Genomic DNA, 576,716 nt, shown 5'->3' on the forward strand with positions numbered 1-576,716 from the left:
AGCTCTATTTACAATAGCCAGGACATGGAAGCAACCTACGTGTCCATCGACAGATGAATGGATAAAGAATATGGGGCACATATATACAATGGAATATTACTCAGTCATAAAAAGAAACAAAATTGAGTTATGTGTAGTGAGGTGGATGGACCTAGAGACTGTCATACAGAGTGAAGTAAGTCAGAAGGAGAAAAACAAATACCGTATGCTAACACATATATATGGAATCTAAAAAAAAAACAAAAAATAGTTCTGAAGAACCTAGGGGCAGGACTGGAAGAAAGATGCAGACGTAGAGAATGGACTTGAGGACACGGGGAGGGGGAAGGGTAAGATGGGACGAAGTGAGAGAGTGGCATGGACATATATACACTACCAAATGTAAAATGGATGGCTAGTGGGAAGCAGCCGCATAGCACAGGGAGATCAGCTCGGTGCTTTGTGACACCTAGAGGGGTGGGATAGGGAGGATGGGAGGGAGACGCAAGAGGGAGGAGATATGGGGATATATGTATATGTGTAGCTGTTTCACTTTGTTATAAAGCAGAAACTAACACACCATTGTAAAGCAATTATACTCCAATAAAGATGTTAAAAAAAAAGAGTGCAAAAGCTGTATACTGAAAACTATAAGACATTTTGAAAGAAATTTTAAAAGACCTAAATAAATGGGAAGACATCCCATGTTCTTGGATTGGACAATTAATATTGTTGAAATGGCAATATTTCCCAAATTTATCTATAGAGTCAATGCAATTCCTGTCAACCACAGCCAGTTTTTGTGCAACAATTGACAAGTTCATCCCAAAATTCGTATGGAAATGCAAGGGACCTAGAATAACCACAACACTCACAAAAAAGAACAAAGATGGACGACTCATTCTTCTTGATTTCAAATTTTACTACAAAGCTACAAGAATTAAGACACTGTGATACTGACATATGGATAGACATATAGATCAATGGAACAGAATTGCGAGCTCAACAGTTTTGACAGTTTCTGAAAGTATTAAACATAGAATTACCATATAACCCACCAATCCCACTCCTAAGTGTATACCAAAAGAACTGAATACATATGCCCATATAAAGCCCTTACATGAATGTCCACAGCAGCATCACTCACGATAACCAAAAAGTGGAAACAACCCAAATGTCCATCATCTAATAAGTGGGTAAACAAAATACTGTATATACATACATTGGGATATTTTTCAGCCATAAAAAGGAATAAAGGATTGATAAATGCTACAACATGGATGCTCTTATAAACATTATGCTAAGTGAAAGAGGCCAAACATGAAAGACCATATTTTATATGATTATGTTTATATAAAATGTTCCCATTAGGCAAACCCATAGATACAGAAAGAGGATTATATTTTCTAGGGTCTTGGGGTGAAAAAGAATTGGAAGAGACTAATGGATGCAAAGTTTCTTTTGGGGGTGATGAAAATGTTTTAAAATTAGTGGTAATGGTTTCACAACTCTGTGGATATGCTAAAAACCACTGAGTTGTACACTTATACACAAGAATATTATAGTATGTAAATTATATCTTAGTAAAGCTGTTATAATTTTTTAAAGATAACTATAATACACTTATAGAAACACTTTTAAAAAATATAAAGACACAGAAAGGTCTAAATTAAAAGGATAGATAAAATACATCATTCAAACATTAACCAAAAGAAGTCTGGCATAACTACAGTAATATCAGGCAAAGTAAATTTTAAGGTAGTAAGCATTATTAGAGATAAAGAGCAACATTTTGTAGTGATAAAGAGGTCAATAACCAGGAGTGGAACTGCTGGGTCACATGGTAGTTCTTTTTTTTTTGCGGTACACGGGCCTCTCACTGCTGTGGCCTCTTCCGTTGCGGAGCACAGGCTCCAGACGCACAGGATGAGCAGCCATGGCTCGTGGGCCTAGCCGCTCTGCGGCATGTGGGATCCTCCCGGACCGGGGCACGAACCCGCGTCCCCTGCATCGGCAGGCGGACTCCCAACCACTGCGCCACCAGGGAAGCCCGGTAGTTCTATTTTTAGTTTTTTTGAGAAACCTCCATACTGTCTTCCACAGTGGCTGCGCCAATTCACATTCCCACCAACAGTGCACAAGGGTTCCCTTTTCTCCACACCCTCGCCAACACTTGTTATTTGTGGTCTTTTTGATGACAGCAATTCTGACAGGTGTGAGGTGATATCGCACTGTGGTTTTGATTTGCATTTCCTGATGATTAGATGTTCAGCATCTTTTCATGTGCCTGTTGGCCATCTGCATTTCTTCTTTGGAAAAATGTCTATTCAGGTGTTCTGCCCATTTTTCAATCAAGTCATTTTTTTTCTGATGTTGAGTAGTATGAACTGTTTATATACGTTGGATATTAATCCCTTATTGGTCATATAATTTACAAATATTGTCTCCCATTCAGTAGGTTGTCTTTTTGTTTTGTCAATCGTTTCTTTTGCTGTGCAAAAGCTTTTAAGTTTAATTAGGTCCTATTTGTTTACCCAGCAATTCCACTCCTGGATATATATCTGAAAAAAACTAAAACACAAATTTGAAAAGATAAATACACTCCAATGTTCACAGCAGCATTATTTACCATTGCCAAAATTTGGGAGCAACCTAAGTGTCCATCAACAGATGAATGGATAAAGAAGATGCGGTGTGTGTGTATGTGTGTGTGTGTGTGTGTGTATATATATATATATATATATATATATACACACACACACACACACACACACATACACACACAATGGAATATTACCCAGCCATAAAAAAGAACAAAATAATGCTATTTGCAGCAACATGGATAGACTTGGAGGGCATTATGTTAAGTGAAATAATTCAGAGAAAGACAAATACTGTATGATATCACTTATATGTGGAATCTAAAAACTACAACAAACGAGTGAATATAACAAAAAAGAAGCAGACTCACAGATGCACAGAACAAACTAGTGGTTACCAGTGGGGAGAGGGGGGAGGGGCAATGTAGGAGTGGGGGAGTGGAAACCACAAACTATTGGGTGTAAGACAGGCTCAAGAATGTATTGTGCAACATGGGGAATATAGCCAATGTTTTGTAATAACTGTAAATGGAAGGTAACCTTTAAAATTGTATAAAAATTTTAAAAATTAAAAAATAAATAAAATTTAAAAAAAATTTTAAAAGAGGTCAATACCTCTTCAATATCTTTATAATGATAAAGAGCTCAATACCATCAGTAAAAAGATATCACTATCCTAAAACTGTATACACATAATAATATAGCTTCTAAGTGTATTATATATATCAAAAATCCTGAGAAAACTAAAGAGAAATAGACAGCACAATCATAAAGGAATACTTAGCCATCAATATTTTTTAATTGAGGTATAGTTGATTTACATGTTAATTTCTGCTGTACAGCAAAGTGACTCAGTTATACATATATAAACATTCTTTTTTATATTATTTTCCCTTATGGTTTATCCCAGGATATTGAATATAGTTCCCTGTGCTATACAGTAGAACCTTACTGTCCATCTCCATCAATCTTCATAGCTAATAAAACAGGCAGACAAAACTATCAGTATATACATAAAAGTTCTGAAGAGCACAATTAACAAACTCGATGTAATATTCATTTACAGAGCTCTGCATCCAAAAAAGCCAGAATTCACATTTTTTTCAAGGGCACATGGAGCAGTTATTAAAATCCACTATATGCTGAGCCATGAAAAGAACCTCAACACATTATAAAATATTAAAACCATTCAGAATATGTTTTCTAACCAAAATAGAAATTAATAACAAAAATATAAATAGAAATTAATAACAGAAATAAAATAATAATAGAAATTTAAAATAGGCAAAAACCCCAACTGAGCAGAAATTATATAATACAAACAAAATAAACATGGCCCATGCATGACTGTGGTTTAACCATCAATCAGTTCAAGTCTTTAAGCCTTTGCTCTGCTCCTTTGAGTCTGCTCTGTAACTATACGGTTCAAGGGTCAGCTTGAGACTTTCCTGGTGTTCATACACAGAATTAGGGATCCCTTTCTCCAACTCTCCCCTCTGGGAATTATACCTCACTCTCTAGTCATGGATGCCTGGATTTCTTTCCCTGGTTCTCCTAGCCAGAAAGCACCATTTCTTTTTTTTTTTTTTTTTTTTTTTGCGGTACGCGGGCCTCTCACTGCTGTGGCCTCTCCCGCTGTGGAGCACAGGCTCCGGACGTGCAGGCTCAGCGGCCATGGCTCACGGGCCCAGCCGCTCCACGGCACGTGGGATCTTCCCGGACTGGGGCACGAACCCGTGTCCCCTGCATCGGCAGGCGGACTCTTAACCACTGCACCACCAGGGAAGCCCATCATGTCTTTTTTAATTTATTTTTATTTTGGGCTGCGTTGGATCTTCATTGCTGCACACGGGCTCTCTCCAGCTGTGGCGAGCGAAGGCCACTCCTCGCTGCAGTGCACAGGCCTCTCACCGCGGCGGCCTCTCCCGCTGCGGAGCACGGGCTCCAGGCATGCGGGCTCAGCAGTTGTGGCGCACGGGCCCAGCCGCTCCGTGGCCCGTGGGACCCTCCTGGACCAGGGCCTGAACCCGTGTCCCCTGTATCGGCAGGTGGACTCCCAACCACTGTGCTACCAGGGAAGCCCCCAGAAAGCACCATTTCTATCAGAATTGAAGCCGCTTTTGCTGCCCTGTCTCACTGAACAACTGATGCCTGCCCTTGGGGCAAAGCCACAAAGACAAAAACAAATAGCACAAAACTGATGCCCATGCACATTGCTTCTGCGAATTTCAGCTCTTCTCCGCAGTTTGTCTGCCTATATTTTAAAATCAGAATCCTCAGGTCTGTATTTTGTATTTTGTCTTCTGCGAATTTCAGCTCTTCTCCGCAGTTTGTCTGCCTATATTTTAAAATCAGAATCCTCAGGTAGCTGTTTTTTGTATTTTGTCAAGTAAATATTTACCTCTATAACTCCTCTATAGAGGGGTTATACCACTACTTCAGAAGTTACAGGTCCCACTCTGGGATTTTAATTTGCATTTATCTGATGACAGTGAAGCAGGATGACCATAGATTTCTCATCAGAAAATATGAAGACTATAAGACAGTGGAATAGCATACTGAAAGTGATAAAAGAAAAAAAGACAGGTCACCCACAATTCTATATCCAGTGAAAATATCCCTTAGGAATGAAGGTAAAATAAACAAATTTTTAGAAAAAGGAGAACTAAGAAGACACATTGCAGTGTTCTTTAGACTGAAGGGAAATAGTACTGGAAGGAAGCTTGGATCTTCAAGAACAAATGAGAAGCATTAGAAATGGTTTACTTCTTGGGGCTTCCCTGGTGGCACAGTGGTTAAGAATCCGCCTGCCAATGCAGGAGACACGGGTTCGAGCCCTGGTCCGGGAAGATCCCACATGCCACGGAGCAACTAAGCCCACACGCCACAACTACTAAGCCTGCACTCTAGAGCCCCTGAGCCACAACTACTGAAGGCCACTGCAATGAGACGCCCGCACTCCTTAACGAAGAGTAGCCCCCACTCACCGCAACTAGAGAAAGCCCGCGCCCAGCAACGAAGACCCAATGCAGCCAAATATTAAGTAAAGAAATAAATTTATTTAAAAAAAAAGAAATGGTTTACTTCTTAAATTCTTTAAAACATATATGATTGTTTAAAGAAAAAGTATAACATTTTCTTGTCTGATTTTGAAAGTAGGTAGATGCAATACATAGGTAATTATAACATAAAGGATGAGAATGGGGATTAAGGGGACCTATATGGTTAAAAAGTTTCTACATTTTACATGAAATGGTATGATATTAATTCTAAATAGATTGGTAAAGTTTAGGAATTTATATTTTAATTGCTAGTACAACCACTAAAAACTAACACATTACTATAGCTAAAAAGCCAATAGATAAAATAGAATACTAAAATACATTCAAATAATCAAAATGAAAGCAGAAAACAGGATAGGAACAACAACAAAAAAGAAACAAGAGACAAACAGGAAACAAAAAATAAAATGGCAAACCTAAATCCAACCATGTCAATAATTACATTAAACCGTAATGGTATAAGCATTTCAATTAAAGGAACAGATTCTCAGAATGGATAAAAAAGCAAAACTGAACCATATGCTGGCAACAAGAGACAACCTAAAAATAAAAACACTGACAGGTCAAAAGTAAATGACTGGGAAAAAAATATACCGTGTAAACAGTAAGCATAGATGGCTGGAGGGACAGAGATATAGTGACCATATATATCCTGTTTGCTTGGGAGGCGCCGGGTCCTAACCACTGGACCACCAGGGAATTCCCCCAAGTAACTATTAACCTAGAATTCTATAGCCTACAGAAATACTTTTTCTGAATCAATGCAAAACAGAGACAACTACAGGCAATTATAATAATAATATTAATAATAATTGCCATTATTAGCCTATACTTTTACTAAAAAGTATTTACTAATAAAGACTTATTTAAAGTCAAAACTATATACACCAGTTGGAATATCTGAGGTGTAAAAAAGAATGAAGAATAAAGTAATAAAAATGTGGGCAAATATAAATGAACACTGACTAAAAAGCAATAATAATAATGTTTAGTGGTATTAAAAAGAGAAATGAAACATGATAGATTTTAATACCAGGCAATAAAATATATAAGCTTGAGGTGGGGAGAGGACAAAATATGAGTTCCAAAATTCCTGCAGTATCTGGGAGTAGGATAAAGGTTTTGACTCACTTTAGACTTTCATGTTATTTATCCATGTTATAATTTACAGGCTAACAGCTAAATAAATAGAAAGAGTATATAACTTTCTACGTGGTAAAGAGAAAATAATAGAATGATTAAAAATAATTAACTGAAAGAAAGGCAAGGAAGAAAACAAAGAACACAATAAAAATAAATTTAATCCCAAATATATCTGTAAATACATTAAATATAAGTGGGCCAAATGTTCCAATAATAGACAAAGACAGTCAGATTGGGGTTTTAAAAAATCAGTAGTTTGGGGGTGGTGTTATTGCGATGAAGCTGAGATTCAAAAAGGTTAATTAATTTGCCCAAGTTCACCTAGCCATTAAGTGGCTAAACTGAGATCTGAATCCAGGTTGTCTAACTAAAGCCCATGCTCTTTTCACTACTATACGCTGCCTCCTCATGCATGGATTTGGCTGTAATCACATGTGTAATGTTTGATTTTCTATACACTAAGTCACAGAGCCACAGCTTAACCTAGCATATGAAACTCCACTATTTGTCTTAAAAGCAACGATCAGTTGGTGGTCAGACTTTCTGGCCACCAGATGTCCTGATGCCCTGATGCATTTCTTCACACATGAGAAACAGAACATAAAATTCTATTCATAAAATTTCATAACTCACAAGGTTCTCCCCTACAGGATAAAGAGCAGTTCACAAAACATTTTCACATCCATTCTTTCATTTAATCTTCTCACCACTATCATGAGGTATATAGCCATTATCACCCCCATTTTTATAGATGAGGAAACTAGGATCCAGCAAGGTGAGGCATCTTACCCAAGGCCCCACACAATTAATAACAGATCTGCAACTTGAACCCATGTCTTCTGTCCCAACAGTCTGCCCTGAGTTCACTACTACACCGAAAGTTATGAGACCTGTCACTACATGGCATGTAAAAGAGAAGCTGTTCCAACTCACACAAAGGGTGTGAAGAAAAAGACAGTTGCTAGCTGTGATTAGACAAATCCATTTCTTCCTGTTGTCTCCATGATACCACAACACCTCCATCACAGCACAGAGATGGCTGAATACCTGTCTATGCAACATGACCTATAAGCAGTGCAAGTTCAGACAGGAGCCATACAGGACCTCTACAGTGAGCTAGTCGAGGGGAGAAGAAAGCTGTGAACAGGCAAAAGTCTGGTCTCTGAACAGAGTGGTGGACAGTCCACCACACATAGCCCAAAGGCTCATGGGGAGTTATGATTCTCAAGTACAGCCAGCCTCCATAGGCCAATGCAGTTGCAGCACACATCAGCACCTCAGAAGTAGAAACTGTGAGCACCTGAGATTATAAGGGCCAGGGCCAGGTTCCGGGGAAAGAGTGGGTAAAGGACTACAGACTGGTAGAAGATGGTTTAGAGGAGCATGGAGAACTGGTGGGCCAGGTGGAGGGAAATGAGGCAACAGCCCAGTCACATGGCCTGGTTGGATGGGTTCACCTCAGGCATAGTGGATATAAGCCTGGTAACAAAAGTAGGTCCAGACCTCACCTGATGGTAGGGATGGGACGACTTCATATCCTTTCTGCCTCATGGTGGACTGAGGCTGAGTCCATGGGCTGGAGGCTGGAGAAGGCAGAGGCTGACAATCAGAGCTGTCTTTGGGCAGAAAGAATGCTCAGCGGTTTACTGAACAGAAGAAAATAATATGGTTTCCCTGCAGAGTTTGATATATGGGGTTGGAACAATTCTGTGACCTACTGTTTTGCCCCTGTAACATAAACTCACCTCTAAAAACCAGTGCAATGACTTCTAAGACATTCCTCCATCGTTTCTTATGGCTGCTTCTCTTGGAGAAACGCAGGAGAGTATTCTAGGGGACACCAACAGAGACAGAATGCTGGAGGCTTTGTCTCCCTGAGCGAGGCAAGACCCAGAGAGAAGTAAAAAGGATGAGATTAAATTCTGCCAGCGAAGCCTCTGGAGAGCATCCTTGGCATGAGATTCCCTTGCCCAGCTGTGCAGGCCCACTCTTTGGGCTTTCACCTTCCAAGTACACTGGTTTATCTTGCTAACCAGGAGGCCATTTAACAGCAATAATTATTTCCCAGGTATATTGCAGCATGCGGCTTATTTTGTGGATGGCTAAGCGAATTTGGGAGGATAAACCCAGCACCATTTTTTCTTCTCAGTAACTCAGTTGTTCCAATATCATTTTCAGTAATTGTTTTTTCAACCTCCAAATACAGGGTACTTTCATTGATTTTAGTATTCTTTGTATATTTAACCATCATTCCCATTCCATACACTTTGGTGAAGAAAAGTAACTATAGTTATCAACTGTTTCTATTCAAAAACTCTTCTTTATGAGTTGATTATAACTGCTTCCCTTTTACAGGCCTCACTGTTCAGGACTCTGAGTTATCTAGATCATGAAAGTGTAATGTGGGAATTTCTCAGGATCACACTTTGATGTATCCCCCTTTGAACTCTGAGCATGCTCTTGAGAGCTGTGTCTACATTAAATTCGGAAGCAACTTCTGATCCCATTTTGCAGCCAGAGATCAGAACTGGTGGTTGACAAAGACTTAGAGCATTTAATAACCCCAGATTTCCTCCAATTGATTATGCCACTCTATGGAAAAACTGAACAAATCAGTTTCAATAAAAGTTACTACGGTCCTTGGAGATTTGTGGTCGCAGCCAAAACTCTTTAGCAGGAACTCTGGATGGATCCATTTAAATTATGGCCTAGTGCATGGAGAGTATTATTTCTACAGTACAGCATGTGGGTGAGGTACAGAAATAACCGCAGGAATTTGGTCTTACAGGGAGGCAAAAAGGTGGAGTGCCAAAAGCTTAGGTTTTGGAAATCATCCAAAACTAGATGCAAGTTTCTACTTCTGCTATGTCCTAACTGTGACTTTAAACAAGTTACCTCATCTCTCTGAGGCTCAGTCTCATCTGTAAATTGGGGAGAGCAAAAATACCAACTTTATACAGCCACCATGGAGAACAGTATGGAGGTTCCTTAAAAAAACTAAAAATAGAGCTACCATATGATCCTACAATCCCACTCCTGGGCATATATCCAGGGAAAACCATAATTTGAAAAAATACATGCACCCCAATGTTCATAGCAGCACTATTTATAATAGCCAAGACATGGAAGCAACCTAAGTGTCCATCAACAGATGAATGGATAAAGAAGATGTGGTATATATACACAATGGAATATTACTCAGTCATAAAAAGGAATGAAATAATGCCATTTGCAGCAACATGGATGGACCTAGAGATTATCATACTAAGTGAAGTAAGGCAGACAAAGACAAAAATCATGTGATATCACTTACGCATGGGATCTAAAAAAACGATACAAATGAACTTATTTACAAAACAGAAATGTACTCATAGACATAGAAAACAAACTTGTGGTTACCAAAGGGGAAAGAGGGGGAGGGATAAATTAGGAGTTTGGGATTAACAGATACACACTACTATATATGAAATAGATCCTACTGTATAGCACAGGGAGCTATATTCAATATACTGTAATAACATAATGGAAGAGAATGTAAAAAAGAATATATTTATATATACATATAATTAAATCACTTTGCTGTATATCTGAAACTAACACAATATTGTAAATATTGTAAATATTTCAATAAAAAATTTTTAAAATACCAACTTTACAATGTTGTCAGATAAAAAGAGAATAAATCAGAACACTTGAGAAAAGACTCTGACGTATGGTTCACATTCAATAAATGAGCATCACTAATACAGTTAAAACTATCTTACTTATTCATAGGTCCTGCAGGGAGTTGTTCACACATCCTGTATTCCAGTCAACCTCAACTACTTGGAAAGCAGAACAGTAGTGGTGGTGGTGATGCTGGTTATAGCAGTTGCCCTTTATTGAGCTATTTATGTTTACCACTCTGCTAAGTACCTTACATGTATTATCTTATTTAATCTTGACAACAACTCTAAGAGGTAGGTATCAACATAGAGGTTAACCCAAAGGGTTCTGAAATCAGAAAGTGCTGGATTTGAATTGTGGGATCCCCACTTAATATCTGTGTGGCCTTGGACAAGCTATAGAGCCTGTCTAACTATGGAGTGTCAATTTCCACATCTGTAAAACATATCATTCCTACTTCACGGGTTGCCAAGGTTTAAGGAGATAGCATATATAAAGTTCCTGGCACATAACAGGTGTTTAATGTTACACTTCCTTCTTCCTTTAAATTTAATAAGAAAAGGACAAATGAGTGAGTTTGTATATTATCTCATCACTCCTTAAATCTGAAAATTAAACCAAGATTTGTAGGAAGCAATACAGTAGAGAAAAAAATAATAAAAAACCAAGCCATCTTGGAAGAAGTGTTGGGGGCGGGGATGGAAAGAAAGCTGAAAGGAGGTTTTTATTTTAGATTTTTCCAGTACTAGTCCTGAAAATAGTGCTATTTGTATTTGAATTATGTGTTATTTCTCAATTTTACTCACTTGACAACTGCTTCAATAGTTCTTCATTGGGGTCATGGTTACTGGAAGAAAGCATATTGTGACATTTGAATAAAGCATTTTTAGCGGCTCCATTTTGGCCAAATGGAGACAATGTAGATGTCAGGCAGAGTCAGAAACCAATCCAGTGGCTAACTCCATCTTAATGGTAACAAGCCACGACTGCCAATTCCCAGAGATTCTCTACCTGGCCTTTTCCCAGGAAGATGCAGGGTGCAGCCCTGTATAGAACTTTAACAAGCTGCCCCTGCCCCAATCTGCCACATGTCCAGTGTGCACAAACTCATTTCCTCAGCACTCCATCCTCCCTCACTCCATTCCTTGTTCCTCACTCTGACTTCTTTCATCCACTGGCCCCTGACCATTCCAATTTCAAATCACCCCCTCAGCTGGACAGATAATCTAGTCCATCCAAACTTTCAGCCTTGGCTTCCCTCCTGGCCAAATGTTTCTATCATCTCTCCCTCTGGCACATGCTGATAACTCGTAGGGTAGTGCCCTTGTGGACCAATCTGGTTCCACAGAAAAATTCTATCCACACACTGACCTTGCACACAGCTTTGCAAACCTCTCTGCCACAGCTTGTGCACAGCCCTGGCTTGACAGGGATGATTAAGGGAGGGAACCCAAGGGACTTCCCTGGTGGTCCAGTGGGTAAGACTCTGTGCTCCCAATGCAGGGGGCCCAGGTTCGATCCCTTGTCGGGGAACTAGATCCCACATGCATGCTGCAACTAAGAAGTCCGCGTGCCACAACAAAGAAGTCCGCACGCCACAACTAAAGATCCCATGTGCTGCAACGAAGATCCCGTGTGCCACAACGAAGACCTGGCACAGCATAAACAAACAAACAAATAAATAAAACTTAAAATAAAAAAGAGAGAGGAAACCCAAGAATGATTCTCAGCAACCCAAGAATGATCCCCGCAAAAAGGCTGAACTTGAGGACAAACAGGATTCTTATGAAATAACCCTTCCTCCCAGGGCCCCTCCATCTCTGTTTTCCCTCCTCCTCCTGTGTTGTACCAGTTCTAGTTCCTTTTAAGAGCAATCTCCACCACCACCCAAACTTCATGCCTCCTCTCTAACTCTTATTGTCAGCACCTAGCCATGTGGTTTGCTATTCCCATGAGCCAAGGCAAGTGACAGCCACAAAAGAACTACCTTTGAGTCACTACTGAACACACCATCTCTTCAGTAGGTTCAAATGGTTCAGCACAACACCTGCCTTTCCATCCAAGAAAAATGCTTTCACTTCTACGGGCACAGCTACAAGGCTCACTTTGAGACTCCCGTAGCATTCAAACAAGTTATTTATACTCCACCTTGCTACCAAAAGGATCTAAGGTAGCTTATTATATGATACGATATATTTTTATTTATTTTATTTCATGATAAAATTAAAAGTGTAAATAAGAAGGTAAAAGGTCAGGAAATCAAGGCAAGGTGAAAAAAATGGTAGAGGGCTTCCCTGGTGGCGCAGTGGTTAAGAATCACCTACCAATGCAGGAGACACGGGTTCGAGCCCTGGTCCGGGAAGATCCCACATGTGGCAGAGCAACCAAGCCCATGCACCACAACTACTGAGCCCTCACACCACAACTACTGAAGCCCGCATGCCTAGAGCCCATGCTCCGCAACAAGAGAAGCCACCACAATGAGAAGCCGGAGCACCACAACGAAGAGTAGCCCCCGCTCGCCACAACTAGAGAAAGCCCGCCCGCAGCAACGAAGACCCAATGCAGCCAAAAATAAATAAATTAAATAAATAAATTTATATTAAAAAAATGGTATAAAGGTAAAAACAGGGTTAGGAGTAAAGTTAATACACAAAACATCTACTGAAAGTACGGAACACTTGCATAAAATCAGCCCGTGTGAAGGAAGAAAAGCAGCGACATGGTGCCTCCAGGAAATAAGCCAAACAAGAGAAGCACAGGTATTCCTGGTACTGAGACCAGACATTACATTACATGATCCACAAGCAACACGCTTCATAGCGCTGTTTCCTATAGGATCACTCGCTGTACGCTGATGACTTCAGGTCAAAGCACTTCTACAGGGAGCCAGAGAGATGGGAGCCGGGTAACCAGCTCTACCAAGGTCTGGCTTACAGAGAGGTTTTAGCATTTCTTTAGGAATGGATAGATGACATAACTTATAGGCCATTCTCCATAAATATGTTACCAACAACTGAGTTTTGGGTTTTGGCACCAGCAATTCCTAGGAAATGTTCCCTGACAAGTCACTGAAATGGAGCTCTTTTAGACAACCAGCTAAGCATGTGCTTTAGCAGTGAGTTCAGCTACAGTAAGTCAAATACTCATGTTAGTTATTTTAAAAACATAAAATAATCATGAAATTCTGTCTAATCTAGGACAGTATAAATTTCTGGTATATAATTTAAAATAAATCACAAGTGTGGCTGATAAATAAATCATAAAGTTCCCCATGATGCCCTCCTCCGAGTAGCCACCTTCTTATATAATCCCTTCACCCTGAGTGTGGGTGGAGCCTGTGACTTGTTTCTGAATAATACAAGGGGCCAAAGTGATGGGAGGTTGCGCCTGTGATTAGGTTTCATTGTAGAAGACTTCATTCTGTCAGCAGTTGGGCTTTAGATACTCCTTACTAGCTTGAAGAAGTAAGTAGCCATTTTGGGCTACTTACAGAGCAAGAAACTATGAGCAGCCCCTAGGAGCTGAGAGTAGCCGACATAAAGCCAGGGGACCTTCTGTCCTCACATCCCAAAGGGAATGAACTTTGACAACCACCTGCATGAGCTGCTTGGAAGCAGATTCTTCCCCAGTTAAGTCTCCACATGCCTACACGGTCTGGCTGGGACCTGTTCCTGACTGTAACCTGGTAAGACCCTAAGCAGAGGATTCAGCTTAGGTATGCCTAGACTTCTGACCCACAAAAACGGTGAGATAGTAAATGTGTGTTGTTTTAAGCCATTAAGTTTGTGGTAATTTGTGGTGCAGAAAAAGGCACTCAATATAAAAAGTAGACTTGTTTTAAAATATGTGGCAAAATAGCAGTTCATTTCTTAATTATAAAACAGTTAAATGGTGGGGGCCGCCTGCCAAAGATAAAACCTTTGGTTTTAGAATAAAATACAGAATATCTTTCTGGCTACCAATAGATAGCAGGGCTAGCTGATGATTCAAGTCTCTCCTGGATTCTGCCAATTCAACCATTTCATCCACACTGGCTGTGTCCTTGCTGTGTGCAAAGCACTGTTACTGGGCTCTGGAAGAGCAAGAACAGGAAGAAAAGCCAAGATCCCATACCCGGCGGGGGCGGGGGGGGGGGCGGGGGGGGCGGCTCACAATGGGCTCCAGGAGAGCAAACATATACAAATGAAACAACTTGTGAACAAATGCAAAACAACAGGTCACTTGTACTAATGCAAATTAACGAGGATGTAGGGAATTCAATCAGACAAATAATAGGCATTGTTAAGTGCATTTTCATTCAGCTTTAGGTGTTTGGGATGCTTTTACATTTGATCGTGGATATGCCTGCTGTTCTGAGAGTTCACCTAAAAACAAAAAGAAGCGCCACCACACTGTGCCTGTAACCCGTCCCCCACCCGCTTTCCCCCCCTCCAACTCCGGACAAAGAGTAGGCTCATTCTTTCCTATCAATGATGCAAGCTCTGTCTACCCTCACACGGGTTCTGGAACAGAGGACACAGATATTCAGGGGAAAAGCTGAAGTTTGATGGACTTTTTCTCCTTCCTCAGTGCCACTGTATTTGAGTACAGAAGTGTTAGCAATTTTCTTAATTTAAGAAAATTATATGCTCATTACAAAAAAAAAAGAAAAGAAAAGAATTATAAACGAGGAAAAAAGGAAAATAACCTGTAATCGAGCCCCAGGAAAAAAACACTGAAAATTCTGGAGTAATCTACTGTGACTATAAGTGTGCATGCATGTGTTAACATCGTTTACACACACAGGAACACATACATGAGAATACAATCACACTACCATGCTGCTGTTTTCTCCTCACGTAAGAATTGACAACATCTGTCCATGTCAAACACACTTCCCCATCGTTGTTTTTTAAACCCTAACCCTAAGCTTTGTTTATTTTAAGCTTTGGTGAAAATAAAACAAATATTCCAGTTTAAAAATCACTGTAAACCGTATTATTTTTTAGATCTAGTTCACTTGTTTTCATAAGCTGACTGAGATATAATTCACATGCCATACTATTCACCAGTTTAAAGTGTACAATTTAAGTTTTTAGTATATTCACAGAGTTGTGGAACCATCACTACAATCAATTTTTTGGAACATTTTTTATCACTACAATCAGTTTTAAAACATTTTGATCACCCTAAAAAGAAACCCTGTACCTATTAGTAGTAACTTCCCATTTTCCCTTTACCAAAGCCCTCAGCAACCTGGATTTACCTATTCTCATTTCACATAAATAGCATCATATAATACGTGGCCTTTTTTTTTTTTCTTTTTGGCCACACCACATGGCATGTGGAACTTCCCTGACCAGGGATCGAACCCATGCCCCCTGTGGTGGAAGTGCAGTCTTAACCACTGGACCACCAGGGAAGTCCTAATACGTGGCCTTTTATGATTGGCTTCTGTCAGTTAGCTTAATGTTTTCAAGGTTTATCTATATTGTAGCATGTATGGATGCTATATTCATTCCTTTTCATGGCTGGATAATATTCCAGTGTGTGGATATACCACATTTTGCTCAGGCATTCATATGCCAATAGCATTTTTTGGCTATCATGAATAATGCTATTAACATTCAGGTACAAATTTTTGTGTGGACATATATTTTCATTTCTCCTGAGTATATGCCTAGGAGTAGAATTCTTGGGTCACATGGTAACTCTGTGTTTAACTTTTTAAGGAACAAAAAAATTGTTTTCCATAGAGGCTGTACCAAGAGCAATGTACGAGGGTCCCAATTTCTCCACATCCTCACCAAACTTATCTTCTGTTTTGTTGATTATAGCCATCCTATTGGGTTTGAAGTTGTCCCTAATTGGTAATTTGATTTGTATTTCCCTAATAACTAATGAAGCTGAGCATCTTTTCATGTCCTTATTGGTCATTTGTATACATTCTTCAGAGAAATCTCTACTCAGATCTTCTACCAATTTTTAATTGGGCTATTTGTGTTTTTTATGTTGAGCTGTAAGAGTTCTTTATATATCTTATTAAAAATCCCTTATCAGATATGATTGGCAATTTTTTTCTCCTATTCTGTGGGTTATACGTTCACTATTTTAATAGCACCTTTTGATGCAGAAGAGTTTTTAATTTTGATGAGATTCAATTTGTTGCTTTTTTTCCTTTGGTTGTTTGAGCTTTAGGTGTCATATTTAAGAAACCATTGCCTAATCCAAGATCATGAAGATTTATACCTATGTTTTCTTCTAAGAGTTTTATAGTTTTAGTTCTGTGGTCGATTTCTGAGTTTATTTTTGTGTATGATGTGAGGTAGGGATTCAACTTCATTCTTTTTCACATGGGTATCCAATTGTCCCAAAACCAGTTCTTGAAAAGACTGTTCTTTGCCCCATCAAATTTTCGCAATACCCTTGTCAAAATCAATGACCATAAAATTGAGGATTTATCTATGGACACTCAATTCTAATCCATTGATATATATGGTAGGCTTAATACTGGCCCCCAAATATGCCCACATCCAGAAATGATGAATATGTTACCTTACATTTGGCAAAAAAGATTGCAGATGTGATTAAGGATCTTAAGATGTGGAGATTTTCCAAGATTAGTCAGTGCGCCCAATGTAATTACAAGAACCCTTATAAGAGAGAGGCAGTAGGATCACAGTCAGTAGGAGATACAATGATGGAAGCAAGAGCTTGGAGTAATATAAGGAAGGGGCTATGAGCCAGAAATTCAGGTGGCACCTAGAAGCTGAAAAAGACAGGGAAATGGACTGTTCTCTCTGAACTTCCATAAATAACCAGATCTGACAACACCCTGACTTTGACCCAGTGAGATCGATTTTGAACTTCTGACCCCTTCAGAAGCATAAGATAATAAATTTTTTATTTTAAGCCACTGAATTTGCAGCAACTTGTTACAGCAGTAACAGGAAACTAATTCAATCTGTCTATCCACGTGCCAGTACTACACTTTCTTGATTACTATGGCTTTGTAGCAATTTTATTTATTATTTATTATTATAGGCATAATGATGTACGGCTGAACTCTAGAACTTATTTTTCAGGCATAACTGAAACTTTATACCCATTGAACAACAATTCCCCACTGTTTTGGCTATTCTGGCAAGCTGTATCATGTTATAGTTCAACATACCATTATTTAATTGTTACCATAATTCTTACTGTTGGATATTTGGGTTATTTTCAGTATTTCACTATTATAATAAGTGCAAAAACTATAGTTTGAGGTAAATTCTTTGTTCACTTATAATTATCAGCTTAATTTCTATGTCAAAAGAATAAATTTTTGAGGCTTTTGATAAGACCTAAATGACCTCCAGAACTCTGTACACACACCAATAGTAAATGTGAGTACTCTTTCCCCACACTCTCATCAACCTTGTTATCAAATTTTAGACACAGATTAGACTATAAATTTAGATGTGAAAGATAAAGCTATAAAGTTAATATAAAAAATATAAGAGAGGGGCTTCCCTGGTGGCGCAGTGGTTGAGGGTCCGCCTGCCGATGCAGGGGACATGGGTTCGTGCCCCGGTCTGGGAGGATCCCACATGCCGCAGAGTGGCTGGGCCCGTGAGCCATGGCCGCTGGGCCTGCGTGTCCAGAGCCTATGCTCCACAATGGGAGAGGCGACAGCAGTGAGAGGCCCACATACCGTAAAAAAAATAAATAAATAAATAAATAAATAAATAAATATATATATATATATATATATATATATATATATGAGAATATTTTTTTGACCTAGGGGCAGGGAAACATTTCTCAAACAAAACTTTAAAACACAGATTATAAAAGAAAAAACTGATGAATTTAATAAATTCAAATTGAGGATGTCTATTCAACAAAGTATAAGAAAATCACAAAGTTAGTTGACATATGACAGAATGGGAAACATTAATTATTTACAATGTCTAAAACTGATAATGGATTAATATCTAGAATATTCAGGGAAAGCCTTCAAATTAACAACCCCAGAAGAAAAACAGGCAATGGTCATAAGCAGGCAATTTATAAAAGGGGAAATTCAGAAGTCTGAAAAGTATACAGAGACATGTTCTAACTCATAACAATAAGACAAGCATCAATTAAAACAAGATAGCACTTTAACTCTTTTAAATTATTAAAAATTATAAAGGGATAATTCCAAGAATTGGCATGAATGTGCAGATATAGAAATCTATACGCACTGCTGGTGGGAGTGTAGATTGGTGCAGCCGACCTGGAGAACAATCTGTCGGTGCTTAGACAAATCAGGAATAGGAATACCCTAAGACCCAGACATTCTGCTCCTGAATATATATCCTAAGTAAATTACCACATTATTCCATAAGGGTACTCAAAAGAAGGTGTCCACTGTGGCAATATCTGTGGAATCAGAGTGTTTTAAGCAATCTAGATGTCAATCACTGGGAGAAAAGCTAGGAAAAAATGTGGTACATATACACCAGGCAGCAGTTAGAAAAGCATTAGACTAGATGTGTGCATAGCAATAAAAATGGATCTTAAAATGATGGGTTTGAATTTAAAAATTAAAGAAACACAAAATATATAATATACTCCCATTCATATAAATTAAAACGTATGCAAACTGAACAGAATAGAGAGTTCAGCAATAAACTCACATGTACAGAGCCAACTGATTTCTGACAAAGGTAGCAAGGTAATATGATGGGGAAAGAATAGTCTTATCAATCAATAGTGCTGGAGAAATCCATATTCATAAAGAACAAAAAATTAACCTCAAATATTAACCTCACTTCATATACAAGATTTATCCAAGATATATCACAGACTAAAACATAAAAGCTAAAACTATAAAGCTTTTATAATCTCAAATTAGTGTTCTCAAGACGGTATTTGTTTACCCTCCCAGAGGTACCAACAGTTCAAACAGAACTTCAAGAAGAAAGCAATGCTTAGCACAAACGAAAACACTAATGATGGAGTGTTAGTTTTCTACTGTCACATAACAAATTTCCACAACCACAGTGGCTTAAAACAATACCCATTTATTATGTCTCAGTTTGGTAAACAGAAGAGCAAGTGATCTCAAGTGAGATCTCAGCTTAGTGTCTCCCAAGGCTGCAGTCAAGATGTCAGCCAGCTAGGCTCCTATCTGGGGGCTCTGGGGGATAACCCATTTTCAGACTCATTAAGGTTGTTGATAGGATTAAATCCCATTTGGCTATAGGTCTGAAATCTTTGATTTCTTGCTGGCTCTCAGCCAGGAATGGCTCTCAGCCTCTAGAGACCACTCTTTCCACATGCCCCACCACCTCCCATGCAACTTCAAAGCCACCAATGCTTCATCAAATCTGTCATGTACTTTGAACATCTCTGACTTCTCCTTTTGCTATCAGTTGGAGAAAACTCTCTGTTTTTAAAGGATATGCCTGACAGGCCCACCCAGATAGTCTCCATATCATAATATCAACTGACTTGGAACTTTAATTACCAAAAATAATCCCACAAAGGATCTAAAAGTTAAATTGGAATTGGAATCACAGCCCAGAAAAATAGGCCAGGACCTGTGTGATAGGTCTAACAGAGTGACTGCCTGCTAAATAGGACCCAGAGTCTACTAACATAATAGACAAAATGTCCAGAATACAACTGAAAACCACTCATCATGCTAAGAACCAAAAAAATCACAATTTGAATGAGAAAAGACGATCAAGTGACACTAATACTGAAATGAATCAGATGTTGGAACTATCTGAGAGGGATATTAAAGCTGGCATCATAAAAATGTTTCAATAATCAATTACAGATTATCTCAGAAAAAAATTTAAAAAGTAGAAAACCTCAGCAGAAACGTAGAAGCTATTTTTTAAAAAAGAAGAAAATGGAAAATATAAAGCTGAAAAGAATAACTTTAAAAAAAAGATACCTCTCTGGAGAGGCTCAATAGCAGAGTAGAGATGACAGAAGATCAACTCAGTAAACTTAAAAGAGAACTCAACAGAAATCACCAAACAATAGTGAATTCACAGAATTTACTTAATAAGAGAGAAAATAGACTAATATAAATGAAAAGAGACTCAGAGACCTGTGGGACAGTAAAATACATGCAACACTGGTGTCATTAGAATCCCAGATGGAGAGGAAAAAGAAAGTGGGGCCAAAGATATAATAGCTGAAAATTTCCCAATTTTGGCAAAACACACAAATTTACAGATTCAAGAAGCTGAGTGAACCCCAAACAGTATAATGCCAAAGGAATCCATGCCAAAGCACATCATAACTAAACTTGTGAAAACTAAAGACAAAGAAAAAAAACTTGATAGCTGCCAGAGAAATCTGACACAATACCTGTAGAGGAGGACCAATTTGAATGACAGATTTCTCATCTGAAAACATGGAGGCCAGAAGGAACTGGTACATTTTTCAAGTACTGGGGGGAAAAAAACAGTCCAATACAAACTCTATATCCAGTAAAACTATCCTTCAAGCATGAATGGGAAACAGAGGCATTTTCAGACCTATCTTAAAAGAATGGCTAAGGGGGCTTCCCTGGTGGCGCAGTGGTTGAGAGTCCGCCTGCCGATGCAGGGGACACGGGTTCGTGCCCTGGTCCGGGAAGATCCCACATGCCGCGGAGCGGCTGGGCCCGTGAGCCATGGTGGCTGAGCCTGCGCATCTGGAGCCTGTGCTCCGCAACGGGAGAGGCCACAACAGTGAGAGGCCCGCGTACCGAAAAACAAAAACAAAAACAAAAACAAACAAAAAAAAAGAATGGCTAAGGGACGTTCTTCAATGAGAAGCAAATGATAAAAGAATTGGATAGGAAGATCTAGCAATGCAAAGAGAAGAATATGGATATATTCATTAGACTATCCTTCTCCTCATGAGTTTTATAAATGATATTTGATAATTAAAACAAAAAATAGCACTATCTGGTTATCACAACAATGATATTTAAAAGTGGAGAAGGTTAATGGACCAAAATCAAAGTAAGGCTTCATATTTCACTTGAAGTGTTAAAATACTGATACCAGTAGACTGTGACAAGTCACATGTGTATATTGTATTTTCTTTTTTTTTGTGGTACGTGGGCCTCTCACTGTTGTGGCCTCTCCCGTTGCAGAGCACCGGCTCTGGATGCGCAGGCTCAGCGGCCATGGCTCACGGGCCTAGCCGCTCTGCGGCATGTGGGATCTTCCCGGACCGGGGCACGAACCCGTGTCCCCTGCATTGGCAGGCAGACTCTCAACCACTGTGCCACCAGGGAAGCCCACATGTGTATATTGTAAAACCCAGAGCAAAAGCTACAATAATTATACAACAAGATACACTTTTTAAAAAACCCTATAAATAAATCAAGATGGAATTCTAAAAATTTTTTCAAGTAACCCACCAACAGGCATGTAAAGAGAACAGAGAAATGAGAACAAGAGGAGGGAAAAAGAAACAAATAATAAAATGGCAGACTCTTATAAAGCAGAAACTAACACACCATTGTAAAGCAATTATACTCCAATAAAGATGTTAAAAAAATGGCAGACTAAACCACTAACATATTAATAGTTATCTGCAATATAAATGGTCTAAATACATATCTATCAAAATGTCTAAAATAAAAAACAGTGATAACACCAAACGCTTGCAAGGATGCAGAGAAACTAGACCACTCATCCATCGCAGTCAGAATGTAAAGTGGTACAGCCGTCTTGGAATATAGTTTGGCAGTTTATTTAAAAACCAAATATTCAACTCTCACATGACCCAGAAAATGCATTCCTGTGCATTTATCCCAGAGAAATTAAAAAGTTACATCCACATAGAAACCTGTACATGAATGTTGAAAGCACATTATTGCAATAGCAAAAAATTGCAAACAATCAAAATGTCCCTCAGTAAGTGAATAGTTAAACAAACTGGCATATCCATATTCCTCAGCGATAAAAAGCAACTACTAAAACATGTGGCAATCTAGATGGATCTCAAAGGCATTGTGCTGAATGAAGAGAGCCAATCTCAAAAGGTCACATACTCTATGATTCCATTTATACCACATTCTCACTATAGAGACCAAAAACTGATCAGTAGTGCCAGGGGTTAGGAATAATTGGAAGGAGGGGGAGGGGTGTGATTATAAAACAGCAGCACAAGGGAGACCTTTGTGGTGACATAACTGTTAATTATAATTGTTCTGTATATTAATTATAGTGGTGGTCACATAAACCTATGCATGTGATAAAATCACTCAGAATTATACACATACAATAGACCAATGTCCACTACCTGGTTTTGATATTATATTACTATATTTATGTAAGATATAAACATTGTGAAAGGTATATGGGACTTCTCTGTATTGTTTTTGCAATTTCCCATAACTGTAATTATTTTAAAACAAAATTTTGAAAAATAAGATCCAAGAATTTTCCTAATTTTAATGCCACAGATCCAAGAATCTCAATGAACCCCAAGAATACCTTGGCTCATTGTAGTCCAACTGCTGAAAAGAAATGATAATAATATTCACTGCCTTCTCATCAGAAACAATGCATGCCAAAAGGCAACAGGATGACTTCTTTAATGTGCTGAAAGAAAAAAAAATGTCAACCTAGAATTGTATATACAGCCAAATTACTTTTTTTAAATGAAGGTAAAATGGAGACATTTTCAAATAAACAGAAGTTGAGAAAATTCATCAAAAGATGACCTACGCTATCAAAATTATTAAAGAAAATTCTTCACAATAATGAAAAACTGTAACAGACTGAAATTTGGGTCCTCACAAAGAAATGAAGAAAATGTGACTAAATATAAAATCTTTCCCCATTTTTAAATTTCTTTGAAAGACTGTTGACTGCTTGAGGCAGAATAAGGTAATATAGGGTTTACTGGGAGATCAGGATGGACATATATACACTACCATGCATAAAATAGATGGCTAGGGGCTTCCCTGGTGGCGCAGTGGTTGAGAGTCCGCCTGCCAATGCAGGGGACACGGGTTCGTGCCCCGGTCCGGAAAGATCCCACATGCCGCGGAGCGGCTGGGCCCGTGAGCCATGGCCGCTGAGCCTGCGCGTCCGGAGCCTGTGCTCCGCAACAGGAGAGCCGTGGGAGTGAGAGGCCCACGTACCGAAAAAAAAAAAAAAAAAGATAGCTAGTGGGAACATGCTATAAAGCACAGGAAGCTCAGCTCGGTGCTCTGTGACAACCTAGATGGGTGGGATGGGAGGGGGAGGTCCAAGAGGGAGGGGATATAGGTATACATATAGCTGATTCACTTCATTGTACAGCAGAAACTAACACAACATTGTAAAGCAATCATACTCCAATAAAAAAATTTTTTTTAATTTAGAAATAAAATGTATCACAACAGCACAAAGAATGGTAGGTAAATGTTGGTATACTATTATGAGTTTTTTATATTACATGTGAAGTGGTATATCAATATGAACTACTATATAATAATATTTATAACATTTATTTTCTATACATAAGTATATATGCATATACATACATGTGTTCTGAGACAGGACCCATATGTTTCACCATATGGGTACACAGCACAACAAAGTTTATAAGCTCCTTGTTACGAGGAGGAACATAAAGGATCCACCAGGTGACTCGAGATTATCAGCAGTGGTGACGTTTTAAGGTGGGTGACAAAATGACTTCATTCTTTCCATCTCTTTACCTTTCAACTATAAGACATTAATGCTCCCTGACAAGGATAAGATGGATCCTATGATGAATTTTGCTGCCACAGCAACTGCAGCCGCATTATACCTCCCCCTATTCTAATGATGGGTCACTTCCTGTTTCAGCCTCAGATCAGCCACAGTGACAGAAGCCCATGGAATCAGAGGTGAAGTTTAACAATGGCCACTGCCTCCTCTCTTCATTTAACCCAAGAGGACATCGGAAACAGCCCAAAGACCCACTGAGGGAGATGGACATTGTTTCCCAGAAGTAAATACAGCTCAGCTTGTACTTTGGAACAATTGTCAACCTTGCTACTTGCACAATCTACTAGCAAAGGTTATGCGGTGCCTGAACATGATCATGGCAGAATCACCGGGCCTCGTCACCATCTGCCTTTTAGGATATCTACTCAGTGCTGAATGTACAGGTTTGTTTCCTTTATAAAGATACATTCAATGTGCTTGGCTTTTAGATATAGAAACGTCTGGGGCTGTCTTCTTCATTAAATAATGATTACAGGATTTGACCACAATGTTTAAGATTCTACTAGTTAGCATGTGTGTTGGTGAGTACTAGTTCTCTGGTGCTGGTTCTTCCTCATTTTTAAAACTAAATAGATTTACAATGTTTATAGTACATTTTTTTAATGGACACTGTTGGGCTTATAATTTGACAATGTAATTCCTTGGAAAAGTCACCTCCTTGGTTAAAAAAATAAATAAAAGGGGGAAATGTTTTAACAAGGAAACAGCCGAATGTGGAGAAAAAATTAACTGTCATTTTGTGGGGTTTTAACTCATTATTTTGAAATCAAAATGGGAAACATTAAAGCAAAAACAATGGTTTTATTTACACACAAAGTTTGATTTTAAGACATGATGTGATTCAAAACTTTATAACTATTTAATGAGTCATGCCTCTAATTTTTAGTCTATAAAATTATATACCTTCAATTGAAAGTTTTAGTTAAAATACAAACCTTTCATTAGTAAGTTGTTATTTATCACTGAAGTTTTCCATGGGTGAGGAAGAAATTATTTTGTCTGATTCTAAACATCTCGGAGTTAATACAGGGGGAAACTCAGTACTCACTTGAGCTCTTAGGACAGCAAAGCAAGTACAAGAATTGATGTCGAGTAGGAACTTAGTTAAAGCAATTTACATCACTTGGTTTTTTTTCACAACTTTACTGACTTTATGCATTCCCCAAAGGCAGGCACATAGGGAAGAAATTACCCCATTTAGACAAACAGCATGTTCTCACAGGAAGCATTTATCACACTTACTTGTCAACCTATTATGATCAAATCTAGTAGCTGACAGTGGAGGATCAGGGGTGCCAACCCTAAGCATCCCCAGAAAGCAGACTGGCCCGAGGTTCCCACTCCAGACATGATGTCACACTGAAATGCAGAAATAATGGTGCGAGAATGCAGAGGTTAAATCAAGCCAGCAAACTGGCTAGAGTCAAACAATAAAGAAATTCAGCGTGAACACTCACAAAGTAGGACAGAATGCTACGTCTTTACACACATCTCATCAGTGTGAGATCTAGGAGGACAAAGGATCCAAACCCTTCCTTCAAGATAAGTGCTGAGATGATGGAGTAAATTTTAAGAGGACTGCTGCCCCCTTGAAACCTCAGATGTAGGAAAAAGGATAGATTCAGAGAAAAAAAGAAGGACTAGGATTTCACAGCTTGGGAAATAATGACTAGAAGAGATAAGCCCGAAGGGAGGTTAAATATATGACCCTCAGACAATGGTGAGGAGAAAGGCAGTGTGATTCCAGAGTCACCTTAGTCAGAGATAATAGGTCCTTGAGCAGAGCACCAAGGCGCCTTCCCTAAGGACGGACAGTGTTGATGCAGTGCTCTCCTCTACTGTTGAACCACCACTGGCTTCTAAAAGCAGTTTCTATGAATGATTTTCTGAGATGTTGCATTTTCATGGCTGCTGCCCTTAGATATTATTGTATCAATTTAGAATTTTGAAATCAAATGTGTTCCATAAAACCAATTCAGTTTTGTAAAGCATATGGACCCAACCTGTCTTTCATTTAGAATGAATGAATGAAATAAATGAAAGACAGCTTCAGTCCACACACTTTACAAAACTTCACAAAACTAGGTGACTACTACGGTGCCAGGTACTGTGGCAAGGTACTAGGGGCTTGGGGATAAACCAGATTCCCTCTTTGACCTAAAGTACCATGAGGTCAGCTGAGAGATTTCAATATAACATGAGGAGATGTATACCAGCTGCTAAAGGGGCACAGAGAAAGGAACACATTAACTGGGGAGACACTGACAGAGAGACCATATTTTGAGCTGGGTCTTAAAGAATAAGTAGGTGCTCTCTCCTTAAATGACTGATCTAGGTCATCCTGTGAAGAGAGGATCACTCACGTGCAGAGATCCAGATCCACAAAGAATGTGAGGTCTTTCAGGAACTAAGTATGTTTTCAATATTGAATATGACAGGTGAGGCAGGGTCAGGTCATCAGATAAGGAAGGCCCTAAATGAAGGAGTTTGGACAACGGAATGCAATGTGGAGTCATCAGAAGTGTAAACATGAATACCACTGATGGCTGACTCAGGCTGCTCAGCCTGGCAACATTCTCATGACCTGTGTGAGGAAGGGGCGGCCAGACAAGGGGAGACCAGTCTTGAGGCTACTGTAATCATCCAGGGAAGGCATGAGGGCCTGAACCTGGACATTAGCTGTACAGACAGAGAAGAGGGAATGGAATGCAAGTGACACTGAGGAAGTAGAAATGATATGACTTAACCACCTGCGTATGGAAGGGGAACGGGTTTAGAGGAAGTGGAAAGACCATGTCTTGAGCATTTGGGATACAGCACAGTGCCTAAGAGCATGGACTGTGTGGTCTGACTGCCAATGTCTAAATTCTGGCTCTGACACTTTAATATATCACTTGGGGCAAATCACTTAACCTCTCTGAACCTCCGAGTTTTTGATTTACGAAAATGAGACGACAGCACCTCTCTCATGGGACTGCCGTGAGAAGGGAATGAAATAATGGATGCAAAGCACCAAGCACATTGTCCAGCACATCAGAAGCATTAAATAAACATCAGCTCTTATCAGCCACATGACAATGGACAGTTACAAAGAAAGACAATCTGGAATTCCGAAGATACATCTGACTGGAGATGGATATTCGGAACTCACTGTCCTATAGACAGTAGTTACAACCACGTGTGTGAGGATCCAGGGAGTGAGCATGGATCTTGTGGCACCTAGTACAGTGCCTGGCAGTAGTGAGTGCTCAGAAAATTGTGTTGAGTCGGGGCTGGACTAGGGTGAGGCAAGCAGGGCATAAACATACTTGCACACACTGAGAGAGAGTGACTCCGTAGATTCTGTGCCCTAGGGGCCTTGTTTACCTCACCCCAGCCCTGGCCCTAGCAAGGATGTATGGAGTGAAGAGGGACAAGGCTGAAGCTGGAGGCTGGAGCCTGGGAGAACTCGGAACATATAAGGGGCAAGCAGAAGAAGGGGAATGAATGGATGCAAGTGGTGGATGAATAACAAGAATCAGAGCGAAGAGGAGAACCAGGAGAGAGTGATTTCATGAAAAGAGCACCCTGAAGAGGGAAAGATCAACAATTAGAAATGTTTCAGAGCAGGCAGGAAATACAGAAGCTCAAAATTACCCTTTAGGAGGTCATTGCTGATCCTGACAGTAGTCGTTTCATTACATGGATGGCGGTAAAGAAGAGAAAGAGCCACAGAAAAGTGCATTAAATAAAAAGGGAATTGAGAAAATTAGGGAGGCAGACCAGACAGAGGAGTAGAAAGGAAGAGAGAAAACCAACATACACCAGCCTGTACACATTATCTCACTGATCCTGTCAGCAACGCTGGGAGGTAGACAGTCTGATGATACTACTGTTATACCCATTTACACTTGACAAAGTTAAGCTGCAGAGTTTATGTGACCTGCCTGAGATCTCACTGCCAATAATAGCTGGTAGACATGTGATTCAAATCCAGGTGTGTCTGCTCTGACTCCAAACCCCTATTTTTCCACTAGACCACACTGTAAATGGATACAGACACAGATGCTACTGTAGGAGCGCCCAGGGCCAAGCACATGAACTGGCAAGCAGAGAGGAGGGCCTGGTGGAGGCTGGGAGGTGTCGATATGCCGTGGCACCCAATTGCAGCTTGTGGCTTTCTCCCAGGGCGCCTGGCTGCCTGGGAAGGGAAGGAAGAGGCAGCTGGCGGCACTGACCTAGTGGTTGGGATTGCGGGGTATTGCAGCACTGAAGAAGGGGTGAAGGGAACTGAGAAGGTTGGCAAGGGAAGAGTTGAAGAGAAAAAGTCTAAGCTAAATTCAGGGAAAAAGTAAAGCCCAAGGGGACCTGAAGAGCAAGAGAAAAGTGAGAGGCTGTTAAGGGACTAGAAGGCTCCATAAAGCGAACAGCTGCAATGGAAATAAGGAACTTCGGTTTGTTTCTTTTCCTTTCTTTCTTTTTTTTTTTTTTTTTTGGCGCTAATGAGAAAACAGTCCCAAAATGCCCTGGAGAGTTCACGTTATAAACACCTCGTCCTGTTGAGATGGTATCAGACACTCTCTAGAAGAAAGGAATAACTCCAGGCAGCTTCTTGAGTTCCTGTTATTAGTTATAGATACAGATACTACATCTATATCTGTCTATCTAGAGAGAAACACGCACAGAGACAGAGAGTGAAACAGAAAGAAGAGACTGAGGTATGGAGAGTGGCGGGGAGGGGCTGGGGTGGAGAATTAGGTTAGGGACCTCAATCCCAGAGTTCAGGAGTGCATTCCTAACAGGCTAGACAGTCAGAGCTAAAATAAACCACATCCTGTATCCCAGAGAAAGACTTATGTCACTGGTATTCCTAGAACACGTGCCAACTTAAGGTGCTGTGAGTCTGAAGGTTAAAAAAACATGAATGCAGTGGTTTTTCTTTAATATCTAGTGAGAGACAGCAGGGTTGCATTTAGGCTTCTGCTCTTCCAAGGGAAATGTGCTCCAAAGTCATTTGGGCAACTGCGTCCTGTAAGCACAGCCCGGCCAGCGTGATGGATCACCTTGCAAGGATCTGCAATTAGTTATTTTCAAATGATGACAAAGTGTGAAGTTAACTGCTTATCTCAGAACTTTCCTTTTCATCCAGAGTAAATTCAAATATGATTGAAAATCTGACCTTTCATTACCAGAGTTCTCTTGACTAAGAGTAAAATTGAATTTTAATTCCTAAATCTCCATGTGTATACAGTGCCATGAGAACATCATAGATTTTGGCTCCATGCCCCAAAGATAAATTGGCTTTGGGATTACTTGGATTAAAAAGAAAGCCTTTCTTAAGAGATGTATTTAATTTTCATGATGTTTTCTTTTTCTTTTAAATTTCAGTTTTTCTTGATCGTGAAAATGCCACCAAAATTCTGAATCGGCCAAAGAGGTATAATTCAGGTAAATTGGAAGAGTTTGTTCGAGGGAACCTTGAGAGAGAATGTATAGAAGAAAAGTGTAGTTTTGAAGAAGCACGAGAAGTTTTTGAAAACACTGAGAAAACTGTGAGTATTTCCACATAACATCCTTCAGATGCAGAGCAAAGAATAGAAAACCTTTAAAAAGAAAAGGTGGGGGGACCATACTTCTCTTTGGAATTTTAAAATATCTATACATACACGTGTTTTACAAATGTTATAATAGAGAAGGAATCAAATCGAAAACATTTTAAATAGTACCATTAACTTGTCTTCTTTTTCGTTATAGACTGAATTTTGGAAGCAATATGTTGGTAAGCAATTCATTTTATCCTCTAGTATACGAAACATTTGAGAATTATGTATTTTTTTCTTCTGTGTAAACAGATAATATATTAAACTGTGTCAAAAGGGCTCAGAAAAATAAGTCCAACTCTTTTTACCCAAAATTGAATGGTGAGAGACTCCAGGTTTATGCCAGCGTGGGAGATATCCTCTGGCAGATACGCTTACTTCTTCCTAGGGCTTCAAAAGGAACATCGTTCCACCCCAGGAATCTGGAAGGGAGAGACCAAAGAGAATTGCATCTGGGACTGAATGAGAGTTTGCCATCCTCAGCAGAGAATCAGAGAATGCTGACTGACTTACATGTCTACTGCTTAAAAGTGCTCCTCCTTCTGGCGGCCTGCAAGGCCCTCCTGATTGCCCAGCCCCTCCCTCCCCGCTGCCCCTCTGACCTCCTCTCCTCCTCACACATCCTGGGCTGCTGCGGCTCCTTGCATGCTCTAGGAATGCTTCCATTTCAAAGTCTTAGACTTGATTGTTCCTTTACTGTGGAAGGTTCCTCTGCCAGGTTCCCCTAGGCTCACTCACTCACCACCTCCTTCAGGTCTTTACCCAAATGTCACCCTCTCAATGAAGCCTGCCTTGATCATCTATTAATACTTCAACCTGCCCCCCCATAACCCCATCACTTTAGACACCGTATCCTGCTCTATTATTTTTCATAGCACTTTTCAGCACTGAGGTATCATATAATGGTCTTATGTATACTATTTATGTCTCCCACCTCACTAGAATGTAAGCTTCATGTTGGCAGGGGTATTCAACTGTTTTGTTTATTGATGTAGTCCTAGTACCTCGAACAGTATCTGGTACAGAAGCACTGAGTAAATATTTGTTGAATGAATTGACCAAAAGGAGGAAAAGTCAAAACTTTAATGACAACTAAGTTTTAAAACTAATTTAAAATCCAGCAGCAGGATTTTGAGGCAGTGTAACTTTCCCAGCTTGATTTACCTAAGACTATTTGCATGGACAGAAACTAACCTGGACAGCCAATTCACTGAATTCCATCAGTTCTATTTTCCCAGATTCTATTCTGTAGACACTAATGGACTTATTCATACTCTTGTAACTCATAATTTCTCCACTTTGTTTTTAAATCATGAGGGAAGAAGAGGTCCATTCTGTTACATTTGCTTTATCTGCCTTTCCTCGTTCTTAGTAATGAATGCTACCACGCCAACTCTCTACTAAGGTATTGCCCTACAGTTAGTCCAAATAAGTCTTTTTATTCTCTATTTCTAATCTATTTAAAATGTTGAATCTTGTATTTTAAAGCAAATCAATTTCTACCTTTCCTCCCCAAACATTCCTGGCTGCATTTAAACTCTCATGGTCCCTTCATTGCCCAACCCCCACCCAGTTGGCCCCCCACCTGTGAGTAGAGGTTCATCAGTACCTCTTAAACACCATATTTTGAAGTTGGCTCCCTAACTTCTAGGTCACAGGCTGTGTTGTTTACTGTAACTCAGGTAAAGATACCTGGAAAACATCAAGGGCATGATTCTGTTGTTGACCTGAAACAAACAGACTCCAGCAAAGATGGCTTTATTCAGGATCAGCAGAGAATTGCAATTCAGGGTCTACAACCACCATGAGCCATGTGCAAGTCCCTGCATGGTAGGGGACAGACAACTCCTTCAGAGAGGGGAAAAGGAAGTAAGGAGGGCTACAGTAAACAAAGAGTCCCTGGCTTTTCATTGGCTTAGTCCTTGCCAAGAAAGGAGTCTGTCTTCTTCCCGTTGGGCTCTGCTATTGTCATAGGGCATGAGAGCTCTGCCCTCCAGTCTCTTGACTTTTTTTTTTAATAAATTTATTTATTTATTTTTCGCTGCGTTGGGTCTTCGTTGCTGCAGGCGGGCTTTCTCCAGTTGCGGCGAGCGGGGGCTACTCTTCCTTGTGGTGCGCGGGCTTCTCACTGCGGTGGCTTCTCTTGTTGAGGAGCACGGGATCTAGGCGCGAGGGCTTCAGTAGTTGTGGCACATGGGCTCAGTAGTTGTGGCTCGCGGGCTCTAGAGCGCAGGCTCAGTAGTTGTGGCGCACGGGCTTAGTTGCTCCGCGGCATGTGGGATCTTCCCGGACCAGGGCTCGAACCCGTGTCCCTTGCACTGGCAGGCGGATTCTTAACCACTGCGCCACCAGGGAAGTCCCTCTTGACTCTACTTAACTGAGGTTTCCGTTTATTAATTTTTTACACTGTCACTACTGCTTTGTCTGCTAAAAATAAAAAAACAAGAAAAGAGAAAAAGAAAACCCAACTCCACGGCTTCTTTTCACTTTGCAGTCGAGATTCCCAACCCCCCCAAAATAGTCTATGCTGTTTCTCCCTGTATGGGCTTTCTCACATGGTAGGGTCGCAGGCCCCTCACTCCTGCCCTACTCTCTTCCATCATCTCACCAAGTAAGGAGCCTGGTGAAGAGGAAACATCACCCAACCACATTAACCAGCATCTGCCCAGCCCTTTACAGAGTGCCTGTCACCTTTAATCCTCACACCAACCCTGTGAGCAAAGCACTATAAACCTCATTTTACAGAAGAAGAAACTGAGATTTAGGGAGGTTAAATGACTTGTCAAAGGTCACCCAGCTAGGGAGTCATGGAGCCCAGAAGAGCAGCCAAATTCTCCACTGCCCAATCCCCACTTTCTCTATTACCCCTCCCGGCCTTCAAATCTAAATGCAGTTATTCATTAAGCCACCACCTGGTAGGCTTAAACAGGAAGCTCTCACTTGGCAAGGTCTTGTCCCTTGTTGTCTTTGACCCCTACAGTCTGTGGCTTTGCTTCAGCCCGAAGGACACACAGACAAGCACCCAAAGGAGGACTAAATGCGGGATGAAATGACACTCATTTTAAAGATATGTCTCAGCAAATGAGTTGCTGTGTAGCTGGCTGCAAGCCCAGAGCCTTTCAGTGAAACATCCTAAATAATTCAGCTCCATTGGTCTGTAATATAAAGTGCAAATGTGGCTCGTTTTTTTGGACCAGTTCTGAACATCAATAATAATAAACCAGAGATAACGTATTTTGTTTTTATAGAATTGGAACAAACTGAAGTATCTGTGCAAAAGCACACTGGATCAAGGGGCAGAGGGGGCAAGGTCTAATTTTTACAACAAGCAGTTTTCCAGAGAGGGACTATTCCTAAGAAAGGGGTGCTAACCCCCAGCCAGTGGGACCTAGACACATGCTCCTGACAGCGAGCACGACAGACACTCTCCTGCTGTCCCTAGAGCAGGCAGGGGGCCACACACTAGATGTCACGGAGCTTGGCTCTAAAATATGAACGACCATTAGAAATTTCTCTTAAATTGCCCCCTTTCGTTCACTGTTTTATTCTTACACCATCTTTATCACTTACTCTTTTGTTACTCATACATTAAGCCTTGCTGATCTTGCTCCCAGTTTTCTTCAGGGCTCTCTCTCAGCTCACAGTGCACACCAGCCTCCCTTCTGGCTCTATGCATCCCTTTCTCCTGAAGCTTCCTTAGAAGTACGGATGGAGGCAGAGCTCTCAGAAACCAGACTTAAAGGCTCCCTCCACATCCTGACCCTTCCCCTCTTACCTATTCCTTCCTGCTGTTTTCTGATGACCAGTATTCTCAAAGGCTCTCCAGAACTCTGCAAATGTAGAAACTTCAGGAAAGGTGGGAAGGAAACATAGCCAATCTATATATAAATAAAGCACATTTTCAGAACTTTTTCTTTTTTAATTCTTTGTATTGAAAGTTGTTTCTCACTTTACCAAACCATCTGGGACCTAATCACAGACAGTAGAATATCTTTCAGGAGTAAAGCATCTTTTGTACTGTTTGGAATGATCACTGCATACTCTGCTTAAAAGTGAAGTGATAGGGGCTTCCCTGGTGGCGCAGTGGTTGAGAGTCCGCCTGCCGATGCAGGGGACGTGGGTTCGTGCCCCGGTCCGGGAGGATCCCACATGCCGCGGAGCGGCTGGGCCCGTGAGCCATAGCCGCTGGGCCTGCGCGTCCAGAGCCTGTGCTCCGCAACGGGAGAGGCCACAACAGTGAGAGGCCCGCATACCGCAAAAAAAAAAAAAAAAAGTGAAGTGATAAGATGAGGAAGTGGATGCATGTGCGCCATGCCTAGGCTGCCAGGTCCCTGAGTGGAGTTGCTATCTGTTACCAAGCTCATGAGTGGAGTTGCTGTTACCTAGCTCAGCTTGCTCTACAAGACCTGTGACAGAGCAAGCCTTGTACAACACATAGATGATTGTTGAAGCAATGTGATTTCATTGAGAATTAACTATATCATCGTTCGATAAGGAAGGATTGAAAATTCTTCTCACACTCTGCTGATAGAGTACATCTCTATATTCAGACGTTCTTTTCCCTCTTCCTCCTCCCTTCAGTTACATAAACAATGTACATGCCTTCCTCGGGGCCATTTCCTAGGACAATGTTAGCCTAAGAACCTTTACTTGTTTTTAGAAACTTAGGAAGACAGGGACATCCCATAAGCAGCTGGTTTCCAGGTCAGCAGTCTTGCTCTGACCCTAAAATCAGGCTCCCCCCTCCATGAGTCTGTGCAGGGAAGACTAAGCATTCTAAGCAATGGATCTGCTAATTCAACTTCTTAATCTATCTCGAAGATGGAGATCAGTGTGAGTCCAATCCATGTTTAAATGGTGGCCTGTGCAAGGATGACATTAATTCCTATGAATGTTGGTGTCAAGTTGGATTTGAAGGAAAAAACTGTGAATTAGGTAAGTAACTATCTTTGGATTACTCGTGGTTCAAAATTTCCCTTTGAAACCAGATGCAACTGGAAAATGCAATGTGTATGTATCATAATTTTCTCTTAAATTATGGTAAAGAACCATTTACATGAGATCTACACTCAACAAATTTTGAAGTGTATGATACAGTACTGCTAACTCTAGGCTCTATGCGGTACAGCAGACATCTAGACCTTATTCCTCTTGCATAACTGAAACTTGATACCTGCTAAACAACAACTCCCCATTTTCCCCTCCCCCTGGCCCCTGGCAAGCACCATTGTATTCTCTGCTTCTATGTGTTGGACTATTTTTAGACATCTCATATAAGTGGAATCATGCAGCATTTGTCCTTCTAAGACTGGCTTGTTTCATTTACCATAATGTCCTTCAGGCTCATCCATGTTGTTGATTATGACAGAATTTCCTTCTTTTTGAAGACTGAATAATATTCCATTGTATAAAACATACTTTCAAAGCTTATAAACATTCATTTTATCTGCAGTCATAGTTTCCAGGGTGTGCTCAAGAAACTAGATGAAGAACAATAGTAAGATTTGGTAGCTAGTAGGAAGTGGTAATGATGTTCCATTAGCATATTCATCCTCAATACAACCACATGTAGTCAGCACCATTATCCTCTCCATTCTACGCAAATGAGAAAAGTGCAGCTCAAACAGCTCAAAAATCACAGAAGCAGTAAACAGTTGAGCCAGGACTTGAACTTCAGTTGGTTTGGCCAAAACCCATTCTTCTAACTGCTACCCACAAAACACAAAGAAAACTGACCCATAAAATTGTTAGAACTCGTGACTAAATTGCTATCAACAAAAGCAGTGGAAGTCAACTAAGTAAAGAATTGGGGTATGGGAAGGCCAATTCTCCCATATACTAGGCACTTCTCCACGCATACGAACCACTTCACATATGAAATTTGTTGACAAAAATCAAAACTCATTCCTGAATGACTATACTGATTACGCTGAAAGAATTACATAGAAAATCTAGGATCATTGTGCATCTTTTCTTTGCATATCCTAGAATCTTTTTGTTCTGAGATTTTGGCAACTGGAACAGTAAACCCCGAAGTCCTTTACCTACTTGTTTATTACCTCTGGATGCAGGATTACTGGTATCTGATTGTGAAAAGCATACAGTGCTAATGACGGGTTCTCTTTCTCCTCTGAAACTCCAGAAGAATAGAGATGCAGTCCTAGGGAAAGAATTTAACACCACAGGCTACATGACTAACACCACAGGCTACAAGACTAAGGGCAAAGAGTAGAAAATTAGCAAGACTCTATTAAGGCGTTATGGCAACCCACCTGACACACAGATGAAAAGGGCATAAAACAAAATGAAACGCAGCAGCTGCACTTGTCCTATTGAGAAGGGAAAAAGTCATCTCTAATGCTGTTCAGAAATCCTTTCAGTGCTAAAGAGAAATCCATTGATCATCTTCCTTTGAGATCCAAAAGATAAAAAGGAATAGAAGATAGGAAAAAGAAAAGGTGGCAGGGCAAAAACATTTAAAAAAAAAAAAAAGAAAAAAGGAGATGCAGGTGGATGAACTGTACCCCAGGCTTGGACTCCCACTCCTGCAGGCTTCCCAGCATGGGGACAAACCGATGTCTGGGTTCCCTTTCCTATGGGTGTGTTCATTGGCTCAACACCTCTGAAGTGCTACTTTCATCTGAAAGGTTATAATTTCAAGTTCAGATTGACCTAGATAAATCCGATTCTGCTATCATGGAAACCTACAGAAACTGATGGAGTATCAGCTTAAATAATATAACTATTGGAGCTGAGGGAATGAATGACTCAACTGGTCTCTGTTAAGAATGAAGGGCATGTGGTAGCAAAGTATAACTGAAAACAGTGTTTGGTATTAAATATTCCTAAATGTCTTTAGTTTAAAAATAAAGACACTTTAAAAGAGGCAAAGAGCCCTGAGGAATGTAGCTATAAGCACAAAACTGCTATAACAGGTTTTGCTACGTGTGTGAGGCTACAGTCTACACAGCAAGAGTGCTAGGTCTACAACGGGCACCATCTCAGGCCTTTCGGGTTCCCCACGTTTTGGTTTGGTCAGGGCTCTGCAGTGACACTGCAGCCACCACTACACCTGGCCTCTAGGGTGTCTTGAGCTCCCCCAGCCCATCTGATCAAGGTTTAGAAAAATCCTCCCAGCTTGCTTAGTTCAGGAACAAAGTGGGAATTCTCTCAAAAAGCTCTTTATCTCAGACACTAGAGGAAAGCAAAAGCATATACAAACTCCCCTTTAAGCTGTTGCTTCAAACTGAACTAAGAACTAATCTCAAAAGCCGCTAGAAAAACAACACAGTTTATGGAGTATCTGGGCCCCAAGTCCCTTGCTTCACCCTGTCTCGGAAAGGGAAGGAGATTTCCACTGTTAAATCCTTGCTGTTTTCCTCTTCTCTTGTTCATCAGGCTCCTCTCCAGGGGAGAGAGGTGCAAATATTCAGGGCATGCTTTCTAGTTAGAACAATTAATTGGCTATTGTGTCCCTTTGGCTGGAATAAAGACCACTGTATGTGCCCAGCTACACATCACATCTGAGTCCTTTTCAGATAAATCAAAGTCTATAAGAACTTGGTCATTCCTGTCCCTTCTAAAGAGTACAAGAGGCATTTCCCCACAGTAACAGAGGATGGAAAGAAAATCAAGCATATAAACACTTTTTTATATTTTTCGTTTCGCTAACACGTCACAGACACTACTAATTTACTGCGTATTTCTATGGAGTAGAAAAAAGAAAATATCTTGAGTTTAGCCTAACAACAACATATTCTGTGATACACTGGTTAAACAGAACATCTTTTGTCCAAGCTTTGGTTTTCCCATCCCTGAATATACCAGGGAAGATGAAGGCAGAGTAAAATGAAGCAGAACACGATAACTTTGTAGTAGGCATGAGGGGAATTAGAAAGAGGTATCTGTGCTAGCTGACACGGAGGGAGAAGAACAGATGCTCTGACATGTCCTTCCACAGATATTCTAGGCACTGAGATCAGCCCCAGGACCAGGGAGAACCCACACCCAACACAGTGCCTGACGTCCGAGTGCTCAAGAAGCAATTGATGAATGAGGCCCGCAGTGACTGTCCCTGAGGTCCAGGACTACAGACCTCTCAACTGGAACTCCTCGTGCTGTTATTCTCTTTCCAGACTCGAGTTCTTTACCTGAGGTCAAAAGACTGCTGGTCGGACAGCAATATTTCCCACTGCGTGTGCAAACCAAGCCAGAGGACAGCAACAGCGGCAACACACTGGGCTGCAAAGAGCAATGACGAATGAGGAAAATGACAGAGAGGTCTAGTTACCTAGCCAAGGACGCCGCATCAGAATCGGGAAAAGCACCCTGACTTTACCCATTCCCGTTGTGCATGGCCTGGACCAAAGTAGTCAGCACCTGCCACCCACCTCTGTGAACTCAGCACAATCTCATATTGACTGAACACTCCCTGCAGGTGGTATTTGATTTGGCTGAACACTCTAGTGTTGCTTTATAGCAACGAAATGATTGCTAGTAACATGAGAAGAGCTCAGGGATGTAATCACCACTAGTGTAATCACCAGTAGTGAGGAGAAAGGTCTTTAAAAAATAAATACATAAATAAAAAGGATCAAGTGCCACCTTTTTGGATCATGCACTTAGTGGATTATTGGTAGCGAAGGTTAAAGCTCAGGCTGGTTCCTTTGTCCACCTAGTAACAGTTGATTTGCCTCCCCTTATTTCTTGAAGTATCAGTAAGGAACATGAGCGAATCATTACATTAGCCTATGCTACCTATGTAAAATGTAATTAGAAAATTTAGATCTGTCACCCAAAAATCCATAATATACTCCAAAACCATATAGTCACTCGGTTAGCCTGGAATCCCCCAGGAAAAAAGAGTCTCTGACACAAGCTTATCTATTAGGGTGTGCAATTCTAGGGGGGCAAAAGTAAGGGATGGGGGAGTAAGGCAGTAAGGAAAGGAGAACCAAGAGTAAAAGGAGTCATCCATCCTCATCTGCAACTGACTGTTTGATCTCCGGGGACTGTTTTCCAAGAAGCCACGTGAGCTGGCCTCAGGAGAGTCAGCCTCGGAGGGAGAAGAGGTGAAAGAATCTGTCCATCAGCACCCTTCTCCAGATGGTCAATACTTCAGCCTGTGGGGCTTTAACTCCCCTGCATCACCAGGCTGTACACGCTGGGGCCCCCTAGAGGTCACGTGGCATCCCAGGCCTCAGCATCAACCCGGGAACGCCAAGCTAAGAGGCGAGAGGCACACAGTGCAGATCTGAGCCCAGGCCATTCAAGGCTGCACCTGGACGAGGCCAGCGGATGTCCATGCAGAGCTGATCACCAGGGTGCTGGGGACGGACGTGGGTGAGGCTGGTGGGGACTAAGGTGGTGCACAAAGAGGTGGCTAACACAGTCGCTCATGTTCAAACTCTCCAAGTTCTAACTGCACTGACAAGTGAGCATTTCTCTTGAAGGCTGTACTGCTGTTGAGCCTGTAGGTAAGGGGGAAGGTGCCTTCCATTCACTGTGTTCCTATGCTGCTCTAGAGACAGAAATAGGCCCAAGGGCACAGCCTGTTTCTCTTAACTCAGCAGGTCTCAGCCAGCAAGCCCTAAACCTGCTACTTCCTGTTATTGAGATCGCATCAGAGAAACAAAGGGAAAGCACGCAAATTAGAAAATGGAAAATGAGATGGCAGGAACAAGCCAAATATATCAGGAATCACAGTTAATGTGAATTGGGGTTAATGACAATTTTCAGCCTGGAGTTAAAAATCTAATTGCATGCTGTTGATAAAAGAGATACTAAAATAAAACTCTACCAGGAGGCTAAAATAAAAGGATGGGAAAACATTTGCCAGGTAAATGCTAACAAAAAGAAACTGGCAAAGCTATCTTAATGTCAGATAAAACAGAATCCCGACAAAAGGCATTGTATGAGACAAAGAAAGATATTTTATATTAATAAGGGAGACTGTATAGGAGAGTAAAGAAAATATGAGCCAGTAGAATGCTTATCATTGTCAACACATAGCGTTTCAGGCATTTAGCTCCCTTAAAGGACCCTATTTCATTCTCTTGTGTTGACACATACGTCAGCCAGCTTCAAGTTTGCTTTGAAAAACTGGATTATATTAAAACCAGGCACTTCTATTCAGCAAAGTATACTATTTAGGGTGAAAAGGTAAGTCAAGAGTGGGAGAAGATATCCGCAATACATATATCCAGTAACTGGAACTCTCATACGCTGATGGTGGGAATCCAAATTTGTACAATTATCTTAGAAGACTACTTGGTAGTATCTACTAAACCTGAACACATGGTCCAATCATTGCACTCATGAGTATATATCCAGTAAATATGCAAGCATATGTTACCAAAAGATATGTACAAGAATGTTCATTACAGCATTATACATAAGAGCCAAAAACTGGAAACTCAACTCAAATATTCACCCACAGTAAAATGGATGAATGAAGGTAGTAATATTCATACAATGGAATATACTACACAGCATGCAGATGAACTATAGCTATACAAAACAACATGGATGAAGCTCACAGACAAAATGTTAACTGAAAGACACAGAGGAGTACATATTGGGAACGTCTCCTTATATAAACTTCGTGAACAGGCAAAACTAATGCCCTGTTAGAAGTCAGGGTAATGGTAACTTTGGGAAGGAGGAAATAGTGACCAGAAGGGGGAATCAGGAGAGCTTCTGGGGTGTTGATAACGTCCTATGTACTGATCTGTTTACTGTTTAAATAAGTGCAGTCACCTTGTGAAAACTTATTCCAAAATTCTGGGTACTTTTTGGAATATGTTATACTCTAATAAACAGCTTTTTTCATTGCACTCTATGACTTTGTGAAAGTAGTATATCTACAACTTCAGTTTTATGCCAAATCACATATATTGCTGCCACCATTTTTATGCCTTATTAAGAATTTTATCTTTTTTTTCCTACTCTTAGCTCAAGCTTAGCTTCACACACTTCTCTCTATGAATGCCCCCAGCTTATATCTGACCTGTACAGGAGTCAGTAGTTTCATGTACTTTTTAGAAATGCATGTTAAATGATGCTATTGCTGGGACTTCCCTGGCGGTCCAGTGGTTAAGACTTCCCCTTCCAATGCAGGGGGTGTGGGTTCGATCCCTGGTCAGGGAGCTAAGATGCCACATGTCTCGTGGCCAAAAAACCAAAACATAAAGCAGAAGCAATACTGTAACAAATTCAATAAAGACTTTAAAAATGGTCCACATCAAAGAAATCTTTAAAAAAAATACATGATGCTATTGCTGTTGATTCTGCTTTCTTTCAGATGCGACATGCAGCATTAAGAATGGCAGATGCAAGCAGTTTTGTAAAAAGGGCGCTGATAACAAGGTGGTTTGTTCCTGTACTGCCGGATACCGACTTGCAGAAGACCAAAAGTCCTGCGAACCAGCAGGTCAAAATCTAAATAAGTTTTTTTTTAAGCTCGGCAGATACATTCTCCAAATCCATATTTGAACTTTTTGCATTATAACTAACCTACATAATTTTATGCCCTACTTGTTTCTACTTCCTTTTGAAATCATAGAAAAGACTAGTAGCTTGGACAAATTAATTTTTCAAAATGCATCATCATTTTAAATAGAAATTCTGCAACTGTCTTCAGTTTGAATTCTTTTCTGTCTGATTTTTTTCTGACCTTTATATCATGAAGCAATCGATTTGTGTGATTTCTGTATGCCTATTTGTAATTCCCCAAGTCAAATTAATGTAGTAATCCCATAACATAAAAGATACGTACGTGATTGACTGATAGGCTTCTAGTACAAGGATAGTGATTTTTTTTTTTTTTTTTTGCGGTACGTGGGTCTCTCACTGCTGTGGCCTCTCCCGCTGCGGAGCACAGGCTCCAGACGTGCAGGCCCAGCGGCCATGGCTCACGGGCCCAGCCGCTCCGCGGCATGTGGGATCCTCCCGGACCGGAGCACGAACCTGCGTCCCCTGCATCGGCAGGTGGACTCCCAACCACTGTGCCACCAGGGAAGCCCAAGGATAGTGAATTTTAAGCATGATCTGTCCGGTTGTGTCTGGCTTACTCCAAGAAAGTTATTTCCTATCCTTGGGTCTCAGCTGAGTTTATACGCTTGGCATCACAACAGTTCCGACAACCATCTGTTTTAAGTTGTGTCAGGCTGATCAGCACAGTCAGTCTATACAGCAGTGGACAAAGCAATGTTTCCCACTCATGCCAACCATGCCACCATGTTGACAGCTGACTGGTGTGTTCAGAGCATCTCCACTCCAAACTCATACTGCTCTTCTCTGAAAAAGAAGGCAGTAGAAACTTGGATTTTGAAAAAAGCAGGTTCTGCGGGACCAATTACATTTGATAAATGAGGGGTCTTTTTGAAGCAAACTAGATATAATTTCTTTTGCATTTCTAAAGCCTGATATCTTATTAAATTGGTACATTAAATCACGCACCATTCCTCTGTAACTGGGTTCGATACCTATCTCAGCAATGCAGCCGGCAGAGGAAATTAAAGGCAGCATCAGAAGCCAAGAGTGTACATGCTGCACTAAAATGAAGAGTCTCTAATGCTTCAGGGACCTGCCTGCCTCCTGTCCTTCTACCTGGTTCTTGACATACACTGCTTCAAATTAGCCTACCGAGGGAGGAGTGTGTGCGTATATCTGTTTTAACCTTCGAAACCTAACTTCCAGTGTAGACAGATAGCATACATAGTAGCTAAACCCTTATAAGCCCTTCTCTGTTATAAGCGAGGAAAAAAAATGGAGAACCACCTCCAACTATTAAGTGTTATATTTGAATATAGCCTTAGCTTTAGCAGAATAAATAGGCCAAACCTAAAATAAGCTTTTCTGCCTTTCAATAGTAATGGTCCCTTTTCTCTAGCTATTGTTGATGATTTATATTTATACATAAGTATTTTGAACTAATTTCTTGTTTTCCCAACCACATGCTGTCTTCATGATACTCTGCCGCAGCTGGTTGCTATAGAAATGTCTGTTATAAGGAATGTGGATAGAAGGAAAGTGAGAAATGAAATGTGAGGTGACTTTGCTGGACTACAAATTTCCATTCTGGTTGTCCCCAGTGTTTCAGTAGATGATTTCTTTTCCTTAGGAAATAAACCAACCCAAGGTAAAAGGTGGCCAGTGCCCAGGTAGATGTGGCTGTAATAATCATATCAATAACTTATTTGGTTAATACTCAACAGACAGGTAATTAAATCATGATAATCCCTCCCCAATGGAAACCTAAAGTCCACCTTGGAATCTAGAAGGCATTCTGGTCTACAAAAGAAACCCTGGGAATTCCCTGGTGGTCCAGTGGTTAGGACTCTGCACTCTTACTGCTGAGGGCCCGGGTTCGATCCCTGGTCAGGGAACTAAAATCCCATGAGCCACGTGGTGCGGCCAAAAAAAAAAAGAAAGAAAGAAAGAAAGAAAGAAAGAAATCCTGTTAACAATAAGCAGCAGACATCCCATTTACCTAATTCTAAAATCAAAGTTACATGGCACCAGATTTCCATTCAGGGACAGTACTTGAGAGTAAGACTTTTTAGCAAAGAAACTAAACAGAACGTCATTAGACTTTATAAAAGTCTTACAAAATTCAATTCTGGAACACCTCTTTTATTTCCATAAAGACGATGGATTCCTGAGCCAAATGTCCTTTTCATGAAGGGTTTGAAAACTTTCCATGAAAATAATTCAATTAACCTTTTAGTTTTAGACTATATTCATTGATTTGATTTTTTAAAAAATATCGACGGGCCTACTTCTCAGAAGTGACAAGGATGGGCCTCATTTTCAATTTTTGTAATACAAGTTCTGCTTGCCAATGAGAAATACCAGAACACTAATTTTTTTTTTCCATTTGTCTAGTGCCATTTCCCTGTGGAAGAGTTTCTGTCTCAAACACTCGTATGAAGTTCACCCGTGCTGAGACTATTTTTTCCAATATGGACTATGAAAATTCTACTGAAGCTGAAATAATTTTCGATAACATCATTCAAAGCAACCAATCATCCAATGATGTCACTCGCATTGTTGGTGGAGAAGACGCCATACGAGGTCAATTCCCTTGGCAGGTACTCTATATTTATGGTGTGTCAAAACCGGAGCCCAGTGGGCAAGGGCCAGGCCAGGTGGGAGGCTGAGGCTAGGACATCAGACAGACTTATTGGGATGATGGAAGTATTTAGGCAAGTTTCAACACTAAGCCGGATGAGGAAGCCCCGACAGGTGAGTCGCCGGTGAGAGAGAAGTCCAGGGACAGCTACCATACAAGGTCAAGGAGAGTTTGGCGTCAAGGAAGTAGCACAGCAGGATTTCAGACAAGCAACAGGGAGGTCTGGAAGCGAGGTCACTGGTGCTGGGGTTCTGGGTATTACTTCAGCTTCAGCCCCTGGGAGAACTGGTGAGAGTCAGAAAGTCTCTAGGTCCAGAGAAACTGAATTATTTCGAAGGCATTTTTAAAAGGACTCAGGAAGGATTAAGACAAGAACTGGGTTACTGGAACCAGGGCATATGAGACAGGGGCTTGGTCAAAGGCTGTAGTTCTCAAAGTGTGGTAGCATCAGATTCACCTGGGAACTTGTGAGGAATGTAAATTTTCATGCTACGCCTCAGACCTACTGAATCAGCATCTCTGAGGGTGAGGCCAGCAGTCTGTGCACTAACGAGCCCTTCAGGTGATTCTGACGCACTCTACAATTTGAAACGCACTGGTCCAAAGGAAACAAACTTGTTATAGAAGCTAGGCTCCAAAACACCAAACAGTAGACTCGTGGTACCTAGTCCCACATTTCTCCAGGTGTGATCTGCAGACAACCCACATGAAAATCACCTGTGCACATTTTTGAGGTAACAGCCAAGGGCTAGATTTGATACCCATCATTTCAAATCGTTTCACGTCCTCCGTGCTGCACACTTAGTGTACCTGTTGTCCCCTTCCTATGGAGCCCAGCTAAGATCATTAGGAATGTTCAAGATCACTCATCCACACCTGGGCACATACAGGTTCACTCGCTATTTCATCCATATGAAGTAAGATTACTGACTGTAGAGGTACCAAGCGCTAGGTTTTAGTTTTTTCCAAAAGTGAAGAGCTGTGCTACTTGCTAGGATACTTGAGAAAGACCCTGCCATACTTTCACACTGATGCCTTCCTCAAGAGAACCGTCTCTCCACACCCACCTCCACCCAGTTTCTCACAAAAGGTTACTGGGTTTCAAAAATAGGAGACAAACTGAGTGTGCAAAAGTCACTTTTAGACAAAATAAGAAAGAAAACCAACCAGAATCTCTCCCCATTTGTGGATGAGTCAGCTCGACCATGTCGCCATCAATCTGCAAGGTGGAAATGCTTGATCTGATTGCAGACAAGACTGCAACACACCTGCTGCAGCCCAGGCATCAAGAGAAAGCTAGCAACAGCTGGGGTTTCAATGGCCAAACTAGATCTGTGGCTCTGACATAGGAAATACTGTTTAGCAATATCACCTAGCAAAAAAGTGATTCAAAATGCTGATGCGTCAATAAAAGGGGATGGGAAATAACGCGACCACGTGGGTGAAGCAATTCCACAAAGCAGCACAGACAGAGTTCACTTTCCTCTGGAGTAACAAACAGTTTGAACGAACTGGAAATGTCTAGTCTGTTAAAGGAAAGGTTTAGGTGAGCTGTTTGCGAGAGCTAAAGGGCCACAAGAGAAAGGGGACGACAACTTTTTCTTTGTAGACTTATGGGTGAAAGTTCCAGGCAGGCAGGTCGATACCGGCCCCAGTTAAGAAAGCCCTTTCCAACCACTTGGGTCGGCCGCGTGGGCTGGGCAGCTCGGGGAGGAGATTTGGTTTAACATATGTTCGTGGAATTGTTGACTCGAGCTGCTCTGTCACTGGGACGACAGCAGCGGGACAACCCCATCCCAGAGAGCATCGAGGGCTCGGGCTCGGGCTTCCCTGGTGGGAGATGAGACAGGACAGGCTAGGGACCGCAGCCACCCCGTGCAGCTCTGAGACCCTAAGGAGCGAGCTTCACCTTCCGCGCAGCTTGTCCGCGGCCGCGTGCATTTCTTACCTTATTCTAGGGCTTTCGTCTCCGCTTCCCGGCTAGAGGAGAAGCCGCCGCCGCCGCACCCACAGCCGCGCCGCGTCAGCCACAGACGCTTCCCAGAAGCCCCTGCACTTCCGGCCGCCTTAACCCCCGACCCCAAGGCCAAAGGTGAAGGCAGACTTGCCTGACCTCTGACCTCTGACCCCACATCACAGTGACAGAACACCCAAGAAAGGAGCGGAGGGAGGTGTGAGGCCAGTTTCCTTCATTTTCCCTCCAGATGCCCAGCGCTGGGCTCAGAGCCCCTGGAGAACTCTGGGGACGGGAAGCAGGGACTCTGCAGGGCCACTTAGGAGCAGAGAGAGGAAGCTAGAGGGTTAACTCTTATATAGGAACAGAAAGGCTATTTCCAAGAGTCGGTATATCCTTAGCGGAGTGGGAAACTAAAACAGAACTCGGGGCTTCCCTGGTGGCGCAGTGGTTGAGAGTCTGCCTGCCGATGCAGGGGACGCAGGTTCGTGCCCCGGTCCGGGAAGATCCCACATGCCGCGGAGCGGCTGGGCCCGTGAGCCATGGCCGCTGAGCCTGCGCGTCCGGAGCCTGTGCTCCGCAACGGGAGAGGCCACGACAGTGAGAGGCCCGCGTACCGCAAAAAAAAAAAAAAAAAAAAAAAAACAGAACTCGAATTTCATACAGCTACAAAGGGAAACAATGAAAAATGTGAACATTAGAGTTGGGAAATCGCAACACCTGTACCATGAGACCACCTTCATCAACAGCTTAATAGTGAGAGATTTGAGGAAGTAGCACTGTGTTTCGGCTTTCTAAAGCTTTTATTGGGTTTTGGTCCCATGCACTTGACCCTGCCAGCCCACAATTCTGAGCATGCGCAAGCCTGCCCCCAAGAGCTCTGTCCTCCTCTTCTGCTTTGAGTTAGGATCCGACTGGCCCTGTGTGTGAAGTACCAGATCTTTCTCTTTTGTTTTATCATGGGCCTCAGGTTCTGTATTAGCCATAATTATTGTACATTTAATAATTTGAAGATCATTCTATGAGATTGATAAAAACGGAATACAATGGAAACCAAGTAGTTAAGCTTTCCTTAATCCTTTATATTAGGCTGTATCTATGCAATTGCCTGTATTTAACCATTTTACCCAGCAAAATATGTCTTGAGAGGCAGTCTGTCTATTCCTTATTCTATTCTTGGCCTAAACAATCTTGAAAATGTCTTAGCATTTTCCCCAGTCTTGGCTTTCCTCAGCTTTGGCCTGAAGCTATCCTTAATGGTACCCGAGCACTTGACCTATACAGCTACCTACACAGACCCAAACCTTTCATTTGATTAGGATACACCCCCATAGCAGACAACATGCAGTTACCATCTGTACGAACCAGAACTTCCTCTTTTTTTGCGGGGGGGTGGGGAGGGACGGGGGGTTTGGGAGGAAGATGTTACAGGAAGGTCCTAAGGCTATAGATATATGTTCACTTGGAAAGGTAATCCTCTATTTTTCCTAGCTCAGATGATACAGCTCCAATTAGCAGAAATGAAAACATAACATATGTAATCTCATCTGGCCTCACAAAACTATTTTGAACAGAACATTTAGACAATTATTCTCTAGGATGGTTTGATGAAGTCTCTTTCAATGACGAGTCTAGTTAACCATTAAAAGCCAAAAGTGAGCATCCCCTCTGTGCCCAGAGAAATGAAGTAGGGCCAAGGGCTGGGCGAATCACACCTGTGGGTATAATAAGCTGTGCATCATGTAGAAATGGTTTTGCTCTTCATATGAAAGAGAACAAGTGTGCAAAGAAAAAATGTTACTGTAAAGCTGGAGGTGGCTAGGTAGGGAGAGTGAGGGTTTACTGAAATCACAGGGAAAGGCCAAGTTTGAGTTAAAAGGTTAGGAAGGGAACAACGGGGCAGCAGCTATCACTCCAGGCTGGCATTGTCAGTGAAGAACGTCAGAACAGATATGTGAATGTGTGTTTTGCAGATGTGTGTGGGTGTGTGGGTGTCTGAAAGAGAAAACAGGCTCCTGTTAGGATGTGACAAACATGAAAATGTTTGACAGATCAGAACTCCGACATCCTTGCTCAGAACATATGCTTTCCCATTTCTTCCAACATTCTCCAAAGTGATGCCATACAAGAACCTGTCCTTCGCCAAGCAGACAGCTCATACCCAAACAGCTAATATTTAGATAGCTGTGATCCTGAGGTAGCCAAGCAAACATTCCAAAACCAAGTTGCCTGTAATATCTTTAAATGCAAATGTATTTTAGGGCTTTTTCTTGGCAAAGATGTTTGCTAAAATTTCTAATACCAATCAGGAATGGGCAAAAAAACACACTTCGGGCTTAGAAGAACACAACTGTATTTCTCAGTCATGCACCAGAACAGCGTAGATGCTCCGGGCAGCAAATCTTTGGCAGGAGTCAGACTAGCTACATCAGATTAGTCTCTGTGCCCAGGGGCTGTGGCTATCATTCACTCTGGCCTAACTAGCCCATTAAGCTGAGAGATGTCCAATTCACCTCTCATACAGAGGAGAAGCACCATTATATCATTGCATGTGAATGCTTAACTCCAGTTACTTGAGCAAATGTATTCAGTTGTAATCATTAGGCCCAGTAAAGAACAGTGTTACGCAAATTTGCTTGGTGACGAAACTCACCTGAGGTCTGGGCCAGCTCCATGAGCTGGTGACCAAGTGCACTTGCACAGGGCCCTGTCTTCAAAAGGTTCCCGCATTTGTAGTTCAATGCTTTGCATTTGTGTTTTGTAACTCAAGTTCAATGAGACAATGGAGCATGCGTGTGCTGGGGACCTGGAACCTCAAGTCACCACACTCTTACCTCTCAGCACCACCCAGGGATGGATTCTTGACCTCCCTCTCCCCTGTCCTGTGGTGCCTTGGCTAGCTCTTTCTCCCCTTTCCACAGCTGCCCAGTGACCACTACCACCCCCAACCCCTGGCTCACTGGCAGATGCCACCTCCTCACCCTCAACAGCTACCATTGTCATCCTCCTTCGGCACAGGCACAGGGAGGGTTGAGGCTGGGTGCACAGACTCTATGCCATTTGGGGACAGGGCGTGGCCACATGGCATCTCAGGACCAGAAATGCAGCATAGCACATTTGGAGGGTGAATGGCAGGGGCAAACCTCTTGTCCACCTTCATTCCAGAACCTGAACATATCCTGGCAGGGAAGTTGAAATCCCTTGGGAGTCACTGCTTGCTGTTGATTGCTACAGTGGACCAGTGGGAAAGACTGACTTACCCTTCCCCCTGCTGGGGCACAGGGCATCAGCACAGGGCTGGCGGAAGAGGGGACCTGGCAGCTGAGGGCTGCGTTTGTGCTTGCGTGCTCGATTTCAGGCTGTAGTCCCTGGGCACCTGTGAGGATCTGCGCTCGCCCAGCGAATATCCCCCATACCCGAGGAAGCACAACTTTGAATAGTAAATTCAAAACACCACGATAGGTTGTGAGAGACCACAGAAGAAAAGAAAAAGTTTTGTATTTTAGTATCTTCCGTGACACTTTTTCCTCGCTTTTGAACAAGGGACCCTGCATTTTCATTTTGCAACAAGCCCTACAAATTATGTAGCCAGCCCTGCCTGGAGTGAGCACTTTTAAAACAGAAAGGTCACCAAGCCTTGGGAATTCTGGAACCGAATTTCTCAAATTTAATTATGCATAAGGATATTCTGGAGATCTTCATTTTCTCCCATCCCAGCCACCAAATATTCTGATTAAGTCTGGTGGGCTTCCAAAGCTGCATTTTACAAGCATCCCAGCAAGGGATGGGAGCAAGGGATCCCAGCAAGGACTGCTACAGCACTCGGCCCACCAAGCACACTTGGAGAAATACTGGGTGCTTAGAAGCCTAGACTCTGAAGCCAGGCTGACTAGGGTGTGCATCACAGCCTCACCACGAACTAACCTTAACTAACTAACTGCATATCTAAACCTCAGTTTGCTCATCTGTATATGGGTACGTTACTGTCGCTCCACAAAGTACATAAAACACTTAGCACAGTGATTATCCATAGTAAGCAATCGATACAGGTTCAAAAAAACATTAAGATTGCTAAATCTGGGCGATGGGTACACTGGTGTTTATTATATTGTGTGAGTTTTCCTATATTTTTACTTTTCAACATAAGAAGCAACAGCTAGAATGAGAGGGAAACCTGAGTATGGAAAAGAGGGTCAGAGCCTTGCAGTGAGTCAGGCCCATAGGTCTCCAGGTAGGAGGCTAGTGCTTTGGTGTCTAGGATTTAGCAAGTGTTCCATAAACTGAATTCAGGACAAAAAGAATCTTCACTAGAATATGCCCCCAAGGACCTTCTCAGACTCACCCTTGAAAGGAGTGACCACACCCCTTCCCTAGTTTATTATGAATGGGTTTATGCCTGGGGCTATGTGTGCTTTAGTAAAAGGTCAGCAGTTCACAAGGGCTAGTCAGGGCCCACAAAGGGTTTACCAAATGTTAGTGTGCCCTCTAGTGTTCACACTTCTCAGACGGATCGAGGCCCTTGCATACACAAGAAGTGAAATTCTCCAACTTGATCTAGACATTGAGGTGGTAAAAATATTCATGAACCACTCTGGATATACAATGAACGTACAGATGAAAGAATGGACTGGCCTCTTATCTAATAATGTCCAGGCTCAAAGCAGCACCCAAACACTTTTGTCTGCGTTGTCCCCAAATCAAACATAGCTTAATAGACCCTTTAGGACAGAGGCAGCTTACGGATCCAGTTGGGGGAGGAGAATAGAGTTGGGGGAGACCGGGAGGAGTACGCGAGTTCTTCTGTTGCTCACTGCCTGGATGGCCATAGCACAGCCCTTAGGGATGCCATAGGTCTCATTTCATATCATTCTGGTTTAGAAAGGGCTTGAAAAGACGTCCTGGAAAAATCAATAGTTTTTCTCTTTCAAATGATCTGTAGCAAGGAGATTTCCTCGTGCAGGGACAGAAGACTCGGTAATAACTATTGATCCCCAGGAGTCAAATAAGTGCGTTTCTGAACGTACCTGCCATATCCCCGTGAAGCAATTCGTGCTATCAGAGAACCTGCCTCACCTGGAAAAGGAATCCAAGGGCCCTGAATCATCAAAAGAAGCCATTTCCTCACAGTTGCCTCATCTAGTGCTCTCCCTGGCTATCACTGTTCATTCTGTTCAAGAGTTTCAGAAATGGCTTTTTTGATTGTGCTCCAGAAACACTAATTCATCTTCAAAGCTGACACTTTCCAGAAACACTCCACTTCTGCCAGCACCTAGAAGCCAACATTTGCCCACTCCTCTAAACAGCACACATGGGTTTTTTTGTTCTGGATCAAATATATTATGTAGTAAGATTCATAATTTTGTTTCCACAGGTCCTTTTGAGTGATGAAATTGATGGGTTCTGTGGAGGTTCCATCATTAATGAAAAATGGGTTGTAACTGCAGCCCACTGTCTCAAACCTGGTGTTAAAATTACTGTTGTCGCAGGTAAATAAAGAATGATAGACGTCTGCAACATCCCTAGATCTTCTGCATGACTGCTAGATCATACTTTACTAAGGTCTAATAAGCTCATTGCTAAATAAGTTGAACTAGTGGTAGGGGGGCCATCTTTTCAAAATCCAATGTGTTCCATCCTCCAAGCCCCCCATCGTTCTTTTGGCGGACCTTTCATGTCAGTGCAGTACGATTAATCTATTGATGTGTCCGTTTCCCCACCAGACTGCGCCTTCCCAAAAGCCGTGTCATATCACTGATTCTTGTATCCTTGCACCTGGCACAAGCTGCAACCTGCCCTCAGTTAACATTGAATGAATGACCAAATGAATGTATTATCTGTGCTCAAAAAAGCGGCCAAAATCTTTGAAATTGGGAACGTCTAGGATAATTCATAACAAGTCGATTCATTATCACCTGTGAACCATGTAAGACTTGTAACAGCATGGGTGAACAGCTCCATCTATCCGATGGTCCTGAATGGCTTTTTGGTCTGAAAAGTATGCATCGGCCCTCATTACATTTTACCAAAATCGTAACGATATAAGATCTTTGACACTTGACTGCCAGGTACTTCAATGGTGCTAGGTGGACACTTGGAAAACGTGTTTCTTTGTGGGAAAGACTGTGATTGAAAAAGAAATTTCTTTTCAATAGGTGAGCATAACACCGAGGAGACGGAACCTACAGAGCAAAAGCGAAACGTGATCCGTGCTATTCCTCACCACAGCTACAACGCATCTGTTAATAAGTACAGCCATGACATTGCCCTTCTGGAACTGGATGAACCCTTGATGCTAAATAGCTACGTAACCCCTATTTGCATTGCTGACAGGGAATACACGAACATCTTCCTCAAATTTGGATATGGTTATGTGAGTGGCTGGGGGAGAGTCTTCAACAGAGGGAGATCGGCTTCAATTCTTCAGTACCTGAAAGTTCCACTTGTTGACCGAGCTACATGCCTTCGATCCACAAAGTTCACCATCTATAATCACATGTTCTGTGCCGGCTTCCATGAGGGAGGTAAAGATTCATGCCAAGGAGACAGTGGGGGACCCCATGTTACCGAAGTGGAAGGTACCAGTTTCTTAACTGGAATTATTAGCTGGGGCGAAGAGTGTGCAGTGAAAGGAAAATATGGAATATATACCAAGGTATCCCGGTATGTCAACTGGATCAAGGAAAAAACAAAGCTCACTTAAAGAAAAATGTATTTCCAAGGCTGATATATTTGGGATTGAACATGGACAAGGTCCTTTACTCACTAATCACTTCCCCATCTCTTTAGATTTGAATATATACATTCTATGAATACTGCTTTTTCTCTTTACCGGAAGAAGTCTAACTAGAATTCATATTTTACTAGAATAAGTAGATTAGAAAATGTAATCACTAGAGAAATATACTGTGGTGGGAGATTGTGCCCATTCCTCCAGGTCCAGCCCTTGACAGAACTGTGAAGTTAAGTTCGTCATCCTGTGCATCAGGCATTATGTTTCTCCACTGAGGCGACTCCCTGCTTCTCCGTCCTTAGCAGCATTCCATGTGCCAGATCTTTCTCACCTCTCCCATCAAAACGTTAAAATTTATTAGATCCGTATCCAGGATATTTGGTCTAGTCCATCACAAGGCCAGCACCACACTCATACAGGAAGAACACAGGAGCAGCTGACAGGTTAAAACTCATGGAAAACCCTACTTTTTTTCCGGTACCCTTATTCCTGCATCCTTTGTCCTTGCCAACTCCTAATCCCCAAGTCAGTTCTGCTCTTTCTCTCTCCCTCTCTCCCCTTTTCCTTACATAGGCATTAAAGGAGGAAAGGGGAACATCATACTGTTTTACTGCTGTGCACAATTATATATACCCATCAAACCCAGACTTGCTTTCAGTTTGGTCTTGGACTTGCTTTTCATCACATAGGGATGAAGTAAGGTGCCTGAACTTGGAGGAAAAGTTCCTCTCAGACAGTCACATTATTGAAATACATACATAACGGAAGGAACGACCCATCAGAATAGTTTCCTAAGGGCTTTAATTGTGTTGTTATGGAGGTTTGACTAGACATGCTTCCATGAAGGCAAACCGGCATGTCATTGTACCCAAGAAAGCTGACATCAACCCAGTGCTTTGTCCCCTGTCAGAACAGTCAGTTTGCAAATAGAGCTAATAGAGTCTTCAAGAAAGAATTTGTTGGTGTGTCTCCAGTGTTGTCCAGGGCTAAGGAAGAAGTTGCCCAGACCAGAGAAGATAGGCATCATGCCTCCTCAACTGGTGTATCACCACAGTGAAGAGGGATGCACTCATTCCAATGAGCCAACCAACTCCCTTTTTCTGGTTCATGCTCCCCAAGCCACTTTTTGATAATAATTAGGCCTTCTATATTGTATTTTCTAGAGGGTTACTGACCAACCAACACATCAATCACATCAATACTTCGATCTGTTAGACTGTTTCCCTTTGTGAGTTAAACTGGTGTTCTGATTCAGACCTTTGCTTTTCACGAATTTGGGTGATGTGAATCATTTACCCTGCATGTGATTACATGTGGAACTACTGACATCATGTTTCGGACCACTTTGACCCCACCAAGCTGCTGCTGCTCCTGCCCTCATCTCACCCTCCGCCAGGTCTTACACTTGCTGATTTCTTTCAAGTTACTCTAGTTAATCCCTTTTTCCTTTAGTCTTTCAAACATAAGTATCAATAAATGTAGTTTTCAATTTCTCAAAGTGTTTCTTGTTGAATCATTCCCAGAGAGAGCTCCCAAACCCTACATTCAGCAGGACACTCAGAAGAATGTGTCCAAGTGCCATATGACACAGCAGAGATTTGATGGTCTGCTGTCACCCAGCTTTCATGGGAGGCAGCATGTGTGTGTCCTGGTGAGGACAGTGGTCTGGATCCACACGGGAGGATTGAGTCTAAACAGCTGTGAATATGCCCTTGGATAAGTCACTCCACATTTTATGCTTTGATTTCTCCATTGTGTAATGAGGGAGTTTGACAGGATGCTCTCCAAAGGCCCTTGTTGACCCTGTGATAGTCGGTGGGTTCGTGTTCTTCCATTCCTTTATTCAACAAATATTCAAGGAGTGATTACTGTTTGGCATTGGTTGTATGCCAAACACCAAGAGCGTTCATTACAATTTAAGTTCACATTTACATATTTTGTGAGTTAACTAAAATAATGTATGTGAATTGCCTTGTCAGTGCCTACTACACAGTAGTTGCTCAGTAAATGTTAGCTGAATCTGAACCCATGTTTATCCCACAATAGGAATTAGTCTTGTATTGAGTATCAGGGGAAGAGGACATACTTAAATAAAAATAATGCCTGGGATTGAGGTTTCATGAACAAACAAAAGAAATCAGTTCAGCTATTGCTGGCTGAAGGAGAGAGAGGAGACACTGCAATGGTCCCCCTTAGGGTAAGGAGGGTACTGATTCATGCATGGAACACATTACTTCAAATTTGAATGAGGAAAGATCTGTAGGCCCAGGGCTCTGCGATTGATAAAAGGGAGTCACTCTGGCCTTGTTGCCATGGAGACCACCCCTTACAAAGGCAGCCATGGGGGCATGGCCTTATGCCTCCTGTGATTGGTCTTCCCTGTGGCAGAGGGAGGAGCTCCTGGGCCCATCAGTCTGAAATCCACAGACTTTTTCCCCATAAGCTCAAAAATGACTGGATTCATTAGGACCCACGTGTGGCATGTTGCCACCACTAAACATACGGGGCCTTTAAGCCCACCTAAGAGCCAGCGGCTTTGGATCCAGGCCCTCGCTAGATTCTACCTAGAGCATTTGCAGTCGCCATATAAGAATCATTAACGCTTTCAAAAATCGCTGTAGCTACTTAACCTAAATTGGCTGAAATATGCTGCTGCAACAATATTGAGAGTGACAGATTAAAACAGAACTCTTGCTGAGTGAAGAGATGTGTGTTAATGTAGTGCGGTCATTTCAACTTGCTGTTTAAGTATGACTGTTTTGGGTTCTTTTGAATATTAGTTGCTAAATGCTGACAGGAACAAAGTGTCCAATTTTCTCTGCCAAGGGAGAAAGAAAGGTTTTCTCCCCAACTTTCCTGTACCATGACAGACCAGTTCGCAAAATTGCTTAATTATAATTTCTAAACCACTTCTGAAGGCTTACAGTCCAATCTAAGAATGTCTGAGCTGCAAAGGCCCTTAGACACCATCCAAACTCCTCTACCCATTTAACAGATGAGGAAATTGAGGCCAAGATAATGCCAGGCCCAAAGTAACACAATGTCAAGAGCCAGGACTAGAACTCAGGTGTCCCACTCCACACTGTGAAAGTACAGTGCTTTCAATTAGAGCCCTGTCTATATTTTTAGGGCCGCTGGGGCATTCTGCATTGGTGGCGATCCTTTCAGCAAACCTGGGAGTGAAAACTGCCTGAAATTCTTACTAGTGATGCTCTAATTGACAAACAGGTGACCAAATCAAGAAGACCAACAGGTAGCGGGGAAGGCAGAGTGGCGGTTGAATAGCAAACTGGAACCGCAGTCCTGGACTCAGGGCAGCACATGTGGAATGAACCTGTGGTGCTGGTGCCTGGCTTTTAGCCCAGCTGTGAGCACTGGGCCTTCCAGATGTGACATTTGACTTCTAGAGCAAGTTCGTCAGTGTCATCTGGCACACAGTCATCCCGGCAACATTTCAACTCGATTCATTGCAGCTGCGCAGGGTAAAACAGGCAGCACGCCGAGACAGCAGCCTACCCCAGAAACTGCTGTTTGAGAGTTGAAGGAATGCTTCAAAGGCCCGCTGAATCTGGGATGCTACCAGCCCTGGGTGTCGGGAAAACAGACTTCAGCAGCTGACAGGCCTGTCTGAGCAAAGCACTCAGGAATCAGGGCTCTTTTTGAATCTGAGGCTGATGCCATTTAGAAACCTCAGAGTTTAAAAAAAAATGCTAGGATCAGTGGATTAATACAAAATTAAAACTTGGGGGGAAAAATCTCATGGTTAAAGCCACAAAAATCATGTTCTGGAAACTATGGAGTCACAGCAGGCAAAAGACTATGGGACCCCTGCCCTTTCCAACCAATGCAGGTACACAGATCACTCATTTTCTCCAAGAGTACTTTCAAGGCAGACCTCTTCCACCGTGTCCGTGGCGTTATAGCTTGCCTTGAGATTTCCAGAGTTAATCTCAACCTCTTGTATGGAGAAAGGTATCAGAAGGGAAGGACAGCAAGCAGACACTTTCTTATAGATAAAGAGGCAACGGCTTCTGGAAGACAGCCAAGACCCCCTCACAGAATGAGAATACTATTTCGAACTCCTGGCCAGATCATTTCACCTTGGAAGGAGACTGACCTCTTTTTTGCCCCCCGAACCCCACCCCCACCCTACCCCCAAGAGTTACCTCTTGATTGGAGAAGGATGGAAATAGGAATATTTCCTATATTTTGAACCCGTGTCCCCTGCATTGGCAGGCGGATTCTTAACCACTGCGCCACCAGGGAAGCCCTACTGCAAGCATTTCTAGAAGTATAAGAGTGACAGCACGCAGGGCTTCCCTGGTGGCGCAGTGGTTAAGAATCCGCCTGCCAGTGCAGGGGACACGGGTTCGAGCCCTGGTCCGGGAAGATCCCACATGCCACGGAGCAACTAAGCCCGTGCGCCACAACTACTGAGCCTGCGCTCTAGAGCCCACGAGCCACAACTACTGAAGCCTGTGTACTCTAGGGCCCGCGTGCCACAACTACTGAGCCAGTGTGCTGCAACTACTGAAGCCCGCGTGCCTAGAGCCGGTGCTCCACAACAAGAGAAGCCACCACAATGAGAAGCCCGCACACTGCAACGAAGACCCAATGCAGCCAAAAATAACTAAATCAATTAATAAATCTATTTTTTTTAAAGTTAAAAAAAAAAGAAATGCTGCAGTAGATAGCTTCTCCAGATCAATAACCGTGTAGTGGCTTAGGTGCTGACCTCATAAAGTTAAGGGGTCTCACGATTTACACGTGACATGCTTTAGTGAAGATCTATATATAAAAATCTATTTTCCTCTTGGAATATATTACAAAAATAAACATGCATTTTCATGATATTAAAACTCAGCTCTGAAAGTAAGTAGCCAGGTCTCTGAGAAACTCAGTGCGTGCTTGTTGAATGAACCAATGGGTGAATGAAATGGAAGAAAAACAAGCCATTACTGACTACCTCAGTTATCTAGGGTAGGAATGAGATATTCAACCTGAACACATAGGGAATATGCCATAGAAAGGAAGAGAGACAAATACAAATACATTCATGTCCTTGCAAGGATTATGAGGAGTTATTACTAATTTCTAGGAAATGTAAAAAAGAATCGCCCATAAGACCATTGTTTTAGCCTTTTCCTCTCCTGTTAACATTTTTTGCTTTTGTGTTTGTGTTCTCCAGAAGCCGTATTTACCTCTCTTATCTGTGCTTTGTATCCTTATTTAGGTAGGTATTTTATTGTTGTACCTTGGTTTTATAGTCAGCTCTTGGCTTTCATTTGGATTTCAAAGTTTTATATCTGAATCAAACTGCTGTTCTTCGCCACAGGGATTTAATTTCTCTCAATATGCCTCCCATATTTTTCATTGTCCACACTCTCTTCCATATGTCGTTTTAGATGATTGTGCTTGAGATCACAATCTACTTTTTTACTTTAGGAAATGTAAATTTGGGTAATTGATACGGCTAAAAGCATAGCTACACATTACCTAATGGTGGGTTATAATTCGGAAATCTTAGCGCATAAGGAATAAGGAATTTTACTGAACACTTACTATGGGCCTAGCACTGTGTCTGTTTCATAAGATAAAATCAGCCATGTGCTGGAACTGGCTTATACCAACTCACAAATGTGAATTTTGCACATCTCTTTCCAACGTCCAGTTCAGTGACTTCATGTCAGTAGCTTAAAATCCACCATGATAGGGGTATTTACACAACAGATATTGACAAATACTACAAATACTTTTTTTTAAGAGAGCCAGTTGTTCAACATACCAATTGACACAATCTAATTATTTGATTTAAAAAATTCATCATTTTTACAGTCCTGCTACTCAATTATTGCTGAGTGAGCACTAAATACACTGTGAATTAAAATATAAAAGTTGTTTAAGGAAGCAGAATATTTATGACCTAGAAATATTTAAAAATCAGACCTTTAAAGTTGTTCTCAGGTGGCAACAAGTAGTTATTTTGTTGCAAAATAAAACAATTTTTTTTTCAACTTTTCTTTTTTTTTTGGCTGTGTCACGCAGCATACCAGATCTTAGTTCCCCAACCAAGGATCGAACCTGTGCCCCTTGCAGGGGAAGCACAGAGTCTTAACCACTGGACTGCCAGGGAAGTCCCATAACATTTCTTAAGTGCAAATATTTCTCCTATACAACACATTCACAATCACACATTGTGAAGTCAATGAAGGATTATCCTATGGTAGTTTTCTGCTGGTATGTTAGTTCACAGTAATTTCTTAAGATATTTATGAAGACTGCATAAAAGAGTTCGTGACTGTTATTTTCAGCTAACAAGTAAAATTTAAAAAAAAAACCCACAAGGATGTATGGAAGGTAAGTTTGGTGTAGATTTTCACTATACTTCAATCATCAGGGGACAAGACGTTATAATCCACTTTTCCAGTACTGAATTAAAGTAAGCAGAATTTTTTACAGCATGAAATGTTTCAGACATAAAAATAGAGAGAGGATAATATTCAATATCATAAACTCCCTCTGTCTCTGTCTCTGTCTCTCCCCGCCCCCCACCCCATCTTCAGAGGTAGGTAGCTACCATCCTTAATTTGGTGTTCATCATTAGCCAGCATACGCATATTTTACTCTAAATTATCCATTAAAAGTATAGAGTTTTGCACATTTTAAAACTTTACAAATGCTATCATCTTGCATCTATCTTGCAAGATTCATTGACGTTGACAGGTGAAGCCTGAGATCATTCATTTTAACTTCTAAATAGTATTTTACTGTATGATATTTCATCATCTAGTTATCTGTTCTTCTGTTCATGGTCATTAATGTTGTCTCCAAATTTTTTACTCTTCCAAACAATGCTGTTATAAACATTCTGGCACATATGTCTCCTTGAGCACATGTGTGAGTGTTTCTCTGGGGGAGACACTTAGAAGTGGAACTGCTAAGCCATACAGTATTCACTTCACCTTTATTTGGTATTAGCAAATTGTTCATCAAAGGGTTGTACCAATTTATGCACCAGTAGCACCATGTAAGAGTTCTTGCTTCATATTTTTTTCTAACACTTGGTAGTTTTAGAAATACAGGCAGATTTTAAAGCTACTAATACTCATGTAAAATGGCTGTTTTGCATTGAATTCAGGTATTTTGAAACTAGTTCTAAATGTATAGGTATAGCTCTGTGTCTTCTCTAAGGTCAGTAAAGAGACCACTTTAGCTTCTAACATTAGATTCCAAAACATCCACTAGGATTTTTCCCTTTTAAGTCATTTTTGTCATGGTTGAAAAGTTACAGTTCACTTAGTTACTAAAATTTTATTTGTTCTCATAGCTTGCCATGTAAAAGAGCACATTCACTATCAAACTGAGGTAAAAAGGAAATATTGACTTAGATAACTCTCAGCACGTCGAGCTCTCTTCATGCTTCAGATCTTTCTGACTTTCACTCCAGCCTGGTTTTATTTGTTTGGTTCTTTTTGGAGTAATTGAGTTAGTGAGTCTATCTCAGAAATACTTAGATGAAACGTATCTTTGAAACAGTTTACATTTTAATTGGGTTTGGGCTTAAGGAAAGTTTCATTTACCTTAAGGAATTCATCTTCACAAAGTCCAGCTTCATTGGCTGTTCTCAATGCACATTATTAGTCCTATTTGGTGTACATTTGCTGAAATTATCTCTTCAGAATTTAAAGTGCAAATTCATATATGTGAAAATGAGGTGATCAACAAATATTAGGTAGTCCCTCACCAAGTACAAGGGAAAACTTTAGACTTGAGTGTGTCATGAGCTTTAATATAGAAAATACATTTTGAACTAAAAAGGAATTACTTTTTTTTAAAAAGACTATTGTCACTTCTATTCATTTCCTTTTGAACAATATAAAGGGTTTACGTTTTGTCTGTGACACTGGTTGGTTGGTTTGTTTGCTGTCCTTGGGCAGGCCCCATAAGACCAACTGCAAACTGATCATTCCAAATCAACGCAGGGAAGTGTACTGAAAGGTAATAAAAATGACTTGTTTTGACAATTAATTGCTTGACACTTGATTCACTGAGCACTCTGGAGTCTACTGCTCCTAAGGGAAGCACGTTCCTGTGTTCTAATACCTACTACTAATAAGCATTTGTTTCAGAGAAAGTCTGTTAAGTGAAACTGGATTGATTTCTGACTAAACCTCAGACAAAATCACTGACCTAATTTCTTTTCAGGTGGAGCATTTCTCATACTCCCTTACACCTTCAAATATATACTCTGAAACTTTCTCTCTTCTTAAGAGAATACTGTAGCCTGGAAGTTGGGGAGGCTTTTAAAACAACTACATACTCTATATTGTGAGATTCATGTGTAATTTTGGAAATGTTAACAATAATACTTACTCTTCAGCCAACACAGGAATAAAGACTTGAATACACACTTTAATTTTCAAGGAGTTCTTTTTTTTATTTTTTGGCTGCCGCGTGGCATGCGGAACTTCCCCAACCAGGGATTGAGCCTATGTCCCCTGCAGTGGAAGCGTGGAGTCTTAATCACTGGACCACCAGGGAAGTCCTCAAGGAGTTCTTGAAGATGGATTAAATGCTTGAGTAAGTAGTTCACGAACGGTGCTTCCTCAAAAAAGCTCAAAATAGGGCTTCCCCGGTGGCGCAGTGGTTGAGAGTCCGCCTGCAGATGCAGGGGACACGGGTTCGTGCCCCGGTCCGGGAAGATCCCACAGGCCGCGGAGCGGCTGGGCCCGTGAGCCATGGCCACTGAGCCTGCGCGTCCGGAGCCTGTGCTCCGCAATGGGAGAGGCCACAGCAGTGAGAGGCCTGCGTACCGAAAAAAAAAAAGCTCAAAATAAAATTAAAGGCAAAAAGGAATAGTTGATCCTGTCATGGGATGTTCATTAAGACATCCGAAACAATCTGAGTTTTTGAGAAATGGAAGATTCAACCAAACCAGTTTGATAGGTTTTGATTCCCCCTCTATATTAAGGCATACTTCTAGCTCCCTAATGGGCTGTGGAAGAGATTAAGTCTGGCAAACCCAACTAAGAACCCTTTGCAAAAGCAAGCAACGGTTCAGAAAACAACTGTGGGTAGCTAAATGCTTTCCAGCTTTCCTTGGGCTCCATCACATGGAAGCAGATTTTTTCAGTGTGTGGAAATATCCACTCATAAACATGGCTATCTAACCCCTGAAACTGCTATCCTACAAATTTGGGTAAAGAAATTTTTTAAGCAAAATATTTATCCTAGTTCTGGTCAGATCTCTGTGTCTCTGTGTCTCTGTGTCTCTATCTCTCTCAGAGAAGCAAGGCTGAAAGTAAACATTTCCTTCTACATTTCCTAGCATCATTTATTAAACAGTCCCTTATTTCCCCACATGCAATGCTACATCCATCAATACAGCAAATTAAATGTATGTAAGACTGTTTCTGGGTTTTCTTTGTTCTATTGTATTTTGTCTATCATTGAGCTCATTCTCTTTCTTCATTACAACTTTATGACAAATCTGAAGGTAAGCATTTAACTCAAAATACTTACTGTGTCTTTACTGTATCACTAATAAATGAAAGGACAGGAGTTTTCCATTCTTTGACATAAATCGTACCAATGTTTTCTTAGGTCAGTCTCCCAAGGTAATAGAAATAAAAACAAAAATAAACAAATGGGACCTAATCAAACTTACAAACTTTTGCACAGCAAAGGAAACCGTAAACAAAACGAAAAGACAACCTACAAACTGGGAGAACATACGTGCAAATGATGCAACAGACAAGGGCCTAATTTCTAATATATACAAACAGCTCATACAACTCAACAACAATCAAAAAAAAAAGAAAACAACCCATTCAAAAATGGGCAGAAGACCTAAATAGACATTCCCCCAAAGAAGAAGTACAGATGGCCAATAGGCACATGAAAAGATGTTCAACATCACTAATTATCAGAGAAATGCAAATCAAAACTACAATGAGATATCACCTCACACCCATCATCAGAATGGCCATCATCAAAAAGTCTACAAATAACAAATGCTGGAGAAGGTGTGGAGAAAAAGGAACCCTCCTACACTGTTGGTGGGAATATAAATTGGTGCAGCCACTATGGAAAACAGTGTGGAGGTTCCTCAGAAAACTAAAAATAGAATTACCATATGATCTAGCAATCCCACTCCTGAGCATATATCCAAAAAGATCCATGCACCCCTATGTTCATAGCGGCACAACAGCCAAGACACGGAAACAACCTAAATGTCCATGGACAGATGAATGGATAAAGAAGATGTGGTACCTCTATATAATGGAATACTACTCAACCATAAAAGAGAATGAAATAATGCCATTTGCAGCAACATGAATGGACCCAGAGATTATCATACTAAGTGAAGTAAGTCAGAAAGAGCAAGACAAATATCATACATCACTTATATGTGGAATCTAAAATAAGACACAAATGAACCTATCTATGAAACAGAATCAAGGACATAGAGAACAGACTTGTGGTTGCCAAGGGTGAGGGGGTGGGAGAGGGATGGATTGGGAGGTTGGGGTTAGCAGATGCAAACTATTATACATAGGATGGATAAACAACGAGGTCCTACTCTACTGTATAGCACAGAGAACTGTATTCAGTATCCTGTGATAAACCATAATGGAAAAGAATATATGTTATATATAAAAAAGAATATATATATGTATAACTGAATCACTTTGTTGTACAGCAGTAATTAACACAGCATTGTAAATCAACTATACTTCAATAAAAAAAAAAAGGAAAGGAGTTTTCAATGATACTATACTAAACCGAAAAAAATATATGAGTGAGTTTAAGGTTGGATATTTTTAATGTGGAATTAATGCAAGTACATTTACTTTTTAAGTACATTTATAACGTAATTAAAATTTGAAGACTTAAAGGGAAATTGCTGCTATGTTTCATAGTAATACACATTTATAAACCTGAAAAAATACAGTGCAGTTACAAATACATGTACAAATGTAGCATTCATTGTACAGTGATTAAAACATTAAAAGACTACACTGCATGTTTGAATATATAGAACTCAGTACTGTCTTAAATGATTAAAATCCCTAGTTTAATACCATGAAAATAAAATGCCTTGTGCAGAGGGGCATCATTATTCAAAGATTTTATCTCCTAGTTCTGTCTTCTAACCACAGGGTCAGCACACAAAAGAAATGTATTTTAATATCATTTTGTTGTTGTTGTTATTGTTGCAGAAGCATTCATTGAAATATCAAACATATGGACATTTTCATGAGTCAGTTATAAATCAACCATCACAAATTCCAGCAATTTGACATTAGAAGATTTATAATTTACAGGTAACTTTGAATAAAATACAATTGGTTTGTCATATAAATGGTTACATCTAATGATACCACTGAAATAAACTATGATTTGACATGATACACAAACCTACTTAAAAGATAATTTATGTATTATATAGTTATTGTGTTGTTTTCTGTAAAACCAATCATCAAAAACCATGCACCTAATATGCCAACTTGATAGTAAAACTCACGATCCATGATTCAAAAGGCAGCAGTTTCAAACCATCGTCTTCAGTGGCCCATAATATAAAATACGCCAAGCCTAAGTTCAACACTGCATGCAACAACTGGGCCTGTGCTTTAAAACAAGTGATCTCACTGTTTACATATTTAAAAGAAGGGCATCTATACATATATTATCAAAGAAAAACCACAGGTAGAAACACAATATAACTTAAGAAAACCTGCACTAGAATAGATTTTTCTAGAAAATTCAAAAGCAAGTAAAGACACTGGAAAGCAGAGCTTTGTTACAGGAACACCTCTTGTGCAAATATGAATATTTAACTTAAAGCTGTGATGTATCTAAATTTCAATGCATAAAGTGTAAACTTCAACACATCCTAACTGCAGGATTTTTAGCTTTGGGTCTTTTTAGAACCATTAAGACAGCTCTGACAACCCTAAATACCAGTCCAAGTGCAAAAGAGGTCCTTCAGAACGTATCCCTTTGGTACATTATAGTCACATAGTTAACAAAATTAAATAATAACATATCCTAACAATTACCAAAGGGGTTTAAAATCTCTGATTATCTCGCTTCTCTCTTTGGATTTTTGTTTTGTTTTGTTTAGATAGAATCTGAATGCATGCCATGAAAAACCCTACTTGGAAACAAAATAACACTGCACTTTTCACCTGCGGGGATTGGAAGGTGTGAAGATGGCTTCTTGCAAGAATGAGACAAACTGTGAATGACGAAGTCCACCTCAGTCCTGAGGAAGTTCTGTGAATGTCATGGGTAGCATAGGATCATCCTGACTCTTGTGCTGTTTATCTGTAACACTTTTAAGAACTGTAATCTAGTTCATACCTTCAAAGGAAATCTTATTTTTTAAAGTCTATTCATTCTCCTTTAATTCAAGGGGAACTTAGTTTCCTTGTGTTACTCAGAGCAGCATCTACAAAATAATGAAGAATGATGTTAATACTCGTGACTTTTAAGGCCAAAAATGTTGTCTGTGCTATGACTTCTAACGCTAACTGTGAGGATTCAAAAGGTCCATCATAAATTCAAAGGTGATGTCTTTTGGTTGTTTATTTTAATTTGAAAGGCGTTATTCTGCTACACAGTGATTTATTAAAGGCATCTATTTCATGAACGGCATAACTTCACTAGAAGCAAAATAAACAGAATTCACATCTCCTAAAACCAGATTTCCCGAATATCGTATGAATTATGCTGTGTGCATATAGATGAAACATGTTAAGCACATAATTAACGGAGAGACCTTTACATTCCATTTGCCAGATTTCAAATAAGATACTCTAATACATATTTTGAAACCTAAGTGCTGTTGACAGTTGCATATGCGATCAACTTTCATTTCCTAATCCATTAACTGACACACAGTACAATATAGTTTTGTAGGCCACATTATACTATTTTGCTCTATGCAATGTAATGAGGAACAGATCTCAGTCAAGACCACTTGATATAGCATTCAACCAAAATCTACCAAGTACGGATTTGTCAATTCGATCTGTCATAAATCCATGTTATTTGAAAGTAATGTATATTTTTAAAACTTCTGAAGTCAGAACTTTCTAGAGAACAGGGAACTATGGGACCTTGTCACCTTATCTAGTAGCATGTCATACCAAGAGAGTAATACATGCTTTAAATGCTGATGGTATATCAATCCATTACACTTAACTCTCCTGATGACACTGCAAAAAAGAAAAGGATATTGAAAAAGTGTACTGATGGTAGAAAATGAAACTGAAAAGAATAATGTTATTTTTTCCAAATAAAGTGTATGTATGTTAACAAATGTATAGTAAGCCCTTCACTGACTGAAAAATAAGCACAAGCCCTAAACCTACTGTGATTAGTTACAGTAATGGAATCATTTCAAATTAAAACTAATCATATATGTAATTTTACATGTCCTGCATTACTGTTAGCTAAAATTGAATGTAATTAACTTTGTCCTGAATTAACTATGAGGACACCTGGCTCTATATTTAAAATGATGATGATAAAAGTTATGGAAAATCTACTGAGTGTTCCTAATGTTGAATACAAATGCTAATATTATATGGAAGTTAGATGAATGCCCTTGGTGTTTTCAATTTTGAATTTTGGAGACCTGAGTACAAGAAAGGCCATTATTTTCTAGTATATACACTGCACTCTTATTTCATGGCTTTATTGGCTTATAAAATATGCTTCATTAAAAAATGATTTATATATTTAATTTACACAGCTCTTCGAGCACGTATTTTAAGTGACTCATGTGTTTCTTTGTCTCTCTCTCATTAACCACTTAAATAAGCATAAAGCAGTTGGCAGAAAGCTGGCCATATTTATTTTCAAACTTAACTCTTTAATGTGTAAGATGGAATCAGTTAATTTGAGGGGAATATATGATTCATTACAACTATCTGGCTTTTGAAAGTGTTCAAAATGTCACTATCTTAGGTTTTACCTTATTCGAACACATATACGTTTTTAAAGTGTAAAGTGCTCAATTCAGCATGTGCAATGTTTCTTTGTGTTTGTCTGATACTCTTCTTTTATGGTTAGTACTTTTTCTGCCCTGTATAATTTACAAGAAAGAAATGGTTAACTGCTCAAAGGCATGAAGATGTTGTCCTGTGCTTTTAGAAGCTTTATGATTCTAGCTTTTATGTTTAGGTCTATGATGCAACTGAAATTAATTTTTGTGTATGGAGTGAGGTGTAGGGATGGTGGCTCATTTTTTTTTTAATGTGGATACCCAGTTGCTCCTGCACAATTTGCTAAAACAATCTTCCTTTCCCCATTCAGTTGACTTGACACCTTGATTAAACATTAATCAGTTATATATATGTGGGTCTATTTTTTTAAATTCTTTTAAAATTTTATTTTATTTATTTATCTTTGGCTGTGTTGGGTCTTCATTGCTGCGCGCTGGCTTTCTCTAGTTGCCGCCAGCGGGGGCTACTCTTCGTTACGGTGCGTGGGCTTCTCATTGCGGGGGGCTTCTCTTGTTGTGGAGCATGGGCTCTAGGTGCGTGGGCTTCAGAGCGCAGGCTCAGTAGCTGTGGCGCACGGGCTTCATTGCTCCACGGCACATAGGCTCTTCTCGGACCAGGGCTCGAACCCGTGTCCCCTGCATTGGCAGGCGGATTCTTTAACACTGCGCCACCAGGGCAGTCCCTGTGGGTCTATTTTTCTTTTTTCTTTTTTCTTTTTTTTTTTTTTTTTTTTTTTTTTTTTTTTCGGTACGCGGGCCTCTCACTGCTGTGGCCTCTCCCGTTGCGGAGCACAGGCTCCGGACGCGCAGGCTCAGCGGCCATGGCTCACGCGCTCCGCGGCCTGTGGGATCTTCCCGGACCGGGGCACGAACCCGTGTCCCCTGCATCGGCAGGTGGACTCTCAACCACTGCGCCACCAGGGAAGCCCCCTGTGGGTCTATTTTTGAACTCTATTTTTCTATACTTAAACCAATACCACACTGTATTCATTACTGTAGCCTTTTAGTAGGTTTTGAAATCAGGTATGTAAATCCTCAAGATTTCTGAGATTCCTCTGTTCTAGGTTGTTTTTTGCCTTCCATATACATTTTAGAATATACTTGTCTTTATTTTTTCTTCCAAAAGGGCTTGCTGAGATTTTGACTTCATTAGCTGTCTATTTGGGGACAATGGATTTCTTAACAATGAGATTTCCAATCCTCGAATATGGTATATCTCTCCTTTTAGTAGGTCATCTTAAATATACCCCAGCAATTATTTGTGGTTGTCAGTATAGAAGCCTTAGACATCTGTTGTTAGATTTATTCATATTTATTTTATATTTTATATTACTAATGTAAATGGTATTTTTTATTTCTTTTTTTTCTAATTCTTTGTTGCTAGGATATAGAATTACAGTTTATTTTTTATAATTATTTTATATACCATGGCCTTATAAAATTCACTTATTACTTCTAATAGGGTCTTTTTGTGTAGAGATTCCCAATGGTTTCATACATACACATGATCTGCTAAGCATGATAGTGTTGTCTCTTTTCTAATATTTTGGTTCCTTTATCTCTTTATCTTGAGTTATGGCACTGGCTAGGACTTCCAATATAATGTTAAATAGAAATGGTGAGAATGAATATCCTTGGCTTATTCCCAATCTTAGGGGCAAAAGCTTCCAATATTTCATCATTAAGAATGAGGTTAACTGTGATTTTTCACAAGCACACATTATTCCCTTTATTCCTAGTGTGGTGAGAGTTGTTATCATGAATGAGTGTGGAGTTTTGTCAAGTGCTTTTCTGTATCTACTGAAATGATTATATAATTTTCCAATTCATTATATTAATATGGCAAATTATACTGACTTTTGAAGCATGTAATACAAGTACTTAATTTAAAGCTATACAATTCCCTACATTTCCTTCCCTCTTGAGCTGCATCCCCAAATTTTGATATGTCACATTTCATTTTCATCCAATTTTAAATCATTATAATTACTCTTGTGATTTCCTCTTTGTCCCATGTGTTGTTTAGATGTGTATTATTTAATATCCAAATATTTAGGGATAATCTATTTCTAATATAATATCTTTTGAGACTTTATATGATTCCTATCTTCTGAAATTTATTATTTCTTTTGTGATCCAACGTATAATCTATCTTGGTGAATGTTCCATGTATACTTAAAAATAATGGTGTATTCTGCAGTTGTTGGGTGTCAATTTTGAATAAATGCCAACTGGTTCAGGTTGTTGGCCTATCAGACTTTTCTGATTACTAATTGTCTAAATAATTCAGTAATTCAATAATTATCAAAAAAAAAACCTTTGAAAGGTGGCCCAGATTTAGAGAAACAAACAAACAAACAAACAAACAAAAACACAAACAAGAAGTGACTCTATTTTGGGGATTCCCATGTGACCCAATATTTATATTGAGCCCTATCACCCTTAGATTTTGTTTCATGTCATAAATGAAATTTAGAACCAAGTAAGTTACTCCTGGCCTATTAGATTCATTTAAACACAAGGTAACATCACCTAGAATTCAAATACAAGTCCAAAACTAGGAATTCAAAGGAAATATGTACATAAAATAATAATAATCTTGTTCACAGACAAATTTGTTGTTTTTGTGCTGCCTTTTTATAGATAGCTCAGTATCAGGTGAAAAATTTATAAGAATACTGGTTTGTGTACAGAAATTTCATGTACTAATGCTTGGGTTAATAGAAAGGAACATTCTCATTGCTTCGTCATATCTTCACACATTAAGTCTTGGGAACAGACACAGGGTATGTTTGTGCGCGTGTGCGTGCGCACGTGCATGCACAAACGTGTAGCAGAAACCTACCATAAGGAAATAGCATGCTCTTAGAACTGAGTAAAAACACACTGGTGAAGCATCCTTGGACAGTAAGGCTGGTTCCTTAAAATCATATCATCAGTATTTAGTTCTGAAGGATCTCTTATAAGACAGCACTGTACATGAAACTTTCTTTCAAACCTATCAACCTTGTAGAGAAAAGTTTAACATGTTTAAAACATCTCTATTCATTAATTTAAAACTATTAAGGGAAAAAATTAAATCCTAGCTAACATAATGTGCTTGCAGCTCTATTTCTAAGTGCAGAGAGGTTCTTACCCTATGCCAATTACATATCTGGTGGAGCTTTAAAATTTTTAGCCTTTAAACAAATAGCATACAGTCAAGTTCATATTATACCTGTAACTTTGGCATTCTGAAACCTATAGTCACCGACTAAAACCTGCAAACTGGGGCTTCCCTGGTGGCACAGTGGTTAAGAATCCACCTGCCAATGAAAGGGACATGGGTTCGATCCCTGGTCTGGGAAGATCCCACATGCCGCGGAGCAACTAAGCCCTGTGCCACAACTACTGAGCCTGCGCTCCAGAGCCCGTGAGCCACAACTCCTGAAGCCCAGGCACCTAGAGCCCATGCTCCACAACAAGAGAAGCCACCGCAATGAGAAGCCCGCACACCGCAACAGAGTAGCCCCCGCTCGCCGCAACCAGAGAAAGCCTGCACGCACCGACAAAGACCCAACGCAGCCAAAAATAAATAAATTAAAAGAAACAAACAAACAAACAAAAAACCCTGCAAACTGTTCCCTGGAATCAGATCTTCTTTTCTTCTGTTTAGATTTTTCATCAACCTAAATAATAAACTAATTAGTAGCCAATAATGGTAATATAAGGTAATAAAATTAACATATACGTTGCATTAAAGCTCAGATTTTCACAAACTATTGCACGTATTCAAAGACCTTCATGACACTGTGCTTGAGTCCTCTGACTACAAAAGACTTAGCTCACTAGCAAAAATGGTTATTATGTTAATGACCCATCATTAATTTCACCGTCAGGTGTACACTCTTCCCCCTTTAGGGTCAGAGTACACAGTCAATGTAGCACTTCAGTTAAAGTTACTGACACAATGAAGGCAGAATTATTTCATATAAAATTTCCAAAAGCTTTATGGAAGTTTCATTCAGTCCTCTTCCAAATATTTCCTTCTTGCTTTGGGTTCTCTATAATTAAACAGCATATCTGGCAGAAGCATCTTTGCAATCAGTGCTGTATAAAGTCAAACGCATGAGGATAGAATGATAAGACTAAAAAGTCAGTATTCGAACTGATAAAGCAAAGTGTGGCTATGTTGTAAAGTAGCAAACATGGTCCCTGGCACATAGTGGGCATTCATTAAACATGTGATGAATTAATGCATGACTTAAACGACCTAATGTAATGTGATCTGTAGCCATTACAAAGCCTGACGTATCAGCTGAAACATCTGAGCCAAAGGTAAACCACAAAAGAGCATGCAGACTCATAGCATTTCATTCTTTCAAAGCATTTTTCACTCACCAAAGGTTAACATTCCTTTCAGTGAGCTATATAGACATGGCTGAAGCAATGAAAATGAAACACTGGTAAGAAATGTGTTATTTCTGCTTCTTGAGACTGTATAACAAAGATACAAGTAAAGCAGAACAATTGATTAGATATCCGTGTGCCCCAGGCGGAGGTCAACGTAGTCATGGAGAATTCACCTACCCTTGACCCTCAGCATCCTCACGGAGAAGCTGAATGACATCTCCATTTCTAATCAGGAGGTCTTCTGAGCCTCTCTTCCTGCAATCTGCTAGGGCTTTATATTTGCCTGGAGACTGTAAGGTTGTTTTGAAAAGTGACATTACAAATTTGAATGCAAAACTACTTGCGTAAGTGCCTGTTCTGTGACGTACAGACTTCATTCTTTACGTCAATGGTAAATGTGGTTAGCTGCAGCGGCTTTGAAGTAACAAACAAACACAGAGCAGTTTGTGATGGCAAAAAAAAAAAAAGCAGGACATGTGTTTATTTAACCTGAAGAATTAATTTTTATTTGCAAAAAGAGCATTACAGCATGAACTACACAGAAAATAACAGAGCACAGCTGATTTAAGTTACATGAATAATAAACATAAATCCAGAAAAAAAACAAGCATGAAGATAATTTTTAAATACTGTTATTTGTAAACTACTCTCATTAAAAATAATTATCTTGGCACATAAAAAAGGCAATGGCCCTGAACAAAGATTTACTAACGCCCCCAAAAGGACTCCTTGCTTTGTTATCGTTCTGCACAGGTAAAAATAATGCGCACAAAAGCTTAGTCCGATAAAAGCATATTAAACCATAATGTTGTGCTTTACTTGGCCTTAATCTTTTTGCAGCTATAATTTTAACTTGATTCATTAATAAGCTAAATAATCCAAGGCACACTGATTGCATTTGGTTACAAGGTAGACAGAGAAGAGATAGTAATCTTCAAGTCCAAACGTATTCTGAGATGAGAATTTTTCCAGCACAGTATCTTATACATTGAATATATGATTTTAAAGAGTAAGAGTACCATAATTAAAACTTTTTTAAAATAAAAGGAAAGAAATAATTAAGTGGTGTTGATTCTTTGCACGTCCAAAGGAATTAACCTGAAAACATTATCCGCATCACTCGGGCTGAACGTCTTTTGAGCAGTATTTTTATCAAATGGGCCGAGGAGCAGGCAGGAAAGAGCTACTTGCCATTTAACAGAGTAGCTTCATTAAAATAGGACAGCCATCTCCGACACCGGCCTCTACAAGGGAAGCAGCACCCATTATTTCTTGTTTTTGACTTGATAAAGCGAGGCTAAAAGATCAGCTCATTCCAACCTGTTTTGCTTTCTAGGCTGGGGGTTATTTAATTGAGGGGGTGTGGAATGCACTATATTGTCCCTTGTATGTTTTCCTTAGTAGCACAACTCAGGGAATTCTTGGGAGAAGAGAGGAGAGCTAGTAGGTTTTTCTACATTCCCATCCCCTATGATGAAAGTATTAATCAATTTGGCATATTTGCTTTATTTTCTGACACCATAGCTGGAAAAATGCTTACTGAAGGCTTTCTCGGTTCTTGACAATCCCTTCATAGAGCATCATTCACAGCAAACATTGAAATCCCAACTGGCTTCCCTTGACTTACTGCTCACATCTGAACAACGATCCCTCCTGTCCTCAGATAATGTTACTTCAGGAAATGAAGTTCTTTTTATTTATTCATCTAAATCAGCAATTCTCAAAGTTTGGGAGGCTGACCGTTGGGAGTTCCAAGGGTCTGCAAGGGTCAAAGCTAAATATATTATTTGCCTTTTTCACTCTCATCCTCTCACAAGTCTACAGGGGAGTTTTCAAGAGGCCACCGAATGTGTGATAGCACAACAGACTGAATGCAAACGCAAATATGAGAATCCAGCTGTCTTTTCTGAAGCCAGATGTTAAAGAAATTTGCAAAAATATTTCATTTATTATTATTTTTTTTATTGGTTGCACTGTGCAGCTTGCGGGATACCACTTCCCTGACCAGGGGTCGAACCCATGCCCCCTGCACTGGAAGCGCAGAGTCCTAACCACCGGACCGCCAGGGAAGTCCCTTATTTACTTTTTATTTTTTAGGCTGCAAAAATATTTCAAATGCCACTCTTCTCACTAGATTTTTTTGGTTTCAAAAATGTAAATTCATTAAAACGTTTGAGCACTGCCAGCCTAGACAACGAACGCTGGACAAACCTCTTACCAGCTCTGAGCTTCGGCTCAGAGGGAATAAAGCCTCACTAAGACTATGAATACTCAGTGTGAAATCACTTTGAAAACTGTAAACGACCATACAAATACGAATTATGGTCACTGTCTTATTAGTGGAAAGAATGTTCTGTTGCTTTTTAAAAGAAAGCATTCCAGCGTCGATGCACCTTTGGGATTCTCCATGCCATTACTCCCTCACCCCAACACCAGAACTGCCAAACTGGATTTATTCCTCTGAAAAGCACCAAGGAACAGGCCGCTACAAAGCACCGCTCCCACCCTCCACCCTGGTGACTTCAGAAAATTGGAGATTTATCCTAAACAGTCCTAACTCCTCTCTAATAATCCACCAGGATCCTAACAACACTGCAAACTAGTTCTTCTATAAAACACTTCCTTCTACCCTAAAGCAACCTTTGCTTTCATGGGGTGCCCTCTTGCTGTGATATGCTGAGATCTGTAGCCTTAGCATGTTTTTTGACAGCCCACTAAAATATATTCCCCAGATGGTATTAAATAGTTTTTAATGTGTAATGTTTATTTCCTATACTTTCTAATCTGGAATCTGAACTGATTTCTAAGTATATCTGAACCTCCTTTGTGCTCTGATTTTATCTCACATGCCCAGATTGAAAACAGACTGGTGAAGCTCAATTAAAGATAAAATTGGTCACGATATGGGACTTGGAATGATTGACTATCTCATCAACTTCAGTAGGAGCTCCATGTATAGCTCAAACAAGTTCTCACAGAGATAAAGGTGCTTACTGAATGTTCACAGTAAGACTTGATTCAAATCTTTTGGCTGTGGAAATGACCTCATGACCTCAAGGATACTGACAAAGGATTGCCCCTATGTGCCTCACCTATTTCATCAATAAAATTGCTTGAAGGGTTTTTATTTATCTTAATATGTCATTACTAACCATTAGAGGCCTTTCTTCTTCATTGTCATCATAAGAAGAGTAGAAATAGTTACTGGGCCATTCCTCAGGCTCAACAGAGATTTCTGAAGGTGACGACATCTCAGTCCAAACTGTAAGAAAAACATGGAGGGTGGCAGTTACTGGTCCACCACAAGGAGAGAAGTAAAATGAAGTGTAATAATCAAGGCCATACCCTTCAATGGTCCAAGAATAATATCTTTTGTAATAAAACCTCCAATGAGGTTGTACTAGTTTAGAATTTCTGATATTTCAGAAAGGGCCTAGAATATCTACACTTCTTTTACTTTTTAGGATAGTTTCCTGTTGGGGGGGGGTGGGAGTTATTACAGATAATAATAAGTTAAATAACATTCCAGAGAACATTTATCCCTTCTTATAGAAAATCATCTCTTCCAAAAATTCTTTCTATAGCATTCTTCTTGGTCCCACTTAAATAGCACTTATAACATTCCACCTGGTAATATTGTTATTTCGGACTTGTCGTATCTCTTTTATTAGGCAGGAACCATGTGTTACACATTGTGTGTCTCATAAGAACCTGCCTGCAAGAGATGCTTAATTGATAAAATGCATTGAACTGGTATGGATGAAGCAATCTGATATAGGCAGAGAAATGACAGCATTTCATCTTGGCCACACTAAACTATTCATGTAACCTTGGAAGAGTCATGTTAACTTTCTCTGACTTGGTTTCCTCATCTGTCAAATGAAGGCAGTGGTACTAGGCTCCCTCCTGATGGCTCAGGGGGCCACAGTATAGATGACCTGAGGGAAGCGACACGTAAATGGAGAACTGAAGCTGAGCAAGGTTGTTGTTCCTTGTTTCTCCTCAGCTAGTAGAGAAGTCTTCCAGATTAAGGAACATCATATTTAAGCACTGAGTATCAGGCACCCCGTTAGGCATTTCCTCAGGGAAGTCTATGCTGTTGATCCCAGAGTTGTTGAGGTGACCCTTGCAGGTGCTTCGGAAGCGCCTTCCCTGTTATCACACTATCAAATTGAATTTTCATTGCTTTTTGCATTATCCTTCTACTCTCCTAGCTTCGTGGGGATGGCAGCTGAGTGTATCTCAGTTAGCCTGTATGCCCAGAGTACTGCACAGTTCCTGGCACACAGGCTGTTATGTTTGTTAAATTAAACAAATTGTTTTAAATCCCTTGAAATGACCCAATTTGCAAAATAAAAAGAAATATTCCTGAGCTGTAAATGACTCTTCTCTATTCATTAAACTTACAGTGAGTCAAGCAAGTGTGCATCCCTTGATGCAGGATGTGTTTTATTCACCTCTGTATCCTGTGTAGGAGGGGCTCCCAAACTTGAGAAGGTTCCAGAAAGAATCACATGAAGAACTTGTTACATTACAGCTGGCTGGGTCTCACTCCCAGAGTTTTTGATTCAGAAGGTCTGGGATGGAGCCAGAGCATTTGCCTTCTTAACAAGTTTCCAGGTGATGCTGATGCTACTGGTCCACGGACCACACTTTGACAACCTCTGCTCAGCCGAGTATCTTGCATATACACAAGACAGAAGAGTCTTCTAAAAATGGGTTAACTTTGTTTTCTCCATATAAAGTGAATAGACGGGTAGATTTCTCAAATTAACAACGGGAGGAAACAATTTGCACAGCCATGAATTCTGCCTTCGGATGAGCATTACACATACCTGTATTTGCTTCTGCCCGAACTGACGCGATGGCCTCACCGACTTCCACCATAGCGCTGGTGTGCGCCAAGTCAGTTTCCTCAGCACCTATAAAAGCTCCCTGTTGCCTTCTGAAATAGTAAATATGTAAAAACTGGTAAGCTTTTTTTCAGTTTAAGAGTAATAAGAAATTTTAAATGGTATTTCTTCTACTAATACCATGTGTTAAGAACATAGTCTAAGAATCCATTCAAACAGAGCTGATTTTCCCCCTTATTTAAGTCTGTGTGATAACAGCTCATAATATACAAAAGCTTTAATCCTGGGATCCAAGCCAGCATGGAAAGAAAAGGCTCCTTTCTGGACCCAAGGCAGGTATATTGTTTAGAATCCCTGTTTCATATTATATTGTATACCCAAAATTTGCTAAGAGGTAAATGCTAAATGTTCTCACCACAGACACAAAAAAGGATAACTATGTGAGGTGATGGATATGTCAATTAGCTTGATTGTGTTGATTATTTCACAGTGTATATGTATGTCAAATCATCAAATTTTACTCTTTTTTTAAAATATCTTTATCGGAGTATAATTGCTTTACAATGGTGTGTTAGTTTCTGCTGTATAACAAAGTGAAATCAGCTATACATATACATATATCCCCATATCCCCTCCCTCTTGCATCTCCCTCCCACCCTCCCTATCCCACCCCTCTAGGTGGTCACAAAGCACAGAGCTGATCTCCCTGTGCTATGTGGCTGCTTCCCACTAGCTATCTATTTTACATTTGGTAGTGTATATATGTCCATGCCACTCTCTCACTTCGTCCCAGCTTACCCTTCCCCCTCCCCATGTCCTCAGGTCCACTCTCTACGTCTGCATCTTTATTCCTGTCCTGCCCCTAGGTCCTTCAGAACCTTTTTTTTTTTTTAGATTCCATATATATGTGTTAGCATATGGTATCAAATTGTACTCTTTAAAAGTATATAATTTTAATTGTCAACTATAACTCAATAAGTTGGAAAAATATAAACAACAAAAAAACCCTAGTGTTCTATGAACTTTTAACTTCAATGAATTAGGCAAAGTGTATATGAATGACAATGAAACCTCAATCTGATTAATACTGTTGAGTTGTATCAGCTACTGTAGAGTCAATTGCTCCATGAAATCTAAAGACCTTACTTCCAGAATACATGATAAAACACTGAGTATTGTGAACCGTGGAAAATGAAGACTTCCACCGTGATTTTAAAATGGTTCTCCTGCGGCTTCCCTGGTGGCGCAGTGGTTAAGAATCCACCTGCCAATGCAGGGGACACAGGTTCGAGGCCTGGTCCAGGAAGATCTCACATGCCGTGGAGCAACTAAGCCCGTGTGCCACAACTACCGAAGCCTGTGCTCCTAGAGCCCGTGCTCTGCAACAAGAGAAGCCACCGCAATGAGAAGCCCGCGCACTGCAACGAACAGTAGCCCCCGCTCACCACAACTACAGAAAGCCTGTCCGCAGCAACAAAGACCCAATGCAGCCAAAAATAAATAAATAAAAAATAAACTAAAATGGTTCTCCTAAAGCCTCAGATGAATCAACATACTTTGCACCTGATCTTAGCTACCTATGAAAGATGATGTGCAACAGAGAAAAAGAGTATTTTTATTTTTATTGGAGTACAGTTGATTCACAATGTTGTATTAGTTTCTGCTGTACAGCACAGTGAATCAGTCATACATATACATATATCCACTCTTTTTTAGACTCTTTTCCCAGATAGGTCATTAGATAGTATTGAGTAGAGCTCCCTGTGCAGTAGGTCCTTATTAGTTATCTATTTTATCTATAGTCGTATGTATATGTCAGTCCCAATCCCCCAATTTATCCCTCCCTCACCTCCCCCCAACCCCGTAACAGTAAGTTTATTTTCTACATCTGTGACTCTATTTCTGTTTTGTAAATAAGTTCATTTGTACCACTGAAAAAGAGTACTTTTAATAAGTCCTTCAATGATCCCTACATCATGCAGATGCTGCGTGGTGAATTTCTGTGCCAAGGCTTTGGAATCACCATGAGGATTCTTTCTGCATATATGTAAATGTTGTATGGAAACTCCACCTTTTAAGATTCCTAGAGGTGGAATACAATGGCCACATCTCGAAACCAGCAGCAAAGCTATCATTGAGGACGGCTGCCTTCCTCAAAGACGTGGTTGTGTCCAGGCACAGCCCCCGCCCCACAGCCTCCGCCCCCGGGATCCAGACCTCCTCTCTAGCTACACAGAGAGGGCAAGTCACCAGCAAGTGGTCTCCATCAAGAGACCACAAAGCTGCAGGCCAGTATTAGCTGCCAGTACTTCATCATTCTTTTTTTTTACAGAAGGCTGTTACTTTATTTTTTTTATTTTATTTTTTTTTGCGGTACACGGGCCTCTCACTGCTGTGGCCTCTCCCTTTGCAGAGCACAGGCTCCGGACGCACAGGCTCAGCGGCCATGGCCCAAGGGCCCAGCCGCTCCGTGGCACGTGGGATCCTCCCGGACCGGGGCACGAACCTGTGTCCCCTGCATCGGCAGGCGGACTCTCAACCACTGCGCCACCAGGGAAGCCCCTTCATCATTCTTATACCTCTCCTTCTCCAATCAGATTGAAGGTGCCCAGAAATACTTTGAAGAGAAAGCCATGAGTGTAGCCGCTTTTGCTAGCAGCCTACATGCAACTCCCCCCAGGGTATACTGAGAACAAAGCACTTATAATCGTGTTTAAAAATTAGCCCAGACTATTTTTTTTTTTTTTTGAGGCAAGGAATACGACTTTATTTGGAAAGCTGGCAGACCGAGAAGATGGCAGACTAATGTCTCAAAATAACCATCTTATCAGGGTCTGGATGCCAGTTTCTTTTATAGAATCCGAGAGGGAAATAAAGTAAAAAGGCATAATAGTGAGAGGCGGGGAGAAAGTAAAGTAAAAAGGGCCATCAGTCTTGCAAAACATCTCCTGGGGGAGGGGATGTGTTAATTTCTTCTTTCTTGCCGCCATCCACACCTGGACCGGGTCAAGACGTTTCCCTGAACAAAGGCACTTCCTTATATTCTTTTCAACATCAGGGGAACAGTGGGATAACTACTAAGGACTATCAGGCTGCAAGTCCAAGGACAGAACTGAGAAAATGTGTTTATAGAATTTGATGAGTTATTGCTAAAAGGCCAGGTAATTTTTGTCTGATAGTTTAATTACATTGTTTCATGTTATATACGGAAAACAGAAGATTGGAGAGTGGTATTTCTTAAAGTATAATCACTTACTCATTCCGCTGAGAAGAAAGATTCTGTTCTGTTAACTGATTATGTTGTTCTTGTTTTTTAACTGTGAAATAAAACAAAGATTATATAAGCATTGTTCGGAAGCCACACTTCTTACTTCCTTGAGGACCAATGACCTTCACATATGCACACACACACACCCCGATCCCATTTGAGTTCACCTTCACAGACTTGAAACAGCCAGAGGGAAGGCCAGTCTGAATTTAGAATATAGAAAAGGGTCGAACCATGTAATATTTTATTCAAGAAATTCAAGTTTATAACTAGCACCACCCCCAGGCCAACATTACCAAGCACTGATTACTGAGGTCCTAAGCAGAGTTGCCTCATGGGAAGCAATTAGAATTAACACATTCAGATTGCTCTATCACTGCACCACTGCTTCTCAGGCACTAGAGCTCATCTTCCATTGTAAAATTCATTCTCCAAAATAGTTTAAACAGCCTCCTGCATCTTGATCTCCTACTAATGAGTTGAGCAAACCATTTCATTATAAATAGTAGAAAGTAAATATCAGCCCCATTCCCTGTAAAAATTATCACAGAATCTGAGTCACTGAGCCGTTCTTGTACTTCTTGTTCTGGAGAATGCGTGAACTTACCTGTCATAAGTTCCTGTTGCTTCAACAAAATACTTCTGATTTCTTTTAACCACATCATCTTCACATCTACATTTGAAGCCTAAAGATTTAAAAAGCAGGGGAGGAGAGGACATGTTTCCTTTTTAGAACGATGCTTTAATAATAAAACAAATGTCACTAAGTATATCAAACACGATTTACATCCTGAACCACCATAATCCAACTCTAACATTTTGATTCTTAAAACTTCTAAGAAGCAAATAAGTAGCCATCGGATTAGATGAAATAACAGCCCAAAGCATTTCGAAATTGGCCTTCAATAATAATGCTCAGAGAAGCGTGAAATATAAATCTCACTTATTTTTTCTGTGTAGGAGGGTTCTTTTAAATATATAAATGTTTTTATGTTTAATTTTGGTAAAACAAAACAAGTTCTACTGTTTCTGAAAAGACAATCTATTGTAGGGACCTCCCTGGCAGTCCAGTGGTTAGGACTCGGTGCTTTCACAGCCGAGGGCCGGGCTTCGATCCCTGGTCAGGGAACTAAGATCCTGAAAGCCATGTGGTGCGGCCAAAAAAAAAAGACTCTTTGAAATGACAATAATCTCTTGAAATGTTCTAATTCCTCTCTTCTTCCGTGAGACAGGTTGAAGCTTACAGCATGTCTGGCCAGGACTTTAACCACATTCTTTAGAAAAAACAATCCAATCTGAATCATCACATCGCCCTGTCTCGTAATCAGGTCCTCTCTGAATGCTGAGCACAAGAGGAACTCAGAACTGTTATAAATCTGTAACTCAAGAGACTTGATGGGGACAGAGAAGCACCGGCCAAGCTCTTGGCTATCAGCTCTTGTTGATAAGTCTCCTGGTGTCGTGGTGAAAACTTAAAGCCATAGAAAGCATCACAGACATATCTCAAGTTGAAGAAAACTTCTGCCAAGACATGGAAGTAACCTAAGTGTCCATCAACAGATGAACGGATTTGGAAGATATGGTACATATATACAATGGAATACTACTCAGCCATAAAAAAGTATGAAATAATGCCATTTGCAGCAACACGGATGGACCTAGAGATTATATATGGAATCTAAAAAATAAACAAACTAGTGAATATAACAAAAAAGAAGCAGACTCACAGATACAGAGAACAAACTAGTGGTTACCAGTGGGGAGAGGGAAGGGGGAAGGGGCAATATGGCAGTAGGGGATTAATAGGTACAAACTATTAGGTACAAAATGAGCTACAAGGATATATTCTACAGCACAGGGAATATAGCCAATATTTTACAATAACTATAAATGGAGTATAACCTTTAAAACTTGTGAATCACTGTATTGTACACCTGTAAAATATAATATTATACAGCAACTATACTTCAATAAAAGAAAAAAAGAAAACTTGGTAACTGAGAAAATGTTTAATTGCATCACAAAGAATAATAATCAAATAATATTTAGGTAACCTACAGGAAAGGACTGAGAACTTTTGTAATGTAACCAAAATTATTTTTGTTTGTAAATGCAGACTTTTGTATCTTAAGGCAGGTTATGGTTTCTAGAACAATTCTTAAGTGACCAACCTGGACAATATAAACTTCTTCCTTCCCAGCGTACCAGATTTCAAACTTGCGGTCGTCTCCTTTTACATATTCAGTGATTCCAACTTCATCCATCTACAATAAATGAGTCACCATTTTCATGAGCATTTTATTAGGAAAATGAAATTACATTAAATCTACCCCCATCATATTCTAAATGAAACAGAATTTCTCACTTCTGCAAAATATATGTTTTATAATCAAAGAATATGAAATGATAAGTACAATCAGAGACCTGAGTGTTTATACACTTTCATTAAACTATGCACTTATATAGTACAGACTACATGCTCCATTCCAGTGAGTGAAACAAATGTTTCAAATCTGAGCATCCAAGTAGTCCATGTAAGATTGAATTCCATTATAAATTAACTGTACAGTATAAAAACAAATTATTGTGTCAAACACAGAAGTAAAACTAATTGAACATTGTGGAAAAGGTCATCCAAAATTAATTTAAATGGTTCTTTTTAATAACTTTATGCCAGATAAGTTAATCTCACAAATTACTACGTATGTCTATAGAAGCCCTACAAGTTATAGACATCCAATTTATGGGTCAGGGGAGAACCAACCAGGTACACAGAAATCCCCTCTATTTCCACCAAGCTCTTGGCCTCTCTAGGAAACAACCTGTCATGGGACAGTGATGTCTTCTTGTAGCCAGTGGAAATTAGGTATGCAATATCCCTTCCCTACCATAGTTTTTATTCTCTTTCATACGATTGTGCAAAGCACAAACTCTTCCATTTTCTTTCATCCTGTGCTGCTAGTAGCTTGGTTAATTTCAGTTTGAGCAACTTCACTCCCTTGTACACACATTCTCTTTTAGTTTCCTTCTGCCTTCTCTTTCCTTTCAATCATTTCCTAATTAACTAAAGGAATATCTCACTCTCTGTTCCATTTACATGCCTCCCAAATGACCCTAATTAGAGCTGATAAGCATTTAAAGTAGTGCTAGTGAGATCCCCATATCAAGGAAAAGAAAAAGGATTATACTTAGAAACGAAAGAGGCTGTGACATCTACCCTGAATGTACTCAGAAGTTACTTTCAGAATATCCAAAAATATCTTTACATTCCTACTCAACCACTCTAACTAACCTACTTTTGCTCAAACATCAGGTTTTAAGATAAACAATAATCTCATATTCAATCTCTATTTAAATTGATTTTGTTTCAATACATGGTTTTGTTTTAACAGCATGATAAGATGGAAGGCCCATGCGCTAGCTATGTGTGCTGGTACAAGTTGCTTAACCTTTCTGAATTTCAGTTTCCTCAACTATAAAGTGGGAAGAGTACCTATTTCATAGAGTTGATATAAGGATTAAACAGCATGCACTAAAGGCTTAGATAACATGATGAGTTTTTAAAAGTGTGAGTTTGCTTTCTCAACTTTCCCTTATTTGAATAGCAATGGTTTTGCCATTTTTCATTGTATACATAGAGCACAGCATTATAGAGTAAATGAGCTTTTTTGAGTTACTCTGGAAACCTAACCATGATCTCTATCAGACAACACTGTTCTTAGTTCTAAACAATTCACTACAAATGATCCACTGTAATACAATCCATTTGTAATTCATGGATTGTAGATATTTACTCAAATAACACAATATAAAGGTTTTATCAAAAGGTTTTTATTCTACTTATTAAATATTTACTATACCATGAAAACTTACCTTTAGAACCTAGAGGCAGAGTTAAAGCTCTAACTATATGAATATAGTTATATGATATATTATATAATAAATAATATATATAAAAGAATGAGGCTGATTCTACAGTTATACCCTAACTGTGGTCTCCGCCTCACCCTTCACATTTTCACTGATGATTTCTGGTAGCTATGAATATATTTTCTTTATTTTAAAGCATTTTATCTGAAGACATCTTGTTGTATCAAGTGCTCAGGGCCCCAATTTTTAACCTAATTTTCTGTCTTCAGGGTAGTGAGAAGATGTCAACTACCTTGTTAAAAGTCACCCAGTGGGTCAGAACTCTGGGATTATAACCAATAACTACCTATCTTAAGACTTTTATTAGGCAGATCAGCTCGGTGCTTTGCGATGACCTAGAGAGGTGGGATAGGGAGGGTGGGAGGGAGGATCAAGAGGGAGGGGATATGGGGACATATGTATGTATATGGCTGATTCACTTTGTTGTACAACAGAAACTAACACAGTATTGTGAAGCAATTATACTCCAATAAATATCTATTAAAAAAAAACTACTTGAATATTGGGAGGGAAAGCACTTGATATATTAAATGAAAAGTCCATGTTATAAAACTGAAGAAAAAAGACTTTTATTTCTGTATCTGGGATATATAATAGTTACTTCTTGGGTCAGTATTATGAAAAAATTGATCTTGGACTTCCCTGGCAGTCCAGTGGGTAACACTCTGCACTTCCAATGCAGGGGGCATGGGTTTGATCCCTGATCAGGGAACTAGGATCCCACATGCCACGTGGTACAGCCAAAAAAAAAAAAACTGATCTTGATTCACAATAACAACACCAACAAAAAAATGTAGCTAGGCTGAACTGCCGTGAAGCAGTTAGAAACAAGATATTGGGTATAAAACAGTAACATAACTGTATCTTGAAAATAGTTTCTGGGATCAAAAAAAGAAAGAAGATGAGAATTATAACAGAATACTATTTATATAAATTAAAACTAAATGGGGGGCTTCCCTGGTGGCGCAGTGGTTGAGAGTCCACCTGCCGATGCAGGGGACATGGGTTTGAGCCTTGGTCCGGGAAGATCCACATGCCGCGGAGCAACTAAGCCCGTGTGCCACAACTACTGAGCCTGCGCTCTAGAGCCCGCGAGCCACAACTACTGAAGCCCGTGTGCCTAGAGCCTGTGCTCCATAACAGGAGAAGCCACTGCAATGAGAAGCCTGTGCACCGCAACGAAGAGCAGCCCCCGCTCGCCGCAACTAGAGAGAGCCCGTGTGCAGCAATGAAGACCCAATGCAGCCAAAAATAAATAAATAAAATAAAATAATTAATTAATTTTTAAAAAACTAAATGGGCACAGAACATTAGTGTATACTTAAAAAGAACACACAAACTGAAGGATGTACATCAAATAATACAGGGGTAGAGAGGAGAGGAAGTGTGGGGAATGATAAAAAGGAATGAATGAAGGAATGAAAGAATAAACAAGCAAGAACAAGGCCTGCCAGCACGGCGCAGTGGTTACAATCATGGAGACCGAAGCCATCTGCCCGGGTTTGAATCTGTGCTGCACCACTTACTAGCCATGCTCTTGGATGAATTATTCACCTCTCTGGCACTTGGCTTTCTCATCCTCAAAATGGGGTTAATAATAGTTCCTACTTCATATAAAGTTGCTATGTGGATTAAATGAATTAACACTGATATTCATAAACACTTAGAACAGCTCCTAGCAAACAGTGAGTACTACATGTATGTTTGTTAAACTTAAAAACATAGATGATAATAATAAACACATGAACTGAGGAATCTGTAGAACTCAAATGTCTCCATTTGACTGACTGTGACTTTAGAGCCTTTCCTTTGCACAGGAGCAGGCGACTTAAAATATAGCACACAATCAACGTACAGCTGTGGGGCTACGAGATTCCAGCTTGGTACGATGAACTCACGGCAACAGTCCCCTGAAAGTGCCTCTGCATTGATCGTATCTACCAAGGGGAAGATTCTGAAACCAGGAACCCAAACTGTTAGGTAACACACTGACTAGTCCTACTAGTAATTATTTAATCCTGGAATCTCATATAAGCAAGAGGAAGAAAGCATGGTGAGGCTTATAAGAGATAGCCTAATTTCCATCTTTCTCTGTCAGCGACATCACCATTTTCCTAGTAATCCTGGTCTAAATCCTTGCAGGCATCACTGACTAATCTCTTTTATTAAGGACACTAGGCATTATTGGGGAATCAAAGAAAAATCAGGCTGATTTTTTTCCTTCAAATGTCAGGTATTATTTATTTTCAGTATCTAGTAAGTCAGTAAGCCTGCCTGTTTACCTGCCATGGAAGTGTTTCTTGCATCTATCCCACCCTCTGTTTCCACAGTAGCCACTGTAGTTCGAAATCTCACAAATTGGTTACCTCATACCAGTCTGTCCTTACTGTGATGTACTTTAGAAACACTCTGTTGGTGTGCCCATCATCGTGACAAATTAAAGGTAAAAAAAGAAAAATAGATACAAGCCAGAAATAGTATATTAGGTAGTAACTAGGTCACACCTAAATGCCCATCGACAGACGAATGGATAAAGAAGATGTGGTACATATATACAATGGAATATTACTCAGCCATAAAAAGGAACGAAATTGGGTCATTTGTTGAGACGTGGGTAGATCTAGAGACTGCCATACAGAGTGAAGTAAGACAGAAAGAGAAAAACAAATATCGTATATTAACGCATATATGTGGAACCTAGAAAAATGGTACAGATGAACCGGTTTGCAGGGCAGAAATTGAGACACATGTAGAGAGCAAACGTATGGGGACCAAGGGGGTAAAGTGGCAGGGGCAGGGGGGTGGTGTGATGAATTGGGAGATTGGGATTGACATGTATACACTAATATGTATAAAATGGATAACTATAAGAACCTGCTGTATAAAAGAATAAATTAAATTAAATTTAAAAATTAAAAAAAAAAGTGAACCAAATGGATTTGGGTTCAACGTGGCTATGAAGATAAAGTACCCTCCTCTGGAATAAATATACAGACAGCAAGACATCTGAACCCTGTCTGAGGTCAATTACAAATTCTTGCTTCTCGACAGATGTTTATTAGAGACATAAAAGACCCTTGGAAATTCTGGGGGCTTAGAGGTGGGCGAATATCAAAGGAGCAACTGGGAGACTTCCTTGGTGGCGCAGTGGTCAAGAATCCGCCTGCCAATGCAGGGGACACGGGTTCGCACCCTGGTCCCAGAAGATCCCACATGCCGCGGAGCAACTAAGCCCGTGTGCCACAACTACTGAGCCTGCGCTCTAGAGCCCAGGAGCCACAACTACTGAGCCCGCATGCCACAACTACTGAAGCCCACACGCCTAAAGCCTGTGCTCCGCGACAGGAGAAGCCACCGCAATGAGAAGCCCACGCACCTCAATGAAAAGTAGCCGCCGCTCGCCGCAACTAGAGAAAGCCCGCGCGCAGCAATGAAGACCCAACACAGCCAAAAATTAATTAATTAATTAATTAATTTTTTAAAAGGAGCAACTGGGCATTTGTTATGAAAACAGTGAGGTTTTTGAACAGTCACTGCTGTGGGTTCAGAAGTGAAGCAGGGAAAGTAGACAGTAGGAAGAAGTCAGAGACCTAACCCTGGGCAGGAACCCCATTAGGAACAGCATGGAGTCGTTGGCCTCTGGGAAGAATCAAAAGCAGGGCCTGCTTCTCCGGTGGCCTCCTGACACAAAGCCCTCGGGCCTGGCTCAGGACACATGGCACGTCCTCTCCATTACCACTGCTGGACATCGCATCAATTCTCAACATGCTAACAACCAAGAAACAGTGGTTGGGGAGTCAAGGGTCATAATTTTCTCCATTTTCTTCTTCAGCAAATGCCATACCGCTTTTACAATGTAGAACTTGAAAGATAAAATTAATTAGGTGTGAAAAAAATCAAATTTGCAAATTACAGACTCATGTGGATTGGAGGTTCCTCTTGTCAAATGTCAAAACCAGCTGGGAGTGTCACTGGATTGCCAGTAACTTCCTCAAACAATACTGCTCTCATTTTAATACCAAACTAACATTAGGACACAATGGCAGTTTGGGTTATGGGAGAGAAGAAAGTAATTTCTAAGGATCGGACAGGACAGGTGTGGGCAGGATTCAGCGGTAGGTGGCTTTGCACACCCAGGAAGGGAGGGGATGGAGGAGGGATACAATGGGAATGTGCTAACCATAAAAGTGATCCATTTTTAAATCACACGGAAAAAAAGGAAGAAACTCTTTCCTCCTTGACTCTCCCGTATGAGAAAAGCTCCTTGCTACCAAGACCAAGAACTCCACCTGGTGCCATTGGTAAGAGAGTGCTAATGGGGGAGCCTGTGTCACTGCCCACAATTTCAAACTGTGCCGTGCAGGAGTCTAGGGCGCCCCCTTGGGGACTGCCTGGGACTGAAGTGAGAGAGGAAAGGAAGGAGGCCACGGTCTGTCCTCCGTGGCTCTCATTTCAGGTAGAAAAGTTCTGCTTCACCTGACTTCTCTCTAAGATTTCTACTTAAGGTTCCATGGGTGGGAGCGTGCGAAATGGGTGGTGAAGGGGGAGTCAAAGGGTACAAACTTCCCGTTATAAAATAAATAAGTCCTAGGGCTGTAATGCACAGCATGGTGACTATGGGCACCACGGTTAATAATACTGTACTTCGTATTTGAAACTTGCTGACAGATTAGATCTTAAAAGTTCCCATCACAAGAAAAAAAGGTTTGTAACTATGTGTGGTGGTGGATGTTACTTGTGGTGATCATTTCACAACATATACAAATATTGAATCATTACACTGTACACCTGAAACTAATGTGATGTTATACGTCAGTTATACCTCAATTTAAAAAAAAAAGATTTTCTTTTAAAAAAAGATGTGCAACTAAAGTATAAGAGTATATATACTTTTTCAGCCCAGTCATCTGAGCTGAAAAAGTATACAAACTGGAATACAGTATATGTATACATGAAAGACTATTACATTACACAATTCAAACAGTCTTACTTTCAAACAGTGCTTAAAACTGTACGACGGGTATCGATCAGAGCCTTCTCTGCTTTCAACACGCCTTTTGCAAAAAACAATGGCTTTTTCATACAAGAAAAGGTGCCGCTGCATTGGCTTGAATCTAGCAAAATCCTTCATCTTTGTAGCACCTTTCTTGTGCCCAATCCAAACGCTGAATGCACCCTGCGTTATCATCTTGCCCAGCTCATTTAAGTTTCCCTGGAATGGAAAACCCAAACTCATTAGTACAAGGCAGAGCAACATTCAGATCTCTGACATCAATATTACAGTGTTTAGATTGAGTTACTAAAACCCTGAAGCGTATATTTATAGTTTTTAAAGTTTCATTCATCATAACTTTTCACAGGAAAACATGCCATGTGTCACCCAGTTACAAAATGACTGTGGGACCAGGAGATAGAAGAAGCCTCCTTTTCCCTGGCTTCATGTTTCCATTACTTCCTCAATCCTAATCGGTAAATGACCTCTCCCAGTCCAAGTTTTCCCACGGGGGGCAGTTAACTCTAAAGATTTGATCTCTTTCTTCCATCTCTATCCTGGACTGAGGCAAAGAGCAATTCTGGGACCATATGCCTCCTTAGAATAGACCCAAACATTCCAGCAAGCGGGATCTCCCAAGGTCTGCACTTGGGGGTAGGCCTTGTTAGGGACAAGGGGAATGTCGTAAATCCATCTGGCTGCTGATCTGAAGCCAATTTTCCACTTAGCATCATAAGTAATAATGCTGACATTCGGATCCTTCATTTGTCTGCCTCTTACATCTTATTTCTCAGTTGATTCCAGGAGAGGAAGAAAGAGATGTTAACATGCTTACCCTGTAAAACTGCAACAATCATTATGATCTACTTACGATATAGCCATTTATTGCAATCTGATGCATTGAGTCATTAACTGACTTCAGTAAATCCAGTATCATGTCAAGTGCCTCCTTTAATTGCACAGATCCTTCGCAGTCTTTGCTATATTTTAATAGCTCCTGTAATTAGAAGTCAAGAATTAATATTAGGCTGATATTAATAACTGGAGAAAATGAATACATTTTTGGCTAACACGCTTTCGAGGAGGAATCCAAAGATAATGGCAGTTTTTCGAGTAATTTCTTTCATATGCTATTTGTCACATTAATACTATATTTAATAACAATGTCAAAACCGGGGAAGAAATGGAATAGTGACTAAACAGTAGAAAGCAAAGGGCATTCAATGCTTCTGGAGCTGGAGAACTATAGGTATTAGGACACGCTAGAGATCTGTTTTTAAAGCAATTACACATTTTTTGGTCCTCCACTTACAGCAGTTCATTTTATTCATTATGCATATACCATAGAACGTTGTAAAAAGACATTTTAAAACAGGCTGTGTTGTATTTATACTTAACGTGACATTTTTGGAATCCTTTCACATGACTCAGAGGTGTGCCGCCTTCATTTTTCATTGAGAAGGCCCATAGGAAATACAGTCTCAAAACTATAGGAAATACAGTCTCAAAACTATATTTGTTTAGTGCTGCTTAACAACAGTGAAAGTTCTGCAGTCAGGGTTATCCATATATCAGTGTACCTTGTATGGACGATTAAATAGCTAGAAGCATTGATTCAACTGCTAAATCCAGCTGTCCCAGTCAGGAAGCCTACCTATTTCTAGTGCTTACTAGTCAGCTGCTTCCATTTTAATGGCTTTGCCACATTTGACCCAAAGAAGTAAGTAAAGAAAGAAACAAATGTTTCATGCAATTACCTTCAACAGTAACTGATATTTAGTAATCCGTTGCACTGGTTTCAGTAAATAGGAATCTAGACCAAGTCTGTGCTTTAATTTTCTTTGACATTCCTGTCATTAAAATACAATGATCAATAAATTTAAATTGGCATTTACCTATGAAAATGTCAAATGTTCATTGATTAGACCCAATGCACGCATGTTTCTTACATCTCAAGGAAAAGTTACCAGAAAAATTGCTATTATATATGGTATGGAAATTGTAAGAGGCAGTATGTCTAAAACACTACAGTAAACTTTATTTCAAGGGTCGGAGAGGTAGAAAATCCCCAAATTTCAAAGACTAAAAAGTTTTTATATATAAATTCACAATGATGTAGAATGCTTAAAAAGTAAGAAAGCAGGGCTTCCCTGGTGGCGCAGTGGTTGAGAGTCCGCCTGCCGATGCAGGGGACGCGGGTTCGCGCCCCGGTCTGGGAAGATCCCACATGCCGCAGAGCGGCTGGGCCCGTGAGCCATGGCCGCTGGGCCTGCGCGTCCGGAGCCTGTGCTCCGCAACGGGAGAGGCCATAGCAGTGAGAGGCCCGCGTACCGCAAAAAAAAAAAAAAAAAAAAAGTAAGAAAGCAATGAATGACCATAGGTTAACATGACCACAAAGTTCTTCAAAGTATCCAAGAAAATTAACAAAAGGCTCAGCTCTGCAAGCCAAGACCCAGAAAAGAAATAGGTTGTACTGAATATAAATCAGACTGGGTATGAGAAGAGTTTTTTAAATGTCACAAGAAAAATACAGCCCTTATCAACTGGTGCTACATTTCATCTGATTATTGGCTTGCTGCCACTATAAATATAAGAGCCATGACTTTGGGTCCTGGGAACATTGTAGGGTCCATAATTAGGGCAAGATGGAGCTGTTAAGGATGAAATCTGCGTATAGGAAGTGCAGAACACAAAGGGAATGGGAGAGGAGATATCTATGGAAGATCCAGGACCCTCCTCTGTATGTGATAAAATCCAATACATAATCTAATTCGATTATCAACTTTTATGGTTAAAAATGGTGGACTGATACATGTATTTAGCTCTCCACTCATGAAACCCAATTAAAGTGATGGAAAAGTTATTTTTACAACGAAAAACCCAAAGTTACAAAGATGAAAGAGGGAAAGACATTGACAACATTTGGAAACTGGCAGAGGGAAAAGCCAAGGAACAACTCAATTTATGTTAAAGAACACACTTCCCCCTCCTCCACAAAGACTCCAGAATCAAGTACCTCTGGAAGTTGGAGATGAAGGTGGGGTTTGAAAAAAGATAGCTGTTTAAGAAGTAATTTTAAAAGTTTGTTTAAGCAGTAATTAGATACTAACCAGTGTTGGTAGAGGTGTGGAGCAATCAGGCCCCTCATACACCGTTGGCAGGAATGTAAAAAGGTGCAGCAACTTTGGAAAACAACCCAACAGTTCTTCAAAAAGTTAACAGAATTACCATATGACCTAGCAATTTCACACCCAGGTCTATGGCAAAGAGAAATGAAAATAATGCCCACACAAAAACTTGTACACAAAAGGTGGAGACAACCCAAATGTCCATCAACTGATGGATGGGTAAATAAAATGTGGAATATCCATCCATACAATGGAATATTATTAGGCCATAAAATGGAGTGAAGTTCTGACACTTGCTACAACACGGATGAACCATGAAAACATGATGCTGAGTGGAAGGAGCCAGACACAGAAGGTCACATATTTTAAGATTCCATTTATATGAAATGTCCAGAACAGGCAAATCTATAGTGACAGAAAGTAGCTTCGTAATTGCAGAGAGCTGTGGGGCTTGGGGGAACATGGGAGGTGACTGTTAAAAGGTAATTTTTTTTGGAGTGATGAAAATGTTCTTAAGTTGACAGTGGTGATGGTTGCACAACATTGTGAATATAGTGAAACTACTGAATTGTACATTTTAAAAGGGTGAATTTTGTGTTATTTTAATTATATCTCAACAAAGCTGTTACCAAAAAAAAAAAAAAAAAAGAATTAAATGAGCATTAAATCTAAACAAAGCAGCACCGGCAGCAGCAGCAACAGTAAGCATCTTAGACAGCATGCCACTGCGCAAAACTGGGTGGCTGCTGTCCTTGTCCCCATAGCAGAAGAAAGGATGTTTATCTGAAAAGAGTAAAACAGAGGGCCTTTGGACTAGGGAATATCAGGTCCAGCTGACGGCATCATACCATATTGAAAGCAAAGAGATTACTTGAATATTTATGTACCAACTAAGAGACTCTCAACCTTTCCCCCCACTTGGCTACCAGAACACTGGCAGTCAGATCCTTATTCTCCAGGTAGCAGAATGGAGAATCTGACCAGCCTGAGCAAAAGGACCTAAACATACAGGTCTTGGGGATCTTCCAAGGACCCAACAGTGAGGACCATGGTCAATAAACCCACATAAGCACAGGAAACTTCCAGTCAGCTTTTTAGTGCTTATTCCTAACGCGAGTGGACAACCAAATATCACCAGACATTCGAGGAAAGTGACAGAAACAAAAAAAAAAAGAAAAGAAAAGAAAGAAGAAAAGCAATATGAAGACAACAGAAACTCTGCAAGGAGGAGAAAGCTATTTTTAAAAGGAAAATCTATTATAACTCTCCTCATAGAGATAAGATATTGAATTCATGAAACATAAACAGGGTTGTACTGAAAGGAACATTCAGAGAACAAAAAGGGGTAGAGGCTCTTCAAAATTAATAACATGATGGCAGAAACAAAACCCTCAACAGAAGGACTGGAAGATAAGTCCCAGAAGATACAGCAACAAGACAAAGACCCAGAACATAGAAAGAAAAGATAATTAGAGGACTGGTCCAGAATCTCCAACATCTGTACAATAGAAATTCCAGAAAGAGAAAATGGAGAAAATTGTGTGGAGAAAATCAAAGGAAAAAAAATCCAAGTAAATTTGGACAAGGGGTTCCAAATTCAAAGGGATCACCATAAGATTGGATGATGGCACAGCACTGTGATATTTCAGAACCCTGAGGATAAAGGAAGCTCCCATAAGCTTTCATAGAGAGGACAAAACTAGGCCACATGCAAAGGAACAAAAATCAAACTGGCATAAGATTTCTTAACAGCAACACTGGAAACTAGAAAACAATGGAGCAAATACCTTCAAAATTGTGAGGAAAATTATTTCTTACATAGAACTCTATACCCAGTCAAGCTAGCAATCAAGTGTTAGGGTAGAATAAAGACATTCGCAGACATGCGCGCTCTCAGAAACATTTACCTATCGTGCACACTTTCTCAGTAAAGCTACTGGAGGATGTATTCCGCTGAACAAGTTAATAAAACAAGGAAGAGACAGATATGGCACCTAGGAAACGGGAGAGCCTGGGCAAGAGACACGTGAACAGACTCCCCGAAATTGATATTCACCAACATTCCAAGACTGCAGCTGCACAACGGGCTTAGTGAGTCTAGATGAGCAGGTCAGAAGACTCCAGGGGAGATGTTTTCAAGATGAAATTCAGAGAAAATATAATGTTTAAATGTACTAAGAAGAGATTGATGTAACTCTCACAACTGGGAGAGTTTGGGGTAGAATAGGGATAAGTACCTAGAAAATTAAGTGAGTAAAAAAGACACTTGTAAGAAAAATAATAAGGAAGGAAAAGCAACCGTCTTATTCCACATTATTCACCTGAGCACAGAAATTACATAGTCTTAATAATTTAACACTGTATATCAATCTAACCAGAGTTACACAACATAACTAGATTGGACTATTTGGAGGAAAAGGTGTGTGTGGGGGGGGAGCCAAGAACAACGAAAGAAAGCTAACTCCTCATCTTCCATCATGGGAAGCAGCAACAGGAGTATGATATTTGGAGGTATGGAGGTAACTACCGAAAGAAGTAGCTAAAAGAGCAGAAAATAGTTGCCTCTGGGGAGCAGCATATATGTTTGTGCGCATGTATGCATACTTGGGGGTGGGTCAAACCGCTCCTTTTTATATATATATATATATATATATATATATATATATATATATATATATATATATATATATATATATAAAACTTACTTAAAGCAGAAAATGAATTTATAAATAAGAAATATCCCAGTATCTTCCACAGAGAGTACATCCAATACCTGAACAATTACTATACCTGGAAGAAGGCGCATTCTGAATACTTCTTCCAAATTGCCTCCGACTTGGGCTTATTCTGACAATATTTTGCATACATTTGAAAATCATCTTTCTGTGATAAAAAGAAAATTCAAGGGTATTAGCAATTTGTGAGCATGTACTTTTCTTATCAAGGAAGCCTGAGCAAGGGTTAGTATGGCCAAGCATCACAGGGAATGTGGCCTAAAGGGCCTGTCACACTGGCAGCTGGTCAGAAGCCCTTTTTATATTCCAAGAACAGCATGCCCATCAGACCAGGTACAGGGACACATAATTATCCAAGGAATTTCATAACTTCCATTTACCAAGTTTAAGAGTTAGAGGGAGAAAAGAAAAGTCAGAGGCAGAAAAGTCTTCTTTGAATGAACTATGAAAACAGACTACTTTTTTCATTACTATGAGGTAACAGGATACCAAGAAATATGCTCCTTCTATGCTTTCAGTCTCTCGACTCCCTAGTGAATGAACTTATAGTAACTCCCGAGGTCTTTGGTCCCTCGGAGCATCATCATTGTACCATAACACTGCGAGGCATCTGCCCATGCTATTCTCTCTCCCTGGAATCATCTTTATTTGACCCACATGTAATGGGCTACCTCCTACTCACTCATTAGCATTCATCTCATGAGTCATCTCTTCTACACAACCATCATTTATACCTCCAGTCAATATCAGATGCACCTCTTCTTGGCTCCTATAGGACCCTTTGTATATCTCTAATATACCACATCTCACACTGTACACAATGGATTCCCTGTCTTTCTATGCGGACGGTCTTGGTATTCCGCATTGCCTAGTAAAGTGCTTGGCACAGAGTAGGTATTCAGTAGATGGCTGTTGAATGAATGAACAGACCAACAGGCACTTATTAAACCCCTACTGATGGCCAAGAACCATGCTGACCTTATTAGAGATACAAAAATACATGGGATATGGACCCTGCCTCAATGAGCTTTCCATCTAGTTGGAGCAGATTTCATGAATATGTGTAAAGATGCGTAGTAATGTAAAATTCCCAATGAGTAGCACAGACATTAAGTACTACAGTTCAAAGGAAAGAGAGGTGGTTGTTGCTTAGGGAAGTTGGGGAGGAATTTGGCCATGGTTTAAACGCGTTTGAAGTTTGGATATGTTGAGAAAGGTTCTGCCTTATCCTTATTATTTTCTCACGCCATAAACGCTTTCTGAGACAAGATATCTCCTTGGAAGCTTTCAGTGATCACCTCTATCAAACTGACTCTCAAATCAAGACAAAACTGATCTTTCAAGAAGAGGAGGAACTAGATAAGCAGAGAACATTGTGAGAGAAAACTCTAATGGAAGAGAGTATGATTACAAAGCCTGGGAAGTCAATTGTACTAAGTACACTCTTAGGACGTAGAGAAATGAGCCTCCCTGAATGATCTTGTAGAATAAAAGGAACACACAGCTCCCCATTTTGCAAAGTTCCTGTGATAGATGCCTTGGTGTCTGAAAGCCAGACTCCATTTGATTCAAAGACTTCACATGTATTAGAGGGGAATATCAAGGCATCTCTTAGGCTAAAAATTAACCAAGCCAAGAATGGTTGTGCTGAGATGATCCCAAATCTCCCATCTTCACAGCCAGGATGGTCCTTGGACTCCTGGGATCACCCAGGGGTCAGTGGACACAAGCTGAGCCATTGTAGCATTTGATACCACAGAATACAATGGCCATTTGCACGTTCGAATACCCCAATCCTGTAACAAAACTTGGTTTAGCCTCAAATACTTGCTGGAGTGATGTGTTTCCTCCAAAAACATAAAGACATAAAAAATAATGCCTACCTTGTCTCTAAATCTGTAAAATGACCTGCTCTTTTGGTGGCCTATATTTATCTATTTTGAAATAATCATTGAACTAACCCTTTCCAGGAAACAAGGTCCCACTCTTTCTGGAGCAACAACGCAATCTTCCAGACTGCTCATGAAAATGCTGTAAAAATTTCAAAGAAAAAAATGATATGATTTTGTGTGAAATACGCTAAATTGATCAATAACCTTTTAAATAAAAATCACGAAAAAGAAAATTCAATTCAGCAATTACATACTTGCTATGGAATTCATATATTTCTGCCATATTTCCAAAGAGAACATCCTTTTTATTTCTCAGGAGAGGTGGTATAAGGTCAAACATCTCTGGATTATCCATCTCCTCTCTATAGCCCTACCCAAAATAAATACATTTATTCATTTAAAAAATATTTACATCAACATTTGATTGGGCCACCAAAGATATAGGTATAGCAGAACATATATGGGATTAATGGGTAAAGTTGTTTAAATTTTAACATTCAAATTTTCTAGTTCCCAAAGTTATCCACTATTATTATTATTATTATTATTTTAGATAGTAGAACAAGGAAGTCAAGGTTTTCTACTCAATGGGTAGAATAAAGTGACAGCTCTTTGGCCTTCAGGGTAGCTTATAGGAAAACAAAATAGAGACAAAATAGAAACCAGGTATGAAAAATGATATTACAGGTCATTAACTTCTCCTTAAACAGGCAATAATTGTTTAGTTTTTTTCAGACCAAATTAATATTATGACATTTGTATCAAGAGAATGTTTTTCTCCCATACTTAACGCTTTACATCACAATCTCTAAAGAGCACCCTGGGAATAATGATAACAATCTGCTGTATTCCTAAGGGAACAGCTTATCTGTTCTGTAACAAATTCTGAACCCACAATTCTCACTGCTGAGGGAGAACCTGAATATGCACATTTAACAATCAAGGAAGGAGACAAAAAGAGAAGTCTGCCCGAAGCACTTCCTAAAAGACAGGAAAATACGATCTGAGTCACTTACCAACAAAACAGCAAATAGTTCCCGAACATACACCTTCTCTGTCTGTACCAGCTCATTTAGGACGTGGCTAAAATGAAAGGACCACGTTTGTCAGTTATTTTATGGCTTTAGAATTGTATTGCAACATTTCACTTATTATCATTATAAATTGTCAAAGATGAAAATTAATAATGCAGGGGAACTACCAATGGTTTGGTTTTATCATCAAAATATAAAATTAATTCTATGGTTTCTAGAGTAAGTACTACGCACAAGACTCTTAAAAATTTTTTTTAAAAAAGAGGAGTGGGGCTCAGGAGTTATTTTTAAAGAGAAAAAAACCCCATCTTATTTCTAACTCACTAAGCTTAAGAATCATTTACTAAAAATTCACAAAATCTATTCCTAAAAATCTGGGGAATACTTTTTTCAATTAGCAATAATCGCGCCTCGAATAAACCTCATTGGCTATGATACTGCCGCTGCGCAAAAGCTGGGAATACTTTTCTGAACAGCACAGTTTCTGCGCTATAGTTCCCTCTCTCTTGCTCAGAAAAAAATAATATTAGCATTTTAGGCACAATTTTTCCTTTTTTTCCCAGTAATGTTCTGAAATTCTCCAAGACATGATTATACTGGTTTTCTCAAATATAGATCATACTTAAGTTTCTGTAGTAATTTTTTTACTGTCTTTTTAAAATAAAATACATTTTCCTTCCAATGTGATTTCTAATTGACATCATATTTAAAATTTATTTCCTCACTCCCCAATATAAGTTACCCATTTAATTTAACTTCTATCCTTGGCTTCTTCTAAATTTTTACACTTCTAAGAATTAACATTTAACAATCTTTGACTATATACATAACTTGCTCCAAAATACTGGTTACTTACTCAAAAGTCTGTGACATAAAGTTTAAAATGTGAATATTCATATGTGTGGAATATTAACATAATAATATAAAAGTGAACAAAACGATGATTTTTATTAGCACCTATAAAATCACATTGTATATCTACATAATCCTTTGTAGTTTTTGAAACACTGACCCATTCACTCTCACCTCTTTCATAAAAGAGGAGACTAACATTCTGAAAAGATCTGGTTAATTTTCAAGTCACATAAACAGAATATAGGTTGGCCAGGCCTAAATCCAGGACTTCTGACACCTTCTCTAGTATACTTCTCATCACATCCAGTAGAACCCCATTCTGTGAACTCAAAATTCTAAGCACATTTGCCTTGAACACTGAATCAGAGCCTCCTACTGGTAGATGTATATATATGGGTGTATGTTAATAAATAAAAGATACTTCTTTAAAATATCCAGGCTATTGTCATTGTCCAAACTGGAGGACTGAGCAGAACTTCTCTTCTCCTGACAATCATGCACCACTTCAATCTGAAATGAAAATAAAAGTGAAATTAGCATCTACGTAGGTATAGTTCTTTTTCATGGAACTCTAGCTCAAATTAAGTTTTCTACGTTCTAACTGTATAGATACACTGAAAAGTAACACTATAAGTATGATTTTTTCAGAAATAACTTTGATATGTACTAGTTAAAAAAATTATTTTAGTTGCCTAAGAGGACAGATTTAAGATATTCATTACCATTTACTTTATATGTTAAGTAATGTTTCATTTCTTTGGCACTTCGGGAAAATGAGGTTAATTCATAAAAAGTTGATTGTACTGGGACATCCCTGGCGGTCCAGTGGCTAAGACTCCGTGTTTCCACTGCAGGGGGCACAGGTTCGATCCCTGGTTGAGGAACTAAGATCCCACATGCCGGGATTTCCCTGGTGGTGCAGTGGTTAAGAATCCGCCTGCCAATGCAGGGGATACGGGTTCAATCTCTGGTCCGGGAAGGTCCCACGTGCCTCGGAGCAACTAAGCCCGCATGCCACAGCTACTGAGCCTGCACTCTAGAGCCCGTGAGCCACAACTACTGAGCCCACGTGCTGCAACTACTGAAGCCGGCGCGCCTAGAGCCCGTGCTCCGCAGCAAGAGCAGCCACTACAATGAGAAGCCTTCACCCCGCAACAACGAGTAGCCCCCGCTCGCCGCAACTAGAGAAAGCCCGCGCACAGCAATGAAGACCCAATGCAGCCCAAAATTAATTAATTAATTATTTTTAAAAAAGAACACACAAAGAAAACGTAGCGTGCTGCAGTTTTGAGGAGGCTACTCTCTGCAGATACCAGAATATCATGGCTAACTGAGAAGGAATCTTAAATCTATCAAGAAATGGATAGATGTCTGTTTTGAGCCAAGGGGATGGTCCATTAGAATCTGTCCTTTGTCCATGTTTCGTACTTGCAGGACTGGAATCATTTAGGAAAGAAATCTCCTTTTGTAAGAAGATGCAACAATTGTTTAGGTGAATTGAGGTGGGGGCAGGAATGAGAAGCTGGAACTTATGTGAGATGTTCTACAGCAATTATTCTGAACTTCAGCCAAGACCTGAGAAACTGCTCATATATCTGGGGCTACGCCAGTACTGCAATTAGACACAATGCAACAGCAGCTTTTTCTTTTCGATGAAGTTGGCTTTCAAATGCACAATATTGGTTTAGCGAATGAAAAAATATGGTTTTAGTCCCTATCCCAATTCTGCAACTACAGCAATAAGGCCAACTTTGAATTAATTAATGATATTTACTTTTATGTTGCTCTGATTTTGTCTCCAAGTCTTCCTCCCTGGTAGAGAAATATGAAAGAAGAATTTCAAACGAGAATTAAAATCAACACTTTTCATAAAAATACGTGCATGTGTGTTACAGAGACATTAATGTTCCATCATGTTTATATTAGTACTTTTAAATCACACTATACATAACAGATGATTAGTTAGACTTATCTATATGATTTCAACTTCTTAAAGAGCATGTTTTGCTATGTATTCACCCATTCTCTCATTCATCAAACATTTGCTGGATTGCCGAGCAAGCACGAAGCTAGGTGTTAGTACCCATGATTATTCGCAGGTTTAGTGTTCATTCCGATAACATAAGCATTTAATCAGATGGTAGCTCACTGATTAACTGAATCAAAAAGAATTTCGGAAAAAAAATCTCAATTTAACTAACAATTATAGCCTCTGACATTTATTTGGCACTTACTACATGCCAGGCACTATTCTAAGCCCTACACGTGCATTTTCTTTTTTAACCCTCAAATCGACCCTGAGCAATAAGTACTACTTCTATCCCCATTTTATAGGTGACTAAGCTTAATATCTTGTCCAAGAAGCAAAAGTGGTACCCAAATCCATAAAGTCTACTATCAGAATCCGTGTTTCTAACCACTATATAAAACATTTCTGGGCTTCCCTGGTGGCGCAGTGGTTGAGAGTCCACCTGCCGATGCAGGGGACATGGGTTCGTGCCCCGGTCCGGGAAGATCCCACATGCCGCGGAGAGGCTGGGCCCGTGAGCCATGGCCGCTGAGCCTGCGCGTCCGGAGCCTGTGCTCCGCAACGGGAGAGGCCACAGCAGTGAGAGGCCCGCGTACCGCAAAAAAAAAAAAAAAAAAAAGACAAGGCCGTTTAGGCTCCTAATTCTCAGGGCTGCTGGAAGGACTAGACTTTTTGTCCTTTCCTCCTCGGTGGGAGCCATGACAAGGCCCGCTCAGGGAAAGACTCTGTTGTTAAGTTCTCTAAATCTTATCCTTCACTTTCATTTACTTAAAAATATATTCTATATGGGAATATTGACCTTTACACGATATATATGTAAATAGATAAATATAAATTAGACTTAGTGGCAATTACCATATAAAATCAATTTCTCAATAAATACTGATACCCATCACTTTAAAGAAACTTGATATACAGACATCCAAAGATACTTATAAAGGAAACTTAGGGAGCTTTACTTATTAGCTTTACTAATTAATTCTTTGCAAATACATTAAGAGATGAAAAAGGAATATATACACAACTTATGAAGAATGCACCTTTTTCTGAAAAGCAAGGTAGATGTATTCATTCTTTTAACAATATGACTATATATATATGTATATATATATACATATATATATATATATATGTATATATATATATATATATATATATAATTCTTAAGCACCTATACTCTCTGCTAAGCTTTGTGTCTGGTGCTGGGCATACAAACGTGAACTGCACACAGTCCCTGCTCTGACAGAGCTTACGGTCTAGCAAGAGAGACAGGAAACAGGCAATGACGCTAAAGCTGAGAAGAAATGAAGAGGGGCTTTTTATGCCATGGCCTGAACACCTGACCGAACTGGGGTGCAGGGGAGGAGGAGAGGCAGGAAGGAAAAGCTTACCTGAAGGAAGAGGCCTAGAGATAGGAAATCTGAGGGCAGAGTAGGAGAGAACAGTAGGTGTAAAGTCCAAAAGGCAAGACAACTAGGGGCATTTAGGAAAAGAAAGTGGGAAACAGGGAGACTGTTGTAGTTGCCAAGGCAACAGATGGTTGTTAGGCTGGATTCCGGAAGTGGCAGTGAGGGCTAGCAGCGCGGATGGAAACAAGTGGGTCTTTTGGACTGATTAGAGGTCAGGAATGAGTGAGAAAGGGGAGCAGGAGAAATGGCATCAGTTTTGGGGTTCGCTGAGACTGAGCTGCCGGTAGGAAATTCAAGGAGGCAAATTGGAAGCGGAGACTCTGAAGTTACAGATTTGGGAGCTCAGACCACATCTTACCCCTCGCACACAATGTTCTTCCATAACTTCCCTCTGTATGAAATGTTAATTCAGCAAATAGTTACCACACCTTGCTAGGTGCCAGGCACTGTGTTAGATACAAGATTCTATTTGATGCAAATTAATGAAAATAAACAAACAAAAACAACAAAAAAACAGTTTGACTTATTTTATAAAAAATTAACACTTATGCCTTGATTTGACCAAATCTTTTTTTTTTACCAAATCTTATATATTTGGCTTAGCAATTAAAAGTCTTGAAGAGTTATTTGGAACTGATTGTTAGAATCCCCACTACTCACAGACCAATTAGGTAAAATGAACAGTGTTTGTAGCATAAATAATGCTCTGATTTAATTTAGAAACCATGATGGATAACAGATAAAATCATTTATCCATCCATGTCATTTATTCAGTAAGCTGCCTTCTTCCTTATAAATACATTAGGCAGTTCTAAACCGAGGCAAATTCAAGCTACTCCCAACAAATAGTTTTATTCTGGGTGACAGAGAGTCTCTACAATGAAAGCAAGCTTGATTTATTTTAACATGGCCAATTGTTTTCGTCTTATGAGTGGTCATTTGATGAAAGGGAATAATCTACTTTTTATATAGTTTTTTTCCAAGGTAATTTTAGTACTGAGAGAATAATGGATGCTTATTATGAAAAAAAGGAGAAAGTTAATCCTAGGCTGAATGCAAGAATGAACTGCTGCTGGTTTTAGATGCCAAACTGGTTTTTCACACGTACACAAACTCAGAAAATGTACTGATGAAAAGTAATAAAGATGGGTACCTTTTGAAAAAAGTTTACATGCTTGAAAGAAAGAGTATCCAACTCCCACTGCAGAAAGAAAGTGTAACGCCATTAAATAAGAATATCAGAAAGAAAAAAAATGAAACAACACAAAACAAAATGTACTTTTAGTGACTAAGGCCTTGAGTGGGTCTTAGGCAGTCTTTTCAGAGCTCTATTTCTCAACCTGAGGCATGCCGCTTTCGGAACGCCTTCAGAGGAGTTGAGCTTTTGGAAGACCATAAAGCAAGAGGCCTTAGTCATGAGGGAAAGAATAGTCTAGTTTATTGAGTATTTTTTTATATTCTACAATTTTTTTCCACTTTGTCTTCACAACAACACTTTGAAATCGGTAGGTATTATTGCTCCTATTTTACAGACAAGGAAACCAAGGCAAAACCAACAAAGGAGGTTAAGTGAACTGCCCAAGGTCACATAACCCATGAATGGAGCCAGAAATCTGAGCTCTGTCTTCTGTTCAGGAATATCAACCTATTCTATTTTTATTCTCATAGCTGTTGGTTTTTATGCCCTATTGGTTGTTTGTTCTTTTTATTCTTTTTCCCAGTATCTTCTTAGTATAATTTATTTATGGCATTGTTCATGGTTTGACTTGTGAGTATATTTTTATATTTAATAACTATTAACTATATAACTTTCATCATCTTAGCCTAGTTATCTGCTTTCATCACCTCGTTTTAATCTGATCCATGCTGGGGCTGAGCTGGATTTTTATATTCATTATTCCTGGCTCAGGCTTTCTCTGATTTTCAAAGCAGTTCCCATCATTAATGAAGTCTCTGATTCTCTCAGATCAAAGAGACCGAATTTAGTCCCATGTTCACCCACTCAACTAACTTAGGGCCCCAAAGGCCAAATTTCTTTCCCCTAAGAGGCCCCAGAGGCAGCTCAAGAAAAACCTTGGGGCAATAGTCATCTTATTTCCACAGTAGCTCAACATCACAGTGAGGATAATTTTTTTTATCCCATAGAACGTAGAAAACAGAAATGGATATTACATGTTTAACACTACTCTACAAAGATTAAAACGAGTAAACGAACTTTGTAACAGTTAATTACCAGTGAAACTACTCAATTTACCTGTGCCCATTTAGAAAAGGCAATTCATTCGATTATCTATCTATCTATCTTATCATTCACTTACTAGAAGCTAATAAGAACCAAGTGATAGTTTATCCCAAGAAGTGGTAAATACATGCGTGTATATACCAGTTTCATATGCTTTCCTCTACCTGCTGAAGAAAAGGGTGAGTTTGATGCTAGTATAATGTTCATATTCATTGCAACACTGGGCAATTCAGTCCAGATGTGCACCATCCTGTACTATACTATACTACTACTATGTTTAATTATTGTACGATAATCTCTATCACAACTCCTGCCTTGTGCAATGTAATCTGTACATGACCAAGGACGCTAAAAATAAAATTTCAGTTTCTCGGGACTGAAGAATGAGTTCAGTATTTACATCAAGAGTAGCAAAGTAAACAATAGCAGGGAAAGAAGAGATAGAAAAGGGGAATGTAAGATACTCTACCTTGTTCAGGTGAAAAAAATGGTTCTCTAGATCTGATCAAACTGTCAGAAGCAGGTACTACAGATGGAATTGGCCTCACGTGCTTATCAGTCAGGTTTCTGAAACCGGCTTGTTGGTTCTCAAACATACTTCGGAGGTTTTCAAGCTTGAGTTGTATGGTCTGCATTTGAACCTGCAGGTTGCATAAGAATTCTATGAAATAGTTTCTGAAATGGGGGTCATTACAAATCCTATTACATTTCTCAGACTCAGACAGATAAAAAATTAATATAGAGTTTAATATATAACTAGAAGAAATTTAGGAAAGTAATGGGAAACAGATTAATGCATTATTTCACATGGTTATAAAACCAGAAGGTCTCAGCCAAAACAACTTGAAGAAGAAATTTATCAAGCAGTCATGAAATAGGTCACTGCATAAAGTGATTTACCCTTCATTGGGTGAAAGGGGATCAAGGCCTGAAAAGAAGGCGTGTTTGGTACGAGAAAGCCACCAGGTTAAGCATTATCACGGTAGTTTGTTATATTTTAGCCTGCAGGACATTCTATAGTTCACCATGTCGTAAAAGGTTCCTCAGAGCCACTGATGATTTGAGGCAGCTAGAGAATCACTTGGTTATCGCCATGTTTGTGATCTTCTGGAGTATTCCCCTCAGATCTGCAGCTAAGAATGGATTTAGATACTGCTCCAAACTTAAGGGTCAATGAGACATTTTAGCAGCAAATAGCATCACAAATGCTCTTATCCACAATGTGGAGACAGGGCTTCATGGCAGCTGCAACAGGGTGGTGCTGAACTAACCTATAGCTCTCTACCCTGCCAACACCAGCCTCTGCTGCTCCCCCTTCCCCAAGAAGACACAGATCCTTCCCTCATCTCTTCATCCTCAAACTGAGTAGGAAAGCCAGATCTGTGTCCCCAGAGCATCTGCTGGTAGTCACTGCAGCACGAAGGAAAGATGTTTTGGGTAGAGTGTTCTTGATATGGGTCCAATATTCTAGGACAGTTTTGGGCCTTAGTCCAAGGATGCACAAGAAAATGTATGTGAGAGCTCCTAGTATGTGAAAAGAGTTGAAAAATAAGGCAGTCATGGGACTTCCCTGGCAGTCCAGTGGTTAAGACTCTGCGCTTGCACTGCAGGGGGCACGGGTTCGATCCCTGGTCGGGGAACTAAGATCCTGCGTGCCGCGTGGTGTGGCCAAAAAAATAAAAATAAACAATAAATTAAAAAATTAAAAATACTGCAGTCAGAATTCAGAAAGGAAATTACTCTTCATTACAAGGCAAACATAAGCCTTTGGATTCTTTGACGCCTAACAGTGGCCCTGATACAACCCCTAATCCTTGAGAGAACTGTGTCATTGCAACGTGATATAAAGTTACCTGTGAAGCAGTAAAACTCTTATCAACACTAGTGCAATTATAGTTTTTTAAAGTTTGTTTACTTGCCCCCAAAAGCCTCTTACCTTGAGTTCAGGGGATAAAATCATATCAAATTCATACTGCAGGGCTTCAGGACCATAATTTATAAAGGGTGCAGCCATTTCAAGAAAAGTTTCCATGTCTTGGAGGGCTTTCTGAGCATCTTTCTTAGACTGAAACTTATTTATTTCTTGATTAGCCAGAAGGCACTCTCCTTCATCACAGCACTGGTGAGCCTGGTGAGCAAATCACACACATGCACAAACCATGAATGAATAAAGAAGAAATATGTTTGTCCCTTAGGAGAGTGTTTATCAGCTCTGGCTTCTGTGAATCAGAGTTGTTTTCAGAGCTGTTAAAAAAAAAAAAGATATCCGGTTTCTACCCCCAGAAATTCTGATTCAGTAGCTCTGGGCTGTAAGCCAGGCATTTATATTTTTACAGCATTCCACAGGTACTTCTTTTTTTAAATTTTATTTATTTATTTGTTTATTTTTGGCTGTGTTGTCTTCATTGCTGTGCACGGGCTTTCTCTGGTTGCAGCGAGTGGGGGCTGCTCTTTTTCGTTACGGTGCGTGGGTTTCTCATTGCAGTGGCTTCTCTTGTTGCACAGCACGGCCTCTAGGCGCGTGGGCTTCAGTAGTTGTGGCACGCGGGCTCAGCAGTTGTGGTGCACAGGCTTAGTTGCTCCGCGGCATGTGGGATCTTCCCGGACCAGGGCATGAACCCGCGTCCCCTGCATCGGCAGGCGGACTCTCAACCACTGCGCCACCCGGGAAGCCCCCCTCTTCTTTCTTTTTAATTGAAGTATAGTTGATTTATAATGTTGTGTTAATTTCTGCTGTACGGCAATGTGATTCAGTTATACATATACATACATTCTTTTTCATATTCTTTTCCATTATGGTTTATTACAGGATATTGAATATAGTTCCCTGTGCTATACAGTAGGGGCTTGTTGTTTATCCATCCTATATGTAATAGTTTGCATCTGCTAATCTGAAACTTCCACTCCATCCCTCCCTCACCCCCCCTCCGCCTTGGCAACCACAAGTCTCTGTGCCTCCACAGGTATTTCTGACACCCAGCCAAGTGTGGGAAGTGCTGTACTCATTTCATAATGAGGAATTCATTCTGCAGCAGGTGTCTGACCATCCTCTCAACACCAGCACTTCAGCTGCACGTTATTTTCCCAAAATCAATAATTGAAATATGAAACTCCTCGCAAAATATCAAGTGTAATATAAGTGCATAATGATTGCCAAGGACAAGGATAAAAGTTTCCTTGCCAGAGAAGGAGATGTACAGATTAGAATGCTCACATTCAGATCCGATGCCTATAAGTGACACCCCTATTTTACATTCCACTGCCATGATCACAACTTCTCTTCACCGCCTAATCATCAAAGGGGTCAGACCCACAAGCCATGGAGGAATAGTTTCCAATCACTGTTTAATTTGTTATTGCTGTAACTATGAAATGTGGAATGAGTGTCAGGCTTTAGCAAAATGCCCCCAGGGCTTTTTTAAGTGTTCTGATTGCAAACTATCACCAGGGCAGAGGCTACAGAGATGGACCCAAAATAGAGGAAGCCACTGCCACCACCACGTCAATATTCAGAACAGAGGCCAAAATTCGTACAATACTGGACCTGCTCTGAATACTGCAAAGTAGACGGAGTAAACAAGCATAATCAAACTCAGTCCTTCAGACTTCTTACAAATTTAATTCCAAAGCTATACCAGACCTTAGCCCCATAGCCTCTGAGAAGGACCCAGGGGAAAAAAAAAGTATCTTCTCTTTCAGAAATGCACCATGTCCTATGACACTACCTGCTGTAGGATTTTATGCATCTTAAAGGTCCTGCTGAGCTGTATCCGTTTGGTTTTGATCTCATTCACCAAAATATCAGAAAGGTAACGTAGCTCATTGCACCTCTGGCAGATCAAATCCAGGGCGTAATGGTGACTTGCTGCGAGCCTGTGTCCATGTAGTATCACGAACTGGGCCTTTGCTAACAGGTCCTGATTTTAAGAAAGAAGGGAAACAAAAACTGCATGATCTCTTTCTGAATAGAGGGGGAGAAAAGAATGCAATTAAACAAGCATAAATGGTCGAACCAGAGACATATATTGCCAAATATACAGTTTGTTGTCATACTTCTGCTGGCTGCAAAAAAAGCCTCCAGTTACAGTCACTAGTTATGGCAGTGATGTCATCAGAAGCTCATGCACTTCTGGTCACAGAAACAGAAAATTAACCAGCCTGCCCAGAATGTGGATTAGATTTGTTCCTCTTGGTATGTACAGATTTAGAACAGAACCGCATATATCAAATGAGGTACACAAAAGCCAAGTGAAAGCTAAGGGATTTCATATCATTTCAGTCTTGGAAATCCCATTAGGTCTAGTCAGCATCTACCTGAGTACTTTACACACATGAAGTGACCGTCACAGGGTTTCCCTGTCAAAAGGGATCTCAGCAGCCTAGTCTCTACTCTATCAACTACTGACCGTCCCCCAGCCCCACCCAGTATAGCGCAAGATGAAAAAGTTCTGGAGATCTGTTATACAACAACGTGAATACACTCAATGAACTGTACACTTCAAAATGGTGGAGATGGTAAATTTTATGTTGTGTGTCTTTTACCACAATTAAAACTAAAACTTATTCAAAACACAACAAAACAAAATGAAAACAAACAAAACAAAACCAAACAAAAAATTCAAAGCTCCCTAGTTTGCAAGCCAGTTTGCCTTCTCTTTCTCCTATACCATAAAGATTTGTAAGTTGCCCCATGATCACAAAGATCTACAAGCACAATTTCAGAACTAGGCACCACAACTGCTGCCTCTCAATTTTGGTTTTTAGATGCTTGTGGTACACCCATAAATCTATTTGTTTGCTGAGAACACACCTTAAAAACAATGGTCTTACTCTCACATACGAGACAGGAGAGCAAGGCTAGAATGTGCTGAGTATTAAAGCCATGAGTCCAAGCTTTAAGACCAGCAGAACAATGATAGCTGGCTCTTGTGGGTACTTACTATATATCCATATATCCCAGGTACTGTGCTAAGTGTTTTATCTACAGCATCTAAATAAATCCTCACAATCACTCTGAAAAGTAGGTCATTACATCCCCAATGTATAGATGAGGACAACTGGTAAGGCTAAGTAGATCTATCTGTATGAATCTATGTTTGGTTCAATTGCATATATCAAATGATGGTTATTTAAGGAATTATATTGTTATGTTTCCATCATTTTCAAATACCAAATAGCATTCTTTTTTTTTTTTTTTTTTTTTTTTTTTTTGCGGTATGCGGGCCTATCACTGTTGTGGCCTCTCCCGTTGCAGAGCACAGGCTCCGGACACGCAGGCTCAGTGGCCATGACTCACGGGCCCAACCGCTCCGTGGCATGTGGGATCTTCCCGGACCGGGGCATGAACCCATGTCCCCTGCATCGGCAGGCAGACTCTCAACCACTGCACCACCAGGGAAGCCCGCGTTTAGCATTCTTGATAGACAATTTTCTAGCTTCTTCAAAATGATTTATGCTCTTGTTCCTATTGGTGGGCCTGCAACAGTTACAACTACATAACATAACTGCAGAGTCAACTCAGGCCCACATTGAACAAAACAGAATATAGACCAATATTACTGAACCAATTATACAGATTGTTGCTATGAGAGATTAATTATAATAAGGGTTTATATTACTAAAAAACATCAAAATGTGACTATTATACCCCATAAATATAGAGAACATCTAAAATGTAATCTTACCTGAGAATTTTCATCTAAGTTTTCCAACTTTTTAATTTTTTGTTTTACTTGAGCTATATTCCCTGTTACATCTGCCAACTCTGCTTGTTGGTTTAAAAGAAGTTCAGCTTCACTCACGAGCTAAAAATAAGGGGGAGAAAAAGTCTTAAAAGCATATAAATTATTAAGCATTTTCCCTTAATAATCAAGTTTTGTAGTAAATGCTAGTAATTAAGAACATCAATATGGAAAAATCGCACATATGGAAAATGTCTTCAGTTATTTTATTCACAGAAATCAATTTAATCTGTTAAAATTTAACCTGCTAGACATCAGTGTGTACTGATGATTTATAAAAGATCACTATGTACATGTAAGGGCATGTGTATATGGACAGGTATGGAAGTATATATACGTGTATATACATGCATATATATTCCCTAGCTCTATGGTGAATGGTTCTAGAAACAAAGACCCTTCAGTAGCAATGAGCACACCTAGCACCCAGATCTTGGTCTTTAATATCATTTCCCAGAAAAAGAAAGTGGGACTTTGCAGGAAATTGGCTGGTTCCAGGGCTGAAGCAGAGTAGGAATAAGATTAGTTTAGAACATCTCTTTATGCCAGGAAGTAAAGAAGTGATCAAAATGTTTGGACATGTCACAAGGACACAGCAGTCAGGTGGAAACACCAAAACAGTTAAGAACAGTAATGAATTAAAAACTAGGAAGCCATGAGCCCAATAAATAGATAAACACCAAACAGCATTCTTTTTTTTTTTTTAAAACCCCCCTTTATTTATTTATTTATTTGGCCACACTGCACAGCTTGTGGGACCTTTGTTCCCCAACCAGGGATTGAACCCGGGCCCTCAGCTGTGAGAGCGCAGAGTCCTAACCACTGGAATGCTAGGGAACTCCCCCAGACAGTATTCTTGATAGACAATTTTCTAGCTTCTTCAAAATGATTTGTACTCTTGTTCCTATTGGTGGGCCTGAAACAGTTACAACTCCATGACATATCTACACTGAGATATGAAGATCAGCATTTCACAACCATCATACTTTGAAGCAAGAATCATCAATTGATGCTAAACTGGATGGGGAATTTTTGATGAGGAACAAGATATTTGCATGGCTTTAAATTTTCTCCCCACATATTGTCTACTAGTTGCAAGAGGGAAAAAAGTAACTATACTCTGGAGAAATTCAACAACACTCTGACAGGGTGATCAAAACCCCTACCAACAATGAGGGGCAGATGGACCTCATCTACCTGCAGATGTGATACCCTCCAAAGGAAACATCACTTATGCAGTATTCTTGCTGGTCATGCGGAGATTAATCTAATCATGAGACAATGTCAGACAAACTCAAAATGGTGAATATTTTATTTTAAAAATGACTGTATTTTTCCAAAATGTCAGTGTCATAAAAGACAAAGAAAGGCTATGGAAATGTTATAGATTAAAGGAGACTAAAGACACATGACAACTTAATGCAATACCTGACTCTCTAGACTGGATCCTGTGCTGAGGGGGGAAAATGATATAAATGGCATGATTGAGTCAATTGACAAAATCGGAATACTGATGGCAGATAATTAGAAAACTATTGCATTATTCGTAAATGTACAAAATTTGATTGCTGTACTGTGATTATGCAAGAAAATATTCCTATTCTGTACCTTCAAGAGTATCTCAAGTTTGAGAATATTCAATTTTTTCTTGTAAGTTTGAATTGCCAATTAAGCCTTTATTTAGTTAATTCCTAAAAAGCCAGAACCCATCTGCATGTCACTATGAGAGACAGATCGTGTCAGTGAGATTACAATCCAAGACAAACAACAGCAATACTGATCGGAGGCAACAATGACTGCATGAAACAGACTATAACCACAGGGCAAGAATTTAACCTGGAGGCAACTCAGGCCCACATTGAACAAAACAGAATATAGACCTCTACTTAACATATAAGTAGAGGCGCAATGGGTCTATTCAGGAAGAGTGTTGTTTTTGCATGTGTTTGGTTGGGGAGGAGGGACTGACACAAATAATCTGGAAGGCCCAAGAGCAATTTGACCTATTCTCTCTTTAAGAAAGGTTTCTTGGAGAGCACGCACTTCAAAATCTGAATCACTGGAGGGAAAAGGCTGGTAGTAACTGAGCCCTGGGTTCAGAACGCAGTGCCGCTCCCCCAACTGATTCTGCCAGACGAGTCAGCCACTCATGGGTGGGAACAAGCTGACCACGTGCAAGAGAAAGAAGTGAGTTTTCCTTGGATCTGTGGGAAAATACTATGACAGAGACTGGGAGAAGCTTGGATGCTGACCATTAAAGAAAAGAAGAAAATAAATCCATATGGGATGGATTTTTCAGAAGGATGGAACTAGAATATACTTATAACCTTTTAAATAATGTATAATTAAACATGATTTAATTTCATCCATCAGGCTTTTCATAGAAAATAAACTGCTGGAACAGAAAAAAATGTTTCGTTAGATTATATTAAATATGGTCAGCATAGATATATGGTATTTAAAAAATCATGAAGGGGCTTCCCTAGTGGCGCAGTGGTTGAGAGTACGCCTGCTGATGCAGGGGACATGGGTTCGTGCCCCGGTCCGGGAAGATCCCACATGCCACGGAGCGGCTAGGCCTGTGAGCCATGGCCGCTGAGCCTGCGCGTCCGGAGCCTGTGCTCTGCAACGGGAGAGGCCACAACAGTGAGAGGCCCGTGTACCGGGGAAAAAAAAAAAATCATGAAAGAAGTTGGTATTATTTCCTTGGAAAGTTATCCCATAGTCCAAAAGCATTTTGTATCTAAAATAAATTTGAATATCAAACATCAGTGTAGATAGCAACTTTATCCCTGTCATCTATGTTAGGACTTAAGTGCTTTCTCATAAGAAATGAGTTTAAGCCAGAGAAGTAGAAGTCTTGGCATTTTCGAAGCTGTTTTCTTCATTCTAAGTCAAGGTTCACTCACACTTGCCTCTTTTCACCTCTCTGGGGGTATAAATGGGCACCTTGCAAGACTGTTTCTGATGATCAGGGAGCAAGAACCTCCAGCATAATGAAAAACACTGTATCAAGGAAAGTTTTAACTGACCTCTTGAAAATCCTGCTCAAACTTCCAGAGTTGCAGATATTGCTCCATTTTTAGCTGGTGTTTTTCCCAAAATCCATCAAAAGCTATTTCCATATCATGTACTTGAGTGAGCAATCTTAACAAAGCAAAGTCATAATTAAAACAACGATTTGTGTTGCAGGTATGCAGATAAACCTGGTCTGGATGTTAAGAATTATAGGCAAAGTCACAGCCCATGACATTTGGTCCAGGTAGAGACTATCAGTGTCCACAGAACCTCCTCTCTGAGCAAACTAAGCTCCGTGAGACATCTCAGGAAGGAGTTCTCAGATCCCCAGAGGTCCAGGAATACTTTCACACTTAACAGGTAGCAGCAACAATGTATAATTCCCTTTCAAAGGTATAAAATAAGTAACTCTAAACCCAAAAGTACTACTCACTTATTAATAGTTTGCCAGTCACCACAAATTTGCTGATGATTTTCAAGTCTTGAACTCACAGCATCTTCGGCATCAGGCACTTCCAGATTTGTTAGCAGGATTTTTCCTTCTTTGGTTACAGTTGTAATATCCTTCTGTACAAAGGCAAAATAGGATGAATCAGCCTGCTGGGAACCTATTCTGAATGACCTGGGGGAAAGGAAGCATACAGCAACAGCATGCAGAATAGAAACAGCAGTTCTAGAACGGCCTTTGCTTTCATAAGTGAAAAATCAAGGAATACCTCATTATCACAGAATCCAAAAGCCGTGAGGATCTCCAAGAAGCCCTGCCTATTGAGATGGATTTGCAATCACTAATTTTATAAGATCTTTACAGACAGAAGTACCCCATGCTCGATTTGTAGCCTCCTTCTGTCACAGGTAGAAAGTTCTAATTTAGGGACTTCCCTGGTGGCACAGTGGTTAAGAATCCACCTGCCAATGCAGGGCACATGGGTTCGAGCCCTGGTCCCAGAAGATCCCACATGCCGCGGAGCAACTAAGCCCGTGCACCACAATTACTGAACCTGCACTCTCAAGCCACAACTCCTGAACCCGTGTGCCACAACTACTGAAGCCTGAGCACCTACAGTCCATGCACTGCAACAAAGACAAGCCACTGCAATGAGAAGCCCGCGCACCAAAACGAGGAGTAGCCCCCGCTCCCTGTAGCTAGAGAAAGCCCACACGCAGCAACGAAGACCCAACACAGCCATAAATAAATTAATTAATTAATAAAAAAAGAAAGTTCCAATTTAATGTGGAAACAACCTAAGTATCCATCAACAGGTGAATGGATAAAGAAGATGTGGTGTATATATACAATGGAATATTACTCAGCCATTAAAAAGAATGAAATTTGCCATTTGCAACAACATGGATGGACCTGGAGGGTATTATGCTAAGTGAGGTAAGTCTGACAAAGAAAGACAAATACTGTATGATATCACTTATACGTGGAATCTAAAAAGTATAACAAACTAGTGAACATAAAAGAAACAGCCTCACACATACAGACAACAAACTAGTGGTTACCAGTGGGGAGAGGGCAGGGGGGAGGGGCAAAATAGGGGTAGGTAATTAAGAGGTACAAACTACTATGAATAAAATGAGCAAAAAATAAATAAATAAAATGAGTGACAAGGATACAGCATGGGGAATATAGCCAATATTTTACAATAACTATCAATGGAGCATAACCTTTAAAAATTGTGAATCACTATGCTGTACACCTGAAACGAATATAGTATTGTAAATCAACTATACCTCAATAAAAAAAGAAAGTTCTAATTTATTCTATTCTATTTTGCTAATATTTTTAATGTGCTCCAATAAAGCAGTAGTACTGTAGTAAAGACTACCACACTAGAAAGCATACAGTTACAAATAATATTTAATGCATATTCAGATATAGTTAGATACCTTTCCTACAAATCCTTAATTGTTACCAATCACTGCCGGCCATAAGTACTCTGTTACTTCACGTTTGGATTAATGAATTCACCATGAAGCATGTACTTCTATTCAGAAGGTCTGAACCTTAGAAGGATCTTGATCCTTTAGGGATCTGAGAGTGATCTAGCACTCCCTTCAGGAGATGCAAAGGCCCTCTGAAACTTTAAGGAAAAATTTGGGTGCCCATGTATTTTCTGGGAACAGGTTCCAAGATACCAACACGAAATAAGAACATAAACATTAAGAGCTACTGTTTATGAAGTGCCAACTACGTGTCAAACACTGTTTGATACACATCAGATACTTACTTCATTTCATCCTCACGACAGCCCTACAAGGTATGCATGTATCATCATCATCATCATCAACCCCATCGCACATATAAGGAAACTGAGACTCAGAGAGGGTAAGCAAATGACCAAGTCACTCAACTTGTGAGGGACAGAGCTTTTTTTCCTTGAATAGAGTTTTGCTTTTAGATTATGATTCAAAATTTCCATTTCTCTCCTCTTCTTAACATAAAAATGTCACCTCCACATAGAGCTTGTATCTGTCAGTGCCCCCAGCATGCCTGTTATCATACAAAGGACATGAGTTTTACAGGGATGCCTGGTGCTTGTTCAGATCATGCTCAGACTTTTGGGGGAAAGTGAATCTAAAAGTATTTGGTGACTGTCTGAAACGTGACTCAGAATCCTTCACAACACAACACTCCAGACAACTGGGGAGGAGGGTAAGATCAACTTGCTAGCTATGGTCTATTGTAGAAGACATCAGGAACTAGTACTCTGTGGAAAAGAAAGCTTGTAATCAATTTAGCCATGTTTGGCTTGGTCACAATGCTAGTATATGGCAGAGTTGGGACAAGAAACCAGGCCTCCTGACTCCTCATCAAGTTCTCCTTCTCCACTTCACAGTGTACCTCTGCTGGATGTTGAAACAGAACACCTGTCTGCCTCTTGACCCTCACTCTAGCTTTCCAAATGAGAGGGCCTTTCTATAAGATACAGAATGCATGGCAACAAAAATGACTGTGGATCTCTTATTCTGAAGCATTGATAAACTATTCTATTTACAAATAAACAGCTGCTTAAGAGAATGCACCATTTAAACAAGGGACACTTCGATTCAACATATCCAGGACATCTTCCTCTTGTATTCTTTTTTTTTAATAGTGTGCTTTATAATATATAAATATCTCCTTTGTCTCCCTACCCAGCAATCTGTGTGAAATGGACACTCAACATCTCTCTATCAAAAGAAAGACCATGGGAAATTTTGGTTTGTCCCCTCTATCAGACATACCTTTAACAGGTGGTACCTTTCAGCACGAATTGCAAGGATTTCTTCTATCGCGGGAATATCATCTGGTAGTTCTGTCTCAGCCAGTTCGGTTCCAAAGGACTGTAACATCTGAGCCATGTCTTTCACTGTGAGGGCAAAATTTTCTATAGCCTGCAAAGGAGCCCGTGATGCTTTTAATTGTATGGAAGTTCTGCCAGCATATCAAAACCTAGACCAGCAATCGTATTAACTTTCATTTAGGTATGACAGCAAACACATATACTATGAACTCTGCTGAGGAAAGCTGGCAATGCCCTTGACAATCAACTCTAACTTTGCATCTAAGCCCCTAAGAAACTGAAGTGAGGTAGAAAGTCTTCTCAAATGTCTTTTACCTAAACTTCTGTACTTATTTCTCGAACACCGATGAAAACTCTTTCTTAAAGATGCCATGTAAAGAGTAATTTGTTTTATTCTCTTGCAAAACACAGTGTTTCCTTATTCTATTAAATCCTGAAACTGCAAAATTATTTTATAATAACTTTACTTCTGAAGAGAAATGAGAACATCAAAGCCACTTTATATTTATTAGCATTTATGAGCAAGTATTAGCATTTCAAACAAGGCAATGGACTAAGGTGACAGAGCAATATTAGTCACAACAGTTCATTTCAGGTACTGGGGAAGATTTGAAATTGTGACCCCCAAAGGCTCTGCTGCCCTAAAATGTCAAGTAAGGTTGGGTTGTTTATTTTGTTTCCAAAATCAATGACTCAGAGAAAGAAGGACAACATGTAGAGACCATATTAACCCTTTGTTTACCATGCAACTCAAGGTGTCTGCTCTTTTATTTATAGCTTTATAGGTTAGTAAAGGCAAGACACTGCTTATTTTGACAATACACTTTCATATGAGTGAACAGGACTGCTGAATGAAAATAAGGATGAGGAAAATAGAATCCTGATTGAATTAAATATCATTATTTCCTTCAGAAGGGTTCCCATATCTCTGGGATTTGGAGTAAAGATTTTTATAGGACAGATTCACACCTGTGAGGCACCGGGCCCTTGCCTATTCGTACATTTCTGGAACACAAGGCATCTTTGCTACAAATCTAACTGCCCCAGGAGAATCACTAAACTGATGAGATTAATAAGATTACTTGCATTTTTTGAGGGTGGACCATAGGCCAGGCACAATGCCAAACATTTTACATCTGTAATCTCATTTAATCTTCCTGATATTCCTATGAGGTAAAGTCTTATTCTTCCCATTTTATACTTGGAAAAACTGAGGCTGAGAGAGCTTTTACAACTTGCACAAAGTTATATCCCTAAAAATCAGCACTGCTAGGATTTGAACCCAAACGCTTGGTTTCTTCAAGTTACTACACGGCCACAGGAGGGGGTGGGTACAGTAGGATCTCCTTACTCCCTATAGGCCTCTCACTCAAATGCCATCCTCAGTGACTCTGCATCATTTCTAGATACTTCCTAGGGAAGAAAATCAAGATGTTGAATTATACATGTTTTTGTAAAATAGGAGCCCCAGAAACCTGTTTTCCCCAAGGAGGAAAACAAACAACTCTAGAACTAGATTTCAAAGCTAACACAAACTACACGCTCTACAGTAAGGGCAAAAGAAACATACATTTCTGAAGATGATCCATTCACTGTGGCAGTACTGCAAGGTGCCGCCTAACTCAGGGGTTAACTGCTCGTCATCAATGTATGTCAGCAAATCACTAACTGAGCTCAGCATAACCACCTACATAAATAAGCAAGAAAGATACTGTTAACTGCCCTCCGTGGCATCCCTCCACACAGCCGTACAATGAACTTTAGCATTCATTTAGCAGAATGTTATCTTTTATAAACGGTTCTAACAATTCTCTGCTGTACATCCCCTCCCACATGGATACACTACCTTCCCTCAGGGAATAACAGTTGTCATTTACAAAACATTTCTCTGTAAAGCGAAGGTAATCGCCATAGAAACCCAAACACCTGATTCCCCCTGATCTAAAATGTTGCACTGTCAGTGGTCAACCTTCTGAAAGAATGTTAAGCCCATAACAAAGTAAAAGGGCTTTCTGCAGTAAATTATAATTTATCAGGAGGGACTGATCTTTGCCAAAGTACCCAAATTTATGAGCACTCTATTCCTAACTCTAAAAACGTATCAAAATATCTTTTGAAAAAAAAAAGTTACTCTGAACTAGCTCAGGATGTAAGTTCATGGGAGTTCAAATACATAAAACACACACTCATTTTTTTCTCTAAAAATAAAATGTCCTGATTTTATACACATGCACACATACATATATACACATATACAACATATGTGACGTACATCTTTTTCAAAAGGAACTGCTTTGTTACAAGTTGATTAATCTTTTCCTCTATTTTAACAGTAGGAGCAGAAGACTTTTAGGCGTTTTGATTTTACATTTTGGGAAGATAAATTCTATTTTTTTCTTTTACACACTCTGTGACCACATGTAAAACATCAATAGCATGGTGCAAAGTCTTCATGAGAAAGGGACAAAACATTTAAATACTCTTACTGGTAATTTGAGTATGAAATCTTCCTGACTAAATCGAAATCCAATGTCTGTGAAAGTTCGTTGGAGAAAACTGGTAGGACGAAGGACCAAAACCAAGTGCAAGTTCCCAGGGAAGGAAGCCTATAGAAAGACCACAGGAAAGCAAGAAAAAATTGTCAAAACATGCATTCAAGTGAGCACATGGCAGAAAATATATAGTTAAAGAAAACAAATTCTAAAGTCATAAAAGCCACTAAAAGGATAAAACTTTAAAAAATGGATATTGATAAAATCTAAAAACACAAAAATAGAAATAAAACTAATGTAAGGTCATCAGGTCAGATCCTTGCAGTTCTCGTGGCCTGGAATTTTCTCACACTAAAGTCAATCCCAAGTTATGAAAAATTATGCTCTTAAACTTCATTTTAAACTTAGTTGTTTGCACTCAAATTGCATTTAATCCCTGTAAAACAGAATTAGGAGGCAGGTTTCTAGGATAACCCTAAATGCCAAAGGGAGCTGAAATACTGAATACCTGCAGTAAACAATGGAAGAAAACTATTTTATGGACTCATATTTTTAGTTCAGCCAAGCAACATTCACAGAATATCTTCTACGTGTCCTACTCCATGTATTTAAGTGAATGATTATCAGGCACTGTTAACACTTGGTGTACACAAATTAATAAAATATAGTCCCTACCCAGCTTGCAAGAAAATGACAATCTAATAGTAGAGTCCATTAGTATCATTTACTCTATAGGACGATAAGATGATCAATGAAACAAGGGAATTAGAATAATATACAACAGGAAGTGGTAGCACAGAGCATCCTAGACCTAGGAATGTCAAAAAGGTCTCCCATAAAGAGGAATAAATTGGATTAGAATCTTGTTCTGGTGCACCCATGTTTCCCAGCTTCTTAGAATACTGGCGCATAGTAGGTGGTCAAGAAATAATCATTAAATGAAAGAATGCAAAAGACAAGGAGGGCACTATGCAGAATTTGCAAGGGGTGGAATAGTATAGCCTGATATAAATGATAAAACACCACATATCAAATGCTTACTGTATACGAAGTATTTTGCCAACATTATCACAGTTCCTCTTCATAATAATCCTGTGAATTAGTTAGGCTATCCTCTTTTACAAACAAAAAATAGTGAGGCTCATAGAGTTTAAGTATAACTTGACCCAGCTGGTAAAGTCTGAGTCGGCACCCGAGTCTGCCCCACATCAAGAGGTCCCAGTCCAGAAAACTAGAGGAAAATGCTGATGGGAGTGGAGGGGTGCAGCAATGGGAGATGGTGCTAAAAAGATGAGCAGGAGCCAGATCAGGAAAGACCTTGGGTTTTTTCCTGGCGGCAAAGGGAGACTCAAGAGTTTTTAAGCAGCAGAGCAACACGATCAGATCTGCATTTTAGAAGGATCACTTTGGCTCTGGAAAAGGACAGGATTTGGACAAGAGTGGAAGCAAACAGATGAGCCTGAAGGCTGGAACAGTCCTCCAAGCCAGGGATGGTGAGTTTCTGAACTGGAGCAACAATAGCAGGGATGAGGGTAGAATTTAGGAGGTACTCTCTGCAAGGCATGATGACTGGCTGTGTCTGATGAGAAAGGAAAGACTAGGACAATCAATTTCCAGATTTTTGGCTTAAGTAACTGGGTGAATGGTACGACCCTCACTGACATGGGAACACAAGAGAAGCAGGTTTTCAGGAGGGGGATATGATACGATTCCCATTCCTTGACCTGTTGGAAGGGTCATTAGGACAATCTGATGATGTCCATCAGACAAATGGACATACAAGTAAGGAGGGAAAGAAGCCTACACTGGGAATGTAGAGTTCGGAGTCATCAGTCTCAGAACAGTGGGTTAAAGCGTAATAAAGCAAAATATGTCCAAAATGTTTAAAATACAGTCATCTTTTAGGAATGCTGGAATATTAATAATTGAAGAAAACTATAAAACAAAAGTTAATAAGATACTGTGGAGGCAGGGGTATATGGGAACTCTGTACTTTCTGCTCAATTTGCTGTGAACCTAATCCTGCTCTAAAAAGTAAAGTCTATTAAAAAAAAAGAATAACTTTCATAGAGGGATAAGACCTAGACTCTGAAATGACATTCAAAACTGGAGATTTTTAAAATTCAACTTGAGATGATGATAAAAACATAAACAAGTGGCGATGAGAACTAGAGTCAGGGAAAGAGAACTGAGTGTGATACAAATAGGTAAAAGAAAGGAGCGCAAAATTAAATCAATAAACTAAACAATGATTACAAATAGACACAAATCGGGATGGCTATCTACCTGAAAACTCCTCTAGGTGGCGATAACTGTACTACCCTCTCCCTTCCTGAGAAACTACTTCCCCTCCCCTCAAAATTCATATGTTGAAACTTAACCCACAAAGTGAAGGTATCTGGTGGTGGGGGCTTCAGGAGATGATTAGGGCATGAAGGTGGAGCCCTCATGAATGGGATTAGTGCCCTTACAAAAGAGACCCCAGAGAGCTCCCTCACACGTTATGCCATGTGAAGACACAGAGAAAAGATGGCCATCTATGAACCAACCAGCAAGTAGGCTCTCACCAGACACCGAATCTGCTGGCACCTTGATCTTGGACTCCAGACTCTAGAACTGTGAGAAATAAATTTCTGTTGTTTATAAGCCACACAGTCTATGCTATTCTGTTATAGCAGCCCATAAGGACTAAGACAACCTCCTATTACTCTTTTTTTTAAAAATAAATTTATTTGTTTTATTTATTTATTATTTTTGGCTGCATTGGGTCTTCGTTGCTGCACGTGGGCTTTCTCTAGTTGTGGCAAGCGGGGGCTACTCTTCGTTGTGGTGCGCGGGCTTCTCATTGTGGTGGCTTCTCTTGTGGAGCACAGGCTCTAGGCGTGTGGCCTTCAGTAGTTGTGGCACGCAGGCTTCAGTAGTTGTGGCTCGTGGGCTCTAGAGTGCAGGCTCAGTAGTTGTGGCGCACGGGCTTAGTTACTCCGCGGCATGTGGGATCTTACCGGACCAGGGCTCAAACCCGTGTCCCCTGCATTGGCAGGCAGATTCTTAAGCACTGTGCCACCAGGGAAGCCCAACCTCTTATTATTCTTAATATTGGTTTCTAATGAGAACTGTTCTCTTTCTTCATGACCTTGCCCTTCTAACACACAATGATTTGAAGTGGGATGAAAATTTAATGTAAAAAGTCCCACACTAGGGTTTTTCAAACTATTGCTGAGGGAAGGAAACTTTGAGGGTGCAGTTCCAGAGCTACTGATAGCCATGACCCCTGCTGCTAGAGGAAGCTTATTCCAAAGAACAAAGCCAACAATGTATATAGAGAACTGGAAGTAGAGACAGAGAGTCCCAATGATAATGTGTATCCTACCATCTATTATGCACATAATGTCTATTATATTTTATGCTAAGAATGGTACATACTTGCCATAGTTATTATAAGAATTAAAAGAAATAATGACTATCAAGCTACTCTGTCAACTCTAAAAAAATTAATAAGATAGTTGTTTTAATTTACCTTGGGTTCTTGGACCTAAAGAAGAACAAGCAGACTTAGGTAGAAAACTTTTTCGGGATATGGATAAAGGCTTGCTTAAGGGGAAACTCTGACAGGGACTTGTGAGAACTCTGGACCTACTTCTAGACTGACAGCACTAAGTGTATTTCTATCCTATTCACTTTAGGAGTTAAGCCTTTCCTTCTCCTTCACATGGGCATATTACCAGCATAATTATTATACTTAACCTGCCTTGCCCCAGCTTATTTTTTCACTTTTAAATGAAATCGAAAGCATCCTACTTTTGCCAACACTTAAAGCACTATTACTTTTATTGTTTCATGGATTCTAGGTTGATCTGCTCTCATTTGTCTTTTTGTCTCTGACTTTCCTTAATGTCATATTCTCTGGTATTGCACTGGAAATCTCTAGATGCAACACCCTAGCGATGACTAACTTAAAGCCTGGAATACTGACCCACCTCCAAAATTGGTGGGGGCGGGGTGGGGGTGGTGATACTATGGGAGCAGAGAAGATCATGTGGCAACTCTCTGCCCTGAGGTCAGGCCCTGGTCTCTAACCTGCCACTCCTAGGAGAACAAGCAGCCAGGCCCTGGGACAGCTGATCACACAGCAGGGAACAAAGTAGAGAGGAGAGAGAAGCAGAATCACTGTTCACAGCATCCATGGAGAAGAGAGTTCAGGCAGGGTTTGCGGGTATTCAGCTGCTCCCAAGTCAGGGGTTTCATGCTGGCTGTTTTACTAAATCAGTTATTCCATCTATTTGATAAAGTGGCTTATCCCAAACATTGAAAGCGGAATAAAATGCTTCTAAAGATATTTCTACATTCTAAGGAGATCATTCTTAAGTAAAACTTCCTGATTATTTTATCATACCTTCTCCTCCCTTAATTCCTTCAAAATGTTTAGTGATTTGCTTATCACAGAAAACCTATAGGACTTCCCTGGTGGTCCAGCGGTTAAGACTCCGAGCTCACAATGCAGGGGGTCTCGGTTCAATCCCTGGTCAGGGAACTAGATCCCACATGCTGCAACGAAGATCCTGCGTGCTGCAACTAAGACCCAATGCAGCCAAATAAATAAATAAATACATATTTTTAAAAGCCCACAGATATTTGCATTTCTAAAGAAAACACCCTATCAAGGATGAACACTTCATTTACTGCCTGTATAATTACATTTGCAATGTTGTTCCTTATAGGATAATTTTAGAATCTTTATTGAGCTGCCACGCAAATCTTCCTAGAATACATGGATTCTGTTAACCCAACAGCTACTCTCAAATCTAAGCCATTTGAAGGAATAAATAACTTGTAGGCAACAGTTATTATTTAGTAGGCAAAACTACTAAACACTTGGGTGGCACTCAAACAATTCATGTGATTTGTCAGTTATTTTTTTAGAAAACTAAATCATGCATTAGATCCCATGAATCCCAGTCCCACTCACTTACCCAAATTTACACAGGTGCCAAACTAGTTATAGTAAAACCACAACCTCATGTGAATGACTTTTAATAGCTTCTCTCCAGCATAATATATATATATATATATACACACACATGTACATATATTTACATGTATTCAGGACCCCTCAAAGCCTTAAGGTAGGGACAGGAGATTGGCTAGCTGGCCATGGGTGGGAGTGTTGCTTTTTATTGAATGACTATTATGAGAATTCTCCTCATTATGATATTATGACATCATACTAAGTATTTTACATGCAATAGGTTCTTTTATCCTCATTTCACAACTAGTCAGTTCCAGCTAAACGCTGTCATGTGGGAAGGTGGGCCCAGCTCTGCCTAATCTGTGATTTCTCAAAAGCCAGAAATCCAGACTTCTGTGGGAAACACGATTTTCAAAGATGGGAAACAAATGGAAAGTTTGTTAAAGCACTGGATGGTCTCAACAAAACACATGTATGGACTACCAGTTTGCAACCTTGGAACTAAAGCTTCATACATCTGAACCTGGGCCAGTATCAACGCTCTGTCCACTTCTCTGGCTGTGATCGCTGGCTATGAGAATCTGGAAGGGACAGGGCACTCTTGAGAAATTTTAACCTGAAAGGCCATTTTGGCTTTAGGGTCAGTCTGCATGTGTTTGCATGTGAGCATACAAATAGGTATAGAGACAGATTCTATTCTTTATATACAGATGTCTGCATAACTAAAAGATTCAAGATAATCTATTTTAAAGCCGCTATTGAAATGAACATTCAAACAGCATATCACATATCATAAACAGGATCAGATGCACATATAGCAAATATAGCGCAAGCCCCCTGAGGTTTCCCATTCGGTTTGGGGAAACTACATTTCTACATTCTCTGGTATGCTGCCTTAAAGATCTCTAATCTGGATGGTTATATAAACATGAAAAGGCACAGTTCCTATTTTCTCCAAAATCAAACCCTAGATTTTCAAACTATAAATCGTTTTTGAGAGCCTGTCAAAAAAGCAAAAAGATGTGAGCAAGGGTCAGTCTCGTTTTCTTTTATTGCTTTCTTCTTTACCAAAAAAAAGCATGCAGCATGAGAGAGGAAACAGCACTGGTTTTAGGCACTGGTTGCAGGCTTTTTTTTTTTTTTTGGAGTTCCAACATGTGACTGCTTAAAGGCGCCTCAGTAAAAATGAACATGCCGCCTGTCTTCATAGGGCGCAGAGCCATTTCTCCCGTTTCTGAGCACGGCCCCACCCCAGCCCTCGGCAGCAGCTCCGACCGGTTCTTCAAGTTAAGGTGCACAGAATTCGTTTTCTCTCCCCTTCCCCTCCTGGAGAAGACATTTACTCCCTTCTCCTCATGCCTGTCTTCAGATCACCCAGTTATATGGCCTCACGGCAGTTTGGACAGCAATAACAATGACAAAAGGCATCGCTTTTTCACTACTGAAGTCTGGAAATTAACCTTGTTTAATATTCTTTTGTGCGGCATCTCAGACAGGCAATTCATACACCCCCTGCTCGCTTTTCAGTTATTCTAGTTATTTCTTTAAAAACGCTTACAGTGGCTGATGCCACATAAAAATTTGATTATTTTACTATGAAAACAATTTATATTCCTAGAGCTTTTTCTTTGCATCTTTAGGGCAGAGAAATGCAGTCACAATAAGAGGGAAACCAGGCCAGTCTGAATGCTAAGGACAAGCTCTTTCCAGGACCCTTAACCCTTCCCAGGACACGTACTTAACGCACAGGCTGAATGCAAACTCAGACTTGCTGCCTGGCATTTAGGAATAACTTGACCTTGACATCTAGAAAATAGGACAAATACTAACAGAAAAACAAATGTTTGAAACAATTTAGCATCGTGGAGCCTACTGAACAAAACTATTATAATTTCATATTGTTATAGTTACAGAATATAACTGTTACAGAATATAAAATACTGAATTGTTGGCAATGTGACTGACCTCGATAAGGTCCACACCATCACGTTAGAATAAGTTGGGAAACATCTCGTGACCTCAAACTACAGAGAAGAGTTTCCAAGGCCATGAGCTACTCCCGCACTCTTCCCACATACCCCACCCTTAAAGGGTACAGAAAGGAAGAGTTATTCCACAGATAGCCAAATAACTTGCCAAGGGATCTCAGGAGTGGGACAGTCCCAGGCAATACTCTTTTCCTTGTGATTCGCCCTTCTTGTCCCATATCCATTCTCAACCCCCTCACTTGTTCACACTCATTGCAATTTCCACCAAGTAGCCAGTTTAAGCCTCTCTTTGGACTTTCAATCCACTGCTACCATCCTTCCAGGTGCTACCTATCATAGCCTCTAGAATCAGCCCAACTCCAGAGATCCTTCCAAGTCAAACTATGGTGTCACCAACTGAGTTGCAAATTTTTCACTCTGGCCAGCCCCTATGCATGCAAGCAGAACAAACTTGTCTTCCACCATAGTTCTGGGCTTCAGGCTTAATCCAATCAATTTCATTTCAAGCTAGCTGTTCATAGGGACCACTTAAAGTAATTCATTTGAGAGAAAAAGAGAAGAAAGAAACCAAGAAAGGTAATAGACACACATGCTCTTCCTTAAGGTCCAAACAAACGTCATCTCCTTTGTGAGCCCTTCCCTACCAACTAGAAGTTCTTTCATAATAGTTATTTAATAGTTATTTATGAACATGTCCTACCTTCTCTACTAGATTGAAAGCTCCTTCAGCTCTGTAGCCATTCCATGTTTACCTTTGTAACCCATGTTGTGTGTGGCACAGTACTAGATATATCTATTCACTGAGTACTTGTGTGCTGTATTAATTTGTGTGTATATTAAGGGATGTGCATCTACACGAAACAAAGTTCAGAACTGAGAAAACATCTATGCACATAAAGGAATTAGGAATTTTCTGAAAGCTTAAGTAAATTACTTTTGATAACATAAGTACTAATGTCAGTTGCACCCAGTATTGCAAAGCATATACACAGGCATCTCTTGTGCACCATGAATTGTCTGTTAAAAGTCTGAAGCTATTATTCCCATAATACAAAATCATGTGTAGAGCTGGAGACAAAAGATTCATATCCTAAACTGTAATTTTTAATATACCATTTTGTGCCAAGAGCTTTATTAGAAAATAAACCGTTTACTCACCCATTGATGTTACTGTCATTCAACAACAATAAAATTCTTACTGGTTTATTTCCCTGATCTTACTTTTGATTCCAAGTGCCATTTTTTTCTATGACTGATTTTCACTTTCTTATTTTTTGTGTGTTGTCTTGATTATTTAAATAAGCAAGTATTATATTTTAAATCATAACATCAAGAATATTACCTTAAGTTTTGAAAGAAAAAGAGTAGCCCTGAAAACCTTGCTGATGACCAGTTAGTTATCAAATTAGCTAGTGTTACTTTGTATCTCTCCAAAATACATCTAAATATCCCTTCAGGAATTTGCTGGGAATTTAGTATACAAGTGAACCAACGATGGGAAAATTTGAAAATGTATCTGAAAGGAGAGTCTAGCTTATCAAGAACAGTGAGTCACTTTTTTTCCTTTAAGAAACAGTTGTCAACAGGCTAGAAATCTGCGTCTTTCAAGTTTGAATATGGGGAAGAAATGAAATCAGAAAGATTTCAGATCATCAGACTTCAACATTTTTTCACTTGTCCGGTAACACCCAGGAAGGGCTGCCTTTTTAAATGCTGATGAAGTCGTCTCCAGGTCTGTCCATGATATCATACTCTACTTGACCATGGTGAAAGGAAGGACGAATCCTTTTGTTAGATATTATTTTAACTGGTCACTTAAAGCTACTCTGTCCAACGATTCAAAATTGCTCATACAGTCTTGAACAAGTACCATGACGGATGGTGCTTCCTCATAAACTCGATCACGTTTAGATTTTGAAATTACATTCTACCTCCTTGGCCTTAACATTCCCCTATGTCCGTATCACAGGAATCACATCAATGCAGTCCATGCAAACACAAGACTCCATTCTCGCCCTCTGTCCTTAAAAGCCCCATTCAGCAGTTTGTGCTATAGCACCATGCTGCCGCATCCCTGCACTTGAACTTGGGAATAGGCTTTCCAGGACTGCAGGCAGAGCCCTTACCGCATTCCTTCTGAACCTCATCTTGCCTCTCGGGGGAGTTGCTTCTGCCATCTCGCCTATACACAATAACACTCTTCTTTTCCAATTGTCAATGCCACATTGATGAAATATGAGCCGCTTCTTAGGTAGTATTTAAAAGCGGCAGCCAAAAATCTCTATCAAACAAAGCTACCGTAGCTGCTTCCATTACCACCGTGGCAGCGCTGCAAAAAAACCACTATCCCTGATTCGTCAGCTGACAGAGCCTTCCCTGCTGCTCATTGTAATTCAGAGTCGACACATTCCCCCAATTACTTAGCCTGATTGAACCTCATGGATTAGCTGGTGCTGGACTGCTCAAGAAGATCAGCCTCGTCCAGGGAGTGGAGGAAGGAAAAAAAAATGACTCTCCTCCTAGGGGCTAGATGGGACTGGCTTTCTCCTCTGCGCAATTTGATTTTTAAGGTGGAATGCTAAGAATCTTTGTGAAGGTAGTATTAACTGATATCTTTAATCTTGTCCTACCCTGGTCTGTAACTTGAAATTCAATTCTGTTTGTTTTTTTTTTAATTAAATTCTATTCTGGGTTTAAGCCTTGTGAAAGGTTAATAGCTTGTGAAATTTTGTCCTGATGATAATCTAGAAAGAGCAGAACGTGCAAACTTTCTAAGATGGATAGGATGCTCTCCCAAATGAACATTTCCCCAAAATGTGTAACTAAAAAATAAAAAATCTTGTCTCTTATCATTATGAAGTATAGCCTAACTGCGTAGTTTCTTTTGGAATCTAGAAATTAAGATCTTCAAATTGAATTATATAATTACTTCATAGACACTAGTTTAAAATAATGTACTGAAGACAGTTAGACCTATCTATACAATGGCCATTTTCACCAGAAATTCTTTCTGAATGTCAACTTTTGTTCTTGAAATTGGCTTGCATTCAATATTTACCTCTATTGCAAACAGTGTCCAATGGCTATTAATGGTTGAGATATAATTAATGTGCTTTTGAGTATGGGTATAGAAGCTCTACCATAAGCAGAAACATTTAAAATGCTAAAAAGAAACAACGCTTAAACTAATCTATAGCCAGTTACATGTCATCGTCACCTGCCGTCCCCCCACCTCCCACTCCTGCCCGACTGTTATGCAAGTAAAGCGACCTTGGGCTCAAAGCTCTTTGTTGGGCATACTTCACACTTCCCCCCTGAGAGAGCATTCCCTAGGGAAACAGAAAGGGGAGCACCACCTCCCCTTTCTGTTGGGGTCAACAAAGTCATTATTCCTTTGTTGACCCCAAATCAATACTATCAAGACCCAATTTTGTATTTCTCTTTTGGGAAAAACAAGACCTCTGTTCTAAGCAATCTATTTGATAAATAAAAATAAAACTTTACCAAAAAACTGATGCCGTGTGCCAACCAGTCACTCAATGAAAATTAATCTCATCAAGCAGGTAGTTTTGGCCAAAAGAAAAAACGCTGGGCTGGGTGATAAAAAAATGTTTTATTGTAACAAGTGCTATATTTAGTATTAAATAATCGATTATTGTCATAAACTAAAGTCTGCTCAATAAGCCCAAGGACCGATCCTAAAGGCCAGGGCACAATAAATGCCTTTTATATGATTCAGCCCATTGACAGAGCTCAATAGTACCCGGACGCCAGATGTACTCTCTCCAAAGGAATTTTTACCTTTTTCTAAAAAAAAATTTAATGTATTTGTCTATCCACATGTCATTTGGAAAATGATAGGAAGCAGCAGGTGGAAAGGTCACCAACTGCAGTTCATGAAAATTCAATTCTTGCTCCTGACCTTGGATTCAACATGTAATCTTTCCAAAATGCGTATATCAATGTAATTCCCTCATCTATGGGACAATTATAATGATACCTGCCCACAGGACTTAATCAGGAAACGAAGAGAATCAACATTACTTAATAAATGTGAATGCCTTTGAAAAAGCAAAAATGTATTATACAAAATCGAGGTTTTACTATTTTATTTTGGTAACTTGTATGAATGTGGTATTAACTCTTCTCTTCATTGCTTAGGATTAAACACTTCTGTTATAAAAAATAAACAAAAAACTACCTTGCTGACTTGCCCAAGATGAGGAATAGTTCATACTGGGTATGAGAAGAATAATGATCTCATTCATTTTACCATGTGAGTGCCAGTGTATTTCTTACACTCGTCAGCAAGTTAGTAGAGCAAAATGAACACTGGCTCAGAAGTCCAACAACCTACATTTTTGTCTTGTCTTCACAACTAAACCAACTGCCTCTGCTGGCTGTGGCCTCCCGCGTGAGTCCGGAGACGAAGGAAGAATTTCAGATGGCTGATGACATTGGACTCTCAAAGAAAAACATATATTGATTCCCAGCTATTCTGGTCTGATAGAGGAAGTTGACTGCACGGCACTTTTGCAGACAGCCCCACTCTTACCAGCTCGGGAGGAGTCTGTGGGTTCCTCACCTCCCTCTTCTTCTATGAAAGAGAAGTGTCAGACAATATGCAGATGAGCATAATAATGTAAGAGATCATCTTGGCTGTGGGCAGGATTGCATCTCTCATATTGTCTCCTTTAGGGAAACTGTTTTTTCTCTCTGGGTCTTGGAGAGCTGGGGACTAGCTTCCAATAGGGACAATATGTCATTTTGCAGGTGACTCCCTTCCCTCTCTACCCCAGGGGAGAGAAAAGTCTAGAAAGATACACACCAAAATGTTAAAAAGTGCTTATTTCTGGACGGTTCGATTATTGACTATTGTTTTAAACCTTCTTCTTTATACTTTTCCATATATAATGAGTATACAGCAACACAGCTATTTCCATTTTTAAAGCAGTTCTCATAAAAAAACTGCCTTGCTTTGAAAGGCATAGGGGACCATGAATCACTTCTCACTCAACTTGAACCATTAACTACCCATCCTTTCCTATTAGGTTTTATTTTGGGTAGAGTTGGTTAGCTCAATCTCCTCTACCAATTCGCCTCTCTAGTTTTCCACCTCCCCATTCCATCTATTTTTATTGTCTCCATCAGTATCAAAATAAGCTGTAACCCACAAACAGAAAGCATAATGCAAAACAAAGTCAAGAAGTTACTGTAGAATACAAATGTCAAATAGATAGCTAGTGGGAAGCAGCCGCATAGCACAGGGAGATCAGCTCGGTGCTTTGTGACCACCTAGAGGGGTGGCATAGGGAGGGTGGGAGGGAGGCTCAAGAGGGAGGGGATATGGGGATATATGTATGCATATGGCTGATTCACTTTGTTGTACAACAGAAACTAACACAGCACTGTGAAGCAATTATACTCCAATAAAGATCTATTTAAAAAAAAAGTTACTGTAGAATAAATTGGTACTCACTGAGATTTTTTGGAGAGAGATTTTGAGAGAAGACCAGGTATCCAGTCTTCGATCAAGAATAATGGTAAATCGGGAGTCAGATTCATTTTGCCTACAAGATGAGAGGAAATACTCTGTTTTTCTTAGTAATAACCCAACTTTGCTAGATATGTCCTTACTTCTGATTATTTCATTTACATGTGATGTCTTGCCTGAAGACAGATTTGGAAAGTTATCACAAAGTGCTACAATGGAAAGCCAATTTAATTCCATATTCCACTACTCGCTATTTAAAATTTCTTTTTTGTCACTAATGTCAATCTTTTAAATAGGCAAGTAATAGTGTCATGCAGGTAGGCCACTAAAATGGATTCGGAATACTATGATTTGGGGCATGGGAAAACCTTATAGACAGCTGTCCTTCATGACGTCAGATGTAACTTCACGGCAATCCATCAGGAGTCAATGATCCATTCATTCATTCAGAAAAACACTGTTAAATACATATTCTTACCTCTTGCCTGCTCCTTGAGGGAAGGCAGTGTAATGGATAATAAAACTTTTATTTGCCCTAAAAAGACCACTTTCAAGCTTTAAGGGGTGCCGTGTGAATTTAGTTTTCTGGGATTTGATTTTTGTTCATGAGCTTCTTCACAATATTATGATTTTAGATTCCTGCCTTCTTTGTCTTCAGGATTAATAACCAGAAAATGTTTCCTTTAAAAAATTTGTTTTCAACCTAAATAAAATCTTTAAGGAAGCATCTGAAACTTTCCCCTTAAAGCATTCTCATCTCAAATGATTTCTAATATCAAGTAACTCCTAATCCATTCCAATATCACTTTTGAGTCTATTTAACTTTCAGTCTTCTTATTTTATCCTTGGAAGAAATGAAGAATAGCTGTCTAGCTACTGGCTAGTGAGAGTTCCTTTTAGGCGAATTAAAGGCTTTATGTATGACCATCATTTTTAACCTATCTTCTTCTGCATGGGGACAAATACTTCTAGGCCCCCAATTTGGTTTTCATAGAGCCTCAGTAAAATTTTTTTTTTTTTTTTTTTTTTTTTTGCATTTACGCGGGCCTCTCACTGTTGTGGCCTCTCCCGTTCCGGAGCACAGGCTCCGGACGCGCAGGCTCAGCGGCCATGGCTCACAGGGCCCAGCCGCTCCGCGGCACGTGGGATCTTCCCGGACCGGGGCACGAACCTGCGTCCCCTGCATCGGCAGACGGACTCTCAACCACTGCGCCACCAGGGAAGCCCTCAGTATAATTTTTATAGCAATTTAGGTAGCTGTCAGCTTCCCCTTCTAAGTTATTTCTTATCTACTCTGAAGGTGAGTCTTATGATCATTTACAATAACAAAAGCCACACTAAAACACCATTTTCCTGTTACTACATTCAAGTGGGTAGCCAATAGAAAGCAAACTGAAAAAAAATGTAATGAAATGCTATACCTTGCAACAGACGTCAAGTAAGTCAGCACTTTTGCTATCACCTCTTCCGGTATGCATCTGAAATTACAATTTTCCGGAAACGTAATGATCCAAGCATTGTCCTTTCCCCGGCCACCTAAAATAGTATAAAAAAACAAATTAGCATTTATGTGACAACAATGCAAGAAAGAGGATTTTAGATTTGAGAGGGCTGGTTAGAAGACAGTCTGGGGCCAATGCAACTTTTATAAGGATGATGATCTCCACAGAAACCAAAACGGCACCATGCTACTACTGAAGTCTAAAAAGTAGCAGGGTGGTTTTGAAATAAAAAAGGAGAAAGAAAGAAAGGGGGGGGAGACAGAGAGAGAGAAAGAAAGAAAGAAGAAAAGAAAGGAAGAAAGAGAAGGGGGAGGGAGGGAGGAAGGAAGGAAGAAAGAAAAAGAAAGAGGGGAGGGAGGGAGTAGAGAAGGCAAAATGAGAAAAAATTTCACAGAATGTGTATAATAAATGCAGTTGAAAATAGAGCTGATCACTCATATTGGACAACCATGGGTATTGGGAAATAACTGTTTCTATACCAATGCTATGAGCCTAAATTCAAGTGAGTCACTGACAGCTTGATAACAAGTGGAAACCTTGATAAAATTGACCACTTAGAGTCATGGTGAGCATGAAGAGTATAGGATACAAACTATAGGAAATAAGTGATGTTCTAACAGATTGGTGGAAGAAACAATATAAGCAATGGAATAGGAATCTTACTAATGCAAAGAAAGAAAGACCACAAATTCTCCACGGGTTAAAATTCAGTGTGCACCCCACTCCACAGCCCTCTACGCAGCCTGGAGGATTGAGAATGAAAGCCACCTAGTGCAGGGATGAGCCTTACATGTGCCTAAGGTCCCACTCTGTAGTCAGCCTAACACCTGGGCACAGAGTGGGTGCTCAATGCATATTAGTGCTAAATGGAAGTTGAAAGATTATTTTAGGGGAAAAGTTGTACTGTGGCCTTTGAATTTAGCTTGCTAAAAGAATTTTTTTGAGAGGTTTAGTTGTAATTCTTGTTTGGCTAAATTTAAGTGAATAAAGGTACAGGATATAAAAATATTCAATATGCAATAAAACTATGACAAAGGCAAAGGAGAGAAAGTAGAATGATAAAGCAACTAATTCCAAAAGAAAGCAAAAATGGAGGGAAAAAAACAAAGAATAGGACAAATAGAAAACAAACAGTAAATGATAGGTTTAAACTGAGCCATGAATAATCACATTAAATGTAAATGATTTTGACACCCCAATTAAAAGTTAGAGATCGTCAAATTGGATAAAACAATCAAGACACAACTATATATTGCCTACAAGAAACACACTTTAAATATAAAGGCACAAAAAATATATATATATATAAAGGCACAATGCATTAAAAGCAAAAAGATGGAAAAAGATATATCATGCTAAGTAGTCAAAAGGAAGGTGTCTAATTTTAGACAAAGAAGATTTCAGAATCAAGATTAAGAAGATCATTTGATAATCAAACAGCAGTAAATTCATCAAGAGGACATAACAATCCTAAGCGCTTATGTATCTGATAACAGAGCTTCAAAATACATGAAACAAAAATGGATAGAGCTGCAAGGAGAAATAAACAAATCCAGAATTTTAGTCAGAAATTTCCCCACCCCTCTCAATAAGTGATAGAACAAGTAGACAGGAAGTTCACTAGGAAACAGTACACCCGAATAACAATCTCAGCACTGTGACTTAATTTACGTTTCTAGAACACTCCATCCAACAAAAGCAGAACACATATTCTACACGAGTGTACTTGGGAAAGATCAAATTCATTCCTTGCCTTAATCTTTACCAACGGAAACTGAAGGGAGGTCCCCATTCCCATAGTATCTGTTGAATCAAACTAGACCAAAGTAATAAATCAAATGACGATAAATCTTTATAACAACATTCTAGACTTAAAGAGCAGGATGAAGAAAGATAATCATGGAAAATGAGGGCACCCACCCAAGAATTTTAAAGGAACTCAAAGGAGAAACTGTACAACTCTGAACCAAGAGATTAGCCAATCATGAAACAAAGGGCCTCTATAGGTACTGTATGGCGTAGAACTAGGAATATAAATAATATATAACATATAATGCTCTCTCTCTATGTATATATATATATTATATATAATATAACTTAGACTTGCCAAGCAACACTTAGGCAAACTATACCTGTCAAAGGAAAGAATGTTTGTTCTTGTTAAGGACAGACTGTCATTGACTAATCTATAAACCGTTATTACTGCTGAGTATCTACAAGTGCTATACTAGGTAATAAACATGCGAGAAAAGAACAAGGGAGATATTTATATTCTGAATTGGGGGTTTTCAGTATTTTTCCCATTGGGAACCCTTTCTTCAAAAGAAACGACAGGCATAAGCATTTTTTAAAACAACTAGAAAAATCAGATAAGGAAAGAAGTTGTGGAGCGGGATCTAGGTCTGGGAACAGGTCCTGAGGGTGGTTCTATTTGGAACACAGTTGGAAAAACACTAAGAAGCTTCAGTAAAATCCCTGAATCTCAACAGTGAAAGCATACCACACATTTATACCACTTATAAAATAAAACATAAAACCACATTAATTAAGTCACCACAATTACCGCTAATTATAATCATTAAAGCAGAGGCCAGATTGAAGTGTCCAATTAGGATCATCTGTAAAGTAAATGTGTGTTTAGTAAACCAAGCATGTAGGTATCATTTCAGGAGAAATAATTAAACTACTTAAAAGGAATAAGATGGTCTCTTGTACTCTCAACACCTAAGAAGGATTTTCATGCAAACAATGCATACACTCGTAAATTCTTATCTGTGTAATACAATAAATATAAAGTTTAATGGCATAGTTCAAGTTACTCGAACACCTGAAAGGAATCTGCTTGTCTTTAGGCAAAGCTTTCCCTAGATATCTGACCAAATTAAAAAGACAAGGGTGGTTTCCCATTGCTATATCTCTAAACATATGTAATGCTTTTGAGCAGCATTATTCACAATAGCCAAAAGGTGCAAGCAACCCAAGTGTCCATCAATGGATAAATGGATAAACAAATGTGGTCCATCCATACAAGGGAATGTTATTCAGCCTTAAAAAGGAAGGAAATTCTGAAAAACGCTACAACATAGAAAGACCTTGAGGACATTAAGCTAAGTGAAATAAGCAAGTCACAAAAAGACAAATACAGCAATGATTCCACTCATATGAGGCACCTAGAATAGTCAAATACCTAGAGACAGAAAGTAGAATGGTAGTTGCCAGGGGCTAGATGGAGGAAGGAATGAGGGGTAATTTTTTTAACAGGTACAGAGTTTCAGTTTTATAAGACAAAAAGAGTTCTGGAGATGGATGGTGGTGATGGTTGCACAACAATGTGAATGTATTTAATGCCACTGAAATGTACACTTAAAAATGGGCTTCCATGGGCTTCCCTGGTGGCGCAGTGGTTGAGAGTCCCTGCCGATGCAGGGGACACGGGTTCGAGCTCTGGTCCAGGAAGATCCCACATGCCCGTGGAGCAACTAAGCCCATGTGCCACAACTACTGAGCCCGCATGCCACAACTACTGAAGCCTGTGCGCCTAGAGCCTGTGCTCCACAACAAGAGAAGCCACTGTAATGAGAAGGCCACGCACCGCAACGAAGACTAGCTCCGGCTCACCGCAACTAGAGAAAGCCCGCATGCAGCAATGAAGACCCAATGCAGCCAAAAATAAAAATAATAAATAAATAAATAAAATTTCATTAAAAAAGAAGAAAAAAGAAGAGTTAAGACGGTAAATTTTATGTTATGTGTATTTCATCACAATTTTTAGAAATTATATACGAATACATATACATATACAAATACCTATACATATTTTAGAAAAGTAAACTTTTTTATCATGTGTAAATGAAATCCTTTTAAAAAAAACTTAATACATGATGCTTAATTAGGGTGACTTGCAGCATTTGTAATGAACATTTAAGTCATCAGAGCTATGGTGGAGGGGGAAACCTCAAAGAAGCCACCTGAGTGGTTACCCTCTCACTCAGCCTGCACCCACCTAGGAGATGTATTCCACTTTCACCCATCACAGATTGCTGAAGACTTGCCCAAACGTCCAATATACAAGACTGGTAAGACTGGTTTTAATCACATATCTAAACATATTTCAAACCTCTAGTTATTCTCTAAATGTCCATTTTTTAGCAACTACATGCACAATGTATGAATGTTTATTAAAATATAAAAATTATACAGCCACTTATATAAGAGGGACCAAACTAACTTTGCTAATAGATTCAAACATTTATCTGGTCTAAATATATGAAAAAGTCTACTTACCAGACAGGAAGGCAATGTCTTGCATTAAGAAATGGCTGATGTCCTTCACACGGAGGAGCACCTCGGTTTCTATGTGACAAATGAGAAAGGGAGAGAAACAGCGGGCACATTAGAGGACAGCCAGAAACGCACACGTGATTTCTTATCGTGCCGAAAAGAACTCTGGGGGTCCCGCAGATCTGCATCCCCAGAAGCACTGCTGACCTTCTCCTCTCAGCCACATAAGAAAGAAATCACACTCTGGACAATATCACTGGGTAAGGAGGACCAGTGTCCTCGTTCTCACAATCTACGCCTGGGACATAAACTACTTTCACTCACCAGAAAGCCAGGGGCAAAGGTCCAAACTCCAGGACATCCAGATTTATTTATCTAAAGGGTAGATAGTCACATAGAGACACTGGCATAGTGTCTTTTACTTCTAACAATGCCTTTCACTCTGCAAAGCTTTATTAGCGACTACAAAGCACTTTTCGGATCGTTTATTGCATTGGATACTCAAAATAACCCAGAGAAAGGTATTATTATCCCATCTTACAGGTCAGGAAAATGTCAGAGAGCAAGTACAAAGTATTGGTTAAGCATGTGAGAAACCTAGATTCCAATCCCAGCTTGTTGCATTTACTGGCTGTATAAACATGTACAAGCTACTTAGCCTCTCAGAGCCTCAAGTTTCCTTACCTGTAAAATGGGCATAATATCTACCCCACAGGGTGCCTTGCCGACCAAATGCAAAATAACTGGCATAAGAGTCAGTGTTCCATGAACGGCAGCCTATTAACTCATCTTTGACCATTAGAGGTGGGACACATCCATGTGATGTTCAATATGTTTTAGTTGTCCCAGATCTTAAGTGCTAATTTGTAATGTTCGATTCTAGTGAACTCTACAGGGGCCCCAGGTCAAAGTTCACTACCTGCCTCTGGTCCATGAGCAAGGATAACTTTTTAAAAGAAAATGGGTCATCAAACTCAGCTATTCTGGATTGCTGGTTTTAACGCCTGTGACATCTCTCAGAGAAACCATGTTTTCCCCTTGCCCTCTGATACATAGGGCCTTCAAAGACCTGGTCTCTGGTGGTGTCAGACTGATGACACATTACCCTTCTTAGTGCTCTTCAGATCATACCATATGGAGGTGGTGGATCAGGGCCCATCCTGCTCAAGGGCCCTGCACAGACAAGCTCACAACGACCCACACCAGACAGTGGAATAGGGCCTCTGTTACAGAGCCACACACACACAAGCACACACACACACACGATTTGAAACATAAATTCACCGACAAATTTATTTTTCATAAGAAACATGCCATTAAAAATCCACCATTTGTCAGGACATAAAAATCAATTCCTAAAAATGTCTTGCAATTTTAAAAAATTAGGCTCCTGGTACGTCCCAGTCTTCACAACCCAAACTGCCAAAAGCAGTTATTTTTACAATGGTACATGTTTCCTCTGATAAAAGCACGTGTTTATGACAGTCACAAACATGCGTCATATATTCACATTTTTTATGCCTGGAGACCTGAAGGAAGGATGAGATGGGGATAGTGCAAAGAGGACTAGAACTTTCTCTGCTCTCAGAGGCCTGCACAAGTGGCAATGCCCCAAATGTGTTCTACCGTTTAGATGAGCGCATTAGGCATTAAAATAGTCCTACATAATAAGACCCAATTTTCTCCCCTGCTTTGATCAGTAGAAATAGCTATCAGCATAAATGGATACATTTTATGTCATGTGGCAGATCTGGAAGCACTAATATCTGCAACCTGATTCCTCCCATACCATTCAGCACAGCACATTCTTGCACAGTTACAATGTCTACTTACTCTACAATTTTTGTATCCATTCATATCATCAGAGAGGCATCAGGGCATAAAATAAAAGGCTGAGGGCTGGGAATGGGAGGACCTGGGCTCAGTGCTGGCTCGGCCACTGAGCAGTTCTGGGATCTAGGGCAAGTCACTCCCTACCCCTCAGCTCACTACCTTCTGCGGGTAATACAACAAATGCTTTCCAAGGCCCCTTACATTCTCTGAGATCCGACAACAGGTAAAATCCATAGATATAAGGAAAACACACTGTCATAAAATGTCTCCCACAATTATGCCAACAAAATGACATTTCCACACTAACAAAAAAGGATAAAATAATGGTTAAAAGAAACAGACTCACAGGTATAGGGAACAAACTAGTTGTAACCAGTGGGGAGAGGGATGGTGGGAGGGGCAAGATAGGGGTAGGGGATTAAGAGGTACAAACTAGTATGTATAAAATAAATAAGCTGCAAGGATATATTGTACAGCACAGGGAATACAGCCAATATTTTAGAATAACTATAAATGGAGTATAACTTCTAAAACTTGTGAATCACTATGCTGCACACCTGAAACTTACATAGTATTGTAAATCAACTACACCTCAATTAAAAGAAATGGTTAAAAAAGATGTTACTACTTTAAGAAATGATCAGAGACTTCCCTGGTGGCTCAGTGGTTAAGCCTCCACGCTCCCAATGCAGGGGGCCCGGGTTCGATCCCTGCTCAGGGAACTACATCCTACATGCATGCCACAACTAAGGAGCCCAACTGCCACAACTAAGGAGCTGGTGAGCCACAACTAAGACCCAGAGCAACCTAATTAATTAATTAATTTAAAAAATGATCAAGTTCTGGGTTGGAAACAGACTGAAGGGAGAGAAGATAGCAGGAAAGGGAAACAGAAGCCACGGGGTTATCACTGAGCAGCCACAAAAGACAAGGTGGGCTTTTTGCTGAGAAGAGAGAAATAGAGTACAGACTCTGGAGAAAGCTGACACTGAGTTAAACCCAGCTTTGTATCTAACCTTCTTGAACTTCCACACAGATTTCCTCCAGAAATGTAAACGTGAGAACAAATATGGTTTAGAATGTTCTTCTTGATGACCCTTTAAACTCTATTACTCCAGAGCATGAGAAATAAAAAGCCTGGGTCACCGAAGCCAGATCAGGTCCATATTACAGTATATTCCTGTTGACCAGATTCACATTTGATAGGAGGTTTGCGGAGCTGTCCCACGTGGTAAGGTCAATCACTCAAAGATGAAAGGCGTGCATTCTCCTTACTTTGGACTAGTTGTGCAAAAGGGCTGGTTGGGAAGGCAAAAAAGTACTAACTCAATAAGTAATCTGACAAACAGCCTCAAAAACACCCCGATGGAGCAGCTCTTCATTGAAAAGCTCTGAAGAACCAACCATGTGACTGTACAGTCAAACACAATCAGGCACAAACTGAAAACAAAAGACGAGGAGAGTGCTTGTCAACTCATTCATTCCATACATTTGATCAGGAAGCAAGAGAGGCAAGCTTTTATTGCCTTGGCCATAAATTGCAAACTCAATCACTAATATTTCCTTTATAACATAACAGGTAGTTGTGCAAATGAGGATACAAGCTCAGAATGCAAATACAAAGAATTTTTAAAGTCCTAAAAGCCATGGAAATAAATAATATATTTAGGATGGTTCGCAGAGGAGGAAGGTAAACCCATCCAATTAGTTGATCCATTTGGGTTGTGTCACTTACAGAAATAAAAGACACTTGTCAGGGCCTTCCCTGGTGGTCCAGTGGCTAAGACTCCGTGCTCCCAACGCAGGGGGCCCGGGTTTGATCCCTGGTCAGGGAACTAGATCCTGCACGCCACAACTAAGACCTGGCGCAGCCAAATAAATATTAAAAAAAAAAACCACTTGTCACCTTGATACAGGGTGCCCTTTATAGCTTTTAAAGATTTATCTTGCAACCATTCACTTTTTTTTTTTTTTTTTTTTTGGCTGTGTTGGGTCTTCATTGCTGCTCACGGGCTTCCTCTAGCTGCCTCGAGCAGGGGCTACTCTTCGTTGTGGTACACAGGCTTCTCATCATGGTGGCTTCTCTTGTTGCAGAGCACGGGCTCTAGGCGCGTGGGCTTCAGTAGTTGTGGCACGTGAGCTCAGTAGTTGTGGCTCGTGGGCTCTAGAGCGCAGCCTCAGTAGTTGTGGCACACAGGCTTAGCTGCTCCGCGGCCTGTGGGATCTTCCCGGACCAGGGCTCGAACCCGTGTTCCCTGCATTGGCAGGCGGATTCTTAACCACTGTGCCGCCAGGGAAGCCCCATCCATTCACTTTTTAAAAACAAATATTTATTGAGCACCTACTATGTGCCAGATACTAAGCTGTGGATAGATGTTCTGGGTAAAAGTAAAGATTCGCAACCAAAAATGTTTTGTGATATTGGGGGTAAAGCATACTGCAACATTCCCCAGCAAATACACACACACACGTTGCAACTCCCTGGGTATGGGCTATGTATGCAGCGTTTCCCAAACCTATTTGATCAGGTACTTCTTTGTTTGTTTGTGTGGTTGGTTGGCTGGTTGTTTGGTTGGTTGGAAGTTGGTTGGTTGGTTTTTTCCCTTCAGAGAGAGAGAGAAGACAAACAGAAAGCCACAGAGACAGCTACACAGACTCCATGTAAAGAAGCACTTGTTTTAGAAGTCAGAACTCTCTGGAGATGAAATGACCGCCGTGGTGGGTAGAGAAGCCTTTCCCTACCACTAATAGGGTTGGAACGAAGGCCAAGCAGCTCTGTAGCAAGGAGGCTAGAGAGGACAATGGAGCGTGTAGGTGGATTGGAGTAAATGATCCTTCTTGTCCTACTTCTCCAAGAGTCTATTTCTCCATAAACTGAGTATGTATTACCATTCCAAGATATTTAAATTCTACTGAGTTTATTAATGATTCCTACAAGGAAAATGATGGTTTATAAAGTTAAGTAAATTGGTATCTACAAGCATTTCCATTTTCTAGAAAGCGTTTTTACTCCAGATTCTGGTGTATAACAGCTATAATTCCAACCCTTGAGCTTTATGTCACAGTGACACGCTCTTGTGTACTATACATTTGTCCCTTCTCCGGGGTTTCTGTTCATACCCCATAGAAGAATACGAGCTCTGAACCATGTTGCACACACGTGCCATTCTGTTCAAGCGCCAGAAAGCCAGGGCAAATACTAACTGCTTAAAAGAGCAAATACTTCTATTCTCACATTTTCCTAAAAATAAGAGGCAAAAATGGAGCACAAATTAAAATAGAAAGGGAAATAAAGGAAATGTCAACCAGAAAGATACAATCTCTTTCAAGGCAACTGACCCACTGGCACAGCCAATATGAAAACAGAGGGGAAAAGTGTAGGGAATGATTAAAAGTAGATATTTGCTGAGCACCTAGTACTCCAAGATGGATATTAAAACCCTCACCTTACTCAGTGCTCTGTGGTGACCTAAATGGGAAGGAAATCTAAAAAAGAGGGGATATATGTATATGTATAATGGATTCACTGCTATACAGCAGAAAGTAACAACACTGTAAAGCAACCATACTCCAATAAAAATTAATAAAAAATAAATAAAACCCTCACCTTACAGATGAGGAAACAGACTCAGAGAGGCTCCCATTCATGTACTTATTCATTTAAGAATTTCACACTGAACAACTGCTAGGCACAGGCACTGCTGTGTAGAACCTAGTAGAAGATTTAGAAGAAGCTTTCACGGTGTCATCCATTTGGTTCCCTAACCTTCAGACAGGCAGAAGAATACACTCAATCAGCTCTAATGCAAATTACTAACTATATATAGTTTATCAACCTCCAATTTTCTTCCAGGAAGAATTTTTTAAATTAAGTTATTTTATTTTTTTGGCTGCGTTGGGTCTTTGTTGCTGCACGCAGGCTTTCTCTAGTTGTGGCGAGCGGGGGCTACTCTTCGTTGTGGTGCACGGGCTTCTCATTGTGGTGGCTTCTCTTGTTGTGGAGCACAGGCTCTAGGCGCACAGGCTTCAGTAGTTGCTGCACGCAGGCTCAGTAGTTGTGGCGCACAGGCTTATTTGCTCCGCGGCATGTGGGATCTTCCCAGGCCAGGGCTCAAACCCATGTCCTCTGCATTGGCTGGCAGATTCTTAGTCACTGCGCCACCAGAGAAGCCCTTCCAGGAAGAATTTTATCCCAAACCACATCAAGAATGTTTATAAACAATCTTTTGCCAGAAACTCCATTATTTTTACACCCTGGAATTCTTAACAATGGTGCTTACTCTTAGCAATCATCTCTTTGAAGGTTCACTATTGCTGATGTGCAGGACGCAAATAAAATTAGGTTTCGTTTTGAGTCCTAAATCCTGTTGCGAGTCAGATGGGATTCTATGAGTGTAATTTTTCCCTTTCAATATGAACATCAGATACACTGTACCATCTGTAAACATTAATGAGTTAGCACATGCAACAGATTCAAGTGCTGTCTTGACAAGTGTTATGCTTTAAAAGGTGGAACAGGGACTTCCTTGGCGGTCCAGTGGTTAAGACTCTGCACTTCCACTGCAGGGGGCACAGATTGGATCCCTGGTCGGGGAACTAAGATCCTGCATGCTGCACGGTGTGGCCAAAAAAAAAAAAAAAAAAAAAAAAAATAGGTGGAACAAATAAAAGGGCAATTCTGAAACCATCACAAAATGAATTCCCATTAGACTACAGGAGAACAAACTATGCAGTACTTTGTTCTACCATAAAGGTACAGTATAGGGACTTCCCTGGTGGTCCAGTGGTTAAGACTCCACGCTCCCAATGCAGGGGGCCTGGGATCGAATCCTGTCAGGGAACTAGATCCCACATGCCGCAACTAAGAGCCCACATGCCGCAACTAAAGATCCCACGTGCCATGACGAAGATCCCGCTTGTGGCAACCAAGATCCCGTGTGCCGCAACTAAGACCCGACACGGCCAAATAAATAAATAAATATATATTTTTAAAAGGTACAGTATAAAAGACTCGCAAAATTCTGTACTAACAAAAGAAAACAAAGATTCTTGCTAAACCCTTCTGCTAACAACCTCCTTCCAATCTACTGTAATCCAACTCACCAAACATCTAGTGGGTTTCTATCTGCTCCTCTCTGCTAGGTGCTGTGGCCCATTGGAATATGATAGAGTTTCTCACCTTAAGCTCAAAAATTAACAGAAGATATGACATATAAACAACTGGCCATAATATATGGTACAGTATGTGCTATAATAGAAATATACAATATAGGGTATAGGGAGGAAGAAATTATTGCATCGAAATTGAGAGATTAAGAAAAAAGAAGCTTTCACAGATGATGTGACATCTGAGCTGAGCCTTGAAAAGTGAGTGGGATTCAAATACGTAGACAGGGGAATAAAGAAGGACATTCCAGGTAAAAGAAACAAGGCACAAACACAGGAGTAGGTGAAGGCATCAGGGACTGTACATGCCTGATATGGTTTGAGTTCAGAGCATGGGATAGTCTAGCTAAAGCCTGACAGCAAGACTGGAAGCAAAAAGTGGAGAACTTTGCATGTCTTCAGAGGAGAGCAGGCTTCTGGAAAGCCTCTGATCCAGGATCACTGCCTTAGCACAAAGGTATTTTCCAAGCAGGCAACTCCTGCAACACAATGGCAGGGATGGAGAAACTGGTGGAGTCTCAAGTCAACTACCAACTTTTGGTATAACCTCAGGCAATTCACTGAAGATGCCCCAGGACTCAGGTTGTTTATAAGCACCTATACAACAAAATGTGTGGGAAGGAAAAGGGAAATGGAAGTGAAAGTACTTCTTTCATGTGTTATAAACTCCAAATAAAACTTGGCCTGAGTACTAGATGCCCATTTTCTTTCAAAAGTTAACAGTTCTGAAGTCTAGAGGTATAGTAGACTCACCATCACATTTGATTCTGTTTTTCGTTTTTCCATCCAAAACCCTATATTAAGTAACTTAGAACAAATCAATTACAGTCAAAAAAAGGAAAAACAGGAAATTTAAAAAATTAATTCCCAACCTCTTTGTAGTTGATATATATATATATATATATACACATATACATGTGCATATATATATCAATATATATCTTTAGATTTCACAATTGTCATTTTAGATGTCATATAGCACAAGATAATGTGGCATGAAAAAGCAGAATACAAAACTGTCTGTTCAGAGACAAGACATGGAAACAACCTAAATGTCCATCAACAGATGAATGGGTAAAGAAGATGGGGTACATATACACAATGGAATATTACTCAGCCATTAAAAAGAATGAAATAATGCCATTTGCAGCAACATGGATGGACCTAGAGATTATCATACTAGGTGAAGTAAGTCAGACAGAGAAAGACAAATATCATATGATATCACTTATATGTGGAATCTAAAAAAAAATTATACAAATGAACTTATTTACCAAACAGAAACAGACTCACAGACATAGAGAACAGACTTGTGGTTCCCGGGGGTTGGCGGAGGGATGGATTGGGAGTTCGGAGTTAGCAGATGCAAACTATTACATATAGAATGGATAAACAACAAGGTCTTACTGTATAGCACAGGGAACTATATTCAACATCCTGTAATAAACCATAGTGGAAAAGAATATGAAAAAGAATATATATCTACACGTATAACGGAATCACTTTGCTGTATACCAGAAACTAACGCAATATCGTAGTAAATCAACTATACTTCAATTTAAAAAAAAACCCATCTATTCAGTATGATGTCAACTATATAATACACTGGGCTGGCCAAAAAGTTCATTCAGGATTTTCTGTAAGCTAGTATGGAAAAACCCAAACGAACTTTTTGGCCGACCCAATATCTATTTTTAACCAAAAATCTGTAAAAAATATATATATATACTTCAGTGTTAGCAGGGCTTTTCCTCTGGACCATAAAATTCTTTTTTTTGGTATATTTTCCACTTTTTTTTTGTAGTGATCATGTTCACTTTTTTTAAGTATACTTTTTTAAGAGCAGTTTTAGGTTTCCAGCAAAATTGAGGGGAAAGTACAGAGATCTCCCATATACTGCCCACCCCTACATATGCATAGCCTCCATTATCAACATCACTCACCAGAGAGGTACATTGTTACAACTGATGAACCTACAATGACACATCATTATTACCCAACGTCCATGGTTTACATGAGGGTTCATTCTTGGTGTTGTACATTCTATGGGTCTGGACAAAAGTGTAATGACATGTATCCATTATTATGGTATCATGCAGCATATTTTCACTGCCCTAAAATTCCTCTGTGCTCCACCCATTCATCCCCCCCACACACTCACAACCCATGGCAACCATTGTTGTTTTTCATTGTCTACATAGTTATGCCTTTTCCAGAATGCCCCATAGTTGGAATCATACAGTATGTAGCCTTTTCAGACTGGTTTCTTTCACTTAGCAACATGCATTTAAGGTTCCTCCATGTCTTTTTATGGCTTGATAGCTCATATCTTTTTAGTGCTGAACAATATTCCATTCTCTGGATGTACCACTGTTTATTTATCCATTCTTTCTTTCTTTTTGATAAGTTATGTTTTCATTTTCATTTAATTCAAAATATTTTAAAAATTTCTTTTCAGACTTCTTTTTGACCCAAGTGTTATTTAGAAGTATGCTGCTTAATCCCCATGTATTTTAGGATTTTCCAGTTATTTTTCTGATATTGATTTCTAGTTTAATTCCATTGTGGGCTGAGAACAGACACTGTATGATTATTTTTAATTAATTTTTTAAAAAATTTTATTTTTGGCTGCGTTGGGTCTTCGTTGCTCCGCGCAGGCTTTCTCTAGTTGCAGCGAGCGGGGCCTACTCTTCGTTGCGGTGTGTGGGCTTCTCATTGTGGTGGCTTCTCTTGTTGTGGAGCACAGGCTTTAGGCACGTGGGCTTCATTAGTTGTGGCTTGTGGGCTCAGTAGTTGTGGCACACAGGCTTAGTTGCTCCACGGCATGTGGGATATTCCCGGACCAGGGCTCGAACCCTGGCAGGGGGATTCTTAACCACTGCGCCACCAGGGAAGCCCCTAGACATTTTATGATTTATACTCTTTTAAATTTGTTAAGGTGGTCCATCTTGGTCAATGTCCCCTGTGAGCCTGAGAAGAAACACTTTTTATTATATATTTATTTATATATATTGAGATATAATTCACATACCAAAAATTCGCCCTTTTAAGTATACAATTCAGTAGATTTCCTTATATTCAAAGTTGTGCAACTGTCGCCACTATCTAACTCCAGAACATTTTCATCATTTCAAAATGAAATCCTGTAAAATGTAAATCAAAACCACAATGAGATATCACCTCACACCTGTCAGAATGGCCATCATCAAAAAGAACACAAGTAACAAATGTTGGCGAGGATGTGGAAAAAGGGGAACCCTTGTGCACTGTTGGTGGGAATGTACATTGGTGCAGCCACTGTGGAAAAGAGTATGGAGGTTTCTCAAAAAACTGAAACTTAAAAAAGAAAAAAGAACTACCAAGTGATCAAGCAACTCCACTCCTGGGTTTATATCCAAAAGAAACCAAAACACTAATTCGAAAAGACACATGCACCCCAATGTTCACAGCAGCATTGTTTACAATTGCCACGGTATGGAAGTAATCTAAGTGTCCACCAGCAGATAAACAGATAAAGAAGATGTGGTAAATATATACAATGAAATATTACTCAGCCATAAAAAAAATGAGATTTTTGCCATTTGCAGCAACATGGATGGACTTAGAGAGCATTATGCTAAGTGAAATAAGTCAGAGGAAGACAAATACTGTATGATATCACTTATATGTGGAATCTAAAAAATACAACAAACTAGCAAATAAAACAAAAAAGAAGCAGACTCAGAACAAACTAGTGGCTACGGGGGAGAGAGGGAATAGGGGTGGGGAAGTGGGAGGTACAGGCTATGCGGTGTAAGGTAGGCTCAAGGATGTATTGTAAAACACAGAGAATATAGCCAATATTTTGTAATAACTGTAAATGGAAAGTAACCTTTAAAATTGTATTAAATTTTTTTAAAATAATTTTTTAAAACTTTCTGGGGGAAAAAAAAAAAGAATTCCTGTAGCATTAGAAGTCAGTACAGAAAGAGTTAACATAGCAGGCCTAGACTGCTTTTCCTAAGAAAGGCTGAATTGCAAAGTAAGCCTTTGGCTGGCATCTGGGAACTTGGATTCAGGAAGTAAACAATGCAGATTATGCTAAATACCTGCTTTCCTTCCGGGAGCAAGGAAAAATTTTGGTACCTGCTAGGCATTGGGTGCCTATGTAACTACCCAACAATATCAACCCTGCACTGAGCCTCTAAAGAGGGTCCCTGATTGGCAACATTTCACATGTGTTACAACTTGTTGCTGGGGTAAATGATTAAGCACATTCTTTGTGACTCCACTGGGAGAGAGACCTTGAAAGCTTGTGCCTGGTTTTCTCCAGACTTCATCTCATGTGCCTTTCCTCTTTGCTGATTTCGCTTTGTATCTGTTTGTTGTAACAAACACTATCTATGAGTAGAACAATATGCCGAGTCCTGTGAGTCTGTCTAGCAAGGCATCAAACTTGGGGTGGTCTTGAGAACCCCCAACACACAGTCACCTCCCCAAAGGAAGAAGTAAAACTCTCTCTACTTGCAAATGACTTGATCTTGCTTGTCGAAAATAATAAGGAATTCACACAGAGACACAAAAATGACAAAACCTTTTAGTACTAATAAACAAGTTTAGCAAGGGTGTAGTGTATTAGATCAAAAATCAATTGTATTTCTATTGTGCAAAGTATAACTGCAAAACTTATACTCTGAAAACGACAAAACATTATTGAAAGAAATTAAAGATGATCTAAATAAATGGAAGCCATCCCATATTCCTGAAATGGAAGACAATATTATTATGGTGGCATTACTCCCCTAATTGATATACAGATTCAAAACAACCCCTATAAAAATCCTAGCTGGCAGGACTTCCCTGGTGGCACAGTGGTTAAGAATCCACCTGTCAATGCAGGGGACACGGGTTCGACCCCTGGTCTGGGAAGACTCCACATGCCACGGAGCAACTAAGCCTGTGCGCCACAACTACTGAGGCTGCGCTCTAGAGCCCGTGAGCCACAACTACTGAAGCCCGCATGCCTAGAGCCCATGCTCCGCAATAAGAGAAGCCACCGCAATGAGAAGCCCGCGCACCACAACGAAGAGTAGTCCCCACTCACCACAACTAGAGAAAGCCCGCGCACAGCCATGAAGACCCAACGCAGCGGGGAAAAAAAAAAAATCCTAGCTGGCTTTTTTTTTTTTTGGCAGAAATTGACAAGTTGATTCTAAAATTCATATGGAAATGCATGGGAGGCAGGTAAACCAAAACAATCTTGGAAAAAAAAGGAACAAAACTGGAGGACTTACACTTCCCAATTTCAAATCTTACTACACAAAGTTGCAATAAAAACAAGACAGTGTGGGGCTTCCCTGGTGGTGCAGTGGTTGAGAATCTGCCTGCCAATGCAGGCGACACGGGTTCGAGCCCTGGTCTGGGAAGGTCCCACATGCCGCGGAGCAGCTAGGCCCGTGAGCCATGGCCACTGAGCCTGCACATCTGGAGCCTGTGCTCCGCAACAAGAGAGGCCGCGATAGTGAGAGGCCGTGCACTGCGATGAAGAGTGGCCCCTGCTTGCCACAACTAGAGAAAGCCCTCTCACAGAAACGAAGATGCAACACAGCCAAAAATTAATTAATTAATTAATTAATTTTTAAAAAAAACTAAAAACTAGACAATGTGGTACTGGCATAATGACAGACATAAAGATCAGTGGAATAGAACTGAGCATTCAAAAATTAGGCCATACATCTAGTGTCAATTGATTTTTGACAAGGACAAGATAATTCAATGAGGAAAGAATAGTCTTTTCAACAAATGGTGATGGGACAACAGGATATCCACATTCAAAAGAATGAAGTTGGACACTTACCTTAACACCAGATACAAAAATTAACTCAAAATGAACCAAACGTTGAAATATAAGAGCTAAAGCAATAAAACTCTTAAAATAAAATACAGTAATAAATCTTTGTGACCTTGCATTAAGCAAAGACTTCATATACATGATATCAAAAGTAGAAGCAACAAAAGAAAAAAAATTATATTTTTGCACTTCAAAGGACACTAACAAGAAAAGGAAAAGACAATCTACAGAAAGGGAGAATATATTTGCAAATCATTATCTGTTAAGGAATATGTATCTAGAATACATAAAGAACACTTAGTAATCAATAATGAAAAGGCAAATAGCACAATTAAAAATGGGCACGGGGGGCTCCCCTGGTGGCGCAGTGGTTGAGGGTCCGCCTGCCGATGCAGGGGACACGGGTTCGTGCCCCGGTCCGGGAGGGTCCCACATGCTGCGGAGCGGCTGGGCCCGTGAGCCATGGCCGCTGGGCCTGCGCGTCTAGAGCCTGTGCTCCGCAACGGGAGAGGCCACAGCAGTGAGAGGCCCGCGTACCGCAAAAAAGAAAAAAAATGGGCAAAGGATTTGAATACACACATCTCCAAAGAAGGTATAAAACTGACCAATAAGCACATGCAAAGATTCTCAACATCATTTAGTCATTTTGGAAATATCAAGACCACAATTAGTTACCACTTCATACCCATGGGGATGGCTATAAGGAAAAAGATGGACAATAACAAGTGTCAACAAGTATGTGGACAAATTAGAAAACTCATCTACTGTTCAAGGGAATGTAAAGTGGTTCAGCCCCTGTGCAAAACAATTGTGTAATTTCTCAAAAAGTTAAACAGAGAGTTACCATACGACCCAGCAATTCTACTTCTAGGTATATAGCTGAAAGAAATGAAAACATACATCTACACAAAAACACATACAGGAATGTCAATAGCATTATTCATAATAACCAAAAGGTGGAAACAACACAAATGTCTATCAACTGAAGAATGGATAAACAAAATGTGCTATATCCACATGATGGAATATTATTCATCCATAAAAAGTAATGAAGGACTGACACATGCTACAACATGGATGGATCTTGACAACATTTTGCTAACTGAAAGAAGCCACAAATTATGTGATTCCATTTATATGAAATATCCTGAACAGGTATAGAGAGAGATACAGAAAGTAGATTAGTGGTTGCTTAGGGCTGGGGAATGGGGAAACTGGGAGGATGATAGCTGAAAGGTATAGGGTTTCTTTTAGGAATGATGAAATGCCCCCAAATTGGTTTCAGTAATGCTTACACAGCACTGAATGTGCTAAAAACACTGAACTATACACTTTAAATGGGTAAATGATATGGTATGTGAAGTATATCACAATAAGGCTGTTACAAAATAACAAATCAAGGAAAGAATCGGTGTTTATAAGAAAAAATTTCATTTGAGCAAAAGTTGCACTTTTTCTACTTCTCCTTCCGAAGGAATTTAAACATGAAAAACAAACAGAAGTGGGCTCGACTTTTGGAAATGTATGTTCAGGAAAAAAGATGAAGGTTGTGCATAAAGGTAAACCACAAGGGCATCACACGATCAGTAAGTTCACACCGTGGTTATATTTCGGTGCTATCTTAGGTGATGTATAAATATAGAATTCTGATTTTTTTCACACAAATATTTCTTGTAGAGGTAATATAGCACAGTACTTTTTTTTTTTTTTTTTTTTTTTTGTGGTATGCGGGCCTCTCACTGTTGTGGCCTCTCCCGTTGCGGAGCACAGGCTCCGGACGCGCAGGCCCAGCGGCCATGGCTCACGGGCCCAGCCGCTCCGCAGCATGTGGGATCCTCCCGGACCGGGGCACGAACCCGTGTCCCCTGCATCAGCAGGCGGACTCCCAACCACTGCACCACCAGGGAAGCCCAGCACAGTACTTTTGAGTGCGTGCTTCAAAGACAGATTGCCTATATTCCAATTCCAGCTCTACCACTTACAAGTTGTATGACCTTGGACGAGCTGCTTAAACTCTCTGTGTCTCAATTTCCTTTATTGGTAACATGGAGAAAATGACAGTACCTATTTCATAGGGTTATTGTAATGAGTAAAGTCGTTAATACATGCAAAGACTTGGAACAGTGTCTAGTATATGGTAAGTGCTCAATACACATTGGCCATTGTTATAGAAGAAAGAAAATATAACATTACAATTTAAAAGGTTTAGTGTACAAGTGAGCATTCAGGCAGTGGCAGATAACGACTGGGTTAGCATTTTGCTTCCTACCCTCCCCAAACAGCCACGGGCTGCTTCTAGGCCAGAATACCACTCCCATCTTTCAGTTCATCTGCAAATAGGAGACTAGGTCATGGTTCCTTATCCATATCTCAAGTCTGGTATACAAGGAAAACTCTAAGATGATATCATCTTTGAATATAAAAATTGAACTCTCAAGTTTGACAAACATGAAGGCACTTTCCCTTATTGGTCTCACAGGGGACTAAACATCCTGAAAAATCTTCCTGCTACAAAACATAAAAACATGGTGGGGAAAATAAAATTAAATTCTTTCTAATGAATGGCTGAGTTGGCAGGAAAGACAAGGAAATCCTCAGAGGCCAAAACCACTACCAGGGCAAATATTCTGAGAGAAGCCAACTGAGAATAGAAGTTGCCCCAAGGCAGCTGCTAAATCCCAGGTGACTTAGAACTTGGTTTTAATGGTCATGCTTTGGTGGAGATTCAAAGCCTACAGCGCTAGGCATCAGATCAGAGAAAATACAGGAGAATATGTGTATATCCTGTGGGTAGGATAGAATTTTTTAAACAAAATGCAAGAAGCAGAAAGCTTAAAGGAAAAGATCGATAATTTAGGCTACACTAAATTTAAAGTTTTCTTTCATCAGGATGATGAAAGAAAAGGATGATGTCTATCATAAAGAAAATGATGACAAGCCACAAATTAGAAGCAGATACTGCAATACATATAAGTGACAAACAAATAGTATCAAGGATGTATAAAAGATTGTAAGTCAATTAAAAAAAAAGACAGACCACATGACCGAAAAATGGGGGAAAAAAGAACACAGACAGGCATTTCACGGAAAAGGAAATAGGAATGGTCAATAAACATTTGTAAAGATCCTCAACGGCATTTGTAAAGTTTGAAATGCAAAATTCAAGGACAGTAAGATAATATTTTCTACCCACCACTTAAACAATAATTTTAAAACATCGACGTTAGCATGCACCTGTATGTGCGTAATCATTATAGATGTTTTGGTTTTGGCCGTGGCTCTTATCACAGATTTCTTTTCTTATGAAGCATCCATTTTGAAAGACCACATTAAAAATTGTTTTAGTGATCACTGAAAGAAAACATATCAGGGAGAGTTTTACCGTGATAGAGCTGAAGGGCAAATGCAGTGACTAGACACAGGCTAAAATGGAAACAGAAAAATCAGTTAGATGTGACAACAAAGATCACAGGAACTCTGCGGTGGCGTTAAAGGCATGTATAATGTCAACTCAAACATTCGCAAGTGTGGCCTGAGTACCTACTATGCATTCAGCGGTGTTTTAGAACCCACTTACACGGCACTTAAGAATGAACAGTTTCCAATTCAGGGAAGAACATCCACAGATCTGGCTGTCCTCGGATGCTCAACCTTTGAAATTGTGCTTTGAAGGGAAAAACCGTGGGATGATTTTACCCACAGTAGCACGAAGTGGAATTCTAAAGGATGATGGGAAAGGGAAGGAAGGAATGAGAGGCTGGAAGGAGAGAATAGGAATACAAATCAGGAATCCACATTTCAAAACAACTTTAAGTGTCCTTTTCGTTTACCTATCAGCCACTCTCATCATTTGTGTATTTCTTCTTTCAACAAACCTTTGTTAGACTCCCATCTGTTGCCATGCCCCAAGCAGCGCTGGGGACACAGAAACCAGTGAAAACACTGGCCCAGCCTCATGGGCTCTTCATCTGGGAGCTAAGTGTTACAATAGTGTTGAGCCTAGGATACTGTGAGCACACAGAGAAAGAACATCGAGCACTAAACTGATAAAATAGATAACGTATGAAAAAAGGGAAGAAAATGGTTTTGTGGCCTAATCTGTGCTGAATACCTCCCGGCATTCATTTGCAGCATTTTCAGTGTGCAGCAATGACTCAACACTATACCAAGGTCGATGGCCTCTGACCTGCTTCCAAGGAGGGGAGTAAGTGGTAGTGAGCTCCCTCAGCCTGTCATGCATGAGACAAATGAAACGGAACTGTTCATTTCTGTAACTTTTGCCAACTCCGATGTGTATGTGTTTCTGTGCATGCGTATAGTCCAGATGATTGGAAATAATAAGTATGTAATTAAAATGGCTGGTTCTGAAAATTCATTCTGCCGTCTTTCATATCACTTGTAAAGTCAAGAGGCAATATGAAGAAGCTCACACTGATAAGAAGTGGTTAAAAACTGCAGCGTGGAGCCTTTATTTACTCTTCTTCACTGTGAAAGCGCTTTTGTGACTTGATCGTGTGTCTTTTAAAATTTATACTCCATAAAAATTGACAGGATCTTTGCTAAATGCCAGAACTCTGGTAAAGGGCTTTTTAATATGTATATGAGGATATATATTATATACATATTTCATATATGTTATATACAATTATGCATCATCTTCAAAACCATACATTACCTGTTATGAAAATAAATGTCTTTCAGAATTTGCTTCCGTGGGTACTTCTGAGAGCACAGTTTAAACAAAACACGTCTTCATCACACAATTTTGAATGTTCCAAATTATTTCTTAACAATAGAAATTTGAGAAAAAAGCATGTAAATCAAAGGGACATCACTTTATTCATCCAAATCATACTCATTCAAGTACCCACGGTGCAAATGAGCAGGCAAATGAACATGAGCTTAAAATCACTACCGCCACCACTAGATGATTCTAAACACACTAACTTAGTAACAGGTAAATATTAACATTAGGCTCTTTTCAAAATTTTTATTATAACATCAAGCCTTTGGAGAGCAGCTATTTAAAGCATAAGCTATAAAAGAAGACGAGATGACCCACTAATATTAGAACTCACAATATCCATGTAGACATATGACCAAATGCCAGGTCTATTCCGTGGCTATTTCATCTCTTCTTGGGTTCAGACAATCTAATTTTGAAATACACAGCATCTGCAATGGTAAATCCGATTAAAATGACTTACTTTAGCTTATAAGGCATGCAAAAGAACACACAACATCTGTCAATGGTCCTTGGAATGTGTTAACGAAGGAAGCAAAACTGACCCTCTGTTGGAAACTGACAAGTGCAAAACGGCAAAGAAAAACAGGGCCGCTGCTTTTTGCTCTGTGACTAATCACGTGATCCGGCTGGCACGTGCAAACACAAAGATGTCCTGCAAATACACATATTACTTTTCAGTGTCATCAAAGAGTCTAAGAATATATAATCACACCATTTCAGTTTAAATATGGGAAATATTATTTAAAATAACTCCCTATGGCTTTTCTTGTCATCAGACTGATACTGAGTAGCTAATTCTTCAGCTTAACTATCAGGAGTGCAAGTGAGCGTCTGATGAACAGAGAACCCAGTGTCCCTGAATGTGTATCTTTGTCTTCCATGAAAGGAAAAAATTTTAATAGCATAACAAAATGATTTTATATTATATATTTTATGTTTCCTGTACTCTTGTGTGTATCACACATTTCAATATGAAATCATTTTTAAGTAAACACATTCAAATGCAAGTCACAGTTCAAGGTAAGGAGGAAGATCCCAGCTTGGTAAAATGCTTAGATACACATGGATTCTTTTTTTTTTTTTTTTTTTTTTTTTTGCGGTACGCGGGCCTCTCACTGTTGTGGCCTCTGCTGTTGCGGAGAACAGGCTCCGGACGTGCAGGCCCAGCAGCCATGGCTCACGGGCCTAGCTGTGCCCCGGACCGGGGCACGAACCCGTGTCCCCTGCATCGGCAGGCGGACTCTCAACCACTGCACCACCAGGGAAGCCCGACATGGATTCTTTACTGTTGTTCTCACCAGTTAGAAATAAGCTCCTTGTAGGCAGGGATTTTTGTGGGTTTTGTTCACTGAAATATCCCAACAGTGGAGGTGATCAATACATGTTGAATTGAATTAATGTATCTATATCCATAGAAAAGTTCCACAATCCCAAACTGATTGCATATAAATAATTTAATTTAAAAACAAAAGAAAATGTCTTTCTCTTATTTCACTTAGCATAATACCCTCCAGGTCCATCCATGTTGCTGCAAATAGCAAAATTTCATTCTTTTTTATGGCTGAGTAGTATTTCAGTATGTGTGTGTGCATGTGTGTGTGCGTGCGTGTGTGTGTGCGTGCGTGCAAGTATCACATCTTCTTTATCCATTCATCTGTTAATGCACATTTATGTTGTTTCCATGTCTTGGCTATTGTAAATAATGCTATAAGGGCTTCCCTGGTGGTGCAGTGGTTAAGAATCCACCTGCCAATGTAGGGGACATGGGCTCGAGCCCTGGTCCAGGAAGATCTCACATGCCACGGAGCGGCTAAGCCCATGTGTCACAACTACTGAGCCTGCACTCTGGAGCCTGCAAGTCAAAACTACTGAGCCCTCATGCCACAACTACTGAAGCCCATGCACCTAGAGCCCATGCTCTGCAACAAGAGAAGCCACCACAATGAGAAGGCCATGTACCGCAACGAAGAGTAGCCCCCACTCACTGCAACTAGAGAAAGCCCGTGAGCAGCAAAGAAGACCCAATGCAGCCATAAATAAATAAACAAATAAAGGTCTGAACATAGGGGTGCATGTATCTTTTCGAATTAGTGTTTTTGTTTCTTTGGGATATACACCCAGGAGTGGAATTGCTGGGTCACATGGTAATTCTTTTTTTTTAATTTTTAGTTTTTTGAGAAACCTCCATACTGTTTTCCACAGTGGCTGCACCAATTTACATAGTGTTCGATGGTTCCCTTTACTCCGTATCCTCGCCAATGTTTGTTATTTGTGGTCTTTTTGATGACAGCCATTCTGACAGGTGTGAGGCGATACCTCATTATGGTTTTGATTTGCATTTCCCTGATGATTAGCAATGTTGAGCATCTTTTTATGTGCCTGTTGGCCATCCGCATGTCCTTTTTTAAAAAATGTCTATTCAGGTCTTTTGCCCATTTTTTAATCAGGTTGTTCATTTTTTTGATGTTGAGTTGTATGAGCTGTTTATATATTTTGGATATAAACCTCTTATCGGTCATATCATTTGCAAATATTTTCTCCCATTCTGTAGGTTGTCCTTTTGTTTTGTCAGTGGTCTCCTTTGCTGTGCAAAAGCTCTCAAGTTTAATTAGGTCCCATTTGTTTATTTTTGCTTTTATTTCCTTTATTTTAGGAGACAGATCCAAAAAAATATTGCTATGATTTATGTCAAAGAGTGTGCTGCTTATGTTTTCCTCTAGGAGTTTTATGGTTTCTATTCCTACATTTAGGTCTTTAATCCATTTTAAGTTCACTTTTGTAGATAGTGTTAGAGAATGTTCTAATTTCATACTTTTATAGGTAGCTGTCCAGTTTTCCCAGAACCACTTATCAAAGAGACTCTGTTTCGCCATTGTATGTTCTTGCCTGCTTTGTCGTAGATTAATTGCCCATGTAAGTGTGGATTCATTTCTGGGCTCTCTATTCTGTTCCATTAATCTATGTGTCTGCTTTTATGCCAGTACCATACTGTATGGTATCACTTATATGTGGAATCTAAAAAATACAACAAACTACTAAATATAATAAAAGAAACAGACTCACAGATATAGAGAACAAACTAGTGGTTACCAGTGGGGAGAGGGCAGGGGGAGGGGCAAAATAAGGTTAGGGGATTAAGAAGAACTATTATGTATAAAATAAGCTACAAGGATATATTGTACAACATAGGGAATATAGTCAGCATTCTGTAATAACTATAAATGGAGTATAACCTTTAAAAACTGTAAATTTTATACAACTATAACATATAATGTATATCAACTATACTTCATTTAAATAATAATATAAATCAGAATAATCTGCCAAAGCAAATTGAAACCAAATAGTAAAGTCCTTTCGACTCAACCTTGATCAGATACGTATTGGAAAAGTCATTATTAATCAGTTAAAACTGGAAATAAACGTTTGTGGTTTTCTAATATTACAAAGCAAGAATAACTATACCCTAGATCAGTGTTTCCCCAACTTGTCCCTTGAGAAAAAAAATCACCTGATACGTCTGAAAAGAATGCATATTCCTGGGCTTCATCCTAAATCTGAATCAGAAAAAAGACAATGGAATCTGTAGCTCACCCCAAAGGCCAGGTGATTCTTTTAACAAGGCAGGTGTATGACAGAGTTCACTAGAGCAGCAGTTGGCCAACTATGGCTTGGGGACCAAATCCGCCCTACTCCTTGCTTTTGTAAATAAAGTTTTATTGGAACAGAGAAAAAATAAAGTCACAAGAAAATGGAAAAATAAAAGATAATCCCTTACCAAAAGCAAAACACACACACACACACACACACACACACACATACAGAAAGAAGCAGCACCTAAGGCACTAGGCAAGGAAGAGAGAAATGTTTAAAAGGAGTAATAAAAAAGAGGAGAAAACCAAGAAGAGAGAGGGATGAAAGGGAGAGAGCCAAAAAGCACATGATTTCGAAAAATGAGGCTCAGCGGGTAGGCAGTGACAAGGTGGAACCTCCACCCAGGAGCTGGGTGTCCCAGGTTGCTGGGCCTCGCCTGTGTCTCTTGCAGGTGTTTAAGAGTGTGACTATGGAAAGCTCTTCCTTCCTCCCTCCTTCAGATTAAAAGCCACCCAACAGAGACAGCATGTTTTCCTTGTACAGGGGCGGGAGCTGCCATTGTCTTGGGAACCTGACTAACAATTACAGCCTAGTGAATTCATTACTCGGGAACCCAATACATATAGGTAAATTTTGAGAGGGACTGAATCGTGCCATAAAGAGAACTACATACGTGGTGCTTTACTGTATGTAAAAATCGAGATTAGAAAATGTTTTTCCTGCTTAAAGCATCAGCAAATCCACGGCAGAGTTGGCCCAAGCTTAACTGTGTAGTCACTGCAATCTATTTTCCTGAAAGACATCTCCTGCCACAGGGAGGGGGATTATACATTTGATTGACACATGGTCTCATCCAGCCTGGAAAGGTCTTTTGCGGATTCCTGGTCAATGTGGTATAAAACACATGCTTCTCATTTTCTGTATGTTAACCCACTCTAGTCCCACACAGACTCACATGCCAAATGTTGAATCATAAGCACTAAGGCAATTGAGTTTGTGATTATATTTTGCTGTTTTTGTCTTCACTGTGAATTTGTCTTCCCTTGGGAGAACTCCTGTGGATATTTACTGTTTTATGCCTCTTAAAAGCTTCTAGCAGGGTCTGTAGAATAATTCCCATAATAAGAATGAAGTAATGTATCATAATCATAACTGAACTCTTGAAAATCTACAGGCGAGTAATCATTCAATGTGAGCACTGATGGGCCAGAAAAGCATTAGAGTAAATAATTCCCAAATACTTTAAAGAGGAATGCCCTGTATTGGGGGGAACCTCAATTTGTACAACTAAAAAAATGAGATTCAGACATTCCCTAAATTGATCTACAGTATGATACAGATATAATGACAGACTTACAGATAGATCAGTGGAATAGAATTGTCCAGAAATAAACCCTTACATCTATGATCAACTGATTTTAAACCAGAGTACCAAGACATTTTAGTGGGAAAAGAATATTCTTTTCCACAGATGGTGCTGGGAACACCTGTATATATGCACATGGTTAAAAGAATGTAGTTGGACCCCTAGCTCACACCATGTACAAAAATCAACTCAAAATGGATCAAAGACTGAAATGTAAGACCTAAACCTATAAAACTCAGATGTAAATATAGATGGAATTCTTCGTGACCTTGGGTTAGGCAATATTATCCTATATATGACACTGAAAGCAAAGAAGAGAAAAAAACAGGTCAACAGGTACAAGAAAAGATGCTCAGCATCACTACTCATCAGGGAAATGCAAGTCAAAAGCACAATGAGGTACCACCTCACACCTGTTAGAATAGCTATTATCGAAAAGACAAGAAATGAGTGTTGGAGAGGATGTGGATAAAAGGGAACTCTTGTGCACTGCTGGTGTTAATGTAAATTGGTATGGAAAACAGTATGGAGGTGCCTCAAAAAATTAAACATAGAAGTACCACATGATCCAGTAATTCCACTTCTGGGTATTTATCTAAAGAAAACGAAAACAATAACTCAAAAAGATATATGCACCCCCATGTTCATTGCAGCATTATTTACAATAGACAAGACATAGAATCAACCTAAGTGTCCATCAATGGATAAATAGATAAAGAAGCTGTGGTATATATATATATATATATATATATATATATATATAATGGAATATTATTCAGCCATAGAAAAGAAGGAAATCTTGCCATTTGTGACAACATGGATGGACCCTGAAGGCATTAGGCTAAGTGAAGTCAGTCAGACAGAGAAAGACAAATATCATATGATGATCTCACTTATATGTGGAATCTTATAAAACAAACAAAGAGAACAGATTGGTGGTTGCCAGAGGTGGGAGATGAGATGGGGTGGGAGACATGGGTGAAGGGGGTCAAAAGGTACAAACTTCCAGTTATGAAATAAATAAGTCATGGGGATATAATGTACAGCAGAGTGACTATAGTTTAAATTACTTGGGGAACTTCCCTGATGGTGCAGTGGTTAAGAATCCACCTGCCAACGCAGGGTACACAGGTTCGAGCCCTGGTCTGGGAAGATCCCACATGCCGCGGACCAACTAAGCCCGTGCACCACAACTACTGAGTCTGTGCTCTAGAGCCCGCAAGCCACAACTACTGAGCCCGTGTGCTGCAACTACTGAAGCTGGCGTGCCTAGAGCCCGTGCTCCGCAACAAGAGAAGCCACTGCAATGAGAAGCCCGAGCACTGCAACGAAGGGTAGCCCCTGCTTGCTGCAACTAGAGAAAGTCCACGTGCAGCAACAAAGACACAACACAGCCAATAAATAAATTAATTAATTAATTAAAAAAAAATACTTGGGGGCTTCCCTGGTAGCACAGTGGTTGAGAGTCCACCTGCTGATGCAGGGGACACGGGTCGTGCCCTGGTCTGGGAAGATCCCACATGCCGCGGAGTGGCTGGGCCCGTGAGCCATGGCCGCTGAGCCTGCGCGTCCGGAGCCTGTGCTCCGCAACGGGAGAGGCCACAACAGTGGGAGTCCCGCGTACTGCAAAAGGAAAAAAAAAAAAAACTTGGGACTTCCCTGGTGGTCCAGTGGTTGAGAATCTGCCTTCCAATGAAGGGAACATGGGTTTGATTCCTGGTCGGGGAACTAAGATCCCACATGCCGCGGGGCAACTAAGCCCGTGCGCCACAACTACTGAGCTCGCGTGCCTCAGTGAAAGAGACCACGCGCCACAACAAAGAGCCCACATGCCGCAACTAGGACCCAATGCAGCCAAAAATAAATAATAAATAAATGAATGAATAAATACATAAATATTTTTTTTTTAATTTTATTTATTTATTTATTTTGGCTGCTTTGGGTGTTCATTGCTGCGCGCGGGCTACTCTTCGTTGCGGTGCGTGGGCTTCTCATTGCGGTGGCTTCTGTTGTTATGGAGCATGGGCTCTAGGCACGCAGACTTCATTAGCTGTGGCACTCGGGCTCAGTAGTTGTGGCTCACCGGCTTAGTTGCTCCGCGAGCATGTGGGATCTTCCCGGACCAGGGCTCGAACCCGTGTCCCCTGCATTGGCAGGCAGATTCTTAACCACTGTGCCACCAGGGAAGTCCCCATAAATATTTTTTTAAATACTTTACTGCATATTTGAAAGTTGCTAACAGAGCAAATCTTAAAAGTTCTCATCACAAGAAAAAAATTTTTGTAACTATGTGTGGTGAGGGATGTTAATTAGACTTATTGCGGTAATCATTTCCAATACACACAACTATTGAATCATGTTGTACACCTGAAACTAATATAATGTTATATGTCAATTATACCTCAATTTAAAAAAAGAACTGAAAACAGAAACTCAAAAAAAAGAGAGAAAAATCGGTAAATTTGACTTCAAAATTAAAAACGCTTGTGCTTCAGATGAAACCATCAAGAAAATGAAAGATAATCCACAGAATGGGAGAAAATATTTGCAAATTAATATCTAATAAGGATTCTTGAATCCAGACTATATAAATAACTCTTACAACTAACTAAATAGTAAAAACAGAAATAGACCAATTTTAAAATGGGCAAAGAATCTTCATAGACATTTCTCCAAAGAAGATCTACAAATGGCCAATAAGCACATGAAAAGGTGCTCAACATCACTAGCCATTCGGGAAATGCAAATCAAAACCACAATGTGAAACCACTTTGCACTTCACACCCAGCAGGCTGGCTGGAATCAGACAGAGATTAACAAGTTCTCAGAAGAATGTGGAGAAAATGGAACCCTCACACAATGATGGTGGGAATGTGAAATGGTACAGTTGCTTTGGAAGTCTGGGAGTTCCTCAAAAGATTAAACATACAGTGACTCTATGACCTAGCAAATCCACTCCTAGATATATACTCAAGAGAAGTGAAAACATGTCCACACAAAAACTTATATAAGAATATTCATAGCAACATTATTCATAATAGACAAAAGGTGGAAATAATTCAAGTGTCCATCAACTGAAGAATGGATAATTAAAATATTTAGCCAGATAAAAAGAATGAAATACTGACACATGCTACAACATGGATGAAACTTGAAAACATTATGCTAAGTGAAAGAAGCTAGTCACAAAAGATCATCTATTATGATTCTATCTGTCTGAAATTTGTGGAATAGACACATCTTTAAAGAGAGAAAGTGTGTTAGTGGCTGCCAGGGGCTGGTGGGAAGGGCTGTTGGGAGGAAATGGGGAGCAATGGCTAATGGGTATGAGGGTTTCTTTTTGGGGTGATGGGAATGTTCTAAACTTGTGGTAATTAATGCACAACTCTGTGATTATACTAAAATCTATTGAAATGTACACTTTAAATGGGTTAATTGTATGGTATGTGAATTATATCTCAATAGAGCTGTTAAAAAAAACTTGAATGGGATCCTGTTTTCCCCGTGTGCCTTCTTGTTAAGAAAACTCTTTTCTGTTCCTCCTTGCTGGGAATGGCTCTCCTTCCCTTTTCAGATTAGTGCAAAAAATTATCTGAAAATGGAGCAGACATATCTCTATCAAGTTGCTGGCTCACAATTTTCCAGAGACAAATACACAAATGTAAATTATAAGTGCTGCTAAAACATCTGGTTTCCCAGCATCTGCAGGGTTAACAAGCCAACTTAATTTCTTCCTGGCAGAGGTAAGAGTATCATTGATAAATATTTGAAAGAAAGTCAGAAAAGAGATAATTACTTTTCAGAGTAAATTTCAATATATTAAAGTGTCACTATATTTGCTAATCCAACTATTTTATAAAGCCCCAAACTTTATTATGAGTATAAACTGATCCTTCTTTCCAATTTCACATCAGCTTTTGATTTTTCCATTAAAATATAATTGTTTTAAAGAAAATTATATCATGTATTGAAAATGAAAGGAGGTAACGGATAAAGGTCTTCTCAACTGGGAAGCAACAGTGGCTGCTTAATATTCCTACTGAAGAAAAGAATAAGATGGGAAGGAATTCATCTGCATCATGAAACTTAAGCCATAAATGACTACTGCAGATTTCTTGCCGCATAAAGAAGGCTCGTTTAGCACTGAAGTGTAGTTTCTCTCTTTGGAGAGCTTTCCTCGTAGACCTCTTCTTTACCCCCGGGCACAGATTATGTTGGTTCCATACTCTGAGCAAAGGAATATGAGCCAAAGTGACCTGTGAGCAAATCGGACAGTGCAAACATTTCAACAACAAACCACAGAAATGATCTGTCTTTTTGGAGCACTGATTCCACTAGTGCTCTCTTATGTTTTTTCTAATAAATTTATTTATTTATTTTTAATTTTGGCTGTGTTGGGTGTTCGTTGCTGCGTGCAGGCTTTCTCTAGTTGTAGCGAGTGGGAGCTGCTCTCTGATGCAGTGCTCAGGCTTCTCACTGCGGTGGCTTCTCTTGTTGCGGAGCACGGGCTCTAGGCATGCGGGCTTCAGTAGTTGTGGCACGCGGGCTCGGTAGTTGTGGCTCGAGGTCTCTAGATCGCAGGCTCAGTAGTTGCGGTGCATGAGCTTAGTTGCTCTGTAGCATGTGGGATCTTCCCGGACCAGGGATCGAACCCGTGTTCCCCCCTGCATTGGCAGGCAGATTCTTAACCACTGCGCCACCAGGGGAGTCCCTTGTGCTCTCTTGAATGTTGCTCTGGGGAAGAGGTCATCCCCAAGTCTTCACTGGGGGAAACAAACAACTGTCTCTTCTGACTGATCTCTTCTCTATACTCACTCATCCAGGCTTTAAATACCACCTCCGATGACTCCCAAATTGATATCCCCATCTCAGATCCTTTCCTTGAAGACCAGATTCCTATATCCATTTGCCAACCCAAGATCTCTGCGTGGACATCGAATAGGCACCTCAAAGTTAGCAGGTCCCAAACCAAACTTCTTTTTTTTTTTGCAGGGGACCCGCCCAGCTCGGCTCGTGGGATCTCAGTTCCCTGACCAGCAACTGAACCCCAGCCACAGCAGTGAAAGCACCGAGTCCTAACCACTGGACCGCCAGGGAACTCCTCCCCCCAAACCAAACTTCAGAGCCTCATGATTTCCCCACACCCAGCTCTCCCTGCCGGCATCTCCATCTCCATCCGTGACAATTCCTGCCATCCTGGACACCCTTCTTCTCTCATAGCCCACATTGAAACCATTTGCAAATCGTTTTGGCTCTACCTTCAAAAATATACCCCGACTCTCACCACTGCTCACCACCTCCAGTATCAACTCTCTGGTTTAAGCCACCATCATCGATTGTCACAGTCTCCTAATTGGTCTCCCCGCTTTCACCTTTCTCCTGCCTTTACCTCATTCTCCACATAGCATGCAGAGCAAGGTACATCACTCCTTTGCTCAAAACCAGATCAACTCGGTGCTGTGCTCTGTGACCACCTAGAGGGGTGGGATAGGGAGGGTGGGAGGGAGACACAAGAGGGAGGAGATATGGGGATATATCTATATGGATAGCTGATTCACTTTGTTATACAGCAGAAACTAACACACCATTGTAAAGCAACTATACTCCAATAAAGATGTAAAAAAAAAAAACAAAAAAAAAAAACCTTCCCGTGGCTCCTCATGTGACTCAGGGTAAAAGCCGAAGTCCTTACCAAGCCCTATACGACCCAGACCCGTTACCTCTCTGGCTTCATCACACACACACACACTGCTTCAGCCACACTGGTTTTCCTCCCATTCCTTGAACTTGTCAATACTTTGTCATCTCAACGCCTTTACATCGATTATCCCCTCTGCCCAGAACACTCCCTCAGACCCCCCTCTTGGTGACATCCTACAATCCCTTAGGTCTTTGCTCAGTGTCACCTTCCCAGTCCTGAAAGGAACAAGAAGCCAGTCAGATCCTTACATTCATCATGCATATACAACGAGGGGAGGGCTTGGGTGAAAAATAAATGAAAGGAAGGGCTGTGACATTGGCCTCTTGCCGGGTTCCGGATAAGACCTTGGCAGCGATCAGATAAGAGGCATCTCTCTTAGGGGGCTGACCTCTGCCTCTGCGCTGGGGCAGGTGGGGAGCAGGTTTTTTATTGAGCCTTCAGAGGGTGCTTGCTTGAGAAGATGCTGTAGAGGGACATTTGCTTTCAATCCCTGGGGGCAACTCCTAAAGACTGAAGTGCCTCCTAGTGCCAAGCACTTGCAGGCATGCCTGAGAAATGCAATGGATAAAATGCATCTCGATTTTCTGATGGATTTTGAACACACTTGCTTATTTGTTTGTTTTACGAGACAGTAAACTATTACAATTTCACATACTGTAATAGCTTAATTTATGAGAGAACATGTTTCACTGATAACATTTTTAACAGCATCAAGGGAATTCCCTAGCTGTGCAGTGGTTAGGACTCTGCGCTTTCACTGCTGAGGGCCCGGGTTCAATCTCTGGTTGGGGAACTAAGATCCCACAAGCCGTGCAGCCAAAAAACAAAACAAAACAAAAACATCATCAACCCTCCAGGACACAACTAAGTACTAGGAAAAAACTTTGTTAAGCTTTTAGGAACAGAAACAGACACACAGATACAGAGAACGAACTAGTAGTTACCAGAGGGGAGTGGGAAGGAGGGAGGAGCAAGATAGGGGAAGGGGATTAAGAGGTACAAACTACTAGGTGTAAAATAAGATACAAGGATGTGATGTACAGCACAGGGAACACAGCCAATATTTTGTAATAACTTTGTATGGAGGATAATTTATAAAAAATGGAATCACTATGTTGTATACCTGAAACTAACATTATACAGTAAGTCAACTATACTTCAATTTTTTTTTCTTTTTTTTTTGCGGTACGCGGGCCTCTCACTGCTGTGGCCTCCCCCGTCGCGGAGCACAGGCTCCGGATGCACAGGCTCAGCGGCCATGGCTCACGGGCCCAGCTGCTCCGCGGCATGTGGGATCCTCCCGGACCGGGGCACGAACCCGTGTCCCCTGCATCGGCAGGCGGACTCTCAACCACTGCGCCACCAGGGAAGCCCTATACTTCAATTTAAAAAAAAAAAAAAAAACTTTTAATGCAACCGGAAGAGATATCACAGAGTCCATGTGTTCAAGGTCCTATACGTTGGTAGAAGCAGGCTCCCCAAATACTCATAGTCTATTTACTCGTATTCTGCAAACAACTCTAACAAGTTTGGTTATCTCATTTCCTAGTTCATAACAACACATCAGAAGGGGCAACGAAGGAGGGAGCTTAGAGGCTTAGGCAGTAACTGCTGGCTGGTAGAAAGAGTTAAAATAACAGCAGCAAGAAATGGCAACTAACAGAGAGGGGATATATGGAACGATTAGAAAACCAGGCGTTACCAATTAAGAAGCAGAACATCTGTGCCCAATTTAATGCAGGGACAAACAGACCCGCCACACTTTAGGAGCCCTTGAGGCAACACTATATACAGCAAATTAAAATAACTAATGCTCTTATAAGGATAATCTTGAATCATCAAGAAAAGATACAATTATTTCCAGGCTCAGGAGTCAGGAAGGTAAATAATCTTTTTGAAAAGCTTTCCATCCAAAATGGTTAGAGACTGGGGCAAGGGAAAAGCAGTGCAAGTGCTGAACCTCAGTTACCCAGAAAATCAGTTATGCGGAACAACTCAGAAATTAGTGTTGCCCAGTAAGTGACCCATCATCATTGGAAAACAGTTTTATACTATGTTGCCATGTATATTGAATAATTAACTTTTGTTGTGATTTACACAGCTAAACTCTGACAAAAACAAATTTGCAGTGAACAGGTTTTCACAACTACTTCTCTGAGTTATGTGAGGTTACCTTAGATCAGTATAGTTCCAGTCCTTTTGTCCTTCAAGGAACGCAAAACATTTCTTTCTTTTTTTTTTTTTCTTTTTTCACCCATCATCAGGTGAGGAAAGTTTGAGGGGGGAAAAAGAATCTCTATTTAAAGGTAAGTTCAAAAGGTAATTTTATAATAAATGTGGGCTCCGTCTAGGCTAGACTGAGTTATCAACCCACAGAAGTAATTTAAGGAAAGAACTTCTGTGCCAGGAGTTGTTTAATGAGCGCCACGGATGACTGTAAGAAATAATATTCACTTCTTCCCAGCTCTAGTAAGCTCTCAACTCTGAACCCCAAATTTCCTCTCCATCCTCCATTCCCTATCTTAATGATATCTCTCCCCACTCCTTCACCCTAACTACAAACCTGGAATTAACCTAGTCTCCTTCCCTGTCCCTCAAACCTCGCAAGGAGTCACCAAGTCAAATCAGTTCTACCATCTCAGTTCCTCCAGCTTCTCCCCTTCTCCCCATTCCCAGAACTGACTCAGTCCATGCCTTCGTCCACTCTTGCCCAGCATGCTACAACTGCTCTCTAACTGGCCCCCCTACTTCCGGTCTTCTGGCTCTCTTCGGCACACTCCACACACTGTGTCCTCCCCACAACCGCCAGAGTGGTATCTGCAAAAGCAACAAGCCCCGCCATGCACTGGCACTGCCAGCCACTGTGCACACCGTGCCCTGTACCACCCCAGTAAGGGCATCATTCACAGTTTTGCAGTGCACAACCTGTACAACCATATGCAGCAGCCTTGCTCTATTCCCCTATTTACAACACCCCAATGGCTCCCCATTGCACTCCAAATAAAGCCCTTTAATATGCCTGATCCAGCCTCTGCCTACTTCTCCAAATTAATCTCTCTCCTGTATTTTCCACACTTTCCACTCCAATCATTAAAAAAAAAAAGAAAAAGAAACAAAGAAACGACTCCCCAAACCTACCATGCTGTCACCTTTCTGCTTGTTTCGGCACATCTTATTTCCTTTGCCTAGATAACCTCTCCCTACCTTTCCCCACCACACTCCATCCCCATCCCCAGTCCACCTGGACATTTGTATGCATCCTTGAAGATTCAAATCATGCATCACCCTCTCCCCAAAGTCTTCCCTTAACTCCCTAAGTAGAGTCAACCATCCTATTTCTGGCTGCCCCGCAGCAGATCCTGCACAAACAGGTGTAATTAGCTTATTGCACCGTGGCATGTCCTGGTAGCGAGCAGTCTCTAAATGGTCATTACTGAAATGATCTCTCAGAAAGTTCTGTACCACAGTAAAAAACCTTGTAAACATATTCTTAAGTAGAGGAATTTTTTTTTTAAATAGATGAAATCTTTTCACACGTAAAACGCTCATCCTAGGGTGCATGTCCTAACAGCATAGCTACAGACCACTTCCAAGACATTCTGTTGGTCCATCCAGCGGTAGATGTTACTGCTAAAAATGCTGAAAGGCAGAACAGCACCACAAGCTCGTGTAAAAACACAGCACAGCAACCGGTGTCATTTAGGTGCTGTGACACATCATAATGTCGAGGCAACTGCCACCATGCAGGAGCCTTCAAAGGTATGGAAGATAAAACACCGCACCACTATAGAAGTAGAGAAATCACTGGAGGTAGAAATGTCAACTGGCAGTTCATAGCATAGCTAATTGAACTTTGGTGAGAAAGCATACATTTCTCCTATGGAGAGTTTTTCCACTCTCAGGAAGATGGAGGAGGCAAACACAAGACACAAAGCACTTTCCACACTCCCCTGAGCTGCCCAGCTGCCAGTGAGGGTCTGTTGTAGCATCCCAACCCATTCCAGACGCTGAATACCTGAAGGAGCGTGTGCCCCATCACCGCACTCCCCTTAATGGTTGATTACACATGGAAACCAATAGTGCCCACCCCAAATACCAAACAGGGAGGGCCTGAAAACGCACAGGCCGCAGCCTTGACTTACTGCGGTCTAACGACAGGGGTTGCCGTGGCCTCCTTTGGATTCGAGGCTAGCCCCGAATAAGGAAGGAAAGCATTTGGAACGTGTGTGAGGGCTACCTGATTTTCAGAAAATTGTCACCAAGTCTATTTTTGGGGTGCCAAAACTCCCACTGCAAGGCTGAACACCTGCTAAAGCAAAACCACCACGGGAGCAGAGGAAGAAGACACGTCCATGAATTGCAGTACCTTGAGAACTTGTCTGAAAAGCCCTGGCGGAACTTAAGGTACCAGAGCTGCACCCTGTTCTCGGGTTGCTCCCGAGTCCCAGTCCGCATGGTCCCGTAGGAACCTAGCTCCTCAGAGCCCAGAGCCTGCTGCACCTTCCCCGCTGCACCAACCCCAAAGCTTGGCACCTCCGGCGAAGTAGACGCGTGTGCATCACGGCTGGCAAGTGACCACGTCCACCGTCCCCCGCTCACTGCTCACATCCCTCACCCAAATCGCGGCAGTGGCAGTAAAGGATGCGTGGGTTTGTTGGCTCTTTTTTGTCTGTCCTATAGTGAGGACCCCAGGGGACAGGAAACTCATGGACCCAGCTGGAAAGATGCACCAGCCTGAGTGTAAGAAAGCCCGAGTTGGCGGCGGCGGCGGCGGCACGGTTTCTCTACAACTCCTCCCCCTCCAAGTGCGGCGCCGAGGGTCTGCGAATCCCAGCACCTTTTTGGATTTGGTTTCCCCAAGAGTATTATTCAACCCCCGCCGCCGCTTTTGCAGCATTCAGGGGATATTACAAGCGAAGTGCACCCCCGGGAGGGGGGCTTCTGGTCGGCGGGATGCGGAGTTGGAAGATACCGTCTGGCCCCATCTCTCCAGCGACACACAGGAGCGGGTGAGGAGCGGAGAGGAGACCTGAACTAGCCACGGCGGAGACGTCCTCACACCACCTCCCGGACTTTCTCACGGTCCCGCTGCAGCGCGGCCCGGGGCCGGAGGAAAAACGGCTGGCCGGCCAAGGGCGCTGGCAGCGGGGGAGGGCGAGCGTGTGTGGGCGAAGGGAAGACAAAGTGTGCTCGGCAGCCGGGCGGCCGGGGATGGAGCGCGGGAGGAGAGGGGCGCGCCAGCGCTGCGGGAGGCGGAGGCCGCCGGGCGGCGTGCGCGAGGAGGGAACTTACCTGCGAGGAAGACCGCTTGCAGCAGGCAGAGGTAGCTCTTGCCGTACTTATCGGAAATCCGTACGCGCTGCAGGGCCATGGCCATGTCCACCTGCAGAGAGATGGCCTGGGTGGCCGGCACGAACGCGCAGCCGTCCGGGTCCCAGGGCAGGCCCGGCGTCCTGCCGCCCGGCGCGGGGCTCTGCGGCGCCGGGGTCCGGGGCGCGTGCCCGGAGGCCGAGCCCAGGTGGGGCCGGGAGTCCGCCGCCGCCGCCGCCGCCGCCATACTCACGCGGGAGCCCGGGCCGGGACCGCCGGCCCGGCCGGCCGCTGCCGAACTCCACCCCGCCTCCGGCCCCGCGCGACCGGACACGGGCGGGGAGTTCTGACGCCCGCCCGCCCGGCCCCGCCGTGCCGCCACCGCGGCCCGCCCTCCCGAGCCCGCTCGTGGGGACGGGAGCGCCGGAGGCCGAGAGCGCGGCGCGCCCGGAGCCCGGGAACTTGCTCGAAGTTTGGGGCTCCGGTGGGCCGCTTCTGGCCGCGGCCGCCGCGAGGGCCACTCCTCCAGGGAGCGCACACACGCCCCCCTTAGCTCCCGGGAGGATGGGAGGCGGGGATGTGGGGAGGGACTCCGGTAGCCTAAAGGGAGAACCCCTGCAGAGACGCCCATTGTCAGGGGAGGGAAGGCCGACCGAGGCGAGCACACGTGGTGGGAGGAGACGGCCGGGCCTCGCACTCCCATGGCAACTCTTGCAACTGTTGGCGATTCCTTAGCATCTGGCTAGCACTGGCCGAGGCAAAGATTCGCCACGCGCGGGAGTGGCTCCGTGAGGACGCTTGCAGGTGGCCCTGCCGGGACTGCTGTCCTTGCTGACGCCGAGAGGACACTAGCCCTGGAGAGTCTGAAAGGGTATGTGCTGAAGCCAGAATATGCCCTCCCCACCCCCAGCTCAAACAGACACACACACATTCCTACCCCTTGGGGATGCTAAGTCCTGTGCCCTCCAGATCCCTGATTCTCGAACGCTGGGGTCTCAGGAAGCGCCCTGTATAGACACCTGAGCTGCCATCCCTCAGGGGCTTTGGAATCTTGACCTGTCGTCGAGCGGGAGGTCTCAAGAACACAGAGAGCACAAGAAAACAGAAAGGCAAGAGGAGGTGACCCCTTAAAGAAGCCAAGTGGGAAAGGAAGGAGCCGGAGCTCTTTCCTTGCCCCAAAGCCCCCAGGGATGGGGTTGATGAAAGATGGGACTCCGCAGTGCCTGGAAGGAAAGGAGCGCTGCCCAGGAAGCCGCGGCTGCTGGAGGAGAGGCCAGGGGATGTCAGCATAAAAAAACGCAAGTCTGAAACTGAGTCAGTGCTGTTGGAATTCGCCACGATTTTGCTCCAATGCTAGAAATCTTTATGGGAATTGCAAGTGCCATTTCTCTCTTTAATCCTTATCCTTTTCAAAATTTTCTGGCAAGAGAGTGGTCTGATGGCCAATCTTTCCAGGTCCATCTTTTAAACACTCTATGGGGAATCACTGATTTATACCTCCAGAGAATGAGTGCAGGCAAGTACAAAAGGCAAGAGTAAGTAGGGGAGGAAAACAACACACGCACACACACACACACACACACACACACACACACACACACACACACACACACACACACACACACACACACCTCTTCCTCTAACCAGTTTAAGCTCTGTCTGAATGCCTCAGTCCACAGGCAGAATGTTTTCCAGCCCCTCTCTTGAATATGTGCAGAGGGAAGAGGAGCAACGACTTATAGTTGTCCCCTCTATTGTGGACAAGATGACATTAAGAATTCCACTGATGCTACAGTTGTTGTTCTTTTACAACTTTAAAGTTAAAAATAAATAGCAGTCAAAAAAAAATAAATAAATAAATAAATAAATAGCAGTCTATTTAAATAACATTTATTATTTTATTTAATAAAAATAGCAGTCTATAAAAGTACTAGGTGACTATATAGGAGGATATTTTTTATAATGTGGGGTGGAGAAGGCTTTACTTAGCATAACAAAAAAAATGTGATTGATCCACATATGGAAAGATGTCCTGCTATACTGTCAAGTGAAAAAAGTAAGATGCAAAACAATATTTATAGTTTGATCCCAGTTTTTAAACACTATACATATGTATATGCATAGAAAATGGTTGGGAAGGATACAAATTGCTAACAGTGGTGATCTCTGAAGAGTGAAACTGAGAGTCACTTGGTTATGGGGGAGCTCTCACTTTTTGCTTTATAAGTAATTATGTTAAATTTTTCACAGTGGGCAATTGTTTTTTAGTAACACATTTTCTAAATAAAGAAGGAAACAAATAGAAAAAAATAAATTTAGGTTCAGAAAGGTATTAGAAAATTAACAATGAAAAAGAATTTTCTAAATATAAAAGCAGTAGATGCCCTGATTTCAAAGTATACTGCAAAGCTACATTAATCAAAACAGTATGGTACTAGTACAAAAACAGACACATAGATCAGTGGAACAAAACAGAGAGCCCAGAAGTGAATCCACACCTATATGGGCAATTAATCGATGACAAAGGAGGCAACAATATATAACAGGCAAAAGAGAACCTCTTCAATAAATGGTGTTAGGAAAACTGGACAGCTACATGCAAAAGAATCAAACTGGACTACTTTCTCACACCATATACAAAAATAACCTCAAAATGGATTAAAGACTTAAATGTTAAGACCTGACATCCTAAAAGAAAACATAGGCAGTATACTCTTTGATACTGGTCTTAGCAATATATATATTTTTTGGATATATCTCCTCAGGCAATGGAAACAAAAGCAAAAATAAACAAATGGGACCTAATCAAACTAATAGGCTCTTGCAAAGCAAAGGAAGCTATCAACAAAACAAAAAGGTTCCCTACTGAATGGGAGAAGATATTTACATATGATATATCTGGTAAGGAGTTAATATCCAAAGTATACAAAGAACTCATACAACTCAACATCAAAAAACAAACAAGGGCTTCCCTGGTGGCACAGTGGTTGAGAGTCCACCTGCCGATGCAGGGGACACGGGTTCGTGCCCTGGTCCAGGAAGATCCCACATGCCGCAGAGCGGCTAGGCCCATAAGCCATGGCTGCTGAGCCAGCATGTCCGGAGCCTGTGCTCCGCAACGAGAGAGGCCACGACAGTGAGAGGCCCACATAACGCAAAAAAAAAAAAAAAAAAAAAAAAAACAACCCTGGGCTTCCCTGGTGGCGCAGTGGTTGGGAGTCCGCCTGCCGACGCAGGGGACGCGGGTTCGTGCCCCGGTCTGGGAAGATCCCACATGCCGCGGAGCGGCTGGGCCCGTAAGGCATGGCCGCTGAGCCTGCGCGTCTGGATGACTGTGCTCTGCAACTGGAGAGGCCACAACAGTGAAAGGCCCGCATACCACAAAACAAACAAACAAACAAACAACCCAAACAAACAAACAACCCGATTAAAAAGTGAGCAGAGGAACTGAATAGATATTTTCCCAAAGAAGACATACAGTTGGCCAACAGACACATGAAAAGGTGCTCAACTTCTCTAATCATCAGGGAAATGCAAATCAAAACCACAATGAGATATCACCTCACACCTGTCAGAATGGCTATCATCACAAAGACAAGAAATCACAAATGTTGGCAAGGATGTAGAGAAAAGGGAACCCTTGTACACTGCTGGTGGGAATGTAAATTGGTACAGCCACTATGGCCAACAGTATGGAGATTCCTCAAAATATTAAAAATAGAAGTGCTATATGATCCAGCAAAACCACTTTTGGGTATTTTTCCAAAGAAAACAAAGACACAATTCAAAAAGATATGTGTGCTTCTATGTTCATTGCAGCATTATTTACAGTAGCCAAGATGTGGAAGCAACCTAAGTGTACATCGACAGATGAATGGATAAGGAAGATGAGGTATATATACACACAATGGAATATTAGCCATAAATCAAAAATGAAATCTTGCCACTCATGACAACCTCGATGGACCTAGAGGGTATTATGCTAGGTGAAATAAGTCAGACAAAGGAAAGACAAATACCATATGATTTCACTTACATGTGTAATCTAAAATTAAATAAATAAACATAATAAAATAGAAACAGAGTCACAGATACAGAGAACAAACAGGTGGTTGCCAGAGGGAAAAGGGATGGGGGATGAATGAAATAGGTGAGGGAGATTCAGATTAACAAACTTGCAGTTACAAAATAAATATCACAGGGATGAAATGTATAGTGTGGGGAATATAGTCAATATCTTTGTATGATGACAGATGGTAACTAGACTTATAATGGTGATCATTTTGTAATGTATAGAAATATTGAATCACTATGCTATGTACCAGGAAATAACATAGTGTTGTAGATCAATTATACTTAAAAACAAACAAACAAACTGATAGAAAAAGAGAACAGATTTGTGGTGACCAGAGGCAGGGGTTGGGGGGAGGGAGAATTGGATGAAGGGATGAAGGTGGTCAAAAGGTACTTCCAGTACTTCCAGTTGTAAGATAAATAAGTACTAGGGATGTAATGTACAACATGATAAATAAAATTAGCACTGCTGTATGTTATATATGAAAGTTGTTAAGACAGTAAATCCTGAGAGTTCTCATCTTAAGTGAAATCTTGAGTTCCCTTCTTAAGTGAAAGAAGCCAGTCGCAAAGACCACATGTTTTACAATCCCATTTATATGAAATGTCAAGAATAGGCAAATATATAGAGACAGAAAGTAGAATAATGATTGTCAGAGAATGGGGAGGATGGAGGGAGTATGGGTAAAAACTAAGGGGATTAAAGTTCCTTTTTGGGGTAATGAAATATTTTAAAATTCATTGTGCTGATGGATGCTCAAGTCTGTGAATATACTAAAAACCACTGAATTTTTTTTTATTGAGGTACAGTTGACTTACAATATTATATTAGTTTTAGGTGTACAGCATAGTGATTCAAAATTTTTATAGAGGGCTTCCCTGGTGGCGCAGTGGTTGAGAGTCTGCCTGCCGATGCAGGGGACATGGGTTTGAGCCCTGGCCCGGGAAGATCCCACATGCCCCGGAGCAACTAAGCCCGTGCGCCACAACTACTGAGTCCGTACTCTAGAGCCCACGTGCCACAACTACTGAAGCCTGTGTGCCACAACTACTGAAGACCGTGCAACTAGGGCCCGTGCTCCACAACAAGAGAAGCCACCGCAATGAGAAGCCCACACACTGCAACGAAGAGTAGCCCCCGCTCACCGCAACTAGAGAAAGCCTGCGCGCAGCAGTGAAACCCAATGCAGTCTAAATAAATAAATTTTTTTTTTTTTTTTGCGGTACTCGGGCCTCTCACTGTTGTGGCCTCTCCCGCTGCGGAGCACAGGCTCCGGACGCGCAGACTCAGCGGCCATGGCTCACGGGCCCAGCCGCTCCGCGGCATGTGGGATCTTCCCGGACTGGGGCACGAACCCGTGTCCCCTGCATCGGCAGGCGGACTCTCAACCACTGTGCCACCAGGGAAGCCCTAGAAATTTTTTTTAAAAGGGGGGATAAAGGATAAAGGATGATTAGGTGTGAGAGAGCCGTAGCTTGAATGGGGGGAGGGTGGGACTCACAGAAACCGGATATGGATCAAAGGGAGCCAGTTTGCCTGGCAGAACCCTGAAAAGTCTTGGAATTTGGAGATAGCAGGTACTGCGAAAGACGGAAGTGAATAAATATTTTTTAAAATGCTCATTGTTGGGCTTCCCTGGTGGCGCAGTGGTTGAGAGTCTGCCTGCCAATGCAGGGAATACGGGTTCATGCCCCGGTCGGGGAGGATCCCATATGCCGCGGAGCGGCTGGGCCAGTGAGCCATGGACGCTGAGCCTGCGCGTCCGGAGCCTGTGCTCCACAACGGGAGAGGCCACAACAGTGAGAGGCCCGCGTACCGAAAAAAAAAAAAAAGAAAAGAAAAAAAAGCTAATTGTTTATATGCTGTAAGATTCAAGTCATTTTTATAATCTATAAACAAAAACAGTATACTATGAAAAAGGAATAATTAGAGTAGAAAAAAGAGAGCTCTCAGAGCGGAAAATGACTGGCAACATTTTGAAAATTCCATAAAAGGGCCAATTTCAGACTACTAACTCGATGTCACTGAGTGCCAAGTTGGGAAGAGAGGTGCAGAGTCGGTTTTCACAGGCTGGTCTGAGCCGGTTCCTGGGCACCAGACGGGTGCAGGGGGGCTGATGCGTTAGCAGCTGTGATGTGCCACTCAGATCCTCCTTCAGGAGGGAAGGATTTATTCTCCCATCTGTTGAAACTGGTACCAGCTAAATGTCTTCTGCTGTTAGCACCCCGCAGCAATTGCCTCAGCTGAAAAGAGCCACCTAAGCCAAGGTCACGGCCCCTGACAATGGCAACCCCATCCAATGACTGAACAGCACGGGGTATCAGGATCCAGCTCTCTTGCTCCAAATAGGAACCACTCTGACAAATGATCCCATCTCCAAAACTTACCGGAGTGTTGGGTGAGGATTCTGTTCAGGATACTTTACCAGTTGACTTCTGCCCAATCCATCTTCCTTCTCTTCCCTACTCTTCCACAGGAGTTAGTCTCAGTAACACATCTTAACGAGCCTCCTGTATCTATTTTCTTTCTGAAGTCATCAGATGACAGTAAAGAGGAGAAGTGGAGGTAGGAATTCCTCCCCTTCCTCACTATTTTTAGAGTGGAAAACTGGGTTTCTAGGAACGTACAGTGTGGGATTGCCTGGAAGTGTTGAGTGAAAGAAAAGAGACACAGAGAATGAATTCAGGAGGCCCAACATCCCACAGAAGCCCAAGAAAGGAAGAAGAGAGAAAATGCGGAGGGGCTATTTCAAAGAAATCATAAAAGAAATAGAAGAAAAATTTCCTAGAACTGAAAAACACAAGTATTTATATTAAAAGGGCCCATCAAATGCAAACCAAGATGATTTTTTAAAAAAGAAGTACACTGACACACACCCTTATGAATTTTTAAGGACACCAGGGATATGAAAAAGAACCTAAATATTTCCAGAGTGGAAAAACATAAATCCCTTACAAAGGAATAAAAGTCAAAATGGCATAGAACTTCTCAGTAGCAATACTGGACTCTAGAAACTACTGGAAAAATACATTCAAAATTATGAGGGCAGTGACTTCCCTTGTGGTCCACTGGGTAAGAATCTGTGCTCGCAATGCAGGGGGCCCAGGTTTGATACCTGGTCGGGGAACTAGATCCCGTATGCATGCAGCAACTAAGACCTGGCACAGCCTAAATAAATAAATATTTAAACCAAAAAACTTTTTTAATTATGAGGGAAAATATTTTTCAACTCAGAATTCTTTACTGAGCCAAAATCTCAGACAAATACGAAGATAGACTAAAGATATTTTTCAGACATGCAAAGAATAATATTTTAAAAGCTTGTTACCCATAAACCTTTCTTAGGAAGTTACTAGAGAATGTATTCCCCCCAAATGAAGAAGTAAATCAATAAAGAGGAAGACAAGGAATCTAGGAGATATTGATCCAATCCAGGAGCACAAACAAAAGAAATTCTAGAAAGAGAGATGTGCAGGGAGCCTGGAGAACAACCAGCTCCGGTGGGATAAGAACGGAGGGCTCTGAGAGGGCGCTGCTCCATCTCTTTCTACCTCTGTCTAACTGACTTCAGTAAGCCTTCATCAGGGCCTTTTTGATCCACCCAAAGAGGCTTTAAGAACTCTGTACCTCAAAGAAAGAATTCTCGTCTCCAATGCTTCACTCTTAGAAGGCTCCCAGGCTCCTTACACAAATAGATCCACTCCTTCTCCAGAAACTTCCTCCCTCCACAAATCAATACTATAGAGCAAGAATGAAAAGGTCAAGTTTTGCCTCAATAGATACCACTCCAAAAAAATGTGAGAAAGGTCGCCATATTCTTTTAGAAAATTGTTCTTAAGACCTTCTGTTTTTCTTTACTCCCCAAGTCTGTGCTTGCCAGCCACCTTCTGGGGACCAAAGTGGGTTCCAGGCATTTTGGTCCTGGGAAAACGCTGTGCTTAAAATGAACTAGACACAAATAGTGGAAAGGTCTTTTCCCCACTGAAAATGAATAATTTAGTGTTCAAATTTACAAGCCAATCTTGCATAAGTTCAGGTAGCATGAGGCACTTTCTCATGTCCTAATCACTATAGGGCTCAGAGTCTGAGACCCTTGGATTCCACAGGGACCCCCCCACCAACATACAGCTATCCCGAGAAGGACCAGCGGACAGCAAAGGACCAGCAAAGGACCAGCAAAGGACCAGCAAAGAACCAGCGGACAAGATCTGGTGCAGTAGTAATCTCAGCTTTACTACTGGTGAAGTCCCAATCCAGAACTGGGAAATTCTTGCCTGCCTTTCCCTGAGGTCCCAAATTATTTTAGGAGACCCCTGAAGAGTAGACAAAGAACTGGCAGAGAACTCTGAAGCAAGTTATCTCAGTCTGCATGTATGAATACACCTTAACAAGAGCTGCAGTCACTCAACAGCTGTGTCCTGCAATCACTGGCTCTAGAACTGTGGGATTCTGGGGAAAGGAGTGGGAATGACTGGCTACGGTGGATACTCTCTTAATAGGAATATTCCAGGATGGACCCATCATGCCTAAACCCATTTCTTGTATTTGTCTAAGGCAAAGAAATCCTTACCACAAATGTTGGTCCTTAAGACGGTCGCTACTCATTCTCTGCTTCCTCAGCCGAAAGGAACCACAGGACACCACAGCCTGTCTCTCCGCCTGGATCTTAACTTCAGATTAAACATGAATATATGGAAAAATGTTTCAAAACCAACCTGCTGTCAGCAACTACAAATGTAGAATAGCCTTGACTTGCAGAAAACTATTTTATAAACTATACACTGTATCAGTAAAGGAAGGGGACCTACTTTATTTACAAGGACAATGCTGGGGAAATGGAGCTTCTACTAGAAAGAATTAGCCTGCCATGTTCAAAGCCAAATATTTGTGTGTGTGTGTGTTGATTAGTTTTTTTCTTTTTCTTTTTTTAAAATTGAAGTATAAGGGCTTCCCTGGTGGCACAGTGGTTGGGAGTCCGCCTGCCGGTGCAGGGGACGTGGGTTCATGCCCGTGTTGATTAGATTTTTTTCTTTTTCTTTTTTTAAAATTGAAGTATAGTGGATTTACAATGTGTTAGTTTCTGGTGTACAGCAAAGTGATTCAGTTTTATTTGTGTGTGTATATATATATATATATATATATATATATATATATACACACACATATACTTTTCATATTCTTTTTGCATTATAGTTTATTACAACATATGGAATATAGTTCCCTGTGTTATACAGTAAGTCTTTGCTGCTTACCTATATTATATACAGTAATGTGTATCTGCTAATCCCAAACTCCTAATTTATCCCTCCCTGCCCTTCCCCTTTGTTAACCATAAGTTCGTTTTCTATGTCTGTGGATCTATTTCTGTTTTGTAAGTAAGTTCATTTGTACCATTTTTTTAAGATTCCGCATATAAGTGATATCATATTATATCTGTTTCTCTTTCTGACTTACTTCATTTAGTGTGATAATCTCAAGGTCCATCCATGTTGCTGCAGATGGCATTATTTCCTTCTTTTCTATGGCTGAGTAATATTCCATTGTGTATATGTACCACATATTCTTTATACATTCATCTGTCGATTGGACATTTAGGTTGTTTCCATGTCTTGGCTATTGTAAAGTGCTGCTGTGAACACTGGGGTGCATGTATCTTTTCGAATTAGAGTTTTCATCTTTTCCAGATATATGCCCAGGAGTGTGATCACTGGATCATATGACAACTCTATTTTCAGTTTTTAAGGAATATCCATACTGTTCTCCATAGTGGCTGCACCAATTTACATTCCTACCAACAATGCAGGAGGGTTCCCTTTCTCCACACCCTCTCCAGCATTTATGATTTGTGGACTTTTTCATGATGGCCATTCTGACTGGTGTGAGGTGATACCTCATTGTAGTTTTCGTTTGCATTTCTCTAATAATTAGCAATGTCGAGCATCTTTTCATGTGCCTATTGGCCATCTGTATATCTTCTTTGGACAAATGTCTATTTAGGTCTTCTGCCCATTTTATTTATTTATTTATTTTTTGCGGTACGCGGGCCTCTCACTGCTGCGGCCTCTCCCGCTGCGGAGCACAGGCTCCGAACGCGCAGGCCCAGCAGCCATGGCCCATGGGCCCGCCCCAGCTGCTCCATGGCACATGGGATCCTCCTGGACCAGGGCACGAACCCGTGTCCCCTGCATCAGCAGGCGGACTCTCAACCACTGCGCCACCAGGGAAGCCCTCTGCCCATTTTTTGATTGGGTTGTTTGTTTGTTATTCAGCTGTATGAGTTGTCTGTCTAATTTGGAAATTAAGCTCTTGTCAGTTGCATCATTTGCAAATATTTTCTCCCAGTACTTAGGTGGTCTTTTCGTTTTGTTTATGGTTTCCTTTGCTGTGCAAAAGCTTGTAAGTTTGATTAGGTCCCATTTGTTTATTTTTGCTTTTATTTCCATTGCCTTGGGAGACTGACCTAAGAAAACATTGGTACAATTTATGTCAGAGAATGTTTTGCCTATGTTCTCTTCTAAGATTTTTATGGTGTCATGTCTTATAATTAATCCATTTTGAGTTTATTTTTGTGTAGGGTGTGAAGGTGTGTTCTACCTTAATTGATTTACATGCGGCTGTCGAGCGTTCCCAACACCACTTGCTGAAGAGACTGTCTTTTCTCCATTGTATATTCTTGCCTCCTTTGTCGAAGATTAATTGACCATAGGTGTGTGAGTTTATTTCTGGGCCCTCTATTCTGTTCCATTGATCATATGTCTGTTTTTGTGCCAGTAACACACTGTTTTGATTACTGTAGCTTTGTAGTATTGTCTGAAGTCTGGGAGGGTTATGCCTCCAACTTTGTTCTTTTTCTTCAGGATTGCTTTGGCAATTCTAGGTCTTTTGTGATTCCATATAAATTTTAGGATTATTTGTCCTAGTTCTGTGAAAAATGTCATGGGTAATTTGATAGGGATTGCATTAAATCTGTAGATTGCTTTGGGTAGCGTGGCCATTTTAACAATTTAATTCTTCCAATCCAGGAGCATGGGATATCTTTCCATTTCTTTAAATCATCTTCAGTTTCCTTTATCAATGTTTTATAGTTCTCAGTGTTTAAGTCTTTCACCTCCTTGCTTGGGTTTATTCCTAAGTATTTTATTTCTTGATGTGATTTTAAAAGGGATTTTTTTTTTTTTACTTTCCCTTTCTGACATTTCATTGTTAGTATAAAGAAATCAAAGCAAAATATTTTTGTTCAAAATATACAGGGGGCTGGAGCAGCAGATCTTTAAGGTACTTCCCAATCTTAAGATTATATATATCCCTAAAGGCTTATTAAAATACTACTACCCTTACACTTGGTTCTTTATTCTTTTCTATATTATCTATATGTTTGAAGATGGACATATATTTAATTTATAATAAGGAATATAAAAAATATTTTAAAATAGACAACAAAATTAGACTCAAGGGATCCTTTTAAAACTTAAGTCAGATCATGTCACTCTGGTCATAATGCTCCAAACTTCCATCGCAATTACAATAAAATCCAATGTCCTTGCCATGGCTACAAGGTTCTATATCATCTTCTCCCTCCCTACATCTGTAATTTCAACTCTTACCACTCTCCCTCCATTTTGGTCACACCAATCTCCTGGCAGTACCTCCAATATGCCATGTAAGCTGCCATCTCAGCGTCTGTGCATTTGCTGTTCCCAGTGCCAGGATAACCCTCATAAGTTCATCCACATATCTCTCTCTTGCTTATTTCAATTCTCCGCTCAAACGTCACCATGTCAGAGAGAACCTCTTTCACTACCATATCTAAAGTAGCACGCTGTCATTCTCTGAACACTTGCATTGATTACCTGCTCGTTAAAACTTCCTTTGTAATGTAAAAAAATGCCTGACGTAATGGTAATTGGACACAGAGAAAAAAATACTCGCACAATATGTGACAAAATGTACGTTTTCCTAACATACAAAGAGTTCTTACAAGTAAGGGAAAAAAAGATGAGCAACTGAAGAGGAAAATGGGCAAAGGAAATGTAATTGCCAAAAGAAGAAATACAAACACCTACATGTTTAAAATACTTAAACTCACACAAAAGCAAAGCAAATACTACCAAAAATAAAGCACTATTTTTCCTCTAAACCAATGGTTGACAAACTTCTTCTGTAAAGATCTAGATAGTAGAAGTTTCCATGTTGTGGGCCACATACAGCATACAGTTTCTGTCACATAGTCTTCAACGTCTTTTTTTTTTTTTTGGCCGTGCTACGGGGCATGCAGGATCTTAGTTCCCAGACCAGGGATCAAACCTGTGCCCCGTGAAGTGGGAGCAAGGAGTCCTAAGCACTGAACCACCAGGGAATTCCCCACATCAGGATTTTAAATGTGCACATCCTTTGCCCCAGGAATTCCTCATCTTTGATTTTATACCAGAAGTTAATGCGGTAAGTGTGCAAATATTTTGGTTGAGGGTGCATTGACACGTCATTCACAGTAGCAGGCAGGAGGAGGAAAAGGAGAAAGCTAAATAGCCATTAAGCAGGCAATGGTAAAATAATGCATGTACATGAAATCAATAAAATAATGTGAAAAGGTCTTCATGGCTTTTTTTGGTTAAAAAAAATATATATATACATACACACGCATAAAACAGTGTGTATATCATGGTTCAATTTATACAAAATTATACATACATATATGTGTGTGTGTGTGTGTGTGTGTATATCCATGCTATGTGTGTACGTCTGCATAGAGAGAGTCTGAAGAACATGGTTAACAGGAGTGTGGTGGGATATTACATGACATCCTATTAGGTATTGCTTAATTTTGACAATGCATCATCATATATAATCAGAAAAAATAATACTCTTATTAAATTAGGAAAACATCAGGTCAACCCAAATGGATTTTTGCCTGAAATGCGATAATCTTCTAAAATTATCTTTCCAAAATTATTCTTACAATACAATCATGGTAGATATTTTTCTCCATTTGAACAAATAGTTTTATGGGTTTTATTGGCTTCTTGGTTTGTTTCTTGTGCTGAAAGTACAAAGTTACTCATTAATTTGTCATCTTATAAATATTCTTTTAGGATATCTAGGATCATGCTTTTAAATTTTTGTCACCTCTTTTTCTCAAACTCACAGTGAACATTCACTGGCATTGTAGTATCATCGTATTCTCAAACCAGGGCACAGAGAATGGAACTAGAACAGCACCACACTGCCTGCTGCCGTATGGAAGCTGGAGAAGGGTAGAGAGAAGATGGACGGTGAGAGACACTCCAAGTGCATCACTCACATCACTGTAATTTGCAGGCAAGCTGTCCTCAGTTACTGTATCATGTAAGCTTGCTGTGTTTGAAAATAAACGTGCAAGTGAACAGAAATATCACAGCCCTGGTGTTCTGCATAGCACTTCAGTTGCACCATGTTTTGCACAAATGAGCAGCTTTTATGGATCCACAATGTGTATTTCAGTATTCAAACAGAAAGGCTTCACTGACAGTTAAAACGGGACTTCAGATTAAAGCTCTTACCTCAGAAATGGGACCCTTTTATTCTTGGAGAATAACTTTGATTTATTTGTTATTTTTTGTGTTTGCTTTTTTTTTATTATGAGAGTATACATGCTCATTGTGGAAGATTTGCAAACTATGGAAAAGCATAAAAAAACAGAAAAGCAAAACCCAGCATTAATGACATCATCCGGTGGCCACCATGGTTAATTTTATGACATTCCCCCAGTCATTGTGAGATCATACTGTGCTTATTTATTTATTAACATCTTTATTGGAGTATAATTGCTTTACATTGTTGTGTTAGTTTCTGCTGTATAACAAAGTGAATCAGTTACACATATACATATGTTCCCATATTTCTTCCCTCTTGCGTCTCCCTCCCTCCCACCCTCCTTATCCCACCCCTCTAGGTGGTCACAAAGCACCGAGCTGATCTCCCTGTGCTATGCGGCTGCTTGCCACTAGCTATCTATTTTACATTTGGTAGTGTATATATGTCCATGCCACTCTCTCACTTTGTCCCAGCTTACTCTTCCCCCTCCCCATGTCCTCAAGTCCATTCTCTAGTAGGTCTGCGTCTTTATTCCTGTCTTGCCCCTAGGTTCTTCAGAACCATGATCCTACTGTTTATAATTTTGAGTATTTTTTTTTACTAAGCCTTAAAGTATACTCGTTTCCCACTGGCAACAGTTTTTTAATAAGTGTGAAAAAATATGTCTTGGCTTTCAATATCAAACTAGTCATGAAATAAGGTTAACAGGTTACATTTGCACGACGTGTTCTTTCATACCTCTATCATGAAAAATTCCAAATAGACAAAATTGCATTTTAAATACCACAAGGATAATCAAAGTGAAAAAAAAAAAAACCACTGAAATCTAAACATTGGATTAGACACTGTTTTCAATCAAATGGTCAGATTTCTTATAACCAAAAGGAGGGTCATTGTTACTCACAGCCCTTGATGACACTTCAGTGATTGACAACAAAGTTAAAATTGCTATTTAAATTTTATATACAGGCCAACTTTAAGGCATGAAAAGAAAACAAGATAAAAATCTGTCATCCCTTTCTGGTTCCAAAATTATTCAATAGAACAGATAATTTAAATGTCAGAAAAAGGCTTTTCAAAGGCTTCCAGGAATATTGACAAATTACATAAAGAATTTTTGCCTAATATTTTTGTCATTTAAGAGGTATTCTTACTTTATTAAAAAAACACTTTCTGGGGCTTCGCTGGTGGCGTAATGGTTGAGAATCTGCCTGCCAATGCAGGGGACACGGGTTCGAGCCCTGGTCTGGGAAGATTCCACATGCTGCGGAGCAACTAGACCCGTGAGCCACAACTACTGAGCCTGCGTGTCTGGCGCCTGTGCTCCGCAACGAGAGGCCACAACAGTGAGAGGCCTGCGCACCGCGATGGAGAGTAGCCCCCGCTCACCGCAACTAGAGAAAGCCCTCGCACAGAAACGAAGACCCAACACAGCCAAAAATAATAAATAAATAAATAAAAATTAAAAAAAAACACTTTCTGAAGTCTTCACATCAATTTTACCTGTTAAACAATAGTACTACTCAATTAAAATTCAAAGCAAATTTATATTTAGATTTCAATAGTACATGTTCATCCTTAAAGGTTATAATGTTTTAAATAGCACAACCATCTGTCCTGTGATGGCTCACATGAGTTTAATTATTGGAGAAGTCTGAGTGGAAGTTCTCCCACGAATACACATCCTGCTGAACTGTACTAAAAACATGAGATCTGACTCTGACATTAAAAAAAAAAAAATTTATTTATTTTACTTATTTTTTATTTTTGGTTGCGTTGGGTCTTCGTTGCTGCACGTGGACATTCTCTAGTTGCGGTGAGCAGGGGCTACTCTTCGTTGCGGTGCGCGGGCTTCTCATTGTGGTGCCTTCTCTTGTTGTGGAGCACGGGCTCTAGGCACGTGGGCTTCAGTAGTTGTGGAACGTGGGATCCGTAGTTGTGGCTCGCGGGCTCTAGAGAGCAGGCTCAGTAGTTGTGGTGCACTGCCTTAGTTGCTCCGCGGCATGTGGGACCTTCCAGGACCAGGGCTCGAACCCGTGTCCCCTGCATTAGCAGGCGGATTCTTAACCACTGCACCACCAGGGAAGCCCTCTAGTCGGTTACATGTTATAATTTAAAAAGAAACTGGTGGGGGAAGTTAAGAGGTAGAGAGTAGATGTGGACCTATACACACAGCAAAACTAATAGCTGGGCTTCCCTGGTGGCGCAGTGGTTGAGAGTCCGCCTGCCAACGCAGGGGACATGGGTTCGTGCCCCAGTCCGGGAAGATCCCACATGCCGCGGAGCGGCTGGGCCCGTGAGCCGTGGCCACTGAGGCTGCGTGTCCGGAGCCTGTGCTCCTCAACGGGAGAGGCCACAGCAGTGAGAGGCCCACGTACCGCAAAAACAAAACAAAACATAAAAAACTAATAGCTGATGGTGAGAGCTTCAAGGGAGGTGCCAGGACTATAGAAAGAAATCCGATATCCTCTTAAAGCCATGCAATGCGGAGGCGCACAAACGTGGGAACCACAGCACTTCCTGCCCAGCACTGTGCTGGAACTCCAGAAATGACCCAGTGTCATCAGCAGAAGGTGACGTGGTAGCCGGTGCCTCTGCATATGGAAGAGAAGAGTGCAGCACATTGTAAAAAGATTTCCACTAAGGAAAAAGTTTTGATGCTTAAATGAGGGACTTGCTGTTATCTGGAAAATCTAATTATGTAGAAACTGACAGTGCAGGATGAAAGACATAATGCTTTAAAACAATGTGAAAGGCAACTGTTAAGGAAATGTAGCAAATGCAGGAGGAGGCGTTCAACAAATATATTTGAAAAGTAAATTCAATTTCTAACCCTGTCTAGTCCCCCTCCTGCCAGGATGCCTAAATAAATGAATGAGTGAGCAAATGAATGAATGAATGCAAATTGTCCTTCCATGGGTCCCCCTCCTCAGGGCTGTTCTACGATTGTTGGAGCTAATGCTGTGTCAAGGTGTTGGAGACGGACAAGGGCACCTGTCTGGTCCTCAGTCATCATCCACACTTATACCCGAGAGGTCCATCATCCCAATCTACATAGTGTCTCCCACAGCCAGCAGCTCTCCTGGCTCTTGCCATGTGGAGGCTTGGAAGTCTCTGCCAAGGCTGGCTGGCTAGGATCCTGTCTCCCTAGAGGCACCCAGCTGTTGTCCTCTCTGTTCCTGCTGTTACCCTATAGGTGCTGTTCTGCAGAAGAACATAGGTTCTGCCTGCTCTTTGCACTCAAAGGCCCCCTCCTCATTTCTCCTCCCCAAGACACTCTCTGCCCATGACTCCCCTTTGCCCTCTTCTCTGCAAACCTTCTACAGTCTTCTTAATGATTTGCCTTTGCAACACAGCCAAAAGCTGTGCAGGCTGTTTCATGTTTTCCTGGTACTATATACTTCTTAAGGTAATGAGCTGGCTATCAGTTTGAATATGGAGAACGTAAAGGGGAAAATGCAAACAACACTCCTCCCCCATCTTGTCATCTCTCTCTCCCTTGGGAGTTCAAGCCAGTTGAGAAATAGGCTCAGGCATCAATCAGATAAAATGCACTTGCTCATTTATGACGTGTTTGTTAAATAGCATCTATGGTCCCAGAATTGCTCTAGGCATTAAGAACACAGAAGTGCCTGAAGCAGACAAGATAGCCGTCTATTATTTGCAAAGTTGCATTTTAAAACTTGGCTTAGCTTGCAGTGGAAATAACATACCTGAATTGAATTTATCCATTGTAGTCAAAGACTTCAGTGGCTGGAAAACTGAAACCACCCCTTCACCCTTCCAGTATGGTTCCCTGTCCCCAGTGAGCTCACTGCACAGAAGATCCAGGGATGGAGAAAAGAACACCAGCAGACTCGAAGCTGGCAGCTCTAAAAGAGAAGGGGCAGAGCAGGCTGAAACACACACACGTGTGTGCACGCACACACATGGAATAAACCCTTCTCCAGGCTCACCCATTAGTACTTGAGTGGGTGGAGAGAGGGGCAGAAACCTCGCTCCACATGCTTCAGGGAGGATGAGAGTTCCTATTTTATGGGTGGAGGCAGGAACATGAAGAGGGAAAATTATTCCCTTTGCAATTAATATTGCAATTTTATCCAGACCCTTGTGAATTTTAAATTTTGAATATGATGTAGGTGAATTTACCTAGATATGCTTAATCCTTCATTTTGCTCTAGTGTTTAATCTTAAGTGTCTATTATTACTAATTGAGAAGACTATTATACAAGGGCCTTCTACTTCCATTAAGCTATGCATCCATAAAAGTTATCATCTGTATGTATCACACTAAATATATTACAGAAGTGAGTTCAGATTAGATGCATTGCTCGCACTTCCCAGCTCTGCTCTATTCTGTGATGATGGGGAGTGACTCCCTTCAAGCTGTTTCCCAAGATGGCTGGCTTCCACCTGGGTCCAGCCAGTGACAGGCACTGGCTGGAGGCTTGGGGGCAGGCGGGAGAAGCCAGGGTGTCTGTACCACAGGTTGCATCTTTAACAGTGGCTGAGTCTGCTGTTGTTCCAGCCGCTCCAGGTAGGTCCACCATGATTCCTATTTCTGCCAAGTGACCAGGCCACAGCATCCAGGATCGCCACCTTCTTTTTGTCCCCTCAGCCTGAGTGGTTCTGGCCTCCTACTCTTTCTAATCTCTGGGCTGCTTTACAAAGAGCCCCAGTTGGTTGTGCCCCTCTGCCATCACATGTGTAATCAATTCCCCGTTTTAAGTTCCCTCCACTTAAAATACATGGAATGGTCTCTGTTTTCTACTTTGGAGTTTGAGGCTTTTCCCTTGAAAACTGTCTTCATTTACATCTTTCTCAGATCACGAAAATGAACTCCATCACCTGAGTGGGGAAGAAAGAGTGTTCCATGGAAAACTGGTGTCCGACGATTTGTTATTAGGTGATCTATGCAAAAAGGTTTCCTTGGTCCAGTGTTTGGAACATAGTGGGTTAAAAGAAGTCAAATGGGTTTAATATTAGATCTCTCATAGAGTTTAGTGTTCTAGTATGCATTGTAACTTAGGGCAATCATACACAGAACTTCCCAAAGTTAGTTAACCAGGGAACCCCCGTTTTCAAGGACTTTCTAATAACATTTCCCAGGACTCTTAATGCTTCATACAACCCAGTTTGGGAAATACTAAACAACAATCATCTCAGCATACTTTTGCTAGGAGGGGGGTAGAATAATTTGAGATGGAGATTGCCGGCAACATTCCCACATTCTTACTTTAAGCGATGTACATATTTTAGACACCAGGTGGCTAGCCTGACGCCTCGTTATTCAATTGAAGGAGCTTATTTGTGTTCTCACTCAGATGGGGGGAAGCCGGTTTAGGAGGATAAAACTTGCCTCGGGAACCACCTGAAAAACATGAGGGAAACCTAGTTCAACATCAAATTAGATGGAAGGGAAAACCTGGGCCTAGGGCATTCTGAGGGAACCCACCTCAACCTTAAGGGCATTGGCATGAGCCTCATTCATGGTTTGACCTGGGGTAGACCTACGTATCCAGATGAACCTACAGGAAAAATGACTGCAGAAAGATTTTCTTTTAAATGATTGTAGACTCCAGCAGGACGTGCTTTAGGAATCCTAGACAAACCGCAGTGCAGTGTAGGGGGAAACATGTGGATCAGACCTAGGTTCAGTCCTGAGGGACCAGGGACAAGATAATTAACTTATCTAAGCCCCAGTTTCTTTTTCTCTTTTTTTGTTCGTTTAGTTTTTTTGGCTGCGTGGCATGTGGGATCTTAGTTCTCTGACCAGGGATGGAACCCATGCCCCCTGCAGTGAAAGCGCAGAGTCTTAACCACTGGACTGCCAGGGAAGTCCTGAGCCCCAGTTTCTTTATCTTTAAGAATCTGGAGGGCTTCCCTGGTGGCGCAGTGGTTGAGAGTCCGCCTGCCGATGCAGGGGACACGGGTTCACGCCCTGGTCCGGGAGGATCCCGCATGCCGTGGAGCGGCTTGGCCCGTGAGCCGTGGCCGCTGAGCCTGCGCGTCCTGAGCCTGTGCTCTGCAACGGGAGAGGCCACAGCAGTGAGAGGCCCGCGTACCGCAAAAAAAAAAAGAATCTGGAATTTAATGATCTCTACATAGAGCTGTTGTGAAGATTAAATGAGGTATGCAAAAGCATTCTGTAAAGTGCTATGCAGATATTTGTTAATAAATTATATTTTAGTCTTCTATAGTCAGCTCAATTTAATGCCCTCTCCCATTAATATTTGTATGCTTCATTATGTTTTAGCTTTACTTTTCAAATTATAATTTTGAAATAATTTCAGACTTAAGTTGCAAAAACAGTACAAAGAATTCCCATATACTCTCCACTCAGATCCCCCCAAATATCATCACAGCACAATTTCAAAAATCAGGAAATTAACATTGATATAACCTATATACCACAGTCAAACTTCATCAATTACTCCACTAATGTCCAATTTCTGGTCCAGGATCCAACTGAGGACCATATGCTGCACTTGTTATGTCATCTTGATTTCCTTGATCTGGGAGTTTCTGGGTCTTCATCTTTAATCATGTTAATAATTTTGAAGATTACAAGCCAGTTAAAGTGTAGAATATCCCTCAGTTTGGATCTGTCTGATGCTGTCTCATAGCTGACATTAACATTTTGCATTAATGTTGTGATTATTTATTCAGGCCATCAAAGGTGATATAATGATGGAAATGCAGTGTCCTGGTTAAGTGCCTGGACCCTAGTCAGAAGAACTGGGTTTAAATTCTGCTTCTACCAGACTGTGTGACCTTGGCTGGTGACTCAGTTTCCTTATCTGTCAGATGGAGAAACGTTAATACCTATTTCATAGGGTTGTCGGGATTATTAAAGGAGCGAATATATGTAAAGTTATTGGAACAGTGCCTGGCACATAGTAAATGCTATCTAAGTGTTAGCTTATATGAGGAGTTGGGATTTTAGTGGCTTTACTGGTAGGAAATATATCCTAACAAATTGATGAAGAGATCAAAGAAGCAGCAGGCATTTTAGCTATGAACATCCATTGCCCCTCTCCACCCAAAGAGCCAGGGCCAAAGACCTTTGGCTAGCAGGCATTCTGCTCCACCAAGAGGTGCACTGTTCTTTCAGCCAGAGGCCTGCTCATAGCACTTGCTCCTAAGCCCATGAGATGAGCACTTGCTTGGTCCACAATAGGTCCACGTACTAGGAACTGAGGCCACATTTCCTTACCCGTCAGTTGCTGGGAAATACGTGTCAAATTAATTAAAAAATGTTGTGAAATAATTAAGCCCCCCATTTTCCTGACAACTATTCCCAGAACTCAGGCTTTCAAGCTTCATTAGTATGCATCCAGCACTTCAGCTGCGGACACATTCACTGAATAACCATAGTGATAACCTCAGCCCCTAACCTTTGCATGTGCTTCTTGTTGAAGGGGCCAAACCACTCAGCCCCTCACAATACTTACTTTATTGGCCAATCCTGGGCAGACTCCACAGTGAGGCAGCGTCTTAATAGGCTGGATGGGGGAAGGGAAGGAAACCTGAACAGACTAATTCCAAGAAGGTAGAAAGAATCTAAGACATATCTATGAAAATTTGGTAAATGACAACTATTCATTGAAAATGTCAAAGCAACAACAAAACCCCTTAACAGAAAAATAGCAATGCATTCAGCTGACTAGCAAATGACATTTTACAAAGCAATTATGATATTTTACCTCATTTGATCACCCTTCACCCCCAAGACACCATTTTATAGGCGAGAAGAGGACTGAGAGGGGAATGGCTCCAAGTGGCAAAGCTGAAACTTAACTCAGGTCTTACCTCCAAATATAGCACATTTCCCACTTTACAACAACAAAAAAAGAGGAAATGCTCTAAATGTAGGTCAAAGACTAACAGGATTAAAAGACTACAAAAATATAGAGACTGAAGTGTAAAAACGTAATGAAACCAGCTACAGTGGAGACTTTAGTTTCTTAGAAGTCAAGGAGGGCAGGGTTTTTCAAGGAAAAGGACTTTCACAAGGCCTTAGATGCAGGCTGAGCAACGGCACAGGGAAGGAAGGGGGATGGGGAGAGGGGGAGAGAGGTGTAGGGGAAGGGGAGCAAGGGACAGAAAGGTGTACGCACACACCTTTGGTGTAAACACACACACCTTTGGCGTAAACACACACTACTGTAAAATCTCTGTATCTCTGGGCACTTAAGAATCAAATGATTTCAATGGGATGCAGACAGGGACCATATATCGTACAACCTCCAATGAGTGAGCACTGCCAAGCACACAGCAGACTTTCAATATGTATTTGCTGATTTGGCTGGACTTTTACGTATGCAGCAACCAGATACAGCCTTATTCAAAACTCCCACAAATATCGGAAACTCCCCAAATTACGTATTGCCCTCAAGTGCTAGTTGAACGTATGCAGAAATGGTCAGTCATTTGTGAATTGTACAGGCAAAGAGGAAATTAGAAACGTATTGCCCATCACCAAATTGCTTCCATATTACTTTTACGTCAGACAGACCTTCCCAAAAAAGAGGCTAAAAATATCAATCATATCATATCAAAGTTTATTGATTACATCAAACAAAATTTCTGTAATGAAAAAGGCAAGTTGCATTCGTAAAAGATGGCATTCACATTCATTATAGAAAGCAAAAACGATGTAAAAAATTGCTGAAGTGAAAAATGTAATATTGCAGTCCCATTTTGCAAGCTGAAAAATGATTTTGTCAACACTTGCATAAAATCTACATTTATATACTGCATGTTATTAAAAAAATTCCATCACTAAATTATTATGGATTTTGCAAATTTAGGCTTGTATTTTATACTGTTGCTGGTGTAAATGTGGTAGATATGGAATTTATGTTTTTCGTTTCGTAGGTAACATCCTCAAACAGTGGAGGACAGCTGTGAAAACTACAAGGACGTTTTGTGGTTCGAAATTATTCAAATGATGGGTATATGATCCTATTATTACATTTTACCCCTTTCTCTGACACAAAATAAGGTGGTTAGATTGTAGTGATAGGAATACTGGATGGCTTACTTCAAGTTATTCCATCTGCTAACCCCACGCTAACCAATTGTTTTGCTCACTAATAAAATAAATATCTTTCAAAAAATAAAGTCAGGTCCCTCTCAAGGATCTAGGCCATGATATTACACATCACTGCCATCATGAATCTGAGCTGCAGTGTAATGTGTAGCTTATTAGACACAACTCTAAATCCCCCTTGTCTTTCTTCCAGGATGCAAGGAATTTCACATGCCACCAGTTATATTTCCACTACCCTAGATATTCTGATCATGTCAAATCTCCATGGTCTGCATTAAACAAGCCTCTCTAATTAAGGTCGGCTCTTTGTATTCACAGTCCTTATAATTCTTATGTAAAACAACAATAACAATACAGCAACAACTATAAAAACAAGAACAACAACAAAACATTGAAAACTTTCCTGGGTCTGATTTTTTAGCTCTTTGGAATAGGTAAAGAATATATTGACTTGGTTTTCAGCAGACTGCCCCAAATACTAGGCTACTAGAACACAGCACACTTAGGAAGGTGTGACGCCACCTAACAAAATACTCAAAAATAATACTGATATATGAGAACAAATGAAATAATGAAAAAGGGTCAGTAATGATGGAATGGTTTCTGACAACTGAAATTATGTCCTTTCTAAAATTTAAGAAAAATTACACCTAAACATTAACACAAAATATAAATGGAAGAATCAAATGTGCCATATGGACTTTATAAATACACTGGTATAGATTGAATCTAATACTTACTTCTCCAAATCAAGGTACAATAGAAACACTAATAGTACAGGCATGCCAGGAAGACAACCAAGAATGGAAACTGGTAAGAAAATACCTTTTAAAAGACCATTTCAATCTAGTAGTCAAATGTAGTCACTTATACCCAAAAAAAGCGTGTGTTTAATTTTAACATTTAATAAAGACACACCACATTTATATGTTTTAGGTGAACTCCTTAGGAGGTTAAAACCTCCCTCTAGTCCAGTAAGTCAAGGACTTTACCAAGGTGAATCTCGTGGTTTAGAGTTAGACCATTACTCTAGCCAAGTTTGCTGAGAGAGACAACATTCATGTTCAGAGTTGTGCCAGGGACCCTTCCTCCTCCCAAATCGGCAAGTTAAAAAAAAAAAAAGTGCTGCATATATGCACAGATGCAACCTCTTTCAAATAAAAACCATTAACAGTTTGAAATTAAGCTATTCTTCCTTCCTCTCCACAAAAAAATGATAAAAGACTGATGTTCAGAATGGCCTTTATTTTTATGTAACTGTGGTTCTGCCCATCTTGCCTCAGATCCCAGTAAAACTAATATTGGAAAAATCTATTATATCTTAACTATTTTGAGGAGCTCCTGATTGGAAATGCTTTCTTTTCAAATCTAGTAGCCTTACACTCATTAAGTGTAATCCAGAAGAACAAAAATAAATAATTTCTTTTGATTTTTGCAAAAATACCCAGGGTTAACATTCTTTCCACCTTTCAAGTTATTTTTTGGCAAGGATATTCTATCAAGACAAAATTAGCATGTGGGTGAACAGAAAGGATTAACTACTATCTGACGCACTGATTTAGTCCTCTTATATTTTCAAGTATTCCTTTCACATGTTGAAAAAAATAATTTAACATTATCATTCAGCAGGAACAAGAAATGTGATCTAAATTGCCTATTTCTTCTGCCAGGCAAAAAAAGTAATATTAGCAAAATCTATTCATTCCCATTGCATGACTTCTACTTTATACTATTGTATTTAGATCCATTCAGAGTTCATGGGTTAAAAGAGCACCCATTGGTAGTTATTTTATTCTATCTAAAGCCAGAAATTCTAAATATTCTTGCTTTCAACCTTCATATAATTCATAACTTAGAGCTTTGGCCATAACGGCTACTTACAATAACTGTAAATGCTTAAGAGAGTCATTTGGTATCTTAGTGGACATTTACTCTGAACCTTAGACATAAGATAGTGGTTTAGTTTGTTGCATATCAAGTATCCTGAGATGATAACTTTTTGTAGTTGCTTCTTCATGCTTTCTTTTAGCTGTAACCACTGTCAATATGCTTGTAGGACAATAACATAGGCAGTTCAAGATTCGGATTCTGAAAGATTCAAAATACACAGAGTTAAAAGTTTTATCTTAATAATAATGTAAAACCACCTGTTCAGCATTTTCAAAAATAAATCAAGTAGTAAATTTTGTTATGAGAATAAAACAATTGTTTTAACAAAGCTGCCAAGTTTTATTCACATGCAGGGAAAGAAAAAGTGACACAATAACCAATTTTGAATCCTTTATTCATTTGTCAGCTGAATAGATTCAGACTTGCTTTTTGCTTTTGGATTGCTCCAGGGTTCTTTTAAGAACTTTTACCACTAGGACAGCAGAGGCTTAGCTCACTAAGATCCCTTCTAGTCTGTGAGGGACAGAAGGGACATGAAAACAGGGACATTTTATTTAACTTTCTATCTCTAGCACCTAGCCCAGTGTCTGGCGCACAGCAGATGCTCAGGACATGTTGAATGAATGCATCAACTGTTTTTTGGTTGTTAATTATGACAAAGTCTGAAGATACATTGTTTTGAAAGACTGTTATGAAAGTACTTTTCCTTTACTTAAAGAAACATGTTTCCTCTCTATAATATTGAAGTTAATTTTCTTTTTGGTAGATCATGTATCTATGAGTCAACTGACTCCTGTTTTTCTTATTCATCATCTTTTTAGAAAAGAAACCACAGAAATCTCCCTAAGAAATCTGTAGATTCTTCTTTGTCCTCTAAACACTATCACATGCTATGATCAGGATGGGGCATGATAGGGCAACTGATCAGTGAGTATAAATCAGCTATGTGGAGAAGTGGAAGTCCTACGTCAAGGGAGTCAACCTGACCCTTGATTCTCCACTCAAAAATCAAACTTTTTAAAACCTGAGTAGTGGAGGGCCTTAAGGGGTGTACTATTTTCTCCCCCTTTAGGTGCACCTTCCTTGCCATACTTGGACTAGAAGTTCTTTAGAATACCTTCCATTCCTTTTGATGTTCCATTTTCTCATATTATTTCTCCAGGTAGCAGGGTCAGGGTGACCCTAACCAAAATAAGGTTGCCATTCACATCGAGAACTTACAAAAGGAGTCAGGCAGTTCCCTTATCAACCAAGGGACAAACTCGGTGGCTAAACTAATTGCCAAATATTTTCCTTGGAGAAGAAATAATGTCACGTGAAAATATATTCCTAGAAGAAATAACTACATTAAAAATAAAACAATCGTTTTTTGAAAAAAATTTCCTCAGTTGTGTTAGGCATTGTAGGAGTTAAGGCCCTGGAGAGGCCAAAAGCAGTAGCAGTGTCTGCTACCCAGCCTAGTCTCCCAAACCACAGACCAAGCTAAGGCAAGCAATCCAGGGGGATACAAAATTCACTGGAAACAGTATAGCTAAAATGCATCACACAGCTTAGGACAAGGCTATCTGGAACAAAATAGTCAAAGACTTTGAAGGCTACTGGGAAGCAGATTCATTACTGAGGGACAACATAAGCAGGTGAGTCACTCCAAATGGGTAAAAGGATGTATGTAGACTGAGACAAAATGAATTGGCTTCCAAAATAACACTGCAGATGCAGACTGTGATGAACAGTAGGAGATAGAAGAACCAATGGATTCAATCCATTAGCTCAATTTTTATTCTTTGCTGGAGGGTAGGGAAGTTGACAGATGATGAAAAAATGGGCCTATGAGGTGGACTCACAATTGTTAGCATCACAGCAAACTGACCTGCAACTGTCATTCATGATGATCATTAATTTTTATGTGGGCATGAAAGACAGCCCTGCCCTAAGCCATATAGAGTTGTTTCCAAGCTGACAAGCTTGTAAACCTCATTCATGAATTATTCTACATTCCCATGGATGGATAAAAGACCTTTAAAGGTCTAGGGTGACAGAGGCCCCTGCAGTGGGAAACAGAGTACACGTAGAGGAGTCATTCTGAGTTCAAGGATTCCTCCCATGGCATATCAATTCCTTCCAAATCTTTTTTTTGGGGGGGGGTAAATGAAACAATGTTATAAAATTAATTTACTCACTTTTGGAAAAATTATGAAGCATTCTATATGATTAGGCTAGCATCCCCCTGAATGGCTAGGAAAGGTTTTACCTCTGAAAGTTGAAACATTTAGCTTGAATAAAACTTGACACTACAAAAAGTGATTACAGTAGATTGGTTCATTAAGATATACTTGGGGATCAGACATTTACAAGGACATTAAATATATACCTGGAAACACAGACACAGCACATGGAAGTACAAACACATTGAATTATTTTCACATAATTCCCAAAAGAACATGCAGTGCTAAAACTGACTTGATATTATACAGATGCAATTTTGGAATACTTATTTTCAGTTTTTCCAAATCATCTCTTAAAATCAAAATTATATTTCCTAATCAGTATTAACAAGCGTTTTCACGTGATGCCATGACAACATGCCCCTTATAAATTAAATATACTGTACTGCCCTTCAGTTCTGGAAAATGCCTAAAATTTTATTTGGGCAAATTTAAAATATGTATTCCTCCATATTCCAAGTAATGCATCTTTATATTTTTGCAAAGAATAGTATAAAGTTCACCACACCAACAGCAGAGAAAATTTAGAGAGTGATATTTTCATTTTTTCTTTATAATGCTGTTAATCCGTTTCTTTAAAGCCAGCCCGCTTGTTTAACACTAGGTACCTGTTACAATATATTAGATTCGTCTGAGAATGTTCGTAAAAGAAGAGGTCTGACTGAAGGTCTGGTGGATAATGAGTCAGATGCCTTTTTACAGCTCAGATTTCTCTGTAATAGTGAGGTAAAGATACTTAAAGCATTTGAAGATTGGTTAACCCACCTGGTGATAAAAATGTAGGAAGAAAAAAATAATTTCCTACAGACTACTCCTCTGGCCAAAAGTACAAATGATTACACTACAGCAAATGCGTAACATTTAAATGAATACATTTAAAGACCTAAGAAAGTCTCCAACTCCAGTTGAATTGTTTTCATGGTAGAAGAATACAGACATTACGTGGCAAACTTGGGTTTTTGAAATGACACTGGTTAAGTTATGCGGTTGATGAAGTCAGTATGGTTCGATTAGTAAACCTTACCATCCTTTTGGTGAACACCTCTGAGAGTTGTGCCGGTACTGTGAGTGTACTGAACAAAGAGAAATTTGTGCAAAACATTCCTGTCTTAGTGAACAGACTAGCTGTAACACACTGTGGCTTCTACTGCCACCAGGAACCAATGGGACTACAGACCTACAGTCCAAGTTTTTGAAAATCACTTTCTCTCCAGTGTGACAATTTGAGAAGGTGAACAAATGATTAAAGGAAAATGACAAAATATTCTTAAGCATCAATAGAAGATGTAAAGATGAGTCATGAGAATTTTTCATAAAGAATCAGAAAATGATGTCAAGCAAATGAGAATGCAAGCAAGTTGGTACATTAAGAAAGGAAATCACCTTATTCACTCCAAGAGAAACTGTGATTGCTGGAAGTTTGAGAAAGCATGAAGATAGTAGATGTTCCTGAGGAAGGGAGGCGTTTCGTTACCTTGTTCACAATTGCACAAAAGGTGGAAAATTGCAGTAGAAAAAAGAGAAATGCAGAAACCAAAAAGAAAAAAAAAAGTAAATATTCTCTGAAATGTAAGACATTTAAAAAGAAACCTTGAGAATTCGAAGTTGAAATGACGTTAGTTTTGAAGACGTTACTTTCTGAAGTAAAAGTAGAGCTAGAGTTAGGAATAGTCTATTATATGAGCAAACTACTATTTCTCTGTATAGCAATTAAAATTTTTTTCTTAATGGGAAAATTGACTATTTTGAATAAAGTAATTTAAAAATATGTTTCTCATTGAAATAAAGCTCATCTCTAATCATTAACTCAGTAGCTTACACTGTTCAAAATCCACTGGTCAGAGAGCTAGGCTGAGGGTCCATCACCAGTCTATACTGAAGTAACTGTCTCCCCTATCCAATTGCATAGATGGAATATGAAGGGACTGACTGCCCTTGGGCAGTTCCAGGTTAAAAACCTAATCAAAACTAACATAATGGAAAAACTGTTGGCGAAACCACACTTCAGTGCCGTTTACCTCTGAACCAATCTTTAACTTCCTTTATTCTAACGTAATTTGATCAGTTTCCCCCTTTTCTCCTATAGAGACTCTTTAAAAGCGTTGGCTGAAGAGCTATGAATTTTTCCTTTAAAACACTTAGAAAAAGTAAAAATCGATAACTTACAGTTTAATCAGAAAACCTAAGAGGCTAGTTTTATTTTTTCTTATTCTGTGCCTGAAGCTATAGGCTAATTTATAGACTTGGTTTTGGTATTGCTCAAGCAAAACAGAAGATAAGTGGTCAACTATGTGGATGAGCTTAATGATTCTGCTAATCAAGATTACCCATATTATCTCCTTAGCAGCTAATGGAAATACGCTTACAAAAAGAAACCAGCTAAAGTAACACATATATCTAACAGAGTCTAATAAACATTTATACTTCTAAAGGCAAATATTTTTATTTATTCATATATATTTTAACATAACTACATTTTTTCCTGTTCACATTTTACCTTAAATACAGTTGGTGACATGTTGGTAACATGCAAATTACCAATTGATAAAGCTAGAGAAATAAATATTTCGTTTCTGAGAAAAAAATTTTAAATTGCTCTGTCTTCTATTTTGTGGGCAAAAACCTTGCAACAAGATTAACATGATACCAAATCACCCACCCTGTGTTTAAAATACAAGCCCATCTATTTAAGACTGTAACTGAAACACATTTTGGTGTGCTCAAAACCTTGTTCCCAACGGTCAGAGATAAAAGTATTTCTAAGAAGTAGACATTTTAGGGGTTAATAGGTTACTTTATAAAGGAAAACAAAAGAAATATGAAAGTACAGAAGGCAGCAGAGAGCATGGAAAGATTAAAGCAATAAAAAAACTGGTACAGCTAGCAACTGGTTGGGGGAGGGTGAGAAGGATGGGAGATAATTAAAACAGTATGAAATTTCCACATTCCTTTGCAGTCATCTAGAGAGCTTTGACTCTGGCTCAAGTAGCAGTTTGTCAGAGGCCAATGCATAAAGGTCCACCTCAACAGCCACGATGTTAGGATTCAACTTTATATTTGTCTAATTTAGATGACAGGACTGTTACCCTTAGAACTCTTGGTTCTATGTGACACTGTCAGGATTGCAACAGTAATCGTCATTGTCACCATTGTTATTATAAGGATAAATTGTATTCTCCAAAGTGCTTTCTCTGGGAATTTTGCTCAGACACCTGACATTCTTCCTTTTCCTGTCTTCCACTCTGAAAGAGCTCCCTGCGTAATGGAATGTTTCCTCTTGTTTGTGCAGACCTCACATGCAAGGTATGGCCATGTTGCTGGGTCCATTCTCATTAGATTATAGTGTTTCCATGTCTACTAGGCAAAGTCAAGCCTCCTTTAGATCATGGTGGTTTACACGGGAAAACTTTACGTAAAGATATGTGGAAAATTCCTCTGCTGGAAATGGGAACTGGTATTTACCAGTTGGCCAGAAGGTCCAGGTGTATTTCACTGATTAAGAGACAGCCCAAGAAATGTGCTTAAGAGGGGACACAGCTTTTTGAAATACCAAAATCCTAAACTTTAAATTTCCTTTAAAGTGTTATCTGCTGTACCACTGTTCAGTGCTCCATGATAGTTTCATCATACGCTTGTCAGCAGCATGGCAATGAGGCTTTGTCAGTTCATAAGCTAAAGAAAAGTCCTATGATCCTTAATGATGGGACTTTAGCTCAAGAATTAACTACATTGCTGAAAATAAGGGTGTGAAAATATTTACCCCTGAGTTAAATGAGTGGGGGAACCTATTTTCGAAGAGAGAATTCTTTCTAATGCTAATATCATGACAGAACGCAGCTGTGGTGGAGGCTTCTGGAGGTAGTGACTTGGACCTTGAAATAGCCCAGCTGTGTTACAACAAGCCATAGTATTGAATCTACTGTTCTGTTTATACCTGCTTACAGAAGTGTTCCAAATAAGTCCCCTCTATAACTCAACTAGAGTGAGAGCTCCTTGTGAGAGGGAGCTACGTCTGCTTCTCCTCTGAATGATTAACACCTAGTACAGCAGCTAGCTTACAGTCGACCCTCGGGCAATGTGTGCTGAACTGAATAGAATTCAACAGAAGGCTGCTTCTATAATTGTTGGATGTAAATGGTTTAGCTTCTTTCTCAAATGCCGTAGACATTTCCTCTATCCACTGCTGAGTCCCCTTCTTAAAGCAGCCGCCTAGACTCACAGGAGGATAGCACTGGCAGTCTACTTACCACAGGCATTTCTGGCTCTACATGCGAAGGATCCCTAGCTTACTGGATGAAGTCAGGGGGATCTTCTACCTCTAGCTCGGGACACACGCGAGCTAATCCCCATTAGGGATTCAGTCAGGTATGAGGCTGACCCGGTGTAAAAGAGTCCTTTGCGTTTCTTTACAATGAGGCCAATGTCTTAGCAAGGGATATTGAACAAAGTAGGAAGTCACCCAGGATGCCAGACTGTTGGTCATTAAAATACTCTTTTCTCCTTTATCTTAGAAGTGGCCTCTGCCTCTTTGATGTGGCCAACTAGAGCCTTGTGTAAACAGATGTGACTTATCAGAGTAGTCATAGCTGCCATGTTTCAGTTGGCCTTTATGCATTCATATGCACTACTTTGCTCTTGCATTTTCTCACAAGGGGAAAAAAAGAAAAAAGAAAAAAGAAAAAAAAAAAAGGCAGTGCTGCTGAGTGCCCACAATGTTTTGTCTCATCTGCAAGTCTCACAATCCCATAGAGTCTGAAAAACCATCTAGCCTTTCAGACTCTGGATGTAAAGAGAGATGTTCATCAGTAGGTGGTTCAACACATGTTCACTGGTTCAATGACGATAGGAATAAATGAATGAATGAGTGAACGAATGAAGGTGATTATGGAAATTCTCCTGGTTGTTCTAGCATATCAGCATGCCAAGCTACAGTACAGACACTGGAATTCCTCCTATCATGGACATAATCCATGGCAAACAAATCTCATGCTAAACCCTGGAAACATTCTACACTGCTAAGTAAAAAGGGCCGCAGTCCCAGAACTCCATGCTTTCGTTCAACAGAAGTTTGGAATCTGCTGTTTGTGCGGAAAGAAAATGTTCTAAGTCTTTATCTGTGACTACCTTGTAGCATCTCTCCATTTAACTTATATAAAAACATTTAAAATATTTAGTAGCCATTTAATTTATATAAAAGTCACCTCCAGGGCTTCCCTGGTGGCGCAGTGGTTGAGAGTCCACCTGCCGATGCAGGGGACACGGGTTCGTGCCCCGGTCCGGGAAGATCCCACATGCCGCGGAGCGGCTGGGCCCGTGAGCCATGGCCGCTGAGCCTGCGCGTCCGGAGCCTGTGCTCCGCAACGGGAGAGGCCACAACAGTGAGAGGCCCGCGTACCAAAAAAAAAAAAGTCACCTCCAGCTAGTGTCTAATTTTTTTTTTTAAAGGGCTTAAGGAAGAGAATAAGATGATATGTTTGAAGGTTTTGATTTCTGAGATTTTTGTCTCATCTTTACAGCATGAAGCTGGGTGTGAGCCATTATTTAGCATGAGCTCCATTACCCCAAATAAGAAAAACATCGAGGAACTCCTCAAAGTGTACTCCCAAATGAGATCCTTCCTAGACAAATCTCTATTACAACAAGGCACCAAAAGATTTCTTACTGTGACATTTTCTGTTTGGCTTCATGCAAATTGCCACTTGAGCCATTCTGGGAGGAACCTGTTTTATCCCTGTTCAACTGGTATTAAAGGTATAATCAGACAAGTAAATGCCACTTTTCCATTCTAAGACTAAACACCAGGCTGGAGGGAGTTAGTGGGGGGTCTACCGGAAGGATTAGAGAGAGATTAAGGCAGTCTTAGGTTAACGTTACTGTGTGCAGTTCCACCCATAAGGCATGCAGAAGCAGGGAGTTAAGGCCAGTTCTGACCACCTAACTATATAGTGATTGGGCCGTGTATAGCAAGAATCAATGTGGCTTATGCCACTGATAATCTACTGCTTTTGAGTGGGGCTGAAGCTCCTCTCTTATACATCTAATCACTGAAGATTTTCCCACTATAATCATTTTAGTTCCCTATTCTGCATGATGCCAGCCACTGGAATCAATCAATAGGAAAAAAAAAAAAAATCAAGGCAAGCCAGTTTTGTGGCTAAAATGGTTGGCAAATTTAATGAAATAGATCAGGTAGATATAGCTTAGTCTACTTCTTGAAAATATTGCCTTGGAGGGGCTACAAGATCTAATTGGTGTCAATACGATCGAAACAGGGTTTTGTTTGGCAAAATGAGCTCGTGTTGGTAGGAATATGACATATTTAATTAACATGTTGGTCAAAATTTGCCAGAAGTTTTATTTTCAAGGCTAATCTATCCCTTTCAGTTTAAAGGCTTTTTCAGAAAGGCTCAAAAGATATCAGACAATGCAGGGCCAAGCGATTAGGCTGACAGAGGGTAATAACTTCTCATTCCCGCAAAAAATTTACCATATAAGCAGCAAAAATAAAAACACACTCATAAAACAATCTCGAATTTTTACAAGTGTGTTCAAGAGGGGAAGGATGTAGAAACCACATCCAAGGAATTCTCTTTGGTTCAAATATACTGCTGGACAGACAGGGCTAGAAGCAACACAGAGATTAAGCAGCACTATAATTAAAGGAAGGGGAAAGGTTTGAAAGAGGCAAATTGGGATTATCAACTAAAAAAAAAAATCTGCAAACAACCCATGGGGAAATTTCTAAGGTTAAAGCTGGAATGTTGGTGTGGAAATTCCCAGTGTGAAAATTCTAGGTTAAATTAAAAAAAAATCATTTTTTTCTATTTAAAATTCCATATGGAGCATATGAGATACTCCATATGGATTGCTAAAGGTCACATAGAACACTATTAAGGAATCTACTTACCACCTGCATTGGATAACGAAGTTTTTTACTATACTTTTTATGCAGAAGAGGAAATTAAGTGATGAACCTGTAAGGAGGGGTTTAACATGCTGTAACTAATGCAATTCTCTAAATAAAGTTTTTAGTTCACGGCAGATATTGAAGCCCCTTCCAAAAATCAGGTGGTAATATAAACTTAGTTCTTACCCTGGCACTTCTTCTTCTTACATTCTTTAATACTATCAGGAGAATCTCAGGGAAAAGGCTGATAAATATTAGAAGAACTATGGCCAACCATGTGGATACAGAAGACAGCATTTGAGCAAATACAAAATACATTCTCTGTTGTTTGAGAAAAGGCCTAGAGTGGAAAGAAAATACATAATGGAAAAACAAATCAGTTCCTGTTATATGAAACAGTAGTGTAACTGAAACTTTTGTATTTAAAAGGAATCCTTGTTACGTACATTAATAAAAATAATTTTCTTTAGGACGACCCAGAAGTAGTAAACCGATTTCATTTACTAAATGTTTAGAAAGGAAAGGAATGATAATCAAAGGGGAAAAAAGATGCTAAAATGCATTTGACTTGAAAACAACTAAGCGATCAATTTTAAAGCTGCCAACTGGAGAACATTTATTTGCATTAGAAAATGCTGGAGGGCTTCCCTGGTGGTGCAGTGGTTAAGAATCCGCCTGCCAATGCAGGGGACAAGGGTTTGAGCCCTGGTCCGGGAAGATCCCACATGCTGCAGAGCAACTAAGCCTGTGCACCACAACTACTGAGCCTGCACGCCACAACTACTGAAGCCCACGCGCCTAGAGCCCGTGCTCCGTGACAAGAGAAGCCACCGCAATGGGAAGTCCACGCGCCGCAACGAAGAGTAGCCCCCGCTCGCCACAACTAGAGAAAGCCCGCGCAGCAGCAACGAAGACCTAATGCAGCCAAAAATAAATAAAATAAAATAAAATAATAAAAAAAAAGAAAATGCTGGAGCTTCAGAGATATTCACGAGAAATGATGATTAATTTTTATGCTAACAAACATTTTACTTCCTTGGCTGTTTTTTTAATATAAGAAAGGATTTCTGGTCTACATTTGGAAATTTAAAAGACATTTTTATTACCACTCCCCACCCCCCGCCCACAAAACCCCTATGTAAACATAACAAGGACTGTAGAGATTTTCTCTCTCGAATGGGAGGAATCTACCATTCTCATCCACAAATATATATTGAGTACGAGTGTGTGCCAAGTAGGTTGACAGAAGAATATTGCTAATCACACATTAAGCCTTGGGGTCCAGAAATCCAGGAGAACGCCTCATTCTGCAGGGTTCAGTCTTCCACTGAACTGTTAGGCGACCACTGAGAAGTCCAGCCAGTTTCCCTTCCCTGCCGGAGCTGAACCACAGAGAGCCTCACTAGGCTAGGATGAACGTTGTCTGAAGCTGAGGGGGAGGAAGTGCAAAGCAGCTGCTCAAGGTTGGGGTATACATCAGACTGTCCTTGGATGAGGAGCCTTAGGTAGATAAGTGGTTGGTGCCATTGAGTAGATCACAAATAGTGCTCACTGAAGATAAACTGGTTTCTCATTTACACATTCATGTTTGTGCACTCTCATGTAACATGATAAAATCAAGCTCGTGGCTCTACACAGCTGAGGACTAGACTGTGGAATATATGTGGAATAGATTGTGAGCACAATAGTGAGGTGGAGAAACTTATGAGGTCCAGGCTAAACAAGTTTTCTAGGGTTCCTACCATAAAGAAAAGATTTCTACAGAGCTCTATTCCCACTCTAATTCAGAAGGGCACCCTGACTAATCTTCTAGGCAGTTAACTGAGGCACAATAAGGGTCCAGCAGACAATTGACACCTAGTCGTCACAGGGTATTCTTTTGCACAGTACCCTCTCTGTGATTAAAAGCTCCACATTTTTCTTTTTGATTTTGATGGCATCTATGGAGTTTTGCAGAGGAGCAGTAAAAAACAAAAATTATTATTCCTGGATGGGGTTTGGGGATCAGAAATCATCATTCTCACTGCCCATCCCCAAAGAGGGGTGAGTCACAATGCCTCAGGGCTGAGCATGTCTGGAGATTAGCTGCAATCAGCATTCAGCTGAAGTATTACAGTTTCTAGTCACATTTTCTTGGTTGCTTTATAATATAAATTTTATATTCATGTAGTAGCTCAACTCACACAGGTCTACTTAAGGATAGCACTATAGGCAACAAAATAAAACAGATTTATTAACATTTCATTTTTAGTAACCATCTCTAATGAATAGAAACAGGTGTGACAATATCTTAAATCATTTAAAGGATTTATGTTAATTAATAAGGAATAGTCTGGAAAGAGTGAGAAACTTTAGTTTGCTAGAAACATTTCATTCTTGTGGAAATTTTGCATAATTAGTTCAGATACTGATTACACAGGTTCCTAGACAGAATTATGACCTTACAATTGTGTATTGTGTATTTGGTTAATCAACTTTGATTCATTTGTATATTATTAAAGAAAACAGACTTCCTTCAGCTTCACTGCTTCAATAATTATTTATATAGGTGTCAAATAAATGCTGTAATTATATTTTCTGAAGCTGCTACTTCCATAAGTGATTAGGTTGTCCGTATTTTTATTTCTTGAGGCTTTTATTTTAAAAAGCTTTCCAAAACAGTAAGAGTTTCTTCTAATTAAGTCTCAAGGGACATAAACATGATCCCCACATCTCTGTGATAATATGGACTGTTTTGTACGTATGATTTTGCTCAAACCAGTGAAAATATGTACTCCTAGAATCTTACCCTATGGCTTACTCTAGTCCTGGTCTCTGCTGCTGGCATCCTTGTCAGGGGAAGTCACCAATTAATGAAAACTGTGATATTAAAAAACAAAATATAGGCCTCTGGGAGTAAGGAAAGGAGATGAAAATCTAACTTATTTTCATTCCTTATAACTCTCCCAATCACAGCTTATGTGCCCCTCACTGGACTCTAGTCTCCTTGAGGCAGGGGTACAGGCTATTCATTTCTGTATCCCATAGAGTGCCTCACACAAAACAGATTCTGAATAAACATCTACTGAACCAAGATGAACAGAATGAACTTTAAATCCAAGCTAGAGAGTCTACCTTTACCTCCCCCAAAACAATGGGACGGTGATTTCAAATATAACCCTCTGAGTATTAAGTGATATATATTCTATCTCTTGAGCACATCTGTAGTGACAAGAAGGAGAGTAATATACCATAAAGAGAGAACAGGGTCCAAATGGATAATACTGTATCTATTGGCCACTATATTGTGTAGAAACTTCATAGGATGAGTATTTCTACTGGAAATCACATGGGAGGTCATGCTAGAAATTAGTTTCGTTTCACAGAGGAGATGTTTACACACCTTCAGGTCGGGAAGATTTGGACAGGGGCTACCAGAAGGGAGGTCTTTTGAGTAACTGGTGCAGTCTATATACTTGCATTTGAAATCTTACCTGAAATAGCAGCATTACTGGCTAGAAGTAACTTCCAGTCCATTAATATTGAAGACTTGCCATCTTATATAATCAAAACTTTAAAAGTATAATTAATGTTTGCATATACAATGTACCTATATATGTATTTTGTTATTTACGTATTACACACGTACAGTAGCTTACCATATAATTCCTCCCCAGAAGAATGAGAAAAATACATAAAACGCTAAAGAACCCCAAATCACAAAGTGGTTTATCCATGTCCAGAAACGAGTATCCAAGGCGAGCTGAAAGGGATACAACACAAGAGATTTCATGATGAGTACAAACTGTACCAGGCCGTATCTGATGGTATTTGACAACTTATACACAATATGATACCTTGTGGGAGGATCTAGCTTGGGCCAGGCAACCAGAAGAGAATGGCACTAGAAGAACAGAACCCAGACTTTTCAAAGAGCTCTGCCCTCAGGCATTTAGACTCTAGGAGTACAGGCATGGAGGTGTGGTCAAGCAAGTACAGCTGCAGATGCCTCACTACTGAAGGAAGGGCAAGGAATGAGGTAATGGTAACATCCCAGAGACTGGAGCCCCGCGTCTTTAAGTGGTGGCGGTCAGGGAGCTGACGGCAAAAGGAGAAGGCCTGGCTGGTGGAGGCAGGCATACTGAAAAGCAGGAGGAGAGGGAGAGAGTAGCTAGGAAGAGAAGACAAACTACACAAAGGAGTCGTGAGAGCTCAAACACAACAGATGAGGGTTACTAAATGCAAAGGCAACTAGCTCTACACGTCAGGCATCATGGAGCCATGGACTGTGGGTCTATGTAGTGTGCAATTTTTCAATTGCAAAGTCGGTATCTACTCCATTAAATTAATAACATTTTCAGTTGCCTTAGATTTTAATCCTCTCATGTTTCTTCCAGGGCTGCTTGTTTCTTCAGATTGTGGCACCTGGGATTTTCAAATGCAATCTAAAAATAAAAAGTATGGTCCACTCTGCTTGCTTAAAATTTCTGGGCCACATGGCCTAATATCCAGGGCATTTAATTTCTGAAGAGGAGGTGGTGTTTGTTTTGTTACTTGCTGTGACACCCTGCTCCTCAGCAATCTGTTAACAGTTGCTCACTTATAAACAGGATACTGATAACATTGTCTTGAATTTCCAGCCTCTGGCTGCTAGGGAACATGCCACAGTAATACCCATGCAGAGAAGAGGGAGTGGATGGATATTGAGGGACAGGTGAAAGTTGCTGCAGCAAGGCCAACTTTAGCTATGAAGGGTGCTTGGAAGCCCTGGGGCCATGTGCAAGGCCAGGGGTAAAAAAGGGTGGGGAGGATTCCCTTTCAAATTATGATCCTATGAGACATAATAGTAAATAACAACTAGCATCTATTGTACTGAGCACATTCTATGTGCCAGACCCCATTCTAACTGCTTTATATGTATTCACTAATTGACTTCTCACAAAAAAAATCCTAAGGGAGGTGGGTGGTACTTTTATCTCCATTTTATAGAAGAGGAAATGTAAGTACTGAGAAACGAGGTCACTTGCCCAAGGACATCCAGATAGTAAGTGGCTAAACTGAGATGAATTGTAACATTTTCTTTTGCAGTCCTAAAATATTACTGAAATAGCAGATGAATAATGCAAACATGTTAGTTGTATTCGGTACGAGAAATGAAGCAGGTATAAAAATTCAGAGGGGAAATGATTAGAGGTCCTTTGTCATTTATACTTCTGAATTCTAATTCTGGCCACTGGGCATACTGGAATTCATTTAAAGGTACTCATTCCTGAACCCCATGTGAGGTGTTTATTACTGGAATGATCAAAATAATTTTAATTATACCTTCAACTATAAGGGAGTCCCAAATCATGAACCTCAAGGGTAGTATTCAGAACGCAGCATTATTACATGGCTGCAGGTTAATGCCAATGATTTTGTCAAAACTGCCTTTGTTGTATGTTACCTGCTGTATATTCTTATGCATTTCATCACAAATACGGGTAAATTTCAGTGATGAATACATTATACAAAACGTCATCACTACCAAGCTCTTTCGCACACATATCTTGCTCATGGACACCTATATTCAACTGTCTTAAGTACCCAAATTCCTTTAAGGACTGGCATTCTTAAACAGATATATAACTTAAAAAATATTCAAGTACTTAACATGGAAACACACACATACACACAGCCCATTTATATACCACTTAACATCTCAAAAATAGCAGGAAAGAAGGAACAGATTTCCAATATAAGTATGGCGTATTAAAAAAAAGAGGATAGGCAATATACTGGAAAAAATGGATCACAAATAGTATATAAATGTCCAAATCTCTAATATCACACATAACTTTAGTAAGCATTCAGACTTGAATAACAACTCGCAGTAAAAATAAAGATTAGAAGACAAAAAAGATATAAGACCAGAAAGTATTATAAAAATGGTGTTAAATATATTTGAATAAATAAAAATCTAACCTTCAGAGTTACGGTGAATACTAAGACTGTAAAAACAATGGTTCCAAAAGTCCAGTTTCCATATACCTGAAAAACATTCAACAATTACGTGTACCATGAATATACAAGCTTGCTTAAAAAAAATAAACAGCCAAGTTTAATCTTGAGTGTAATTGCCAAAGATTTTTGTATAAATTGTTTAGGGAAATATCTGCTCAAAAGATCAGGCCAAAATGCTGGCTTTTACTGTGAGCCTAAATTTTCTTGGAGAGGTATACCACATGTGTGGTTGGTAGGGTTTATTTCGTGATTCCATGAAGCATAAAACAGGGAACACACTGGTGTGATACAGGCAGGAAAAACCCTATTCCACTAACAGTAACGTTCATAAAAACAAGTCATTTGGATGGCTCCTGTATCTAAAGAGTTTGATATAGGCTTTTCCTATAATATAGATCTAAAGATCTCTATGTATAAATAAAGACTAATTTGCAGACAAATGAACTCACATTTTAAAAATAGAGTATATGATGACAGAGGGTAACTAGACTTACTTTGGTGACCATTCAGTACATAGAAATATCGAACCCTTATGTTATATACCTGAAACTAATATAATGTTATATGTCAATTATATCTCAATAAAAAACAAATAAAATAGAGTCTAATTTTGTGGCTGTAAATATTAGAGTTGTCAGAATGTGCACATCAAAGAAAAGCAGATACCATGTATATAAACCCAAACGATGGCAATGAATGGCACATATGCTTACCAAACGCTGTCAAGATCTGAATGCATAACATTAAAACAGAAAATGAAATGTAAAAGGTTTTAAAAAAATAAAAACAAAAATTAAGGTTAATAGCAAAAAAAGGATTTGATCAAATCGTACATGGTGTTATATTTAATTGCTGATAGTAGTCCTTATACTTATTGTAATTTTAGCAAACAATATACAATAAAATCTAATTCATTTGGACTTCATGAACTCAAAATGAGTGATGACTTGGACACAGGGTGGGTTGAGGCTCCCCATGCACCACCAGTAGACTTTGCTGAGCAAATGAACCATGTCAATAGAATTGCAGGAGGGTACAGTCAGCTCTATACAATTTATGTGGCAAATAAATACAAAATAAAAAGTTGGAGTTACAGAATCAGTCATAAAGCTGAAGGGACCTGAGAAATCATAAAATCGAATTTCTTCTTCTTACTGTTGGGTAAAGGTGACTTGGAAAACTGAAGGGACTGGCCCGAGGATGCACAGAGAGATTTAGTAGGGCCGTCTCCCTGGCAAATGCTACATGTGTCTACTCTAAAGTACTAGATCTGTATTTCCTCAGCAGTTACTCAGTGATTAATAATTTTAATGGATTCATACTAAACTGATTTCTGTTAGTCCAAATTAGAGAGGTTCTAATTGTAGTACCTAATTTCAAAGTATCATTCAAATTCACTGAGCCTATCACTTCTGTAACAGATGTTGACTGTCTCGGCTCTAGACATAGTCAGTGTACTCATAAAGTCTTTTTGAACCTTTGCTTTGCTTCATATGATTATAACCAATGAATGACCATAAAAGAGGAAGCCCAGAAATAGCAAAGAACATAGTGAAAGCAGCAAGCAAGGTGGTGGGTTTGATTTTCCACTGTGTGGCTGCCGGAAGACCTCACCCCATTGGCAATTCTCTCCTAGAGCACAGCCAGGGCAAAATCACCCCAATGCAGATGCTGACCTATGTAGTCGCTGGCTGGGAAGATACTGGCAGGATCTGTGTAGCCTTTCTGGAAAACACTATGCTCCCATGTGGAAAGGAAGGAGGAAGAGAAGGGAATTCTCTAATTATTGGGCAAATACTGCAAACATACGGCAGCTACCCCCTTCCACTCTAAGCATGGAAGGCCACTATGAGTAAGAACTGAGTAGGGACAGACACTTCTTTTAAAACAGGAAAAGCCTTGCTCACATCAAAGTGTATGGGTCTAAAGTCTGAAATCCCAAGAACTCTGTTCATCTAGTAAAATTACAGCCAAGTTAAGCTTCCAGAGGTTTGCACATAAGCTGTCTAGTTAGCCGTGCATGCAGGAAGTGATTTCTCACTTCAACACTTCTATTGTTCTAAGGACACTGTGAGAACTAAATACCATACCTTTAGAAAAATAATTTGCAAAATGATTACAGCTAGAGTATGTGTATGATAGATCCAGTGCCTATGGAAAAAAATTAAGCCATGCTTGTAATACTAAAAGATGTAATGATGTTTTTCTTTTTTACCTTTGCATTTTCTTCTAAGGATGAAGTCTGAAAAAGAAAATAAGTCCCAAAGAAGAACACTGTTCCTTCAAATGCAGCCAGAAATGTCCAATATAAGAAGGGGCCCAACTGTAGCATGGCATTTCCAGAAATTTTCCTATTGAGAAATGGGAAGAAACACAAGTTAATGAATCTCTGTAGGCTGTTAATTTAAAGATACAGTGAAACGCCAAAGGTGCGCATGGGGTTTGACCCTATTAGAATGAAGGGAGCTATCCCTGAGGGACTGGTAAGCTTTTGATAAAAGCCCAGACCGAGCTGCAGGTTTGTCTTTGTGCAATCACCTCCTGTCTGAGGTGTTGCAGTAAACTGTCAAAGTGCTTCTAAGTTAAAATTCTGGCCACTGACAATAATAATATCATCAATAATAATTAGATCTCATTTACTGAGTACTTATTATACGCTTATAAAAGTGGGTTAAGAGTTTTACATCGTCCATTTTTGTATACACAAAACCCACATGAGATAGGCTCTTATCACTACCATTTACAAATAATGAGCCTCACAAAGGTGTATCATAATGGTTTCCAAACTTTGATGCACATTAGATTCACCAAGGGATCTTTAGAAACATTGATGTCTGGCTCCCACCCTCATTCTGATTTAACTGGCATGAGGTGTAACCTGGGCAACCAGGATAATTTAAAAACTCCCCAGGTAATTGTAATGTGCAGTAAAGTTTGGGAACCACTAGTACAGCAGTATGCCAGAGTTCACTCAGTTAGTAAGGGACAGAGCTAGTATACAATCCTAGACTGATGTGACTTTAAATCACATGCTCTCAACCAAGCTACCATGGCTTTGCAACTATGATTGTTAAAATATTTTGTTTAATCAAGATTTCTGCCTGGGAATTTAACCTTTCTTAGGTCTTGGGGTAGCCTTTATATTTTAAAAATTGAGTCAAATAACATGTTTGAAGCTGTACAGCCATGCTTTGATAAATGGCAGGTGGCCAGATCAAAAGTTTAACATCTGTCCAAAATAGCAGTCTTCTGGGTACAAGTCAGAATGTTGAAGAAGGCTAACAACTCTAATGGGGCAAAAAGAAGATGGGTCTGTGCATGGAATTCTTTTAGCTTCTATTTCAAATTCCTCTTAACATTTATCAAAAGGTATGTAATCACTGAAATAGCACACCTGTTGCCAATACTACCAAGAATGTCACTGGGCTGTAATGAATAAGAAAGACCTTTGTGATGTAAATACAACTGATCCTTGTTCAGTTGGTATGGAGTGCTGTAGGGTTTCCTGAAAAAATAGCAATTATGCAACTTTTGCGTACTAGGATTTCCAGGTGCACACAGAAATCAGCAATGTAGGGGGATGCATAAAGCAATACGCTGCTGTTTGCCTTGGGAAAATTGCAGGGGGAAAGAGGTATAGCTGCTTCCCAGAAACAAGCTCTCCCCACAGCCAGTAAGTCGTGTTCCCAAGGCAACTGGGAGCCACAGGGAAGGCACCTCCCTTAAAGATCCTTGCAAGGAGGGCCCAGCAACTGCCAGCCAATGAGGCTTTTGAGAGTCACTGACTTGGGCTGAGGCAGGAAGTGGTTCCTGTCTTTCCAGCCAGTCACTGGATTTACATTACATGCCATGGGAAGAAAGGAAGGGGAGTCATGGTGTGTTGGGTTATAGTTGAGGTTTTCTAGCTGCGCTCAGGTGAATGATGAACCTGTTGTTAACTCAGAATATGATAGCCAACGTGAGGGGCAACACGAGGGAGTGAAGATTGGGGGGGGGAGCGGTTGACCAGCAGCACAGGCCTGAGCACCTCCATACAATGGGAGACAGTAGGTGTACCAGGACCTTTCTTTTGCCTTTTAAAGTTGTATAAGAAACAGACTATGCCTCTACCCTCTAGAAAAGAACTACAGTTTACTTTTCAAATTTCTCTCAAAAAATATGAAAAGATCCAATTATGTCACATTTCACATCAAAACTTTTGGTAAACGCCTGTGTCACTAAGTCCCCGAAGGTGATATTAATATGCTACACAAGGCCACAAGTGACATTAAGTGGTACAAATGCAGAGACACATACGAAGACTAGAGCTTCACATTTACAAAGGAATGCTCAGAGTAACAGAGCAATCTCCAATACAGTGACAGGCTGAGAGCACAGTCTCATGAGAGCGGGCAGGCAGGAAGCTGCATTTTGGGCTGGGTGATAGGTATGCTATGGCTTTCATTTCTCCATCGTATGTGGCAAGTATGCCCTCTATGCAACATTGCTTAAAAATTCATGACCTACACCTGCATGCGGTAACTAAAACTTCATGGAAACCCTTAATAATTTGTACTCAACGGCTTGCTTCAAGTTTTCAACATTCTTAATGTATGAAAGTGCTCGGGGCTTCCCTGGTGGCGCAGTGGTGGAGAGTCCACCTGCCGATGCAGGGGACACGGGTTCGTGCCCCGGTTCGGGAGGATCCCGCATGCCGTACAGCGGCTGGGCCCGTGAGCCATGGCCGCTGAGCCTGCGCGTCCGGAGCCTGTGCTCCACAACAGGAGACGCCACAACAGTGAGAGGCCTGCGTACCACACACACACACACAAAAACCAACCAAAAAAACCCAAAACCAAACAAACAAAAAGAAATTGCTCAGCATAGCCCTGAAGTTATGTGGAGAAGGGTATTAGAATAATCAGATTAATAGCTACCATCTATTGAAAACTTACTATGTGCCAGGCACCACTGTAAGTTTTTACATGTAGTCACTCATTTAATCCTCCCCCAAAACATTGTGATTGGATCTATTGTTACTGAAGAGGAAACTGAGGCCCATCTCAGTCAAGTAACCTGAGCAAGGCCACAGAGTCAGTGGCAGAGCTGGGATCAGAGTGCAGGCGATTAGCTAGAGCTCTTGGTGGGACTGAACGGGAGGCATTCTGCTCACTGCCACCCAAAGCCCTCTTCAACCAGAGTAACTGCACTACTGGTCTTCGCTTTAGTTGTTGTCTGAAAACAGAACACTGCTACTCAATCTTTGAAAACCACCAGCCTGTGGAAAAGAGCACAGGGCCGGTCATCAGGAGGATAGAAATCTGATCTTGCTCTGGCCTCTTGTTACACGCTGTGTCCTTAGGCAAGTCATTTCTGGGCCCTGGGTCCTCATTCTTTTAAAAAAAAGAAGGTGTGAGAGCTGATGCTCTGGAAGATTTCTACCAAGATTTCTACGATTCCCCTTTAGATCTAACAATACACTTTGCAAGAAATACAGGGAAAAGCAGAATATGTTACCGCCATGAGGAGGCAATCAGCAAACTCTAGATTGGGGGAAATGCTACAAGATAAATTATCTGGTTTCGTTAACAAATAACTTGCCAAGTTAACCTACAGATTAAGAGAGTCTCAAGAAGCATATTAACCAACTGAAGTATATGGGCCTTATATACTGTTTCAAACAAGCATGCCATAAAAAGAAATTGAGTCAACTGGAAACATTTGAGCACTGACTGGATATTTGATGATATGACTCGTTAAATTTTTAGGTATGATAGTGTACTGTTATAACAGTACATGTAAAAGATACATGCTGAAATAACTATTTTATATAGTTTGATATTTGCTTCAAAATAAGTCCTTGATAGATAAGACAAGGTTATTAATGAAGCAGGATTGGCCCTGAATTGATAATTGTTGAAGCTGAGTGGTAAGGACAGGGAAGTTCACTATATAAATAGTATTTTTGCTACACTCTTTGCATGTTTTAAACTTTTTATAATAAATACCTTTAAAATGACAACTAATTTTATAAACCTGGTTAAGTCTAACAATTCCTAGATGTGAGTTTCATGAGTCATACTGGTTAAAGTCATCCTTTAAATTTGTGCACCTTCACTTCGCACCAATGAATCACACCCAAGTCTCTCTATTGCACTTGCTACCCACTATTTAGCAACGCTTACAACCTGCTGTAAATTAATATCTTTATCTTTAGCTGTAAGCTTCACTTATAAAAATCTAATTTAATCAAAGGTTAAGCAACTGGGGCTAGTGCCAAGTCCCCCACCCATAGAGAAAAGCATCTATTTCCAACTAACACAAAATGAATACAATGGCTTGATGACTTAATTGTTTTACAACAATGCCATTTTAGAATGCAGCTAACAAAGCACTCTGGAGGCTATATTTCAGGGGCAGTTTACAAGAGAAAGCCTAACATAACATCATCAGTTCAATCCATTACAGGGAGGGATCAATATTCTAAACTACAAGAGATCTTTGTGTGGCCCTTCTTGGGGGAGGTGGGGGGTGGCAGGTAGTTAAACTATTGTGTCTCCATCCAAGACTCTAGAACTCTATGACAATGTGGGCAAAGTTTTAGGAATTACTGATTTTGAACTAAATAATTCATACCCATTCAACTACAGGACATATATCAGTACCTAGGAAATACATCATTTTCCAGCTGGATGGTTTGGTTTAAGTAGCTAAAAATGCAGAACAGAACCATGTAATCAAACCAGGAGGGCAGTTCTGTGTCCTTCCTACCTGTAGATAAAATGAAATCCACAATTTTGAAAGTCTGGGGCGGGGGGTTAACTTACATATGTTCAACTTACATATATAATCGGGGATCTGAGGTCAGAGTGTCAATGTTGATGTGCTGTTCCAGTAGACTGTAGGCCAGGATGGGCAAGGATGTGAAGCAGATATTGTACATTGTAAGGTAAGCGGCATCATACAGTGGCTGTAATGACAAACCACAGAAGAGAAAGGTAATGTAACAATCATCTGCAAGAGGATATTTAAATGTTTAGAAAAACTCACAAGCTAAAACAAGACAGTTTCCTTTCACACCTTTTGTGACAGCAAAGGAGGTTTTGTAAATAAGGTCACTCTAACTGACCACTATAGAAAAGAAACTAACATATTAAAACATAGGCATATTAAAATACCCTCCCTTTTAAAATACGATCTTATTCAGAATGTTTACAAGCTATAAGCTCTATTTCTTTTTTTAAATATATATGCTTTTCTTTTTATTAATTAGTCCAAGTAAATTTATATATAAGTATGTGTAAAGGAGAAACTCTTTTTTTTAACATCTTTATTGGAGTATAATTGCTTTACAATGGTGTGTTAGTTTCTGCTTTATAACAAAGTGAATCAGCTATACATATACATATATCCCCATACCTCCTCCCTCTTGTGTCTCCCTCCACCCTCGCTATCCCATCCCTCTAGGTAGTCGCAAAGCAGCGAGCTGATCTCCCTGTGCTATGTGGCTGATAAGCTCTATTTCTAATGGATATTAACTAAGAACTTTTCAAAAGATTTTCAGCAAATGAAGACCAATTAAGTATAAGACAGGAACCCCTTAGGGAAACTAAATATAAGCAGTGGCCAGCCTGTGTCACAGTTTTTTGGGTTAATATTTTACATGGTTTTAAATATCACTATCACCTTCTCCAGAGTATATTTATGATATTGAATGTGGCCATTTACTAAGGATTAAATAAATATTCAAAAAAATAAAAGCTAAATATATTCACATGGTCATGACTCTTTCTGGTCCTGAATTCCCTAGGCTCCAGACCAAAATTTCCAACTTCCTGCTGGTTGTCCCACAGGACAACCTGCAATTCAAAATGTCTAAAACCAAACTCATTAACCTTCCCTTTAAATCTGCTTCCTCCCATGTCCCCTACCTCAGTGAGTGGCCCCACAATGTTTGCAACCCCAGTATCTACGCTGGTGCCTGGTACTCAAGAAATCTTTTGAAATGAGTGATTCTCTTCCTACCTCACTCGCCATTCCTTCTCAGGCTCATCTTCTCCCTGAGCCCTCTGTGTTGGAGTGTTCCAGCACTCGGTGTTTGGAACTTTATTTATGCTCGCTCTCTAGGTGATCTCATTTAGTCTTGTGGTTTTAATATAACCCATTCACTGAAAATTCCCATATCTAGCCTAAACCTGTCCCATATATCCAACTGCCCACTTGATATCTCCTCCTGGGTGTCTAGCATATTTCAAACTTACATCCAAGACTGAATTCCTGACCTGCCCACACCTCAAACCTGCTCCTCCTGAAGTCTTCCTCATCTCAGGAAAGGGCAACAAAATCGTTTTGATCAACCAGAACCGAAATCTTGGATTCATCCTTCACTCTTCTCTTTTTCACAAGCCACATCCAATCTATTAAGCACCGTTTACTAGCTCCACTTTCAGATACATTCAGAACCACATCACTTCTTAGCCCCTCCACTGTGACCACTCTACAAGCCTTTAATTGGTCTCCCGGCTTCTTCTCCCCTTGACCTGCAGTCTAGTCTCAACACAATGGCCCAAGTAGCTCTACTGGAAAATAAGTCAAATCAAATCATTGTTTTGTTCAAACTCTCCAGTCGATTCCTTTATCTCTGAAAGTAAAGAAGCTCCTACAATGGTGGGGATATAAAGTCCTACTCCTCGATCCAGCTTCTTACCTGTCTGTTACCTTCTCAGTGAGACCAACCTTGATTTACCTTGCCACTTCCTCTCTCTTGAACACATTCCCCCCAATCCTGTGCACGTCCCCATAGTACTAATCACCTTTTAACTTACATGATAAATTTATTATGTTTACTGTCTCTCTCTTCACACTAGAATTTAAGCTCTATGTGGGCAGGGATTTTTATTTATTTATTGATAGCTATAGCTTGAGAAAAAGCAAAGCAGCCCCTGACATTCAAGAGCTGGCCCAGCACTCACAGCTACGCACCGGCACTCTGTAGAACATGAACAATTTCGCAGAACAGCAACATCACACAAGGCCACTGTGTGACCTCGATATATCGAGACAAAAACACTCTGTAATCACATTTGAACACAGACAGAATATAAATATTGTCCAAATCACAATAATGACCAACATCTACATTCTGGCTGATTTGGGTGACTATTGCCTCTTGACCAATGACATGTTGGCTTCCTGGATAAGATTTACTAACATGCTTACTCATAAAATTACCCCCATCTGCTAACAGCACCCAGCAAGGCCCTACTCCTTAAACCCTTCCACAAATCACCTAACTCAAGCCCAAATCTTACAAGACTTTTCTAACACTCGCTTCCTAAGAGGCCCTACTGTTCCTCATGGTGTACACTCTTTCTTGTTGCATTGAGTAATGAACCTAATGTGATCAACTACAAGTGTTTTACTGGCTTTGACAATCTGGAACTCCTAGAACAGAACTTGGCATGCAGAAAGCATTCAATAAATATTGGATGAATGAATGACTAGAGACTGGAAGCTAAAACATAGTTGTAAAGGACTGATCTGATATTGTAAATATTCCTTTATTGAAAAAAATATTAAGGTTTTTATAATGAATCTTGTTTTGATGCTAGTACTTATTGAGTTCAGTATTTTCTACACAGTGCTAGATGTTGTCATGCAACCATCATCTGTGACCTGAATAAATAATATCCCATATTCACATGTATTTTTCACATATATAAAATGTTTTTTGATTAATAAAATGCATTTAAATGTGACACAAACTGGACTTCCCTGGTGGCCCAGTGGTTAAGAATCCGTCTGCCAATGCAGGGGACACAGGTTCGAGCCCTGGTCCGGGAAGATCCCACGTGCTGTGGAGCAACTAAGCCCGTGCGCCACAACTACTGAGCCTGTGCTCTAGAGCCTGCAAGCCACAACTACTGAGCCTGCAAGCCACAACTACTGAAGCCCACACGCCTAGAGCCCGTGCTCCACAACAAGAGAAGCCACTGCAATGAGAAGCCCGCGCACCGCAATAGAGTAGCCCCCGCTTGTGGCAACTAGAGAAAGCCCGCACATAGCAATGAAGACCCAATGCAGCCAAAAATAAAATAAATTTATAACAACAAAACAAAACAGGTTTAGTTGATAATACTGTTTCTTGTTACACCTGTTATAAGGGTATCTTTTCATGCAGAAGAAAGTCCACTACTAACCTAGGCTTTGGTAAACAAAGAGTTGCTTTTTGCTTAAATAATCTGCATCCTGGTCCCATTTCTACATTCTCCATAGCTCACTCTCCAAGTACCAGGGTTGCAGAGAACACCTGAAGTAGACCTGAAGTGAAAAAGGCTGACTACCTGTATGTATTCCACAAATATTTGCAATAAAGGTCTCTACATTCAGCACAAGGCCAAAGTGAAAACTAAAGATATGTACAATACATCACTACCTCAGAGAGACCTTCCTTTTACGTGGTACACTTTTTCTAAGATGTCTGCCTAGTTCTTTCCCTCATCTCCTCTAGATCTCTGCCCAAATGTCACCTCATCAGAGAGAACTTTCCAGGTCAGTTTGTCTAAAACAGCAGCTCTCTTCCCCAGCCACATTCTATCCATTTATTATGCTTTTTGTTCTCCTTCAGAGCATATATCAGTACCCAACATAATGTGTTTGTCTGATTGCTGTCTGTCTCTCCCCCTATCACTCACTGTACCCACAAGCTCCATGCGGTAAAGGGTTTTGATCACTGTTATATCCCCGGCACTTAGCCTGGCACACAGTAGGCACTCAAGAAGTACTTGTTAGATGAATGAATGTACCCGTTGAGCAACTGACAAAGGCAAGCATCAAGTCCTATGGGAACCTAAGCAGACTCCCAAACCCCCAACAGCCCAGGGTTTTATAGGGAATAAGTCCTTTCTTTCTTCACACAACTTGTGCTTAGTAAACATGGTTTAAAAAGCCAACTTCCCTTTATCATTTTGCTACAAAATTTGAAAATGTCCCTTTAAACTTGCATTCATCTTCCAAGGAAGTGAGGAATTACAAACATTTTGATCAACAGTAATCTGAATGTTCAAGAAAAGTAGATTCATCAGAGTTTATAAAACTCTCTGTTACCAATACTGTTAGCTTTGAATACAAGAAGGCTGATGGTACTTTCTACAGCTGGTAGATGATTAATTCATAAAGTGATCGGCTTAACTGGCATCATGGGGCTGATGACATGGCACTGATGTAAGAGACAGCATACCAAATGGCAAAGAGGCAAGTTCAAGAGAAAGAAAGCAGGGACTTCCCTGGTGGTCCAGTGGCTAAGACTCCATGCTCCCAATGCAGGGGGCCCGGGTTTGATCCCTGGTCAGGGAACTAGATCCCACATGCCGCAACTAAGAGTTCACATGCTGCAACTAAAGATCCTGCATGCCACAACTAAGACCCGGTGCAGCCAAACAAACAAACAAATAAATAGAGTCGCTTCCCATTGAGAAGAATACATTCTCTTAAAAATACTGCCAAGAAATTAGGAAAAAATCACTTCCTATCATGAGGAATGGAACATGCCTTGAAATTGAGAAAATCAGTCTCTAATAGCTGTGATGATGTTACCAGCAGCTCAGCTTGGTAAAAATCACTGAATTGCTCATAGATTAAATACAAAATTGCTGAGTCGTTGAGCATTATAGCTCCTTTACATAGCTATACTTCCACTAGAAGCAATGCAAAATACAGTTCAGCTGTTAAAACAAACCTACAAATATGCCTGCCCATCCCCCACTTATGTATCAAGTTAACATATAGCATATTCTATATGTGAAAAATGTTCAGAAAACTACAGAGGGCTAAAAGTGTAGAATTGCTTAACTAATCCAAGGCATTATCCAGGAATCACAGCTTCTTTGCTAGCTTAAACATCAATGTTTTTCTAGAGAATCAACCTGAGAAAATGCAAAGGTATGAGATTTTATTTGATGAAATAATAAACTATAATATTTTAGGATTATTGGAAAACATTGTGTACACTAACAAAAATAAAAAATACTTTTTAAAGGATCTCAATTCCAACAGGACGTACCAAATAACTTTCAAAAAGAAAATAACAATAAGACCATTACTAAAGCACAGATATAAAATTTTGCTATTGTCAAAAACCAGGCCAAGCAGATCAACTGTTGAACTAAGAAAAAAAAAATCCTTTTACGTTGGGCATACCTCTCTAATTTCTACAATCCAATACATAAAAGGTAATTAATAGCAAATATAAACTACATTACAGAGATTGGTTCAAGATGGCGAACTGGAAGGACGCGTGCTCACTCCCTCTTGCAAGAGCACTGGAATCACAGCTGTGGCTCACCGTGGGACACTGGCAGCAGAAGTTCTGGGAAGCACTCCTTGGTGTGAGCCTTCCCAGAGTCCGCCATTAGCCCCACCAAAGAGCAAAGAGCCTGGTAGGATCCAGTGCTGGGTCGCCCCAGGCTAAACAACCAAACAGGGAGGGAACACAGCCCCACCCATCAGCAGACAAGCAGATTAAAGTTTTACTGAGCTCTGCCCACCAGAACAACACCCAGCTCTACCCACCACCAGTCCCTCCCATCAGGAAGCTTGCACAAGCCTCTTAGATAGCCTCATCCACCAGACGGCAGACAGCAGAAGCTAGAAGAACTACATTTCTGCAGCCTGTGGAATTAAAACCACATTCACAGAAAGACAGACAAAATGAAAAGGCAGAGGACTATGTACCAGATAAAGGAACAAGATAAACCCCCAGAAAAACAACTAAATGAAGTGGAGATAGGCAACCTTACAGAAAAAGAATTCAGAATACTGATAGTGAAGATAATCCAAGACCTCGGAAAAAGAATGGAGGCAAAGATTGAGAAGATGCAAGAAATCTTTAAAAAAGACCTAGAAGAATTAAAGAACAAACACCTAGAAGAACTAAAGAACAAAGAAACAGAGATGAACAATACAATAATTGAAAAGAAAAATACACTAGAAGGAATCAACAGCAGAATAACTGAGGCAGAAGAACGGATAAGTGACCTGGAAGACAGAATGGCGGAATTCAATGCCGCAGAACAGAATAAAGAGAAAAGAATGAAAAGACATGAAGACAGCCTAAGAGACCTCTGGGACAACATTAAACGCAACAACATTCGCATTATAGGTGTCCCAGAAGGAGAAGAGAGAGAGAAAGGACCCAAGAAGATATTTGAAGCGATTATAGTCGAAAACTTCCCTAACATGGGAAAGGAAATCGCCACCCAAGTCCAGGAAGTGCAGAGAGTCCCAGCAGGATAAACCCAAGGAGAAACACACCGAGACACACAGTAATGAAACTGACAAAAATTAAAGACAAAGAAAAATTATTGAAAGCAACAAGGGAAAAATGACAAATAACATACAAGGGAACTCCTATAAGGTTAACAGCTGATTTCTCAGCAGAAACTCTACAAGCCAGAAGGGAGTGGCACGATATATTTGAAGTGATGAAAGGGAAGAACCTACAGCCAAGATTACTCTACCTGGCAAGGATCTCATTCAGATTTGATGGAGAAATCAAAAGCTTTACAGACAAGCAAAAGCTAGGAGAATTCAGCACCACCAAACCAGTTCTACAACAAATGCTAAAGGAACTTCTCTAAGTGGGAAACACAAGAGAAGAAAAGGACCTACAAAAACAAACCCATAACAATTAAGGAAATGGTAATAGGAACATACATATCGATAATTACCTTAAATGTGAATGGATTAAATGCTCCAACCAAAAGACACAGGCTTGCGGAATGGATACAAAAACAAGACCCATATATATGGTGTCTACAAGAGACCCAGTTCAGACCTAGGGACACATACAGACTGAAAGTGAAGGGATGGAAAAAGGTATTCCATGCAAATGGAAATCAAAAGAAAGCTGGAGTAGCAATACTCATATCAGAAAAAATAGACTTTATTTTTTATTAACTTTTTTAAAATTAAAATTCATTTATTTATTTACTATTTTTGGCTGTGTTGGGTCTTTGTTGCTGTGCACAGGCTTTCTTTAGTTACAGAGAGCAGGGGCTACTCTTTGTTGCTGTGTGCGGGCTTCTCATTGCAGTGGCTTCTCTTGTTGCAGAGCACGGGCTCTAGGCGAGTGGGCTCAGCAGTTGTGGCTCACGGGCTCTAGAGCACAGGCTCAGTAGTTGTAGCGCACGGACTTAGTTGCTCTGCGGCATGTGGGATCTTCCCGGACCAGGGCTTGAACCCGTGTCCCCTGCATTGGCAGGCGGATTCTAAACCTCTGTGCCACCAAGGAAGTCCCTAAAGTAGACTTTAAAATAAAGACTGTTACAAGAGGCAAGGAAGGACACTACATAATGATCAAGGGATCAATCCAAAAAGAAGAAGATATAACAATTATAAATATATATGCACCCAACGCAGGAGCACCTCAATACAAAAGGCGACTGCTAAGCTATAAAAGAGGAAACTGACAGTAACACAATAATAGTGGGGGACTTTAACACCTCACTTACACCAATGGACAGATCATCCAGACAGAAAATTAGTAAGGAAACACAACCTTTAAATGACACAAGAGACCTGATAGATTTAATTAATATTTATAGGACATTCCATCCAAAAACAGCAGATTACACTTTCTTCTCAAGTGCACACGGAACATTCTCCAGGACAGATCACATCTTGGTCACAAATCAAGTCTTGGTAAATTTAAGGAAACTGAAATCATATCAAGTATCTTTTCTGACCACAACACTATGAGATTAGAAATCAATTACAGTGAAAAAAACGTAAAAAACACAAACACATGGAGGCTAAACAATACGTTACTAAATAACCAAGAGAGCACTGGAGAAATCAAAGAGGGAATCAAAAAATACCTAGAGACAAATGACAATGAAAACACGACGATCCAAAACTTATGGGATGCAGCAAAAGCAGTTCCAAGAGGGAAGTTTATAGCAGTAAGATCCTACCTCAAGAAACAAGAAAAATCTCAAATGAACAATCTAACCCTACACCTAAAGGGACTAGAGAAAGAAGAACAAACAAAACCCAAAGTTAGTAGAAGTAAAGAAATCATAAAGATCACAGCAGAAATAAATGAAATAGAAACAAAGAAAACAATAGCAAAGAGCAATAAAACTGAAAGTGGGTTCTTTGAGAAGATAAACAAAATTGATAAACCTTTAGCCAGACTCATCAAGAAAAAGAGGGAGAGGACTCAAGTCAATAAAATTAGAAATGAAAAAGGAGAAGTTACAGCAGACACTGCAGAAATACAAAGCATCATGAGAGACTACTACAAGCAGCTCTATGCCAATAAAATGGACAACCTGGAAGAAATGGACAAATTCTTAGAACGGCATAACCTTCCAAGACTGAAGCAGTGAGAAACAGAAAATACGAGCAGACCAATCACAAGTAATGAAATTGAAACTGTGATTAAACATCTTCCAACAAACAAAAGTCCAGGACCAGATGGCTTCACAGGTGAATTCTATCAAATATTTAGAGAAGAGCTAACACCCATCCTTCTCAAACTCTTCCAAAAAATTGAAGAGGAGGGAACACTCCCAAACTCATTCTATGAGGCCACCGTCACCCTGATACCAAAACCAGACAAAAATACTACAAAACAAGAAAATTACAGACCAATATCACTGATGAATACAGATGCAGAAATCCTCAACAAAATACTAGCAAACAGAATCCAACAACACATTAAAAGGATCATACATCATGAACAAGTGGGATTTATCCCAGGGATGCAAGGATTCTTCAGTACATGCAAACCAATCAGTGTGATACACCATATTAACAAACTGAAGAATAAAAACCATATGATCATCTCAACAGATGCAGAAAAAGCTTTTGAGAAAATTCAACACCCATTTATGATAAAAACTCTCCACCAAGTGGGCACAGAGGGAACCTACCTCAACATAATAAAGGCCATATATGACAAACACAGCAAACATCATTCTCAATGGTGAAAAACTGAAAGCATTTCCTCTAAGATCAGGAACAAGACAAGGATGTCCACTCTCGCCACTATTATTCAACATAGTTTTGGAAGTCCTAGCCACGGCAATCAGAGAAGAAAAAGAAAAAAAAGGAATACAAATTGGAAAAGAAGTAAAACTGTCACTGTTTGCAGATGACATGATACTATACATAGAGAATCCTAAAGATGCTACCAGAAAACTACTAGAGCTAATCAATGAATTTCATAAAGTTGCAGGATACAAAGTTGATACACAGAAATCTCTTGCATTCCTATACACTAAAAATGAAAGATCACAAAGAGAAATTAAGGAACCAATCCCATTCACCATTGCAACAAAAAGAATAAAATACTGAGGAGGAAACCTGCCTAAGGAGGTAAAAGACCTGTACTCAGAAAACTATAAGACACTGTTGAAAGAAATCAAAGACGACACAAACAGATGGAGAGACACATCATGTTCTTGGATTGGAAGGATCAACATTGTGAAAATGACTATACTACTCAAAGCAATCTACAGATCCAATGCAATCCCTATCAAATTACCAGTGGCATTTTCTACAGAACTGGAAGAAAAAATCTTAAAATTTGTATGGAGACACAAAAGACCCCAAACAGCCAAAGCAGTCTTGACGGAAAAAAACAGAGCTGGAGGAATCAGACTCCCTGACTTCAGACTCTACTACAAAGCTATAGTAATCAGGGCCTTCCCTGGTGGTGCAGTGGTTACGAATCTGCCTGTCAGTGCAGGGAACATGGGTTCGAGGCCTGGTCTGGGAAGATCCCACATGCCGCGGAGCAACTAAGCCCATCCACCCCAACTACTAAGCCTGCACTCTAGAGCCTGAGAGCCACAACTACTGAAGCCTGTGTGCCTAGAGCCTGTGCTCCACAATAAGAGAAGCCATCACAATGAGAAGCCTGTGCACCACAACAAAGAGTAGCCCCCGCTCACCACAACAGAGAAAGCCCGCACGCAGCAACGAAGGCCCAACACAGCCAAAAATAAAATAAAAAATAAAATAAATTAAATTAAATTTATATATAAAAAAAAGCTACAGTAATCAAGACAATATGGCACTGGCACAAAAACAGAAATAGAGATCAATGGAACAGGATAGAAAGCCCAGAGATAAACCCACGCACCTATGGTCAACTAATCTATGAAAAAGGAGGCAAGGATATACAATGGAGAAAAGACAGTCTCTTCAATAAGTGGTGCTGGGAAAACTGGACAGTTACATGTAAAAGAATGAAACTAGAACACTTCCTAACACCTTACACAAAAATAAACTCAAAATGGATTCAAGACCTAAATGTAAGACCGGACATTGTAAAACTATTAGAGGAAAACACAGGAAGAACACTCTTTGACGTAAATCACAGCAAGATCTTTTTTGATCCACCTCCTAGAGTAATGGAGATAATAATACAAATAAACAAATGGGACCTAATGAAACTTAAAACCTTTTGCACAGCAAAGGAAACTACAAACAAGACGAAAAGACAACCCTCAGAATGGGAGAAAATATTTCCAAATGAATCAACTGACAAAGGATTAATCTCCAAAATACATAAACAGCTCATGCAGCTCAATATTAAAAAAACAAACAACCCAACCAAACAATGGGCAGAAGACCTAAATAGACATTTCTCCAAAGAAGACATACAGATGGCCAAGAAGCACTTGAAAAGCTGCTCAACATCACTAATTATTAGAGAAATGCAAATCAAAACTATAATCAGGTACCACCTCATACCGGTTAGAATGGGCATCATCAGAAAACCTACAAACAACAAATGCTAGAGAGGGTGTGGAGAAAAGAGAACCCTCTTGCACTGTTGGTGGGAATGTAAATTGATACAGCCACTATGGAGAACAGTATGGAGGTTCCTTAAGAAACTAAAAATAGAATTACCATACAACCCAGCAATCCCAGTACTGGGCATATACCCAGAGAAAACCATAATTCAAAAAGACACATGCACCCCAATGTTCATTGCAGCTCTATTTACAATAATCAGGTCATGGAAGCAATGTAAATGCCCATCGACAGACAAATGGATAAAGAAGATGTGGTACGTATATACAATGGAGTATTACTCAGCCATAAAAAGGAACGAAATGAGTCATTTGTAGAGACATGGATGGACCTAGAGGCTGTCATACAGAGTGAAGTAAGTCAGAAAGAGAAAAACAAATATCATATATCAATGCATATATGTGGAATCTAGAGAAATGGTACGGATGGACCAGTTTGCAAGGCAGAAATAGAGACACAGATGCAGAGAACTAACGTATGGACACCAAGGGGGGAAAGTCGTGGTGGTGGTGGTGGGGGGTGGTGGTGGTGGTGGTATGAATTGGGAGAGTGGGATTGACATAAAAAATAAATTAAAATAAAATACAATAAAAAATAATTTAAAAAAAACCCTAACATTTCTGTGAAAACTATTATATGTATGTATTGCTGAATCACCTTGCTCTACACCAGAAACTAACACAACCTTGAAAATCAACTATACTTCAATAAAATAAATTTAAACAAAAAACAACAACAACAAAAAACAAACAAAAAAACTACATTACAAGAAATACCTAGGGAAACAAACCTGTTGTGAGAATCCACAGAAGAACTGGTACAAAAATTGTGGCAAAATGAAACAAAGGTTCTGGAAAAAAAAAAATGAAGAAAAGGGTTAATGCTTTTCACTTGATCAACTTTCTAAAGTAAAACAGGAAACTCTACTCCAGATAGTCTACAGGCAGTCCTAAGTCCTTCTAATGTCACAATGCAATAAACTTCTACTCCAGAGTTGTAAGGAAACAATTCAAAACAAATAATTACATACATATTAATACCAACTTTTGCCCTACCAAGGCAGAAGAGGACCTCACTTACTTTATGAGACCCTCTTGCTATTTTTGTAGGGAAGAAATGAGCTCATATAATATGAACACTTAATGGTACTGTACCTTAAACGCCAAGTGGGTTTGCAAAATCATCACAAAGTAGACTGACATAAAGCTGTAAGTCTATATTTAAAAGTCAGTTAATGCCAATAAGTAGTCAGGAAATTATAGTGTATATTGACACGAACAAGTATCAACTAATGCTTTACTGCCTTTGTTACTGCCTCATCAAACAATTAACTGTTATTATTGATCACCTACTATATGTAAAGATGACGCTGTGGGTGATACAAAAAACAAAACTTCTTACTTCTAAGGGATTTAACTGGGAGAACACTAAAAACAAACATACTAAAAAAATACAAGCTAAGAATTCATAAGGCAGAAAAAGCCACTAGGTAAGAAGATAAATACTAAAATTAACATCTTCAGGCAAAACCACCAGAACTAATATTTTCAAATGAGTGCTGTCCTTCAATATAGGCTGTGACTGTATTTCAGTGCTGCTGTCACTTGTTCATGGTGTCTCTGGATTTCTCTTAGGGCAGCACCTTCAATAGCTCTATATTTTTTTAAATAAATAAATTTATTTATTTTTGGCTGCGTTGGGTCTTCATTGCTCCGCACGGGCTTTCTCTAGATACGGTGAGCGGGGGCTACTCTTTGTTGCGGTCCATGGCCTTCTCATTGCAGTGGCTTCTCTTGTTGTGGAGCACGGGCTCTAGGGTGCGCAGGCTTCAGTAGTTGTGGCACGTGGGCTCAGTAGTTGTGGCACGTGGGCTCTGGAGCGCAGGCTCAGTAGTTGTGGCACACGGACTTAGCTGCTCCACGACATGTGGGATCTTCCCGGACCAGGGCTTGAACCCATGTCCCCTGCATTGCTAGGCAGATATTCTTTTTTTTTTTTTTAACATCTTTATTGGGGTATAATTGCTTTACAATGGTGTGTTAGTTTCTGCTTTATAACAAAGTGAATCAGCTATACATATACATATGTTCCCATATCTCTTCCCTCTTGTAGGCAGATATTCTTAACCACTGCACCAGCAGGGAAGTCCCCAATAGCCCTTTTTTTTTTTTTTTTTTTTTGCGGTACACGAGCCTCTCACTGTTGTGGCCTCTCCTGATGCGGAGCACAGGCTCCAGACGCACAGGCTCAGCGGCCATGGCTCACGCCCAATAGCCCATTTTTGAGCCATGTCAAAAAACCAGTCTCTTTCCTTCTCTCACACATTCTCACTTGGCTAATTTACCAGGCTGGGAGACTTGAGGCCGTTTTAAAAATCCAATGGATCCTTAAAGCATGAACAACTGCCGCAGCTGAGGATATTTAGGTAAATATATACTGCAGGCTCTGGAGGACATTTCTACAGAAAACTGCTACATGTATTTTGAATAAGTCCTACAGCACCAGAGTATCGGAGCTCCCAAGGTTAGCACCTGGAAGGGCAACACTCATTCGTATGTAACAGTTCTGGCAGAATGCAAAATACTGTCTGTAGCCTTTCTAGAGTCATAATTTATGTACATAAAAGAAGTGTTCTGAGGTTGGAAGAGGCAGTGCTTGGTGTGGATTATGGGGGTGTTTTGTGGGAAGGGGAGGTCTGACCCTCCCATTAGAATAACAGTTCCATGAAAACAGGGACTTTGCCTGTCTTATTCCATTATGAATTCTCAAGCGCCTGAAACGATGCTTGGCACATGGTAACACATTCAAACATATTTGTTGACTGAATGAATAAAGAAGTTAGACTTTGAACTAGGTGTTACAGATGAATAGGATACGGTGATAGCAGGAACCAAGGTAAGGCCATATGTATTTTAAACATATAAGGTAGGGCAGGGTCAGACTGTGGAGTGCCTTAAAAGCCAGACTAACTCTTAAGACAATGGAGAGTGGAGTTTCTGGAGGACAAGTTGAAAAGTGGTATTTTCTAAACATTAACCTGGCTGAATTATGCAAGGAGGAGCGAATGGAGAAATAGAAAGCAGGAAGACCTGTCACTGCAGTACTCCAGGGGCGGGCAACAATTTGAAGATGCAATGGCAAGATAAGAGGAAGGCAGCCAAAGACGGTCAAAGGTATCAGAAATCATCTTGGGACAAAAGGCAGCACTTAAAAAGGAATATTGCTAAGTCAGTAACTAAGATGATAATGGGCATAGAGATCCTAATGAAGACAGAGGGCATCTACATAAATAATCCTCTAAATTGGGAACCAGGATATGTAAATTACTGACCACTGGTAAATATTAGCTATTTTAATGCTTGTTTTGTTCTTCTTAACAGAGTATTCCTTCCATCTGGTGGCAGTTGCTTGAATTGCAGGCCAAAATCTTAAAGAGGGAAACCAAGCTTCTGGAATAGGATCAGATTGCTAGGCAGATCTGTATGGCAAATCTTCACAGGCTCTCCTACTAAGGGGAGGTAAGAGAGAATAACCATCCATCCCCACGTGGGGCTGTTAAGTTACTGAGTCCAAGGCCCCACAAACCTTAACTATATAAATAACATAACCACACTGAAATGGTGGAAAAGGAAAAAAAAAGTAACTTTGGAAACAGTGTTTTGACTACATTCTCTAAGACTAAAGGCAAAAACAAGTGCTCACAAATATATTTCTCAAGTTAGATTTGTTTCTCACAGGAGTATGAGTAGCAATTCTGGAACTACTTTAAGTGTACTTGAGGACTTAGCAAATAAATAAACACTATGAGGATGAGAACCAGGTTTCTCACCACTGAAGAAAGGAGTTACTAAATGGAAAAGGGAAAGGTTACAATGAACCTTGCGCTGCCGGATTTAATCAAAGGTATCTGTATAAACTGAGTTCAAGTATTGAGTTTATACAGATACCTTTAATTTCAGCCCAACAACTTCAGCTCAGTAGCGATGAGCACGACTAGCACCCAGATCTTGATTTCTAAATACCATTTGCGAATAATGGAAAGGAATAAGTGATCCTTGCAGAAAAGTCTGAATGCATCTTGCCATTGAATTGCAAGAAAAATACAAGAGGAGCCTAGAACATCATGTGGTACCAGAAAATAAACAAGACTTCAAAAAAGGTTAGGGCCGGGGGAGGGGGAAGGGGTGAGGAGGGAGGAACGGAGAGTTGCTACTCAATGGGTATACAGTTTTAGTTGTGCAAGACGAGTAAGTACTAGAGATCTGTTGTACTTAACAATACTGTACCATATACTTAATAATCTGTTAAGTGCATAGAGCTCATGTTAAGGGTTATCACAATAAAATAAAAATTTAAAAATGATGGGGACATGGTGAAAGGAAACAGGCACCAAATCTGTGACAATTTGAGTAACAGAATGAACAATGATAGTAATGAATTTCAACATAGAATAAAATATCTACTTTAACAGGAGAATGCTCTTTTCAAGTGAAACTACACAGAGCAAAAATGAGGGGTCTTGAGACCCTCAGAACACCATCTGAACCAGCTTATCAAAGTTGACATTATCATGAGACATACTGACAACATGTGCCTCCGGATATGATGCATTCAGCAGGTTGCAATAGCGCTTCTGTGGTAATTGTGCCCAAATGCAAAACCTGAGTCTAATGATAGGCAAACATTAGACAAACCCAAATTGAGGGACATTCTACAAACTAACTGGCCAGCACTCTTCAAACATGTTAAGATCATTAGGACAAAAAAGACAGGAACTATTCTAGGTTAAAGAAGACTAAGGAGATCATGATCCTTAAACGCAAGCATGAGCCTGAAATGGACCACAAAAAGAAAATCTGTGGGACCATTAGCAAAATTCCAGTACAGTATATAGACTAGTTAATAATGTGCCAATTAACATCAATTTACTGATCTTGGTAACTATGTTGTGTGTTATCTAAGGTGTTAACAGTTGGCAAAGCTGGGCAAAGAGTATATGAGATTTCACTAATTTTGCAACTTTTAAAAAGTATGAAATTATCTCAAAACAAAAAGTGAAAAAAACTTTAAAAAACTATATAGAATAGAACATAGGACAGGAGATCAAGTTCTGGTACATGTCTAAAACAGGCAAACCTAATGCGTATGTTGCATAAATTATATCTAAATTTATGTGCTATACGCCATATACGTTACTATATATCACAGAGTAATGTAAATCAGATTAGTCGTTGTTTGGTGCAGGGGTGGAGAAGACTGGAAAGGAGCACAAGTAAACTTTCTGGGGTGATAGAAATCGTCTATATTTGGTTCGGGTGGTAGCCACATGGATGCATACATTTGTCAAAATTGAACTGTAAACATTTAATGGGTACATTGTACTGTATTTAAACTATACTTTAAGAAAGTTGACTTAAAAATTTTCATCTCAAATCTCTTGCATTAAAAGGAATTTCTGGTTTCTGATTCGTTAAATAGACTGCCTCTGTTTTGCTGACCACAAATTTCAGTACTAAGACAGTAAAAGAAACATGAAAAAAGAAGGAAAAGATACCTACAACCAAGCTGAGCCAATGCTGGGTTAAATAGTCATAAGTTAAATCACAAGTATTTCATCACATACCTTATAGAAGAAATACTGTACAAGGTGTGCTATTCTCACATAATATAGGTGTCCGTGAGCCAACAGCAGTTTCTTTAAATGTTTAAACTTTGGGACAGAATAATCACTATTTCTGGCTGCTTGGCGACCTTCTTTGCCTTTGATACCTAAAAAAAGAAAAATCTCTATAGGGTGAGTATTTTTATAGAATAAGTAACCACCTGACTTGTTACTTTCGTATTTTTTACTTGCTTACATGTATAGTTCAGTTGAATAGTGTAGATTTGCTTTCTTAAGCAAAAAGTGCTTTCAACAGTGACAGTGAGACTTACCAATAAAAAGTAAAATTATGTTTAATTGACAATTACCTATTTATAACAAAACATAAAATAATTAATAGAATCATTATTTTAATCGTTATAAGGCAAAAATTATCCTGAGGAAATAGTTAAATCTGAAAATTATTTTAAAGGTACTTATTTAGTAAGTGATTAATCATGCATGGCACCAGACTAGATGCCATACTAAAGCAACTCAGAGACCTGGGGATTATGGTCTAAGAGCTCAAAACTGAAGAGTTATAATGAGATGGTTAAGTCCTTATATTGAATGATACTGAGTAGTGGTTGGCAAACACTTGCTCCGGTCCAAAATGTTCATAAGGCAGTTGGTTCACACCAAAGATCCTTGAAATTTGGTCCTGTCCAAAACGTCAAGACATTTGGACTATAAGACAGCTGGTCCATGCCAAAAGGTCTTTGAAATCTGGTCCGGTCCAAAATGTCCACGAGCATGTTTGGTCCATGCCAAATGGTTTTGGACAGGACCAAATTTCAAGGACCTTCTGCATGGACCAAATGTGCTATGGACGTTTTAGACAAGACCAAATGTCCTGCAAGGCTGAGTAGCAGTCCTAGTACTCCATGAGCTCAAGCAGCTTTAGGCCATTTCCACAGTCAATAACCAATGAGTTGAACTAGAGTTCCACACTAAGTAGGGTTACTTGCAAATGGAAAGAATTTGGGAATCCAAACTGTGGTACAATAATCCCCAAGATACTATTTCCATTATTTCTCGCCCACCAAAAAACCACTTGCTGGGGTGTTAGGATTGCCTCCCAGCAGCCTGACAGGGGAAGAAAGGGTGCAGGTTTTAGAGAAGCTGTTGTTGCATGCCGACATGTAAATTCACCACTACAGCCCAAACCGCCATGCAGAGATATTGCCATGTGGAGAATCAGCCAGCCAATTATCGTCTCTCAGTCCCAAACAGTTACAGATCTCAAAAGATATAGTGCAGCAACATAAGCAGGCGATCTGGCCAGGGGCGAAAAATCAATAAAATTTCATGCATGCTGTCAAAAGTGAGAGCTAAATGATCAACTGCATGGCTAGTAGGTTTGGGAAATTCACTTTACTTGGCTAATATAATAATATCCTCCAACTTTGTATTGCTACATTCCCACCATGGGTAGGACTTTGGCATGGACATATTCCACGATCCGATGAGGACCTTCTTTTGATAAACAATGATCATTCCCAAATTCGGATTCAAGATGAGCAACCAAAACAATCTCTAGAATAATAAGACCACTCTACCTAAAAGCAATACTGATACCTTACAGCTGCCATCTCATTAGATGTTTCTTACCTATGCCCACATGGGATTCCAAGATCATACTAACATCATTGGCACCATCACCTATCGACAGTGTTATTGGGCTGCCTTTTAAATTCTTCACCATTCTCACAATCTAAACATTAAATACAAAAGAGGTATAGAAAAGGTCAAAGCAGAATGTGAGATTGTACTACATTGTGGGTATTTGCCTCATTCACACTTGTAAATGGAGGCCTTCAAACAGAAAGGTAGCTTGTGCATATAAGTACAACCAGTCTTGAATTCTCAGGGGCAGAAGAACACAGCTTTTCAAAATGTAATACCGGCGCCCACTTGTTTCTGGTTTTGCGAATGTATGAACTGTCAAAAACCATGCCTCATACCTATATTAGAGGTCAGCACGCTTCCCTCTTTTGTCATTGCTTCCTGTGTCCTTTCAGATCACGTATTGAATGAGAGAAAGTGGAGACCAGAGAGCCTATTTGGGGAGACATGCATGGGGCTACCAGGACAAAAGTGGGCAGTGAGAGGACAATGTTTTTGGTTACCGCTCCCTCTCTCCTCCCTGCTGACACTCCCACCTCCCCTCGGTGCATGCCAACCCTTATTTCCATCTAGCTGCCGACTAAACTTTACTAAATCACCCAGTGCCCAATATGATATGATATGATCTCTCATACAGGTAGCTGCATTTCAAAAGGGGGCGCCTTAAGGTGATGAGCTTTGCATAAAGATGCCCGAGATATGTGTATAAAGGCTGTCATTATTCCCTGAGTGTCTCTTAAAGATGTGTCGATGGCACAGTGCAGCTCAATGCTGTGTTCATGGTAAGTACTGAATAAAAGAAATGTTCTCCTGGCAGAGTTACTTGTGGGAAGAGTATTGGGTAAGCCGCTGTCCTCCCACCGTATGTTTTAGATAATGACTGCTTTATGTGTCAACCCTCAAAACCCCTTGGAATCTAGCAGCTTTTAAAAAGCTTATGTAATTCAGTAGTTAAATAATGCCTTGCAAAAATTTTGTACCCACAATGGCTTTCACCAGGTAACATAAATAAAATCCATTTTCAGATAACTGATTAAAAAAATTTATACGAGGCAAAACCATCCTGCAGTCTTTTCTTTAAACAAAATTCAGTCAGGTTTTAGTTGTATAAAACAACATAACCCAAAACCCCTACATCCAATCCATTTGACACAAAAATGATGTTACTATGAAATGCCGGCTTTCTCCCAATCCTTCACCTCAACTTGGTTCTTTTTAAAAACTTTATAAGAGTGTCAGAAATAATCTGTAAGTGAGTCATCCACAAAAGTAAACTTGTGTTTAATGGGCTACAATACTGGTTAAACTAATTGCACTTGTTATACTGTATGCAGTAATGATTTAAACTACAAGGAAGAAAAATGCAGCCAGGGAAGGCAATAAAATTATCAAGGGTGACAGCTTCTGCATGAAAACATAGATTTAAAAAGATGAAAGCTTGTCCTTGTGGAAAGATAAAAGGATATATTGTCATGGACCATAAAACCATGAAAGATCTAGGTAGATAAACATGGGAGTTTTTTTTTTACTGAGTCCCAGGTCACCTGGATTAAGAACTTCTCTTCAATCTCTAGATAGCTTCACAAAAAAGAAATCAATTTACCAAAAACTATTTATTGATCAACTATAACTACATGCAATACAATGTGCAAAAGCAAAGTGCAAATATCCAGAAAGGATATACCGCTTGGTTTCATACCTCAAGAAGCATATAATGGGGAATGGATACAATAATATCAGATAATCAGATTAACGATACAAGATAACAACACACAATACCTATGCAAGGGAATATATAACACTGTCATCTAAGTTGTCCACATAAGAAGGCCCGTGATGTCAGAGAAGGGAGAGGACACTACATGCCAGAATGATCAGAAATGATTTTATAGAAGGAAGGGTGGTTTGATCTAAATCATAAAAGACTGGTAAGATGTGCATGGATGGGGAAAAGGGGGTTGGAGCAGTATCCCACGGAAAGGGAAGAGCATAGCATGTTCTAAGGCACACAGCCAGTTAAGTACAGTATATGCTTAGAAAACAGATCTGGTTTGACCAGACCAATGAGTTTTTGTACAGGGGACATGGATAGGTATATATGGGGCCACATCAACAGGGAGCAATATTATGAAAGTGGCAACAGGGTGCAGGAGAAATGGGAAGAAAAGGCCAGACTGCAGGCAAAGAGAGAAGTTAGTCCACATGGAGTTCAATGAGCTGTTTAAGTCCTGGACCTGGAAAGTAATGGAAAGAAAGACATGGAAAAGACAGTGTACTAGAAAATGGACAGAATTTGGTGACTGAGACCACACGGAAGGGTAAAGCATGGGGGACGTCAAGGTTTTGAATCTAAAGACCTAGAAGTATAGTGAGCTCAGTAATAGATGTAAAGGGACTTCCCTGGTGGCGCAGTGGTTAAGAATCTGCCTGCCAATGCAGGGTACAAGGGTTCGAGCCCTGGTCTGGGAAGATCCCACATGCTGTGGAGCAGCTAAGCCCGTGCTACACAGCTACTGAGCCTGTGCTCCAGAGCCCACAAGCCACAACTACTGAGCCCGTGGACCTAGAGCCTGTGCTCCGCAACAAGAGAAGCCACCGCAATGAGAAGCCCGCGTGCAGCAATGGAGACCCAACGCAGCCAAAAAAAAAAAGACAAGGAAAATGACAATTTGGGCTCTAGAGAAGGCTGAGCTGAGGTGACAATGACACACCCAAGAACATGTGCTCAGTAAGCAACTGGAGAAGTAAAGTAGAACTCCAAAGATTGGGATTGGAGAAGTGACTTGAAAATCACCTATGTGGGGACTTCCCTGGTGGTCCAGTGGTAAAGAATCCGCCTTCCAATGCAGGGGACGTGGTTTGATCCCTGGTCAGGGAACTAAGATCCCATATGCCGCGGGGCAATTAAGCCCGCACGCCACAATTACTGAGCTCGCACGCCTCAACAAGAGAGAGAAAACCCGCACGCCGCAAGGAAAGATCCTGCATGCCTCAACGAAGATCCCGTGTGCAGCAACTAAGACCCAATGCAGCCCCCCAAAAATCAATCAATCAATCAAATAAATATATAAAAATGAAAATCACCTATGTGGCCATGACAGATGAGTAGGTGATATCCTGGAAGAGGTGATGATAGTGAGGGAAATAAAACAGACTAAGGACTGAACCACAGGGGGCTCCATAGTCTGGGTGAGAGAAGCAGCACAGTGTTAGGAATTCAGATACTGTCCTGGGCAGTGGAGAAGTTAGAACCCAGGTGAGCAATTTGAGCAGCAGACAATGAATATGGGAGGAAAAAAAAGGGAAAGAGGTATTGCCTTTGACTAAAGGGACAGATTTCTATGTATACTGTTCTGATAGGATCTGCTTCCCCAGCTGGGGCTAACCAAGGCTCTTATGGTTGACAAAAAGAAGAGCACCTGATTGTGATGGAAATTGAAAGTGAGAAGAAGGCAGACAATGCCCTAAATTAGGATGGGCTGTGTGCTTGCGCATGCGTGCATGCATGTGCGAGGTAGGGGGCAGGGTGTGTGAAGGAGAAGGCAAAGACACAGCGCCATCTGCTAGGTCTAGAGCAAGCAGCTGAGGGACGGGAAGAAGCAAGACCAACACATATAAAAGAATACAGTGTACGCAGAAGTGAAAAGGTGTGTACCTGAGATTCTAAGGTTCCCGAGACTCAGTGAGTACAAGGAAGCAAGGTGAAGTAGATCAATGCGAGCAAGAGGAGCTGGAAAAGACAAGACACCCGAGGTTGCCCCTGCATTGGGTTTTATTAGGAGTAAAACTTTTGTTAGGCCAAGAGGAATTCAGACGGAATTCCAGATGAGGAAATTATATGAGGGAAGCTTTAGAAGTTGGTGTGAGCATGGCACGTGGAAGGGACACAAAGGGGGAACAACCAACAGGAGTGGATGATTCTCGCTGGACGTGAGAGTGGTGGTGGACACAAAATATGTACGGACACATTGAAAGGGTCGACAGGGGTGGCCCCGAGTACCATATTGAGTCATCTGCCCTTCATCCTAAGGGACTAGGAAACTACTGAAAGGTTCTGAGAGAGAATATATGATGGGGGAAGTACTGTTTTAACAAGATTAATTTGGGAGTATGGGGAAAGAGATGGAATGGGGAAGGGTGAAAGCAAGGAGACTAATGAGAAGATTAAATCAAATAGCCTGTGTGTAAAGTCCTAAGGTCTTGCTTGCACTAAGATGGAGATAAAAGGTTTAACAAGGTGGCACCACAATGAGAGCTATGACAAAAGGTAGGATCAGTAGGACATGGTGACTATATATGGAGTGAGTGAGAAGAAAAGGATCAAAGGCAGTTTGGAGACTTAGGGAGCCAAAGAAAAATGTCACTGGTAACAGGAATAATAAAGATAAGGGATAAAACAAACTGGCCTGAAGGAGAAAATTATAATATCTGTCTTGGATACTAGAATTTAATGTTACAGTGGGGAATCCATATAGAGCCGTCTAGCAGGCAGCTAGAAATATGAGACTTAACAAAAAGGAAAAGTCAGGACGAGAGATATATCATCAATGGAAGTCATAGAAATGGATGTGCTTATCCAGAGAGATAGGATGTAAGTGAAGAGCCGAGGGAAGACATAGCCCCCCCAAAAAACTGACAATTAGGGAGAAGACACAGGATGAAACAAAATAGAAAGACACTAGGTTGCCAAGAAGGGAAAAAAAAAAGGACCGTGGACCATCACAGAAACCAAGGGAGGAGAGTTTAAAGGAGGACATAATTGGCAGTGTCAACTGCAGTGGAGAAATGAGGAGAAAACGAAAGACAACACAACGGGTTCAGCAAGGAGGTCACTGCTCTCCTCCAGGAGATGCAGCAGAGTAAGGTGAGAAGAAAGAATGCATGGGGCTAATGGAATAGTGGAGCCAGGAGCAGTGGGATGAAGGCAGCAGGCACCAAGCACTCATTAGAGAAGTCTGCAAGGTGAGGAATTAGACAGCCAGCTTGAGGAGACAAAAAGGTGAAGCACAGGTTTAATTCAAATCGGTGGGAAGACTTCTGAGTTGGACCACGTAGAGGAAGAATCCAGGGAAAATATAATAAGGTACTCAGGGCTCTTTGAAGAAAATTAAAAGTGAACATTTGCACATATGCGTACAGAAGTACCCAGAATGGAACATTAACTAACATTCAGTTACCTGGGCTTTCTGTAACGGTGCCATCCGACAGCAGAGCACTGCAGTGCACTTCATACAAATTTGTAGGAAAATGCTTTTGTAATTGTTAGAACCAGAGTCTTGACTAGAATTTAATATGAGAGACAACGTGGAGCCATCAATGATTAATCCATATTCCTGATGTTCTGTCCATGCTCTGAAAAAGAAAAACAATGCTATATTTGAAGCTACTATACATTGCTATTTAGGAACTTTAAAAAACCACTCAGAGGAGGGTTATCATCAATCTGGTTCCTGGACGTGTAAATTCTAAAGAAGCAACCGACCCTATTAATGACACAACAGAGACTTTCTATCACATCTTTGAGACTCAAGCTGCCCATATAGATGGCACTAAGTTCTAAATATAAAAATAATGGACTTCTAGCAGCCAGTCTCCATATAAGAAACTCAAGGTGAATTTTGGAAATTACAGTTCCATCAAACTCTGATATGAAGACAAATCATCAGTCAATCTGAAAACTGCTTAACAATGCAGGGAAAAGACAAAATGGCTTTGGGGTATACAAATCACAGAAGATATTCTTAATATCTTTGCCCGAATGATAAAACCTATCCATAGACCTGGCTTCTCAAATATGATGGACTACTAAAAAGACATAGTGTTCATTAAAGAATAGCATACAATAATGATATATGTTCCTTAAATAAGTATCATTTTATACTAGACTAGTGGTTTTCAACCATAGCCTTCCCATGAGAGTCATCTGGGCAGCTTGAAAAAAAGCCCATGTCTTAGGTTTACCCACAGACAAATTAAATCAGGGTATCTTGGGCAGGGCTTGGTTACATATAGGCATGTTTTAAAAGACTCCATAGGTGATTCTCCTGTATAGCCAGGATGAAGTAGTATTAGTTGCCAGGAAAGACAAATATAACAGGTGCTGGACTTCCCTGGTGGCTCAGTGGTTAGGAATCCGCCTGCCAATGCAGGGGACACGGGTTCAAGCCCTGGTCCGGGAAGATTCCACATGCCGTGGAGCAACTAAGCCCGTGTGCTGCAACTACTGAGCCCGCACGCCTAGAGCCCTGCTCTGCAACAAGAGGAGCCACCGCAATGAGAAGCCCGCACACCGCAACCAAGAGTAGCCCCGTTCACAACTAGAGAAAGCCTGCAAGCAGCAACAAAGACCCAACGCAGCCAAAAATAAAATATAAATAAATTTATTAAAAAAAGTATATATATATAACAGGTGCCAAGTATTTAAGAAAAACATATGGGGGAAAACTTACAATTGAGAAAATTCTACCAATTAACATTTTAATTTTTTTTTTTTTTTTGCAATTAACAAAAAAAACACCGATTAATCAATTTCTGCTCAGGAAATCTTGGGTGCCATTTGAGAACCGCTGCAGTAGATGTATTAAACATAGCAGGATCTCATCGTTATACAATAGATTCATTTGTCTGATTTTATGCTCCTCAAAGCTTAATGTTTAAAGGAATCTTGTTAAAATTCCTGGGAATCTTGTTAAAGTACACATTCTGATTCAGTAGTTTTGGGGTGGGATATGAGATTTTGCATTTCTAACAAGCTTCTGGTGATAATGGAGCTGCTGTTCTATGGACTATGAATAGTGAGAGCCTAATATGCCTCTTCCTTCCTTCCTTTCATATTCTGCTTCATGATATTATGAGCATGTTTTATTCACTAATTAGAGATATCAATCATGCATTCTCCTTTGCTCCCCTATTCACAGAGCTGACAATGAGCAGAAAACAGTAGCTCAATAATCAATCAAGTAATATTTGGTCTCTAACTAGGCCATATAGAAGAATGGAAAGGATTATTAACTAATCTTTCTTTGGAGAATAGAAAATCTCCTTGGGGTAACAGAAGCACACATGAGAGAATATACCCAACCAAACATGATACTAAATGGTTAATATGTGAAAAGAATGGATACATGTATATGTATAACTGAATCACTTTGTTGTACACCTGAAACTAACACAACATTGTTAATCAACTATACTCCAATATAAAGTAAAAATGTTTTTAGAAAGGTTAATATCCAGTGATTGGGACAATAAATACACACCAGGAAAGGACAATGGTTTCTTTGTGAGGTATGACATCTGAAATGGAACTTAAAAGACAGGACAGAAAGAGGTGAAGAAAAGAGGGAATGTATGTGTGGTGCACTAAGAAAATAAACTGAAAAGGTCACCTGGGGCCTTTGGTACGACCTGATTCTGTGGTTAATAGAGATCCACTAAAGGTTTCTGAGCAGGGCTGTGACATGGGCAGTACTTTATACCTAAGGACCACTCATCTGGCAGAGGGGCTTACGTGCTCTGAGGCACGAGTTACTAGGAATCTGATGGGGAGCACCAGTGGAGAGAGTGGGGACATGGGTAAGGCTTGGTGGCTGATTTGAAGTGGAAGGGACAAAGGAGCAGAAGCTGGCAAAAGGGATCCTGTGTCTGATGCTTGTGTAACTTGGGGAAAGAGTGTACCCAACTCCAGATGAGTCAGGAAGAGGGAATGTTGAGATGGTGAGTTCAGTTTTCTATAAGCCCTGGCTTTTACAAAAGTGCCCAAGGGCTCCCAAATGGTGCTATGGACTGAATTGTGTCCCCCCTGAAGTCCCATGTTGAAGCCCTAACCCTCAATGTGATGATATTTGGAAATGGGGCCTTTGGGAGATAAGTTTAGATGAAGTCATGAGAGTGGGGCCCTTATGATGGGATGATGGGATTAATATCCTTATAAAAAGAGGAAGAGACACCAGAGCTTCCTCTCTCTCTGCCAAGTAAGGACACAGCAAGAGGGCAGCATTCTGCAAGCCAGGAAGGGGGACCTCACCAGAACTCGGCCATGTTGGCACCCTGATCCCATACTTCCGGTCTCCAGAAATGTGAGAAATAAGTTTCTATTGTTTAAGCCACCTGGTCTCTTGTATTTCGTTATGGTAGCCCGAGCAGACTAAGATAAATGCAAGTAAAACACATGTAATCTGGACTGCCTTTATAAGTACCATTTGGTTAAAGGAAGGAAACATTTATCATAGGCAATTAATAAAAACCTGTTTACTCTCACTGATGTCCAAGTAACAGAAGAACAACAGCTGTTTTAAAATTGGCCATAGCCTCATGAATGTGGGCTATTCATTTTTAAAGTCTGTTTAAACACTAGTGATGAGGACACAGATAGAGCATAGTTGTTAAAAGCATGGGCTCTGGAATTGGGTAGACTTGCTCTACACCTTATTAGCTGTGTTATCTCGAATAAATCACTTCATCTCTCTGAGCCTTAGTTTCCCTATTTCTAACAAGAAGAAAATAAGATTGTGTTACTGGGTTGCTGTGAAGGTTAAATGAGAATAATTTAAAGTGCTTAATGTTGTTCCTGGAACAAAGAGGGCACTTAAGAAATGTGAAATAATATTATCTACGGGTCTTTGGATTTACTGCAGACACATCCTGTGGCATTCCAGAAGAGGAAACTGATTTGCTTACGGCCAAGGTAAATTCCAGTAATGGGTTTAGACAAAGCTAGGCCTTGGTCAATGTCAAGTATAGGAAAATGTAACTCTGGGTATTGAATTATTGTGGATCAGTGGCTTTCCTTGAGAACCTTAGATTCTACAGGTTCTTCCTAAGCAGCTTGTTGAAAGCAGTCGAGTGGCCATGCTATCAAGTATTTGGTCTCCTTTGGAGCACTGGGGCATGAAAATTCACACAGAAAATGCCTCCAGGACTTCGACCTGCATGGAAACTGTTTTAGAGACTGATTTTATTACATTCAATTTAAGAGACCATGAAAAGGAATATTTTTTCTTAACATGGACCAGGACAGAGTACCAATGATAAGTACCCAGACCCTAAGTATTTAGAAAATGAACCACTTTTCTAAAGCATGAGGAGGGCAGGGTTTTCTTTTAAATGAAAGAAGAGGTGGAAAGTGCCAAATAATCTCAAATGGGCCATTAGCCAAGTCCTCAGGAAAGGTTCCAACTTACAAGGATAAAGCACCTGCAAACAAAGACTGATAAATTACAGAAAACGGAGCCTTCTGCATAAGCAGCTGTGATTTACATCTGTACCAATGTCTAAATATAACGAATTGATGTACTTTCTTACTTTTTAAGGCTTCTAGTACTTTTAGGAAATTCATGCAGCAACTTTTTACGATATTCAATCAACAACTCATGTAATCGATCTTCTTTCCGTTCGCTTTCTTGGATGGTTTTGGTGGTCAGCTCCAAGAGCTCGGTGCTGGTTTGAAAAAGGCGGCAGGCATAGCAGGTAGATTTGGCTGTCTCCATCTTGTCCCCAGTAAGCACCCAGACTTTCAGACCTGCTGCGTGCAGGGCTTCAATGGTCTCAGCGGCTTGATCTTGTAGCCTGGAAACACAAAGGAAACATTGTTATCTTTGAAAATTCCTGACACAGATTCTACAAGAAGGCTTGTTAAAGAGAATGTCCTTATAATTCATAGCAATTCTGGAGTCCTGACATGTTTTAACAGTTGTTTTTCTTATATATCCTCTACCATTTCTAAGCATACTCTTTCTGGCATAGTTTTACTTATTAAAGTACATTTCAAACAATGAGGTTTGGAAAGTTTATGTTTTCTATCTCACTATACAAATACTTAACATGGTTCAAAACAGAAAGGGCCAGACACAGTCTAATGAGATATTGAAGAAAGTTAGCGAATCCCCATCCCTGAGGAGCTGGAAGTTTAGGAAAGCCAACCATTCTGAAGGAGATTTTAAGCATTATTCGGAAAGGCAAGGGTAGAAGAAGAGTGATACTTTGCATTCCTTTTGGTCAGAGAATAACAATGAAATTAGACTAAATGAATTCTATTAGAACTTTAATACCTTCCAATGAATATATGTTTATAACTTCATGTTTGGGTTAAGCCTCACAATTTGCATTCATAGCTTCTAGAAAACTCCTAAAATAGAATCTAAAACGTATTTTTTCAAGCAGATCAATTCTGGAGCCCTATAATCATGTCTGGCAGAGCTCAGCCTGTATGGTTAGGGCAAATTATTTTAAAGTATGCAAAAATATGCTCTAGTCTGTTAAACCAGGTTAGAATGAGCTCTCATGTTGTTTGCTCAACCTTGAATTTCCCTTCTGCTCATCTGTCTTTCAAAATTGTACCCATTCTACCAAGCACCAACTCAAATGGTGCCTCTAGCACAAAGCTTCCTACGCACAGTAAGACTACTTCATAAATACCTGCATAAATGAAGGGTGGCTTAGTAAGTACTCAAAACGCCTTAGAGATGACAGATTCCTTCTTCTAAGTCACAAATGTTTAACTTAAAAATTATTCCCACAAACAGTTCAAAATCTCATGTACAGACAAAGCTGAATCATGGATTTCAAAACTTGAGAATGAATTACCAATCTGGACAGATACCACCCTAAATGACTGGTCATTAAAATAACAAGAATATCATTTTCTAGTTACTTGTCTTCCACTGCAGTGGCTCCAATTAAATTCATGTTTGTCTCAATCTCATCAAAAACCTTTTCCATTTTTTCTTCTCTGTCTTGTAAGGCCATTTTTGCCTCTACGAGCTGTCTGTTAATTCTTTCATAATCATCTGGAGCAATTTCTTTGAAGGCTACACAAAGTGTCCGATACCCATCCTAGAAGCAAGGTAGGAGATCTCTAGTTATCCAAATAATGAATAAAAACAAACAAACAAAACACACTCTTTAAATACTCTTGCTTTACCACACAAAAGAGAAATTGTGACTAATTTCCTTTTTAGTTAAAAAAGGGGAAAAAAAAGAAAGAACAGATTGCATTGCGTTAACATTCAATTAGGTTCGGAATAACAAAATAATAGCTCTTGGGGTTAAGAAAAAAAACAAACAAAAAGCAGAACATAAAACAAAGGTTCTTGAAAAGTCTTCAAAGGGTGCAAATTCTGAACAGAAACTTGCTCCAGGATGTTTTATATTAAAATAAGGAAAATAATATTACAAAATCCCCAAATATAAAAATAGGCCATAAAAATAAGCTAAAATTCATTTCAATAGTCCTTTAAATAGCAATCCATAAACGTAGTCATCTCTAGCATTTCTCTATCTACTGGGGGGAGGGGGTGTAGGCTCACCATTGCGTTACGTTCCACATGGACTTTAGTTAACTCAATTTCATGATTTTGCACCCTGGGGAAAACTGCTGAGTCGGCTCCTTTACAAAAGAGAAGTATGTCTCCTAAAATAAAGAATCAGAGTACTTGACTTACTTAGAATTAGGATTTTAATAATACATAACTATTAAGGTGGCCTCTCCCACCCAGCAGCTGTGTATCCTGAGCCTGCCTTGGAATGTTCATCCAAATGGAAGCAGCCATCTTGACCTTCACTCTGTCAGGACAACATTCACCACCTCTTGGGACCAACAGACATAATTAATATCTCAGAGTTTACAACATGCACCTCTGTTAAAAGAAACTTCCTTCAAGTGAATCACAGAAGACGGTGCTTGTGTCAAGGAGCTGCATCTGAATTCTCTTTGAGGATGTTGTCAACCATGGTCTAAAGTTCACATGTGGCATCTACAGATGTCAAGGACCAAACTCAAGCTCAAACACGATAAAATCATTTTGAAAGACTATACACATTAGCTTTTAAAACAGTAGCTTGAAGGTTTTCACCGGAAACTGGAGAATAGCTCTGTAGAATGCTAGTACAAGTACAGCTTTATACCAGTCCATGCGCCCAGGAAAGTAGACAGTACCATTAAGAAGGACACTCTGGGGCTTCCCTGGTGGCACAGTGGTTGAGAGTCTGCCTGCCGATGCAGGGGACGCGGGTTCGTGCCCCAGTCCGGGAAGATTCCACATGCCGCGGAGCGGCTGGTCCCGTGAGCCATGGCCGCTGAGCCTGCGCGCCCGGAGCCTGTGCTCCGCAATGGGAGAGGCCACAACAGTGAGAGGCCCGCGTACCGCAAAAAAAAAAAAAAAAAAAGGACACTCTGACCTTATAAGGCAAAGTGCTAAGTTCAAAAAGTTAAAAAAGGGTAACTCTGAGGTCAAGGCCCTTGATAGACCACTTCCTCAGACATCTTACCATCTGCAGTAGAACGTGGACGTGCATGTATACAGGTAAGAACAGCAAGTATTCCAAATGTTAGGTGTTTTTAAAAAAATTTTCTCTCACATAGCCACAATGTGTTTAAAAGTCATAAAACAAATTCCACATTCACATATAATGAAATCAGCATCGTGACTTTGCAGTCACACCACAAAGTATGAATAAGGTAGGATATATTCCCTGAAGGGTCTGTCTAAATCTTCCCCTTCTCATACTAAGACATTTTCAACAGATTTAATACTAAAAAGTAAATTACTAGAAAATAAATCAAGGATATTTTGGAAAACCACCTGGAGACAGACAGACAGACAGACACAGACACAGACACAGACACACACACACACACACACACACACAGAGGAATATGAGAGCCCACAAACGAAGCAGGAATGGTACCCATGGGTCTTGCTGAATCTGAGCAGAAGGCATCCCAGTCACCATGGCTCCTCCCAAGAACATGGGGGAACCCTGAAATGATGGTACTGTTTCCCCTGCAAAGGGCAAGCTTCTTTACTGTGTTAAACAAACAGCCCAGGGTGCTAGAGTAAAATCACATGCCCTTTCCCAGCAGTCAGGCCCTTAGTCATCTCTAGCTTACCTGTTTCCAGGAAGTGTAAAGCAGTGGGGAATTAGGAAGGTCAGAGAGGGATAACCAGCACTCTCTACACTCATAGATTCTACAGCTAGTAATCTCAAACCATCCAGTTGTAGTGGGCTGCTGCAGGTAGGCATTGGTGGTGATTCGTTAGTACCCTGAACTGTGAAAAAGTCATCCTTTCAGTTCCTGTCTGGACATCCAAGACTGAGGGGTAGAGTTCATTTTCCAAGAAAATGCATATATTGTCATACCAGGGGTTCTGCCAGTGACAATTTGACAAACTGAACGTGTGCTTGTATAAATACATTAAGGCTTATACAAAAGCTTTGCACGACTTTCGGTAATCATACACTACTACGTTAAATGCTTTTCTCTCTTGAAGTAGTTGATCAACATACAAACCTACAAATGGAAAAAGTCAAGTTTTAAAAATGCATACCTGATTGAGTTTTCACAACCACACTCATACGACGGCGGACAGAATCGAAGTTTAAAGTGTGAAGAAGTTCATACCTTTAATAGAAAAAAAAAAAGAGAAAAGTGAAATACCTAGACCAAGATAAAACACAACAGAAACATCTTAAGTTAACAGAGCTCTCCTCTTTGGATAAGGGTTGCTAGTTGTGGGCGCAACGGGTGCCTTCCATTGTGTCTTTGGAATTTCTCTGTGCTTAGAACATGCTGTCAGAGGATACCAGTGTTGGTTAAGGGTTATCTATATCTTCTCATTATATAACTTAAAATAGTAAGGAGAGACTGACTGCATAGGAATGAGGAACAAAGAGCTGTCCTGCGAAGCTATATCTGGGGAGGGTCTAGAAATAGTCTCACCCTGCCAAGTATTTTAATCATCTACGGAGTGCCTACTATGTGTCAGGCACAGTGATTGACGCTGGAGAAGAGACACACATCTTCCCTTAAGGCGCTTACCAAATGATAAGGGAGACAGAGGGTAATGAGATGACTACCCCCTAGTCTTGCAAATACTGTAACAAAGGAACACACAGGGGAGATGTGGGAGCACAGACAGAAGGCATCTGAAGGAAGGCTTCCTGGAAGAGGTGGTGCCTGAGCTGTGTTTTGCAGGAGTGACACGATGAAGAAAGGATATCATGGCACTCTGAGTACAGAGAAGAGCATGTGCAAAGGCACAGCAACATGAGAGCACGTGGCCCATGAGGGGACTTACAGTAGTTCATTTAAGGCTTGAGATCTAGTTGATAGGGGAGTAGCAAGAGAGGTAGGCAGGGGCTGGGACCTGAGAACATTGTGGGCCATTTCAGAGATTTGGGATTTCATCCTAAGGGCAATAGGAATCCACTGAAGGGTATAAACAGTGGATTGACATGATCAGATTTGTGTGTAAATGGCTAAGCTATTCACCAGATGAAAGGATGAAGAAGAAAGTTTCTAAGACTTATTAGAAAAAAATGTGAGGAAATAATTTCTTGAAAATAAATAACTTGTATACAAGTATTTACTACAAAGCTTCTCTTTGATGGGAGTGAGCGGGTCATTGGTTTTGGGATGTGTATGTATAAGACATCTACTTGTAGCACAGTATCTCATTTGTTGTTGGCCACATGGGGGCATTGTTGTGAACCGGCTAGAATCTGGACTTTGACAATGACCTGGGGCTCCTGGCAGTCAGGCCAAAGAGCCTTCTTCTGGTTCCTCTGGCTCTTGAACACTCCTTCCCAAAGGGGCATATTCCCTAAGCACATCTACACGTGTTACATGTTTCTGAGATGGGTCTCACGAGATGCTAGGGGTCAGACAATTACATTTCAAGTTCATATAAAGAATTCAAATTAATCACAGGGGCTAATTAAAATCCGTTATTAAGCCAAGGTGGTTTTGTTTGTTGGGGTCTCTGTAGTGAAAAAAAAAAAAAAAAAGAAATGTGGAGCTATGGCTGCATCAGAGTACTTGCCCTGAGGCTCACACCCAAGCATCTAGAACAAGAGAAAGCTTCTGACTCCAAAGCTGCCATGTCTGGCAGGGCTTGCAATCCCAGAATGATTGGTTGGGCTCTGGACAGCAGAAGGTTTCATGCCTGTTCACTGATTTTTCTTGCAGTATGTGTTGGAGACCTGAAATGGCATCTAAAATTCAGAGAAGTCCAGGCAGACGCTCATTCAGGCTACTGGACCCATATGTGAACAAAATTGGAATCATTTACACCTCAAATGCTAGTTTCTGCCATTCTATGAAAAATGTCTTCTCCTACTCCAACTACATTTACATAAAGCTCTGAACTGGGAGAGCAGAGTCCTACATTTATAGATGTAATCAGTTCCCTCTGCTGCCCTTCCTAAATCCATCTAAGGTGGACTGTGGGGTTAAGAAGTGACAATCATCAAACATACAGCGCTACTTACTCTTCTATTTCTTTTCTTTGGTTCTCTACTCTCATATGACCATTCCGCATTCCTACAAACGTGAACCCATACCTGCGAAACACAATAAAAAAGACCTTTGTGTATCTTTAAAGAATAATTAATTTCCTCTTGCACTGGCATTATTCATACTTGTTTATTGTTTTCTTCTCTTTCATAAGATCTCAATCTATAACTGTACTTCCTTTTACTCACTGAGATGTTAACACAGAGCAAGTCAATGTCCAGTCACAAATTGTAACCAAGAAAGAGGCAATTTGTGATTCCAGTTCTGTAGCTAACACATGGGGTGACTTTAATCCACTTAATTAGCTTGGGCTTCATGGATAAAACAGGACTTTCAGTTACCAAATGATATCAAAATTGCTAGGAGCACTTCAGCAAGAACATGTGTTGTACAAAAAGTAGCCATTATTATAGGATTTCCGAACTATAATATGAATATTTGGACTTCTGGCTGGAATGCATAAATAGTAATGCAAGTTACATCTATGCATTGCTATTTTCTTTTTGGTCTTAACTGGTTAGATTTGGGAATTTTTTTCAAACTTTCAGATAAAGTAGCTTGGCTCCTTATTAAAGAATAAGGATACTTATAAGGTTATTGAAGCAAGTAAGAGAAGGAACAAAATAACTCCTGTCCTCCTGTGATTTCGCTTTCTCAGGAGAAGTACAAGAACTTTAATTGTTTTTACTCTTCAAAAATGTTAATGTATTTTCTACAACTTATTTCTGGGTTTTTTTTGTTTTTTTTTTGTTTTTGCGGTACGCGGACCTCTCACTGTTGTGGCCTCTCCCGCTGTGGAGCACAGGCTCCGGACACGCAGGCTCAGTGGCCATGGCTCACGGGCCCAGCTGCTCCGCGGCACGTGGGATCTTCCCGGACTGGGGCATTAACCCGCGTCCCCTGCATCGGCAGGCGGACTCTCAACCACTGCGCCACCAGGGGAGCCCTATTTCTGGGTTTTAAAACAGCATTACTGAGGTATAACTGATAGAGAACTGCAAATACCTAATGTGTGCAATTTGATGAGTTTGGACACATGAATACATCTGTGATACCATCACCACAATCAAGATAGAGACATATCCCAACATTTCTCAGGTTCTTTGTGTCCCCTTTGCTTTTTTGTTGTTTGTGGTAAGAACATTTAACATATGAGATCTACTCTCTTAACAAATTTTGAAGAAAAATACCATATTGTTAACTATAGGCAGAACTGTACCTCTCGAAATTATTCATCTAGCATAACGTACGTGCTTACCTTTTAGCTCCTTTGACCAAAGCTATTTCATCTGGTGAAGAGGACATATAGGTTAATTCAGCTGATTCTGTAACTCCATCAACAGCATCATTTGTTTTAATTTCTACAGTATGACATAAACACAAGGCACGCAGAAAGAGCTCTTCTCGATTCTATTGAACAGTAACAGAAAAATGATTATATTAGTTTCACTGTGAACACTTGGTAACTAGTCAATGAACAGAGAAAAGTTATTAATGTGAGAGAATGTTATAACCTCCAGCAAACTGAGTAGCAAAAATTTATAAATTCATAATACTCAAATGAACTACATATTCTTCTGGTCCCTACCAACATGCCTGGTTCTCAGCTAACACACCCTAGGGGCTATGTTAACTCATTCAGGTTACTGTAGTGCCACCTAATACCAAAGCAGTGACATCTCCATGGCCTAAAAGAGCTCATTCAATTCTAATTCACAATCTGGCAATAGCTCAGGTGCAGGGAGACTCTGGTTCATTTCATGCCTAGACACTGCTGGGACTTGAATGATTTCAATTGACATCATTCTTGGAGCAGCTCATATTTTTAAAGATAAAGCACCAAAAATTATGATCACACAGTCAAGCGAAAGTTTTACCCAAATGCCATTTTTCATAATGCTCTCTTATAAATTCTACTTGTTTACAAATTCCGGAGTTGTCCATAAAACAAGAAAGGTGAAGTTGAAAGAACAAACAGATGGTTATTCAAAAGTCTATGTCACGTGCCCAAATCCTTAATTTCTACTATGCTAACACATGCCTATATAAATTGATTTCTCAAGGTAAAATGGTAACGCAGAAAATGCCACCTTATCTGCTTTGTCAAAATACGGTAAGGGTCCATCAGTTTGAGAGAGTCCATCAGCCTCCTGAGTTACACCTTTATACTTATGCCCATCTATGCAGCATTCAATGAATTCCATGCTATTTTCAGTGAGTGTTCCAGTCTTATCAGTAAATACATAATCCACCTAAAAACAAGAACACAAACATATGCCTTCTTTCTTCAATGTGATTAATTTTCTATAAGGCATAACTATAAGGATATTCTCATATCCGTAGAAATCACCTTTTCTAAAAACTTGTCAAATGTCAGGTAATTACAGAAGTAATATTATCAGATGAATGAGAAATGAGGAAGTATTTTTAAAGATACTGAAATAGTATCACATGTCTAAGGTAGACTTACTCAAATGTAGGAGATTAATAGGCAGGAAAAATGTGGTTATTTTATCAAACTAAGGCCCCTTCAATTTAACACCGACCTGTTATGATATAAAGAAGTTAACATAAGAAAAGTCAATTTTCCAAGTGGGAAACAATTTACTGACCATTATTTCTCTCTCTCTCTCTCTCTCTGACACACTGACATACGCGTGCGCGCGCGCGCACACACACACACACACACACACACAGAAAACATATTGAATAGGAACTTTAACTGGGATGTAACAAAACCTTTCTTTGAAAAGTAAAATTTTCTATAAATATACTGGATTGAAGTAAAATGCATTATGGCATAGAATGTATATAAGAGTTACAGAATATAGACAGATGGGGAAATAATGTTACTTAATGAGACACAGTAAGTCAATGATGATTAAAAATATAAATGAAATTTCTTCCACGTACTATGTATATTTTCAGATACTCCTCCAAAAAATTTCCAAATTAAAAGAAGGAGCAGAGTTTATAATGATAGGCTAAAGTATAAGCATACTTTCATAAATAATGGAAAAAATAGGCTATGAAATAAATTTCCCATGTAAAATAAGCCATTGTGAGCATTTTCATTTTATCTCAGTTTTTATCTCTTCTATTTATAACATCTGGCTTTTGGAGACCCACAATTTTATCCTCCTTTTTGGAAATTTATACTTAAATAGTTAAAATTATGGGCTGACAGGAATAAGCATAAGTACAAGATTAAGGTTTTTATTATGTAAGGGAGAAAGAGATGAACTGCAGCAGTAGTTGCTTTCTAATTATTTTTCAAAGCATTTCACGGTAGCAGCACTGGCACAAATATAGCATTCCAGTCTTCTCTTGTTTTTCCTGTTAGCCAGCCAAGTTTGAATTCTCTCTTTAAATTAATCCAAGTGGTATTATTCCTGTATCATTTAGATTTTTCCAGTTAAAATGAAATTCTTTCGGTTTTTTATTCTGATCAAAATTATTAACCTTCATTTCCCCCGGAAGGTTGTCCTGTGTTGTTGTGGCTCCTGCACTTGGATGAGCATTAACCCATTTCGAAATCTTTTATAGATGACAAAGGTAATAGCTTTAAAAAATAAAGTGCAGGGACTCCCTGGTGGCACAGTGGTTGAGAATCCGCCTGCCGACGCAAGAAATACGGGTTCGATCCCTGGTCCGGGAAGATTCCACATGCCGCGGAGCAACTAAGCCCGTGCGTCTCAACCACTGAACCTGCGCACCTAGAGCCTGAGAGCCACAACTATTGAGCCCACGCGCCACAACTACTGAAGCCTGTGCGCCTAGAGCCCGTGCCCCGCCACAAGAGAAGCCACCACAACGAGAAGCCCATGCACCGCAACGAAGAGTAGCCCCTGCTCACCACAACTAGAGAAAGCCTGCGCGCAGCAACGAAGACCCAACGCAGCCAAAAATAAATAAATAAATAAATAAAAGTAAAGTGTATTTAAATAAAGTGTTTGCCTATATATAACATTTTGTGCACTATGGATCTGTGTACAATTAATCTCACAGGTATAGGCCAACCAACTATACCCTGATAGAGTAATTATCAAACTGTAGTCTGCATCACACTCACTAGGAGGGTGCTTGTTAAAACTCAGATCGCTGGGCTTTATCCCCAGAGTTTCTCATTCAGTAGCTCTGGGGTGGGGTTAGATAATGTGCACTTCTAATAAGTTCCCAGGTGATGCTGGTCCTGAGATCATGCTTTGAGAACCACTGATCTAATATATGCCCTATACTCAGAACAAGGGGAGGAGAGGATTGGCTATTATTAAAAAGTATTCTCATATTTAAAGGAGAGTGCGGGCCGACAAGTCAGAGGCTACTGCTTGCCTCTGACTCTCAACAGCCTCTTCCTCTTTAGTGGTAGGTTTGAGCCAGTTGCAGGAAAGGCCCTTCTCTATCAGCAAGCTCAAAGCCATCAATTTATGGATAGAAAGCCTAAAGTGAGACAGCTGTTCAGAATAGAAAGAGCCCTAAAATAAAGGTTGAACACATATGAAATCACCTAGTTTACAGGTCAAAATTGGTCAAAAAATTTCACATTGTTTAACCTAGTGAAGAACTTGGACTGGAGTTGTGGCTCCACCACCTACTAAATTTGTGACCTTGGAAAAATGTCATCTCTCTGTACATTAAATATTAGCCTTAAATAATCAAACCTGCTGCACAAGGCTGTAAAGATTACTAAATAAGTTTGTAAGTGTTATACAGATGTAGATTGTCACTGCTGTTGACTTGACCAAAATCACACAGTACTAGACTCTTTCCATCATTTCACATTCCCTGATTTTTCTGATTATCGTCACATTGCTATAGTTAGCCTACGATATGTGTGTTTCCCCAACTAGATGTTGAACAACTCAAGGGTTTCTCGCTTACTTCATAATAGTAACCCCAGTACCAAGAACATATCTTAGATAACACAGAAGTTCAATATATAACCACTGGATTGAATTACTGGAATCACAGGATATACTCTGACACACCACTGGGCATAGCTGCGAGACTGGGAGGGGATATGAAGGAGGAGGCTATCCCCACCATTTTTTCAAAGTTGAAACCATTTGGCTGTCTAAAGGACTGATGTCTGATCATAAAAGACCCCATTCTTTTACAACTGAACTGAGCAGTCTACTTCTTTTTGTTTCTCAAGTCAAAGACCGACACTGTCCTAAACATATCTTCCTATTTTTTTTTAATACCAATGTGGGTCACTTTGGAAGAGGTTAAGCAAGTGTTTGCAATGGTATTGATCGAAACTAACTGACACTGCTTTTAAGTAACATAAAAGCCCTACAGATTTTAAATTATGACTCATCAAGGAGGAAACTGGTTACACTTAATTTCGTGTATACTGGTCCATGAAATGCTAAATGTCCTAAGAAACCATTTCAAGACTTCTTTGCATTTTCATTTAGGTAGTTTCTACACATGTAAGCTGATCATGATGGCAAATTGTTTTTGCACTGTACAAACTGAAGTGGTGGTCTGGTTATTACCTTATAAGTGACTAAATGACAGTCACATCCAGAAAAGCAGGTTTTGGCGGGGGAAAGAAGTGGTGGCTGAAATGAAAACTGTAGTTTCTTTTCACTGATTAAACTGACTACATCATTACCCAAAGCTCTACTTTACGTTCTGCAGTGTGAATAAGTCTAGATGATAGGAACAAGACTACGTTCCCATAGGTAAGATGGAATCTGCTGAGGTGGAGATCTGGCCTGGATATCCTGCTTGTCTCTGGTGAGAATTAGGTGCCACATGTGGAATGATGGCTGTTCTATTTGCAGTAGCCTGGGACTAGCCATGTTCACCCTTGGGTAGCTTAATCCATATAGCCAGGCACTGGATTTAGAATAGGCAGATCTAGTCAACTAAATCAGCTGTCAGGGATAAGTTCACCAGAGGTGGCTTATAACTCATTTTTTTTTTCCCATGCAAAAAAGCTGCAGATTGATACCTTTTGTTGGGACTACAGTAGTTCTACTCAGCTTTCCCTGGATGAAAACTTCTGGTTTAAAAAGGCTAAGGTCAGCTGTGGCAGCTGAAGTGACCTACAAAAGAAACTTCTGGGAACAATATCTAAGGGAAAAGCATTCGTTCATTCATTGCTTATTCTATCCTTAGTGACTCAGTATCTCTGTGGAATGCAGATGCCACAGTCTGGGATCCTGTAGTCCTAGAGTCAGGTTTCAACATAATGATATCTGGAGAGTCCTTTCACCCTTGTGACTGTAGTTGTCAAGAGGGTACTCTGGTTTAGTCAAAGGCTGTGTAAAGAACAGAAATACAGAGTGGGGGTGGAGGGGGACTGAATTCAGGAGAGTTTTCAGGCACAGGCGCAAATCGCCACCATTCAAAACGAGTGTGAGGCCCTATTCCAGCCATACAGTTCCATTAACTGAATTTGCATCTCCCAGTCACAGAAATGATATTTCCACAGTCTTGACATTCTAAATATCAAGAGAATTAAATGCAAGCCAAAAAATCCCCTCAGCTTGTGAAGATCATTACGTGACACACAGTAAATTCAGACAAAGGGAAAAACTTTTCTCAATACTGATAAGAAAAGCACCAAAGAAGTCATCACTTGAAGAATTACAGCTAGACTGCACTGCATTTGAAAACAACCTGGGTTAGCAGCGAGGTCAAAGCCTGGACTACCTTGGTATATGAAGCAAAAAGCATTTAGAGGAGTGCACGCCCTCACATTTTCCCTTCATTTAAATTCTTACACTGGAATAAACAACTCTGCTTTCTAGGTCTATATTCCATCTGATCAGAAATGTACAAAGAAAATGTCCATAGGACAACTCTGGTCAATTTTGTTTATAGAACAAAATGCATTTATAAAATAGCTTTATTTCCACTGTCCCATAGTCTATCCCTAAATGATTACAGATGGTGATGAAGACTACATGTTTCCTGTTCCAAAGCAATAGCCCATAATCTAGCAACACCACCAGGTGAGTTTTAAAGAGAATTTCCATAACGTTCAAATTTAATACATAAATTGGTGTTCTTTCAAAACACTGATTTCAAAATGCCAGCAAAATAATTGACGTTATAGTTATGAAAACATCGCTTGCCTTCGTTACATGCCTGTATAAAGGAATTTTCGTTGAATCACATTTCCAAATGTGAAATGGTCACATACATTGGTAATCCAGACTACAAGAAATAAGTTCACTATGTTAACTTATTTTAAGTAAAAATAAGTTCTAACCTGACCAAGTTCTTCATTAAGGTCTGATGTGTTAACCAGGGCTCCTTCATTGATTTCTTCATCATAAAAGTCCTTATCCCATGATATGAAGAAGGAGCCCAAGAATTTTTGCATTTCTACTGTGACATACATGGAGACAGGAATGATAAAGTTGAACAGAACCATAAATGACAGGAAGTCGGTAAACATTTTCAAAACCTAAACAAAAGAAATAGTTCATGCTGATTATATGCACAGTTCCATCAAGCAAGTGTAATATAAACTTTCTATCTTTTAATTTCAACGCTGAAAGCACTGCTCTTCCCAACGACACTGTATCATTGGTAAACATTTTCACAGTACATGAAAACAACATTTACAACACACTGAATTTTGTCACTATTCTTCAGCGAATGTACCTTGACTTAACACTTTCCACTTCCTTAAGTTCTCTGCTCCTCCCACCCCTCAATATGAATGTAGGGACCCATTATGTTCCTATCATGATATATCACAAGTTCATAATATATTAACATGTCAGACCTTCTTGCCCAATTGCTTAAAACTCTTAACCAAAGAATTAAAAACAAGGATAGATGCCTAGGGTTAAAACAAAAAGTTCTAACATTTCTTAAACAGTTAATGCTTGGGGCTACCATACAACCAAGAGAAAACCCAAATACCAAAGGTATCATTATCTGAGCAGCATTTCAATAAAGGGTGTCTCTGTTACAATGTGCTAGGGTTAAAATTTTCAGCATAAAACAAATTACCTTCAAAGTCTCCCGCTCTTTCTGGGTCTTTTGGTTATACCAAGGTTCATCGTTATATGGGGTACTTTGCCAAACATACTTTAGAGTAGTGCATACTGCAGCTTTGGTCAGTAAGATAAATAAATACACAATCAGGAAGGCATTAATGGATCTGAAAAATAAGATGTTATGGATTTAAAAACCATTTAATTACTTAAGATATCAACCAGGTATAAACTAAACTGTTCAGTTTTCTAAAGCTTCTCCTGTGTACGATGTGTAACCATAGCACAGACCTGTATGGATGAACCTGTTATCACTGCTAACGCGTTATTCTTGAGTGGTAAAATGGAAAAGCCAGCCCTAGCCCCAACCCAAAGTGCAATGGCTCAACACACCTTTAGTAAGGACCCTATAAAGTGACAGAACGCACACGCGCGCGCGCGCACACACACACACACACACACACACACACACACACACACTACCTACTCCATCCTTATAGAAGGAGTAGATTGTTTCCATTTCCCTGAATCCTAAAGGTTTGGAATAGAGGGTAGAGGAGCAAATGTGAAACCTGCAAGCTTAGTGTGGATTCTTTTAGTCTGAAAGTACAGCTATGGAGAGGGTATCACTGATATACTGGATATCCATGCCAACAGGAGAGTGAGGTCTGTGCCAGTGGCGACTGGCTTGAAGGTGTGTGTCATGTACCACTTCAATATCTGCCAGGAGACTATTATCTGTGTTGTACAACCTCCTTACATATAGCAACAAGAGGACCCCAAACCATTATCCAGCAGCAAAAGAGAATAAATTTCAACTAAACCCTGCCCTTGAATAGCTAAGTGAGCTTAGGTAAATCACTTATCATCTCTACGACTATTTCTCTATCTATAAAGTGGACAGGCTAACAGGAATTACTCTGAGTTGCTCAGAGGATTAAACCAAATCAGACATACAAATCACTGAGCAGTTTCTGGAACACAAAAAGTACTCAAACTGGTAGCACTATTACAAGTTATGTTGTTTTTGCTTATGGTTGTTATTTAGAATTACTGAGAAGTAACAATTTCAGTTCAATAACAACTAAAGAAATTGTGTTATACACTAACTTTTCAACAGCAGAACGTTTCTGAGATTTCCCTTGGTAGTTCAATGCCATTTTGGTTTCCATTCCAGTGTAAACAGCAACTCCTAAGGAATAACAATATGATGAAAATTAGGTTTCCAGTGAGATTGCCAACCCAACTCCCCACCCAGTTGGATCTACCAATTCTTTCACTCTATAAAAGGAGGAATTCTAAACTCTCTTCTATTCACCAGTTGATATATCATTTATAGTATAATTTTAATTCTACATAGTTTGTCATAGTTTTCAAGTTAGTTTACCATCTTATAAATTCCCAACACCTAAAAATAGGCTTAGATTAAATGGAATTAAATGCCATGTTCAATTTTTAACCGCACTATTTAGGCACAGGCTTTAAAAGACATATTTCTAGTAAGTATATCTTAAAAAACGTTCACCATATATCTTCTTGGTATTTTTTAGTGTAGCTCCTTTCAACAAGAGATTTTCAGGTCCCAAAGACCTAAACAAAAAATGAACACAACTTATCCAAACAGCCCAACAAATAGCACCATCAACTTTGGTGACATATTTTGCCCTAACATACATCTGTCTCCAAAAGGTTCAGAATGTATCTGTTTACTTATATCATATGCTTACTAACACAGGAGCAGCTGAAAGATATTTCCCTCTGAAGTTACTTGAGGGTACAGCACAGATGGAAGCACACACAGTACAGGAATAGCCAGCAACACACAGAGGTAAAGAGATGCATAGAGATAAAAGGATTATGAGTCACAGACAGCAAGACAAGAACGGGACAGAACAGCAGACATCAAGAAACAGAAAGAAAAGGTGACAGTAAAAGGCTGGGAAAGCAAATGTCAAGGTGGGAAAGACACACTGCCATATTTATAGAGAGTAAACATGCCTTTCGGGGGATCATTGGGCACCCGGTGTTTCTTTAACCTCCTTTTGAGTATTGGCTATAAAGGCCAAGTGGAAAAGTTGAGATAATTAACTGGATGATAGAAGAGGGAAGAAAACACCCCTTGTTCCGTGAATTGTTACATTATAAATGATTAAACCTTTCATTTTACTTAAGTCCAGCTAATTCTCCCAGCATTTTATCTCCTGCCTAAATTACTCTCCCTTAACACACTGTTCTCCAGATATACTTCCAATATTGTCAGGCACTGCACAGCCAAGGACAATAAATACAGTGCTTAGAACATATTTGGGATTATTGGTCAAAGTGTCTGGAGCTCTACAATTTTAGAAACCCTCAACATCACTTCCAACACCACCCCCCTCCCAGGACACACACACTCTGAGCTGCTCCCAATCACAAGGTCAGCTACTTAAGACCCATTAGTGGCTAGTTACTCCAGGGTTATTCACCTTTACATCCCTTTCTATAGAGGAAAGTATTCAACTATTTTAATGGGCTTAAAAGAGAAACATTGCTCCCCCCAAAAGGACAGATTAAAGGAATTATAAACTAACCTGGCAACAGCTTCAAGACTATTACTATAGATACTGATTCGGCCAACAAACCTGCAAAAAGAACATAAAAGCACACGTGTTTCTATATCTAGATAAAATCTATTTGCCCCAAATATGGGAATGAATCAAAATACAAAAAATGCAAGTAGAGATAAGACAATGAACTACGAACGCCTATTGTCTTTCTTTTTAAAAAAAGTTAAGTTGAACCAATATGGTATGTAACATTTTCAACTAATTTTAAAAATATTATGGATTATAAGAATGTAAACAAAGATTCTAAATTGATTTTCAAGATCTACTTGGCACCGTGCATGCACACATTACCCCTCTCATCTATACTCCACATAAATAATTGGTTTCTATTTCACATTCATGTGAAGAAAGGTTTCTGGTGCTAAAGCAACTTTTAAAACCATTAGTTCAGTAGTTCTTTCACTTGAGCATGCATCAGAATTACTGGTGGGCTTCTTAAACCACAGATTTCTGGGCCCCATCCCCAAGCTTATGGTTCAGGTAAGAATGTGAATCTGTATTTCCAACAAGTTCCCAGGCGATGGTGATGCTGCTGGCCTGGGATCACCGTTTGAGAACCACCCGCATTAGGGAACACTTGATTACCATCTTGGAAATTTCCAAACTGTCTTGCAGCTGATCTGAATACTGAGCTTGATCTGACCAAGTGATCAGATATATGGCTATGCATATGGTAATCTACATTTCTGAAAAATAGGGTAAAAAGCTCTAAATCCTCCTTAACAAGAATGTTATGAGTATTTTATAACTTACATTAGAATTTTTTCAGAAAAATTGATATTACTAAACACACAAAATATGAAGGTCTGCTCATTCATTCATCATGTATTAATTGCACCATTACTATGCTTGCTAATAAGCAAGAAAAATGTGTTCCTTGCCCTAAAACAGACAATCAGGCAATTACAATGTAAGTGATGACCGCTAGGGTGGTGGAAGTACAAGGTATTCTGAAGTCACATACCAAGGGTACTCAATCTAGTCTAGAGAAATTAGGAATAACCTTCCCTCACTAAAAATCTCCTTCATATTTAAGGTAACTGAAATTTAGGAGTTACCCTATGAATATGCAAGGATGTATATTACTGTCTAACTCAGGCAAAATCAGTCACTCCCTTTTCTGTGATTCTATGGGCCTTTTACTCACCTTCATTATCTCACTGTACTGTAAGCCTAGCTTTACTGTTTTATCCCCTTTGCAAACTGTGAGTTCCCTAAAGGCAGGGAACAGCTATTTTGCTTTGTGATTCTAAGTTCCTACTATCAAGGTAGATACAGAAGAAGAAGGGAAAAAGGAAAGAAGGAATGATGGGAAGGAGGGAGGGTATTATTCATGTAGTAGGATGAATACTTTGTTTTTCCACTACTGGGCACTGTGGTAAGCCACATCCCGCCATTTGGTCCCCTATTATGACCAACAGCATTCATTAACCAGATGGCTGGCATGAGTGATGGATGCCATCTGTAAAGGTGGAATAGAATATAATTACTTGGCCCACTTGGGGATAAAACATATTATTCTATCCTCATTAACACCATGCTCTAATCAACCAAAGTAACCAGTCTTAAAAATCAAATGCCAAATTTTTGGACAACCCACAATGACTGTGAATGAGTAAATCGACTCCAGAAAGCCTAACTATAGCAAAATAGAGGAAATCACACCATTTCACTGCTCCCTCAACTTAACTGTTCACTTTGGACAAGAAACAGCCTATATACAATACTCAGTTCATCATGATCCTCATAAAAAAGGGCAAAGTGCCTACTAATTGCATGGCTCCATATCTCCTTCTCTCTTTAATGTTGGATGACACATAAAGTGGTTTATTTTTGTTTTAATTAACTCTGGCTAATGCATGAGTTTGATAGATCAGCCTTACGGGATTACATAATCTTAAAATGTGATGGACGGCCATGTCTACAAATAACAATAATAAAAGAAAAACCACAAGTAAGATGCCTGGGCCCACAATGATTTATCTTAGGCTGGTAGTGAACAAGGCTGATTTGATTCATTTGCCTGCCAGAAGGAAGGAACAGCTCATAAAAACACAAATGCAAGGAGGCTGGTAAATGGTGGGTGTTTCTTTGCAATACTGGCGGCAAAGAGAAGCAAAGCCATCAGACAGCAGTAAAATGAAACCAGGTAATTCTTACTTGTAGAGGTCAGGTTGAGGCTGTTCACATTCAATTGCTGCTCTGAGGGTATCAATGGATTCGGCTGTACACAGTTCAATGGTGTCACGTACCGCATAATGTGTCTAGATGTAAGCAGAAGAAAAAGCAAAAACAGCCCCCCCCCAAAAAGTGTAATCGTATACCCACTTGATTTCATGAACACTGTATGTATGTTTTTAGTAAGAGGCTTTGGCAGAATGATACAAATATTGATGCACATTTCCAACTAAATAAACTTGATGGTATTATTCTTAAAATATATTACAAATAATTAGAACGATAACTCTGCTACAAGGGGATTTCAAAGATAATGAGAAAACTAAAAACTTTTCTTGATACTGACAGCAGAGAGAATTCCATTTGCAGCACGCATATAATTAACTGAAAACCCCATGAAAAATTTAATGCATTTTTTTCTCCTATTTATAGAACTGAGACCTATTATTTTGCTCACCATAGTGTATGGTGATGTTAACATACACATAAGAATTGAACATAACCCTTTTGGTCATAAGAATGCTAACATTTTTGCTAACAGAAAGAAAAAATTCATCAGTAGTTTCCATTATACAAGCAGCAAAATTAATGATCTTGAAAATGCTTTGAGTGGCTACAATTTACGTAAGGAGCAGGGAGATGATGTGTCTTGCCTTAGTCAGACAGTTAGAATATTCTACTAATGTATATTATGTACTTACTTGATTGACCCAGAACTCAAGGCAGGCTCCAATGAACCCATTTATAAATCATCAAAGAAGGGCTGACGCAGATTCAAAGACTGTACCACTTATGCTGAGGGAAAGCTGTTGCGCACAGTCTTCGGAGAATATTATGGATCTGCCTCAGCTACATTTGAAACTATCTCCTGACTTGGAAGACCTATGTACTTTTAGCTGATTTATCAGATCAACTTAATTGGAAAATGAAACCACTTGAAAGTTTTCTGCCTCTAAACAACTTTTTCCCTATTAGGAAATCTTTAGGTAGATTTCTCGATTTTTATCTTGACATTCCCTCAAATACAACTTTGTTCTTCAGTAGTTTAAATGGGACTAGTTCATCACCATGCCCCTGAAGAAAAAAATTAGTTATCTAACAGGCATTTAAGTTCCTTTCCCACATACTGAGTCCTGGTCCTCAACTCCAGATGGAATAAACAAGCAGAGGAAAGCCCCCAAGGATACAACACAGAGGTGAGCACATTAGTATTCTTCCTTAAAGGCAGCATATAGAGGATACATGTTCACACTCTGTGGAGCTCTGGATGATAGCCAAGAACTGACAGTGCCGGAAAGTACCAAGGACATAACTTATCCCCCAGTTTGAACAAATTTACTCTAACACATTTATAATTCTTCCTAGTTGAAATAAAGCAAATATTTGTCAAACTACACCCTAAGGTATTTTTAAAAAGTAATCAAACCATTCCAGGTTAGATTTTCTATATGCCAGGAATAAACTTTTTTTTCAAGAAGATAGTCATCACTTTAAAAATAAAAACAGATCAAACTGTAAGGTTAGAGTACCTTAGGGTGAAGTTATTTTCATAGTTATATAGTTTCAGCCTAAGACTACTTTCATTTTTAAAAGCCTAAATAAAATATTGAATGGGTTAGTGTCAATATGAAATGCAAACAGTGCTATCAAAAATGTGGTGGCTTTTATATGGGGTGTGGATTTCCTCACCCAACACCACCCTCTCCCCCAAAGTTGAGTATTTGCTTAGAAGTTCAAAGACAGTTATATAAAAGCTGTCTTCAAATACAACACTTACACAAACAGGAAAAAAATAAGATAAAAGATTAGGGGGCAGTGGGATGGAGTATTGTATGATTAACTATCCTGAGCTCAAAATGTTTAGGCAAGGTTTAATCTCCATTACCTTGCAATTGGATTCCCCATCAAGACTTGCAGTAGTAACATAACAGGTTCCATCAATTGTGCAGGATGATAGAAGAATAAGATCACAGGGAAAGGTTTCATCTGCCTGTACTTCTACTACATCACCGACCTAGCATAGAGAGCAAAATAAATATAAATATTCTTAATTCCAAACAAAGCATTCATTATACCTCAAACTAAAGTCAAAACAGTAGCAAAAGACCTCTCCTCCTCTAGGGCTTAGACTGTCTCAGCATCCTATACCATGTGAAAGGTCATGAAAGAATATCACTCAACATTCAGAATCCTCTTTAAGGTTACAATGACTTAGGATGCTTTTAGATTACCTTAGTATTGAACTTTAATCTCTAACAAATGATTTCAGCATCCAGGGACCCTTTTGCTCTCTGTTGTTTCTGGCATTGGTGTTTGATAAGAGAATGGCCATTATCATTTCATGAATGAATCAAGAAAATCTACACATCTTAACTGGAGCACTTCATGAACACTGGTCAGCCACATTCCCACTCTGCATCATAGATAAATATTTCAAAATGCTTTGCCTTCCAAGTGATAACAGCTATTATTTTGGGGTCATAGTTCTCTCTTCAGTGCTCAGAAAATCTCGCTTAGAGAGGTGTTTATGTTACCCATAACATTTGAAAATACTTTTTTCAAATAGGTCATTTTCCAACAATTCATCTGCTATGAGCAAGTACCCAAAGCTCAAGTAGAGGAAAAACATGAGAGAAGAAACCACGAACCATTTCTAGCGCATAACTTAATAATGTAGGAAATAAATCATGATGATTGAAACACAGATCTTCACTACTTGACTTTATGTCCCAGCTCTGCCACTTAACTATATGACCTTAGGTTAAGTGTCTTTGATGATTGCAACTACCTCATAGGATTGGCTGGAGTATGAAATGAGGATACGGGTAAAGTGTTTCGTAAAGTGCCTGGCATATATTCACCCTCTGGTAGTTGCTAATTATAATTATTACTAATACCCTACAACTGCTTTACTTCCAACTTATGAATAGTCATAAAATTTTTTTAGAAGGATGTAAGAAATTATCCAGCCCAGTGCATTCCAACATTTTCCATGTCGTGGCACACACAGAAAACGACAAGTAACCCTTTTGTACAGCACTTCCAGATAAAGGGAGGAGGCTGCTGGTGACAGAAGACAACCCACTTTAGGAGAGAGTCAGTCACAATATCTGGCTCACCAACTCTGGCACACTGGTTGTGAAATGCTGAACTAACAAATGACACACCTGCCTTCCAATTGCTACACACAATCTGGCAGATGAAGACGAGGATTTCAAGGTCTATTCAGGAACAATTTTATTTTCTTTGCCAATCTTAATCAGTAGCCAAGAGCAACAGTATCAATAATGGAACTAATTTGTAAATAATATTTTATTTTCTTGGATCTTTCCTTCCTCACATACACAAACACTTCTGTTGCTTACACAAAGCCACAATCTATGCTTAAATACACAGAAGAAAAATAACAAACAAAATCCTAAAGCATCTTAGAAGAACGGAACATGATTCTCAGGCACTGATAAATAAAAACCACAAACAGAATTTCTTCTGCAACATTGACAATGATTCGCTCAGATATGAAAAGATCCCTGCACCTGGAGTGCAAGTTAAGGCTGGTAAGATGGACAGGGGCCAGATCACAAAAGTCCTGACAGGTCAGGGTCAGGGGTTTAGGCCTCACCCTGAAGGCAAGGGGAGACTGGGAAAGGACTTTTAAAGAAAGGGAACAACATGGTCCAGTTAGACAATCAACTCTAGAGTTGTTTCCACTTAGCATGTACAAAGCCACAAGAGAACATCACTATCCCTTGTCATAAATATTAGGAAAAGCCAGATAATCAACAGAATCATATTTTTTGGGAGTTCATCAGAGAGCTGAGGTTGCAGGGCAACCAAATGAACTGAATTTCAAGGGTGAAAAGTCCCTCTGAGGAGAGAGAGGAGAAATAAACTGTTTCACAATTGACGAAGCACAGGAGGAAGAGACGACTGCCATAAAAGTGCCTAGGAAGAAAATAACTAGATTTTTAACCAACTGTAAAAGGCTTGGTAGGGGCCAACGTGACAGTTTCAAACCTCTGCAAGCCTGAGAGAAAAGAGGAGACCATAAGCACCTATCAGTTCTCTACAGGCATCCACTGAGTGCTCATGAGATAGCATGAGGACAGGAGGCCTAAAAGAGCCTTCCTCACTGGTACAGGCATACAGGTTGTGAATGACTGCTGTGGAGGAACAGACATAAAATATGCTACAACTGTGGACCCTTCTCTCATATGAGGTAAAAGCCATCTGTGCCTAAGAGAAAGGCAAGAAATCCTCCCGGGCACAGTCTCAATTCAGGGTAACGTAACTACTGCTAGTGGGGAGATAGAAGCAAAGCCATCTGCTGCTGGGGATGGGACAGGAAACCCCCTCATATTGAGGACCTAGCACTGATAAAAAGGAGAGTACTGAGAAAGTTCCACCCTGAGGCAAAGGTGCCTAAAACCTGCCTAATACTGAGATGGAGTAGGAGAACCAAGAAACCAGTCTGTTCCCACCAGGAACCCCAAGAAAGAGCAATCTACCACTGGGGGAGAAGAAAGGGCGTAGAGAGAGGCATTCACTGTGTCTCAGGAATGTAGGACCTGCTGAAAGCAGAGAATGGAACAGGGACACTGAGAAAAACCCTGTGGCAGCCCAGCACTGCAGGCATTTAAAGTCCAGTGGTGTACTGAAAGCATCAACAGCTACAGCAAAATCCAAAGCCAGCCAGCTCCTTACCAGACTGACTCAACCCCTAACACTGATGGGCTGGCTGACAGAATAGGTGTGCCCACTACAGGCCACAAATACAGGTTACCTGCCTCGGTCTCCAGCATTCTTTTACATGCACTGCCCAAAATTCAATTTAAAAAAAATGAGATGCACAAAACCAAGACAAAAATGACCTATCATCAAAAGATAAAGGTGTCAATAGGACCAGCCTCAGAAATACTCAGATTTTGGGGCTTCCCTGGTGGCGCAGTGGTTAAGAATCTGCCTGCCAATGCAGGGGACACGGGTTCGAGTCCTGGTCCGAGAAGATCCCACATGCCGCAGAGCAACTATGCCCGTGTGCCACAACTACTGAGCCTGCACTCTAGAGCCCATGAGCCACAACTATTGAGCCCACATGCCACAACTACTGAAGCCCGCATGCCTAGAGCCTGTGCTCCACAACAAGAGAAGCCACCACAATGAGAAGCCCGCGCACCGCAACAAATAGTAGACCCCGCTCGCCGCAACTAGAGAAAGCCTGCGTGCAGCAACAAAGACCCAACGCAGCCAAAAATCAATAACTAAAATAAATTTTTAAAAAAAGAAATATTCAGATTTTGGAATTATGAAACAGGGATAGAAAAACAGCTATGATTAAGATATTAAACTATTTACTGGAAAAGGTAGACAACATACACGTGCAGATGAGGAATTTGGGCATAAATATGGAAACTCCCAAAAAAAGGCAATTGGAAAAGTTAGAAATGAAAAACATGTTATCAGAGGTAAGGATTTCCTTCAATGGGCTTATAAGCATACTGGATACAAAGGAAATAATCAGTAAACCTGAAGAAACTCTTCCAATATTTCTAATGCCAAAACCCATACTCTTTCCCTTACAAATACCTGTATTTTTCCATTGGAATTCCTCAAGGCCTGTTTCTCTCCTCTATGTTTTATGTGATTCCATCCAAATTTCTGTATCCACCTAAAACATCTCTGAGCTCCAGGCCTGACAATTCCATCTGGCTGTCTAACAGGAATCTCAAAATTAACATGGCCTGGGACTTCCCTGGTGGTCCAGTGGTTAAGACTCTGTGCTCGCAATGCAGGGGGGCCAGGATCGATCCCTGGTCAGGGAACTAGATCCCGCATGCCACAACGAAGATCCCGCGTGCCGCAATTAAGACCCAGCGTGGACAAACAAACAAACAAATAAATATTAAAAAAAATTAACATGGCCCAAGCTGAATTCCTGATTTCCCTTCATCCCCACCTTTTCCCCCAAACCTATTCTTCTCCAGCTTATTTAATAGCACCAGCATTTAAAAAAAATTAATTAATTAATTTTGGGCTGTGTTGGGTCTTCGTTGCTGCACACGGGCTTACTTTAGTTGCGTCGAGTGCGGGCTGCTTTTTCTTGTGGTGCACAGGCTTCTCATTGCAGTGGCTTCTCTTGTTGCGGAGCACAGGCTCTAGGCGCACAGGCTTCAGTAGTCTTGGCATGCGGGCTCTAGAGCTCAGGCTCAATAGTTGTGGCGCACGGGCTTAGTAGCTCTGTGGCATGTGGGATCTTCCCAGACCAGGGCTCGAACCCATGTCCCCTGCATTGGCAGGTGGATTCTTAACCACTGCGCCACCAGGGAAGCCCCTAGCACCAGCATTTTGTTTAATAGCACTATTTAATGCACCTAGTTGCTCAGGCCAAAATCAAGGAGGCTATCTTTATTCTATTTTGCTCTTTTTCTCCCTCCTTACATGGAATACATCAGTAAGTCCACACATTACCTCCGAGAAACATCCTGAATACATACATTTATTTTGATCACGAGACAGGAGGGACAAAGTTGTGCTTACGAGTATGGATGCCATACCCAGACTTGCTTCAATTCAAATCCCAGCTTTCCCACTTACTAGTTGTGGACAAGTTTCTTAACCACCCTATGCCTCAGTTTCATCATTTGTAAAGAGGGGATAACAAAAGTACCTATTTCATAGGACTGCTGTAAAGTAAGGATTAAATGAGTTAATAGAATGTAAAAGGGAGTGCCTGGCATATTTATGTAACATATAAATGTTAACAACTATTTTTACTGTTATTGTCTCTTCTACTATCATTCTAATACAAGCTCTTATCATCATTTGCTTATACTACGGCAGTAGCCACCTAACAGGTTTCCCTCATTCTACTTTTGCTCGTGCCTCTACTGTGCTCACTCTCCAGAGTTGTCTTTTCTTAAAAAATAAGATCAAGTCACCCCCTAGCTTTGAAAAACCCTTCAAAAAATTCCCAATGCACTGAGGATACAGAATAAGTCACTCTCCTGCTTAACAAGAGTCCCCACACTCCCCAGCCAAGCAATCAAACACTTGGACACTTGTAGTTTATAGGCATCTCTTTCCACACACAAATACTCCAGAACGGGCTCAATCAAAGAGCATTTCACACAACAGCAACAACTGATGTAATTCAGATTATACCTGGTTGAGGTCAGCCTCAAGGAGAAGTAGCCTGGTGAGGAAAGGTGGAAGATGGGGGTCCTTCTAAGGCAGTGGGGGGTGACAGCAAAAACAGAAAGAGGAAAGGAGAGAAAAGGAGAGTTGTGGGAGGCTTTTACTTGCTTTGCAATTTTACTTCGTGCCCTGCGAGCAACAGATTTAATGCTATGAATCATTTATGCTGCCTTTGGTTCTTATGTGAACAAAAAGCTGAGTTTCTACGACTGGTTTGGAAACTTCAGATCCTAACCACTCTAATTCATCACAAGGTCCTCCCTCTGGGATGCAGAGAACAGAGAAAAGAAAAAAGAGTGGAAGAAAGACATTTTATGTCAAACTTGGGTAACCCTCCCACTCTGTAGCCTTCCTCCCATCTATAAGAAGATGCAAGACAATTTACTTATTGCTGGGGATGTGGACAACTTATGCCTGGAATTCCGGGTATTTAATAAATAATTCAGCAGTGATAATACTTGATAAACGTATAGGGAGGAGAGTATCATTTTGTATGAATTCATACCACAGCACTGAATCATTCTGGAATGGTATTTTCACCTACCTTCTTCTCTTTCTGTTCCATATATCTTGTTCCCTTTTTCTGGAGGATTTGATTTCCATTAGGTTCTATAATTTAATCCATATTCACATAGAAACATTCTTTTAAAAATAATACAAAATTGACAAACAACTTTGGAAGACTAACAAAATTAGAAGATTAACAAAATTGACAAACCCTTAGCTAGACTAAGAAAAAAAGAGAGATGCAAACAGCTAATGAAAGAGAAGACATCACAACTGATGGCAGAGAAATAAAAAGGATTATAAGAGGCTACTACAATTATATGCCAATAGATAAATACCTAGAAACATACAACCTACTAAAACTGAATCACGAAGAAATAAAAAATCTGAGTAGATCCAAAACTAATGAGAAGATTGAAGCAGGAATCAAAAACAGAAGAAAAGCCCAGGATCAGATGACTTCACTGGAGAATTCTACCAAGCATTTAAAGAAGAAATAACAATCCTTCCCAATTCTTCTAAGGAATCAAAGCGCGGGGAACAACCCCAAACTTATTCTGAGGCCAGCATTTCCCTGATACCATCACCAGAAAAAGACAGTACAAGAAAACTACAGACCAATTTCCTCAACGAATACTGATACAAAAAATCTGAAAACACTACCAAATCAAAATCAACAGCACATTAAAATGATCATACACCATGACCAAATGGGATTTATCATTGGGATCCAAGGATATATATATGAAGATCAATCAATGTAATGCAACACATAAACAATGTGTTGCATGATCATCTCAGTCAATGCAGAAAAGGCATTTGGTGTAATTCAACACCCTTTCATGGGCTTTCCTGGTGGTGCAGTGGTTAAGAATCCGCCTGCCAATGCAGGGGACACGGGTTCGAGCCCTGGTCCAGGACGATCCCACATGCCGTGGAGCAACTAAGCCCGTGCGCCACAACTACTGAGCCTGCGATCTAGAGCCCGTGTGCCACAACTAGTGAGCCGCACACCACAACTCCTGAAGCCCCCGTGCCTAGAGCCCGTGCTCCGCAACAAGAGAAGCCTCCGTAATGAGAAGCCTGCGTACCATAACAAAGAGTAGCCGCCACTTGCCGTAAAAAGAGAAAGCTGGTGCACAGCAACAAAGACCCAACGTAGCCAAAAATTTAAAAAATTAAAAAAAAAAAGTCTATACTATCCAAAGTGATCTACGACTCAATGGACTTCCTATCAAAGTGTAACGGCATTTGTTTCAGAAATAGAAAATAAAAATCCTAAAATTCATATGAAATCTCAAGGAACCCTGAGTAGCCAAAACAATCTTGAAAAGGAAGAACAAACTTGGAGGTCTCACATTCTCAGATTTCAAAACATACTACAAAGCAACAGAAATTAAGACTGGCATAAAGACAGATACATAAGCCAATGAATAGAGAACCGAGAAATAAACTCTTGCATATAGGGCCAAATGATTTTCAGCAAGGGTGGCAAGACCATTCAATAGGGAAAGGACAGTCTCTTCAACAAATGGTTTTAGAAAAAATGGGTATCTATATGCAAAAGTATTAATAGAGTTGGATTCTTACATCACATACAAAAATTAACTTGAAATGAATGAAAGACCTAAATGTGAGACCTGAACCCATTAGACTCCCAGAAGAACATGGAGAAAAAGCTTCAGGACATTGGACTTGGCAATGACTTCTTGGACATGACACCAAAAGCACAGGACAAAGATCAAAATTAGAAAATGAGAATACATGACCAAAGTAAACAATCAACAGTGAAAAGGCAACCTACAGAATAGGAGAAAATATTTGCCAATCATATATCTGATGAGGGGTTAATATCCAGAATATATAAGGAACTTCTACAACTCAACAACAAACAAATACCCTGATTAAAAAATGGGCAAAGGACTTGAACAGACATTTCTCCAAAGAAGATATATAAATAGCCAATAAGCACATGAAAAGATGCTCAACATCACTAATCATTAGGGAAGTGAAAATCCAAACCAAAACAAGATATCATTTCATACCCATCAGGATGCCCATTACCAAAAGAACAGAAAAATACAAGTGCTCAAGAGGACAGGGAGAAGTTGAAACCCTTGTGTAATCTAGACGCTAACATAAAATGGTGCATCCATTATGGAAAACAGTATGGAGGTTCCTGCACAAATTAAAAATATAATTACCATACGATCCAGAAATTCTACTTCTGGGTATGTATCTAACGTAATTCAAAGCAAGATCTTGAAAAGTTATTTGTATATCTGTGTTCACTGCAGCATTATTCACATGGCCAAGAGGTAGAAGGAAGCCAAACGTCCATCAACAGATTAACTGATAAAGAAAGTGTGGTATATACATACAATGGAGTATTTACATAGCCTTAAACAAGGGGAAATCCTGTCATATGCCACAACATAAATAAACCTTGAAGACATTATGCTAAGCGAAATAAACCAGTCACAAAAGGACAGATACTATAGTTGCCTCTCACAGGAAGTATCTCTCTAAAGTAATTCAAGTAATAGAAACAGAAAATAGAAAAGTGTGTACCAAGGGTTAGAGGTTTGCTGTACAACAATGTGAATATACTTAACACTACTGAACTGTATACTCAAAAATGGTTAAGGGCTTCTCTGCCAGAGCAGTGGTTAAGAATCCACCTGCCAGTGCAGGGGACACGGTTCGAGCCCTGGTCCAGGAAGATCCCACATGCCGCGGAGCACCTAAGCCCGTGAGCCACAACTACTGAGCCTGCGGCTCTAGAGCCCACGAGCCACAACTACTTAAGCCAGTGAGCCACAACTACTTAAGCCAGTGAGCCACAACTACTGAAGCCCGTGCGCCTAGAGCCCGTGCTCCACAGCAAGAGAAGCCACCACAATGAGAAGCCCACGCGCAGCAACAAAGACCCAATGCAGCCATAAATAAATAAATATTTTTAAAAAATGGTTAAGATGGTAAATTTACTATTATGTGTTTTTTATCCCAATAACACAATAAAATAAAAATAGATAAATAATACCTTAAGACTAGGATAAAATATTTGGAAAAGACCCATCTGATAAAGGATTGTTATCCAAAATATACTAAAAAAAACAAAAAAACTATTAAAACTCAACAATATGAAAATGAACAATCTGATAAAAAAATGGGCCAAAGACCTAATAGATACCTCATTAAAGAAGATATTCAAATGGCAAGTAAGCATATGAAAATATGTTCAACACCATATGTCATTAGGGAATTGCAAATTAAGACAAAAATGAGATACCACTATACACCCATTAGAACGGCCAAAATCCAGAACACTGACAATGAATGCTGGCCAGGATATGGAGTAACAGAACTCTCATTCACTGTTTATGGGAATGCAAAGTGGGTAGCTATGTTGGAGACAGCCTGGAAGCTTCTTATGAACTAAACATACTCTTACCATATGATCCAGTAATCACACTACTTGGCATTTACCAAAATGTACTGAAATCTTACGTCCACACAAAAACCTGCACATGGATGTTTACAGCAGTTTTATTTGTAATTGCCAAAACATGGAAGCACCCAAGATGTCCTTCAGTAAGTGAATGGATAAACAAACTGGTACATCTAGACAATGAAATATTATTTAGTGCAAAAAGAAATGAGCTATCAGCTAGTGGGAAGCAGCCGCATAGCACAGGGAGATCAACTCGGTGCTTTGTGACCACCTAGAGGGGTAGGATAGGGAGGGAGGGTGGGAGAGAGGGAGACGCAAAAGGGAAGAGATATGGGAACATATGTATATGTATAACTGATTCACTTTGTTATAAAGCAGAAAGTAACACACCATTGTAAAGCAATTATACTCCAATAAAGATGTTAAAAAAATAAAAATAATAATTTGGACAAAAAAAAAGAAATGAGCTATCAAGCCATGAAAAGACGGAGGAAACTTAAATGCATTATTACTAAGTGAAAGAAGCCAATTTGAAAAAGCTACATACTGTATGATTTTCACTACATGACACTATGAAAAAAGGCAAAACTATGGACACAGTAGAAAGAAGAAGGGTGACCCGGGTTGGAGGGAGGGATGAATAGGCAGAGCACAAAGGATGGTTAGGGCAGTGAAATGATTCTGTATGATACTATAGTGTATAGGTCATTATACGTTTGTTCAGACTCACTGAATATGTAACACCAAGAGTGAACCCTAATCTAAACTATGGACTTTGGGTTATAATGATGTGCCACTGGAGGTTCACTGATTATAACAAATATGCCCCTCTGGTGAGGGATAATGATTATGAGGAAGGTTGCACCTGTGTGGAGAAAGGGGTGTATGTCAACTCCATAATTTCTGTTCAATTTTGCTGTGAACTTAAAACTGCTCTAAAAAGTAAACCTTACTATTAATTAAAATAAAACCTGTTGGGAACAAAAAATATTATTTGATGTGGACAAGTCTAAAATTTTATCGACAGGACTCTTATTGGGTAATATGAAACAATGATTAATTTGGATAAAAAATTAAATTGCCTGAGATATTAAAAAATAACAATACCTTAGAACTATCATACGTTGCTGGTGGAATATAAAATGGTATATAGCTGCTGTGGAAAACAGTTTGGTGGTTCATGGAAACGTTAACCATAGAGTCACCGCATGACCTAGCAATTCTACTCCTACGTATATACCCAAAATAATGGAAAACAGGTGTTCAAACAAAAACTTGTACATGAATATTCATACTACCAATATTCCTAATAGCCAAAAGGTAGAAGAAACCTAAAATGTCCATCAACTGATGAACGGATAGACAAAATATGGTATAGCTATATGATGGAGTATTATTCAATCATCAAAAGGAATGAAGTACGGATACAACATGAATGAACCTCAAGAACATAACAATAAGTGACAGAAGCCAGACATAAAGGCCACATAGTGTATGATTCCATTTATATGAAATATCTAGAATACGTAAACCCACAGAGACAGAAAGGAGATTAGTGGTTGCCAGGGCCTGGGTGAGGGAGGAATGCAGCATGACTACTTAATGGCTATGGGGGTTTCCCTTTCCGGGTGGTGAAAATGTTCTGGAACTAGACAGTATTGATGGTTGCACAGAACTGTGAATGTACGAAATGCCATTGAATTGTACATTTTAAAATGATGTGTTCTTACTGTAATTTTAAAAAAGAATGAACTACAAAACTTAATACCTTGATTTTTTCACTCTCTTTTCTCACTCGCTTTGCATTTTCAATAATGTAAACAGTGCTCTTGTTGACTTCATTGTCAGCTCTGTGCCTCAGCCAATCCTCATATCCCTAGAAGGATAAAAGTAAGGACATAATCAAGCTCACATAATGAAGTAAAATTGTTAATAAATTTCTATAACCCCCTCTATGAGTCACCAGCAGGTATTTATACTTACAGTATTAATTTCAACTCAGAATGCTACAGAGACAACACTGTAAATTTTTGCAGCAAAAACTAAGATATGCTTTCAAAATATCCCTTACAGCTTTATTGCGTTAAAAGGTTCCTGAATTATATAGGTAAGTATTAATAAAAACACAGGCATTCTTCAATTGTGAAGGATATGATTTATTTTTCTAATTCTGCTCTTATTCAAGTTAATGTTAATTTTTTCTACTCTTTAATTTGAAAAAAGTTTTATTTTCTTATAGAGCGAATCACTTAAATATGTTCTTGTATAGTAGACCGCTGGAGTGATCATCTCTGAGGAAATATAATTCCTCCCCAGGGACAGAGAATAGAAAAGACAAGGAGGATTATTTTGGAACAGTATCTATCTAAAACTGTTGTTTTAGAGAACGACGGTTAAACTTCTCCACTGACTTGGTGACCAAAAAAAATACAAATTGTTGTTCATTTTTTAGAGTTAGAAGTAATCAGAGTTCATTTTCCTTTGGGCTTCCTTTGGTCTAGAGTAAATTTAAGCCAAATGAACTACGGATGGAGGGCGTTCATTTGTTTTAGCATGATCTCCTTCTTTTTTTACATCACTTTGCTTTCTTTCTTTATAATAATGAGTGTACCTTTTCAAATCTAACTGTGTGAAAAATCTCTTGATCGCCTTCCCCTTTTTTTCTCAGCTGCTATATGTTCATTCCTCTTCTGTCCTTCTTTATGGCAATGCCAGGCTATCACTTCATATGGTACTTTCTGTGATGTCAGTGAGGAAAGAAAGGCCCCAACATGAACTAGTACTGGGAGTAAACTGAATCAGTAAGAGCTTTTGAAAACCATACAGGCTATTCTTGGAACCAGCAATTCTATGATGTTAAAGAAAATAATCCTAACAGCCTAAGGAAATAACATTCCAAAAGTCTTTATATAGCAACCAAACACTTAATAAAATATTCTTGCAGTTCCTGGTAAGCAAGATAGAAGACCAGATAAACCCAAGAGGAAAGATAACCATGTTCCCAATATTGTTAAGCAAACAGTTTGGAAGTTTTGGGGGATACTTTTTGAAGTACTTTTGGTAAGTACTGTCTAAAAGTATCCTTGTCATCTGTCAGGTCCTATGGACTCTCCGATTACATGATAAACATTGCTAACCCACCCCTTCACCTCCAGCTTCCTGTTTCCATTTTCTATTTCATCTGGAATTTTTCAAAGGCACTATCATAAACTGTGGCAGGTATGAACTTTGACAAGAAACAAGAGTAAAAGTCTCTTCTACCCATGACCCCCTTCAGCAGCATCAGGAAAGACAACAAAATTAAAGTAAGAAACTCAAGTATGCTCTTGAATTCTTTGCTATAGGCAGCAATTTAAAAAGTCCACAAGAATGGGAATATTTCAGACAGATATAGCACAATGAAAAATGTAATGCACATTAAAAATTCACCTCTCACTTCCCCACTGAGCTGCACCTTCTACTTACTCTCCTTTTAGGGTTATATTCCCCCCTCGCCACACACACACACAAACAGGAAGAAAGGAGCAAAGAAATTAAAGATGCACCTTACAATAATTTTCATGTGTTTCCAATAAAAACCAAATATAAACTAAATTCATCAAGGATACCCACCCGATATAAATGTGAAAAAGAACCTTTGACAATGAAATTCAAATCAGACAGGACTGAAATGCAAGTACAATTGTAAACTAGAAATTTACCTGTTTGATGGCTGTAACAGTTATAACAAAGAAAAGTGGAAGTCCACTGGTAACTGGGCTAGTTGGTGTGTCTACTGTGACCTAGGTAAAGAAATTAAATTGAAAGTAAAATGAAAATAAGTCATTAACTCATATGCAGCACTTACATGCTACAAACATTTCAGACAGAAATGCAGACAAAACACATTCCGGTAGCAGGGTGAATGTTAACTTTCATTAAAACAAAAGCAATCCACATAGCTGTAAGTTTAAGAAAATAGTTCTAAATTTAGGCTTAGTTTTCATCCCAGCTTGAACTAACCCCTTGACTGAAATACATCCATTCATTTACCATCTATTTGTTGAGCACCATTCTGTCAGCCTCTGTGCTATTACCAGCCAGGCTGTAGAGATGCTGCTTTATTTTAAACAAGATGGAGAAAAGTCCCTGCCCTCACAGAACTGGCAGCGTACAGTGAAAACCAGATATTAAAACAAGTGAGACACTGAGATTTGAAGAGTAAATAGAGGTCAACTAGATGGAAGGGAGGGCCTTCCAGGTGCAGTGAAGGGTGTATAGAAAGTCTCTATGGTAGGAGGGCATGTGGCACCTGTAAGAAAATAAAGGAAGCCAGCGGCAAGAGAGCATGTGGTATGAGATGCAGACTAGTCTAGATGCTTTACTAGAGTTTTCCAGTAAAAGAGCTACTTTAGAAATATGTAAAATCACATATATCTTAAAATATAATATTAGTACTTTAACAAGTCTTATTATAATAAGCCCTGAAACAACTTTTTAATTACAGGGCATTTTAAGGTTAGAAATGGATTGAAACTTGGTTAAGGAAATTAAGTTTCTAATGGAGCTCTTACCTGTACAAGGAAAATGATGAGAAAATAAAAATTTGCAATTCTTCTAAACTGTTCAAACAGATTCTTTGGGAGGAAATTCCAAAGTGTATACTGTAAGGGGAGAAGAAAAAAAAGATTATTAGAAAGGAAACTTGAAAAATATTAATAATAATGACTCATGATTCCAAATTATCACAACACTTTGAAAGCATGTTAAAACCCAAACCTCAAACATATGAATAAGCGTGTACTTAGAGGTAGAGTATATAAACATTCTCTTCAGGAGTGAAGTTTTCACTTGGAGCATTCCAATTGGGCCATCTAGTCCCACAGCTTTGCTTTCCCCGACCCGATCTAAATTATGTTCCCTGTTATCTGCTCTCATATCATCCTATACTTCCCTGATAACACTCGTTTCAGTGAATAATTATATGTGTGCATAATTTAATTAAAGTTCCTCCCTCAATAGGCAATGAGATCTATAAGGGCAGACCTCATCTGTCTTTTTATTACTTTTTCTCCAACACCTAGCACAATGCCTGACATAAAGTAGACAATAAATTAGTTGGATGAGTGAATGTACTAATTTAATTAATTCCTTTGGCTGAGCTAACCTCTGGAATCTTGATCATCATCACAAGTATAATTCTGTCCCTATCACCGCTTCCCACCTCTGTGACAGCTGAGGTGTACACATAACCTTGGGTCATAGAGGGCTTTCATTTTAATCAACAACGCACCACCCTGCGCTTTGTTAACTGGTAATAGGTAAAGGTTTCAACGCTAAATTGTACACTGGCAGGTGGAGAAAACTCTTGGGCCAACTGTCAAATCACAAAGACCTTGTTTCTCACTGATACCTTAAGCTCAAGGACTAGGTAATTTTAAAATCACCAGAAGTTGGATTTTCTAGATGTCTTAATAAAGAAGACCAGAAACCAGAAAGAAAGAAATGTTTCTTTTTTTTTTTTTTTTTGCGGTACGCGGGCCTCTCACTGCCGCGGCCTCTCCCGTTGCCGAGCACAGGCTCCGGACACGCAGGCTCAGCGGCCACGGCTCACGGGCCCAGCCGCTCCGCAGCATGTGGGATCCTCCCGGACCGGGGCACGAACCCGTGTCCCCTGCATCGGCAGGCGGACTCTCAACCACTGCGCCACCAGGGAAGCCCAAGAAATGTTTCTTAATCTAAAGATCTAAATTTATACTTGAATGGTCTCCATATGTGAGAAAATGTCCATTATATTAGGTGGGGTGACTGAAAAAGCCAAAGTTGTAGAGCATGATACGACAGATGGGGATTTACTACTAACCTCTCTTTAAAAGGTGTATGGGCTCAAGGTTCCGCTAACCTAGAAGGTTCTTCCCCCAGCGTTCACAGAAGTGCCTCAGGGAAGCCCATTCAAAATGAAGTGCATAATCGTGTGTGGATGTGTATCACTTGGGAGAAGAGAGTCCACAGTTTTCAGGTTCCCAAGGCAGCTTGTGACCAAAAATAAAAGGGATCAAAACCACAGATCCAGTCACTTTGAAGCTGCCGTAGTTCAGATCAGCACTTAACTGTCCCGATAACTGAAGGTTAACTTTCTAAAACAACAAACTAAACTCCAACAACAGGCTAACAGCTGAGCTTCTAGCTTGTTGACCTTCTGTTCCTTAAGTAAAGGGTTTTTAATTAAACAAACAAACATTAGGGACTGTTAGAATCCTCCGTGGGGTGTTAACACATTGAGAGGGAACATTTTTTGTTGCTGCTTCCAGGCCCCCACTGTTTGTTTACCTGTGTTTCACTAAATGAACTGTTTCCTTGAGGAACTCTGGTTATTCTCTTTATAGGAAACTACTGCAACACGCCCTCTTCTTTCCTATATCAGGTCATGAACTGCTAAGAGGTCAGGGAGCATATCATACACATCATAAGATCACTTCCCTTCTGTGCCTACAACCGTGTTCAGCATGTAGAAGGCATACAAGAAATTTTGATTAAAACCTGTGTTTTGGCTATTTCCTCCACTGCTCTAACTAAAAAGCAAATTCAACTTCTCATCTCTTTATTATAATACAAATGCAATATAGCATACATTATTTCAATGCAGTTTTCTAGTAAAACTAGAACTAGATTATGCTCACAAGAGTCATCCCACTTGGTGTGCAGTGCATTTCAGTTCAATTCACCAAGCACCTACTGTGTGCCAGGCAGTGGCCCAGATAACAAAGATTTTAGCAGGTACATTAAAGATCAAGATATGGCTTTTCTACCCAGAAGGAATTTATGTTATAGCCAAAAAGACAATCATGTATTCACTCAATTTAATGTGGTAAATGTCATAAAACTAGCATGAGCAAAATGCTATGGGGATACAGTAGAAGTTATGATTTTTTTCCTACCCAAGAGAAGCTTGAGAAGGCTTCAAAGAGCAGGTGACTTCTGAACTGAGCCTTGAAAGATTAGAGGGAGTTTATGTGGTAAAGAACCCAGTGCAAGAAGGCACAGAGCCATGTAAAAGGAGATTGAATCCATGATGCTCTCTCTGTCCCTCAAATCTAGTTCTCTTTCAGGATGTCCTATTTCAGTGAATGACAAGAACATCTACTTAGCCATGTTATTCAGATACTTGGAAGACACCTTTAACCACCGGTTACAAGAAATTCCTTACCAGTCCTGCCATTTTTGCTTCCTATATATCTCTGGGACATCTTTCCGTATTTGCTACCACCGCTGTCCAAGCCATCATCTCTTACCTGGATTACTGCACTGGCCTCCTAAATGGACTCCTTGCCTCCACTTTTGTTCCCTTCCATTCCATTTTCCACAAAGCAATGAGAATGACCTTTTCAAAATGTGGTTCTGTTCACATGACCTCTCCCTGCCTAAAAGCTTCATTTATTTCCCACTGTTTGTGAGATAAAGAATGAACTTTAGTCTAGATGTAGACTAAGAAAAGAGTTTTCTAATTAAAACTGAAATTGAATTAAAGCCACATTAATACCAAGTTATTCATTCAAATTGCCTTGTTTACCTAAAAAGTGGACTCTCATACTTAGTCAGTTGCTACAAACCAAAAACAATGTTAACTCACAGGAATAAGATGTTTACGGCATTTGTTTCATACACAATGATGAAAATAGAGATTTTTTTGGGTCATAAGTCAGTTCTTGCTCAGAGAAGTCAGTAAGTGGATTTCTATACTATCTTAATGTGCAACCATAAACTTAAAAAGCAACCGTGACATTCAGAACATGTTTTAAAAGTTTCTCCAGAAAAATGCCAGCTTTCCAAGTATATGCAATGCATTTTTCATCTTCTCTATAGTGAATTAAATAATTGGTACACAAATGTGGCCTCTGATGTGAAAAAACTGTGGGTCACCCCCTCGCACATCTATCACCTAATTTAATTTGAAATCAAAACCATATAACTTTGATAAATAACTTTCCTAATTTAAAGGAGGGAGTAGGAAATGAACCTCAGTTTTGAAAGTCTATTAAATTGAAAAATTTAAACCAAAGGAGGCTTTAGAACATTACTTGTTTGTACCCAAAGTCCAAACATTTTCCAATTTAGCCTTAAAAATGCTGATGTGGAAGCTAAAGCTCCAAATAACTTGTTCTAATATTTCTGTGTATCACGAGAAAACAGGGGAGCAGCTAAAAAACGAAGTAGTAACTATTGAAAAGAACAAAGTTAACAACCAGTTGCGAAGGGGCTAGCAGAAGGAGCACTGACTTTTCTAACTACTGGGATTTGGATGTGATGGAACAAAATCACTAAACTTGAAGATTACTTGTAAATAAGCACCCGGTTGTAAATAAGCAGAGCTGTAGCTTGAATAACTGTTCACTTTGCTAAATGACTGTATCCACTTTATTATCAACTCTCCTTGATGTAGGCATTAAATTCAATTTTGAGCATCACAGCAGTCTACTTCCATTTTCATTACCAATGTCAGCCAGAACTTTCTCATTTTTAAAGTATCACTCTTCCTACCATAAATTTAGAACAGCAAAAGGAGTTACCAAGACAGTACTGCATTAGGATTTTAGCTAAAAAGTCACCTTCAGGGAGTTCGATAAGATGCAAAGACATGTCTAATAAATTCTACTGAAGGTTCTGACTTTTAAAATGAGGGAAAATGCTAGTGTAATTTTAGGCTTGAAACTTTAAGACATTCTTTCACATAGGAGTAAGTTTAACCTTGGGCATAGCTTCAAAGAGTCAGGTGGAGCTCCCTGATTCTTATCCCACTGAAGGGGCCTTCAAGATGAGGCTCAGGATTTTAAAAGGAAAAAAAAATGTAGAACAGAGAAATGTGATGGAAGCTAAAGATCTTAAAGATCTAGCTCCTTTTGCTACAGAAGGGGATTTCCAAGTTTTGTACCAGCCATAAAATTCTGATGATTCCCAAAGTCCCTGCAGAGTGTTCTAAAGTAGGAAGGCCAAAGAGAGCAAGTTTTTCTAAAGAAAGTGTTTGTGTTTCCAAAAGAAGAAAAGGACACTCATTTTATAAGTAAATTAAAACAAATTTTTATCAAAGTGTTTATCTTCAGTGTTCCTTGTATTAACAGGACTTATTCCCAATGATATTACATTACTGATGTCATTTGTAGACAAACAAACAAAAAGCACCCAATTAAGAGAAAGTTATTTTTATTACTAAATGGTTTAGAAAGGAAATCAACACTTGCTACATAGTTGGAAGGCAGCTAACATATTCTATAAATTACACATTTCCTCAATTAAAAGATTCTGGTGCAAATACAATCAGCCAAAGGGCAATGTGAGGAAGAGAAAGTCAAATTATGAAACTCTTTTTCTCTCCAGACTGAAGGCCTCTTTTCAAGAGAGATCACTCCACACATTTGAACACAGGAGACTGAGGAAATCAATAGTACTGCTCAGGACTGCAGTAATAATAATAATAATCACAGAAACATAAATAACAATAGCAGCTACCATCTACTGAGTTGTTACTACATCATGCCAAGCACAGTGCTTAAATGCTTTCTGTGGATTACTTTACTTCAGTCTAATCACAATCCTATGAGCTAAGTAGTTAATACCCCCATTTTACAGGTAAGAAAATTGGGACACAGGAAGGTTATATGACTCACTGTAACTTCAAACCCAGGTCTTCTGTCTGTAAGGGTGAAGCTGTTTACCACTACACTATACGCTGTTTTCTTGTAACTATTCATTGTACTAAAATTTCATTCTTTTTGTGAAGTTAGTATACTGTCAATTCCTCTTTTTCTGCTCTAGATCTGTTATGAAAAATAGATCAGTTAATGAGCAGTTAACTAGACAAACTGTAAATATAAAATACAGAGAAAAAAGAGATGTGTTAGTCGATCAATGTAGAAATGTTCACTTCTTTATTCTGGTTTCTAAAACACATACATATATACTGTATATGCAGATCTGTTTAGAAATAATTTATATTTGCTCATGAATTCCCAACTATTTAAAAAAATATCCTATTGCATTGTTTTGCATATTGGCAAAACTGAAGGTAAACAAAATATGAAAAATATTCTATTCCATTAAATATTCTATTAAACAAAAAGAGTTGAGAATTAACTGAGTCTTCTACGTTCTTTTAATATGCAAAAATTCATGGTATATTAAAACAAATCAATTATCACTAGGTTCAGTGAAAAGTCACTTTACTATCGGTTTGTCACTTTACCATCTTCCCCATAAAACACTATAGGAAACAATAGTCCCCTAGAAAGTATTTTATATTTCACTTGATACAAAAGGAGAGAGAAAACTGTGGGAGGAGCCCAAATTGCAAAACGATGTGAAAACAGCTCTTTATTCAGAGCCACTAGACCTTATAAAGCAGTTCTGACCCTGGCTTTATCACTAACTCTGCTTCGTGACCATGTCACTAACTTAATTTCTGTGGGTTGGCTTTCTCCATCTGTAAAATAAGCGAGTTGAACAAGAGGATCTCCTATGATGTTTCAGTTCTATAAGTCTATGATTCTGAGCCAAAGGACTACTATTGATTGTTTTCTTGAATACTATAGGGTGAGTCACAATTTTCAGTGAAAGAACTATTCACTATCTTGGGCACAGGTATGGAAACTTCTAGCTGAGGATAAATTTCTGCCATAAGGATAAAGATTAACAGGAAACAGACATTTTATCCAAATACACTCAGAGTGTTCTATAGCCCAATAGATCTGCTCATTAGGCAATATAGTTTTCATTCATTCTGTCTGCATTTTACATGTTACTCTCCCAGCTAAGCATAATCTGTCTGTATTTTTTTAACATCTTTATTGGAGTATAATTTTTTACAATGGTGTGTTAGTTTCTGCTGTATAACAAAGTGAATCAGCTATACATATATCCCCATATCCCCTCCCTCTTGCGTCTCCCTTCCACCCTCCCTATCCCACCCCTCTAGGTGGTCACAAAGCACTGAGCTGATCTCCCTGTGCTATGAGGCTGCTTCCCACTAGCTATCTATTTTACATTTGGTAGTGTATATATGCCCATGCCACTCTCTCACTTCGTCCCAGTTTACCCTTCCCCCTCCCCGTGTCTGTATATCACTACCCAAAAAGAAATCACATGTACATTTGAAAACCAAAATGTTAAGTTTGCAAAGGAAGGGCATAATTTTGTGTTTCAGGTCCTCAGTGTTTGCCAACATTCAGTGAACCAACCATCAGCAACATGTGAGATCTACCTTACATTAGGAAGTGAGGAAAATTATCAAGATCTGTGCCATGCTATAAGAGACAGCAGTGGGCCAGCAATCTAGCACCTAGCACCTAACCTAGTCAGTCAAAGGTAAAGATAAGCAAACTAATACTTGTAGAATGATGACTACTGGATACTAGGATCTATAAAGAACGCTATCACATAAGCTCTATTTCACTAATGAGGACATTCAGACTGAGAGATTAATTTGGCCAAAGTCGCACAGCTAGTAAATTATCAGGCCAGGATTTAAACAGGTCTTCAGACTTTCAGGCCACTCCTTTTAGTATTACACAGTGCTAAAGTAAGATGATTATTCAAATGGTAATACAGCTACAGTGACTGAACCCTTAACTGTTTAAGCAGTGTACAGAACAGAATGTACCCATTAGGACCCAGGAGTGTACTTGAGAAGCTCTGCAATGGAATAGAAAGAGACACAAATGTCATTCTAAGATAACACCCTCCAGAAGAATGTAAATTATTTACAACCCAGTCCGTCCACTTAAGGGCAATTCAGAAAGCTCTGGGCAAGTAAATAATTCCACGTTTAGCACACTTCAAGACTTAAAGTCATACATATAATCAACAGGCAATGTGAATCATAGTGGAGGGCAAGTAAATGATCTTTCAGCTGTAACAAGACAAAGTGATGCTTTTAAAAAAACTGCCTTTTGGTGGAATAATTACCACAGTTCGTCTATGATTGGTATAAGTGCACATCCAGGTATACATATATAAATGTACCAGCTTCCAGCAAATATAAAAATAAGTTTTATCTGGCTCACTATATGAACATCTATTGAGTTAAAAAACAACTTACCTTAGATGAGACTATTCTATTATCACAAAATTTTTGTGCAATGTATGCTTCTGTTTCTGAAACTGGATGATTGCCAACAAATACTGTGCGTGTACCAACTCGTTTCTCTTCTCCAGCACACTGACCAAGAGAAAGAGGAAAAGTCAGTTTTTCATCACATTTCTCCATGCTTCTACCAAGCTCAGAATTCTTGTCTTAACATGTTTGGCTATTGTCTAGAGAGAGAGAGTAGTAGGGGGAGAGGAGAAAACCTTGTTAGGAAATTCAAACTCCACTAAGCTCTTAGTTGCTGACTTAGTGAAGATTATTAGTAAAAGTTTTGTTTGAGCCAACTGCTCTGAGGCCAACATTGCAATTCTAAATGTTTAAATTGAAGTAAGTATCCTAGAGAAACAGTATTTTTACTGCCAATCATTTTTCTTTCATCCACACAGTCTCAACCATCACTATCACAGCAACATACTAACTTAGGAAAGGTCAGATTGGGAATATTTATTTTATTATACAACAACTATTGAGGACAACCTTTGTCAATTTCCTTACTAGACAGCAGAATGCTCTAAACACAAAATAATTGCTTATAAATACACAGGAATATATTGAATAGAATGGCTGCCTCTCTTAATGGAATGATCAACTATTTCTACAAAGAAAAGTTGTAATTGTTTGGCTTTACAAGGAAAGACATTCTTTTGTGATCTCTCAGAGCCTACTGTCAAAAAGTCCCATTTCAGGGCTTCCCTGGTGGCGCAGTGGTTGAGAGTCCACCTGCCGATGCAGGGGACACGGGTTCGTGCCCCGGTTCGGGAGGATCCCGCATGCCGTACAGCGGTTGGGCCCGTGAGCCATGGCCGCTGAGCCTGCGCTCCGCAACGGGAGAGGCCACAGCAGTGAGAGGCCTGCGTACCGCAAAAAAAAAAAAAAAAAGCTCACAATACAGCTCTAATGCCCCTTTTATATTTTTAAAAAAGAGGTTCATTGAATCTAGAAGTCGCAAGGTTGAGCTCCATTTTTACTTCACCCTTTTATTTCACTGAGGCTTCACTTTCCTTATTTTAAATCAGGATAATATACCTTCTTACATAAATCTGGGATAGTCTCTTTTGATGGTACTATTTTATGTTTGAGACAACCATTTTTTTAAGTAAAAAGTATGATAAAAACCAATATCCACTTACATATTTCCATTATTTTTTTTAAAAAAGATAACTATAATTTCCAACCTAAAATGTTTTAAAGTATGTAGCCACAAAGATTTCCCTTCAATTATCTATTTAAAGGTCAAAGACATAACTCTCTACTCCCAAAATAATCATTTTAAGCAAGACTACTTAGAGGTTGCAAAGTTCTCCAAATGTCTATGCTTGGATGTATTCCAGTCTGAATTTTTGTACCTCACATAGATATAGGGAAAATAATTTTTCAGATTAAAAGAACAAGAATTACCCTAAAATACAGATAAGACCTCTTGCCTCACCATTTTCATTTTAAGCTTATTAAATAATTATTTAGTGGGGTATTGCCTCCAAAATCCATAGGGAATCAATAGAAAATTAACTGAGATAAATTGAAGTAGGAGAGATTTAGCCTGTATATAAAGGATAACTTCTGGAAATCCACCCTGGCATGCACTAAGGGAGCATTCAATCTATGGCAACCTGGAAAAAGTAAGTTATCAATGCTGGACAACTTAGCTATTTACCTGCCTGCCCCAAGACAGGGCATTAGAACAGCTGATTGTACCAGGTCCTTCGCGTGCTAAGGGTCAGTGATTAACAGGTAAATTTTCAAACAGTTCCTGGAAACCAGTAAACAATACCTTTACCAGAATGGTAACTATATACATTTTGATTCAGGGACTGACTTTGTTTGCAACTGTAATATACATGGTCTGACGCAGCTTACTAATAAGAGCACTAAATTTTCCATAATATCCTTTTTGCAAAAAGTAAACTGAAAGTGAATACACCTGCTTAAAAGTATACTTTATTTTGCTTCCCCTACCCTAGTTTTCTGTTGCAAGTTACGGTACCAATGTAGTCTCTCTACAACAGACCTGAACCTATTATGTACCAATCTGAAGTACAGAAATTGTCAAGTCCATATACACACTACAATTTAAATCCTTTAATTTAATATTCACATGGTTGTTTAGTTTTCCACACAAGCAAGAAGTGGCTATGGAGTAAATAAGGAAGAGCTACCTTTCATGCCAGTTCTCAGATCATTCAACAAATGAAAACACGGAAGAGGAAAAGAGGTAGAAGATCAGCGAAGCAGGATGTTTCCTGCACTGCCAATATAGTTCTCCTCAGTTAACAGTGGCCACTTAAAACCCAACTGAACTAGCACTTCCCCAATTCTGAATTGTCTTCAACTTTCTTCTGTGGCAGATAACAACATTCCAAAGAACAAAAGGAAGGAACAAGCATAAAGCAATTTTTCAGGCACATGATATTTTTATGAATTCTGTGCATTTGCATAGCATTTACAGTTTTACTAAGACTTTCCCCCACATATTACCTCTGATATCTTTCAAGTAAGGCTTAAGTGACCTCTATCTCCATTAAACTGGAGAAAATGGATTGAAATTGCTGTGCAGGTTTGGGGAGCGGAGAGAGGGGGATGGGAGATCTCAGCAGTGATCATTGTTAGATGTGGAAATAGGAACCCAAGAGAACTTGTAAAATGTCCACTCCTGAGGATTTTTCAAAAAAGGGCAAAGTCTCCTCAGCTCAGGTGGGTTTGGGTTTGGAGCTGCCTGAGGACTGGGGGTGGGGTGGGGTGAAATAGATGACTTTTCAATGCCTGTTTTGGTCTAAAAATCTGATGAGCCCGCAATTTCTGGAAGAATTTGCTGCAACCATATAACGTTGTTTGGTTCACATAAAAATGGCAAAGCTGAACACATGTGTAAATTCACTGTAATTTTACACTTGCTGCCAATGCAGAGTGTTAGAACAGTGGTTTTAGTTCCTGTGATTTTGAATAATGTAGGTGCCTTAGCCAAGGGAGAGGAACTCCAAGTTCGAATTATTAAAAAAAACAAAATTCCCACTTGGATGGCACACAGTGTAGTCTGGAGTGGGAGTGTATGATTCCTGCCACCGCATAATGAATTTTAATTCATTAGGAGTCCATCCTGTGTTGAAGTGCTTCCCATGCAAATGTTCTTAGGAACAGCATTTATTAAAACTGAAATGTGCTAGCAACAATTCTATTTTAATGATACAGCATACACTACAATTAAAAGGGTGGAAAAATAAAAGTGTATTTATAGCAATATGAATTAACAGAGAAATCAATTTAATTGTCTTCTTCATGATAAAAATCACCCTTTTGTACTCTTGAATTATACCTCCATACTATAAACTGAATATTGTTTTTTTAAAAAGTAATTTATACCAAAACATAGTCTCTCAATAAAAACCAGAGTAAAATGGTACTGTTATTCAACTAGTACCATCTTTTTTTTCTTAATTTACTTTACTGAAGTATAGTTGATTTACAATGTTGTGTTAATTTCTGCTGTACAGCAAAGTGATTCAGTTATGCACATATATACATTCTTTCTCATATTCTTTTCCATTATGGCTTATCAGAGGATATTGAATATAGTTGCCTGTACTATACAGTAGGACCTTGTTGTTTATCCATTCTGTATATAATAGTTTGCATCTGCTAATCTGAGGCAATATATTTTTCGAGAAACTTTCTAAGAAGTAGTTTATTTACACAAGAGTCACAGCATAGATTTGATAACTCATTAAGTTATTTAGGAACCATTTATGGATAGTTTGCTAGGTCCAATGGGAAATAAAATCATCGATAATGTCAGCTAACATTTACTGAGAACTGATTTTGTGTTCTAAGTGGTTAATACACAGTATCTCAAGACATCCTTACAGCTACCCTATGAGGTAGATACTCTTACTATACCCATGCCCCAGATAACAGCAAAGAAAAAAATAAACACCAGCCAAAGTGGAAGCACAGAGAGTTTTTGCAGCTTGCCCAGCATCACATTTCATAAGTGGTACGGTAGTCAGGAAAATAAGGATTTTACAGTATTATAAGGAAAATGTATGACACATAAAAACATTTTAATAGAAAGTAAAAGCTTCTATGCATCATAAGAATTAAACAGAATGGTCAACTAGTACCATCTTAAAATCCTATGCTTTCGCTAGTCATAAACAAAGAAAGCTGCTGGAATTATAATTCATTTCTTGATTGCCTCTAGACCAGTGACTCAAAAAGAACTGAGGGAAGATTAAGATCTTAATACAAGACTGTCATTATGAAAGCTGGCACAGGTTCTGAAACAGAGCTCACCTCTCCATCCATTCCAGGTGTTGGCAGACTTAAATTTATCACTTAGTCATAGATCAGTGGTTCTTAAGTCTGGTCACACGTTGTCTTTAAACATAATACCAATGGCTGGGTCTTTTATTTAATATTTAATTTAATTTTTCTCAAAGCTCCCCAGGTGACAATTCTGATTTGTAGCCAGGGCTGAGAATGACTGCTACAGAACCTCTCTCTTTGAATTAATGATTGACCTTAACTAACATCCTACAAGTTTTTAGTACACCAGCCACAATCCTACACTTTTTAATTAAAATAGTTTAAATAATTGGCTTTTCAAAGGATATATACAAATATACAAATATACAAATAACCATCAAATAGCAACCCCTCTGACCATTTTAAGCTGCTCACAAAATGAGATTCTCCTTCAATATTCATTTTGCATGTGGCTAATACCCATCAATTATTCAGATCAATGATAATGAAAATTACAGGCCCTGAAAACATGCAAAGCTACTCGGGTTATCAGCAAATAATCATCAATGTCATCTCCAATGATCACTACATTACTTTTATTAATCATCAGACTGCTCTTTGTGAGTTACTAAGGAAGTAAGAGGACAGCTCTCCCTTATCGGTGGAGAGCTCTTCCACATCTGTGGATTCAAGCAACTTCAGATCAAAAATATTTTGGGGGTGGGGGGAGATCCAGAAATTCCAAAAAGCAAAACTTGAATTTGTCGTGCACCTAAAAACTACTTACATAGCATTTACATTATACTAGGTATTATAAGTAATTTAGAGATGTATATTAGGTATACATCTCTAGATGTATACCTAATAGATGTATACTAGGTATTATAAGTAATTTAGAGAAGTATATGGAGGATGTGCATAGGTTATATGCAAATGCTATGCCATTTTATAGGACTCAAACATCTGCAGAGCGTCCTGAAATCAATCCCCTGCAGATACTGAGGGACTATATTTGCTCAAAAATGAACAAAAAATCCTTATTAATAATCTGAACACTTGGCAATGATTTAAAACTGTTCTCCACATCCCAGCCCCAAAGCTATTTTCTCCTCTGAAGCACTAGTATTTTTGAACATTATAATCAGTCTTTAAAAGGCCAAAAGAACTCAAAATTGAAAGAAAGAGCATTTCATCAAAATTTCAGCATTTCTGTACTAAGGTTGGAAGGCGGGGTGCAGAGAGGAGAGCACTACAGTGCCAGGCAACATTTCCGGTGTATTAAGCTTCCTGGTTAAAATTGCCATAATGTATTCAGTGGTCAAATTGCTGAGGTTTCTAAGCCTATCCCATTATAACAAGCCAAGAAGAATAATCTTCATGTGTAATTTACAGTCATAACTCTAAAACGAGCCTTAAAAACTGTACTTTTCTGACTTTGCTTTTCCTGCATCTTCTTTAGTGATTAAGCTGTCTCTTCTTTACTAGAGGTAGTGAAGCAAGACCGAGCCAGGGCATTTTGTCTTCTTGCCTTTAAAGCTTAATTACGGTTATATTAACCGAAACTCTCAAACACCTGATCAAAACACAACTGAATATCCAAAGTACATCCCTAGACACGAAGATAGTCTCTAGGCAGGCATTACCCGATGGCAGCACATTTAATTGAATAGAAACTCCTATAGGACATGGATATTAAGCACCACAAAAAACACCTAAATCAGCAAGCACAATGCTGAGGAAAAAGCAGTGACCATGAGGACTTGGATAAGAACGATGCCATGTTTGGAAGCTCAGAGTGAGGCTATCATTATCTAAATGTGATCCGCTGAGCAGTTTAATTTCACCAGGAACAATCAATTCTAAGTGTTCCCACGGTGACCCCCCCCTCCCCACCATGCCATCACCCCCAAGGACCTCAGGGCTACAGAAATGTGGCTCTAAAGAAGAAATGCAGCTTTCTCACAGGATGGCTAATAGAGGGTAGACAGATCAAAAATGCTGTAAGCATTTAGTGATTCAAGAGTCTAACAGGAATCATTTTTTTAAATGATTCAGAGATTCTTCCATTTATAGAAAGTAATCTCAGACTCTCAAAATTCAGACTGGGGCTCAGGAACTCCACTTTACTTGGTAAAAGTCTCTCTCCTAAGGCAAACTTAACTGGAGATGAACTGAACACGTCTACAAGGCCTCAGAAGTTACTTTTCACTTTCACTACCCATATCTACACATCACCTTGCATTCCCAACACTTACCAGACTTAAAAAATCTAAATAGGGAGATACATAACTACTAAGGATAGGAGCAACAGTGAGGCTGACTGACATGCCAGCCACGCATTCACCACAGCCCTCAGGAAATGGATAAAAATACACATGCAAATAGAAAGCAAGTATAAAGAAGGCCCCAGGACCTCAAAGCCCAACCTGGCTGAAAAAAAGAACAGAATAAAATACAGATCACAAACCTCAGAGGCAGGAGGGAAAGATGGGACCCTCTCCATACTGACACACGAAAATTTGCTCACACAATGGCAGCGAAATCACAGAGAAAACGCTGCAGATTCTCACGCTACTTGTACCAACCCCTGTGATTCTTGTAAAGTTTCCCAGAACTTGGGAAGACAGCCAGTTGGGGCTGGCAAGTTTGTGTACGTCCAAGGGAAGTGCTAGAAGACTTGGTCTGCTCCTTTAAGACTTTGAAGTAGCACTCTGGTGGCCTGGCCTCTATTATTAAGCCATTTGACATCTTTTTTGTTATTCTTCTCCAAAGACCTGATTTGCCTCTGTAACTTTTGATTTTGAAGTATCATCATTTTAAAACATTAGTATCTTACACCACACAGCATTTCCTCCTCATCTTGTAAATTCTTTTCTGACCCATGCCTATAATAAATGGACCAATGTAAGATGTGAGGCTAAAAATCAAACTTTTATGGAAAGTTCAATTGAACTTTTACTTCTAAGCAGGTAAACAGTATTAACAGGAAGAGGTATAATCTAGATGTTCACTGTGATACACTAACCCCCTCTCCCCTGCCCCGTAAGAGAGTATCGGTCATAACATACATTGAAGCTTCGAAAATGTGTACCGAAATATATATAAGACCTAAGCAGATGGTTTTTGTGGCAAAATCCCTTAGGGCTGGAAGATTTTCCTACTTTTTAGAGATCTCATAGGTAAGTGAAAATTTTATCTCACCAGCAAACAGTAATACCTAACAATGGCAAGGGAAAGAACCACTGGCTATTAGGGTGAAAAATGTCTTTTTCAATATAAGAGACGAATTCTCAGCCAAAAATCTTTATAGGTCATCAGAGAATTTTTATTACAGTATAAGAAGAGATAAACTCTGGCTAGAACAAAAAATATATTGTAAAAGAGGTGTCTGATGTCCTGAACAGAGTTTTATCTCCCATTTTAGTGATAGCACCGTTATTACAAAAGTGACAGTAAGTTTCCTAGAAAGGTCTAGCAGTTCAAATATATGCTGGAGCATGTCCACTGAAGCCAATGAATCCAATTTTTTTCCCCCGGAATTGTTAAACATCACACAGAAAGCAAACTAGCTAGAAAAAAATGTCCAAGTTATGATTAGTTTAAATAGCACGTCCAGGCTATACCTGTTTTTTTAAAAATATCCCCAACAAAAGAGGTAGGTAAAAAACAAGTTTCCATTGTGAAACATGGCTGAGTTGAATAAGCAAAGAAAACAAGGGGGAGGGGCCTCACAAAAGGTAGCCACTTCTTCAGTGAAACATTTCTACCCTTCCATTCAACCACAACGTGGCCAACTTCTTGGCTCAAATTACTATGTCCTAAAGAAAAGTCTGGCCTTGAAAAAGGCATCCTCCCTATAGGTGAAGGCTTTTAGGGCAAGGCTTGGAGGGAACAGGAGAAGCAATAAAGACATGACCCTGGGAAATACTATTGATACCTATATTTTCTTCAATGTGAGACCCGGGGAACCGCAATTTCCTTAACAGTTAAAAAAAAAAAAAAAAAAAAGTCAAGTAACTTAAAAGACTGCTTATAGTAGGATTAACAAAACACCCAGAGATCACTTTAAAGGACTTGAAAGACTATTCATTCAGGTGGCTTGCTGACAGTAGCCAACTACATGAATATTAAAACTCCAGGAACTAGGCTAGCACAGAACCAGGCAATGGCCTCACATAATTCAAGTGTACATATTTTATTTAAAGCAAGAAAGTTTCTGGCTCTACAGAAGAGGCATACCCATTCTGATGCTCCTCTTATCCAAGGGGGCAGGTTGAGTATGGTCCATTGACAGAGAGCACTTGGTGTTGAAAACACCGTTCACGAAGAGGACCAGGGTTGGCCAGGAAGGCTGACGGGTGGTGTGTCTGGAAGCAAGTGAGGGCCACTCAAAGAGTCCCCTGAAGGCTGTTGTCCATAACATATGCCATTAGTCCTTTGGAACTGATGATCTGACACCATGTGAGTAAAATTAGGAATTCATTTCTCCCTTTGTGGCAGAGCACATGGTCATTTGGGAACTGTACTGGAATTATTTACATTGTTTCTAAATCACACTTCTTTCCCCCCAAGGCTTTGGATTGGAAGCTGGTGTACACTATAAACACTGGGTGCTGCTATAAACTTAACAGGTAATCTGTTTGTAATTATCCCTAAAACATGCTTAAAAGAAACATTAAAAATTAGCGATATGTTTGAAGTATAATGTATAACCTTCAGAACACTGAGCACAGAAAGAAGAGCACATGAAATAGATATTAAATAATGGCTTGTATGTAAATAAAATTGATTTGGTTCGCAAAATTTTAATATTTGGCCTTTGAGTACTGCCAACTAGGAATGCCACACAAAGATGGACTAACAAGCACTTCATTGGTGGTCCAGTGGTTAAGACTCTGCACTTCCACTGCAGGGGGCATGGGCTCCATCCCCGGTGGGAGAACTAAGATCCCATGTAAAAAGATGGACTAAAAAGAATATCAGAATACTCCATTCACTGTTTCAAACACTGCACTACATGGAACAAGTTAACAATGAGGTTCCTTAGAGAAGTGGGGAAGGCTGTTCCTTACCCCTCCTGCTGGCTGTTCACAACAAATATTCATAAAACAAATGCTCTAAGAAGTCTTGTAGTAAAGAAACCTCTTTATCTTTGTGTAAGTCAGCATCTCCCATAGAACTCTTTTTCAACCCAAGGAAGATCCAGTGACATCAGATTCTGTAAAACATGGTTGGGCAATGCTACTCTGATATACTTCTTACCTCACCACAATCAGCTATAGTGGCAAAGCATTTAAGGGTATAAGGTGAGATAATTGTTAAACTTGTGACAATTTCTCTCCCTGTATGGCAAAAATAGATAAGGAAAATTAAGTGTTTGGCCATGATCCCAGGTGTGTGCTTTTGCTTCTAAGGCTTAATTATGAGAAGCAAGAAACTAGGAGATCTTTGTTCTAATTGCCTTCTACTACAGATCGTGTGTGTGTGTGTGTGTGTGTGTGTGTGTGTGTGTGTGTGTGTGTGTGTGTGTGTGTGTGTGTGTGTGTGTGTGTGTGTGTGTGTGTGTGTGTGTGTGTGTGTGTGTGTGTGTGTGTGTGTGTGTGTGTGTGTGTGTGTGTGTGTTGGGGGAAGTCCCAGAATTGGTCTCTTCATAGGTAACTTGAGGAGAGCTTGACTAAATTATCTGATCTGAGAGGCTGCAGGGGAATTGGGGGCCAGATCTTCTTCTAGCAATAAAATTTGAAATGTGGTTTGCGTTGCTGTATCATTCGCCACCTGTTTCAGCCTGGACCAAAAAACAAAAAACAAACAAAAAAAGAACCCTCCCCCCCAAAACCCAAAACAAACAAACCAAACCAAACAAACAACAAAAAAACCCCAAAAAACCAAACAACTGTTCAAGGGTCAGGGAGAGATTACCTGTTTGAGGATAAAGAATAATTTATAAATCAATACACATGAGAAGATAATATATTCAGGATGAAATTTATTTATAGGCTTCAAAGTAGACAAGAAGGGAGAAATAAAAGAAACATTATGAAAAATTACAAAGACCAGGGAAAGGCTTCAGGGTGCTAATTTTGGTACACCAGAAGGTACATTGGCTCTTTGGGGCTTTAAGGATGCCCATTTAAAGCACCACAGTGTCAATTTATTTAATGGTAACGTTTAGATGTGGAAAAAATGAATGCCTTCTCAAATGTGCCTGTCACCCAAGGGAAACAGTTTATTCCTCTATTAAAATAGAATGAAATTTATGTCCCGGCACCCAAGGTACAAACAACTTCAAGTTAAAACAGGTTAGGATTAACTGCCACAAGTGTAATTAAAAAAAATAATGAACCACTTAGAATTACAAATTTTAGTTGTACAAAAGGGTTTTGATATAAAATGAAACACATGCAGTGATTTAAAACCACTTGAAAGAATTTTTATTAAAGCAGACACATTCAAAATGTATCACTTCTCAAAAACAAACACTACTCACACTAAGGTCATACCACCCCAAAACCAAACAATTTTTTTGTTTTGTTTTTTACCAAATAGGACAAACAAGAGTTTGAGATTCTATTCAAGTATATGATTGAAAATAGCAATGGGATATTTCCAAAACACACATAGGGGGTATCTAGAACAATTATAAGAATTTACAGCCAACATTAAAATTACCTGGCAAGCTCTGAACAGGAAAAATGCTTTCAGCTAAATCATGAAACAGCATAGCAGTTGTAGCATTAAGCAACTGAGTCAGTGGAACACAAGCTGATTAGTCATGACCAGTACTGGATAATTAAATGTTTGCAAAGACTCAATTCTCCTGATTGCAATGCATTTCACTCTACTTCATGTTATTATTAAAGGCATGTATGTATGCAAATGTGTTAATGTGTTTCTGAGTCCATTTTTACTCTACTTTGTGAACTCAGATATGATATAAAACTTTCTAAATGTTGACAATCAGAAAATAATCACAGCATTAGTTAAGGGTAGAAAAATGGCAGAAACTGAAAGAATGGAGATGGCGCTCAAAGGCTGGAAATTAAAGTGCACTTACATTTTTAAGCATTATTAATGAGGGCCAACTATGGTGGACTGATGACTATGGATGGGTGGGAATAATCTGAGTATTCCAAGATATTCTGCTTACATCCCTGTTTGGTTCTGAGCCATTTGCTATAGTCTCTGCCCAAGGCCAAAAGCAAGCAGGTACATCTACTCCCTGGGAGGAGGTGCTAAACTTTAAAGAAGAAAAAAGGAAAACGAAAAGGCAAAGGAGAAAAGTACAAATGTGTCAAACTGAAAGAAAATTAGTTGTGATGAGAACATTCTGCCACAAGACTGCATGTGGCTTCCTCATCATTCTCAATACAACTCTCAAAAGATACCTCCAAAGAAGAACTTTTAAGCAACACATATATTCTAGAAGGAAGAAATTTCTTTAAATGTCAGATTAGTCCTTTAGACCTCATCTTCGATCCTAAAGAATGATGGCAAGAGGAAAAGGTGGGATTCTCCTAATACTTGCAAGCCTTTCTTAGAAGGCAATGTACCAGAATGATGTTGGACACAGATTTTGTGGATTTAGAATCCAATTCAGTCCAGTGTGCCTTTGAGCTTCACTACAATTTTTCATAATGTTGAGCATCAATGTGATGAGGTATCAAAGAACGAGATGTTCACTGCAAATAAGGGGTGGTTCATTCATGCATTTTAAAGATGAACTCCTTCTCAGATGGCTAGGCTTTAAAACAGATATGGAAAATAAAAAGTATTGATGAGGATGGAAAGAAAATGAAATTCTCGTACTGGTAGGAATGCAAAATAGCTCAGCCTTGGCGGAAAACATTTTGGTGGTTTACTAGAAAACTAAGCAAATAATTACTATATGAGCCAGCAATTTTATTCCTACTTATACACCCAAAAGAACTGGAAACCTGTGTTGAAACAAAAACTTGTGCATTAATGTTCATAGCAGCATTATTTACATAGCCAAAATGAGGGAACAACCCAAATGTCCAACAACTGATAAATGGGTAAACAAAATGGAATACTGCAGAATATTACTCAGCCATAAAAAGGAATGAAGTACTGATATATGCTACAACATAGGTGAACCTCAAAACATTACGTTAAATGAGAAGCTAGACACAAAAGGTCACATATTGTAGGATTTCATTTATATGAAATATTCAGAATAGGTAAATCTATTAAAATAAAAAGGAGATTGGTGGTTGCCAGGAGCTGGGGAGAGGGTAGAGATGGGGAGTAGCTACTTAACAGGTATGGAGCTTCCTTTTGGAGTGATGAAAATGTTATGGACCACGACAGAGTTGATGGTTTCACACCATGTGATGCACTAAATGCCACTGAATCATTCACTTTAACATGGTTAATTCTGTTACGCAAACTCCACCTCAAAAACAAAAGTTAACACGCTTGCTTTGTAGCAGGTCACAAGGCTTAGTATGATATTTATTAAGTCCCTACTATGTGCAAGACACTGGAGATAGAGTGATGAATAAATAGAAACAGTCCTTGCCTTCATGGAGCGTGCAGTGTAGTGAGGGAGACAAGATATTAATCAAGTACTTACACAAATCAGCTAAGTGCCAAGAATGAGGGCTGTGTAGTATTGAGAGCTGACCCAGCCATGACCACACAACAACCACATACAGCACAAGCCTGACGATATTGCTCCTCTAGTCCCTGCTTTAATAAGTTTCCCCCTGACATTAAAACTGAAAACTAAAATCCTTCCTCTGACCTGCAAGGTCTTGCACAGTCAGGTCTTCTCCTCCCACTTCTCCAACCTCTCCTGAAGACTCTCCTCCTTGCTTACTCTGTTACAGCCCATTGGTCCTCTTTCCATCCCAGGTGAGCTCCAGGTGCCTTCCTGCCCCTGGGCTTCTACTCCATTGCTTCCCTCCACTGGAATACTCTTCCCTCTTCTCTTTACCTTCTGGTAACCACCCTTCAGATCTCTCAACTGTCACTTCCTCACTAAAGGCTTCCCGATGGCAACTCAAATCAAGAGAGACCAATAACCCGTTATCCGAAATCTGTGTCTGCTACAGGGAATTTACAATGAGCAAAGCAAAACAAGAAATCGCAATTCAACTTTTTGAAAAGCCATTAACTCCAAGTCTCCCGAAAATTCTCCTCAAACATTCCTGTCAACATTTAACCAAAGAAATCCTTTATGAGTTCCCTGACTTTGCATAAAGTGAATTTTTTAAACTTCTGATTAGTTGCAGCAAAAACAAGGCAGTTATTATGACAATAAGAACCTTGTATAGTCTACTGACACTAACTCATTAAACATAATTTAATGCGACTGGTTATTGTGAAGCCTTGTTAATTGATTTATATACACTTCAGACCATTTTATCTTGAGCAGTATTCAGATTAATCATTTCCCGTTGATTAAACAGTTGAGTAAAAATGGTGGTTATGGTCATTTCTATTAAATAAAAAAACCTCAGGCATCAGTCCAGAAATATAATCCTCAACGTAATATTGTTTCTGTGAAGAAATCAGGTGGGATTTATATTACTTTGACTTCCATGAATATAACCTGCTATAGCATACAAGGACAAGTTGAAAAGGTTTTCAGGAAGGCCCATCACCCAGCTAGTGTGCACTATGGAAAGAGGCTAGGAACACGGCAAACACAACTCAAATCAGCCAGGCACGCGCTGTTCTCTTCTCAAGTCTATCTCATTTAATAATCATAAAGTGGGGCAACGCATTTTGTACAGCGCTGATTTCTCTGCAAGCAGAGCAGAGGAATATCACCGACCTGTAGAAAGTTCCACACAAAAAAGACTCTGCTAGGGAATTCCCTGGCTGTCCAGTGGTTAGAACTTAGTGCTGTCACTGCTGTGGGCCCGGGTTCAATCCCTGGTCGGGGAACTAAGATCCCGCAAGCCGTACAGTGCGGCCAAAAAAAACAGGCTCTGCTAAAGCTGTCAAAGGACATTTAAACAATATAACATTACCCCTGTGCTTTCTGGAAGTGAAAATAAATGGCATTTTAAAAATAACATCTCAATGATTAACAGATACTATTTATTTGTACACACATTTGATATAACAGTAACGACACTTGCACAAAGTGTTTACTAACAAATGAGTAAAACAATAGCATGTAATCAGCATCACTATTTCTTGGATCATAGCTTCCAGTCTTAAAGAGCACTATGGGGAAATCAACACAAAATTGAGATACCCCACTCCAAGTGGAAAATGAGACTCATTTTTTCTTCCCTGGTAGTTTTCACCCACACCACTAAATGTTTATAAATTTGAAATGCCAGTTCATGACTTAAGTCTAATCCCTACTAAGATCAAGTTGGTCACAGCAACACCTCCTGCTCCGAGAGACCCTCCCAAAGGGTGGGGTGTGTTAGGGAAGGAGGGCTGTAGGTTGAAATGGCTGCCGGTACAATGGGCTGGGGAAGAAAGTGATTTGTTCAAATGCAACTCCAAATTACAAGAATTAAACTCAACGTTCAAGAGCAGCACAGCTGTAAGGAAAATCTCTCCTTTCATCAATATTCAAAAAACATGCAAGAGAATTTTCTCCCTTCAGTTTTTGTTATTCCTACGCTGAGACTACAGTAAAGCTTCTGTAGAAAAACAACTCAAATACATAACAAGTGGCATATTTCAATCACAAAAACTGCCGCTTACCAAAATTTTTAGCTTCCCTGATAGTAGAAAAGGCAAAAAATCTTTTAATGAGGTTTAAAAATATTTTATACACAGACCATTTTGCAATGGAGCTGACAAATAATGAAACCTAGTAAGACGATTTTTTTTTTTTAAAGTGCTGATTTCCCTAGGGAATATCCTTCTTTCCTCCTAGTTCCCCTAGCTAACTATGTTCCTGGGACTGGGAAATCTCAGGTCATAACTCAAAGAAGAGGAGCCCATGGCTCACCAGGCCCCCACATATCTTGCCTTGTCCAGGGTGCATGAGCAGGTTTTAAGCTCCATACCCTCTACCTGCCCTCCAAGGTTACCAATCTTGCCCTTGCCACCCTGCCACCCAACAACTCTCCCCGCCTTCTTTCACTCTTTCACCTTTTGCCATTGTGGGAGACCATCAGTTGGCAAGCAGGGGCAGACTGGAGTAAAGCTCAATCACTTAGCTCCTTTTTCCTGTACTCCACCTCTCACTGACCTCTGAGCTAGGGCTGCACCTCAGTTCCTGAGATACAATCTCATGGATTGACAGAAAGAAGTAGGACATAAGTGAAGGAAGCACAGAAACACATTTGCAGCACACTGCTAAATAAACAGAAGGAGGAAGGAAGAATAGCAGTTGCTGAAATGCAGAGGCTGACTAGGGCCAGGTAGAGTTAGTTAGTCTAGGAAGAGCTCCAGATTAACACATGTCCAAGCCTTGGGTAATTTTGGCCTCTTCTAATCCAGAATATGATCCAAATCATTAAAAAAACCTACTGTGTATGTCACATATGCCATGCTCCACAGCTAGAATTTGGATACAACGACAAAAGAGAATTTTATTTTCAGTTATACACTGTGCTTGGTTTCAGGGCTTCTCTAACGCAGCCTGACCTTGTCTACACATTCTAACTGCATTTTCTATTACTAGTCTCCCCCGCAAGAAGGCTCTGCTCTCAGCAAGCTGGTATCCCTCCTCATTTTCTCTCTAAGTATCCCAGTTTATCCCCAACTGCTGCTCTCCTGGACTGGAATTATCTGCATCAATCTCCCTAAAAAGTAAACTGAAGGTTCAACTATGCCACATTCAGCAACCTAATCTGAGACCCTGTAACATATGAAGGGCTGTAGATACATAAAACTGACAAACCTTTACAAATTGACTTTCCCCTCAAGGCGATTAGCCAGTGATTCTTGGAGCTCCGTGTCTCATTCACTTAGTATACATTTGGGACTTGCTTCCTCAATAAAGATAAGCAACACCTCAGTGTACGTTATAAGCAGATGAAGAATTCTATAGCTGGATAGATGGAAGGATGGATGGATGGATGGATGGAGTGATGGAAGGATTATGGACAAACAGCTATGGCACACTCATCTGATTAAACCAGCATGGCTCCAAAATCAGAGTATCATTTACAGCCATTTGAGATTACCAGGGATCATTAAGTGATGACCTGAGATGAGAATAAAGTTTGATCAAGGCTAGTGTCTCAAAGTTTAACTGTATTATAAATATCTTCTAATGGGTATATTTTTGATGCTCAAAAATCAGAGGCACTCTGACATTTGCCATTCTAATGGCCTTCTTTCAGAGACCCTGGCAATTACCAGGTTGTTTCAAAGTGGTCATACAAGAGATGGTGAGGAAGAGGAGAATACTGGCTGAGTGCGTTGGTTCTGGAGCCAGATGTCTGGGTTCAAATCCTGGTTCTGCCACTTACTACACCTAAGTGACCTTGGCCAATTTCCTTAACTACATTAAGTCTCAGTTTCCCTATCTGTATAAATAAGGATGACGCTGATGATGACTTACAAGGCAGTTGTGAGGCAGTGCCTTCATACAGTAAATACTCAAAAACTGTTAGTTGCTTTCATATAGCACAGTGAAATAGCAAATTCCTTTGCTGCCACTAACTAGTTGCTTCCAACACAGATTAAAAAAAATATCTGTGTAAAAAACTATAATCCTAATACAAATAATTGAAATACATCTGTAGGGTTATTACACTTGAAACGCAGTGGCACAAATGAAATCAACACATTTTCTTAACTAGAATAAAAACAGAAAGATACAACCTTCGTAAAACTGAAAAAGAGAAAGGAGGCACACTTGCAAAATCCAAATGATCATGAGTATTTCCTTAAATGAACTATGCCACATTGACCAGATACTATTTACTTAGCACATTATGACAGAACAGTTCTTTGTGACTTCACTCAGGACTTCAATATAGTTCATTCGAAATACTTGCAAAAAAGGATCTAAAGCCAACTTCAAATGGCTTCTCAAAGGTTATGGCACACTCATTTGATTAAACCGGACTGACTCAGCTTGAGGGTTGGAACCTGGGGAGTATCAGCAAGTGGAGGGCTCTGGGTTAGGCACTAGGTCGGAGGCAGAAATAACCAGCATGTGAAATTACATGTACAGAACTATGAGAAGGCACAGGCTCGGCCCTGCAATGTTGGGGAGGCTGGGCATCCAGAGGGAGGGGTAAGTGTGCACACAGGCAGGCAGCACCCTGACTAAAGGGGACAAGAAGATGGTCAGAGCAGCGAGTGGCTCTGGACAAAGAGAGGGTCATAGGTTTAGATCTGGAAACAACTGGCCTCTACCTTCTACCGTTGTTTCCAAATCAAATTAAATAGTATGTGCACTGGGGCTTCGGTATTTGTCAAATCCTCTAAACCCAAGGACCATCCCTTCTTTTTATTGAAACAAATATTTAAAGAGCCTCCAATGAGCCAGGCCCAGCGATAAGCATCATTCCTGTGCTAAACTCAGTGGCTTATTCTCCCAGAAAGCCAACTCTGAGGGTCAGTTTCCCCTCTCCACGTCTCCGTTTTCCCATTCATAAAATGTGGCTTCCAGCTGGTGTCCCAGCAGCAGTGGCCCCTTGTTTGATTTTAGTGACCGGGGGCAATGTGGGACAGAATGCAATTAGGAACCCCTCTAGAGCTTCTGCTTTTAAGAGGTTTAGAAAAATCGCCATAAATGTTTCTGCTTTTTCATGAATGTGTTTCTTAATGTTAAATGTTTAAAGTAATTTCTTTGTAATATCAGGACAGGTCGGGGATTTCTGAGGGAAAAGTGTGAGTGTATGAATGTAGGGGGAAGGGAGCTGTAGAGGGGGTCTGAATATAGTCAGACCCTTGATGGGTCTAAGACTAAGTGCAAACCATATCAGTTAGAGTTTCTAAACAAGGGAGTGCTCAATCAAGTTGACAGATAAAATACTCTAAAAGACATTTCAATATTGTAGCCACCTTTCAGGAACTACTGCCTCTATCCATAATTCCCTCTATTTAAGGCCCAAGGCAATCTTTTCCAACTAACTGTTCTTAGCAAGAGAACACTGATTAATTCTCCGCTTTTCTAAGTTTTCATCATTATTACAACTAAACTCTTTAAAAAACCTTTGGAATCACTGTTAAAACATGCTTATGCTTGCCAAATACTGTCCCATTCGTTTTTGATATGTTTGAATGGATTTGCTTTGGGAATAATTAAAGCTTAAGAAAGAAACTCCCTCGGCAAAAGCAAAGTTGTAGACCACTCTAGAGATTGCTCAGACTGTTGTGTGAGAATATCCATCATGTAAACCTCATTGTAAATCTTCTGATTTTAATGTGATCCTCCAAAAGAAAGTTTGATTATACATTTATATTTAATGTTTGCTTATACATTTATATTTACATTTCTTGACCCTAAGAAATAGTGACTCTTGCAAGAACACAGATAACCTCTAGCTGTTAACTGGTATATAAAAAACTGGAGTAAGATTTGTTAAGGGTTTCGATTTTACTAATGTCTATTTGTTTCCAACATAGTGAACACTTGATTTACTTCTTAAATAATCCACACACACACCCAAATTCCAAACAGGTAAATTGTAAGATTTTGTGGTGTCAATGGCTATAAATCTCAGTAATAATCACCTCTGGACTTGGTTTAGTGGATTGGAGTCTATCTGATAATCAGGATTAAACAGCTAATCAAAACTGGCTTTGTAAATGTTTAAGTAAGGTTGGCTTGAGCAGTTGTCTGCAGCATAATGCAATCCACCATGTCATTCCTACGGTTTACTTTTGCCATCTTGTTTCTTTTCGTTATAAATAAATAAGTAGATATATTTATTTAGATGAATAAACAGCCAGCCACCCAGTTACTATAGTGAAAGCAGGATTTGGGCTCTGATGGTGACCATAAAATACTAGGAAGAAATTCCTTTATTCACTCCTGGGAATAAACATTTAAAAATTTTAAAACAGTAACTATGTGAGGTGATGGATGTGTTAACTAACTTTAATGTGACAATTATTTCTCAATGTATACATATGTCAAATCATTATGTTGTACACCTTAAACTTACACAATGTTGTATGGTAATTATATCTTAATATAGCTAAAAAAACACAAAATAGAAAAAATCAAATAAGTATATTATAACTAAGGATTTTGGCTACACTTCTAATACAGCACGTTCATTGTTACAGTTTCTATTTTGCAGGAAGTAGACTCACATTAGTTAAAATAAACTTTGGGGTTTGGGGTAGGAAGCACATAACCTAGAACTCTAGTCAGGCTCAGACCCAGATAGCATCTGCAGAGGGAAAGAATTGGTGGGAGCCATTTCCAGGTATACCTGTGACACACTGAACTATTCACATGGCATTTCTGGCAGATTTTTACAAAAAGAAAAGGGGGGGGTGGTGGGACCCAAAATCTAATTACTTCAACCCATCACTCTCATCCAACTTCCCACCCTCATCCTTATTCTCATACTGCCCTGTGCTTCTTTCTTCCACCCCACATTCATGATGCCACTGTTCCCCTTCCCTCCCTCACTCCTAACTCAGTGATTAAACTGTGCCCTGTACAATCTGCCATCCTTGTTAACCAAACTCTCTACATCCTTAACATCAGAAAGCCTTCCCTACAAACACCTGCTTTCCCTAAGACTTAGCTCTCTTCTGAAGACTCTTCCCCAGACAGTTAGGGGTCAGTCTCCTCTTGCCCCCACATTGCTTGTGCACTCCATTAATCCAACTTCACGAAAAGCCCCTCCTCCTCTTAGGCTCATATGATCTGGAGACAGACGCTTTTACCCCTCCTCATCATGGACATTATGTCTCCTGCACATTTCCCCTTATTTATTTGGGTCACTGGAGGCCTTTCCATCCCATCCCCTGCCATCATCCTGTGAACTTTTAATGTCTATGTGGACAACCAACTCCATACTCCAGTTTCATAGTTCTTGGACATTGTTATCTCAAGTGACCTTTACTAGCCTTCATCATCTCTACCAAACAGCTCTCTGGTCACTTACTGACATCAACAGAAGACTTTGAACTTCAGCTTTCAGTTCTGTTCCCTATGTTACCTCTTGCCATTGCAATTGGAAATACCATCATCCACACGGACAACTGATCCAGAAACCTAGATTGTCAAGTCCCAGAACTCTTTTGCTCTAAGGATCTTCACCTTTGCTCTACTTTAGCCAACTACTCTACAGTGACAGACTAGGATTTACCAACTACTGCTTCATCTCTGACAGCTCAAAGAACAAAAGCACTCTCTCTCTTAGGCTTTCAGCTCTTTCACTCCTACTACAATAGCTCTTTAAAACCTCTAGTCTCTTGATCCTACTCTCAGTTTCTCAAATGCCTTACCTTCACTTTTCCTATAAAGTGTTCACTCGTGGAAACTATTCTCTCACCAGCTCCCTCAATTTCTTCCCAACCAGGCTTCCTGCCACAATTGACCTACAAAGCCCTAATTCCAGGACCAGTCTCAGAAATGGCTGTCTTCATTCCTGCTTGAACAAAGCTAAGAATGTTTTGCTAAAATCACACTAATGTGAAGTTCACGCCATTACAAATTCCTCAGTGCCACTCCACAAACCTCCCACTTGTCCTCGTTTGTTGCACTCTCCACTTACCCTAAGTTTCTATTTCAAAGCCTCATGACTCTCCTCAAGTTCCCTACCACACTCGTTTCTCTATGTGGGCGACCTTGCTCCTACATCCCTTAGAAAATCAGGGTCCTCTGCTGGCCCTGTTGTGTGTGAGCATCGGGTCTCGCCCTCCAGTTTCAGAAGAGTGGATTTCTTCTCCTGTTTCAGACTGATAAAGAGCCTCCGCCTATGTTCCTGAGCTCTATCTTCCCATCTTTCTGCACCAATATTTTCCATCTCCCTTATATTATGAACTGCTTCATCTCCACTCTCACCACTCTCCATCTCCCCATGGCTTCTTAGCTTTAATCTTTAGTTTAAGTCCTTATTTTCTTAAACACACTTTTCTTGACAATGGATCCTCTTCCAGCCTTATCTCTCTCCTTCTCTAGATAGGCCCTGTATAAAGCAAAGCTCTTTTAGGGCAGGGATTTGGGTGTTTTTTGTTTGTTTGGTTTTGTTCCCTGGTATACCACTAATCTAGAGCAGGGACTGGCACATAGTAAGAGCTCAATAATCAGCAGCTGAAAAATGAGTAGCCTCCTCTCAAAAGAATACACTCACTATGTCTACTTCTTCACCTCCCTCTTTACTCTTCCCACCCTCTCTCTGTAAGCTGGTTCCTGCCCTACTCCCACAGCTCTAACCTGCCACATCAAATGGACAGTTTCTTACTTAACCTCGCACTAGTACTAACACTAGTAACCGTCTTCTCCCCCTTGAAGACTGTTTGCTCCTCTGCTTCCATGACATCATACCTCCTCTTACCTCTCTGGATACTCTTTTTGAGTTTCCTTTGCCAAATATGCTTGTCCTGGCCCCATATTATATTACTAGATGCTGGTATCTCTCTAGATTCAGCCCCCAGCTCTCTGTCCTTCACCACTCGCATGCTCTCCTTGGATAACCTAATCCATACATATGGCTTTAATTACCATCTATATGACGACTTCAAAAAGGAGTTATCTCCTTTTATCTCTAGCCTCAGACTTTTCTTCTGAGCTCTACATACAATAGGAAAGAAATAACATTGAGGTCTTGTGGTCCAAAGCACAATTTTAAGACCTTTACATGTATGTACTCATTTTGTGCTCACAACCAGCCCATTAGGAAGGTACTATTATTCCCACCATGTACAGATGAGGAAGCCGAGGCACAGAAAGAACAACTTACTCAAGGCCACACAGCCAGCTAGTAAGTGGCAGAGCTTCTTAATAGTGATATGAGTACCTTTCTTTTTTTAAAATAACAGCTTTATTTCTATACAATCCACATACTATAGATTTCACTCATTTAACAATATGATAATTTTTATTATGTTCACGGTGTTGTGCAAACATCACCACAATCTAGTTTTAGAACATTTTCATCACCCCAAAAAGAAATGTGGTACCCACTAGCAGTCATTGATATGAGCACTTTTAAACTTTGATTTTAGGAACTGAAACTTTAAGATAATTACACTTGTAAAAGAAGCAATTATAATGTGTGAAGCCTGTTAAGACAAAATGGTTTATTTTTTTAAGTGTATGTATATTATTTTTTACAATACAAAAGATTCGCTTTTATGTGTTTTAAAAAGGAGTTTTCGGGCTTCCCTGGTGGCGCAGTGGTTGAGAGTCTGCCTGCCGATGCGGGGGACGTGGGTTCGTGCCCCGGACCGGGAGGATCCCACATGCCGCGGAGCGGCTGGGCCCATGAGCCATGGCCGCTGGGCCTGCACGTCCGGAGCCTATGCTCTGCGGCGGGAGAGGCCCCAACGGTGAGAGGCCCGCGTACTGCAAAAAAAAAAAAAAAAAAAAAAAGGGAGTTTCCTACCAGGATTGGATTTACCCATATGCTACAAGAAATTCAAACATGAAAGAGCTAAATATTCCTATAACCAGGCAAATATTGTAGCCTTACTGTGTTACCAGAAGGAAGACACAGTAAATCCTCACAGGGAGAACAGTAAAAAGAAGAATATCTTTAAGAGACTGAATAAAGAATGACCTCTTTTTACCTACACAACTTTACATATAATACCTATGTGTCTAATAACATGAAAAATGAAACCAATTGTATAAAGCCAGAAGTATATATAAATGGCAATTATCAACAGCATATATGGCACAACTGAAAAGAAACTGCTTAACAGAAGAACACGTAAAAGGCTTTTTTAAAACAGAAGAGTTCATTAGACTTTTTTTTTTTTTTTGCAGTATGCGGGCCTCTCACTGTTGTGGCCTCTCCCGTTAGCGGAGCACAGGCTCTGGACGCACAGGCTCAGCGGCCAGCCGCGGCATGTGGGATCCTCCCAGACTGGGGCAAGAACCCGTGTCCCCTGCATGGGTAGGCAGACTCTCAACCACTGTGCCACCAGGGAAGCCCCATTAGACTTTTAATGACTATAATTAGAGAAGGTATTTCCACGCTGCTCCAGGTGGAGTGACGCAGCGAGAGTAAAATTGCACCACTGATGCCAGCTTTCCTTGTCCAATAACTGCAAAGCTCTAATGAGTTATTTCTAATCTAATTTACTGTTTGAGGACTTGGGACAGACCAGGAAAGAAAAAGAAATATAACAGATTTATAGGTTTAAAGTGATAGGAGAAAAGAACCACCACTGAAGAAAAGCATCAGTATCCAATTTTACGAAACAGAAGTCGTTCAAATGTCTTGTTTCAAGCTCTTCTCTTTCATATATAGTGTGCCTAATTTGAGGTTCGAAATGTGTTACTTCAAAATATATCAGATGCAGATCCCACAGCTCCTAATAACCTTGAAACCGTCACTGGTGTGAAAGGACAGCTCTTTCTTTCCATCTGGGATAAAGGTATGAAGTGAGTGAACTCATCTCTTGGAACCACGTAGGCTCTTTGTTCAATTCATACATCATTTATCGAGCACCTGCTATACCCCAGACTCTATTTTGGGTGCTGGCGAGCAGAGAGAAAAAAAGATGTAATCCTTTGCTTCACAGTTAAGTAGTGGGGGAGGCATCATCTAATGAGGCAGAATATGAGACTATGATAAGTAGTACAGCCTGGATCTAACAAGATTGTTCTGTTTTTAGACCAAGTATTTCCAAACTTTTATTCTAGAAAACGTGGTGAGTTCAGCTGCAAAAACCATGTGATTCATGGGAGGGAGAAAGAGAATAGTTCCAAAGGAAGTGGAGAGGGGGGAAAGGGTAGATCTGAGAAGCATGAAGGTATTCTTTCACTCACTAATTCATTCATTCCACAAATATTTTAAATTTAGTACCTACTATGTCAGGCTCAGAAGATATAAAGAGGAAAAAGACTGTGCCCAGTCTCCCAAAGAGGTCTCAGTTTAGTGAGCACAGTAAATGAACATTGATACTGCATGCTGACAAATGGAGATGAGAATAATTATAATGGTTAATATCCATTCAAGATTTACCATGTGCCTCGTATCTTTCAAAGCATTTCATATGGATTAACTCATTTACTCCTGATAACAGCCCAATGAAGTAAGTAGCTACTAGTTTTCCCATTTTATAGATGAGGAAACTGAACCACAAAGAGATTATATGACTTATTCTAGGTCAGGTGGCTAGAAAGGAACAGAGCCAAGATTTGCATGTTGACAGGCTGACTTTCAAGCCTGCATCCTTAACCCCAATACTACACTATCTTAAATAAATGTATAAATCAAGATTATGTAATCCCGGATAATAATCCTCACAGCAAAACTATGAGGTAGGTTTTATCATCCCCACTTTAGAGACGAGGAACTTGAAGGACAGAGAGGATAACTAAATCACTCAGTCTTCCAGCTAAGTAGCAGAGCCAGAATACAAATGCACATCGGCCATAAATCTCTTAATATATTAGAAATGTTAGCTCTAACTCCATTGTAAAAGTAAACCACTATGTATATAGTTCTTCCAGAGTAGCAGTATCACACTGAAAAATACTCAAGTTTTTAAAATGCCTTAGGCACATGGTATCTTGGGGAGTAACTTCTGTATCATCTGTGTCTGAATTAAACAGTTACCACAGAAAATAATAATTCTTGAGGACCAGCAATATACACAGCACTCTGATTTGTTTTGATAAGAACAGAAACCCTCCAGAGGAGAAGACAAACAGGACATAGGACTGACATTACAGTGTTGTTGGTAGTAGAGTTGGGTCTGCTGTAATTACACTGTGTGCTGCACAGAGAATTGTCCAGGGAGAAAAATTCTATGTTACTTGTGGACTTTAACTTCAAAATGATTTTATCTATGAAGTCTACCACTTAGGAAAACACATTTGTTAGCATCATTCCTGAGAAGCATATAAAATAGCACTCATCAGGGCCACACAGCAGCTTGAGTCATATGCTTCGGAGTTAGAGGAGAAATTCGAAAAATTTTATTAGCGGAAAATGCAACATTTCCAAAAATTCTGAAGCCTTAAGAAAAAAAAATTCCCCTAAGTGTTTTCTAAGAAAAAATATTAGAAAAAAAGTATTTTAGAATAACTGAAGCATATGTAATCGTGTTAAGGATTCTTTACATATCTAAAATAATTTTCTAGTTTATATTACATAAAATGAGTCACAGTGTATATGTAAGATAAATATTATAGTTTTACAGCTATTAATTTTTTTTTTTTTAATACGGTACGCGGGCCTCTCACTGTTGTGGCCTCTGCCGTTGCGGAGCACAGGCTCTGGACGCGCAGGCTCAGCGGCCATGGCTCACGGGCCCAGCCACTCCGCGGCACGTGGGATCTTCCCGGACCGGGGCACGAACCCGTGTCCCCTGCATCGGCAGGCGGACTCTCAACCACTGCGCCACCGGGGAAGCCCTACAGCTATTAATTTTAATTTGCTCTTTGAATATACTTTCCAGTATACTTTTAGGACTTAACTTCTTACCAATGAAGCTACAAGTTTCTTAACTTTAAGAAATTCAAGGTTGTTTTAACTGTATGCCAACTTTTGAAAAGTAGCCAAAACTTGCCAAAAGAACAAATTATCAACATTTGAGATGAACAATAATGGTATGATCTCTTATCCAAGTGTGTGACTGATACAGACAGTGGGCGTCAAGAAGACCTCGGATCAAAACGCTGGCCCTGCCACTTACTAGCAAGGTATGTCATATTTGGCAAATTACTTAACCACTATATGCCTCAGTATCCCTATATGTAAATTGGAGCCATACTATATTCCTATGAGGATTAAACAAAATAACATATAGAGAGTGCCTGACCCATAGTTGGCACTCAGTAAGTGTTAATTTCCATCACCACCACCCACGCCTCCATTTTCTGAAAAGAGTAAGGAACAAATATTAAATACTACTTTTGCCAGATGGAGCTTAGTACACATACAGTTTCACTTTCCAAGATACGAAAATGAGTAGTTTTCTGCCTTTCTGCATCAGATTTCGGGAAACTGACTAAGATGCCTACCCTAACTAGATGTCAGTCTTTACAAGCCTGGACCAATTTCCTTCCTGGCTGCAAAAGATGGAGGGCTCTGAAGCTGATGAAAACGAAGCAAGGAGGTAAAAAGGGTCTCAACTGAGACAGATCTACTAGCCCAAGCCTAGCCTGGAATTTGATAACAGTAACAATATTCCTCAAAAACTGAAGTCTGAATGGGCTTACTGCTCTAATAAAGGTCAAAGTTCAAAAGTTCCCATTTCTGTCTAAAATGTTTACGGTTTTCCTTTAGATATTCACATATCTAATTTAAACGAGCTGCTATAATAATTATTTAAAAATCCAAAACACTAATATGAAGACAAAATAATAGTGTTGAAAAATCTGTTTTAATTCCATTCAAACATTTACTTCACAAGGAATTATTTGATACTTTCAAGCAATGACAGACTAGGCTCTGAAAATGCAGAAATAAACACGTAGCTATACTAGGTATCTCTAAGGCCAACTTCCCAAGAGAGAAATAATAATAACTAATCCTTACTGAACATTTACTAATTACCAGGCACTCTTGTAATACATTATACAGACCTACTTTTTTAATCTACATGACAACTCCGTGCAGTACACAACTTTTAGCCCCATTTTACAGAAAAGGAGACTCAGGCACAGAGACTTATGTAAGCTGCCCTTGGTCACACAGATAAAAAGTCATGGGTAGGATCCGAAGTCAGGCATTCTGGCTCCAGACAGTACACTCATAACATACTCTCTGAGGCAGCTGACTGAGGCAAACATTCTTTCAATCATTCAACAAACATTCTCTGGGTGCCTACCACGTACCTAGTACTGGTTTAGGAAGTGAGAATACAAGTTAACCGACAGACAAAAATTCCTTCCTTAGTGGAGCTTATATTCTAGTGGGAGAAGACAGACAGACAATAAACAAGGTAAGTAAAATATACAATATGATAGATAGTCATAAACGCTACGGACAGCAGTATCAAGGGAGGAAGATAAGAAGTGTTTGGAGAGATTGCAATTTTAGATAGAATTGTGAACAAAGGGCTCCCTGAGAAGGAGGCTTCATTACTACAGGAGGGACTCCCCTCACCCTGCTCACACACAGACATGGAGAAAGTACATAAAGATTTCCCCCATGGCTGTAGTCTCTAAAAATTCACAATCTGGTAGAGAAGACAGGCACTCAAATAGATCATTATAACCTAGTGTGGTGAATGTAACATCAGAAGAGCTATAGGCAAGAGGGGGCAAGGAGGGTGTCTAACTCAAACCCAGTTAGGGGTTAACCAAGACTTCTTAGATTTAATGCCTGAAGCAAGTCTGACAAAAATGAGGCATTAGACAGACTAAGAAACAAGAGGGAAGATCTAGCAGAGGAGCCAGCAAGTGCAAAGGCAGGAGATGGCAAGGAGTGACTGAGTGATCTCCAAGGAGCTCCCCTATTGCTGAAGGAAAACGTTTAAGGAGAAGGATGGCCTGAAGGAGAGGCAAGGTTGCACAGGCACCAAGCACCCTGGGGTACATGTGACCACATTCACCTAGGCAGGAACTTTTGAGGGCCTGGGCCATAGATAGCTTCTGCCATGAGAATGGAAAAGAGTAGATGGAACTGTTAGAGGAAAACACCAATAGGACTGGGAGGTTAAGTTCATGGATGACAGTAAGTGGGAACAGCATCCACTCGGACAGGGCATACAGAAGAATCAGATTTGTGACTGGAATGAGCTGTTTGGGACACACTAGTACTTCTGAGGTGTCTGTAGGAAAGGCAAGTGGCCCTCTTCAGTAGGCAGGCCCAAATATAGGTCAGGGGAGAGGACTGGTCTGGAGAAGAGATTTGCTCTTCATCTGCCTAAATTCAACATAGAGGGCATGACAATGGATGAGACCACCTCACAAAAAGAGAGTCAAGGACAGACCTTTAAGGAACAACAATATTTTAAGGGCTCTCTGATTTTATAGTGCTGCACAATATATATCAATCCACATATTTAAGGTGTACATGTCAATAGTTTATAATATGTTCATGGAGTTGGGCAACTATCGCCATGATTCAGTTTCAGAACATTTTCATCCCCTAAATTGAAACTCTGAAACTGTTAGCAGTCACCCTCCATCTCCCCATTTCCTCTCCTCCCCAGCCCTTGGTAATCACTAACTTACTTTCTGCATATTCTGAGCCTTTTCTATAAATGGAATCATACACTGTGTGATACTGTGTCTGACTTCTTTCATTTAGTGAAATGTTTTTGAGGTTCATCCATGTTGTAGGATTTATCAATACTTTGTTCCTTTTTGTGGATGTATAATATTCCATTGTATGGCTATACCACCTTTTGTTTAATTATGCATTCATCAGTTGGTGGACATCTGGGTTATTTTCACCTTTTGGCTATTATGAATAATGCTGCTATGGACATTTGTGTACAAGTTTTTCTGAAGAAATATGTTTTCATTTCTCTCGGGCATATAACTAGGAGTAGAGGTCCTGGGTCATATGATAATTCCATGATTAACTTTTTGAGAAAATGGCAAACTGTTTTCCACAATGGTTGCACCATTTTACATTCCCACTAAAAATGTATGAGGCTTTGCTGTACACTTGAAACTAACACAACATTGTAAATCAACTATACGCCAATAAAATTAAAATATTTTTAAAAAGAGGAAGTAAGTTTATGTTTTAAATAAGAATGATGTAGTAAAAAGTTATAAAACATTCTAGTAATAGGTGGTAATTATTTTTAAGGTTCCACTTCTATTGTACATCGATGAGAGGAAGCTAAATTGAAAGGGATTAGTATCAAAATGGAAAATAAAATGGAACTTTCAGCTGAAAACAGACAAACAACAAAGAATGCATGAGGGTCCCAATTTGTCCACATCCGCACCAACACTAGTTATTTTCCTTTTTTCTTTTTAAGTGGTCATACTAATGGGCCTGAAGTAGTATCTCACTGTAGTTTTGATTTGCATTTCCCAAACAACTAATGACATTGAGCACCTTTTCATGTGGTTATTGGCCAGTTGCATATCTTCTTTGGAGAAATGCCTATTAAGATCTTTTGCCCCAAATGCTGCAAAGATGTTCACCATCGCTAATTATTAGAGAAGTGCAAATCAAACTACAACAAGGTATCACCTCACACTGGTCAGAACGGCCATCATCAAAAAGTCTACCAATAATAAATGCTGGAGAGGGTGTGGAGAAAAGGGAACCCTCCTACACTGTTGGTGGGAATGTAAATTGGTACAGCCACTATGGAGAACAGTATGGAGGTTCCTCAAAAAACTAAAAATAGAGCTACCATATGATCCAGCAACCCCACTCCTGGGCATATATCTGGAGAAAACCATAATTCAAAAAGATACATGCAACTCCAATGTTCACTGCAGCACTATTTACAATAGCCAAGACATGGAAGCAACCTAAATGTCCATCGACAGGTGAATGGATAAACAAGATGTGGTATATACACACAATGGAATACTACTCAGCCATAAAAAAGAATGAAATGCCATTTGCAGCAACATGGATGGACCTAGAGATTATCATACTAACTAAATGAGACAGAGAAAGACAAATATCATGTATCACTTATATGTGTAATCTAAAAAAAATGATACAAATGAACTTATTCACAAAAGAGAAACCAACTCACAAAGAAAAATTTATGATTACCAAAGGGGAAAGGGTTGGGGGATAAATTAGGAGCCTGGGATTAACAGATACATACTACTTTATGTAAAATAGATAAACAACAAGGTCTTACTGTATAGCACAGGGAACTATGTTCAATATCTTGTAATAACCTATAATGGAAAAAGAATCTTAAAAAGGAATATATATGTATAATATATATATATCTGACTGAATCACTTTGCTGTACACCAGAAACTAACACAACATTTTAAATCAACTATACTTCAATTAGGAAAAAAACAATCCTTCGACCATTTTTCAATTGGGCTATTTGTCTTTTTATTGTTGAGTACACACTGTTTTAGAGTCCCCATTCTCATGCTTACTACCTGTGGGACCTCAGATAAGTTATTTAACCTTTCTCTAATCAGTTACTTCATCTATATATTGGGAACAACAGTACCTACCCCATAGTGCTGTGAGGATTAAATAAGATAGTGTCGTTGATCATTAAATGGTAGCTATTATTGTTCAAAATAATATTTACACACACTTTTAGATATGTGTGTTCAAATGTGTGATGATGGTTTTCATTCTTATTGTTTCAAAAGTTTTTTTTACACTGGCTTTATTTTTAAACTATGAACTATCAAAATAGAAAAACTTTCAATAATAATATCATTACTCTGATTTTTATTTTAAAAATAGCTTGTGTGATTCTACAAACAAGAGTAAATAAAACTATAGAAGGATGTTTGTTAACAGCATTGTTTAAAACAGTAAACAAAACAAAATGGGATTATCCAAATATCCATCAGGAGGGGACTGTTTAACCGTGAAATATCCAAACAATGGACTATTGTGCAAATGTTAAAATATATGAGTAGCTCAAGATGTACCAATATGAAATTATCTCTAACACACATCAAGTAAAAAAGCAAATTAAAGAATATTATATATTATATGATTCCAACTGTGTACATAAAAAAGATATATATTCATGAGCATAAACATATGAGCATGTGTGTATGCACAAGTGTGTATATGAGTCAACAGACATAAAAACAATTTGAACACCCAGACAAGAACTTTAACAGTGGTTACCTCTGGGGAATAGGGCTGCAAATGAAGCGGGGATGTAAACTTTTTTATATCTTCTATAGTTTAAAAATAAGTTTTAACCACATATAATACTTTTCAATTAAAAAAAATCCTGATAACTGTCAATCAGATTTTTCTCAGTCAATCTATCCTGGTTACATAAAATGTAATTGAAAGAGAGAACCTGAATTAAAATAAATCACTCGTATTGATTTATTTTAATAAATAAATAAATAGGTAGAAACTGATCTGAATCTTAAGTTATTATAAAGCATACTTCGGTCCCTGTTTGGGTGACACAACTTGAGCATTTTAAGACAACTCAAGGAATTAAAATACAGCAGTGCTAGCTTTATACAGCGAAACAACTTATTTCAACCGTAGTAACGTTCAGAACAACAGCATCTGAAAGAGTCCACATCAACCTTGATCATATGATCAAATATATGATTTGTGTCAATTCTGAAGAAAACGTGACACCCTGAAAAAGCTTTAAAGAATGATTGCACAGATTCATACTTTCAACAAACATTTATTGGGCACCTACTATGCATTAAGCAATCTGTTAGGTAACAGAGACTATGACAAATACTAGTAATGGAAGCATGTATAAAATGCTCTAGGGAATTCCCTGGCGGTCCAGTGGTTAGGACTTAGCGCTTTCACTGCCCAGGGCACGGGTTTGATCCCTGGTCAACGAACTAAGATCCCGCAACCCGCCCCCCACCACCAACCCCAAGAAAGAAAGCTCTAATGGGCACAGAGCACAGGGATGCGAGAGATTCATTCTGACCCAGGCTGTCAGGGAAGAGAGATCTAGGACAGCTTCAATGAAGAATCCACATTTGAGCAGGGTCTAGGACTTCATCAGAGAATGGGAATGGATGGAACTCCAGAAAGAGGGAAAAGCAGGAGCAAGTGCCTGGAGGTATCTGGCGAACACCTAGAGGCATCTGAGCCTGTGAATAATCCAGTATGGCCAGAAACCAGGGTACTGGGGAGAAGAGAAGTAGTCATAGAAAGGAGGCTATAAAGGTAGGCCTGAGAAAACCTGTGAGGGAATTTAGAGCTAACTTGATATGGCAAGACTGATATTTTTAAAAAGCACCCTCTTGATTAAAAAATGTAAGAAGATAATTACTTTAAAAGTCAGGATAGGGACTTCCCTGGTGGTCCAGTGGTTAAGAATCCGCCTTCCAATGCAGGAGACACAGGTTCGATCCCTGGTTGGAGAACTAAGATCCCACATGCCACAGGGCAACTAAGCACGCACAGCAACTACTGAGCCCGTGTGCCACAACTACAGAGCCCACATGCCTCAACTACTGAGCCTGTGTGCTCTGGAGCCCACAAGCCACAACTAGAAGGAAGCCAACGTGCTGTAACTACGACCCAACACAGCCAAATAAATAAATAAACATTTTTTTAAAAAGTAAAAAAATGAAAGTCAGGATCATAGTTATTTTGGAAGGAGGGAAGGTTTATGATTGGGATAGGGCACCTAGAGGGACTTTCGGCATCGCTGACAATGTTCCAGCTCTTGATCTGGATGGAGATTTTAAGTATGTTTGCCTTGTAATACTGTATTAAGCTACTCATTTGATTGCTTGGTGTTTTGAATCCTTGTCTCATTTTACAATACAAAAAGCTAAAAAAGAAAAAAAAAGTACACCCTTTTGTGACACTGTGTAGTTAGACTAGGGAAGAGAGGGAACCAGCAAGAAGATAAGGAAAGAAGTTATGTTGTCTAGATGTAAGATGAAGAGGGTGAGGCCCAGGGCAAGGACAATGGGAGTAAGGAGGAAATAAACCCATTTGAGAAACATCTTGAGAGTTAACTGTCAGAGGCTTAGAGAAGACACAGAGAGTAAGTTCAGATTTGGACATACTGAGTATGAGATCCTTTGGGACTTCAAATACTACTTTTCCTTTTTAAACTTACTGCTTTCCTTTACTTTGGTACACATCCATCAATCATAATATTCTATTCCCTATCAGTCATAATTCAATTCTTGTTTTCGGCTTTCAAATAGGATAAAGAAGTGAGACGGGAGTAATTCTTGATGTAACAGAAAGGAGGAATATGGTAAAGAGAGATGTGTATAAACATACACAAAGGAGAAGCTCTTTGGTGAAATCAATGACTCAGTAGTGAAAGACAGAAATAAATGCATAATATCCCAAGTGAACTATTCCACTAAAATGGAAGAAAGGATCTGTAAAGCAAGGGCTGTTGGGTCAAAGAGTTTCCCAACCTGATCAACAAAAATCAAAGGAGGGGACTATATCATGCAGCCATGTTCATTTCTTCCTAGGTTCTTCCATGTAACCTAGGAAGAAATATAATAGAAATTTGAAGGTGAGAGAGATGGGCCAATGAGAAAGAGAAGAAAGCAGTGGAGGAGTAGGTGATTTTACTTATGTACGAGTCAAAATGAACTGTCCTCACTTGAGAGGAGAATTAGATATCAGCAACTGTGTGTGTGAGATTAATTACAGAATGGGCCACAGCACCCCATGTGCCTAGAGTCCCATGCAGCTTTATCACAGAGCAGGCACTCACCGAAGGCACGAACAACCAACTTTTATAATATGCACCTAGAAATATTAAGATTTTACCCTCACACTCTTGCTTTTTCTACTTCATATTAATAATAAAACCTAGTTACTATTTATTGAAAAAATATGCCAGGCACAGTCTAAGCCCTCAGCATGCAGTACTTGGTTGAATCCTCACAGCAAGCCCATGACGTAGATACAAATATTCATCCTCCTATTACAGATAAACTTGGGCCCCTTCAAGTGGCACCTCTGGAGAAACAAGACATGAGGGAGAATGCATAGGACAGAACTGGGCCTGGGCCTGGCTCATACATAGTCCAACCCAGGTCACCAGGGTAAAACATTACATAGGGATTAGGAGTTAAATCTCCAGTTGCTGATCATGAGTGATTTTGTGGGACCTTATCCTCATCACGTCTATCTCCTCTGGCAACATGTGGCAGTGGTAGGCGGTTGGTAGTGATACTGAGACTTGGGATCCTGGCCAGCTCCCTGTTTCTTTCCATCAAAAATATGGCCAACATCTGGCAGCGTCAGCAAATGTCAAGATGAGTCTTCACTAATTCATACGTTACAGACTGGATTGTCAAAACTGGTCAAATTCCATTACAGAATTATACTTCAGCTGCACTGAACACTAAATACATATGAGCCATTAGGTGGGCCTTTAAATCTCTTTGCTCTATGGAAATCTCTATTCTGGTAGTAGTTGTAAGAGATTTGATCTTTATCATACTTTTCCTGGCAGCAGTAAAATTCCATTTCCATCAACTCTGTTTCCTCTCAGGAAAGAAGTCTCTCAGGAAATACTCAAAACATTGTTTTTAACAAAGTTCTCAAATATGAATCATTTTCAATTGCCAGGAAAAAACTCCTGCCCCCACTGTTCTGCATCATAATATACCCGCTGTTTTGCATCATAATATACTTACCCTAAAATGACAGTTTTGGGGCAAGACATACTTACTTGACTTTGCTCAAGCAGTTCACTCTGCCTCAACTATCTTCTCCCTTAGATCTGCTTGTCCAAGTTCTACCAACTCATTCATTCATTCAACAGTTATTTCCTGAGCACCCAGTAGTTTTTCAGATGCTAGGGGTTCAAGTAAGTGCATTAGAAATTGACTAGGTAGGGCTTCCCTGGTGGCGCAGTGGCTGAGAGTCCACCTGCCGATGCAGGGGACACGGGTTCGTGCCCTGGTCCGGGAAGATGCCACATGCTGCGGAGCGGCTGGGCCCGTGAGCCATGGCCGCTGAGCCTGAGCGTCCAGAGCCTGTGCTCCGCAACAGGAGAGGCCACAACAGTAAGAGGCCCACGTACCGCAAAAAAAAAAAAAAAAAAAGAAATTAACTAGGCAGAGATTTGGGGATGATCATTGTAGGCAGTGGAACCATCATCTGACATGCTGAGAATTTCCTTCAAGGAAAAGTTTCCCAGAAGAGGAAACATTTAAAGCTGGCCCTTAAGTACAAGCAGGAGGAGTTCAATGGAAGAGGAAAGGCCTCCAAGGACAGGGAGCACAATTGAGCTGCTGCCTCAGAAATTCATCCTAGTGTTTGTGCTGAAGGCTCGCTTCCAATGGGTTGCACCTGACCAATGACAGTACATCAGGGACAGGACTGTACTGATCACTGACTTTTGGACTCCCCAAAGGCTTTTCTGAAACTTTCTTCAGCTGCATAGCAGTCTAGAGAGCTTCCACCTAAGCTACTCTCTCTCCTCTTCACTAGGGGTCAGGCGTGCATCATGGACTTGCATCATGGGCACTCCCACCCTTCCCATCTCCCCCTCCCCCACCCCCCTTCTCTCTCACATAGGTGGTTGGTTATAAAATCCTTGCCGTTTAATCCTAAATTTCTCCTTCTCAGAGGACCCAGACTAACACAGCATTTAGACAGAGGGCCCACCATGAGTTAACACCCAGAGGCATGAAAAATCATGACGTGCTCTGAGCACCTAGAAATATTGATTTTACCCTCATACTCTTGCTTCTTCTACTGCATAATAATAAAACCTAGCTACCATTTATTGAACAAATATTCTATGCCAGGCACAGCCTAAGCCCTCACCATGCGTTACTTGGTTGAACCCTCACAGTAAGCCCATGATGTAGGTGCCAATATTCATCCCCCTATTACACTGTCCTTTTTATTTTTGGCTGCAGCATGTGGGATATTAGTTCCCTGACCAGGGATCGAATCTGCGCCCCCTGCATTGGAAGCACAGAGTCTTAACCACTGGACCACCAGGGAAGTCCCATCATCCCCCTACTACAAATGAAGAAACATGCATCCCTTCAAGTGGCACCTCTGGAGAAACTAGACATGAGAGAGAATGCATAGGACAGAACTGGGCCTGGGCACAAAGGAGCGCCCGCCTCATACACAGTCCAATCCAGGTCACCAGGGTATTGAGATTTGGGATGCTGGCCAGAGGGGTGGGTACAGAGGGAGAAGCTGGGCAAAATCAGAGAAGGCCTTTTATGTCCTGATAAGAAGCTTCGACTTGGTCCTCTGAGAAACAGGGAACCACCAGAAAGTTTTAAGCAGAGAAAGGGCATGTGTTTTCAAAAGACTGCTCTGCTGGCAGAATGAAGGATGGACTGGAGTAAGCAGAAATGGAAGCATCTCTGTGTATGCTTCCATCTTGTCTGCTGGCTTGTGAGGTCCTAAAGAGTAGAATCCTATTTTTTGTTTGTTTTGCTTTCATCTCTATGCCCCTGTAATGATTAGGAAAGTGTTTAACACAAAGTAACTACTCAAGAGGCCACACCAAATCTACCAGGCTAGGCCTCACCTCACTGCCCAACATTTTAATTAAGACCACCCCAAAAGTTTAATGACCAACCTTTGAACATTCCTGCTTGGACACTGGAAGTCTCCGTCTAGGCAATCTAGAAAGGGAAAGTTACACGTGTGAAGGGTAGAAGTTCCTCTCAAAACTATCTTCCACCAACTACTTGTTTCATGAACTCTCTTTGAAGCTGACATCAATCACATTTGTTGATCCTAACTGTGGGGACAAAGGTGGTCATTAAACATTTGGTTTTTGAAGGTTTACCAGGTCAATGAGCCAGATCAGGCTTAAGACCCAGAGGTCTTATGCAAAGAACACTGGACAAAAACCAAAATTGGGTTCTGGATACTGGCACAATATCCAAAGGTGATCTTTGGGAAAACACATCCCATAGGTCTATTTTTTCATCATAAAGTAGAAATAAGACCTACCCTATTTAAGGTGTCAATTATACTAGAAGATGGTATCAAGGGGCTTTGAAAACAGTAGTATGTAAAATACTGTATTTGTTCACTTAAAAATTTCTTAAGAGGGTAGATCTCAAGAGTTCTTAACACACACACACACAAATAAACATAAGGGCAGGAGACTTTCTTGGAGGTGATGGATATGTATATTATCCTGATTGTGGTGATGGTTTCAAGGGTGTATGGATATGTTTAAATCCATCAAATTGTATGCATTAAATATGGGCAGTATTCTATATAACAATCCCACCTCAATAAAGTTGTTAAAAAAAAAAAGACTAGTGACCACCAATTCTGATTTGCAGCAACACCAAGGGATGGTGTGATATTATCCAAACATTCTCAAAGTACAATTGATTTTCCTTTCCTCTCATCTGTCAAACGGCATTTTTAGTTGGAAGTGTACTGCTAGGAAATCAAATAATAATGAAAATCAATTCCCAAAAGGCTATGCATTGCTTCAGCTGGAGCCAGAAACCCTCCTTAGGTCCTGGACAGTAGAAAGGTCACCTGATGGTGGCCTGATGTCCTTTCTCAGAGTCAGCCTTTTTTCTCATTGCTACCTCCTGACTTGACTGATGAAACACCGAAGTTGTTGGGCCCTACTTGTGATAACCAAAATAACCTTACCAAAAAAAGGAATCATTACCTCCAAACAGCCTGAAGTGGTTTGTGTCAGAGAAGAGAGTTTCAGTGACTCAGAAACTATCAGATCTGCATGAGCAAAGGGACTGAAGCTGGCTATCAATGGTTGGCTGCTCCTGTAAAATGAAAGTGGCATCTCCAGTCCTCTGGGCTGAGACAACCACTTCCAGATCACACACACAGACACACATGCACACTATCATTTCCAGAGCCCAAAGCATTCAGCAGGAGGTTTTAAATCAAATTTCAAACTGATTTAGTAAACTGGTATTGTTTTGACTTAGGAGGAGGGTAAAAAATAGAGGAAACTAAGTCCATTCTTATAAAAAGGAACTTGCTCTAGGCTATTCTGGCAAAAGAATTAAACAAACAACTAAAGAAATCATTTTCCAAACCCAAATTAATTATTCCCAGTTATAAAGTATGTTTAATGGTAGGAAATTAATAATGATGACAATAATGGACACCATTATATTGAACACATTCTATGCGCACGGCACTTTACATGTATTATCTTTATTCCTCACAACAACCAAAGTTAACAGTCTGTCTACATTTCAAATTAAAAACAAAATAAAAAAATGAGTCTCAGAGAGACAAATGTGCTATAAATCAAGTAAATGGCAGAGATAAGATGAAAACCAAGATATCTAAAAAGCTCAGGTTTTTAGATGGCAATGAAAGGTGGTAGAACGTTTCTCCCTTTCCTAATCTCAGTCAATCTTTCCTCCACCCTCCCTGCAGACCTGCCCCCCGCCCCCCATACCCAACCCGGTTCCCTGCCCCGCCCCTCCCCTGCCACATTCAGACACTCATTTCCAGAGAGGGGCATTAAAATGTAATGGGCTGGTAGCATCTTTAGGATTCTCTATGTATAGGATCATGTCATCTGCAAACAGTGACAGCTTTACTTCTTCTTTCCCGATTTGGATTCCTTTTATTTCCTTTTCTTCTCTGATTGCTGTGGCTAAAACTTCCAAAACTATGTTGAATAAGAGTGGTGAGAGTGGGCAACCTTGTCTTGTTCCTGATCTTAGTGGAAATGCTTTCAGTTTTTCACCATTGAGGATGATGTTTGCTGTGGGCTTGTCAATATATGGCCTTTATTATGTTGAGGAAAGTTCCCTCTATGCCTACTTTCTGCAGGGTTTTTATCATAAATGGGTGTTGAATTTTGTCAAAAGCTTTCTCTGCATCTATTGAGATGATCATATGGTTTTTCTCCTTCAATTTGTTAATATGGTTTATCACATTGATAGATTTGCATATATTGAAGAATCCTTGCATTCCTGGAATAAACCCCACTTGATCATGGTGTATGATCCTTTTAATGTGCTGTTGGATTCTGTTTGCTAGTATTTTGTTGAGGATTTTTGCATCTATATTCATCAGTGATATCGGCCTGTAGTTAGAGCTAATCAATGAATTTGGTAAAGTGGCAGGATACAAAATTAATGTACAGAAATCTCTGGCATTCCTATATACTAATGATGAAAAATCTGAAAGTGAAATCAAGAAAACACTCCCATTTACCATTGCAACAAAAAGAATAAAATATCTAGGAATAAACCTACCTAAGGAGACAAAAGACCTGTATGCAGAAAATTATAAGACACTGAGGAAAGAAATTAAAGATGATACAAATAGATGGAGAGATATACCATGTTCTTGGATTGGAAGAATCAACATTGTGAAAATGACTCTACTACCCAAAGCAATCTATAGATTCAATGCAATCCCTATCAAACTACCACTGGCATTTTTCACAGAACTAGAGCAAAAAATTTTGCAATTTGTATGGAAACACAAAAGACCCCGAATAGCCAAAGCAATCTTGAGAACGAAAAAAGGAACTGGAGGAATCAGGCTCCCTGACTTCAGACTATACTACAGAGCTACATTTATCAAGACGGTATGGTACTGGCACAAAAACAGAAAGATAGATCAATGGAACAGGATAGAAAACCCAGAGATAAACCCACGCACATATGGACACCTTATCTTTGATAAAGGTGGCAGGAATGTACAGTGGAGAAAGGACAGCCTCTTCAATAAGTGGTGCTGGGAAAACTGGACAGCTACATGTAAAAGTATGAGATTAGATCACTCCCTAACACCATACACAAAAATAAGCTCAAAATGGATTAAAGACCTAAATGTAAGGCCAGAAACTATCAAACTCTTAGAGGAAAACATAGGCAGAACACTCTATGACATAAATCACAGCAAGATCCCTTCTGACCCACCTCCTAGAGTAATGGAAATAAAAACAAAAATAAACAAATGGGACCTAATGAAACTTCAAAGCTTTTGCACAGCAAAGGAAACCATAAACAAGACCAAAAGACAACCCTCAGAATGGGAGAAAATATTTGCAAATGAAGCAACTGACAAAGGATTAATCGCCAAAATTTACAAGCAGCTCATGCAGCTCAATAACAAAAAAACAAACAACCCAATCCAAAAATGGGCAGAAGACCTAAATAGACATTTCTCCAAAGAAGATATACAGACTGCCAACAAACACATGAAAGAATGCTCAACATCATTAATCATTAGAGAAATGCAAATCAAAACTACAATGACATATCATCTCACACCAGTCAGAATGGCCATCATCAAAAAATCTACAAACAATAAATGCTGGAGAGGGTGTGGAGAAAAGGGAACACTCTTGCACTGCTGGTGGGAATGTGAATTGGTTCAGCCACTATGGAGAAGAGTATGGAGGTTCCTTAAAAAACTACAAATAGAACTACCATATGACCCAGCAATCCCACTACTGGGCATATACCCTGAGAAAACCAAAATTCAAAAAGAGTCATGTACCAAAATGTTCATTGCAGCTCTATTTACAATAGCCCGGAGATGGAAACAACCTAAGTGCCCATCATCGGATGAATGGATAAAGAAGATGTGGCACATGTATACAATGGAATATTACTCATCCATAAAAAGAAACGAAATTGAGCTATTTGTAATGAGGTGGATAGACCTAGAGTCTGTCATACAGAGTGAAGTAAGTCAGAAAGAGAAAGACAAATACCGTATGCTAACACATATATATGGAATTTAAGAAAAAAAAATGTCATGAAGAACCTAGGGGTAAGGCAGGAATAAAGACGCAGACCTACTAGAGAACGGACTTGAGGATATGGGGAGGGGGAAGGGTGAGCTGTGACAGGGCGAGAGAGAGTCATGGACATATACACACTAACAAACGTAGTAAGGTAGATAGCTAGTGGGAAGCAGCTGCATGGCACAGGGATATTGGCTCGGTGCTTTGTGACAGCCTGGAGGGGTGGGATAGGGAGGGTGGGAGGGAGGGAGACGCAAGAGGGAAGACATATGGGAACATATGTTTATGTATGACTGATTCACTTTGTTATAAAGCAGAAACTAACACACCATTGTAAAGCAATTATACCCCAATAAAGATGTTAAAAAAAAAAAAAATGTAATGGGCTGATCACGGGTTTTTACCAAACAAACCTGCAGTTAAGTTCTGACCGTGCCATTTACTAGCTCCAAAGACTTAAGTGGTACAAATGACTTGTTGGATCTCAATTTTCAATTAAGATTAAATTAAATAAACATACACATTGCCTGGTACGTAGACACTCACTATATTTGTTGCCTTTCCCCTCACTCTCTTTTGATAGCCTAAAGATCAAATAAAGATGAAGAACAGCACCCTACCAGGGCAGTCCCAAAGGCTACATATTTTGATTTCACTTATACGAGGTTCTGGAAATGAGAAAACTATAGAGACAGAAATCAGAGCAGTGGTTGCCAGGGGTTGGCAACATAGGGAGGACACTGACTACAAAGGAGCACGAGGGAACACTCTGGGTGGCAGAAAATTCTATTATCTTGACTTCAGTGGTGGCCACAAGCTATATTAAGTTTGTCAAAATTCATAGACTTGTACATACATAAAAAGTGTGAATTTTATGTAAAGTGTATCTCAATAAACCTAAAGAAAAGCATACTATCTCAGAAATGGCCAACTATTTTAGGTAGAGATCTACATCTAATAGAACTAAAACTGCTGAGTTTTGACTGAAAGTTCAAGATCCATGATTAAAGAACAGGAAGACAAGGAGGACAAAGTTCATGACAGTGTTGTGTGTCTTTCACTGCTCATTGATATAACTATGTAAAAAAAAAAAAAAAGGGCTCTTGTAAGAAGGGGATAAATGTATAATTTAGGACCAAAATATCCCATTTGCTATTTATTTGAAACAGATCAACTTAAAATGATAAATGGCCACTAACTGTTCTCACCAACTGCTTGAGTTTGTAGATGACTCATTCAAAGTATTGCTTAATAAGACAGGAACTTGTTCAAGTACTAATTCTCCTCACTTTACAACTGTTCTGATTTACCAGAGCAGGAAAGAAGCATTTTCATTCTGTGCAATTTCTTTCTCTTGATTAGAGTTTTGAAGAGACATGCGAGAAGCTTATCCTGGCAGCAGAGGCTGCCAGGTGGGAGAAGGTGAAGAGTTGTCCAACCTTCCCCGAACCCCCAAAGGGCCTTTCTCCCTGTATGGCAGGCAGGCTGTTCAGTGATAGTTGCAGGCAGGTGTCTAGCCATGGATAAGCCAGTGAGCGCGGTCCTAGGTTGGCAGGGAGCTACAGTCAAAACAACGGTAAGAGTCTTTTAAGTAGCATTCTCGGTGCTCCAAGGGAGACCTAAAGTGAAAAATAGGCTATAGAAGACTTGTCTTTATTTCTTTACTCATCCATTCATCCAACACATATCTATTGACTGCCCATTCTGGGCCAGTCTCTGCGTTAAGGCTGAAGACACAGAGATAACTGCCTGGTGTAGAGTAGTTTACAATCTTCGGGTGGCAGGCATGGGGGTGTATAAGGGGCAAGAGCAGCCAACAGGTCAAAGTACACCTTAATAGAAAAGGAAGGTCAGAGTTGTGATTTATTCCTCCCTGTGTACCATTTTCCATCAGGCTTTCACAGTGCCCCGGGAGTTCACCGTGGAGATGAGACCGGCAGTCATTCCAGGTAGCAGGAACAACATATGCAAGAGAAGTGTGAGTAAGCACGATGTAGCCAGGAAACTGCACGAAATTTGGGGGCACTGAGAGCCTGATGAAAAATGGTGTGTATGGGACTGGAGAGGCAAGCATGAACCAGAAGGCTGAGGGCTTCATAAGTTGTGTCAAAGAGCTAGATGTCTGTTTGCGGGGTAGACAATGGGGAGCCTATTAGCAGGGGAGTAACAAACGAAGACTTGCATTTACAAAGATGATTTCAAGGGCAAGTCAACAATAGACAGAGGCAGAAAGGAGACTCTCCTCTCTCTTTATTGAGTAGCTGAAAAGCTGGTGGTGGACCAGAAAGTTGGTGTTAATTGAAGCAGCAGAAAGAGCCCCTCCATGAACCAACCTTCAGTCATGCAGAAGAAATGACCCATTCCCCTACCCACTGCATGCCTCTAGCTAGCAATCATGATTGTTTATTTCTCTATCCCCCCTGGAGTAGCAGCTCTCTAAGGACAGGAATGGTGACAAACACACACACACAGAGACACACACACACACACACACACACACACACACACACACATGAATGCCTGGCTAAAAGTAGACGTTGAGTAACTGTTGACTGAATGAATAAGTGAATAAATATATGAATGAATTGATAGTTTGGGGCCCAAGAAACCAGTTGAGAGCTGTCGAAAATGTTATTGATGGGTTATTTTGGGAGTTGGTAAGTTACCCATCACATGGAAAGTTGAACTAGATGTCTTTGAAAGTCTCTTCCAATGTGAAGATTTATGATTTGAGGCCACTCCCTGTGAAAGTAACAAGTGGCTGAAAAGGGGATACATGCGATTTGTTCTAAGGAAAGACCAAAAAATGATCAAATAAAAAAGTCAAGGAGTGAGTTTATAATATCAGGGAATAACAAACTAAGGCAGCTAAAAGGTGACAGATTTTTATAAACGGAATGGAAAACACTGACTGTCACAATTAAGCTTCTGAAGGCAGGCAGTACGGTAGATCAGGTCCTGTCATCTATAGAGACACCTCCATATTGGAGGGAAGGAATTGGAGATGGACTCAGAAGCGAGCTCTAGGAGGAGATCCAGGTAGGCAAGAGAGCATAATTGGCAAAGGAGAGTGGGCAGCAACAGGCAGAGGTCCAGATAGGTGGTCAACGAGCAAACATCAGGATACTCAGCAAGGAGAAAGCAGACATAATACTATAACAGGTAAATCTGGTAAAAAGCAATTGGTCAGTGAGCATCAACAAAATCAACAATGGGTAGCAGAGTCCCAAACACAGGCATGGGTCCAGGCAGAGTTCAAGTTCCGGAGAGGCCTGGCTAAAAGAAAGCATATTTCTACCCTTGGAGCAACTGTGGCACCAACCACTATACCCAGACAAGGACTTCACAGACGGGCCCGGGTTCTGGCATGGAAGTACAAGGCCAGTCTTAATTACAAGGAACTAAGCAAGAGCAGCCTTAAAAAATGTAAGCACACAAAGTCAGAATGAGACTAGCAGACATGCCGATCTGCTGAGCTGGCAGCCAGAGGTTCCCAAATTATCTCCAGCTCAGGACAGGCTGGGGCCCAAAGCCTCGTTCGGGGCTGACCCGCCCCAGCTCTGTCCACTGGAGAGCAGTGAAGACATGGAAGTCAGCAGGCCCTCACAGCCCTCCCAACATCAGACAGCATGAGGCAAGGCCCTGAGCAGAGAAGATCGGCAATGAAAGAGAAAGAGTGAACCTGTCACATGGGAAGGACCAAGGAAGAGGAATATGGAATTCAGTGTATAGAGATCTCTGTTCACCCACCTCCACTTTCTCTACCTACCATCACTTCCCTAATCCAGAATACATATCTTAAAAAGCTCTATGCCTCATAGCTATTACCCAGAAATCTTTTTCCTAATGTACTGTATCATATCATACCATGAAATTGGGTGGACAGCCCATATTGCTACTCTTATTTCCCATTCTGAACCACAAACTTACATAGTCTTGAGGGGGTATAAGCAGTGCTCTGACCTATCCACTCTTAACTATATGGATGAAAATCTGAGGACCACCGAGGGAAGTCACATAATAAAACTACCCCCGGGCTTCCCTGATGGCGCAGTGGTTAAGAATCTGCCTGCCAATGCAAGGGACATGGGTTCGAGCCCTGGCCCGGTTAGATCCCACATGCCGTGGAGCAACTAAGCCCGTGCACCACAACTACTGAGCTTGCACTCAAGAGCCCGCGAACCACAACTACTGAGCCCGTGTGCCACAACTACTGAAGCCTGTGTGCCTAGAGCCCATGCTCCAAAACAAGAGAAGCCACCACAATGAGAAGCCCCCGCACCGCAACGAAGAGTAGCCCATGTTCACCGCAGCTAGAGAAAGCCTGCATGCATCAACGGAGACCCAACGCAGCCAAAAATAAAAACAAACAAATAAAAAAATAAATTTATTAAGAAAAAAAAACCTACCCCCCAAACTACAAGTAGTGGCAGAGCCTATGATAACACCCAGATGTCTCTACTCCTTTCATGTTTGCAGTGTCATCAAATCTGGTAGAGATGTCTGTTATTAGGAAGAAAAATTGAGTTAAATGCATTCATTCCTAATTTTTAACCCTTTCCACTGAGCTCACACACAGCCCAACAGAAAACCTCTTTCCATCTGCACAGACGTTCCTTGATACATGACAGAATGAAAATCCACTAGAGGCTACACAATTTAGATTATCCAACTCCAAAGCAAGAGAAAGCCTCAAGCAACACCATCTGATTATGCGACTTTGCTGCTGTGGAGATTTAATCAAATTCATCCTAGAGGCTCATCTGCTGCATGACACACTCATTCTTTGATAGCAAAACTCTTCTTTTCCTAGTACTTTCTTTTTTTTTTAATTTATTTATTTTAATTTATTTATTTTTGGCTCGCTGGGTCTTTGTTGCTGTGCGTGGGCTTTCTCTAGTTGCAGCGAGTGGGGGCTACTCTTCGTTGCAGTGCGCGGGCTTCTCATTGCGGTGGCTTCTCTTGTTGCAGAACACGGGCTCTAGGAACGTGGGCTTCAGTAGTTGTGGCACGTGGGCTCAGTAGTAGTGGCTCGCGGGCTCTGGAGCGCAGGCTCAGTAGTTGTGGCACACGGGCTTAGCTGCTCTGTGGCATGTGGGATCTTCCTGGACCAGGGCTCGAACCCGTGTCCCCTGCATTGGCAGGCAGATTATTAACACTGCACCACCAGGGAAGCCTTTCCTAGTGCTTTCTGATCTTCATCTGTTACTGTGACTAGCATTTGAAAGAATGTAGATAAGCAGGAGGTTGCTTGATCCCTAATATCTATATAATCCTTTGTACTTATACAAAAGCTGGGAAGATAGAAAGGGTCTCATTTCCACTATTACTTCTGAATAAAAGAGTGAAAAGAGAAGGTAAGAAAGTCTAATAACTGATAAATCATGAATAATTGAGATGCCATAACACTTGAAGAATGTGATTTAAATTATTTAACAATATTCATCAGTGGTCAAACAGAATTTTGTTGAAAAACTCAGTATATTCAGAAAAGCTAAACAAATATACACTGTACACCAACAACTTGACCTTGACCAACTTTTGTTAACTACAAAGTATTGGCTATTCCTTAAATACGGTTTATTTCTCCAATTAGTAAGAGTGGGACTTGGGGGGAATAAAACCCTAAAATTTACCTAAAACCATGTTTTCTTTAACTCAAAGTAACATCTGTTGAATAAATAAATGAAATGAACCATATTCCTCTCCAGAATCATAGAGGTAGAAAAATCAGTAAAAATCTGTTTTAAAAAAGACTAACTTCACAGTGAAGAAAGCTGACAAATGCTACCCCAGCCAAGTGATCAAGTTAACATCATCAGTAGAAAGTCACGTTGATACTGTGCATGGTGGATAAGATGTGATGAGGACAGCCCTTCACTTCTCCAGTCTTCCTCCTAAAAAGCCATAATCCACATCTTATCTTGAGAAAAACATCAAACAAATCCTAACTGAGGGATCTGCTACAAAATCCCTAACCGGTACTCCTCAAAACTGTCAACGTCATCAAAACCAAGGAAAGTATGAGAAACTGTCACATCCAAGAAGAGCCTAAGGAGACAGGATGACTAATTATGGTATTGTATTCTCGATGGGATCCTGGAACAGAAAAAAGGACATTAGGGACAAACTGAAGAAATGTGAATGAAGTATGGACTTCAGTTAGTAATAACATAACAATATTGGTTCATTAATTGTGACAAATGTACCATTACTAATATAAGCTAATAATAAGGGAAACTGTGTAGGGGCATATGTGAACTCCTTGTACCATCTCTGCAAAGTTCCTATAAATCTGAAATTATCCTAAAATGAAAAGTTTACTAAAAAAGTTTAAGACAAATTCTAAAAATAAGTACTGAATTCTTCCAGGTGCTGAACAGATACAAATATATAAGAGATATTAGACAGTAACATTAACAAATTAAGAGTATAAACCTAAATATTCTTTGACTGTTTTTTGGGGGGTGGGGCATATCTCTCAACTTGAGGGAGTGGTCTTAGACCTTATTAGCCAGAACTTGGATTAATAAATGTACACAGCTAAGGGAATTCCCTGGTGGTACAGTGGTTAAGGATCTGCCTGTCAATGCAGGGGACACGGGTCTGAGCCCTGGTCCGGGAAGATCCCACATGCTGTGGAGCAACTAAGCCCGTGCACCACAACTACTAAGCATGTGCTCTAGAGCCCGCGAGCCACAACTGCTGAGCCCGCGTGCCACAACTACTGAGCCCGTGCGCCTAGAGCCCGTGCTCCACAACAAGAGAAGCCACAGCAATGAGAAGCCCACGCACCTCAACGAAGAGCAGCCCCAGCTCGCTGCAACTAGAGAAAGCCCGTGCGCAGCAACAAAGACCTAACATAGCCAAGAATAAATAAATAAATAAATGTGTGCAGCTAAAAAATCCCCCAATTTTTCTATTTACCTTATGATAGATGTATTATCTTAAGTTATTTATATATCCAATTATAATGAGGCATGTTGCTTGCTATTTTTCCTACTGAGGAGTCAACCTAGAATCCAAAACTACTAATAATATACTAAAGGTTAACTTCACCAAAAAGTTTGTTTACTTTCTGTGTGCCTTTCAATCTTTCTGAGAAGTGCTTTAAGTGTATTTTAGGAGCCAAGAACATGAATTAGGGATGCGGTGAGGAAGAGTAAGTGGGGCTGCTGGAGACAGTGTTCCTGTGGAGCTGACCCTGGTCATCAGTCTCTGAGCAAGTACTGTCACTTGTTTTAATTCCTTCTCCCTCATCCTTTGCTCCCTTTAAATCTGGTGATTTCTAGGAATGAACCTTCTTTATGACATATGCTGTATATTATTTGGTTTGAAGAAGCCTTGAGTTTGTGAAGTAAAGCGATGTTCTTTTTCAAAGCTCTCAGTTCTTAAAATATCAGAACTTGCAAAAAGCACATACAGGGTTGTTATTATCCCTTCAGATCAATAGCTCAGTCACTGCTATGAGCTATTAAAAAAGGAGTTAGGAAGACAAGCAAATCTTTTGGGCTGCATCTATTCTGGCAAAAGAAGCACAGTAGAGAGGCACCAACATATTAAAAACCATTTTAGCAAGTGAGTTCTTGCCAAGCAAAAGAAAATCCTGGGCCACTCTATCTACCCAAATGTTTTCATAGAGGTTTTAGCTAGCAGGCAATTAAATTCTAGGAGCAGCTACAGGCAAAGAGAGGCTTGGAGGCTAAGGAATGAGAGTATATGTGGGCAACAGCTAGACACAGGAGCATTTGCAAAACCACGTTAGGTTCCCCTAAGTTCCCCAGCACAAATATTCGCTTTAATTTCAAATCCCTTCATCAGCTGAAATATACTTCACAATTTTTTTTTTTTTTTTTTTTCCAGTACGCGGGCCTCTCATTGTTGTGGCCTCTCCCGTTGCGGAGCACAGGCTCCGGACGCACAGGCTCAGCAGCCATGGCTCACGGGCCCAGCCGCTCCGCGGCACGTGGGATCTTCCCGGACCAGGGCACGAACCCGTGTCCCCTGCATCGGCAGGCGGACTCCCAACCACTGCGCCACCAGGAAAGCCCCTATACTTCATAATTTAAATAAGCATTTGAAGTTGGGGAGGGTGGAAGGCGGCAAGATGGTGTTGGAAAGCACTATGGTTTGCGTGGACAACAGTGAGTATATGCGGAATGGGGACTTCTTACCCACCCGGCTACACGCCCAACAAGACGCTGTCAACATAGTCTGTCACTCCAAGATCCTCAGCAACCCTGAGAACAATGTGGGCCTCATCACACTGGCCAATGACTGTGAAGTGCGGACCACACTCACCCCTGACACCGGCCACATCCTGTCTAAGCTCCACACTGTCCAACCGAAGGGCAAGATCACCTTCTGCACTGGCATCTGCGTGGCCCATCTGGCCCTGAAGCACCAACAGGGCAAGAATCACAAGATACGAATCATTGCCTTTGTGGGAAGCCCCATGGAGGACAATGAGAAGAATCTGGTGAAACTGGCTAAACGCCTCAAGAAGGAGAAAGTAAATGCTGACATTATCAATTTGGGGGAAGAGGAGGTGAGCACAGAAAAGCTGACCGCCTTTGTAAACACACTGAATGGCAAAGATGGAAGCGGTTCTCATCTGGTGACAGTGCGTCCTGGGCCCAGCTTGGCCGATGCCCTCATCAGTTCTCCGATTCTGGCTGGGGAAGGCAGTGCCATGCTGGGTCTTGGTGCCAGTGGCTGAATTTGGAGTGGATCCCAGTACTGATCGTGAGCTGGCCCTGGCCCTGCGTGTTTCTATGGAAGAGCGGCGGCAGCCGCAGGAGGAGGAGGCGCGGTGGGCAGCTGCTGCCTCTGCCGCTGAGGTGGGAAGCGCTACGACTGGGACTGAAGACTCGGACGATGCCCTGCTGAAGATGACCATCAGCCAGCAGGAGTGTGGCCGCACGGGGCTCCCTGACCTAAGCAGTATGACTGAGGCAGAACAGAATGCTTACGCCATGCAGATGTGCCTCCAGGGCGCAGAATTTGGCCAGGCAGAATCAGCTGACATTGATGCCAGTTCAGCCATGGACACACCTGAGCCCGCCAAGGAGGAGGATGATTATGACGTGATGCAGGACCCCAAGTTCCTTCAGAGTGTCCTGGAGAACCTCCCAGGTGTGGATCCCAACAACGAGGGCACTTGAAATGCCATGGGCTCCCTGGCCTCCCAGGCCACCAAGGATGGCAAGAAGGACAAGAGGGAGGAGGGCAAGAAGGACAAAAGGGAGGAGGACAAGAAGTGAGACTGGAGGGAAAAGGGAGCTGAGCCTGTGCAGGGGGCCGAGTACGGTGGGGTGGGATATAGGGTTAGATGTGTTGTCTATAACCACTGCAACCTACATAAAGCTTGGCAACGTTTTTTTCTTAAAAATAAATAAATAAGCATTTGAAACATGTCAACTGCATATGCCTGTCTCCTGATTAAAGTAAAAATTAAAAAAGGAGACACCAAAAAATAATGGAGAAGGCCCCACTCAGCGAGAAAGATGTTATCTGGAATCTATATTTAAAAAACAAACTCTTGGGATCTCCCTGGCGGTCCAGTGGCTAAGACTCTGCACTCCCAATGCAGGGGGCATGGGTTCGATCCTTGGTCAGGGAACTAAGATCCCGCATGCCGCATGGTAGCAAAAAAAACAAAAAAACAAAACCCCCACAACTCTTGGGCTACACTTAGTAACTTGTTTCCAAAGAGTACAGTATGGAAAAGAGGAAAAACAGCAGCTTTAAAGTGGAGGAATCAGGTAAACACTACTTTAGGCAGGTGATCAAGGTCAATGCCAACCACGATGTCATGTTAATAATTTGTACTCTTTACACCTGAAACACAACATTGTAAATCAACTATAATTCTATAAAAAAAATTTTTTTAAATGTACTCTTGATATGGTGTAATGAAAATGGCATTTCACCTCACCAGTCTTCCTCTCAAAACTCAATAAGTGCGAGTCTAATCATAAGAAAAATGGACAAATCCCAATTGAGGGACATTCTACAAAATATGCGACTAGTATTCCTCAAAACTGTCAATGTCATCTAAACCAAAGAAAGTCTGAGAAACTGTCACAGCCAAGAGGAATCTAATGAGATATAACTAAATATGATGTGGTATCCTGCCTAGGATCCTATAACAGGAAAATGACATTAATGGAAAACTGAGGAAATCTGAATAATTAAGTATGGATTTTAGTTAATAATAATGTATCAATATTGGTTCATCAATTGTGACAAATGTACATTACTACATAAGATGTTAATAATATAGGAAACTGCACGTGGGATGTGAAAACTCTGTACCATGTATGCAACTTTTCTGTAAATCTAAAACTATTCTAAAATTTAAAGTTTTTAAAAACATTGAAAAAAATCTTTTGTTGGTTACCTCCCTTCTCCATTCAAATCCTGTGCTTCTAACCAAATATTACAAAGAGAATCAATGAGCCTTGGGCATCTGTTACATGAGAAAGAAACCTGCAATTAACTTCCTATGGATCACTTAATAGTCACCAGGTGGGAATGGTTTGTCAACACTGTCCTTGAGTCAAACATGGAGCAAATTTAAAGTCAATGGCAAAATCGGGGATGAGTGACCTTTAACAATGCAGTCAATCCATCAGCAAAAGTTTGATGATGTAGCACAGCCCTGAAATCTAAACACAGCCAAGAATATGCACATCTAAACCCTGCTAATGCTTCAAAATGCATTAGATATAAATCTAGAAACTATGACAACCTAAGCTTTAGCAAAAATCATTTCGACCCTGTATAAGAAACATTAAAAAATTAATGGGACTTCCCTGGCAGTCCAGTGGTTAAGACTCCTCGCTTCCACTGCAGGGGGCATGGGTTTGATCCCTGGTCGGGGAACTAAAATCCCACATGCCACGCAGTGCGGCCAAAAAAAAAATTAAAAGCAAAGCACTCCAACACTAGAATCATGGGTATTATCAGTTTTACAAGCATTTCCTGGAATCGGATGGCACTACATAAAAGTTAGATTCAGAGGGGTGAAGGTTGAAAAATACTGTGGAATTTCTAAAGTCCAGGTTTGGGTTGATTGATCAAGCAGACCTTGTTTACATTTCAGTTGATATCTGAAGACAATTGATAAAATAGGGGGTGGGGGAGGGTGGCAGCTGAAAAGTAGTTTATTACCACCCACTGTTGATTAGAAACAATGTACCTAATTGCAAAAGTAGGATTAAGTTGCACTTCATATCTTACTTAGTCAGAGTCAACCTTCAGTCAGTATTTTTATAGAACCCTGGTTCTCAAACATTATTCTGCATCAGCGGCACCTGGAGGGTGTGTTACACCAGATTGTCAGGTCCCACCCACAGTTTCTGATACAGTAGGTCTGAATCAGAAGCCTGGGCATTGCATTTCTAACAGCTCCCAGGTGATGCTGATACTTGTCTTTTATAAACATTCCAACAACTTTAAAAAACCTATGATCAAATGTAAGCACCTCAATAAAATCTAAAACCAAATTTAAATAATTTGGGAATTTTCTGCCCTTTCTCTTTAGCAACAGGTACTTCTTAAGAATTTATTCCAGTACTCGGCACTATACCAGACACTGGCCCTGGGCACAGAGCACTAAGTAAAAGCACACATACCCTTTTAAATTTTGTTCTAGGGGGAAGGCAGCTAATAACTAGCTCCAAGATTCATTATTAATTACAGTTGCAGAAAGAAGTAAGAGAAGTACAAGGTGCTATGAGACCCCATTGAGATTGGGTGGTCTGACTGCAGCGGGGGTCGGAAGGTTTCCTTAAGGATGCTTGAGTTCAGTACTGAAGGAATAGAAATGGGGCCCTTGGGGGAGGATTCCACACAGTGGGAGCAGTGTGCGGGAGGAGGGCGAGCCCTGAGGGAAGGCCAGTGTGACTGCAGTGTACCAGGCGAGGGGCAAAGGTCAGAGATGTTATTGCACAGGCAGGCAGAGCCTGGTGTGCACAATAAGGAGTCGAAATCTTACTCTGTGAAGGGAACCACTAGGGATTCTTAGCATTAAACTGACTTAAACTAATGCTATGTTTTAAAAAAATCAGTCTAGCTGCTTTGCAGAGATGGATTAAGCTTGGCAAGACTGGATCCCAAAAATATTCAGGAGGCATAATCTTTGGAATTTGGTGAGGGACTGGGTAAGCTGGAGGGAGAGGAGAAAAGATTCAAGGGTAACTTCCAAGACTATAAAATGCTATGAAGTGATTAGCAGTGCTTTTCCAGTCTGACTTGAGCTTTTCTCTGTGGTGTAGCATGACAGGCAAAAAATGTATTTTATCTGTGTCTAGAAAAGGACTGGACTCACAAAAATACTTAAAATAGTAGGATAACAGATCAAATGCTTCCCTTTTCCAAGAAGAGAAAATTCCTTTTGACAGCATTATATATTAAGCTCAAAGTTAACCTTACTGTCTCCCTTCAAGATAGTGGAAGCAAAGACTGACAGGGTTACTCATTCTGTAGTCTGTGAACTACAAGAGCATTTTATTTTTACCTTTCTCATGGCATTTATCACTTCCTGCCTTGTATTTTCGTTATGTATCTGTGTATCTTATCTCCTTTCCTAAACTGTAAGTTCTCTAATGAAAGATAATGATTACTAACATAGAAATAAAGCCGAGACAATCTATCTACCCACATCTAGGGGTGTTGTAGGTGGGAAGGGCATTAGAGTAAAAACAGGCAGAAAATCCTTTTCTTTTGTCTCATTAACCAAACAGGTTGTCATTAAAAACAAAAAAAGTGATGCAGAAGTAGGAAAAGGTGCTTATTATGTATTTTACATTGACATATAACTTAAAGCAGCACTCGAATATAATTAAAGAAAATAATGAAGTGTTGGAAACTACTGCTTTCTCTAACTGGAAGGGCAACTAAGCAAGATTTTGGATGACCAAGCGTGGACATGAAAATACTTCCATTCTTATGTCACCACATCCTTAAAACTGCACTGGCAATGGCTGACTGAAATTAACCAGAGTTCTACAGCAGACTCAAATCATCAATAATTCCTACACTTAGAAAAAAAATTACCCTGCCACCCCCCAAACCCTATAAAACAAGTATGTGCAACACTCTCTGAACTGAGTGTTGCAGAGGGATCTTAGTCCCTCCTTTCTTAGGGAGCTAAGTTTACCATCTATCAAAGAGCCAAGAAAAAATCTCTCAGACAGATGCCTCAGAGTCCAGGCCCTAGCATGGTAATTCGCCAATTCATTGTTTAAGGCTTTCTTGTATTGCTTGCTCTAAATGAAACTGTAGTATAATGGTGCCTTTTCCACTAACCTGAACACTTTTAGATAAGGTCTAAGATTCAGGCATGTAAAAGCCTACCCTGGGTTATGGTAACCTCAGAACAACTCAGAATGGTATTTCTTGCTCACAGACTTCATTCAGAGCTTTACCGAAATGGCACCTTGCCAATGAGGCCTTCCTTTGTTGCTCTATTGAAAAACTGCAACCGCTACCACCTGATACTTCCTATCTTCCTCCCCTGCTTTCTTTTCCCTTTACCACTCATCACTAGCATACAAGATATTACAATTATTTATCTTGTTTATTGTCTGTCTCCCTGTCTACTGGTTGTCCCCCCAAATCTGTTCTTCCTTTCTTCCTGAGCACCTGGCTTTCCAGCTAGAAACTGCATTTTTCTATCTCCCTTATGACTAGGGAGGACCACGTGACTTAAGATTTCGCCAAAGGTATATGTGTAATAGTGATGTGTGAAACTTCCTGGTCATTTTCCTAAAGAAGCTTGCCCTGGACCCCTCTTTCCCTCTAGTTGGCTGGAACTTGAAAACCAAATGCTGAGGAAGGCAGAACTGCCCTGCTAGCCTGGGACCCTAGATGATCTTATGGAATAGAAGCTGCCTCCTTGCCCCGGGCTATTACAGGCCAGAAAGACAAAGATCTACCTTTTTCTGGCCATTGTATTTTGGAGCTCTCAGCTTATCCTTTACCCTAACAATACCCTCCCCCATTAAAATGTAAGGTCCATGGGGGCAGAGACATTAGTCTGTTTTGCTCACCAGTGCATCCCTAGCAAGTAGAAGTGCCTGACACAGGGCACGGTACCTAATATTTGTGAATTGATTAAATAGACAACTTCATTATTAACACTTCCACATCTTCAAACCACCTTCATGGCTTCAAGAAGTTCAGATTACAAGATCCAAATTGCTCCTAAGACAGCGCCCCAGAAGTTCCTATACTCCATTCATTGCCATCTTCCCCCTCCTCCACTGAGTGTGCCCTTCAGCCCCACTAGCCTCCTTTTCAGTTTCCCAACGTGCCTGGCTCTTGCCCAACTCAGCGCCTTTGAACAAGCTGGTTCCAGTATCTACTCCCAAACCCCTCTGCAGAAGTCGCCCCTCCTTCCTTCAGTTATCTGCTTATATGCCATCTCCTCTGACAGAGCTGGCTGGCTACCCTATCAAAAACAGACCTTATTTCTGCTATCTCTGTTTCTAATTCATTTTATTCAAAACTTATGAAAGTGAGTAATTATAATATTTGTTGCCTTATTTTCTTTTTAAAATTTTATTTATTTATTTTTTGGGCTGCTTTGGGTCTTCATTGCGGCGCGTGGGCTTTCTCTAGTTGCAGCGAGCGGAGGCTTCTCTTGTTGCAGAGCATGGGCTCTAGGCGCGTGGGCTTCAGTAGTTGTGGCTCGTGGGCTCTAGAGTGCAGGCTCAGTAGTTGTGGCGCACGGGCTTAGTTTCTCTGCAGCATGTAGGATCATCCCAGACCAGGGATCGAACCCACGTCCCCTGCATTGGCAGGTGGATTCTTAACCACTGTGCCACCAGGGAAGTCCCTGTTGCCTTATTTTTAAACTGTAAATTAGATTATAAGTTCCATAAGGACACGAACCACTTCTGTTTTTATTTACTACACTATCCTCTTTGCTTAGCATAGTGCCTGGCCAGTCATAAGAGGTCAAAAGGTGCTGAGTGTTTATTTTTAAATATTTTGAAGTAGACATGAGTTAAAGCATACGTAGCTCTCCCATAAATGCAGTCTTCAAATGTTCTTGACCACCAGCCTGACAATAATGTAAGCTTCTACTTATGGGGATATAAACCAATGCATATTTCAGCAAGCTTTTAATTGCTTTCCTAGAAGGATTACCATTCCTCCTTTCCACTACGAGTTTTTAGTTGCTTACAACCTGGTGGAATTTGAATGACTCCTATTGGTATGATGGACCAAGGGCAACTTTTACAAGGATGTCTCAAATGCAGGTTCATATGGGCATATACAATTCAAAATAAATGATGATTATGTTTTGGGGCATGCCAACTGGCCTCCCAGGACCTCAAACCCAAAGATCAAAGATTCTTTCATCTCTAAGGTCAAGGTTTCAGTTCATCAATTTGCTTCTGGATTATGTAACCTGAGGTGGCCCTCTAGAACTGTGTGGGCACCAGCCAAACTGGGTACTCCAGAACACTCTGGAGGTATTCAGTAATTCAGACTTTTAAAAATGCTGTTTATAAAAAATGCTGTTTCCTTCGGTATCTTACCTGTGGTGGTGGATATACGAACATACACATGGGATAAAACTGCATAGAAATAAATACACACACACACACACAAATGAGTACAAGTATACCTGGAGAAATCTGAATAAGATCAGGGGATGTTATCAATGTCAGTACCCTGGTTGTGACGTTACACTACAATTTTGCAAGATGTTACCATAAACTGGGTAAAGGGTACACAGGATCTCTATTATTTCTTACAACTGCATTATCTCAATAAATTTCAATTAAAAAGTGCTGCTTCAACAGAGAAACTAGGATGTTGCAGGATTCAACTGGTTATTTTCTGAAGAAAACAGGAAGGAAGAGGCTGGGGAAATGAGAGAAAGAGAAGTAAAGTAGGAGAGAGTATAAAACCTCACAGTAGGAGAGATTACTAAAAGAACACTGCAATCTCTGAAAATATACACACATATCCTGTCTTCTTCAGGTCACAGCATCAAAGAATAAAAGGTTGTTACAGAACACCCAGTTCAACTGCATTTTAAAGTTCTGGAAAATGAGGCTCAAAAAATAATTTGCAAAAAAAAAAAAATAATTTGCCAAATTTTAAAACTTTTAGAAAAAATAATGAGACTACTTTTCCAACTTTGGCATAGGGAAGGATTGCTTAATCAAGACACATAAAGCGGACTTCCCTGGTGGCGCTAGTGGTTGGGAATCTGCCTGCCAATGCAGGGGACACAGGTTCAAGCCCTGGTCTGGGAAGATCCCACATGCCAAAGAGCAACTGAGCCCGTGCGCCACAGCTACTGAGCCTGCGCTCTAGAGCCTGCGAGCCACAACTACTGAGCCCACGTGCTACAACTACTGAAGCCCACACGCCTAGAGCCCGTGCTCCACAGTAAGAGAAGCCACCGCAATAAGAAGCCTGCACACCACAACAAAGAGTAGCCCCCGCTCACCGCAACTAGAGAAAGCCCACACACAGCAACAAAAACCCAACGCAGGCAAATAATAAATTAATAAATTAAAAAGAGACACATAAAGCAGTAACCATAAAGAAACCAAAAAATTTGACTACATTAAAGCTAAGAACTTCTTTATCAAAAGACATATATAAATATATGCGAAGCCACAAATTAAGTTATTTGCAAAAATATAACCAACAAAGGATTAATCTCCTGAATATATGAAAAGGACTCATAATTATAAATCAGTATGAGAAAGATAAACCAACAGAAAACAGTTAAAAGACATGAACAAGTATTTCAGAGGGGAAACATAAATGGCCCATAAATGTATGCAAAGATGTTTAACCTCATTAGTAATCAGAGAAGCAACAAAATGTAAGAAGTCAATATCAAGGGCAAGTATATGAAGCAACGAGAACTCATACATTGCTAGTGGGAGTGCATATTGGTAGAACCACTTTGGAAAACAATTTAATCTCTTCTTGTAAAGTTGCACATTTCAAGAGTTATTATGTGTATTTGTTTTCCTATACATATACCTGAGTGTGTGTTTGTATATGTATATGTGTATCCTACACGCACTGGGGGGGAACCCCTTTTATAAATATACACTAAAAGACACATTTTCTGGTCATACAGAAAAAAAAAAAAAACCCTGCAAATAACCTATAGGTCCATTGACAGAAGAATGGGTAAATTCTAGTATATTCCCAAAGTAAAATATTATTCAGCACTGACAATGAATCAACTATAGCTACATAAAACCTTATGAAGTGGGCTTCCCTGGTGGCGCAGTGGTTGAGAGTCTGCCTGCCGATGCAGGGGACACGGGTTCGTGCCCCGGTCCGGGAGGATCCCACATGCCACGGAGCAGCTGGGCCCATGAGCCATGGCCGCTGAGCCTGCGCGTCCGGAGCCTGTGCTCCACAGCGGGAGAGGCCACAACAGTGAGAGGCCCGCGAACCGCAAAAAAAAAAAAAAAAAAAAAACACCTTATGAAGAATCTTAGCAATTTAATATTGAATAAGAATAAAAACCCAGTATACTATTTCTATAAGCTCAAGAAAACTAATATATTATCTAAATTTGCATATATATGTGTTAAAACTATTTTTTAAAGCAACAGAATGATTCACAGAAATAAGGTTAATAGTTACAGGGTTGTGGGGAGACGGGGATGAGATAAGAAAGGAGCACACAGGTAGAATTATATTGGTAATGGTTTAATTCTGAAGTTGGGGTGCAGGTACGTGAGTGGTCATTTTATTATGCATATATTTAACACGTGTCCTTCTATATGCACTGAATATTACATTTGTAAAACAATGTATTTAAAAACGAAGTGAAAAAAAAAAAAACAAAAAACGAAGTGATTTTCCTAAGGCTACAGTGCTGGTTAGTGGAGGCACCATAACAGAGAAGTTTCCAGTCCCATACCTCAAAAAACTTCCACAACGCTAGGTATATATTAGGAACAAAAGAGACATTTGTTGATACAACATGAATTTCATGACTATGTAAAATATTAATTCCAAACATGGATTCTATAAATCCATTAGTATGTCTTTTGGTTTGATTTCACTTTGATTAAACTGCCTTCATTAGTATGTTTGATTAGTACGTCTAAATTTGCACAATATTTTAATTACACTGCTTCACATTTCAAAACACGGATATATATTCTACCGACACTTTTCATCAAACTGGTTCTCAAATATGTACATATGAATTTTCTTCTTATTGCCCCTACTGTGTCCTAGCAGCTGTGACTCAGCCAACCCAAGTGCTGCCTCTCTATCTACCACTGTGCAGCTAACGGTGTTCAGGAGTAGAGATGAGTAAGAGTGTCTTTGGAAACTAACGTCAGGTGGCCACTGGCACAGACAGTGCCGCTGCTCCCCAGGAAGCCTGCCCATCGTATTTCAGTACCACCAAAAACGCTCTCCTCCATTAGAGCTGTTAGCTAAGAGGTTAATCAGAGTTAAGTTCATTTCTAGAACACAGTACTAACAGAGACATGCGTCTACATTTGATCCCCCAATCACTCAGGTCAGTGTAAAACGAAAACTACAACCACTTTTAAAAGCCCATTAAAGTCTGTCGTTATTTCCATCCGAAGTACAGACAATTTAGTTCACACTCATTACTGTTAAAGGAGAAATGAAATTCGGGGTAGAGTATAGTCAAATGAGCAACCAAGAGATGGAGACCTCCCTTCCTTCCTCCCTCCTTACAAAAAAAAAAAAAAGAGACAGATGAAGACCCAAAGAGTAACAGAGATAAACAACCCAATAGAAAATAGTCAAGCCGCGGAGCGGCTGGGCCTGTGAGCCATGGCCGCTGACTGAGCCTGCGCGTCCGGAGCCTGTGCTCCGCGGCGGGAGAGGCAACAGTGAGAGGCCCGTGTGCCGCCAAAAAAAAAAAAAAAAAAGTCAAAAATCAACTATACTCCAATAAAAATTAATTAAAAAAAGAAAAGAAAATAGTCAAAAAATTCCACTGCTAGACTATGAAGCCTAAACATTTATACGAAATTATAAAGCTGGGAGAGAACTTAAATATTGATGACCCAGGAGCCCTTGCAGTTCAAAGAGGAAACTGAGGACATACGTTACAGAGCTGAGCCTGGAATTCCTATTTCTGAACTCCCATTCACTGAATAATCTTGGACAAGCCATTTGCCCTCTTTCTGTACATTTCTTCAGCTGTAAAATGAAGAGGCTGGACAATTAAAAGGTCTCTAAGATCTTTTACCACTTCTAGGACTTCAATGAGCCTTACAGACCATGTAGCAGTCGAAACCCTTCATTTTACAGATGGTAAGGTTAGCAGACTACAGTTACTTATGGTAAAATCTTCCATTCCTGGTCTATACACAGTTTATATTTGTTCATTCATCTTCACATGATTCTAGGACATAAGTGTGATGGTTAATTTTATGTGTCATCTTGACTGTGCCACATACTGACCAGATATTTGGTCAGACATTCTGGGTTTGTCTGTGAGGGTATTCCTGGATGAGATTAACATCTGAATTGGTAAACAGAGTAAAGCAAATTGCCCTCAATAATGTGAGTGGACCTCATTCAACCAGTTGAAGTCCTAAATAAAACAAAAAGACCGAGACTTCCCTGGTGGCGCGGTGGTTAAGAATCCGCCTCCCAGTGCAGGGGACACAGGTTCGATCCCTGGTCCGGAAAGATCCCACATGCCACGAAGCAACTAAGCCCGTGCGCCACAAATACTGAGCCTGCACTATAGAGCCCATGTGCCTAGAACCCGTGCTCCGCAACGAGAAGCCACTGCAATGAGAAGCCTGCGCACCACAACAAAGAGTAGCCCCTGCTCGACGCAACTAGAGAAAGCCTGCGTGCAGCAACAAGGACCCAACACAGCCAAAAAAGGAAGGAAGAAAGAAAGAAAGGAAGGAAGGAAGGAAGAAAGGCTGCCCTTCCTTGGAGTAAGAGGCAACTCCTCCTGCCTAATGGCCTTTAAGCTGGGACACTGGTTTAACTGGCCTCAGGACTTGAACTGAAGCACTGGCTCCTCCTGGGTATCACGCGTAACGCTAGCCTTTGGACTGGAACTTACACCATCAGCTCTCCAGGTTCTCTGGCCGTCCCACTCAGACTGGAACTTCACCATTGGTCTCCTGGTCTCCAGCTTGCTGACTCCAGGTCTTGGGACTTCTCAGCCTCCATAATCATGTGAGCCAATTCCTTGCAAACCTTGTAAGCCAATTCCTTGCAAGTTTCTTTATATGTGTATGTATGTGTGTGTGTGTAAATATGTGTATACATATATATATATATGAAGAAATTTATTTAAATATTTACATGTAAATAATATTAACTGGGCTTCCCTGGTGGTGCAGCGGTTGAGAACACGGGTTCAAGCCCTGGTCTGGGAAGATCCCACATACCGTGGAGCAACTAAGCCCGTGCACCACAACTACTGAGCCTGAGCTCTAGAGCCCGCGAGACACAACTACTGAGCCCATGTGCCACAACTACTGAAGCCTGCGTGCCTAGAGCCCTGCTCCGCAACAAGAGAAGCCACCACAATGAGAAGCCTGTGCACCGCTACGAAGAGTAGCCCAAGCTCGCCGCAACTAGAGAAAGCCCACGTGCAGCAACAAAGACCCAATACAGCCAAAAATAAATTAATTAAATAAATTAATTAAAAATAAATAAATAATATTAACCATTAGTAGTTGTGGCACACGGGCTTAGTTGCTCCCGGCATGTGGGATCTTCCCAGACCAGGGCTCGAACCTGTGTCCCCTGCATTGGCAGGCGGATTCTTAACCACTGCACCACCAGGGAAGTCCCTACATATAAATAATATTAAAATAATAAATATATAGGTATTTACACACACACAAAGACCCTGTTGGTTGTTTCTTTGGAGAACCCTGACTAATACAATAAGCAAATGTGTATAATGAATTAATGCTTATAAAGCACTTAAAACAGTGTCAGGAATTTACTACTCTGGTTTTAGCTGTTATTATAATGGTAAGAAGGCAAAGACAATTTACAACTAAAACAATTCCATAAACCTGCAGAGTATCAATGGAGTCATAGATCAGTAATTCAAGGCACTGAATGGAATAGTTATTTTTGTACACAGCCTAACAGAACACAAATGCTTACACTGAAGGTAAAATGAAAAAAAAAAAAGATAAAAAAGAAAACTCATTTTGAATTTTGATCCGTGTAAAATAAAAAGATTATTTCCATCTTCATGTATTAAGGGCTTAAATGAGACCCTTACCACTATCATTTCTGACTATCTGGTACCCAGCAAAACTGCAATAAACTCACAAAAACAGTAACATTGAAAGTACTTACACCTCTATATAACCATTTTTTAAATTTAAAAAACAAGTATTTGTAAAATAGCTAGATTAAAAAGTTATCAAGACTTACAAATGAAACAAGCACTTTAATCAGTAAATACGTCATTTCTTATTTATGGTGAAGTACTTTTATTGTATGTATGTATTATTATTATTATTTTGGCCTCAGCGCAGGGCTTGTGGGATCTTAGTTCCCTGACCAGGGATTGAACCTGGGCCCTGGCAGTGAAAGCGTCAAGTCCTAACCATTGGACCACCAGGGAATTCCCAAAGTGAGTACTTTTAAAGTATAATAGCAAACTTCAAGAAAGTCAATGTTGTAAATGTGTGTACAACAGTGATGCTCATAAATATAAAGTTATTCATTAAGTACATCAGAGACCATTAAATACTTAAAAATATAATGAAAGAGATATTATATTGTATGTATTCAAAACACAGCATGCTAGAGGAAATGACTTCATTTCTAAAATATGAGTAGAGATCTTTTTTTTTTAACTGAACACAACAGTGATGCCTAAAGACTGAACAATTTGACCTCTCAGTCAAGCTCTCAAACTCTATGATTATAAATGGGAAATAAGATTAAAAATACAGATAGGAATCAAATTTCATTCAGTCAGCAAATATTTATTGAGCATATACTACATGTCAGGCACTGAAGCATTAGCGATAAGCAATAAGCAAAAATGGTTCTTACCTTCATGGAATTTACTACATAGGGGAAAGCTTGATACTATGTAAGTAGCAAAAAAATATAATATGCCAATGTAAAGTCAACTGTGATAAAGAATATAAAAGAAAGGTTCATAGTGCTATGAGAACCTGGGAACCTGCCATTGTCTGAGGGAAGGATACGGGACAGCTTCCTTGGGGAAGTGATAATTAAGCCGAGCCCTGAGAGATGAGTAAGAGTTCAGGCAACTGACTAAAATAGAGAAGTTTACCAGACAAGGGAAATGGTATATACAAAGGTCCTTTGGCAAATGTAAGGTAAAAAGTGAGGAAGACTTTTTGCAGTAACAGAAAAATCCATCCTAAAATCCACAAAAAATCTCAGGAGATCCTGGATAGCCAAAACAATCTTGAAAAAGAACAAAGTTGGAGGCCTCATACTTTCTGACTTCAACTTATTACAAAACTATGGTAATCAAAACAGCGCAGTACTGGCATAAATGGCATAAAGACCTATAGACTTTTACTGAGTCATAAAAAGGAATGAAGTACTAACACATGCTATGACACGGATAAACCCTGAAAACATGCTAAATGAAAATAAGTCAATCACAAAAGAGCACATATTGCATATAGAGTCGATTTACATGAAAGGCCCAGAATAGGCAAATCCACAGATCTGCAGATTGGTGGTTGCCGGGGCTGAGGAGAGGGATTGGACTAACAGCTAATAGGTACAGGGTTTCTTTTTGGGGTGATGCAAATATCCTGGAATTAGACTGTGGTGATGGTTGCACAACATAATGAATATACTAAAAACCACTTACCTGTAAACTTTAAAATGGCAAATTTTTTGTCATGTGAATTATATCTCAATTTTAAAAAGTGAAAGAAAAAAAGTGAGGAAGAGTGCAAGCTGATACTGGTCAGGTCTTTATCCAGAGTGTAGTGGAAAGTCACTGAAGGCTTTCAGATATGAATCTGTAAAAGATCCCTCTGATGCTGTGTGGAGGATGGACTGGAGCATGCGGGAGTAGATGAGATTATCTATTGCAATGGTCCGGATAAGTGACAGTGGTAGCTTGGACTTGGATGGTGGTAGGGAAAGCAGAGAAGTGGATGGATTGGAGAGCTCTTTCAGAAACAGAACCTATTGGATTTGCTGAGATTAGATGTAGGAGATAAAGGGAAAGGGGCTATTAAGGATGACTGCTAGGTTTCTAGCTTGAGCTACTGGGTAGAGGATGGTGTCATTTATTCAAAGACAGAAGACTGGAGGAGGAACAAATATGAAAGAGAAGGGATGCTGATGACTTGCACTAGAGTGGCAGTCATGATGATAAAGCAAAGTGGCATCAACAGCTTGTGGTGATGAATTGGTTATGTGGGAATAAGACGCAATTCATGTTCTGGTAAGGCACAATGAAGGTCAAGTCTGAATGTCTATTAAGAGGCATGTTGTTTAGTGACAGGGAAACAGTAGTGTTACTATAAAGAATGTGCTCCTGGACAAAGGCCTGATCCCCGGCTTTTTACAATGACCACCAGTACTCAAGATAATAAACTACCGCATTGTCCCCATGTAGTAAAAGTTTCTGAAAGTGTGTACTTATTATGTAAGTAGAACAACTAAATAAACAGTCATATGATATTACATGAAACAGGGTCATGAAATATTACCCCAAATGTTTATTCCATCCCAGTTCCTGTACCGAAATCAGAAGATTGAGGGCCACCACCACTGGAATTATGGATTTCAGAAAAGAGTGTCTACTGGGAGATTCCTATAGCAATTACTGTGGAAACGAAAGCCACCTTACGTCTGCTTTCATTGCTCCCTTTCTAAAAGTCTAAATTTCACCACGGCAAACATAAGCCATTGAAGATTAAGGTTTCTGTCTCTCTGCTACATTTAGAGTTGGAACCTAAGTCCTCTAAATTGACTGGTTCCCCTGCTCTAAGTGCCATAAGCAATAACTCGGCTTGATTGCTCAGGTAAATGCCTCCTCCTGTAATGAGGTTGCCGATCCCTAGAATCCCATAAACTTCAATTCCTTGGGTTCCCTACCACCTCGTTCACATGCTACCTCCTCTACAAATCCCTCCTCCTCCACCCACTGCTTCCAGAGATTTGGTGCCCTCGTCTGAATGCCTGCGGCACTTACTGTGTGTGCCTTCAAGAAGAGAGCAGTGATGACCTACTGCCTTGTGAGGAGGTTGGCCCTGTGTGTGGTCTTCTATCTCTAATAGACTGCAAGCTACTGGAGAGCAAGGCTGTGCCTTACATACCTCTATAGCAACCAAGCAGGGCAGGAGTGTTCAAAAGAAGCTTTTGATTCATATGGATGTTTTCAGAAAAGAAGCCAAAGTAAATTGTGCACTATATTATAGATCCCTTAATCCATATTACTGCAAACGACATTAATTGTGAAGCTTAAAGAACAGCCCCAACTGCTTACACAACAGGTGTAACTTACATAATCTGCTCTACCCAGCTGTTACTTATTTGTGACAGTTCCCTCCTGGCTTCTGCTCCCCGTTGATCTGCAGGATTACTGCATCTTCCAGTATGGTTTCCTGATTTATTCTTTGTCCAAAAACATAAAAGAATTATTAATTTTCCTTTTTGATAACAGTTTTCAAAAAAAGGCTGAAACTTAAGAATAACCAGAGAGATATCTCTGGGGTTTTCCATGACCATAGAACTCAAAGAACAATCCTGAAGTTAAACAGTATTTATAAATATTTCCATAAAATTCATTCATTAGCCCAAGAATTTTGTTTTCCTTTTAGCAACTTTTCCTATATAATCATCCTTAACTAAATACTCTTCAGTATGCCCGCTCTTTGGAATTATGTTACCCAAAAGGACTTTTAAAATCAGCTGCCTATGAGCTAACACCTAGCCATGTACAGAATGGGATGAATTAATGATGCAAGTGAGTGTTGGGACTATGGGTTATTGGATGGAACAAGGAGGAGTGGGGGCGGTGATGAAAGTACCAAAGTCAGAAAAAATGAAAATCCACGAACTCTGTGATGCTCCAGAGAGGAAACCAGCAAGTGTTGACGCTAAACTGGCAGAAACATCAATACTTCCTGGCTCCCCCACTGGGTGCATCAATTTACCACCGGCAGGCTGCTCTTCTGCTGCAAGTGACAAATAGTGAATGCATTCAACAATATGAAAAGGAATGACCCATAATCCAGAAGCATGGTATGTGCAGCAATGAAAAAAAGGTGGTGATTGCTGGGAGTCTCAGACTCAGTTCTGCTGCTTGATTAGCTTAATGACCGAGGACAAGTCACTTCCATTCACTGAAAAATACCAGGATTTCCTAACAACATGTAGGAAAAAGTTAACAGAGCAGGTCTGAGACTGACTGCTATTCTTTTTTAAAAAATAAATAAATAAATTTATTTATTTATTTATGGCTGTGTTGGGTCTTCACTGCTGTGCACGGGGTTCAGTAGTTGTGGCACACGGGCTCAGTAGCTGTGGCTTGCGGGCTCTAGAGCACAGGCTCAGTAGTTGTGGCACTCGGGATTAGTAGCTCCGCAGCATGTGGGATCTCCTCAGACCAGGGCTCAAACCCGCGTCCCCCGCACTGGCAGGTGGATTCTTAATCACTATGCCACCAGTTAAGTCTGTGACTGCTATTCTTAAAAAGCTCTGCTTACAAGGTTGGTACCCTTGACACAGACATAGTTGTTATCTGGGGAATTGGGTTTGTGCTAAAGGCATAATCGTTATCAAGAAAACTCCTCTGGGGGGACCTTCCTGGTGGTCCAGTGGTAAAGAATCTGCCTTCCAATGCAGGGGACACAGGTTCGATCGCTGGTCATCAGGGAACTAAGATCCCACATGCCGAGGGGCAACTAAGCCCGCGAGCCACAACTACTGAGCTTGCGCGTCTCAACAAGAGAGTCCTCATGTCGCAAACTACAGAGCCTATGCCCTCTGGAACCCACGCGCCACAACTAGAGAGAAAAAACCCGCACACCACAACTAGAGAGAAGCCCGCGCACCACAAGGAAGAGCCCGCGGTGCAACAAAAGATAACGCATGCCGCAACAAAGCTCCCCTGCCCAACCGCGTATTGCAACTAACACCCGATGCAGCCACCCCCCAAAAAAAACCTGCTGATTTTTTCAATATCGACATGAAAAAGAGACTAGGAAAATACAGCCACCGTAATGCTTTAAGACAGCATATAATGGAGGAGTCTAAAAAAATACACGGCATCTGCTTGAACAGGGTAGTCTTCACCAATCCTCCCATATTCTATTAAATAAATATGGGGCAAAAAACTGATGACAATCTGTATTTCACAAATACATATTAACCTCCCAAATCTGGATATCCACGGTCCAACATTATCTATAAACCTCAGATAATCAAGAAGTCAGCCGAACCAGCAATCCCTCCATACACGGCAGTAATTGAGGGGTTGTCTGCCAGTGTGCTGGCACAGGGCACCCTTCGCCCATATCTGCAGTGCTGATTACTCATTCATCATTAAACTGCGGTAGTGTTAACATATGCTGCAGTCGTGCTAATGTTTGTTTAACAATCACCACTGATCTACCTTTATCCCAGGCCAGGAAGGTAAGTGTCAAGTGAACGGAAATAAACTTGAAAACAGCACCTACTTCACTTGTGGAAGCCTCGAACCTCACTCCTCCCAACCTGAAAATTCCTCCCAATCTCAAGAATTCCAGATGCAAAAGATTATTCCATATAAAGCACTAGATGTAGAGGAAACCCCACCACCTTGAGGGGAAAAAAAAGTGTTTTTATTTTGTGTCCCACGCTTTCACCTCTTTGGGAGAACTGATCAACCAGGTTAGACAAGCAGTCAGCCTTAATGATTTTTTTCCATCACTCAACAAACCAGTATTTGAATTCACTCATGGGCTAGTTCTCTGCACATCATCCAGACACAGGGATGTTAGTTATGGTTCTCCCAGGGCCCACTGGCCATCCTTTACCTCCCAGAACCCACTGCCCAGCTGCTCATTTGGACAGTTCCATCAATATGAAAATGGCCAGCTTTACCTGCTCAAATCTCACCTCTGCTAAAAGCTCACTAAGAGCACTGGAAGCTACCTGATTTGTACGCACTCAGTATTACCCACTAAAGGTTTGAATTACGAACAATAATCATAAACAGAAGGAGCAAACGGTAAACCCTTATAGAAGGTATTTAGAAGATATTCAGAGTTTTATGTTGCTTGATCAGGAAAAAAAAGGAAAAAACTTGTGTTCAGGTTATTTAATATTTATTTCAAGTAATAGTGATTCATTTCTAAATAGGTTTCCCACTTTACACAGGATCGGACTAACATCTATTGGCAAAAAAGCAGTTTGCCATGTATAGGTCATATTGAAGGTGTCAAATGCAACAAATTCCTTTTCATCTGAAATCCAGACAACCAGAAAACATCTGAGATTGCTCACTTTATTTCTGGTAGAAAGGCAAATGACAAGTAAGTACACAACAGTAACTAATTCACAAAAACTCAAGTTGCGTGGAGCACTCACCGTGTCCTCTGAGCCGTGTATGTAATGACATTAATCTCAGGAAGACAGGGAGTTTGTCTGGCTCACCAATGTGTCCCAGGGCCCACCACAGTGCCCAGTACATAACAGATGCTCAGTGAATATTTGTTGAATGAAATAATGCTCTCCAAGATCATAAGATGGTGTAATCATCTAAGAGATGGTCAGTATAGTTTTGTCGTTAGATAGACTTATTCTAATACTTTAAAAATTGGTAATCAGTATATAGTAGACCCCAATGTTTAGGTTCTGATCATAGTTCCTACGTCGGGGGTGGTCCCTACACCAACAAGCAATTCTCAGACACCAGCTGGGTGTCCCATAATTCACCTCAATTCTGACACTATCTACCCAGAGGCAGCATCAGCTACCCCAGGTTAAGCACTCAATCCTACAAGACTCCCCCCATAACCATCCCCTCCCCGCCACTTCAGATACCAGTAGCAAGGCCAGGTGATCACCTGTATTTCTGACCAACTGACTACAAACTGGGGGTTCTAACAACCCCCGCCTGGGGTTTCAGACACCAGCCTCAAGGCCAGGTTGTTACCTGTACTTCTGACCGACTGGCTATAGATCAGGTTCCCAAAACTTCCTCCTTTGGTTTGATTATTTTGCTAGAGAGGCTCACAAAACTCAGAGAAACATTTTACTTACTAGATTAACGGTTCATTATAAAAGGAACTGCCAAACAGAGAAGATGCATAGGGCAAGGAATGGGAAAAGGGCGCAGAGTTTCCATGCCCTCTCCAGGCGTGCCACTGTCCCCAAAATCTCCACGAGTTCACCAACCTGGAAGCTCTCCAAACCCTGTCTTTTTGGGGTTTTATGGAGGCTTCATTACATAGGCATGACTGACTAACCCATTGGCCACTGGTGATTAAACTCAATCGCCAGGCCCTCTCCCTTCCCCAGAAATCAGGGGAGTGGGACTGAAAGTTCCAACCCTCTAATCAAAGGGTTGGTTCCTCTGGTAACCAGCCCCCAACTTGAGGTGCTTTTCTAATTCACCTAATTAACATAATAAAAGACACCTTTATTGCTCTCAGTGTTGGAAATTCAGAGGGTTTTAGGAGCTCTGGGCCAGAAACAAAGACCAAATATACATATATTTGTTATTATAAATCACAATATCACACCCAATTAACTAGAACTCATCATTCTTTTCTTTTCTTTTTTTTTTTTTTTTTTTTTGCGGTACGCGGGCCTCTCACTGTTGTGGCCTCTCCCGTTGAGGAGCACAGGCTCCGGATGTGCGGGCTCAGTGGCCATGGCTCATGGGCCCAGCCGCTCCGCGGCACGTGGGATCTTCCCGGACCGGGGCACGAACCCGTGTCCCCCGCATCGGCAGGCGGACCCTCAACCTCTGCGCCACCGGGGAAGCCCGAACTCCTCATTCTTTAATCGTTCTTCATAAGGAAGAATTTACTATAAATATCACTGTCTATAACTGGAAGCTATTATTTATGTGAAACATATAAAAATTGTTCATTCAAATATTTATCAAACACCTACTATGCACCAGGCACTGTGCCAACTGTCCTTGCCCCCAGCAGCTTTCACAGTCTAGGGCAGTCTTTCTCAACTATAATTCCTCATCAAGATGCACGCAGAGGAGATGAGTATTACAAACAATGGATTCCCTAGGGCATTAGGGGTTGGTTCTCTCCCAGTGGAGGAAGACTAATGTAAGGTACCACATAAGTTAAAAGGAAATTACAATATAATATGATAATAAAAGGTTGCTTTTAGTAGGGACAAATTCACCTGTTAAACCCAGCCACGTATGAACTACCTGGTAGGAGCCAAGATGCACACAGGCCATTTGTAATGCTTGTGTAAATGCAAAAATATTGCAATACATACATTTAGATAAATTTCTAAACACAATAAAATAAACTCATCAATATTTTCCATGCTCAGCAAAGTCAGGCCAAGGATTTCAGTAAGGTGAAACAGAGAAAAAAAGTCTAATTACCCTGATAATGATAATTCAAGGAAAAAACAAAAAACCTTGCTCCTAAAAAAAAAAATTACCTGAATTTTATTAATTGCCTTCATATATTGCTTCACTAGACTGGCCTTGCCTTGGACTTGAGGCAGGAGAGAGATGGGCCCCAGACTGAGCAGCTGGAGTTTGTCCCCTGTGGACAGATACTCCCAGACAAAGAGAATAGCGAGAACAGAGAGGAGCTGAGCCCTGCCCAGAGAAAAGATAAAGAGACTACACATTCCTCATTCTCCGGATTAAGAAGACCTTCCTGACTACACAGAAAGGCTCCTTGGAGGTCAAAAGGGAGGAGGCGCCACCGCACACTAGGTGATGTCAACCCACCCATAGGCCTCTGTGCTGGGATCCATCTTGGCTAAGAGATGCATGCACACACATTGGCGGACCCTGAGATAAACCAAATACGGACTCAGAACCAGGCAAAGTCATGGGACTTCCCTGGCGGTCAAGTGGTTTAGACTCACGCTTCCACTGCAGGAGGCACAGGTTTGATCCCTGGTTGGGGAACTAAGATCCCACATGCCATGCGGTGTGGCTAAATAAATAAATTAATTAAATTCATTTAAAAAAAAAATCAGGCAAAGGAGGATGATTGGCCAAGGGAAACCTGGAAGAAACACCCCATATAAGTGATTCAAACTACCACGAGGGCACGACTCTCTCTGAGCCCTCTTTCCTCCTAATAAACACTTGTTTTACTACTTTCCGTCTCTTTTTGGGAATTCATTTCTACAAAGCCGACGGGCCAGGTCCTTGTCACTGGCCACTAGCCCTGGTGGTCTAGTGGCTAGGATTCAGCGCTCTCACTGCCGTGACCTGACTTCAGTCTCTGGCAGGGGAACCTAAATCCTGCTTCAAGCCGCTGTAGGCCGAGGCCACCCGAGATCAGACTCAAAATAGTAAACTGGCTACCTATTTTGAATATTTTTGGTCTTATTTTGAATTTTCATTACACCTTATGCAGTCTAATTTCTTTCCAGTCCTGGGCCTCTTTTGACAGATATAAAATTTTCTATGTGATATCATTACTATACGCTGCATGATTTATGGAACCAAAGCAGTTTAAGAGCTTCTAGAATCTGAGATATAATTTTTTTCCAGTATTTCAACTCAAAACTTAAGCTTCTGTATGTCAATGATCTAGAAATTCATATCCGTTTAATATCACTCTCTGACAAGCTAATTAGACCGCATCCACTTGGCCAAGCCCCCTGATCTACTTTATCGAGGAATGTTTTATTTTGAATCATTAGCATGAAATAATTTACTAAGTTAAATGGGGGGAATTCTCATTGTTTAGACTCTCATTAAACCTTTAAACCCATGTGAAAATGCTATTGTAATCACTAGGAATGTTATGAAGGGTAAAAGACAAAATAACATAAAAGTCCCTGACCCTTAAGTCTCAACTAGCCCAGACTTCCAATTAAACATGCTTTTAGGGACTTCCCTGGTGGCGCAGTGGTCAAGAATCCGCCTGCCAATGCAGGGGACACGGGTTTGAGCCCTGGTCCAGGAAGATCCCACGTGCCGCGGAGCAACTAAGCCCAGCCCGTTCGCCACAACTACTGAGTCTGTGCTCTAGAGCCCGCAAGCTACAACTACTGAAGCCGGTGCGCCTAGAGCCCGTGCTCCGCAACAAGAGAAGCCACCGCAATGAGAAGCCCGCGCATCACAACGAAGATAGCCCCTGCTCGCCGCAACTAGAGAAAGCCCACACGCAGCAATGAAAACCCAACGCAGCCAAAAAAAAAAAAAAAATTCTAAAAAAAAACCCACATGCTTTTAAAGGAAATAAATTGTATAGACAAAACAACTATTATTTATTTATTGTATTTATGGAGAATGGAGATGTTGACTGGGAACAGGCGGTGCTTTTATTGTACTTGTAGACATCCAACTCTTAAATCTTTTAAGACACCCCTTACATACCTAAATCCGAAAATCCTACACCAAATCCACCAATTTCTTTCTACCTCAAAACTGTCAAAAGGAAAGTCCTAATTCATCAGAAAGGAAAGAAGACAATTTTTAATGGCAAAGACGTCAAGGCCATGTCTTTAAAAAATACAATGAATCACTACTTCGTTTAGCTTGAAACTGCAGAACCTGGGGAAATAATTGGCATTTTTTAGACGATTCAGCAAACACTACTGAGCCATAGAAGTTGATACTACTCCCCATGTCAGGCTTAAAACGTAAAGCCCTGTCCTAACACTTAATATCTAGTTTTCAGTGACCAAGAATTATAAGCAACACCACTGTAATTTACATCACATTCAAAGTCAATTTCACATACATACAGGTACACACACACACAAACACACAATTCTGAAAGGAATTCACAGCCCCATCTCTGAAATATAAAAGCACACAACTTAGACTACATGTACATTGCTGTGCAAGGCCAAGGCCAACCTAAATCTTTAACTGTATCCTTCTAGTGATGTAAATGGGAGTGCCCCTCAATCTCTACCAGGCTAAAGATGAGGACAGTGTTTGGCTCACTGATTAGGGGAGCTACAATTTGCCGCCCCCCACGACCAAAAATTTTTTTTGAAGTCATTCTTTAGCAATGAGTATTTGATAGCATGTTTCACATTCAGTCCAAGGGTTTGCAGATTAATTCCTTGGCCTAGGCCTAGGGATCAGATACAACTCCTGAGAAGCTTTCAATTTACTGCACTGGTACAAATGCTGGAGACTTAACCACAGTCCTGGCTGCGCAGGAAAATGTGAGCAGCTGGGCATTCCAGCCGAAACAATGAGGTCAAAGCTCTTTTCAGTGTGAGCGTAAGTGATTCTCTGCAGAGATCTTGGACGGGGATGCAAAGTACTAGCCTCAAACCTGCAGGCTGGCACCTCAACAACTGCTGCAAATTCTGCTGCATGCCCTAGCTTCCTGGGCCAGCACTGCTTCATTACTAGACTCATAAAACGCAGATCACGCTAAGCAAAAGAAAAGCAAAGGGGGCTTTTAGACTGATACTTGGGTTGTTTGGTTTCAAATGATCTCAATTTTGAGCTAATGAATTTATTATGAACCAGAGGCCAGTTGTTTTCCAGTATAAGAGAGCCATTGAAAAGATTATTCTTTTCCCAAATATTACAATTAGTCCTCTTTGTCACCTTTCCCTTTTTGTCACCCCCAAACAACACTCCAGGATCACAAGAATCTATGTGAAATAGAACTATGAAGTACAATGCTCTTTTACCTTCTCAGGCTAAATGTGAGAAACCAATTTCAGTCACTTGCTTTAGCAAAGCATCCAGTACAATCCAATTCCTACGGATTTCAAAATCCTGATATGCACAACCTCTACTGCTCTGTGCCACAGGTAAACCTGCTCCAATTTCATAAGACACGGCTTCTGGGTGAGGTAAACATTTAGAAAAACATTAACATAGCACTATTGTGATAATAACATTCTAAAATGGGATGTACAATTATTTCATTTAGCCAGGGTACATTTGGGAAAGTTTCAAGCGCAGAAAAACATGAGAGTAAATTCATCCGACGCATGAAAAATGCTAGCAACGCTTCGATTTGGAATAATCGCAGGAAAAGAGCCAAACCGACAAGTTCTCAAACAGACATTGGAAGGGGGGGGGTGGGCGCTCACAGCGCTCAACCATTTTTCCTAAGGACAGAAAAATGAAAATTTACATACGAACCCTTTCTTTCACATCATTGGCAGAAATAAAATCCTATTCCCGCCACCTCATCTTGCAATTAAGGAACTTGCTACAAATAGCAGCATAGAAGTAAATGGTCCCGGTTTTACTCCATTCTTAAGGTACCCTCCAGGAGTAAACAGATTACTCAAAAAAGTCAGTAGCCAGAAATCGCTTGTCCCGGTGCCAAACTCCCTCGGCAATGAAATTCCCTTTTCTGGGGTTGTGGGAGGGGGTCAACGTGGACGGAGGAGTCCAGCCGCAGCTCCCTTCCTTCTCCCCTGGGTCAATGTCTGGGGTGTTCGGGGCTCGGCGAGGCTTCCGACCCGGCGCTCGGCAGCGGCGGCGCAGCCTCCTCGCGTCTCCACCTCCACCCGACCCACCCTGACGATCACCCTCGCTTTTATTATACCCTCAAGGTGAGAGGCTTAGGCTGGGTCTCCAAAGTTTGCCCGGCCTCGGGTCAGCAGCCGGCCGAGCCCCGGGCAAGGCTGAGGCCGGCCCCAGCCTCTCACCCTTCAGCCCCCAGGTCCTTTTTGGGCCACGGTGACAGGTCTAGGTTTACCTCCATGTGCTCGTGGCAAAGGAAACAAAAGAAAGCAACCTCCCAGATAATAAAACGCCATCTTCGACTAATTGGCAAACCGAGGGGCCCCTGGGTCGGTCCCTCCACGGGTCCCTCCCCATCCAGCCCGAGGGTGGCCCCCCGTCCGAGGTAGGGTCTGTAACAGCCCCGGGAAGCTCCGGACAAATTGTCCGGGGTCGGGGGCGGGGTGGGGGGCTGCTCCGAGAGCCCTACCTGCCTTCCCACCCTGGCCGCCTGGGCAGCGTGTTTCAGTTAAAATGTAAAAACGGGTGGTGGTGGTGTCTCCCAGAGATGGAGTCATCCCCTCAGAAAATTGTTCTGAGGGACCGGACGAAGGGGCCGGCGAGCAAGCAAACCGGCACGCGTGGAGCCGCAGGGAGTGTACTTACAAAACGGTTAAAGCTCCGGCGGAACATCGCGTCGAAGGCTGCCGGGCGCCGAGCTGGGCTCTACTGGGCTGTCTGAGAAGGTGCCGTCCACAACACACACTGCGGCGTGGGCCGGCGGCGCGAAACGGACGGCGAGGCTGGCTGCCCCGCCACCCGCCCGCCCTCAGCGGCTCTTCTCACTCCCCCCGCCCCCAGGCGCCCTCGCACCCGCGGCCCCCGCCCGCCTCACTCACCGCCCGCCCCCGCCCCGCCCGTCCCGGGGACGGCGGCCCCGCCGTTCCCCCAGCTCCGCCGCCCCGCCGCTCCCGCAGCAGCCCGCGGAGAAAGCGAGCCGAGCGCGCAGGGAAGGGATGGCGGAGGAGCGCTAGGCTCCTCCTGCAGGGAGGGGGGCCGCCCCGATCTCTCCACCAGCGCCAGGTTCGGCACCCCGCCGTCTGCACTCTTCCCCGGCGCGGAGCCACAGCCCGCCCTCCCTGCGGCCAGCCCGCGTGCTTCCGCCCCGCTCGCGGCCACCGGGGACCCTCCCGAGGCGCCCCGCGCCTCACCTCGCCTCAGCCCGAAACTACTCCCCTGGCTTGGGCGGGAGCCACAGCCTGCCCTGCCCCGGCCCTAACTCGTCCGCCGCGCCGCTTCGCTCGCAGCCCCTCCTCAGTCCGCGGCAGCCGCGTCGCCCGCCCGGCGCTTTCGTCTCGCACTCGGGCTGGGGAGCCACGGTGCAGCCTGCCGGCCCGCCCCAAACCCGCCAGACAGCCGGGCTCCCCGCTTCCCGGCGGGGCGGAGCCGGGGTCTGCGCGAGGAGCCGGGACCGGCAGGGCGCTGTAGAGACCCCAGCGCGGGCGGGGCGGAGCGGGGCGGGGCGCGGGCGGGGGGATTAGTTATGAAAGCCGCCCCCTCCTCATCTGGAAAGGCGCGGGTCTCCCCACTACCCTTGCTTCGCTCCGCTCCCACCTACGCGGCTTTCCCTCCTCTGGTTCTTTCTCTCGTCCTGTCTCCCCACCTAAACCGTCTCACTTCCACTTTCTCTATTAGGTTGTAAAGTCAGGCTTTGTGTCGTTGCTGCTGTGCAGCGGGGCGGGATTTCCCTGACAACCCCCCTTCCCCAAACTCCTCCCTCTCGTCCCCACCCCCTCGCTTCTCCCAGAGCAGCCTGGGAGTTGTAGTCCCGCCGCGCCCCTATTCCTCCTAGTACTGCGGGCTGGGAGCTCCCCCACACGCCCGCACGGGATTTGCCCAGAGGGTTGAAGGAGGAAGCGGCTGAGACCGCTGGACCGAACCGCGGTTCTCAGCTCGGGCTGGAAGTGGAGGCCAGGAGCGCTCGGTAGATTCCCTGCGGTGGGAAATGTGAAAAGGATACGTGAGGCAAAGCCCCGAATGCCCGGAGCCTTCCCTAGGACGCGAAAAATTGTGCACCGGGAAACGCTCTCCACCCTCGGCTCCTAGTTTAGAACTGGAATTTGCGAAACTTTAAACATTACATATGAAAGCCGAGGCTAGAATTGCCACGAGACTGGCCGTCCCAACCCACGTCGCCCGGTTTGCACCGCCCTTTACGGCGTGCCCCGAGGCTGTTGGAGCAGAACGTTCAGATTCCTCTGAAAAAGTAAAGAAGAAATAAGTAAAGGAAGTTCAGGGGCATCTCCACGAGCCACTACCGTGTCACCTTCTCCTGCCAGTGTGCCGCTGGGGACAGGGGCCAGCTACACCGCGGGCCTACCCTTGGGTCGTGAAGGGCCTTTACTGCTGGGCGCAAGCGCTTCTCCTTTTCCCCTCTGGGGTTTAGATTCATTTCAACAGACCTTTCCTGGGCATTTTCTTTGCACCAGGCTGTGTTAAGGGCTGGACACGGCGACTTCTTAAAAGACCTCCCCAGAGTGGGGGGAGGTGTCGCGCTCTGGTCAGGGCTAACCACGTGCCAAAACAACAGGTTAGAAGTAATGGCTGCTAGACTAGAGGTGCCAAGTGCTGAGAGCGCTAGTAAATCTGAAAAGGGGGTCTGGGAAGCGTTCTCGAAAGCGCTGGAGGTTAAACTGGACCCTACAATATGAGAAGGCTTTAGAAGGAGCGCAGTGGGCAAAATCCAGGGTGGAGGGAGAGGTCGGTGAGGAAGTGCCGGACAATCTAAGAAAAAGAACACACCGTCTTGGCAGACGCCCAGCATGTGTGGGCGGGCACGGCCCGGAGGAACTCAAACCCAAAAGGATCTTCAGAAACGCCCTAGAAGTTTGCACTTGATAGTGTGAGCCACGAGTACCCATCCTCACCGAAGTGCAAACGCAGGAGACTTAAGGTATGTTCCCAAACTGTCCTAATTGCCAAGAAGTAAAACCGTGCGTTTCCAGTTCTTTCCCTATGATGGTTCCTTGTGTTTACTCACACTTAAGGCTGTATCTAGTGATTTTTAAGATTTATGTTAGATGTCTGTTAGTCAGATATTAGGATATTTTATTTTATTGGCAAAATGGATCTAAGGTTTTGCTCTCTACTCTTTCAAAGATTTATTTTCAAATAGAAAAAGTATATTTTCTGGCTTTCCTTTTATTGAGCAGAACGACTAACGTAATTTAATTCACTAATTGTTGAACACCTACTATGTGGCAGGCACTATTCTAGACACTGACTGGAATTTGGGGGTGGAAGAGCGTATTGCCATTTGTTCTAGGTATAAGTCTAGAATCCTTATCAATAAAATACATCCTTATCAATAAAATTGGTAATAGAAAATGAGTTTAGACATTTGGGGATGCAAGTGCTTACTAATAAATAATAAGTAATATCTTTCCATATTCAATTTTGTTAAATGAATGGAAAAAATGTACTTAGCTTATAGATTCAAACAGATCAACTTAAAAAAAAAAAATTGGACTTCCCTGGTGGCGCAGTGGTTGAGCGTCCGCCTGCTGATGCAGGGGACACGGGTTCGTGCCCCGGTCCGGGAGGATCCCGCATGCCGCAGAGCGGCTGGGCCCGTGAGCCATGGCCTGGGCCTGTGCGTCCGGAGCCTGTGCTCCGCAATGGAAGAGGCCACAACAGTGAGAAGCCCGCATACCATCAAAAAAAAAAAAAAAAAAAAAATTAGAGAACTGGAAATTGTTTTTCAGTATTCTCTCACACATCATTGTGTATTTTCTCACATGCCGTTGCCACGTTGCCCAGCTTAAAAGCAAGGCTTTTAGGATCTCCCAAGATATAGCAGTATTGTTGGTCATATTTTCATTTGTTATTGTAATTTCACCATCTCTCTGTCCTCCTAATTTATTTCATCACAACACCTATACTCTTGGGTCCAGATTAATTTGCTTGACTATAAAACTGCAATTCCACATAAATATGCTCAGCAAAACATGAAATTTGTGCAAGGTAATTTATTTCCATATCCAAATTCAACCGGAGTTAGAGTTACTCTCACACACCCATCCTTTAGAATTTCTTTCCTTTGTGAGGTGTTTTTTTTAGATAAGAAGAAATTATTTTTGTTCTTTTCAGTGCCTCTTCACAGCTTCCAAAAGAAACCCAGGTGTTGTAGAAAGCTGTTGTCACTGGCTATGAAAAGTGGACCATCACCCAGCATTTTCATTTGGCCAGTTACATAAACAGAACTGCAAAAACTAACTTCCTCCTGTCTAAACTGTCAGACCTCTTGGTATATAACACCAACTCTTGTGGTGCATCAGCTGACTGCAGTAGAAGCCCCAGGCTCCTGCAGGCAGGAGTTCAGAGGAAGCAGTCTTCTGTCCCTATTACCATCTTGACTAGATATAATTTGTACTGTCTCGGAAAGGGAAGGGAAAATGTTCCTTGACCATTTCAGTCCTGCTGCCCTATTTCCGTGCAAGCCCCTTGGAAGCCCTTCTTCTGTATCACCCCCCTTGCTCTTTCCCACCTTCTACCTCAACCCCTCAGAAATCTCACCATGGGAAATGGGCAGAACACCCACTAGGGCACCGGATTCATCAGTTCATGCTTGGGAAGGAGGGGAGCAAATTGCTTCTGGGATCAATTGGTTGATCAGCAATTCAGGGATCTAGCAGGAGGGGAATGATGAGAAGGAAGAGTCACTTCCTCGTCTAATACTAAGAAAAGAAAGAAAAAAAAATTTGAAGCTGTTATATCAGCATCTCTATCACGGCCATCAGCAAGTTGAAGAAATTCAAAGGTCTCCACCAGGCGCAGAGGTTAAGAATCTGCCTGGCAATACAGGGGACACGGGTTCAAGCCCTGGTCTGGTCCGGGATGATCCCACGTGCCGCGGAGCAACTAAGCCCGTGTGCCACAACTACTGAGCCTATGCTCTAGAATCCGTGAGCCACAACTACTGAGCCCACATGCCACAACTACTGAAGCCCACGCCTAGAGTCTGTGCTCTGCAGCAGTAGAAGCCACCACAATGAGAAGCCCGCGCACCGCAACGAAGAGTAGCCCCTGCTTGCCGCAACGGAAGACCCAACACAGCCATAAATAAATAAATAAATAAAACAAAAAACCCCAAAATACCTTGTAAGACTACCTTTTGCCCATTTGAAATTTCTTTCTCCCTTACAAAGCTGGCCTTAATGTTGATGTAAAACCAATTTTACCCATATCTTCCTAACTATTGGCCCTCTCCAATTCATTCCCCACCCTGCAACCACAGAGGTCTTTGGAAGACAAATCAGATCAAATCACTCCCCTGCTTATGACTTTTCAGTAGCTGCTCATTGCTTTTAGGATAAGTCCCAACTCTTGCCTTAACCTCAACTACAAGGTTCTGAATTCTCTGACCGCTGCCTTCCTCTCTAGCCTCCAGTGAGCCTTCTCTCCCCCTTACTCACCAAGCTACACTCCACTGGCCACCTTTTATCCCTTGAGTTCCCAACGTTCTTTTTCCCCTGACAGATTTTGCACTTGCAGCCATCTCTGCGGGAATGCTTTCACAGCCTTTGCTATTCATCTTTCAGATCTCAACTTAAATGTCACTTTGTCAGATGAGATCAGGGCTCCCTGTTATAGTGCTCCAAATAGCCCATATTAATTACACCGAGGGTACTGTACTGACAAATGAGGTTAGTAATCATGGAGAACAGAAGTCCAAGGGGATTGTGGATGATCTAATATCATTTTGCTTTTCAAAAAGGGGAAGTAGGTGTCTTCTAGTAATCATATCAAAGGCATGCACGGTCCTAGAACTGATTGTTCAAAGGATGGGGTATTTTATTTCAGGGGAAGGGAAAAGGCAATCACTACGAACTACGGTGAACTCACTCGGATATATTTTGGCCTCCAAGATTCAGAGAAGATGATTTCTGATTCAGAATTCTACATCCTGCTAAACTATATCGGGAATATAGAGAACAGGTTGGAGAGGATGTGGCATAAGAAGACTAAATCTTTATCTTCCCAAATAGGAAGTCATTAAGTCAAAATATCTCACTGTAGTTATTTTATTTAGAAATAATGTGGTAAATACCAGAAGAAACAGCTAAAATAATGAATAGTGCTTGCCTCTAGGAGTACGAATTGAGAATGGAGAAGAAGGGGATAACGGACTTCTATTTTATCTCTTTACAAGTCTTTTTTTTAAATTTTTATTTATTTATTTTTGGCTGTGTTAGGTCCTCGTTGCTGCGTGCAGGCTTTCTCTAGTTGTGGTGAGCAGGGGCTACTCTTCATTGCGGGGTGCAGGCTTCTCATTGTGGTGGCTTCTCTTGTTGCGGAGCACGGGCTCTAGGCGCATGGGCTTCAGTAGCTGTAGCATGAGGGCTCAGTACTTGTGGCATGCAGGCTCTAGAGCACAGGCTCAGTAGTTGTGGTGCATGGGCTTAGTTGCTCTGCGGCATGTGGGATCTTCCCAGACCAGGGATCGAACCCGTATCCCCTGCATTGCCAGGCGGATTCTTAACCACTGCGCCACCAGGGAAGTCCCTCTTTACAAGTCTTATAATTAACTTTTTTTTTCCTTTTTCATACCAACTGCTTTTTTTTTTAACATCTTTATTGGAGTATAATTGCTTTACAATGGCGTGTTAGTTTCTGCTGTATAACAAAGTGAATCAGCTGTACATATACATACATTTCCATATCTCCTCCCTCTTGCGTCTCCCTCCCACCCTCTCTATCCCACCCCTCTAGGTGGTCACAAAGCACCGAGCTGATCTCCCTGTGCTATGCGACTGCTTCCCACTAGCTATCTATTTTACATTTGGTAGTGTATATATATCCATGACACTCTCTCGCTTTGTCCTAGCTTACCCTTCCCCCACCCCGTGTCCTCAGGTCCATTGTCTACGTCTTCGTCTTTATTCCTGTCCTGCCCCTAGGTTCTTCAGAACCATTTTTTTTTTTAAGTTTCCATATATATGTGTTAGCATACAGTATTTGTTTTTTTCTTTCTGACTTACTTCACTCTGTATGACAGACTCTAGGTCCATCCACCTCACTACACCACATCTTCCTTATCCATTCATCTGTCGATGGACACTTAGGTTGCTTCCATGTCCTGGCTATTGTAAATAGAGCTGCAATGAACATTGTGGTACATGACTCTTTTTGAATTATGGTTTTCTGAGGGTATATGCCCAGGAGTGGGATTGTGGGTCATATGGCAGTTCTATTTTTTTTTTTTTTGGTTTTTTTTTTGCGGTACGTGGGCCTCTCACTGTTGTGGCCTCTCCCGTTGTGGAGCACAGGCTCCAGACGCACAGGCTCAGTGGCCATGGCTCACGGGCCCAGCCGCTCCGCGGCACATGGGAATCTTCCCAGACCGAGGCACGAACCCGTGTCCCCTGCATTGGCAGGCAGACTCTCAACCACTGCGCCACCAGGGAAGCCCTATTTTTGTTTTTTTAAGGAACTTCCATATTGTTCTTCATAGTGGCTGTATCAATTTACATTCTCACCAACAGTGCAAGAGGGTTCCCTTTTCTCCACACCCTCTCCAGCATTTATTGTTTGTAGATTTTTTGATGATGGCCATTCTGACTGGTGTGAGGTGATACCTCATTGTAGTTTTGATTTGCATTTCTCTAATGATTAGTGATGTTGAGCATTCTTTCATATGTTTGTTGGCAATCTGTATGTCTTCTTTGGAGAAATGTCTATTTAGGTCTTCTGCCCATTTTTGGATTGGGTTGTTTGTTTTTTTGTTATTGAGCTGCATGAGCTGCTTGTAAATTTTGGAGATTAATCCTTTGTCAGTTGCTTCGTTTGCAAATATTTTCTCGCATTTTTTTTTCATCTTGTCTTTTCGTCTTGTTTATGGTTTCCTTTGCTGGGCAAAGGAAAAGCAAAAGCTTTGAAGTTTCATTAGGTCCCATTTGTTTAGTTTTGTTTTTATTTCCATTTCTCTAGGAGGTGGGTCAAAAAGGATCTTGCTGTGATTTATGTCATAGAGTGTTCTGCCTATGTTTTCCTCTAAGAGTTTGAGAGTGTCTGGCCTTACATTTAGGTCTTTAATCCATTTTGAATTTTTTTTGTGTATGGTGTTAGGGAGTGTTCTAATTTCATTCTTTTACACGTAGCTGTTCAGTTTTCCCAGCACCACTTATTGAAGAGGCTGTCTTTTCTCCATTGTATATTCTTGCCTCCTTTATCAAAAATAAGGTGACCATATGTGCGTGGGTTTATCTCTGGGCTTTCTGTCCTGTTCCATTGATCTATATTTCTGTTTTTGTGCCAGTACCATACTGTCTTGATTACTGTAGCTTTGTAGTACAGTCTGAAGACCGGGAGCCTGATTCCTCCAGCTCTGTTTTTCTTTCTCAAGATTGCTTTGGCTATTTGGGGTCTTTTGTGTTTCCATACAAATTGTGAAATTTTTTGTTCTAGTTCTGTGAAAAATGCCAGTGGTAGTTTGATAGGGATTGCATTTTGCATTGAATCTGTAGATTGCTTTGGGTAGTATAGTCATTTTCACAATGTTGATTCTTCCAATCCAAGAACATGGTATATCTCTCCATCTATTTGTATCATCTTTAATTTCTTTCATCAGTGTCTTATAATTTTCTGCATACAGGTCTTTTGTCTCCTTAGGTAGGTTTATTCCTAGGTATTTTAGTCTTTTTGTTGCAGTGGTAAATGGGAGTGTTTCCTTAATTTCTCTTTCAGATTTTTCATCATTAGTGTATAGGAATGCAAGTGATTTCTGTACATTAATTTTGTATCCTGCTACTTTACCAAATTCATTGATTAGCTCTAGTAGTTTTCTGGTAGCATCTTTAGGATTCTCTGTGTATAGTATCATGTCACCTGCAAACAGTGACAGCTTTACTTTTTCTTCTCTGATTTGGATTCTTTTTATTTCCTTTTCTTCTCTGATTGCTGTGGCTAAAACTTCCAAAACTATGTTGAATAAGAGTGGTGAGAGTGTGCAACCTTGTCTTTTTCCTTATAATTAACTTTTAAACTATGTACGTGCATTATTTTTGTAAAAATAAGAATCAGTTTGAAAATACAAATAGCGTTTGGAGACACAGACTGGAAGTAGGAGAGCATTCTAAGGAGGAGAATGGCAAAGATGTGGAGGCAAAAATATTCCAGTAAATGGTTAGTGGACCTGCCTACAGGAGCAATGGGTTCACGTGCAGGAGTAGTAAATGATCTAAAATTTTTACCTCCCTTCTAGGAAACCCTGGAATATTCATTCCATCATATGAAAGAGTAAACCAAGAAAGAAGAAGACATCGAGAAACAGGGGTAAACATAAAAGAGAAGTGAAGGGAATTCCCCAGATGATAATGAAAGAAAGTTTGTGGTAGACAGCTATGTGGCACACCTAAAGATCAGCCAGGCCAGAGGAGAGTAGGAAGATGGAGGGATACAGGAGGGATGTATCTAGAGAAAAGAATTTTTTAAAGTAGCTAATAGATTACCTGATGTGTTTGATGATATGCAGAGTGGTATTCAGAAATGTTTTACAGGTATGAGAAAATTAGTGAAGAATTAGTAATCGATACATATAAAAGAAAGCAAACAAACTAACAAAAACCAAGGCAGTTTTTAACTGCAGGAAAAATTGAAAGTTGCTCAAGAAGGTAAATGAGTCGTGATAAAATACTGTTTGGCTCCAAACTGAAAGACATTTGCATAGCCATAATAATGAACACTGCCTTACTGTTTTACCAAATTAAAAAACTCTTTTGTAGAATGAAGGGAAAGCAAGTTGGAAAGGATGGTGTTGTAAGAGGTCTAAATCTTTAGCTTCCATGATAAGAAGGCAGTAAGTACTATCTAAAAATGGAAAGATCAAGAACATCAGTATAAGTACATTATTTAGAAATGCGGAAGTAAATATTAGAGGAAACAGCTAAGATTATTGAAAGTGGTTGCTTTACTAGTACAGATCAGAAGTTGGGAGAGATGGAGTAGAGGTCTGCTCTTTTGCTTTAAAAAGTCTTATTAATCTAGTTAACTTTTAAACCATGAATATGTATTACTTAAAAAAACTTAACAAAAAGAGTAAATAGCATTTTGAATGCGCAGAAAGGAAGGAGAGCATTCCAGCCAAGAGAAACAGCAAAGATATGAAGTAGTAAATAGACCTTCCTAGGGGAGCCTGAGTTCACAGTGGGGAGCAGTGAAAGACAATTTTATAGCTATCATTTATTGAACACTTGCAATGTGCCAGACACTGTGCTAAGCACTTTATACACATTACCTCATTTATTCTCATTAACCGCATAAGATACCATTACTATCCTCATTTTACAGATGAAGAAACTGAGAGGTTAGGGAACTTGCCCAATGTCACAGCTTGACAATAGCAGAGCAAAGAGTCAAACAGGTCCACCTGACTCCAAATCCATACCCTTAACCACCACATTTTGAAGTCATAATTGGCAAGATTTCATCACTGATTTAATTTATGGAACAAAGGAGAGAGGTGAATCCAAAATGACTCTAAGGAATTAAGGCTCAGAGCATGGAAGAAAAGGTTTATTCATTTATTCATTTCAACAAAAGTTTATTGAATGTTGATTACATCCAGGCAGTGTGCTGGAGCTATAGTAATGTGCATGAGAGATGTGATCCCAGCTCTCATAGGGCTCACCATCAGTCGTACATAGGAAAATCATTCAGAGGGAACATGAATGGAGAAAATTGGGAGTTCAGTTTTAACTATGTTGAAGTAACAATAGAATGCTCTAATAAAAAGGTATAGTATGCATGGAAAATGTGGTTTAAGACCTTGATATAAGATGCTCTAAACCTCAAAAGTTTACCCCTGGGGCTGCCCTGGTGGCGCAGTGGTTAAGAATCCGCCTGCCAATGCAGGGAACACGGGTTCGAGCCTTGGTCCGGGAAGATCCCACATGCCCCAGAGCAACTAAGCCCGTGTGCCACAACTACTGAGCCTGCGCTCTAGAGTCTATGAGCCATAGCTACTGAGCCCACGTGCCACAACTACTGAAGCCCACGCACCACAGCTACTGAAGCCCGTGCGCCTAGAGCCCGTGCTCCACAGCAAGAGAAGCCACCGCAATGAGAAGCCTGCGCACTGCAAGGAAGAGTATAGCCCCTGCTCAGCACAACTAGAGAAAGCCCGCGCACAGCAACAAAGACCCAATGCAGAAAAAAAAAAAAAAGTTTACCCTGGTCAAGGGAAATCAGAACTGAGGAGAACTATTTCATTTAATGCTTCAGAAATCCTGCATGAGCTTTAAGAATGCAGTTTCAATGGTGGTTGGGCTGGAAGCCAGATTGCAGGAGTTTATAGATGTAATCCATTCATTTGCAAAGCTTGATGGTGGAAGAAGGAAAAAGGATTGTACAATTGCTAGGAGGGCCGTTGCTAGAGGGCCGTCAGGATTAAGCGTCTTTTTTTTTTTCTCCCCAAACTAAAGGAGACCTATACATGTTTAAAAGCAGAGAGGGGGCTTCCCTGGTGGCGCAGTGGTTGAGAGTCCGCCTGCCGATGCAGGGGACGCGGGTTCGTGCCCGGATCCGGGAAGATCCCACATGCCGCAGAGCGGCTGGGCCCGTGAGCCATGGCTGCTGAGCCTGCATGTCCGGAGCCTGTGCTCCGCAACGGGAGAAGCCACAACAGTGAGAGGCCCGCATACCGCAAAAAAAAAAAAAAAAAAAAAAAAAAAAAAAAAGCAGAGAGGGAAAGATTCTGTAGAAAGGAGAAACTGAAGATTTCAGAAAGAAATAATGATTGAGGAAGCTGGGTGTGAAATGAGGTAAGAGGGGATGGACTGGAGAATAGGAGGCTCAGGTCGAGAGGGGAGGAGGGACCCTTCCTCTTCTAAGACAGGGACGAAGGCTGAGAGGGGAGAGAGTGAGTCGAACAGTCTTAGATGAAGAGGATGCACAGGAGTGAACCGTCTCTATCTTTTTTAGTTTTTGTGAGAAAGGTCAATTGGGAAGGGAATGGAGCTTCCTAAGGAATCAAAGAATAGAATTTGAAGCTCAGATCTGAAAATTAACAAACCCTTTGGGTACTCAACCACCCTATTTCAGTCGCTTTCTACTGTTTAAAATAATGGCAGATTGTACCATCCTTCAGTCTTCCTGATCAACTAATTCAACTTTTATCTCACCCAGGCCAACTTTTAGGTACTAAGACTCAGGCAGGATGCCATCAAAATCCATTAAAAATGGCTCTCTTCCCAGCAGTGATAGTGATGCAAACTCCCCTTAACAATCAAATCCAACCTTGCATTAATTAATATCTCTGTTGGTGTCTGTTTTAAGTCATATAGTTCTTACTGGCTCACTTTCTAGCATTTGTAATTCCATTTGGCACTCTTCGGCAAGTATTCAGTCTGCCCTACTTGAAAAAGTATTTGCCATTTTGGTTTCACTTATTTCTTGTCACAGGATATAAGTATAATGCACCAATATGCACAAAACACAGAACAAACACAAGAGCTTCTTGAGGGCAGGGACCATGCCTTATTGATCTTTATGCCTATTTTCCAGGGAAGAGCGTTAACACATTGTTGAAGCTAAAGGAATGTTGACAAAGGAATGAGTGATTATGGATGTGCTGTTATGGAGAGAGACCTAAACTGAGATCCAGGAGATGTCAATTCTCGCTGTTATTTAGGGTTCCCTTTGGACCAATCACGTATATTCTCTGGACCTTATTTTCCCCATGGGAAAATGAGGGGATTGGATGGTTTATTAAATTACTTCTTAGTTTTATATGCTATTTTTTAAAATTTTATTTATTATTTATTTTTGACTGTGTTGGGTCTTCATTTCTGTGTGAGGGCTTTCTCTAGTTGCAGCAAGTAGGGGCCACTCCTCATCGCGATGCGCGAGCCTCTCACTATCGCGGCCTCTCTTGTTGCGGAGCACAGGCTCCAGACACGCAGGCTCAGCAGTTGTGGCTCACGGGCCCAGTTGCTCCGCGGCATGTGGGATCCTCCCAGACCAGTGCTCGAACCCGTGTCCCCTGCACCGGCAGGCAGACTCCCAACCACTGCACCACCAGGGAAACCCTATATGCTATTTTTAAGTAGATAAAATTTCAGGTTTCCAAGTGGCAATATTTAGATTGCTGTTAGGAACTTGTTCTAAGTCCCTGGCCAACCCATTGGTCACTGCCTGTGAGTCAGAGTAGATCCGTACCTCAGGCCATCTCTCCTGGGCACAATAGACAACCAGATGTGTTGCTCAAAGTTCTGTCCACTGGGAAGATTTGCCTTCCCTAGTGTCTCTTCAGGGCACCCCATGGTGGGATTGTAGTGATGCAGTCATCCACTTTAAGATGGTGCCAGCTTATCTATGCAGTTTTGTGTAAACCAGGCTCATGTATTTCTTTTTGACCTTAAATCATTTGGTCATAGGTAACTTACCATGAGGCCACAGGTATGGATTGAGGAGGGGCAGCAATATGGCGGGAGGAGGTGCCAAGGGAGTCTGGACCACCTGCTTAGGAAACTAACTTATGCCTTCAGATCCTGCTCAGACTGCATCCCACATAGACACCTTCCACACGATGATGGAATACTTCTGGGCACCCCAGACTTTATGGCCAGGCAGATGAGATAACACTGTGATGGGCAGCCTGTGTCTTTATCCTCACTTGACTAGGCATTCAGTCTCCACCAGAAACCATCAGCAAACCAGGAGACTCTTCTCAAAAGGGAGCTTCCAACAAAACAGGAAATCAATTGAGGTGAGCAAGGCAGACATCCCAACAGGTGTTTACTAGACCTTCTCAAACTCCCCTGCCTCCTTTTAGCACTGCCTTTTCCTAGCCTCTGTGTCAAGAGCCCAGTGCTCTTCTGCAGTCCTCCCTTATGACAGAGGAATGAGATCTGATCAGCCTCTTCAATTTAAGAATTTGAGGACTTTAAAAAATGTTTAAGTGTTTAAAAAGAACCGCAGGGAATGAGGAACGCTGAGCCGAAGTAATGAGTCTATGGTGGTGGCATTTAAGTGTAAAGGATGTGGGTGTGTAGGGAGGGTTCACTCACCTTCTGCCTTTCAAATCACACCTTGCGACTGCCAACTTCTCTGCCTCATACCTTCTGCTTTACAATTGTGGGGAAGGCCAAGTTTCCTTTCTGCTCCAATTGGCCTGCCTTTCAGTATTGCACACCTCCTCCTTACTCCACCTTCCCTACGATATACTACCATACCTGTGCTTATGAGAATCTTCCTAATCAATCCTGGGTAACAGAGAACACCCAACCGTGACAAAAAGACTAAACCCATCACATAAATTAAGTACTTACGCTACATTTCATTAGCACTCGCAGGAAAGCTGCTTCCTTCTCTGTGAGTATCTGTGCATATAGATTGTCCAGAATCACCCAGGCAACCAGGTATAATATGGACTTCAAAGAAACAATGGTCTTGTCATTCTTCACAAAAAGTTAATTAGCTCCTCTCCTGAAGACCAGTACTAAGACTATGACTGGTAATGTCTCAACTCCTGCTCAGCTCTAATAATCAGGCTATTTCTGTGTCATTCCGTGACTGCTGGGCAATCTCCCGTCATTAAAGACTGTTTTATGTTACCACAGGGCAGGCAAGTTTCCAGTGACCCTTAGGCTTCCGCAGGAAGTTTTAGCCAGGTCTAATCACTGTGGGTCTCCAGCAGACCCACTCCCCTCCCCATCCCGACACTGCTGTCCAAATGAAATTTGGTTAAAGGAATAGAAAAGTCACAAAAGGGTAGAGTGGAGTTTATGGACCAATTGTTTACAGTTTGTCAGGGAACAGTTTTTTCAAGTACTTACAAGGTCATTACCTTCTTTATCTCCTTTGGGTTGCCTCCCTCAGTTATTTATCGGTCTACCAGAAATCTGGTGTTCCCTAAAGCACAGGACTCTTGATAGTTGCCCTGATTCACTACACTTTAGGCTTTGTGCTTCCTGGATGGTGTACATATTTGTAATACGTGCAGAGTTCCTGGGATCGGCTATTTTGTATTTAATAAAGGGATGTGAGACTACTTCACTTTTTGACAGTCTGTAAAAGTGCCATGTTAATATAAGTTGTTAATATTATTTAGTGGGAAAAGTCAGTATCTTCTGTGGTTTAAATCACAGCTGCCTCGGCAATATATGCTAATTTTCCTAATCGGCTTTTGTTCTTGGCCCAGATCATAAACAATATTCATGATCTCAACTGTACCGAGAATTTATTTATAGCCTTGACATATTTTTCCATGAACTGTTTAAATACTAACATAGTCCAAATGCAGCCTTCCAGGAAAATAGTTGATTCATATTTATTTCTATTGGTGACCTTCCATAGAAAGAAATTAAGGATCACATAAGTATGAAGAAGAGATAGGAAAAGGCAAAAGTTCAGCAAACTGCTGTGATGATAGGTAATGAAATTTTGTATATTTTGTGTACCTCATATTTCCATAATGTAGTTCCACAATGATCTTTGGCATCTTTTAGAAGAAGACCTACGCTTATTTCAATTTCTTCCTCGACTGCTGGGATGGCAAATATATGATATGTCTTTTGCCACTTCCTGCTCCCACTTCACAGCAGACAGTGCTAGTCTATCTTGGCATCTTTGTCAGTGAATTTGGAGTAATCCCATAACCTTTTGCAGTCCAGCCCTGTACACAGCTATGTAAATAGATCAGACTAGTCACCTGAGATGAAAGCCATTTGTCATTCTTGTTCTATCCTGAGAGGTCATACCGTTCCTTACTCAAGGATCAGTGATGTCAGCGAGTAGAAACTCATTCAAGCTAGCTTAAGAAGGGGAAATTTATTATAAGAATATGACAGACGGTATTATAGGTATCTGGTCTATGAAGTACAGCCAGGCCACAGAATGTTTGAAACTGGAATTGGCTAGCAGAAACTGAGGTTGCTTGCTCTTTCTCTCACCACGTAGTATCTCTCTTCTATGCTTCTATCTCCTCTTTCTTTTTTTGTTTGTTTTTGGCATGTGGGATCTTAGTTTCCCGACCAGGGATCAAACCCGTGCCCACTGCAGTGGAAGTGTGGAGTTGTAACCACTGGACCGCCAGGGAGGTCCCCTCTTTCTTTTGACTGTCATCTCTACTTTCTACCTAACTGCCTTCTCAGCCTGACTCTGTTATTTAATTCAAGCATCCACATAGTCCTCTCACCAGAGTCTCTGTGTCTCTTACTGAAAATTCTCAAGAGACCAAATCTAACAGCCAACTAATTCATGTGCTTCTAGGATGTCAGTTGTCTACTTTTGGTTCAGTCAGGGTTAAGACAGTGGACTCTGATTGTGTGAAGGACTGTCCCTCCCAGAGCTATGAACATGCCAGATGAAACCTGAAGAAGTTGGGTCTCGGTGGGCAAATTGACTATCTAATCTGTTCACATATATTCTTTTTGTCCTCCCTGAGTGCAGTTGCCAGATAAAATACAGGAGGCCCCATTAAATTTGAATTTCAGATAAACTATGAATATTCTTTGACATATGCATGCCCCCCAAATTACTCATTGTTTATGAGAAATTCAAACGTAAATGGATATCCTGTGTTTTATATGCTAAATCTAGCAACCTATCCGCAAGTCCTCTCTTACACTTATCCCTTGAGCTGGTACAGTGAAATGTTTTCTAGTAAGTCAGTAGCTGTTACCCTTAGAGGGTGGGTAAAAATCCTAAACTAAAATATCTCTAACTAGCAGAGATTCAGTGTGGCCATAGCAGTAGTCCATGTTTAGAATATTGCATGTTTTACTCTTATTGGCTCTATTTTTGAAGACTTGTTTTTTCCTTCCAGACTGATTTTAGGACAGATTTTTTTGGGGAGTGGGTGGATTTTCTCTTCCACAGGATAGAAGCTGTTTAGGGGCAGAGTCTGACTCATGTTAATTTTATGCACATCACTCAGTAGAGTGTTTGGAGCACCATGAGTATATGACAAATGCCACAATTTCAAAAAATGACTTTCCTGGAAGAGTCTCTTCAAAAGAAGTTGAATTGGTGTCTCCTCTTTCTTTTGACTGTCATCTCTACTTTCTTGGGTAGGATTTGTTTAGGGCTTTGGGGACCACTCATTCCTCTTCAATAACCAAATCAGAAACAAAGTACTGATTACAAATGACTGATTTATTCATTAATGGCTGGCCAAGACCGAATAACCCAACACAGAGTGCTGTTAAGAGGTAGATTGTGGATGCAGCTTAAACTTGTGACTTAAGAAGGGGGCCTCTGGGGATTCCCTGGTGGCGCAGTGGTTGAGAATCTGCCTACCTATGCAGGGGACACAGATTCGTGCCCCGGTCCGGGAAGATCCCACATGCCGCGGAGCGGCTGGGCCCGTGAGCCATGGCCGCTGAGCCTGTGCGTCCAGAGCCTGTGCTCCGCAACGGGAGAGGCCACAGCAGTGAGAAGCCCGCGTACTGCAAAAAAAAAAAAAAAAAAAGAAGGGGGCCTCTGACTTTCCAGTGGAATTGTCATCTTGACACCAACCTGCATATTCATGTGCAGAGACAGAAGGAAGAGAGAGAGAGAGAGAAGACAGAAGAGAGGGAAAGAGAGAGAGATGACTAGAGTTTTAAATCAGACTCCAGTCCACTTACCCAACCAGCAAAATGAATGAGGACCCCAGAGCTGCATAACATATCAAGTCACAGGTTGTACAGAGAGCACAGCAAACACGAATCACCTTTCAAGATAGTGACCTTACCTACAAGTGATGTGTGACCTAATGCAGTTTAACTCTGTACAATCAGATTAGTCACTCCTTTTCCTGTGGGGAGGAGGCGGTGCAAGGGATGGGGTGTGAAAGGACACTTCCTCCCTAGTACTCCTCTCTTATTTTTCCATTATTTGGTCTTAGCCATTTTTAAGGCAATAGCAAACTTCACCAAGTGTATTAGTTTCCTACGGCTGCCATAACAAAGTACCAAAAACTGGGTGGCTGAAACAACAGAGATTTATTAGCTCACAGTTCTATAGGCTAGACATCTGAGATGGAGTTGTCAGTAGGGCCATGCCCTCCTCTGAAGGCACCAGGGAAGGATCTTTTCCAGGCCTCTGTCCTCAGTTCTGGTAGTTCCTTGGCTTGTGGCAGCATAACTCTCATCTTCATGTGGCATTCTCTCTGTTTGCTTGTCTGGGTCCAACTTTCCCCTTTTTATAACAACACCAGTAATACTGAATTAGGAGCCCACCCTAGTATGCTATGTCCTCATCTTTACTAATTACATCTGCAGTGACCCTGTTTCCAAATAGTCACTTTCTGAAGTACTGGGGGTTAGGACTTCAACATAGGAATTCAGGGGAGGGGCACAATTCAACACATAATGCCAAGGTATTCCATCACTTGTAAACCTCATATCCCTCGCAGCATCTCCTGGATTTGTTTTTTCCTCTTATCTGAGTACTTCTTACAAAAGTGTTTCAATGTGGATGTTTGTGTGGGAGACCTTCTGAGGCCTTGTATGCCTGAATAAAACTTGATCCATATTACCTGTGGTAGAACAGAAGTGTACCACAGAATGTGAGCTTTAGAGAAAGAAAATAAACCACAAAATCTGTCATATATATATATATATATATATATAGGGCCCATGGGATGTTATGGTCACGAAAAAATATTTTTTCCCTCCAGTCCAGCATCCAGTACCTAGTTAATGAATAGGGGAGGTGTTCTTTGGGAGACTGGCTACAACATAAAAGTGGTTTAAAGCTCTAGAGCACGATAAATCTCTATTTTAGACTTACATGGTTTAGTGCATTTAATAGTAATGAAAAAAAGTGGCTTGAATGAGTGTATGGTAGTCCAGACTGGTTTCCTGACAATCCATGAGTCTAGCAATTGGCATACGGATCCTGAAATACCTTACCCCACACTGCTTTCATTTTTTAAGTGACTTTATAATATGTTCTTATTTTTTCCTGTAAGTAACCTCAAGAGATCAGCATAGAAAGCTTTATTTTTGACAATTCCACTTTGTCATCACTGTTCTTTCAGTGAAACTAAGGTTTATAAAAGAGACTTGTTTACACAACAGTGATATATTCCTTTTTTGAACAAATATGGAGTTGACTGCCTTTATTCTTAATAACTTAGAATATCTGCCATTAGTCCTGTAGTACCTTAGAATTTTATTTCACTTTGCTGTGAATACCTTTATATTTATTTATATAAACATGTAGAAATTAAAGGTAAGTAGCTTAGTAACGTTCTATTTTTAAAAAACTGAAGTATAGTTGATTTACAATATTGTGTTAGTTTCAGGTGTACAGCAAATTCAGTCGTATATATATTTTTTCAAATTCTTTTCCATTATAGGTTATTACAAGATATTGGGTATAATTCTGTGCGCTATACAGTAAATCCTTGTTGCTTATCTATTTTATGTATATGTAGTAGTTTGTATCTGTTAATCACAAATTCCTAATTTATCCCCCCTCTTCCTTTCACATTTGGTAACCATATGTTTGTCAAAATTTTAAAAACAAATTTAAAAATTGAATTATAGTTGATTTGCTATGTTGTGTTAATTACAGCTGTACAGCAAAGTGATTCAGTTATACATATATATATATATGTATATTCTTTTCCATTATGGTTTATCACAGGTACTGAATATAATTCCCTGTGCTATGCAGTAGGACCTTGTTGTTTATCCATTCTATATAGAATAGCTTCCATCTGCTAACCCCAAACTCCCACTCCGTCCCTCACCCACCTCCCTCCCCCTTGGCAACCACAAATCTGGTCTCTATGACTGTGAGTTTGTTTCTGTTTTGTAGATAAGTTCATTTGTGTCATATTTTAGATTCCACATATAAGTGATATCATATGGTATTTGTCTTTCTCTGTCTGACTTACTTCGCTCAGTATGACAGTCTCTAGGCCCATCCATGTTGCTGCAAATGACATTATTTCATTCCTTTTTACGGCTGAGTAATATTCCATCGTATATATGTACCACATCTTCTTTATCCATTCATCTGTCGATGGACATTTAGGTTGTTTCCATGTCTTGGCTATTGTGAATAGTGGTGCTACGAACATAAGGGTGCATGTATCTTTTTGAATTATAGTTTTGTCTGGGTATATGACCAGGAGTGGGATTGCTGGATCATACGGTCATTCTATTTTTAGTTTTCTGAGGACTCTCCGTACTGTTTTCCACAGTGGCTGCACCAACTTACATTCCCAGCCTTTTGATAATTTTAATATGACATTAAAAAATAGTCCACTTTGCTAGGAAAATTGGTGACTAAGGGAAGAGTTTGATGAAAGAGGATATATATGAATTTGTTATTATCAGCAAATTTCTACTATTTAGAGAAAAATGACTGTATAGTTCCTATAGTTTATTTTTTAAAGTAAAATACTTATATACGACAGATTTATGGCAATTTATTTCTTCATCTCCTTTAGCAGTCTTTTCAATGTTATTTTGATTCAGGCACATAAGGGAATAATTCTAAGTAGAATTATTCTCAAGCAGCACTACCTGAAAGTTCTTAGATGTAAGCTATAATTAGCCCTTGCTTATTTCAAAGAGGCCCTTTCTATGCATTATATAAATAATTGCAAAACTAATTAATCATGATTAGCCCTTGTTTTCTAAGGTTGCAACAGCAGAGGAATAATTGTGGGTTGTATATAGGTTACCGTTAAGGAGATATTTGACTGAAGCTCCCACAAAGCTTCTTTCCTACTTCTAATTCCCTTCCTTTGCTGCTTCTAATTCTTAGGGATTGCACAGTGGCAGGGTCAGCAGGATTTTGAGAACCGATAAAGCTGAAGACTTTAAGTAAGTCCTTGCTTGACACCATCATAAACATCCCACATCTGGTATATCACTTCTCTGTGGCCACTTAAAAATCTGTGATCCCGACACATGTCTCCTCAACCCTGGTGAAAAGAGGTCTTCTTGGGGCTTCCTTGGTGGCACAGTGGTTGGGAGTCCGCCTGCCAATGCAGGGGACACGGGTTCATGCCCCGGTCCGGGAAGATCCCACACTCCGCGGAGCTGCTGGGCCCGTGAGCCATGGCCGCTGAGCCTGCGCTCCGCAACGGGAGAGGCCACAACAGTGAGAGGCCCGCGTACCACAAAAAAAAAAAAAAAAAAAAGTGGTCTTCTTGCTGAATGAGCATTCCTTCAGCTCTTCACAGCTGCCCCTCCCCACAGGAGCTAGAAGAGAGGATCTCTAAGCATCCTTTCAGCTCCATGCTTATATAATTTCTTTTTATAAATTTTTTTCACTTGTAAATTTTTTAAGTTTTATTGAAGTATAGTTGATTTACAATGTTGAGTTAATTTCCATGCTTATATAATTTCACGTAGAAAGTATTATATGTGAGAAATGTTTGAAATCTGACCTTTTAGCACTGGTTTTTTAACATCTTTATTGGAGTATAATTGCTTTACAATGGTGTGTTAGTTTCTGCTTTATAACAAAGTGAATCAGTTATACATATACATATGTTCCCATATCTCTTCGCTCTTGCGTCTCCCTCACTCCCACCTTCCCAATCCCACCCCTCTAGGTGGTCACAAAGCACCGAGCTGATCTCCCTGTGCTATGCGGCTGCTTCCCTCTAGCTATCTATTTTACGTTTGGTAGTGTATATATGTCCATGCCACTCTCTCACTTTGTCACAGCTTACCCTTCCCCCTCCCCATATCCTCAAGTCCATTCTCTAGTAGGTCTGTGTCTTTATTCCCATCTTACCCCTAGGTTCTTCATGACCTTTTCTTTGTTTTTTCTTAGATTCCATATATATATGTTAGCATACGGTATTTGTTTTTCTCTTTCTGACTTACTTCACTCTGTATGACAGGCTCTAGGTCCATCCACCTCACTACAAATAACTCAGTTTCGTTTCTTTTTATGGCTGAGTAATATTCCATTGTATATATGTGCCACATCTTCTTTATCCATTCATCTGTTGATGGACCCTTAGGTTACTTCCATGTCCTGGTTATTGTAAATAGAGCTGCAATGAACATTGTGGTACATGACTCTTTTTGAATTATGGTTTTCTCAGGGTATATGCCCAGTAGTGGGATTGCTGGGTCATATGGTAGTTCTGTTTTTAGTTTTTTGAGGAACCTCCATACTGTTCTTCATAGAGGCTGTATCAATTTACATTCCCACCAACAGTGCAGGAGGGTTCCCTTTTCTCCACACCCTCTCCAGCATTTATTGTTTCTAGACTTTTTGATGATGGCCATTCTGACCGGTGTGAAATGATATCTCACTGTAGTTTTGATTAGCATTTCTCTAATGATTAATGATGTTGAGCATTCTTTCATGTGTTTGTTGGCAATCTGTATATCTTCTTTGGATAAGTGTCTATTTAGGTATTCTGCCCATTTTTGGATTGGGTTGTTTGTTTTTTTGTTATTGAGATGCATGAGCTGCTTGTAAATTTTGGCGATTAATCCTTTGTCAGTTGCTTCATTTGCAAATATTTTCTCCCATTCTGAGGGTTGTCTTTTGGTCTTGTTTATGGTTTCCTGTGCTGTGAAAAAGCTTTGAAGTTTCATTAGGTCTCAGTTGTTTATTTTTGTTTTTATTTCCATTTCTCTAGGAGGTGGGTCAAAAACTCCTCTAAGAGTTTGATAGTGTCTGGCCTTACATTTAGGTCTTTAATCCATTTTGAGTTTATTTTTGTGTATGGTGTTAGAGAGTGTTCTAATTTCATTCTTTTACATGTAGCTGTCCAGTTTTCCCAGCACCACTTATTGAAGAGGCTGTCTTTTCTCCTTTGTATATTCTTGCCTCCTTTATCAAAAATAAGGTGACCGGGCTTCCCTGGTGGCGCAGTGGTAGAGAGTCCACCTGCCGATGCAGGGGACACGGGTTCTTGCCCCAGTCCGGGAAGATCCCACATGCCGTGGAGTGGCTGGGCCCGTGAGCCATGGCCGCTGAGCCTGCGCGTCCGGAGCCTGTGCTCCGCAACGGGAGAGGCCACAACAGTGAGAGGCCCGCGTACCGCAAAAATAAATAAATAAATAAATAAGGTGACCATATGTGCGTGGGTTTATCTCTGGGCTTTCTATCCTGTTCCATTGATCTACCTTTCCGTTTTTGTGCCAGTACCATACTGTCTTGATTGCTGTAGCTTTGTAATATAGTCTGAAGTCAGGGAGCCTGATTCCTCCAGCTCCGCTTTTTGTTCTCAAGATTGCTTTGGCTATTCGGGGTCTTTTGTGTTTCCATACAAATTGTAAAATTTTTTGTTCTAATTCTGTGAAAAATGCCAGTGGTAGTTTGATAGGGATTGCACTGAATCTGTAGATTGCTTTGGCTAGTATAGTCATTTTCACAATGTTGATTCTTCCAATCCAAGAACATGGTATATCTCTCCATCTATTTGTATCATCTTTAATTTCTTTCATCAGTGTCTTATAATTTTCTGCATACAGGTCTTTTGTCTCCTTAGGTAGGTTTATTCCTAGATATTTTATTTTTTTTGTTGCAGTGGTAAATGCGAGTGTTTTCTTAATTTCACTTTCAGATTTTTCATCATTCGTGTATAGGAATGCCAGAGATTTTTTTGCATGCATTTTGTATCCTGCTACTTTACCAAATTCATTGATTAGCTCTAGTAGTTTTCTGGTAGCATCTTTAGGATTCTCTATGTATAGTATCATGTCATCTGCAAACAGTGACAGCTTTACTTCTTCTTTTCTGATTTGGATTCCTTTTATTTCTTTTTCTTCTCTGATTGCTGTGGCTAAAAATTCCAAAACTATGTTGAATAAGAGTGGTGAGAGTGGGCAACCTTGTCTTGTTCCTGATCTTAGTGGAAATGCTTTCAGTTTTTCACCATTGAGGATGACGTTGGTTGTGGGTTTGTCATATATGGCCTTTATTATGTTGAGGAGAGTTCCCTCTGTGCCTGCTTTCTGCAAGGTTCTTATCATAAATGGGTGTTGAATTTTGTCGAAAGCTTTTTCTACATCTGTTGAGATGATCATATGGTTTTTATCCTTCAATTTGTTAATATGGTGTATCACGTTGATTGATTTGCGTATATTGAAGAATCCTTGCATTTCTGGAATGAACCCCACTTGCTCATGGTGTATGATCCCTTTAATGTGCTGTTGGATTCTGTTTGCTAGTATTTTGTTGAGGATTTTTGCATCTATGTTCATCAGTGATATTGGCCTGTAGTTTTCTTTCTTTGTGACATCTTTGTCTGGTTTTGGTATCAGGGTGATGGTGGCCTCGTAGAATGAGTTTGGGAGTGTTCCTCCCTCTGCTATATTTTGGAAGAGTTTGAGAAGGATAGGTGTTAGCTCTTCTCTAAATGTTTGATAGAATTTGCCTGTGAAGCCATCTGGTCCTGGGCTTTGTTTTTTGGAAGATTTTTAATCACAGTTTCAATTTCAGTGCTTGTGATTGGTCTGTTCATATTTTCTATTTCTTCCTGCTTCAGTCTCGGCAGGTTGTGCATTTCTAAGCATTTGTCCATGTCTTCCAGGTTGTCCATTTTATTGGCATAGGGTTGCTTGTAGTAATCTCTCATGATCCTTTGTATTTCTGCAGTGTCAGTTGTTACTTCTCCTTTTTCATTTCTAATTGTATTGATTTGAGTCTTCTCCCTTTTTTCTTGATGAGTCTGGCTAATGGTTTATCAATTTTGTTTATCTTCTCAAAGAACCAGCTTTTAGTTTTATTGATCTTTGCTATAGTTTCCTTCATTTCTTTTTCATTTATTTCTGATCTGATCTTTATGATTTCTTTCCTTCTGCTAACTTAGGGGTTTTTTTGTTCTTTCTCTAATTAGCACTTTTTTTTTAAGTGATGGGTTTTTAGAAAGAGCTGTACTGAATAAGGAACAAAATATAATTAATTTCAGTTCCATAGCCAGCAAGAAGGGATGAGTTTTGGAGGTGAGCGTCAGGAATGTGGATTGAAGGGAAAGAGAGTGGAGATAGTCTGAGAGGGAAGGGCCATGCTTGAAACTGGCTTCACAGCGCCCCCTGTAGAAGGGAAATGTAAGGAAGCCACAGACTGACTGAGATATGGCCCTGACTCTTGCTGAGCTGGGAAATAAACAGAGAGCAAGACAGAAGGAAGGAGAAAGGTACCATGAGAGATAATACAATGCTGCAAGAAGGCTAGGAAATAGAAATTTGGAGCCCTCTTACTTAAATCAGGACATTTCCAAAAAGTGCCAAAGACTGTCCTTTGGAGTGATAGGACTTAATTATTTTAATTATTAGCTTGCACAAACTTTCACTGGTTAATTTTTTTTTTTTGGCTAACATTCTTCTCTGAGTCATGGCACTTATTTTTATTACGTATTTTATACTGGTTTTATGTGTGAAAGCCCCACTAATGCACCTAGAATGTTGCACATTGAATGAGCTTCAAATATTCTGTAGACTCCTACTCTATAATTAAGTGTGGTTTAAAAAGGAACGTACATACTCATGCTGATAACTTGTTCTTAAGATGTCATTATCATTGGTTGTCACTGGCAGTCATTTTTATTAGCTATTAATATTCACAGCCTTTAAAGTATTACAAGTCTCTAGCTTAAAAATGGGAAAGAGAAGAGAGCTTAGATTATTTGGCTTTGCCTCCCAAGACATGGGTTGAATTTAAGCTGAAAACCGTACAATTTCAACTTTTGCTATTTTCCAGGCTACTGATAGCTCAGATTAACTCCAAAATCATCTTACAATATGAAGCCAGATTAGTCAATGAAATTGTAATTTTGATTTAAAAATACTTAGATGCTGTCAAACACTGATCAACATCGCCTGAAGAAACAACCATAGAAAAAATGAGACGAATGGGGAAATTTGAATACTGACTGGATAATTTATATTAAGGAGTTATTAATTTTTACATGAGATAATAGTATTGTGTTTATGTATTTTTAAAATTTATTATCTTTTAGAGATATAAATGGGAGGGAAATGGATAGGAGTGAAACAGAATTAGCCATGTAGTGATAACTGTTGAATCTGAGCAATGCTTATATGGGCGTTCATTATACTTGTTCTACTTTTTTGTTTGAACTGTTTTTCGTACCAAACTGTAAAAATCTGATCAGAACTTTTGCTTCTATTTGTGAATTTAAAAAGACCAGCCTAACCCAGAACAATTCTAACCCTTTAAAGTTTATCCTTTCAAAAAGGGTAATACCAGTAGGAAATCAAGTCTGTAGCTCTCACAATGCTTTTTAAATGCATATACCATCTCTTAAAACCTTTATACCTAAACAGCTACTTTGTGCCATCTGTGAATTTTATGATGACCTTATGGGTACAGATCCCACCAGGGGACCACCAATAGAGGCAGAGGATATGGGGAAGTCAGATCTGAATGAACATAAGACATCTTTATATGCTCCTGGTAGGTTAGGAAAATGGCCCGGATTGATTGAAGGTCAAGTGGGGATTTTGGTCACACCAATGGATTGGGTGATCTGTGGATAAACAGGCACCCTAGAAACTGGTAGTGAGAAGGCAGTACAGCATAATGAAAATTTGAACATAAGCCAATCATAGATTCATATCTTGATTCAACCAATTAATAAATGTGATCTTACTAAACGTTACAGAGTCTCGGTTGACTCATATAATTCCCCATATAATAGGGGGCTGTTGGGGATTAAATAAAATACGTGAAATATGAGGAAAGTGTTAACACAGCAGGTCTGGTTGTTTGGTCCTTGTATGTCAAGGGGACCGGGAACCATGATTTGACCATTGGCCAACCCTGTGGGAATGTTCTTATGTTAATGGTTGATGATCATGTTTTGTACACCTGATTGCTTTGCACGAACATCAGCATTGACGATGTGCATCTGGTTTCATTGTTGGAATCCTGAGTTTCACTTGCCATGGCTGGTCATGTAGCATGATATACCTATGGGACCAGCTCTCAATAAAAGCCTCAGATGCGGAGGCTTCCCTGGGCAGAGACATTTTGCACATGTCCCTCTAGTTTGTTGCTAGAGAGATAGCATGTCCTAGGTGGCCCCAGATGTGTAAGTACTCAAAAGCGTGTGTCCAACCTCTCTAGCTTCCTCCTGATAGAGGTCTTTTTCCTGTTGCTCTTGGGCTGTATATTTTTGCTCTAATAAACCTTAGCCATGGGTATAACCTGCTTTTGAGTCTTGTGAGTTCTTTTAGTAAATCAGCAAAATTGAGGGGAGTGTGGCCTTCAGACTCACAAGACATAAAGAGACCAGTACAATGGCTGGCAAATAGTACACACTCAATATATGCTAGCTATGGCATTTAACTTATCCTGCTATATGTTACAGGGGAGTAACCTCACTGTACTAGAATATAGGCTGGGACTCCAGGACTTTGTCTGCTTTTCTTAACCATGCCCTTGGAAGAAGGAAAGGATAACCTCTCATCAGTGGGGAAGTTAGAGAATATAACTCCAAGGTTGTTCCCTGGCCTCCCACCCGTGCCAATTCAGAGTGGGAAGGTACCATGTGAAGAAAATGGGTAGGTATCAGACCTCCAACTGGGACATTTTGAGAATGCACAACAGGGCAAACTCTTTTTTTTTTAATCATTTTGAAGGATAACAAAAAGAATGAAAAGCCTTGTTGAGAGTTATGAAGACTAGAACACTTAGACTAACATCATGGCACTCCAGGTGTGGGTGCTGGAGGCTGGACCCTTACTTTGGTAGCAGTCACAGGAGGCAGTGGTATTAGAAATGACCGTCAGGAGTTTCCCCAATGCAGCCAGAAGCAAGCACACAGAGCCATTTCCACCAAGCACTGGGCACTACAGAAAGACAGTCTTAAACTGTGAGGACTGTATGTAAACATGAAAAAAATAAGGTTAATTGGGTTGAGACTTCAATTGAGGGCTAATCCAAGGGAAAAAGGAGTCCAGGGTACCCATCTTGCAATTCCTTTCTATATTTATGTGTGTGTGTTTATGGTTCCCATCCAAGCGACCAGATCTAAATAAGATACCTCAAAAGAGCTTTATGCCTCTAAAATGCAATAATAATTACAATAAAATCATTTGTTATGTCATGCATTTAATTACTATTTTTCAAGTAAATTGCCTCTAAGATGGATAGGTCTAACCTCAGTAGTGATCCCAAGAGGATTTTCCCTCTATCAGGGTCTTAAAGGACGGTGAGCATAAAACAGTTGGTGTAAGTTTGCTTCTTCATGGGTGGTTTTAATTTTTATTGAGCCCTTAATTATTTCATGGGTGGTTTTATAGATGACTTCCTTGCATTTTATGTTGCAGATAATGGTTATCTCCTTGTCACTGTCACCATCACTGTAGTCTGTCATCATATGACTGTCATTCGCATTGCCACAGAGTGCATTGTGTCTGGAATCTATCTTATGAAAGGACTTGGAAAAAGGCTTCAGTTCACGTGGAAAAGGTGGGTTTTGAGTATTCTTCTTCTTCGCCTCTGAAATATTATTGACGAAAAACTCAGAAGCAGCTCTGCAAACAAGGCATTTTTCCTTGTAGCATAGACAAGACTTGACTGGTTGAGGCCTAGATAATACGTCTGCCCTACCTGCACTAACTGACCTCTTTAGAATAGGATGTCTGTGGCGTTTGGTGAGTTTCTGTAAACTGGATGGCTTGGGCAAGCTTTGATTTTGTGGATAGGGTGAACAAGGAGTTTTGGTTGGCCTGACCAGATATTGTAGACTGGCTAGCCAAGGTGGCCTGTTGGCCTTATTGGGATAGGATGAACTGACTTGATTGACTAGCTAATGGGCATGAGCCTGCTTACGTGCCTTTTCTAGACTGTGTTTCTATGTGACTTTTCCTGGTGGGATGACTTCTCTTGACTCAAAGGTCTGATTAACTTTTCTGTGCTGGATGGTGCAGATGCCTTTCCTGGACTTGAGAGCCCAGATAGCTTGTCTATACCGGACAGCATGGATTGTTTTTCTGGACTGCACAGACTAACTGTCTTGGAGTCACCGAATAATATTTTGGATGACCTGGATGACTTAGCCATTACACCTTCTTTCTTGACCCTGAAAATATAGAAAATTTGGAGTATGACAATTTAAATCAAAAGAGTACTATTGCTATCACCAGAAAACACAGGCTATTGTGTCATTTTAGACTTCTGGTCTTTTTTTGGCTCTAGCAGGAAAATTGAACACAGTAAGAATTGGAGTGTGGTGAAAGCCATGACTCAGGTTACAGATATGAACGTATGTTGAATGCTTTTCCTTTTTCTTAATTTTACTGTTTCAACCACAGTTCATAACCATATAGTCTGCGTATGGAATGACACAAAATTGTTTCAAGTCTACTGTTGAGAGGGAGAGAGATAATTTTATTTATTCCAGAAATTAAACTTTTTATAAAAAAGTCACAAGTTGATATGCAACTGAGGCACAAATGTCACAACTTCTCACGTATAAAAAAAACACTCTTTAGACCAAATTCATTGTTTTCCTATCATATTTACACCATCAGATTTTCTCTCCATGCATATTTATATTCACAATATTCCTCTAAAACCAAAGGAATGGAGCACTGGTATAGTTCAGTCATCAGTCCTTGGACTGGGAAATTTTTAGGGAACTAGTATATCAGGGCCAGCCTGATCCTCCTATATGAAAGCCAGGGACTGAGATCACTGAACACAGTTAATCATTTTTCATGTTATTATATCTTAAAACGGTAGATTATCCAAAATGTTTTATTGTCTTTGGAATGCAGAGACCCAGTGCCTTCTCTCTCCCCTTTTTCATTCTGTCTTATTCAGATAGTCATTTCCTCTTTTCCTAGACTCAATTTATAATGAAATTAGCAGCCTGGGGCTCAGCTGAACCCTGAATAAGGGACAGCTTTGGCTAAAGTTGGTAATGTACTTGAAATAATTTGAGCTGATATCATTTAAGTGAAGGTATCCACCCACAAGATGTTGGTAGCTCTTTTGAAGTCTAAAGTTAACATTAACTAACCATAACAACAACGAAAACTCCTACATGTATACACACACACACACACACACACACACACACACACACACACCCCTTGCATTCTTAATTCAAAGGTGTAAAACTTACGTTCCTGCTTTGGGGGCATCATCGCTCATACAGTAATAATGGAGAAAGCAAAAACAGGTATAAACAAAAGCTATGATCATAACACCAATTATGATAATGAGTAGATGTCTCCTAAAATTGTCCAGTTTGGTCTCCATTGATTCACGGTGCTTGGCTCCTGTCAAAGAGATTGTATCACCAGAAAATGTGTCAGGTAACCAAGTTTCCTTCCACTTTGATGCTGTTTGTCACTGTAGGTCAAAGTCAAATCTCTTCATCAATTATTTTTTTAAGCATGATAAGTGTCCCACTGTTATTTTCTTCCCTCTATCAGGTCCCCAGCCACAGTCTAGAAGCCAAATCTGGGAGGTATCTCCGGCTAATGAGTATAATTACTTGGGTTACCCCTGCATCATGGCTTGCTCGACCCATTACCTAGGTTTTTGAGTGTGTGTGTATGTCTTGCATGTGTGAATGCACTTGAGTGTTAATGTATATGTGAATGTGTACGGTGGGAAAAGGGATAGGACAAGAAAAAGCCCTTCTCGGGCTTCCCTGGTGGTGCAGTGGTTGAGAGTCCGCCTGCCGATGCAGGGGACGCGGGTTCGTGCCCCGGTCCGGGAAGATCCCACATGCCGTGGAGCGGCTGGGCCCGTGAGCCATGGCCGCTGAGCCTGCGCGTCCAGAGCCTGTGCTCCACAACGGGAGAGGCCACAACAGTGAGAGGCCCGCGTACCGCAAAAAAAAAATAAAAGAAAGAAAAAAAAAAAAAGAAAAAGCCCTTCTTGAAACCTACTGTGTCTTAGGTACCATGCCACATTCATTCACATAGCATTTTCTCGTTTGGCTGGTGGGGGGTGTGGTGGGGGGTGGTGTATTGGGTGGGGAAGGGGAGTGAAAGGGGGCAACATGTCTGTACTCTTTATGCTTCTATGTTGCTTGGAATTTTTACACAGAAGTAAAGCTCTTAGGTGTTGTCCTAGAAATTCTTGAAGACCTACTAATAGTAACATCCAAGAAACAGCAGATTTCTTAAACACAGCTAGCTTGCCTAATTAAATGCTTGAATGCATAATATAATAGATCATAATTTCTAAGTTTTAAGGTTAAGCACATAACCTGTAGTAGACGGTTCATCACTTTGGTTTGTATTTAAACAAGTATTTGTCCAAATGGGTAAAAGTAGGACATAAATAAAAAGATTCATGTCCAGGGCCTTGTTCAAATGCTTCTTCTACCAAGGGAACTACTTGGATTTGATATGGTTCAGCTTGTTCTAGGGGTTTATGACATTATCATTCTGTGTCATATTCTGACAGCATAATCTCACCATGGGGAGGCATGAGCTTCTGTGTACAAATATTATCAAATGACTTTTAATCATTTATTTCTCCTTTACATCAAATATTCTATCAGATTTGAATCAAGAAGACTGAGACATTATTAAGCACAGAGGGAAGTACTTAGAGAAGGTAGAGAAACTGGGATAGCTCTAGCTATTGAAGAACTATTTTTCCTTATTAAATGTTAAGGAGGCACCTTGCAGCCTTGTCGTAGTCTTCTGTGTTATAGAGGTTAAATCGTCTTGGGGTATAAGTTTTTAGGATTTTTTTCTTAGTAAAATTAAGATTTTGAGTAGTCCCTCAACCTTTTTATTGAGCTGCTATTAACCATCAGGCTGAAGCTCAGTCCAATCATTCATTTATTCAACAAACATAGAGTATTCCTATATGCCAGACAGCATGCTTAATGCTGCAGATCCTAAAATAAGCAAGATAACAATTCTTGCGCTCCTGGAATTTATATTCAAGTAGAGAATTCAAGTAATTACAAGATAGTGTGAAGTGGGCTGTATTAAGACTAAGCACAGTGTTTGGGGAGAGAAAGATCATTTTAACAATGATTGGAGAGAATGGATTAGAGGGGAGCTCTGTCTGTTTGTGGGGAGACCACTTACGGAGAAAGAGAAAAGATGGTTACCGAAATTTAGGTATTGAGGATGAGATAAATGGGTGAATTTTTAGAAATAATAAAGCAGTTGAATAGACATGATTTGGTTCTTGATTGATTGTTAGAGTGAAGGAAAGGGAAGAGTCGAGGACAGATCAGAAGTCTGGCTTGGACAACTGAGTAGCTCTTGGCCCTGTTCATTGAGACAGAGGACACAGGAGAAGCTGCAGCTTTGAGGAGAATGGGAGTAGTAGAAGTTGATGAGATCAGTCTGGGTCATGTTGAACTTAAGGTTCTCATGAGATATTCAAGTACACATATCCAGAAACCAGTTAGAGTTCAGAAGATGATTTAGGCTGGAAGTCATCAGCATCTAGAACAGGGCTTCTTTATGCTTTTTGTGCCATTGGCAGTCTGGGGAAGCCTGTGGAGCCCATCTCAGAATGATATTTTTAAACGTACAAAATGAAATGTATAGGGTTACAAAGGAAATGGATTATACTGAAATAGAGTTATCAAATACAAAAATTGTGATGTAGTAATATATGTAATTACTGATTCACTAAATAAAGAGATCTGGCAGTGGATCTAATAACTACTGTACACTGAAATGATAAGCATAAACAATATTTTGCGGTATCTGCAACAACTGTAATATATGAAAATAGATATGATTTCTAATACTGACAAAGTCACAGGCACAGGTTATATACTACTGTGGTTTGTTGCTTACATTCATAATTGGGAGAAATACTAAAGTTTCATTAGAGATTGGTGAAAATAAAAATGTTTTTTATCCATTCAAGTTTACAAATTGCCTGAATTCAATTCCTGTATCTAAGTCAGAAACCCAGTCTAGAAGCTAACTGAAACCCATAGGAATGGATGAGATCAACCCAAGGAGAGAAGGTAGAGCGGGCAGTGTGCCCAGGACCAAACCCAGAGGAATCCCAACATTTAGAAATTTAGTAAAGGAGCCTGATCTAGCAAAGAAAATCCAGAAGTGCCAGAGAGGTAGGGAGGAAAACCAGGAAAGTGTGAGGTCCTAGAAACCATGGTAAGAGAGTTTTTCAAGGCACTGGGAGTAGTGGCAGTGACAAATACTGCTAAATATCTGAGACAGATAAGGACTGAAAAGAAGTTAAAATGGATTTAATAACAGAAAGGTCACTAGTGATTGAGGCAAGAGCACTGTTTCAGTGGCAAGGCAGAGACGGAGGCCAGATTTCAATGGGTTGACGAGTAGCTGAAGCTGAGGAAGTGGAGTCAGCCAGTGTAGACAATTCTTTCAAGTATGACTGCAAAGGGGGAAATAGGGCGCTTTCTAGAGGGGGATGGTGGACCTGGGGAGGACGTTTTGTGAGAAGGAAAAGAACCTCTCAATTAAAAGCTGATGGGAAAGAACTAGTATGAGGGAAGATATTGAAGCCACAGAAAAGAGTGAGGATAAATGATAGAGCCAGGCTCTTTGGGAGCAATGAAGAATGCCATAGTTACCCTCCCAGTGGGTACAAGTGCAGATCAAAAAGTCGGAATTGGATACAGAGCCACGCAGGATGGGCATGGGGATGGGAATAAAAGGCTTGGGGGGAGGGATTTGAAGAATTTCTATCTGAATGCTTCTGTTTTCCTAGTGAATGAAGAGGGGAAGTCATCCTTTGTTGAGGGTTAGCGGTTTGAGGACAGTGGGGAAGGTTTTGGAATAGATGCTGTGGAGAATGGAAGGACTGAAGAAACTATCTGATGTGATGTGATTGGGCATTTTGCCCTTTTTCTGGCTTAAGAGAAAAATGTTTCCCTTTAATGATAAAGCTGTTTCTATGGCAGATGATGTGTTTATTAAGTTAAAAAATTAATCATCATGATGAATACTACTTGGGAAGTAAATGTTAATCAGGGATACTACATAACAGCATTCAATTTTTTGAAGAATTTTCCCTAACAGTCATATATGGCTCTATAATGAATGGACCAGTACATACTGTTCAAGCAGCTGACTCATCTCAGAGCTCTGAAGCCTAGGCCCCTAAAGCAAGGGAACGACGAAACCTTTGCTTAGTAGATGCTCCGGTCTCCCTTTGTTCAGCCTGTCCTCTGCCTGCCCTAGTTTCAGCATCACATATGAACAAGGGCAGCCTATTTGCAGGAAATTTCCCTGGAGAGGCCTGCGTGGTTACAGGGTTCTGTGCATTTCCCCAAATGGACTGGCTCTTTCAGTTTTGTGTTGCATCACCAGTAAGTCATTCTGAAATATTTATTGAGGGCTTCTTATGTGCCACTGGGCTTTCAGTGGGAGAGACTAATGGGGTGGGGGAAAGACATTAAACGAAAATAAGCAGTGCTAGATATTATAAAGGTGCTAGGAGAGCCACAAATAACAGGTTTGATTTCATCAGGAGGGTCAGAGGAAGTTTTCCTGAGGAAGCAATACTGGGGCTGGGTTCTGAAAGATGAATAGCAGTGAATTATGAGAAGAAGAAAGATAAGAATGTCCTAGGTGGAGGAGACACATGTGCAAACGCCCTGTGGTGAAAGGGAGAGCAGCAAGTTAGAGATAGCAAAAAAGGTAAGAGTTGAGACTAAAGAAGTTTGGGCCTTGTAGGTCAAACTACGTGCATAAAGTTGGACTTTATTCTACGAATAACGGGGTACCACTGAAGACTTTCTGGCTAGAGAATAACCTGGTAAGATCTGCATTTTAGAAAAACCACCCTGGCTGTTGTATGGGGAATAGATTGGCGGGGCATGAGTAGAAGAAAGTAGGTGAGACAATTAGAAGGTTGTTACATAGGTCCAGGTGATAGAGGATGGTGGCTTGAAGCAGGGTAGTAGTGATAAAGATGGAGAAAAATTGACGAATTTGAGGAATATTTTGATGGTGGGTAGGACTTGATGAAGGGTAGGCCATGGGGCATGAAGGGGAGAGAGGTAGCAAGGATGATTAATTCCTTCAACGAAAATGTGTTGGGTGTCTGTGTGACTTTCCCTTTACCCTATGTGCTTTGCGTTAAGCACGAGCATTCAAATAGACACAGTCCCTGCCTTCAAGGAGTTTGAAATCTAATGGGAGAGAGAGACACGTAAATAACCAATCACTAAGCTGTGTAATGACTTGCAGGCTGTGATGTCGCAGGGTACAGTGCCACAAGAGCACACAAAAGGAGTATCTATTCAAAGTGGGGACTCCTGGAGATGACCCTTGAGCTGAGGTGGGGTTTTTAATTCATTTGTTTTTAAATGTGGGTAGGAATTCCTTGAACCCAAATAGGAAGGGAAAGAACACTGCATTGCACAGGCTTCAATACGTGTGCAGCGTGGTTGAGGGAACTTCATTTCCATGTGGCCAAAATGAAGACTCTGGGGAGGGGCTAGCTGGAAACAAAGTTGGAGTGGGTAAGCGGGGTAACCCTTATAAAAGGGTTGTGTGCTAAGGGCCTTTCTTTAAGTCTGTTTCCTCATCTTTAAAATGAATAGAAAAAAGATGAAAGGGTAAGCCTGTAAGGGTAGCAGCCTTCGAAATCATCCTTTTGGGACCATTGGAATAGAACAAAACTAAATATTCTTTGGAAAATAAAATTCACTTTTACCCTGAAACTCTAAATAATCCTGCTCTTCAAATACCTTTTAACTGTATAAAGATCAGAAAATGCCATTTTTACACAATGTTATATGTCAATTGTATCTCAATAAAGCTAGGAAAAAAATTATTTTTTAAAGTTACTTTATTGCTTTTTTTTTTTTTTTTTTTTTGCGGTACGCGGGCCTCTCACTGTTGTGGCCTCTCCCGTTGCAGACTCTCCGGAGTCTGGCTCTCTCCCGGACGCGCAGGCTCAGCGGCCATGGCTCACGGGCCCAGCCGCTCCGCGGTATGTGGGATCTTCCTGGAACGGGGCACGAACCCACGTCCCCTGCATCGGCAGGCGGACTCTCAACCACTGCGCCACCAGGGAAGCCCTTTATTGCTTTTTGAATCAAATAATCTTAATTTGATGCTTATAAAGTAAAAGAATATCGGTCAACCCTTTTTAAAAAAAAATAATTAATTAATTTTTGGCTATGTTGGGTCTTCGTTGCTGCGCACGGGCTTTCTCTAGTTCCGGCGAGCAGGGGCTGCTCTTCGTTGCAGTGCGAGGGCTTCTCATTGCGGTGGCTTCTCTTGTTGCAGAGCATGTGCTCTAGGCGCGTGGGCTTCAGTAGTTGTGGCACGTGGGCTCAATAGTTGTGGCTCATGGGCTCTAGAGCACAGGCTCAGTAGTTGTGGCGCGGGTTTAGTTACTCTGTAGCATGTGGGATCTTCCTGGACCAGGGCTCGAACCCGTGTTCCCTGCACCGGCAGGCAGATTCTTAACCACTGCACCACCAGGGAAGTCCCCTATCAACCCTTTTTAAAATCAGTTTTTTCCCTAGTGATGGATAAATGATAAACAATATGTTAGAGCTGATAATTTCAGAAATAGCTTCGAAATTAATTTATCATTAACTTCATATTCACAATAGATACAAAAGCTATACTGTACTTTTTTTTGCTTTAACATAGATTTATATGATTTTCTTTTATTTGTAAGCTCACATGCCTAGCATGTTAGAAATTCATTTTACTCAAAAATTCTGGGGTACAATTTTGATCAAAATTGTGCGTAATAGATGTACTTTAAAATCCCATTTGTTGCTTCAGATTTGTTGTTATTGTGTTTCTTTGTGCCAGAACTATGCTGAGGCTCAGAGAGGCACTTGCCTCTGGCACAAAATTTAACGGGTGCCCAAACACTCAGTAATCAAGATAAATAATATTTTCATGTAATATTTTAAAAATTAAAATGAATGCACAAAATGTCCATGATGTACAAAATAGCAAATATAATTTTTTAATTTATTTATTATTTTTGGCTGTGTTGGGTCTTCGTTGCTGTGTGCGGGCTTTCTCTAGTTGCGGCGAGCAGGGGCTATACTTCACTGCGGTGCACGGGCTTCTCATTGCAGTGGCTTCTCTTGTTGCAGAGCACGGGCTCTAGAGCTCGCGGGCTTCAGTAGATGTGGTGTGTGGGCTCAGTAGTTGTGGCTCGTGGGCTCTAGAGCGCAGGCTCAGTAGTTGTGGCACATGGGCTTAGTTGCTCTGCAGCATGTGGGATCTTCCTGGACCAGGGCTCGAACCTGTGTCCCCTGCATTGGCAGACGGATTCTTAACCACTGCGCCACCAGGGAAGCCCTAAAATAGCAAATATTTTAAATAAAGACAGGATCTGACCCTACACTTGCCTCCCCCTAATCCCAACTCTGAGTCTTCAGCCTGCAGGGCCATCCTTATCCTTGTCTACTTTAAAACCCAGAAGGGCAGGGTCCAAAGACTCAGCCGGTGCTTCTAAACAGGGCTGTGTACCCAAGACTCCTAGAAATGTCTCTAGGTCTTCTGCCCAAGTCTCTGCTCCTGCGCTCCTGTTTGATGATCCTCTGTGAAGAACGCCTCTTCCTGCTTTCTCTCCCCTTACCTCTCTAGAGCTGAACCGTCGCCACTTTTCTGATTTCTCCCCTTTTATCTGATTGTCTTGCTCCAAGAGTCTGGCCAGCACCGTTCCCATTGGAATTGGCAGTACCTGAGCTTGTCCTAGCTCCCACTCAGGCAAGTTTGAATCCTTGGCCCTTTTCCAGGTGAGAGGGAGGAACTTTTCCGGGGTTTCCGCCTCATGGCTTTCTACTGCCCTCCTCTGGGCCTCAATTACCACTGCAGTTCCACCGCGTGCCTTCGATTTATTTTTCCCATCCGATTTTTTCTAATTAAAAAAATCATATATGTGCCTTATAAAAATTTCAAATCACACAAAGGTATTTCAGCTTTCCTTTATCCCTTCAGTTCTTCTGACCCCTTGAAAATTGCTCTAAATATTCCTTACCTATAGCCTGCCAAGATGCCTGCATCTTTCATTGCATTTTAAAATTGCATAAGGAATACTTTAATCTATTTTTATTATAAAAAATAAAAAAATATAGAAATATACAGAATAAAAAGTTACAGAGTCTTTTCCTTCACGACCCCATTCTTTTCCCATTCTAGAGGCAATGACACAAACGTTTTATGGGCATCTCGCAGACCTTTCTCTACACATTTACATACGTACCAAGTGCATGATGCATACACCCACATACTAAATATGAATGGGATCATTCTGTAAGTATTGATTTTCAGGGTTTTAGAAAATTGCACAACTACATGTATACTCATGTTCATGGCAGCATTATTCACAAGAGCTCAAAGGTGGACACAACCCACATGCCCATCAACAGATGAACAGATAAACAAAATGTAGTATATACATACAATGGAATATTATTCACCCTTAAAAGGGATTAAATTCTGAGACATGCTACAACATGAATGAACCTCGAAGACATTTACGCTAAGAAATAAGCCAGTCACAAAAGGCCAAATAATGTATGGTTACACTTACATGAGGTACCTAGAATAGTCAAATTCATAGAAATAGAAAGGGCCTGGGCAGAAGGGAGGATGTGAAGTTATTGTTTAATAGGTACCGAGTTTCAGTTTGGGATGATAGAAAAGTTCTGGAGATGGATGGTTCTGTTGTGAGTGTATTTAATGCCAGTGTGAATGCATTTAATGCCACTGACTTATATACTCGAAAAGGGTTAAAATGGTAAATTTTAGGTTATGTATCTTTTACCACAATAAAAAAATAATCACACCACTAATACCTGAATGAGTTCCTTGTAAGACAGTCAAATGTAAACATTTACAGGGCAAAGCATGACCAACCCCATTGACCGCTTCCCCTCCTCCATCCCATTCCGCTCTCCTCAGGTAATGGCCTGAGTTCCGGTGTGTGTCCTTTGACTTCCTTTTCTGTGCATTCACATACATTACAGAGCATAGTCTGGAGCCAGACTGGGTTAAAATCCTGGCTCTACGATTTACCAACGTGGTGACCCTTGGGCAAATTAATGTTTCTGTGCTTTAGGTTCATCATCTGTAAAAGGGGAATAATAATAGAAGTTTCTGAACTCGGGTTACAGTGAGGATTACATTAGATAATGCACTTAGCACAGTACCTAGCACTTAAGTGATCAAGAAATGTTAGCTATTACTATTCGCTTACCATTACTATTGGATGTAGTGTCCACCTTTAGAGAGTGAGCAAAGCAGACAAGCAGATAATACCTGTGACATTAAAAGCAGAAAGCAGGGACTGGAGGAAATTTGAGGATGGGGGCCAGAAAGGGCAGCAGAAGAGCCCAAGAAAGGAAAGTGAATGGCTGCCAATCAAATCTAGCATCTACCTATGGAACAAAAAGTAGAGGAGATACAAGGAAACATAGATAGAGGCATAGGAATAAAGGAGACTTTAATACACTACTCTCAGTACAAGACAAATGAAATGGACACCGAATTATTGAGGAGGTAGAAGATGTGAACAAAATAATCAATAGAGTCCATCTTATGGATGTACGTAGAACTTTGCACCCATTCTTTTTTCTCACGAGCATGATGAGTTGTTTTATCTGCTTGGAAGGGGAAATCCATTATTTTGGAAAACCACTTCTCCCCACCTCAGCCTGGTCCTGAAAAAGGGTAGCAATTATAGAATCGCTCCCCATTGGCCACAAGGGTGGGCATGTGGCTCAGGCTAGACCAGTAATCATTTTCTATCTCTGGCCATAGTGGTTGGTTTATAGTTGGCTATGTGGCTCAGGACAGGCGAACCAGAGGTCTTCACCAAGTTTTTTCAAACAATTTGGGCTAAGAAGTTCCTTTACCACCACTGGATATGAATTCAAAGTTGCCTGTACCATGGCCCCTGTTGATAGGACTAAGCTAACTGGAAAGAATAAAACTGACATAAAGAGAAACATAGAGGAAAGATGGAGAGTGTTTTCGAAGGAGGGTCACAATTCCAGTTGTTCCCTAGGCCATCTGCATCCCTGCCTTTTTGGTGGCTTGATTATATGCATCCATATACACTTGACCCTTGAACAACATAGGCTTGAACTGCGTGGGTCTACTTACGTGTGGATTTTTTTCCCAATAAATCCCAGGATGTGGAGCTGTGGATATGGAGGGTCAACGGTAAAGTTTTCAACTGCAGGGAGAATCGAGAATCGCTGCTTCTAACCCCACGTTGTTCAAGCATCAACTGTAGTCCCTCTTTTGTTTTGCCAATTGGAATTGGGCTTATGTCATTTGCAACCACAAGAGTTCTAGCTAATATGAATTGGTGTGGCATGTGTGTGAACAATAGGATAATACCACAGGGGGTTCCCGAGCCATTAATTAAGATCAGTGGGTCAAAAGCAGGCCCAACATGCTTGGTCTCAGGACAGCAGCCCCTAGCCACACCTCTGTGGCACAGGACCTGCTGCTAAGGTGTGATGAGGCTGAGGCCAGCGTTGACTGGAATTTCAAATTTCCCCCTCCCAGCATTTTTAAAAATATTTATTTATTTAGGCTGTTCCAGGTCTTAGTTGTGGCACATGGGATCTTCGCTGCTGCATGCGGGCTCTTAGCTGCAGCATGCGGACTCCTAGTTGCGGCATGCATGTGGGATCTAGTTCCCCGAGTAGGGGTCAAGCCCGGGCCCCCTGCTTTGGGAGCAAGGAGTCTTACCCACTGGACCACCAGGGAAGTCCCCTCCTCCCAGCATTTAGCAGCACACCGCGTCATTGCAGACCTGAACATTTCTGGTGAGAAGGCTGTTATCAGCTTTCCCTCTTTATGCCCCTATGTTTACCCGCAAGACTTCTCTGCCAGTGCGAATGCATTTGTGTTCTCACCTGCACACACTCACGACACATGTCCACATGTGTGCCCTCAAAAGCCTTCACAAACACCTACGTAAATATGCATGAGACCTCAGGTGAGAACTCGGAGGAGGAAGCATCTGCAGGACTAGAAATTATGTCTTGTCGGTTTTGAAATCTCATATGCCTGTTCATGTGCTCTAGTTACTGCCACATAAAGGCAAGAAGCCGTTTTGATCTCAACTACCTGTCGGGTCTCACTTTATTCGGTGACTGACATTAATGAACTGGTAATTCATTACTTTCTGTCTTGAGCATCCTCCAGAGGAGATCTTGACAGATCAGTATCCCTTTCACTGTTCTTTGCCTGTTCTGCCATCCTGTGGGCAAGGAACACAAGTGCTTTGGAGATTAAAGTTTCATTTGAAAAGAGCGTTAATGATCAGAGATATTCTTCCCTCCAGGGGTGAGGGAGAAGTGGGAAGGACACCTGGAGAAAATATGAGTTCCAAATCAAGGAAGACTGACTCCTTTCCCTAAATCTTTACAACTGGTTCAGGCTGGAGAATTTGCTCCTCTGAATGCAGTGTTCCTCAGAGGAGCTGGTACTTATTAGCACTACCAGGTACCAGGCAAGGAATTCCTACAGCGATCCTCCTGGTGGCCAGCTTGGTAGGCATTATCATTGCATTATCTTCATCTTACAGATGAGCCTGCTGAGGCTCAGAATGGCTAAGTAGCGTGCCCAAGTTCCCAAAGCCAGTTCGTGGGAGAGCCAGGATGTTTTGAAAATAACCTGGGAATATAAACAGGAAATATAAAAAGTTTCATTAGGAAATTACATACAAAGGAATCTAGGTTATATATATATACATACACACATATATATATATGTATACATATATATAAATCATGAAGCAAAATAATAACATGAATACTCATGAACCCATTAACTTAAGAACACCATCAGTGCCATTGAGTTTCCCAGTGTGTCCCTATACTCCTGCCTCGCTGCCCTTAGATCCTGACTTTTTTTTTCCTTTGATTTTCATTAATGTTTTATCCCAGAAGTAAGTGTCCTTAGTTTTGCTTAATTTTTTAAAAAAATTTATTTGGTTGTGCTAGGTCTTAGTTGTGACAGGCGTGCTCCTTAGTTGCAGCATGTGTGCTCCTTAGTTGCGGCCAGCAGGCTCCTTAGTTGTGGCATGTGAACTCTAAGTTACAGCATGCATGTGGGATCTAGTTCCCTGACCAGAGATCGAACCTGGGCCCCTGCATTGGGAGCGTGGAGTCTTAACCATTGTGCCACCAGGGAAGTCCAGTTTTGCTTAATTTTTAAGTATATAAAAATGGAAAGATATTTTACATTTCTTCTGTGACTTATTCACTCAAAATTGCTTGTGACTTCCATTCATGTTGGTATGGGTACTTACAGTTCTTTTTTTTCCCTGATGTATAGGACTCTATTATATGAATATACCAGAATGTTGTCATCCCTTCTCCTGTTACTGGACACTTCACTTGTTTTTACCTTTCCACTATTATATCAAATGCTGCTATAAATGTCCATGTACCTGCCTCTTGGTGCATGTGTATAAGAGTTTCTTTAGGGAATATACCTGGAAGAGAGTGGCTGCATCACAGGGAATGCAAATGTTCAACTTTTACATGATAATCTAATATTCTTCCCCAAAGTGGTTGTATCAACTTATAGTCCCACCAGAGTGTGTAAGGTTTCCATTGGTTCAAATTCTTGCTATCATTTGAATTTTACAGAACTTTCAATTTTGGCCAAATTAGTGAGTGCAAAATGGTATGTCACTGTGATTGCTAGGAGTTTGTCAAATTTGTTTTCAAATTCAGTGGCATTAAGCTGAGTCACTGGATGGGGCAAGGGGTTAGCATTCCAGACAAAGGAAATCACTGGGGAAAGTGTCTTTGTCCATTTGGGCTGCTATAACTTAATACCACAGACTGGGTGGCTTATAAAGAAAAAAAAATTTATTCCTTAAAATTCTGGATGCTGGAAGTCCAAAATTAGAGTGCCAGCATGATTCTGTAAGGGCCCTCTTCCAGGTCACAGACTTCTTGTATTCTCACATGATGGAAGGTACTAAGGCTCCCTGGGGTCTCTTCTTATAAGGTCACAAATCCCATCCATGAGAGCTCCACCCTCATGACCTAATTATCTCCCAAAGGTCTCACTTCCAGATACCATCATATTGGGCAGTAGGATTTCAACATGTGGATTTTGGGGGGACACAAACATTCAGATCATAGCAGAAAGAGTTCTGAGTCAACTCAGAAGTTAGTACATTTAGAGAACAGAAAAAAAATCACCATAGGCGGAACATAATGAGTTCACCCCTGCCTAGTTAGCTAACCTCTCAGTACCTCACGTCTTGCCTGACTTGACCTGTGAAATCTGCCCAACCCCACCTGCCAGTCCTTGTCTCTTCTGACCAGCCCTCAATGATTGCATCATATAACATGGTGAAATTGTGTTTTAATTTTAACCAAGTTGATTCACATTGGGTCTTTTGCTTCTTATCTTTTATCAGATAGGTTTAACATTTGGATGAACTTCCAGAAGTTTATTCCAAAATATCTTTCTTATCATTCCACCATGGTTCATTGTCAATTCCACTTTGATCATCAAGCAACTTTATTTTTTTCTTTTTATAATTTTTCTTTTATTTTATTTTTGGCCATGCCACTTGGCTTTGGGATCTTAGTTCCCCGACCAGGGATCGAACCCAGGCCCCCTGCAGTGAAAGCATGGAGTCCCAACCCCTGGACTGCCAGGGAATTCCCTCAAACAACTTCAAAATTGATTTTTGAAGCACATGTGGACTCTCACATGGAGTCCTGAAAAATGTGTGAGAATGAATTTTCAGGAATTTATTTTAGAACTTTCTTTGGCCTAGAATGGGGATAGAACCTGTTAACTCAGCAGCTGTGAATTATGGTTATATTTATTCTTTGGAAAATTTAGTTGCTGGTTGAGTGAATGTGATAGTCTAACTCAGGTTTGCCCACTGGATTGCAATATATAGGCATAAAAAACAAAACCCAAGATTAGGATTTTAATAATCATGAAGTAAGTGGTGTTATTTTTTGGCTCTCTATGGTAACTCGATTCTGACGGTGGCCCTCAAGAAACCACACGATCTGGTATTTGTACCCTTGTGCAATCCCTGCCACATTGGCCTCTGGCTGGTGCTAACCAGTAGAATGCTGTGGAAGGGATACTGTGTCAGTTCCAGATCCAGTCTTTTTTTTTTATTCAATATTCAACATTTATTTTTTCCAACTTTATTGGTGTGTAATTGACGTATAACATTGTGTAAGTTTAAGGTGTACAACGTGATGATTTAATATATGCATATATTGTGAAATGATTACCACAAAATAAGATTAGTTAACACAGCCATCATCTCACATAGTTACATTTTTTTGTGTGTGTGGTGAGAACTTTTAAGATTTAATCTCTTAGCAACTTTCAAGTATACAATGCGGTATTGTTAGCTCTAGTCACCATGCCATACATTAGATCCCCAGAAATTATTCATCTTATAACTGGAAGTTTGTGCCCTCTGACCACCTTCGCCCATTCTTCCTCCCTGCGCCTCTGGAAACTGTCAATCTACCCTCTTTTTAGATTCCACATGTAAGTGAGATCATACAGTATCTGTGTTTCTCTGTCTGACTTACTTCACTTAGCGTAACACCCTCAAGGTCCATCATGTTGTCACAAATGGCAGGGTTTCCTTCTTTTTATTGCTGAATAATATTCCACTGTGTGTGTATATGCACACACACACACACACATATACACACACTACAGTTTCTTTATCCATTCATCTGTCAACGGACATTTAAGTTGTTTCTATGTGTTAGCTGTTGTAAATAATGCTGCAGTGAATATGGGGGTACAGATACCTCTTTGAGATAGTAATTTCATTTCCTTCAGATATATACCCAGCGTGATTGCTGGATCATATGGTATTTCTAGTTTTAATTTTTTGAGGAACCTCCACACTGTTTTCCAAAGTGGTTGTACTAATTTACATTTCACCAATAGTGTACAAGGGTTCCCTTTTCTCCACATCCTTGCCAGCATTTGTTATGACTTGTCTTTTTTATAGTAGCCATTCTGACAGGTTTGAGATGACATCTCATTGTGGTTTTGGTTTGCATTTCCCTGATGATTAGTGATATCGAGCACCTTTTCATGTACCTGTTGGCCATTTGTATACCTTCTTTGGAAAAATGTCTATTCAGATTATTTCCCTATTTTTAAATCTGATTATTTGTTTTACTGCTGTTGAGTTTTATGAGTTCCTTATATATTTTTGGATATTAACGCCTTATCAGGTAGATGGTTTGCAAATATTTTCTCCAACTCTGTAGGTTGCCTTTTCATTTTGTTGATTGTTTCTTTTGCTGGGCAGTGGCTTTTAGTTTGATATAGTCCCACATGGTGAGTTTTGCTTTTGTTGCTTGTGTTTTTGGTGTTACATCAATAAAATAATTACAAAGACCAATGTCAAAAAGCCTTGTCCCTGTGTTTTCTTCTGGGGGTTTTATGGTTTCAGGTCTTACATTTAAGTCTTTAACCCATTTCCAGTTAATTTTTGTGAGTGGTGTTTGTTAGATAGGGGCCAGATCCAGCCTTTAGGACTTACTGGCAGTTTCTGCTTCCTTTCTCTTACAATGATCACTTTTGTGACCCCTGAGCCAACATGTACAAAGTCTAGCTACCTTTCTGCAGAGACCATGTGGAGAGGTCATGTGGAGGGGAGAGGCCCTGAGACCATATGGAAAGACAGAGCAGTCCAGTTATATCAGGGTCCTAGTCAAACCTCCAGATGACTCCAACCCCAGCCATCGTGTGACTGCAACTGCATGAGAAATTCAGGCCAACAGAACTTCACCACTGAGTTCAATAAACCCATAGAATCATGATAGAAAGTAGAATGAGGATTATTTAGAGCTCCTAAGTTTCAGGGTGGTTTGTTATGTTAATCAAAATAGCAACTGGTATGTAAAGGTCTGGACCCAGTTCATGTGTGTGTGTGTGTGTGTGTGTGTGTTGGGGGGTGGTGGTGAGCAGGGGAGGGTTCCCACACCACCAGGCTGTAGGACACAAGCTGGGTGTCCTACAGTTCAGTTCAATTGTGACACTATCTACCTGGAGATGGTGTCAGATTCCAGAGATTAAAGGTTCAATCCTACAAGTCTGCCCTCCCTCCTCAGATGCCAATACCAAGTCCAGATTGTTACCTGTACTTCTGATCTACTTTCTATATATCATAGGTTCCCATGATCCCCTCCTTGGGTTCTATTACTTTGCTAGAGTGGCTCACAGAACTCACAGAAACGTTTTACTTACTAGATCATCTCTTTATTATAAAAGGATATAACTCAGGAACAGCCAGGTGGAAAAGATGCATAAGGCAAGGTGTTTGGAAAGGGCACTGAGCTTCCGTGCTTTCTCCCAGCATGCCAGTCTCCCCAAATCTCCATGTGTTCACCAACCTGGAAGGTCTCAGAACCTTGTCCTTTTGGGGTTTTATCATGGAGGCTTCATTGCATAGGCACAGTTGATTAAATCATTGGCTGCTGGTGATCGAACTCAGTCTCAAGCCCCCCTCCTCTCCTTAGATCTGGGGGAGGGGTGGAGGTAGGGGGGAGTGACTGAAAGTTCTAACCCTCTAATCACATGGTTGGTTCCCCTGACAACCAACCCCCATCCTGAGTTGCTTTCCAAAAGTCACCTCATCAACATAAACCCAGTTGTGGTAGAAAGGGGCTTGTTGTGAATAACAAGACATCCATTTCACCTTCACAGCTCTAAAGCTATTTCAGGAACAGAGGACAAGCGAGCAAATATTATGACAAAAGGTGCTCCCACTGCTCTTGTCGTGCAGGAAAATTCCAAGGGTTTTGGGACCTGTAAGCCAGGAGCCATGGACAAAGACCAAATTTATATGAGATATAATTAGGCCATCTGGATAACCAAATATATATTTCTTATAAATCACAGTATGTGAAAGCAGACTGCTGACATAACAAAAGTCTAAAACATGTGTCAGCATGCACACGCTGAAATGGCCTAGTAGAAACTGTTAGTGAAGGCTGAAGGAAAGATGCATTTTGGGGATCACTCAGCCACAATGTAAGAAGTCTAACGAGGGAGTGGCCAAGATGGCAGAGTAGGAAGACCCTGAACTCCCATGGCCACACCAAAATTACAACTACTTACAGAGCAACTATCGATGAGGAAGACCTGCAGACTAGCAGAAAAGATATTGTACAATAAAATATATAAAGAAGGACCCACAATGAGTTGGGTAGGAGGGGAGGAGATGTGGTACAGTTAAGACCAATACCCGCCCCCCACCCCCGGCCAAGCGGGCAACCCACAAAGGGGAGAATAATTACAACTGCAGAGGTTCTCCCAAAGGAGCAAGGTGTCCAAGTGCCACATCAGGCTGCCCAGCCTGGGGGTGCTGTGCCAGGAAGACAAGCCTCCAGAACATTTGGCTTTGAAGGCCAGGGGACTTAGTTTCAGGAGGGCCAGAGGGCTGGGGGAAATAGAGGCTCCTCCCTTAAAGGGCTCACACAAAATCTCACCTGTTCCAGGACCCAGGGCAGAAGCAGTAATTTGGGAGGAGCCTGGGTCAGACCCGCCTGCTGATCTTGGAGAGCCTCCCAGAGAGGCAGGAGGCAACTGCAGCTCACCCTGGGGACACAGACACTGGCAGCAGCCAATTTGGGGAGCTCGGTCTACCACAAGGACACTGGTGCTGGCAAACACCATTTTGGAATCCTTCTAGCTTATTAGCACTGAGACCTACCAGCCTGTCAGCACCAGTACTCAGACAACTCAGGACAAGCAGCTGGCCAGGTGGAGACACAGCCTTACCCACCAACAGGCTGGCTGCCTTAAGACCCCCAAACCTCCAGCCACCCCAGAACCAGGCCCCCTCCACCAGGGCGCCCAGAACCTGGCCCTGCCCACTAATTCACTGGCACTAGCCCTGAAACCACCCCCCCACAGGGCCCTGCAGCCAGCCTTTGATACCCTGTCCTGCCCTCCAGCAGGACAGCACCAACTCCTTCAGCCCCATGGCCCTGCAGCCAGAGACCACAGGATACTATACATAGAAGATCCTAAAGATACCACCAAGAAACTACCCAAACTCATCAATAAATCAGGCAAAGTTGCACGATACAAAATTAGTATGCAGAAATCTGTTGTGTTTCTATATACTAACAATGAACTATCATTAAGAAAACAATCCCATTTATAATTGCATCGGAACAAATAAAATACCTAGGAGTAAATCTAACTAAGGAGGTAAAAGACCTATACTTGGAAAACTGTAAGACATTGACTGAAGAAGTTGATGACACAAACAGATGGAAAGATGTACTGTGTTCATGGATTGGAAGAATTAATATCATTAAAATGACCATACTACCCGGGGTAATCTACAGATTCAGTGCAATCCCTATCAAAATACCAATGGCATTTATCACAGAACTAGAATAAATAATTGTTCATCTACCCCTGTAAACAAAATTGCCTCATGCTGCCCTATGTACATCCAGGACCCACAACTATAAAGTATCTTTATGTAAAACAAAAAAATAGGGAATTCCCTGGCAGTCCAGTGGTTAAGACTAGGTGCTTTCACTGCTGTGGGCCCAGGTTCGATCCCTGGTTGGGGAACTAAGATCCCACAAGCCGCATGGCATGGCCAAAAATAAAGAAAGAAAGAAAATATTTTTTAAAAACCCCAAAATAGATATAAAATTTTTCAAAATAAAAAATATACAAATAAATTTAAAATATTAAAAAATCAAATTTAAGAAAAGCTTTGGCAGTGGTACAGATGGTCATTACAGTCTTGGCTGTGGAGTCAGATGGCGCTCACATCAAGTTTCTGCTTAACTATTAACGTGGGTAGGTCATTTCAGCATTTTGTGACTTTAATTTGTTAATCCGTCAAATGGGGTATCAAATGACAAAAATGATACAATTTAGTAATGAGTGCAAAGTCCTTTATTTGAGGGAAAACAATCCATGGATTGGGAGTGTACGGTGCCTCACAAGCAGTGGAGCACTTTTCCTGAGGGGTTTTGGCAAGAGCAAGTTTTATAGAGCATTAGGAGAGGCAATGCAGAAACAGGGCATGATTGGCTAGGAGTCAAGGATTTCCTGGTAAGGCTAGCAGTGTGTTTTCTTGAGTAAGATAAGCTAGCTAAATTTGACTAGGGGGACTTCCCTGGTGGTGCAGTGGTTAAGAATCCGCCTGCCAATGCAGGGGACACGGGTTCGAGCCCTGGTCCGGGAAAATCCTACATGCAGCGGAGCAACTAAGCCCGTGTGCCACAACTACTGAGCCCACGTGCCACAACTACTGAAGCCCACGTGCCTAGAGCCCGTGCTCCGCAACAAGAGAAGCCACCACAATGAGAAGCCCGAGCACCACAAAGAAGAGTAGCCCCTGCTCGCCACAGCTAGAGAAAAGACCACGCGCAGCAACGAAGACCCAACACAGCCATAAATAAGTAAATAAGAAATAAATAAATTTTTTAAAAAAATGAAGTTGACTTGGAGGATAGTGACTGGCGTATGTTAGGTTTCCTAGACAGTGAGCTGTTTCCTGTGAGTGTGGGGTGGCATAGGTTTAGATTTGCGTATGGGCCCCTGGGTCTGCCTTCATTTTGTGGTGCCAATATACAAATTTCCTTTATCAGAAGGAAATGGTACCTATCTCTTCTCAGATTTGTTATGAGGACAAAATAATCATAAACATCCTGATTACTTTAAAGCTATAGGAATAAATGTTTTTAACAAAAAAGCTATAGGAATTTATTTTTATTATATCATCAGCAGTTCGCCAAACTGTGCTTGAAGGCTGCAAGTTAGTCAACCGACCCTCTCTCTGAATCCTGGTTTACATCTGCAAGAATGTTGGCTAACCATTGTCCATCCATGACAATGAGATTATGGTCTGAGGAGTCATCATTCACTTGCATTAACTATTATTGACCTATCTCTCTCCCACAGTCTTTGGCCTGTATCCTTGCCAGTATCTCTCAGACACTGCCTGTCATTTGGGGACCTGCTTCATGTTCAGCTCTAAGCCATTGCCCTCAAGTTTTTTCATACACCTGTTTACTCATCTGTCTGTAGCTGAGACAATTTTTTTTGATATCTGTCAATCTTCAAGTAACTCCCCAATTGCACTCTTGTTCTGAGACAAAGCAGGTTCTCCAGCTAGACTCACAAAGCTCCTTCTGGACTTCAGCTTCTGATCAAGATGGAGCAATCTGGGCCAGATTTACACTCCCACATGAAGCAATGAAAAAAAAATGGAAACAGTAGTCTCAAGATGCAAGACATCAGAAAACAAAGAACAGTGATTCTGAGAGATGAGAAACAAGGTGAACACTACAGTATCCCAGCTTACTACCTTGAGAAAGTTTCCAGGCCACAGTGCACAAAGGGAACCCAGGTGTAGACAGGCAGCGTTTCTGTGGACTTATAATATATGTAGAAGTATGATATATGGCAATAACAGCACAAAGGCCAGGAGAGGAGAAATGAAAGTATGCTATTCCATGATTCTTATAATATATGTGAAGTTGTATAATATCAATTGCAGGTAGACTGTGATAAGTTGAAGATGTATCCAATAAATCCTAAGACAATCACTGAAACAGTAGAACAAAGAGTTATAGGTAATAAGCTAACAGCGGAGATAAACTATAATCATAAAAATACTCAGTTAATCTAAAATAAGCCAGAAAAAGATGAAAAAGAGAAAAGAATGCAAATGGGAAAATAAAGAAATCTAATAAAAGATGATGTAATTAAACTTAACCATATCAGTGGTCACATTAAATGGAAATGATCTAAATGCTTCGATTAAAGGCAGAGATTGTCATGTTGGATTAAAAAAAAGCAAGGCCCAGCTACATTCTGCCTACAAGAAACCTACTTTAAATATAAAGACACAAATAGGTTAAAACTAAAACAATGGAATAAGATATGCCATGATAACACTAGTCAAATGAAAGCTGGAATGGTTATATTAATATCAAAGTAGATTTCAGAGTAAAGAATATTACCACAGGTAAATGAAGTTGTTTCATAAAAATAAAAGAGTCGATTCATCAAGAGGAAATAATAATCTAAACATTTATGTGCCAAAAAACAGAGCTCCAAAATGTATGAGGAAAAACCAAAGGAATGGCAAGGAGAAATAAAATTATGGTGGGAAATTTCAATACTTCTCTCTCAATTACTGACGGAGCAATCAGATGGAAAATCTGGAAGCTTGTAGAAGAATTAAACAACACTATGAACCAACTTGACTTAATTGGCATTTGTAGAAGACTGTACCCAACCACAGCAGAGTATACATTTATTTCAAGTGTCCATGGAACATTTACCTACATAGAACATATACTGTGCCATAAAAGAAGTCCCAATAAATTTAAAAGGATTTAAACCATACTCTTTGATGACAATCATGGAATTAAACATCAATAACAACTAAATATCTTGAAAAGCCCTGTGTATTTGGGAAGTAAGTAGTATGTTTCTAAATAATCCATGGAGGGCTGCCCTGGTGGCGCAGTGGTTGAGAGTCCGCCTGCGGATGCAGGGGACACAGGTTTGTGCCCCGGTCCGGGAAGATCCCACATGCCGTGGAGCGGCTGGACCTGTGAGCCATGGCCGCTGAGCCCGCGCGTCCGGAGCCTGTGCTCCACAATGGGAGAGGCCACAACAGTGAGAGGCCCGCGTACCGCAAAAAAAAAAAAAAAAAAAAAAAAAAGAAACTAGAAAAAGAACAAATTAAACACAACATAAGGAGAGGAAACGAAATAATAAAGATTGGAGCAGACATAAATGAAATGTGAAACGACAACAATCAAAACCAGAACAATAGAGGAAAAGTCAATGAAACCAAATTCTACTGGTTCTTTAAGATCAATAAAATCGATAAACCTTTAGCCAGACTTACCAGGAAAAAAGGAGAGAAGACACAAATGACACGAATGAGAAAAGTTATAACACTACAAATTCCACAGATACTGAAAGGACAATAAATAAATATTATAAACAAATGGGAATTCCCTGGCTTTCCAGTGGTTAGGACTCAGTGCATTCACTGCCAAGGGCCTTCATTTGATCCCTGTGCTGCACAGCCAAAAAAAATGAAATTATAAACAAATGTATTCCCATGTATTTGACAACTTAGAAAGACAAAAATGACCAAAGCTCCACCAGTTATTAGATTGAAACCTTCAAGAAGTTAACTAAAATGTCTAAGTCTCGGTCTTGGCTTCTTTGTCTGTAAAATGGTAGAGTTGTTGTGTGGAGTAAATACACGTGAAGTTCTTAGCTGCGATTATTTTTATTTGCACCATCATCATCATCCAGAATTCAGACTTGCACAGCAAATGAGGATCTGGATGGGACTGGGAAGAAACCACGTGATCCACAATCATCTACTTAGGAGCTCATTGACTTGGTAAGCCACCCTCTTTGAACTCTGATCTTGTTTAATCTTACCTTTTATTTACTTATTTATTTATTGGCCACGTCACGCAGCTTTCGGATCTTAGTTCCCTGACCAGGGATAGAACCCGTGTCCCCTGCAGTGGAAGTGCGGAGTCCTAACCACTAGATTGTCAGGGAATTCCCTTACCTTTTTATTTGAAAAAATTATCCTGCTCACTAGAGAGTACTTACTGGTGCCTTGTGCATTAAAAGTGTGACTAATCACTATCAATACATTGTGCTGATGAAAGGGTTTGTCATTTAAATAACTGGAAATTTCAACAATTAAGAGTACCCAGGGAAAATTTTTTAATGTTTAAAATCTTTTAAAACATTCTGTGTACATTCCTGGAATGTTTAAATTCATGTTTAAATTCATTTAAACATAAATGTTTAAATTCATTTAAAACATTTTGCTAACCTATGACTCAAAGTGCAATTTAAGAAACTACTAATCAAATGATCAGGTATGTGGGTTTGTTTGCCTTCTGTGTATCCTTTTTCAACTGGGGTTCCTCAGCTGAACCACTAAACACAGAAAATAGTGGAGTGATTATTTTCTCAAATTCTCCCAAGAAGAAGTGACTAGTACCACTCTAGATGCATAGGAGAAAGGTTAATTCACTACATAGAGTGGATGTCTTAGGATATCAGGACTTAAGTTCCCTGCAAAACTCCAGTTGAAAAATGCTGATTTACAGAAATGAGACACCATTCACCTACCTCATAGGGACGCTCTGGGCATTACCTAGATAAAGCCTGCTGAACTCTCATGAGAAGCAAACTTAATACTGTATTCTAAAGTAATACTGAGTTTGTGATTCATTATGATTAGGCTGAAACTTCAAAAGATAAAGAATCTCAGACTTCCTTGGTGGCGCAGTGGTTAAGAATCCACCTGCCAACACAGGGGGCACGGGTTTAAGGCCTGGTCCGGGAAGATCCTACATGCCACGGAGCAACTAAGCCCGTGCGCCACAGCTACTGAGCCTGCACTCTAGAGGCCGTGAGCCACAACTACTGAAGCCGGTATGCCTAGAGCCCGTGCTCTGCGACAAGAGAAGCCACCGCAATGAGAAGCCCGCGCACCGCAACGAAGAGCAGTCCCCGCTCGCCGCAACTAGAGAAAGCCCGTGGGCAGCAACAAAAACCCAATGCAGCCAAAAATAAATAAATTTATTTAAAAAATAAAGAATCTATGTTCACTATTTTAAAAATTGGAAACACAAAAAGTATTGCTCAGAAACATACCACCTGACATAGTCAAATTAACATTTAACATGCATATCCATACTGGTTTTTAAAAAATTATTTTTATGTATTTTTAATACAAGTGATGTTCTAGAAGTTTGAAAATGAATAGCTTTCCTTTTAACATTACTCAGCACAAAGACTTCTGAAGTTCAAAGGGGTTTGGAAGAGGAAACTGAGACCCAGAGATTGGAAATGATTTTTGATTAAGGCAGGGCAGAACCAGGGCTGACGCTGCAAACTTCTGCTGCGTGACCTAGAGAGCTTTGCTCTCCCTCCACTGTGCTGCCCATCATTGAGCTCTGCTAACTTTGAGGTTTAATCGAATATTTTTTTCCTTAAAATATCTTTCCCTTTTCCTGCCAACTATGCTTAAGAGAAATCGGCTAGAAAATAAGGGGAGAGGGAATTTGGTTAACACATTATTTAATTAAGCTCTAATATTATCCATTCATTCAAAACAGCTTTTGAGAACCTGGTTACTTAGACTTTTTTCTGGCTCAACTTTTTTTTTTTTTATTAGGTGGATCCACAGGTCAGATGTAGTGCTAGTGAGTGAAATAGGTGTAATTGCTTTATAACATGTTTTTAATTTAATGTTGAACGAAGGCCAGTTACCCGATACGCAAATCAATAAACAAACAACCAAAGCTGATTGTCAGGCAGTGAAAAACACTGCAAGTTGATTGCTGCCTGCCTAGTTTCCTAAGCACAGTGTAGTGCAATTTGAGAGAACCTTGAAGCTTTACACAAGCCTTATTGAAATAGCTATTTTGAAATAGTTTAGAGTGGCCTGTAAATGATTTCCGGTAGCCTCTAAATCATGTCAAACATCTCAAAGTGCCTTTCCAAATTCTGATGATGTTTAGCGAGAGTTGAAGATCAGGCCAGAAATACATTGATGGATAATAACAAAGAAAACCGGGAGGACTAGAACAGTGTGGTTTAAGGGCACCCGGAAGGCTTTCTTGTCCAAAAAGCTCTTTCCCATCACATGTCAGGTGCCTGAAATTCTTTCATTATAGACTGGAGCCAAACAACTAAACAGCTGTCTTAGAGGGGATTAGTTTTGGGAGCCTAGGTGAGGGGACCAAAAGGGAAACAATTGCTATGAAGGGCAGGTGGCTTCACTAGGTGGTCTCTCGAGGTCCTGTCCAGCTCCATGGAGACAAAGGTGTAAAGGCTTTTGTCTAAAGTTTATTTTCCTTCTAAATGCGGTTCACTTCTAAAACAAGTCACTTTTTTTTCCCCATAGAGGTTCACTTGGTTTACTACATCTCACAGTGCTTATGTAAAAATGCTATGCTTGACAACTCCAACTGTTCAAATGTACCGCTCCGTGAGTTCAGTGTTTGATTTGAGTTTGCTTTCAAGTGAGAACTATCTTACTATTTTCAAAATGAATGCGTTTTATTAAAAAAATAATTTCATCCCTATATGAATGACTCATATCTCAAAAGCCTTAAATTGCTCTCCTGAATCCTTAAAGCATTACAACAAAATCTATCCTTAGCAATTATAACAGTGTCCTAACCTTCAGCTACAATAGGGAGAAAGTAGATCAACATCACAGCCTTACAGGGTTAGGATGTGACCTGTGGTCCTTTATAACAGTGTTTAATAGTGTATGTTCTTACCTGTCTTCACCCAGCTTTGATGCTTTCTTAAGATGTGAAGGCATGGATTTCAAGTGACCCATTTAAAAATATAATGAGTTACAGTCTAGTTATGTTCAAAATGTCTGGCAGTGCAGACTTAAACTAGTAGTGAAGACAGACAGAATGAACCACTTTAGGAAAAAGGGAATATAAGAATAGTGAATGTGTCAGTGAGGGGCTTGCAGTAGTTGAAATTATGCCACTTGTAAACCATTACCAATATGCCGTATTAGGACAGCGGGCATTGTGGTGGTTTATGTTTCCTCTCTGCTTTCCGAGCTTTCTTTTAATGTTCTTATAACATTTTTGTCAGTAGCTATGTTTGTATGTATGTAAGTACATTCTACCTTGATTCGTACGGATACGGTGATACTGTTTTTGCAAATTACACTTTTAAAAGTTGTCAGCAGGAAGGCGTTGGGATGGCAGTTGAATGAGGACTAGTTTGAGAAATCTGGGGACCTGGATTTTTAACTTCAGTTCTGCCACCATGGTCAAATGATGTCTCCGCTCTGTGCCTTGGCTTTCCCATAGGTAAAATGAAGAGGGTGGACAAGACAGTCTCCAAGGTCCCTTTTTAGCCGTCAGTCCTTTGTCTTTTTTCTATCAACATGTATTTACTGATTACTCCATTTAAGCTTGAAGTACTTAAGATTTTAAAAGGTTCCTTTAAGTTTAAAGTTGATATCTACCATAATTTTTGTTTGTTTGACTTGGAGCAGGAAAATAAACGCTATGCTTTTTTTTTTTAACATCTTTATTGGAGTATAATTGCTTTACAATGGTGTGTTAGTTTCTGCTGTATAACAAAGTGAATCAGTTATACATATACATATGTTCCCATATCTCTTCCCTCTTGCGTCTCCCTCCCTCCCACCCTCCCTATCCCACCCCTCTAGGTGGTCACAAAGCACCGAGCTGATCTCCCTGTGCTATGCGGCTGCTTCCCACTAGCTATCTCTTTTACGTTTGGTAGTGTATATATGTCCATGCCACTCTCTCACTTTGTCACAGCTTACCCTTCCCCCTCCCCATATCCTCAAGTCCATTCTCTAGTAGGTCTGTGTCTTTATTCCTGTCTTACCCCTAGGTTCTTCATGACATTTTTTTTCTTAAATTCCATACATATGTGTTAGCATACGGTATTTGTCTTTCTCTTTCTGACTTACTTCACTCCGTATGACAGACTCTAGGTCCATCCACCTCATTACAAATAGCTCAATTTCGTTTCTTTTTATGGCTGAGTAATATTCCATTGTATATATGTGCCACATCTTCTTTATCCATTCATCCGATGATTTTCTAACTCCATCATTCCTTCTAGATTTATTAGTTTTCATTTTATGCTAAGCAAGAAAAGCTCTTAACTAATAATTAACTAGATAATTAGTTAATTAATGTCAGTATGGACTCATGGGGTCTTATTTAATGCATTTTTTAAATTGAAGTATAGTTGATTTACACGTTGTGTTAATTACTGCTATACAGCAAAGTGATTCAGTTATACATATATACATATATATATATACATTCTTTTTTAAAATATTATTTTCCATTATGATTTATCTTAGGATATTGAATACAGTTCTCTGTGCTATACAGTAGGATATTTAATGCATTGTGATGTATTACTATCATTATTTATTTTGATGAACAAATTATTCCACATTTCACCTTTGGGAGCCCACTGGCTTCTTTGTTCTTTTGTGATGTCCCTGTCGTTCTTTTACACTTCTTTACTTTCTGGCACCACAGATGCCTAGGGGAAAGGATTGTTGCTTTTCTTAACAAGTCTTGTAGATTTAGTTGTCTCTTTAAACAATGTGTGTGTGTGTATTTCTGTAATAAAAATAAAACTAATTTTAAAAAGATGTTCCTTTTCCAAATCAGTCCTTCAGTTGCAGTAGTCTCCTAAACCTCATGTTGTCATGGAGGCCATGGGCCTGGCCTGGCTTCTGTGAAAGCTCATTGCCTTTGTGGGTGGACCATGGCTTTCTTTTTTCCTACTCACTCCTTCCATAGTACTTAGTTTTCCTGAAAATAAAAAGGTATAGAAGATGTTCAACCTCACTAGTAATGGGAAAAATGCAAATTAACACAATACTCGGTTGGAATAGGAGAGAGAACAGTGTAGTGGTTCAAAATGTGGGCATTGGAACTAGACTGCTTGTATTCAAATACGAACTCTACATCTTGCTATCTGTGTGACCTTGAACAAGTTACTTAACTTCTCTTAGCTTCAATTTCCTCATCTGTAGAAAAAGGAGTATAACAACATTTGCTTCCTATGGTTGTTGTAATGATACAATGAGTTAATACATGTAAAGTACTTAGAACAGAGCAAGTGCTTTGGAGAGCAATTTGGCAAAATCTGGTAAACTTGAAAATGCATATATCCTATGACCCAGCAATCCTGGATATTAAAATTGTATCAGACAGGTACAATTCCTAAGTACCCCTCTAGTGAAACTCTCAGGCAGGGGTACAAAGACACATGTACGAGAGCATTTTCTTCAGTACTCTTTGTAATAGCAAAATATAAAGTAAAATTAAAGGGCTTCCCTGGTGGCGCAGTGGTTGAGAGTCTGCCTGCCGATGCAGGGGACGCAGGTTCGTGCCCCGGTCCGGGAAGATCCCACATGCTGCGGAGCGGCTAGGCCCGTGAGCCATGGCCGCTGAGCCTGCGCGTCCGGAGCCTGTGCTCCGCAATGGGAGAGGCCACAACAGTGAGAGGCCTGCGTACCGCGCAAAAAAAAAAAAAAAAAAAAAAAGTAGAAACAACCTAATTGTCCCTCACTTGTGGAATGTGTAAATAAGCTATGAGTTATTCACATAGTGGAATGCTATATAGTTGTTAAAATGAATGAACTAGAACAACTACCAGGGCAACGTCAATAAACATGAATAAATTTTTTTAACATCTTTATTGGAGTATAATTGCTTTACAATGTTGTGTTAGTTTCTGCTGTATAACAAAGTGAATCAGCTATACATATACATACATCCCCATATCCCCTCCCTCTTCCGTCTCCCTCCCACCCTCCCTATCCCACCTCTCTAGGTGGTCACAAAGCCCCGAGATGATCTCCCTGTGCTATGCAGCTGCTTCCCACTAGCTATCTATTTTACATTTGGTAGTGTCTATATGTTCATGCTACTCTCTCACTTCGTCCCAACTTACCCTTCCCCCTCCCCGTGTCCTCAAGTCCATTCTCTACGTCTGCATCTTTATTCCTGTCCTGCCCCTAGGTTCTTCAGAACCATTTTTTTAAATTCCATGTATATGTGTTAGCGTACGGTATTTGTTTTTCTCTTTCTGACTTACTTCACTCTGTATGACAGACTCTAGGTCCATCCACCTCACTACAGATAACTCATTTTCGTTTCTTTTTATGGCTGAGTAATATTCCATTGTATATATGTGCCACATCTTCTTTATCCATTCATCTGTCGATAGACACTTAGGTTGCTTCCATGTCCTGGCTATTGTACATAGTGCTGCAATGAACACTGTGGTACATGTCTCTCTTTTTTTTAAAAAATAAATTTATGTATTTTATTTTTGGCTGTGTTGGGTCTTTGTTGCTGTGCACGGGCTTTCTCTAGTTGAGGTGAGCCGAGGCTACTCTTCGTTGTGGTGCGCGGGCTTCTCATTGTCGTGGCTTCTCTTGTTGTGGAGCACGGGCTCTAGGTGCGCAGGCTTCAATACTTGTGGCACATGGGCTCAGTAGCTGTGGCTTGTGGTCTCTAGAGCTCAGGCTCAGTGGTTGTGGCACATGGGCTTAGTTGCTCCACGGCATGTGGGATCTTCCCAGGCCAGGGCTCAAGCCCATGTCCGTTGCATTGGCAGGATGATTCTTAATCACTGCACCCCGAGGGAACTCCCAAACATGATTAACTTTTAAAAACAATGTTGCATGGAAAAATGAGGTACAAAGGGGTAAATATGCACTATGCAATTTAAAAAAAATTAAGAATACACGAGACAATATAGTGTTTATATTTGTATGTATGAAAAGTACAAAAGATGATGCATGACAACTGCAGAACAGTGATTTCTCAAGGAGAGATATGAGTAGAGAAGTGATGGGGTGTAGGAATTTTTGCTGTATTTCTAATACATTACGTCTTAGAGAGAGAAAGAGACAGCCAAAGGAAATAAGGCAAAATGGTAACATCCAGTTAATTGGGTGGTGTGACTATAGGTGGACTATTTTATCATTTTCTGTATTTTTCTGTATATGTCTGAAATATAACTAGTTTGTAAATGTAATGACTATAAAATGTGGTTTCTGGGCTTCCCTGGTGGCGCAGTGGTTGAGAGTCCGCCTGCCGATGCAGGGGACACGGGTTCGTGCCCCGGTCCGGGAGGATCCCACATGCTGCGGAGCGGCTGGGCCCGTGAGTCATGGCCACTGGGCCTGCGCGTCCAGAGCCTGTGCTCCACAATGGGAGAGGCCACAACAGTGAGAGGCCCGCGTACCGCAAAAAAAAAAAAAAACCAAACAAAAAAAACGTGGTTTCTAAACTGGAACGTGTTATATAAATGTTAGGCTATTATGATTATTCATAGTAATACTACCATTATTCAGTTAATATGCTGACATATAGTTAAAAGATTATGCTTAAGGTGTAATGTAGGTAGATAGTTCTAATGTTCTTATTTCTAGTTAGGTGTTTCTTTGGTCGCATGTGGATGAAGAAGGGTGATTAACAAAAAATAAAATGGTCCCAACACCGACAATTCCATCTGATGCTGGAAGTAGCAATGGAGGAAACCTGAAGAAGACCAAACACATAGCAATACAATTTCCCATCCTTAAAGTCTGGCTCAGCGATCTCCTTCTTTGTGAATCTTTCCGTGAAGCCCCCCACCTCACTCAGAACCTGCTTTCCTAGTGCTCCCACAGCATTTCATCACATGCAGTGTTCTCATTAGCTTTTTTTGAGTTTGTCTCCCACACTGGACTGTGGGACTGAAAGCAAAGAACATTTCTATTTCACTTCTTGCATCCCATGTTGAGAATATCCTTTCTTACCCACACTTTAAGCCTCAGGTCGGGTATCACCTTGTCCAGGAAGCCTTTCCTGACTCACCTAATTTGGGTTAATCCTCCTCTTCTCTGTTTCCATGTTACCCTGTGCCAACTTCTGCCACAGTGTGCATCACTCTGTATTATTACCCTGTGTTTATTTTTCTCTCCATAGAGACTCTGAGCTCCTTGAAGTCAGGCTCTGTGTCCCCAAGTGACCAGCAAAGGGAATAGTCCGTAGAAGGATCTCAATAGTGGCATATTGAATTGTATTTAGTTAAATCAAGAAAACATACTGATAATGCAATTAAAAGTCTTAATTTATACATGTGTAGCAGATACCTTGGCTGGATTGGAGTTGAAGTATAGCTCCAGTCATATATAGAGATATATGGTGTGTGGAGTTGAGTTCTGATTGTCATTATTAATCTGTTTCTGAGTATAGAAGCACCATAAAAACACCATAACCTAGTTGAGTGTCTATACAGAAGTGACACTTTTCAAAATTATCATAATTAACAGGGGAGAGTTACAATTTTGTGATGGTCTTTTGTTTATGTTCATTTTTCTCAAGCCATGTCTGATCAACTGTTTAGTGGTGATGTGTAGAATACACTAGCTGGTTAAACTGAATATCTGTTAGCTTTGGAATAATATTAACTAATATTTATTAAGCACTCACTGAGTTCAAAGGAAGAAAGATATATAGATATAGATATTCACATTTCATCCTTCCCAAAGTATCTCCCAAGTACTATTATTACTTCATGCTAAAGATGAAGAAACTGAGACTCACAGGGATGAAGTAACCTGCCCAAGGTCAGTCAGCACTTAAATCTGGGTAAGCTGATTACAGAATCAGTGTTCTGAAACATCTCTTCTATATTGCATTTTCTTTTTAAGAGCTTGCGGTCGACAGACTCTCAGATGGCCTCCAGTGATCCCTGTGTCCAGGTAGTGTGGGCTGGCATAAGTGACTTACTTGTAACTACTAGGATATGACACAGATGATGAGATATCACTTCTGTGATTAGCTTACAAGAGATTGTAACTTGTCTTTCGAGCTGACTGTTCTCTTTGCTGGCTTTGATAAAGCAAGTTGCCATGTTGAGGAGGCCCACGTAGCAAGGAAGTTAGGGTGGCCTCTGGCCAATAGCCAGCTAAACTGAGGCCCTCGGTCCCATAGACCACAAGGAAATGAATCTTGCTAACAGCCATGTGAGCTTGGGAGCAAATCCTTCTCCAGCCAACCATCAGAAGAGAACCAGGCCCAGCTCGAAACCTTCGTTATAGCCTTGGGTGAAACTCTGAAGCAGAGGACCTGGTTAAGCAGTGCCGATACTCCTGACCTATAGAAATGGTGAGATAATAAATGGGTGTTGTTTTAAGCTGTGAAATTGTGGCAATTTGTTATGCAATGGTAGATAATTAATATAGCCATTAAAGATACTGTTAAAACTAACTTACATAATGAATATCGCAAACACTTACATGAACTTACGACGTGATGCACGGTTCTAAGTGTTTTACATGTATTAACTCAGTTAATCCCCCCAACTACGTTATGAGCTTGGTACTATTATTACCTCTATTTTCTAGATGAGAAACTAGAAAACAGAGGTACCAAGGTGTTCAGTAATTTGGTCACACATCTAGAAAATGGCAAAACTTAGGTATTCATCCAGGCGTTCTGGCTCTGAGAATCACACACCTTAACTACTCTGCTATATTGATTCTAATGTCATACTTTCTGGAAAAGGTACATGAGAGAACTTGGCCACTAAGCCTTAATTAGAAATTTTATTAGTGAACATTTATTTTGAAAGCATACTGTCTTAAAAGGGCCACATCTAAAAGTGAATATCATAAGGAAATCTATTTTTATCCGTCACACCACTAGCACGTAAGGTCTCCCCAAAGGCAATCATGGAAGATGAGGGGTTGGGATCTAAATAGATGAATCTTTGAACAAGCTCTTGGATATTTTATCTTTCCAAATTCATGGTATTCTGGAGATGAAAACTGAAATAATTTACATATTAGAATCTTGGTGTTTCATATTTAGTGCTGGTGGTTGGGAGAAAAAGAGGGGTTTGTGTTCCAAACAGAACATTGAGATTGAAAACAGGATAAAAGAGAGAAACATTAGTTTAGACCTGGGAAAATTATACATGATTTTCCACATCATCCCTAGTACGCTGTCAAGTTTTACATAAATTAAAACATCTTTATACAAAGAAACACTTGCAGTCACTTGCATAAATAACATCTATCTATTATTAGAATTTTGTATGATAGAGAACTTCTGGGTAGCTGACAACAATGGCAGCCACCTAGGTCCCAAACTCCCAACATTTTCTTCTAAAGCAACAGAACAATAAGAGAAAAATAAAACTACACTAACCATGCCCTCACCATAATTTAAAGAGAAAGAATAGCTAAACTTCAAAATAACTAAGTAAAAGAAGAAATAACACCAAATTACAGCCTGTTATGTTTCATGTTCCCTCGTCCTTCCACCTGCCCTCCTACAAGGCTTTGTGGTGAGCAAGGCTGACTGAGAAAACCTGAGGGGAAAGCAGAAACAGTATGAGAGCTAAAAGGCCTAAAGTTATGTAAAAACCACCACCAGAAAGACGAAGTTCACCCTAAATTTTTAATAAAGTGTCTAAGTGGAACAGAGCATAAACTACAGGGAAGAGACTTACGTGTGATTTGAAGGGCCAATCTTTGGAACACATAGCTTCTGGGGGGAAAAAATAAGAGTAAAAAGCAACATAGAAGAACCCTTTGTCAATTGAGTAGTGAAGGGCAGAAGAATAAAAACAAGATTTAGGGCCAACATGACAAAAGAGAACCATAAAATCAGAGAACACAGGAAAAGCTCCCCTATCACAAAAACAGAAACACAAACTTATTAAATATCTGGACTTTGCTAAGCTGACAGAAGAGGGCGCCATTAAGGTAGGAATCTCATAAAAAACCACGATATAACAAAATGAACAACAAAAAGATTAACAGATCTATACAGAATTGTTGGTGAGAGAGAAATTTATAGCATTAAATACTTAAAATTGGAAAGAGGAAGGACCTCAAATCAATAATGTTAGTGGCCACATTAAAAAACACTAGAGAAAGAAGAGTAAGATCACCCAAAGCAAGTAGAGGAAAGAAAATAATAAAGAGTAGAAATAAATGAAATTGAAAATAGGATAAAAATAGAGAAAATCAATGAAACAAAAACAAAAAAAACTAAAAAAAATCAATTCTTTGAATTTATCAATAAAATTGATAAACCTCTAGAAAGACTGAAAAAGATAAAAAGGCGATATAAATTACCAATAGCAGGAATGAAATGGGATATTACTACAGATCCTTCAGCCATTAAAGAATAGTAAGGCAATACTATGAACAACTCTACTGACATAAATTCAAAAGCACAGATAAACTGGACCAATTCCTTGAAAAACACAAACTCATGCAATACAATATAGATAATATGAATAGTCTCATAACTATTAAAGAAATTCAATCCAGAATTTAAAAGCATTCATAAGGAAATATCCTGACCCCAGTCATTTAACTGGAGAATTCTATCAAACATTTGAGAAAAATTAGCATCAATTCTCTACAATCTTTTCCAGAAAATGGAAGAGGACAGTACACTTGCCAACTCATTATACAAAGCCAATATTACCCTAATAACAAAACCAGACAAAAGAAGTACAAAAAAGGGAAGACCACAGACCAGTATATCTCATGATCTTAGATGCAAAAGTTCAGGACAAAAATCCTTGCAATTCTTGTATAAAAAAGGATTATACATCATGATGAAGTGGGGGTTTATTCCAGGAGTACAAGGCCGAGTCAATATTCGAAAGTCAAAGCAAGCATATCATCAACAAGTTAAAGGAGAAAAATTGCATGATTTTATCAATTGATGCAGAAAATGCTCTTGACAAAATTCAACACCCATTTATGATTTAAAAAAAACTCCAAGGAAATTAGATATAGAGAGGAATTTTCTCAACTTGATAAAGAGCATCTATAAAAATCCTGCAGCTATCATGATACTTAACAGCAAAAAAATTGAGTACTTTCCCCCTAAGATCAGAACAAGGCAAAGATGTCTGCTTATCATACTCTATTCATCACAGTAATGGGAGTCCTAGCCAACTCCATAAGGCAAGAAAAGGAAATAAAAGGCATACATATTGGAAAGGAAGAAATAAATCTGTCTCTGTTTTCAGATTACATGATTATGTAGAAAGGAATCTTTAAAAAGTTCATAGAATTAATAAGTGAGTTCAGCAAGGTCACAGTATACCAATCAACACAAAGTCAATTGTATTGCTATATGCTAGCAAAGAGCACATGGAAACAAAAATTAAAAATACGTATCATTTACAATCACTCCAAAAAATTGGAATACTTAGATATATCTAATAAAATAATTACAGGCTCTATATGCTGAAAATTTCAGAACACAAGTGAAAGAAATCAAAGAACTAAATAAATGGAGAGACATAATGTGCTCATGGATTGGATGATTCAATATAGTAAAAATATCAATTCTTCTCAAATTGATCCATAGGTATAATGCAGTTCCTACCAAAATCCCAACAATATTTTTATAGATATAATCAAGCTTATTCTAAAAACTGTAAGAAGAGGAGAAGGAATTAGAATGGCTAAAAAAGAGTAAAGTGGGAGGAATCACTACTCCTATTTTTAAGACTTACTATATAGGTACAATACGCAAGACAATGTGGTATTAGTTGACAAATAGACACAAGTCAATGGAACAGAATACAAAATCCCAGAAATAGTCTAATGTGAATACCCCCAGTAGATTTTTTAAGTTTAGTTTTAAAAATTTTAGTGTAAACTTCAGTGGTTTTTAGTATATTTGTACAGTTGTGCAACCATCACCATTATCTAATTCTAGACCATTTTCATCACCCTAAAAAGAAATCTTGAACTCATAAGCAGTCATTCTCCATATCCTTATTCCCCCTTTCGCCAGACTCTGGTAATGATTAATCTACATTCTATCTCTATGGATTTGCTTATTCTGGACATTTCATTTAAATGGAATCTTATCACATGTGGTCTTTTGTGTCTAGCTTCTTTCACTTAGCACAATGTTTTCAAGGTTCACCCATGTTGTAGCATGTATCAGTACTTCATTCCTTTTTATGGCTGAATAATATTGCATAGTATTCCATTTTGTTTACCTCTTTATCAGTTGATGGACATTTGTGTTGTTTCCACTTTTAGCTATTATGAATAATGCTGCTAGGAATATTTGTGTACAAGTTTTTGTGTGGATATATGTTTTGAATTCTCTTGGGTATTTATTTAGGAGTGGAATTTCTGGGTCATATGGTAACTCTAACTTTTTGGGGAACTGCCAGTTGTTTTCTGAAGCGGCTGCACGATTTTACCTTCCTACCAGCAATGTATGAGTGTTTCAATTTCTCCACATCCTCACCAACACTTATTATTGTTTATCTTTTGGATTATAAGCATTCTAGTGGATATTAACTGTTATCTCACTGGAGTCTTGACTTCCATTTTCCTAGTAACTAATGATATTGAGCATCTTTTCATGTGTTTATTAGCCATTTGTATATCTTCCTTGGAGAAATGTCTGCTCAAATCTTTTGCTCATTTTTCAATCAGGTTGTCTTTTTATTATTGAGTTGTAAGGCTTCTTTATATATTTTGGATATAAGTTCCTCATCAGATGTATGATTTTCAAATATTTTCTTCCATTCCTTTCTTTCCATGTCTTTTCTCTCTTTTTTTTTGGCCACACTGCACGGCTTATGGGATCTTAGTTCCCTGACCAGGGATTGAGCCCAGGCCTTGGCAGTGAAAGCCAGGAATCCTAACCACTAGGCCACCAGGGAACTCCCAAATTTATCTATTTTTCTTTGTTGCTTGCACTTTTGGTGCCATATCAAAGAAATCATTACCTAGTGTAATTGATTTTTGACAAAGGATCTAAAGCAATTCAATGAAGGAAGGATATTCATTTCAACAATTGGTTCTTGAACAATTAGACAACCATAGTGAATAAAAAAAAATGAACCTCCACCTAAAGCTCATACCATATAAAAAATTAATTCAAAATGGATTATAGATTTAAGTGTAAACATAAAACTAGAAACATTTTTACGGAAAACATAGGAGAGTATCTTTGGAAAATAGGGTTACGTGAAGAGTCTTAGACATAACACCAAAAGAGTAATCTATAAAATAAAACATTAATAATTTGGACTTCATCAAAACTAAAACCTTTTGCACTGCAAAAGACCCTGTTATGAAGAAAAAAGAGAAGTTACAGATTGCAAGAAAATATTTGCGAAGCACATATTAGCAAAGGTCTTACAACTAGAATATGCAGAGGACTTTTAAAACTCAGGAGTAAAAAAATTTCAGTTATAAGATGAGCAAAAGACATGAACAGATATTTTACTAAAGAAGTGACAGAGATATGTTTCATAAACATATGAAAGGATGTTCATTCAAAGGAGAGTGGTTGGATACACTATGTTATATCCACACAATGGAATACTATGCTGCTGTAAGAAGCAATGAAGTTCTGTATGCACTGATATGGGTTGATTTTGAAGATGTACTGTTAACCTGGAGTAATGGAAATCAAAACAGAAATAAACAAATAGGACCTAATTAAACTTAAAAGCTTTTGCACAGCAAAGGAAACCATAAACAAAACGAAAAGACAACCTATGGAATGGGAGAAAACATTTGCAAATGGTGCAACCGACAAAGGATTAATTTCCAGAATATACAAACAGCTTATACAGTTCAATATCAAAAAAACAAAGAACCCAATCAAAAAATGGGCAGAAGACCTAAATAGACATTTTTCCAAAGAAGACATACAGATGGTCAACAGGCACATGAAAAGATGCTCAACATTGCTAACTATTAGAGAAATGCAAATCAAACTACAATGAGGTATCACCTCACACCCATCAGAATGGCCGTCATCAAAAAGTCTAAAAATAATAAACGGAGAGGGTGTGGAGGAAAAGGAACCCTCCTACACTGTTAGTGGGCATATAAATTAGTGCAACCACTATGGAGAACAGTATGCAGGTTCCTTTAAAAACTAAAAATAGAGATACTATATGATCCAGCAATTCCACTCCTGGGCATATATCTGGAGAAAACCATAATTCGAAAAGATACATGCACCCCAGTATTCATAGTGGTACTGTTTACAATAGCTAGGACATGGATATGTATGTATTATAATATTCCATTACATATATGTATATATTATACATATATAATATACACATTAATATATATAATTACATATATATAATGGAATATTACTCAGCCATAAAAAGAATGAAATGTTGCCATTTGCAGCAACATGGATGGACCTACAGATGATCATACTAAGTGAAGTGAGTCAGACAAAGACAAATATCACATGATATCACTTATATGTGGAATCTAAAAAAAATGATACGAATGAATTTATTTACAAGACAGAAATAGACTCATAGACATAGAAAACAAACTTATGGTTACCAAAGGCGAAAGAGCGGGGAGGGATAAATTGGGAACTTGGGATTAACAGATACACAGTACTGTATATAAAATAGATAAACAACAAGGACGTACTGTATAGCACAGGGAACTATATTCTAATATAGTAATATCTTGTAATAACCTATAATGGAAAATAATCTGAAAAATAATAGATGTATATATGTATATGTATAACTGAATCACTTTGCTGTACGCCTGAAACATTGTAAATCAACTGTCCTTCAGTTAAAAAAAGATGTACTGTTAAATGAAAAGTAAGTTCAAAAGAGTATCTATAATATGCTACCCTTATATAAGAAAGAAGAGGATGTAAGACAATATATGTTTGTGCTCATTTATGAAAAAGAAAAACAGGAAGGATAAACGAGAAACTAAGGAGACTGGTTACCTACAGGGGTATGTGGGAACAGAGTGGAAAGAATGGAGGAATGGGCATGGGTTAGTAAGGACTGAGGGGAGTGACACAAATCAGAGTGCATCTTTATATAGCTCTGGTTTTTAGAACCATGGTAATATTTCACATTATTTGCCATGAGTAGAAGTGGAAGTGATGTTTCTAATGTAATTTTTTCTCTATAATTCATCCTTTAAAAAACTTATGTTTCAGATCATAAAAGTAATATAGGGTGCACAAATGTTCATAGCAGTGTTATTTATAATAGCCAAAAAGTGGAAACAACCCAATGTCCATCAACTGAAGAATATTAGTCATAAAAGGGAATGATGTGGCTGAACCTTGAAAATATTATGCTAAGTAAAAGAAGCCAGTCGTAAGGATGCTATACTTGTGGCATGAGTACGATACCTTCTCTTAACTCTATGAGCATACCACTTATAATGTTTTAAAGTTTTCTTCTGCTTCCTGCATTGTCCGTGTCCTCAGAATCCCTTTGATTCTGTTGTTTGTATTCTTTCTTTAGCATTGTGAATTTTCCTCAAATGCCTGATGACTGTGAGCCTATGTAAACATCAAATGTTAGTATCTCGGGATCTTTTCTCTGGACCCATTCCTTTTTTTCCAGAGAAGACTTCTAATATCTTGCCTAGGAGTAGAAGGCGGGGTGGAAGAAATACCTGGGTGCTGACATTCTGGGAGCAGGAGACTGAAGGTCCGAATTAGTCCACCCACTCTCCTTCCTCCATTGTAAAGCCTGGGACTTATACCAGCCTTCTCTTGGGCTGTTGTTCGAGTCGGTAGCTTTCCTTGTTTGTCACCAGAAAATCAATTTCAGGTCTCTTGGATGTGGAGGTTTGTCAAGGATAGTGGCCAGGCTGTGAAGTTGGGGAAAAGGGCGTGAGGGTCCCACTATTTATATTCTGACATTTAAGTATCTTTTCTTAGTTTGAGCCCCGTGCTTCATCCCTGTTTTCCACTGTACCCTGTGCCTTCATGTTCTGAGCCTCTCAGATCCTAAAGGGTGAGTTTACTTTTTGCTTTGTCCCCCTCTGCAGACGCTATAGCTGTAGCCCCCTTTACTCTCCCAGATCAAACACCTTTTCTCCAGCCGCAATTTGTTCTCACAATGTTTGTTAAACCTCCTTTTTGGCTGTTCCCTCTTCTGTTTCATTCGTGTGCGAATGTACGTGTATTTTTTGTTACAGAAGCAATGTCACTTTTAAAAAGTTTTTGAATTCAATCCCTTTACATTTGTTCAGTTAGCCTTTCCTCTGCCTTTGGTGATAGCTCAAACTGTCCCAGTGATTTCCAGATCTCTCTTTGAGGGGCAGATACCTAATATCTTCTTTATCTTCTTAATGCCATGTTCATGGGATTTTGGGGAGGGAGAGGATGGGAGAAGTACGGTTGATTCATCACATTTAACCATATGTTCCTATATTATATCATATTACATTTTAAGGACAGTTTTAATGAACTCAGTTCACATACCATAAAGTTCACCCATTTAAAGTTATACAGTTCAGTGGTTTTTCATATATTCACAGAGTTGTGCAACCATCACCACCATCTAATTCCAGAACATTTTCATCACCCCCAAAAGAAACTCTATACCCATTAACAGTTACTCCCATTTTCCCCGTCCCCCCTGGAAAATACTCATCTGCTTTCTTTTCTCTCCTGGTTTCCCTGTTCTGAACATTTCCTGTAAATGTCATCATAAAATATGTGGCCTTTTTTGTCTGGCTTCTTTCATTCAGCATAATGTTTTTGAGGTTAATCCACATTGTAGCATGTATTAGTGCTTCATTCCTTTTTATGGCTGAATAATATCCCATTGTATGGCTATGCCTTACTTTATTTATCCTTTCATCAGTTAGTGGACATTTGGGTTGCTCCACTCTTTGGCTATTACGAATAATGCTGTTATGAACATTCATGTACATGTTTTTGTGTTGACATGTGTTTTTAATTCTCTTGGGTATATACCTAGGAGTGGAATTGCTGGGTCACATGATAATTGTATCTTTAACTTATCGAAAAAATGCCAAAATGTTTTCCATAGCGGCTGCACCATTTTACTTTCCCATCAGCAGTGTAAGAGAGTTCTAATTTCTTTACATCTTTGCTAACACTTGTTATTTTTCTTCTTCTTCTTCTTTTTTTGATTATTGCCATCCTAGTGGGTGTGAAGTAGTGTCTCGTGGTTTTGATCTTAATTTCCATGATAATTAATGATGTTGAGCTTCTCTTCATCTGCTTATTGGCCATTTGTATATCTTCTTCAGAGAAATGTCTATTCAAATCATCTACCCATTTTTAAATTGGGTAATTTATCTTCTTATTATTGAATTATAAACATTCTTTATGTATTCCAGGTACAGGTCCTGTATGAGGTGTATTTGCAAATAGCTTCCCATTCTGTGGGTTGTTGTTCACTTTCTTGATAGTGTCCTTAAAAGCACAAAAGTTCTTAATTTTGATGAAGTCCCATTTATGTATTTGTTCTTTGGTCATGTGGGCAAATGAAACCATTGCCTGATCCAAGGTTGTGAAGATTTATACTTATGTTTTCTTCTAATAGTTTTATAGTTTTATCCCTTGCATTTAGGTCTTTGATCCATTTTGAGTTTATGTGTATGGTATGAGTTAAGGGTCCTACTTCATTATTCTGCTTGTGCATATCCAGTCGTCCCAGCGCTATTTGTTGAAAAGATGCCTTCCCATTGAAGGGTCTTGGCACCCTTTTTGAAAATCAATTGAACATAAATGTCAAATTTTGTAATGGAAAATGATTTTCATCTTAAAATCATATAGCAGTCCAATCAAGCTCATGTTAAATATTAGAGTATGCAAGGTCTCAAAAAATTCCTCCTAGCAACTCTTTCTCTGGAAGCTCTTGGAAGTTGTACTCTACTAAAATGAGGGAGTAAATCAAGAAAGAGGAATACGCAATATAAGATCAAGGAAACAAAGAATCCAACTCCAGGGAACTGTGAGGAGGAGTCCCAGGATGACAGTCATGTTGCAGGCCATGAGATAACTGGGCTAGTTTGTAGCAGGGGAACAGGGAGCTGTGAGAGGGCATCTTCAGGGGGAATAAGGAACCAGCAGATTTTAGACAGGTTGGAGTGTTTGGAATGGGTATTGATAGGTATGTTACAGAAGTGTTAGAACACCTGGATAAAAATAGCATTGGAAATATAGAAATCTCAAATGAAATACTGAAGCAGTTGTTAACTTGAGAAAAAAATCAGAGGACTAACAATAATGTGCTAAGGCTAACTAAACACTAACTAACGATAATATACTACTTTGCTCAGCAGTGAACAAATTATATAGTCATAATCATGTAAACTTGGCTACTGATTTAACTAAGAATTGTGATAGAGGGATTGGGGGACATTAAGGATATGAGGTTGAGTGGGGGGAAGTATAAGAAAGCTAAGTTCTTCACTATTGTAAAAGAAAGGCAATAGATAATGTCTAAAACTGTTAAATAAATAGCTGTTTAGGCATATTATTTAAGTTATATAATGGGTAAACCAGAAGAAACAGCTAAAGCCACAGAAAAGTGTTGCCTCTTCTGAGGATGATGGGGAATGGTGGAGCAGAAAACTGCTGTTGTTTGCTGTTAGCCATGCCTCAGTATTGCTTTATGTTTAACTATGTGTATGTATTACTATGAGAAAAAATTATTATTTTTTAATTCACAAGAGACAGGAACCACAAAGAGATCACCACCTCATAACATGAGCCAACTGCAAACTTAAACATCACCTTTGGTTATTTGAGCATGGCCTCTACGTGGGTGAAGTATGTGGCAGAGAGGATAAGGCCGTGAGCCTTCTAGATGCCAACCTCTGATGATGTGAATTATGCGTGCAGGTGGCTTTCAACTGGCCAGCTAATTTCTGCAATATAGGAAATGACTGTAATTTCTGTTTCTGCATCTGGCCTCAAAAGAGAAAGTGGCCCCAATTGCCTATTGAATTTATGGAGATGAGATCTCAAGTATCTTAGGATAATTGTTGGATGAAGGGACGGGCTTTGCCAGAAAAGCAATTTTAGCACTTCTCCCTCTCATAGGGTACTTCGAAACAATTTTTCTATTTAATTTTTTTAAAGTACCATATCTTAAAAATTTCCTTTCTCGCCTGTGACTGGCTTCTCTTTGTTAATGCATTTTAGCTCCAATTTTAGTTTACAAGTTCACCAAAACAGGGTTCTTCATAGCAATCTTCCTTTCTTATTTACCCTGCTTTATTGTTATATGTTTGTCTTTCTACCTATGTCCCACATATATCTCCTGTTCGTGATCATTATGTTTCTGTGCCTCTTTTTCTGTTCCTCATCTGTCTCTTTCATCACCTCCCTAAATCCTTTTATCTGTGACGGTTGTTTTGCCTCACACTCCCCCATTTTTCTCTCCATTGTCCATTCATTTAAGAAGTATTCATCGAGCAGCTATTATATGCATTAAAACATGACACTCCCTGAGACACAGGCTCTTAACAGTCTAATTGAGGTGACATACAAATCATGAATAGAAATAGTAATTAACTATAGTTAATGATGTAATGACAAAATTATTTCTATACACGATGAATGCTACAGGATTAAAAAATAAAGGTAATATGTGCTCATTGTAGGAAATTTGCAAAGTATAGAAAGTATAAAAAAATGAAAATTGAGTCAGACTGTCTAGGTTGGAATCCTAGCTCTATCCTAATTAGCTCTATAGCCTTGGGCAAGTTGCTTAACCTCTCTGAGCTGCACTTTCTTCACCCATTAAATGGGGATAATAATATTACTTCCTTACCTCAGAGGGTTAGTAGGCTTACCACAGAGCCTAGGACATTTAAGTGGTAGTAGTTACAGTTGTTATTACCACCACTGTCAGCTTTTTGGTATATGGCCTTCAATTTTTTTTTGCTCACATATATTTCACGAACCCTTATTGCAGTTTAACATGTTTTTCTCCGTATTTCCATTTTTTCCTAGATTATGCTTTATTGACTAAACTTATTTAATGCTATTTCCTCTTCCTTTAGTCAATTCTCTAATTTCTCCTTTTTCTTTCTACCTATAATTATTCCCCACCCCCATTATTTGGCAAGTAGTCAGACAGGCAAGAAATATTTATTGAGCTGCTACAAAGTATAGGTACTTTAGGGACCTCCCTGGCGGTCCAGTGGTTAAGACTCCATGCTTCCATTGCAGGGGGCACAAGTTCGATCCCTGGTCGGGGAACTAAGATCCCACATGTGGCGCAGTGCAGCCTAAATGAATAAATAAATACAAAATAAAATCAAAATACAGGTACTTTGTTAAGTCTCAAGGAGATCGGAAATAGAAGGTGAAGAAATTATTATTTTTTCTGGTAAACTTGTTTATGTAGGGTGCCAGCCCTGACACAGGAAACAGAACTGGGCTCTAGTCCCTAGCTACATCACTCTCCAGCTCGTGTGACCCCTAGAGGCCTCACTTTCTCATTTGTACAAATGGGTACAGAAATGCTTACCCTACCTATGTCATTATGCTGTGGATCGTGGATGTCAATGAGCTTTGTAAACTAGGCACATCAGAAAAATTGCAAGTACTCAGGTTTAGGGAGAAATTGGTTCCTTCCTTTTTTAGCAAGTGGGCAGTGCAGCTCATTTTTCTTTCTTTTTAAAAAAATTTCAACTCATAGAGGATAATTTTAATTAGTCTTCTTGCCTTCACTCACTTTGTCAAGAATAGTTGAATCTCTGGTCAGAATTCCCCGCAAGCCAAACTGGTTTAATGTACTAAACCAGCTCTACATTTGCTGTTATGAATATTGTTATTATAGAAATGAAAATGCTGCCCTCTGCATAGACTAGCTGGACCCCCCACTTGCTTGTCTTCTGCAGACAATTGGAATTCACTAGCCCTTGGCCTGGACTGCCAAATTAATGTATTATTTAGATTGGAGATTCATTTTCTGGGAGACTTTATTTTTATTTATTTATTTTAACATCTTTATTGGAGTATAATTGCTTTACAATGGTGTTAGTTTCTGCTTTATAACAAAGTGAATCAGTTATACATATATATATATGTTCCCATATCTCTTCCCTCTTGCGTCTCCCTCCCTCCCACCCTCCCTATCCCACCCTCTAGGTGGTCACAAAGCACCCAGCTGATCTCCCTGTGCTATGTGGCTGCTTCCCACTAGCTATCTATTTTACATTTGGTAGTGTATATATGTCCATGCCACTCTCTCACTTCGTCCCACCAGCTTGGATTTTGCCAGATTTTAAAATTAACTTTCTCCTCAAGATTTGAGAAAACTAAATAAAATTCCCTCAGTATTTTTGTCATCATAAAAGAACCATGTTCATATAATGTCTTAGGTTTTCCTTTAAAATACACAGAAAAATAAGATATGGGGAGGCTCTATGAAATAGGCACGTCAGAGATGATAATCATTGAAGCCAGTCATGGAGGTTTATTATACCATTCTGTCTATTTTTGTGTGTGTTTGAAAGTTGACGTAATGAAAAATATGAACACAACAAATCGAAACAAAGAGACTACGTTCACGGTTTGTTGCAGTTTGTTTTCATAGGCGTTTCCATGGCCTAAGAATTTTGATAGGTTAATTGGGAAATCTATAAAATCATGCAGAATTTTGAAATTTTCCAACCATTTCAGATTTGCTTTTATTTTATACAGAAAACCCAGTGAGGGGAATGATTACTTTCTCTTGTTGTTATGCAGACAAGGAAATTTTGTGGTCAAGTGACTTGCCCAAGGTCACATAAACACCTAACACTAGAAGATGGAGTAGAAAGCCAGGCTCCCTACCATGCTGGGGCTCATTTTACGCAAATGTCAGAGGCACAAAATAGTTCCCAGCTAAGCTTGAATAAGCCTCCTATAATTGCTGGAATATTTTGTTAATGTGATGCCAGCATATTTTTAAATATGGAATTTCAAGTTCATAAAACCTGATGATGGGTGCGAGGATGAGAAGCTGCCATTTATCAAGCCAGGCACTGTTTTAGGTGTTTTATATTCATTTACATTTCCCCAAATCCTTAGGTTTGAGTCCTGCCTCCTCCAATTCACTAGCTGGGGGACTTGGAGCAACTTATATGGCATCTCTAGACCTCAGTTTCTTCATCTGTGAAAAGGGGGTGATGATACCTACCTAACTGGGGTTTGATGACAGTTAATGAGATAATGTATAAAAAGGGCTTAACTCAGTGCCTGGTATATACCAAAGTTATTAAAAAGGTGATATTAGAAAAAGGCAAGGAGGAGGATCCCTGTAAGACTCAGGTAAGAACACAAATCATTTAAAGAACTGTCAAATGTGTGGCATGGCTGTCTCCAAACTCTCCCTTCCTCTGCTCTTTTCTCACTCTCTAGTTTATGATAGTCAACTTGTTTTAATCACACAGATATGATCATGTTAATTATCTACTCAAAACTCTTAAATCAGGGGTCCCCAACCCCCAGGCTGTGGGCTGCTACCAGTCCGCGTCCTGTTAGCAACCGGGCCGCACAGCAGGAGGTGAGCGGCGGGTGAGCGAGTGAAGTTTCATCTGCCGCTCCCCATCGCTCCCCGTCACTAGCATTACTTCCTGAACCATCCCCCCCCCACCCCCAGTCCGTGGAAAAATTGTCTTCTGCAAAACTGGTCCCTGGTGCCGAAAAGGTTGGGGACCACTGCCTTCAATGGTTCCCTACAATCTCTCAACATTCCAGAATCTTTTTGTCAGCCAGAAGTAAACCGTTCCAAAGTTTACTGCCAAATTTGAACCTTTGCAACTCCCTGTAGAGCCTAAGGATAATGCTGTGTGAAACATATGCTGGTGATAATTATTATTTTATTTTACTTATTTGGCTGCATTGGGCCCTTGTTGCTGTGCTCGTACTCCTCGTTGCAGTGTGCGGCCTTCTCTTTGCGGTGGCTTCTCTTGTTGCGGAGCACAGGCTCTAGGGCACATGGGCTTCAGTAGTTGTGGCACGCGGGCTCAGTAGTTGTGGCTCATGGGCTCTAGAGCGCAGGCTCAGTAGTTGTGGTGCACGTGCTTAGCTGCTCCGCTGCACGTGGGACCTTCCCGGACCAGGGCTTGAACCTGTGTCCCCTGCATTGGCAGGCAGATTCTTAACCACTGCGCCACCAGGGAAGTCCGCTGGTGATAATTTAACAATTCAGTAAAGTAGGGAAGAGCAAGTCAATAAATGGTGATATTTAAAAATATATCCTCATAGTTCATATTTCACATCAAAATTACTTGCAGGTGAATAAAAAAAGGAAACTATAAAAAGTGGATCAAAAATTGAAACCATAAAAATGTGAATATCACACTTCTTTATAGAGAAGGATGTGCTAAGCTTAAAAACAGTTGGAGAAAAATCATAAAAGAAACTTAAAATATTTGACAATATAAAATGAAAAGCCATGTCAAGTATAATAAAAGAACATGCTTGGAGAAATATTTGCCATAGATATGAGAGGAAAAAATAATGTCTTTAATATCTGAAGAGCACATACAAAATAATAAGAAAATACAAAGGCTCTCAATGGGAAAGTGACATTAACGAACAAGTCACAAAAGAGAACATGTGAATGGCTAATAAACATATGAATAAATGTTCACCTGCACTAGTAATAAAAAATGCTAATGGTACAACAAGAGACCAATTTTCACCTATTAATTAGCAAAGATGAAAAAAGACAATACTCTGTGTTAGATAGGGTGCCCTAAGAAGGGCATTCATCCGCTGATAATGGGAGGGGAAACTGATGCAGTCTTTTTGGAAAGCAATTTGGCAACATGTTTCAGGAGGTAAAATATAGCCCTACCCTTTGACCCATAGTTCCACTGTTAATAACAATCACTCCCCAGGAAGTAAGCAGAAGTCTGGAGAAAATGTATGCAAAGAGCAGAAGTCTGGACAAAATTTATGCAAAATTTATAATAACCAAATTGTCAGTCAACCTAAATGTCCAACAATGGGCATGTGGAGAAATAAATTATTGTATAACCTTAACAGAATATTGTGTAAGCTATTAACTATTGTACCCAAATGACATAGGAAACACTTATAATGTTTAGGAATAGAAAGATCATATATCACTGTATATATACATTCTCACCTGTGTAAAAAGTGATGCAGATGAATAGAAACAGAAGGAAAAACTGTTAATGCGGTAGGTATCCCAGAGAAGCAAGATTATGCTTATATTATCCATGGTAAATTTTCCGTTTTATAAATTTTTGACAATAGCCATGTATGTTTTGTTATTTCGAAAAACAGCTGTTTAGAACAGACCGTGACAAGTGCTACCTACTATAAATATGCCCTGTTATCAATATTTAACCACTATTATTATTAGTGTGTTTGATGTCCAGCAGATGGAGCTGCATCCCTTAACATTCAGCGCAAACTCGGAATATTAAAAACTACGGCCACATTTTCATTTGTTTCGTTTTGTTTGAAGAAAATCCCGTCTAGCCTCCTTAAGGTTTTGTAAAGCATATGTTCTTAAAAAAAAGTATTACGTTTAAAATTTGTTTTGAGAATTTTGTGAAACCCCTCTGAGATAATTGGAGACACCCTGGGGTGTCATAAGAAGCAGGACTAGTAATGGGTTTGGGGAACTAGGGAACTTGAGAGATTAGCTGATTGTGTGGGGAGTCAAGGCAGAGCCAGAAAAAACAAGCCAAGGGACCTGTTCACTGGGCTTCATTTGCTGAGTAAAAGCAGCCTAGGAAATTGTATTTTGATGTGTAAGTGCATGGGCTTAGCATTTCAGCATAATTTCAGAATTGATGTTTTCATTGGTCCTCACCGCACATTTGGGCGGTGATTAAAAACACTGGCTTTGAAGTTAGAAAGACCTAATTTCCAAGCCTAATTCCATCATTTCTTAGCTGTGTGACTTTGGGCAAGTCACTTCACCTCTCTGTGCCTTACTTTCCTCATTTGTAAAACAGAGATAGTAAAATAACCTACTCCTAGGGTTGTTATGAGAGTCAAGTGAGATAATGCATGTAGAAGTGTTTGGCATAGTGCCTGGCACATGGTAAGCGCGAAGTAAATGTTAGTGTGATTATCATTCATTCATTTATTCAACACATACTAACTGTGTGCCAGGCAGGGGGCTCTGCACTGGTGAGAGAGAGGAAACTGACACAGTCCTGCCCTGTAGGAGTTTAGGGAAGGGATCCCGTGTGTAAGTAGCAGTGTGAGAGAGCTTGGAACCAGGATTTCTGGGTCTCTATGTGACCCTGATATATTTTAAACCTCAGATAAATTACTTAGTCTCCATCTTCCTCTCGGTAAAACAAGGGGTTGGGGACCATATGATCTCTAAAATATCTTCCAGCTCTGAAACGTTCTATGACTGCATTTCAAAGAACATTACTGAATGAGATCAAATCAAAGTTATTATCTTTCAAATATATTCACATTATGTAGTCTCTTCTCCGGAGATTCAAAATTCTCATAATTAGGTAAAGGTCCAAGGGCAAGCAGAATGATTACAGCAGAAGCTGGATAAGATACCCATCTGTGAGAGGTTGAAGAGAGAAAAATCAGTCTTCAAAAAATATATGGAAATAGTACCTTGCAAAACATTATATTCATGGTTAGTTTAATTGCCAGAGAATACAAGTGATTAATTTCCATTTTCACAAATTTCATGGGGCATCAAAATGCCTTTGGTATTGTCAAGTTATAAAGAAAATTACCATGTGTGTGTGTGTGTGTGTGTGTGTGTGTGTGCAGCATGTGCGCGTAGGTGCATTTGTGCATATAAGCATATCTGTGCTTGGGGATGGGTTTGCTTTTGCTCTCTCTCTCTCTCTCTCTTTTTTTTTTTGGCTGCACTACGTGGCTTGTGGGATCTTAGTTCCCTGTCCAGGGATCGAACCTGCCACCTCCCCCTGACTCCCACCACAGTGGAAGCCCGGAGTCCCAACCACTGGACCTCCAGGGAATTCCTGCTTTTGCTTTCTTGATTGTATTCACTTAAATCAGCGATCGGCAAAGTTTCTGTAAAGGATCAGGTAGCAAATATTTTAGGCGTTGTGGGCCACATACCACCTCTGTTGCTGCTCTCCAATCCATTCCTGCCTCACTCCTTATACTCAGTAGAGGACACAATGCTTCCATCAGGGTAAAACCTCATCCATCCAACAGGAACTCGCGTTCTCCCACTTCAAGTCCACCAGCCACCCAAGCCTGCACTGTCCCTTCTCATCCCTCCTGGGTCCTCCTGAGGGCAGCCCTCCTCTGTTCTCTGGGCTCGATTCTCACCTTGTCAGCGACGTTACTCTTTACTACACCTTTGCTCTTTAGTCTTTCCTTTTCTAGCAGAAAAATCATGAAAATATTTAAATATCTTTAAGTTTCTCATCAAGAAAGAAAGGCAGGGGCTTCCCTCGTGGTGCAATGGTTGAGAGTCCGCCTGCCGATGCGGGGGACACGGGTTCGTGCCCCGGTCTGGGAGGATACCACGCGCCGCGGAGCGGCTGGGCCCGTGAGCCATGGCCTCTGAGCCTGCGCGTCCGGAGCCTGTGCTCCGCAACGGGAGAGGCCACAACAGTGAGAGGCCATTTAATCACATAAAGACCATTCTTCAATCCCAGGGTGTACAAAAATAGGCCGAGGATTAAATTTGGGCTGCAGGACATAGTTTACTGACCCTCATCTTAAATCGAATTTTCGGCCTCCTGTCTCTACTGGTTTGGTTTCATAGAATCTCTCCATTCCCACCACATCCCACCGCACTCAGCACCCAGGTTGTTTCTCACCCTAGTCTCCTCTACTCTCATCTGGTTCTGCACCCTCCCTGCTTCCTATCTAATTTCCTTCCTTCTAATTCCAATCACACCCTGGCTACCAGTGCTTTACAAAACATATGCTTTACAGAACCTCCTAAAGGTTCTGTAAAGCATATGTTCTTTTAAAAAAAAGAAAGGATTATGCTTAAAATTTGTTTTGAGAATTTGGTGAAACCTCTCTAATTGGAGACACCCTGGTGATGCTCCAGCAGAAAGCATCACCCCTGAACCAAAATGGTGGTAATGTAGCCAACAGATTGACTGCTCCATAGACAGGGACTCATCAACACATCCATCCCATGAAACAACTTGCCAGGTTTCCTGAGCCCAGGTCTCTAACCATGGCATGGACTTAGTTTCCATCTAGAACTGAACTTTTCATTATTCAGCAAATACTTACTGAGCATCAGTTATGTACTTGGCATGGTACTAGAGACTCTGGACACAGCAAAACACAGCATGGCCATGGTTGTAACCTTCACGGAGCTTACACAACATAATGGGAGAGGTAGACAGGGAAGCATTTCTATGTAATATTGCAAGAAGTGCAGGGTGTTTGTGGGAGGATAGAGGAGGGCACGTAACCGAGACATGGAGGTCAGGGGAGGTGGCACGCAGAGGAATTGACACCTAACTCTTGTTTCTGGGTATGAAAGATATATGGAGCCCTATATTAGAGCCGACTCCAGCATCAGGGACCCTAATGTCCTTAGCAGGTGCATCCTGAGCTCCGCTTAGACCTTTGCTAACAGTAGTCCTGCCCAATCTAGCCTTATTCCTTTGAAATGAGCTCCTGGTTTCAGTCTTATTTCCTAGGTTCGCTTCCCCAGAAACAGTGTCTTAACAGGCCCCTGGCCTCATCCCCACATCTAGAACACTGACCCTAACCTAATCCTGAAGGTCCGCCTCTTACAGGTGGAGGGTTTTTGCTAAAGTGATGACAGTTGAGCAGCCAGTTGGCAAGAATGGTGATGATTAACTTTATCAGCTTTCAATTATTAATACTGATAGCAGCGATTACTCTTTTCAGACATGACACATTTGCCTTTTTCAGCATGATGGGTTGGTTATGAAGGCGGAAAGAATAGAGCATCCAATGTTAAATGGGTATTTTCTACACTCACCATTTTAAGTTTAAATTCTGAGTCCCCAAGAAAATTGGTCAGAAAGGGTCCTCTTACTCTTCATTAACTACAAAATGAATAAAAGGATCTCCTCCTTTTGTGCCCCCCCACCTTGTGTAGAGGCTTCTTGGGAGGTATGTTCGCCTATTCATATGTTAATTCTGTAGAGCCCTCAAGTCTTTTCACAGAGGCCCTGTACAATGAGAGGGGAGTCTGCATATTTCAAAAGAGCAGCATATGCTCCTAAAGGTGAACGTGCAATACAGCGCTGCAGGGGAAATACGGTGCATTCTTCTTTGCCCCTTTGCTGAGAGAGTTTACAAGCAACATTTGGAAATGGATGGCATTTTTCTATATAGAGATTGAATTTCACAATTAACCATGATTTTTTTTTATTGAGAGGTTCAGGTCTTGTAAACTACTTTCCTTTTTAAAAAAACAATGTAAATAAGAGAAATGAAAGTTTGAATTCCTAGAAAAGCCCCAGAAGTACCTTCCCCTGAAGCTGTTTAACAGTTCTTTTGAAAAAGAATTCTCCTCAGAAAAAATTCTGAGCTGGCAGGGAAGTGGACAGTGTGTATGACTTAATATCTGAAATCTCTCTCTTGTTCTCTTATTTTCATTGTTAAATGTAATTTGTCCTGTCACAGGGGTGCTTGATGTTTAGGTGATATTTCAGATATGCAAATGATTCATTAGGCGAGTATTTGATAATCATATCTCAAGAAACTTCTGATAGACATTAATTGCTTCTTCTAGAATTATATTCTAGTGCTCAGTAATGACAAACACTGTGTATTAATTTCACATGTATTAGAAATAATGACTAAAGTAAAACCTATTTGATGTAATGACCATTAGTTCAGAGCTGTTAAATGATGCTTCATGGCTTAAGATGAATAATAATGGCCCATTTTTCATCAGACAGATGTTCCATCTTACTGTAAAAAGAAGTTACGTCATTGAAGTAGAAAATGTAAGAGAATTAGAATATACCATATCACTAAGCTTGATTAGCGAAATCGAACAATTAATGTCTGAAAAGCATTAGCATTTGCAATGCACTATGAGCTGTTTTTATCATGTTTTCTGTGGGATCAATTTTTTTTTATGGGATCAATTTTTTAAAATTTAACATCTTTATTGGAGTATAGTTGCTTTACAATGTTGTGTTACTTTCTGCTCTATAACAAAGTGAATCGGCTATATGTATACATATATCCCCATATCCCCTCCCTCTTGCGTCTCCCTCCCACCCTCCCTATCCCACCCCCCTAGGTGGTCACAAAGCACCCAGCTGATCTCCCTGTGCTATGCGGCTGCTTCCCACTAGCTATCTATTTTACATTTGGTAGTGTATATATGTCCATGCCACTCTCTCGCTTCGTCCCAGCTTACTGTGGGATCAATTTTGAAGGATGTTTCACACAGAAAAATTTAAAAATTAGAGTAGAAATCCATAATAACATGGCTTAGGGTTACATGGGCTATGAAATGATGCAGCGGCAAACCACAGTTTTGTGAAAATAAACAATTTTTTAAATTTGAAAAGCAACTGTTAACATTGGTTGTCTCCTGGGTGGGTTGCTGGGGGATAGGAGTGTGGAGGAGATTATTTATTTTAGACTTACTTTTCACTATCTCTATGATTTTTAAATTTTTGCATGTGCTACCTATTTGTAAATCATTTCACTATAAATAATGATAACAACAATTCATTACCATATGTTAACGTGGAGAGGTGACATTAGAGGCTACATTACAGTCACACACACACACACACACACACACACCCTACGCTCTGTACACATAGGGGCTCATTTCCCAATCCTGCCTCTTTCTAGTTAACAAGCCTTGAGCAGGTTGCTTACCTCTTCTGAACTAAGAGAACCTGCCTCATGGGCTTGACAGGAGGATATAAATAGGTCTTAGTACGGCACCTGGCATATGGTAAGTGCTCAATAAATGTTGCCGAGCATTATTAGTTCATATCCTACTAAAACAGTCTCATCTAATACAATTGTCCCCTAACATCTGTTACTCTTCTTTTCACAGTACCAGCATTAGAATCATGGCTTCTTTGTGGTAAAAGTTTTAAAACTTAGTATTTATGTGTGCTTGCTTTTCTTAGTTATAGCCCACCACGTCCTATTGAGAAAGAAGTGAAACAGATTCATTCCTCTCTTCCTCCCTCCCTCCCGCTCTTCTTTCCTTCCTACCACAAACTTTTCCTGGCTCTCTACTAAGTGCCAGGCACTGTGCTAAGTGACTCAGCTTCAGCATTAACTCTTCTAGTAACAGGGACCTTGCCGCTTCCTGAATGATTCCTTTCCTTTGTCGAACAATTCTGATTTGTTCAAATGTTCCTTTTTTCACAGTGAACTAGAAATCGGTGTCCCTGTAACTTCCATAGTTAGGCAGACCACTGTCATCCTCCTAACTCTTCTCCTCTCGCTTGGAAAACTTTACTTCTAATTAGTTGCAAAGCTAGAATTAGAACCCAGATCCCCTGACTCCTGGTCCAGTGCTCTTTAGAGTTCCTTTTAAATAGAAATCTCTTTCAGCCAAGTTGGCTGTCTTAGATCTTGTTGTACACCCTGACCTTGTCAAGAAGACTGACTGCACTGAGGACTTCATTTTGAACACAAAGAAAAGAAATCCTTAGAGCGCTTCCTAGGCAGGACCTAGTGCATCCTAGTCAGTATTCCTGCAATCCAGTGGTCGTCCTAGCATCGTCTGTTGTACCTAGGACAAGAGACTGAGTGAGAGCAATTCTCCGTGTGTTTTCTAGGTGTGCTGGTCAAAAAGTGCTTTCAGCATGGCATCTAAACACAAGACAAATTTCCTTGATATTCTATTCAGTTTTCCAGTGAGTCTCAAGATTAATGACAAAGTAATTTGAATTTTTCAGTGCTTCCAATGTGCGATGGGAACAAAATACTTTACCCAGTCACTTTGTCACCTTAACACTTAATTATCAATTAATGCAGAGAACAGGTGATCTTGAAATGGGTTGTAGACATGTGTAACTTCTGAACCAGGCATCAGTGTCAGAGTCTAGGAAATCTTTGACAAGGTCAAATGTAAGATAGTCAGATGAATCATTCTTATTTCTCAACCTGCTGGTTAGTGTGGGTCAGCTGGGCAAGCTGGGATTGGGGCTGCAAATAAGGGACGAGGTGCCTTTCAGTGCAGCTGCTACTGGGACAGGTCCTATGTTGGGCCAGGAGGGGACAGCAGAGAGTTGGCCTGTCAATGAGCCAGGCGAGCCCAGGGTTGGGGCGAGTACAAGGAAGACCTCTGAGCTGAAGGGTGTGGGATTGTCAGTCAGATGGGTAGAAGAGGTGCTAAGAGAGTAAGAGGCCTGTTGATGGGGTTGCCAGGCCAGGGGGAGACAAGACAGAGGAGGAACCTTCCTGAGGGCAAATTCACCAACTCTAGAGTCAGAGAGGACCCAGGTTGATGGAATGCCTATGAGCCTGGTTGGAGCCAAACAAACACTGGCATTGAAATGAGGCTCTGACTTGGGCAGGGTAACATCTCTGAGTCTTGGTTTCCTCATGTGTAAAAGGGGAATAATAATAGTACTCACCTCATAGCATTATAATAAAACAATTCTGGCATATACTGAACAATTAAAATTATATAATAATAACAATAACTATTTGTTGCTTTTCAAAAGACAACCCTTGACGAAATGAGGCTTTAAGGAGCCACTCGCTAGAACCTTATGAATAGGAAAGCCAATGGTTTTCTCTGCTCCCCTTTGGAACCTCACATTTGGGCAATAGAATCGTACTACTAAGTTGCCTCTATTCCTGATGTTTTTCAGATCATTTTAAAGTCTGAAGATAAATTTGCCCCATCATCACCAAGAAACATGTAAATGTTCACATAGTTCCAAATATCTATGTCCAAACACTGTCTCCCAGATTGTCGTTTATGCCTGGAACTGGCAAAAGAACTCCTCCTTTGAACCTTGGATCAAAATTTGTGGTTTGGAAAATAGGCTCAGCCTTCTGAGGGGGGTGATCGGCTGGGGATGGGCTTTGTGGGGATCTGAGGTGGGAAAATACTTTGGAGTAGCCCCTCAGATCAGATCACAGCAGGGGTGTCCCTGAGTTTTCAGGCACCCCATTGGAGATGATTTTCTTCCGGTGTCCTCTACCCCCAGCTCCTTTCAGAGTGCAAACACTCCTGAATTAGATAATGCAATCAAAATAGTACCCACCGGGGTTGAGGCCTTGGACACAGTGGTGAAGGAGAGGGTTATAGAAAGTAGGAAGGAAAAATGAGAGAGGTAAGCTGGGATCACTGAAGCGAACGTGGCTGGACCACTAGCTCTCTTCAGGGCTGACCCAAATCCAGAACTTTGTATGCATGTTCAACAGCTTTCTGTTCAATGTTTCCAAGTTTAAAAAAGTAAGAATGGGGCTTCCCTGGTGGCGCAGTGGTTGAGAGTCCGCCTGCCGATGCAGGGGACGCGGGTTCGTGCCCTGGTCCGGGAGGATCCCACATGCCGCGGAGAGGCTGGGCCTGTGAGCCATGGCCGCTGGGCCTGCACGTCCGGAGCCTGTGCTCCACAACGGGAGAGGCCACAGCAGTGAGAGGCCCGCGCACCGCAAAAAAAAAAAAAAAAAAAAGTAAGAATGGTAACCCCTGCTTGAGTAAGATGTTAAAGGAGAACCTTGATAGAAGAATAAAAACAACGGCCAGTCTAGAATTAGAGTGGCCTTGAGGACAAGCTCTGAAGAGGACCAACTGGGGATTTTGAATGGGGAAAACTTCCTGAGCACAATCTCTCATGGGTGCCTGGAGTCTGTGATTGAGGAACTATTAGGATTTTTTTCCCTCCAAGCATGTCAGTACAAAGTTCTGGGTCATTTTAAGGAGTTGGGCATATGCAGAACCAAGATAGGTGTGGACTCCTACTAGAAAGTTCTAGTACTTTCTTTCCAGGAAAACAAACAGTTCCTGGGGATGCAAATTCAATTGCAGTTTATTCTTTGAAGTGTACTAGTTATCAGACTGACAACTAGGGCACTACAATTGCTTCATGACAATAAATAAACTATTATTTACTTCACCAAAGACGGGATGGGATAGTCAGAAAAGCTGCTTTTTAAAAAAATTGAAGTATAGTTGATTTACAGTGTTGTGTTATTTCTGATGTACAGCAAAGTGATGCAGGTATACATATATATATTCTTTTTCATTATGGTTTATTACAGGATACTGAATATAGTTTCCTGTGCTATACAGTAGGACCTTGTTGTTTGTGTATTTTATATATAGAGGTGTGTATCTGCTAATTCCAAACTCCTAATTTATCCCTCCCTGCCTTTTCTCCTTTGGTAATCATAAGTTTGTTTGCTATGTCTGTGAATCTGTTTCTGTTTCGTAAATAAGTTCATTTGTATCATATTTATATTCCACATATAAGTGATATTATATGGTATTTGTATTTCTCTGCCTGACTTATTTCACTTAACATAATGCCCTCCAAGTCCACCCATGTTGCTGCAAATGGCATTATTTCATTCTTTTTTATGGCTGAGTAGTGTTTCATTGTAAATATATACCACATCTTCTTTATCTGTTCATCTGTCGATGGACATTTAGGTTGAGAAAAACTTATTTTAAATAGTTTAAACTGCCTAGATTTTTTTATCACTAAAATGTGTTCTACTAGATAGATGTAGACAGACAGACAGACACAGACACAGACATAGACACACACACACACACACACACACACACACACACACACACACAGAGGCTATGGTATTTTAAAGTTCACTATGGGCCAAGAGCTTACAGGACTTTTAATATGTTTTCATTTGTCACCCCCTCTGTGAAATTCTGTCCAGGCCTCTATCAGAGCACTTATTTCATTGTATTTAAATGATTGTTTACATGCCTGGCTTCTGATCTGCTGAGATCCTTGAGGGCAGAAGCTGGGTTTCTTTCACCTTCTTGTACCTAGGGCCCAGAGATGAGCCTGGCATATAGCAGACACTCATAAAGTGTAAAAGTGAAAGCGTACATGGCGTAAGGACATAAAATGTTTCCAGATCTTTAGGATAAAAATAAACTATCCAGGGACATCCCTGGTGGTCCAGTGGTTAAGACTCCGCGCTTCCACTGGTCGGGGAACTAAGATCCCTCATGCCGCGTAGAGCAGTCAAAAAAATAAAAATAAATTATCCATCTAATAGCAAAATTGCATATCATGTTTAGCTGTAGGCAGGTTATTATAAATGTTTTCTGAGATTGATCAGATATTACTAAGACTACAAACTTTATACAATACCAGATCAGTTTAATCTCTAGTCTCTTATATAGCATGCCATCTGATTGTAACCAGAGAGCTTCGTCTGTGGCATTGCCCTTTTGTTAAAGGGCAGCCAGGGGCAAAATTGTGAGGGGGATGAAGTCCGTCTTCGGCATCACCGATCTCCCCTATGATAAGCCTTCAAACATGTGTTTCCATCAATAAGAATTTGTTGAGCATTTACTATGTACATGGTATTTTGCTAGACATCACAGCAAAAGATACAGAAGTCAAGGAGATAAGCCTAACCAATCCAAACGTTTAAGGAGAGATACATGACAAGGAACTAACTGCAGATGCTGAATTGTTTGGGAGCAGATTCTAACTGCTGCAGGAGGTCAGAGGGAGAACAAGATTGATGATGGAGGAGCATTCTGGGAAGTCTTCCTGAAGGAGCTGGAGCTGGAGCTGGACTCTCAAAGATGGGCAGAATTTAACAAGGTAAACGGCAAGAGGAGGTTATTCCAAGGAGGGAGATCAGTGTGAGCAAAGACCAGGAAGCAAGCATGGCTGGTGTATGCCTTGAGCATAACAAGGTGGCTGCCCCATAACAGAATGCCTGTTTGCTGGTTCAAAGTCAAAGCCTGCTGAGGAGGAAGGCAGGATATGTGAGTGGTAGGCGCCCTGGCTGAGTCGTGGTGGGGGTCTGAGCTCTTCTTACTTCTGGTTTCTATTGTAACTTTGCAGTGTCTGTATTCAGTTGGTGGAGGAAGATAGCTGTGGTGGTTATGAAGTACATTTCCTTCTCAGAACCAGCTGTTTCTCCCAACCAACTACCACCCCAAGTGCCTTGATGAGCTTGCTGGACACCGAAGGAGATGGGACTGGCTAGAGCTTGGGTTTGAAGACGTGGCAGGAGCCAGATTGTAAAGAATCTGCTCCCCTATCGGTAGAGTTTAGATGACAAGAACACATTTTTGTGATGTTTTATGCCTTACCAGAGTGCTCTTTGGCCTCACCTGGCTCGAATCCCATGATATGATCTTCTTGTGAAAAACTTCAGTCCTCTATCTCATGCCACTTTTCTGCCAACCGCATTGCTGGTGCCTCTGCCAGCTCTTACCTCATATAATAGCCTTAAGCCAAGGGTCGTAGGCAAACCCCCAGTTTCTGATGAGGTGTTTTCAGATATGAAAGGGGCAGCAGCACTTGTGATCATGCAATAGATCTGGGACCAACATGGCCTTGGACTTAGCAAGCAAGTTCATTCCCACTCCAGCGTGTGGCAAGGATTCCTCAGTTACCCCCGGGGGGTAGCCTGCTGCTTCCATGAGCCTCCACCTGCTGGACCAGTTCTGGCAGATTCAGGTCCTTACACAATTAGACCGTAGAGACCCTTCAGTCTCATCCTTAGCAGCAGGTAGTTAAAAGGACATGCTTCAGGGTCTTGGAGTTATCAGCTATGATGACCTTCAGACATCCCAGGCTCCTTCCCGTCATGGGGCCTTGGCATTTGCTATTCCCTTGATCTGAAATGCTCTTTCCCTCCATCTTCACGTGGATGGCTCCTTACTGTCATTCAGATCTCTGCTCAGAAGAGCCTCCTTTGACTACCTTCACTACTACATCTCCTCGCACACGTCATCATCACTGCCTTCTGCACTTACTCCACTTAACTTCTTTTCCTAACACTTATAGCTCCCCAGCCTTATATACTTACTTCTTTTTTGTCCTTTGCTCATGGCCTATCTAATAGAATGTAAGTTCTGTGAGTTCGGGAACTTCGTCTGCCATGTTCCTGGCACCTAAAACAGTGCCTGGCAAATAGCAGGCATTCAGTAAGTATTTTCTAAATTTACAATTATTATTACTATCTTTATTGTTATTGTTATCAACTGGGCTGAAAGAAAGGTATGAAGGTAATGGAAGTCACAGTCAGGTTTCCCCTGTCACCACTGATTGCTATTTTATCCCTGAGGACCATGAGAAAGGAAAAAACAAAAATAAAATTTGAGTCCCATGTGGTAGCTTCAGGATGTCACGTGCAGGCCAAAATAGAATTCTTAAGAGTTCTGGGTGCCCACCATCCTCCATGGGACTCATTGTGACTTACTGTGAGTCACCTACTTCTGCCGTGCTTCAATCCACCCCTTCCAGCCCTCTGGAATTCACATTGCCTGTGTAACAAGTTCACTTCATGACAGCCTTAAGTGAGACCTGGTTCTTCAGTGAAGAGACCACAACCCCAGCTGCTTCTTGAGCTGGCTGTAGGGCATGTCCCCACATTTCTTGGTACAGCAAGGCCAGTTTCTTCTTCACTCTCCAAAGCCAGTCTCGACCTACTGCCCCTCCACTCTCTTGTAAACAGAAACAACAAACAAGAAAAACAAACAAAACCCCTGAAATCCCTGCTCCTTTTGAGACTTACACCAGTCAGTTAGTTTAACTGTTCTTTAACTCCTGTTGCTGTCATCTCTTGGTCTCCTAGATACTGCTCTGTATTGACCAGGGACTTCGGCCGTAGGCCCATTCTTCCCCTCTATCCCAGGTCTTAGACATTCTGGCTGAAGTCAACAGCCGCATGAGCAGCCTGTTCAACACCTTGATCTTGAAGCTCCCTGACCTCCACCTCAGCCACCCACGTCTCCCATCTCACATTGGAATGTCTTGGGACCCCAAATTTGCTCTACCTCTAAGATCACAACTTCAGACATTCCTCCCTGGCTACAACTCTGTAGTTTTTCCATTTACTCAGTCAGTTTTCCCCCATGGCCTTGTCCCTCTACTGTCTCCCATTTTGTTCCCTCTCTATCCATCTTAGTGGATATCCATCTTAACATAATATGGTTCATCACTGTAATTATTGTCTCGTCAGTATTCCTCAGGACCCTATTGCCAATATACCAAACTTATTTGCGCAGGGCTGGGCCTACAGTGAGGTGAGTAAGCCCCCACCTCTTTTTCCCCACCTCATTTTCTCCCAAAATGTAAGGAGACGCTCAGTGTCAGCTGCCAATCCTACACTTGCATGACCCCGGGAACGAGTACCTCCTTAAATTTTGTGCCTGACGAAGAAGGGTGGGGAGAAGCTCACTCCCCCTACCCTACTATCTAGGAAATTTCCAAACCTGGATGGATTCAATTAAATTATCTACTTTTTTTTTTAATACTTTTCCCGGGTTTGCTGAGCACTACCAGAAAAGGTCACACAGCAAAGTAAATTCATTGCACTGTAAATTCATAATTACTCACCTCAAGTGGTCCTTTAAACCTAGCCTAGAAATTCACTCATTGCCCACTCTGAACAATAACTATTTCAGATGTTTTACACTTTCCTCAAACCTCTGACTGTACTACTCACCTCCATCTCCACTCTCAGACGATGACTCGTATCTCTCTTGTCAGGGAAAGTAGAAGCCATCAGACAGAACTCTCTTCGAATCTCCACCACCACATTTATATTCTTGGCTGCATCCTTCTCCCACGTTAGGATGAATTGTCATCTTCCTGTTATGGTCTATCTTTCTCTCCTGCTTTTTCTGGCATCTTGCCCAACAGATTGTCCTCTCTTTCTTCTTCTGTCTAAAATCTCTTCCTCTCTATCAGCTTCTTCTGATCAGCATTTAAACATGCACCCATCTTTTAAAAATATCCTTCTTTGGTCACATGTTTCTTTGCCAGACCACTGCCCCATCTCTCTTGACCTTTACTGCCAAACTTCTTTTAAAACATTTCCCACACTTTGGGACTTCCCTGGTGGTCCAGTGGGTAAGACTCTGTGCTCCCCATGCAGGAGGCCCAGGTTCCATCCCTGGTGGGGGAACTAGATCCCGCATACCGCAACTGAGGGTCCTCATGCCGCAACTAAGACCTGGCACAGACAAATTAAATAAATAAATAAATAAATATTTATAGAAAATTGCCCACACTTTGTCATTAACACCCGGTCCTCCATCAACCACAGTCTTGTCTGTGCCCACGCCACCAACCACCATCAAGAAACCACTCTCACCAGTGATCTCTTCGTTTCTAAAGCTAATGGAAACTTCCAAGCCTTCAATTACCTGTCTTTTCAGCGGCATTCAACATTACTGGTCATGTCCTCCTCAAAATTTTCTTCCCTTGTCTTCCACAACAACATACAATCTTGATTTTCTCATATTTCTCTAGATGTTCCTTTGTGGTCTTTGTGTCAATTGTCCATTGATAGATTGTTTCCAGTGTGTATGTGTGTGTGTGTGTGTGTGTGTGTGTGTGTGTGTTTCAGCCATTAAAAAAGAAGGAAGTCCTGCCACTTGTGACAAGTTAGATGTACCTTGAGGACATTATGCTAAGTGAAATAAGCCAGACAGAGAAAGACAAGGAAAAAAAAAGGTAATTCTGTGAGGTGATGGATGTCTTAACTAACCTTATTGTGGTAATCATTTCACAAAATATGCGTATACCAAATCATCCCATTGTACACCTTAAACTTATACAATGTTATATGTCAATTATATCTCAATAAAGCTAGAAAAATATTTTAAAGTTATTTTTATTCACATTAAAATCTTGGAAGTTAGTCGTTCTTAACTTTGCCTGTACACTGGAATACATGAGGAGCTTTTAAAAATTCCAGTGCCCAGACCAATATAATCTGCATCTCCAGGAGTGGGACCCAGGGCATTCGTATTTTTTAAGCTCCCGAGACTGGGATTGAATCATCCATTCTCCCCAACATCCATCACGAGATTGTTGTTTGGGGACGTTATCATAGTTGTTTTTAGCTCTAAGCAGTGTCGCAAATGTGTATTACTTCACTGAAGTGATCCTGAAAATTTTGGCTCCACAGGGTCAAATAGGGGTGAGAATTCTCACTTATCCTCTCCTCTTAGACACACATTCAATGCTCGTCGATATTGAGCATGCATTGACCACAAGGCGACATTGTCCCCAAAGAGAGGAGAATATTGGTTCTTGGATGATGAAAAAAATTTTTACTTTAATGTATAAGGCACAGATATACATCAGTCCATAAACAGATATGCAGTGTATCTGCAATATTAAAATGTCATGAGGGGGCAATTGGAAAAAAATGTCTGAAAAGACTCCTGGGGGTGGGAGGGCAATAATGAGAATAAAGGTTGGACACTGACATAGAGGGCTGGAGGAGTTCTGCCCTTCAGAAAGGCTTCAGAAGAACTCAGTTTAATTCAGCACTTTCTTTAATTTAGTTTGCCCCAGCATCCCTTTGAAGCCTAGTTCCTCTGAAGAAAACAAGTGTGGAAGTGGCACCATGGACTGCCAAAAAGAACTGGATCTAAAGTCCATATTTGCGGGACTTCCCTGGTGGTCCAGTGGTTAAGACTCTGTGCTTCCAGTGCAGGTGGCACGGGTTCGATCCCTGGTCGGGGAACTAAGATTCCACATGCTGCGTGGTATGGCCAAAAAATAAATAAATAAATTCCATATTTGCTGTTCTGCAGCTACAGGTTCCACATTGGGCAAACCATTCCAGGCCTTGTTAGAAGGCCAGGCTGAATCCCGGCTCTGATATATACCAGGTGGGGTACCCTAGGCTTGGGCAAGACGTTGAGCCTTCCTGAGTCTCACTTTGCTTATCTGTCAAATGTGGCTCCTAATAGTACCTACCGCCTAGGGTTTTTGTCAGAATCCGGGGCGTTGATGTCTGTCAAGATGTTGCAGCAGTGTCTGACGCTTGGTAAATACCACCCAAGTGAACAATGCCTGGTGCATAGTAACTGCTACCCAAGTGTTTGTTAAATTAAACAAACAGCTCTAGGTAAGCCATTCCCCATTGAGCAAACACTTCATGCCTGCTGTGTTCAAGGCACCATGACATGTGCAAAGGGCATGAAGACATGTCAGAAGTAAACCCTGCCCTCAGGGCTTCTACTGTCTTTCATGTGAGGCAATATGGATATGGAAATAGCTAGAAGATAAAGCAGTGTGCATGTAGGTAGTTTCATGAGTGGTGCCCAGTACTTTCCAAACAGAGGGGGGCAGACCCATATAGCAGGGCCGTTGGAGAAACCGTCATCTAAACACGTGAGATTTCACTTGGGTCTTGAGGACAGCACAGACATTGTGGTAGGTGGGAATTACTAGAAATGGGGTTGCAAATTATCGCCACACTGAAGAGCATGTAAAAAGGCTGTGAGGAGGGAAAGCCCAATGCGTGTTTATAAAACGGTGATTAATTCAGTTTCACTAAAGCATAAAGTTTGAGTATGAACGTAGGAGGAAATTCCAGGGGTACAGACTGGAGCTGATAATGATTTCTGTAAGAATTTCTTTAATATTAATTTCTCCCAGATAGAATGCAAACATTAAGACATCAGGGTCTGTTTCTGTCTTGTTCTATGTTTTATCCCCAGGGCCTAGCATGGTACTTAGCAAAAAGTAGGGTCTCGGGCTTCCCTGGTGGCGCAGTGGTTGAGAGTCCGCCTGCCGATGCAGGGGACACAGGTTCGTGCCCCGGTCTGGGAAGATCCCACAGGCCGCGGAGCGCCTGGGCCCGTGAGCCATGGCCGCTGAGCCTGCGCGTCCGGAGCCTGTGCTCCGCAACGGGAGAGGCCGCAACAGTGAGAGGCCCGCGTACTGCAAAAAAAAAAAAAAAAGTAGGGTCTCAAGAAGAAAATGTTGAATAAATGAATGAATGAAACCAATAGGTTTCAAGAAAAGATTTAAAAAAATTTTTTTAATTAAAAAATTAAAAAAAATTTTTTGGCTGCACTGCACGCCATGTGGGATCTTAGTTCCCTGACCAGAGATCGAACCTGCATCCCCTGCATTGGAAGCTCAGAGTTTTAACCACTGGACCACCAAGTAAATCCCCAAGAAAATATTTTAAAAGAAGATTTGGGCCATGGTGTCAGAGAAGCTTTTGAAGGAGAGAAAGATGTAAGATTAAATGTCATAGAAGTAGACTAGGTCTTTGGAAATATTCAAAGTATATGCATCAAAAACAGAAAAATGTGAAGACCCTTTGCCCAGGAGCCTGACTTTAAAATTAGCTTCTTAACCCACAGATCAGAAGTAAAGAAAGTGGGAGGAGACACATGTGGGCAGGCAGCTTTCTCTGTGATCAGCTGAGCTGGTGAGGGGCCTTTTTGAGGCACACAGGGGAGGGACTGATTGGGGGGGCACCATAGGTCATAGAGCCATTGGTGGGCCTGGACTCCTCTACCTGCATGGAGGCAGCAGGAATTTGAACCCAGGAATGACAACCTCAATAAAGCTTGGGGCCAGATTAGAGGGCTTCTTAGAGACTGGTGTCCATGGGCTTACCAGGGGCTCCAGAAGTCCACTACCACCAAAACCACCAGACTTATGCTGGCCGGAGGGCACGGGGCCACACACTGGGTATTCAGTCGTGTTGGGACTGTGACGAAGGACTAGGAGGAAAGCACAGCAAAGACTGGGGGGCTGGGAATGCTTCAGCCTTTGCATCAGTTGTTGTCCTTACTGTTTTTTGACTTGGAACAAGAAAGTTTCTAATTGTACTCTCATGTCTGAAGTCAGATTTATAAACACACTGTAGGGGCTTCCCTGGTGGTGCAGTGGTTGAGAATCTGCCTGCCGATGCAGGGGACATGGGTTCGAGCCCTGGTCAGGGAAGATCCCACATGTTGCGGAGCAACTAGGCCCGTGAGCCACAACTACTGAACCTGCGCGTCTGGAGCCTGTGCTCCGCAACAGGAGAGGCCGCGATAGTGAGAGGCCTGCACACCGCGATGAAGAGCGGCCCCCGCTCGCCACAACTAGAGAAAGCCCTCGCACAGAAACAAAGACCCAACACAGCCAAAAATAAATAAATAAATAAATAAATTTTAAAAAATAAACATACTGTACGCCAGAAGTTGAATTTTATGTAGCCTGCTGGAAACTTGAGATGACCGCAAGATCAGGTGCTTCGGAAGCAGAAACAGACCAGGATTTTGTGCCAGCTTTTCCACTTCCTAGCTGTGGGACTTTGGGCAAATCCCCAAGTCTCTCGGTGTCTCAGCTTCCTCATCTGTAAAATGCAGACAGTAGTGGCATCTATCTCATGGGTGGTTGGAAAGATTAAATGAAGTAATGTTTGGCAAAGGCTTGGTATGTAACGACTAGGCGCTGACCTCAACCCACAAAACCTCTTAGGTAGCTGTCCTACATACAGGACAGAGGACAGAATCACTTTGCCTTATCTGACATCCTAGGGGCCAAAAGCATCATCCAGAAAAGAAAAAGTCCATAAATTGGACCTCATTAAAATTAGAACGTTTGTTCTGCAAAAGCCCAAACAAAGAGGATGAAAAGACAGTCTACAGTCTGGGAGAAAATATCTTCAAACCATATATCTGGCAAAGGACTGGAAACTCACAAAACTCAACTGTAAAAGCAAATAATTCAATCAGAAATTGGACATAAGACATGAATAATCATTTTACCGAGGAGGATATACAGGTGGCAAATAAGCCCATAAAAGATGTCCAACGTGATTAGGTCAACATCATTATCAGGAAAATGCAAATTAAAACCAAAATGGGATATCACTACACACCTCTCAGAATGACTAAAATAAAAAATAGTGAAAACATCAACTTCTGGCAAGGATATGGAGAAACTGGATCACTCATGCATTGCTGGTGGGGATGTGGTGGGAATGTGGAATGGTACAGCCGTTCTGGAAAATAGTTTGGCGGTTTCTTTAAAAAATAAACATGCAACTACCATATGACCTAGCAATTTCACTCCTGGCCATTGGTTCCAGAAAATGAAGACTTGTGTTCATGTAAAAACTTGTACATGAATGTCCATAGCACCTATATTTGTAACAGCAAAAAACTTGGAAACAGCTCAGATACCCTTAATGGAATACGACCCAGCAATAAAAATGAATGAACTACTGGTACATGCAACAACCTGTATGACTTGCCAGGGAACGATGCTGAGTGAAAAGAACCAATCTCAAAAGGTTACATACTCTATGATTTCATTTATGTAACATTCTTATAATGATAAAATTATAGAAATGGCAAAGAGATTAGTGGTTATCAGGGATTAGGCTCTGGGAAGAGGGTGCATGTGATTATTAAAAGGCTATAGGAAGGATCCTTGTGGTGAAGGAACAGCTCAGTATCTTGACTGTGGTGGTAGATACATGAAACTACATATGTGGTAAAATTATATAGAACTAAATACACTCACATTCGTGTGCGTGCACGCACACACACACAACACACACAAATGAGTACAAGTGAAAGTGGGGAAATGTGAATAAGATCAGCAGATCGTGCTAATATCAACCTGTTGGTTGTACTGTAGTTACCAAGATGTTACCCTTGGGGGAGCCTGGGTATCAGGTACATAAGATCTCTCTGAATAATCTCTTACATCTGCATGTAAATCTACAATTTCTCAATAAAAATTTCAATAAAATATATTATAAACAGACGATTAATTATAAAACCAAATCTGAAAATAAATTTTTGTAAAAAGGAAATGAGAGACAACCTTTAAGTCAGAGAGGGAAGTAGTAGAACTCCCAGGCCACCTCAGGTCTTTTGGCAATTTCTGCCCAGTGTACCGTGTAAAGAATCCTTATCTGAGGTCCTGTCTGGGCTGGTGGGACAGTGTGCCTCATCTGTGATGTCTGTCCTGCATGCAGGACGAGGAGTCCTCAAAAGAAGTGCTACATGTTTGCCACCCATTCTATGATGGTGTGGCATTGTGACACTGGGGGTCAGGGAAAGGATTTTGAGGCAGTGGGGCCTGGTTAGTGCTCTACAAATCCCAAAATTGTAAGCCACTCCTTACAAGTCCAGTCAGAGACCCATTAGTGTGCAGGCTTGTATACTAGCTGGCTCCTTAAGGGATGAGAACCATGGCTCTTCTAACAGTAGCTGATATTCACTGAACATGTCCCAGTGGCTAGGCCTTGTGCTAAGTGCTTTACATAAATTAATTTAGTTAATCCTCACGGCAGCCCTGTTACTTACGTTCAAAAACCAGGCTTTCTGGTGCCCAGGTGCCTCAACCCTGGCCCGTTCGGTGTTCTGCTTGCCCACAGGATCCTTGGCTGATACCTAGTTCTTCCCAGAGCAGATGAGAGGTCCTGGAGATTGGGCTCTGAGCATCCTTTCCCCTCAAGCTTCTCTTACCTGTGCCCCAGGATTGCTGGCCAGTTAGAAAGTGGCCAAGTGTGACTCTGCAGGGATCCTGGGCTCCCTCTGCCTATAACATCCTATGGTCACAGGCAGTGCTGCAGGGCGGGAATCTTGGCTAACAAGGGCTGATATCTATGGAGCGTTTACTAGGTGCCAGACACTGTGCTCAGCCGTGTTAGAGAGCCACTCTCATCCTCACATTTCATCCCCACCAGCATCCCATGAAGTTGGTAGGATTTCCATCCCCCCTTTCCTGATAAAGAGACCAAGGTGAAGTTGCCCAAGTACACAGAGCTGGTCCATGGAGAGCAGATGTTTGAACCCAGGTCTGGCTGATGCAACAGCCCATGATCACTTTCAGGGGTCTTTCCAGAACCTAGATAGGCGCTCAGTAAATATGTGAGGAATGAATGAAAGGTCACTCAATAAAGCCCACCCTTTGGCAGTGCCAATCTGATAAGCAGTCCTCATATTATTTTCGGGTGCACATCTTCTGACCTTGTCTAGTGTGCTCAGTTGAACAGCACAGCTGAGTGTAATTTGAGACAGAAAATTGAATGGGGTTCTCTTCATTTAGTGTGAACTTCATTGAAGTAAACTCCCGATGCACTTCAGAAGCCTCCAGGAGCATCATCAAAGATACATATGTAAAGCCTTGTGAGGATGAATGTCCCATCTAATTGGTCCCAAGTGGACACCAGGATTGGAGAGGTCACTATGTGAAGAAGCTTGTTGGACTTCTCTAAGCCTCCAATGACATTTTCCTCCTCCAAGTTGCAATTACATTCTTGGGGCTGGATTGTTTAATGTTTTTCTTTTCAATTGAAGTATAGTTGATTTACAATGATCCAGGTGTACAGCAAAGTGATTGAGTTATACATACTTATATACATACATTTTTTTCAGATTCTTTTCCATTATAGGTTATTACAAGATATTGAGTATAGTTCCCTGTGCTATACAGTAGGTCCTTATTGTTTATTTTATGTATAGTAGTGTGTATCTGTTAATCCCAGATTCCCAATTTATCCCACCCCCGCTATCCCCTTTGGTAACCATAAGTTCGTTCTCTAACTCTGTGGGTCTGTTTCTGTTTTGTAAATAAATTCATTTATATTATTTTTTCAATTTCACATATAAGTGATATCATATAGTATTTGTCTTTCTCTGTCTGACTTACTTCACTAAATATGATAATCTGTAGGTCCGTCCACGTTGCAAATATTGAAGATGGCAATATTTCATTCTTTTTTATGGCTGAGTAATATTTCATTGAATATATCTATATATCTAAATATCTATATCTATGTCTATATACACCACATCTTATTAAGCCAATCATCTGTTGATGGGCACTTGTATTGCTTCCCTCCCTTGGCTATTGTAAATAGTGCTGCTATGAACATTGGGGTGCATGTATCTTTGCAAATTAGAGTTTTCATCTTTTCCAGGTATATGCCCAGAAGCGGGATTGCTGGATCATATGGTAACTCTATTTTCAGTTTTTTTAAGGAACCTCCATACTGTTCTCCATAGTGGTTGCACCAATTTATATGCCCACCAACAGTGTAGGAGGGTTCCTTTTCCTCCACACCCTCTCCAGCATTTATTATTTGTAGACTATTTGATGATGGCCATTCCGATGATGGGTGTGAGGTGATACCTCACTGTAGTTTTGATTTGCATTTCTCTAATAATTAGCGATGTTGAGCATCTTTTCATGTGCCTGTTGGCCATCTGTATGTCTTCTTTGGAGAAATGTCTATTTAAGTCTTCTGCCCATTTTTGTCATTCTTTTTTTTTTTTGATATTGAGCTGTATAAGCTATTTGTATGTTTTGGAAATGAAGCCACTGTCAGTTGTATCATTTGCAAATATTTTCTCCCACTTCGTAGGTTGTCTCTTCATTTTGTTTATAGTTTCCTTTGTTGTGCAATAGCTTTTAAGTTTAATTAGGTCCCATTTATTTATTTTTGCTTTTGTTTCCATTACTCTAGGAGATGGATCCAAAAAAATATTGCTGTGATTTATGTCAAAGAGTGTTCTGCCTATGTTTTCCATTAGAGGTTTTATAGTATCCGGTCTTACATTTAGATCTTTAATCCATTTTGAGTTTATTTTTGTATATGGTGTTAGGGAGTGTTCTAATTTCATTCTTTTACATGTAGCTGTCCAATTTTCCCAGCATCACTTATTGAAGAGACTGTCTTTTCTCCATTGTATATTCTTTCCTTCTTTGTCGTAGATTAATTGACCATAAGTGTGTGGGTTTATTTCTGGGCTCTCTATCCTGTTCCATTGATCTATGTGTCTGTTTTTGTGCCAGTATGACACTGTTTTGATTACTGTAGCTTTGTAGTATAGTCTGAAGTCACAGAGTGTGATTCCCCCAGCTCCGTTTTTCTTTCTCTAGATTGCTTTGGCTATCTTTTGCATCTATGTTCATCAGTTATATTGGCCTGTAAATTTCTTTTTGTGTGGTATCTTATTTCTTTCTTTCTTTATTTTTATTTTTGGCTATGTTGGGTCTTTGTTGCTGTGCACAGGCTTTCTCTAGTTGCGGTGAGCGGGGGCTACTCTTTGTTGTGGTGCATGGGCTTCTCATTGCAGTGGCTTCTCTTGTTGTGGAGAACAGGCTCTAGGCGTGCAGGCTTCAGTAGTTGTGGCTTGCGGGCTCTTGAGCGCAGGCTCAGTAGTTGTGGCGCATGGGCTTAGTTGCTCCACGGTATGTGGGATCTTCCCGGGTCAGGGCTTGAATCTGTGTCCCTTGCATTGGCAGGCAGGTTCTTAACCACTGTGCCACCAGGGAGGCCCTGTGTGGTATCTTTGTCTGGCTTTAGTATCAGGGTAATGGTGGCCTCATAGGACTGTTTAATGTTTAAGCCCATTAGGTTACCTGGGAGAACAACTTGTGGGGGGTTTAGGCCACACACGCTATCCTTCAAGAGATTTTGTCTCTCTCCTCCCACCTCCTCAAAGAGGTGGTAGAGAGGAAGATTTGAACTGTGATAGGAATAGGAGAGGGCAAAGGAATTAAAAAGCATGAGGTTGGGGGGAGATGTATAAATGTTATAAATGTAGAGGATCATGCTAACAAGTGAAAACGGGAGCTGTATTCCTGGGTAGAGCTTATAAAGGGTTTGTGACTGAGATGTGGGGAACACAGAGGTGGAAGGAAAAATGGAAAGGGAAATTAGGAGCTTAAATATATATATAGCTCAGACTCTGATGGGAGGAAGGAAGCCTCAAAAAAGACCTAGAGACTGGAAGTGGCACTGTCTCAGGTGGCTAAAGTTTAGAAGAAAGGAAAGTTCCACATGCCATCCTCTAAGAAGGAAGTAGTCTGCATGGGTTATGGATTCCCAGTACCCCCAATGTGGTAGCTTTCTGATATGATTGCCCACTTGGCAGATTTCTCCGAAGTGGACTCTGGACAACTAGCATGGACTGGTTGGCCCTTTGGTGAAGAGGAAACCATACAATCTTTCCGTTTTAGAGAATTTCCAACTTTATTGAGCTGCAATTTAGATACAATAAGATTCACCCATTTTAAGTGTATAGTTGGATGAATTTTAGTAATTGTATAAAGTCATATAACCACCACCATAATCAAGTTACAAGACAGTTCTGTGACCCTAAAAGATTTCCTTGTGCCCTTTTATGCTCTTCCAAGACCCCTGACCTCAAGCATCCACTGCTTTGCTTTCTGCCACTGTACTCTTTTGTGTTTGACTTCTTTCACTTACCACAATATTTTGGAGATTTATCCATGTTGTTGGGTCTATCAGTGGTTTGCTCCTTTTAACTGCATAGTTTGTTATCTGTTTATCAGTTGATACACATTTGAATTGTTTCCAGTTTGGGACTATTATGAATAATGCTGCTAGAACTTTGGAGTATATGTCTTTTCTGGACATATATTTTCAGTTCTTTTGGGTATTGATACCAAGAAGTGGAATTGCTGGGTTATATGTTAGCGCCTGTTTAATTTTATAATGTATAGTATATATAATGTCCTGCCATACTGTTTTCCAGAGTGGTTGGAACCACTTTGGATTCCCACCAGTAATTTCTATGAGAGATCCTATGCTCCGTATCTTTGCCGACATATGATGTCAATCTTTGTAACATTAGCCATTTGAGTAGGTATATAGTGATATATCATTGTGGTTCTAATTCACATTTTCTTTATGACTAATGATCTTCAGTATCTTTTCATGTGCTTATTAGCCATTCATATACTTTCTTTTGTCAAATGTCAGTTCAAACATTTTGCCAATTTTTAAAAAATTTTCTAGCTTTAAATTTATTTTTGAGTTGGCCATAAAAATATAACCCTTATGTTTTAACACACTTCATAAACAGATTCAAGGAATACAACTTATCAACACCATAGTAAACACATTTTGCCAATTTCTTAAATGAGTTGTTTGTCTTCTTATTGAATGATAGGAGATATTTATATATTCTGAATACATGTCAGATGTATTGCAAATAATTTTTCTCCCTGTCGGTGGCTTGCCTTTTTCTTTTTTTTTTAAATTAATTAATTTATTTTTTAAATATTTATTTATTTATTTGGCTGCTGGGGGTCTTTGTTGCGGCATGTGGGATCTTTTAGTTGCGGAATGCGGGATATTTAGTTGCGGCATGTGGGATCTAGTTCCCTGACCAGGGATTGAACCCAGGCCCCCTGCATTGGGAGTGTGGAGTCTTAGCCACTGGACCACCAGGGGAAGTCCCTTTATTTTCTTAATAATAACTTTTCAATAGCAGAAGTTGTAAATTTTGATGAAGTCTAATTAATCAATTTTTTTCTTTTAAGTACTAAGAAATCTTTGCCTACTGCAAAGTCCCCGAATTTTCTCCTGTGGATATTGAGTTGTTCAGCTCCATTTCTTTCAAAAACTGTCCTTGTTTTTTTCGTTTCTTTTTGTTTGTTTGTAATTCTTCTGTTTTCTCGCTATACTTGCACCTTACTGAGGTAACGTTCTGTCGTCTCCATTTGTTAACAACCCTCTGGACCTAGACTATAAGTGGAAATTCTGCTGTTGTTGAGAAATGATGCCTAATTGTAAGGAATATCAGCAAGTGTATTTGACCATGGCATTTGGTCAAAGTTTTGTGGATGTGGAACTTGTGCTACTACATTCTCTGTGGTTTGCTAGCTCGTTGGAACTTTGGAAAGATGGAAAAATTGGGGGTTAAAGCAATAGAATTTGGAAGATGTTGAAGAATCTATACCAGTTCCAGGGAACGAGGTCCCAGACTGCAGGCATGCACTTCAGTGAGGCCGCTCTAGCTGGATGGAGCAGAACAGGAAAAAAGCTTTATGTATAATTTGGGATTTAAGTTACTTTGAGGGAACAGATAAAAGATAGTTTATTGGTGCTTTAATTTTTCTAAGGGAATAGAAGACAGATTAGGAAAAGGTATTAGAGTTTAGTTTTCAAAAGTGATGGTAAATTTGGTACATTTTCAAATACCGTGGATATTATCCAGTGTATATTCGTCTGATTTCTAAATTATTAAGTAATCACTGCCCTTAAATATGCTTCTCTGCGCATACATGCACACTGTGATGGTTAATTTTATGTGTGTCAACTTGGCTGGACCATGGTGCCCAGATATTTGGTCAAACATTATTCTGGATGTTTCCATTCAGATTATGCACACACACACACACACACACACACACACACACACACACACAACTAGTAGTATACCCTTTACGTTATCTTGTTCCTTACTACTTCTTTTCTTCCACGTATTAATATTTTTGGGAGATTGTTCCAAATTTCACATACAGATCTACTTCATTCTTTTTCACAACAGCACGATATCCCCTTGTAGGGGTATACTATGTTTATTTAACCAGTCTCCCATTTATGGACAGTTTTATTACTATATTTTTATTTTTTATTATTTTTTAACATCTTTATTGGTGTATAATTGCTTTACAATGGTGTGTTAGTTTCTGCTTTATAACAAAGTGAATCAGTTATACATATACATATGTTCCCATATCTCTTCCCTCTTGCGTCTCCCTCCCACTCTCCCTATCCCATGCCTCTAGGTGCTCACAAAGCACCGAGCTGATCTCCCTGTGCTATGCGGCTGCTTCCCACTAGCTATCTATTTGACATTTGGTAGTGTATATATGTCCATGCCACTGTCTCACTTCGTCCCAGCTTACCCTTCCCCCTCCTCGTGTCCTCAAGTCCTCAAGTCCATTCTCTACATCTGCGTCTTTCTTCCTGTCCTGCCCCTAGGTTCTTCAGAACCTTCTTTTTTTAGTTTCCATATATATGTCTTAGCATACGGTATTTGTTTTTCTCTTTCTGACTTACTTCACTCTGTATGACAGACTCTGGGTCCATCCACCTCACTACAAATAACTCAATTTCATTTCTTTTTATGGCTGAGTAATATTCCATCATATATATGTGCCACATCTTCTTTATCCATTCATCTGTTGATGGACACTTAGGTTGCTTCCATGTCCTGGCTACTGTAAACAGAGCTGCAATGAACATTGTGGTACATGACTCTTTTTGAATTATGGTTTTCTCAGGGTATATGCCCAGTAGTGGGATTGCTGGGTCGTATGGTAGTTCTATTTTCAGTTTTTTAAGGAACCTCCATACTGTTCTCCATAGTGGCTGTATCAATTTACATTCCCACCAACAGGGCAAGAGGGTTCCTTTTTCTCCACACCCTCTCCAGCATTTATTGTTTCTAGATTTTTTGATGATGGCCATTCTGACCGGTGTGAGGTGATACCTCATTGCAGTTTTGATTTGCATTTCTCTAATGATTAGTGATGTTGAGAATCCTTTCATGTGTTTGTTGGCAATCTGTATATCTTCTTTGGAGAAATGTCTGTTTAGGTCTTCTGCCCATTTTTGGATTGGGTTGTTTCTAGGCATTGTTTTAAGAGTGAATGCATGGTCTCATTTAATCTTTACAACAAACCTGTGAGGTAGGTACTGTTATTATCCCTATTTTAGAGAACACTTAGTATCAGAAAAGTTAAATCACACCACTTTCAAGCTCCAGAAACAGGATTAGAATTGAGGTTTGTCTGACAATAAAATCTTGGATTTAACAAACAAACTGTTAATTTTTAAATGGATAGACTCAAGAGCCTCATGGAAGATATCTAGAAGTAAAAGAAGTTGGTGTTGGAGCACAGGTAAAGGGACTGTGTTGTCAACTAATTTTACAGCTAAAACCTGGCATCTTTTAATCAGTTAGATCAATTAAGCAAGGTCATTTTTTGTGAGATACTAGAAGTATGACTAATGGACTGTGGGTCTAGTGGGAAACCTTAACAATTTCTTTTGAACTCTGAGCATTTTGGATGCTATAGAAACAATTCACAAACCCTACCAATAAATATCTTAAAAGTTTTTCCGTGTAAGCATCTCAAACAAAGGTTGTATCTATGGTTACCTGTGGCTGTCTCCTCCACATTTTCTCTGGCTCCCATTTAGATGGATAATTGGAGTGAGCTGTACTAATTTCTGAGCATTTGAAATGGAATGCCTAGTTCAATCATTGTTAGGAAAAATAAGAGTAGCCTCCAAATGGCTTTGTTCATATTGAAATGGCATACTTTTCCATTGTTGAACTAGAGTCTTAACTTTTACAAATACCAAATATGACTCAAAACTATTCACATTTAAGAAGTATGCCCTAGTAGCTCTTAATGTTCTGATATGGACTGATCCCAAGATATCTCAGGTTAAAAAAAAAGTATATGTAGTATGTTGCTGTTTATATAAAAAAGGGAGCATGCATATTTGTACTTGGAGATAAATACATTAAAATCTCTAAAAGGATGTATAAGAAGAAAACAAAAGAAACATGTCCTAGTAATGGGCGTAAAAATAATGTTTAAAATCTAAGTTTAAATTGTTAATGAAATGTGCAAAATCACTACACACACACACACACAATGGAATAGTGAATTTTGTGCTACATTAGACCACTGTATGCTTTCATACCGTATTGGTTGTTTTTCTTGTGTAATTTAAAAACCCAAACCAACTCTGCTAATTAAGCTCTCCCTGGCCAGGAGCTCACTTGGATCCCTGACAGTCCCTAGTTAAAGCCTAGTTTGTAGTTTTTGACAGCAAACTAAGACCCTCTTGTTGGCTTCAGGAAAACTGGCTGGTTTTAGTCCCTGGCATTATTTTGGCAGTACCCTCATCCCAACAAGTCACCAATCCTCTTGACCATGACTTACAATTGTGCCAGATTTTTCTTGGTTGCTTTTTGTTTGAGACAGGTAGTAGTAGTAGTGATGAAATTATTGTTAGCTTGGTTTTGATTTATGACAAATCATCTTGTAAACAGGAATAAGGTGGTATATTGGGATGATAAATTAAGGGCAAAAGCAACTAAATCAAATTACTTGAACGAACATATGTGCTGGGGGAATATATCTTAATTCTTCCATTTATTGCTTCTTAATTAGTCCATAACTCAGAAGGTTAAAAACACCATAGACAAGTGACATTTTATGAAATAAAATCTTTAAAATGTGCCTTTTCTCATAGTGGCGCTCGATGTGATGGTATTCAGTAATTTTTTTAAAAATTTTATTTATTTATTGTTAACATGCTTGGAAATAGGAAAAGAGGCTGCATCAGAAAAGTGCAGTACATTTTTAAAAAAATAAATTTATTTAATTTATTTTTATTTTTGGCTGCTTTGTGTCTTTGTTGCTGCCCGCGGGCTTTTCTCTAGTTGTGGTGAGCGGGGGCTACTCTTAGTTGTGGTGCGCGGGCTTCTCATTGCGGTGGCTTCTCTTGTTGTGGCTCGCGGCCTCGAGGCGTGCAGGCTCAGTAGTTGTGGCGCACAGGCATAGCTGCTCCGCGACACGTGGGATCTTCCTGCACCAGGGCTCCACCCCGTGTCCCCTGCATCGGCAGGCGGATTCTTAACTTTGCCACCAGGGAAGCCCCAGTACTTTTATTATTAAATCCACCTTGGGGCTTCCCTGGTGGCGCAGTGGTTGAGAATCTGCCTGCTAATGCAGGGGACACGGGTTCGAGCCCTGGTCTGGGAGGGTCCCACATGCCGCGGAGCAACTGGGCCCGTGAGCCACAACTACTGAGCCTGCGCGTCTGGAGCCTGTGCTCCGCAACAAGAGAGGCCGCGATAGTGAGAGGCCCGCGCACCGTGATGAAGAGTGGCCCCCGCTTGCTACAACTAGAGAAAGCCCTACGCACAGAAATGAAGATCCAACACAGCAAAAATAAATAAATAAATTAATAAACTCCTACCCCCAACATCTAAAAGAAAAGAAAGTTATAAATCCATCTCGTCTCCTTTTATGTGACTCCTTGCCAGAAAAGAAATGGCCTAAGAATTTCCACGTGCCTGATTTGACATTTGTAAGAAGTCTTATAGTACTTTGATTTCACAAATATATTACCCAAAGTAACAGGTTTTTATAACCCTTGCCCTTTAAGGAGCCCAAAACTAATCTCAGAGGGAAATGACAAACCTTGCAAAAAATTATAAATATTATTTCTCTCCCCTATATTGTCTTGTGGTGTCGCTTAACTGAAACTCCCCAGTCTGTGACCTTGAGAAACCTAGAGAGCTAAACAGGAGGAGTAGAATATTGAAGGTTGTCCCCTCCACAGCTACCCAAAAAGGGGACAAATATTCATTATAACAGGTAAGTGTTTTTACAATTATGGCAGATGGTGATTGAAGCAAAGGCAATTCAGAAGGGGAGACACACGAAAGCAATAATTTTGAATGTTTGGCATTTGTTTTGAAACTACCTTACTACCCTACACCCTTTACCATCTGTCTGTTATCCCTCCCAACACCCACCTCTGTCTTCCCACAGGGCTCCATTGTCTGCAGTTCCTGTTTCTCAGGGGCGGAGCTGTGGGAGGCAGCCATGGGTGCCATAATAGGCACCTGCGGCCAGCACAATGGGCTGTGGGTGCTTGTGGGAGAGACAGATTGATGTATTGTGCATGGGGGAGGAGGGCTGTCACTTGAATCCATGTGAACCCAGGCTTTAGGGGCAAGGGAGATTGACAGCTTTTGTAGGTTGCATTTCTTTTTCAAAGCTTGGCTTTAATAGACAGTAAGTTTGGGGCCCCAGGCTTTCACTCCCATAATTCTAACAGGGCAATCACGAGTATTCAGCATTTCTTTTTACCCCCCTTGTTACGCATTAAATGATTTCAGTAAAGGAATGTGCAGCATTAATTAGAATTTGTTAGCAGATACCAAGGGGAAAAGTTTCTTCACAACAACTATAGGAGGTGTCATTTGTACAAAGACTTTTTTGTTTTCTTTCCCCATTACATTATCACTGCAATATGTAAGGTAGTGATTCTTTTCATTTAAATTAAGTGGAAAGCTACTAAATCTTGTTTTATTCTCCAAAAAGAATAAGGTCCTTAACACTTATCTTTTAACTTCTTTCATTTCCTAAGGTTGGTGTTTACTTTTGCTTTCAGCCCGACCCATGTACTGATCTGTGTCGTTGTGTATCCAGTTTTGTGTGCCATTCAGCTCTTACAATTACAGGCAACCAAATACTGATATGTAAGGATTGCTTCAGGTGAAAATAGCTACCAGTAATATTGAAAATCATTGACACACTGGGTCCCTTTTTAGTAATGGTACATTGAGAACTGCCAAAAATTAGACTCCTAGGTTTGTGTCCTAACTTATTTCCTAAAACTAATTTTCCCTGCTTGATATTTAACCTTAGGTATGACATCAGATTCATGGAAGAATGGGGCAGTGGCCAAGGAATATTTTTTTCCTATAGAAAACTCATTCCTAAACTGTGTCAGTATTTTAAACATCAAAAGTACTTCCATCGAAACACACACAGATAGCATCATTTCCTTACAGCTAGTTAAGATGATCTTTTTTTTGGTTTGGTTTTGTTTCCATTTTCTATTCTTTTTTTAAATTCCTCACATTTTAGACGTTTATAGGAGAAAAACCTCAGATAGGTTATCTTGTAAACACACTCTTTGCAATCCGAGGCACTGATAAAACATTAAAAAATTTTGGTGTGATTTTTCTGAATTCTCTCTCGTATAAAATCATTTTCTCTATGGAAGGAGTTGGAGGCTAATTGAATTAGAATTTTTCCCGTTCAGTTGTTTTATTTAAATGTGTTAAGGGCAACAGTGAAAAATATTGATTAAGTCTACCATTATTTCTCAGAAAGAACATATTCCCACACAGTTGTCTGGCTCTGTCTATTATAATACTTTGGTGCAATGGTTTAAAAAGTAGTGGGGTGATAATAATTAGGGTGTGCGACACAGAAATTTCAATGCTGGATTCAACATTTCACCATGCAGGGCAGGAAAATTGCCGACCGGGGCTAGTCAGCTCTAAGTACTAATTAACTAATTAATCAGGTGCTGAAACCAAATGAATGGAGGATACCAGCCAGGCAACTCAAGCCCAAGCAGAGGGTTGTTCTCTTTCAGACAGTGCAGTCTTTCTTCTTGGTTTTTAACCCAATCACAAATGAGGGGAGAAAATAAGATATGGTGTCCTACTGTCGGTCATTTCGGTCCAAGTTTTTTACTTAGAGAAGATAAAATAAAAGCATGTGCCTCTTATAATAACTGTGAGGCACCATGTACGGGGCAATCTTAAAGCTCTAGCAAACCTGCTATCTCCTTGACCATGAACTGTTTCAGGGCTGGTATATGTGGGTGTGTGTAGGGCAGTGGGGGGAGAAGGCTCTGCCTTCTTGGGAGTTTTCTTTTACAATTTTTTTTTAACATAGGAGAATGAGAAACGTATTCCTCCTTTTTGGGCTGATCTTAGGTCTTTTGCCTCATCCCTCGTTTATGTAAATGAGAAGAGTCCAATTACACGTATGGAAAAAGGGTTTAATGAATCGTGAAAAAGCCCGGTTTGCAGAGAAAGGGCACAATCCCTTCTTCTTCTTCTTCTTCTTCTTCTTCTTCTTCTTCTTCTTCTTCTTCTTCTTCTTCTTCTTCTTCTTCTCTTTTATATTTAACTTAGAAACATGTATATCTTTCAAGAAAGATGAAGCTTAATGTTTATATCATTTTTATATACTAATTTTCATATTTGGGAATTATTAAGCATATTTTGCTAGAAGATTTAGCTTCCTTTATCTTTGGAAGGCTTTCTGGAGACTTAGCAAATATTCTACAACAAAAATTGCAAAACTTTTTTTCTAAAATTAAAAAAAATTACTTTGGTTCCTCCTATTTTTGCTGTTATTCTTAGCTTAGTGATTTTTCTTAACACAGTTTGATCTGGAATTGTCTGCAATGAAAAAAGGACTGCATCATTACAAGGGGTTGTAACTGAACCCAAGGAAAAGACTTCAGTATCACATACAGTTTTAGCTCAATTTTGGTATTCTTATGGTGTTTTAAGTAGCTAGAATTTTTGGAGTGTTGTAAATTAGGTAAACTTTTTTTTTTTTCTTTCCTAAAAGGCACTGAATTTTACACTGGAGCAGAAAATCCCGCGTTTGGGATTTCATTTTCCTGTTTTCTTTCCTCTTACTTCTTCATCCTGGAATTTTCAGTAATTGAAAGTAAACCACAAATAAAACCCCCCAACCCATATCTTTTTTATGACAAAAAACCTTGAAAGAATATGAGGGGAAAAAAATCAATGCCATTTCTGACCGTAACTCTTAGAATTTGATAAGTATGCAACTAGCCTGGAAGAGGCGCTTTACAGGGACAGCAGTAAAGTTCTAGATCACGACTGGAAGTGCTTTCCGGAGACCTAATCCAACAACCTTGTTGGGCACTTGGGGAAACTGAGGCCCGAAAAGCGGGGGAGGGGGGCCGGGGGGGAAATGACTGATGTGATTTTTTTTTCCTTTACAAAATTACTGCTACGATCCACGGAAAACACTTTTCCTGGGCACCTACTGTGTGGGGGGCATTGCTGAGATTCAGACTGCCTGCCTATTCACGAGGGCCGTGCTCTTTCCACTCTAACCCCCGGCCTTCCCGGATCGGCGCCCTGGATGTGATCGACACCATGAAGTTGCCCCATAATCCTCTCTGGCAACATAGGATGTAAAATTTGATCAGCTCATTGGATGAAGCCGACAAGTCTCAAAAATGTGTGAAAAGGGGGCCAAGCGGTAGGCAGGCGCCGCGTTGAGGCAGCGCTCCAGCCGGCCCCCCTCCGAGTTCCCAGAGCGGCAGCCGCGGCGGAGCGGGGGTTGGGACCGAGCTGCGGGGCCGCGGCGGCGGCGACCGAGCGGCCGCGGCAGCTGCGGGGAGGCCGCGGCGCCGTTGGGGGGCCGTAGGAGCGGACCGCAGGGCCGGAAGGGGGCAGTGAGGCGGCGCCCGCGGCTGCGGAGTTATCTCCGCGCCGTAGCCGGGGGCCGGGCCGGGCCGGGCCGGGCCGGGCGGGGCGGGGCGGGGCGGGGCGGGGCGGGGCGTGCACCAGGGCCGCGGGCGGCGCGCGCCGGAACAGTTGGCCTCCGAGCCCCGCCGCCCGCTCTCCCGCCCGCCGGCGCACGCGGAGGAGGTGGCGGTGGCTGAGGCTGCTGAGGCGCCGGCGGCGGCTGCAGAAGGAGGAGGGGAGCTCGGAGCAGGAGGTGAGGTGGAGGTGGAGGAGCAAGAGTAGGCGGAGGAGGAGGCGGCTGTAGCGGAGAGGAGCGGCCAGAAGAAGGAGGATGGAGGAGCAGCCGAAGGAGGGCGAGGCCGAGGGCGAGGAGCACTGGTTCTCTAAGTGGGAGCGCCAGTGCCTGGCCGAGGCAGAGCAGGAAGAGGAGTTGCACCCCGATATGCAGGAGGAGGCGACCCCTGAGGCGGCGGGGCTCAAGAGCGAGAAGCAGAAGCTGTGGCACCTCTTCCAGAACTCAGCTACCGCTGTGGCCCAGCTCTACAAGGATACGGGGTGCCAACAGCCAGGACTCTCCTTGTGGGACCCCTTCCAGAGTGCGGCCATGGCTGTGACCAGCCTCTACAAAGAGAGCGGGGATGCCCACCAACGAAGTTTTGACCTGGGCGTCCAGGTTGGCAACCATCGTCGCGTCAAAGATGTGCTGGAATGGGTGAAAAAGGGCCGGAGCACCATCCTTCGAGAAGATCTGATTAGCTTCCTGTGTGGCAAGGTGCCCCCCGCGACTCTGCCGCCGCGCACCCCGAGGGCTCCCCCGAAGCCACCCGCCGGGGCCCCCAGCCAGGCCGCGGCCACCGAATCCGGCTCGTCGGTGGACGTTGACCTGCAGCCGTTCCACGAGGCCATCGCCCTGCACGGCCTCAGCGGTGCCATGGCCAGCATCAGCGTGCAATCTGGAGCGCCCGGCTCCCCGCCTCAAGGCAGCGGTGTGGCCGGCGACGGCCACCGAAGAAGTAGCTTCCTCGAGGACAACTCGAACCCCATCGACTCCGAAGAAGTGGCCCTCCACCTGGACAGTGGGGGGACCCGCAAGCGCACCTCGGCCCAGTGTGGTGATGGCGACACAGACTCCCCAACCCACAAGCGCAACCGAATGATCTAAACTGATCTAAACCACCTCGTGGGTCGCCAGCCACCATATTGCTCGGCCATCAACTTGCTCGTCAAAAGGGTTCTTGAGACTGTCTCTTCCTTCTCTAAGTTAAACAAAGAGTTCTATCAGTTTGCCACAAAGAAACTTTAAAAGTATACCAGGACAGGCATCGTTATGATTCTGACTTTCCCAAAAATATAATATTAGCAGAGAACAAGTATAATGTAGTAGTTAGCAAGACCGTTTAATGCAGAAGTATCCGGTCAAGCGGGAGCTTGGTTTATCTTGTTCACAGTTATATTTCTTAGCATCTGGCTCAGTTGCTGGTGCTTAATAAATGTTTGTTGACTGAATAAATGTGACCTTATTTAAAAGTCTTAAAGGGGAAGGACTAACAGGTGTTTGCTTGGTTATAGGATACTTTTATCCTTTATTGTTTGGTTGGTTGTTTGCTTTAACCGTTTTTGTTTTGTTTGCCAGTTCAATTACATGTTATCAAAATGAAAAACTTGATATTTTTGTGAAATCTGGAGTTTTCCATTTTTGCTCCACTGTACCATGCATCTAATTTCTAGAAAGAAACTGCAAGGTGTACATATTAGCCTGTGAGTTTTCTTTTTTAAAATAGTCATTTTGGTGATTATGTGATGGGGTAAAGTGCTATGATGGTTGGGCAGGTAATACTTGCTATTGAGTCAATTTAATGCTCTTTTTAGGAATATTAAGCCAACAATTGAGAGCCTGAGATCAAAGATGGCATTCCTGGTGGTGGTCCTTTTTCTTAGGGATATAAAAAGTTCCTTTTTCTGAAGTTAAATCTTTTTGGTGATTTCTGTTTTGAAGTGGAAGCCGAAGTAGAATGAATTTCTGGGTTTTACTTAAGGGTATAGCATGATATAATTAAAAGAGCATGAGCTTTGATATTAAAAGGATCAACAGTAGAATCCTAGCCCCACAGATTCACTGCATGATTTTGGGCAAATCACTTAATGTCTATTGACCTCAGTTTTCCATCTGTAAAATGGAACTGTGTGTCTCCTGAGGTCGTTGTGAGGGTAAGATGAAGTCCATATTTCAAGTACCTAGCACAATGCTTGGCACCTAAAGCATTAATGTTCTCCCTTCTCAATAAATAAAAATCAGTAAAACATTAAAATCCACTACATTTTAGAAAAAGCAGAAAAATAGATCAACTTAATCAGTAGAATCTCTGGGTTTGAGTTGGAAACTATTGTTATATAGTTGAAACTTGCCTAAATATCCCAGATCTTGTATTAATTATAAGTGTGTTTAGCTCATGAGTTCTCAGGATCATCCCTCTGGATGTTAGGGCAGACTTGTAGTTCCTAAAATTGCCTGAGGGATGCACCTTGCAGCTGGAGTAGTGAAAGATCTACCTCCTCTGGCCTGAAAGAATATGAGAAGCCGGGTAAGGACGGAAAGGGTGTGGAAGTGCAAGTCCTAGGGACACCTAAAAGGCAAAAGTGCTTCTGAATAGGGGTGAGGTGGAGTAGAGGTGATGAAAGGGGTAGACTGGGTGGGGTGGGGGTGGAGGAGGTGGAAGTGAGGTTATGGAAGGGATGGGGGGAAGTTAGAACGTGCAAATCTCCCCAGGCTCTCCCTAAACCAGTGCATAAAATAGCAATAGTATAAATAGATGAGTAATACCTTGCCCTTAGGTTCACATCAAAGAGTTGTTTCTGTTTTTATTGGTGTGACCTTTGCAATAGATTTGTAATTGAATAAGTGCATTGAAATAATACAACAAAGTGAATTCCCTAACAGAATAAAAACTTGCTATTGAGGCACTCCACAAGTACATACTGAGGCACCATGCTAGGCCCCAAGAAGGGATGTTAAAAAAACAAAAACAATCCTTATGCTCACAGAGCACATCCTGGCTTGGAAGATAAATTAATGTAGTCCAGAAAGCACTTCTGATAGTATGCAAAGCACCGAAAGGCTATGCAGAGGAATTCAGAGGCCAGAGGCCTTCCTTACCAAGAGGGTCACAGCTTCTGGAGGAGGTGGCATTTGAACCGGTGCCCAGAAAAATAGGAAGGGAGGGCACAGGGGATACTAGCAGGGGAAGGATATCTAACAAAGTTTGAGAAGGAGGAAAACAGTAAACTGGGTTCAGGGGGTCACAGGTGCTGGGTAGGGGGAGGCAGGGGCCAAAGTAGAGGGGGTCTCAATTGCCCGGCTCAGTACTTTAGATTCTGTCCTGGGGCAGGGGGGTGACACCACCCAATCTGTGCTGTAGGAAAATTGGTCTGGCAGGATGCCTGGTTGTCCAGCGCTGACACACTGGAGCAGGGTATAACCAGGGTATCCCTGTTGGACGCTCTTTACTGGGGATGTTGCCATTTGGTTAACCAGGATTGTGGCGATATTTAACTTGACGGGGCTTTCTCTGGGAAGCCTTTGCTCACTTATACCCTCCCACACTTCAAACCATACCAGGTAGGAAGCACCTTCAGTGTGTGTTCTGCACTGCTTCTAGGCTGAGAAAGCCTTCAGTTCCAGCTGCAGAATCTCTTGGGGGCTAGTCTTGAAGTAACAAAGTAGCCATGCCTCTTATCATTCTTCTGCTGCTTGTCTTTGAGAGCCCTCCTCCAGGGAATCACTGGGGCATTCGGGCTGCAAGACTGGCTGAGCCACCGCAGCAATTTTAACAGGTAGGTATAGAGAGTTGTAAGAGGGCATGTCAGTATGAGGGCAGGGACCTCATTTGTCTTGTTTCTTTCTGTAATCCCCAGAGCCTAGCAGTGCCTGATCCACGGGCACACAATAAATATTTATTTAATGAGTGGATGAGTAAGCCCTCATCCAGACCCAGTTATAGCTATTCTCCCTTTCTCTGTTTACCTACTGCCCAGGAAAGGCACCTGAAGCCCATGCTCTAATTTCTAGATGATTCTCCCCTGTGTGCGTTTTCCTAACTATTAGGTTCAGCATTTTGCAAAGTGTGGCCAATCCCATGACCACCTCCCTTGAGAATCCCGAGTTGCTTATGAAGCTGGCAGCCTCAGAAGCGCCTTCCAGGTGAATTACAATCTCAGTGGAAGGGTCCTAGAAGTGACCTCCTATCTGGAGGAGGCCTCGGTGATCATGGTGCACAGTGAAGTCTGAAACTCCAGTGACCCCATTGTGAGATTCATGATTGATTCAAGGGGCTCATTTTAGTATATGTGCTGCCAAAGCGAGCACTAAGGGGCTCATTTTAAATTGATCGTTGCTGGTGAACTTTCTGTGCAGGCTTAAAGTGAATCTCCCCATTTGTACATATTATCTTTATCATGACTTTGCATATTTCATACATTTTTCTTCTAGGAGCACAGTTGAGAAGACTGAGGAAAAACAATATTAAGTTACTTATTTTGGTCCTTTCATAGGAGGCCGAGAGAAGGCTCTGACTTCCTCACCACTAGCTGAGTATTTTATCCATTAGACCATTGCTTCCTAATCAAAATTACGAACTGAGAGTCAGGAAACATTGCACTTAGATCACTTTGCCTTCTGTGAAATGATGATGGAGTAGAGGTCAGGGGAGGATTGGTTGTTAATCAGCCTGGGGCTTTGAGGAGGTTTACTGACCTCTTCCAGTAGCATGTGCTTGGTGGGATCCTTCCCAAATTTAGAACCAAGAGGGACCTTAAAGATCATCTAGGGCAGGGTTAACTATTCAGTTTACAAATGGGGCAACTGACCTCACTAGGGAGGGCCACAGTGACTTATTGGTAAGACTGCTGCCCCTACCAGGTTCCAGTCCGTTGTTCACTTCCCTGGACCTCCCTTAGTCATACTGTGTATGGCTGTTTAATTAACATGCTGATGATCAAGTGGAGCTAGGAAACTTGTCCTGTTATGAAGCCTCTCTTTACTCTGTTGTGTGTGTTTGGGGGAAGCTGTTAGAGTTGTGCATTCAGGGAACATGTCACCCCTTCCCACCACCACCGCACTCCAGCTACCAGCAAAACTGGGCCACTTAAAGTTTCCTGAACTTTTGATCATCGCTGGCCTCTGGGCCCTTTTACCTTATTGCTTCCTTGGGCTCTGATGCCCTGCCCTAAACTCCTTTTTGTCTACTTCACTCCAACTCAGGCTTCAAAGCTCACCTCAGACTTTACCTTTATTTTTTGGATACCTTCCTTGCCCTTCCAAGTTGGGATTAAATGGCCCTCCCCAGAGTTCCCACTTCGGACTTACCATTATGTTTGTCAGCTTGTGTCTTTGCCCCACTAGATTGTAAACCACCAAGTTTCATCCCAAGAGGGTCTCTTTCCTAGGAGGTGTGTAAGAATCTCTATTACTGCGTGTGTAGGTCGAAAAGGAATATTCAACATTACACTATACTTTTTTTTTAAATGAAAGAATTATTGTCATAAAATTATATTGTGGGAAGAAAAGCTCAAAACAAAACTTCGAAGGGGCGGTTTTATTCTATCAGGTATTAAATGTGCTTCCCCAAAGAAGTGTAGCATATAAAATGTTATTAATGTTCTTTCTCATTTGTAGATATAATTGTACTGTCTCAGGCTTCAGTGGCAAAAGCATACAGGATCCTGGCTTAAGCCTTGACTTTCCCAATAACTGACCTTGAACAAGTCAGCCCTTTTTCTGTTTGATATAGGAAATAAAGGAGTTAGTTGTATTAGATGATCTTTAAGGTCTGCACAAGCTCTGGCACTTTCTGATCTGTGATTTAATTCAATAAGCAGCGGTAGTGATAACCTTCTTTCTGTGATATTCTCATTTAGATTATCTAGTGTCTGACCAGCTGAGTTCTGTGAGCCCCTTGAAATCAGGACTGCCATCCTGAAACAATTCCAAACCAGGAGACTCACTTGGTGGTAGTGGCATGGCCACTTGTAAGATGGGAATGTATATGCACAGAGCAGCTTACCTTTCTCTCTTTTGGTTCCGTCTTCCTTAGGAGGTCAAGAAGTTAAAAAAAAATTTTTTTGAATACTTAAGGCGTATATTACAGTCAAATGTCTCCTTGTTTGGGCACTTGCCTTTCTCAAATATAATAAGTTGATCAGGAGGTTGTTAAACAGAGAGATGAGTTCATAGACTCACTGGACTAAAGGGGGACCTGGAAGGCCATGACTCCACATGGCCCAACTCTGGCGAGACCTGGCATACAAGCCATCCTGGATCCATGAGCTGCTCTCCTCATCTTAAAGATCTTCTAGGAGAGTCCAAAGCCTTCCTCAGGAGCTGCCAAGCAGGTCTTTCAACCCCAGATTCAGTGTACTTGCCCTCCCGCCTAACTTCTGACAAGCTGGCTAACCGCCTCAGTGCAATAAGCCTCCTGCCTTTGTCAAAGCTCTCATCTCCCAACCTGGGCTTTGGACGTTTAAATTAACTTTTCTCACCTTTTTCTTGTCTTTTTTCTTCCTTTCTTCCCTTTTTTTTTGTTTCTCCAGCCTCTTGGTTGCATATAATACTTTGCGTTTCTATGATTCCTAATGCACTGCCCCAAACCAACATACAGCACATATTATATAGTGTGTCTTACATTCCCGCTCCTATCCCTAATAGAGACCTTGGATGCAAGTTTCTCGTTCTTTACATCTTGAAATCCCAGGCTTTCTGGACACTAGTACCCAATTTTGTGTCTAAGTGTGAAGATCTTAAATTGGAAGATTATGGGAAAGTTGGGAGAAATGTTAGATCATTAAGAAAACCATGTGCCAAACCACGTGGGAGCCTCTTAAGTACAACTTTGGTGGTCATGACCCTGGCCAGAGGGGGAAGCCTGTGATGTCACCCCTTCCCCGAGTCCCAGTTTCACGGATAGTATCTCTGAATGGAATTGTCTGAGGGAGATTGTTCCTTGTGAAAAGTTCACATGATGGAGTTTGAAGAGCTTGTTTCACTTGGAGCCCAGCAGGACAGAGTGGTTTGGAATGCAGCATTCAGTGTGTTCTGTTTGGCTGAAAGCTGTCACAGGGAACAAGTACTTAGCAAACAGCATGAACAAGGATTTGAACTAGAAAACGAGAAGGGCCTTGACAACGTTGTATTAGTGGCTTGTCTCCTCAAAAACTGCTCAATGGTACACAAGGAGGTGATAAAGAAGACTAGGAAAATATGTAAATAGATTTGGGTCTCATTCAAAACAACCCGGTGTAAGAGTGTCCTAATATGGGTAAAGTTAGAACAGGGGTTGCTGGATCACTGTGACCATCTCCACTTTACTATATCTGATCGGATTTTTGCCTCTTTTAAGGCAATAGTCACAGGCTAAGTCTGTGCCTACAGGATGTGCCACACAAGCTATTGAAAATGGATACATCAGTCAACTACATATAGTCGACGTTTTCACAGTGCCAAATGCCTGGGTTGAATGTTTTTCTCTTTATATTTCACTGAATTAACTGAATACACCTGTTGCTACCGCTGTTGGCTTTTCATGTTTTAAGTGGAATTATGTGCAAATTACAGGGCTATTCTGTCAGTAGTTACATTCCCCTTGCTTGAAAATCCGTTCTTGCCATTTCTCTCGTTTTTATTGAGGTATGATTGAGAAATACAATTGTAAGATATTTAAAATGTACATGAGGATTTGATGTACGTGTACACTGTGAAAGGATCCGCCCATCTAGTTAGTGAGTTCTTCCTATTTCTTGAAGTCTGTTTTCTTTTAACACCTTTATTGCAGTATAATTGCTTTACAATGCTGTGCTAGCTTGTGCTTTACAACAAAATGAATCAGTTATACATATACATATGTTCCCATATCTCTTCCCTCTTGCGTCTCCCTCCCTCCCACCCTCCCTATGCCACCCCTTCAGGCGGTCACAAAGCACCGAGCTGATCTCCCTGTGCTATGCGGCTGCTTCCCACTAGCTATCTATTTTACATTTGGTAGTGTATATATGTCCATGCCTCTCTCTCGCTTTGTCACAGCTTACCCTTCCCCCTCCCCATATCCTCAAGTCCATTCTCTAGTAGGTCTGTGTCTTTATTCCTGTTCTACTCCAAGGTTCTTCATGACATTTTTTTCCCTTAAATTCCATATATATGTGTTAGCATACGGTATTTGTCTCTCTCTTTCTGACTTACTTCACTCTGTATGACAGACTCTAGGTCTATCCACCTCATTACAAATAGCTCAATTTCGTTTCTTTTTATGGCTGAGTAATATTCCATTGTATACATGTGCCACATCTTCTTTATCCATTCATCCGATGATGGACACTTAGGTTGTTTCCATCTCCTGGCTATTGTAAATAGAGCTGCAATGAACGTTTTGGTACATGACTCTTTTTGAATTATGGTTTTCTCAGGGTATATGCCCAGTAGTGGGATTGCTGGGTCATATGGGAGTTCTATTTTTAGTTTTTTAAGGAACCTCCATACTGTTCTCCACAGTGGCTGTATCAATGTACATTCCCACCAACAGTGCAAGAGGGTTCCCTTTTCTCCACACCTTCTCCAGCACTTATTGTTTCTAGATTTTTTGATGATGGCCATTCTGACTGGTGTGAGATGATATCTCATTGTAGTTTTGATTTGCATTTCTCTAATGATTAGTGATGTTGAGCATCCTTTCATCTGCTTCTTGGCCATCTGTATATCTTCTTTGGAGAAATGTCTATTTAGGGCTTCTGCCCATTTTTGGATTGGGTTGTTTGCTTTTTTGTTATTAAGCTGCATGAGCTGCTTATAAATTTTGGAGATTAATCCTTTGTCAGTTGCTTCATTTGCAAATATTTTCTCCCATCCTGAGGGTTGTCTTTTGGTCTTGTTTATGGTTTTCTTTGCTGTGCAAAAGCTTTGAAGTTTCATTAGGTCCCATTTGTTTACTTTTGTTTTTATTTCCATTTCTCTAGGAGGTGGGTCAAAAAGGACCTTGCTGTGATTTATGTCATAGAGTGTCCTGCGTATGTTTTCCTCTAAGAGTTTTATAGTTTCTGGCCTTACATTAAGGTCTTTAATCCATTTTGAGCTTATTTTTGTGTATGGTGTTAGGGAGTGATCTAATCTCATACTTTTACATGTACCTGTACAGTTTTCCCAGCACCACTAATTGAAGAGGCTGTCTTTTCTCCACTGTACATTCCTGCCTCCTTTATCAAAGATAAAGTGACCATATGTGCATGGGTTTATCTCTGGGCTTTCTATCCTGTTCCATTGATCTATCGTTGTGTTTTTGTGCCAGTACCATACTGTCTTGATTACTGTAGCTTTGTAGTATAGTCTGAAGTCAGGGAGCCTGATTCCTCCACCTCCGTTTTTTGTTCTCAAGATTGCTTTGGCTATTCGGGGTCTTTTGTGTTTCCATACAAATTGTGAAATTTTTTGTTCTAGTTCTGTGAAAAATGCCAGTGGTAGTTTGATAGGGATTGCATTGAATCTATAGATTGCTTTGGATAGTAGAGTCATTTTCACAATGTTGATTCTTCCAATCCAAGAACATGGTATATCTCTCCATCTATTTGTATCATCTTTAATTTCTTTCTTCAGTGTCTTATAATTTTCTGCATACAGGTCTTTTGTCTCCTTAGGTAGGTTTATTCCTAGATATTTTATTCTTTTTGTTACAATGGTACATGGGAGTGTTTCCTTGATTTCACTTTCAGATCCTTCATCATTAGTGTATAGGAATGCAAGAGATTTCTGTGCATTAATTTTGTATCCTGCTACTTTACCAAATTCATTGATTAGCTCTAGTAGTTTTCTGGTAGCATCTTTAGGATTGCTATGTATACTATCATGTCATCTGCAGTGACAGCTTTACTTCTTCTTTTCCGATTTGGATTCCTTTTATTTCCTTTTCTTCTCTGATTGCTGTGGCTAAAACTTCCAAAACTATGTTGAATAAGAGTGGTGAGATGGGCAACCTTGTCTTGTTCCTGATCTTAGTGGAAATGCTTTCAGTTTTTCACCAGTGAGGACGATGTTGGCTATGGGTTTGTCATATATGGCTTTTATTATGTTGAGGAAAGTTCCCTCTATGCCTACTTTCTGGAGGGTTTTTATCATAAATGGGTGTTGAATTTTGTCGAAAGCTTTCTCTGCAACTATTGAGATGATCATATGGTTTTTCTCCTTCAATTTGTTAATATGGTGTATCACGTTGATTGACTAGCGTATATTGAAGAATCCTTGCATTCCTGGAATAAACCCCACTTGCTCATGGTGTATGATCCCTTTAATGTGCTGTTGGATTCTGTTTGCTAGTATTTTGTTGAGGATTTTTGCATCTATGTTCATCAGTGATATTGGCCTGTAGTTTTCTTTCTTTGTGACATCCTTGTCTGGTTTTGGTATCAGGGTGATGGTGGCCTCGTAGAATGAGTTTGGGAGTGTTCCTCCCTCTGCTGTATTTTGGAAGAGTTTGAGAAGGATAGGTGTTAGCTCTTCTCTAAATGTTTGATAGAATTCGCCTGTGAAGCCATCTGGTCCTGGGCTTTTGTTTGTTGGAAGATTTTTAATCACAGTTTCAATTTCAGTGCTTGTGATTAGTCTGTTCGTATTTTCTATTTCTTCCTGATTCAGTCTTGGAAGGTTGTGCCTTTCTAAGAATTTGTCCATTTCTTCCAGGTTGTCCATGTTATTGGCATAGAGTTGCTTGTAGTAATCTCTCATGATCTTTTGTATTTCTGCAGTGTCAGTTGTTACTTCTCCTTTTTCATTTCTAATTCTATTGATTTGAGTCTTCCCTCTATTTTTCTTGATGAGTCTGGCTAATGGTTTATCAATTTTGTTTATCTTCTCAAAGAACCAGCTTTTAGTTTTATTGATCTTTGCTATTGTTTCCTTCATTTCTTTTTCATTTATTTCTGATCTGATTTTTATGATTTCTTTCCTTCTGCTAACTTTGGGTTTTTTTTGTTCCTCTTTCTCTAATTGCTTTAGGTGCAATGTTAGGTTGTTTATTCGAGATGTTTCCTGTTTCTTAAGGTAGGATTGTATTGCTATAAACTTCCCTCTTAGAACTGCTTTTGCTGCATCCCATAGATTTTGGGTCATCACGTCTCCATTCTCATTTGTTACTAGGTGTTTTTTAATTTCCGCTTTGATTTCATCAGTGATCACTTCGTTATTAAGTAGTGTATTGTTTAGCCTCCATGGGTTTCTATTTTTTACAGATCTTTTCCTGTAATCGATATCTAGTCTCATAGCATTGTGGTCGGAAAAGATACTTGATACAATTTCAATTTTCTTATATTTACCAAGGCTTGATTTGTGACCCAAGATATGATCTATCCTGGAGAATGTTCCATGAGCACTTGAGAAAAATGTGTATTCTGTTGTTTTTGGATGGAATGTCCTATAAATATCAATTAAGTCCATCTTGTTTAATGTATCATTTAAAGCTTGTGTTTCCTTATTTATTTTCATTTTGGATGATCTGTCCATTGGTGAAAGTGGGGTGTTAAAGTCCCCTACTACGAACGTGTTACTGTCGATTTCCCCTTTTATGGCTGTTAGTATTTGCCTTATGTATTGAGGTGCTCCTATGTTGGGTGCATAAATATTTACAATTGTTACATCTTCTTCTTGGATCAATCCCTTGATCATTATGTAGTGTCCTTCTTTGTCTCTTCTAATAGTCTTTATTTTAAAGTCTATTTTGTCTGATATGAGAATTGCTACTCCAGCTTTCTTTTGGTTTCCATTTGCATGAAATATCTTTTTCCATCCCCTTACTTTCAGTCTGTATGTGTCTCTAGGTCTCAAGTGGGTCTCTTGTAGACAGCATATATATGGGTCTTGTTTTTGTATCCATTCAGCCAATCTGTGTCTTTTGGTGGGAGCATTTAGTCCATTTACATTTAAGGTAATTATCGATATGTATGTTCCTATTCCCATTTTCTTAATTGTTTTGGGTTCGTTATTATAGGTCTTTTCCTTCTCTTGTGTTTCTTGCCTAGAGAAGTTCCTTTAGCAGTTGTTGTAGAGCTGGTTTGGTGGTGCTGAACTCTCTCAGCTTTTGCTTGTCTGTAAAGGTTTTAATTTCTCCATCAAATCTGAATGAGATCCTTGCTGGGTAGAGTAATCTTGGTTGCAGGTTTTTCTCCTTCTTCACTTTAAATATGTCCTGCCAGTCCCTTCTGGCTTGCAGAATTTCAGCTGAGATATCAGCTGTTAACCTTATGGGAATTCCCTTGTGTGTTATTTGTTGTTTTTCCCTTGCTGCTTTTAATATGTTTTCTTTGTATTTAATTTTTGACAGTTCGATTAATATGTGTCTTGGCGTATTTCTCCTTGGATTTATCCTGTAATGGACTCTCTGTGCTTCCTGGACTTGATTAACTATTTCCTTTCCCATATTAGGCAAGTTTTCAACTATAATCTCTTCAAATATTTTCTCAGTCCCTTTCTTTTTCTCTTCTTCTTCTGGAACCCCTATAATTCGAATGTTGATACGTTTAATGTTGTCCCAGAGGTCTCTGAGACTGTCCTCAGTTCTTTTCATTCTTTTTTCTTTATTCTGCTCTGCAGTAGTTATTTCCACTATTTTATCTTCCAGGTCACTTATCCATTCTTCTGCCTCAGTTATTCTGCTATTGATCCCATCTAGAGTATTTTTAATTTCATTTATTGTGTTGTTCATCATTGCTTGTTTCATCTTTAGTTCTCTAGGTCCTTGTTAAATGTTTCTTGCATTTTCTCTATTCTATTTCCAAGATTTTGGATCATCTTTACTCTCATTATTCTGAATTCTTTTTCAGGTAGACTGCCTATTTCCTCTTCATTTGTTAGGTCTGGTGGGTTTTTATCTTGCTCCTTCATCTGCTGTGTGTTTTTCTGTCTTCTCATTTTGCTTATCTTACTGTGTTTAGGGTCTCCTTTTTGCAGGCTGCAGGTTCGTAGTTCCCGTTGTTTTTGGTGTCTGTCCCCAGTGGCTAAGGCTGGTTCAGTGGGTTGTGTAGGCTTCCTGGTGGAGGGGACTAGTGCCTGTTTTCTGGTGGATGAGGCTGGATCTTGTCTTTCTGGTGGGCAGGTCCACGTCTGGTGGTGTGTTTTGGGGTGTCCATGGCCTTATTATGATTTTAGGAAGCCTCTCTGCTAATGGGTGGGGTTGTGTTCCTGTCTTGCTAGTTGTTTGGCATAGGATGTCCAGCACTGTAGCTTGCTGGTCGTTGAGTGAAGCTGGGTGCTGGTGTTGAGATGGAGATCTCTGGGAGATTTTCGCCATTTGATATTATGTGGAACCGGGGGGTCTCTTGTGGACCAGTGTCCTGAAGTTGGCTCTCCCACCTCACAGGCACAGCACTAACTCCTGGCTACAGCACCAAGAGCCTTTCATCCACACGGCTCAGAATAAAAGGGAGAAAAAGTAGAAAGAAAGAATTAGTAGAAGTAGAAAGAAAGAAAGAAAGGAGGGAGGGAGGGAGGAAGGAAGGAAGGAGGGAAGGAAGGAAAAAAAGAAAGAAGATAAAGTAATATAAAATATAATAAAGTTATTAAAATAAAAAAATAATTATTAAGAGAAAAAAATGGACAGATAGAACCCTGGGACAAATGATGGAAGCAAAGCTATACAGACAAAATCTCATACAGAAGCATACACATACACACTCACAAAAAGAGGAAAAGGGGAAAAAAATCATAAATCTTGCACTCAACGTCCACCTCCTCAATTTGGGATGATACGTTGTCTATTCAGGTATTCCACAGATGCAGGTACATCAAGTTGATTGTGGAGCTTTAATCCGCTGCTTCTGCGGCTGCTGGGAGAGATTTCCCTTTCTCTTCTTTGTTCTCACAGCTCCCAGGGGCTCAGCTTTGGATTTGGCCCCGCCTCTGTGTGTACGTCGCTGGAGGGCGTCCGTTTTTTGCTCAGACAGGACGGGGTTAAAGGAGCCGTTGATTCGGTGGCTCTGGCGCAGTCAAGCCGGGGCGGGGGGTGGGGGGGGGGAGGGGCACGGAGTGCGGGGCGAGCCTGCGGCGGCAGAGGCCGGCGTGACGTTGCACCAGCCTGAGGCGCGCCGTGCGTTCTCTCGGGGAAGTTGTCCCTGGATACCGGGACCCTGGCGGTGGCGGGCTGCACAGGCTCCCTGGAAGGGGGTGTGGATAGTGACCTGTGCTCGCACACAGGCTTGTGGGTGGCGGCAGCAGCAGCCTTGGCGTCTCATGCCCGTCTCTGGAGCTCCTTTAAGCAGCGTTCTTAATCCCCTCTCCTCGCGCACCAGGAAACAAAGAGGTAAGAAAAAGTCTCTTGCCTCTTCGGCAGGTCTAGACCTTTCCCCGGACCCCCTCCCAGCCAGTCGTGGCGCACTAACCCCCTGCAGGCTGTGTTCACGCTGCCAACCCCAGTCCTCTCCCTGCGCTCCGACCGAACGTTTATGTACACATATCCCAAGTACTCTTCACTCAGAGGATTTGTTCGGAAGATTCCCAAGACGCTGCTGTTCTGTCAGATTAGGCCACAAAGGGCTTGACTTGGAGGGGTGACAGATGAGGTGAGGGCAGGCCACGGGAGAGACAGGGACCAACAACCTTGAAGAACCTTTCTCTCTGGTGTGGATCAACAGCACTGTTAAACTCCCCATTGGAGCTTCAGTAGTATCCCCTTTCTGTACTGGAATGAGATATGACTAGATGAACAGTGATGATGAGTATGATCAAGTGTGATGGTCCAGTGTTTCCATTCAGGTCTGGTGGTATAGTACTTCCTCACATTCTGTTCAGTCCAAGGTAAAGAAAACGTTTTCCCGTGGGGACAAGGACACTGGCAGCAGAAGTTCTGGGAAGTACTCCTTGGTGTGAGCCCTCGCAGAGTCCGCCATTAGCCCCACCAAAGAGCCAGGTAGGACTTGAAGTCTGTTTTTAATATTCCAACTTCAGGTGCTATCTGTGCCTTATGTATGGAGCCCAAATATTTGTGGATGATAAAATTGAACTCTCACAGGGACTTCCCTGGTGGCGCAGTGGTTAAGAATCTGCCTGCCAATGCAGGGGACACAGGTTTGAGCCCTGCTCCGGGACGATCCCACGTGCCGCAGAGCAACTAAGCCCGTGCACCACAACTACTGAGCCTGCACTCTAAAGCCCGTGCTCTGCAACAAGAGAAGCCACCGCAATGAGAAGCCCGCGCACCACAACAAAGAGCAGCCCCCGCTCATTGCAACTAGAGAAAAGCCCACGCACAGCAACAAAGATCCAACGCAGCCAAAAATAAATAAATAAATATATTTATAAAAATTCAGCTACCACAGGTTTGTGCAGTAGTTGGAGGCTCTGTTATTATGCTGTCCCCAGGGCCCATGCCACAGGGACTCTCCTGCTTTAGGTGAAACATGCGGATAAGAAGGTATTTATCACAATGAAGATGAAGTTTATACCTAATTCTTCCCTGAAGCAGCTAGTGCTCTAGCAACTATCCAGTAGTTGCTATATAAAGGGCCAAGAGAGCACAGTATCCACCCTGAAATCATGTTAATAGACTCAGTGGAGACCTTTAGGGTTGTGTATGGACATACCCTGGTTCATTGACTTCAGTTTAAAAAGAGATCAAATCCAATTAGACAACCTCTTCCATATTCATTGAAGTCAACAGTCAACTGTTAGGATGCAAGCACTGTGCTACCTCATGCAAAGCATTTGGATTTTATTTTACCTTTTCGGTTTGTTGTGGCGTCATGTCAGCACAAGCTGGTAACTACTGAGGTTTCATTGTTCAGGAACTTCAAGAATGCCTTTTCTTATTTACCTGTAACTTTTTTTTTTTTTTTTTTGCGGTATGCAGGCCTCTCACTGTTGTGGCCTCTCCCGTTGCGGAGCACAGGCTCCAGACGCACAGGCTCGGTGGCCATGGCTCACGGGCCCAGCCGCTCCGCGGCATATGGGATCCTCCTGGACCGGGGCACGAACCCCTGTCCCCTGCATCGGTAGGTGGACTCCCAACCACTGCGCCACCAGGGAAGCCCCTACCTGTAACTCTTGAAAAATTTTATAATTATCTTCTTGGAAGGCGTTTATCTGGAACTCCTACTCCTAGTTTGGATACAGACTCAGATATTTTGGAGATGAAAATGTAGTCTTGTATTAATGCTTTGTGTCATAGTCCTTTGGTTTTTGGGGTCCTGTTGGCTTCAAGAGGAGATGGTGGAAATGCTAGTTATTAGCATTTAGGTCGTTTTAAGGATAGATTCTTTTCTGGGGGGGTCCATTTTAGTGCTGTCCAGTGGAAATATAATGCAAGCCACATATGTAATTCTCAATTTTCTAATAGTCACATTAAAAAAAAAGTGAATTAACTTTAATAATATATTTTATTTAACCCAATATATCCAAAATATTTTCATTTTAACATGCAATCAATATAAAGATTACTAATGAGATATTTTATATTATTGTAAAAATCTTGTACTAAATCTTTGAAATCTGGTGTGTGTTTTATATTTCCACTGTACCTCAATTCAGTCTGCCCACATTTCACGTGCTCAAACAGGCACATGTGGCTAGTGGCTCCTGTATTGGACAATACCGTCCTAGATGGACTTAGGCTCCAGTTGGGTTAGAGGCTTGTGATAACTCAAGTACACTGATCTCCCCTGAGGGGTTGAACAATACGGCTATATTCAGTTTCATCCAGAATGGGAATGCCTGCTATCAGATCTGAGATCATTGGCCACTTTCCTTCAAGAACAGTGATTATGATTCTTATGCTATGTACTGATTTTTCTATTTTTCCAAAAATATGCCTACAGTCAGCTGTTACTCTATGGACTTGTTCCCTAAATCACAGGATTAAATGAGGGGACGACCTTAAAGCTTGAAGTAGACAGGGCACAGAAAAAAACGAAATACTCCCCTTAACAGTAAATGCACAATTCTTATTCCCTTTAACAGTCAGCAGTGCTTGTTGAGCAATTATTATGTGTAAGGCAATGTGCTAGATGCTGTGAAGGACGTACAGTGATGACCAAGACACGGTTCCTGACTTCAGGAGCTTAGATTATACTCTGTGAGTAAGGCAGTACACAAGCATATATACACACATGCATGTGCGTATACATACACACACAAATTCTAAGACAAATGAAATTTAAATGAGTGCCATTACTGGATGGATACCACTTGTATTTGGGGCACAGACTAGGGAGAAATTAATTCCAACTGAAGAGATTTAGGGGCTGGTTATGGAAGAGGTAACTAAACTGGGCCTTAAAAGATCAGTATTTTCAAGTCAGTTAATCTAATGAGTTACTCCCAACATATTCTGCAGGATCAAATTTGAGATAGATCCTAACAAAGGTGAAGTTCACTGATCACCTGGGGATTTTCTGCACTCATTTTCTGAATGGAGTCAGTCTGGAGTGAAGCTTTTTTTCATTCCCACAACGTGCCCCTTGGTGCCCATGCCAGAGACTCCACACAGGCTAAGTTAGCTGCAACCCAGTGTGGCTTTTCTGATGTTACCTGACAGGATTCGTTTCCTTTTCAAGCCAGGGCTCCAAACATAGGCTATTTGATTAAAATTATGTTCTTCGATGGACCTAGAGATTATCATACTAAGTGAAGTAAGTCAGACAGAGAAAGACAAATACCATATGATATCACTTATATGTGGAATCGAAAAAATAATACCAATAAACTTATTTACAAAATAGAAACAGACTCACAGCCATAGAAAACAAACTTACGGTTACCAAATGGGAAAGGTGGGGGAGGGATAAATTAGAGGAGTTTGGGATTAACAGATACAAACTACTATACATAACATAGATAAGCAACAAGGATTTACTGTATAGCACAGGGAACTATATTCAGTATCTCATAATAATCTATAATGGAAAATAATCTGAAAAAATATAAATAACAGAATCACTTTGCTGTATACCTGAAACTAACACAGCATTGCAAAATCAACTATACTTCAATAAAAAAATGATGTTTTTTGCTGTGGGATTTCCTGTTATGGAGCTACTGATTTTCATTTCCATTGTTGGCTTTGGAAGGGGGAGTAGAGGGCATTTAATTAATTGTTATTGTTAATTATCAACTTTGTCTAGCATTTTATAGTTTACCAGGTGTTTTCGCATGGATGATTATATTCAATTCTCATAGTTTCTTTATGTGACATTATTACAGGTAAGGACATTGAGGCCCAGAAAGATATGCTGACTTGGCCACAGACTTTCGGCTAGTAAGTGGTGGAGCTGGATTCAACCAAGGTCTTTTGATTTCCTGGCCAGTGTCCTTACCTTGCTCCTACCCTGCTTTTCTTCTTCCCCCAAGTCCTGTCCTTCAAGTGCCCAGAGATAAGGATATGCAAGCTAGCTCTCTGTTAAGCAATTTAATGAACATAAATCCAACCACTAACAATAGGTAAATTAGAGAGGGAGTATTCACATTGTAAAACAATATTCCATTAGTTCAAAAAGTGAGCTCCACTGGAGAGATTAGCATATCATTTCATTTACAAAAAAATAATCTTACAACTAACAGCTGAAGAGGACATTTATTAGGCGAAGTAAAATATACATAGATCTATGGAGCAGGTCATTACTTGACGTTGGCAAGAGTAATTTCTTCATATTAGTTTTCTATTTCCAGAAATGTGTTCTAACCTGAAATCTCTGAATTCAGTGCAGAATTTCAAATTGAAATTCTTTCTTTCTTTTTTTTCCTGGTAAAACACTCTTTTTCACACTCAAGGAGTTTCACAGGATGGAATGCACTTTGTTTTCCATACCATAAAAGTAAAAACCATTGCTCTGTCCTTAGGAAATTTTGCTCCTAGTTCCTTGTTCTTGTTTTTTACATAGGTCTCAGCTCTTTAATTGGAGGTTCCTAGAGAAGCTGGCTGTGGCTCTTGCATACCAGGTGGAGTGTGTTTCTATGAAATGACACTGATAGGCGTTTGAATCACCATCCTTTATAGATGTGAGCTAGTTCCTGTTTTGGTGAAACTCCTAGTTCTCTTTTCAGCGGTGTTCTGAAGAATCATCAGCCTTAACAATGGTGTGGAAGAATCAGATCTGATATACAATGCAACCAATTAACAAGAAAACCCTAGAAACAGCAAAACCTACTGGCCTGGGTCACAACCTTATATATTTCGTATCTTATTACCATTTGATATACATCGAGATGAGGCAAATAAGCAATTTTAATGGGAGAGAAATGAAACTTCCGCTGCATTAACTGTTGACCTATAACATAGCAAGAAATGTTATTCATTTTCTTCCAAACTGCAATGTTGATGTATGGTTTCCATTGGCAAATAAAGATCAGCAGATGACTAAAAAAATTAGAGGAAGAAATGTAGTATTAAAATCCTATATGGGGGGCTTCCCTGGTGGCGCAGTGGTTGAGAGTCCGCCTGCCGATGCAGGGGACGCGGGTTTGTGCCCCGGTCTGGGAAGATCCCACATGCCGCGGAGCGGCTGGGCCCGTGAGCCATGGCCGCTGGGCCTGCGCGTCCGGAGCCTGTGCTCCGCAACGGGAGAGGCCACAACAGTGAGAGGTCCAGGTACCGCAAAAAAAAAAAAAAAAAAAAAAAAAAAAAAAAAAAAATCCTATATGATTGGATTTCTCTAAATGCAGTGTGGTTATCTAAAAAAAGCCCTCCCCTTAACTGAGTACAATCAAGCATTTTCAAATGATAAAAGGTAGAGTGCTGAGTAAATATTTCTAGGGTGTTTCTTTTCTGACACAGACAGGGTTTGAGTGCTATTTTGACCTATTATTAGTATTCCCTAGCAACATTCATCTCCCAAACTCAGAACTCCTGGAAAGATTTTAACTGAACTTATATTTTTCTGCCCACAAATAGAAAGCAACATGTTTAACACAGAGGGGACTGTGCCTTTGTTAGACTAAGTCCTAATAATGTGCCCTATGATAACATGATTCATATCCACTTCAAGTCACATATCTATTGCTGAAGGAGTTCCACATAAACTGAAACTTTTGCACAGAATCGTGTAGGGGAAGGAACCTGGACCAGGATTCAAGAGACTGTGTTCTCAACTTTGTTCTGGCCCTAACTAGCTCTGTGATTTGCCTTCTCTGGACTTTAGTTTCCTCATAGATAAAATGAGGGGAGGATTAGATTCTGCAATACCTTTCTTACGCTCCCCCCCTCCGCCAGCTTTATTGAAGTATAATTGACAAAATTGTAAAATATTTAAAGTGTACAACCTGATGATTTGATATACGTATGCACTGTGAAAGGATTCCCCTTCCCCACTGAGTTAATGAACACATCCATCACCTGACATATTTACCTTTGTGTGTGTGTGTGAACATTTAAGTTTATTTTCTTACCACATCTCAATTATGCAATATGGTGTTATCAACTATAGTTACCACATATAAGCTCTTTTTTTTTTTTTTTTTTTTGCGCGGGCCTCTCACTGTCATAGCCTCTCTTGTTGCAGAGCACAGGCTCCGGACGCGCAGGCTCAGTAGTTGTGGCTCACAGGCCCAGTTGCTCCGCGGCATGTGGGATCCTCCCAGACCAGGGCTCATACCCGTGTCCCCCGCATTGGCAGGCAGATTCTCAACCACTGCGCCACCAGGGAAGCCCTATAAGCTCTTTTTTAAATCTCTAAATTCTGCCTCTTCTTTGCTTCTGTACTACTACATGCAATCCACATCACTTATTCGTTGGTCATGTGATTAACAGTCCTTCAGGTTCACAATTGGAGTAAAATGCTACTTTACAGAAACTTGCCATAGTAACTAAATTTCCATTGAGAAAACAGAACTGTGAAAGGGCAACATTTCCTATGTAGTTTTACCCCCCAGATGCCCTGGACTATGCGGCACTTGCATATATTAGTGATGCAAATCTGGGAGAAGAACAAGACCAAGATGTTATGACCAAGACACTCGATTTGCATTGGAATGCCTCATGTGAACAGCACATCAGAACTCACGAAGTGGCATTTGGCTTGAACTCTTGGAAGTCATGCCAGTCTACAAAGAATCCAAACGGCAAATGTTGGGATGAGAGTGGTCCATTGTTCTTCTCTAATGCAACTTGATACTGAATCTGAAGAGATTGGAAAAAAATATGAATTTGATCATTTAACTAAAGCCACTTCCTTTCTATGGGCACCAATGACCTCATCTATAAAATGAGGGCATAAAACTCGGGCATAGACCTTCCAACTCTTAACATTCTGTGTTTCCATTTGGAGTTTCCTTTAAAGAACTGGATTTAACACTTGCATGTTGGAGGGAAAGGAGAAAGCAACTTCTAAGATGGGGAGGAGCTCTGAGAGAATTAAGGGTCAAAGATAGACTTCACTGCCTTGCCAGTTTTGTCCAGTGCTAGACCTGCTCCCTGTCCTTCTTCTCTCAGGTTAAAGGACTAATAAAGGTGGTGGATACTGTATGTCACCATGTGTCAGTGGGGTATTAAACCAGTAAACGAGAAAAATGAGTATGGGTATCCCCTGCTTTTCGAAAGTTCGCTTTATGCCACTTCGCTTTTTCGACTTACATTAGTACCTGTTTTTGCTAACCCAAAGAAATCTGAAGAGGATTTTCACTTTTACGAAAGAAGGCGAAAAGCGAAAATAGCATTTAGCGTTTGTTTTGCAGCAAGCAGTTATAGAGGCAGCGTACAGTGCACCCCAAGCAGTGAGAGTGTCATGGCCAAGCTTCTTCCCGGGGAGCTACACTCAACATCTCAGCATCAAGCCTTCATAGCTTTGAACTGTGTCTGTGAGCATCTGTGTTTTGTCTCCATTTATTTTGTGCATCCCCTAGCAAGATGTGTCCTAAGGCAACTGCTTCTTTGTTTTATGCCATTTCGGCTCACACAGGGTTTCATAGGGATGCTCTACTTTCTGATAGCGGGGGAAACCTGTACTGGCTTTTGAACTCCCAGCTCCATCACCATCTTTCCTTTCTGGCCTCTGGTCATCTCACTGCCATCTTGCAAAGCTGGTACAAGGATCAAATGCACCATCATGTCTCCTAAACACTTTCCATTTGGAGGGCAGGATGCCAGTGACATGAAGGCAAAGTGAATACTGTTAGTACATTATAGGTTTTATTTATTCAATTTAACCAAAACTTACATAAAACAAAATTTTGCCAGCTACTGTTCTAAAAGTTTTATAAATGTTAACTCATTTAATTTTATAACATGGATTATAATTTGGGACTTAGTACTGTCCCCTATTTTACAGAGGAAGAAATTGAGGCACAGAGAGGTTAGCTTCATTGTCTAAGGTCAAACAGCTAGTAATGGCAGAGACTAAAACCTAAAAAGTCTGGTTCCACAGTCCATGCTTTTAACCTCTTTGCGCAAGGGATACTGAGTTGGCTGGTAATTCTGCACGTGCCTCACTCGAAAGGTGCATCAGATTTTGTGAATAACTGGCAGGCCTTAGCAGTTGGACAGGTCCCATGGCCTCCGCAGCTCTCTGGGCCTGACGTAGACCTAGATCCCAGGAATGTTACATTTCTCCAATCCTGGGTCCATCATGAGCAAACTCTTTCCATCCTTCACACACTGTGATTATGTGCTCTGTGATCTCTGTTCTATAGGTTTTCCCAAGTTCTCTGACTGTATCTACAGAATAGCAAACATTCCCTTAAGCCTGTTGGTTTACTTAACCAGCCAGTAAACCGAATGAAGAAAGACCAGATGTTGTTTATTGAACGCTTACTTCGTGCCATGCACTGAGATAGTTTTTCCATGCATTATCTTGTAATCCTCCCAGTAAACCTATGAGATGGTTTCTGTTATTATCCTCATCTTACAGATGAAAGAACCAATGCTCAGTTACTAACTAACCCAAGGTCACACTTTTAAGTACCTGGTAGAGCCAGAATTTTGACTTGGGCCATATGTGATCCAAAGCTCTTGGGTTTAGTTATTACTTTCTACTGCTTTCAGCATTTTTCTGGGACTACCCTCCCAATACCACATACACATTCTGCAGCCACTTGTCCATGATATTGATATGCCAAATTCTGCCTCACTGGGCTGTAATTTTAATACAGGTACACCATTTTCTTAATAACACAAACCATTTTTGGTTTGTAAGGGAGCATTTGCCTTGCCTATACTGGACACCTAGCATAATGGATCTTCATAAAGTGCCACCTTGTCTTAGAGAAGTTATGGAAAGAGACTCTGAGAGTATTTAACTAGGCCAAGGGGATTAGGGATGTCCTATATCATACTCCTGTGGGCTTTTTGAACAGAGAACTTGGGTTTTCTGTTAGAATGGACTTAGATAAAGAAAATAAGTGTTGTGAATAAAATATAAGAATTGTTATTATAGCACATGGGAACACCTCTAGGGTTCGTGATTAGACAAAATTCCCAGATGTACTTTTCTGGAGACTAAATGATTGCTCCTCGTGAATGAATGCAGTTTGGTTTGAAAGCAACTATGGACGATGCTAAAATATACATACAAGAAGGCTAAATCAACCAAACCAAACTTTAAAACCCATTTGACTTTATTAATCTTTGTAACTCAAGGGACACTCCCAATCAGAAAGGATCCTATATGCCTCAGGTCTGAATCTAATTGCCAGTTAATAAAAATTCCAGGGTATGCTTAATCAGCCAATTAACTGACCTAACAATTATAATAGGGAAAGAAGGTGGGAGGGGTCGAGACTGGGAATAACAAATCCATCAAGGTGGAGTAAAATTCTTCAGAGGTTAATGGTGGACACTGTTTAAAATAAAGAATTTTCTTCTACCTTGACTAGGTTCCCGTTTTTCTTTCCTTTTTCCCTTCCCTGACGTTTGTAATTGTTGGAACCCCCAGTTGGCTGATTAGCTAATTGAGAGAGGGAACAGGAGAGGCTTTAAAGATGTGTAGTGTGTATTTTTTTTAAGTTTTTTATTCTCTGAAACAATATTTATGTGAAAATAGTTCACTGTAGTTAAGGATGTATTATTACTATTTGAAATTTAGAGCATCATTTTTTTTTTTTACTGGAACAGTGAGTTACTTCCTAATTTGTGAATCCCACAGCCTTAACATGTAAATTGAGATTGAAATATAATGTGAAAAGTCTGACAATTAAGGAACCCAGTTATTTTTCCTTGAACATAGCGTCATAAAAATTTTAAACCACAGTAAAACAGATCTCCTTATTGAAAGAATATATTATTGGGACAGAATTACATTTTTATTTGTATGCTGAAAATTATAATACATTGAGGACAGGACAAAGTGTGCATGTAGGTGAAATTTTCTTCTCAAGCATGATTTACCATTTTATAAATACTCTCAGATGTTGATAATAAGAAAAAGAGTTTAGAGTAAAGAGAAATGTTTTTGTTCCAAGAAACCCAGTTGCTAGGGTTTTTCTTTGTAGATGCAAGCACATGTTTAAAAAAATATATTTGGAAACAGTAAATGATGGAAAACTGCCAGAGGAAACTCAAGGTGGATCTGCTAAACCTGGTCAAGCCCCAAGCCCAGAGTTGTAAGCGTCCTCTAAGATAGATGTAATACTTCAGTACTTTCATCACCACTTATCTAGACTTTTGTCACCAGGCTATGGAAATAGAGCATTTTAGATTTGGAAGGAACCTTATTTTATTTATTTAGTTTTGGCTGTGTTGGGTCTTCATTGCTGCGCGTGGGCTTTTCTCTAGCTGCGGCAAGCAGGGGCTACTCTTCGTTGCGGTGCACAGGCTTCTCATTGCGATGGCTTCTCTTGTTGCGGAGCATGGGCTCTAGGTGCCTGGGCTTCAGTAGTTGTGGCACACGGGCTCCGTAGTTGTGACACACAGGCTTAGTTGCTCCGCAGCATGTGGGATCTTCCTGGACCAGGGATCGAACCCACGTCCCCTGCATTGGTAGGCAGATTCTTAACCACTGCGCCACCAAGGAAGTCCCGGGAAGGAAACTTAGAGGTCACCTAGTTCTACTTTCTCATTGAACCAAAGAGGAATCAGAGACCCAGTGAGGAGAAACGACTTGTCTAAGGTCACAGGAAATTTCCTGGCTGAGCTGGGAGCAGGTCTCCAGATTGCCAGTCCTGTGTTCTTTCCTTTCTTCCCATCTTCCCCTTATATAAATGATACCGAAGGCCAGCGGGCAAATGCCAACCGCCATATTCTGTTAAAGACTGTTTCAATGCAAAATATGTTGCACTCCAAGCCTGATTGCCTTCATTTTTTAATCATTCCTCAATGGCCAACTCAGAAGGCATATGTCTTAGATTTATTCTTATGAGTCCCATCCCTCTTTCACTAATGCATTATTAACATGTCTTCTTTCTGTTCTGAAATGTTCTCAGGGGAATAACTGTGTCCTAATTTGGAAGTGGAAGTGACCGTAGGATCTATTCCTTTTAATCTGATGGCTAGGAAGTGCTTCCCTTTCAGTTCTCCAAGATTCGGCTTAAAAGCATTGTTCAAAATACTTCTTTTCTAATGCTGGTATAAACTCCACTCAGCCTTACAAGGTACATATGTACCTTGATTTTTATTTGTCTTTTTTTTCGGGAGGAGAGGGTGTTTGTTTTTTGTTTTCTCAGCTTTTTGTTGTGTTTTGTTTTCAATCTTCAGGCTTTAAAATTTATTTGTGTAAAGGCTTCTCTTATTTTTCTTACTGAGGGCTAGTTTCACTTGAGCTTGTAAATTGCTTGTAAATCAAGATCTGATTAGGAAGTAATATATTCATCTGTAACTCCTGCATAAAAGTTATTCAAGTATTGTGACAAAATAAGTGTTGTTTACTTTATACATTTTCTGCAAATTCTAAAGATTTCGTCTAACTTAAAGGCTCTCATGGAATCTCGGGGATTGTGGCTTGCCCACTGAGAGTATAAAGGCTTGCTAAATTAAGTTGATTTGCCTGTGAAAGAAATGCTTCCATTATTCATGTCAGAAGCCTGTCACATCAAATTGAGGGAGTGGAGAAAACCCTTTTTTATCAACATTTTGAACCAAGAAAAACCAACCATTGAGGGCCTGAATTTCAATTGGGGAAAAAGTCAGGCTGAAAGCAGGGTTCAAAAAAAAAAAAAGGCTGGGTATTTGTCTAATGTTGAAAATCAGTAGAGGAGATTGATTTAACTTTGGTTGAAACTTTTTATATAGACAGACAGAATGAAACTTCTTAAAGCAGCAAGTAGTACATACAATCTGGGTGTCTTTCATGTGTAAACTTGTCAAAAGTAGTTAAGCTAATTCAAATTTAAATCTCCTTGAATTTCTATTCTTGGACTTCTAATTTGTTTATTTTAAAGGATTTAGGAATGCATTTCTTGGGGGTTACTTTTCAAACATTGATGAATGTATTTTGTTTTTCAAAGTTCAAGATTATAGGCTCTGGTGTGCGGTTAGAAGTTATATTAATAAGAGAAGGAAGACAGGCTGGTCAAGGACCAGCCCTCTTGTTTGTATCGGGTATGTGGGCATTTGTCTCTGTGTGGATGTATTGTATACATGTGTGCACACACACACACACACACACACACACGCACGCACATAACTTCAAATGAAAAATAGGTCATTAAGGGAATAACACAACTTGGAACAGTAGAGGGAGGACCATTTCCCAAGACAAAATATCCTCACGCAGTATTAGTTTAGGAGGATTCTCTTGTATTTGCCAGAATAGTGGATTTTGTTAAATTTTAAGTGGTTGAAATAATAATATAGGAGAAATTATTTGATTATTTATGTAATGAAATCTGATGCTCACTTTATTTTGCAATATTTGATTTCTGTTAACATATGCATTTCAAATGATTGCATACCCCAGTAAAACCACTCACAAGAACAAAGTTTGTTATTTTTGCAGATTTAATTCTTACCAACCGTCATTTACCTTGAATATGTTTCTGCCATTATTATCCAAGGGATAGTCTTCGAATGGTAATTTTAATCTGATTTAAGCAGAACATCTGTTGGGCAACTGCAAAATGTAGAACATCATTTTCTATATTTCTTAGATATATTTTGGTAGACTTATACCTAATTTCCCACCAAGAACATGGCTCCAAAAATGAAAAATTGGACAGTTAAAAAAATTGGACAAAAAATAATTGGACAATTTATACTGTTTGAAGAGATCCCTGCATTTTTCCCCCTTTTAACAAAATGAAGCCTGAAATCTTGTTAAAGAATAAGACTGAATCTTTTTTCCTTTTTTGGTGGGAGGTTCTGCAGCACTTGAATCTTAAACTGAATTTTATGCTTAATTGATATTTGTGTCCAGTGGAAATAAGAGTTGGCTTGTGGTGTTCCCAATACAAAAGTAATTATTTCTCCGATTGACTGCAAATATGTGCAGGTTGTAGATGGGGGAGCAATGAATGAAATAGGCGATTGTACTGTGGAGGACTGCAGAAGACAAGGATTAACTGCGAGTAGAATTGTATTTTGGTGTTCTTTCAGTAACGATACGATCTCTCTGAAAGTGAATGCTGCTAACAAGGAACCTATGCGTCAGGGGGTTGGAATAGGGGTGGAGGTGGGGCATGTGGGGGACTAAAAACAGAGAACAATGTCAGAGTAGGAACTGAATATCTAACTTCTGTGTATTTCCGAAAGTACAAAACAAGCAAACAAAATAACAAAAAGCAGCCTTCTCATTTGACCTGTGCTATTTGTAGATCATGACAACACCAGAGGTCATTGCTATTCTGCAAAACCCCGGTGCCTATTTGCTGGCTGTTTCCAACTGTCAGAATATAGATTATTATCTGGGGAAGCAATCTAAATGGGCATGCAACAAGAACTGAGGATAGAAATGGTGAACTCTTCAAGTATTTAATTTTTTCCTCATGAAGTGTTATCATTTTCAGGCATTTTTCAAATGCTGATAATGTTATTTTGTAATGAATGAAATTCGAATTATGTAGCATCATAAAATGATAGCTTGTTAGAACTGGGAGAATTTTAGAAACTGGAGAGAATTTAAATTTTAGAAACTGGAAGCTCAAGAGGGCAGGGTTGGTATCAGAACCTAGTTCTTCTCATTCCCAGGCCAGTGAATATCTCACTGATTTACACATGACTAACAGGTGCAGTTTTCCTCCACTTAGTGTCAAACGATACTGAAATGGACCATGTTAAATAAAAATTAAAGGCCTCTGCAACCCCAAACCCCAGATGTAACTATTCACGGCTAAGAGTGTTTCTTCTAAGATCCCCTACCCTCAATACAAACATAAGCATTATTATTTTTACCTTGTATTTTTCACGTTTTCTTGCTTGTTTTTTATATATATATATAAAATGCTTAATGTATATAATATATAATCTGCTCCATGTGATTCTGTAGTTTTTCCAGTGTGCACTACTTTTGATCAATATTGTTATAAAAATCAATACAGATGAATTATCAAAGTACGTTCACATTGCAAAAAAAAACCCCCCAAAAATCCCCTGCAAAATCACATGCAACAGTAAATGAAACTGTCTACCTTCTCCTGCCGTATAATCCTACTCCGCTAAGTTCCCACTATCAAACTCCTTCTAAGCACAGCATGCACATTTACCATGTATTATAGATTGGGATCAAACTTTGCATAGTAGTCTGTAATTTTATTTTTTTACTCAATAGCGTCTTGTGAACATTTTTTATGTGAGTACAAATAAATCTACCCTATCTTTTATTAAGGATTCCATAAAATTGAATTGCATTGATTTTGATAAAATTGAGTATTGGGACTTCCCTGGTGGCGCAGTGGTTAAGAATCTGCCTGCCAATGCAGGGGACACGGGTTTGAGCCCTGGTCTGGGAAGATCCCACGTACCGCAGAGCAACTAAGCCCGTGTGCCACAACTACTGAAGCCTGTGCGCCTAGAGCCCGTGCTCCACAACCACAACCCGAGAAGCCGCCACAATGAGAAGCCTGAGCACTGCAAGGAAGAGTAGTCCCTGCTCGCTGCAACTAGAGAAAGCCTGCACGCAGCAACAAAGACCCAAGGCAGCCAAATATAATAAACAAATTTATTTTTTAAATAATTGAGTATCTTTTTATTTCTTGATATTTTGTAGATTTCTTCTGTGAACTCCCTGTGTATTTTTCTTTTTTTTGATTATTATTTAAAAATCGATATGCATTGATATGCATTTTCTGCATTGTATGCATAGTATTTGTCATAAATATCGCAACTATTTCCTTCTGTTTGTCGTTTTTTTTTTTTTTTTCCACCTTTGTTTCTGGTATCTTTTTAATTCCTATACAAAAGTTCCTATACAAAAGTTTTCGATTTTTATGTAAGCAGAGATGTTAGGTTTTTCCTTGTAATTTCCTTTTTCCTTGTTATTTCCTGGCCCTGATGTCAAGCAAAGAAAGGCCTTCTACCCCATGATTAAAAACAAAATACAAAACTCCTCACATATATATATATGTGTATATATATACGTATATCTATATACGTATCAATATATATGTTTTGGCCGTGCCGCATGGCTTGTGGGATCTTAGTTCCCCAACCACGGATCGAACCCGGGGCCCCAGCAGTGAGAGCACCAAGTCCTAACCACTGGACCACCAGGGAATTCCCTTCTATATATTTTTTCTGATACTTTTTTTTTTAACATCTTTATTGTAGTATAATTGCTTTACAATGGTGTGTTAGTTTCTGCTGTATAACAAAGTGAATCAGCTATACATATATATATATATATATTCTCATATCCCCTCCCTCTTGTATCTCCCTCCTATCCTCCCTATCCCACCCCTCTAGGTGGTCACAAAGCACCGAGCTGATCTCCCTGTGCTATGCGGCTGCTTCCCACTAGCTATCTATTTTACATTTGGTAGTGTATATGTGTCCATGCCACTCTCTCACTTTGTCCCAGCTTACCCTTACCCTTCTCGTGTCTTCAAGTCCATTCTCTACGTCTGCATCTTTATTCCTGTCCTGCCTCTAGGTTCTTCAGAACCATATATATATATATATATATATATATATATATATATATATATATATATTTTAGATTCCATATATATGTGTTACCATACAGTATTTGTCCTTCTCTCCCTGACCCACTTCACTCTGCATGACAGACTCTAGGTGGTCGCCATCCACCTCACTACACTCAATTTCGCTTCTTTTTATGGCTGAGTAATATCTGATACTTTGATGGTTTTAATTTTTTACACACTTAAACAGGCAAGGCACATAGTAACTAGTGGTAGATCTCAAGTGTTCTCCTGCACACGCACAGGTGTGCTTGTGGACACACACACACACCTTGGTAACTGTAGAGATGTTTGATGTGTTGATTAGTTTGATTGTGGTAATCATTTCACACTGTATACATATATCAAAATGTCATGTTGTATACCTTAAATATATACAATTTTTATTTCTCAAAAATAAATTTTAAAACTAGCATGGGCATTGAAGTAGGAAAGTCTGTGTTTGAGTTATTGCTCAACTAATTTCTAGCTGTGTAACGTTGGGCAAGTCACTTTTCGTCTCAGTACCTTGATTTCCCCATCTGTAAAATAGGCATAAAAATAGAGTCATTCCAAGGATTAAAAAAATTAAGGTTAATGATTGTAAACAAGCTAGCCCAATGCTTGGCACATAGTAAGTCCACAATAAATTATAGCTATTATTCTTATTTAAATCTGTGATAAATCTATAATTTATTTTGTCTATAATTTGGAAAAAAATAGAATTCTGAGTGGAATTACATTGTTTATACATGTTCTCTGGAGACTAACATCTTTACAAAATTGAGTCTCCCACGCAGGATTTAGGTATTTTTTCATGTCCTTCATTGGAATTTTCTTAGCATGAGTCTTAACACTTTTCTTGTTATCCCTGGTTTATTCCTGGGTACTTTGTAACTTTTATTGTTATTGAGAGTGAGAGTAATTTTTATTGTTATGGTGAATGAGGTTTTTTTCATTACATTTGCTAACAGGTTATTGCTTGTATAAAGGAAAGTGATGGGTTGGTTTTAGGCATAGTTTGTAACGGGCCACCTCACTGAACCCTTTATTAATTCTAATTTATTTTCTTGGACACTGTTGTATCATCTGTTCTCTCTTTTTAACATTTATTATTCATTTCTTTTTATTGTCTTATTGCATCAGACAAAAGGTTGAGAATAATACAGAGGCAGTGACATATTTGTCTTGGTTTTGATTTTAATGTTTATAGAGCACTGACCTCTATCATGATATTACATTGGCTTCTGATATTGGCTTTTTTATTGATCAAGATGTTTCTATTCTTAGGTTTCCCAGGTTTTACAATCAGGAATGGCTGTTGAAGTTTATCAAATGCCTTTTTGACATCTATTGGGATGACCTTTTTATTATTTTTTAAAAATCTCATCTAACCAGTTAATGTAATGAACTTTTGCAACGCTGGCTTTGATTTGCTAATAATTATGATATCTGCTTCTAAATTCATAAGTGAGATTGAATTTGAATTACTTTCATCAGGTTTTGGTACAAGTGTTACAAAAGTCTTCCAAATTTTTCTGAGAACACCTCTGAAAACTGATTGGCCTCAAGGAAAAGCTGTTTTCTTTTCTTCATAAGTTGTTTTTTCCTATAGTCTGGAATAATTTAAATAACACAATAATTACCCATTTCCCGAACATTTGAGAGGTTGCAAACTTTAAAGAAAAATTTTTGGTGATAGATCTTTGATAAACTTTTTGAATTCTTCTGTGACTATTGTTTTATTTATAGTGTTTGTTGCTTTTTGAGTCAAGTTTTCAAATTTATAGTTTCCCAGAAAATGGTTCATTTTATCTAATTTTCAATGGCATAAAGTTGTGCATACTATTTTCTTATAACTTGAAAAGTCTCTTCTGCATCTACTTTATCATTACTTATATTGTATGGTTTAGTTTTATTTGCTTCTTGGTCAGTTTTGCAAGTTTTTTATATAGTCGCTTTTTTTTAGGAAGACATTGGTTGTACTAATCATATCTACTTAATATCTAATTAATATATTAATTTCTGTTTTATTTAAATTTATTTCTTCATCATACTTCCTTTTGGCTTCCCACTTTGTTTTCCTAGTTCAGTTTTAGTTGAATGTGTTGCTTATGTATTTTCAGTCTTTCTTCTTTAATAATAAAATACTTTAAGGCTATGGGGTTTCCTCTTGAGCATGAGTTTTAAAAATTTTATTTATTTATTTATTTATTGGCCACACCACACAGCACGTGGGATCTTAGTTCTCCAACCAGAGATTGAACTTGTGCCCCCTGCAGTGGAAGCATGGAGCCCTAACCACTGGACCGCCAGGGAATTCCCTTGAGTATGATTTTCATTGCATCTTATAGGTTTTGATCATTTTCTGTAACCTTCAAATTGTCTTTAATACAATTTTGATTTCCTCTGGATGGTTAAAAATTCACACCTAATTTTTGATGATTAATTTCTTGTGTTATTTTAAAATTGTGATCGGCAATGTAGCATGTAAGATTTTAGAAGTTTTTAGCTTTTCTTTGAGGCCAGTTTTCAGAGGTGTTCTCAGAACATTTAAGAAAACATGTTGTATTCAGGATATAAAATTCTTTCTATATTGATTAAAAAACAAGGTTATCATTATTTAAACCCTTATTTCTTACATATTTACTTGATCTTATAAAATTCTGAGAGAGGTGTGTTAAAATTTCCTGTACAATTATAGGTTTATGAATTATCTAGGTATTTCTAAGGTTTTTTTTCAAAGAATAAATTGTGCTGCTATGTAGTTCCATAAAGGTTAATGATAATGTTATCTTCTTTGTAATTATACCCTTAATTATTATGAAATATCACTTTGTGTCTAATTTAATGCTTTTGGCTTTATAGTCAACTTTGAGATTAATATGGCCTTCCTTTTTTCATTTTATTTGAATTTGCCTGGTATATCATTGCCCATATTTTTATGACTAACCTTTTTATATCAAATTATTTGGTGAACAGTTAATAGCTAGAACAGTTAATAGCTAGATTTAAGGAGTTATTTTACTTTGTCTGAGAGTTTTTGTTTTTTATTAAGGAAAGTCAGCCTATTTGCATTTATTGTAATAGCTTATTTGCTCCTATTCCTTCTAACTTTGAAAAAATATTTTCTGTATTTTTTTTTTTTTTTCTTTTGCGGTACGCGGGCCTCTCACTGTTGTGGCCTCTCCCACTGCGGAGCCCAGGCTCCGGATGCGCAGGCTCAGCGGCCATGGCTCACGGGCCCAGCCACTCCGCGGCATGTGAGATCTTCCTGGACCGGGGCACGAGCCCGTGTTCCCTGCATCGGCAGGCAGACTCTCAACCACTGCGCGACCAGGGAAGCCCTTTTCTGTTTTATTGTTTCCTTAATTTTATTCCCTCAATTTTGCTGGAACAAACAAATTTCATATTGTTTAGTGTTTTTATTCTTTAGGGTGATTAAAAAGTTCTACTTTAAATTTATATTCTGTTGTTTTCCTTTAAATGATTAACAAACGTATCTGAACCTGTATTTCTCCATCAATTTAAAAAATTCAACAGTAATTTTGTCTCTCCTTTCCATATCAACCTGACAAGATGAGAAACTTATTATACTTTTAATTTATCCCGTGTTGCCTTTCACTGGTGTTAGATTAATCTGGAAAATTAGCTCTGGATTAGTACGGCACTTTCCTCTTATAACTCTTCTATTTCAAGAAATATTTATTAATAGAGGCATTAAACTTCCTGACCACGTGATTAAGAGTGATTTGTGTTTATGGGAATTCCCTGGTGGTCCAGTGGTTAGGACTGGGCCTGGGTGGTTCAATCCCTGGTCAGGGAACTAAGATCCTGCAAGACGCACAGTGCTTTAAAGTTTACGGGTTTAATTGCTTATCATTTTTATTTTATATTCTCCTATTTTGAAATACTCAGATTTCATATCAATATAGTTAAGAGTATATCACTGAGTAAACTTTGACCTGTTGGTGGACATTTGGGTAAGAATTTTGCCGTATTTGCTTTACCTGTTTTTGAAATATTAAAAATAGATTACAGATATCAAATGATATTTTACCTGTACAAAATTTCTATATGCGTTTCTAACGAAAAGGACTTTTCTTCTGTATAACCACAGTACCATTAAGTTTTTTGCTATGATGAATAATGCTGCTATGAATATTTGTGTACAAGTTTTTGTGTGAACATATATTTCAGTTCTCTTGGGTATATATCTAGGAATAGAATCCTGGGTCATATGGTACCTGTATGCTTAACCCTTTCACGAACTACCAGACTCTTTTCCAAAGTTGCTGCACCATTTTACATTCCCACCACCAGTGTATGAGTGTTTCCATTTCTCCACATCATCTACAACACTTGTAATTGTCGTCTTTTTGATTAGAGCTATTCTAGGGGGTGTGAAGTGGTATCTCATTGGGACTTTGATTTCCATTTCCCTGATGGCTAATGGTGTTGAGTATCTTTTCATGTGCCTATTGTTCATTCGTGTATCTTCTATGGAGAAATGTTTTTTCAGTTTCTTTGTCCATGTAAAAAATTGGATTCTTTGTTGTTTTATTATTGAGTTGTAAAAGTTCTTTAATAGTCCCTTGTCAGATACATGACTTGAAAATATTTTTACCCATTCTGTGGGTTTTCTTTTCATTGTATTGATCATGTCCTTTGAAGCACAATATAGTTTAATTTTGATAAGGTTCAATTTATCTGTTTTTTCTTTTCTCACTTATAATATTGATGTCCATTCTAAGGAATCATTGCCTAATCCAAGGTGATGAAGATTTACATGTATATTTTCTTCTAAGAATGTTATAGTTTTAGCTTTTACACTGAGATCTTTGATCCATTTTGACTTAATTTTTGTATATGTTGTTAGGTAGAGATTCAACTTCATTCCTTTGCATGTGGATGCCTAGCTGTCACAGCAACATATGTTGAAAGGCTATTCTTTTTACATTGTATTGTCTTGCCACCCTTGTCAAAAATCAATTGACTAGATGTAAGGGTTTATTTCGGGACTGTCAATTCTACTCCATTGATCCATATACCTATACTGTGTCAGTACCACACAGTGTTAACTACTCTAGCTTTCTGAAATTGGGAAGTATGAATCCTCTAACTTTGTTCTTTTTCAAGATTGTTGTTATTCTGAGTTCCTTGTATTTCCATATGAATTTTAGGATCAGCTTTAGAGTTTCTGCAAGGAAGCAGGTGGGATTTTGATGGGGATTGTGTTGAATCTGTAGATCAATGTGGGGGAGTATCGACATCTTAATAATACTAAATCTTGCAATCTGTGAACATGGAATGTCTTTTTATTTACTTAGGTCTCCTTTATTTTTTATTTTATTTTTGAAAGTTTTATTTATTTTTTTCTTCCAGTTTTATTGAAATATGATTGACATCAGCACTGTAAAAGTTTGAGGTACACACCATAATGATTTGACTGACATACATCATGAAATTATTACAACAATAGGTTTAGTGAACATCCATCAACTCATATAGATACAAAATTAAAGAAATAGAAAAAAATATATTTTTACCTTGTGATGAGAACTCTTAGGTATTACTCTTTAACAACTTTTATATATAACATACAGAAGCATTCATTATATTTATCATGTTGTACACTATATCCCTAGTATTTATTTATCTCATAAGTGGAAGTTTGTACCTTCTGACTGCCTTCCTCCAATTCCCCTTTCTCTCACCCGCCCACTTCTAGTAACCACAAATTTGATCACTTCTTCTATGAGTTTGTTTGTTTTTGAAGTATAATTGACATACGATACTATGTTAGTTCCTGGTACACAACATAGTGATTTGATATTTCTGTAGATTTCAAAATGATCGCAAAGATAAGTCTATCTACCATCTGTCACCATGCAAAGGTATTACATAATTATTGACTATATTCCCCACACGGTACGTTTCATACCTGTGATGCATTTATTGGGTTAGACATAAAGTTTGTTCGAGTTTTTCCATACCATCTTATGGAAAAACCTGAACGAACTTTCTGGCCAGCCCAATATTTTGCAGTTGGAAGTTTGCACCTCTTAATCTCACTCACCTATTTCTTTCTTCCCCCCAGCCCCCTCCCTTCTTTTAACCACCTGTTTGTTCTCTGTATCTATTACTCTGTTTCTGTTTTGTTGTGTTTGTTCGTTTTGTTTTTTAGATTCCACATATAACTGAAATCATACAGTATTTGCCTTTCTCTATATGACTTATTTCTTAGCATAATATCCTCTAGGTCCATCCATGTTGTCCCAAATGGCAAAATTTCATTATTTTTTATGGCTGAGTAATATTCCATTATATATACAATATATATACCACTTCACCTTTATTCATTCATCTATCAGTGGGCACTTAGGTTGCTTACATATTTTTGCTATTGTAAATAATGATGCAGTGAACATAGGGGTGCATATATCTTTTCTAATTAGTATTTCCATTTTCTTTGGATAAAATACCCAGGAGGGGAATTGCTGGGTTGTATGGTAGTTTTATTTTTAATTTTTTGAGGAATCTCCATACTGTTTTCCATAGTGGCTGCACCAATTTACATTCCCACCAACAGTGCACAAGGGTTCCCTCTTCTCCACATCCTCACCAATACTTATTTTCTGTCTTTTTGATAATAGCCATTCTACAGGTGTGAGGTGATATCTCATTGTGGTTTTGATTTGCAATTCCCTGATGATTAGTGATGTTGAGCATCTATTCATGTGCCTGTTGGCCATCTGTATGTCTTATTCTGTATGTCTATTCAGATCCTCTGCCCATTTTTTAATTGGGTTGTTTGTTTTTTTGATGTTCAGTTTTATGAGTTCTTTGTATGTTTCGGGTATTGAGCCCTTATGGAATATACTGTTTGCAAATAGCTTCTCCCACTCAGTAACACTAAAAGCCTTTCTGTTTGTTGATAATTTCCTTTGCTGTGTAAAAGCTTTTTAGTTTGATGTAGTTGCATTTGTTTATTTTTGCTTTTGTTTCCCATGCCTGAGGAGATATATCCAAAAAAATATTACTAAGACTGATGTCAAAGAGCATAATGCCTATGTTTTCTTCTAGGAGGTTTATGGTTTCATGTCTTATATTTAAGTCTTTAATCCATTTTGAATCTATTTTTGTGCATGGAGTGAGAAAGTAGTCCAGTTTGATTCTTTTGCATGTACCTGTCCAGTTTTCCCAACACCATTTATTGAACAGGGTGACTTTTCTCCATTGTATATTCTTGCCTCTTTTGTCATACTGCCCATATAAGTTTGGTTCATTTCTGGGCTCTATTCTGTTCCATTGATCTATATGTCTTTTTTTGTGTCAGTACCATACTGTTTGGATTTCTATAGCTTTGGAGTATAGTTTGAAACCAGGGAGCATGATACCTCCAGCTTTGTTCTTTATCAAGATTATTTTGGCTATTTGGGGTCTTTTGTGTTTTTATCCAAACTTTAGAATTATTCATTCTACTTCTGTGAAAAATGCCATTGGTGGGCTTCCCTGGTGGAGCAGTGGTTGAGAGTCCACCTGCCGATGCAGGGGACACGGGTTCATGCCCCAGTCCGGGAGGATCCCACATGCCGTGGAGCGGCTGGGCCCGTGAGCCATGGCCACTGATCCTGTGCGTCTGGGGCCTGTGCTCCGCAACAGGAGAGGCCACAACAGTGAGAGGCCTGCGTACCGCAAAAAAAAAAAAAAAAGCCATTGATATTTTGATAGGTATTGCACTGAACCTGTAATTGCCTCAGGTAGTGTGGTCATTTAACAATATTAATTCTTCCTATCCATGAGCATGGTATATCTTTCCATCTGTTTGTATCATTTTCAATTTCTTTCATCAGTGTCTTATAGTTTTCCTATTACAGGTCTTGTCACTCCTTCACTAGATTTATTCCTAAGTGTTTTATTCTTTTTGATGTGATTGTAAATGAGATTGTTTTCTTAATTTCTCTTTCTGATAGTTTGTTGTTAGTATATAGAAATACAACAGATTTCTGTGTATTAATTTTGTATCCTGCAACTTTACTGAATTCATTGATGTGTTCTAGTAGTTTTTTAGTGGCATATTTAGGATTTTCTATGTATAGTATCATGTCATCTGCAAATAGTGAAACTTTTACTTCTTCCTTTCCAGTTTGTACTCTTTTATTTCTTTTTCTTGTCTGATTGCTGTGGCTAGGACTTCCAATACTATGTTGAATTAAAGTAGTGAGAGTGGGCATCCTTGTCTTATTCCTGATTTTAGAGGAAATTCCTGATTTTACCTACATATTAATTTGCATTTGGTTGATAATACAATCTATAATGACACTTTTTCTTTCTAATCCTGATATATTTTATTTTTCTTGCCTTATTATACTTGCTAGGATTGACTTCATGTTAATGTTAAATGAAAGTGTTGATAAGGGCTATCTATCTCTTTTCCAATGTCAGAGAGAAAGCTTTCAGTATTTCATCATTAAATATGATATTTGTTATAGGTTTTTATAAATCCTCTCTATCATATTCTCAAAAGGCCTCTCTATTACTAGTTAGGAGTTTTTTCTCATCAAAAATGTATGTTGAATTTTATCAAAAATTTTTTGCATCTATTGAGATAATGATATTTTACCCTCTACTTTGTGAATGTAGTGAATTATATTGATAGAAAGTTGAAATTCTATTCCTAGAATAAAATCTACTTGGTTGTGACAAATTATTATTTTTATGTATCACTGGATTAGGTGGCTAATACTTGTTTAGAATATTTAAATTAAATGTTTCCTTTCTTATAATGTACTCATTAGTGTCTTGGATTCATAAAATGAGTTGGAAAGTATTCCCTATTCTTCTAATCTTTGGAATAGTTTATGTAAATTTGGTGTTATTTCTTTCTTTAATCTTTGGAAAAATTTACTGGTGAACGTATATGGGCCTGGAGGTTTTTTTTTGTGTGTGTGTGTGGCAAAGTAATTATTAATAGTATAGGATTATTTCAATTATCTATTTTTGTGTGTGTGTCAGTTTTGATAAGGTGTGTTTTTCTAGGAATTGGTCCATTTCATGGAAGTTTCCAAATTTATTAGCATAAAGTTGTTCATATATCTTTTTTTAACATCTTTAGTGGAGTATAATTGCTTTGCAATGGTGTGTTAGTTTCTGCTTTATAACAAAGTGAATCAGCTATACATATATCCCCATATCTCCTCCCTCTTGCGTCTCCCTCCCACTCTCCCTATCCCACCCCTCTAGGTAGTCACAAAGCACGGAGCTGATCTCCCTGTGCTATGTGGCTTCTTCCCACTAGCTATCTATTTTACATTTGGTAGTGTATATATGTCCATGCCACTCTCTCTAAAGTAATTATTGATACGTATGTATTTGTTGTCATTTTGTTAATCTTTTTTTTAGTTCTTTTTTGTTCCTTTCTTCTTCTTTTGTTCTCGTCCCTTGTGATTTGATGACTATCTTTAGGGTTATGTTTGGAGTCCTTTCTTTTTGTGTGTGTGTATCTATTATAGATTTTTGATTTGTGGTTTCCATGACACACACACACATATATATGTACACATATTTATATAATGATTATTTTAAGCTACTGATCTCTTAAGTTTGAAAGCATTTTAACAACCCTGCATTTTTACTCCCCTCCCCATGTTTACTGTTTTTATTTATTTATTTGGCTGCATCAGGTCTTAGTTGTGGCATGTGGGATCTTTCGGTGCAACATGTGGGCTCTTCACTGTGGCACACAGGCTTCTTTAGTTGCGGTGTGTGGGCTTCTCTCTAGTTGTGGTGCGCAAGCTCCAGAGTGTGAATTCTCAGTAGTTGTGGCCTGTGGGCTTTGTTGCCCCATGGCAGGTGGAATCTCAGTTCCCCAGGGACTGAACCCACATTCCCTGCACTGGAAGGTGGATTCTTAACCACCGGACCACCAGGGAAGTCCCCATGTTTACTGTTTCTGACATCATATTTTACATCTTTTTCTTTCGTATATCCCTTAACTACTTATTGTGGGCATAGATGATTTTACTACTTTTGTCTTTTGACCTTATACTGCTTTATAAATGGTTGATCTACTACTTTTACTGTATATTTGCTTTTACCATTGAGATTTTTCCTTTTGTGACTTTCATATTTCCAGCTGTGTCCTTTTCTTTTCTGTGTAGAGAAGTCCCTTTAACATTACTTGCAAAGCTGGTTTGGTGGTGCTGAACTTTTTTAGCTTTTGCTTGTTTGTAAAACTTTTTTTTTAATTTTTATTTTTTTCGGCAGTGCCTCGTGGCTTGCGGGATCTTAGTCCCCTGACCAGGGATTGAACCTGGGCCCTTGACAATGAAAGCACAGAGTCTTAACCACTGGAACACCAGAGAATTCCCTCTTATCTGTAAAACTTTTGATTTGTCTTTCAAATCTGAATGAAAGCCTTCCCAGAGTATTCTTTTTTTTTTAAACATCTTTATTGGAGTATAATTGCTTTACAATGGGGTGTTAGTTTCTGCTTTATAACAAGGTGAATCAGTTATACATATACATATGTCCCCATATCTCTTCCCTCTTGTGTCTCCCTCACTCCCGCCCTCCCTGTCGCACGCCTATAGGTGGTCACAAAGCACCGAGCTGATCTCCCTGTGCTAAGCGGCTGCTTCCCACTAGCTATCTATTTTACATTTGGTAGTGTATATATGTCCATGCCACTCTCTCACTTTGTGCCAGCTTACCCTTCCCCCTTCCTGTATCCTCAAGTCCATTCTCTAATAGGTCTGTGTCTTTATTCCCGTCTTGCCCCTTGGTTCATGACCTTTTTTTTTTTTTTTTTTAGATTCCATATATATGTGTTAGCATACGGTATTTGTTTTTCTCTTTCGGACTTACTTCACTCTGTATGACAGACTCTAGGTCCATCCACCTCACTACAAATAACTCAATTTCGTTTCTTTTTATGGCTGAGTAATATTCCATTGTATATATGTGCCACATCTTCTTTATCCATTCATCTGTTGATGGACACTTAGGTTGCTTCCGTGTCCTGGCTATTGTAAATAGAGCTGCAATGAACATTGTGGTACATAATTCTTTGAATTATGGTTTTCTCAGGGTATATGCCCAGTAGTGGGATTGCTGGGTCATATGGTAGTTCTATTTTTAGTTTTTTAAGGAACCTCTATACTGTTCTCCGTAGTGGCTATATCAATTTACATTCCCACCAACAGTGCAAGAGGGTTCCCTTTTCTCCACACCCTCTCCAGCATTTATTGTTTGTAGATTTTTTGATGATGGCCATTCTGACTGGTGTGAGGTGATACCACACTGTAGTTTTGATTTGCATTTCTCTAATGATTAGTGATGTTGAGCAGTCTTTCATGTGTTTGTTGGCAATCTGTATATCTTCTTTGGAGAAATGTCTATTTAGGTCTTCTGCCCATTTTTGGATTGGGTTGTTTGTTTTTTTGATATTGAGCTGCATGAGCTGCTTGTATAGTTTGGACATTAATCCTTTGTCAGCTGTTTCATTTGCAAATATTTTCTCCCATTCTGAGGGTTGTCCTTTCATCTTGTTTATGGTTTCCTTTGCTGTGCAAAAGCTTTGAAGTTTCATTAGGTCCCATTTGTTTAATTTTGTTTTATTTCCCTTTCTCTAGGAGGTGGGTCAAAAAGGATCTTGCTGTGATTTATGACACAGAGTGTTCTTCCTATGTTTTCCTCTAAGAGTTTTATAGCGTCTGGCCTTACATTTAGGTCTTTAATCCATTTTGAGTTTATTTTTGCGTATGGTGTTAGGGAGTGTTCTAATTTCATTCTTTTACATGTAGCTGTCCAGTTTTCCCAACACCACTTACTGAAGAGGCTATCTTTTCTCAACTGTATATTCTTGCCTCCTTTATCAAAATTAAGGTGACCATATGCGCGTGGGTTTATCTCTGGGCTTTCTATCCTGTTCCATTGATCTATATTTCTGTTTTTGTGCCAGTACCATACTGTCTTGATTACTGTAGCTTTGTAGTATAGTCTGAAGTCAGGGAGCCTGATTCCTCCACCTCCGTTTTTCTTTCTCAAGATTGCTTTGGCTATTTGAGGTCTTTTGTGTTTCCATATAAATTGTGAAATTTTTTGTTCTAGTTCTGTGAAAAATGCCAGTGGTGGTTTGATAGGGATTGCATTGAATCTGTAGATTGCTTTGGGTAGTATAGTCTTTTTCACAATGTTGATTCTTCCAATCCAAGAACATGGTATATCTCTCCATCTATTTGTATCATCTATAATTTCTTTCATCAGTGTCTTATAATTTTCTGCATACAGGTCTTTTGTCTCCCTAGCTAGGTTTATTCCTAGATATTTTATTCTTTTTGTTGCAGTGGTACATGGGAGTGTTTTCTTAATTTCACTTTCAGATCCTTCATCATTAGTGTATAGGAATGCAAGAGATTTCTGTGCATTAATTTTGTATCCTGCTACTTTACCAAATTCATTGATTAGCCCTAGTAGTTTTCTGGTAGCATCTTTAGGATTCTCTGTGTATCGTATCATGTCATCTGTGAACAGTGACAGCATTACTTCTTCTTTTCCGATTTGGATTCCTATTATTCCTTTTTCTTCTCTGATTGCTGTGGCTAAAACTTCCAAAACTATGTTGAATAAGAGTGGTGAGAGTGGGCAACCTTGTCTTGTTCCTGATCTTAGTGAAAATGCTTTCAGTTTTTCACCATTGAGGATGATGTTGGCTGTGGGTTTGTCATATATGGCCTTTATTGTGTTGAGGAAAGTTCCCTCTATGCCTACTTTCTGGAGGGTTTTTATCATAAATGGGTGTTGAATTTTGTCGAAAGCTTTCTCTGCATCTATTGAGATGATCATATGGTTTTTCTCCTTCAATTTGTTAATATGGTTTATCACATTGATTGATTTGCATATATTGAAGAATCCTTGCATTCCTGGGATAAACCCCACTTGATCATGGTGAATGATCCTTTTAATGTGCTGTTGGATTCTGTTTGGTCCCAAAGTATTCTTGATTGTTGATTTTTCCCTTTCATCACTTTAAATATATCATGCCTCTCCCTTCTGGATTGCAGAGTTTCTGCTAAAAAGTCAGCTGATAGCCTTATGGGAGTTACCTTGTACATAACTTGCTCCTTTTCCCTTGCTGCTTTTAACATTCTCTCTTTATTTTTAATTTTTGCTATTTTAATTACAGCGTGTCTTGGTGTGGTCCTCTTTGGGTTGTTACTGTGCTTCCTGGACCTGGATGTCTGTTTTCCTTTCCCAGGTTAGGGAAATTTTCAGCTATTATGTCTTCAAGTATGTTCTCTCCCCGCCCCCTTTCTGGGGGCATTAGTATACTTAATGTTGTCCCAACAGTCTCCTAAATTGTCCTAATTTTCTTAAATTTTTTTTGTTTTTGCTGTTCAGCTGGAGTGATTTTACTTCTCTGTTTTCCAGTTAGCTGATCTGTTCCTCTGTATCATCTTGTTGATTACTTCTAGTGTATTTATTATTATTGGTTATTATATTCTTCAGCTCTTTTTGGTTCTTCTCTATATTTTCTAACTGTTCATTAAAAACTTCTAACTCTGTTCATCCACTCTTCTCTCAAGTACTTTGAACATCTTTATAATCATTACCTTGAACTCCTTATCAGGTAGATTTCTTATTTCCACTTCACTTAGTTCTTCTTCTGAGGTTTTATCTTACTGCTTTGTTTGGAACATTTCCCTCTGTTGCCTCATTTTGCCTAATTTGCTGTTTTTATTTCTATGTATTTGGTAGGTTCATTTTGTTTTTCAACCTTGGGTATGTGGTCTTTTGTAGTTATGTACTATGTGTCCCAGTAGCACACTCCCCTCTGGTCACCAGAGCTATATGCTCTAGGGTTGTCCTGTATATGAGCTGCTTGGGCCTTTCTGTTGTAGCAGGTTTTGTACTGTGGGCAGTCTGATAGTTATGGCTGGTACGTGGTCCAGATGGTTGCAAGGCCCTGCCTTGCGTGGATGGAGGCTGTCAGCTGCTGGTGGGTCGGGCTGTGTCACGATGCTGCTGGCTGCAGAGCCCCAGCAGTGCCCAGAGCTAGTGCTGGTCCACTGATTGGTGGAGCCCAGTCCTGGGGTGGGTGGTTGCTGGGCTGGGGTTCCTGGACCTAGTGTTGGCCCACTGAGTGGGGCCAGATCCTGGGGCAGCCAGCTAAGGGGTGCAGTGTTTCTCGAAGCTGATGTTGGCCTCTGGTTGGTGGGGCTGTGGCCAGGTGGTTCTGATGTTGACTTGCTGGGGGGTGGGTCTGGGTCCTGGCCCTCTGGTTGATGGGGCCAGTACTGGGGTGGCGTGGGCCTCAGGTTGTCCTAGGCAGCCAGCCTACTGGTGCTTGGGGCTGTGTCCCTGCCTGGCTAGCTGCTTGGCCTGAAGTGTCCCAGTACTGGTGCAGACTGGCTGATGGGCGGGTTGGTTCCTGGCACTAATAAGCTAGAGGGAGGATTCCAAAAGGGCACTTGCCAGCACCATTGTCCTTGTGGTAGAACAACCTCCCCCAAATGACTGCTGCCTGCATCTGTATCCCAAAAGTGAGCTCCAGTTACCTTCTGTCTTTCCTGGAGCCTCTCCAATCTCAGCAGGTGGGTCTAACCCAGGCTTCTTTGAAATTACTGCTTCTGCGCTGGGTCGTGGAGCATGTGAGATTTTGTGTGCAGCTTTTGTGAGTGGAGTCTATTTCCCACAGCCCTCTGGCTGTCCGAAAAGTAAGCCCTGCTGGCCTTCAAAGCCAAATGATCTGGGGGCTCTTATTCCTGGTTCAGGACCCCTGGGCTGGGGAGCCTGGTGTGGGGTTCAAACCCCTTGCTCCTTGGGGAGAACCTCTGAAGTTGGAATTATTGTCCCATTTGAGGCTCACCCACCCAGGGATGTGGATCTTAACTCTACTGCATCTCTGCCCCTTCTACCTGTCTGGTTGTGGTTCCTTTATATCTTTAGCTGTAGAAGATCTTTTTTGCTAGTCTGCAGGTCTTTCTCATCAACGGTTGCTCCATAAATAGTTGTAATTTTGGTGTGCCCATGGGAGGAGGTGAGCTCAGGGTCTTCCTACTCTGCCATCTTGGCCACTCCCCATTTTTAGGTCTCCTTTTTTCATAATGATATTTTATAGTTTTCAGTGTGTAGGTGTTAAACTTCTTTTGCTAAATGTATTTCTAACTATTTTATTCTTTTTGATGTTATTGTAAGTAGAATTGTTAATTTCATTTTTGGACTGTTCATTGCAAGTGTGTAGAAATTCAATTGATATTTGTATATTGATCTGTATTTTGTGAGATTTCTAAACTCATTTGTTAGTTCTAGTAGTTTTTTTGTAGATTCTTCATGGCTTTTTCTATATAACATTGTGTCATCTGCTAATAGAATAGTTTTGCCTCTTCTTTTCCAACTTTGATGCCTTTTGTGTCTTTTTCTTGCCTAATTGCCTCATCTAGAATTCTAGTACAATGTTGAATAGACTGATGAAAGCAGACCACCTTGTCTTGTTTCTGATCTTAGGGGGAAAGTATTCAGTCCTTCACCATTAAGTATGATGTTAGCTGTGGGTATTTTCCCTTCATTTAAAAATGTAATTTGATTAAGTGTGAAAAATTCTCTTTTTCTCCACTCTACATATGCAAGTACAGACCACTGAGTGTGGGAAACACTTTCAACTATGTGACTCTCTGCACTTTCATGATAAGATTGCAAGCAGTGCAGTGAAGGACAAAGCACAAGACTCTGGAGATGCCAGCCATCCCTGTGATGCTTTCTCTGTATCACTCACTTGTGTATAGAATGGGACCAGAAAGTAGGTTTTCTGACCATTTACCCTCTAAGGCGATAAAATTTTCATTTTTTCCCTTAACTTTGGCATTACAGAGTTTCACAATTTTTATGGCCATCTCACAAAGGAAAAAATTTCCAAATTTGAGAAAGATGAGGAAAAAAGTAATTATTTGTTTTACATGCTTTCTTTATCTCTGTAAAGTCTTCCAAAATGGCTTTTTTGGAAAATGACTCACCCTCTTCTGAAAGTGCTAACATCCACCTTCACAAAAACAGCAAACCTTAATCTAGTAAACCTGTACCTCCTATCCCAACCTAGGAGAAATGTATTTAAAAAAAAAATTAAAGGGCTTCCCTGGTGGCGCAGTGGTTGAGAGTCCGCCTGCTGGTGCAGGGGACGTGGGTTCGTGCCCCGGTCCGGGAGGATCCCACATGCCACGGAGCGGCTGGGCCCGTGAGCCATGGCCGCTGAGCCTGCGTGTCCGGAGCCTGTGCTCCACAGCGGGAGAGGCCACAACAGTGAGAGGCCCGCGTATTGCAAAAAAAAAAAAAAAAAATTAAAGTGCTAAGTCTTGCGATTCCCAATAAATCATACTAAACACTCAGTGCAGGCAAACAGATCCCAGAAAGAAGCAAAAAACTTTCATTTTCCCTGAAGGGCTTGCACCATCAGAAGCCATGTTGCTTCTCAAGCCTGGCGTCCTAGCAGATGAGCCATGAACTTGTAGGCAAAACAGCTCTGGTCTTTCTTTTCTTGTACTTCTAAAACCTATCTTCCTTCATCTGATTTTTCCTTAACTATAAAGTTATCATTCTCTTTGTGCAAGAAGGTGAATACCAGTCTCATTATTCTCCAGCTTTCCCCTTTATAAAAGGAGTTCAAGGCCAGCCATCATTCAACTTAAGACAACTGTTGCTGTGAGAAAATGTAAGGACCAGACTTTCCAGAACCTCCAAATTTCTAAGAGAAGTGAGAATAATTATTTTTATTGGTAATCACCCATTTATAATTGTTGACACATTTTAATTTTCCAATCTGCCAGAGGCCGTGTTTAATCTCTAGCCTGGGTCCAAGTAGAAAAGACTCAGTTATCTTTTAAAGTGATTTAAAAAATAAGTTAAAAATTCTATATTTACTCATGTATTTTTCAGTTCAGGTATCCTTTATTCCTTTGTGTATATCCAGATTTCCATCTGGTAACATTTTCTTTCTGCCTAAAAGACTTCTGTTAACATTTCCTGTATTGCAGTTCTGCTGGTAATGAATTGCTTCAGCTTTTGTATGTATGAAAAAAATCTTAAAACATTTTTATTTTGAAAAATTTCTGTTACATAGAGAAGTAGAATAGTTTAATGAACACCCATAAGCCATCATCTAGATTTAATGATTATAATAATTTTGCTATATTCACTTAATCTATTTTTGAAATATTTTAAAATAAATTATAGACATTGTATTTCACCCCTACATAATTTTTACACTCATCACTAACAAAAAGGACATTTTTTTCTACATAACCACAGTACCATCATTACATCTTACAAAATTTACAATAATTCTCTAGTATCCTTTAACATCCAATCTGCATTTAAATTTCCCTGATTGTACCAAAAATGTCTTTATAGCTGATTTATTCAAACCAGATTCCAATCAAGCGTCATTTGGTGCATGTTGCTCTTAAGCCTCTCCTACTCTAGAACAGTCCTGCTCTCTCTCCACCTTTTTTCCTTCATGTGTGATACTGTGATTTATAATAAGAAATACGTATTTGGTCTTTGTCTCCTTTCTGGCACAAAGCTCCTAAAACCCTTGGGATTTCCTAAGTGATGAGAATATAAAGGTGTCTTTTGTTACGTTAATAATAGGACTTTTGGAAAGCACCTAAGGATGGGGGCTAGTTGTCAGTGGAACCAACCAAATGATTAGAGGGGAGAGGGGCTGAAGGTTGGATCAATCGCTAATGGCCAATGATTTAATCAGCTATGCCTATGTAATGAAGCCTCCATAAAGAGTTTGGAGAGCTTCCCAGTTGGTGAACTCGTGGAGATTTGGGGAGAGTGGCACACCTGGAGAGGGCATAGAAACTCTGCATCCTTTCCTCATACCTTGCCCTATGCATTGCCTCCATCTGGCTGTTCCTGAGTATATCCTTTTATAATAAACTGGTGATCTAGATAGAAGGATGTCTCTCTGAATCTTGAGAGCCATTCTAGCAAATTAATTGAACCCAAGGTGGGAGTTGTAGGAACCTCTGATTTATAGCCCAGAGATCAGAAATACAGGTATCACCTGTGGTGGGGGAAGCAGTCTTGTAGGACTGAACCCTTAACCTGTGGAATCTGATGCTATCTCTGGGTAGACAGTGTCAGAATTGAGTTGAATTGTTGGATACCCAGCTGGTGTCTGGAGAGTTGCTTATAGGATATGTGGGGGGAATTTGGTGGGCAGAACATAAAAGACCACTGACATTGACTTGTTTCAGACACCAGGTCATCTGTCCTGTGGAATGCCCCACTTTCTGAGTTTTTCTCATGGTGTTATTTAACTTGTTTTTTAAATCCCCTGTATTTCATAAAAACTGCATATTAGATCAAGAGGCTTGATCTGAGTCTGGTTAAATACTTTTTGCATGAATGATTCAGAGGTGATGCTGTACACATCAGGAAGCACATGGTGTCTGGCCCACATAAGTCCCACTATTAGTGATGACAAGATTGAACAGTGGGTTTGCGTGGTGACAGACTAATTGCTCCATCATAATGTTTTCTCCCTACTGATTAACACATAATCAGTGGAATGATACTTTGGCATCATGGGAATATCCAGTTTCCCAGCAGCTTTTTACCCAATGGTTTATAAATCCATTGATGATTTTGACTTGAATTAGTTATTTCATTATACTCAGGTAGATGGTGATTTTCTATTTCTATCATTTCTTCTTCAGTTATTGGCTGGCATTTTTCTGAAAGAACTTTTCCTCATCAACTGTGTCTGTTAGCTTTTTGTTTTATGCTCATTTTTATCAGTAAGAGTCTAGATTGTTCACTGTTGTTGGCCTCAGGAATCCCAGGTTGGGGAGTAGTAAGCTGGCTGGTGATTGGTGGACAAAAGTAAGTCTTTCTCTCTGGTAGTCCAGTTGTAACTAGATTACTTTTTGGGTATGTTGAAGGTATGCTGCATATGTTGAGAGGCTAGTGGACAGCAGCCTTCCCATCGGAGGCCTCCTGCCAGATGGATAGATGCAAACTCTGAAGCTGCCCACCTTGTTTAAAGGTGACCAGCTGGTGTTTTATTTCTTCCCATACACACGGAAGGACAGCCACTTCTTTTCCCTTGTCCACTGTGGATTGCTTTGTTGCAGGCACTATGTAAAGTGCCTTCTGTGCACTAACTCAAGGAATATTCACAACACTTTGAGGTAAGTATGAATTTCCATTTTAGAGGTGAGGTAACTGGAGCTCTGATTATTTAACTTGCCTAGAATCAAATAGCCAATAAATAGAAGAACTGGGATTCAAACCCAAGTCTGTCAGACTCCAAACTCCATGCTCTTCATTAACTGACTCCATAAGATTTGGGGGAAGGAAAAAGCCATGATAGAAGAACGAAGTCCACACTTGTTTCTTTTGAGGGAAGTTAATTGGCTCTGTAAGGAAGACTCATTAGAGAGTTCACTTCTTACTTGGGAAAGAATATGGACCAGTGAAAAGAGCCAAAAATAGGACCCTGGTTATTTTTGTTAGGACCTTTGTTGTGAGAACAAACCAGTTCAAAGTCCTTTAGGTAAAAAGGGATATCAGAATCCATAGAACAGTTTGAACAACCCAACCACAGGAACAACTAGGTCCAGAAAATTGAGTACAAATGTGACCCTCTGTCATTTATCTATATAGCAGTGTATGTGTCAGACCCATTCTATCTCACGGCACACTGCCTTCCTCCTCCTGACAGAAACCGTGACTGTTGAGAGGATACTGGACTGTTATATCTTATGTTTTTTTTAATTAATTAATTTATTTTTGGCTGCATTGGGTCTTTGTTGTTCCGCACGGGCTTTCTCTAGTTGCGGCGAGCGGGGGCTACTCTTCGTTGTGGTGAGAAGGCTTCTCATTGCAGTTGCTTCTCTTGTTGTGGGCTCTAGGCGCGTGGGCTTCAGTAGTTGCGGCATGGAGGCTCAGTAGTTGTGGTGCACGGGCTTAGTTACTCTGCGGCACGTGGGATCTTCCCGGACCAGGGCTCGAACCTGTGTCCCCTGTATTGGCAGGCAGATTCTTAACCACTGTACCACCAGAGAAGTCCCATATCTTATGGTTTTGATTGATTTGCTCCTCATATGTGGCTTTAAACATTTTCAGGAAGGACTCTGATTGATCCAGGTTGGCTCGAGTCTACAACCATGTGGTGTCACGTAAGACTGTGGTGATTTTTATGGAAACCACATGTTTAGATTAAAGGGAGGAGTGCTTCTCAGACTACGGGTTGGGGGTTGCTAGTCCTTGAAGGCAGGGCAGATTAAGAATAAATAGTAGTAGTGGGAAGCAGCTGCATAGCACAGGGAGATCAGCTCGGTGCTTTGTGACCACCTAGAGGGGTGGGATAGGGAGGGTGGGAGGGAGATACAAGAGGGAGGGGATAAGGGGATGTAAGTATATGTATAGCTGATTCACTTTGTTATACAGCAGAAACTAACACAACAATGTAAAGCTATTATACTCCAATAAAGATGTTAAAAAAATAAACATATGAAATCCATAAATAAATAAATAAATAAATAAATAACTAGTAGGTGCCCACAACCCTGAGGATGGGCAAAGGGATGACGAATTGAGACTCTTCTTGTTAGACTTTGCGTCAAGGGATTGAGGAAGGGGAAGGAGTAACAGATTGTGCTAAGAAACCAGGGGCCAAGGCATCCCCTCCCCCATGGGACCTGGGAGGTTATCTCATTTAATCCTCCCAATAGTCCTTATTTGGCAAGCATGGTTATCATTATCTTCACTTAGCCAATGAAGAAGCTGAGACTCAGTTGTTGTTTTTTTTAATATTTATTTATTTGGGTGCTCCGGGTCTTAGTTGCGGCACGTGTAGTTGCAGCACACGGGATCTTTAGTTGCGGCATGCATGTAGGATCTAGTTCCCCGACCAGAGATCGAACCCAGACCCCCTGCATTGGGAGCAAGGAGCCTCAACCACTGGACCACCAGGGAAGTCCCGAGACTCAGTTTTAAAGTGACTTGCCCAAATTCACATAACCATTAAGTGGGGGAGGTAGGGTTTGAGCCCAGCTCTGTGTGAGCCAAAGGTCATGTCCTTAATTGCATCCCTAAAGTATGATTTGAATGAATCAGTGAGTTTCTGGCCTGAGGCAAGTCACCTCTGCCCTAAATGAGACTTTACTTTCAATTTGTATGCTTTTAGAAAGGAGTGTGAAGTTTGAGATGCAAACCTCTGTTTTCTTTCTGTGTTGTCCATGAAAGGCACCTCTCAGGTCTCCAACTTCAAGGAGCCTGATTGAATGATCTCAGTTACTGAGCTCTAAATCCTCCACTGCATTTGCACAAGACCAATATTTTCATAGGCTACTCCTAGCCAATGACTGAGTCCGTCAAAGATACTAAAGGAGACCCACTCCTGGGAGACACAGAACTCCTCTAAAGGGTGACTCCCTGTTGGTCTTGCTGACATTTTCTTAGAACTGCACTGCAGTGTACGACTTTTCATAACCAACCTTCCTTCCTTCCCTCTCGCCTCCACAGAGTCAGACCTGTATTACTGCCTGACAGCTCTTGAGCCATAACATATGGTATATTTTCCCTCACAGGTGTTTTCTCCAATAACTCCATCTTTGTATCTTCTCCTTCTTGGAGGACCCAGACTAACAAGTATCTGTTTCCTGGTGTATTGACACTTCCCCAGGTAAATAATTTCTGGATATAAGATGAAAAGTCCAACCAGATTAATGGAAGGTTCAAAGAGACTGCCAGAGTGGTACTGCCAAAGAAAGCAAATGGCAAGTTTATTGTATGCTTCAAATAGCAAATTTTTTCAGGTGATGGTTCAATTATAATTGGTTATGGATACTAAGATAGTATGCATATTAGCAACTCCCAACAAATAGTTTCATTAAAACACTTATTTGAAAATTGGAAGAAATACAGTGCCTCTTGGTTAGCACAAATTGGAAGAAATATGAATGCCTCTTGGTTGGCACCAAGTCTGGGCGCATTAAAGATGAGTGAAGGTCATAACTTTCTAAGTAAACATACAGGAAATCATTTTTCATGGTTGAAAGTGTTCCACAATAAGATTGTTTTCTCTATTCTTGGTTAAAGAAAGTAACTGTGTTTTAGACTTTAAGGCTGGATTCCATACATTATTATAACTTTTAGGCAGCTGTAAGGTGAGGGTTTAGGAAGAAGAGGGGCAGGGGAAGGAAGATGTAATATAAATGTCTGATGAGGCATTTGAATAGGACCTGGATACCAAATATTCTACCTACATGAATTGGTAACATTCAGATTTTCAAAGTGTATTATAAATAAGCTTAAATTTCTCAATAGCTATACGTAACAAAGATATACTTACTCCCATATATTTAAATTGTCAAAAATTCATAGAAAATGAAATCATGAAATATTCATTGAGTGCCCTACTGTGTGCATAGCAGTTTGCAAGGAAGCAGGGATATTGCAGAGAACAGGACAGACACAGAAAGATATTTGTGTGACATTCTTTACTTGTCCACAGCCCTGCTGTGCTATTTCTGTACTTAAAAAAAATGGAAGTTCACAGTAGAAATATTCAATTAACTGTTAAACACCTTCGTCAATTAAGAGATCATTTCCAAACCTGATGGATGAGTTCAAAATATCCAATTCATTCTAATCATGAGGCGGAAGAACAGTCCTACTCTCAAGGAGAAAAGAGCAGATAAACATGTAAATGAACTCACAAATCTTTCAGAAGTACTCTGTCTGGAATGACTGAATATTAATGCACAAAATTTTCCATGTGTTAAATGACGAGCTGAATTACATTGAGCAATGCAACATTCAATGATAATCTAATTATATTGTATTTTGTAACATATTTAATAAGAACTAGATTATAAGTGTAAGACACTGGGGACACAGCTAGGACAAGAAAAGCTCTGTTGAAAGCTCCAAGGACCAAGACCCATAGCTAGTGTAAAGCTTTGCAAGTACCACAGGTGCTCACCCAGTTTCCTTTTCTCCATGGTGCTTGATTTTCTTCCTTATACTGTCCCTATCCACGAGTAGATTATAATCTTATAAGCCAGGTCAAAAATCACTAGCAAGCCTTCCCTGACACTTAACCCTTGAAGAGCTCCAACTACAGGGAGCATAATTGACCAAGGATCCCAGCTGCTGCACTTCTGTGAAATCCATCTCCAGGTTTGCATCAAGGGCTGTGTCTCATGGGGTGCTCCCAGTCAATGATTGAAGACCAAAGGGTTGCTAAGGCAGACTTGTTCCTGGGAGACATGGCTCTTTTTTGATTTTAACTTTGGTTTGTGGAGTTTCTATCAGCAGCTTTGTCAAACTTCCTTTAGGCTGCAATGGCAGTCTAGGGTGCTACCACCCAACATTTTCTCCCTCTTTACTTCATTCATGTCAGACTTGCCATCATGGTCTGATGACTCTCCCAGTGTTTTTCTGGCTCCCTTCCTAATTTCTCTCACACAGGCATTTGCTCTAATAAAATCCTTGCTCCTTGAATCCTGTCTTGGCCTCAGCTTTTCAGAAGACCTGAGCTAATACAACTCATCCTTCTCTTAGGTACTTCTACAATTGCCCTTATTGCAGTCTTGAGTGGCCACTTCTTTGTTGTTTTCACATCTGTCTTCCATTCTCTACTGTGAGTTCCTGGAAGGTATGGTTTGTTGTGACTTAGTTATGATTTTATTCTTGGTGCTTAGCATGTATTCGGTGCATAATCAATGTTTGTTGAGTGAATGATGAATGTATGAAGACAGTAGAATTGTTAGGAGTCACTGAGTCAGAAAGATGTGATTTCAAATCCTGACTTTGCTGCTTTAGTAGCCCTGTGACCTTGAGCAAGTAAATTATTTTTTACCTCATTCTTCCTCTCTTTCCTAATCTACTTTCTGTCCCTGTGGATTTGTTCTTCTGGACATTTCATGTAAGTGGAATTGCACGATATGTGCCTTATGTATTTGGCTTCTTTCGCTTAGCATGATGTTTTCAATTGTCATGCATGTGGTAACGTATCACTACTTCATTACTACTGTGGCGAAGTGGAATTCCGGTCTATGGATAGGTCACATTTTGTTTATTCATTTGTAAGTTGATAGCTATTTAGTTGTTTCTACTTTTGGCTATTATGAATTATGCTGCTATGATCATTTGCATACAAGTTTTTCTGTGAACATATGTTTTCAATTCTATAGGGTATATATGTAGGAGTAGAATTGTTAGGCTATATGGTAACTTCATGTTTAACTTTTTGAGGAACTGTCAAATTTTCTTCCAAAGCAGCTGTACCATATTACATTCCACTAGCAATGTATGAGGGTTCCAATTTCTCCACATCCTTGCCAACACTTGTTACTTTCTGTCTTCTTTTTCTTTAATTATAGCCATCGTGGCAGATATGAAATGGGATTCTATTGTGGTCTTTGTTGGCATTTCCCTAATGACTAACGAGGTTGAGCATCTTTTCATACATTTATTGGCTATTTGTATATCTTCTTTAGAGAAATGTCTATCCAAATCCTTTGTCCATTTTAAATTGGTTTTTTAATCTTTTTATTATTGACTTGTGTTGTTTATATAGTCTATATACAAGTTTAAAAAAATAAGATACATGATATGCAAATATTTTACCCCATTCTGTGGGTTGTCTTTTCACTCTCTTCATACTGTCCTTTTTTATTATTTATTTATTTTTGGCTGCGTCAGGTCTTAGTTGCAGCACATGGGATCTTCATTGAGACACGTGGGATCTTTTGTTGTGGCGCACAGGCTTCTCTCTAGTTGTGGCGTGCGGGTTTTCTCTCTCTAGTTTAGGCGCGCAAGCTCAGTAGTTGTGACGCATGGGCTTAGTTGCCAGTGGCATGTGGGATGCTAGTTCCCAGGGATCAAACCTACATCCCCTGCATTGGAAGGTGGATTCTTTACCACTGGACCACTAGGAAAGTCCCCTTCTTACTGTCCTTTGACCTACAAAAGTTTTTAGTTTTGATAAAGTCCACTTTATCTATTTTTTCTTTTGTTGCTTGTGCTTTGGCTGACATATTAAAAAAAACTGTTGCCTAAACCAAAGTCATGAAGATTATTTTTTTGTGTGTGGTACGCGGGCCTCTCACTGTTATGGCCTCTCCCGTTGTGGAGCACAGGCTCCGGACGCACAGGCTCAGCAGCCATGGCTCACGGGCCCAGCTGCCCCACGGCATGTGGGATCTTCCCGGACCAGGGCACGAACTCGTGTCCCCTGCATCAGCAGGTGGACTCTCAACCACTGCGCCACCAGGGAAACCCATCATGAAGATTTATACCTATGTTTCCTTCTAAGAGTTTTATAGATCTAATTCTTAAATTTAGATCTTTAAACAATTCGGGGTTAATTTTTATATATGATATGAGTAAGGGGTCCAAATTCATTTTTCTGCATGTGGATATCCAATTGTCCCAGCACCTTTTGTTGAAAAGGCTATTCTTTCCCCATTGAATTGACTTGTCACCACGGTCAAAAATCAGTAGACCAGGGGGCTTCCCTGGTCATCTGTGAGTAGAGATAGTTTTATTTCTTCCTTTTCTTGTATAAATGCCCTTAACTTTCAGTACAAATGTGGCAAGAGCAGATATTCATGTCTTGTTCGTGATCTTAGGGGGGGAAGCATTCAGCCTTTCACCCTTAAGTATGATGTTAGCTCTGGGTTTTTCATAGATGCCCTTTATCAGTTTGAGGAAGTTCTCTTCTATTCCTAGTTTGTTGAGAGTTCTTCTTATCATGAAAGGGTTTTAGATTTTTTTAAAAAAACTTTTTTATTTATTTGGTGGCATTGGGTCTTTAGTTGCAGCACTTGGAATCTTTTCCTTGCGGCACACAGCATATGGGATCTTAGTTCCCCGACCAGGGCTAGAACCCGCGTCCCCTGCATTGGAAGGTGAATTCTTAACCACTGGACCACCAGGGAAGTCCCAAAGCGTTTTAGATTTTTATCAAGAGGTTTTTTTTCTGTATCTATTGAGATTATCTTGTGTTTTTTTCCCTTTATTAATATGATGTATTATATTGATTGATTTTCATATGTTGACCCAACATTGCATTCCTGGGACAAACACCACTTGGTGCATAATCTTTTTTATATGCTGCTGGATTTGATTTTCTAGTATTTTGTTGAGGACTTTGTGTTGATTTATAAGGGATATTGGTTTGTAGTTTTCTTGTGATCTCTTTGTTTGGCACTGGTACTAGGGTAACATTGTTTTCATATTAGTAAGTGTTTCCTACTCTTCTACTTTTTGAAGGAGTTTAAGGAGGATTGGTGTTAATTATTCTTTAAATGTTTAATGGACTTTACCAGTGAATTCATCTAGTCTAGGTTTTTCCTTATTGGAAGTTTTTGATTATGGACTGAATCTCTTTGCTTGTTTTGGAGTATATTCTAGTTTTCTATTTCTTCTTGAGTCAGTTTTGATAGTTTGTATGTTTCTAGGAATTTGTCCATTTCATGTAGGTTATCTAATTGTCAGCATACAATTGTTCATAGCATTTTCTTACTATTTTTATCTCTGTAAGAGCAGTAGCAACAAACTCACTTTCATTCCTGATTTTTGTAATTTGAGTCTTTTCCCTTGTTTTCTTGATCAGTCTAGCTAAAGGTTTGTCAATTTTGTTAATCTTTTTAAAGAAACACCTTTTGGTTTCGTTGATTTTTCTCTACATAGTGTTTTTCCATTTTTAAATTTTGTTTATCTTCACTCTTTATTTTCTTCCTTCTTATGTTTTAGGTTTAGTGTACTCTTCTTTTTCTAGTTTCTTAAGGTAGCAGGTTAGCTTAGTCATTTGAGATCTTTCTTTTTTTGTGTGTATTGTAGATATTTACAGGTATAATATCCCAGCTTTTGTTGCATCCCATTAAGTTTTCGTATGTTGTATTGATATTTTTCATTTTCATTCATCTCGTATTTTCTAATTTCCCTTGAATTTCTTCCTTGACCCATTGATTATTTAGAATTGTGTTGTTTAACTTGCACATGTTTGTGCCTTTCCAACTTTCCATCTGTTATTGATTTCTAATTTCATTCTAGTTTGGTCAGAGAACATTTTTTTTTTTTAACATCTCTGTTGGAGTACAATTGCTTTACAATGGTGTGTTAGTTTCTGCTTTACAACAAAATGAATCAGTTATACATATATATATGTTCCCATATCTCTTCCCTCTTGCGTCTCCCTCCCTCCCACCCTCCCTATCCCACCCCTCAAGGCGGTCACAAAGCACCGAGCTGATCTCCCTGTGCTATGCGGCTGCTTCCCACTAGCTATCTACCTTACATTTGGTAGTGTATTTATGTCCATGTCTCTCTCTCGCTTTGTCATAGCTCACCCTTCCCCCTCCCCATATCCTCAAGTCCGTTCTCCAGTACGTCTGTGTCTTTATTCCTCTCTTAACTCTAGGTTCTTCATGACATTTTTTTTCTTAAATTCCATACATATGTGTTAGCATATGGTATTTGTCTTTCTCTTTCTGACTTACTTCCTCTGTATGACAGACTCTAGGTCTATCCACCTCATTACAAATAGCTCAGTTTCGTTTCTTTTTATGGCTGAGTAATATTCCATTGTATACATGTGCCACATCTTCTTTATCCATTCATCCGATGATGGGTACTTAGGTTGTCTCCATCTCCAGGCTATCGTAAATAGAGCTGCAATGAATATTTTGGTACATGACTCCTTTTGAATTATGGTTTTCTCAGGGTATATGCCCAGTAGTGGGATTGCTGGGTCATATGGTAGTTCTATTTGTAGTTCTTTAAGGAACCTCCATACTGTTCTCTACAGTGGCTGTATAAATTTACATTCCCACCAACAATGCAAGAGGGTTCCCTTTTCTCCACACCCTCTCCAGCATTTATTGTTTCTAGATTTTTTGATGATGGCCATTCTGACTGGTGTGAGATGATATGTCATTGTAGTTTTGATTTGCATTGCTCTAATGATTAATGATGTTGAGCATTCTTTCATGTGTTTGTTGGCAGTCTGTGTATCTTCTTTGGAGAAATGTCTATTTAGGTCTTCTGCCCATTTTTGGATTGGGTTGTTTGTTTTTTAGTTATTAAGCTGCATAAGCTGCTTATAAATTTTGGAAATTAATCCTTTGTCAGTTGCTTCATTTGCAAATATATTCTCCCATTCTGAGGGTTGTCTTTTGGTCTTGTTTATGGTTTCCTTTGCTGTGCAAAAGCTTTGAAGTTTCATTAGGTCCCATTTGTTTATTTTTGTTTTTATTTCCATTACTCTAGGACGTGGGACAGCAAAAAGGATCTTGCTGTGATTTATGTCATAGAGTGTCCTGCGTATGTTTTCCTCTAAGAGTTTGATAGTTTCTGGCCTTACATTTAATCCATTTTGAGCTTATTTTTGTGTATGGTGTTAGGGAGTGATCTAATCTCATACTTTTACATGTACCTGTCCAGTTTTCCCAGCACCACTAATTGAAGAGGCTGTCTTTTCTCCACTGTACATTCCTGCCTCCTTTATCAAAGATAAGGTGACCACATGTGCGTGGGTTTATCTCTGGGCTTTCTATCCTGTTCCATTGATCTATCTTTGTGTTTTTGTGCCAGTACCATATTGTCTTGATTACTGTAGCTTTGTAATGTAGTCTGAAGTCAGGGAGCCTGATTCCTCCAGCTCCGTTTTTCATTCTCAGGATTGCTTTGGCTATACAGGGTATTTTGTGTTTCCATACAAACTGTGAAATTTTTTGTTCTAGTTCTGTGAAAAATGCCAGTGGTAGTTTGAAAGGGATTGCATTGAATCTATAGATTGCTTTGGGTAGTAGAGTCATTTTCACAATGTTGATTCTTCCAATCCAAGAACATGGTATATCTCTCCATCTATTTGTATCATCTTTAATTTATTTCATCAGTGTCTTATAATTTTCTGCATACACGTCTTTTGTCTCCTTAGGTAGGTTTATTCCTAGGTATTTTATTCTTTTTGTTGCAGTGGTAAATGGGAGTGTTTTCTTGATTTCACTTTCAGATTTTTCATCATTAGTGTATAGGAATGCCAGAGATTTCTGTGCATTAATTTTGTATCCTGATACTTTACCAGATTCGTTGATAAGCTCTAGTAGTTTTCTGGTAGCATCTTTAGGCTTCTCTATGTATCGTATCATGTCATCTGCAAACAGTGACAGCTTTACTTCTTCTTTTCCGATTTGGATTCCTTTTATTTTCTTTTCTTCTCTGATTGCTGTGGCTAAAACTTCCAAAACTATGTTGAATAAGAGTGGTGAGAGTGGGCAACCTTGTCTTGTTCCTGATCTTAGTGGAAATGCTTTCAGTTTTTCACCAGTGAGGATGATGTTGGCTGTGGGTTTGTCATATATGGCCTTTATTATGTTGAGGAAAGTTCCCTCTATGCCTACTTTCTGCAGGCTTTTTATCATAAATGGGTGTTGAATTTTGTCAAAAGCTTTCTCTGCATCTATTGAGATGATCATATGGTTTTTCTCCTTCAATTTGTTAATATGGTGTATCACGTTGATTGATTTGCGTATATTGAAGAATCCTTGCATTCCTGGAATAAACCCCACTTGCTAATGGTGTATGATCCCTTTAATGTGCTGTTGGATTCTGTTTGCTAGTATTTTGTTGAGGATTTTTGCATCTATGTTCATCAGTGATATTGGCCTGTAGTTTTCTTTCTTTGTGACATCCTTGTCTGGTTTTGGTATCAGGGTGATGGTGGCCTCGTAGAATGAGTTTGGGAGTGTTCCTCCTTCTGCTATATTTTGGAAGAGTTTGAGAAGGATAGGTGTTAGCTCTTCTCTAAATGTTTGATAGAGTTCGCCTGTGAAGCCATCTGGTCCTGGGCTTTTGTTTGTTGGAAGATTTTTAATCACAGTTTCAATTTCAGTGCTTGTGATTGGTCTGTTTGTATTTTCTATTTCTTCCTGATTCAGTCTTGGCAGGTTGTGCCTTTCTAAGAATTTGTCCATTTCTTCCAGGTTGTCCATTTTATTGGCATAGAGTTGCTTGTAGTAATCTCTCATGATCTTTTGTATTTCTGCAGTGTCAGTTGTTACTTCTCCTTTTTCATTTCTAATTCTATTGACTCGAGTGTTCTCCCTTTTTTTCTTGATGAAGCTGGCTAATAGTTTATCAATTTTGTTTGTCTTCTCAAAGAACCAGCTTTTAGTTTTATTGATCTTTGTTATCGTTTCCTTCATTTCTTTTTCATTTATTTCTGATCTGATTTTTATGATTTCTTTCCTTCTGCTAACTTTGGGTTTTTTTTGTTCCTCTTTCTCTAATTGCTTTAGGTGCAAGGTTAGGTTGTTTATTCGAGATGTTTCCTGTTTCTTAAGGTAGGATTGTATTGCTATAAACTTCCCTCTTAGAACTGCTTTTGCTGCATCCCATAGATTTTGGTCGTCGTGTCTCCATTGTCATTTGTTTCTAGGTATTTTTTTTATTTCCTCTTTGATTTCGTCAGTGATCACTTCGTTATTAAGTAGTGTATTGTTTAGCCTCCATGTGTTTGTATTTTTTTACAGATCTTTTCCTGTAATCGATATCTAGTCTCATAGTGTGGTTGGAAAAGATACTTGATACAATTTCAATTTTCTTAAATTTACCAAGGCTTGATTTGTGACCCAAGATATGATCTATCCTGGAGAATGTTCCATGAGCACTAGAGAAAAATGTGTGTTCTGTTGTTTTTGGATGGAATGTCCTATAAATATCAGTTAAGTCCATCTTGTTTAATGTATCATTTAAAGCTTGTGTTTCCTTACTTATTTTCATTTTGGATGATCTGTCCATTGGTGAAAGTTGGGTGTTAAAGTCCCCTACTATGAATGTGTTACTGTCGATTTCCCCTTTTATGGCTGTTAGTATTTGCCTTATGTATTGAGGTGCTCCTATGTTGGGTGCATAAATATTTACAATTGTTATATCTTCTTCTTGGATCGATCCCTTGATCATTATGTAGTGTCCTACTTTGTCTCTTCTAATAGTCTTTATTTTAAAGTCTATTTTGTCTGATATGAGAATTGCTACTCCAGCTTTCTTTTGGTTTCCATTTGCATGAAATATCTTTTTTCATCCCCTACTTTCAGTCTGTATGTGTCTCTAGGTCTGAAGTGGGTCTCTTGTAGACAGCAAATATATCGGTCTTGTTTTTGTATCCATTCAGCCAATCTGTGTCTTTTGGTTGGTGCATTTAATCCAGTCATGTTTAAGGTAATTATCGATATGTATGTTCCTATTCCCATTTTCTTAATTGTTTTGGGCTCGTTATTATAGGTCTTATCCTTCTCTTGTGTTTCTTGCCTAGAGAAGTTCCTTTAGCAGTTGTTGTAGAGCTGGTTTGGTGGTGCTGAACTCTCTCAGCTTTTGCTTGTCTGTAAAGGTTTTAATTTCTCCATCAAATCTGAATGAGATCCTTGCTGGGTAGAATAATCTTGGTTGCAGGTTTTTCTCCTTTATCACTTTCAGTATGTCCTGCCAGTCCCTTCTGGCTTGCAGAGTTTCTGCTGAGAGATCAGCTGTAAACCTTATGGGAATTCCCTTGTGTGTTATTTGTTGTTTTTCCCTTGCTGCTTTTAATATGCTTTCTTTGTATTTAATTTTTGACGGTTTGATTAATATGTGTCTTGGCATATTTCTCCTTGGATTTATCCTGTATGGGACTCTCTGTGCTTCCTGGACTTGATTAACTATTTCCTTTCCCATATTAGGGAAGTTTTCAACTATAATCTCTTCAAATATTTTCTCAGTCCCTTTCTTTTTCTCTTCTTCTTCTTGAACCCCTATAATTCGAATGTTGGTGCGTTTAATGTTGTCCAAGAGGTCTCTGAGACTGTCCTCAGTTCTTTTCATTCTTTTTTCTTTATCCTGCTCTGCAGTAGTTATTTCCACTATTTTATGTTCCAGGTCACTTATCCGTTCTTCTGCCTCAGTTATTCTGCTATTGATCCCATCTAGAATATTTTTCATTTCATTTATTGTGTTATTCATTGTTTGTTTCATCTTTAGTTCTTCTAAGTCCTTGTTAAATGTTTCTTGCATTTTGTCTATTCTATTTCCCAGATTTTGGATCATCTTTACTCTCATTATTCTGAATTCTTTTTCCGGTAGACTGCCTATTTCCTCTTCATTTGTTAGGTCTGGTGGGTTTTTATCTTGCTCCTTCATCTGCTGTGTGTTTTTCTGTCTTCTCATTTTGCTTTTCTTACTGTGTTTGGGGTCTCCTTTTTGCAGGCTGCAGGTTCGTAGTTCCCATTGTTTTTGGTGTCCGTCCCCAGTGACTAAGGTTGGTTCAGTGGGTTGTGTAGGCTTCCTGGTGGAGGGGACTAGTGCCTGTGTTCTGGTGGATGAGGCTGGATCTTGTCTTTCTGGTGGGCAGGTCCACGTCTGGTGGTGTGTTTTGGGGTGTCTGTGGACCTATTATGATTTTGGGCAGCCTCTCTGCTAATGGGTGGGGTTGTGTTCCTGTCTTGCTAGTTGTTTGGCATAGGATGTCTAGCACTGTAGCTTGCTGGTCGTTGAGTGAAGCTGGGTGCTGGTGTTGAGATGGAGATCTCTGGGAGATTTTCGCCATTTGATATTATGTGGAGCTGGGAGGTCTCTTGTGGACCAGTGTCCTGAAGTTGGCTCTCCCATCTCAGAGGCACAGCACTGACTCCTGGATGCAGTACCAAGAGCCTTTCATCCATACGGCTCAGAATAAAAGGGAGAAAATGTAGAAGGAAAGAATTAGTAGAAGTAGAATGGAAGGAAGGAAGGAAGGAAGGAAGGAAGGAAGGAAGAAAGAAAGGAGGGAGGGAGGGAAGGAGGAAGGAAGGAAGGAGGGAAGGAAGGAAAAAAGAAAGAGTGAAGATAAAGTAAAATAAAATAAAGTAAGATAAAATATAATAAAGTTATTAACATAAAAAATAATTATTAAGAGAAAAACAAAAAAATGGACGGATAGAACCCTAGGACAAATGGTGGAAGCAAAGCTATACAGACAAAATCTCACAGAGAAGCATACACATACACATTCACAAAAAGAGGAAAAGGGAAAAAAATCATAGATCTTGCTCTCGAAGCTCACCTCAATTTGGGATAATTGGTTGTCTATTCATGTATTCCACAGATGCAGGTACATCAAGTTGATTGTGGAGCTTTAATCCGCTGCTTCTGCGGCTGCTGGGAGAGATTTCCCTTTCTCTTCTTTGTTCTCACAGCTCCCGGGGCTCAGCTTTGGATTTGGCCCCGCCTCTGCGTGTAGGTCGCTGGAGGGCGTCTGTTCTTCGCTCAGACAGGACGGGGTTAAAGGAGCCGCTGCTGATTCGGGGGCTCTGGCTCACTCAGGCCGGGGGAGGGAGGGGCACGGAGTGCAGGGCGAGCCTGCGGCGGCAGAGGCCGGCGTGACGTTGCACCAGCCTGAGGCCCGCCGTGCATTCTCTCGGGGGAGTTGTCCCTGGATACCGGGACCCTGGCAGTGGCGGGCTGCACAGGCTCCGCGGAAGAGGGGTGTGGACAGTGACCTGTGCTCGCACACAGGCTTCTGGGTGGCGGCAGCAGCAGCCTTAGCGTCTCATGCCCGTCTCTGGGGTCCGCGCTTTTAGCCGCGGCTCGCGCCCGTCTCTGGAGCTCCTTTAAGCAGCGCTCTTAATCGCCTCTCCTCGCGCACCAGGAAACAAAGAGGGAAGAAAAACTCTCTTGCCTCTTCGGCAGGTCCAGACTTTTCTCCGGACTCTTTCCCGGCCAGCCGTGGCGCACTAACCCCCTGCAGGCTGTGTTCACGCCACCAACCGCCGTCCTCTCCCTGCGCTCCAACCGAAGCCCGAGCCTCAGCTCGCAGCCCCGCCCGCCCCGGCGGGTGAGCAGATAAGCCTCTCGGCCTGGTGAGTGCCGGTCGGCCGTGATCCTCTGTGCGGGTATCTCCCCGTTTTGCCCTCCGCACCCCTGTTGCTATGCTCTCCTCCGCGGCTCCGAAGCTCCCCCCTCCGCCACCCGCAGTCTCCGCCCACGAAGGGGCTTCCTAGTGTGTTTAAACCTTTCCTCCTTCACAGCTCCCTCCCACTGGTGCAGGTGCCTTCCCTATTCTTTTGTCTCTGTTTTTTCTTTTTTTCTTTTGCCCTATCCAGGTACGTGGGGGGTTTCTTGCCTTTTGGGGGGTCTGAGGTCTTCTGCCAGCATTCAGTAGGTGTTCTGTAGGAGTTGTTCCACGTGTAGATGTATTTCTGGTGTATCTGTGGGGAGGAAGGTGATCTCTGTGTGTTACTCTTCCGCCATCTTCCCGGAAGTTCAGAGAACCTTTTTGTAGGATTTCATTTTTTAAAAAAATGAATGAGACTAGTTTCGTGTCCTAATATATGGTGTATACTGGTAAATGTTCCGTGTGCACTTCAGAAGAGTGTGTATTTTACTTCTGCTTTGTGGAATGTTCTATATAGGTCTATAGGTCTAGTTAGTTTATAGTGTTCTTAAGTTTTCAATTTTCTTGCTTATCTTCCCTTTGGCTATTGTATCCATTATTGAAAGTGCGATATTAAAGTCTCCAAATATTTTTGAAATGTCCATTTTCCCCTTCAATTCTGTTAGTTTTTGCTTCAAGTATTTAGGTGCTCTTGTTTAGTGCATTACTGTTATTTGTTGATGGATTGACCCTTTTATCATCATATAATATCCGGCATCTCTCATAACAATTGGTGTCTTAAAGTCTATTTTATTTTGTCTCATATTTGTGTAGTGAAGTATTGTTTCTTCTTTTTAAAGATTTTATTTTTATATATTTTATTTATTTTTGGCTGCATTGGGTCTTTAGTTGTGGCATGCGGGATCTTTGTTGCGGCGCACAGGCTTCTCTCTAGTTGTGGTGTGCGGGTTTTCTCTTCTCTAGTTGTGGCGTGTGGGTTTTCTCTTTCTAGTTGTGGTGTGCAGCCTTTAGGGCGCATGGGCTCTGTAGTTGTGGTGCGCAGGCTCCAGAGTACATGGGCTTTGTAGTTTGCAGCATGCAGCCTCTCTAGTTGAGGCATGCGAGCTCAGTAGTTGTGGCACGTGGGCTTAGTTGCCCTGCGGCATGTGGGATCTTAGTTCCCTGACCAGGGATCGAACCCACATCCCCTGCATTGGAAGGCAGATTCTTTACCACTGGACCACCAGGGAAGTCCCAGCATTGTTTTTTAAGATAACGTTTCTTCCTTGTATACATTTTAGGTTTAATTGTTTCCAGTATTTTGTAGAATAAATTTTAAGAGTACTCAATTTTTTCCTTCCATTTCTATGTCTACTTGAATTGTGCTAAAATAGTCAAAGAATATTGTTTCATGGAAGATTTTCAATAGAAAATCTTATCCTTACTGTGAATGCCGCATCAGAGGTAAATGTGGGCAGTTCCGCAAGTTTGAAATGAAAACCTCAACTGGGATGATAATTCTAGTATATGAGAGTCTTGATTTTCCTTTGGAAATTGAAATGAAAACATGAAGGGTTAGTAATTGTTCATACTACTTGAATGTTTTTTCAGCACTTATAGGCTTCATTTTTTTCAGACTTTTTTTGTTGTAAAAAACACATATAAAATTTAGTCTTAACCATTGTTCAGTAATGTTCAGTATGTTTATATTGTTGTGAAACAGATCTCCAGAAATTTTTCATCTTGCAGGACTGAAATACTATACCCATTAAACAACAATTCTATTTGCCTCCTCCCCCTAGCCCTTGGTAACTAACATTCTATTTCTGTGTCTATGAATTTGACAGTTATAGGTACCTCATATAACTGGAATTATATAGTATTTGTCCTTTTGTGACTGGCTTATTTCACTTTACATAATATCCTCAAGGTTCATCCATGTTGTAGCATGTGACAGATTTCCTTTTCTTTTAAGGCTGAACGATATTCCATTGTATGCATACACCACATTTTGTTTATCTGTTCATCTCTCAGTGGACATTTGGGTTGCTTCTACTTGTTGGCTATTGTGAGTAATGCTGCAAATAGCTCTTTGAGACCCTGATTTCAGTTCTTTTGGATATATAGCCAGAAGTGGGATTGCTATATCATATGGTAGTTCTATTTTTATTTTTTTGAGAATCAGATTATTTTTTGATATATAATTCACATACCATAAAAGTCACCAATTTAAAGGGTACAATTCAGTGGTTTTTAGTGTGTTCACGATGTTGTGCCACCATACCACTATCTTATTCCAGAAGAGTTCTATCACCCAAAAAAAGAAATTCAAACCTGTTAGCAGTCACTCCTTACTTCCCCATTGTCCCCAGCCTGAAGCAACCACTAATATACTTTCTATCCTTATGGATTTTCCAATTCTGGTTATTTTCATATAAATGAAGTTATACAATACATGGTCTTATGTGGATGATTTCTTTTACTTAACGTGATGTTTCCAAGGTTCATGCATGCTGAAGCATGTATGAGTACTTCACTCTTTTTATTGCCAAGTAATATTCCACTGTATGGATAGACCACATTTTGTTTATTCACTTATCATTTGAGAGACATTTGGATTGTTTCCAGTTTTAAGCTATCATAAATAATGCTGCCATGAACATTTTTGTACAAGCCTTTGTGTGGACATATGTTTTTAATTTTTTTGAGTATATACTTTGCAGTGGAATTGCTGAGTTACGTGGTAACTCTATATTAAAATTTTTGAGGAACTGCCAGTGTTTTCCAAAGTGGTGGCACCATTTGCTAATTTTACCAGCAATGTATGAGGATTTCAATTTCTCTGCATTTTAATCAAAGCTGTGTTGTCCACCTTTTTATTGTAGCCACTCTGGTGTGTGTGAAGTGGCATCTCTTTGTGAATTTGATTTGCCTTTCTTTAATGACTAATGATGTTGAGCATCTTTTCATGTGGTTATTGCCCACTTCTATATGTTCATTGGAGATATGTCTGTTCAGATTCTATTCTAAAATAAAAAGTTTAATTTAAACAAAAGCCTGGACCAATGATCCACAGATCTGTGATGTGGATGACTTAACTCTTCGGGATTTGGTGACTTGCCCAATGATACACAGTAGATCGGGGCAGAGACTGACACCCCTACCCACTATGGGGCTTGCTGCTGCTACCTTTTGCTCCAGCAAATTACTTACTGCAGCTCACCATGGTGGGGCGCAGGAATCACAAGCTGTGGATACAGGCAGACCTGGGTTATGTCTCAGTTCCTCCACTTCCAAGCTTCGTGACCTTGCACAGTTGAATTAGGTAGCTAACCTCCTCTACCAAATGGGGATGTTAATAAGACCCGACTGCAGAGTTGTCCTGAGCATTAAATGGTAAATAGTGTATATAAAGTGCCTGGGTCCTTGCAGATGAGTGATCATGACCAAAAAAAACCTCTTGAAACTAAAAAGTAGAAACAGGATGCAAGGTTAATATATACAAGTCATTGCTTTCCTGTATACCAACAATGAACAATTAGAATTCAAAATTCAAATTCAATACCATTTACAATAGCACAAAAATTCAAATACTTAAATATAAATCTAACAAAATATTTGCAAGATCTGTATGTGGAAAACTGCAAAACTCTGATGAAAGAAATAAAAAAGGATCTAAATAATTGGAAGGATATTTGGCATTCATGGATTGAAAGACTCCGTGTTATTAAGATGTCAGTTCTTCTCAACTTGATCTGTAGATTCAGTGCAATCCCAATCAAAATACCAGCAAGTTGGGCTTCCCTGGTGGCGCAGTGGTTGGGAGTCGGCCTGCCGATGCAGGGGACGCGGGTTCGTGCCCCGGTCTGGGAGGATCCCACATGCCGCGGAGCGGCTGGGCCCGTGAGCCATGGCCGCTGAGCCTGCGCGTCCGGAGCCTGTGCTCCGCAACGGGAGAGGCCACGACAGTGAGAGGCCCGCGTACCTCAAAAAAAAAAAAAAATACCAGCAAGTTATTTGCAGATATCGACAAAGTCATTCCAGAGCTTACATAAAAAGGCAAAAGGCCTAAAATAGCCAACAAAATACTGAAGAAGAACAAAGTTGGAGGACTCAAACTCCTATTATGACTCTAACACTTACTATAAAGCTACAGTAACCACGACAGTGTAGTACTGATGAAAGAATAGACAAATAGATCAATGGAACAGAAGAGAGAGCTCAGAAATAGATCCACCTGAATATAGTCGACTATTCTTTGACAAAGGAGCAAAGGCAATTCAATGGAGAAAGGGTAGTCTTTTCAACAAATGGTGCTGGAATAACTGGATATCCATTAAAAAAAAAAGAACCTAGACACAGACCTTATAACTTTCACTAAAATGAACTCAAAATAGATCATAGACCTAAATGTAATGTACCTGGCATGCGGTAGGTACTCCATCAATGGTCACCATGGTTTTGGAACAGTTCTGAAGCTTTGTTGAATTGGCTGCTCAAGAACTCATGGTGCTTGAGGGGGGCTGAGTGGGCCTTGTAAGAGGCCTGGTTTTCCTTCAGTCTGGCCAGGGGACCACCTGTGTGAGAAGTGACATGGGTTCTTTATTACACAGACAAGTTCCTGGGCCTGCTACAGAAACAGATGCCCTGTGACTTTTGTGGGTTTTGTTTGTATTTTCTTAAATAATACCCTCAGGTCATTGTGATGCACATTCATGTTTGAGAATTTCGGGTGTAGGAGTTAGTCACGATAAGGAGCCTGTTACCATGTGGGTTCCAATGGCAGCCCCACCGATTGGCATAGCCCATGGTGTAGTGGAAGGGAGAGTAGACTTTGGACTCACAGGAACCTGGGTTTGATTTCTTATTCTGCCCCCTATTGACGGTGTGACTTCAGGCAAAGCATCCTCCTCTCTGAGCCTTGATTTCCCTTTTGCTAAATGAGGATGGTAACATAATGGTTCCTGCCTCCTAGGCATGTTGGGAGGTTTAAATGAGACAAAGCCTGGCCTTGTGGGTGCAGTCAGTGTCAGTCGAATTACATCTGAACAGCCAGCCGAAGGAAGGAGAACTTGGGGTTCTTGGTGGGTTGTGAGGGAGCTGTGGAGGGCTTTGGGTAGCCGGAAGGCAGTGAGTGGGCCATGCAGTGTGTCACAGACAGATGGAAGTGATGCTGGGCAGCTCAGTGGTTTAGCATTCTTTGGGGGCTGGATGCCTGCTCTCAGACAGAAATGGCCCTGGTAGCAGAAAGATGCGAGGGCTGAGTGGCTGCCTGCTTTATGTCTTCAGATTATGAAAAGCCTGTCCTAGACCATAGCTATCCCCCTCAAGAACTGGCAGTTTTCAAAGGAATCTGTGTTTTTAATATTGTGTATACTCTTGACTTCTTCAAGATGAGAAAAAAATTCCTGAGCCCCCTCTGCTGGTTGTACTGGAGAAGAACATGTGAGAAAAGGACCAGAATGATCCCTAAAAACGCAGAGTTTCACAGGGACATACAGACACCTACACTACAGAAACGGACAGCCACACACATTCACATCTCCTTGCACGTAGATCACACTCAAAGACAGGGACAAACATGTTCCGACCTAACACACTCCCACATTAGTGCAAGGTGGTTAAGGATACGAGCTCAAGCCTCACACAGGCCAGGCCTGCATCGCCCGTTTAGAGCTCTGCAACCCTGGGCAGGTTAGATTTACCGAGGTAGAGATGACAGGTTAAAACTGTATATATTTAAGGTGTACAACTTGATGATTTGATATACATATGCATTGTGAAATATTCAACACGATCAAGCTACTTAACATATCCATCACCTCGCATAGTTACCATTTCCTTTTAAGTTTCTTAACTTTTAATTTTGTTATTGTAAAATGTATGCATATACACACATATATACAAGCATATGCTTTTGTATATTTTTATGTGTATATGCATATCTATCTATATTACAATGTATGAAACGGGCCTACTCAGCACATACTGAGCACTTCGTAAATGGAAGCTATTATGCTTCTATTATTGTTAAGTCAAATTCAACGTTTCAGAGCTTCAGTTTACTAATCTGTAATGTTCATATGGTGCTTACTGTGTGCCAGGAACTGTTTTAAATGCTTTCTATGTATTTTCTCATTTAATCCTTGCAGCAACCCTATGAAGTAGGTACTCTGGCTACCTTCACTTTACAGATGAGAAAAATGAGTTTCAGAGAGGGTAGGTGACTTGTTCAGTGTCACACAGCTAGTAAGCAGAAGAGCTGGGATTCTAATGCAGGCAGCCTGGTTCCAGAGAGTGTTCTTAGCCAGTAAACTACTCCATCTGCTTAATGGGTAGGATTGAATGAGATGTTGTGTGCAAAGTGCTTAGCATAGTGCTAGGCACATTATAAACACTCAGTAAATATTGGCTATGATTATTCAAATGTCAGCCCTGCCACATTTACTAACTGGGCTGACACACACATGTACACACATGCAGGCACATATAGAGAGATTGATATGCAAATATGCAGATGCAAACATAGATTCACACAGATATATTAATTCATTCAGTGTATGCAATAGCTGTGTTACCTTGGGCAAACTATTTTATCTCTCCAAGTCTCAATTTCCTCATTTGGAAAATGGTGATAGTAATAACAACTGCCTCAAAGGGTTATTGTGAGCATTAATTGAGTTAATCCTTATAAAACACTTAGAACAATGTGTGACATATAGTTAGCTATTAGTGTTAGCTATTGTTGGTCTTGGTGTTTGCACTCAAAAAGCCCTCCTCAGCCAGCCAGGAGTTCTCAATTCCCACCATTGGCTCTACCTGTTACTTTTGGCCTTGTCTTCAGAGATGCCTGAGAACAGAAAGCAGAGGCCTCAGGGGATAGGCCATGGGACAGATAAACATTGGACTCAGCAGGTGGGAGATGGGATTAAGAAACAGGGCTCAGAAAACTCAGAATGAAGGGAACTTTCTGGGAGGGGCAGGCCTAAGGGAGATGCTTCAGCTAGAGGCCTTAGGGAACAGGGAGCCTAAGACAGAGGTGGGGTTCACCAAAGCCTTTGTCCAAAGGCCAGCCCGTGGGCTCCCAGCAGAGTCTGTTCCTGGGACTGCTGTAGGCAGTGGGCACTGAAGGAGATGCTGTCCTCGTCTTACTAATTGTCCCAGGGCTGTGTTGAATTGAAACACAGGTCCCTAACAAGGCCCTGTACCTTTAAAAAATAAAATTGAAAAATACTGAAGAAAAGTACACATGTCATAAGGGTACAGCTCAAAGCATTTTTAAAAATTAATATATCCAGGTTATCAGCATCAGATTAAAAAATCAGAAATGACCACCACCCCAGAAATCCTGCAATTGCTCCCCTCCTGTCACTGTGCCCCAAAGATAACCACTAGCCTGGTTTCTAACAGCACAGATTTGGTTTTCCCATGTTTCCAGAGGAAATTATCCAACTCGTCCTCTTTCGTCTGTGGCTTCTTTTACTCAAAGGTGTGTCTGTAAGGTTCATCTTTATTGTTGCATATATCAGTAGCTTGTTCTTTTTTATTGCTGTGTAGTATTCTAGTTTGAGACTATACTACACTTGATCCATGTGAGTAGATACTAGTTTGGAGCTCTCAGGAATATATACTATGAATGTTATAGTACATCTTTTGGTGAATATATACCTGTACCTTATTTTTTATTTATAAATTTTCATCCCTTATAAGAGGGCCAGCCTCAATTGGATAAGCCCTAAGCTTCACAAAATATGGATGCGATCCTGCCCAGGAGCCAGGCTTTTTGAAGCTTAGGTAGTGCCACAACTAACTCCAGTGGGCATTATTTCCATGTGTTGTACATGACTGGCACCCCTAGAGCAGAATACAATGTGTCTGGTGCCCCCTAGAGTTGTGCAGTGGGTAGCCCACCTCCACTCTACTTCTCATCCATTCTCAGAAACTCAGAGATGGTTAATTTCACTGAACTAAGAAAGACCTTTTCACAAAATCGCTTTTCTTTTATGTCTTTTTGATTTTGAATCATGGGCACAGAATCACAAGAACCATGAGTCAGTTTAACAGCTCCAACAGCCCATCAGCTAATTCAACGAGAATAAAAAAAAAGAACCCAACAATTACTACAGGCGTTTGACTTTATGGAAACCAAATCATGGAACTACTTTTCTTTTAACCCCGTAAGAGGTTGTTCAGACAACAGGTAGAGACATTGCAAAAGTCTCTTCCATATGATCATCTCAATAGATGCAGAGAAAGCTTTCGACAAAATTCAACACCCATTTATGATAAAAACCCTCCAGAAAGTAGGCATAGAGGGAACTTTCCTCAACATAATAAAGGCCATATATGACAAACCCACAGCCAACATCATCCTCAATGGTGAAAAACTGAAAGCATTTCCACTAAGATCAGGAACAAGACAAGGTTGCCCACTCTCACCACTCTTATTCAACATAGTTTTGGAAGTTTTAGCCACAGCAATCAGAGAAGAAAAAGAAATAAAAGGAATCCAAATCAGAAAAGAAGAAGTAATGCTGTCACTGTTTGCAGATGACATGATACGATACATAGAGAATCCTAAAGATGCTACCAGAAAACTACTAGAGCTAATCAATGAATTTGGTAAAGTATCAGGATACAAAATTAATGCACAGAAATCTCTGGCATTCCTATACACTAATGATGAAAAATCTGAAAGAGAAATTAAGGAAACACTCCCATGTACCATTGCAACAAAAAGAATAAAATACCTAGGAATAAACCTAGCTAGGGAGACAAAAGACCTGTATGCAGAAAACTATAAGACACTGATGAAAGAAATTAAAGATGGTACAAATAGATGGAGAGATATACCATGTTCTTGGGTTGGAGGAATCAATATTGTGAAAATGACTATATTACCCACAGCAATATACAGATTCAATGCAATCCCTATCAAACTACCACTGGCATTTTTTCACAGAACTAGAACAAAAATTTCACAATTTGTATGGAAACACAAAAGACCCCGAATAGCCAAAGCAATCTTGAGAAAGAAAAACGGAGGTGGAGGAATCAGGCTCTCTGACTTCAGACTATACTACAAAGCTACAGTAATCAAGACAGTATGGTACTGGCACAAAAACACAACGATAGATCAATGGAACAGGATAGAAAGCCCAGAGATAAACCCACGCACATATGGTCACCTTATCTTTGATAAAGGAGGCAAGAATATACAGTGGAGAAAAGACAGCCTCTTCAATAAGTGGTGCTGGGAAAAGTGGACAGCTACATGTAAAAGAATGAAATTAGAACACTCCCTAACACCATACACAAAAATAAACTCAAAATGGATTAAAGACCTAAATGTAAGGCCAGACACTATAAAACTCTTAGAGGAAAACATAGGCAGAACACTGTATGACATAAATCACAGCAAGATCCTATTTGACCCACCTCCTAGAGAAATGGAAATAAAAACAAAAATAAACAAATGGGACCTAATGAAACTTCAAAGCTTTTGCACAGCAAAGGAAACCATAAACAAGGCAAAAAGACAACCCTCAGAACGGGAGAAAATATTTGCAAATGAAGCAACTGACAAAGGATTAATCTTCAAAATTTACAAGCAGCTCATGCAGCTCAATAACGAAAAAACAAACAACCGAATCCAAAAATGGGCAGAAGACCTAAATAGACATTTCTCCAAGGAAGACATACAGATTGCCAACAAACACATGAAAGAATGCTCAACATCACTAATCATTAGAGAAATGCAAATCAAAACTATAATAAGGTATCACCTCACACCAGTCAGAATGGCCATCATCAAAAAATCTAGAAACAATAAATGCTGGAGAGGGTGTGGAGAAAAGGGAACCCTCCTACAGTGTTGGTGGGAATGTAAATTGATACAGCCACTATGGAGAACAGTATGGACGTTCCTTAAAAAACTAAAAATAGAACTACCATATGACCCAGCAATCCCACTACTGGGCATATACCCTGGGAAAACCATAATTCAGAAAGAGTCATGTACCACAATGTTCATTTCAGTTCTATTTACAATAGCCAGGACATGGAAGCAACCTAAGTGTCCATCAACAGATGAATGGATAAAGAAGATGTGGCACATATATACAATGGAATATTACTCAACCATAAAAGGAAACGAAATTGAGTTATTTGTAGTGAGGTAGATGGACCTAGAGTCTGTCATACAGAGTGAAGTAAGTCAGAAAGAGAAAAACAAATACCGTATGCTAACACATATATATGGAATCTAAGAAAAAAAAAAGGTCATGAAGAACATAGGGGTAAGACGGGAATGAAGACACAGACCTACTAGAGCATGGACTTGAGGATATGGGGAGGGGGAAGGGTAAGCTGTGACAAAGTGAGAGAGTGGCATGGACATATATACACTACCAAACGTAAAAGAGATAGCTAGTGGGAAGCAGCCGCATAGCACAGGGAGATCAGCTCGGTGCTTTGTGACCACCTAGAGGGGTGGGATAGGGAGAGTGGGAGGGAGGGAGACGCAAGAGGGATGAGATATGGGAACATATGTATATGTATAACTGATTCACTTTGTTATAAAGCAGAAACTAACACACCATTGTAAAGCAATTATACTCCAATAAAGATGTTAAAAAATATTTTATTGAAGTATAGTTGATTTACAATTTTGTGTTAGTTTCTGCTGTACAGCAAAGTGATTCATATATATATATATATATACACACACACACACACACACACATTCTTTTTTCCGCTATGGTTTATCACAGGATATTGAATATAGTTCTCTGTGCTATATAGTAGGACCTTGTTGTTTATCCATTCTGTATAATCCCTCCACTTTTTTTTTTTAACATCTTTATTGGGGTATAATTGCTTTACAATCCCTCCACTTTTTGAAGGAAAAACTAAGACCCTTTCTGCCCTTTCCCTAGAGAAGGTTATTCTCTCATTCAGTGTTTCTTCTCAGTTTTATGTCATCTGTCTAATAAGAATTTTTTTGTGTGTGTTTCCAATAAGTTTAGCCTACTTGATTTACAAGTGAGGAAACCAAGGCTCAGAGAAAGGAGGAGGCTTTCTTGACAAATTAGTTTGCTGAGGTCCCATCTTGATACAGGGTGTTCCTCAGGTCCTTACAGTTTTTTAAAAAAAAATTGTTAATGATTCAGTTCTTCTCATTTCCTTCTTCTCCTTTTCAGGTATATATTATCTTTTCCTTTGGCCATATCCAAAGGTATCCAAAATGATGTTACAAATGTTGAAAGTGGGACTTCCCTGGCAGTCCAGTAGTTAAGACTCTGCCCTTCCACTATAAGGGGCGTGGGTTTGATCCCTGGTCGGGGAACTAAGATTTTATATGCCATGTGGTGCAGTCAAAAAAAAAAAAAAAAAAAAGCAGAAAATGTTGGAAGTTAGCATTTCTGAAATTAAATATGCTAAATCTTAAGTAGATTCCTTGCTCTGGGATTTTTCAGGTTGTTTGTATCTTATATGGAAGTGAATCTATTACCAATTTATACCGCTCAGAGATTTTATGGATGCCCTGAATTGAGTTGTACTTGTTTCCAAATCTTTGCGAAGGCAGGATGCTGATTGAGAGCATCACAGAGGAGTCAGGTGGATGTGGACTTGAGGCCTCTCTTTATCATTTCCCAGCTGTGGGACCTTAGGACACAAGAGTTAATCTCTTCGAACCTCATTTACCTTGTCTGTTTAAATGCATAGAGTAACTACTTCCAGTTACTCTAAGTCTCTCACTTTCCTAAGAAGCCTAAGTAGGCTTCGCACCTCTGAGCCCCTCTGCCAGTCATTCCCTCCCCTCATTACCCTGAAGAGCTCTTACTTGAGTTTCAAAGCCCTGCATGATCATACTTCTCGGTGAGAATTCTCCTGACTTCCTCCTTGGGTTGGTCCTCCTTGCTTTGGGCTTCCCCAGAATTTTGTACAGCCTTCTATTTAACCCTTATCTGTCATGTTGAAATGAGCTGTTTCCAGGTCTCCACTGCACTGCAAGCTCCTTGAGGACGACTCTGTCTTATTCATCTTTGTATCCCCAGCACCTAACTTGGGTCCGGCTCAGAGGAAGACCTCAATTAAGTTGTACTGAACATCAATATCAGTCACTGTTGTCATCACTTTCTCTCCTTCCTGGCATCCTGAGGCATTTGTTGTCCAGAACTATACCGTTCATTATGGCACTAAGTCATCTTCCTCCTGGTACTGATTGTTCTTGAATTGTTTCTGGATGTTACTCTGAGCTCCTCAGCATGACTAAATTCCGTAAGAGCAGAACATCCTTGTATTTCTTCCTATGCAGTGCTTGGACACATAATAAGTTGTCAACCACCACAGTTTGATTTTGAAACAGCACTGTGCTATTGGGATGCCACCATTTCAATGGTGTTGTATTGATAGCAATTTGCCAGAAAAATAGGAATCTGTGCTTTGGTGAAAATAATCTCTCCTAGGCTGATGACAGTGGATTTCTCATTATAAATGAGCACCAGCAAAATTGAACATGTTGGGTATTTGAACTCTTGCCCAGTGTTGATTCCACTTGATGGGCGTGAACATCCCAATTATACATCCTAATTATACAAGCAATTATTGCAGACATTTTGGAGATTGATATGGCCAAAAGATATTATGGTATGTGGTAAACTATTGAGAGGCCAGACCATAGATCTATTGAGGTATTTGAACAGCTAATGAGAGTAGTTTTACAGAGTTTGAATCGGGGCATCAAAAGACATTCTAAATCTTTATGCACTTACAAATATTTACAGACCTTTAAAAGATCAAGTCTGTTATTATCAGTTTCAGTGCTGTATATTGTCAGTATCCACAGTGACCCCAGAGGAGCCTGTGCTGGCAGGAGTAATGCTGTGGTATGTTCAGCTCTGCTGGATCTCCATAGACGGGGGCTGGAATGTCTTGTGGAACAATGCCTCAGGCTCCCAAGAGCAAAGAATGAAGGGCAGCCTAGTTTGATAACCACATTAAAGCACTACCAACATCTGTTCAAGCCAAAGACAACACTATCTCCAGGAATTAACCTTCTGAACCACTGAATCATTACCCTCAGTAGAGTGAAAGTTGGACAACAAGAGCCTATTTGTCAGGGGTTCCTCAGAGAGATGTGGTAAGCCACATTTTACTGCAAACAGCGTGAGAAGGACTGGCTTGACTATACATTTTAAACAGAATATATTTGTGTGGGAAGCAAGCCGACAATGAATGTAAGTAAACTTTTGATGATACCTTGCAACTTTTCAGCATTTATCCCCCTCTGGAACAAATGGACCCTGGCACACTGCCCCAGAGAATAGAATTTCCTGGATTTGTACTTAAAGGTTTCCCACTTATTTTAATGAAGCTTTAGGTATCAATAATGAGAGTATTAACAATGTGCAAAGATGCACTTTACATCTGCACTAACAGAAAAAAACCAACCCTTCGTTGAAAGTAATGTAATTTACTATAAGTGTAATATAACTAGTTGGAGGGTCTTTGTGAAGCTGCATCAGATGGAGAGGGAGGAAAAGAGGATGGAAGGGGAATATCTAATGAAATAAAAATTTTAGAACAGAAGCAAGTATAGAAGGCCTGTCATCAAGCCTTTAGAAGACTCTGGAATTTGTAGGTGTATTTCTTAGAGCGAAGACTGGCTGCAACTTCTACTCTATAGGTTTTAAGCCTTGTACCACACTAATTGAAAAATCCAGCTGCAGCTGTTTATTTTCTTATTCATTCTTAATTGCAACGAATAGGCTTTTATGCCAAATCTGCCTCAGAAGACTGAGATTAAACTGAGCTTTGTCCTTAGATTAGTGCCTAAGGTATTTTATTTTACAACAGTTATATAGTACTTACTATGTACTGTTTTCAAAGAAAAATGTTAATATTGTGTGGTGACTGACATCTGTAATTGCTGTAAAAATATTACTTTTTTTTTTTTTTTTTTTGTGGTACGCCGGCCTCTCACTGTTGTGGCCTCGCCCGTTGCGGAGCACAGGCTCCGGATGCGCAGGCTCAGCGGCCATGGCTCACGGGCCCAGCCGCTCCGCAGCATGTGGGATCTTCCAGGACCAGGGCACGAACCTGTGTCCCGTGCATCGGCAGGTGGACTCTCAACCACTGTGCCACCAGGGAAGCCCTTTTTTTGATGATTTAATACTATATATGGATAGTCTATATGGCATATATAAAATACATACTAGTATATATATTGTATATATGAATATATAAATAAATATGTACAAAGTATATAGACTTACTTTATCAAATAAAGCAAGGCAGAGCAGAATGTTAGGGTTGTGGCTTATTCCACTCACCTTCCTAGAAGTCATTAAATCTGTAATTGTGGATGGCTCTAGAGACATTTGTCCTTATAGGCTGACTTGCTAATGCTTATACAGTGTACCTAGGTAGTAGCATGATATCTTTGAGTGAGTGTGAAATGGCATGAGACTATATTGGGTCTGGACAAAGAAGGCTGCACTGGGAAATACCATCCCTTGTGATCTCCTAAGTGGACCCCACCTTACAAGTTTGGAGGAGCTGTGTTTTAGGTTTAGCCCCTCAATGTGATCTGGATAGCAGATTGTAATGTTAGAAAATATACCTAAGCTGTGTGTGTTGGGGGGAGAGTGCTAGAACACAGCAGGTATTTAATGATTGTTTTTGAGTGAGTGAGTGAATGAGATAAAAACTTTGGATGTAGGATGCTCTTGACCAGCGGTTCTGCCAACAGGGTCCATGGTTTCCAAGACCCTTCAAGGGAGTTTGTGAGGCCAAAACTATTTTTCTAATAACACTAAGATATTACATGCCTTTTTCACTGTGTTGACATTTGCACAGAAGGTGCAGAAGCAAAGGTGGATAACATTTCTGGCATGTTAGCATGGATCAAGGCAGTGGCACCAAGCTGTACTAGCAGTCACTGTACACTTCACCGCCAAGCACTCACACACACACACAAAAGCCAGTTTCACTTAAGAATGTCCTTGAAGAAGCAGTTAAAAAATAAACATTAGGAGCTTCCCTGGTGGCGCAGTGGTTGAGAGTCCACCTGCCGATGCAGGGGACACGGGTTCGTGCCCCAGTCCGGGAGGATCCCACATGCCGCGGAGTGTCTGGGCCCGTGGGCCATGGCCACTGAGCCTGCGCGTCCGGAGCCTGTGCTCCGCAACGGGAGAGGCCACAGCAGTGAGACGCCTGCGTACTACCAAAAAACCCACAAAAGCACATTAATTTTATTAAATCTTGACTCTTAAGTACTTGTATACATAAATCACTTCTGCCGCACGCTTAAGTCCATTGGTTGTCTTGAGGAAAAGCACTTGTGTGATTGTTTGAATTGCATGCTGAACTAGCCACTCTTTTAAAAACGGAAGACCACTTTTTTACTTAAAAAGACAACTGATGAAAAAATTATGGTTATTCAGACTTGGGTATTTCACAGATATTTTCTCAAAAATGAACAAAGTAAGCCTGTCACTACAAGGAAAACAGCTGACAGTATTTGTCACCCATGGTGGAATTTGAGCTTGCAAACAAAATTAGAATTTTAGAAAACTTGTGTCCACTGCTGTGAGCTTGGCAGTTTCCCAGTAGTTAAAGAGTTTTATGATGCTACTGGTGATGATATTAACAAATGTGATTTTTTGAATGTTGTATAATTTAAAGTATAAATATTTGGAAGATCTTCACAACTCAGAAATGAGTACTTTTGAAATGATCAATGCATGATATTTTGACATCATGCATGAGTCAAAGATCAATGCAAAACACAAGATAGATCAATGGACTTTGGTGTAACAGAGTATGTAAAGTTCATTGATATTGTTCTAAACTCCACATTGCAGATCACCTTTAAGAAACTATCACTTGCTTGCTGTACAGCAGAAATTAACACAACATTGTAAATCAACTATACTTCAATTAAAAAATAAACAATTAAATTAAATTAAAAAAAGAAACTATCACTTGCTGAGTTTTGGCTTAATATCAAAGAAGACTATCCACAATTATCTCAAAAGACAAGTAAAATGCTGCTTCTTTTTCCAAAACATGTTTGTGTGAGACTGGATTTTCTTTATATACATAGAATGATAACAACATTTTGCAACAGATTGAAGCCAGAATCAAGTATAACAACAAACTGTTCTGAAAAAGAAAGAAAATAGTCCCATAAACAGCATCAATAATAATAAAATACTTAGGAATAAATTTAACCAAGGAGGTGAAAGGTCTGTACACTAAATATTACAAGATATTGATGAAAGAAGTTGAAGAAAACACAAATAAATGAAAAGATATCCTGTGTTCATGGATAGGAAGAATTAATATTGTTAAAATTCCACACTTAGCCAAAGCCATCTACAGATTCAATACAATCACTATCAAAATTCTAATGGCATTTTTTCACAGAAATTAGAAAAAACAATCCTACAATTTATATGGACCACAAGAGACCCTGAATACCCAAGGCATTCCTGAGAGAGAGAAACAAAGCTGGAGGCATCACACGTCCTGATTTCAACCTATATTACAGAGCTATAGTAATCAAAACAGTATGGTACTGGCATAAAAACAGACACATAGACCAATGGAACAGAATAGAGAGCCAGAAATAAACCCACACATAAACGGCCAACTAATATTTTCAAGGGAGCCAAGAATACTCAATGGGGCAAGGATAGTCTCTTCAATAAATGATGCTGGAAAAGCTAGATGTTAACATGCAAAAGAATGAAATTGGACCTCTGTCTTATACCACTCACAAAAATTAACTCAAAATGGATTAAAGACTTAAATGTAAGACCTGAAACTATAAAACTCTTAGAAGAAAACATAGAGGAAAACCTCCTTGACATTGGTCTTGGGAATGATTTTAGGGATATGACACCAAAAGTGCAAGCAACAAAAGCAAAAATCAACAAGTGGGAGGACATCAAACTAAAAAGCTCTGTGCAGAAACAGAAACAATAAAAGAAAAGGCAACCTACAGAATGGGAGAAAATATTTGCAAGTCATATATCCAATAAGGGGTTAATATCCAAAATATACAAATAACTCATACAACTTAGCAACAACAGAAAATAACTCAATTAAAAATTGGGCAGAGGAGCTGAATAGACATTTTTCCAGAGAAGAAATACAAATGGCCAACAGGCACATGAAAGGGTGCTCAACATAACTAATCATTAGGGAAATGCAAACCAAAACCACAATGAGATACCACCTCACACTGCTAGAATGGCTATCATCAAAAAGAACACAAATAACAAATGCTGGTGAGGATGTGGAGAAAAGGGAACCCTCGTGCACTGTTAGTGGGAATGTAAACGGTGCAGCCACTGTGGAGAACAGTATGGAGGTTCCTCAGAAAATTTAGAACTACCATGTGAGCCAGATATCCCACCTCTGGGTATTTATCCAAAGGATATGAAAACACTAATTCAAAAAGATATATGCACCACTATGTTCATTGTGGCATACTTATAATAGCCAAGATATGGAAACAACCTAAGCGCCCATCAACAGATGACTGGATAAAGAAGATGTGATATACACACACACGCACACACACAACGGAATACTACTCAGTCATAAAAAGATGAAATCTTGCCATTTGTGACCATATGGATGGACTTAGAGGGTATTTTGCTAAGTGAAATAAGTCAGACAGAGAAAGACAAATACCATATGATTTCACTCCTATGTGGAATACAAAAACCAAACAAACAACACAAAATAAATGAATGAGCCAAACCCAAACAAAAACAAACATGTAGGTACAGAACACAGAGTAGTGGTCACGGGACGGGAAGGGGTTGTGGAGCAGGGAGGGAGAAGGTGAAATGGGAGAGGAGATCAACTAAATGTTTGGTGGTGAGCGCAGTGTAGGGTATAGAGAAGGGGAAATATAACGTTGTATACAGAAAACTGATATTGTTATTGTAAGTGAATTAATAAATAAATGTATTTTAAATTTCCATTTTAGTTTCTAATATAGTACAAATAGACCCAACTCACACTAACAAAGCCCCTTTGAAATCATCAATATTTGCTCAGAATGTGAAGGAGCCTCGTGAGCAAAAAGTTTAATAACTGCTGCTCTAGTCAGTGGTTCTCAAAGAGTGGCCCCAGGACCATCAGCATCACCTAGGAACTTGCTAGAAACGTGACTCACTCCAAACCTATTGAATCAGAGCCCCTGGCAGTGGGGCCGAGCATGCTGTGTTTTAACCAGCCCTTCACGGGTTCTGATGCTTGCTAAACTTTCAGAAGTGGCCTTAAAGCTGGACTTCCTCTGCGCCGAATCCCGGCCCCTGCCTACAGATCAGTGTCCATATTTATTTACCTTAAGGTCTGAAGATTGGGAACAGTGGGAAAGCTGACTTTCCAAGCCAAGTGTTGCAAACTAGCATTTGCTTCACTTGTAAACAGGTAGACTTTGCTCCACTCCCCCTTGACTTGCAACATAATCACTTAGGTATGCACCACCAGGGAACTTGCCAGAACACCTAAGTAGTGCCTTGGCGGGGGAGAGCAAAGTGTTGGTGGAGCTTTAAGGAAGTAGCATATACCATTATACATTCTCTCTAGCTCCCACCCCATATGTGTTTCTAGCACAGTTCTTACTTGAGCTCATTTTCAGAAGCCTGAAACCAGAGTAAGTTTTGTAATATTGTTGCCATCATCTCTTGCCCTGCCCTCCCTCCATCCCTGACAACTGGGCACTGCTAGAGCAAAAACCTGAGGGCAACGCCACCCTTTCACATTCTCTGCACTGCCTTACTTTACTCCTTTACTGCCCTGTCGTCAAATTCCCAGGGCCCAGGATTATAGCATTGAGTCTTCTTGGCTTCTGCCTCATCAAGAAGATGCATGGGCGTACTCATCCAGTGTATACCCAGCTATCTAAGCAAGAAAACTCGGCGCCATCCTTGACTCTTTCTTCTCCATCCCCCTCTGTATCCAGCAGCTGCTTATCCTGCTGCCCTCGCACCCATCCACCCTTTCCTCCGTTTTTCCTCCTGCCCTCCCACATGAATTGCCCAGAACTTATTAGAGAGTCAGCCGAGTAGAGAGTAAGAGCATGGCTTTTGGAGTCAGGTTGCCCAGGTTCAAATCCCACCTGTACTAATTTATTACTGTGTGACTTGGACAAGTTTCTTAGCTTCTCCGTGCCGGAGTTTCTTCAGCTGTAAAGTAAGAAGCGTTATGATAATAATGGTACCTACCTTGTAGGGTTGTTAAAGGAATTAAGGAAGACAGTACATAAGACGCTTGGAACAGTGCCTGACATAATTTCATTTATCCAGCACTTCCACGTGCCCTGCGCTGCTCTAGGATATACAGCGGTCAACCAGCGATGCTCGAGTTCAGGCCCAGTGGTCTCTCGTGTATTCTACTGGCATCTTCTCTTTGCTGGTCTTCCTGTTTGCTCTGGCTCCTTCCATCCCATTCTCCACCCAGCAGACAGAACATCTTTTCCAAACCTCAGTTGGATCATGTTCTCTTGCCTAAAACCCTCCAGTGGCCCACCATTGCTTGCAGAATAAAGTTCAGCCTCTTGGCTATCGCTGTTCACGGTGGATAGCCTCTTCTTCCTCACTGCTTCGTGATGTAGCCTGTAGATGTAGCCCTACCTGTGTGTACTTAAGGTTCTCTCCCCTGTGTTCCCAAAGCACTTGTCCTCTCCTTGTTAAAGCAACTACCACTTTCATTGTGCTGATCTCTTTACACACCTGTCTCTACTAATGAACTTTGAGATTCTTGTAGGACAAGTACTCTATACTAGTCGCGTTTGTGTTTCTGGTACCCTGTGCAGAAATCAGCAAAGAGAGAAAGGTTCAGAACGTTTGTGGAATGCGTGAATGAACAAACAAAGAAGCAGCTTCTTCAGCCTCCTTCTCATTTGAGTTCTACCCCAGAATTTACATGGCATTTTCTTGTGTGTGGGCTCTCATAGGCCGGCCCAGACCCTGGAAGTTATCTCCTGCAGGGCTTCTGATCTTGGCTGTGAAGCAGAATCTTCTAGGGAACTTGTTACTATGCAGACTCTTAGGCCTTCTCCCCTGGGAATGATAATTCATAACAAGGTGATCATTCGTAAGTTGTAACAAGTTCCCCCTGGGTCTTTAGGACTCACATATCTTAGTGAGTCCAACTCCCTCCTTGTGTCGATGGGGAAACTAAGGCCTAGAGATTGATTGTCAAGGTCACACAGCTTGTCGGTGGAAGAGCTGGGCTCTGCTACACCAGTGTCCCTGTCCCCACTTCCCCCAGAGCAACTCCACTTTCGTCTGCTTTATGTATGGGAGTTCAGCGAAAGAGAGGTTAGTTTTGTTTTTAATTGAGAACGAGTACAGGCTTGAAGACCCCTGGACTCTACACACTCACTGCCCTCAGCTGGGGGGCTCCTTACACCCGCCGATGGAAAGGCAGGGTGGTGCAGTAGGCTCTGCGCTGAGCAGGGGCCTGAGGGCCTCTATTCTCTCCTGGCTTTGTCACTGAAAGGAGTTGTGATCCAGGCAAGTCACTTCACAGCTTTGGTTCTGAATCTCTTTGGTTGAGGAATGGGCTCAGTCAGGTCCACCCTGCTTAATAAGCAGGGCTCCTGTTTGCCTCACGTGTTTATTTTCTCCAGAGAGCCAAGCACAGCGCCTTGCTCACAGCAGGAGTACCCATCAGTGTTTAGAGACTGAATGAGTGACAGTGTTTGGGCAACGCGACAGTGTTCTATGAATGTAAGCTGCTATTAATAATAAACTCAAACGCGGGCTGCTCCAGTTGCTTGGCCTTAATAGTAACTTGATTCAAAATGGTTCCTTACAGGACCAAACCACCTTAACAGATCTTTGTTTTCGAACGTAAGAAAAGGACAACTTGCACTGACCAGTCATGTCTACAAGATGTCAAAAGAGCCAGCTAATTTGGTCAATTCAATGAAAAAGCAAGGCCAACAGTATTGGGCATTGTGTTTCAAAGGAAGCTAAGTGGCTCGGAGCCTTTCCATTGCTGCTCATTGGCTTGGCGTTATGTACAACACAGCTATCCTTTCAGTTTCCACAAAATGGCTTATTTTCATTTCTGAAATGGCAGCCACGTGGGAGCCCCCGGTTGCTGTGGAGAAGGCGGGGAGAGGCCCAGCTGCTTGACATCCACTGGGCTCCTGGAGCCCTCTGCTTTGCCTTGGCTGCTGTCGGGAGGCGGGAGTCCAAGGTTTTTATAGTTCCTCTCTCGAATTAGTGCCCGCAGACTCTACAGCTATGAACATGCAATTAGTCTTTGTTTGTGCACAAAAGGGAGCTTGACCCTTGCCCGTCTTTGATTGGCACGTACAACTCTTGTAGCTACTTACCTAAGGCCCTCTCCGAGGAGCGGGCGTCTTGTTCCTGCACCTGCCTTCAGCTTTTCTCTTTTGAGACTCGTTTCCCATAATATTCGGCCCAACTTGCAACAAGGTTGTGAGGATGGAGGCATCATGCAGGCACAGTCAGATTTCCTGTTTTCAGGGAGCTGGGGGAGGGGGTGGGAGGGAGGTTTGAACTGTAATCGGAGTTTTGGATAATTGCTGAGCCCCCAAAACACTTAGCAGGAGCCCAAAGAACTGGTTTTTCTTAATAAGTGAACACTTTGCTTGCTTTCAAAAGCAGACCTCCCATGTCACGGAAAACAAGCTTTATGCACAAAGCTTTGCATTTCTTTCCTGGTTCACCTGCTTTCTCATCACCAACATACAAACTTTGTAGCATTTTTTGAAAGAGCTGCTGTGAAAGACATGCAACTATTGTGGTCAGAAAATTTCTCTCTAAACCATTGCTTTCCAAGATACTAGAAGAGTGTTTATTAGCAGGCCGAATGAGTTAAATACTGTAGTGATGGATTGCATTTTCAAGAAATGTTTTCGAGGAGCCTGATTAGTTTTCGAAATGCCCTCCTTTCTTACTATCCGTACCTCAACGTGCCGTGCCATGTGAGAATACACTGCTCAGTGCAGTTGGGGAAAAACTCGAAAACATATCTGGTTTGAACGAAACCGTCTCAAACTCCCCAATCTGCAGACAATATTTAATCCATGGTTCAAAACAATAATAGTTGCCCTTTTTGGAGTGCCCATTTGGGTTCAGGCATGATGCTAACAGCTTTATACATTTTTTTCTTTTATCGTTCCCAAAACAGCCTTTCACGTTGGGTTTTACTGTCTCTGTTCAATAGAAAACTGATGTTCAGAGATGTTAAGGGACTTGACCGTGTCTATTCAGTGGCTGAGAGGCAGAGCGGAGAAGTGAAAGCAGGTCTCTGGGTTGTTTTGTTCCTTCATGGCATGCTGCTGAAACCTGTAAAAAAAAACAACCCGAAAGCGCACACGAGAGTTTACACAGCAAGAGATCTGTCTTTCAAAATAATCACCTTGGGTGCCCAGGTGTGCTTTCCAACGCTGTGTATAGTTGTCTTTGGGACCCTACTTCAGAGCTGACTCATACACTGCCTCAGCTTGGCATTGCCAAGTTTCATCGTGCACTTTTTCACAAGACCTGATTCCCAGTCAACTTTCGGCTGTTTTCAAAAATCACCAACCTCTGACAGCAAGGATTTGCCAAAATTGACGACATTCAGAAGAAAGTGCTTCCAATCTTTGAGATGTTTCTAAAGTAAGTGTTTGTTCCAAAAATGGCTGTGACAACCTGGTTGGCATAGGTGTGTCTGTTTTCAGCCTTCCTCTGAACATGTGAGCTCTGCTGTGCCTTACAGAGGCATGGAATGGTTGACAGGAGTTTGCCCTTTGGCACCGCACTCCCTGGCTTTAAATCCTTTCTCTGCCACTTTCTTAGCAGCATACCTTTGGGAAAGTTATTTAACTGCTCTAATCTTGGTCTTCTTGCCTATAAAATGAGGATAATACAGTATCTACCTGAATAGGTTTGCTGTTTGCAATGTGCAACACCCTAGGTACATAGTAAATGCTCAGTGAATGTTAGTTTCCTGTGCTCACCCCTTCTGCTGATAAGTTTGGTAAAGCAAAGTCTTTCTTTTTATAGTCATGCCCCATCTCTTCTGTGATTCATACAAGGTTAGTGCTGGAAAGGCCCTTTAAGATAATCTTTTCCAGGGGTTTTCATACTTCATTTTAACAGCAGAACCTTCTTTTTTTAATCCTCATTTTTTAATTGAAGTATAGTTGATTTACAATGTTGTGTTAATTTCTGCTGTACAGCAAAGTGACTCAGTTATACACATATATACATTCTTTTTATATATATGTATTCTTTTCCATTATGGTTTATCCCAGGAGATTGGATACAGTTCCCTGTGCTCTACAGTAGGACCTTGTTGTTTATCCATTCTACATGTAATAGTTTGCATCTACCAACCTCAAACTCCCAGTCCATCCCTGTCCCTGCCCCTCTCCCCCTTGGCAACCACAAGTCTGATCTCTATGTCTGTGAGTCTAACAGCAGAATCTTTGATGCAAAGGAAAACTTAGATGGAACCTCAATAACTACAACAGCCAAGGTGGGGCTCCTGTAGTTGCAGTGGGTGGGTCAGAGCTCCAGCATTTCAGGGTCAGCTTCACCCCTGCAGTCAAACGGTGCTGTCACCACTGAATCCTGTTCTCTACTCTTCTAACATGGGTTTCAGAGGAAGGCCTACCTACACTTTAAAGCTCCACTTAAATGCTAAAACATCCACAGTGCCTTGCCAGAAAGAGCCAGCCAGAATGAATCTCTTCTTTTCCAATTCTCCATCGACAATGTGTGTCTCTAGTTAGGAAATTTTGCTTTGTATTAGAGTCATTTTTATCTGTATCTATTCTTTTTTAAAATATATATAGCAACATGTGTCCAGCCCTTAGTAAGTGCCGGGAACCATTCTGAGATTTATGTAGGTAAACTCATTTAATCCTCTCTATACCTGCTCTTTACACCAAGCTTTTTAGTGACAGGGCTCACGTTTTAATTATCTGTGTCCCCTACAGTGGGGGATTTACACATAGGAAGCCGTCAATTGCTACTTATTGGGTTGTTAAATAAATGGCCAGAGATAAATCCAAATCATATTAAGGTCTAGGAAACCAAGGGAAAGATTCCTAACAAAATGTTTTCTTTGTTTTTTCAAAGTCGTCCTCTTTAGAGAGTAACTTGAGACACTTCACAAATCCAGACCTCATTGATTTATGTCATCCTGGCATGATGTGCTTGCCTGATTTCTTGAGCAAATATAGCCATTCTAATCCTCCTTTGGCCCTTTCTCCATCATTTGAAGGAAAAGGAGGCAGAAATACCATCTTCCGCACAGTTAATACCTCAAAATATGCAAACAATTTGAAAACCTTTAGATGGGGTACAGTAAAAAGCAGAAGGGATGAATGCTCACAGACATCTGTTTCATAAAGTCAACTGAGAAAACTAACATTAGGAACTTTTATTTAGAATCACAGAAATGTTATACTTTGTAAAGGGCAATTGAGGGGGAATAATCAAAAAAGGCTTTGAAAGCATACTGGGTGAAATTCAAGTGAGAGAAAACAACATAGAGAAGAGCAGAAAAATGTAAGAAATTCAGAACAATCTTTCCTCCGACTTGTAAGAGAGCATTTTTCTGTGGAGATGCTTCAGTAGCTAATTACCAAGTGTAGTTAAGATAGAAAGAAGAGAGAGGAATCAGATGCCATAGTACTTGCAAGGGAGAAATTTGTCTTTGAACAATATGAAAGCATTTTAAGTCTTATGTATTTAACTTTATATATTACGTAAGAGTATGTAAGATGTACATGAAACATTATTTTGTATTCCATAAATATAAGTAAATTAGGATGTGTAGGTTTTTAATTCATACTTTAGTACCTTGCGTGTGGTAGTAGTCAGAGTGATCATCAGAGATGCAGCTGGTAGTACTTTTGTTGGATTTAAGATATAATGATATCACCATTTGGAGGAGTGAACTGTGCTATGTTTGTTTCTACAAGGATTACTCCTATTACTTCATTATCGTTAAATATTCAATCTTTAACTGACGATAAAAGGGAAAAAAGCAGGGCTCTAATGATGGTTGCAATCCCCCATTACAAGGCCATTGTAGAAATAGTTTTCACATTGTGGATCTGGGATCAGACTCAGGCTGGTGTACCTTTAACTTCGGCCATCGTCAAGCCAGAGCTTTGAGGCTTTTCAAACTTGTGAAACAAGTCTCGAAGTATCAAAGGATGACAAGTTCTGTGCAAACAGGGGGTTCATGAATTTTTAAGGGAGAGGGGCTGACTTGTATAACACTGTGGCACAGACTGAAGCTGCTGATGCTGATGAGATGACAGCTCAAGAAAGCAGAAACTTTGCTTTGAAGGCAGCGAAAAAGACAAATAGCATGTATGGTTAATGCTTATTCCTGCTAGTGGGAAATACAACATTCAGAGGAAAAAAAAAAGCAGCAAACAATTATCCTTGGATCAAATTTTAAAAACTATCATCAATTGATCGTCTTTCCACAAAATCATCTCAAGTATTCCTGGGCAAATGTCCCCAGAGAAGCCCTTTTGGACCTCTGGTTTGTTGTAGCAAACACTAGCAGACATGGTTAAGGCCGGATGAGAGAAAGCTCTGTGACATACTGTACCCAACACTAGATTAAATAGTTTTATGGGGTCGGCTTCTGTGTGATTTGTTAAACTTACCTTGTACATGCACTTTAGAAAGCATTTCCTTGTACCAAGATATCATTTGTGCTTTGTGGTTGTTTCTGTAACAAGTTTGCCGTTCTGGCTCCTCTCCAGAAATGTGACTTCCTGATACACCAGTGGTCCTCATCTGCAGTGTGGCTACACCTTGGTGTGTCACAATCAGTTGGGAGTTGGATTGCAAGTAATTTGTTCCTACTAATAAGTAAGGGTCTGAAGCTTGTCAATGATGGCCTGTTTTTTTTTTTTTTTTTTTTTTTTTTTTTGGCCACACCACGTGGCATGTGGGATATTAGTTCCCCGACCAGGGATCAAACCCGCACCCCCTGCATTGGAAGCATGTAGTCTTAACCACTGGACCGACAGGGAAGTCCCAGTGATTTCCTGTTTTTAATAAATTAGACCCGGTTCAAAGTTATCCTTATGAAAATGTTGCTCTCATTCCCTTGCCTTCTGAAATGCTTGCCTGATTGGGAAAGAACATGGTGGGAACTTATATAACCTTGATTAAGCCTCTGGGAGCTGACCCTGTATGTGAGCATCTTCTAACATGTGTCCCAATGGATATGAAGTTGAGAATGGCCATGCTTTTCGATTGTTTCTATGATAAATTCAGATATGAATTGGAGTCCCCTTCTGGGAATATAACCTCACCCCAGGCCTGCTTAATCATCCACTGTACTGCTTCAACAACTCCTGGAGAAATTAAGCAAGGGCTTACACTAACTATGGCGATTTTTATTTCTTCAAATCTACTTAGAGGGATGAGTATCTAAGGCCATTCATTTGTTCAGTCACTCAGCACACACTTATCGAGTCCTTTTTTGGGTACCAAAGCACTACTTCATAGGAGAGAGAGAATTTGCTCCTGGTGTCGCTTAAAAGATAAGCTGGATCATGTTAGTTTGAGAGGAGTGCATAGCATGAGCAGAGGCAATGGGGAAGAAATGGATGGAGTTTTCACAGAAGAAAAACAGTGCAGAGTGTCTGAAGGCCAGGGAATTTGGAGAGGTCTTGGGATGTGTAGCTGGGCAGTTTGGAAGGATCCAGGCAGATGGCTGAGGGACCTAACTCAGCCCCCAATAATAAAATTTATCAGGGAGTGTGTTGCTACTCTCTGTGATTTGCATCAATCTGTCACAGTAAGTACCTGATAAATTCCTGCTGACCATGTGTGAATGTGAGTCTGTCTGTCATGGGGGGAAGATTGTCAGCAGCCCTGGTCCAGTTTGCCTCATAGACCTCTGACTCAGGTATGCTGCTATTTTTCTACACTAAAAAAATGGACATATAAAAGACGCAGACGTACAGAATGGACTTGAGGACACGGGGAGGGGTAAGGGTAAGCTGGCATGAAGTGAGAGAGTGGCATGGACATATGTACACTACCAAATGTAAAATAGATAGCTAGTGGGAAGCAGCCGCATAGCACAGGGAGATCAGCTAGGTGGTTTGTGACCACCTAGAGGGGTGGGATAGGGAGGGGGGAGGGAGGGAGGTGCAAGAGGGAAGAGATATGGGAACATATGTATATGTATAACTGATTTACTTTGTTATACAGCAGAAACTAACACACCATTGTAAAGCAATTATACTCCAATAAAGATGTTAAAAAAAAGAATAGATTGACCATTCACATAATAAAGGGTTTCAAAACCACACTTTACTAAATTAAAAATTATAATTTGCAAAGAAAAATGGACATATAACTCACACACCATAAAATCCACTCATTTAAAGAATGCAGTTCAGTGGTTTTCAGTATACTCACAAAGTTGTGCAACCCTCAGCACAGTCTGTTTCCAGGACCTTTTCATCAATCCAAAAATAAACCCTGCACTCATTATCCATCATCCTCCCCTTCCCTTTCCCCCTGGCCCCTAGGCGACCACTCATCTACTTTGTTTCTTTAGATTATCTGAATAAATATTCTAAGTGTTTCATATAAATGGAATCATGCAATATAGAACCTTTCTGTCTTACTTCTTTGACTTTGCATAATGTTCTCAAGGTTCATCTGTGTAGAGGCATGTGTCAGTACTTCACTCCTTTTTTGGGCAGAATACTATTCCATTGTATGGATATAACACATTCTGTTTATCTGTTCATCAGTTGGTGACCATTTGGGTTCTTTCCACATTTTGGCTATCATGAATAATGCTGCTGTGAACATTCACGTACAAGTTTGTGTGTGGACATACGTTGTCATTTCTCTTGAGTATATATTTAGGAGTGGAATCGCTGGGTTATATGGTAAGTCTATGTTTAACTTTTCGAGGCATTGCCAAGCTTTTCCAAAGTGGAAGCACCGTGTTACAGTCCCACCAGAAATGTATGGCAGTTCCCATTTCTCCACGTCCTCAGCAACACATTTAATTATCTGTCTTTTTGATTATAGCCTTCCTAATATGTGTGAAATAGTATGTCATTGTGGTTTGGATTGGCATTTTCCGAATGACTAATGATGTCAAACATCTCCACGTACTTATCGGCCATTTATTTATCTTCTTTGAGAAAATGTCTAATCAGACTTTTTGCCCATTTTTCAATAGTGTTATTTGTCTTTGTCTTATTGAGTTATAAGAATTCTTTATACATTCTGTATACTATATCCTTATTAGACATGTGATTTGTAAGTATTTTTTCCCCATTCTGTGGTTTGTCTTTTCAGTTTCTTGATGGTATTCTTAGAAGCACAAAAGATTTTAAAATTTGACAAGGTCCAATTTATCTCATTTTTTCTTTTGTTGCTGGGGGGGACAGTACTGTTTTAAATGAAAGAAGAGTCCATGGAAATGGCCACTGGCCAGTGGGGTTTGCTAGGGGTTAACATGTGGCTGGAATCCTAAAGCTGGAAAGACTGAATTATCTTTAATCCTATTACTGGATTTAGATAACGTTTTAGAATTAGATAATCATTATCTAGTTGCCAACAATTCTGTTGTTAACATGGTAGAGATAGGGGCCTGGAAGAGAATGAAAAGACTGTCACCTCTGGGTCTCCGTTTTCAATGCCCTCAGATGGCAGAGTTAGAGTAGAAAACCGATGGCTGGACAAGAGCAAGGGCATTTTGCTGCACTTAAAATCAGCTTTGAACTCAAGGGTTGATTTCTAGCTCACTATTTAAGCCTTTGGCCTTGATTTGAATCAAATTTGCATTTGAAAATAAAGACGGCCTCCCTTTGTAGGATTCTAACACACATTTTAAATTCTGAAAGTGGTTAAAAATTGAACACAGTTAAAGAAGCAAGAGAAAGCTGTTGGCAGCTCTAGCTTGGGATCCTGCTGTATATAAAATGGTGAAGGTTTTAAGGCAAGTTCATGGATGTGCTGAGTAGATCTTTGCTAATTTCTGCAATTTGCTCCTGAGAATCTCTCTGCCTCTAAGCACTTTGCTCAGAGAATCTTCAGCTCTAAGAATTGGAAGGAATCTTAAAAGTCACCTAATCCCGATCCCTACTCCGTTTTCAAATCTGCTCGCCAATGAGTGGAATGTGGCAGGGGAAAATGCCAGGAAGAACTGTGACGGGACAGGCGGCTTAAGGATGTTATGCCCGCTTCAGGAAGGACAGAGGCTGAAGGAAGCGAAAGAAATCAAGTGGGGCAGGAGGTTGAGCGAGAATGAAATCAATCCTGTTTGCAAAGTCTAAGGGAGAAGGCCAGCTTTTGAGATTGAGTTGTGTAAAAAGGGGTTATTTTTCCAAATTCCTGCCAGCTACACTTCATCATTTCCCTCTCTGGGGTCCAGTCCTGTTTTATGAACTCTATTCTAGCACTGGTCACTGTTATCTTTGGATATATGTCCTTTTTTTTTTTTAACATCTTTATTGGAGTATAATTGCTTTACAATGGTGTATTAGTTTCTGCTTTATAACAAAGTGAATCAACTATACATATACATATATCCCCGTATCTCCCCCCTCTTGCATCTCCCTCCCACCCTCCCTATCCCACCCCTCTAGGTGGTCACAAAGCACCGAGCTGATCTCCCTGTGCTATGCGGCTGCTTCCAACTAGCTATCTACCTTACGTTTGGTAGTGTATATATGTCCATGCCTCTCTCTCGCTTTGTCACAGCTTACCCTTCCCCCTCCCCATATCCTCAAGTCCATTCTCTAGTAGGTCTGTGTCTTTATTCCTGTTCTACTCCAAGGTTCTTCATGACATTTTTTTCCCTTAAATTCCATATATATGTGTTAGCATACGGTATTTGTCTTTCTCTTTCTGACTTACTTCACTCTGTATGACAGACTCTGGGTCCATCCACCTCACTAGAAATAACTCAATTTCATTTCTTTTTATGGCTGAGTAATATTCCATTGTATATTTGTACCACATCTTTTTTTTTTTTAACATCTTTATTGGGGTATAATTGCTTTACAATGGTGTGTTAGTTTCTGCTTTATAACAAAGTGAATCAGTTATACATATACATATGTTCCCATATGTCTTCTCTCTTGCGTCTCCCTCCCACCCTCCCTATCCCACCCCTCCAGGCTGTCACAAAGCACCGAGCCAATATCCCTGTGCCATGTGGCTGCTTCCCACTAGCTATCTACCTTACTACGTTTGTTAGTGTGTATATGTCCATGACTCTCTCTCGCCCTGTCACAGCTCACCCTTCCCCCTCCCCATATCCTCAAGTCCGTTCTCTAGTAGGTCTGCGTCTTTATTCCTGCCTTACCCCTAGGTTCTTCATGACATTTTTTTTTCTTAAATTCCATATATACGTGTTAGCATACGGTATTTGTCTTTTTCTTTCTGACTTACTTCGCTCTATATGACAGACTCTAGGTCTATCCACCTCATTACAAATAGCTCAATTTCGTTTCCTTTTATGGCTGAGTAATATTCCATTGTATATATGTGCCACATCTTCTTTATCCATTCATCCGATGATAGGCACTTAGGTTGTTTCCATCTCCGGGCTATTGTAAATAGAGCTGCAATGAACATTTTGGTACATGACTCTTTTTGAATTTTGGTTTTCTCAGGGTATATGCCCAGTAGTGGAATTGCTGGGTCATATGGTAGTTCTATTTGTAGTTTTTTAAGGAACCTCCATACTGTTCTCCATAGTGGCTGAACCAATTCACATTCCCACCAGCAGTGCAAGAGTGTTCCCTTTTCTCCACACCCTCTCCAGCATTTATTGTTTCTAGATATTTTGATGATGGCTATTCTGACTGGTGTGAGATGACATCTCATTGTAGTTTTGATTTGCATTTCTCTAATGATTAGTGATGTTGAGCATTCTTTCATGTGTTTGTTGGCAGTCTGTATATCTTCTTTGGAGAAATGTCTATTTAGGTCTTCTGCCCATTTTTGGATTGGGTTGTTTGTTTTTTTGTTATTGAGCTACATGAGCTGCTTGTAAATTTTGGAGATTAATCCTTTGTCGGTTGCTTCATTTGCAAATATTTTCTCCCATTCTGAGGGTTGTCTTTTGGTCTTGTTTATGGTTTCCTTTGCTGTGCAAAAGCTTTGAAGTTTCATTAGGTCCCATTTGTTTATTTTTGTTTTTATTTCCATTTCTCTAGGAGGTGGGTCAGAAAGGATCTTGCTGTGATTTATGTCATACAGTGTTCTGCCTATGTTTTCCTCTAAGAGTTTGATAGTTTCTGGCCTTACATTTAGGTCTTTAATCCATTTTGAGCTTATTTTTGTGTATGGTGTTAGGGAGTGATCTAATCTCATACTTTTACATGTAGCTGTCCACTTTTCCCAGCACCACTTATTGAAGAGGCTGTCCTTTCTCCACTGTACATTCCTGCCACCTTTGTCAAAGATAAGGTGCCCATATGTGCGTGGGTTTATCTCTGGGCTTTCTATCCTGTTCCATTGATCTATATTTCTGTTTTTGTGCCAGGACCATACTGTCTTGATTACTGTAGCTTTGTAGTATAGTCTGAAGTCAGGGAGCCTGATTCCTCCAGCTCCTTTTTTCGTTCTCAAGATTGCTTTGGCTATTCGGGGTCTTTTGTGTTTCCATACAAATTGTGAAATTTTTTGTTCTAGTTCTGTGAAAAATGCCAGTGGTAGTTTGATAGGGATTGCATTGAATCTATAGATTGCTTTGGGTAGTAGAGTCATTTTCACAATGTTGATTCTTCCAATCCAAGAACATGGTATATCTCTCCATCTATTTGTATCATCTTTAATTCCTTTCATCAGTGTCTTATAATTTTCTGCATACAGGTCTTTTGTCTCCTTAGGTAGGTTTTATTCCTAGATATTTTATTCTTTTTGTTGCAATGGTAAATGGGAGTGTTTTCTTAATTTCACTTTCAGATTTTTCATCATTAGTATATAGGAATGCCAGAGATTTCTGTGGATTAATTTTGTATCCTGCCACTTTACCAAATTCATTGATTAGCTCTAGTAGTTTTCTGGTAGCATCTTTAGGATTCTCTATGTATCGTATCATGTCATCTGCAAACAGTGACAGCTTTACTTCTTCTTTTCCGATTTGGATTCCTTTTATTTCCTTTTCTTCTCTGATTGCTGTGGCTAAAACTTCCAAAACTATGTTGAATAAGAGTGGTGAGAGTGGGCAACCTTGTCTTGTTCCTGATCTTAGTGGAAATGCTTTCAGTTTTTCACCATTGAGGATGATGTTTGCTGTGGGCTTGTCATATATGGCCTTTATTATGTTGAGGAAAGTTCCCTCTACGCCTACTTTCTGCAGGCTTTTTATCATAAATGGGTGTTGAATTTTGTCAAAAGCTTTCTCTGCATCTATTGAGATGATCATATGGTTTTTCTCCTTCAATTTGTTAATATGGTTTATCACATTGATAGATTTATGTATATTGAAGAATCCTTGCATTCCTGGAATAAACCCCACTTGATCATGGTGTATGATCCCTTTAATGTGCTGTTGGATTCTGTTTACTAGTATTTTGTTGAGGATTTTTGCATCTGTGTTCATCAGTGATATTGGCCTGTAGTTTTCTTTCTTTGTGACAACCATGTCTGGTTTTGGTATCAAGGTGATGGTGGCCTCGTAGAAGGAATTTGGGAGTGTTCCTCCCTCTGCTATATTTTGGAAGAGTTTGAGAAGGATAGGTGTTAGCTCTTCTCTAAATGTTTGATAGAATTCGCCTGTGAAGCCATCTGGTCCTGGGCTTTTGTTTGTTGGAAGATTTTTAATCACAGTTTCAATTTCAGTGCTTGTGATTGGTCTGTTCGTATTTTCTATTTCTTCCTGATTCAGTCTTGGCAGGTTGTGCATTTCTAAGAATTTGTCCATTTCATCCAGATTGTCCATTTTATTGGCATAGAGTTGCTTGTAGTAATCTCTCATGATCTTTTTTATTTCTGCAGTGTCAGTTGTTACCTCTCCTTTTTCATTTCTAATTCTATTGATTTGAGTCTTCTCCCTTTTTTTCTTGATGAGTCTGGCTAGTGGTTTATCAATTTTGTTTATCTTCTCAAAGAACCAGCTTTTAGTTTTATTGATCTTTGCTATTGTTTCCTTCATTTTTTTTCATTTATTTCTGATCTGATTTTTATGATTTCTTTCCTTCTGCTAGCTTTGGGGTTTTTTGTTCTTCGTTCTCTAAATGCTTGAGGTGCAAGGTTAGGTTGTTTATTCGAGATGTTTCCTGCTTCTTAAGGTGGGCTTGCATTGCTATAAACTTCCCCCTTAGAACTGCTTTTGCTGCATCCCATAGGTTTTGGGTCGTTGTGTCTCCATTGTCATTTGTTTCTAGGTATTTTTTTATTTCCTCTTTGATTTCTTCAGTGATCACTTCATTATTAAGTAGTGTATTGTTTAGCCTCCATGTGTTTGTATTTTTTTACAGATCTTTTCCTGTAATTGATATCTAGTCTCATGGCGTTGTGGTCAGAAAAGGTATTTGTACAATTTCAATTTTCTTAAATTTACCGAGGCTTGATTTGTGACCCAAGTTATGATCTATCCTGGAGAATGTTCCATGAGCACTTGAGAAAAATGTGTATTCTGTTGTTTTTGGATGGAGTCTCCTATAAATATCAATTAAGTCCATCTTGTTTAATGTATCATTTAAAGCTTGTGTTTCCTTATTTATTTTCATTTTGGATGATCTGTCCATGGGTGAAAGTGGGGTGTTTAAGTCCCCTACTATGAATGTGTTACTGTCGATTTCCCCTTTTATGGCTGTTAGTATTTGCCTTATGTATTGAGGTGCTCCTATGTTGGGTGCATAAATATTTACAATTGTTATATCTTCTTCTTGGATCGATCCCTTGATCATTATGTAGTGTCCTTCTTTGTCTCTTTTAATAGTCCTTATTTTAAAGTCTATTTTGTCTGATATGAGAATTGCTACTCCAGCTTTCTTTTGGTTTCCATTTGCATGGAATATCTTTTTCCATCCCCTTACTTTCAGTCTGTATGTGTCTCTAGGTCTGAAGTGGGTCTCTTGTAGACAGCATATATAAGGGTCTTGTTTTTGTATCCATTCAGCCAATCTGTGTCTTTTGGTGGGAGCATTTAGTCCATTTACATTTAAGGTAATTATAGATATGTATGTTCCTATTCCCATTTTCTAAATTGTTTTGGGTTCGTTATTGTAGGTCTTTTCCTTCTCTTGTGTTTCTTGTCTAGAGAAGTTCCTTTAGCATTTGTTGTAGAGCTGGTTTGGTGGTGCTGAACTCTCTCAGCTTTTGCTTGTCTGTAAAGGTTTTAATTTCTCCATCAAATCTGAATGAGATCCTTGCTGGGTAGAATAGTCTTGGCTGCAGGTTTTTCTCCTTCATCACTTTCAGTATGTCCTGCCACTCCCTTCTGGCTTGTAGGGTTTCTGCTGAGAGATCAGCCGTTAACCTTATGGGGATTCCCTTATGTGTTGTTGTTTTTCCCTTGCTGCTTTTAATATGCTTTCTTTGTATTTAATTTTTGACAGTTTGATTAACATGTCTTGGCGTATTTCTCCTTGTATTTATCCTGTATGGGACTCTCTGTGCTTCTTGGACTTGATTAACTATTTCCTTTCCCATATTAGGGAAGTTTTCAACTATAATCTCTTCAAATATTTTCTCAGTCCCTTTCTTTGTATCTTCTTCTTCTGGAACCCCTATAATTCGAATGTTGGTGCGTTTAATGTTGTCCCAGAGGTCTCTGAGACTGTCCTCAGTTCTTTTCATTCTTTTTTCTTTATTCTGCTCTGCAGTAGTTATTTCCACTATTTTATCTTCCAGGTCACTTATCCGTTCTTCTGCCTCAGTTATTCTGCTATTGATCCCATCTAGAGTACTTTTAATTTCATTTATTGTGTTGTTCATCGTTGCTTGTTTCATCTTTAGTTCTTCTAGGTCCTTGTTAACTGTTTCTTGCATTTTGTCCATTCTATTTCCAAGATTTCGGATCATCCTTACTATCATTATTCTGAATTCTTTTTCAGGTAGACTGCCAATTTCCTCTTCATTTGTTAGGTCTGGTGCATTTTTATCTTGCTCCTTTATCTGCTGTGTGTTTTTCTGTCTTCTCATTTTGCTTATCTTACTGTGTTTGGGGTCTCCTTTTGGCAGACTGCAGGTTCGTAGTTCCCGCTGTTTTTGATGTCTGTCTCCAGTGGCTAAGGTTGGTTCAGTGGGTTGTGTAGGCTTCCTGGTGGAGGGGACTAGTGCCTGTGTTCTGGTGGATGAGGCTGGATCTTGTCTCTCTAGTGGGCCGGTTCACGTCTGGTGGTGTGTTTTGGGGCGTCTGTGGCCTTATTATGATTTTAGGCAGCCTCTCTGCTAATGGGTGGGGTTGTGTTCCTGTTTTGCTAGTTGTTTGGCATAGGTTGTGCAGCACTGTGGCTTGCTGGTCGTTGAGTGAAGCTGGGTGCTGGTGTTAAGATGGAGGTCTCTGGGAGATTTTCGCCGTTTGATATTATGTGGAGCTGGGAGTTCTCTTGTTGACCAGTGTCCTGAAGTTGGCTCTCCTACCTCAGAGGCAGAGCCCTGACTCCTGGCTGGAGCACCAAGAGCCTTTCATCCACACGGCTCAGAATAAAAGGGAGAAAAAGTAGAGAGAATTAGTAGAAGTATGAGGAAATAAAGAAGGAAAGGAGGGAAGGAAGGAAGGAAGGAAGAAAGAAAGAAGCAAAGAAGGAAAGAAGGCAAGAAGGAAAGAAAGGAGGGAGGGAGGGAGGGAGGAAGGAAGGAGGGAAAGAAGGAAAAAAGACAGAAAGAAAGAAGATACAGTAAAAATAAAATAAAGTATAATAAAGTTATTGAATTAAAAAATTCTTATTTAGAAAAAAAAAGGAACGGATAGAACCTTAGGACAAATGTTGGAAGCAAAGCTGTACAGACAAAATCTTACACAGAAGCATACACATACACCCTCACTAAAAGAGGTAAAGGGGGAAAAATCATAAATCTTGCTCTCAGAGACCACCTCCTCAATTTGGGATGATTCGTTGTCTAAAGGAGGGAAGGAAGGAAGGAAAGAAAGAAAGAAAGAACGAAGGTAAAGTATAATAACGTTATTAAAATTAAAATTAATTATTAAGAAAAAAATTTTAAAAATAACCATGGACGGATAGAATCCTAGGACAAATGGTGGAAGCAAGACTATACAGACAAGATCTCACACAGACGCATACACATACGCACTCACAAAAAGAGGAAAAGGGAAAAAAATCATAGATCTTGCTCCTAAAGTCCACTTCCTTAATTTGGGATGATTCGTTGTCTATTCATGTATTCCACAGATGCAGGTACATCAAGTTGATTGTGGAGCTTTAATCCGCTGCTCCTGAGGCTGCTGGGAGAGATTTCCCTTTCTCTTCTTTGTTCTCAGAGCTCCCGGGGCTCAGCTTTGGAATTGGCCCCGCCTCTGCGTGTAGGTCGCTGGAGGGCGTCTGTTTTTTGCTCAGACAGGACGGGGTTAAAGGAGCCGCTGATTCGGGGGCTCTGGCGCACTCAGGTCGGGGGGAGGGAGGGGCACGGAGTGCGGGGCGGGCCTGCGGCGGCAGAGGCCGGCGTGACGTTGCACCAGCGTGAGGCCCGCCGTGCGTTCTCCCGGGGAGGCTGTCCCTGGATCCCGGGACCCTGGCAGTGGCGGGCTGCACAGGCTCCGCGGAAGAGGGGTGTGGAGAGTGACCTGTGCTCGCACACAGGCCCCTTGGTGGCGGCAGCAGCAGCCTTACCGTCTCCCGCCCGTCTCTGGGGTCCGCGCTTTCAGCCGCGGCTCGCGCCCGTCTCTGGAGCTCCTTTAAGCGGCGCTCTTAAACCCCTCTCCTCACGCCCCAGGAAACAAAGAGGGAAGAAGAAGTCTCTTGCCTCTTCGGCAGGTGCAGACTTTTCCCCGGACTCCCTCCCGGCTAGGGGTGGTGCACTCACCCCTTCAGGCTATGTTCAAGCCGCCAACCCCAGTCCTCTCCCTGCGCTCCGTTGGAAACCGAAACCCGAGCCTCAGAGCCTCAGCTCGCAGCCCCGCCCGCCCCGGAGGGTGAGCAGACAAGCCTCTCGGGCTGGTGAGTGCCGGTCGGCCCTGATCCTCTGTGCGGGAATCTCCCCGCTTTGCCCTCCGCACCCGTTGCTGTGCACTCCTCGCGGCTTCGAAGCTCCCCCCTCCGCCTCCCGCAGTCTCCGCCCGCGAAGGGGCTTCCTAGTGTGTGGAAACTTTTCCTCCTTCACAGCTCCCTCCCACTGGTGCAGGTCTCATCCCTATTCTTGTGTCTCTGTTTATTCTTTTTTCTTTTGCCCTACCCAGGTACGTGGGGAGTTTCTTGCCTTTTGGGAGGTCTGAGGTCTTCTGCCAGCCTTCAGTAGGTGTTCTGTAGGAGTTGTTCCACGTGTAGATGTATTTCTGGTGTATCTGTGGGGAGGAAGGTGATCTCCGCGTCTTACTCTTCCGCCATCTTCCTCTCCATTCCCACATCTTCTTTATCTATTCAAACGATGATGGACACTTAGGTTGCTTCCATGTCCTGGTTATTGTAAATAGTGCTGCAATGAGCATTGTGGAACATGACTCTTTTTGAATTACGGTTTTCTCAGGATATATGCCTAGGAGTGGGATTGCTGGGTCATATGGTAGTTCTATTTTTAGTTTTTTAGGGAACCTCCATACTGTTCTCCATAGTGGCTGTATCAATTTACATTCCCACCAACAGTGTAGGAGGGTTCCCTTTTCTCCACACCCTCTCCAGCATTTATTGTTTGTAGATTTTTTGATGATGGCCATTCTGACTGGTGTGAGGTGGTACCTCATTGTGCTTTTGATTTGCATTTCTCTAATGATTAGTGATGTTGAGCATCCTTTCATGTGTTTGTTGGCAATCTGTATATCTTCTTTGGACGAACATGTGTCCTTTTAGACCAGGAACTCCTGGAGAAAAAAAGCCACAGCCTCACTCATCTGTGTAGCCTTTCCAGTCCCTGACATTTAGGGACTTAGCTGATAGTATTGTCACACAGCTACAAATAGGGGCTTTTAGCATCAGTAAGGCTGACTCTTGGCTTCAATAGCTCCATATTGGAAATCTCTCCCTGGCTTTGACTGTCTCTGTGACGGGCAAGTCACTTAACCTGAGTCTTAGCGACCTCATATGTAAGAGGAAGAATAAGGAAGAGTTGTAAGGATGAGAGCTGAACAAGAGTTCTTGGCACTTGGCAAATGATTGCTACTGAGATTCAGATTAGCAGACCTCAGGAATGCTTGCTGGGATAATTTGCAAGGGGCAGGTGGAAGAGCTCCAGACCCACGAGGCACTGCTCCAGCTGGCTGCCGGGAGTGCCGAAGCCATCCTTAATTCTTGAGCCTCAGAGTGGTGACTTCCCGACTCGAGTCAATTGAGCTACCCAAGTTCAGCTAACTTAATACCATGTAGCTCTGTTGTTCAGTAGACCTCTTTGGTTTGGTTCACCTGTAATCCAGGGTAACAGGTTAGGTTTCACCGGTGCTGTACCCCAGCTGCTGCTGGGGGAGATGAGAGGTGGAGCTCATCCTAAGGAGCCAGGAAGCAAACCTGTACTACCCTTTCCCTTCCAGGGCCGGACTACGGATAACCTTTACCTTTGGGGTCCTTGGGTAGTTTTCCCCAGACAGAATGGCAGGCCGTATTGTTATTTATTTATTTATTTATTTTAACAAACTAGTTCACTTCTTTTAATTAATTCATTCTCACCACAGTGCCCTTAAAGTCAGGGCATGATCTCTAGTCTATACATGAGGAAGCCCACTGGCATATGTTAGTACGTGGTCCGAGGTAAGAGGCAGAGCAGTGCTTTGACTCCAGGGCTCTGGCTCCAAGGGCGATGGTCTTCCACAGGACCATAGCGGCCTGCAGAGTATACACTTCAGTAATATTCCCATAACAGAAAGGATGTTCCATGTAGAAATGCCATGGGGGACAAGGCATGCACGGGAGGGCAGTCCCTTGCGTCTTGCCTCAGTCAGTCATCCTCAGTGGTGTTCAGGTTTTATCCAGGCAACCTGAGAGGAGCTACAGGCCACAGAGGGTGGGTGCAGAACAGGTAGAGCTCTGTGTGCACATCCTCCACTGCACCAGAGCAGCAGTGCCTTCGTCCAGCGTAAGATGCCATTTGAAGAAGGGGTACTGCTGCCTTTAAAGACATTTGTTTGAGGGCTTCCCTGGTGGCACAGTGGTTGGGAGTCCGCCTGCTGATGCAGGGGACACGGGTTCGTGCCCCGGTCCGGGAAGATCCCACATGCCGTGGAGCGGCTGGGCCCGTGAGCCATGGCCGCTGAGCCTGTGCGTCCGGAGCCTGTGCTCCGCAACGGGCGAGGCCGCAACAGTGAGAGGCCCGCATACCGCAAAAAAAAAAAAAAAAAAAGACATTTGTTTGTACAAAGATTCTTCATAGGCTGCATTGTTATTGGTAATCATAATCATGATTGTGATTGCTGTCATGAATCATTTCTTCCACAAGTGTATCTGGGTGTACTCTCTGCTAGGTGTCAGGGGGAGAGGGATGAAGGTGATACAGTTTTGTCCCAGAAGAGCACACAGTGTAGTGTAGACCAGGGGTTACAAGAGTGTGGTGGGTGCCATTCTCATGCTGGGGACTTTTCAGAAACTTCCTGGAAGACATGCTTCCTGATCTGAGTCTTGAAAGAGAAACCAAGTTATTAGACAAAACCAAAAATGGGATTTCAGTCCAATTAAAGGGAAAAGCATGTGCAAAGGCAAGGAGGTGAGAGATGAGTTCGACTGCAGTGTAGGATGTGAGGAGGGGAGCAGAGTGAGACAATAATAATATTATTATATAATAATGATATAATAATAATATTAATATATTATAAACATGGCAGGTAATAACATAGCACTTACCTTGTGTCAGACACTGTGTTCACTATTTAACAGTTGATAGCACATTTAAATGTTAAAGCAAGAAAGCTAATAGTTTTAACAGCTAAAATATAACGAGTACACTTCATACACCAGGTACTAGACTGAGTGGTTTTTGTGCATGATCTAACTTTATCTTCATTATTAACCCCAATATACAGATCCAGCAACTGACCTTCAGAGAGATTTAAGTCATTGGCCCCAGGTCACACAGGTGGTAAATGGCCAAGCTGGGATTTGAACCAGGGAACTGTCGGATTCTTGGTCCTTAGGCTCCAGAGAGGCAGCTATTTCCTCTCAGTGCCTGTTGGGCAGATGCCACTCTGGTGAAAAATGATCCCACGGGGGACTTCCCTGGTGGTCCAGTGGTTAGGACTCCAAGCTTCCACTGCAGGGGGCATGGGTTCGATCCCTGGTCGGGGAATTAAGATTCTGTGTGCCGCAGTGCGGCTAAAAAAAAAAAAAAGAACCTTAAAGAAAAATAAAGAGTCCCACATTAGGCAATACTGCCTGGACACTAATTCAACCTCCTGGAATTCTTTCTGGAGTTAAGGCAGGTTATAATAAAATAATGCATACCCAAATGGACCTTGAAGCCAGCAGGGAGGTGATAACTGGTTACTCCTGAAGAAAAGTCTTTCTGCACAGGAGTTAAGAGAGTTCCGAAAATGGTATTAAGCAGAGTCTCTGCATTCATGAGAAACTCCAGGTCCTGCAAGGTCTTTTTAGAAACACTAAAGTCCTATCTAGCCAGAGTAAACAGAGTATCTCAAATTGGGTTCCAACGCCAGTGGTGAGCTCTTTGTACAAAAGGGCTCGATCTTCCTTGTAGGCCATCAAAAGCCAATTTCCTTCCTGGCAGAGCTTGCCCTGCTTAACCCAGGTGGCATCCAGCTGCACTCCCCTGGGACTTGTGAGACCACCTCTGGGACTCTGATTGTAGCTTGGGCTTCGGCTCTACTTGCTTTTACACCTGGGTTCTGGCCCTGGCTCTTGCGCTGATTAGCTGTGTGACTATGGGCACGTCCCTTAACCTCTCTGAATTTTCCTCATCTGTCATGTGGAGCTGTGGCTACTCACCTTGCCTACCTCACTGGATTGTGGAGGATAGAATGACGGTATGTGCAGGTTGGGGCCTTGAGAATGCAAAACCATGAAATAAGCATAAGGGGCGATTCTTATTCTCTGTCCACGTGGCTCTTCTCCTGCACGGACTTTTTAAAATTAACTAAGGACAAGAGTGCAACCTTCTTACTTTTGGGAACTTAAGAAAATGAGTCTGTTCGTCCTGATGAGTGTTTGCCCAGAGGCCATCTTGGTACTTCTGGCAGCTACTTTATTAGGCCTGAGCAGCTGCTTATTTCTTTCATATTATTATGATTTCATGCTGTAGAGTCGCTGAAGAGTGCTTCACCTCCCTCCTCCTTTGGAAAATAGTGGCTCTTGGTTGTCTTCAGAGCTCTTGAACAGTCGCGAAAGTCCCAAGCAGGCCGGAGCATACTCCTTTCACTTGCGCGGTGAGCACGCAGTAATTAGTTGGCCAGGGACGGGTGGGGAAGAGGGCTTTGTAAACTGAGGACAAGTGAGCGAGTCGTGGTACACAGGCTGACCCCCTCACCTGGGCAGCCTCTGAGGACACCTGCTTCAGATCATTAAGGCCCCATTGACACAGTCTGACTGCCTCCGCCCGTGGGGGGAACAAAGCCGAGCATTTACTGGCTGGAGTGCAGAGATGAATAGAATGAGGCTCTTCGGCCAGGCCTGGCCCAGACAGCTGCTCATGCAAAGGGGTTTCAAATGAACGTGTTTCTATTTAGAGCGTGTATGTTTTGATTGAATTTGAAGAAAAGCATGAGGTGGCTCCCCCTTTGGAAAACAAACTA

The 576,716-nt window shown here is 40.4% G+C and overlaps 5 protein-coding genes and 1 pseudogene across 11 annotated transcripts; 3 read left to right on the forward strand and 3 right to left on the reverse strand.

The window, feature by feature from the left end:
• Nucleotides 1–24,438: 24,438 nt before the first annotated feature.
• Nucleotides 24,439–54,049, forward strand: F9 (coagulation factor IX). Its single transcript, XM_082681313.1, has 8 exons — nucleotides 24,439–24,563; nucleotides 29,548–29,711; nucleotides 29,914–29,938; nucleotides 34,581–34,694; nucleotides 41,062–41,190; nucleotides 43,647–43,852; nucleotides 51,219–51,333; nucleotides 52,000–54,049. The coding sequence occupies exons 1-8, from the start codon at nucleotides 24,476–24,478 to the stop codon at nucleotides 52,545–52,547; spliced, it is 1,389 nt and encodes a 462-aa protein (XP_082537439.1). The 5' UTR covers nucleotides 24,439–24,475; the 3' UTR covers nucleotides 52,548–54,049.
• Nucleotides 54,050–64,993: 10,944 nt separating this feature from the next.
• MCF2 (MCF.2 cell line derived transforming sequence) lies at nucleotides 64,994–169,776 on the reverse strand (the record flags this gene model as incomplete). 2 transcript variants are annotated; one of them, XM_082681724.1, is made up of 32 exons in its annotated part: nucleotides 66,182–66,225; nucleotides 69,812–69,854; nucleotides 70,205–70,262; nucleotides 71,164–71,276; nucleotides 74,139–74,248; nucleotides 75,822–75,931; nucleotides 79,096–79,156; nucleotides 79,715–79,793; nucleotides 81,279–81,371; nucleotides 88,028–88,249; nucleotides 88,902–89,027; nucleotides 89,788–89,880; nucleotides 93,949–94,041; nucleotides 95,855–95,924; nucleotides 96,040–96,155; nucleotides 96,802–96,868; nucleotides 98,096–98,184; nucleotides 99,449–99,486; nucleotides 102,266–102,313; nucleotides 103,824–103,995; nucleotides 105,291–105,482; nucleotides 107,080–107,271; nucleotides 109,039–109,158; nucleotides 112,128–112,242; nucleotides 112,547–112,680; nucleotides 115,348–115,497; nucleotides 116,977–117,093; nucleotides 117,893–118,012; nucleotides 130,332–130,422; nucleotides 131,768–131,882; nucleotides 136,133–136,201; nucleotides 169,659–169,776. In XM_082681724.1, 32 exons carry the CDS (start codon nucleotides 169,741–169,743, stop codon nucleotides 66,182–66,184), a joined length of 3,345 nt encoding a protein of 1,114 aa, XP_082537850.1. The 2 variants fall into 2 exon arrangements, with proteins under 2 accessions (XP_082537849.1, XP_082537850.1); XM_082681723.1 differs by lacking the exons at nucleotides 66,182–66,225; nucleotides 102,266–102,313; nucleotides 130,332–130,422; ... (1 more) ...; nucleotides 136,133–136,201; nucleotides 169,659–169,776 and adding exons at nucleotides 64,994–65,034; nucleotides 126,979–127,029.
• A 22,092-nt stretch (nucleotides 169,777–191,868) lies between these two features.
• On the reverse strand, nucleotides 191,869–374,364 carry ATP11C (ATPase phospholipid transporting 11C (ATP11C blood group)). Of its 5 annotated transcripts, none has more exons than XM_082681816.1 (31): nucleotides 361,150–361,202; nucleotides 360,605–360,676; nucleotides 285,721–285,840; nucleotides 278,207–278,296; nucleotides 277,355–277,435; nucleotides 275,422–275,529; nucleotides 264,384–264,512; nucleotides 262,481–262,584; nucleotides 260,285–260,335; nucleotides 259,237–259,301; nucleotides 258,822–258,903; nucleotides 257,728–257,878; nucleotides 256,976–257,173; nucleotides 251,838–251,999; nucleotides 251,006–251,157; nucleotides 249,723–249,794; nucleotides 247,781–247,854; nucleotides 245,759–245,862; nucleotides 245,104–245,285; nucleotides 243,756–244,019; nucleotides 239,630–239,804; nucleotides 234,438–234,540; nucleotides 232,809–232,954; nucleotides 227,976–228,035; nucleotides 216,202–216,329; nucleotides 211,596–211,731; nucleotides 209,342–209,407; nucleotides 207,037–207,140; nucleotides 203,585–203,738; nucleotides 197,100–197,204; nucleotides 191,869–194,464 (listed from the first exon to the last, which is right to left on the reverse strand). In XM_082681816.1, the coding sequence occupies exons 2-30, from the start codon at nucleotides 360,629–360,631 to the stop codon at nucleotides 197,103–197,105; spliced, it is 3,390 nt and encodes a 1,129-aa protein (XP_082537942.1). In that variant the 5' UTR covers nucleotides 360,632–360,676; nucleotides 361,150–361,202; the 3' UTR covers nucleotides 191,869–194,464; nucleotides 197,100–197,102. The 5 variants fall into 5 exon arrangements, 4 of the variants coding, with proteins under 4 accessions (XP_082537942.1, XP_082537943.1, XP_082537944.1 ...); XR_014298532.1 differs by lacking the exon at nucleotides 361,150–361,202 and adding an exon at nucleotides 197,875–197,965 and having other exon boundaries at nucleotides 194,434–194,464; nucleotides 360,605–360,734; XM_082681817.1 differs by lacking the exons at nucleotides 360,605–360,676; nucleotides 361,150–361,202 and adding an exon at nucleotides 374,266–374,364.
• On the forward strand, nucleotides 334,451–335,621 carry LOC309839923 (26S proteasome non-ATPase regulatory subunit 4-like; annotated as a pseudogene). The gene has a single exon. The product of its transcript is annotated as a 26S proteasome non-ATPase regulatory subunit 4-like (transcript).
• A 13,709-nt stretch (nucleotides 374,365–388,073) lies between the features above and the next one.
• On the reverse strand, nucleotides 388,074–391,197 carry LOC309817636 (uncharacterized protein CXorf66 homolog; the record flags this gene model as incomplete). Its single annotated transcript, XM_082646905.1, is given in 5 exon segments — nucleotides 388,074–388,691; nucleotides 388,695–388,735; nucleotides 388,738–388,964; nucleotides 390,012–390,168; nucleotides 391,110–391,197. Coding segments are annotated over 5 exon segments (1,131 nt in total).
• An 80,083-nt stretch (nucleotides 391,198–471,280) lies between these two features.
• Nucleotides 471,281–472,111, forward strand: HAPSTR2 (HUWE1 associated protein modifying stress responses 2; the record flags this gene model as incomplete). The annotated part of the gene is made up of 1 exon (XM_082681344.1): nucleotides 471,281–472,111. The coding sequence occupies one exon, from the start codon at nucleotides 471,281–471,283 to the stop codon at nucleotides 472,109–472,111; it is 831 nt and encodes a 276-aa protein (XP_082537470.1).
• Nucleotides 472,112–576,716: the final 104,605 nt, after the last annotated feature.

This window comes from Grampus griseus (genome assembly GCF_964374135.1).
Source record: "Grampus griseus genome assembly, chromosome: X".
NCBI lineage: Eukaryota > Metazoa > Chordata > Mammalia > Artiodactyla > Delphinidae > Grampus > Grampus griseus.

Bases quoted from the DNA above. Each gene is read 5' to 3' on its own strand.
- F9 (XM_082681313.1), top strand. From the start codon at position 24,476: ATGCGGTGCCTGAACATGATCATGGCAGAATCACCGGGCCTCGTCACC. The intron at 41,191-43,646 runs GTCAAAATCTAA...CCATTTGTCTAG, and splicing joins AAAGTCCTGCGAACCAGCAG to TGCCATTTCCCTGTGGAAGA. The intron at 43,853-51,218 runs GTACTCTATATT...TTGTTTCCACAG, and splicing joins GAGGTCAATTCCCTTGGCAG to GTCCTTTTGAGTGATGAAAT.
- ATP11C (XM_082681816.1), bottom strand. From the start codon at position 360,631: ATGTTCCGCCGGAGCTTTAACCGTTTT. The intron at 278,297-285,720 runs GTAAGTTGTTTT...CTCCCCTTACAG, and splicing joins ATAGAATAGTCTCATCTAAG to TATACACTTTGGAATTTCCT. The intron at 207,141-209,341 runs GTTAGATTTTTA...TATCCCTTTCAG, and splicing joins TATTCACCGTAACTCTGAAG to CTCGCCTTGGATACTCGTTT.